Source organism: Halictus rubicundus, chromosome 15 (genome assembly GCF_050948215.1).
Source record: "Halictus rubicundus isolate RS-2024b chromosome 15, iyHalRubi1_principal, whole genome shotgun sequence".
NCBI classification, from domain to species: domain Eukaryota; kingdom Metazoa; phylum Arthropoda; class Insecta; order Hymenoptera; family Halictidae; genus Halictus; species Halictus rubicundus.
Window position 1 is genome coordinate 10,520,001 of NC_135163.1, and position 460,893 is coordinate 10,980,893.

At 49.2% G+C, this 460,893-nt stretch overlaps 8 protein-coding genes across 17 annotated transcripts in view; 4 read left to right on the top strand and 4 right to left on the bottom strand.

Moving 5' to 3' along the window:
- The window catches only part of Err (estrogen-related receptor), a 22,749-nt gene extending 21,489 nt beyond the window's left edge, over nt 1-1,260 (top strand). For all 8 annotated transcript variants that reach the window (XR_013083447.1, XM_076800803.1, XM_076800802.1 and 5 more), the window contains one exon: nt 1-1,260. This exon is cut by the window's left edge. The gene's annotated coding sequence lies outside the window, so the exon portion shown is untranslated.
- Nucleotides 1,261-2,825: 1,565 nt separating this feature from the next.
- LOC143361361 (uncharacterized) lies at nt 2,826-5,890 on the bottom strand. The gene is made up of 5 exons (XM_076800699.1): nt 5,824-5,890; nt 5,246-5,570; nt 4,422-4,833; nt 3,226-4,301; nt 2,826-3,092 (listed from the first exon to the last, which is right to left on the bottom strand). Exons 1-5 carry the CDS (start codon nt 5,888-5,890, stop codon nt 3,026-3,028), a joined length of 1,947 nt encoding a protein of 648 aa, XP_076656814.1. The 3' UTR covers nt 2,826-3,025.
- A 22,055-nt stretch (nt 5,891-27,945) lies between these two features.
- On the bottom strand, nt 27,946-30,482 carry LOC143361362 (uncharacterized). The gene is made up of 3 exons (XM_076800700.1): nt 30,279-30,482; nt 28,211-28,426; nt 27,946-28,128 (listed from the first exon to the last, which is right to left on the bottom strand). Exons 1-3 carry the CDS (start codon nt 30,480-30,482, stop codon nt 27,946-27,948), a joined length of 603 nt encoding a protein of 200 aa, XP_076656815.1.
- Nucleotides 30,483-38,417: 7,935 nt separating this feature from the next.
- LOC143361569 (hemicentin-1) lies at nt 38,418-413,208 on the bottom strand. Of its 2 annotated transcripts, none has more exons than XM_076801071.1 (14): nt 412,855-413,208; nt 262,420-262,549; nt 136,184-136,395; nt 110,770-110,880; nt 100,628-100,718; nt 100,332-100,444; nt 95,542-95,705; nt 86,366-86,510; nt 82,076-82,206; nt 68,331-68,490; nt 63,762-64,061; nt 56,936-57,256; nt 41,069-41,299; nt 38,418-39,223 (listed from the first exon to the last, which is right to left on the bottom strand). In XM_076801071.1, exons 1-14 carry the CDS (start codon nt 412,943-412,945, stop codon nt 38,889-38,891), a joined length of 2,535 nt encoding a protein of 844 aa, XP_076657186.1. In that variant the 5' UTR covers nt 412,946-413,208; the 3' UTR covers nt 38,418-38,888. The 2 variants fall into 2 exon arrangements, with proteins under 2 accessions (XP_076657186.1, XP_076657187.1); XM_076801072.1 differs by lacking the exon at nt 412,855-413,208 and adding an exon at nt 314,035-314,422.
- On the top strand, nt 304,672-323,315 carry LOC143361570 (glucose dehydrogenase [FAD, quinone]). Of its 2 annotated transcripts, XM_076801074.1 has the most exons (10): nt 304,672-304,881; nt 307,385-307,593; nt 316,871-316,999; nt 317,188-317,384; nt 317,882-318,241; nt 318,772-318,919; nt 319,506-319,823; nt 320,747-321,117; nt 321,986-322,080; nt 322,196-323,315. In XM_076801074.1, exons 2-10 carry the CDS (start codon nt 307,386-307,388, stop codon nt 322,275-322,277), a joined length of 1,908 nt encoding a protein of 635 aa, XP_076657189.1. In that variant the 5' UTR covers nt 304,672-304,881; nt 307,385; the 3' UTR covers nt 322,278-323,315. The 2 variants fall into 2 exon arrangements, with proteins under 2 accessions (XP_076657189.1, XP_076657188.1); XM_076801073.1 differs by having other exon boundaries at nt 321,986-323,315.
- On the top strand, nt 324,234-327,896 carry LOC143361572 (glucose dehydrogenase [FAD, quinone]). The gene is made up of 9 exons (XM_076801075.1): nt 324,234-324,295; nt 324,550-324,772; nt 324,884-325,012; nt 325,347-325,543; nt 325,633-325,727; nt 325,831-326,095; nt 326,341-326,809; nt 327,099-327,469; nt 327,678-327,896. Exons 1-9 carry the CDS (start codon nt 324,293-324,295, stop codon nt 327,759-327,761), a joined length of 1,836 nt encoding a protein of 611 aa, XP_076657190.1. The 5' UTR covers nt 324,234-324,292; the 3' UTR covers nt 327,762-327,896.
- Nucleotides 330,870-334,632, top strand: LOC143361573 (glucose dehydrogenase [FAD, quinone]-like). The gene is made up of 9 exons (XM_076801076.1): nt 330,870-330,968; nt 331,222-331,444; nt 331,556-331,684; nt 332,019-332,215; nt 332,306-332,400; nt 332,596-332,860; nt 333,106-333,562; nt 333,835-334,205; nt 334,414-334,632. Exons 1-9 carry the CDS (start codon nt 330,966-330,968, stop codon nt 334,495-334,497), a joined length of 1,824 nt encoding a protein of 607 aa, XP_076657191.1. The 5' UTR covers nt 330,870-330,965; the 3' UTR covers nt 334,498-334,632.
- Nucleotides 413,209-420,994: 7,786 nt separating the features above from the next.
- Nucleotides 420,995-424,803, bottom strand: Npc2b (Niemann-Pick type C-2b). The gene is made up of 3 exons (XM_076800489.1): nt 424,661-424,803; nt 422,040-422,347; nt 420,995-421,341 (listed from the first exon to the last, which is right to left on the bottom strand). The coding sequence occupies exons 1-3, from the start codon at nt 424,737-424,739 to the stop codon at nt 421,258-421,260; spliced, it is 471 nt and encodes a 156-aa protein (XP_076656604.1). The 5' UTR covers nt 424,740-424,803; the 3' UTR covers nt 420,995-421,257.
- Between the last annotated feature and the right edge of the window lie 36,090 nt (nt 424,804-460,893).

Consider the following 460,893-nt stretch of genomic DNA (forward strand, 5'->3'; position numbering starts at 1 on the left):
AAGCTTTGTTTAACTTTCTTCGTTTTACAGAAAATAATTTTTCTTGGTCAAATCAATCGACTTTGCATTTTTATTAACCCCTTGGTCGAACATCATGGCAATCATTTTTAACTAATTCTATAGCGCCGGGTCATCGACGACCGCCGTGGCCACCAACGTGTTAAACGCGGCAGTTATTTTCTTCTTTCAAGATGAAATAAAAAAGACATTATTTTCTTTTACCTTCTGGGAAGTTATCAAGGAAAAAGAAGAATCATACCAGCGAACAAAATCATACGGCAAGGGGTTAAGGAAATTTACACTTTGGAAATGGTGGCGTAGAAATAGGTGCAATAACATCTACGTGAATTAGAGAATATATTGAAGAAATTGCTGAGCAGATTGCGGATTTTATGCATTCATGATAGAACTAGGTTGGCGAAATATGAAATAGTAGAAAGGTGAAATAACAATTGAGATTGTCGATACACTATTTTCAGTCTATCAAAACTGTTCAATAAAGAACAAACTTTCTATTTGGTTCTTATTTCTTATAATTGACGCAGACAATTTTTATTTTGCATAAAGATCCGTAGTAGGATTGATACTAGGTTTACGGGACCCGTCAAAATAACGGATTCTGATATTTTTCATTTACGATTACCGAGATTGTAAAGACGAGTCCGTAAGGAGATAAACAACCATGGATCTTTCTGGAGATCTTTTCGCGACTCGATCGGATCGACAGAGACGCAGACGGTCGCGGCACGATGTTACCTATGTTCCACGAATGAGACGCCGTGAACGTTGTATGTACGGTTCACAGTGTGTGTTTCCCGTGTGTGACGCGCGATCATTGCGAACAGGGAAGGGCCAGAAAGAGAAATATTTTTACGGATCCTAAGGTGATTAGGTTGTATTGTTCACGACTTTAACGAGCATTTCCTTTGTGTACGTTTTATCGATTCGCCGTCAGAGGTAGAATCATAGTCTCAGGGTTTCAGACAAACAAATAAACAAACAAACAAACAACCAACAAATGATACAAATTTAGACACATATAAATAGATAAGGCGCGCGAGTATATTTGTGGAGCAAAAGATTATAATAGTAATGATAATAATAACGATTACGATGCTGATGCTGATGATGACGATGAGAACGATGAGTGATGACGATAACGGTGATGAGGATAAGGATGACGAGGACGTTGGTGGTAACAATAATGATAAAGAATATTAATATTAATATTAATGATGATCATGATGATAATAAATATAACGATAACATGGAATGTTCGAAGCTGACTTATTACCATCAATTTGATACGTTCATATCCGTATCAGTTCTCCCAAAAAGGTTTGATCTTGCGTGTAATCTTGAAAAATCTGGAAAAAATGGATATTTTCTATCTATTAGCCATTAACTGGTCTAATTTCGAACCTGGCCACTGTGAGTCGGTGAGAAAATGTGAGGGGCCTCCGCGAGGCGTTAGTTTTGCAAATAATTGGGAAAAATCGGTTGGTTAACAGAGGATGGGATCGATTATCCGGCAGGTTTGCTCGCCAGCAGCGATCCGACGCGGATCCATCGCCGGAAGAACCAGAATAATCCGTCGTGGTTCGTTAGGTACTGTGTAACGAGCGCGCGCACACACCCCACTATCTTCTCTCGTCTTTTTCCCCCGGATTTTTTTGCAAACGACTAATTCGCCGTAGGACGAACGGAAAAGTCTGCATTAATTCGAGCCTCGGGCGAACAAAAGACCGAGAGGACACGGTAGAGTAGCGTTGAAACGATTAAAGCGATAGCGCGGAGGCTCGGTTGTTACGGGAAACAGTGGAGAGAGAGAGAGAGAGAGAGAGAGAGGGGGGACAGAGAGAGAGAGAGAGAGAGAGAGAGAGAGAGAGAGAGAGAGAGAGAGAGAGGGAGAGAGAGAGAGAGAGAGACCGTCGAATGACTGCGAATCGAAACGATTCCGTGTCTGCTGCTGTTACTATTACCGTGTCCTCTCTTTCTGCGGACGTGGTAGGGGTCCTTGTAAATGGACGACGACCACCCTTTGTCCCCGGGCAATATGTCCCGTAACAATAAAAATCTCTCGCGGAACTCGAAGGATTTCGCGGACCACCTGTACACTCGCGTTCATGGCGCTTGGCCAGCGCTCTTGCTTGGACGTCACGGCGCGCAGAAGACGGTGCGATTGTGTGTGGCCAACATCCACGATCTTATGGAAAAGTATCCCAACGTTAACACACCATTTGCATTCGCTACCGTTCGAATTTATTTCATCGGAGCTCAGATGGAATGACCGCTCGATCTAATTTGTACGAGACGAAATCAATTTGTTCTACAAAATTGTCAAATGTTATAAAAATAGTATGCAACCGACCCCGGAAGGTATCCTTTTCAGTCAACTGCGAATTGACATTGCAAACAGATCGTAAAATTCGGCAAAATGAAATGGCGATTACCATCGGAATAGCATAAAAGCGCGGATAACAGAGGAAACCGAACTGTCACATTCTGCTCCCTTGCTAAACACGTGCGCTGTTTTTGGACAGCATTGTAATGCCAGATAAAAAATTGATTGTTCCCGTAACGTTAAACGTCGAAAATAATGATTAGCTCCTGGGCAATTGTTCGGGCAAAAGACGGATTAAAAAATTAGCAAAAAGGTAAACGAAAATTTCAAAAACTGGAAATTATACAAGCGTGTTCAATCACTGTATGCAAACTGTTTTATTTTCATTTTAATAGACAGAGAGAGATACTCGCATTACTTGTACACTGGACCTAACTGTATCGGGTTACCGAACACGATACTAGCGGTGGAAACCGGGGTTTGGCACCCCTTTAATGGACTTTCCGAATCATCTTTCCACGATCTAGCCACACAGCACTCTCCAACGCAAAAGCTGAGGGTTTCACGGTGCGTTCCATCAAAGATCACCGAGAAACCTTGCAAGAATGATTCCCAGCCTGCGTGGTAGTCGACGCCTTTCAATAGGTAATTTAGCATGTACCTGGTCAGTATCTTTTTTATTTACGAAACTGATTTGCCGTGGTCGTGTCCGTTTTCGCTGCACTCGATGCGAATTCCTCGTTGGTCGCTGTAACGTTTAAACAGTTATACAAAGATCCGCAGTCTATTTATCATCCCCAACGGATCGGAGACGAAAGATAACTAACAATGAAACTGAATCCCGACGAATTACCCAAAGCGAAAGACAGTAGATTCGTTACCTGTGGCGGCTCTCTCCTTTCTCAGCATTGTAAAACCATCTAAAGGTTTTCTGCAAGTCCGTGTTCAAACTGCCGCGTTTCTTGGACCTCACGGGACCGGTTCGGGACCGGTTATCTCCCGGTGGATCGGGCCGATTGCTCGCAGATCCGGTAGTCGAGGCAACAATTCGTGGGATCACAATGTGATTCGAAAATTCGCTGTCTACCTTCGGCTTCCTCGAAACCGAAGGCCGCGTTATCTCGTCCCGATAGTGGACGGGGTTCTGGCTGCTCCGGTGAGTCGAGGGGCTGCCATCTTTTAGGCGAACCGGCTGCCGACCGAGGGAATCTTCGTCGCCGGGGATCTCGTTTCCCCGAATTCTATCAGTACGGACTCGACTTTGCTCGATCGTGGTTTTTACGTCGGTCATCCCCGGGTCATTTGTATTCGCAGAGCCGCTATACTCCGGCGTACTCTCTTGATCTTCGGAATTCATGGGAGTATAAACTAGAGGGGAATCTCCTCTGCCCCTCGCCTGCGCAATTTCGGTTCTGGTCGGAACGACGGTACCCGACTCCTTTATCCCCGCTGCGGCCACACTGACGTTCATAGTTCCATAACCTCGGATCCGGCTCGTTGAAAAATCGCTACCGAACGGCGTAACCGGTGTATCGGACTCTGATACCGGCGATGTAATTGGCTGAGCGTCTTCCTCGACGACGGCTCCGGCCACGCTCGATTTACCCGCGACAAAACCACCGACCGCAGCCGCAGCCGCAGCCGCAGCCGCAACCGTAGCCACCTCCGCTCCTCGGAAATGATCGGAGCTTCCGTCTTTCGCGTAACCGACCCTCTCCTTCGTTCCCTGATGCTTGTTAACCGGATCACTCTCCTCCGATGCCACGACTTTCGAATTTTCCCAGCTTTCATCCCCCTCGATAATAGCCCTACTCGTCGATGATCGCGATGGAGACATTGCGATCGTCGAGATCACTGTTGCATCAACGGCCGAGGCTGTTGCGTTAAACGTATTTATTTCTTGGTGCTCTTGCGTCGTGTAGTCTAGATCGATTTTGTTTTCAACCAGATCATCCTCCTTTCCCGGTACCGAATTGTTATTGCTTTTTAAATTTGCCAAGCTTTTGCCTGTTTCGATAGCGACCCCAGTCGTCGATGAATATCAGGTCATTGTTGTATCGAAGGGTAAGGATGTAACGTTCAATGCATTCGTTTCTTGTTGTTGCGTCGTGAGCCGATCCGTCTGCTGAGAGTCTTCGTCGATTTTGTTGTTAGCTAGCTCGTCGTACTTCTCGAATGCCGAGTTATTGAAATTTTCGAAATTTTCGAAATTTTCATCGAATGTTGAGGGTGTAACGATGATCGAAGATGACTCGATAGGATTGGTAGAGTAATCGAAGCGTTTGTCGTACGATACCGTTGTATCGGAAGTTGTTATTCCGACTTCTGGCATGCGAGAAGCTTCTTCGAGGCCGAGCAGGGTGGTTGAAGTCGAACTTTCGGAGATTTGATTCGTTTCTGTTGAATCGATGGCTGGGGCATCGAGTTTCTCAGCTCCCTCTTGATCCACTTCAAAATTAACGGCGCTCTCGCCGGTAGAAGCACCCCAACTGTCGAGATAAAGCAACGAGCCAAGTCTGAGGTAAACGTTCAGCATACAGAATCGAGAATAACTAATTAATCGAAGATGAACCGCTCTCGGTGTCGAGAAATCAATTGCTCGGGAGGGAGGAACTACAAGTACACTGTATCATCGCTCTGATTTCTGAACGCACTGCTAATTATTGACAGTGCAACAGTTGCGAGAATTTCATTCCTGAACTAATGAATTCGATCTAATAATTGAATTGAAACATTAGAAAGCAATGTTACCGGAGCCGTAAGAGGATGATTTAATATTACAAGATTCGATGTGCATCGTTTTTACAGGAGGTTAGACGCCGAGGGTTAAATGCGAAGGAAAATTTTAACGGTAATTTAACCGTCGATTCGAACACGTCTTGTATATTTTCTGATACGAACCTGCCGGTAGTTGAAAAGACGGGTTGCTCCGTGATATCGAAGGGTTCCACGGTTTGAATGTAAGCGACCTTTAGAATTCTGAAAAGACGACCCAGTTTCTCTCTTAAAATCGAGCCCTCGGGTTGCGCCCTTTCCAGGAGCAACAGTCTCTGCCAGTCGGACCTCAAAGCACCAAAGGGCAGCTCGGTCACCGGGGATGTGAACTTGCCAATCATAGTATCGATCGCCGGCAGGTTCGCCGGATGGACGTTTGACAAATAGTCTTCGAGCTCGGCGATATCGAACCGAGTGCAATCGATCGCCAACACTGTCCAGGAACTTGCCCCTGCGAACAGAAAATTCACTGCGGTTCGTCTCTCTCCTAATTAACTGCTACGGTTTATCTGCTCCTAATCTACGCTGGACCGACCGCTATCGTATCGGGTTTTCTTTTCAACGTGGTGAGAATAACTTATGGGTCGACCCGATATCTCTGCAGCAAATACTACGTTTATCCCACTATTGACACATTTCTGTTTTCTTTCTTTTCAAGTTCTTGGTTACATATTCGCTAATTCGAAGGTGCAGAGGACACTCACTATAAAAAGCGGACACGATCAAAGCCAGGGAGCAGAAATGCACACGCGGAAGAACCTCTCGCACCATGATCGCTGCGCTAACTGATCGCGAGGCCGACTTGCATATTCTATTTCGTCGGAATTAGCATGTTTTGCGAATGCTCGCGGATTCCTACGACACGTGACGAATTCCGGCAGGCAGTGGCACTTGCGACTACACCTGGGACAATGACGAAGGTCGTCCATGTTAACGGTAAATTTACCACGGTCAAATGACCGGTTTTCAATCACATGTTACGATAAAAATCGTACAAAGTTTAAGCAAATTCATGTTACATTAGGAACGGTAGAAAGGGTGATGTACATTACCCGATGTTACATTGAAACGAACAATGATTCCGTCGGTTGTCGGCGCGTCAACGGAAAACAAATGAACTTTGGAAAAGGGAAACGAGCCGATAGCGGTTATCGGGGAAACACAGTTCCGAAGCAGAAGCAGAAGCGGAACAGCGAGTTGACTCACCCGGAATCAATCGCTGACTATGCAACGCAACCGGAGGGGAGCCCGGCCGAGCAGAAGAGACGAGGGAAGAAGCGAGAGCAATCGGGAAGGAGGTTGCGAAGGAAAGGAAGCAACCGCGCAGGTGAATGAAACGAGAGTAATGCAACCAATTAGTAAGAATTAGCATCGAGCCGCTGCCGGGCAGAGGGTTGAAGAGACGATGTCGGTAACGGGTGAAAGTGGGGGTCGTGGATGGTAGAGAAGGGTAGAAGAGGAGTAGAGGGTTGAGTTGCACTCCCTCGTCCCTTCGACTGTGCTGGTAAAATAATTACCAGGCGTCTCTTCGCCCACTTCCTCCGACTTCTCCCCTCTCTCTCTCTCTCTCTCTCTCTCTCTCTCTCTCTCTCTCTCTCTCTCTCTCTCTCTCTCTCTCTCTGTCTCACTGTCTCTCTGTCCTCCCTCCTCCGCGGAAGCTGCCGTCTAACTCTTTCCCAGTTAAATGATTTCTCCGTGAAGCTTTCCACCGGGTAGCAGAGTGGTAGCCAGCCACTGCAAGCTCTCGCCGTCTCCTCTTCCCCGTCGCGGCTGCCACACCGCTACCCAAGAAGCATCTCGAGAGAAGCTAAAGTAATCCTGACGAACGATCAGAACCGTTGGAGCGTCCCGCTGTTCCCGCTGTTCCCGTATTCCCGTATTCCCGTATTCCCGTATTCCCGACACGAGGAGCACAGAACGCGCGCGCGCTCCCGCGTTCCGCCCCGTGAACCGGCTAATTTGTTCCCTCTCGCGAAACAATGCGCGGCTAATCCGGACGCCGAGTAATCGCCGAGAAATGATAAGCGATGGGAGCGAATTTGTTTTCCCGGGGACCCGCCGCCCGCGCAGTTTCCACTCGCGATTGATCGACCTTATTTGTCGATTCTGCCCCTCTCTTACTCCTCCGTGGAACGATGAACCCTTTCCTCTTATCAATCGAATTTCAGAACCCGGACGAGAGATAAGATAGCCGCGCGTTGTCGGTTGCAGACTGATTTCGCAAGATACGTGGTTACTTGGGACCGCGAGTTTCTTGCGAACGGCCGCGATGAAACGGCAACCGGGGAGAGACAGTGTACAACACGCTCCCGCCGTCTAAGACGGAGAGAGGGTCATTTGTTCCTTCAGGATGTACCGCTAATCCGTTCCGCAGCCGGCGAAATTGTTGACTCTAATAAATGCGAGACGCTTTGTTGTCCGGACACACGGGAACACCGCTCGATAACAACCGTCGTACGGATTGTTGCCGATGTAATCGGTCGACTTTGGAAGATCGTGCGCGCACCCGGCCACCAACAATCGATTTTTCTTCGCTCGGTTTTAGTTCCTGTACTCCCCGGAATATCCTTACAAAATGGTTTACGTAAATTCCGAGGGCATTAAGGGAGTTACAGCGAGGACAAGCATACGCTGTCCGGCAATGTAAACCGATAAAACAACCGTGTAATTTCTTCCCGGATGTAATCTCTTTTACGACTGGACTGTAGATGTTTATGCATTTACCGCACGTCCGGCTATGTAATATGCAGTAAAATGAAGATCTTAATAAAGTTTAGCAGTTTGTATACATTTTTACGAACAGAAAATAAAAGACAATTAGTGCGGGGAATAAAATAAAATCGTGCTCGCTCCGGATTTTTGTAAGTCCGCGTTCGTGATCGCAAATATACAAGATAAATTATACATGGAAAAACGTTTTTGCTCGTCGCTAAAAATATATTATCGTTGTTCCAGATTTACCATCGACCCGGTCGGCGACCGCCAGACATTTAGTGTCTGTACCTTGAAGTCACACCGTTGGCTCACACTCTAAGAATGTCGCACGTGAATTTACTTGTTTTCACTTGTTTTCACGTGACGCGATAGCAGTGTGTCTGTGGTTTAATGAACGGACCGCAAGTGGCCAGGAAGGAATCAGATACAACGATGGATGAAGTTATCCCAATTAGCGGCGGCGCACGGCTCTGCGTGCACGCGTCATTTGCCACCGTTTTATATTTGCAATATGCGCGATAAAGGTGTAACGCCTCGACTCGAGGGTCGTATCTCGCGGCAAGATTAATCGACGAGGCAGTTCCGCGGTCGCGGCCAGGTAAATAAAGGGCTCGTAATTACTAGCTTAATCCTTATCATGGAACGATAGCGGTTGGTCGTAGTAAGACGACGACGACGAAGAACGAGAGAGAGAGAGAGAGACAGAGAGAGAGAGAGAGAGAGAGAGAGAGAGAGAGAGAGAGAGAGAGAGAGAGAGAGAGAGAGAGACAGAGAAAGGGAGATGGAAGGAGAGCGTAAGAGCCCATGAAAAACGCGATGGAGCGTTGCGGATCCCGAAGCCGAAGAAGCTGAAGCCTGTGCCGAAGAGAGCGCGAGAGTTTGAAAGTTAAATTTACGAAAGGGGACGTTTCACGGTTGCGCCCTTTAAGGCAATATCCAGGGCAAAGTACGCGCTAGTAGGCCATTACAAAGTTATAATAGTGCCGGCAACCCTCTTACGATGTTCGGAGCCCCGGCTCGGCTCGGCCCGGCCCGGCCCGACTCGGCCCGGCCCGGACCAGCTCGGGCAGCGTTTTGACTTTAAAATGAAATAGTCGCCGCGACCCGCGCCAGTAAACGTATACAACGGAAGTTCCTGCACTGGAGCCACGCCGAGGCTTCCACCGGGGGCCATTACACCGAGTGGAACGTTTTTCCGAAAGCTACGGTCTCCGAGTAATTCCTAATGGGCCGTGTAACGCCGCGAATTCGCCGGAACGAGCCACACCGTCCATCGCGTCGCCGACGCCGCCATTCTAATTGGAGATCTTGCCTAACCAAAGAGAGACTCGCCAAGATTCTTCTCCTCCTCCTCCTTCTCCTCCTCCTCCTCCTCCTCCTCCTCCTTCTCCTCCTTCTGCTCCTTCTAGCCGATTCACAGCACCCGAAGCCCAACTTGTTGCCCGCCCGCATTCCCTTCGAGTCCTAAAGTCTGCGAGAGACTTCTCGTCGCGTCGCGTCGGCGAAAAGAAAAGCTCCCGGTCCTTGCGCTTCTCAACAAAATGGTCGAGCCCACGCTGTAAAGGATGAAGGGGAGAATAGAATGACCGCGGTTGGCGGGCAAACGTCAGTATTATTATCATTATAAAAATAGAAATTTTCTACGTTGACTGTAAGGAGCACAAGCTAAATGACAATGTATTTCTTTTTTAGATAATGTTGACAAGTCAAAAATAGTGCAACAGCGTTCTTAGACTTCCGGTAAGTGTTCAAATTTGACCAGTGTATTATACTTGGAACAACAGCTCTGTAGCGTGACGTTCGCTTCGAGTCCCGAGGGACGTATTTTCGTGATCCGAAGAACAGTTGCAAACTCGCAGTCGCTCGAAGCCGAAACCGAATCGTCTACTTGTTTCGCGAGAACGATCGCGTCCGTCTCGGTTAGAGTAGTATGGTAGCATGGTAGCTCGGATAGAGGGTTCCTCGAGGAAACACTGTGCTGCGAAGACGCACGAGAATCCGTCGGAGTGGTGTAATCATCTTTGTTCGGTGTCGTCCGCGGGAATCCATTCTCGTCACGTCGAGACAAACGGGCGCAGTTGACTCTCCGCCTGAACCCTCGGCCCTCCGAGCAGCCCCCTCGCCTGTCTTCGCACGGATAAGAAATGAAATTAAAATTCTCGGGGAGACTGAAACGTCACGTTCCGCGTCTAGGGTCTCTCTCTTTCTCTCTGTTGCTTCTCGCTTGAGAATCCGAGGCGATAGCACGGATAGACTACAGTGCAGTGTCCGGGAGAATAGAGACGCGCCCACACATTGAAGCTGCCCAAACGCGGCGAAAAGCCCTTTCGAACAAAGTATACCGATAACCGGTATGAAGTCGACACAGCGCTATATGAGAAAATGGATTTTACGGCTAAATGTTATATACAGAGTGTCTAAAAAAATGTTGTATCACTGTTTTCTTTTTTGTATTTAAGTGCGGCATGGATCGAGCGCTGCTGGATCTCCCGAAGATCCTTCCATTCGATTCGAGAAAGTATCCGGCGACTCGGCGAAACTCGGCGAAACTAGCCGCGGCAAAAGAAAAACCGGGTCGAGGAAGGAAGCGGGATATTTTTACGACGAAGAGTAGCAGTTCTCCTATTCCTCCCTCTCGGAAAAAGACGCTCCCTGACGTCTATTATTCCTACTCCCGCATTGTCGCAGAACCTGTGCTAGAAGCGAGCAAGCAGCTCCGAGGTCCGTCGTGAATAGTCATCCGCGGAAAAGGATTCTTCTTTTTCTCCACGCCGGAGAAAGGCGACTGGGCCGACGTGAAAGGAGAGAAAGCCTCGTCGCCGGTTAATTGAAATCGCCGTCGAACTTCGCGACTCCTCGACCCCGAAAGGCATCGATGGCGCCGCTCTGCGATCTTCCTCTTCAGCCTCTAACTTCTTCATTCTCTCCTGGTTTCATTCGCGCTGCCGAAAATCATCGAGACCCAAGCCACCGTTTGTGGAAACGAACTAGATTCTAAACGTTTAGAGCATGGACGATCCAAACCCGTTCGAAGCAACACGCATAGATGAACAGTGTGGACCAGCCACGCGTAGAGGGAAGGAGGCGTGGCTACGCGCGTTGGAGCCCCGAGATCGGGTCTTTATCAAGCGGTAACCGTAGACCGGCTGTTACTCGGCGGTTTCATTTGTTTGTTTCGTTGCCCGGACGCTTCCCACTGAATCGAATCGAGGTTGAAAAGCCTTCAAAGGGAAATATTCGCAGGATCGTTGATCCCGGTTCTCCAGGCGAGAGCACCGTGTTTCTATTAACCGAAATAAAACGAAGAAACCGTGACAGACAGACGGATAGACAGACAGACAGATAGACAGACAGACAACGGAACGCAATATCGTGGGACCACCGCGGTCGAACGCCGTCGACACGGAGCCTTCGCGAATCCCTTTCGAAGCGTAGTTCCGGCGTTAAGCTGCCTCGGGAAATGAATAAAAATTACATCCGCGGCGACTCGCTAAATTCCTCGACGTGGCTACAAAAGCAATCTTTTTTACTCGGCCGCAACGGCTGCCCGACGAAGGATTAACCGAATCTGCTAAACAAGAAGATCCTCCTCCTCTTGCTCCGCGTTTCCCTCTCGTTCCGGCTGTTCGTTCCTCGAACGAAACGAAAGGCGAAACGAAAAGACTACCTCGACGCTCGACCTCTCGGTTTCTCGGTTTCTCGGTTTCTCCGCGGTTCAACGAGAAAATTTCAATTAATTACGGCGACAGGACGCGCGCATCGTACAATGGTGGAATGCCGGCGTCGAGACGTAAACCGGCACGACGAGAATGAAATCTTCCTTTAACGCAATCTTTCCGCGACGATCGTTAAGCATCGAGGGGAACGCCGCTAAATTGTTGCTGCGTAGAGGACGAGCGGGACGCAATATCCTCGGGCTGGCATTCTTGCGCCCGGCCGCGCTCCGGGGAAAAAGAGAAACGACCCCGCGGAAAAGAGCAGTCGGAATAATAACGATTCGCGGTTACCCTATTTCCGTCGCTGAAAGGAACTACACAGAAAAGCGAGCGGAATAATACTTCTCCTCGCAGTCTTAAACTGTTGTGTCAACTATTGAGCCTGGTACTCGCTGTTCCTCCGTATTGCGCTCGACCTGTTATCTAGTTCTAGAATACAACAATTTTGTTAGTCAAGGATATTCTAAATAATAATTAAAATGGTAGGATTAACGATCGCGTTGCCAGGATCTTCGTCCTGCGGAACGGACGCGAGAAAGGGGTGGGGTGTACGAGGGAAAACAAGGGACTCGCGAAAAACGAATGGCATTCTGTTCCCCGCCGTTCGTCACCGGCGCGACGCGGCGGTTCTTGCAGTTTTTTACGCGGCTCGTCCTTTGGCGACGGTTTCACCCGGTTTCTTTCGCCGTTCCGAAACTTGCCTCCGCTCGTTAATACCTCCCGCGACCATAAATTCGTCGGTCGTGCTATTTTCTATCTTATGAGGGATGGCGTTTGTCGAACGGACGAAAATTCCCCCGGGTTTTGCCCGGACCCGTTAATTTCCACGACGCACGCGACTCGCGAGCCGCAAATCAGCTTTTTCCTCGATCCGACGTTTTATCAAAGTGCGCGCGTGCAGGGTTGCGTCGTCGGGTACGCGAGAATCAGGCCAGCCCAAAACTTTTAATGGCTTTCCTATAACTAACCCGACTTTATGTATTTACTTAATGCAGTTAATTTATTTTATCCGTGGCTTTCTGATACGGAAAACGAAAACTTGTCTTTCTTTGTACACGGTGTCCAATCTAGACCGAGGGGTTGAAACCCCATCTAAAGTTTCGCTCTTACGAATAGCCTTGTTATTCTTCGCGCAGGAAGTTGAAGGCGATTTTCTTTCTATTTTCGTGGACCGGTAGGTTTTTGTCGTGATCGCGTCGGAGCGAAAAGGTTAATTGTATTTGTGTTGGTACTCGGCGTGTTAGGATGGTGAGTTTGGCCATGGGGATGCACGGGGGTGGCGAGGGTGGATCGTCACCGGGCCAAACGCCTAGTCGACCCTTCCATCTTCGGCGTTAGTAAGTTTGAACCGTTCGAAACGGTTCGTCCCTCGTTTGCATGTCGATGCCTGGCTGCCAGCCCGCCAAGAGCCGAGAGTCGTCGAGTCCTAGATCCACAGGGCGGGGGGTGAAAGTTTAGTCCGCGCCCGCTCTCACGATGTAAACTCCGCGTACAGCACAGGTACACGTTCCTCTCACCCTTTCTCCCCTTTCTCCCCTTTCTCCCCTTTCGGCTCTCCAGGTTGAGCTCTCCCTCTCGTCAGGATATATACCGTAGGTGAGACGAGACGCGGTCTCGTCGGGATAACGCCTTGCAATTTCACGCGATTACCGTAAGGCTCTTCCAATTTGCCGAGGAACTTGGTCTTGGGCGCTATCGTCGCTTCCCGGTACTCTCCCAGATCGATAGCCTGTGTCGTTTCGACGACAGTTGCTTCGGAAACAACGTGACTCAAACTTCAGCCCTTCGGCTCGGCGAGGGTACGCGTTCGGGTACTCGGTGTAGCTAGAATGTTCGGAGACTGCCAGGACTCGTTGGCTGGCTACTCGAGCGGCTCGATCCACGTGGCTATTGTTTTTCTTCTTAGTCCACAGGTATTCGTGAACCTCTCAACCCTCGTTGTATGCTCCTCGGGTTGTATACTCGCCAATTCCCTGATCCTAAATACAGTAGAACCCGGGGACTGAAAATGTTGAACCGTTGGAGACTGTTGAGAACTATCGAAGACTGTTCAAGACAGAAAGAAAGCAACTTGAGATTGAATTTAGGTGACAACCCGTATCCCTATCGACGTTATCAAAATGTTCCTATCATCTTCACCGTTTCCCAGTATTTCGCGGCAACGATATCCCAGGGGTTAATTCCTGCCCACGCAGCAACCGAGGAAATTCTTCTAGCGTAATTTTCCGAAAGCGGTGTGTAGGGGGTTGAAAAGAGAAGGTCGCCGGAGCGGAGGAAATCGGTGGTGAACGGATGACGCGGCGCCGGACCCCGGCCAGAAATGATTTAAGGGTTGTTATCGGGAAACGGGGCTGCGGCTCGGACCGTCCGCGTCAGCGGGAACGTTCGTATCAAATTCGTAGGGTCCCGGCCTCGTGTCCCTGGCCAGCCTGAACTTCGGGCTCGCCTGGAGCGTGGCTCTGCGTGCTCCCGACATCGACCTCGACCGACGAGCTTGTCCGACGGGGTTGTATCTCGAGAGCAACCGGGATCGAGAATTTACCGGAGCGAACCGTAGCCGGTCCCGATCCGGTCCGATCCAGTCTGGACGCGAGGATGCTCCTGCGCGCGTGTCAGTATCCTCGATGTATCGTCTATCGGAGCAGGTTCACGCGCGACCGCCTCGAGGGGCAATGGCGAGTGATGAATCGTTGATTAAGATGACCCGTCTTCCGTGAACGCGTGTCCTCGCAGCCACAGTCGACCGACCGACCTATCGATCGCGCTCTAGCCTCTCTCCTGCACGCTGCTCCGTCTCGCTGCTTTTCCTAATCGATTCCCTTCGGTTCCGGTCCGTGCCGCTACCGGCTTTTCGTTATTATCAAAAAATTGTCGGTATCGTGGCTGTCGCGAAACATCGTGCGTATCGGATACGGAAGTTCGAAGAGCCATCGTTCTAGGGTCTTAGAACCGCGGAGCCTACTTTCCCGATAGTCGTATAGGAGTTCGAAGGGCTGCTCCGCTCGAGAAGGGTCTCAGGAATGCGAACTTTCTAAGAACTTGGGAACGATCCTTCGAACTAAAGTAGTTCTACGGTGTACCGAAGGTGTCTCTTAATGCGGACGCGACAGTTCGCTGATACACCTCGAGACGCGAATAATTCAAATATTTCACTTAATTTCGAAACGAAACGATACTCCACGCTCCGTCGAATTCCGCGCCGCGCCGCGCCGGATTGATATATAATAACAATAAATAAAATAAATAGATCATAAAATATGATCGTTCCAGAAACGAGACGAGCAGATTCCTGCGCGTGAAAAAAAGATTGACTTCGTTCTCGCCGGATCGTTGAAATAACACGGTGTGCAGGCACGGATCGATGCAGGTTGTCACGGTTCCTTTCATGGAATGAAGGCCGCGGGACAACGAAAATGTCTTTTGAAATATCGCCGGAATGCCAACAGAAATAGAAGAGGAGGACGAGAGGAGACGAGAGGAGACGAGAGAGAGAGAGAGAGAGAGAGAGAGAGAGAGAGAGAGAGAGAGAGAGAGAGAGAGAGAGGAAGAAGATAGGAGAAGGGAAGGCGGGGTCGTAAGCATACGATCCTCGAGAGTGGTCGAGCTGACAGAGTAACCGGGTTGGCAACAGCCTAGCAGGATCAACTGCTCTTCCGGTAAGGGATGCGTTGGCCCGTGAACTCGCCGATAACGCAGAATTATAGTCTCGGCTCTAGCCCAGGCTCGTGGGCCCCACCATTCGGCGGCAACCGTGCGACTCCCTGGAAAACGCCTATCACTGCACGTAGCGAGGCGTGAGCAAGGGGCGAGGAGCATCGTGTGTCGACTCCGCACGCGTGTGTACCATTCAACCCAGATATACCTTCTACGGTCTCCAGCCGCCATTACGCTCGCCTTTGTCCGACGCGACGCGACGCGACGGTGCAACCGTTCTCTGTGCACCGGACTGTGCACCAGCCCCCCGCCCCGCCACGCCGGATCGTCTTCGTTTTTCACCGACCGACAAAATTGCCCGCGAACTCCGAGCCTCGATGCACTCGAACGGTCAATGTTACTCACGATAATGCAACGATAACGGCGGTCAACCGGCCGAGAAGAGGGGACAGGCCACGGCATACGGCAAGAACCGGATAACGACCCGCCGATAAGCGGATTCTCTCCGTACGATAAAGAAACCTAAGCTTGTCGTCGTCTCGGCCTCGTAAACTGCACCCACTCCGTCTGTCGTCTGACGTTCGCATACCCGGTGACGATGTTCTTTCCGTACAAAATCGGTGACACGATGCACCAAATTAAATTGTATTTTAGCCGCTTTTCTACGCCAAAACGATTCTTCTAACCTTTCACTGCCAACATACTTAACGGATCCCCATTTGGGGATATAATCGAAATATCCGTGTATATATATTATATTTCGAATATAATATCGGAAATGCCCGAAAGTTTTCGTTCGTGCCGGCTTAACAGTTCCGTAATACCTGTGACGAGGTAGATTCGTTCGCGAGAACCTTTGGTCCGAATCGTCTAATTGGCAGCGTGCGGTCGTAATCGCGGACCGCCTTAATTTACGGGAGCGAAATTAACGGCGCTCCCTTCCCACCCTTCCTGCGACTATCGACTCATCTATACAGAGTAATTTTGGAGAAAATTTAATGGCGGATCCGAGTAATGGACGGCCGAGTTCACGGACCAAGGGACGAGGCTGGGGATACCGTTATGCGCGCTCTGCCGTCCACCCCCGCGTCCAGTTTTATCGTGCAACTTACAGATAACATCTCTCGGCGCTAACGCACCGCGTCCGTGACGTTTTTGGAGGAAATTAAATGGACGTCCGACTCTCGGCCGCGCCGAATTACATCGGCCATAATTATTTTGGTTCAGGAACCCGGTCGTTTGCCGTTTCACAAGAAACCTTTTTGGGGAGAAAGCGTGTCTATCGCGCGAACGATATCCGATACAATCAAACGATGTTGACTCTCCGACGGTGTAAAACCGCAATTATTTTTGCAGTAATAATTAGGAGGCGCGTCGCGTACCACGACAATGTCTCGGAGCGAGGCGTCTCGACGCTGGGATCAATTACCCGTGACGGATGAAACAGACGGAATTCGAAGGAGATTTGCAGAAGGGGGAACGCGCGACGACGCTCTCGGCGATGAAATAAGTCCCGCAGTTCCGCGGCGCGGCTCGACGCGGCGCACGATACGAAACCAAAACTAATTTCCGCGAGGAAGTCGGCACGCGGAGACAAAGAGCCGCGAGAGGTAAATGAGAAGACGCGGGACGGAGGACGAAGGACGAAGGACGGAGAAAAGTAGGTGGATCGAGGCAGCGCGACAAATTACTATAATCAACCTTCGCGATGGAGTAACAATTACTTACGCGTAGCGTCGCTTCGAGTCCCGAAGAGTCGAACGCGGAATCACCGAGTTCCGAGAACCGTGGACTAGAACGTGGAACCTCTACCCTCACCATCGGTAGAAGAGGAATAAAGATCCAGATCTGGGGCAGAGTGTCGCTTATCAGAATCGATTCGAGGTGCCATCAACGGCTGAACTGGGAAGACGGTCCGCCGAGATTGGTCCTGGTTAAGTAGTACAGGACTCGTTCCGCGAACGAGCACAAGGAAACAAAACGTAATCGCTCGCTAAGACGGGTCGATCTCGACCGATTCGATTAATTCACTCCGTCGAGCGAATTCACCGACACGGCCGCTGCAAGATCCTGCTCCGATGAACCGGGGCGCAGTGGTCGCGCCACGGGCGAAGCGAGATAAAAGGACCACGCGGCTGGAGCAAGGGTAGCAGCGATTCCCGAGCCCGATAATTACGACGTGGTCGCGCCGCTGTCGAGGCGCCGCAACCCCTTCGATAAATAACGAATAATGCGCGCCGCAACGGTGTCGCCTAACCACCCTTGCTGCCGATAAATGCCGAGCTCCGGGGATCAGGACTAACTTGCGAGGGCTCTCGGTATCCGCGACACTGCAACCACCGGGAACAATAAGTCTGTCTTTGAACTACGGGGATATCGATGCCAGGCGTTCGTTCGGCCTTTCCGCGAGACTCGTAAAAGCCAGGTGTACTTTTGGCGTACCGAACCGAGATCGATCTATGGGACACCGTACCGGTCCCGCTAAAATAGAGGGCAATCACGCCACGCCCCCTCGAGATACTCTTACACGAAGAAAATGAAGTAGCCGTCTCCGTCCTTCGATACCGTTTGCCCCGGAGCATTGTGCCTGGCCAGCAGAGCGTCACCGTGTCTGCGGAGAGAGCTGCTAATTGGCAAAATGAAAGAAAAGTCGGGTGGCAAACAGAGGCGACGGTGCTCGATTTCCCGCGGATTAATCGTCGCGCGGTTCCCAGTTCTTTCCGAATGGTACGACGACGACTGAGCGTACGAAAATTTTCAATTACGCGCATTTTGCTCGCCGGTGTCGGCGTCCACGCGGTGACACGTCGCCGGCCCCGCGAGGCGCGATGGGGGCGGCGTCGGGGCAAGTTAACGGCTGGAGGAAGGCAGGAGGGGCGGAAGGGAGGGAGGGAGCAGAGGCACCGTCGAAAGGGGACGTAGCTGGACGATGGAGGAGGAGGAAAGTGGGGGACAGGGGGCAGAGCGGTTTTCGAGAGGGTATGGGTTCGGCGTAGAGACAATAGTAGGCGGACAAAAGCGTGATATACGGCGACCCCCGGAGCAGTGGTATTAAAATCATATTTTTAAGCCCTCCATCCTACGGCTGCCTGCCGGACCGGGCCGGGCCGGGCCGGGTTGGGTCGGGTCGGGTCGGGTCGGGTCGGGGCAACGACGCGGTTCTCTTCGTTCTGTCCCTTCTCTCTCTCTCTTGTCCCGAGCCGGACCACAAAATGGCGGTGGATGGGTGGTGTCTCTCGCGCGCGCGATGCCTCTGGATTTAATTGGATTCGTCGGCTGCAATTAATGTAGCCCCATCGGTCGCGGAAAGGTGTTCGTTCCAAAAGGGCTGTCGATTTCTTTCTGCCGTGCCGCCGCGACTAGGACCGTTTTACCACTGCCCACCCCCTTCTTTTTTTTTTCCACCGATGGATCCAAACGAACCGAATCATCGACGCGGCGACGCGAGATTTTCCGCCGGTTGAAAAACAGGCCGCGGAAATTGCTCGATTCGATTCCGGCGAAACAATTTAATCCGTATTTATTCCGTCGAGAGCGCGCCCAATCGAATTCGTTTTGAACGACGATCGATCCCCGCTCCTCGTTATCGTTATCGTTCTCGCTCTCCCGTTGATTCGCGGGAAATTTTCTGAAAAGAGCACCCGCCGCGGCACCGATCGAAATTTGTAAGAGCGGGGGGGGGGGGGGGGCGCTGTGCGGGCTCGTGTCAAAGGTTCGAGTAGCGCCAGCGTCCATTTTCATTTGGAATTCCGTGTACACGTCGCGTCGCGTCTGGTTTATTCAACCCTCCTCCGGGCCTGATTTAAAGTCCTTCGAAAGAGATGATACGCGCGAGGCAAGGCGAGGCACGGAGGCCTTGAATGTGGCTCCGTCGCATTTGCACGCAGGCACGCGTGAAATGAACACCTTTCTAACCCGCGACCTACCGCAGACGCGTATATTTCATCCCTGCCATCATTATTTCAGTGAAGGAGCGACGGAGAGGGCCGCCGGAGAGAAAGCAATATGGATCACTCGTTCTTTCCCTTTGAACCGCCAAGGAGAGGCTGTCCCGGCTTAGTTTTCTCGCGGATGGAGGCTCCGCGGTTCTCGACTTTCCGGCGCTTCCGTCGCCTGCTCAGGGAACACGCCGATTATCAATTACTTTCGATTCTACCACGACGTTTTTGGTCACAGGCAACTCTATTCTACTGTTACACATTCGAAGGCAAGTCTACTCTACTCTTTAATCTACTTTACACGTTGACGAACACTTCTAATCTGTCTGCTACTTTGTCTGCCCATAGATTGACCAATTCTACTTTCGTCCGAGGTACTCGCTATGGTTCGCGTTGGCGCGAACGCGTATACACCTTGAGCCAGGGACTGGCGGCGGATGCACTTTGTCGGAACTTTTTAAATCTCGTCCCGTGTCGGCGTCCGCGGGCTAACTCGTGGAACGACCGAGTTTCGCGATACCGAGATGAATTTGCTGGTCCCCTGAACGTCGTTATACGTACTCTCCGCTCTCGCCGCACACCGTCGCACCCCGTCGCACCCCGCCACCACTCCTCCACGTTTTCACGCCTAAGTGTTTCGTTCTGTTTGTCCGTTTTGTTGTCGCCGGTCACTCTCTTTCTCTCTCGCTCTGGCGCGTCGCGAAACGACCGCCAGTTACGTCGAACGCCGGGAAACTTTGCGATCCCGCGTCCTCCTTTCTATTCTTTCCGCGTTTCGCCGCAATATTTCTGTCTTCCCTTGGCCCCGGCTCCGTTACTACCATTTTCCACCGTCGCGATTCCCGCCGAACTCGCAATTTTCCTTCGCAGAAACAACAAAATTTTGCGCTCCGCCACGCTGCACCGTTCCGTTCTAATTGAACTCTTTTTCGAAGTTCTCGCCACCGAATTCGAGAAAAATTACATGACCGCAGCATTACGACATTAAACATTTTATCAGAATCAAAAATACGATGTAATTACGGTTCATTACTATTGTTCGCTCGCAACATTTCAGTCCGGTCTACCTTCTGCTTCGGCTCGTGTTCGACCGTGGAACACGGCTGTAATTGCGTACAAATTTTTTCAAGTAAACTTTGTCACAACTCTGGCAAAAACACTCCGAATGTCGTATTATAATTGCGACATAATTCTCTCGTTCCTATGTATGTGGAATATAATTATTGCCCTACATTCGAACGTAAAAGTTTCGACATTGTTACCGGTTGGAGTAGAACACTGACAGCTGTCTGTTGGACCGATGCGTTTATCAACAGAGTTTCACCGACTCGTCGCACCTGAAAAATTTATGTTAATCCTGTATTTTTCGGTGTCATTCGTTGCTTACAAATTCCATTCCATTCGAACGACTGTAGAGTAATTTTGCACTCTTCGTTCCTACAAAATTAGTTGAGCCGAACTCAGTCATTCGAGGTCGTCGGAATGATCGCGCCCGATTTCTTCGTGTTTATCTCGGCAGAGTTTCGAAACAAGCGCGCGGTTAGTTTTGGAAAAGCTCGGTCACCCGATCGAACTATTTACTCTGGCCGGTCCGGCTGGTTATTAAACGATACGCTATCGGCGCGGCGTATGAAACGCATCGACGTTGCGCGTAGCGTCGGTATCGCCGCGAAAAAATCGTTATTAAAACCATCGGGTCAGGACGGTTCGCGTAAACTCAATTATGAACTCGACACGGCCAATTTCATTCCGTTTCCCAGGCGGATCGGGAAAAATATTTGAAACGCCGCCGCGCTGCGCCGATGCGTGCGCCACGCCGCGCCGCGCCGTCCGGTCCCATCCTCGTATCTCTTGGCCGGTGTAATTTTAAACCATTCGCGATTGCGATCGGCGGCCGATACACCGACACGATATGGTTCAACAATTGGCCGAGCCCCCGCGTAAATTGCATCGTCGCTGCGCCTCTACCGCTACCGTTGCCACACTGCAGCTGCCGGAAGTGGCCGCGAAACCATTCGCAAAAAGCCGATATATATATAAAGGGACAGATAATAAGAGGATCCGTTTACGACGCGTCGTAAAGCAGGACGAACGTTACCAGCTGCGGACCTCGTAAATATCAGTCGGCGGTGAGTGTCCCGGCTCATGAATTTATGGACTGGTCCGCGATATCCTCGATAAGAATCGGCAAGTGACCAGTCACCGCCTCGTATTCCACGTGCGCGAACCTCCGTTATGTTACACACTGTACTCGCCGTCGTAACGGGAACAGCGAAACCAAGACGAAATTCGAACAGCTTTTATTGCGCCTTCGACTGCGTCGATTCGTCGAAACTGAACGGTCGAGCGATACGTGTCGCTTTACCAGCTCCGTTTGTTACACGGCAACGAATCGGGCCGAGCTAATTCGTCCGTTAACTGTCGAGAGCTAGTTGAAAAATTCCCTCGGAATTCAGCATTTCGTTACGAAGCTGCTCGCTTCTCTTTTCCAATTGGAAATTACGAACGGAAATGAAGTTGCAATCGGTGTAACTATAAAATAAATTAGAAGGCAAGGCGACGAGTAAAATTGTCTTGGTGGTAATGGGCAAGTGGTTGTAGTCCCGGGTCGTAACAGGCGAATCTCGACTAAAGCGGGCCGGGTAATCCAGGGACTGTACAAACAGCCACGGGCGACAAAATCGCCCTTAATTATATGCTAACGACCGATCTCGGAGAGTCGGGGAGAGAGGGTTTTGACTTTGGCCGGCCAAAGACTCGCACAGTCAGTCAAGACCGGCCAAGTTTCCGTCTCGGCTCGGCTCAGCTCGGCGCGACGTTACCACGCCAACAGCTTCAATTACCGAGAGTCCTTTTAATTAATTTCTATTATTAACCGCGCGACTACCGTACCAGCAGAGAAAAATAAAAGAACGCCAACGGGTAAACCAAGAGGGAAACCCTTCGCGGAAACGGAGCCAACTCCAAGGCGGCCTGAACTCTGAAAGAAATTGGGGGCGTCTCGCGTTCCGTGCTCTCCGATTCAGCAACATTGCCAGGATTCGAGAGCAAACCCGCGGATTTATCATTATGCATTTATGCAGATCGAAATTAATATTCGAGTCTCCGGCGCTAGCTATCCTTCTTCTCTCTCCGTGGACCCTTCGATCGGAGACTGTCTATCGAGATTTTGAAGAAGGGTAGACGAAAGTACTGGTCCTTCCAAAAACACGTGAGAAGCATCGATATTTGGGGATCGAGAGACTCCGGGCCAATCGGGGTGACGTTTCCGGTGGCAAAGTGGCTGCTCGACTCACGTGCCGTATTAAATATAAATTATTCTTGGTCGGCGCGGCGTTTTCACTCGTTTCGCGCCGCAACAGGAGAGAGCTGGAAACTCGGAAAGAAGGTCAGCGGTACTTAACGCGGCTTCATTTGGAGGGTGGTGGTCGCGGGCTCCGCGACAACGTGATTAAACTTTGGTCGAAAGGGGTGGAAAAGGGTGGAAAAGGGTGGCCGAGCAGCCGCGCGTGCAATGTCCGGCTCTTTCGAAACTACGTCCCGCGGGGGCTAGCTTTCAAGGATACCAGGATCGGACCGGGCTGGACAGGTTCTTTCGCTCGGTCCTCTTTAAAGCGTATTCATACGTGCCCCCGTATGAATAGGAACGAGCGCTGGCCTGCTCTGCCACAGAATTTCGGCCGGATCCGAGCGAGACGCGGATAGAGGTAGATATAGGGACCGAGACCGATATACAGGGTCCCCCAAAAGTCCCGGAACGGTCAATTATCTCAGAAACGATGCAATTTATATGAAATATTCCGTCAATTAAGTCCCCCTGTTTAGAAGTAAAAGTACAGATAGAATAAAGTCGCGCAGTCCCGTAAGCGGTTAACGAAAGCCGGTGGCGGTTCGAAGTTTTCGCGGTAATCCGAATTTATGGGCGTCCGTCGTTGCAAATCATGCAACCCGGCCACCCTCCTCCGACGCGCCGCGCCGCGATGGGTCAACTTATTGGTCGAGCATCGAGTCGTTCGATCCCCCGGATTACGATCTGTCGAAAACGCGTCCTCTTTTGGAAGCCGATCCCTGCTCGAATCTCACTTGATCCTCGTCCGGCCAGGTGGAGGCATGTTGGCAGCTGACACGTTTGTTTATTTATAGACGCGCCCTACGGTACTGGCACCCGGCGTTGCACCGCGCGATACATATTCCCTGCGTTCCCTGCGGTAATCTCTTACGTTTATTCGATCGCGTTACTCTCGCGCGTGACGGGTCCGCGGGACAACAAAAACGGGAGAACCTCGAAATGACGCGTTTTCTCAGAGTGTAATCTCAGACTGCGGATTTTATGCGTTTACACGGGCAGAGAAAAATACATTTTCGCGTGTTTCGGCGACGTTTCGGCGAGTTCGACAGGAGGAGAGAACCATCGGTGTGTTTTCGTTCGCGGACAGTCGGTCGTTCCACGAATTTATCGATTCGCTCGGTTCCTTTCCTCGGGCATTCTTGGCTGGCGAAGAGAGGTATACGGATTGTTGGAAGGTCGCCAGAGGCCAAACGCTACTCCAGGTGGAAGGCCGAAGAGAGAGGCAAAAGATTACCTGGGAAAAAGAGGGTAACGCGATAAAGGGGGCGAGAAGGCTTGCCTGTGCAGGAGAGCACAGTGTACACGGTTTGCTGAGAGTGGCAGTAGAGCAACAGAGAGAGAGAGAGAGAGAGAGAGAGGAGAGAGAGAGAGAGAGTGAGAGAGAGAGAGAGAGAGAGAGAGAGAGAGAGAGAGAAGAGAGAGAGAGAGAGAGAGAGAGAGAGAGAGAGAGAGAGAGAGAGAGGAGAGAGAGAGAAGAGAGAGAGAGAGAGAGAGAGAGAGAGAGAGAGAGAGAGAGAGAGAGAGAGAGAGAGAGAGACGAGAGAGAGAGAGAGAGAGAGAGAGAGAGAGAGAGAGAGAGAGAGAGAGAGAGAGAGAGAGAGAGAGAGAGAGAGAGAGAGAGGAGGACCACGAAATATTTGTCAATCGCGAGCCGGGAAGACCGGCCGGGAAAGTCGATTTAACGCCCGTTAAGGAAGCAATTCCTTTAAGAAGGACGAGCCTGGAGGCAAGGGTGGTTAGGGTGGCGGGTCCTAGCCTCCCCGGGATCCTCGACCTTCCTGGACTTACGACCTTTCACCGGAGAATCGCTTCCGTCCGCCATTATCGGCGGACGAATGGAACATCAATAACAATTTCGTAAGACTAATATCGCGAAAATTAGTTTCCCGGGGTCCCTTTTCCCTCGTCTTTCGTTCCTTATACTCTCTCCCCTCTTACTTGTACCTATAACCTTCGTTACAAGGTCCACGATCTACTCGGAGCCTCCGCCGCAGCTCATGCTTTTCTTAATGTCCATCCATCGGAGGAGCGATCGCGAATCTCTCGTTTTATCGTCGATTCTTTCTCCTCCTTTTCTGTTGTTCGGCCGCGAAACGATAATGCGGCTTTTAATCCGCGTCGCCCGGATTTATTCGGATATATTAAAGGCGATCGCATTGTTTAGACGTACCCTTGCGCAACGTTAAGCGAACGTTTTACGAGAAGAGCTTCGACCTAACGTTTCAGCGATTTTTGCTTAAACCCTGCCCTAATTTCGGCGTGTACTGCATCGTATTTCATTTGGACCAGAGCGGGATCCTTGACATCCATCTCCGTCGTATTCAATTCCGGGGTTGCGAACTATTCACGGGAGAATTCGCGATTCGTCCGGCAATCAGCGCCCACCTTCATCCCGGCGGACGATGATCGCCTCTCGTTTCGGAGTATGCGGCCCGAAAAGGGAAAAAGAAGATCCTGTTGGAAAGGTCCGCGTTTTCTCCCTGCAACGTCTACGGCGCTTCTCTTAATTATAAATTAATTATTCGTCGAGTTATGGTCCGATTCTCGGTTCCTTTCCCGTCGTAATTACTTCGAGATCGTCTGAACACGCTCGATCCCGCTCTCCTCTCCAACCCAGCTCTCCCCCCACCCTTCTTCATCTTCCACCCGGCTACTCGTTTCTCGTTCCTTGATTTTTCTCCACTTCGCTACCCGGCATTCGGCGAACCTTCCAACGAATCTCGGACTTTTCCTCGGCCCGGAGAGCCAACGTCTTTTCCCCGTCTGACGTCATCGAGCAACGGTCTCTTTACACTCCCAGTTGCGAGCAAGTAGACTGCGGTTATTTATGCAAAATTTGTGAAAAGATTGAGAATAGCGATTCCTAGTCGAAAGAAAATTGCGAAGAAACAGAATCGTGTGACACCAGATGAGCGGATAAAGCAGAGGTTGACGCGCGTTTATGGGCAAGCACGGAGAAGACATTTCGCGGGGGGATGTTTCTCATTTTCGCTTATAGAGCATGCAAGGGTGCCGACGAAACACGCGGGGACGGATTAAAATTCCGTTGGTGTTAGGTTCATTTTTTGTCGGGGCGACGCGCGGCCGGCGCGGCGGCTGTAGGGCGCACAGGGGATTTCCCGGTGGCGCGGGGAGGCTTGCATCTTAAGCGATTTTTATGGCGTGTCTTGCCGTGTAACCTAGTCGAGCCGCAAATTTATTTTCCGTGGCGCGGGAGATACGTTACGCTCGACAGTTTGTATTTTTTCACGTCCCGCGATTAAAGCACGGAGCCGCGCCCCCGTAAATTGGATCGGTGGAGAGGGCCCATAAATTCGATTTCCACGGATTTAATGGAAGACGAAGTTGATGTACGACCCGGCCCGAGACCCCTACGGCTGCTTTGCATACCTCCGTTGGCACAACCTACGAACATCAAAGGTCAGTCGCAAGATCTTCGAGCCCGGACGAACTATGGCTCGCGCGATAATGGAAGAAACAAGTCGAGAAGCGACGACATTGTTCGATCGACGACAAAGGGACGCGCGCCTTCCCCGGCGAAAATTCCGTTTCAAAGGAAATAATGAAAGCACGGGGGCTGTGTTTGCCAAACCGTGTTACGCTCGAGCCTCCCATATCCACCCCGCGCTAATAGCAACACAAAAGTCGTCGGATAAGAGAATTTTCTTTGACACGCTGTTTTAATATTTCAGCGTCTCGCGTCTTCTCGATTATTATTATTATTAGTAGCCTTAAAGAAAACGGTACGTTGAGGGGTAAATAACGCGTTTAAATGTCTAGCCGTTCGAATGCTAGTCCACAGGATGGGCGAATGGGAGAGGGAAGAAGAAGGATTCGGAAGGCGGCGTCGCAGATACGCGGCGTCGCAGATACGCGGCGACGCGAACAAAGAACCCTACGGTAGCGTTACGTATGGCGGATACTCCGTCAAGTTTCGTTCGCGGAATCCTCGTTCGGTTTCTGCCCGTTTCGCGAGCCGCTGATAAGAAGGAAGATATAAACGGGGCGAGATTACCGCAGAAACGGCGGAGGGAGGAGAAGAGGAGGCGGAGAGGCTCGGTTACTCGATGAAACTGAGTTTCCGACGAGAGCTCCGCGCCACTTTTCCTGCTGCTACGTGTTGCCACGAGCTACGGCAACCTCACGATTCCTTATTCATCAACGCCCATCGGACAAACCCGTGAAATTTGCATCCGACACGCTCCTACGTTTCTCCGCCGTTTACGCGCGGCCCCCGACCGACCTCGCATTATCTCCGCCCCTGAACGTCCACGGATTCTTTTTTGCCTTCGCTGATATTATGTTTTTTTTTCTGAAAATCGTCGGGGTCGTGTTCACCCCGAAATAATCTATCTCTATTTGTATAACAGATTTAATTGCTAAACGAAAGGATACGAGTGGTCCGAAGTGTCTTGAAAAGGTTTTAAACGCAACCAAGTTTCTTGTACGCCGACATCCATTTTAATGAGTATACTTTCAGATTGTGCGGAACTCGAAGCAAAGTATCCAAGAAGCAAGAAGGAGTTTTGTTTACAGTAGCGGACTAAAGTATTGAATTCCTCGACGACAGCGAGGTCGAAAGGGTTGAAAGTTTGCGTAGGGCGCGGCGGGTTGTGGGGTTTTCGCAGGGTTTTACGGGGGAGTGGCGACCCTACGAGCTAAATAAAACCTCCTGGATCTTAGAGGGTTTGACAGATTTGATTCCCCCCTCGGGCCTATCCCGAGGCTAGATTTGATCGAGTTTGTTCGTTCCCCTGTTCCCTGGCCCCTCTCCCCCCTCTTTCTCTCTCTCTCTCACACTCTCTTTCTCCGCCGATTGTTGTCACAGCTATCCCTGTAGGCGAGACGCGTTCTCGAGCGTGTCGCCGTAAGTAACATTTAAACATTTATCCGGACGTATCGTTGAGCGGAAACTAGGGGCGTCTCTCTTGATCGAAGAGGGATCCGATGGAACCCTCGAGCGAGCCCTCGCCCCGTTCCACGAGCTGCTTTTTTTCCCATCGACGTTTTCCTCCCGCGAAATATCCAGAGACCCTGCTGCGAGCTTTTATAAATTTTCGATTATGCTAAACGATATCTTAACGGTCTCCCGAGATCATTCCGGATCATTCCGCTGACTGAATTCCCCGTCCCTCCCCGGATTTCCGGCAGCTCCTACACTTTCGGTTAGTCACGAAATTGCGGATTTCGGTATCTTTCTTATTATGGAAATAACTTTCGGTACTCCATTTCAATCGTCTTTTTTATCTCATTTCACTCTTTCGTACTTTTGTACTTTTGCCCGAAATTCGTCAGGATGAATTTTCTGGTGGATATCGGACATTTGACTGGTGTACCGGGACATTCACAAAATCACGGAGACGGATCGAGCGGATTCTCCCGTAAAAGGGGGTAGCAAACGACACGCGATACGTTTCCGAAGCCCCTCATTTCCAGGTGGGCCGTTATCTCTGGCTAGCTGTTGCCATCGTCGTCCTCCTTTTCTTCGGCGTCCTTCTCCTTGTCCGATAGAACCCTTTGAAGTTGTTCTCGCAGTTTGGACGACGCGCCCGAGACACACCCCATCGTCGTGAACAATGCTCGATTGTACTTCTGCACCAGGTTCTGCTTGAACAGCCCCAATCGAGTCGAGGCGTGCTGCAACCAAAAAGAGAGTCGAATCGAATCAATTTTTTTTTTTTTGAGAATCGTTAGGAATATCGCGACTTCCGGTTGTTACTTCGGGACAGATTTCCTCGTCGTCCGTGGACGGTGATACGGTGGCCAGGATCCGCTGATATAAATCCTCCACGTCGTCGCTGGATCCCCATAATCCTTCAGCGTGGGTCCAGTAAACTAAACCGGCTGCGACTCCGCTCTTCAACAGGAACAATAGTGTGCCGCATAGTTTTTGTCCGAATGTCTTTGGCGGCGGTCTCGGGGGACAATCGCAGAGCTGTCGAATCAATCGATCGGCTAATTGTGCGATCGGTAATGTCCACGAAAACCATTGTTTAAATATTCGCAGCCTACGCGCGAATGAAAATTCTCTGCGAAATGGTTTCATTAGTGGAATTTTCCTTGACGTTGCAATTTCCATTGAGAGCCTAGTGAACGAGAACCGCGCGTCCCATTTTCGACGGTAGCGAATGTTTCGACAGTACGTTTCAAAAAAAAAAAAAAAAAAAAACACTTGAAAGCCGTGCAAAAAAAAACTCTAAGCAAGCCCACATACAATATGTGCCCACAGCACTCAAACGGTTAACAATGTTACGACCGTTTGTCGGGACGATTGATTCGCTGGCCTCAGCAGCTTATCCGGGTCCTGCGTTTATTACGTGAACTGCAACGCGCCGTTGTTACCACTTTGTCACGGTGACAGCGTTCGTTAGCGTATAACCATTCGAAATTCCGAATTCACGTCCGTTCCGCCAGCGAGAGAATACACTGGGCCGCTCAAAAATTGTTTCATCGCTTGCTCGATCAACATTCAATTTGAATCCGTCCGCGGACAAAACTCGCGCGGATTCTTCGGCGTGCTTGAGTGGAATAAACGATCGTTCAATTGCGAAAAACTCGTTCTCCGAAAAATGTTTAACATCGAAACGTTTCTACGTAAACTCTTTAAGCTTTTAGCACATTTAAATAGTGCCTCGAAGAACGTGCGAGGAAAACTTCGGAGTGCCAAATCCTTTTTGGGGATTAAACATTTTTAGGCGACATATTTCTCGAAGTTTCTCCCTGTACCTTTTAGGATTATTTACGATGCGAGAAGGGCCTAACAAAAATTGATTTCTGTTCTAGTCAGCTGAAAACAACGCCAGAGAAGAGTAACACAGCGAGAAGCCTCCGGAGTCCGGGTTTCCTTTCGGCGATAAGGGGTTGGAACTAGCTAAACGCCTCGCCCTTGGCTCGTGAGGTCACGTACCTACGTGTCTCTAACAAGTACGCGAACTCGAAACTGTCCTCCTCCATTAGAGACCCATCGGCGCCGCCGTACCTGTGTACGCCGGACTGTCGGGCTAATTTCAGGTAAACGTAGCTACGTATCGGCTAACCAATTCCGTACAGGTGCTGGAGCACCGTCATCCCCCTTGGCACGGCACGTCAATATCGCGCAAAGACAGCTCGTCGGTCTCACGTTGATGTCAGTGCACGGTGCACGGTGCACGGTGCACGGTGCACGGTGAGGGTGCTGGCAACACACGGGAACACCACGCCGAAGGTCCCTTGTTAACGAGTCGACGCAACCCGGACGGAATCTCATTAATAGTAAATACCCAGTTTCGGTCGAGTAGAACCTCTATCCCGCCAACAATCCACGAGCCACTTCCGGGCTGAGCAGTCGCCAAGATAATCCCAAGGAACGCGCTTTTCAACTAGACGAAGATGTTATAGAAACCTGTGAACAGGTAAAAGTATATCCGAGAACCTGACGAACAAGGCTGCTATTTAACAATTAATTACAAATGTTACAGAAAGTTAGAGACAGTTACCGAACAGCTATCGTTGGCCAAGAGGGACTAAAGAAACACGCCTCTATAGATATCTGTACCTACCTACCGAAGCTTAGCTTGTAGAAGCTCGTTGCAACGTTAATCCTAAAGACTCCACCTTGGGATTAGGTTCGTTTTGAAGACGGAACTTCGGGGAACATGTATTTTCAAAAAATGTGTAACGATGCGGGGATAACGACCACGGCTGGTTTCACCGGGTAGAAACCCAGCGCTACCTCTGGCTGGTGTCTCTCGAAGATTTTATTTTTTTAAACTGAAAGATCCCTTATTTAAGGGAAAGTGCTACGTTACCTTGGGAGGACAGGTCCTCTCCATATCCCTCCTGCTGCAGACTTTAACGGACACGGGCCTCGGGGTCCAATAAGACGAGGATCCCTTTCGTGGACAGGGTTGGGTCTCGGCGTCGACCAGCTTCTGGATCTTCTTCGGTCGCACGCAAGTCTCCGGATTCGACAGGTTGATTGTCTGAGCGATGCACTTGGTTCCCCGCTTCATTTTGGACAGGTTCGCATAGAGTGCAGCTCGAAGGGGTCTTCGACGAGGGTCAGGGTAGGGCTACATATACTCTGTCACAGTAATATTCGGACATTTAATTTTGTCGAGGTGCTAGTTAGTTTGTTAGCCGACGGGAACAGAATTTTTTGAGAATATTGGTTAGAATCCTGGAGAAAATTTTAAAGGTTTGAGCAAGCGTAATACCATCGACAGAGAAGAAAGAAAAATGCTGAGACTTTGTAACAAAGCCGATATAATAAATACGCGTCTTTCACGCTTAATTAAACAATTCGCGTGTGCAACGCTGCGGATGGACGGACGCGAGTTGGATGCGTCGCATAGTAAATCGCAGTAAATTCCAGCTTTAGTCGCGGTGGCGACGTCGCGGCGGCAGGTCAAAAGACTTTCAATAAGGTCGGGCAGCATGGGGAATCAAACATCGGGTCCGAGCAATTTTTCCGGGGGTTCGAGGTTTTGAATTTTTCAGGGTGGGGAAGCTCGCCGGTCCGAGGAAGGGCAATTTCCTTTGGCAGTCGCCGGCCGTGTTGCCACCGCTCAGCCACCGCTCTGCCGCTGGCGTTCCTTACAAACTTACGGAATTTCGAAAGATTACGTGCATTCACTTTGCATCGTATAACCTCCCTGGGAATAATTTATCGCGGCCGGAAAGCAGCGAGGGACGCCAGCGTCGCCTCTCTCTCTTCTCTTTCTCTCTCTCTCTCTCTCTCTCTCTCTCTCTCTCTCTCTCTCTCTATCCCTCTCCCTCGATTCTTGTGCACACAACACCCGAGGATTTTGTTCTGACGGTAAACCGACCGTGAGAGACCGCCACTTCAAATTTTCATCGTTTGCCCTTCAGCGCATGTCGCCGCAATTTTATCCGGTGCCGAGTGATGTCAAGGTTAGCTGTTGGCTTCTTCGGTGACACGCGACGATCTTCTCGGGACAACTTCAGGATCGACCATTCGATCCAGTACCTGTTGTGTCAAGCTTTGCTCGTGTATCGTGTGCTATTTTATTTGTCAGAAAACTTTCTGAGACGGTATTCGAAATGGTATTTTATTTGAAGGATTTTCAAGATATATTTGATTTGTAATACCTTGTTCATTTTCTCTCATGTTTGCGACGAGAAAATATGGCATACGAAATGCTAAATGCTAAAAAATGTAAATGTTTGCCGGCGACGCGAACGGGTTGAATCAGAAATATTTTGCAGGGATAAGCCTCTAGCCAGGAGAATGCTCTGACGTTGTTGGCATAGTATAGGCGATTAATTGAAGAGCAACGCGGAGCAGCTCGCCTCTAGGCGCAGGTGTCCTCTGCAAATCGGTTCGTCGTTTCTCGGGTCCGTTCGAATCCAAAATGATTGCGCCGTTCGCGAATGAAAAGTACGCGGCAATTAGACTCCTCGATAGGATCCGCCGCGCAATTTCCCCTCGGTCCCACCGTACAGGTTCTCTCTCGCTCTCTCGCTCTTTCGCGTGTTCAACGGGTGAATTAATGGACGAGAGAGGGCACGCTTATCAAACGGATTTTATCAATCGGAAATGCCGGTCGCTATTGGAAACGATATTCCTAGCGGCTTTGTCTCAGTGCTTTTTTTTCACGCCGCCCTTCTTTCTCTTTTCCTCTCGCTCTCTCTCTCTCGCTCTCTCTCTCTCTCTCTCTCTCTCTCTCTCTCTCTCTCTCTCTCCCTCTCTCTCTTTCTCTCTCCAGCAGGGCGGGATCCTCGGTGCGTTAAAGTTGATTTATTAACGTTTGATTTATTTCCCTATCGTTTCGAAATGCTTTTACTACGGCGAGCAAGATAGCCGCGTGGCCCGTTCGATATACAGCGAGGCGATCGATTTTTCAACCCTTCGTTCCCGTCGACCATCCTCTTTTGCCATTCGGTAACACCGATCACCGATGTGCGTCCCTGTTCCCCGTAGATCGTCGGCTCTCTCATTTACCAGCGTAATCGCGGCCATATTTTTTTTTTTTGAAAGAGGATCTAAGGGCCCCGCTCGTGTCTATTAATAAGCATATCGAGCCAGTGGGATCCGACGATAAAAAGTGATGTATACCGGCTCGATTGCTCGAGCAACGCGTGCCAGCGACCGATACGAACGGCTCGCGGACAAGAACAAATCTCCTACGAAATATTCCCTACCATCCGCATTTTTCCTCGAGGTTGTTAATTAAGCTCTTCGCGCGCTACCTTCGTGCCGCTCTAAATCTCCCGCCGTTCTTGCTACTGGCTCGGGTAAAGATACTAATTTTTCTCGTAAATGCGTAAAATCTCGGACGGGGAAATGATTGGAGGATGATTCGATGCCCCATGACTAGGTGAGATTGAAGACGCAGCGGTTTCTTGGACAGTTAAACAGTTTATTCAGATCGAAACTTTACGTAGTATATACATATGAGTTAGTAGACGATATGGAGTTCTGATATGAAATCACCTATACAGTGAACTTAAAATATAGTTGTCGATTTACACGGACCTCGCGCGTGCCACATGCTGATTATGTACATTCGTTTTGTCTCCAAAAGGTTGATATGCGTGCGCATACTTACACATACACACCGCTCGCTCGCTTGCAGTTCCTACGTTAACGATATCGGAATCGCTTCGACAGAAAAACGGGTAAAGATATTAAAAAACGGAGGTGGAAACGGATCGTCTCAGGCTCTCGGCGACACACGGTGAACCATTTCCTCGATCCAGATCGCTAAAAATCCATCTCGAAATCATTGGGTTACTCCTCGGCATCGAATCATCGAAACTCTATTCGGTGTGATATGCAGGGTGATATGTCCAGCGAACGAACCTGATTCGCGTTAAACGAAAAATCAATATTTATAGTGCCCTCTTTCTGTTTAAGGCATTCGATTTAAAGAGATCTAAACTAGCTAAATCGGTGGCTGGATCGGGTGAATGTGTCACCGTGCGATGTTTCCTTTTCCAGGAATCGATGAAACGAAACGTTTTTGAGCGTTTTTTCTGCGCAAGAACGTTCGGCTTGCGCGCGTCAATTTGAAAAACGGTTAGATCGGATCGGGTCGGATCGCGACACCCGGACGTACAAGGTTTAGGCTGAGTTCGTCGTGGACGTGAAAAACGTTGGGCAATCGTGCAGATCGCGGTACACGTTCACGGTTCTAATCAGCTCGAACTTGCGACAATCAGCGCTGGTTTATACCTCGAGCTGATTAAAATCGTAGAAACGGATCTTGATCCACAGAAGAATCGGAAATAGCGATCGCGCGTCGATCAGGTCGTTTCTTGCCGAGCGGGAGCGCACAGTGGGTCAACATGCGATTCTGGCTTAACAAAATTATTTTTACTTCCGCTTTTTATAGTGCTAATTCGTTTATTTTTACGTGGAAGCGAACAAGAATAAACCGCCAATAGTTTGGACACTGTTCCCCGGAATATTTCCACGACAAATGAATTGATTTTTAACCGTTTTCTTCTCTGTTCGGAACAGTTTCAACGATTAAATTTATACAAGATACCTGTTGATAAAGCCTATCGATTCATCCATCCGTAAATTTCGAACAAATTAAACGATAACACTCCGGAAATAAATTCTATCGAGCATCGTCGAGTGTTTGCTCAGCTAGAATCGCATTTTGAACCAACCTGGAGCGTCGCGATCGCTCGTCGACCGCGATGTTCGTTAGAAAAAGTGTTTCATCCGTTAATCGATTTATTCTTTCGTTCGTAATTCGGATTCGTAAAGCGTCCCTAAGTTTTACGATGCGGCGAGAGTCGAATTCTAATCGGCGAAGATCGTCGAGCGTTTCTTGGAAGGAACGACCTGACAAAACGTCGTCGCCGTTCTGAACACATTTGGGGGATCGATCGATCGATCGTGTCTCGATCGTCTCGATCCCGAAGTAACGCGTGCCCACAGCCCACAGCTCGTTTCTCGGATCTCGCGACGTCCGGAACACGCGCGCAGAAATTCATCAACGAGATACATACTTCTGTACAACGATACGACATTAACTAACGAGCAACGACTTTTTCTTGTAGCTTACCATTGTGTCTGTCTGTCTGTCTGTCTGTCTGTCTGTTTGTCTGTGTGTGAGTGTATTCTTCATTTTTATTCATGTTATTTTGTTTCTTCGTTATCTTATTTCTTTTTTTTCTTCTTATTCTCGCTCCCCACTTCTCCTCTGAATATACCGAAAAAAGAAACGCTCGTCGACGTTAACGATATGTTCACGTCTTACAGCCTCGCACTCTTCGATCTGATATCCCTTCGCACTACCTCGTCCCTTTCACCCCCTTTCCACCGAAACGTACCGAGCACTAATTACTAGTATGTGCTGTCTTTTGAAAACTACAAGAATTTACTTGGGGCATCCGCAATTTTTATATCTAATGGAATGGAGAAATCGATTCAATTTTTTCTTTTGGTAATTTCAGCAATAGCGAAAGAATTAATTGACCGGTACGTGTCGGGTGAAAGGCGATTTTTCGGAAAATTTGTTGCTCGACTTAATCAGTGGATCGGAGTGCAGATTTTAACGGGCGAATCCGGCCCTCGTCACGTTTCGCACGTTAAAAGTCGGAGAACGGGAGAGGGGGTGTCTCGGACGAAGTTCGTGTCACTTCATTCTCCTAGGAATATACTTTGTCACTTTTCGTCTTGGTTTTTTTTTCGCTCCCAGTTTCGCCGTCAAGCTTCATGACTTCGCCGAGAAGCGTCACGTGGAAGCCCGGTTTTTCTGACCTTATAAATTGAATTTTTCAGCCCCCGAATACAAAGGTTTCTCTCTGCCGAGCCGAGCCGAGCCGAGCCGAGCCGAGCCGAGCCGAGCCGAGCCGAGCCGAGCCGAGCCGAGCCAAGCCAAGCCGAGCTCGACTCTTGTTTCTACCCCTGCTAGCCTCGTTCGTTCCACGGGAATCGAATCAAATTAGGAGGGCAGTCGCGGTGACAGTGATTCATTCCTTCCTATCCTACAACGACTGATTCGGATTCGGATGGCTGCCGCTATGAACACGTACGTACATTTATTTACAGGTAGTCGAGCTGTCTCCGCGCCACGGATCGGTGAAATACTGTTCCGAACGGCAAATAGTCGGTTTTAGTCGAAATCGTGCGTGGAATCTTCGAAACAAAACACTTTCAATCATCCACCTGGCCGACAGACAACCTCGCGCCATCGAAATAATCATTGAGCTATAAATCTTTCTGCAAACTATCATTCTCGAGAGCAGGCAGTTTCTCGTTTGAAAACTGAAATAAAAATTGCCCCTCCTAATATCTTGGCAGTTTCATATTTCGCTAAACTCGCTTCTACTAAAAATGCATAAAATCCGCAGTTTTAATTTCACACAGAAAACACTGAACAGCCTGTCCAATTTGAAATCGGGCGCGCGAACTTGTAAAATGCTTTATCCAACCCAAAAGGGGATTTAAAACAGCGTTTGAAGTATTTTTACAATTCGAAGATATATGACCGAGCGAACCACATATTTTTTGAAGATGATTCGGCGGTACGTATATAAAAACAAACACTTTATTCGGCGCGTCAGATTATTCAAATAAAAATCATTTATCTCGCGCGCATCGGGCTACTAAAGCAACACTGTGTAATTCAGTGCAACGGGCTATTAAACTAGAAATATGTAATATTCGTGCATCGAATCGTCAACATAAAAACGCTCGCGGATATTTTGCTGCCTATTTGAAATACTATTTCACCCGGACTGTATATCATCTACTATCTCAAATTTTCCTTTTTTTCCCTGGAAATTTTACCCATCTCTCGTTCAGCACCGACGCGTCAGCGGACGTGTTAATGGAAAATGTTTTTAAACCAGTATTTTATTTAACAGCTCCGATGGGCGCGAACCGTCTGTCGAAGGCCTGGAATAATGTTTTATTTGAAAGAACACCCGAAAGAACATCATTTCATTTCGAAATATTTTTGTTTAACTTCGCTGATCCGTTCCAGGAAAAACGGTAATCTAAACGTTGAACATTTTCAAATGAAACATTTCATCGCGTTTAATAAATTACATGGCAAAATTTTCCAAAATATTATGCTCCCTTGAATTACAACCGCCGTGTTCCCTTGCCCGATTTATTTTCGACGCGAAGAAATATTCGACAGAAAATAAAAATGCTTTGTTTTATGCATCGGCGAATGGAAATTGTTTTATTTTATCGATCAGATTGATAGAACAAATACATTTTCCTTCGCCCAAAACTTGTCGAATGATCAAAAAATTGCTAAAAAAATTCTTTCGAAGAAAATCGAATGTTCGAGCACTTTTCCGAGGCACACTGCCACCGAATCGAACGCCGCCAGCGAACGAAACAGCCGCAGTCGCCGAGTTCTTATGGCTGCTGCAAAGTACAAAGTCTCTTGTCTGGTCGCGAATATTTTTTCCGGCTACGGGGCTGATCGATCAGCCTGGAGGTTGCCGTTCTTCACGCCCCCGCGAACAACACGGCAAAGTACCATCGCATTGTCTTTCGGTGCCCCCCTCCCCCCCTCCTCTCCTGCCCACCAGTCTTTCTCGGTTATTTTCGTTAGGTTGCACTCGCGTTCGTTCCATCGCGTATTTCCCATGCCGTTCCTCCATCGATCTTCATTCCAGCAACCGGAAGAGGAACGACAGGGCTCGGAGAAGGGAAGGGGCGCGTCGTTCGAGCATCTTTTCTCTTTCTTCGGGGTGAGACGCGGGTTTATTTACGTCCGTTCCAATTCGCCGAGAATTTCCCCCGTTATCCCGCCCCGTACCGTCTCGTTTCGAACCCGGGGAGCACGCTAATATTCTCCGGCGATGCCTCGATAAGGATTCGGGCCTGGTCCGGGTCGCAGCGTCGCTCGATAGTCGCGTTTCCCCGATATATTACCGTCGCCGTTCGTTTCCGGATTTTTCCGCGGAGTATTTCGCACGGACGCGACTCTCCTGCGAAACTTGAATCACGTACCTCGGCTGAGAAATGCTGGCTGAGTTCACTGTGCCACCTGAATTTACCCGTAACCTACTTGTTGCATCGAAAAATACTCTCGAACAAAAGTCGTTAGACATTATCCGGTACACACGATATAATAATTAGCTTTCTTGATATTTTACTTTGTTCAAAAATCACATATTCCAATATCCGACATAATGACAGAAACATTCAACGTCACCTTCATATCTGGATAAAATATCAAGACCTCAAAAAACTTTTTGTTATGCAATGAGCAGGTTACGAGCACATTCTTGTATCCCGTATACGCGCGGAAGGACACTGTCAAGGATCGTCGGATCGGCGGTCGGTCCAGAGAGATACCGGCTCGAAGAGAAATCGAGAGAGAGAGAGAGAGAGAGAGAGAGAGAGAGAGAGAGAGAGAGAGAGATAGCAAAGTTTCTCGAAGAAGAGGGAACGCGAGTTCGCGGGCGTGCTCGTCGGAGAGAACTCGAGAACTGGCAAGTTTCCACCTAATTCTTCCGCGAGCGGATTCTACGTCCGCCCGCTCTCCTCTTCGCGCCTCCTCCGAGCAGAAAGAAACAACATTCTGTCCGACACTCCGAGGGAAACGCTCTTGAAACAGTTTCGTCGGCCGGGAAGCTCCCGTTTCCAACACGGCGTTCGTTACGACGCGGGATTGTCTGTAAAATCGTCGTCGTCTCGCAATTGACTTGTTCGCAGTCCGATTTACGCAAGGATCATTGGAAAGGCGACGTCTCGGCTCCGATTGCACGATTCAGCGCCGAGGAGGCAACCTCCAAGGTCTAGACCAGGCTGGAACACGGTTTGCCCCGCGAGGCGCTGCTCTGGCTCCGTTCGGAGCGGGAGCAGCAAAGCCACGCCCACTAGACCACGCCCAACACACAATAGACCAAACGGGTACATTCCGTGAGGCCACTCTGGTCACGCTGGTAAGGAATGCGAGCGCGGATACGACTCCTCACGGAGCTCTCGGCTTTTACTGGCTGTTACTCTCGATCAAGGCCGGTGAAGCCACGCCTACTCGAGTTATCCTACGCTCGAAGTACAACATGCTCGACTTCCCTTTCCTCCTCTGACGCTGTTTGCGCCGAGACGTCACTCTAGATCAAACATGGACAAAGATCGCCCCGTGGGGCAGGCCCTTGGCTCGAACGGGACCCAACTCGGCGAAGCCACGCCTACTCGAGGCATCGTACGCTGTAAGCACAACGCAGCCATCTTCCTCCTCTGACGTTATTTCTGGACAAAGATTGGCCCGCGGGGCAGGCTCCGGGGTCTCGCGAGGCACAACCCAGCGAAGCCGCGTCTACTCGTGTAGCGCGTCCTATACGAAGTGAACGAGATAGTCTTGTGCCGCCGGCGACGACGACGCCGAACTCGCGAGTGTCTCTCGTTCGACGAAACTTGCCCCGGGGGCAAATCGGAACGCTCCCGGGGCGAAGAGCGGTTGCCTGGTCTAGACGCAGCTCTCCGGCAGCCTGTTCGCCATCAGTCGCCGCTTGATCGCCTCGCCGTCCAGACATTCCCCGGCGACGACGACACCTTGACCGGCGCTCATCGCGACACCTTGACCGCCGCTCAGCATCATCCCCTGGCCCACCATCATTCCCGTCATGGGCATGCTCTGCAGGCTGGGTATCGTGCTTCTCGACGGTAACCTCAGCTCCGTCGGCCTCCCGGCGAACTTGTGGCAGAGCTCGTCTATGCTCGGCGTGGGCCCCGGCGTCACCCAGTGTCCCGGAGGGTAGCCACCCGGGTAGCTCGGAGGACTCACTTCCACCAGATTGCCCTCTGCAACAGTCAACCGACCCATAGTTATTTCCGGGAATTCGTTGGTCACAAATACTACAGTTTCCGCGATGAGAATCTTTATCGGACACTTGTAGTGCTTGTTGTGCACGCTCGCGTGCAATCGTTACGCGCGATTGCCGTAAGCAACAACCGGTGCGATGTAAACGATCAACCGTGTACCAGGAACTCCGTAGAGAACGGGGTGCGAGCGCGAGCGCGCGCTCCCGCGTTATTACAGAGAAACGTAACGGGGGAGGGGAACGCGTAATTAATCTAATCGCGGGATTCTATTTGTAGACGCGGGGCGCGTGTAGATTCTATTCAATTACCGCGGCTTACAAGGTCTGCGGCGCGCTCGTTGCACCGGTGTACGGTGCAGGGTGCCGAGACGCCCGCCGCCATATTTCATCGGCAACAAAGGGGATCGAAGCAACGGGCCGCACGGGCTTGGAACGCCCGGCTAGATACGCTGCGAAAGCGTTTTCTGTCGTTGCGGGTACGGACTCGACGCGCGATCGCGTCCGCTCCCGAGCGGAACCGATGCCATCGTCCCCGAGAAAACAGACTACGGAAACGGTACGGTCGCGGCGTCTCTCGCGCGATACTACCCCGCGAACCCTCGACTTCCGGGGAATATTCCTAACTATCTTCCGGCAGCCGTGGCGGCTCCTGCCTCTATTTTTGCGGCGAGTCTCCTCTTCTCCCCCCATTGTGTCCCTCTCTCGAACGCGAAGTGCGCTCGAGCGGATGAACGCCGGCTTTGCGATCGATTACGGTGCGCGTGCTTCTGAATAAAAAAAGAAAGAGAGAGAGAGAGAGAGAGAGAGAGAGCGACAGAACTTCTCTCTCTTCTTCCACGTCCGCCATCCTGCGAAGTACTCGCTCGGAATATTGCTGTCGCGAACCTACCGTGCCCCCAAACTCGCTCAAGTTCCTCGATCCGCGTCCGCAACCCCCTATCGCTTCTTTATTAATAACTTTCTCCGCTAAATACCCGACTACGAACGTTGCCCGACTCTACAGAACGGCTTGCTTGTCTACCGTCTAAAGTAGAATGCAATATTCATCGATATTCAGAGTTTTTGTTCAACTCGCGCTTTTGGTGCCAGTCAATTTCACCCTCGAAGCGAAGTTAAACATTCAGAGAGAAATTAAGATTAAAATTGAAATTAAAAGTCTGTTGGCTAACGCGTTAACCTAGCCGTGATCCGACGGATGAACGGTACCCGTTGGGCGAAGTACATTACACTGCTCAGCGGAAGTCCTGGCAAACCAGAGGGAAAATACGTTTTCAAAAAATATAAAAGAAAATTCGCTTCGCGCACGGGAGGAGTTGGTACACACACAATTTTACCGTGCTCGAATTGAAAGTTGCCCACACACGCGCATCGTTCCTACGGTAACAATCGAATGTTAGAAATCGGGCAACGTATACGACGTTTAACATTCTATTGTGCGCAAAGCCATCTCTCACCTACTTTCCGCGGCACGCGCGCGGACCGACTAAATAGAAGCTCCGGCGACGCGAAACTGCGAGTAGACGACGCGGGAGGGTAGAAAATCCGCGCGAAAGAGCAAGTAGAACTAGGCCGACTAATTGTCGCCGGCGAGAGACGCCTCCCGCACGCCTGCAAACCAGTTTTTTCGTGGCCAAAATTCTATCGTTGGAGCTTCACATTTTGACTAAAATTTTGGTACACCGGTAACCTGACAAAGCTTCGAAATCCAAGATATTAGGCAAGATATTAGGCCTCCTGGAGGCATAGCTGCCGGATCAAGACTCGTTCCCCTGCTCCAAGCTCCCCTTCTACCGCGAGAATGTGGATCATGGTCCGGGAAACTTACCGAATTTATTTGGAATAACGTCTGGATCGGTTTCTACGGTTTGCTGCGCGCTCTGCAGAGGGTACTGTTGCGGCGGCAGTTCGCTGAGTTCCGCTGGTTTTTCGTGTCGCGGTTTCGACACTCTGTCCCGTCGCACGCGCACCGCTACCACCAGAATGATGAGCACCAGGGTGACCAGAGCACCGACCACCACTCCGATCAGCGGGGACAGCACGATCCCGGCGTCTTGCCCTTGAACAGACATAAATTCCAGGACGATTAGCGCCGCGGACTAACAAGGCTGGCGAGAGCTCGGCAGGCTGGGCGACGCGACGCGACGCTTAAACGACCGGCGTAATTAACAAATTCCGCTCGGTCGCGCAGTTTCAGTCAGCGCCCGTTGAAATTTACGAGGGCCTGGGGATTGACAAATGAACAACGGCAATTTATTTAAAATTATCACCGACGGTAATTAAACGATGCACGGGACCTGTAATAATCGGCCGGCCCGATCGGCTCTCACCGAATAAATCGTAATACGTCCGTGCATTATTAAACAGGTAATCGCGGGACCGTCGTCCAAATGGCGCGATAATAATCATTATGAACCGGCCCGGCAAGCTTTCCGAGAGACGGTTGTTCGCGTGCCACGGGTATAAAATCAGCCGCAAGCACGAGCCGCGCGCCAAATCCCTGTCGAGCAATTAAGCGGCCGGATTTTCTTGCGGTTCCTCTTCTTGTCCGCTACTTTGAGGTTTCTTGTTGCTCGTCAGCCAAGAAATCGATGGTGAAACACGATGATTAAAAGTACACAAGCTCCAGCGACTTCCTCCCCCCCCCCCGAGAATTTTCATCGTTGTCGTTCACCGACGAGAACGTACTTGCTCGAACGCTAACGAGACCGGTACAATCTTAATCGTTGATCGTTGCACTTTGCCGAACAAGTGTCTAAAATACTAGGAGGCAGGGCGTTAAATTTTTCAACAAATTAGTTGTGCAAACTGTTGCGGTCGCTGAGGGGTTCAAGCTGGCACAGCTCGTGTACAGCGGTTGCTCGCGATCCGATTCCCTCGCGGCGCGGCACGATGCGCGGAGTTGTCGAAACGCTTGTCCTTTGATCCGGCAAAGGCTCGTTAACCGTGTAACGGCGCGGCGCATATAAACGATGCGTGGAAAATGCCGGAAAACACTCGGCGCCCGGTATAATCGGGTTTCGGGAATATTCTCGAGTTCCCCCTTCAGCCTCCACCTAATTTGAAGCAAAGCGAGAAAGCGCCGACGAATGTACGCGCATACGTCTCTATTCTTGTTTCGCGCTTCGACTCGAGTGTCCTCTTTCTCCCTTCGCATTGACTCTCTCTCTCTCTCTAGGCAGCCCTCCGCGTGTATTAAATACCGCGTGTACACAGCCCTTTTTCTCGGTTTAGCGCATTCAGACCGAACAAGGCCGGAATTCGTCGCAAAGCAGGCGCGCGAGCGTGCACCGAAGTAACGTAAATTAGAACGAAGGATTAACCAGAGACAGCGACCGCTTTGCGAGACCCTCCTCGGTTATTTACTAATAAAGTCCTACTGTTCGTAAAAGACACATGGTTTCCGAACGCGCACACGTTTCCGTTTCTCCGTATTGTGCGCGCAAGCTACACACCGCGGAGTCGGAAGAAGCTTGCGGCGGCGCACGCGCCCAAGATAATCAGCGGAAATTGTAGAAAAACGGGGTAGTTTCGCCCCTGGTCAAGTCCTCTGTGACGCGGTCGCGTACTCGCGGAGTCGAGAATGAAAAAGGCTCGCCGAGGAGAGCTAACGAGCGCGGCCCGGCTCCGCTCCGCTCCGCTCCGCTGTCCCACTTAAATTGCCGTGCGAGTGGCGCACAGCTGGCCAGCTCGCACCGCAAGAAAACAGTTTTGTTAATTATCCGACGAAAGCAGCAGGCCCGATCCCACGCTCAGCCGCTATCGACTAAAACTGCCGGAGAGAGTCGGGGAGCCAACCTCCGAGTCCGAACCAGCCAAGAATTAACCCGAATCTTGAATAAATCGCGACCAAGTATCGTGTGCCGGCCGTGTTGTTGCACGTCGGAATTCAAACTTCGAAATAACTTCTTCGGCCTTCTAGCACCCTGCACGCTTCAATCTCTTCGACAGCCAGATATTTCCGCGGAGCAGTTTTTTCTTTCGGAATTTCCGGTAAACACTGTGTCGATCCGCCGCGACGCGATGGTTTCGGGCAGCGGTTATCGTTGGCTTCGAGGACAGTGATCTAGAAATGCACATAGCGGTGTAGAATGTTTTGCCGCTTTGGACAGTTTTGGCTGCTTTGACTGCTTTGGCTGCCAAACAGCCAAAGGACGTTGATAGGAGGAAGCGCGTGTGGATTGCGCATCGAGCGTTCGCGCAAATCGCCCTTGACACCGCGTGTCAAGGCGAGGGCCATATAGAGTATGGTGCTCAGTTTCAATAAGGATCCAGGCAAAGCCGGCTTTCAGCTTGGATCCGCTCGGCGTGTTGTAAGGCACACGCCGAGCGTAATGGCGCGCGTGCCGCCGAACGTTCCTCGGATTACGGCCAGGCACGAAACGGGAACGGGACGGAACAAGGGGACGGGACGATATAGATGCGGAGCTGTGCGCAAACGGGGGACGAAGGTGGGAAGGGGGCAGGAGAAGCCAGGAAGCAAGGGCACCGGTGCCTAGGGTGGCTGATTAAACCCCGGGTTTTATGGGCATTACGCGTCCCAGCGAAATACCTTGCCGCGTCTAAGTACACTCACACAGCCGCCTGACCGCAATCTATTTACATACATACATAAACACACCTGTATTATGCAGGACGCGTACACGGGACGATAGCTGTATATACTGTATGCTCTATGTACGCGAACACGCGCCGAGTACGTCCGATTCTCGCTCCAGTTCCCAGCCGGCCTTGACGGGCAATCTCGCCTGGCCGCAGGAGCTAGTGAAAACTTGAAAATCTGACGCGCCCCCGCGGAAAGTCCTCGAAATCCGCTCCTCGACAATGGTCCAACAACCTCCGTGGAGACTAACCAGTTTCGAAGGTAACGCCCGCTCTCCAACCACGCTCGCAATTAGTATCGATTTATTTCACCGAAGTGTCCTATTCAACCCTATTATCGTTCTGTCATTTACCTTATAGTTGCAGAGATTCAGTGGAAAAACTAGAAAATAATTTCTGTTCGTCTTGCGTTTATTCGACTTTCCCGCTTTACAGGAGAATCCCCCTTAATTTCTGAGACAAACGAGCTTGTCGAGCGAGGAGGGCTCGTCGACTGTCCTCGAAATCCGAAAACGCGACGGCTCTCGTCGGCAAAACGGGAGAAAAGGGGGTCGAGGGAAACACGAGGAACATTTCTTGGACGAATCCCTTGTTTTATCGGGCGGGTGTTGCTTGCTATCGCGGCAGACACCCTCGCGAGGATCCACGCCGCGGATCGTACGAGAAGATCTAGGTGGTCTGGGGAAGCGTCGCCGGAATATATGAGCCGCGCCGAGCGGCCCGTGAGTGACAGGAAAGTCCTCGAGATGGGCGTAAAAGTTCCTCGTAAAAGCACCGCGTCGCGTCGCGTCGCAACGCGCAGCGTGAGCGAGTCAAGACGGTTTTAGTCGGGAAGCTAGATGGATAGATAGATTTATTGGAGCGGGTACCCGTGTCCCTAGGGTGTGTAGGGAGAGGAAGGGTAGGCGAGAGACGATGATAATAATTCCGGGAAAGACAGCAGAGGTGCGCGGTGCGCGGTGCGCGCAACGGTGTGCGCGACGTGCCGGCAATAAGAGCGCGATAAATTTGCACGGGCGATATTACCGATACAAATAATCTCGATGATGCTAGCGGCGCAGGAACACGCTCCGGCAGACACCGCGCCGTTAGCTGGCACGTTGTAACGATAATTCTCCGATTAATTACCGCGATTTAGCTGCGCGGGACCCGTCACCGTCGCTCGCGACCGTATATTCTTCGAACGCGGCGACGGTTTCTCGTTAAAGTTGCACCGGGAGCCTCTTCCCGCTGGAACAACGGGGAAATATATTCGACGCGGCGCGTTTCACGACGCCCAGACGGTATCCCCCTAAATCAGCTAGATAGTTGCTCAACCCCTTCCACCCTTTCGCAACCACGCCGACGCTCCTCAATTTGTCGCCGATTTTTCGACCCACCTCGAAACTGGGGACCGCACCTCTGACCGGTTAATCCGAATTACTCGAGCGAGTCCAGATTTATTGTTATTTTGTACGAAACGATCACAGTTCAAATATAAATAAAAACAAGTTTAGAGTCATGCGAATTATTTGCCGATGCGTCTAGATATTATTTGTACACGGAGATTGTTTTTAGATCGCTCAGCGAACAACTCGGGCAAAACTTTTCAGTCGTGTGTACGGTTATAAACTATCTTTGCCATCCTTTTAAAAATTGCACGTTCCGTTGGAACATATTTTCCATTTCGGTCTTTATTTTCATTTCTGCTCGGTACGGAGGGGAAATATCTTGAGGAAACAAATATTCTGGAATTGTTCGCAGCGTTTTCGTGCTCGAAGCGTGTGTGTGTCTTGCAAGGATTTAACTTGTACCAACAGAATTTCATAAAAATTCATCTCGGAGACAAGAGTTAAATTACATATCTTGTTAAGAAGTTCTTCGGTTTAATTTTTGCCAAGCTAAAATATTAACGTGCTCGAAACCAAATATGTATTCATATCCCTTCATCATAACCGACTTAATGAAACTTTCATTTTATACGCATTTAATTAACCCTTTGCACTCGACTGTCCCCAGCAAGAGGACATCCTATATCTGGCTGGCAATTTGAATGTCCCGTTCGAGAGAACACGACAACGTCTCTGGTAATTATGGTGGTTACATCGGCTAAAATTTTTCTTTCGTAAAATTTGCATAATTACAATTTTTTTACGAAACCCGAAGGTTGGACCCAATTTACGATTCATAGTCCAGCAGCAGTAACTAAACAGTCCAATCCCACATTTACAGGGCATCGTTCAGCGTTCACGTGTAACATGATTTGACCCGTTCCAGGAAAACAATTGTACACGAACGCAGCGTTAACACGTAAGGAGGGGTGGTCGGATCATTTCGGCGAGCACTCGAGGCCGTTACGTTTAAGGGTGAAGGTAGGAGGGTATAGGGGGTTGGAGGTAAGGCATACCGTTCACGGGAGCGTTGAAACAAATGGGTTTTGCCGAGCGGTGAACGTAACCCGCCGGACGAGAACGGTCCCACGGTATTATGTCGGAGTCGACGGAAAGATTGCTGGTTCAAAGGCGGCGTGGCGGTCGCCGGGGTTCCCTCGGTCCTGTAATCACGACCAACCGTTTTCGCTTAATTCCGGACAGTATTTAGAGACGGGCTTAGAGCACTCGAGAATGGGTCGTTATGATACTTCCGGTTAGGCAACGGCTCGGCTCGGCTCGGCTCGGCTCGGCTCGACTCGGTTCGTCGCACCGGTTAGAGGGCTTGGTTTTGGCCACTACCGCCGCTGGCCAAACCGTTTGAGGAATTTCCACGTTCCGCACCGCACCGCACCTCGCACCGGTTCAATTGCCGGATAACTAGTCTCCGCGCGACGGTATAATCTACACCCGGAATATATTACGCGTCACAGAGAATATTTCTTAAGGTATTAGCGGTGTGACTCTCTCTCTCTCTCTCTCTCTCTCTCTCTCTCTCTCTCTCTCTCTCTCTCTCTCTCTCTCTCTCTCTCTCTCGCTCTCGCTTTCGCTTGCTTGCGTTCCGCGATAATAATCGTTTCACATCCGACAGGATCTCCGCTACCTCCTGTCGCTTTAATAGAATTTAAAGCAGCCTCTCGCGACCGTCTTCCGCCGCGGAACGATTCCCCGAGAAAAGATTCATCGCACGGGCCGATCTTCCCGGCTGAACAACGCGATAAGCGATTGTTCTTGCTCCGAGACTCCGCTCTTACGGGATATCCGGCGATCAAAACGGATGAATCTCGGAGCCTTCGCCGATGCGCTTGCTAATCAGTGTCCCGTTATCTTTAACGCTTCGAATACAGGTAACCTACATAGCGTTCCTTCACTTTTGGATCCTGCTCCAATTTTCTTCTAACGCGTTAAGCGCGAAGCCAATTTTATTCCGCATTTCGCTTCACTTTTTATTTAGACTCGGCTACCAAAATACACCCGTACACCAGCAAAAGATTCGCACGATTCGTTTATTTTAGCGACAGTCGTCCTACTTGCAATATTCTGTTGAACGCGATGTGTCCTCTCGTAAAATAAGATATTTTGACGGAAAAGTTATAAATTCTCCGAATCCATTTAAGACTCGAATTATTTATCTTCGGGTCTCAATACTCGGAAGGTCTTACACTCTAAATTTATATTTAATTCATACCGATAGTCGCAGAAATATGCTTGGCGTACTTACAGCACATAGTAATTTACTTATTCGCGTCGCTTGCGTGCAGCATATATGCATGAATTTTTTGAAAATTGTATGTCCGCGCAGAGTGTTCGACTATGTCCGGTTAATATTTCAACGGGTTGATTCTACAAGGTAAAATAAGAGGCCGTAGAATCACCCCCGGCATAGATATCTCGTAGAATCACCGGTTGAAATATTTACAGCATCGACTACCCTGTATAATGCATAACGCTTCCACTTTTTAGTTCACATGCTAGCTAACCCCATGTACAATTTACAGAATTTCTGGCGAGGGGACGCTAAAGCTCCAACGGAACAGGACCCCCTCCCCTCCTAAAGGACAACAGACTTTGCGCGACTACCTTTTCAAGTTTCTGCGACGAACAGAAGAAATGCTCGTCAACGCCTACACATGGTAACAGCTGCAATCACCTGTACACTAAAACGCTCGACCTGTACGTGAAACGTCTCATGCTATGTTTTAGTTTTACTTTGTTCTATTTTCTATGTGTACAGATGTAACATTGTAATCTATTTGGTGAAAAATAAAGAGTATTAGTTACAACAGTTAATGTGTTCTTCTTTCTCTACCCTGAATTTCATGCCACCTCCTTTGCTATCACGTTCTCCTAGTAAAAATCCGAAAATACCGAAAGGAAAACTTTGGAAAATTTTCGACCGTCTGACTTGACGTTGAATTGTACTACTGAATTTCGTGCCACCTCCTTCGATATTATGTTCTCCTAATACAAAAGTACCAAATTGTCGAAAAATTTCGGAAATTTCGGCCGTCTGACTTTTCGTTGATTTGTACCACTGCATTTTCGAAAATTTTCGAGCGTCTGGCCTGACGTTGACTTGTACTACTGAAATTCGGATACCTCCTTCGATATCATGTTCTCCTAATACAAAAGTCAAATTTTCGAAATTTTTCGGAATTTCGGCCGTCTGACTTGACGTTGACTTGTACTACTGAATTTCGGATGCCTCCTTCGATATCATGTTCTCCTAATACGAAAGTCAAATTTTCCAAAATTTTTCGGGATTTCCCGGATTTCGGCCGTCTGACTTGACGTTGACTTGTACTACTGAATTTCGGATACCTCCTTCGATATCATGTTCTCCTAATACAAAAGTCAAATTTTCCAAAATTTTTCGGAATTTCCCGGATTTCGGCCGTCTGACTTGACGTTGACTTGTACTACTGAATTTCGGATACCTCCTTCGATATCATGTTCTCCTAATACAAAAGTCAAATTTTCCAAAATTTTCGAAAATTTTCGGAATTTCGGCCGTCTGACTTGACGTTGACTTGTACTACTGAAATTCGGATACCTCCTTCGATATCATGTTCTCCTAATACAAAAGTCAAATTTTCCAAAATTTTCGAAAATTTTCGGAATTTCGGCCGTCTGACTTGACGTTGACTTGTACTACTGAAATTCGGATACCTCCTTCGATATCATGTTCTCCTAATACAAAAGTCAAATTTTCCAAAATTTTCGAAATTTCCTGGATTTCGGCCGTCTGACTTGACGTTGACTTGTACTACTGAATTTCGGATACCTCCTTCGATATCATGTTCTCCTAATACAAAAGTCAAATTTTCCAAAATTTTCGAAATTTCCCGGATTTCGGCCGCCTGACTTGACGTTGACTTGTACTACTGATTTTCGATACCTCCTTCGATATCATGTTCTCCTAATACCAAATTCGATTTTTCGAAAAATTTCGAAAATTTTTCGCGATTTTCGGATTTCTACTAGGAGAACATGATATCGAAGGAGGTATCCGAATTTCAGTAGTACAAGTCAACGTCTAGTCAGACGGTCGAAATTTTCCAAAACTTTCCGTAATTTTTCGTAAAATCGAACCTTGTATTAGGAGAACATCATATCGAAGGAGGTTTCCGAATTTAAGTAGTACAAGTCAACGTCGAGTCGGGTGTTCGGGAAAACTTGAGGGATCAATAAATAAATACGCAGATACGTCTTTTCATTACATTGTCTTTATTCGTTCATTGATCGTTCTTACATAAAATGATTGTAACGCGAAACAAGAACGCCGATAACGAAAGAATCTTTCTGGATAGGTCTAGAGTACAAATGTGTCCCAAAGTCCAATAGCAAAACAAGCTGTTCAGGGTCCAAGCCGCACCAGAATGAAAAATGTATCATTGAGCATAAAGTTTGTAGGAGACGATAGTCTCGTTGGGACAGCGACAGACAGCAATATCTGAGAAACGGCTCAGGGTATAGACTACAGACTACAGAGAGGGAGGGGGAGGGAGAGAGAGAGAGAGAGAGAGAGAGAGAGAGAGAGAGAGAGAGAGAGAGAGAGAGAGAGAGATGGAGAGGGAAAACCCTTTTAATATCTCGGGTCCAGGGTCGAGGAAGTAATTCTCGGGCGGCGAGTCCCGCCTAATCCGCGGCGAGATCGATCGATCACCGGGGTACAGAACTGGAAAAGAGAGACCTCTCGCGTGAGCGTTTCATTAATTGAAAACGGCTGCCGGAACGTAAGTCGTCTTAGCCCGTGGGATGGACAGGGGGTAACATCGATTCGGGGTTAGCCTTACGTTCGAATTAATCCAGGTGAGCCGAAGTTAGATCTGGCTTCGGCTAAGCCGGGCTTTTTGGTGACTTAGCCGACCACGTGACACCGAATCTCCGTCTTAGCCGGGGGACCGGATATACGTAGCCAGCAACCAGGCAGTCAACTCGGTATATAGCAGGTATGGCAGCCTAACCGAGCCGAGACCAGCCGAGGCGAGCCGACTTTCCCGTTTCGCCTAACGTTCGGCCAAGGTCCTCCCGGTAAATTCCAGCATTTGCCGGATGACCGGGAGGATTACGGAACGTTTGCCAAAGGCTCGGTCGGATCGAGAGATCCTTCGACGACTCTCGTCGCGGACAAATCCTCCACCGTCGCCTCGGGGGGACCAACACGCGAAAAACTTTCCAATTTTTACCGTACGCCGCGACGCGACCGCATCGACCGTTTAGCAACTTCGCAAAGCCTGCGCCTCGCCTCGGACCACGACTACCCTCGCGGATCGCGTTTTTTCCTCGCGTTAAAACCGATTAGCGATCTAAACTTCGATGAACTCTAGTTCGTGATCCCCGGCTGACTCGGCCCGAGAGAGGGATCCTGCCAAGGATCGACGGCGCGGCGCAAGGACCGGTTTATCTTTAGTACCCGGGCGCCAGACGTTTCTTCGCGTGGAACTCGATTAAACTTCCATTGCAACTTTTACGAGACATTGTCCGGGCTTAGGAGGGTCCACGACCGAGAGTCTAGCGATCTTCATTCCCCTCATCCCAGCGGGATGGCCCTTCCGCGACCCGTTACAAATCGGTAATTGATTAGGCCTGCAATCATTCCGCTGCGATTCCACGAGTCACCCGGTTATTGCCGGTGGGTTTAAGTGCGGAATAAAGCTTGTCCGCGTCAATTACAAGACATACAATTAATCTCAGTCGGAATTGAATGTCAGATTATGTGTATAAACATGAGTATCGTTGCGAGTATCCACCAAATTGTATAAATACAGCTCAGTTATTAACAACCAGTCGTAAAGAATAATGATGTCTCTACGATATTACAGAACGTTTTCCAGAATCGTTGTGGAGATCGTTTGCCGGAAACGTCGATCGGCTGCGCGATGCTCGGGCGCATCCGCTCGGAATCGTCCGATAACGTCGCGCGTCAGCGTCCGCGATGTTTCATTGCGCCGTACATATAACGGAAACGCGCGTCGCGCCGCGTCGCCTCGCGTCGGGTTTGATCGGGCTTTAATTGAAGTAACGTACGACGCCGGTTGGAAGCCGGTATCCGCTTTGGAATCGCGGGTGAGGAGGACAGCTGTGTATCGGCGCTGGCGCTTGCGCCCGCGATGAATTACACCGACAACGCGCGACGCGAGGCGGCCGTCCGCCGGGGTTCGATTACGCTAACGACACGCGTAAACACGCGAAACGGCACGCGCCGGATCGCTGCAAACGAACTGTCGTCGCTTCTCTGTTAACCGCGCGACACGGCGCGCACTTGTGCGACACGAACGTGTCACGATCCGCGACCCGTTCCCGTTCCCGTTCCCGTTCCCGTTCCGGTCCCACGGGCCGGAATCGCGGAATTCGATTTTGCCGGCGCGTTTATCGGCCAAACGAAACCTCCATCGGCAATTTCGGCGGGCGCGCGGTTCGACGACCCGTGATTCGTATAATTTTATACGTGTTTTCCATCCGTTCTCCCGCGCCCGGCCGACGCGTTCCGCGGTCGACCATCGCCCCGTGATCGATCGGAAATCTCTTGAGAATCGGAGGTTTACTGCGTCGCGCGTACCAACCCTTTTCAAGTCCGTCCGCACTTCTTTGCGGAAGCGTCCAAACGATGATCTATCTTGGATCGGGCGTCTTTAGGTAGTGTTTGCAACCGCTGAACTTCACTTTGAGGCACCAATTTTCCCGAATATGTAAGTTTCAATGGCCGGAGTTTGCTGGTTCAAAAGTGTAAATCGTTTACTTACAAGTAAACTGGTACAAGCCGTACCAATTGAGAATCGTATGGTATTTGGTTCAATTCTGGGCGCCGGTTCGCCGAATTCGAAAAAGAGAAATCTGGATCGGAATCGATTCGGCGGCGTGCGCGACACGCTTCCCGGAAATCCCTGACGAGCCTGAGGCATCGCGTCCGAGGTTGAGGCACGTCAGCTGCATCGACTTCTCAGAGTCGAATCAGATTAGAGGGGATAGCGGGATTTCCCGGGAGCGAGGAGAGCGCGCGTTGTTCTTTGAGACAAGAGACGAGACCGACTAGCGTGCTGTCCACGAAATCTTTTGCGGTTAGATTCGATTTCAGGGGCAACGATTCATCGTTATCGGGAGGTAGCGGGAAGCACGCCTCGGAGCAGAGGATGAAGCGTTCTCTCCGGGCTGATTCGATGGCTCGAGGAATCGGGGAATCGGGGAATCGGGGAATCGGGGAGCGGGTGTCGCGGTTTCAGGGGCCGAGGAGGAGGAAGGCATAATTCGGATATCCGGGCACGGTAGTCGTCGCTCGCGCGAATTCCCCCGGGGCCCGGAGAATAATTTTGGCAAAACCGATTGCCCGCGGGTATTCGAATTAAAGCGAAATCCTCGGAGAAGAGAGGACAGAGGAGAGAGAAAGAGAGAGAGAGAGAGAGAGAGAGAGAGAGAGAGAGAGAGAGAGAGAGAGAGCGAGGGAGAGAGAAGAGTAGCAGTGGTCCGGGCCGCCTCTGCGTTAGATAAAGGGTTCCATCGACACTAGCAGAATTTCGGGGCGGATCGCACGATAATTGAGATTAGGGTACCTGGCCTTAAGCCTTTCCGTAGCTGCGACGATCGGCCAATCCCCTCGATAAGCGTTTATTATGGACGAGATTCTCAAGATCCGCGAGTATATCGCCCGTTGCCTTCTCCTCTTCGTCTCTTCTCTGCCCTCTTCTATGCGCCCGTTCCTTCTTCCCTCCCCCCCCCCCCCCTCCGCCCGAGCCCGGAGCCCCTCTGCGGGCCAATCCTCTTCGGGTCACGGAGATTGCGCCGGTAATTGCTCCTCGATTTCACCTACGTACACACGGCTTTCTATTGTTGCACATGAGAGCACGATCTCTCTCGTGTGTACACACGAGCATGGTTACGCGAGCGCGTGGAGCCGACAGATAGATAGAGAGACACAGAGAGAGAGAGAGAGAGAGAGAGAGAGAGAGAGGGACAGGGACATAGAGACGCTTCGCGCCGGCAATCACCGACCAACTCTCGAGACTGTTCCAGCTGATTGCAATTAAGAGGATACCAAACCGTCATCGACGTCGATACTTGACCGTTTCGCATTAGCATCCGGAGAGCATCGTCTAGCTCGTAAAACGGATCAACCTTCCCGGCGAAACGCAGACCACTCGAGCACGCGAGAAACGACCAGCCAGACTTTTCCGAGCATGATCGATCTGCGCTGCGGATCTCCTTTTCCGAACGAACGCCGCACAACGAGCTGGAAACCCGTGTTCCGTGGCCAAAATTTCAGCCGATTCGGAACACGGGACTCTCGGAAGTTCATAACTTCGAAATCCGTCCATCCGAAGATGGCAAAAACGATCGGTGGGTTGCTACAATTTTTTTTTTTCGACATAAGACGACGAACTGTGCGATAACGATCGACAGGGCAATCGGGGCCGGTTGTTTTGCGGGCAGGAAATTTCATCGAACGGTCCGCGTGCCCTCGGGACAAGGGCGTACGTGTTTTTTGTTGCTGAAGGCCGCTAGTTAACCCCTTTCTCGGGGCTGGTGCGTCGGAGAAATTTTTTTCCGTTCGCTACGCAGCGGAACGAGCATCGAATTAAGGAAAGCAATTACAGATAATGGTCCCTACGGCACCCGCCGACGGAACCGCGCCGTTGTCGGGGGTGCAGAAGGGTGGGAAAAGAGGTGAAAGGGGCACGGTCGCGAGAGAAAGAAAGAAAGAAAGGAAGAAAGAGGGACGGGAATCGGGAGAGACGGAGGTAACGGGAGGGAAGAACCCGTCCACGAAAGATACGAATGTACAGGGTGGTCATTAAGCGGCTGCGCCTTCTCCGGCATCCCTTTCCGCTCTCTCACCCTCTTTCTCTCTTTCTCTCTTTCTCTCTTTCTCTCTTTCTCTCCGTGTTCGACCCACGGTCTTTCTCTCCGTCGCTCTCGGCCGCTCGTCTTTTTGGACATTAAGCCGTTTCGCGTGCGGTAATTTTCCCCGGGTCATTTTTGCCGCTCTTCTTGCTCCGTCGTTAACTTCACTTAGCTCTGTTTACCCCCCGCCGTCATTTTTCTCTGCCCCCGACCACGTCGCCGTCCCCGATGCTCTTCCGCCGTCCTGCTGCCTCCCCCACGGTCGCCAAAGTCTGCCACGCAGCACGTTCCCCCTCCTTCTCTCTTTCGCTCTCCAGCAAAACGAGAGAGAGTCCTCCTCCCCTTGTCAACTTATTTCGTCGGAGGCCGAACTATATCCCGCTTTCACCCCTTTAGCATAATTAGCGTCCTGGTCTGTCTCTCTACTTGAATGTTGACTGCCGTAACGATTACACCGTAACGTCTACGTTGGTTCCAGTTCGAATCGCAGCAAGGACGTAAACGTAGCCTAAGCAGAAGAGTAATAACGCGTGAAACGGTTTGGCAGACACGTCGGTTGATAAACCTCGGTGTCTCGCGGTCGTGGACCAGAGAAAAGTGTGCGACAGAGAGCGGCAAAAGAGAGAAAGAGAGAAAGAGCGAGACACGGGCGTAAAAATGTAAACGATTTGTCGTGGTGAGCGGGTAGTGTGTCACTGGGTGACGTCGTGTGTACACGCGCGATCGTAAATATCAGCGTGGCGTGGAGTTTACAACCAGGTAAAACGGAGAGCACCAAATCAATTGTCAGTAAAGTGATTTACGGTCGCGGCGGCGTCTATCAATTTGCGAGGCGGGGGATGCGAGCGAGCGAGTCGAGCGAGCAGAGCGAGCGTGGAACGACGCGGGCGTAGCACATCGGCCTCGCCTAAGCGAGCCTAGGCGAGCCGGAGAGCCCTTGCCCTCGCCCTCGCCCTAGCCTTGCCAAAGCGCGAGCTACCAGCCGCCACGACTCCTCGTACATCAACTTCTCGACGTTCAAGAACAAACGACCATTACTTACCCCCACCTTCTACACCTGTCTCTCTTCCCCTCCTCACCCCTCTCATCCCTCCTCGTTTCTCCTTCCATTTATCCGGCACTCGCAAAGGAAGGACCCCGACTGTCCCACCTTGATTTTAACGAGCTTTTCGATTAGCTCGTCCCACAAGTCCTGCGAATTTTTAACGCTTCAAATGACCATTTGAACGCTCACGTTTATTGCTAAACGTGCGTATGTCAAAATTATACAGGGTGAATGTCTGGGCAAGAGCTCGTTAAAATCGAAGTCGGACAGTTGGGTTTCTTCCCTTGTCAGACCACGTTTGATTATCTTTCGATTCGCCTTTCGGAAGAGAGAGAGAGAGAGAGAGAGAGTTAGGGAGGGAGGGGGTGGCTAGAGGGTGGGGCCTGAGAGAGTCACGGCTACTTACCATTAAAACTCCCCTCGTTGGAAGTCGATCGGTGAAACGACCGGTTCCCTAATGAACGGGCCGAAAGTCGATTAGCGCGTAATTAGGACATTAGCTGGGAACTCGCGGCATTTAAATACGCCGGCTTCTCTCGATCCCCCGCGCACACCACCTTGAAACCTTCGCGTTCTTCCGCGTCGCCTTTTCTATCTCGGCGGGCGAGATAGGAACAATCGAACTTGCGTTTCTTCAAAAAATTAAATACACGCTGTCTTTTAAACACGATTCAACATTCGAATGAGTGTACGAGTGTTGATCGCATCTCTAGTTAAAAGCCACGTTAGGTCCCGTAGTCCACGATTCTCGAAGAAAACGGTTTCGGCATCGGTTAGCAGCGGCGCAGGCCGGTCGCGGCCGCTGCCGCTGCCGTGCGACCTAAGTAGCGTGACGTACACACACAGAGAGACTGAGAGAGAGAGAGAGAGAGAGAGACTGAGAGAGAGAGAGAGAGAGAGAAAGAGAGAGAGAGAGAGAGAGAGACTGGTAATGGGCGTGGTGCATTCGTCTCGGTGTGTTGTCTCGGGGGTGGCGATCCGTCTTGCTTACCAGCCCCGTCGCTGACACCACCCACTCGGGAGGAACGGGAGGGACGGCAGGAGAACAGCCGGCATCCGTTTCGTAGCCGGTTAGGAACCCGCAGCCGGAAACCCGGCAACGACCTTGCCCGCTAGATCCCCCGAACCGTTGTTAATCTCTGGGCAATCGGTGCGCCGGTCACTGTATCGATCAACGGTCAGCCTAACGCGGCCCGTTTCGCCTTGAACGCGTTCCTCGTTCGATTAAACTCACGCGTGACACGTGATTTTTCATTCTGTCGCTTAGCCTACCCCTTTTCCTCTCGACTCCGAGCTATTTTTTTGTTTTTCGGATCCGTAGAGAACCGCCCTCTCCCACGGGGAGCAGCAACATGGTCTTCCGTCTCGGTGTCTCAAGGACGCGACAAACTATGCAAACGAGAGGGCGCATAGCCTCTGCTGCACAAGCAAACGCGTCGAATCCCGATCGCGTCGTGTGTATAGTCTCGTGCGATCGGTCACGCGTTAATCGTCGGGCTGACGTCTCGATTTCCCGTTAAAATTAATTGACGGGGTCAAGTGCCACGCGAGTTTTCAGCGATCCGCGCCACTCGCTATTGTTGCCAGTGCCCGCGACGAGTTATCGATGGCGATCGTTAATTGGCCGGCTATGCGAATGTGTGCGAACGTAAAGAATGACGATACAACGTAGGAGAGTATCGGTCTCGGACGCGTTAAGAAAATATTGAAGACCTTTTTGGTGGACTCGGTGAATTCTGATCGACGAAGATTGCGCGAACGGTGCTGGAAAAGGCGAGAAACGAGGAAATGGAGGACTTACCGGTTCGTTTCTCGGCGTCCCGGTAAGCGACCTCGCTGAGGATGACCGAGTTGCTTCGTCCCTTGGCGTTGATCGCGTAAACCGCGACGTGCACGCCTGCTTCAACCGACGCCTCCAATCCCGTCAAGGAGAAGCTCGGCTCTTCGGTGTTGGACACGTTGTACAGGGGCTGGATGCTCGACAAAAAGTCAACGTCGCCGTGGTACACCTCCAACACGAATTTCTGGGGCAGACCTCCGTCGAAGCCCGGCACGCACTTTACCTCCACGCTGGTGTGCGTCTGATTCGCCAGCGTGCAGTTCACCACCGGGTACGGTTTTCCTGAAACCAACGATCGACATTGTTCAATCGCTATGGACGACGATCTTAGAATTTTTTTTTCTTAACCATCTTAGAATCATCGCGCCGACGCCGAGCACAGCAGCGGACTTTGCTCGCAAAAAGCTAATAAACGAGTCGGCGTTAATAAAAAAAATATCAACAACGTAAACCGGACAGAATTTTGCAGGTTATTGGAAATTTAGGCTCCGTAAAGTGACCGTCTAAGTATCACGCATGGAAATTTCACGAAATTAAAGGGACGTGATAAATAAAAGTGAAAAAAAGTGACTCGTTGCTAGAACGTTATTCTTGGAACAGGCAACAGGCGATGTTTGCTTTGGGAGTACTTCGAATTGCTCCCAGGGGCAGAACTGTTCAAGAACGACTGACGCTTGAAAGAGAACAAACTTTCAAAGACAATCCATCTTGTTCTCTTTGTGTAGTGTTGCCCGAATAGGTGTGGTTGCTGTGCTCTCGATTGCAACGAAGCTGGGACGATGCCCCACAGGACAATGTATATTCACACGTGTTCAAAAGAAACTTTTCTTCTTATGTTAGACGACTAAGACGTTGAAAGGGAAAATTAGTTTGTTTTCGAATCACCTGACGAACATACCGACCGCAAAGTCTTAAAATCGGACAATGTTTAATCAAGTGTCGCGAAACGACGCCCAAGCGTCGCAGCTAGAATTATGGCGGGCACAGGGGAAATAATATTCGCCAGTGATTCGATTCGATGCTCGTTCGCCAACCAGTGGCCTTGCCACGCTACAACGATAATCGTTTGCGCGTTGAGTTTCCTCTTTTGCTCGTGTTACACTCAGAGAGAGAGAGAGAGAGAGAGAGAGAGAGAGAGAGAGAGAGAGAGAGAGAGAGAGAGAGAGAGAGAGAGAGAGAGAGACAGTGAGAGAGAGACAGAGAGAGAGAGGATGAGCCGGGAGCGGTGGGATTCGCACAAAGTAACCGTGGAATATTGCAGAGCGACCGACGGCGGTCGGGCTACGGCCGTTCACAATCGTAACGTTCTAAAGAGCCAGCCAAGACTGAAATCCTTTACGAAGCAATTTCACGCGCCGAGTCGTTTTAATATTCGGGAACTTCCGGAACGTCAACTTTTTCCACCGCCCACACCGGAATCCGCGAAACCACCCTCGCGCACACACCCCCGCCTCTCCCAGACACCGATGATTCCTCGACTCAAGCTCGACTCGACTCTACAGGGGACTCGGAACTCTAATAAGCAAGGTGTTTCGTCCGCAGGAAAACTCCAATCCTCCTGTCCCGTCAACTTGTCCCCGCGTACGGTACTTTAATCGCTCCCTTTTCATCTTCTCTGCGTGTTGTCTCATTATTCCTTTGACACTTTGGACGTCCACTAAAAATTCATTTTTATTCCTGCACGTAGCATTAACCCCGCTGTCGTGTTTCTGCCCGAACGTATTTTAGTTTCAGCCTATACAAGCTATTACAGTAAGTGTACGCATTCGATCATTAGTCAATCCCTCGATCATGGAGCAAGGTGTTGAGCAGTTTTCAAAAATGCCAGTCCGAAGGCCGATCCTAAAGAGCGCCTGTACCGTTTCTCACCGCTGGTCATGTACCGCAAATTTCCGCAATTGTTGGCACCATCCGAAAAGCGGATAAGTAGAATTGCAGCGGTTTCCACAGTCTGCACCACGCCACCGGCAATAAGACCGTGTCATAAAGCGGTTGCAAGCCGGAGGGTCGGAGGGTCGGAGGGTCGGGATCCCCATCGAGTCCATTTAGAGACCGACGACGCCTAACCGGCTCTCTAGCATCGCGTTGCATGACGTCGCATCGCATCGCGAATTCGCGAGGCGTCCGTGTGTGCTCAACTCGGAAGCTGGCCCCAGTCGTTCTTGATATCCGGCGCGATTTTTGTTATCGCGCTGCCTCGTTTGTCGCTCTTTGTCCGGTAATATTTCCCGGGTACTTTGTAACCCTCGAAGGCTACACGCTCTACAGGTTGGGGCCGCGATACATAGAGAGAGAGAGAAAGAGAGAGAGAGAGAGAGAGAGAGAGAGAGAGAGAAAGAGAGAGAGGGGGAGAGAGTTGGCCACCCCGAACGCGAGAGAGCTCCGTTCTCTGGAAATCAAGCTCCGGCTAGGTCCCGGGTGAAAAATGTTTGCGCGTCTACGAGTGGCAAGGATTTAGTGTACCGGGATAGTAATGGTCACAGAGATGTGTCCCGCTGTTTTTCTCTCCCTCTCGTTCTTCTCTTCTTCCCGTTCCCTTGGTCCTCCTCGTTCCCTTCGTCCGTTCTCCGTCGCGTTCCATTCCGTCCCGTCGGCTCCCCAAGTGCGCTGATGCAGTTTGCGTCCTATACGAAATTCTTTTTCCCTTCCGGCAGTCAAAGCGCGCCGTTGCAGTCGTGATTCGACGCGCGATGCACCGCGATGCAGCCCCCGATGCAGCGCGGAGAAAGGACCGTCGCGCGTATTTTTCTTCTCGCCCCACTCCATCTCATCGTTCCTTTTTTGTTCCTTCTTTTTCTTCGTCAGTCGCTCTCTCTCTCTCTCTCTCTCTCTCTCTCTCTTGTTCGAAATAAAAATTCCTTTCCCTTAAACAGGCAGCGGAGCCATCTCGCGATTCCGAGAAAATAAATATTGTTCGCCGTTTCCGTCGGCGCGGAAAGCGAATCTCTCGGTCGCTTTTATTTCGCGTTGCACCCTCTGTCTCTCCCTCCCCTCCCTCACTCTTTGTTTCTTCTCTCGCCAATCTATTTACGCATCGTGCGTCTTGATACCTCGCCACGCTCCGCTGGCGAGTCCTTGATCCGCGCTAATCGCAACCCTCCTCTCGCCTCCTCCGCCATCGCGTTTCAACCTTTTCATCGTTTTAGGAGACCCTTTTTTCTTCCTTTATCGGCTCCGAGCGTTTGCAATCAATTCTTCCGACGGAATTGTAAGTCAATTTGTGGAGAATGGTCTTACGCGGTGTTTCTCTTTTTATTAGGTGTGCAAACAAATTCGGTGCCTTTTTTGTCACGACATTTACCTCGCATTCGTAGAGGAAGTATACACGATTATGTTTCGAATTATAAGCTTACATGTTTTTGCTGGCATATCAGAAGGATTTCCACGCGAGGGAGCGAAGGTTTAAAAAGATGTATCGAATTTCGCAAGTGTAGCATTCTCCCTTCCAACCTTCCCTCTCGCCGCATCGCATCGGTTCAATTTATTTTCATCCGGCCCGGTAATGTATGCGCGAGTGCGCCGATTGAAAATCGTGTTCTCCATAAACCGATCTCCTTCTTTTCAGCTTGTTCGGCCGAATAGTGGGCAAAATGGAATCACGGAGTGGTTGTTTTGTGAACTTTTTTTTGTGTTCATTGTTCAAAGGCATTTCGAGCGGCCCAGCGGTGCGTTATTTAATTAACATCGGGGTTGTAACAACCTTTCCGCATCGGCTATTCCTTTATTTCATTTCGATATATCGGTACTAGGCATAGTAGAAAATCTCCTGGGAAAAATCGGCTTTCTGGAAAGAGAGGGAGAGAGAGAGAGAGAGAGAGAGCGAGAGATAGAGAGAAAGAGAGAGGTTATAACAATGCTCGAGCCACCGGTAAATAACTGGCTCGAGTTTCTGCGGGCTTTCTTCGATACAAGCCACTGCCGAACACGATTTCCCGGCGAATCAACGTCCAATACCGACGCCGACAGATTTGCAAATAATTTTGTTCCGTCGAGAGTCGTTTTTCCGGGTCAGCGCCGGCGATATAGAATTCTGCTTGCGACCACGGGATCGAGAGGATCGGGAAGATTCAGAAGAATCATCCGGGAATCGTTGCTACTCGATTTTACGTGAACCACGAACTCGCGAAACTTTGCGTCTTATCGCGATCATAAAACATTAATAAACGGGGACGTCCCACTAATTTTATCTATGTTAACCCATTGGTTTACATTTGCGCGCATGCGAATGCTTTCCAGTCACGGCATTAATCGTAGCGTGTCTATTAAACGTTAACCTCGAGCATATTCTTTATGGTCGTTTGTGTATGTTTATCTTAATTCATCTCTCGACTTATTAATAATTGATGGAGCGTTATCGCTAGATTGCGGATCTATTATGCAAACATCAATGTTTGCCGCCCAATTTTGACAGTTTCCCGACGAAAAATGTAGACATTCGTGCACGCTGTAAACCGTATAAAATCCTCGGTGTATAATTATCGTCGAGCGTCGAACAATTTTTCTCCCGTTTTTGCGCAACCGTCGCGTCGATCCCGTTCCTTGGGAACAAAAGGTTCGGGCGGTTGTTGTCGGCCGACAAAATTCATTTTGCCGTGCAAATATTCCGGCGGACGAACTCCGTGGGAGTTAACACGTGACTCGTTTGGTCGGCATCGGACGCGTATTCGTCAACGTCAATACGGTTTCGGCAGGTCGTCGCGTCAACGTCATTGTCGATCACGGTGCGCGGGCCGGGGGCAGAACAACGAGTTCGGGGGAGAGCAGTCGGTTTGAAAAAAAAAAGGACGCGTAGGCGTGTGCAGGAGCGGACCGCGTCGCGTAAAATCCGCTCGGGGATTAATGTCGGTTTACCGCGCGATGATTGGTTGCCGGGGCATTGTACGCGGCCGCGATAATTCCCGCATATCTGTCAGGATTTTGACCGTACGCGCGCGCGCGTTTCGACGCGTAAAAAAAGCCTAGGTCCTTCGGATAATTGGCCGGTGCTTGAGGAACAATGCCGGGGGCTGAAGCGAGGCGCGTTTTTCCGCGTTTTCTATTTGCCGGCCGCCGCCCGCCGCGCGCCACCCTCGCGATCCCACAAAGGAACGGAAAAATAGAAGCGGGACGCGAGCGAGAGAACGCGGTTCGCGGTAAACGCGAAATTTCGCGAAACAGTGTGCCGCAGTAGCGGAACAGTGTCGGATATCGCGGTTAATCTGTTTCGAGTTTTGGTAATTAACGAGATATTAATTAACTCGCTTTGCCGCGATACCATTCCGCGTCCGAACGCGGAAAATAAACACGCTCGTCTGATGTTTGCCAGCGCAGTTACCGCGACGTGACGCGACTTTTCCCTAATTTATCGGCGATATGTTGCTGTATGTATGCTGCACGCTGCGTCTACCACAGTACAACACGCTGTGCGTTACGCTCGTTTACAGAGCGACTCGTTATCGTTCGATGCCAGCTGGAAAATGAGAGATCTAGATTGTTTCAACGTTTCGCAAAGGAGAACCATCATTCGGTCTCGAGGGAAAGAAAACGCTATCACGAAAATATGTAATACACAGATTTTTGATCGGCATCGAGTCGTTTCGTCCCGGTGTGCGGCACGGTGGCGGCGCCGTAGTTTAACAATCGCGCGAGACAGGTTTGATTAAAGATCGCTTTCCAACTAATTGGAAGGATCTTTAGAGTCGGGACAATCTCGGTCTCGAAAGGGTAAATAATTGAGGCGTTAATAGTCTCGGTGGCTGGTTCGGTCTCGAGGGTGCCAGGAATTCGACGGTTCCTGAATAATTTACGCACGGAGGACTTTCGTGTCGAAGTAGAGCTGCCGCCGACATCTATTCACCCCCTTCTTCCTCGCCATCGATCCGCTAACCTTCGGCATCTCGAAACCGAGGAACGAGTACAGTACCTTCTTCCCACCGAATATTAGCTCCGACGGAAAGCACTGTCCATTCTTTAAAGTCGACTGTTTCCTGTCGGACCAAATTGTCCTGACAAACGGGCCCCGTGTCTTACAATTTGCCGTGAATGAAATACCGAGTTCTATCGCTTCGTTCGGTCGAATTACACAACAGAATTACAAATCGCATGAAATTTGCTTTTAGCATCGAGAATAAATCTGGACAAGTATTTCCTGCTGTTTGTTCGCCACTGCGTCTATTTACTATGAATTTTCTTACGAGTGCGAGCGGGATGGCAAGAGAATCGCGATCGAAGAGGTTGAACAGGGTACGGCGCGGCGGTAGTATCGGGAGTGAACAATCGGGGTTGACAGCGGTTTCTCGGGCGTGTTCGGGCGGTAAAGATGATTTCCGTGGAGGTTGGCTGGCACGCGTACCGAAGCAGCCGTATTTTCCAAGCGGTTGGTCCTTGCCGTCAGGTTCTCCTCGTCGCTTTGCCGCGTTCTGTTTACACGAGGCTGACGACGGTACGGGACGGCACGGGACAGGACGGGACAGGACGGGACAGGACGGGACAGGACGGAAACGCGACGCAACGGCGGCGGCTGGGTCATAGTTTCGTAGCGTAAACAGGCTCGTTTCTGGCCCCAGAAAGGATTTTAACTCGATTTGGGTGACCGCCGGGCGACTCGAGGCGAGAGAAGCAGAGAGAAGAGCGGGGGCTCGTTCAAGCACCGGCACGAAGCGTAGCGAAGCGACTTCCTCTCTCTCTCTCTCTCTCTCTCTCTCTCTCTCTCTCTCTCTCTCTCTCTCTCTCTCTCTCTCTCGGGGACGGTGAAACGGGGTGACGGGGTGACGGTGTAACGTTTACCCTCGATCCGGTAAATACTCACTGGCGGATACCAGCTGGAAGAGACACGGTCTCGCCTGTGTACCGACAAAATTGTCCGCCCAGCAGGACAGAGTGCCGTAATCCAGTTCGCTACCCGGCGTGTACGTAAGCACGCTCACGCCGCTCGACTTCTCCATCGTGAACCGGTCGGGCGCGACCTCCAACGTCTCCCCGCTGTTGTTGAATTTCCATCGGAAATTGTGCGCCGGTGGATCGGCCTCCACCCTGCAGGCGATGTCCAGGGACTCGCCGTGAGAAGCCCCCACCACGATGATACGGTCCTCCTTGCACACCGGCGCGACTGTAATCCACAGAATAAACCATCGTTAGTACCTTGCACTGTACACTTACCGCTCCTCGAAAAACAACTGGCCACTCTGTTCCCTCCCCAAACCAGCTCCCAAGGTTGTGTATCCACAGATTCTGCACACGAAATTCACAATTTTGCAAATGATATTCACCTTTCTGCAAACCAAATTCACCCTTTTACAGACCGAGTTCTCGTTCTGTTGCAAATCAAATTCGCCCGTTTGAAATTCAAAGTTTTATTCAGCGAAACAATGAACAGGTGTCAAATATTTGTTTAACAGCAACGCTGTATGCGTACAACCTATATAATGGTTCTTCCATCGCTGTTCCGAGTTGGTCTGGAAAAAGGGTGAATTTGGAGTAGAAAACCTGTGTGGGGGAGGTTCTGCGAAGAATCGCGAGGAACTCGTGCGGTCGGGAAGACGATAGACGAGCTCGTGCCTCGAGAGCAAAGACCCTTTGACCGAGGACGTAGCAGGACACGGGAGGACGCGTCGTTTGCCGAGGCAATCTTCGGGACTAACTTTGTCGGAGGGGGCGTTGACAGTTCGGAAGGCATGTTGTCGTTAATGGGTTTTGGTCGGTCGGTTGATCAACGTTCCGATCGTTTTTATTCGTTCGAGGAGGTTCGAAGCTCGCAGCTCGCAGCTCGCAGCAGCGGCGGCAACGTTACGATGGAAATTGCGGCAAATGAAAGCTACAGAGAGTTCGGCAGCGGCGCGGCGCGAAGCGAGGCAAAGCTAGGCACAGAGAGGCGAAGCTAGGCGGAGCGGAGAGGAGCGTGGTCAGCTTATTGCCCCGGTTTTTTTCTCCTCTCTCGACAGCGATAAACGTTCGCTTGTTTGCTATTCCTTTTATTTAGTTACCGCGCGCGCAATTCGGTAAATAGCAGTTGAAGTCAGGTTTCGAGTACAAAAGCGTCATCGAGTGCCGGGGCACGGTTCTTTCTCCGTTCGATAGCTTTTGTTCCATTCGATTCGCCGCCGAGTCGATGTGAAAAGCGTCCGATCCGCTCGCTCTAGCTCGCTTCGACTCGCTTCGCGCACGCGTGCGTGCACGCGCTCGAACAGAACGAATTAATTCGCGCGCGCTCCGGCCGTCAAGTCCGGCGCAAATAAATACAAGGGAACTCGCAAACAGCCCCGCCGACAAAAAGTTCCGCTGGAAACTGACGCGACGACGATCGACAAAGGACCCAGAGCGTGCTCGATCCCTCTTACCAGGCATTTTTTCGCACACCTTTGTGCAGAGAATTTTTCCGTTCATTCTAGTGCTATCTCCCATGATCTGGGAGGGAACGATCGAATACATTTCTTAAATCAAACGTACACTGCAACGAAAGTAAGCTTTAAACCGAAAGAAATTTCAGTCACTGGTAGCTGCGAAGAAAATCGTACGGCAAGGGGTTGAATAAATACTATTATAATTCTAATGGTGTTGGTGCTTCGCGACTGCTCGAGAGAGCAAACATGCTCGGACTCGGAAGAACCGAGGAAACCTCCGTGGAACGGAGGAAAAAAGCACGCGAGTTCGATGGTGCTTCGACGACAATGAGCTCGAGAGAACTCGAGTCGCCTATCCTACTGTGCTTCTCTCTCAACGACGTTCGAGGAGAGCGTGGGTACGTTTATTCGCCCGATCCTCGTCTCGAAAAATGTCGAAGCACGTCTCGCAATTTTGTCAAGAGAGGGAAGAAAGGAGAAACCAGAGTGAGAGAGTGAGAGAGAGAGAGAGAGAGAGAGAGAGAGAGAGAGAGAGAGAGAGAGAGAGAGAGAGAGGGGTGCACCTTCTCCCGGAATGAAATCGTTTCGCGACCGACGCGGAAGGATTGCCGGCGCCGTGCCGCGTTTTCCGCGCGATATATATTTCCCCTCGTTCATCAGCCGTTCCTGCCACTGCTATCTATCTCCCTTTTGCATCCGTCTACCTTTTCACTTTGCGGTAGAAGAGAGATAAATAGACGGGCGGTATCTTATCGGCCCAGCTCTGCTCTGCTCTGTTCTGCTCTACCCTAGCTCGGTATCGCGGAGAGGACGAAAGCATTCCCGTGCCGAGATCCGAGGAAGCGACATCGACGACTGTATTTCGGCTCGATAATCGGCCGGATAATTTCGCGGAGTAGAATGAGCTCGCGAGTGCCACGGACAATCTCGTCCGAGCGAAATGAAAGGCGGATGCCTTGGACAATCGACCCTTGATACGATAGGTATACAGCGTCAGTATAATAGAGCTGTAGCAATATTAAACTCGACCGATCAAAATGTCCACGGTGTGTCTCGAGAGCGGTCACTGCGGCACCAACAACCTCATAAATCTCTACGAGCATCGCCACCAGTCGGCCATCGTTCTCAACTTGTATCCGATGACCCGAAACCTTTAAACGATTCTCGAGTGTTAACGCGAGATCCGTAAAAACTCTCGACAACGACCAGCAGGAGGAGAGGGCGCAGTGAATCGTCGATGGACGTACATATACGCGGCGTCGAAAACTAGCCTCCCGATATTTAACTGCGGCCAGTGACGGCCTCGTAAAGGTCGAGGAAACGAGCCGGGGATAAGCAGCAATCTCTCCCGGGAGTTTCTCGGATCGAAGCAAGAGAGAGAGAGAGAGAGAGAGAGAGAGATAGATAGATAGATAGAGAGAGAGGGAGATGGAGAGAGAGAGAGAGAGAGAGAGAGAGAGAGGGAGAGAGACCCGTGTCCGGATTTAGTTTCCCGGTTATTACATCGTCGCGCCACGTCTGGAAATGACATTTGCTTTAGGCCATTCACGTCCGCACGGGGAAACGAGGTTTTCCCTTCTCGCGGTTGGGGATTTAAATCGATTCCGATCGAAGCTTTAACGAGAAAGTGCCGGGCCGAGAATTGCCAGATTTTTCGAGCGATTCTGTCGAGGAGCGACGAGAGGAGAGAAGAGAGTGATGAGCGTGTGTCGTGTGCGTTATCCTCCATTGAGAGAACGCGCGCGCGCGCGCGCGCGTGGGCGTCCAGTATAAACAGACTCGAAAATCGGCCGGGCGTATCGTACACGCACGCTATTTTCATTTTCTCTTTTTTTTTGGGATGAAACGCGCGTTACAAAGCGGAATTTACACTGTCGATGGCAATTATCAAACGCCCGGTAAAAAAAATCCGCGCGGAATAGCAGAGGGTGCGAGCGAGTGTGACCGGCTTTATCAATCTCGCGCGGTACGCGTCGCGCCGCTTAGCGACGCTCTCTGTCACGGATGATAATTAAATTTCATACGCGTCATTTAAAAGCGCGGGTACGAGCGCCGCGGTCGCCGATTCTGATCGTTAATTTCGAATTACAGAGGCCGGCGCGGCGCCATCCCCAGCGCCGGGCTAACGACGAACGCAACCCCACTGTCGCGCGCGTAATTACGCTTCAAAATCGGTCGCGGACCGCAATCGAAATAAGACTTCTTTACCTGGCAACCCCTGTTTGCTGAAATGTCCGATTTGTAATGGTAATGTCACGCGTAATAACCATTTCGTAAATAAATCTTCTTTTTAACGTATTTCTGTTAGAACAACGTCTAACACAAATATATCAACGCCGAGCCAATCCAGTCTACAAGAAAATCTGACGAGGTCCGTCCTCGAGGTTGAAAAGTGGGACACGTGGGATACGAATCATTGGCAAAACACAAGAAGCACGCTCCGGAGGAAAAGTTGTGGGTGGACAAGATTGCAGGGAACGGGTGATCGAGCAGGGTGCAGGATGACCATGGAAGGACAGTGATTCTCCGACGATCGTCTTTTAAATTGGGGATATTCAATTTGTATGGGGTGGTCTCGGGATAGAGGGGGCTGGGAATCTGACGGTTCCCGAGGCCGCAGTGCGGTCGGCAGTATGCTCGACGTAACCCGGGGAATTGGATATCAAAAATGTAGCTGGAACTAAGTACGCCTGAAATATTCAGGTGAAACGAGATCCTCGGGTGCAGCCGATTCGGAATAAATGCGCGAGCCGGTTGCGTTATACAGGCTGGAAGCGCTCGTTCTTCGGCTAGCTGGCTCTAAGGTAGCTGGCTGTGGAGGCAGCTGGAAGCTAGGTTCTCGTCGCGTTCGGCTGAATAAGGGGGCCGCTCGCTAACGAGTGCCATGGAAAATCCTCGATTAATTCTGCCCGATTAAAATAAAGCACGGTCCCCGGGCAGCTCGTTCGGAGTTCTCCGGAGGTCTCGGAGGTCGGAGGGGGGGGGGGGGGGGCGTGCACTCTTGTGACGTGACGTGACGTGACGTGACGTGTACTCACACTTGACGCGAAAATGAAGGGGTTCGCTCCGCGTCTCGTTCAGGTCGTTCGTCGCCGCGCAGACATACTTGCCGGCGCTGCTCCTCGTCACGCTCTGCAGCACCAGGCTCTGGTTCGACCAGATTATCCTCGCCGTCGCGTTGTGCGCCAGGACTTGATTCTGAAACCACCAATCCGACATATTACAACCATATTACGCCGCACACCACCACGCTGTCTGTACGCGCCGAGCTAAAAACTACCCTCCCTCCTCTACCAGCAATTAGATGCAGAAATTCGCAATTTGTGGTAACAGCGATTAAAGGGAAAAATAATCGCTTCTGCTTGAAATTGTGATTCCTCCTAAAACTTCTAGTTCTTAAATTAATTTCTACCGAATATTGTTTCTCCTGTGTACCACCAGGCCTGAAGTACTATAATCGCATCGATTGTTTAGGGGCCCAGCACCGAGCTGGGTAAATTGCACGAGTTTGTTGAAATATGTATAAACGAACCATAAAAACTTGAAAAAGATTAACCGGCGTTTTTATCGTGACAGCCCGGCTTCGATCAATTTACTCTCTGTTGTTTCGTGTTTAGACCGACTTTGCACGGCCAGATCTCGATCGCGATTTCGTTTCTCGTTACCGTGCAAGATGAATCGGCAATAAACGAGCGGCGAGCGGTCTCGCGACGTCTTTCTGACTGATTTCTCTGCTGGTCGCGTTATCACTGGGGTCATTCCACGCTAAATCGATCACTGAAATTAAGGGGTAGCTTAAATCATGCCTCTCTGCGCTGTGGGGCGCGCGCTCGTGAATTTTTATCTCGAAAACCATTCACCGAGTCGGGAGTTGATTCTTTTTTTTTTATCGTCGACGCGAAGGTTTAACCCATCGTGGAAACATTTTTTTTCGACGGAAAAGTTAATTCTGGAACAATGAAAACGAGCCGACCAATTCTTTTACTTGCCCTCCCTCCCACACAATTTCAATATAAAATTGCCTGTTGTTCGATGGTGTAACAATAAGAACACTTTTTAGGGTAGTCGCAGATAAAAAATAAGAAAAATAATTTTTACTTCCACGGTCTCGTCATCCAGGGAACTCGGAGTCCCAAAACAAATAAATAAAATCAAACGAAAATCCTCGGAGCAGTTTCTTTCCCACGCGTCTTCGGAAAGCTCTTTTTTTGCCGGGGTGATGGAGGTACGTGGCCCTCGTAGAAGCGTCAGAATTTACGAGGCCTCGTCGGGAACGCGTTAAGACGACGCCCGAACGAAACAAGGGACCGTTTCGGGGTTAATGGATCGAAAGGCTCGGGGAGAGCTTTCCCTCTCGAGGCGAAACCGGAGGGTCCGACCGTCCCAGGATCCGCGAGGATTAAAATATTTCGCGGTGGCGCACACCGTCTCGCCCAATAAAAAAAAAAAAAAAAACAACAATTCGTTCGTACATTTTTTTTATTTACCCATCAATTCAGACTTGTATCGCGTTTGAAAAAGTATTAAGGTACTTCACTTGAAAATCAATTAGTTTAAAAGTTATGATTTTTTCCCCGAGTTTCCATTTACTCGAAACACTGCGTGGCTGGGAGGAAGAGAGGGAGAGAGAGGAAAGTAAAAAAAAATAAATTGGATTTTATCGGTAGCGGGCCGTCTGCGACACATCGCGATGGCTCCCCGCCGCCGGAAGCCACGAGTAAACGAAAGAATTAGAGGCGAGCAAAAGTGCGAGAGTGCGAGAGAGCGAGAGAGCGAGACGAGGGCGCGTGGGTGGGCGGAGAGAGAGCCCGAGCAAGCCACCGTGCAACCTACTCGACCGGAATACTGGCTGCACTCGTGCTCGTTAAACCTCCCTCGTACCTTCGAATTCTTTTCTTTGGCGGCGAGCCTGAGCTCTCGCGCCCTCGACGCATTAGTACGTGTACAGACAGAGAGGGGGGCCCGAGAGGAGGGGATCCGAGGGAGAAAGCGATTCGTTCGAAATACAGCCGCTCGAGGAGAACGATCCCGAAACGTTCCTCGTTCGGGGTAATAGTTGTTAGCGCTCGCAGCCGCTGTACCGCGATGGTGAGCTTTATGACACGCTCGCGGCCCGTTCCGAGGCTGCCTCTGCTTTTGCTTAAAACGATCGAGCCCCGACCACGAGACTTCAACGCGGCAGTACAGTTGTACAACTTGTTCTCGGTTGTCCGAGCAGAGTCGCCAGATTAAGGCTTGTCGTCCCCTTCTACGAAAAGAAAAAACGAGTCCGCGAGAAAATTCACCGTCGGCGAGGTTTTGTTTCGGTTCGATGACGCAATTAGCCGCGGCTAGGCTCGAGATCGCCGATAGGATTCGCGACAGGAGGGACGGATTAAACAGGGGCTCGGTTGCGATTCTCGTTTAACCCGGTTAAACCTGATTAACGGAAGGAAAGTGCTCTGCGTAGCTGATCCTCGACGCGAACGATCAAAGGATCAGCTCGCTTTCGGGGAGACTGTGCTCCGAAATCGAATTAATAACGCTAAACCGGAGTCTGCGACGCGATCCTTAAGGCGATTCGCATTAGCGCGCGCGCGCACGCTCGCTTTTACAGGCTCGTCCCACGCTGGGAACGTTCGCCATTTTGGTTCCGTGGATATCGACAACAGCTTTCTCTCGATCAATATAATATTTCTCTGTGAATTGGACAAGCTAGAATTTTTTAGGATGTTCAATTTGGCACGGATAGAGGCAGAGATTGCTCTCTGGGGCACTGTTCCGGCTCCGTCGGGAGAAGCAAAGCCACGCCTACCGTAAGTAGTGAACATATAAAACATTCATTGTGGTGTTTCAGAGCTGAATTTCTTGGGGGAATTTCAACTTAGCAGCAGTTCGAACATTATTTTTTCCTGATGGGGTTAAGCTTCTCTTCTGGATCGAGCCGAACTAGATCGCTATCGGCGACACCCGATTACAAGGAATTCCTCCCTGCTGCGGGGGCGTGTCCGACAACAAAACCCCGGAATATCTGGCTCGTCCAATCTCCACCCCCTCCCTCCCTGACGGAGTCGGCCAACTGCCGGTGGACGGCTATCCGAAAGATTCATCGAATTTCTTCTCGCATTTCGATCCCGGAAAGGTTCGTGGCTCGGTTCTTCGGCCAGCACGCCGAAATTCTACGGGAATTCGGGAGCGGGCAGCCTCTTCTTTCGGTGTTCGACGCTGCTAGTCGTCTCGGCGCAGACGGAGAAAAAATGCGAGCCGAGGGGTCACTGAAGAAAAGAGGCTAGAGGAGCTAGAAGAGCTAGAGAGCCGGCCGTTCATTCCGGTCAGACGGCGCACTGATTCCTTGAAAAATTGCCAACAACTCGTGGCCATCCTTCCTTCCTTCCTTCCTTCCTTCCTCCCTTCCTTCCTTCCTTCCTTCCTCCCTCCCTCCCTCCCTTCCTTCCTTCCTTCCTTCCTTCCTTCCTTCCTTCCTGCCTTCGTTCCTGCCTTCGTTCGCGTTCACTTTACTCTCTCTCTCTCTCTCTCTCTCTCTCTCTCTGAAACCATCTTATCTCGCCTCCTTCGCTTTCTGCGATGGTCATCTACTATACGTCACCATGATCACGCAATTAAAGGCCAATTTCCTTCACTTCACCGCAATTGCCGATATTTTTATACGTTTTTCAAACGACGATGTGGAAAACGGGAAACCGTAGGCGAAGAAGGTACCGGAGGTTTGATATCCGTGATAAAACGGTGATCGGCTTGTTCCGGTGGCAGGCGCATATCGAATGCCGGGAACGGTAACAATCCTGCGTAACGAGGCCACAATGGCGACAACGTTGCTATTCATTCGCCGCACGAATCCTAGCCGGAACACCACCACGGGGTAACCGAGCCACCCTCCGCGCGCGCGTTCCCGTTCCCGTTCCCGTTCCCGTTCCAGTCGATTCGACGTAGTCCCGGGGAATAAGATCGCGGACGGGGATAAATAGCTCGGCGAGAGGAGAGAAGACGGCGTTCGTTCCGACCGACCGACCGAGAACTATTATTCTTGAAAAAGCATTTTACCGTACCGGATATACACCGCTATAGCTGGCACGAAGGGATGATTAAGAAAAATGGTTCGTTACATACTCCGATAAAGTTAGGGGATCGATCGGCGCCAAGAACGTCGACCCAGACTGAACTTTAGTCCCGCCTTTCGAGCGCCGGCCAATTAAAGTCTCGGCTAAAACTCGACCGCCGAACCGATTTATTTATTTAACGCTGGATTCATACTGTATTTTCCGATACTCGACTGTCGACCACTCGCTCTTGTTTACCCTCACCGTCTCGAATCGTTGGATTCGGTATAAGAAACAGCTGATCCCGATTCTTTACTCTCGCGATCAAGCTCGAGGAGTGGAAGATCGCAGGAGGTTGAGAGGCGATCGCGCGGAGGATTCCGTTTCGCGAGAGCATAACTCTTGCTGTTTTCGTGGACGGTCCGTACACGCCGGTGATCCGTTCGGAATCTCTCATATCTTCCAGCCGCGCTTAGCTCAGCCTCGAGGCGAGCTCGGTTCTCGGTAAGTAGAAGCTACGAGGCTCTAGGAGCTCGAAATTCTCAGCTCTGGTCTTTATTGGTCTTGCGAGCAACGAGCAACGAGCAACGAGCAACGAGCACCGGTCCGTACGACGGAACTGGTCGACCGAGCTCAAGTCTGAAATATCGTTTGCCGGGTGTATAAACGGTCTCGTTCGGCTCTAAACCGTTCGCGAAACGATCGGCGATTAGGCGATACAAGGTTTCGGAGAGTAACGATAGCGGCTCGGCGACGGGAACGATCGGGACAGCCAGCACAGGACACGTCAATTAACAAAGTCGTCGATAACGGAGGGAGAGAGTTCGAAGCTGGTCTCGGGGACCAGCCTGGCAGAGCCCCGGCTACCGATGCTAAAAGTTTCCGTTTGAAGCCTGACATGGTTTGCCAGAAGGGGATGGGGGTGGGAGGTCCGCGGTAAAGGGCCAAGGGGAAAGGGGGGAGAGCCAGCAGTACCGGTTTTATGCAACGGGTCTAGCCGCAGGAAGAGGCAGTTGGAACGGAGCCCAAAAGCCCGGGAGCTTCATTTTGAGAATATTCGGAATCCGGAATAAGGGTGGAATTACTCGTAGCACGTGGTACGTACAACCGTGCCGGTACAATGGGCCACGGCATTGTCTCGCACGTCGCCGTTACATAAAGTAGGTGTTAACCGTCCTTTCGTACACCGCCACCCCTCCTCCCCTCCTCCACCGCCGCTCCCTTGATATTCCGTGCACGCACCCTTCCAAGGTTATCTCCCTCGGAACCAAGTCCGAGGAGAAATGGATTAATCCCCGACCCTGTGTCCCGCAGATTGGCCGATAGAGCCGGTGTTGGGTGTCGTCGACACTGTCCTTCCCCTCTACTCTCCTCTATCTCGCTCTCTTTCTCTCGCTGTATGTACAGCGCGAAGCGCCTAACTCGATCACCTCGTACAACTTCGAAATTATACGATACGTTGTACGAAAAAATCCTATCAATGCTGATAAAGTGTTGAAACGTTGAGAGAATTTTCTCACGCTTTTCTCAACGGTTAAACCATCGTTGAAGCGTCAAGTATCTTCCTATCGTTAAACAGAAACGAAAATATCGTTGGGTTGAAAAATAACTCGAAGAAAGCAGCAGGATTAACCATCAACTTGGAGGGTTGTTCTGGTGGAATGAGCACCGAAAGAGTGGACGTTTTATGAGTCGAGTTGAAGAGGCTCCTTTCGCGAGGGAGTCATAGAGTCGTAAAGTCTTAAACTCCTTAAGTTTTACACTCATAAGCTTTTTAAATCTTAAAGTTCTACAGCCTTAAAGTTCAAGAGAGTTCGGAAGTATTCGAATTATAGAGGCTCGGAGCTTTACAGTTCTAGAATCCTAGATTCCTAAAGACCCACCAAAGTCCTAAAAGATCCTACAGTCCCAAAACACAAGGGGTTCCGAGGTCGCAAACTCCCGGAAACCCAGAATCCCAATTGGCGCTGCAATCGTTCGAACAAACACCTGTCACTTATAAACAAGCGTTATCCTTTTCGCGAAACTGTTCTAAACCCCGATGTCGCTGTTTACCTCGCCGCCACCAGGGATACGACACAATTAATCGCAAGAGCACGACACAGCGGCGATATGAACGAGACACGCGCGACAAACAGCGGAAGATCGGGATAAAGACAAGCGTGGCCGAGGGTGTTCCCCCGCGTCGCGGGGGCGGCCGGGCGATAAAAGACAAACGGAAACGCTCGAGTTGGCTACAGGAAACGGTATCGTTCTATCGTTTCTACTCTGGCGGAACGACGAGCTGGAAAACAGGGGTGGGAACTCGGAAGGCTCGGGCGGCTAGAGACAGACGCGGGGCCGAGAGGATAGAGCGGAAAGAGAGGAAAGGAGAGAGAGAGAGAGAGAGAGAGAGAGAATGGTAGCAGCCGGCGGGCGGAATGGAAACATTAAAGTTTCGCAGTTGCCTTCTCAAAGCGGACCCGATGCAACCGGTTACCAATACGTCGAATTTCCGAACGCACCGAGTTTTCCGGATTCCAGAGCTTCGGTGACTCGCGGGAACCACCGCGCGGCGCGGCGCGGCGCCACGCCGAACCGACCGGAAAAGTCCCCTGCTACTTCCCGCCGAGGACGGAGCTTTCCAAATAATAATTTAACGAATGTCTGGAAGAAAGGCGTAAGCTACAAACTTTCTGAAACTTTATTCTTACCGAAGGGGAATCCGGAAATCAGAATAAGACGAGGATGTAGGCAGGAAGAATCGGAGCTGTGGCTCTTGCAGGAAGATGCGCGAAACGTTCGTGCACTCTGGCGATAAGAAGCTTTCACTTATTTCGTTCTCAGCGTAGAGGAGTCCAGAACTCGGAATAAGGATGCGGACAGAAATAGTAGGAGTCGAGACTGTTGCGGAAGGACGCGCGAAAGGTTTACGGAGCTCGGTGACGGGAAGCTTGCACTTATTAATTTTTCCGGACGGCCTCGACCCCTTCGGAGAGCGTTTAACGAGGCTCCTCGAGCGGCTAAATCGAAGACAAAGCCCTGGGTCTTAGTCGAGGCTTAACCTATGCTAAGCGGGCTGAACCCGGTCTCGCTCGCTTCGCCTTACGCGCAGACTCGTTCGAAGCCGACTCGCATAGATTACAATGCGAGCTTAATCGAGTTAGCGCCTTCTCGATGCCCGCGAACGGGTCCGTTCATCGATCCGAGCCCCGAATCGTCTCGTTTAATCGGATTCGAGCCGGGTATCCGTCCGACGAATCTCGACGAGTCTTCGATCGCCGCCAACGGAACCACGGCTCATCCAACGGAATCGGTGCGGGTTACAACGATCGCAAACGATCCACCCTTTCGCCTCTCCCCGCCCGATCGTCAAACCTCTGTCGATCGCGTGCAACGCGGTTAAGCCGTTTCTTTCCGAGTTTGCGAATTTATTGCTCCTCGGATGGCCGAGCTAATCCTTGTACGCTCCTCGGAAATAGTTACGAGAAAGATCCTGGGATAATCATCTCCACCCAATTCCGTTTCATACTCGAACACTTTGGCCGGGGATCCAACCGCAGAAGTTCCGTCAGATCAAAGCGACGTAGTCGATGAAATGAAAATTGAAAAGATAAGATCTACCATGTTAGCAAGTACTTTTTCAATCTTCTTGCATCTTTCGGATCGTAATCTGTACTTTTCCAAGTCTGGACGACGAGAAAGTCTGTTAAACGATAAAAAGAAATAATGATTTGTCGGACGATGTGTTTTGAAAATTGTCTGTTCAAAGTATATCTCGAATCTTCTAACGTCTAAAGCCAAGTCAAACGAAACGGACCGTTTCCAACATTTTCCTTTGTTCGAACGTAACGAGGAGCAGCTCGGAAAGCCACGCGGGTTCGAGGGAGGCAAGTAAGCGCGCGGCGGTTCGGTAGTCTAGTTGGCGAGAGAAGCTCGTGCGACAGAAGGTCGTAGAAGGGGAAGAAATCTTGATCCGGTCTGTCGTTTCGTGCCACCTTCCCCGAGTATTCAAATGGCCTCGTTCCGAATCGATTTCGAATTATCTTCGGCGAACGGATTTCGCCCCCGGGGGGATGGGATAAAAGGGAGAGTCTGTCGGTGTAATGGAGAAAATGGTCGAGAGACGAAGAAAAACTTGCGTAACGAGAGAGGGAGCCAAGAAGAGAACCAAAGGGGAAAAGACAGAGAGAGAGGGAGGGAGGAGAAAAGGAAGGAGGAAGACCGCGGGAACTTTTACCGAGCAGCAGAATGCCTGGGCGGAAGACAAAGAACGGGTTCGGGGGACGTCTCTCGTCCGATTAAACGGACGCGGCTGCATTTGGCAAGGTCTTCGACCGACTACCGGCGAGCCGTGTCCCGGTTTTATCTACTTGTTGGCTGTAACTCCGCCCGTGAACGATCCCATCCGCGAACCCACGCCGATCCCTTCGCTAATTGAAACACGCTGCTGCTCTCGTCGAATCACCCGCCACGCGAAAACTGAAACGGCTCGACGGTTTTACCCTGTCCTCGAGATTGCCTCCACTCGTTTCGCCGATACTTACCACCGTTGCCACGCAGGACTATCTGCTATCGGGTCTCGTCGGCCCGTTTCCCTCGGTTTTTTTCGGGGCGTCGCGTCGTCATCTTTTTGTCTGTTCCTTGCTGTCGCGTTAATTTGTCCAAGAGAGCCGGGGATTCTTGAACCAAACGCATTCGTTTTGTCTCCTCGTTAGCCGAGACAAAAGGGATACGGCACAAAAGATAACGAAACTAGCGCTCTTTTCATCCGGTCTGATTAAACAACTAAGCGCCGCCGCCGGTGCCGTCCTTAACCGTGGATTCGGCTCTGATAAGCCGTCGGTCTCGTTCTGCTGGCTCTTCCCCGGCTCCTCGTACCTCCGTGTAGCGTTGTCGATCCTCACAAAGGAGTATCAGAGTCAAAAGATCTCGGGTAATAAAGAGTACCGCCTCCGTTATTGTCCGACGATCCGCGACGAGCATCACCGCCGAATCTCGAATCTCGAATCTCGAATCTCGCGCGAGCTCAGACGTTCGACGACGTCCTCGCGCGTTTTTACGGTTTTTGGCCAATAGCCTCGGTGCAAGCCGCGCCGACGAGAGGATCTTCCTGGTCCTATCGCACGACTCCGGAACGGATAAATTTGTAATAAAGACGGGCCACACCGTGATATCTGCGATCGTAAAAGTTATCGGGCACGGCGCGAGACCCGCCCTCCGGTGACGTGCTCGAAATAATAAAGAATCTATCCCGGTTTTATTCGCGCCCGGGCACAAATCCGCCGAACGATGTCTCGTTTAATACCCGGCGACGAGTCTGTTTGCTCTTTGGACACCGTTTTCGAAGCCCGAGAAGGAGAAGGAGACGCCCTTACGGCGTGACAGAATTTGTTTCGAGAAGACTTTTCAATTTCCTATTTTTGCGAAATGTTATCGGGCCGCGGTGCGTTAATCCTGGGGCGGTTCGGCGCCGCACCGATAGAAAGCGAATAGTCTTTTTCGCAGAGAGTTGTTTCCGCCGTTAAAGTCACGAGACTCCGAGATCGGGGACTTTGTCGTTCGATCGGGTCTCGGAGCGCCTTCGAGCGGAAGAGACAAGCTTCGGGGGAGGTAAAAGCGAGGGTGGCGGTCCAAATGATTCGAAAGAATTCCGTTGACCGTGGACCGGCTACACGATTTCACCGAAAATTCCCTTATCTCTGCCGGGGAGAAGAGCCCCGCTAGATCGAATTCTGGCGAAACGTTACGTTTCCCGGCGTACTCTTCTCTCTCGTTTCCTCTCGTTTCCTCCCGGCTCCGCCGTCGCGCCGGTCTCTCGTCTGGTCTCGAAGGCGACGAGTTTAAGCGGAATTCCGGCACGGCAGCTCGAGATCGCAGCCCCCGACTGAAATTGATTGATGTACCGCCTGCCGAATCCGACGTAGCCACCCCTTCTCCTTTCCTCCCCGTTACACCTCTCTCTCCCTCTCCCTCCCTCCCTCTCTCTCTCTCTCTCTCTCTCTCTCTCTCGCTTCGTAACCACTCCGCGTTTTCGATTCCTTCGAACTCTGCATTAAGTCCGGAGACTTGTCGAGGTCTTTCTCTCTCTCCGGCTGGCTTCGAGCGGAAATGCACTCGGCCGATTCATTGCGCGGAACCCCATTACCCTCGCCAGGTCCCGGCGACCGATCCGTGTACAGAAGCAATAACGTCGATTTGAAAATCATATAACGGTGCAACCGTGCGGAACTCGAACTTTCGTCCATTTCCTCTCCTTCTCTCTGTCTCTTTCTCACCTTCTCTTTGCGACCCACAGTGGCGAATTTGTCCGAAAACCTGGACGAAATTGTGGGATCAGGACCCCCAGACCAAAAGTATGTAGGAGATCGGAAAGAAAGGGAGGGTTCCGTGGGTGAGCGCGTTAGTCGATCGGCTACCACCAGTGAGGCCGTGGGTTCGATTCCCGCGGCGGCGGTGCCCTCATTTTTCCCGAGATCCTACAAAATGAATATTTCTGAGGCACGTTCTTAACGTAAATGTACACAGTCCAGTTCATAGCTATAACTAGTCGTATAAAGCAATGGATTTAAAGAAGAGGTTCCTCTCTCTAAAATTCTCCACTGTATGCCAAATGGAGCCACACGACTTCGACCGCGGTCGTCGAGATTTCTCGATCTCGCGACAGGGCCGACACTGCGTCGAGGCACGCTACTTGAACGAGATTGGGAATTTTCGAAGAGGGCCCCGTGAAAAGCGAGCGGCCGTCCATTCGCCGGCAACCACTACGTCAAGGTTGCTGGCAGCAGAAAATTCACTCCGCGAGAACGAAAGCGAGAGAGAGAGAGAGAGAGAGAGAGGAGAGAGAGAGAGAGAGAGAGAGAAAGCATTTGATCTTTCGGCCTCGTATCTGGCTAGGTGGACGCGAAAGACATTAATAGGGTTCTTCCGGTTGTCTAGTCGGTCGATCCACTTTCAGGCGAAGAGAGACGAACTGGTTCGGGCTCGGCCGATTGGCTCGTCGATGGTCCGCGCACCTACAGAATCTCTCTATCTCTCCATTGTCCCCGTGAATGGCGAAGCCAGTCTAATCACTGTACCCCATTACACAGACTGTCTCTCTCTCTCTCTCTCTCTCTCTCTCTCTCTCTCTCTCTCTCTCTCTCTCTCTCTGTCCGCGATTCTTTTTTTTTCTTTCTCTTTCTCTTTCTCTTTCTCTCTCGACTAAAACCTCACACCGTTTGTGGACCGCGCGTCCCTCTTTCCGAGCCGTTGCTGCAGGCCCCGTTCCAACCCGTTTCGCTCGTTCGCCAGTCTTTCTTCGTCTTTACGATCGCCATTCGAAAGGTTACTGCCGCCGGCAATAGCTCGAAGCGTTTTTTTAAGACCGATAGTTCGAAATCCTGGCTCGATTGCTACCTCGGGGATTGATTGCCGGATAGAACGTGCCAACGGGCTCTTGTAATTCCCAGGCAAGCCCTTCTAATCGACAGAGAACGACCCCGGATACGTAGCGGAGCTTCATCCGCGACAGCCATTCGTATCGCGGATTCCGCGGACAAGAAAAAACCGTCGGACAGGATCCAGGTACCTTCAGATTCTGAGACTCTTTGGGATTTTCTGGAATCTTCGCTTTTGAACACCAAACCCCTCTAGTTTCGTTGATTAGTCCACTTGGGAGCTGACAAGTCTGCACCATGCAGCGAAAATGTTTTCGAAAATGCTTGGGTAATTCAGTTCCTAATGTGAATTAGACGGAGAATTTTCCAATGGATTTCCCTCGGTCGACAACCGGACGAGACAACTGTCGACTCGAGGCAAAGGAGAATTACGGGGAATTGCATTACTTATCGAACAATTCCCGGTGTCTCGCGGACCGGCGCGGCGTTTAACGAGAGACGAAATCCACGGACTCTTCGTTCGCTCCGATAAACGTAATTCCGCGCGTACCGAGCGCACAAAGACAACGGGGTATCCAGAGAGTACTTTGATCGTTTGTACGGGCTATGCGAATCCGCGAGTCTGTACACTTCCATTTGTCCTGTGCGCGCGATATCCTGTAGACTCGAGAGGTCCCTGGCAGTCGGGACCTGTTCGAGTTTGTCCTGGCACGCTGTTACACGTCGATTTGCCGCGACGTCGTAAAGCCGAGTCTCGGAACGGCGTCGAACGAGATCTCGTCGATCGCCTTTGGGGATTCTCGAGTGTGGACACGATCGAGGACGAGCGCGATATTCTCTTTACGGTCGTCCCGCGCTCCTTCATCCTTTCCGTGACAAACTGCCGCGCGACCATTCTTCAAACGGCCACCGCTTTCGCAGGAATAACCCGTTAATTTACTTCGACCAGTGATTCGAGATCCGGGATCTGGACCTCCGCGATTCTCAGCAGTTCTCTATCTTAACCCGCACGATCCTGTACACTCCTGAAAGTCTTCGGTGAGATATACAGTTTCTAAACACTAATTCTTTTTACTCCCTGGAATTGTTAATATTGCTTCTCGTTTGTTAATCGCTTGTGCAAGCTGGTTCCAACGATTCTTATGAAAACAGGCATATTGTTCCCGGTAGCTGTGCCCAAGTTTCTTTATAACTGAGAAATGGAAGGTGTAGCACGCCCGTGCTAGCATACCCGTGTCTTTTGGACCCCGAGAGCGTAGTAGAATTTGCCAGAGTACCCTGGTTTGTCAGAGATTACACGAACTACAGAAACTCTTTTCCTTTTATTCCATAAATGGCGTCGAGGTCTCGGGACCCGTGTACTTCGAGACTGTAGGACATTTACCTCGAGAACCCTTGATCTCTCGGAGCCCGGCAAAAATTTTCTGTATACCGATTTTTGATCCCTAATCTGGTTCTCTCTCGCTCGCCCCGTTCTTTACGTTTCGGCGGAGGATCTTTCGGCGGATACGCGTCGTAGCTCACGAGAAATGCCGAGCAGAGCTGCGCGGAGCAGTGCAGAGCGAGAGTTAACGGTGGCCTGGCGGCAGCTGTTACATCGTAAGAGATTCCCGTCGAAATTGCATCTTAAAAATATGATCCGACTTCATTCCGCGGCAGCAGCCGTTCCATGCCCTTCCTCGTCCCTACGAAATGCTCTCGGTCGGCTTTTTGGTCAGCTCCACGCCCTTTACGATTTACCGGATGCAGATCCGACGGGAATCTCGATGCTGCAATGCGCAATACCAGCCGAACCACCATTTCAACCCAAGACGATGATCGATCTTTTCAAAAATAGAACCAATTAACCTTTTAACCCCGAGTGACTTTTCAATCGCTCGGGCAAACCTTCAATTTGCCGGATCTATCTCATCGGTGGACCGTACTAATTACCCTACCGAACATTAAAAATCGTAACGCTCACGATCGGAGCATTCCAGTTATTTCGAGATCGATGAAAGCAAAAAGGATCCGCCCTCGGATGAGGATGGCGATGCGCGGATTACGCGGCGGCTGGCGTTGTAAATAATAGAGTTTCACCGTGGCGCAGGGTTTTTGTCCCACGCGTTGGATTCTTCTCCGCGAATCCTCGTGTGTTATGCGGACGTCGCGAGAATTTGTATAGCGTCCCGACGCGACGCGACGCGACGCGACGCTCCGGTTTAATAAGGTCGCGCGATAGGACAAGCGGAATGAAACGGTCTTCCGCTTCGAGAACCGTGGGCGAAACTTTGTTAAGAAACACCGACGATACACGGCTGTCTACGGAATTCTACAAGCCCCCCTTCTCCCCTTGAGCCACCACCATCCTCTTGTGTTCTTAGAGATTTGGACAGGTTTTGCACTTACGTCGTGTATCCACGTGAGCTTCGACCAGGGCGGGTTTGCCCTTATGCGACACTCGAAGTAAACGTCGTCGCCCTCCTTGATGTCCTCCGGGCTCAGCGTGGATCCCAGGTTCAGCGACACGATCGGCGGATCTGCAGGCAAAACAGAGTTAATTAGGAACCGGCAGGCACGCACCTTTCAGCCCTTCGTTAATAAACGCGACACCGTAGTCTCGCTCCAGTCGCGTACCGAGCTTGTTGCTTTCGAAACTTTCCTAACACCGACGAAAATTTTTCTATCAACTCTTTGCGCTCCAAGCTGTTTTAACTTCAGCAACCAGACGCACTTCCACCAACCCAGAATACTTCCACGAGTTTTTTCTTCGGTCCGACGGAAATGAAAAACTCGGCGCGTTTACTGATATTTTAAACTCAAATTTTCGAGAGTTTTTTTGGATACACACGAATTCGCTAATGTTAACCTGTTTTTGAGTTCTGGTAATTCTTGGCGGCGCCGCGAAGGGCAAACAGTTAGCGTCCTTTTATTCGAAGATTTACCTCTCAAAAATACGAATGAACAAAGTCGCGGTGAATTGAGAGAGTTTCGATAAAAAAGCAAAGTAACAAGAGACAGATTACGGTGCCGCATGTGTCCCTGGAAACCGTGGAACATTTGTTTGAAAAATTTTGTCGTACAACAAATAGCCGGCTACGAGCTATTTGCACAGTTGGGGCTATTTCACAGGTTTGCGTTTCTTTCTTGTCGCTAGACGTTCGCTCGCGGAAGACGAAGAAAATCGTTGACCGTCGAAACAGCGCACGAGTTCTCTTCGATGGGCACTTCGTTTCCGGTCTGTCCGTGTCCGGTCCAGTCCACTTCAATTTGCTAAGTGACCGGTCGGTCCGAGGAACCGTGCGCCCGCGATTGAAACTAAGACGACAGTCGATTCCGCTTTCCCTTTATCTTCCAAGTTGCCCCGTTTCGGTATAATTTGGTCGCGAGGAAACTCGGAAAGTTTCGGAGTCGCGGGGAAGCGGTTCCGATCGAAAAATGTTCAAGACTCCCGGAACAGCTAACTGCGCTTTAACAAATTTAAGGCTCGCCGACTCGGAACCGCCGGACTTCGTTTCGCCGCTGGTCGAAAATGCGGCTCTTGCCGACACACGTTATAGAGGGAAGAGTTTCTTCTCGTGTTCGTCTTTTGTCGAACTAGAGTCGCGTGTTCAAAATCAGAGTAGAACGCGTCGTGGAGGTTCTGGATTATTTTCCGCTCGAACAGTAGACATCGTTGAGCTAACTCGGCGCCGTGGGTATGCGAAATCGCACACAGCTTCCCTCTCGCTCGGTGTCGGTCTTGAACCCGTCGTTGCCAAATATGAACGGGGCCGAATAAATTTCCCGGCCAGCCGATAAACCGGGCTGGCCATCAGCCTGGGCACGGCCGGCTTCCGTGCAGCAGGTGTGTCCGGTGTAATAAATAAAAATAATCTCGTAAAAAACGTATATATTCATGGTCCCGTGATCCCGCACAGCAGCGGCGCATGGCGCGCGCGCGCGGAGCACAGCGTTCCGCTTTTACGCGCGACGATGAATTCGGCTGCGACGCCAACGATGCGTGCGGATGCCTCTTTGAGCATTCCGGGTTCGAGCGGCTTTGCGACTGGTCGCTTGGTCACGCGAGAACACGGGGACACACCGAATGGTCGAGAATCGAGCTAAAGTTCCCTTCGCAGTCGGCTCGATCGCACATCGAAAGTCACGCGCGAAGACCAACAGCTAGTATTTCGAACTGACTCGAGTCGGTTAGAGCTGCTTCGAATTGCTTTAAGCCGACTCGGGTGGCTCCAGATGGGTTTAACGCAGCTGCAGCAGCTTCAAACTGGCTTAAGCCGACTCGGATAGCTTCAGACGGGTTTTCAGCAGCTTCGAACTGGCTTAAGCCGAATTCCAGCTGCTTCGCACCACCTTGAGCAGGTTCGAACAGCTTCGAATTGGTTCAATTCGATTCAATCGATTGACGAATACACAGTAATTGTACATAGAAGGTGGAATAAAATTTTCTCTTCCTGAAAGAAGGCAATTAAAATTTTAATTCTGAAGAGTAACATTAGAAAAAATGCGCAAAGATCCTCGATCAAGGTCCAACGACGCCGGATCATTTGGGAACGAGGAATATACGAACAATATTCGAGGCGTTGCTCTGGAAACTTGAAGAAAGGGCGAAAACGACGCCGGCTGAAGAAACAAACTGGCAATCCGAGCCGTTCCTCTAACAAGTACGAAACAGCACGGTAATCGCGGACGAAGAAGAACTTTTAACTAGAATTCATTAGAGCCTCGTCAGGCCGTGTAGCAGTATAACAGACATCCAGCATCGAATGTTCGTTCATACCGCGGGGCACGGGTGCAGAATAGCAGCTTCATTTTCGTCGCTATACGTTCGCAATTTCGCAAGGGGAGCAACATAATTTCTCTCCATTAGCTTTCGAGAGCGCGCTCTCGCGTCTTCATTCTTTTCCGGTCGCAAAACGAAAGAGCGACCGGGTAGCTAAAGGGAGAGAGAGAGAGAGAGAGAGAATACGAGGAGAACCGGATGCCGTGGAATTATCTTAATCCGAAATGCTTCACGGACGCTCAGTTTTTCCTTGGTCGGTTGCTTGCTCCGCGCGGGACCCCGATCTCGAAATTCTGAGAACCGCGCAGGCTAGGTAGGTCCTCGAAGAACTGCCGGCAGTTTTCCATGCTCCTTGTATCTCTCATTTACCGTCTTCATTAGTTTAATCATACCGGCGCCCCCTCTTATCCTGTTTTCTCTCTTCGAGGAGAGTTTATTCTTCGGGCGTTCTCGCAGCATTTAATCGCGCGCCACGATAAATTTCCTCCCTTTCCGGGTGTCTTCTCTTTCTTTCTCTCTCTCTCTCTCTCTCTCTCTCTCTCTCTCTCTCTCTTTCTCTCTCTTTCTCTCTCACTCGACGTCTCCTCGAGAGATAGTATTAATTAGCTCGATCGCGTCTCCGTCGCGCCACCCTCGTCCCCCGTGATCCTTCCGTTGTTTTTTAACCCTCAAGCCCTCCTCGCTGCATCGTTCGCCCGTCCATTGTTTTTCGTAGCTCGTGTACCTCGGCGAGCGGTATTCCTCCTCCGGGATTGCAATAAATTCCGCCCCCGCGTGCACACTCTTCACCCTTCACCGTTCACCTTCCTCTATCCTCTCTTCGTCCCGACTTTTCATTTTCCTGCTCGTAGCTCGCGGATCGAGGCTTCGCAATGGACGGGAAACGAAGCGCCCTCTCTCTCTCTCTCTCTCTCTCTCTCTCTCTCTCTCTCTCTCTCTCTCTCTCTCTCTCTCTTGTTCAGAGGATAATGCGTAATTTCGACGATATTGCGCGACGGTCAACGTAATTGGACACACAAAGGGACGTCGTTCTACTCTTGTAACTATCCGGCTATCGTTCCGCCCTGACGTACCTTGATAATCGAATTTTTTCCGGCGAATTTTCGAAAGAATTCAACCCCCACTCTGTGACACTCGTCTACAACTTTACGAATTTTGCGACTGCCAACGCTTCCGTTATAATGGAAGCGTTGTAACTGAACGTTTCAACAAATCGGTAGGTGATCGGAAAGAAGATCGCGAGGCTCGCGAATCCATCGAAGGCGTCGGCTGCGGCGCGGCTCGTCCGCTTTACGAGCAGTCCTTTCCCGTATGTCGCGTATATATCTGTTTTTTCCACGGCCGCTTTACGATCAACCAGATTACGGAACAGGTTCCGCATAGGCGCGCAACGATCGGTCCCGCTGAATTTCGGCAGTAATTCGCCGGAAATCCGGCCGGAGGCCGTTTTATTGTCGCTGTAAAAAAGGAGACCAGATCGGCGAGCCTGTATCTCTGTGTCTACCTGCTTGTGTCGATGGGTGGGCTCGTATTCAACGTAAAAAGGCTCGTAAATCGGCCGATTTCACGACGGGGGCTCGACGGAAGATGAGTCTAGGATGAGAGAGAGAGAGAGAGAGAGAGAGAGAGAAAAAAGAGGCGACGCAAAATCAGCACTACACTCCGCGGCCTCCATTCATTTTACGAGGCTCGACCTTGGTGCGTATGCATGCATCAAGGAACCCGATCGTGGACCGAAAGAGAAATAAGTTTCGAGCCGGAATCATCGAATATGCATTTAACGTCACGTGCCGATCGTAAATGGCCGACCGAGGGACGCGGAACGAAACGAAGCAGAGCGGAGCCGAATGAAGCGGAATCTTGCCGCGGAAGGACCGACGCCGAAGAGATAGAATATATGTTTATCGGATACTTACAGACGATGTCGATCTTCCAGGATTTCTCGACGAACAGTCCCGTCACGTTCGGGTTCTCGGCCCTGCAGGTGATCGTCTTCCCGTGGTCGTCCACGCCAGGCTCGAACGCCACTATGCTCATCGTTCGGTTCTCCGAGCGCTCCTCCTGCGTGACAGATCAAATGCTTTCCGTTAGGCTACTTCTCCGAGGAACCGGCGAACGCAAGTGCAAGTGCAGAATTATTCTTACGAATACATTCCATGTTCCATCTAAACTTTATTTTAAACGACAAAATCGAATTTTGCTTTTAGCGTGACAACTACGATTGTCGTTAAACGAGAAAGTTGTCAGCTCTTCGAGGGGCTAGAAACGCGGCGGCAGTTTCCGCGCGAAACATTTAATTTTTACCGTTCGTGAAAATACGAACGGGCCCCGCATTTGAAGAGAGAATGAAAATAATTGAGAGAGGAGAGGAGAGGAGAGGAGACGGATTGTCGCGAGGATATTTAGCCACCGCCAGCGTTGATCCCACGAGCGGCGAGCTCGAATGTTTTCGCTCCAAGTGAAACGAATGCGGCGTATAGTTCCAGTCGGCAGTCGGCAAGCGGCTGTACATTTTTCCACAACAATTGAATATTTCAGCGGCCTCTTAAAATCTTGCGGCAATAATGCCCCCGCGTGCCCGCGTGCCCGCGGCGAACAAAATGGAGAGAGGCGGTTGGCGGAACGATACGGTTTTCGATCGTACTCGAGCGGAAACGGTAAGTCCGCCGTATGGTTACGGAAATTACAATGGCGCGGCGGCGGACGTCCTTGTTCCCGGCCACGGGGAGAATCGATGGCGTTCTTACCAAAGATTTATTCGACCGCGAGGAAAGTCGGACCTTTCGAATCGAGGAACAAGCCCGTAATTCAACCAGCCTCGACGAATCATACGTCGAAAGAGAACCCGTCGCCCTCGTGTATTTCGTTGGAACCTGGAACTCGATTCCCGAAAAACCAAACCGAAACTACGAAACTTGATATTTCCAATAATGCAACTACGAAAACCGGTCCGAGATCGAAGACACACTCGATAGCGGAGTTGCCGGGCTTCGTTTCCAAACGCGGCTATTCCGAAACCATAAGTTTCTCCGTTCTTCTAATCGCTCTATAAATCTCTATACGAATAGAATTTTGGTAATTTTGAAATCTAGTAGCTAATCCTAATTCGTTTACGATTTATTCTTCCTTTTAGAATCGCCTAATTTTGCCGATCGATAGATTGTACCAGTTCCGAACCTGCAGGAGTCTGTTACGACACTGTACACAGGGTTGTTGTACCGTGTCCATATTTGCTAGCGATTCGGGGACCCTAACCCACGCAATTAGCCAATCGTCAGGCATAAACGCCTCCGCAGGACTCTGTAGCGATTGCGTGTCGACTAATCCGCGGCGCTTGTTGCGTATCGGTCGTTCATTCACGGAAAACAAAGCGAGCGCGTGGTTACGGGCGCATGGGTGGTGGCAACAACGGGGGAGGGAGAATCAGGGATCGGTTAATTGGCAATTAGCATGCGGTCGATGAAGATATCTGGAGTCGACAGGTGTGGCTGCTTAATTCAATCGGCGCGGAGCGGCTCAGCCCGGCCCGACCCGACCCAATCGTATCTTTCAAGCTGCTGCTGCCGCCCGCCTGCCTCTTGCCGAGCTCCCACTGTCCTCCCCTTAGTTTCGAAGCTCGCGAAATCGGATGCTAGTCGAATCGGTCGAATCGGTCGACCCGAATTCCTTTTCTGACGAGTAAAAGAGGCTCTTGTACCCACTTTTAATTTTTTTTTTAAACTTCCAACTTCTGTTACATTGGATTACTCTCGCAGTACACGAAGAGTTATGTCCCTCTAATTGTTTGTGTCTTTGAAACCATCAGCTAACCGCGGCTAATATTTTCCAGGTGCTATTAGGGAGCCGTGTGCCAGCACCGTGCAAAAGCTTGTTAAAATCGGACAGTTCGGGTCCTTCCCCTGTCAGCTGGGACTCTCGATCGTCTTCTTCGTCCGACCGGAACGCTTTCGCTGTGTTTCTGCGCCGTGAACTTTTCCCGAGGGAGAGATTCGCCGCCGAGAGGTATAGTTATCGGTTCCTCGAAGCGTTTCGACCTTTACAGTTCTCCTCTTTTCCTCTCCCGACAGTTTTCTCTTTCTTTCATCGAGGAAGAGAGAGACGTCTTTCTTCTTCGGAGTTCGAACTCCTCCCTTCGAGATCGCGTCTATTTTTCTCCACGGAAAATCAAGCCGGCCACGATTTCACTGTGTCCTTGAGAACACTCTCTCTCTCTTTCTCTCCTATCACTCTCTCTTTAACCGTGTAAATCGTATCGTGTCGCGAAACTCCTCGTTAGCGGCCGACGAGGCTCGTTAGCGGAGCCGATCGTTTTTCAATCGCGAGAACCACGAAATCGCTGACGAGCGTATCGGGCCAACTGTCCGTTGATGGAGAACAGGGAGACGTCGAAAACAATCCTCCAACGCGAGCCGAGGGCCACGGGATTGCTCTCGGTCGACGTCGGCCAATTTCGTGTACCAACGAAAAATCCCGTCGATCCCTTCTCGCGGAAGCGATCCCAGGAGAAACGGGGAGATGAAGCGGTAAAGTACTGCGTTTACAGTCTGCACGAAATCCGTCGTTTCTCTGGTTCTAGTTTGCGCGGGTATTTCGATCATCGGTAGACCGCACATTTTTTTATGCAAAATCAAAACTGTCTGCGCCAATTGTACAAGAGCAGGCATATTATGGCCTTGAACCCGTAAATAACGCTGTAATAGTTTTTCCGGTTTCTCGGGCCAAATGCCCGGCTGTGCGCCGGCTTCACCTGCATCGGTCCGGCTTGTATCGGTTGACACGCTTTGAAACGAAATTCCGAGTCGAAGTAACTGCTCTTTTTCTGTCGGGTAGGTTGAGCAAGAGGATGAGGACGCGGACGGCGGCGCGTCGGTGGAAGATAAATAGAAAAACGGGACCGAGGCGCTATAGAGAGAGAGAGAGAGAGAGAGAGAGAGAGAGAGAGAGAGAGAGAGAGAGAGAGAGAGAGAGATAGAGGGAGAGAGAGAGAGAGAGTCTCGCCGTTCGGAGCGGAGCAGAGCAGAGCAGAGCAGAGCAGAGCGGAGATCAGAGCGGCGTCAGAAGCTGCCGGTAAAATTCACGCTCGGTGGAATCCGGCGCGGCTCTTTAGAAAGGATTCCAGAGCGTTAGCAGGACTCGAGGTCCTTTCGAGTCCGGGCTAGCAGGAATGAGTTTCCAGCAGATGTTGCCGACGTTGCTTACGGTCCGCCTCTCGACCTTAATATAACCAAAATTAACCATACCCCCGTGCCGTCGAACTCGTTCCGCCATATTCTTCTTTTCCCTTTTTATCTCCTCCTCCCTCGGCCGCCCTTCTCCACCTCTTCTCTCCTCTCCTCTCCTCTCGTCTCCTCTTCACCGCACCACCCTCTGGGTTTCCTGGCTCTCTCGTTTCTCGCCATCTTGCGGCCCACGGAATTGGACCGAGCGACGACGTCGGCGTTCAAACGCAAACAGGGAGAGAGAAAAAGAGAGAACCGTGTAGGATACAACGGCGCGGGGAATTATTATTTTCAAAAATTACATCGGACGCTTCGGCAAACTCTGAGAGCCAGAGAGAGTACTGCGAAGATCGTTTACGCTCTCTACAACCGGAGAAGCCCGGCTAGTCGAGGGGAAAGCTACTCGCGAATATTCGCCTTCAGGAAACAGAGCAAAAGTACGGGTGGATCGATAAAAATTAGCTTTTGACTGCTTCGCCAACTGCGGGAGACACTCGGAAAAAATGTTCAGTATACCACGTATTCTACCCTTGTTGTTAGCTTTTACACCCTCGTTACATTCTACGAATTTTATTAATCATTTGTGTGCTTAAATTTCCGTTTGGCCCGCGTTCGTTGCTAAGCGTAAACACACACGTTTAAAACATCGTCGTTCTTTGGCATACAATTTTCGAACATATATAAATTCTCACGCCATTCCCAATCGTCTGCTCTCGCGATTTTTACGAAGCAGAAATAACGCGAATGGATGACAGGTAACTAGTTACAATAAGACGAAGCAGCAAACTCGAGTAAACCACAAGATCATCCCGCTGTCTCGCGAGATGGGAACAGAAAGTTCGAGCTCAAGGTGTCTTACGGTGATTCGCTAGTTTTGATGAAAATCACAATTTACACCTAGTACACGAGTCCCCGAGATACGACGTCGTCATGCGAGGGAGGCAACAAAGATGATAAATCCGACGCTGCTCCTCCCGAGCTACCCTAAAGATGGCTGCTACTGGTAACCTGTAGACAGCTACTCTGCATTTTTCCTGCGCGAGATAACCCGTGCGTCGTTCGCCGTTAATATCTGGGAAAAAATCGCTCGACCAACTTGCTGATTCTCTTTTTATTTGACATTTTCGGGACGACGTTGATGGCTCGAGTCTTCCGATAAGGAACATCGTAAATTAAAGTATGAACGTCGATCGGCTTCAATTCGGTCACCCTCGACATTTTTATTTGATCAATTTTTTGAGATGTTAGAAGGATTAATTTACCAGGTAATGCATAAATAATGTTTTAATAAAATTGCTATCAGAGTAAAAGTTCGAGCAACAGGACAACAAGAACGATCTTTCTCGGACCCGACGCGACGCAACGAGACGCGAATAGAGACGTACATTTGCATCGAGTTTGTTTCGCCGTGCGGTAGAGATCGAGACGGGGTAGGAGAAGATCGTTTCCGGGACGTCGAAACTGATAACCGTTCCCGCTGATCCAGTATCGGCGAGAGCACAAATTGCGCCGCGGAAATGGAACGTCGATGAGGAGAAAGACTCTCTGACGCGGAGAGCCGCGTGCTTGGACGGGTTCACGGAGCCATAACTACTACCAGCTTCCATCCAACTCCGCGCGATACGTTACGAAGTTAGAGAAGCCCTTTCAGCCTGTTCCCGAACAGGGAACAGGGAACATGGAACAGGGAACGAGCGCGAGCGGTCTTGCGAAATGCGCGAAAATCGGTGTCTAACCTGACACGGGAATATTCGATGCGCCGACGCCGATAATGTATGTGTCAGAAAGCTGCCCGTTTACGCTTATTTGTTGAAATGCTGGGATAAGCTCTGCACGCTAAAAGAGCCCACGCCCAGGGCTCTGGCTAGACGCTGTCGAAACGCTCTCTATCCGGCTTTACCCATTCGCGGAATAATCTTCTAGTCGCAGGGCTACCTACTGGTTCGCAATGCTATCCGCGCTATTTGTATTACGCTAACTTCTCACATTTTTCACTTATTCCCATTCTCGCTTCTCCGTTTAGTCTACATATTCTCTGTTCTACTTTTCATTTATCTATATTTACTCTATCCTTCACTCAATTTTTCTGTTGTTTTACAACTAGACACATCTTCCTAATTGAAGAAATTATGAACGACAAAAAAGTCCCAATCGCTAACTGCGATCTCCACGGTGTTCCACCGCTACGAAACCACAAAAGGTTCCTTCACCCGTGAATAATGCTAACAACAATCTGTCACGTGGAATTCCTTAGGCGGTTCGAGGCAGCTGGACCGTTCTCTCCCGATAACGTATCGATAGACAACTATCGAGCATGCGAGCGTTTCCTCGATGATCGAGATATCGCAGGAATTCATTAAAATTCTCGGTGTTTCCCGAATATTCGATGCCGCGTTCGGTCCCATCGCGGAATCTTCACACGAGCCGAGCAGAGCAGAGCAGAGCAGAGCCGAGTCGAGTCGTGCGTGGGCCACGTCAAAGAATTTTAATTTGGTCGCGCAAAAGTTCGTTCGGCGGGTTCCAGCTGGTTGGTCCCGTTGTCACGGAGACGGCTGTTTTGCTCGAATTAGAATTCCGCCGCGTTTCCATCGGTGGCTGTCGTTTACTCCGTTAATCAGTCCGTGTAACGGAGTCTCGGTCTCTCCGCGGGAAACACGGGCGTTGTGAAGAGAGCAGAGCAGAGAGAGAGAGAGAGAGAGAGAGAGAGAGAGAGAGAGAGAGAGAGAGAGAGAGAGAGAGAGAGAGGAGAAAAGGGGAGAGAACGAGCGAGAGAATATTGCGAGTGGTGGCGCACGGGATATGACGGGATACGACGAGCCGGAGCCGGAGCCGGAGCCGGAGTCGGAGCCGACGAGAGGCGAGAGAGGAGAGGAGAGGCGAGAGGCGTCGTTAAGCGTTGCGGCCACGGCTTGTTAATGAACTACGCGAAATTAATTAGGGCCGCGCGTCAGCGTGCCGGAGACAACGGCAGCCTCGACTCTCTCCGCTTCGGTCTGCTTCGCTCTGCTCTGCTCCGCTCTGCTCGAATCTGCTCGGTTCAGCGTGCACGTGCGCCGCAACGTTACATCTGTGATTCCGGATTATCGATAATGCGTGGCGCCCCCGGGCTCCGACCTCGCGCCTAACCATTCGCCTAACCATCGCGCCGTGATTTAGGTCCGCGCTCTCTCGTATCTGGCCGCTCGCTCGGCCGAACGGGAGATTACCTCGGACAGAGCGGCAAGATTACGAGCGATTCCCCGGGCCTGCTACAAGTCTTCCCGGGTGCTAACAATCCGCTTCCAACGCCGATGCTCGTCCGATGTCCGTCTCTCTCCCTACGATGACTTTAACCCCTTGGTTTTGGCGCGCGTGACTATCCTACCGGATTCACTCGGTACGTAACACGATGAGTTCCAAGGTCATACCAGGTCGAAACTAAGAGAAAGATGTAATGTTGATTTTTACGATCCCAGCTGGACAGAATTTTCGCTGTAGGGTAGCCGGGGATCAACGATTCCGACTATGGGGGTGGACGGAGGGTGCGCGCCGTGGCGGTGACAGAGATCGAGGGACACAAAGGGGGCGGTAAGCCGTTAAAGGGGTCGGCGATAAGGGTACGTCATGGCTCGTTTTCGCGGTGACGATGAAGGTGGCGACGTGCCTTCTTAAAATTCGCGGCGCGAAGGCGGGACGGTGGCGCGGCTTCTAAGCGGCAGATAATAAAATACAGCCGAGGGTTCGCGACGGTAAGAGGAACGGACGATCGTTGGTTGCCGGGAATCCTTGGAAAGAAAGGGTATTCGTGGCAAGAGAGCTGAGACCTTTACCACGGAGCTAAGGGAGAAAGAGACAGAGAGAGGGAGGAGAGAGAGAGAGAGAGAGAGGGAGGAGGGAAGAGGCGAGGACGAGGTTGAGCGTAGCCGAGGACAGATATTAACGTAAGCAGATCCTACGAGCGGCGGAACACGTAGACCACTTCTATCGCATTACCATCCTGATTATCCTATATAGTCATCCGGGGGCTGTCTTTAGGCGTTTGCCCGCGAGCTCCGCATTACGTGGCCCCGGCCAGAAAGCGTTTCGTTAGCGGCCCCCGAGAAAACTGCGATGGAGCCGCGTATAATCGCGCGATATATTATCTTTATTCCCTGTCCGCCGCCGCATCGGCGCGCTTAAGACCGTATAAATATTTCGAAATGAAATTCCGCAACGAGCTTTACGCGACCACCTTCTCTCCTTCTCTCTCTCTCTCTCTTTCTCCTCAGCATTTTCTCTCCCTTTGCTTTCGACCTGCTAGTCGCCGTCGTCGCGAGAACGTTCGAGCGCCGGAAATTAGAGCGGCCAGAAAAAAAGTAGAATATAATTTCACCGGTCGGATGACAGTTTTCCGCCCTTCGCACTGCCAGGCAAATATGCGTCTGGCACTCCTCAGCCAACGGAATAGGTGCAACAGAAATGTGCAAACGCGATTCCCTCCGCCGCAAACGTTCGCTTCGTTCAGCGAAAACCCCTTTACCGCTCTTCGAATCGAAGCTCCGCGGTCTACGGATATTTTGAACCGGTTGGGAGAACGCAAAATTTCAAGATGCGAACATACCGGGTGAATCGCATAGGATTTTACGACGATGATTCAGGAATTTCGGAAAATATGACCTTTAGAAAAAAGTCTCTCTCATGACTCCGAGCGAATGTGTTAAAAAAGAGTCTTGAACCACCCTATAGAAGAAAAAATAATTTTGTTCGGTTAGAGTCGTGGGTTAAGAGAACTGCGGGTTCCCGCGTCACCGGTTGCACGTTGCACGTTGCACACGTTGCGCCGCGGGTTCTCGAGCGCGCAAATGCACCGGGACGTAATTTACGAGACGGACGGACAGACAGTCTGATTTAAATTTAAAGGAAGTGAAATTGGAATACCTTAGTGTCAGGACGCGTTGCCGTATTTCATCCTAGCCCGCGTCCAGCCCACGAGTCACGCGGAGAGGACGAGTAGGGGTGGAAAAGGTTCGAGGGGGTCTAAAAGGGGGAGGGAAGGGGTCCCAGAGCAGAGGGTGCGAGAGGGTGCGAGAGGCTGCGAGGGGCACTGGTTAATTAACGAGCACCGGCCGAACGCGCCGGCTATAATAAGCAGCTTAGCTGTTAATTAAATGTCGCGCTGCCTTTTGTTCCTCCGCCGGGACACGACAAATTTCGTTAAGGTGATGCGCTAATAATTAGAAAGCGATAGGCGACCGGATTATCGGGCTCCAGTCGGCCGAGCATAATAGTCGACTGCTTGCTCTCGCCACCGACGGGGAATATTTTCGGCCACCGACGCGACGCGACGCAACGATGTCGCTAAGTTATATGGTATATACCCAGCCCGGTCGCGTCCCGTCGCGTCCCGTCGATATCCCGCTAATTGAACCCCGTGTCGTAAAGTTGTCGCGGATAATCGAATTGCCGCGACACCAAATTCGACGTCGGACGAAGAAAATTCGCCAGCGAAAGCCCATTGTGCTGTCTCGCTTTTACCGGGGGATCCTCGGGAACTTCGAAACCCTGCCATTATACTCTCTAATCCGCTTTCATAATAATTACACGGTGGATCTTTATGCATTCGTCGTACGTGCATGTCTCTAAATATTTTTATTTTGTCCCGAGGACGAAGGAAATTTTTCCATTGTTTCTATAAAATTCTGCATGGAAATGGGGATTTTCCTTCCAACATCCGCAAGTCTAATAATAAGTTTTTTTCATTTTTTTTTCGAACATTCGGTTCTACAGTCACGGAAAATACAATAGAACCTCGATTTTCGAAACCGTGTTTTACGTTTCATAAGCAGAACAATTGAATAAAAGACGATTCGATCTGAAGGAATTTGAATGAAAAGCGACTAGTCATAATCACTCACCGTGGTGTGCTTCAGCTGTCTTCTTCCTTTGTACCACGTGATGACAGCGGGAGGCCTCGATCCAGTGGTTTCGCACTCGACGTCGTACCGTTTTCCGGCCAATAAGGACTCGTTTCCGACTCTCGTTTTGCCATGCCTCCTTATGACGACGGTCAATGGTTTCACTGGTGGAAAAATCGAATCACTGGTTAATTCATCGTCATCGTCGATGACGGGAACCGTTCGCAAACGGCTCGTTTAGAGACACACAAGCCCGCGCACACACGCGCACATACCGGGCGCACGGACGATCTGTTTGGGCGGTATAATACGGTCCCACACCCCCTGCCCTTTTTCTCGAATCACCGAGTCCAGCAATCACGCGGTCCAACGACGCTAATCGGCCGCGATAATTAAAGCGAACCGATAATTAAGGCGGACAAACTTGTCGGGTACAGTGAGCGGGAAGAGAGGAGGGGCAGAGGTACGACGCGAGTTCGATGCAAATTGTGTGCGGTCGATTCAACCTGCTGTAAAACTGGCGACTAATCGATCAATCGCTAGTCATTTGTCATTTTTGGGCTTCACAGCGGGCTGGGAAATCCGGTTTTTCTGGCCAAAATTATTATAGCGTTATTTCGAGGTTTAGGGTTACGGTATGCTAGATCGTTGAATTCGTCTCGACACCAGCCAGAATATTACGAAGTCGAAAATATACAAGGTGTCCTCCACACCGTGGACAACCGATTCGGAAGTAATGCTGTGCGCAAAAGTGAGTCGGAAAAAATTGATAAAATTTTCTTGTGTGACGCTCCGTTTTCGAGAAAAACGAGTTTGCGACAAAAATGAGTAGGTGCAATTTCAAAAGGTGAAAAGTCTACAAAACTTTAAGAATATTGTAAGAAAATTATTAGTGGAAGATATAAATTTATATTTACCTCGCAATTAATGTACAAACTTGAATTTCCGAATTTTTTCCGTATCACTGTCACCATCGCTTATAATCCGATTTCTTAATCGTGACATCGTGGTCTACTCCCGTGAACAGTTGAATGAGCACTGGCTGACGGAACATAGAAGCAGGCTAAGCGACCCGGACGGAGCAAAACAAAATACATTGCGTCTCGTGAGATGACACGTCTGTCCCCGTATACAAACAGTATCGGCGTCGCGACATAAGACGAGCCCCTCTTTTTTCCCCCCACGCCTTTTGTCGTCGAACGCGGGAAAGAAGAAGCAGGTAGCAGCTGGGGAAATTATTCAACGATTTCTTTGTGGGGGCCGCGAGAGCGCGATAACGATCATCGTTCGCCAGTAAACATTGATTTTCCCGGGCGCGTGTAAACGCGCGGAACGACGCCGTTTCCACCAGTTTCCACCAGTTTCCAATGGCTAGGCGACGATCGCTTTGACGGACGATAAATCCGCGTCCCGAATTGGCCAATACCGAGCCAAATACGACCCGCTCGCGCGTGAAATATCAAAACTATGAGACGCGGTGCCGCCGGGCAAGGAAAACGGAAAATCCGCTTTTCGGTGTCGTTAAAAAATTTTTTTAATTTCCTCGTCAACTTAGAATTTACAGGTTGTCCCAAAAATGTACTTCCTCGAAAGGGATGATTCCCGAGGTCATTCCCAAGTCTCCCCGTTCGAGTCGAATCGGCTCGAATCGACAATGAGTTTCGATATTTTTCTGGTCCGTTCTTTCAACGTGGACGATTCCTTCCGGTCGTCCCGTTTTCATTCGTTCGCTTATTCGTATCGCTCGGCCTCGTTACGTTAGGGCCGGCTGAAAATCGCTTTTCGATTTTACGTTAACGAGCCTGGCCGCTTCCGCGTGGCACGCTCGTCAGAGGGAGACTCGAATAATGTGTTTTGATTTGAAACTCGAATCCTCGACACATGGTGATACTAATTCGCGCAATACAAAACAAAAAAAAATCGATGTTGCTCGAGTCACCTCGGTTAAGCGAAACGCATCGTCGGATTGTGTCGGATGACGTCGCGACGCGTGTTACAAGTTTTTGAACGAGCGACCAGGGATTCGCGAGACCCGCAAATATTTGATTTGCCGAATTTTCAGAATCGACGGCCTTCTCGATTATCCGCAATCTCTCGGCGATCTCTCTTGCGCCGGCAGCGGTTCGCTTCGTCACCGCTCAGAGGGTTTTTTAATTTCTCTTCTGTTTTTTGTTCCGCCAGCCATGAGATGAATACACGCTGGATGCATGGTCACTTGGCGCAGGTCGCGAAAATCAAAGAGCGAGCATCGATCAATCCTCTCTCCCTCGCCTCTTTTCGGCTGGTCCGTCGCTTTTTCAGCTTCTCTCTTTCCGGTTTCCCACCAGCTCTCTCTCTCTCTCTCTCTCTCTCTCTCTCTCTCTCTTGTCTCCACTCTTCTATGCACAGGGTGTACCAACTTCGTCGCGATACAAATGTCCGCAGCCGTAATGAAAATTTACGAAATTCCCGGAGAGCCTTTCAGAAAGTCGAACTTTGCCGATCTTACTGGGCTCGCAAGGGAAAATCCCCGACCCAGAAAATTGCGAAACTTTAGGGATACGTAGGGCTTGTGTAGCTATACATTTCCGAATTTTTGTTTGCTGCCCAAGTTCCCTCCGTGGTCGGGGCTAAAATCGAAGTTTCGAAATTCGGCTAGTTTTTTACTTTATTTTCTAACGTTCGAATTGTGGTAGGTAGAATGCAAGAGTTAGACTTTTAAACTGTATCTATGCTGCAATTTTCATATGCATTTCTCTCTTATTACTAAACTTTGCTGTATTAGTTTCAGCTTGATGTTAAAGGGGAAAAAAATTGTTTATTTGGCTCCTGTGTCTAGCAATCGATGAAAATATTTACCTACCATCAGAAAGGAAACAGATTGCGTTAAATTTTGGTAACAGTCAACGAGGAAAACGGTGTTACTGACTAAACAGTGAAAAAGATCACTGACTGGTCGGACACCCCGTGCATTTATTTTCGTGAACACCCCCATTCGCTTGGGCGCCGGTCGCGCACCCTCTTTGGCTGTCCGTTTCGCTATCTCTGCGCGCGATGCGCGGATATATATATTTTTTTGTTCGTTCGTTCACCGCTATGATGGGTGTTCTCGTTCGCCAATAACGGATCTTCAATTTCGCTGTTCGCTTCGTCGAAATTTTCGTGACTCTCGGAAGCAACGATAATTCAGCGGCGATCAATCACGGGCCGGTCGAGAGGTCGAACAGCTCTCTCGACCGATCGACGATCGGCCGACCCTTTTCCCGGCGCGCAAAACGGGTGAGTCTTGTTTTCTTTTTGCCGAACGGCAATTTCGTCGGATCCCGCGGACGGGGTAAAGAGAAAGCGGAAAATCAACGGGACACCGGTAAATATTTTCGAGAACCGAGAACCGAGAAGAATCGGTCGCGAGTTCCTGCCGATTTGACCCCGAAAACACATCTCTATTCGCGCGAGCCGATAAATCGATTGCTTTTCGAATTGCATTGTTGCCAAGTGTTTGGATACTTGGAGAAATCGATTCAACAGCTTTTCGGTATCGTAACGAGCCAATAAATCGATCGTTTTGCTTCCGGGACTGCATCGTTGTTCGCAAACGTTTGGTTACTTGGACAAATCGAATCGAGCGCTGTTTAATATCGGCATGAGCCGGTAATTCGATCGTTTTGCTTCTGACAGTACATTAGTGCTCACGAATGTTTGGATACCTGGTGAAACCGAGTCGAGAGCTTGTTCGGTATCGTTGTTATTAGACTGTTGTATACAGGGTGGGGTATTTACAACAGGTCAACCGAACAACTCGGCTGCTTTTCAAGATAAAATATTTCTCCGTTTCTCGGATTTCTCCGTTTTCTCTAGAGGATTATAGCCATTCTTTTTTCAACCCCAGTCGGATATATTATTTTGATCCGTCGCGGATCAGCCGGTGCTATCAGCGTAGAAACGTTGGAACACCGCGTTGCAACGCGTTAGGCCAATCGTTTCTCATCCGGGAGTTTCGCTCGCATGATCGTCACGGTTGAAGTCGCCAGCGCGCGACAGATAATTGATCTATGAATTTTTCAGTTTACTCTCGGAATTAGTGTTTCGCCGTGCCGGGTTATGGGAGGGTCGTGAGTTAACGAAGAATTCTAATTTTGAGAAAGCCCGAGGTTGGCCCGGATTCGGCTTCCAGAAGACTCGAATGAAGATAGATAGATAGAGAGAGAGAGAGAGAGAGAGAGAGAGAGAGAGAGAGAGAGAGAGAGAGAGAGAGAGAGAGAGAGAGAGAGAAAGAGAAGAGAGAAAAAGATAGAGAGGGAGAGAGAGAGAGAGAGAGAGGATGGGATGGATGAGCCGGGTGGGGCTTCAGGCAGGATTTAATATATTTCTCGTCTTATCTTGCCTTATCTTCCCTTAAAGGCGATTCACAGCGGCGAGGGAGCAAAGGATGTTGGCCCACTTTCGCTGTCTCGTAGATCTTATCGCTAATGCGGGACAAGATAGGCTCCGGGTGAGGCTTCTGATTTGTTAGCCGCGCGATAAGAATTTGTATCTACTTCTCGTCTTTATTTCATTCCTCTTTTATCGGCGCCTATGCCCGACGTCGCTCACGGGCCCGAAGGGAGTCCGTTGCGACCGTTTTCGTTTTCGTTTTCGTTTTCGTTTACCTCTAGAACCGTTTATCTCTAGAACCTCTAGGACGGTTCTGCTTCTAATTAATAATGTACAATTCACAGAGATACGAATTTTTTCTATCTTCTTGCAATTCCGACTCACTGTGCCAAGATCAATGGTACGGATGATAATTGTTGAGGATAATTGCTACTCACGGTTCAGCTCCAGCGTGATCGAGGTCATCTTCGGCTCTATCAGGTCCGTGTTCTTCGCCTGGCAGGTAAAGTTCGAGCCCAGGTCCGAGCGACTGATCAACGGCAGGGTTAACCTGACCAGGGTTAAATAACAGGAAGCTTAATAATTTCAACGAGTGGCAACTACGGAAAATTGTAATTATTCATAATTATTATAATCGGTACTAACGAGAAAAGCAAGGACTACTCGGGAAAACGGTGTTTCGCTTTCTGTTTCGAAAAGCTCCACATTTTCTAGAAGACCAGCAAAGCCGTACCTGTTCTCTATGACGTCACCAGCGTTTTTCTCATACTCCTCGTCTTTAACTTGGCCATTGACAAGCCACCGTACCATGGGCTCCGGTTTTCCTGCAAAAGTCAATTAATAAACTGTAATGGACTTGACGATGAACGCGGGGGGGGGGGATAAACAAGTTTGCTCGAAAATTACTTTATCAGGGCAACTATTGGCGCAAAGTTACAGCGTCGCGTTTCTTAGAAAACGTCTTTGTAAAAGCTGCTGCCCCGTCTATTGGTTCTCGCGGAACCACCACTCCCGCGTATTGCCTTTATTTTAATTGCTCCTTCAGGATGTCGCCTGGACGGTCTTCAGTGGGGATAAGAACCGAGAGAGGACCCTTTAGGAATTTAGTATGGAGAGCCTCTTAAATGTAAAAGGCGGTAGAATACTTATACTTAAAGTAAACCGAACTAAACCGAACTTATTCCGCGGGGATTATAAAACCATTAATAACACCGGGATGAAGGCTTCGCTGCAAATTTTGTTCTTCGAGGCGCAATGTAGTTACGGACGACCGCAATCAAGGATTCTGAGTTACGCTATTTTTAAAGATCGGTATTCCTTGGGTTTATATGGAGTTGCGAAGGCTTGAATACGACTACTCAAATTTTACTTGTTGAAGACTCGAAATAGTTAAAGCCACATGTGAAAATTGAGAGGATAGGGAACATAGGGACGTCGTGGAGGATATCGGTAAAGGATGGTGAGGCGAGTTTCGGATGGCCGGGAACTTTTAAATTAGCCGATACCCGAGAGTTTTCGATGCGGTGCTCCAGACAAAAACTGCGGGACGACTTCGCAGCCGGTCGTGACCGGCTCGGCTCGGCTCGGCTCGGCTCGGCTCGGTTCGGCACGATAACTGCACGCCGTTATAGTTTTCTCCGGTTTCTCCGGGAGATCGATAAATATCAATTATAGAGAGACAGGCGAGCACCGGGGCTGCGGATCAAAGCGGCTGAAATATTAAAAGCGAAACCGGATCGGCTGCAATTTCGACGACTCGGCCCGGATTCGAAAGTTCGGGCTTTACGGGCCGGCGAAAAATACTTTTAACCGGTCTCAGCCGTGAACGGAGCGCCGAATCTCTTCCGGGGTTATTCGGGGTTTCGATATGATAGACCCGTGACGCGAATACCTTTTAACACTAAACCTACCACGGTCAAATTGACATATTTCACAATTATTGAAATTATGAAAGCGCTTTCGTAGGAAATTACTTTCTCGGTTGCCCAATTTGTTGGGAAATCTCCAAAATTTGTCGTTCAAATCTAAACATTTGTAATAGCTACGAAATAAGAATGTGTTGCGGTGTTTGAAAACGCAACATATAAGATTTGTACCGGAATAAATCTAATTGTCAGAATCCTCGGGCTTCCTGTAAGCATTCCTTGTCGCTATCAAATAAAGATTGATACTATTCAGCGAATGTCTCGCGGCGTTCGAGGATGCACGGCATAAAATTGGTTGTGGAATCCCGTCCTTGATCAAAGCAGAGCTTCCTCCGCAGAATCCGAGCGTTGTTCTAGCCGTAAAAGATTGATTTGATTTGGCGAGCATCTCGCGGAAAGTATAGAGGCGCGAGTTTACACGCGTTATCGCGGCGGGAATTGACGGTGTGTGGCGAAACAACATTTCATATGCGGCAGCCTAATAAATAAGGGTTGGAAGGTGGAGCAGCCATCTCTTTAACCGGGGTGGCCTCTTGCGAGAGAGCAACGTTCAGCGGGAATAAATGGTTCGACGAGGAAAGGGAGCAAGAGAAAGAGAGAGAGAGAGAGAGAGAGAGAGAGAGAGAGAGAGAGAGAGAGAGAGATAGATAGATAGAGAGAGTGAGATGAAGGCCGCGGGTTTGGGTATATCGTATCGAGTTCCATTCGAAGGAACGTTCCGTGGATAGACTCCGTATTATATCACGGATTTACATATCTTCCTCGAATAATACCTCGGCTCCGTGGCTAGATGCATATTTTTATTGGAAAAAGCTGCCGGTTATGGTGATAAAACGGCTCGAATGATATACGGGCATTATAAGAGTCAGGTATGCGCCGGTAATGGGTCAGAAATCATAAAGCGAGAAAAAGCGCGGCACCGAGGGCATAGAGAGAGAGGGGAGAGAGAGAGAGAGAGAGAGAGAGAGAGAGAGAGAGAGAGAGAGGCGCGGCGTGGAGCGGAGAGGAACCCGCGCGTCTATCGAGCTCTCGGAACGGTGAAATTCCCGGTGAGGGAAAAGGCACCGAGAACAGCAGCCAGCCAGGCCGGGGAACGGTTTACGTCCCTCCTTTCATTGTTATTCACGATGGTGTACGGTGCTGGGAATCGCAATTTAATCAGGACGACGCAACATCGCCGCGACACTTAAAATTGCAAGCCTTGATCTCCGACGGAAGCGCGCCTAGATTAGCTCCGGCCGTCATTGTTATTCACGATGCTCTCGCGATCTAGATTGCGTTTTAACCGTCTCGTTGTTTCCGATTCTCATCCCACCCCTCTGTCTCTCGTTTCCTTTTTCCTGCCACTTCGCTTTACCCACCGTCCACCTCGCTTCTCTCTCGCCTCTCTTCCCTCTTGTTTCTCTCGCACCATCATCGATCAGAAGGCTTCAGGTCGCGCAATTAGCTCGCGCCGCGATACCTTTACTGTCTGTCAACCCCCCCCCCGCCTCATAATCACACGGAATTTTAATATAATGGATAGATGTTTCGCCCCTGTGTCTAGACAGCGGATCTTTATGCAAAATAAACATTTCCTACAGAAACTGCACGAAACAGGAGCTGAGTAGGAAATTGTTTCTTTGCTTGATCGCTGTAATCGATTCGAAATAATATTAATGGAACACACTTTAAATCGGAACAACTGTTTTATAAATCGACGTAACTTCTTATCGTAACTTGGTGCAGGAAACTTTTCACGGGAGATGGAGGGTGTAGGACGTACGAGGGTAGTTAATTCGTGAGCGAAGCCGTGAGGTCGTTTGCACGAGTGCTTAGGGACGAGAGCGAAGTCGCGTGGCTGCGGAAAGGGAGAAGGGTTAGTCTCTCCTCGGATTTAACTCCCCCCCCCTCTCTCTCGCTCTCGTTTCTGTTCGGTCTGGGTTAGGTCTGGGAATGGCTTCGGTACGCCCCTGGCGTTGACTTTAACTGTCGGACTATATTCGAACTCCCCTCTCGCTTAAAACGACGACAACACCGACGCTATCTACGCGGCAGGAGGCACTAAAGTGCGGATTTTAATCCGCGGATACCGGACGATATCTTGCAGGATTAAGCGAGGTCCGCAGCTACTCGGCCACATCTAACAAGTTTACCGTCGTCGGTTCGAACTCTGCTTAAGGCAAATACCCTTCGCCGGGGCTCGAGACCCTTGCCAGATTTCCTCCTTCGAGAGTTCTACGACGACCGACCTACAACGCCCTTACGAAACCTCTTCCTCTACGTCTGCTTCCTTCGCTTCCTCCTACCATTGCTTCTTCCTCCATCCTCCTCCTCTGCCTCCTCATCCTTCGGCGTCGTCCCTATTCAGGACCTCTTGATTCGGGATCAATCGATCAACCGAACTTGCACTTCCTAGTCGGTACAACGAATAATGATTGCGCGTCGCTAACTATACCTCCGACCGCAGGCGTCTCCGTTTATTCGGAAGCTTGCAAGACTTGGGAGCAGACTGGTGCTTATGACAATTCGCTATTCCACACCCTCGTTTCTTAACCCTTCGGAGGTCAATATACAATACCGACTGATTTATCAAATTTGCAGTCTTCGAGGTTGATTATTCGCCTTTTAGTCGCAATGATTTTTACCACAGTGTCGATGCGAGACAAGAGGACAGATTAAGTTGAGGAATCGAGGAACGGAAGATGGTTGGGAATAAAAATCAGCAGGATTTTATCTCCTCTACTAAGAACTTTATTGCGGTCGTAAAAATAGAGGGAATAATGGAGATGCTGCTGATAAGTCGTGTATCGCACTTTCGAGATTGCTAGCCACAAAATTGAATTAGCACTGGATAGTCTCCGTGAAAAATATTTCGAATCAGAGTAAGTTCAGTCTCGGAAGAATTCAAGCATTTAAGAATAGTATCGGTTTCGTCTTCTCTCATAAAAAATCCGCAGTCTACACATTAACAAGGAACTTTTTAAATGTATAATATATTTTGAATTTATATTGAAAAAGCATTGATCAAGATATACCAGAAATGCATTCGCAGTCTACTCACGAATTATACCGTGTACTTTACCACAGATGTTCGTTCGAAACCCATATCCGTACATCTGCTAGTCAAAATTAATGAGAACCAAGTACTCGTTTGAATTACCAACGACAAGTTTAATTTATGCGGCGGATGAGACACGAGACATGTACATGATTTTAATCCTGAGGATTAATAATGATCTCGTTGGGAACATACGCGGTTATGAAAGTTAATTTTTGTTTTTGGAACGTGACAAATTCTAGGGAATTTGAAGCGTTCGACAGGAAGCGCCGCGCCTGCTCGATAACCGCGACATTCGGGGGCTGGAGTGTCCAGGCGAGAGCGAGCAGATTTATTTGCGAACAGCGACAGAGGAAATTCGCAATATTTCTAATGGACAAAACGCGTGCATCCCGGAATAGGTCGACGCCGATGCCGAGGGCCTGCGCGTCATCTCCGCGCAGTCTGTTTCACAGACGTCTCTCTCTTTCTCTCTCGAATAATTTTTAATATCTCTTATGGTGCCGCGAGTTCCGGTTTCGCGGAGGGGATTGAGAAATAAATATTCCCCTCTCGCTTGGTTCGTTCGGCAGGCCAATACGCCGCGAGAGCAGATTGCGATCCCGCGACATTATGCGTACCCCCCGGGGAAATAGGCAAAGTGCATCGCGCTTGATGACGCGAAAGAGGACGATGAAAATAAAAAGAACGTGGGAGAGGACCGTTTTACCTCCTCCCTGCTCTCGCAGGATAATTATTCGAGTAAACTGGCTCGCTCGTTTCGACGGTCATAATAATACGGAAATAATCAAATATTCGAGCCATGTATAGAAGCTGGAAGATGATCGTGCTTACGCTTTCGGTACTTTATCTCTGACGGGGATAAAAATGGCTAATAAACTCGAAAAAATTTATGAACGAGGACCGGAGATGAAGTTCAGCATCTCCGCCAGTGAAATCGAGGGAAACTTTCGTTTTCCGAGGGTGAAGTGTAAAAAAGGAGTGGAGAGGAACGACTGGTCGTAGGAAACAATCAAATATCCCGCGATTTCGAGCGCACGAGCGCGTTCAAATGATCGAGAGTGGGGGAGAGAGAGAGAGAGAGAGAGAGAGAGAGAGAGAGAGAGAGAGAGAGAAAGAGAGAGAGGGAGAGAGAGAGAGAGAGAGAGAGAGAGAGAGAGAGAGAGAGAGAGAGAGAGAGAGAGAGAGAGAGAGAGAAAGAAAAAAGGAAGGGTCCGAGCGCACTTTTATTATTTCCGAGCGTTGAATTCGGTCCGATTCCGAGTCCGGAGCGAGAACACTTTCCTCCTCTTCCTTCTTCTCGACGGGATCCCGTATGCGGAAGGCGAAAAGGGGAAAAGGGAAAAGGAAATTTCAGCGGATCCTGGTCCGGTGCACCTTTGGCGAGAGCCGTGCGGAGATAGGCGAGCGAACATCTCACCTTTACGCGCGTATACATCCTCGGAGGAGGACCCTCGATTCTTTCCGGGCACGAAGTCAAGTAATTGGCAATAAATTTCGTGGCCGGGCTGAGTCGTAAAATTTTCTCGCCGCTATTGCCATAAATTATAGATAACACGGATCCCCGCGGAGGGGCGGAGTTAGGCTTAGTTGTAAATCGCGAATAATAGAGCGATCGAGAGAATGATACGGATGTCCGACAGGGCGGATCGCGTTCCAGAAAACCGGTTTGATCGATTGCGCCCGCCTTCCTTCTGTTTATTAACCTTTCGATGCCTCCGGAATAATTAGAAAACTTCATTTGTTAATCTTCTATCATTTATTAATCGCGATGCGACCAATGGAACGAAGTGGCAAGATTTTAGCGATATCACCGAAGCTGTCTCGCGGAATAATAATAACGAGACGTCGGGATGCGGCGTCGGGACGTCAAAGTCGTCCGAAGTCGTCCGAAGTCGTCCGAAGTCGTCCGAAGTCGTCCGAAGTCACCGGTTTCCCGTTTCCCGAAGGAAGAAGTGTCGGAGACGCGGATACGTGGAATTGGGTAAACGGCCGCGACTCTGCGAACTTTTTAACGACGCCGTGTGCGGGGGCTTGAGTGGTGCGAGGGGGTAGTTTCAGTCGGGCAAACACGAGGACCGGGGATCAACTCGTCGGGCATGAAACTTTTCCTTTTGGTTCGGGATCGCTGGTGAACGCTATGCGACGCTAGGCAACGAGATCGAACGGCGACCGGCTCTTTAGCTCGCCGCGAAATCGTCGCCCGGAAGAGAGACTTCGATCCAAAAATAGAGGCCGCGAGAGAAAAAGAGAAAGAGAGAGAGGGAGATAGCTTCGGAGGAGGGTGAGGGAGGAGCAACGCGGAGTCAGTGGTGTCGCCAGTTATTAGATCAGGCAACTTTTTATCGACGAGCGGGGGCTAAGTGAAAAGTTCCACGTTCGGGCGGACGCGCGGCGACGCGACGCGACGCGAAAGGAAGTCCTTCCTCGAGAGCAGGAAGGGCGGAAGGGCGGAACAGCGGAAGACTCGTTGGAAAGAGGAGAGAGCCGAGAGACGAAGGGACGAAGGGACGAGGGACAGGAGGAAGCACGGGGCACGGAGGATCAAGCGTTCTCCCGAGCGAAGCGGCAGAGGAAGCGCCGAACTACCAGGGTTCCGGTGTTTACTTTGGCAACTGGATCTAAATTTCTGTTTATAACTGCGGCAACTTCTTCGTCCGCCTTAAAAGATTATTTCCTCCCCTCTGCACTCCTCTGGCCTCCTCTGGTTTCCTCCGGCCCTGCGGCCGCCCCTTTTCAACCCTCCTCAGAGTTACTCGCAGACGTCCCCCTGTCCTGCGAATCGATTCCGACGCGGCCACTGTTAACCAGCAGGCTTGCAAATTCCGACGACAGTTTTATCAAATCGTCTGTGTTCCTTTGTACTTACAATTTTACACAACAGATGTATCGGTGACGCATAGATCCTACATAATTTTTGCAACGACGAATTGCTATTGGCGGAGGTTTCTGGTTGAGAAACGTAAATCGAAGGAACGGAATTATAGAGCGGAGGTTCGTCAACAATAAGAACGAGTCCTCGTTGCGCATCGAATCATTAGCGGAGGGTAGCGGAAACCGAGTAGGAACCAACGGCTGTACAACAAGTACACGTACAGAATAAACGAGGACACGAGAGGAGCTCGATCTCGGGTTGTTTGCGCGGCAACAATGTGTCCGTGGTCTTCGTTTCCCTCTTTAAAGATGATTTACAATTAAATGAAAATTCTAGGCTCTCTCTCTCTCTCTCTCTCTCCCTCTCTCTTTCTCCCTCTCGTTCTAGTCCGGGAGAGATCGTTTGCAGCGGTTCCGCGGGCGTATTGTTAAGGATAAGCCGATCTTCTCGATATTCAATTTATACGCCGCAGTGCGTATGATCGATGCGCAGCGTCGATGCAATTCCCATCGAATCTGCATACGGCAATATTCCACAGCTTCGAATTTCGATGTATTCATCGAGCACCGGCATCGACTAGGAGCATTGAATCGTAGTACACACCGGTATTTGTACCATAGTTATCCGGGGCTCGGCCCATAGTTTGGGTCGACGGCGGTTTTCACGTTTTCAACCGGATCTCGAGACTCGTTTTTCATTGTGCAGAATCGTTTTCAACCCCCGAGCGAACCATCCGACACGATTATTCGAAGGCACTGCCGAGAGAATTCGTTCTGAAACTGTTGGACTTTCGCGATATTCGTAATGACGCGGAATTAGGCGCGTTCAAAGGTGATACGAAGGTCAACCCTGTTGTTGTAAATAGAATGATATTTATTTGCCGTCACCTGGAGATCCTAGCAGACCAGACAATGTTCGTAAATTTGCTTCTCTGGATCCGGTCTGACGATTTTTGCAGCGCGAAGTGGTAAGCAGAGATTTTGCAAATCGGCGAAATAACGGGAAATTTTCCTCGGGGACAGGGCCAACGCCCTGCGACTTTCGGTACTTTCGTATATTCGAGGATTTATCGGGCACCCTGTGCGAGTTCCGACCGCGTCCCGGGATCCCCGAGAGCTCGCGGCACTTCGTCGAAGATTTGCAATTCAATCGAAGGCCGAACCTCGGAAACGCTCGTCGCCAATGTGAAATTACACCGGGCGTATACTTCACCGATTAAATGTTAATTCACGACCGGCGACTTTTGCCGCTCCTCCCCACCCTCTACTTTTTTCTCACCCCGTTTTCCCCGCAGCCATTTTATCGGGCTTTCCCGGCCCTCGGCAAGATCGTTCGTGCTCGCTCTACGCGCGCGTCTCGCTCGGTGTGTTTATCCGTGTGTTCGCGTATCTGTACGCCGCGAGTGTCCGTGTATCGACGGGCGGAGGTTATTTACGCGAGAAAAATGATTTCGAGCCGCGCGATACCAGATCCGCTTATTCAAACGAGAAACGACGAATTCCATTCTCTGCCCTTTGAGCCTCGTAAAAAATTCGCGGACCCCGCGTTTTATTGCGAGGCCGCTGCTCGCAATATTTATATGGACGCTTTGTTTGCTCCGTCAGGAATTCGATATCGACCACGGCGTTTTGCGCTTCTCGCGATTCCACCGCGCTGCGAAACGAATCCCCACCCCCCCCCTCTTTCTCTTCCTTTCGTTCCCTTTCTTTTTCTCGCTTGCTCGCGCGATAAGAAACGTTGTCGCGCGACGCAACGGTCGCTGCAATCTACAGGCCGCACCAGGATACGTGGACGCAACGGTAAACAACGGTGAACGAGACAATGTTAAGAGAGTCTTGTACATGTACACAAAAATCAAGTTAAAATCAAGAGAAAAATCTATGTAAAAATACAGGAGCGAGGAGCGTGATCCACGTGTTGTGGTGCAACCTGTACGGTATCGGCATGGCCGTAAGAAGAAGTAGGGTGCGCGGGTTAGGGTAGCCGGGTGGTCGGACAGTCTAATCTTCATAAAGTGGAAGAGAATCGCGGGGAAACGGGTACGATGACCGTTGGTATGAAACTGGAAAACGAAAACCGGGGATTCTTTCTAACGATCTCTCGCTCGGTTTCCGGCGGGCGAGATTTATTGCGGGCGTCGGGTCGTGCGAACAGCGCAATAAAAACGGTGGACCGAGGCTGGAGGAGAATTCGGATCGGGGTCGGGGTCGGGGTCGGGGTCGGGGTCGGGGCCGGCATTAAAAGCGAGCGTCCCTGCTTCGACGTTCATTTAAATTCGCCGGGCCCGCTTCAAGCCTGGAAAACTAAAGCGTACAGGCACAGGCAGCGTTAATTATACGGGAGGCGCGCTAATACGCTGCTCTCTCTCTCTCTCTCTCTCTCTCTCTCTCTCTCTCTCTCTCTCATTCTCTCTTTGCGCATCGAACGATAAATATTTCCCGGCATCCTCGACGACGCTCCGTCAACACCGATTAACCGTAATTAGGTGACAATCGCTGGTTCCGACGGACCCCCGAAGAACCCTTGGAAGAACCCTGAGATTTGAACCCTGATGCCTTGCAAACTGCACAATTTCTACCGTATTTCCGTTATTTCCTTTTCCTTTATAGCCACTCATTCTTTAATTGAAATACAGTTTGCCAAGACACCTCCGATAAGATACATCTGATAATTTGACCGTTGGCGCGGACTAGTTGATTTCCTCGGGTTTGAAAAATGACTAACAGCCGCGAACGCACAGTTTAACGATGGAACAGGTGTTCAAGGGTCGGTTAGATTCTGACGATAGACGGTTGATTTCGTTGATCGAATAGTTTTTGCGAGAGCGCCGCTAATAGTTTCCCCGTCGATGCGGTTGATTTTCTCGCGTTTGAAAAATGAAGTGCTACAAACGTATAGCGATCGAGTAACGGTGTGCAAGGGTCGGTTAGGTTAGGTTGCTCGTTAGCCGTCCAGTGGCTCGAGTAATAGCAATAGCAATCGCCGCAAGGGGCAAGGATAATCGTTCGCCGAGGAACAGGAGAAGAGGAACTCACCCCCGGTGACGCGGCAGGTCAGGGACGGTGTGTCGCCTTCCTCGTAAGGTCCAGCCGTCCCGTTCACTATCCTCCCCCATTGATCTAGAATGGTCGGCTGTTCCGGCGGTACTGCAACAGAGAAGAAAATCCTTGTCAGAACTGGCAAAGCCGTAGCATCGGTGCTATACAACGGTCTAACTCGATCAAACATCGCCCGAACTATCTCAGCTTCCGTGGCGGCCTGCTACACGGGTCCGATCCGATCGGATCGAGTTCGGTAAGCACTCGATCGAATCCGAGTCGCTTTCAATATTCGAGTTTTGCGTCTGCGGTGTCGGACGGGAAGAAACGAAAACTGTGCACATGCAGAGTGTCTCGTTTCGGTAAGATCACCTTTCATTCCATACAATCGTCCGAATAGAAACGAAGCTGATCAAACTTACACGTCTCTTCAATTTTTAACATTGTTAAGTAAAAAGAAATTTAGCAATGTAAACATTTTTAGCGTTGCCCGATAGTTGCCATTCGAATGCAAAGGATAAAAATGGAACCTTCTGTTTGTTCTTTGATATTTCACCCGCTGGCTCCACGATATTAAACGGAGGATATATGTAGGTTCGAAAGGGAAGAAAGGGAAGAGAGGGAAGAAAGGGAAGAAAGGGAAGAGAGGGAAGGAAGGGAAGGAAGGAAGGAAGCAAGCAAGCAAGGAAGGAAGACAGCGGGCAAGATAAATAATCTTGCGCAAAAATGTGGCGATACCGTTCCCGGAAGCCGAGAGCGGAATAATAAACGAATTTTTTCGTGACATGTAATTTCGTTTACGAATGCCATCTCGACGCGCGATCTGGTCCGCCTGCGGGGACCGAGCCAGAATCTCGATAACCGCTACCAATCTGCTCGACTCACGGGTTTAGGTCACTGGGTCGGCCGCCTACAATTATTTAGCCAGACTTTAGCCGCATCGATTCTTCCCCCGTCGATTTCTCAACGACTGCCCGTCCGACCAAGGGAATGCCCCTCTTAACGCTTTCGTTACCACGAACATATCTAAATTGCACGAAGATTCAGTTAAAAGTCACATCGAGATATTCGGAGTTTGCGCGAAAGAGCAGGAAACGCGGCCGGGCCGATCATTTCAATTTCATTGAAAGGGTTCAACAGCGAGAAAGACGGTGTTCTCGGTGGTGCGTTTCATCGTTGCATACGCCGTCGATAAATCGACGTCGCGGCGACGGTCGTCATTGTCCGTGGCGGTGTAAGACGACGTACCCGAGCCGCTCGAAGATAAATCGATTCCCGAACAATTACCAGCCCGTAATACAGAAACGCTACGGCAACAGAAGTCACGCTGCTCTGCCACCGGGCTCCACCACCGTCTCTCCTCTCCTCTTTCTCCTGCTATCCGTTTTTTCGCTCCTGTCGTCTATCCGCCCGTGACTTTTCATCCCTTTTTTACTGTCTGCGGCAATCTTGGATTATCCTCCGGCACGACGGTTTCTCCGAAGGAATGAGCCCCGCCTTGCGGCACCGCGTCGTGCCGTGCCGTGCCGTGCCGTGCCGTGCCGTGCCGTGTCGCGCCGTCGTGAAAAGGACTCTCGGAGACGCACTCGAATTTAGTCTCGCAGACGCTCCTCGCCACGAGGAAACCGTCGGATGGCTAATTATACTGGGTGTCCTCGCCTAACTCGTGCACTTTCAGCATCCAGCTTATGCTTAGCTACAGAAATGCCAGAGCAAAATTGGCTGCTCCAAACAATTTGCGAAATACTGAATAACAATCAAAGTTACATCGCTGTTACAAAGATGTTTGGCAACGTAGGAATTCTTCTAAATTATGCTACATACAACGATCGATAGCGGTGCTTTAGTGCCGAAAAAATTGGTTAAACGTTAACCGTACACAGCCAAGCAACGACTGCGAACAATAAAACTTGGTTCGTGCGAAATTTTTCGAAAATTCAGCAGTCTGAACAATACGTTGAAAAGCAACTGCGTGTTCCCGTGCAGAGCCAATTAGCCGTAACTTTGCAGCGGCGGGCAATCAGCATTCGACACCGTAGAACGCTCGAGCGTCCGCGCGGATGATTATTTAAATTCGCGCATTTCCATTTCTATAATCGTAATTGTAAGAACAGTAATAACAATGAAACTTTATTGCTCCCTCTGCCGGTTACCATTCCCTCGGAGCTGTATACGTTTGCGTTCGCGTTTTCATCTCTTTACCACGCATCGGTTGGATCCTATTTTAATATTATATATTAATTCTTAATTAGTTGTTCTTTCTAGCCCGCTTTCTAGCCCGCATTTTCCGGAAAAAAATGGAAGAAGACAGAGCACAGAGGCAGCAGAGGCGAATTTCCGCGGAAAATGTTTTTTCATTCGCTTCTTATTGTCGGCACGGTACGCACAGAGTCACAATGGTAAGGTTCGCGAAATGTACGGAACGCAGCGCGCAAAGTTCCGCGATACATCTTTATTCTATATTCCAAGCGCGCCAAATATTTATAGTACACTCGCTGCACGCTGTCCAAGCAGCCGCATATAGGCATAAAACGTGGTCTTGGAGACCCTTTCGACACGAGTGCGGAGCAACGGAGAGCAGGTGGAACGAGGCCTCGGCTTCTCTAGCACCCTGTTACCCTTTTTTAATGTCGAACCGTCCATTAATCCAACGAAAACTTATCACCGTCCTTATTAACCGCGAACGAGCTCCGACCATTTTCTCATTTTCCACTCTTTCTTTTTTCTCTTTTTAATCGTTCTGGTTCACGCAATAACCACACCCTCGCATCACGCAGATTACGAATTTTTCTACCTTTTTACAATCCTGAAAGAGCTGGAACTATTCGGTGAACATTTTTGCTGCGTATTTTTAAAACGTCAACGAATGGATAGAGAATTGTATAGGTGGCGGGCGAGCGTTTAGCTTCGATAGGAAATTTGGCGACGCGCGACGCGGCGGCAGTCTTTCGCCAGGGTCGCGATTCTTTTGGCCGCGGGCGGGATCGATAAGTCAAACCGGCGGACGTTTTAATTATGGCGAGGCCGGATATTGCAAGGCACACGGAAACGAAGGTAACGCGCTACAGATTCCCGTTAATTTCGGACCGGTGCTGCGGTGCGAGGTGCCGGTTCTCCACGGTTGTTCCTCCGCGGACGAAATCGAATCGGGCGAGCTCCTTCGGTGTTTTTATCGGCCGCAGAGATTTGAATTATGATCGGTGGACGGTCGCGCCCCGGCGCGGTATCGGTGGCCGATTAATCTTCGATTATCGCGCCGGATTTGGTCATTAAGGGACGGGCGCAGGCAGCCCGAAAGAATCGTAAAATATGATCGGCTTTTTCTCGGGGAACTGCCGACGGGAACGCGCTTTGATGGCGCGGCGGCGCGGTCTCCTCTTCCTCGCTTCCGTTCGCCCGGGAAAAATGGTAACTCCGACACGGAAATAATTAATGTTCCACGAAGATAGGAGAAGCTCCGTGAAAATTTGATTCCACCTTTCCCTCCGTGCCGTACCGTCCCGCTTCCCTGCTCGTCCCTCCGCTTCCCTCCGCTTCCCTCCGCTTCCCTCCGAGGATAGAAGAGAAAGAGATACGCATATAGTTGGAAAAGAGGCGAGGCGCCAACAATTTTTTTCCAGGCCTCCGCGGAGGGGCCGCGGAGATCGATCGATCACGGTTTAATTACTGTGGCGCGCCTTCGTTTAAAAGTTAGGCCAACTCCGCGGAACGACCGGCGCGCCGCGCACCGAGCCTAAGTGGTCTAATTCTCGGCCACAAAATGGCTGTCCTCCGGCTCCCCGGTAGCTCATTAATCGAGCCCGTACCAGAACCTCGGATCTCCGCGCGGCTCTTTATCTGCTCGCGATCGTGGGAAAACGAGTTCGCGTTACCCACCGACGCCGACGCCGACGCCGACGCCAACATAGACGTCGACACCGACGATGGATTCTGTTTGCGATCGATGAGCTCTCAACTTACCTTCGCGTTGCATTTTTTCTCCGCTTTAACCAGGGATCCGAAAAAACGCTTCAAATTGGATCTCGTTCGAGAAAATCTCTAATATTCGAGATCCTCGATCAGTTTCATTTGCACGTCCCCTCCAATCTGACAGTATTCGATCCTTCGAAACCTTCTGAAAGTTTCTCGTCAAGGCCACCAATTGAAATGGAATCTTCTGGCGTCTTCAGCCCCAATATCCAAGGTACTCGATCAATTTCACTTGTAAATATATCTCGTGCAATTCGAAGGCACTCGATCCTGCGAAATCTTTCTATTTCGCAGATGCCCTGTGACCCCGTGTCGTCGTCCCGACGCGAGGCAAAGCAAGTCAAAGCGATTCGAGGCGAGGCGTCGCGACGCACGTTTCTCCTTCGCAGGAGCGTTATCCGACGCCATACGTCGTCCGGATAACGCGCAAGGGTGCGAGGGTCGGCAAGAATAATGCGGCCGTTTTCCAGAAGTCGTCGACGAGAGGGGTGGCCGGGAGGAGGACGCGGAGGAGGGCGAAATGGATTCTCGCGCGTTTCCATGGGATGGGATATGGTGTTACGTGGCGAGAAGGGGATCCGTGCCGGAGGGGGAGGGTACCACGGGCCAGGGGAAAACGGCTCGGGATACGAAACGACGGGCGAAAAAGTGGCCGCGATTCGTATAAAGTGATTTTAAGTGAGAGTCAGCTCGCCCCGTTTCTCTCCCCGGCAGAAAGTTCGCCCCGGTTGAGATATGGCTGCAAATATTAAAATCTGTTGGCCGGTCGTCAAGCTTTCCAACCTGGGCCGTGTGCCCGGCGAATCAGTGGTTGCCATTTCTCTTCGCGGCGGACTGCTTAACGATTTTGGAACCCCGGTCTTTTTACGCCCGCCTTTTTCCCTCCTCCTCTCCAATGGGACGGAGATTTCCATGGTTCGTTTCGACTATGATGCGAGACCTCTCCTCTCTCCCCCTCGTGGAACCGGCCATTTTCCGTGAGAGAAACGGCCCCCCTTCGCAGACCGATTTTCTCTCCTCTCCGGGCCTTAATCCGCGCGATTCTTGAACTCTAACAGAATTTATGCGGAAAAGATGAACATACGTAATTGAATTTCCTCCGAGAACTTTGGTCGTTATTATACGGTTTTAAAAGAGACATGGGCTGGCGAGACGTATCATGGTTTCAATAGTAGAATATCTTTGCTATCGACTAGGTCTGCTTTACTATTTTCCAGGTTTAGCACTGTTCGGTGCTAGAAATAGTCGAATAAATTTATTTGTTTGTAGCTGCGTTGTTATCTGACCGAAGGGAGGCTCGTAATTTCGCGATACAAGCCGGCGAGATTTGAAAGTTATAATTTCGAATTTCACGGAGGATTTCGCCGGTGGAATGGAGGCTCGAGCAACAGAGAGAAGTTGTAGGTTTCGGAGCCAGGGTAACGAACTGAAAGCCACTGTAGAAGAAAGTTGGCGGACACGCGCGACGATGTCGGCCACCGTTTGGGGTGTGAGTGGGCGACGCGAAGGACCCGGAGGAAGAATGGCCAAGCAGTTTTCCCAGTGAGAAACTTGTTAGGTCGGACGTATTAGCAGAATCGAAGATATATTGCGCGAGCCGTGGAAGTGGTGCAATCGCAAACTGCTGCGAGACGGCCCACGATCGTAATACTCGTTTCGAGCGACTCGACTCGACTCGACTCGGCGCAGCGCGAAGCGGGGCTCTAATATTCCCAGGAAATTATGACGGCATATTTGTTACAGCCGAGTCGCGATTTTCGTTGTTGCCGCGTGACGAAATCTCCTCGCAATTAACTTCTACTCGGTAAATCCCGAAAACTAGACCGTCCGCTGGAGAGCTCGCTCGCTTCCTCCCTCTCTTTCTCTTTTCCGAATCTTTTAATCAAGATTAAAGCAATTACGAATTCCGCGGCGCAGGAGAAACGCTCGAACTTAAATTTCAATGCTCCCGGGAATTTCAATCGGAACGTCCTTGGTCTCTTGGACGAGGACGAGAACGCATTCGAAGTTCGCGGAAAGTGCACTTTGAACTTCTTATCCGAAGGTATTCGTGCTTGGGAACGTTTACGGACATCCGGAGACTTTCAGTCGGGAATCCTGTCGACGTTCAACATTGTCAATCCTCTTCTTCCTGGAGGACTCTCTATTTCGGTGGAAAAACCTCGTAAATAACCGGAAGCGGTTCTACTTTTGTCTCGGGCGCATCGTTTAGAGAGGAAACATGCTGCAGAAGCGTACCGATATTATGAAATCATGGTGGAAAATCGGTCGAGCTTCTGCAACGAGGAGATTCAATTACCCGGAAATTGCTGTACCAGAAAATGTTTGAAACATTTACTTACTTGGCATCAAATTCGAAAGACTCGTGTTCCTTCGTTTACCTTGTGTTCCTTGCAATCAGTTTAGAACATTTCCAATAATTAATTTCATAAAGAATATTTAATAATTGCATACGGGTTTTGCGGGGCAGAGAATAGTTTTAGGTTTCGCGCAAGGACAGCAAAAACGAGGACACCAGCGTGAAAAGTCCCGACAGAAGTTCCGCATCCGGTCCAGTAATCTGTGATCGATACTGTGGCTCGTGTAACCGATTAAAAGTGTTCTGTTTTGCTATTCATCGACGATGTCCGAGCGAGCGTGAGAGGAAGAGTGAGTGAGAGAGAGAGAGAGAGAGAGAGAGAGAGAGAGAGAGAGAGAGAGGCATAGCTTAGGATTTATGGAATACACTTCCGCGCATAATGATTGCCGTTCGCCGCGCGGTGAACAATTCTTTATTTGCATTTTTATTGTTCGGCCCGCGTGTTTGGGAACAGGACCGACGAGCGAACAAATGCGCCGCTAAATAAACGCTCTAATAAATTCAGCCGGGGATGACCGGCCGCGTATCCGGACCGCATCGACGCGTCGCGACGCCCACGCAAACATTTTCCTAGCCCCAGTCCAAGCCGGGAGGATCGCAATTTTTCCTATGTTCTTTTACAAGATTTCCGACAAAATTCAAGACTAGGTCGCGAGATTTCAAATTTGGTCAATTGGTTTATGACTTGTAAACCGTACATTCGACCGTGACAGGTTTAGCATTAATCGCGACAAAAGACTGGCGGTGCTGACTGCTCACTGCGAAGAAGGCAACGCCAGTACACAGAGCGATCCTCTTTTAATTAGAAGAGTCGGTCGAATAGGTAGAGCGAATGATCTCGCCGTGGTAGTGGAACCGCAAGAAGACAAAGGTTAAGGTCCGGCTTAGGATCGAAAATCCTCGCGCGCTTGAAAACGTCGCCGGTTGCATCGCCGGCATACGAAGTGGCGTTCGGTAAACATACCGCTTGGCTTTTCAACTCGCCGGGGCTTGAAGCTAGCGAGGCTTATTCAAATCGTCCGGGCAAGGGTGAGCGTCGGCTAGAAACCAACCAGTCCGGACCAAACCAGAGCGGAGCGGTGCCGCATCGAGCAGAGAAGAGGAGACTCTTTCTTTTTTCCTGGATCGTGCCTCCAATCTTCTCGACTTCTAGCTTCTTTGAGAAAGCGAAAAAGAGAGATGGTCTCCGGTGGGAGCCGCGAGCCGGCACGGAGGCGATTACTATTACCCGGTCCCGAAATAACACTCGTGACTATTTCACCCGGGATCGCAGGTTCAGAGACACGCGGGGCGTTCCTCTTTGGCGCGTTAACGTGGAAAGAGAGGAACGATGAGAGCCCGATAGTAAGAGATAGAATGTGTGTGTGTGTGTGCGTGCGAGTAAGAGGGAGAGAGAGAGAGAGAGAGAGAGAGAGAGAGAGAGAGAGACGATTAGCACCGGGAGAAGTCGTTCGAAGCGATCGTTTCTATTCAGTGGGTTCTCCATCGCGGTGCAACGGGCGCTTTCGGAGCGATGCGATGGCGTGCAAGCTCGCGCCCGCTCCGCTCCGGCGCGCCGGCACGCAGCGATATAACGTTAAACTCGGCTCGAAGCGTTATAATATATTAGCTCGCTCGATTCCTCGCTCGTCGGCATTACCATACGTAGCGGCGGATTCGCGTGATGGAAGTCTTCGCGCGTCAATTGCCAAGGCCCTATTGAGAGAAATACCACGCCGCTCGACTCGACTCGACTCGACTCGTCTAGTCTCGGGTTTGTGTGCGAGGCGTGTGCGCGTTCACGCTGGAAAGCGACTATTAAGTCAGACAACTGGGAAGCGTGTTAAATTTCAAGGGAATGGTTCCCCAATAGTAATAGCCGAGTGGTGTCAGACGAGCAGAAACATTATCGTAAGTGGTGAGAGAGACTCGGCACGGTCGGACAGCCCAGCTTTAAGACCCGACCGAGTAGAAATTGGAGTAGACTATCCCTCTCTCTGCCGCGTCACTCTCACCTCTTCAATTTCTCTCTCTCTCTCTCTCTCTCTCTCTCTCTCTCTCTCTCTTGGTTCTACCCTCTTCATCGACACGCAGACCCCCAGCCATCTCTCTCTCTCTATCTCTTCCTCTCTGTCCCACTTTATCTCGATCGGTCTCTGTTTCTCCGGCAAGCAAGACCTTCGCTCCATTGATCTCCGGCTTTGATCAGCACCGTAAACGGTTCGCCTTTCCCCTGGCCGTTTTTTTAAATATTTAAGAATCCGGCCGGATTAAATGGGCGTCTCGCATCCGCCACGCTCCAATTAACACTCCCACGCGATGTCTTTTTTGCTACGGAAACCGGTAGAACCGATCAGCGCCCTCGTTAGAGATAGAGATTCTATAACATTTCGATAGCATTCGGTTCGAGTGCTCGTTGTCGATGAGATTTTAAAATAAAGCTCCTATCGACGCCAGTCAGCCTAGAATCAAATTCAGCGACGATTCGAACGTCTCCGAAATTATCCGAGTTGCACATTCTGCGCGTCGTCGACGACCACGACTACGAGACTACAAGGATGAGGAGTTAGAGGACGAAGAGGACGACCTCTTTGTTCGTTCCGGCGCGCCGTCCGCCTTCTTTCCGCTCGATCGTCTCCTTTTTCTGTCGCTCCGCTCCTTTCTCCGGAGACCCTCTGCCCCGTGCACAGGCGGCTGCTTGTTAAATTTTTACGGCCAGCAGTTTTTGCGAGGACGACTCGCGAGCAGAAGCCCCGCGTCATCCTTTAGCCTCGTCGTCTGAAATTTATGACGGTCGACGGTCGGCCACCGTAGCTCCGTGTCGTCGTCGATACGTATAATCGTCGCGATTGCGCCCCCAAAAGCGACGCGCGACATGTGAAAACCCTGCCAAAATTCATGTCTCTCCGTTAATAGACATATCTCCGTTACGATAGTTGAAGAAAGCTGGAAGCTTTCCCGATCGTCTAACATGGTACAGCATAGCGAACGCGTCGACGCGACCGTTACGCGTTCTTTCGCCAGGTTAATAATTATTTCGCGGCAACGACGGGGCGAATTGTCGCCCGGTTGATTTCTGGCTGACGGTCGTCGACGTTGAAATTCCCCGAAAACCGGTCGACAGGTAAATTTCAAATTTCCGGGATTTTTAACTGGTTTTCCGTGGCGTTTGACGAACGAACGAACGAGAGAGCGAATAAGCGAACGGAACGAACGAACTGGCTTGCCGCCGCTCTGGAGTAGAATTAAGTCCTAATGGATTACGTCCGCTGGAAGGCCTCGTGCCTCGAGCCTCGTGCCTCGTGCCTCGGATTAAAATCCATCACCCGTAGATACCATTAAACCTTTCGTAGAATATCCTCCTTGACGGATCACCGGATGTACGGTCGCGCAAGCGCGTGCTCCTCGTGTCACACGCCGACAAGACGAAGCACGGCGCCGCCGCGAGGTCCTTGGATTTCAATAAAAATGTCAAATTTTATTTTCAAATTCGTCCCCGAGAGCGTCGTCCGCCCATCGTTCATGTTCCTTGTCAGTCTCGCGTCGTCCTTCTAGATCTCTTCCATCCTTTCTCGCTGCGGAGAGAGAGAGAGAGAGAGAGAGAGAGACCCGATCGCGACCGCGACGTTGGTTTTCCATGGAAAATTTTCAGGTCATACTAATTTCTGATCCACTTTATCGAAAAGTCGACCACTGTCCCTCGCTTCAACGGGACGGCGCGCGGCGCGGCGCGGTGGGCGCGGACCGATCAAAACGACTTGTAATTCGCTTGGATATTCCAGCCCGAAAAATGTCCCGTCACAAAACAATTGAATACAATCGTGTTGTCGGCGTTCTCGGGGAATTATTTCGAGACTCGTCGCGCGATTTAATAGCGTGCGAAGCGTGGCCAGGGACGAGGGAGAGAGAGACAGGGAGAGAAAGAGAGAAAGGGGTTGCAGCGCTCGTTCCCGGCGAAGCAAATATCGCGGTGACGCGTTACAATGCGCGTTCGATTTGTTTTGATACGAATTACGGGCCCGCGGATGCGAGGGATTACCCGTTAAATAGATTCGGCCGATCGACCTGACGATCGTTATAATAATTCAAAGCGTTCGTTACCGGTTACCGGGCGATATTCTCGCGCACCGACGTCCGGTCATCTAGCAGAGTTATGGCCCGCTCGATTTAACGTCATAATTCTTACATTGTTATGGAAATTTCCTTTAACTCGGCTAATTACCGAATCGCCGTCCCACGCGTTTCCCAGTCCCGCCACCGGAAACAGCAAACACGGTACTCGAGAAAACTCAACCCAAAAACACAGTTTCCGACCCCACAATTTTAGGAACAAGCTCGTCTTCTTTCAAACTCTTGGCAGCCATCTGCACAAAATAGAAGTCGCATAACTTTTCAGAGACGCGATAATCAAGTTTGACACCAGCAACCGGCGTTTGTTAGACGTCGTTTCAGAGCTGTCTCGAATCCGCCACCGAAGGTAGCGCCTGCAAACAGAGGCGTTTAATCGCGAGACGTTGCCGCAATCCTCGGTCGCGGAACTGGCATACATACATATATGTATCGTTTTCGCACGGTCGAACGAGACCGAGAGCCAGGTAGCAAGCAGGCAGGTGTTGTCGGCGGCTTGGTCGAGTATTTTAAAACAGCGCCGCCCCCGTGCACCGGTGGCTCGTTTGAATTTTAGAACGATAGTGGAAACTCGTGTAGCCCGCGCGAGTCGTGAATTTAACTTTCCGGAAGGGAAGGTGGGAGGGCGAAATAGGCGGTGGCGCGAATTAATTCACGACCTTCTGACAAACCGAGTTCACCAGTCGAGGCTGTGTGCCACAGTGTGTGCCTCTCTTCTATTACCAAGCCCGTACCCTGCGAGGACTGGACACGCGTTACCGACAAACCCCCTCTATCTGTTCGAGCCCATGGGAACCGGGTTTACGGTTTACGATGCAAACGACGCCAAAGTCCTCTCGTATCTCAAAGATTTCCTTCTGAACACGTTTACGCGAATATTTTATCCGTTTGTCGGTGCTCGACAAATTGCATTATGGTTCTCCAATTTGCCATTTAACCTTTCCCTTTACCGCCTCTTGTCTCTGTGGTCTTTGAAAATGCGTTTAGGAGAAACGCATCTCGCATCTTTTCGCAAACTTTCTGTTTTAACGAGTTGTCCAAAACGGTTTCATGAAACGCCAAAGGTCATATGTCTAGTTGAAAGGTATCGAACAGCGAACACAACTTCTATATTTTCGTGTGTCATCAAATTTCATTTAGAAGATCGTGATCGAACGTTTCAGAGTGGCAGCGAGGACGGAGCAATGGCAGGACGCTCGATTTTCGACGATACCGGCCGATCATGGATTGAGAAGTGGCCATAAATCTTCGTGAATACTTTACGCGGCGCGGATCGGAGCGGATAGGAGCGGAGATCGACGGGACGAGTGGGAAATTTGATCGTGGTCAGGGGAAAGGGTCCTCTCTCTATTTCTCTCTTTCTCTCTCTCTCTCTCTCTCTCTCTCTCTCTCTCTCTCTCCCTCTCTCCCGACGGAGTCGGCGGAATTGAATTTACGGAAACTCGGCCCGCTTGATTAAGCTGCTTCGCGACCGGCTCGTCGATATCCCTACGATTTTCGAGGGGCTACCGAACCACCGGACCCGTGTCGTTAACCTCGTGATACTAACGCGTCTCGCATGTGAAGCCGAATCCATTTATATCGAATTCTCCGCACAAAAAAAAAACGAGTCAGAGAGTAGGAGAGAGAAAAAGAAAAAAAAAAGGAGACTGTGACCAAACGCCCCGGGGCAGCGTCACGAATTCCGAAAGCCAACCGACCGATCGTATTCACGTTACATCCTTTGATTTTATATCGCGACGATTCGAGATGCGGTTCGCGTGACTCGCATACATCATAATAATTTTTGCTGCTCGCTAGCTGTTGACAACGTGTAGACAAATGTGCGGTAGAGCGTTTGCATTTCAAGAGATTGCACACCTGAGTAATATTTTCGCACGATGCTCTGTTGCAACAATTCCGGAAATTTTTACTCTCTACAAGAAATTGAATATCGAAATTGTGATTTTCAAGCTATGTTAACATTTATGGGTAGACTGCTTCACAAAAAAGATCGTGTTTTAAAGACGATAGGGTCGGCGCACGCAGATTTTCACGTGCGAATTAGCGCGCAACGACGTCGCTGTAATCTGCGAGATCGATCGGTCCGGGGTTCGTATATTTATAGGGTTTAATTTTTCCAAATAACGTTTCATCGGTCCCGCATCGATTCAAGTTAAATACCAACCGAGCTGCCCGGCGTTTTATATATATAGATAGATACTATATATTTTTTATACATACATACATGTATATGTATATATTTTTTTCATCCAGCGTTTGGTACAGCTCTCCTGAATATTTCAACGGTTAAACAACGTCGATTCGCCGAAATTTCGTTTGAAAATGTTTATGCCGCGCGTCGCGCAAAGGCTTCCGCTATTTCCAATTTACAACGAGCGATCGCGGGGACAGAGGAACCAGATTTGCTCGGCGAGCAACCGGAAATGTAACTCGGCGAACCGTGCGATTTCGAATGCGTTGACGAGACGGTGCGGCGCGGCGTGGCGCGGTGCGGCGCCCAGACTCTATCGAACTCGAGTTTTCTCGATTTTATAATCGGAAATGCTGCAAAAATGCTGGCCAATTCTTCAAGTACACTCTGCACTATTTCTGGAAACTGTGTTCGATCGTTGAATCATCGATAGAACGTGAAACGTTTAAAACGTTGAATGGTTTAGAAATGAATAAATCAAATAAAAAATTGTAAAGATATTAAAAGAATTTAAGGATTAGAGTTTTAAAAAGGTGAAAAAATCGGGACGATGGGTGGCATAAATTCCGATTGGATAGGCAGCTCGGACCTACGAGATAATTGTCGGAGAGGGGAGTCGATCGTGGTTCTCGAAGCGATCGGAGCTATTTAAACGCGACCCGTATCGAGAGCCGTGGACCGTTCGCAAGGAGGGAGAGAGAGAGTGCTCTCTCGCGTTCTCGACAGAAACGCGGTCGACTTTGAATAGGTGACTTTCAACGCGGAAGCGTTGCGGGAGTGCATCCGGAGCCCCCGTGGGACCATGATCGAAGAGGTTAGGGAGGAGAGCAGAGGAGAGCGACGGGGTGCCGCCGCCTAGGTAGGGAGTTGTAATGGCAATTACCAGTGGTAATCAATGGACCTCGCTCAGACCGCGCCGATAATTTCAGGGCTGGCTGGAAAATAGGCGGCCCTGTGTAGCGTAGCCGGCCGCTTATACGCGCGCGCCTATATATCTCGCTCGCTGCCACCCTTGCTACCCTTGCTACCCTTGCTACACCCTTGCTACCGCTACCAGTGACGGCCATTCAATTCTCTCTGTCGCGGGCTTTCCAGCAATTTACTCCTGCGAATCTATCCCACAGCCCTCCTCGCCCCTGCGAAATATCGCGAGGCTCCAAGTGTCGGATATGTTACGCCCGGCAAACGCCCACAAAAATATGGAGAAATCGCTCACCGATTACTCCGATCAACCTCTGCTGGTTTATCACCGTTTCGAGCCACCTTCTTCCCACAAACTATTTTTAACGATTTATTCGAGTAAATTGGTAATTTTATTCGAAACAATTTTTTCCAGAAAATTAAAAAGAACGGAAGCAATTGGCACGTCCAGACAGTTTCTTTGCTACTTTACACAGTGCACTGGTTGTTTCAAGCGACGAGACGGTCGTAACGTAATTTCATATCGGGCAGTTTTTCCGCGTCGACTCCATAGAAGCGAACGATCGTTTCCATATCCGCTTAGAGCAATTTTTTGAGTGGCGTACTGGCCGTTCCGACGAGCGACTGCATTGTAGCTGGTATCGTTCGACGAATACGGCTCGATATATATTTTTTATTTCACCGGAGAACGTTTGCGGCGGTGCGAGGGCTCGGTGTAACGACGAACGACGTCTCCGTCGGTTTTCCGTTTGGAATCGGCACGAAAATTGGCGCGTCGCAACGCGCGCGCGGCCGTTTCGCGATTTTACGCGATCACGCTCTTGCTTGAAACGACGCGCGACACGTTTCGGGTCGGCTCGAAAAAAATATATCGGAGGGCGCCAAGCTTTTTTTCCCCGAGAGCGAACGATGAATCGACTAAACAGAGCGATAGCGCAGGTGGGAGGCAGGAAGTGGGATATAAACGTAGGTGTGACCCGGCGCGGCGCGGCGTTACCTCGCTGATAAACCATCGAGCACGCTCTCCGGACGTATGCAGCGAACATCCAAAATAACGAAAAAGCAAGAGGAATATCCAGGTTGGCTTATCCGAGTCTCCGGCCCGAGAACGAATATTCCCGGCAAAAATATCGTCCGGCTTAATCCGCGAACGATCATGGCCGTACACGAGAGTCGATACCGGCCGCGCCCACATCGCGATTCCAACGAATTTAGGCGAAGTACCCGTACCTCGTTCTTTATCCGAAAGCAAGGATGGTCTCCTTGCACCTACCGCACCCATTGCAACTATTCAACTTTTCGCGATGGGAATTTACATACATATCAATTGGTATTTGATGCGCTTCTGTCATCTTTTTGAAGTGAAAATCATCAAAACCACGAGAGTTGATTTCAGGGTTTATTAATCGGTACGAATGTAGTTATGGTTCGAATAAAAAGAATTCGGAGAAACGTTTTTCGGAAAACGAGACCTTATTTTTCAGAGGATCCGTAGGTTGTTCTGTTCGCAGTGGAGCGCGATGCTTGAAATTGGGTAATTATTTAGATCACGAAAATCGTATTTCCGGGCGAGGCTCTCCGTCGAGCAGATCGTAAAGTGCTTTGTAATTTTCCGCAGGTTTCGCGCGCACGCACGCACGCCACGGTACGGCCACTCCGCCCCTTTAATCTTTTCAGCGGAGATTGCGATGTGTACATTTCCTAGGATTTAAGATGTCCGTCCTTTCATTGCTGTTCGCAGCAGCTCTTTTAATGGATGATCCGCGTAATATACGGCCGCGAGGTCTTCTACCTTGCATCCACCGTTCTCCTTCCCGCTGATATGCCTCTCCATAATTCCTCTAAAACCTACTGGAACTATACCTCCTCTATAGCGAACGTCGATTTACGAATTCCGCTAACAATTAAACAAGAGGCTAGCCTAACCCATCTAAAAAGGAAAATGTGACGTTATTGCGTTCGCTTTGAAAAATTTTAGAAAACTATTATGCCATTTACTGCCACAGGGTCTACCGCGTCTTGCAAGAATTAAACTTCGTCATCGTCGGCTTTACGTATAGTACGAAGCTTTCTCTCGGAAATTGACAGGGGCACCGTAGGCAACACGTCTATCGCGGTTTCCAAGTTTCTTAGAAATCGAAGACCAAGGAGACAGCCCTTGTCGAGGCATCGGCTCCTCGGACAGGATTTCAGCCTCGTGCCGCCAGGGTTCTTGCAATTTCGCCGCAGAGTTGGGTCCAAGATGAGGGAAAAGGGATGCAAGGGGTGCGCTGGGTTCCGAAAATCATGGGTGCGCGACCGCCGGCGCGGATTTATGTGGGTCATAAATTCATGCGACTCCGCGGACCGTTTTTCCGATCTCGGACCCCGTTTTCGCTAGGTTTCCGCCGTCCGCCGTCCGCCGTCCGCCCCTTTTTAACCCTGCGAACGGGCTAGAGGTGCCGAGGGGAGGATGCGACGGCCAGGTTTCCCGGTCTGCTAGCCGAAGCTTTCACGCCTTTTACTCTCGTCACATTCCGCGCGAGTTCGCCCATCTTCTCTCCGCATTCTCATTTCGCCGGCTATTCTGGGGTGCGGTCTGGCCCACACCCCCTTTTCTGTCTCCGACGAAAATTTCCAATCCATTGTCATCGCGCCTAGCCGCGCGCGACTTTCGTCTCTCTGCCCGGTGTCCCGTGCGTCCTCGTTTCCATTCTTCTCCCGGTGTTCCCGGGTCCCGGGTGCTGGACCAGTAGAATGGCGTTTTTGCCCGAAAGAATGCGAACGCGCGTACATATAATCGGCCGGTTTAACTCGATTTCCGGAGGCGCGGCGCAGTCGCCTAGGAGCATTAAGCAATTCCGCGGGCCCCCGAGTCGGATTATCGAGAGCGAGCTGAAAAGCGAGCTGAGAAGAGCCTGACTGGCGTGTTGCACACGGAACTGGAGAGAAGTACTCGCGATTCAATTTATACGACTCGTGAAAAGACAGTGCTTGCTGCCACGGGCCGCGCGCGCATGGGGTTAATTATCCTCGCCACAGAGAGGCTCGATTATGCACAGCTATCCGGTGGCCAATAGAGCGCGGCCAACTTTTTCTCTCCTCTCTCTCTCTCTCTCTCTCTCTCTCTCTCTCTCTCTCTCTCAATTTCTCTCGCTCGAGCTCGTTGCCCTCTTTTTTCCCCAGCGACTTCTCTCTTACTATTTTTCCCCATTAGTCGACGCGTAGAACATAACCCTACAGCAGCGCCGGCTGGGAAAAGGGTTGCCGACCTCGAGACAAACCACCCCCGGTTCCGGTACGTGTGCGCGGGGGAGCGTGTGCGTCGGGTAAAAGCCCGGAAAAAATTGCAGCTCAACGCTTTTCAAGAGAAATTGCTGCTCGTTGGGAGAAAGACGAGTTGTTTAACGAAACGTCGGGTCGCGTCGCGCCGCGGACCGCGCGGCGATCGATCCGCGTACACGGAAATCGAAAATCTGACCAACCATATAATGTATGTATATAGGACTGATCTTCGTACCGCAGTGTTTTCACCGGTCGCGTTGTATTTATGCGGTAAATCCGAATATCATCGTTCTCCTCGATGCTAATCACTTCCTTTGGCGCGCGGAGATTTCCGATTAGAATTTTTCGCCGTCCCAGACGGAGCCTGATTAATCCCGCGGCCGGAAGACGTATCGATTCGGGGAAAAAACGTCGAGACGATTTTCCGCCCCCGCGAACGGGAACAGAGATTTTCCAGAGGAAACGCTAATGCAACCGGAAGACGGTGCGCGGTGAAATATAGTCGGAAGGGATGAAACGAGGGAGACAGGCCTGTGCGCGCGAGAACCGGAGAGGGAGGAGAGGGTTCGAAGGGAAAGACAGAGAGAGAGAGAGAGAGAGAGAGAGAGAGAGAGAGAGAGAGGGCGAAGCTGGCAGAGAGAAAGAGGAAGACAGGGCGAAGGTGCAAGGCCGAGGAGGAGGACGCAGGATGAAACGGAAGATGGACTGGAGAGAGACAGAATTCGGAGAGAGAGAAAGAGAGAGGGCAGACAGAGAGACAGAGACGGAGAGACAGAAAGACAGGGAGACGGAGAGAAGCAAAAGGGAGACGGAGGTTAATTAAGGGAAAACTTAACGACGGGGTTTGTCCAGCCCAGTCCATTTCTATGCGCGGTTCCCTCCTCCGTCTTCCGTCGACCGACTTTTACTCGAGTTAACGCCGAAAGTTCCGCGTGGATTTTTGAAATTCTAATTCGACCCGTCTAATCTACTCGGGCCCATCCCCGTCTCCGCCCATCTGTGTAACTCTCTCTCTCTCTCTCTCTCTCTCTCTCTCTCTCTCTCTCTCTCTCTCTCTCTCTCTCTCTCTCCCTCTCTCCGCTCTGCTCTCGATGTCGGTTCAGCCGCGACAAGGCCTCCTTTCGCCTCAGCTTCGACGAGAGTACAAGAGGGATTCTCGCAGCCACAGCAGATCCGCAGCTAGATCCTGGCAACTTGACGAAGCTCCTCCTCCTCCTCGGAAAAACCTCTGTTCCTTCCTTTTTCCTGCTTTCGTACAGGCTCCTTCAATGTTCGGGGCTAGATAAACCAAACTAATGAGACAAGATCATATGTATCGTTGAGTGTTGTCATCCAACAAGAAGAACATTTTCTGCTCTATACGGATATCCAACAGAGTCTACACAACACGAAGCGTCTATGAGGATGGTTGCGCAAGAAGTTTTGTTTCGACAACGAATGAACAGAACGGTGAGATATCTAGCTACGAGGTCCTGTTTGGTTGGGACAGTCAGTGTCCTGGAAAAACAGCTCAGAAAGCCGAAGTCTAGGGTTGGGTCAGTCAGGGAGCTTATTAATCATTCCAGTGAATGGCGCGCGAATGGGTTTACGGGACATCGGCGCCGTTTGTAGACGAGGAGGGAGGGAGAGAGAGAGAGAGAGAGAGAGAGAGAGCTTACTTCGCCTACGATCTTGGTTAGGGCTCGCTGAACTATGCGTGCGCCGACAACGCGGCGTGATAAACTGGCGGCCGCTAACTACGCGAATTATTCCAAGTAGACGACAACGTCGCCGCCTCTGCCTCTGCCTCTACCCCTGCCTTCTCTTGCCAGTTACCGAACAACTTTGCCTGCAGGTCTCGACCCGAGTCCGTGGCCCCGTGAAACGAGCAGAACATTCCTCCTCCGAAAAACCGATTGTTGCGAACGGGAACGACGAAGGCGGACTAATTGTCCATCAGCTTATCCATAGCTCTTCAACTATGCGGCTAAACGGCCGAAACAAATTCGGTGCTGTCTCCATTTTAATTCCCTTCTTTTTAATCGAGCTTTTCTTGGTCCGCGTCGCTTAATGCGAAAACGCTCCCGGAAACGCTAAAGATTCCCCCGATAGGGCCGAGCGTGTATAATTAGGTTGGTCGAAAGAAATCCCTGTTAATTCGAAGGAGACCCTCTCGCGTCGCTCTCGCCGTGCGCTCGCATAATTTAGATACCGGCCGCGCAAAACCGAACACCGCTGCTCCGGGGCGTGGACCTTACCCGAACCGAATTAAATAAATGGGATCCCGGGCTCTAATCGCTTTTCGATCTTAATTTGTATAGACTCCCTTTTGTTTTCTTAAAGCTTAAAGCTTAAAGCTCCGACGATTCCCACCGAGAGAGAATGGGAGAGTACAACTGCTTCCCATGCGCGGATACCGTTGCTGATTCTATCGGGCTCTACCGAACCAGACCCGTTCACGAACTTGTTAACGCACTGTCTGCCTGCAGTAGTTTGCTAGAGAACTCGAAAAAGTAAAAACAAAAACCAATTATTACATCATAGGTACCGGTTGATGTCCAACAAGCTTTGTTTGATACATTTTTTGATGCAACAAGTAGCTTGTGAATAAATTTCGGTGGTTAAGTGACTCGCCCAGTGCATCAAGGGCACCGTGACACCGAACAATATAAGAAAGGGACAAGTACAAAGTGCATCGACCGCATGAAAGAATCGGGAGCAGGGCGCGAAACCGCGAAATACGTTTGCATATGGAACGAAGCCAACTTCGAGTTACTTCTGGGACGCGCAGCTGTTGTCGACGGTCGTTGAAATTAGTAATCATGGAGTCCAGAGTGTTTCAGGGTCGATCCTACAGCGACACGAGAGAAGATGCGTGGGTGTTCATTTTGTATTTTTGTCGGGCCACGTGGAATGTTTTCGACGGTTTCCTCGGAGGGCCTTGTAGAAGGAATAAAGAAATCACACGATCGATCCCGGGGACGGTCGATGTCGGCCATTAATCTTCGGGACATTCATTTAACCGCGCCGGAGCTGCCCCTCGTTCAATTCCCCACTAATTACATTCGTATTCGAGAGCGGAACTGGTTGTGGCAGCCCGGTTACAGCGGGGAGGCGGCTGCGAGCATGGCCAAACAGGTGGCAATACTCGTCGGGAGTCTCACGGGTCTTCTCGCGGGGAACTAACGTGATTACCGTTCGTTTTTGGCTAGCCACGTATACACACTTGAACCAACCGATGCGCGTCCAACGTCGAACACCCTTCTCCGTCTTCTTCCTTCGAAGACTACCACCGAGTTCACACTCTATCCGCAAACCCCTTTCCATCTGTGCGACGAGTCGCCTCGACTGGGAAATTGACACATCTTCCTGTTGCAGATTTATTTATGTTCCGACGTGTATCGGCCTGTTGTAGGTTCTGCTTCGATCTCTGCTCTGTCTCGTTATTACTATCGACACTGTACGATCGAAAAATACTGTGGGACCGATTCGATACTAGTCGTCCCACAAGTACCATCTTGTTTTCTTAACGAAATTATGATAGTTGAAACATTGACACTTTTCGAGAAACGGAAATTCAGTGTTCAAACACTTTTTGGATCCACCGTGTGTATATACCTTGATGTTTTTCAATTTTTTGCAGCCAGGATTTCCAACCAAAAAATCGGAAAAAATTCTGCAATATATATATATACATCCGGACAGCTGAAACGTGTCACATTTTTTCCAGAAGTTTTATACGACTTTGGACAAAGCTATAGCAGTCCAAACAATATCCGATTTCGTTCCGGGAAATCGATAGAAACGTTCGAAGGAATGAAACGAGACGGATATCGATGATTCGATGACTCGTTTCCGAGTCGAGCATAATGACGCCTGGCGTAGGAAGATTCGCGTCTCGTCGCGTCGGTTTCGCTGGCGTTCAGTCGCGGCGAGTATGTGCTGCGTCGCCGTAGCGTAATGTTTCGCAAATATTGACGTAGAAATCGGCTCTTCCACGTTCCGCCCCCGTTCTGGCCTCGTTTCAGCCCCTCCCCTACGCGGCGATCTGGCTGCAGACACCTAAATTGGCTCGATACATCCGACGAACGTGGAGCGAGTACATAACTCGATAAGTACACAAAATTTTCCGCGCCGTACTACCGCCCACGAATATTTCACCGAGAATACCGTCTGCGCGACATCCAGCCCGCGTATCGTAGCCCCTGCAAGCCCCTGCAAGCCCCTGCGACCGCTTGAAATCGCCTGCAACCGTCTGCAAGCGTCTGCCAACCGCCTGCAAGCCCCTGGCAACCTCCACTCGAGACGAGACTCTTCCGTCCTCCAATCGCCTCTTCCGGATTTGCCGATAATCGATCGGGAATTTCGCCGATGACGATTCTACCTGCGATCGCTAACCCCTATCCGCGAATTATCGACGAACGATGAAACATCCTTTCGCAAGCCCAACGACCAATCATCGAAACCTGCACAATCAATTCGCTATCGCGATTCATTATTATTATCGTAATATCGTTCGCGTGAATCGTAAGATTTTCTGTTCTAAACAATGCAAGTTCCGCGTGAATTATTTCCCCGCGTAACGAACAATTCGGGAAATAATTGCGTGGGTGGAAACACATCTACATAACATATACAAACGGCTCACAATTTAAATTTGTTTCAGCTGTGCGCCAGCGCTTGTAATTGTAATTGGATATATCAAACGTAATCGATACGCAACATAATACCGGCGCTTGTAATTGCAATTGAATACATACGAACCATAAATCGATATTTAAAATTGTTTGAAAACGTACTCTGCAATAGATTAATACACAAGGTATCAATTTGAAGCATAAATGTACCGAACGTGTTTCAGTCTCGCATTTGGGTCACGATGATTTCCCATAAAAGGTTTATCAATTTCACGCAACTGTCGATGAAAAATACTGCGAATTTACTAAAGAGCACTCGAAAGCTGGATTAATCCAATGTTAACGGAACATTGCCTCTTTCACGTTCCGAGAGAAAATATCCTGAAAATAGCTGAAAATAGCTGAAAATAGCTGTTCAAGATAAAGCTGTTTAGATAATAACCCGACAGATCAGAGTTGCGGGTGTTTGCAACGAGTCCCTAAATTCTGACAATTAGGGAGCCTTCGAAATGCAACCGATCTTATTAATATCACAATAGCATGGCATTTCGAAGGAGCAGGGTTTCGCAGGACCTGGATAGTGGAGCTGTGCCGTGGCTCTTGGAGAGACTCCGCGAGTCGGCTATAGAGGCAGAAGCAGAACTAATTGCGCTGTATTTAATTAAGCCGCGGATTATTTCCTTAACGAGGGTAGATCTCTATTCTTCCTTCCGACCACTTCAACGGCAGCCTTCGCTCCCATCTTTTACAGTTTTCCATCTCCGAGAGGGACGAGAATCTGGATCTGGATCTGGATCTGAATCTCCGTGCGACAAGCTCCCGTTTTGTTATCGCTTTCCCTTCCCTTCGCTTCCCTTTCCCCGGGCTTCTGTTACCGGCATCGTTATCGCCGCGCAAAAACCACTCGACGATGCGTTACACTCCCCTTTCCGGTACATCGGACAATCCCGTTTCTTCTGAAACTTCGGAAACTGTTGTTCGACGCACACTTTTGCCTCGCTCGTATAATTCCAACTTTTTCGGAAGAGGCTTCGTGCCACAGCTGACACGTCGCGCTTCCTCTTCCGCGGAGAGCGAGCGAGAGTCCTCCTTTCGTTGCGTCGAAAATAAGCCCGTAGGGCAAAGGGAAATGGAAACTGGATCCAGTCCGGCCAACAAAGTTCCCGGAGTCGTTCGGCCGGGGCAAGAACTAAGAAGCGAAGTAGAGAGAAATGGAGAGAAAGATAGAATGCAGGGTATCGGCGGCGAGTATCATCGGCGATAGCAGGGGAGGTCTAGCGATATGAAAGAAAGGGAAATGACCGATAAAAAGGTAGGTCGGCGTGGCAGGGGCGCGGCGGAAGGTCGCCGGTTACGAGAGAAAATCCAGTGAACGGACGCAATCTAGGAACTCTTGGGAACCAATCTCCTCTGATGAAAATACCTCGCTCAAAGCGGACGGTTCCCGGCCCGGTCGGGGCCAATTTCTTCCGTGACTCTTTTTTGGAGAGTATCGCGTGCAAGCGGGGAGCTCTCTCTCTCTCTCTCTCCCTCTCCTCTCTTTTGGCTTCGAAGATTTTCTGCGGAGGTCGAAGACTCCTCTCGCAGCAATAGCGCAAGAGGCGTGCTCGCGGCGCTCGCGCTCCTGGGCCGTGTAATCGTTTTTGCCGTCGCTAGTGGAAACTCTAAACACGGATATCGCCCCGTTCCTTTTCACCGTTTATTACCCGGAGCGTATCGGCGCGCGAGCGCGCGCGGAAAAACCGTCGCGGAATTTTCGCAAAGGACGCGCACGCGAACGCGAGCTATCTTCTACGCGGGAAATCCGCAGGAAAGCCGAACAGATAAAGATCGAGCAATTCCAGGTTAGCCCCGGAGCTCTTCCTGGGACCTGCACTGCGACATTTATGCCGTTCTCACCCTCGGCTTATGCCTTTTCCTGCTTCTTTCGATTCGCCCTGCCTGTTTCCGTCGTTATCCCTTCTTCCTCCTTCATCCAGAAATTCTCTCGATCTCTCTCGTCGCCGCGCCGCGCCGTTCCCGCTCCTGGGGGAGCGGAAGAAGCTGCGGGATTGCCGCGAAAGATGGATTCCGGTATCGGAGGATCGGGGCCAGGATTTTTCTGGTTATATTCCTGCCGCGAGCTATACGGGATATCCCGAGATTCGAACGTACTTCGTCGGGGCGACTGCTTTGAACAGCGTCCATGAAAGTTACAACCCTTGCTCTGCCGGCTCGTGGTAGCGAGGCTTTACGATCGATTGTTCCCCCGATCGGGCAACCTGCAACGTCGCTTCATCTCGCACCCGCAAACTTATCCCGGAAAACTGTTCACGCTATCCAGGAATAAGTGAAAGAACCTACGAGACAGTCCTACTCTTGGCGTAATAACACGGATATATTAATTACACGTGTACACATGTGTTTTAGGTGCACGTGAAATGGGGATAGCGGGGTGAGCTGTACCGCGGCTCCAATGTTTGCAGGTCAAAACAATCAGAAAGAGAGAGTGTCCGTAATCAGATAAAAAAAGCACTTGCAATTTTCCTTAATGGACACGTTTCTTAGTATTCTAACACTGTAGCTTATAACGTAGAGTTAGACTCGCGATGAAGATCTACTAGCACTCTTCGTGATGAGGTTCCACCGATAACGATCAAAGTCTACTGAACGCGGTGACTCGCGTAATTGATCAATTATCGCTTAAAACAGAATTACTTTTTTCAGACTGGACCTAATAACATATTCGGCAAGGTTGTCAGCATTACAGTCAACATATTCTGTGAACGAATTACAAGTTTCTTGATTGCTATAGCCATTTTTGATCTACGAGGTTTAATCGCGAGCGAACGAAAGAGAAACGTCGTGGCGGAAGCAGCCTCGAGTTTCGTTGTCTCTCGAGGGGGTTTTTTAAAGTTCCGTGGAGTCTTTAACTCGCAAGCACGTTCCCGGGATTAAACGAAAAAGCGTAAACAGCGGAGTCGATGGAAAGAGAGCATCCACGCGGGCTTTGGGCGTCGCGACGCTACTCGTCTCGTTCTCGTCTCGTCACAACGGACGATCGAGGGGTGGCTGCCGCGCCGCGCGTCTTCGATTGGCTCATGCATTTTTCAACAGTCGCCATTTGTTTGATCAGACTTAGAGCTCGCTGAGAACTGCACTTTTCGCTCGACCTCGCAAGACGACGGGACGCGTCGAGACGCGTCAAGTTGCGACGCCGATGCACGGGAGGCGAGAGTGTGTTTGCGCGCGCGTCCCATGAAAACGCGAGAATGCCTGTTCCGGAGAGATTCTCCGCTGCTCTCTCCCCTCCTCTCTCTCTCTCTCTCTCTCTCTCTCTCTCTCTTCAGCTTTCTTCGTCCTCTCCCGCGCCGCATCCTCTCACAGTGCCGCAAACTATCCGTCCTAACGTTTGCTCTCATCCTCGAAAACGAAGAAACACACTTTCGTGGGACACGCGCGCGCGAACTTCCGGCCCGCTCATCGATTTTTTTTTCCTCGAGCCGGCACCCTCGCGCCACGGCCTCCGAAGAGGCTAATACGCCGTTCGAGGGTCCTTTTCAGCGAGCCGCTAAATTTGTTTGACACCAGAAATTACGCCGCGCCTTTTCAAAGGCTGATAAAAGCGTCGCTTTGATCTTGATTAAACTCTTCCACCGCGTGCGCGTCGCTTGTTCTCGCCCTAGAAGGGGCCAAGGAACAAGCGCGGAACGCCGCGCCGCACAGTCGGACGCCAAACGATCGAAAATCGATTTTTGTGATATTGCAAATTCAATGTATTATCAATGTATTATGACGAACTTCATTTTTTAATGTTTGCTAGTCCTTTCGATAGACCCCTTCGGTAGTTGCCAACTCCTAACCCCATCGTTTATCCGCGATTTTGTCCAATAATCTATTTCATTAGGAACAAATTCGCTGAACTGGAATTGCATTTCCGTTGCTCGGTCATCGGCAACCTTTCAATCCTACTCACCACTAAAATCATGAATCGCTACTCACCGATCACGGTGAGGTTGTACCGAAAGCTCCGAGTCTGTCCCTTCCGGAAGTCGACCCTGCACCTGTACGTAGCTGCATCGTGCCGCTTGATGTCCTCGATCACCAGCACCGCAGGACTGGGGGACGCAGTCCGGAAGTACGCCCTCGGGCCAAATACTCCCGAGTCCGAGGAATGCTCCGCCTTCGTGACCGACTTCTCCCTGGCGTCGATTCTGCAAATCAAACAAAAACATCTCTGAACAGATAATCAATCGTGCCAGGAACGATTATCAACCGGGCGATCGTCGTTCACTCGTCCAACGAAATCGATCCCAGAGCTGACAGGTCGCCCCTGTCTCTGCCCCTGCCCCTGCCCCTGCCCCTGCCCGTGCCCCCTGTCCGTGACCCCGGGAAAACAATAACAGCATACATACATCGTGAGCTTGTTTTGTATCCGGTTAACGCAATATAAATGTAATTTGCCATTTACCCAGAGATTCGCGGGCGGAGCAGTCGAGAGCCCGGTAATATTTGGCAAATAGGATGCGATTTTGCGTTTGTAAACGCAATAAACGTTATTACGCGGACGCGTCCGGTTCCAATCGGACCGCGCGGCGCACCGCGCCGATCGATACTGGCCCGGCCAATTGCAACTAATCTCACTTTTATCCGGCTGAGCTAATAAAAATATAAAGAGAGGAGAGAGAGAGAGAGAGAGAGAGAGAGAGAGAGTGTGAGAGAGAGAGAGAGAGAGAGAGAGTGAGAGAGAGAGAGAGAGAGAGAGAGAAGGAGCCGTGAGCGGAAACTTTATCATTTAATCGGTCCCTTCGGGAGATCCCTCTTCTTTCCCTGTCTCTTTCTCTGGCTCGTTGTCTACGAAGAGGCACGTTCGATGAGAGTGCCCAGAGACTCTGAGAGAGGAGAGACGAGAGAGGAACGAGGGGGCGAGTCTTGGGGGAGAACGGAAAGAGATACTCAATACCATTGTTCGCATTCCCGGCTACTTCCGCGGAAACTTCTTGCTCCCCAGCTTTGTCTTTGTCGATCTCCCATTTCACCCTCTCTATCCCCCTCCTCTTTCTCTTCTTTCTCTCTCTCTCTCTCTCTCTCTCTCTCTCTCTCTCTCTCTCTCTCTCTGGCCGAGTTTTTTCTCGGAGAGGGGCGCTCGACTTGCACAGGGAATCCCAAGAATTTGGGGAACGGGCTGCCGGCATTCGATATGTATGTGGGAGACGATCGCAATTTCCGGCCAATGAAATTCGAGTGGAGCGCGGTGGTTTTATTGTAAGGGACACCAGTGTTCCGAAGGGAAAAGGGAAAAGGGAAGAGGGAAGAGGGAAAAGGGTGGAGGAGGTTTGGAGGGTCGGCGCTCGAAAAACTCTCTGTTTCATCGCGATTCATCGAGTCCGCGAACCACACACCGAGCGGCCCGAGCTCTGTGGCTTTGTCCGTGCTCGCGACACCAGAGAATATAATTATTTCGAATCGATGGAATAATTATTGCGGGGGAGTGGAGTGCAACGAGCGAATGGGACGAGATAACGCAATTGAATCGCGGCCCTGTTATCCGATATTTCGCGCGCCGCTACGTCCCGCTTCCGATTCGAAGAAAAACTACCGCGCCAATGCGGATCCTGAGCCCGTTTCGAGAACCGTTCCATGGTTTCTGCCCCCATGACCGACTCGCATAAACCTTTGCAACCGGAGCTATTTTCCATCGTTCTCACATTTTTCTTCCGACCTACAATATTTCTATTTTATACGACTTTTTTCATATCCATATTTAAGTGTCTAGCAATTTATTAAATAAAAAATACGAGTATAATCGAAAATATTTGGAGTAAAGTCTACGTTTTTTTTTTTGTTAATATTTTCCGAGTTTTGACCGTTGCTCGTCACACTGTTGCACAGCAGAAGTTGGCGACTGCTTTGGACGAGTATTAGGTGACAAGTTTGCGAGCGCGAAAGCGTGTACGACGGTCGATGTATTCGTTGACATGGTAAACGTCCTGGCGCGCGTCATTTTTTAGCGAGAGACCGTTCGATGAAATTTTCCCCGGCGAAGTGGTCGGCGTGGCGCGGGGCGGCGCGGCTCGGCGCGGCTCGGCGCGGCTTACGACGCGAGGGTTGACAGCGGCGCGTACAAGGCGGAAGCGGATCGCGAAATAAATGATGGAGGATGGAAGACGATGGGGATAGACCGGCTAAAACGACGGAGATTGATGAACGAGAGGCGTCGCCTCGCGTCGCCTATCGCTGCGGGATTAAAATGCAGCTAAAATTCCCTCTTGTCCTTTCTCTTCCCTTACAGCAGCAAGTTGGCAAAAAATCAAACATTCCCTCGTTAACAAATCAACGAATTCGCAATCCCTATTACGGTTTACGCAAACGAATTGCCCGATATATCAGTTTTTCTTGGCTATCGTCGGTTTGATAGCTTCCATCGCAACGCAAACGTACCCACGATTAGACATCTCTAGTTCCAGGGCGAAATCATGCAATTACGCCGGGTTAGTTGCCGGTGCAGCGGCGACGGCCTCGTCTTGGAAATTCAATGAAACTTTCGAATACCTGCGTGAAGCGACGTTAATAAACCGTCGTGCGCCGCGCCGCGCCGCGCCGCGACGTAGCAGGGAAAACTCTGCCCGTTTCTGTGATATTCATTAACGGATACCGTCGCTAAAAACGTCTGGATCGGAGCCCGTGTTATAGCCGGTGATAAAAAAGGAACGTGGACACGGAAAAAAAGAGGGAAAAAGGGAGAATGTCAAGTGAAATACTGTTATGGAACGAAGGTTTAATGCGCCATAATTATGTAGCATTAGCTGGTACCATATAATGCGGCCAGCGCCGTAATTACGTGCTCTCGCGATTCTTCGTATTTACGACGCGGCCGTCTTGACGGTCCATAAAGTCAGCCAAAGTCCCGTGGATCCGGCTCTGTCTTTCTTCTTCCGTATGTCTCTGTCCTTGCCTTTAGTCACCGTGCTTTCGACCGAGTCATAGCGACTGGGCATCGCTCACTCGGATCAAATAGACTGCGCCATTTACATATTTATAACAAAAATGTGTATCGATATTTGTCAAACAAGAAGCATAGAAGATTCTATCTGTACGCTTGACGACGAGTTTAACCGGATAATGTGTACGAATTGAGGCTGATATCGCTTACCGCCTATTATGAATTTAAAAATTGAATGCGGGTGTGTAATGGCATCGCGCGAACGCTGTGAAATCCGATATGTGGGTCACATTTGGATCGGCAGTTAATTCGAGAGCGTGGAAATATTTCAACGAGTTCGGTACGGCGGTTTCCAATAAACATTATTGTATCGCGTCTTCGGCTAACGTGGAATAAATCCATCCACTTTGGCCGCGTCCGTACAGAATCGATGTTCGTTCGAACAACACCGGTCCCCCGGGGTAGTCGTCCGACAATTCTACAGACATTTATTTCTTCTGTTCTACATCGGGGCCGATCGTTGAAATCGGTTCATCCTCTTTTGAAACCGCCCCGCGTCGAACGCGCGCCGCAAGCCGTACACATACCGGTTTCAAAACGATTCGATTCGATTCGATCCGTTATAAAACCCGAGAGAGTTCCGTCGAATAGTTGTCGACAATTAATGAACCTCGTTCGGATTGGATTCCGCAATTTAAACATCGACGTTCTGTAATTTCAAGTTTCGCTTGCTACGAAGCCTGGGCCGCTCTACGCTCTACACCGTTCCCGCTTACTCGCTCGCACTCGCGCGGAAACTTTCGCCCCCTGCGAGAGAACTTTTAAATCTCTCGCGATTCGTTCGACCGAACAAAGCCGGATCGACGTTTCCCGATTGTTCCTTCGAGGAGCCTCGGGATCGACGGACACGCGGAAATCGAACTCCTTTCATTTTCAATTATTTCTCTGCTCTGTACCAACGCCCCCCCCCCAAAAAAAGCTCCACTTCTTGCGAAAAAACCGGTAACCCAGATAAATTAACAACCCTTTCGTTTAACTACCGAAATAAAAATTCATAAACAACAGAACAAACTCGACGTTAACTTTCGCACCAATCTTTTGAAACAAAGATTTTCCGGCGCGTAGAAATCGGAAGATATTGGGGGTGAAGACCTTAAGGGGGATGGAAACGCGTCTGCCGGTTTATCGGAAGGCGGCGTAGCTTTCTGGTTGCCTCGTTTTCGATAAATATTTGAAGAGTGCTCTCGAGTATCGAAAAGGTATCGGCGCTTCGACCTCCGCGAGATAATGGAGCAAAGAGCGAGCGGAGATCCGTCGTGTCGCGTGGATAGATTACCGGTATCTGTGCGAGGTATCGCGACAACGAGCGAGTCAAGTGCCAACAAGTGAGACGAAATACTGTAATAACAGAGAGAAGGATCGGGCCTGGTTTCGTGCATCGCGCTTACCTTATCGACGCGCTCGTCAAAGGACAGCCCGCGTATTTCCCGAGTGTTGTCGGGCTTTCCCTCCGAGAGAACGGATTCGAGTCGAGTCGAGTCGAGCCGAGCCGAGCCGAGCCGAGCCGACACTACTCGCGAGAGCACGGTTTTTCCTGTAATGGAACGCTCGTGTCGCTCGCGTGCCTTTCCGGACCGAGATATTGCGGAATTTCTGCGAGATCCGAGAGCCAAACCGACAAACGGAAGCCACGAGATGGCTGATGAGCAACCGGAGAATGGCAAAGCCACGTGGTGCGCCACTCGCGAACTATCGCACCATTGTTGTTTCCCTGTCGCGAAATGCCACCGTGTCGGATCGGTGCTCGCGTCTTCTGCAACGAATTGCGCGTACTCGCACGGGGAATTAAATCCGAGCGGTCTTGTTCTATACCATTCTATATCACAGTACTATACCATTGCATACCTGCATGTATACCGAAGGTGTGTGTCAAATTTCAGAAAAAATTATTACATAGTTCCGGGGAAAAAAATTCTTTCATAGATTCATTTACACGATGAAACTTGCAAGACGAACTCGCATAAATACAATTAACCACCCTCCGATTTGGATCGCTCTCGCAGGTTTATAGAGTTGCCAAAATTGCGGGTCATTATGGTTTTTATCGTTGGAGGTTCAAGTTCAAGGGGCGAGGTCACCCTCTGAAAATTGGCACCCCCGAAGCTATCTCGGAAGCTATTAAAGACGAAAATATGGTTTGTACAGTAAAGCTGTGCGGTCCTTCGTGTATAATAACACGGCGAAGATAATTTCGTAGAAAATTAAAAAGTGCACAAAATAGAGGGGTAGCCGCCACTGCCACTGCCACCCTTATCTTGCGGCCAACCCCTTTGATGATAGTGCTTGGCGTGCGGTTGGTGCCCTTTAACGGACACGCACTTAGCCATCTTTGTTTATTCATTGATTGTTAATCTTCGCAAACTACCTGCTCGTCGAAGAAAACAAATCGAAAAGGCAAACACCGCCACAGAAATTTCAATGCAATCAAAGTTAATTCATTTTATTAGGAACCGGAACGAAATAAAATTGCAGCTATTTAATTTTGTCGAGCGTTATAGCATATGAAAATTTAGGCAATGAATGCATCATATCTGCGATTCGCTTAATATATTGTGCTTTCAAAATTAATAGCTATGAAATTGTTCGTGTTGATACAACTATACAGGCTCGAATGATTCCATTCGCGAGAGATTCCATTCTCTATTAAATGCCGAAGCTTGTTCCACACGACATTAATGAACGATTTCTTTTTTTTTTTTTATATATATAGAAGGTATGTTTACTCTGTTCCGCAGGAAGTGTTGTTTGTCCAATTTTATTTTGTCTGAAATTCTACCATTTCTGTCAGAAACTGCATAAAATCCGCAGTCTAGCGATTACATTTTTACACACTAGCAAACCTACAAAAACGGGAGGTACTATTTTTGGAATAATCCGGTATTGTCGACATAGTCTTTTCTTTCCTCTGACTGTCGTCGTAGACAAAGTCGTCGTCCGGCAAAGAAACGCGGACAAGTTTTAGCAATAAAAAAATTTGGAACAGAGGGAGCGAGCGAAAAGGAAAATTAAACGGCAACCAAAAAGAGAACGCTCTGCGCTTTGAGAGAAGAGAGAGAGAGAGAGAGAGAGAGAGAGAGAGAGAGAGAGAGCGGGGGGGGGGGGCGGCGATGCGAATCTACGCGCAGAGCACTCGGCCAGCAGTAGTACGTCACGATAGCGTCAGCCGCAACTATGCGTCCCGTTCCGATATGTCTGACTGCATGTCGTTATTTCTACTGAAATCCGTCGCGCTATCCGTGGACCGGACCACTCGCGCACAGTATGCGTTCGTGCGTTTGCGCGCGTCTGCACGCGGACCATGCTCCGGAAATATTCACCGAAACCAACTTCCATTTCGACGGGACTCATTGTCGCCGACAGCACGAACGCGAAAACAAATAGCAATCGTCGGGGATACGAGTAAACGTATACAAACAAATGTTCCTGTCGAGCCTGCCTCCACGGAATGCTCTTTCCGACCCGGCCTTGACGGTCGCGAAACCCTCGCCGCCCGAAAAATCTTGCATTAGCACAATTAGCCGTACCTTAAATTCCTCGACAAAAATATTATAACCGGACCGCGAGAGTGTCTATGCAATAGGAATATGTTCTGCGTTGCCTTTTCTACTCTACAAACTCTATCTAAGAACCACAGTCTATTTATGAACCATGGTCAAATTGATTTCCTTATTTAATATACAAGTACGAGCAACAGTAACGAACCTTTAAAAATCGAAACAACCAGTCAGCTATACCTACGATCGTCTAGAAACAATTAAGCACACGCGCACACAACCGAGATAAAACGCTGAGAGCGAGCGTTATTAGCATAAAACAAGCATAAGCGTTCTACCAACAGGCTAATCGTCGAACCCCGAAGATTCTCGATCGTGAAGGTAAAGTGGAGGCGTTCTTAAACAAAATTTCCCGAAAGTGACGCTATTTTTACGGGTTCGCTGTTGTCTGGCCGCTTAACAAGGTTCTCGTGCCGGGTCGGAACGAGAGACAAGTTCGAAAGTATAACCACCACGACGGTAAAATAAGACACGATGCGATGCGAGGAAACGGACCCGTTTACGCTCGCCCGAGATCTATCGGCGGGGTTTCTCCTCCGGGGAGGTGGATGCTCGCGATCCAGAACCGTAATCTTGAAACGGCTCTCGGACGCAGCTGCGAGAGCGTCTTTTACGATCGCTTTTTAATCCCGACCGGCAGTCGAGAGCGGGAAGTTTCGAGCGCCATGAAAAGCAGCAGGTAGCCGTCCGGGGCCGGTCGGCTAAAATTAATTCGAGGACGGCGAAGGAGAACGTTCGTTTCGTTTGTCTCGAGGAACCCGGAGTTTTACCTCCTGCCGCCAACCAAAGGTTACGCGCGCACACCTCGAAGAGGCGCGAATTCCGCTCCGTTCGTTCGCGCGACAGCCTGCCACGTCGCTCTCCGCGTCGCATTAACGTCGAACTTGCCACGGGTCCCCTCAACTTTAACCTGATTCGGCGCCCTCATCCCCGGTTTTCCCTTTCCCTTGACGCATCGGCGAGCTTAAATCTCTCCGCTCTCTCTCCGATTTTTGCGCTCGTAATCGCAACGACAACACGCCCGCCACCCGCTGCGAACGCATCGCAGCATTATTACAACCGCCGACGTTCCCTCTTCAGCGACGGGAACACCCCTTCTTCCGCTCGCCTGTCGACTCTCGTCTGTCCTTCCACGCGTTCTTCGACGCCCCGCTGTCTGCCGGGTCAATTTGACGCGATTTTCAGCGATTCCGAACGCGGATGCGCGTTTTTATCTCTTTAGCTCTTTACAGTCGATCGCCGTTATGTTCGAGCGCTTTTAAAAGCACGATCGCTTCTTTTAACATTGGACCGTACGGCTTGGATTTTTTTCAGAAGTTGGAACAATTGGTTTGCTACACGACCTGCAAAACAGATTTTGAAAAGATTGCAATTGGTCGGAAGTACAGAATAAATACTAAAATGGGGGCATTGCGTGTCGACTTGACATACGTAATTCTCTACATACACGAACCTACGGGCGTAGCTTGAATGACTTCTGCTTATCAATGCTCCTCGTACCGTCGCATTTTCAGCTTCGCGGAGTGCAGAGTCAAGGTGTGCGTGTTTCTCGAAGCAGGGGTTGCCTCGGAATTACCGAACGCTGTCTTCCGCTTCGTCCTCGGTAAGGAGGAAATATTCCGTCGGCTTTTACGCGGACAGGACGTTGTTCGCAGCCGACTCCTCGCGGTCGGAATAGAAAAATGTTGCTCGTAAAAGGGAGAAAGGGAGAAAGGGAGAAAGGGAGAAAGGGAGAAAGGGAGAAAGAGGGTGGAAACGAGAGGAAGAGCAAAGCACACGATGGTCGAGTATGGTATAGCGGGTCCGGCCACGGCCGAGTGCATGCATAAATGTCTGAACCTCGAAGACGTCTGTCGCCGGGGGTGAAGGACGCGCAGAGAGCTCGGCGCGCGGTGCGGTCGCACGAAAACGGGTCGGGAAATTAGCGTGGCCATAAATAAACAAACATACAATATTCTCGAAGGAAACGCGCCGGGGCCCCCACCGGAGTAAACGGTGGATGGTCTCCATTTATTTCGCCGCTATTTATCCTTTGCACGGAGGACGTGCATCATTTTTACGAGGGGGAAAACGCGAACCCGCCTCGCCGCTAAAGTCGAGTAAAAAGAAACAGCGCGGCGTGGCCCGAGCTGAAGCTCGCGGATAGAAGGCAGCGTCGTAAATGGGGCAAAATACTTAAAAAGGAAAAACGAGCGAGACCCGGAGCACAAGCGAGAGCCGTTTGCTCGCCAAAGAAAAGAAGAACGTCGTCGTCCACGCGTTCCCCGCAATTACGCAGCGTGTTCCGTTGCGCAACCAAACGAATCCTGCACTGCACAACCGCCTCTGCCGCGCCGCACCGGAAGCATTGTAATTGACAGGAAGTCCCCAACCCCGGGAAAATACTCGAGACCACGATTCGACAAGGTGTACTCGACGTCGTCGCAGAGGCACGGAACTCGAACCAAGTCGCCCCGAAGCACGGCGTCGAGTTCGGTATGCGAATCCGAGTCAATTTCGATACCAGCCTAGAATACCTGTTCACTGTTCCGAGGAACACGCGACCCGCTTAACGCGGATCTCGTTCCTTCGTTTCTCGTTACCAAATTGCTGATTTTCCGCTGAAGTTCGGTGAGCTCCCTTCGTAATGAATCTACTCACCAGACTGAGGATTTTATTTATAGCGATCCAAAAGGACACGATTGGAAGAAAAATGCTTGAACGTTCGGAGCTGTACGATCTACCGGATCCACCTCTCGCGAAACGGCTGAATTTTTGATTGAAACAGTTTCGTTCGATTCGACTACTTCCGGCTCACGGCGAAAACGAGAATCGTCGAGAGGCCGATCGGACGCAATAAGGAGCCGCGTATCTTTCTTCCTCAGGCTGGTCGGACTGCTCGATCCTTGCGTCGAGTAATACGGAATCGATGTCTGTTTTATGAAACGTTTTATCTCGCCGCGCAGCCCGCCTTCCAATATTTCGCCTCGTTCTCGCTGCAGCACCTTCGCGACCCTCTCGATCCTTTCCCGATCCGCTCGGACCCTCTCGACCTCTCTCGTTTCACTCTTTCCTGCTCTCCACTACTCTCCTCGACCCCTCTTAGCCCCGTGTTCTTTCTTCGGGCGCGGCACGCCAGCCCCTCGGCCGCCACTCGCTCCTCGTAAAAATGCTACACGGCCTCCGGGCACAGGGTAAATAGCGACGGGATAAATATATGCGGCTACTCTGTCCGACGCCATTTTACGAGCCGCCCTTTTCCTCGAGGTTTCTCCTCGTTAGTTAAGTTCCACGCGACGACGATGACGACGACGACGAAGACGAAGACGAAGACGAAGACGAAGACGACGAGTTTCCACTGGACAACCCGAGCCCCGGACGATAACGAACCGGCACAGTCGGCCGCATCGACTTTGGCGACGTTTTCTCAGAAAGACTTCCTCCCAGAGAAGCCATCGCAAAGTCCCATTGATTCTCTGTTGTACTGGCTGGAGCATTTCAGCCGGGTCACACGAATATTTCGAACGCTGTCAAGCACATTGGATAAAACTTGCTGAAACGAGGGGCCTATAATCGGTGTTGTTAAATCGTCAATAACCTTCACTAAATCTTCATTGCTGACCGGCGAAGAGTCCTCGCATTAGTGTGTGACTAAATTTGATCGCAGAACGACGCGACGGGAACGTCTGCGAGCGTTTAATAGAGAAGGATGCGCACCGATGAAGAAAGAGAGGGAACAGCACTTCCAGGTTCTGCTCGAAATGGAAGGAAGATGGCTCCGACGATTGTGGAAGCCGACAGCTGACTGTAAGACGGGAACGATCGAGTCCTCGTTGTATTTCTAAATAATCGCGACGAGCAGCCCTGTTACTCTTCCCATCCCTGTTTTTCATCCGCTGTCTATCAGCGCCGTCCAAGCCATCGGGAAAATCCTTCGTCGGACGGAGGGTTACGATGCGATGGGGGAATAGGGACGGCCGATGGAAAACGTTACCGTGGCTTCAGCAGAATCCCCCGAGAGGGAAAAAGTGCAGCCAACAAGTAGGACTGGATTTGTCGCGAAAACGTTCGCGTTTAGATATTTATAATGCGTGCACGTACCTCCGAGCGTTGGAGACGGTTCTCCGCGGATGCGACGCGAGAAATCCCGACCGCCGCGAAGATTTATCGACCTGGCGACGCCACGTAAAATAATCATTCCCAGCCCAGGAAAAAAACCTCTCTGCTCTATTAACGCTGCGGCCGCAGTCAAAGAAACCCGGCTTTAATCTCGCATCAAAATTACAACGGTGCTCTTGTCGCGGATCTGTCGCGAGTTTTATGCTAACGGCCATAATAATGTGCATCTCGTTATTACTGTTATTTGGTTTCCTGTTAAAGTAAAGGAGAGCACTGCAGTTTATTGTTGGTAAGTTAACGTGTATTGTCCGTGATAATTAGATTGCGGGTGGTATGCATTTAGGCAGAAATTAGTCGTCGGCAGAAAATTCACTCTATATCATTTATTTTTTTTTGCAAAATTTTTGCTCACCCACTAAAGGTAGAAAAAAAATTATTTTTAGAACCGTCGACTAAAATTATTTTTAGAAACTTGACACGTGTATTTTTCGGTGAATTCGCACGGTACTCGAACGAATCCAAGGGCAAATAATAGCGGTACGTCGACTATATTTCGTGAATTTTTTTCAAAAATTTCACATGCTTGCTAAAAGAAGAAAAAACTATTTTTTGAACTCCAAAATCGAGACACGAGAGGGTGAAAATGTTTAAAACCGCATAACTTCGCGTTTTTCTCTGTGGCTATGTAAAATATTCAAATGAACCCACAAGCAAATAGCGATGTGAAAAACGAGGAGCAACAAAGAGGAAGGTGGAAAGAAAAATTTCAGATAAAAATGCAACGTGTAAAAGATTAAGCTCTCGTACGATTCCAATAGCGAAGATCGGGAGATCAAAGACGCGGTGTAAACGCAGAAATCCACAGTCCAATTATTATTATTGCGAATCTTTCGTGTAGTTTTATTATTTTTCCTTTGGAGTACCGGTAATCGGATTCCCCGGTGCGTCCGCGTCCGATTAGGCTCGCCGACGCTTAATAGCCGCGCGAGTGCCGGTTTAACGAGGGCAAACAATGCCGCGGTGCGTTGTTTTCCGAAGACTTTAAATTTCTGTGCGTTCCCCTGCGGCCCTCCGGCGGGTTCTCGACCCTTCTCCCGAACCCGAACCCTAACCCTTTCAACGATTCGAATCCTCGGTGGAGGTTAAACGCTCGGAATTGCTCGAGTTGGAAACGAGGCGTTGTTATACAACTACGACGCGTCACTATATTAAAGCCTATTTACATGCGGGCCGCCGCTGTGCTCCCCCCTTTTCGAAACAGAAGAGGGGTTTGCCGCGCGCGGACCAATTCGCTCGAATTGTGTTCCGCCTCGGGAGAATTTTACCGTTGCGTAACCGAAGTCGCGAATTGAAATCTATGCGAGTTTCCCCGTTCCGGTTCCCATCCTGTAGAATACGAACTTATCGGCTTGCTGGGAAATCACGCGTTTCATCCACGCTTGTCACCGATCGATAGACTGCGGATTTTGAGACTTACTTTTTACGCAATCCTGGCCGATTGTCATTTTCCTACCCTCAAGATGGACTTCGACACGAGACAATATATTTATACAGATTGTCCATCCTAACTCTGTCACCCTCAACAACTTTGTTATTTATACAGATACAACAAATTGTAATTGAACGCAACGGGCGAAATAAAAGAATTTGGAAAACCTGTTGGTCTAAACAGCAAGGTTAACGTCGGGAGCAAACCGTTCTTTATTGAATACCCGAATCGATCGGAACCAGAGGCGCAAAATAAAAGAAGAAACTGGGAAATCTGCAGGGATTAAGGTACGGGCGGGGTGGGGTGGGGTGGGGTGGGGGGGGGGGGGTTGTTAAAAGGTTAATCGTAACGCAGGTTCACGCGCTCGTAACAAGAACGCCGCGCTGGGGCGAGTCGGAGCCGGAATATCGGCCGATAAGCCGACTGGTTGGATTGGCCGGGTATGGTAGGGTATGCTCGGGTATGGCAGGCAGGGTACGGCGGGTGAATCGAAGAGCGAATGTTGTAGAGGGAGGCAGAGGCAGAGGTAGAGGCAGCAGAGCAAGGGAGGGTACACGGGGTGGAATAGCTGCCGGCAATTATAACGTTGTACGAGGCCCGAGCAGTAAATAATGGGTTTTGGGCTTGTCCGGTATTCAGCCAGAGCGTCAATCACCCTCAATCAGTTAGCGGGCCTGGCTGCGACCTAAATCAGAGGGCGCGAGTGCGAGAGAGCGAGAGAGCGAAAGAGAGAGAGAGAGAGAGAGAGAGAGAGAGAGAGAGAGAGAGAGAGAAAGGGAGAGAGAGGGAAGCTGGCGAACGAGAACACGGCCGAGAGATCGAGATAAACGCGGAAGGACAGAGGGATGGCCGAAGTGGTTGATATCGGGAGCCGAGCCACGATAAAGCCGATCCTCTACGACAATGAGGGAAAAGCGGCGGCAAGACAGCCTACAAGGGTGATTGAAAGGAATCTGGCGCAGACATACCTCGCGCCCTTTCGCGATCCTCTTCGCGAATCGCGAAAAACTGGACGAGGTTCATATTCCAATGGAGTGTATGGTTGACTGTTTTCCGTAAAATTTCATTACGACGAGCCGCCTAGACGTAGTTGTCCAGTGCCCGATAAATTGCGCGCATTGAAAATTCGACAACGGAAGTCCGCGGTGCGCTTGGACGTCGGTTAATTGCGAGTTCGAAGCTGACCAATTAATTAGCGCGGGGAGAGAGCAGCCGCGCGCGATCGTGAAACACGGCCCGTGTTCCATCCTCGGCGTCCCTCTTCCGTCTAATCTCCAGCCCGAAATTGTATGAACTACGAGCGGATCGCATCTGGCGAATGGAACCGTACGAATTGGAGGCTCTATCGCGCTTGTCGAGCAATCGCTCGCCGCTCTGCACCGCCTCGCACCGCCTCGCACTGCCTCGCACCGCCTCGCACCGCTCCGCACCGGTCCGCGCTGCCACTCGCCGCTCTCGCCGAACCGTTATCACTACTGGCAGCGCCTCGTATTCAATGCGAGAGCCAGACATCACAGGCCCCTCGCCGCGCCGCGCCGCGCCGCGCCGGTTCGACAATTGAGAAAGTTGTGTCGCGTCGTCCGACGAGGCAAAGGGCGGCCTCGATTCTATCCTCGTTGACACTCCTCCTCCCTCCCACACCCCCTCCCTCTCTCTCTCTCTCTTACCCCTTGCCGAACCTAACAATGCTCGTTGTTATCGGTGACGCAGTTTCTCCCCGAAAATGGCCGACGTATATATTCGAAGCCGAGAGCGAGGAGACGAGAAGCGAGTCACTTCCGCGACCCCGTTTGTTATCAACTTCGAGACGTTCGGGTTAGAATTAGTCGCGGCTCGGCAAGCAACTTGCTCCTGGATCAACGGGCCGCCAGCATTTTCCCTGTCCTGCGGATCAACTGATCCTCAATCCCTTTCGCTGGAGATTGCTTCCGTGGGATCCACAAAAATAATTTATTCCGGAGTCCAGAGACCGTTTATATTAAAAGACTTAGAGAACAATGACAAAAACATGTTGATGCAATTTAAAGTACCGAAGATATTAAACGAATTAGAGAATAATGAGAAAAACAAGTTGATGCAATCTAAAGTAGTGACGAGATTAAAAGAGTTAGAGAATGATCAGAAAAACAAGTTGATGCAATTTAAAGTAGTAAAGAGATTAAAAGAATTTCGGAATGTGGACAGAGTATTTTCCTCGGAGAACTAGACCGTGTATTAAAATCTGAAATACTAGGAAAATTATAATTATGTATGTAGTTGTCGGACGGTATATGTGTTTTTAAAAAATTCGTCTCTGAAAAGGTTAATACGTTCGCTACCAACATAAAATATGTACGACTACCCCTATTTTGGATTACATGAAAATAAAATTGAATTAATTTTGTGCATATCGTTACTTAAAATTATAACGTGCAGCAGGATATTCAGAGAATTTGCAAATTCTCTGCGACCATATTTTATAAATATGGAAGCAAAACAAACCTCGGTAGCAAACCTGCTAATCAACTATGTTTCATTCATGATCTCGTACTTGAAGCAAATACAATCAGTGCATAGCAAACACAGCACTAGTATCTTCAGTGTGCTGATTGATACAACGAAACATCCTACAAGACTCTCAATTTTAAATAAAGATCCTTGCATTAATGGCTTTAAAACCGGAAGACCCGTCGAATTGTTCAATAGAATGGTTGGTTTTTAATGCAGCGTCGGTATCGATACACGCATCGCATCTTCGGCAAAAAGGGTGAACACGTTCACGGGATGTACGAAAGGGTAGAGGACTAAAATGCTTTGGCGACCGTGTGGATCCGGTGGAACAGATAGAAAATTTAAAAGGAAGATCAGGGCTCGGGACAGAAAGTGTACACGTTACATTTCCGGGTAGCGGTATCGATTCGACGATTTTCGCCAGTGAGACGTGTATAAGCACGCTATCGAATATCCGGAGTGCGGAGCGGCGTCGTTCTGATTGGCGAAAAGCTTCCTTTTCACGGGGCTGGGGATTCAGAGAGAAAAAAAGGAGAAGAGAGAGAGAGAGAGAGAGAGAGAGAGAGAGAGGAGAGAGCCCGTGGGAAAACCGTGGCGGGTAATACCTGAAACGGATTTAAACGTGTCTGCGATTACCATCGGCTGGCCCAGAAATGGTCGCCGCCGCCCGCCGCTGCCGCCTAAAGAATACTTTTGCCGGAGGGGCGAATCAAAGGGCGAAACGAATTTACCTCGACGGCCCGATGTATCCGGGCAATTGGATTCGGATTTATGCGCGCGGATTGATCGAGCTGCGAAACGAACGGTGTCGGGTATACGGGGAAGGAGCACAGCGGATACGCGCGCGTAAAAGTCGATGAAAATCGATGGAGCGGGGTTTCAGCCGAGACTCCGGGATTAAAGAGTGCTTTTTAAAAGCTCCACCCAACCCGGCACCATCGTCCCGTTTCATCCCCGTCCCCGTACCGCCTCGTCCCATCAAACGTTTTTACATTCTGCTGCTTTACGTTGAATAATTCGACCTTAACGTATTCTCGTCGAACGACACGCGCGCGCAACGCCCCGGTAAGTGTGCACGACGTAGTCGGAAATTGACCATTCCGAGCGGCCAATGAAATTATTATGACGACTCGGAACGCCGTCCACCGACCGGTCCGAACACACGCCGGACAACCAACGAGAACAGTCCGATTTTTCACTGGTCGCGATTAATCGGTCGCTTTATCGATTAAACGCGCGACCGGGCGACGCGACGCACTGTGCCCCCGGATCGTCAAAACACCTGATCAGAACCCGAAGACGCCTCTCATTATCCGAGTATCCAGACAAACAACAGACATGCCTCCAACGAAAAATTCGTTTTCCAGGTTTTGGCCACGTTCTGGCGATTTGGGACCGCTGTGCTACGCTAAGACGCGACGATCCCGCAAACGCTTCCACCGGTAGGACGTCGAAAGAGAAATCTCGGGGAAACAACCTTTGGCGATCCACCAGCAAAACAGCCCGCGAACACAATCGGAAACGGTATAAACGGCATCGATCCGAGAAAGAGAAACCCGCAGAGCGGCCCGACCCGCTCGCGGCGAGCATAAAGCCTCCGCTATACCTGAATTTTCCCGTTTTCTCGGCATTTAACGTTTCATATTTGTCTCGTTTTAATATAACGCATTTATTCGTTTTTGGGTACGGGCACGCCGCAATAAATTTCTGCACCGTAGCTGTTCGGTTCGCTGCGATAACAAAGAAATTATTGGAAACTTTGTGGCATACACTAAGCTGGCTACTTTCTCATGAAAATTGCCCAAGTTTCATTGGAAACTGAATACAATAAAAAATATAGCTGTCCGTTTCGCGAGACTATAACCTCCCGCAACACGTCCTACACGTTAGTTGCGACATTTTCGACCATTCTTCTCGGCGCTAAAAATATTTTCCACTGCTCGAGATGTGGCTCGCGGTGTTTATTGGTACACGATAAAACTTGTCGTTGCCACGTAGGGGGCGGGGGGAATTCTAAGGAATTTCTAGCTTGCGAGTTCGAAAGAGCTCGATTCAATTTTTCCGTTTTTCGACGTCGGCTTTTCTCGCGATGTTCCGAAAAATAAGGTTGAATCGTGTTTTGATCTGCGTTCTTTGGAAATAATTGCGCTCGTTACGGTTGGAACGTGTCCCATTACCGTGCGCGCGCTCGGCACAGGTACATACATATATAGCTAGGTAAGTCGACGCGCATAGATTCGCGGCAGATTCCAGCTTATTTACATGCAAATGTAAAAATGCGACTGGCTGGTGCTGGCTCATTCTTGCACGGAGTCTGGCTGGCACCCTGGAGGAATGGCGGTTGTTCTACCATTCGGAGGAAAAAAGGGGAAAAAAGAAGCGGGACGGGCAAAAGGATTCGACGGAGTTTTCGCTGCCGGATGGAAACGAAACAGGTGCGCCGAGAACACACGGTAACGAGAATCGATAATGGGGCTCGAACGAAATCGTGCCTTCCACGGGATTCGAGTCCCCTCTCTCCTCCCCTCTCCCCACTGCCGGGTTTGACTCCTATCAGTCAACCGACTGCTCGGATGCGATTCCAATCGAAAAGAGATAAATTGGACAACGATGCCTCGAACGAGATTCTTTTGATACCGTGATTCGTTCTTTGAACGCGAAGGATGCTCCGAAACCATCGCTACGTCACACACTGTCTACCACGATATACGATTGTGCCACCGATCTGACTCTGACTCGGATCGCATCTCGTTAGAGATTGGCTGAATCGATACTATTTCCACGCCGTGCCGGAAGCCGATCGAGAATTAATCGGCGAGCTATCCGGCTTTTCCGGTTCGAATCGACGCCTCGCCTGTTCATGGTTATTCCACTCTCATAGCTTTAACAATGCTATTGCGTTTTCGTCAGACAGAACTGGTTTTGCAAAAAGATCCGCAAAAATTTTGTATAAATATCTGCAGTCTACTACCAGTCTACTAGTATGCATGCTGTCTTTTACGTTAGAAATTCTCGTGTTTCATAAACCCATAAAGATGCACAGTCTGGCGATCTTCTAACGCGGAACGCCTCATAATGTCATCTATGCTACTACTCCATAAACATTCCACGGAACCGCTTCGGAAAGTTCAGGTTGCAATTTCAGACCCGCCAAAATGCATATGCAAAGCGTCGCGTGTGCGAATTTCAGGGGCGCCGTTAAATAAATTCTGAAAGATCGTGCAGAGGATGGACACCGCGCGACAGGAACCACGTCGAAGTAATTCATCGGGACATGGAAGAAGAACCGTGTCTCGTCTCGTCTCGTCTCGCGAGTATACGAGATCCGCAATGCTAATGAACATAAGGCAGTTTTTAGTAAATAAATTAAACTGGCGTACCCGGACCCGGCAGAGACATAAAAGCGTGGACGGTGTGTCCCCTCGGTAGAAAGAGTCACACACACACACACACACACACACACACACACACACACACACACACACACTCTCTCTCTCTCTCTCTTTCTCGTTCTTCTTTCTCCGTGGTGTCCGGTCTTTTTTTCTATCTCTCTCGTCCCTGTCCTTTTTGTTCGTTGTTTTTCAAAGCGACCATAGGAAACGGCGAAAGGGATGTTCAACGTATTCCGTGAGAAATTACGAAAAATAATCCCCGAAAATTATCATGAGAATAGCGCCGCGGCTGTACGCGGAGGTCTAGCCGAACAACAATGCCGTCTGGTCCTATCTGCATAACAATGTTTAGCCGCGAAAACAAAGCTCCGTGACGGCACCGAGCCACCGACGCGACGGTAAAAAAAACCCCCGTGATATATTAACTGGAACCCTCGTTTTTCGACAGGTCCGTCGAATTTCGACGTCCAACAGAAATTTGTTTCCAAGTTCGTTGCAGATTTTTTACGCTCGTAACGACAATCGTCAGATAAAACTGAACATCTGGCTGCTTCCTTCCAAGAATCGTACGAAGCGGTTTGAATTTGTATTTTGTTTTGAGTTGAATCGCGCATGGAAAGCCGCGACGCGCAGCGCATCGATCTCGTCAGGAACGCAGCGCGGTCAAACGTCTCTGTTATCACGTCTCGGCCGGTGACAGGGAGGGGAAGGCCCCTTTAATCGAGCTCCGAGCAAACTCGAGAACTTTCCGCGTATTGTCGTTGCACCTGCAGCTCTTTCGTTCTCGTTGGCCCCGTAACTTTCCGCGAGAACGAGCGAGCGAGCGCCGCTGCTCGCGCGTCACGCACGCTCTCGTACATGGAGAGAAAGATAGAGAGAGAGAGAGAGGGGGGGGGGGGGAGACACAGAGAAATGGAGGGAAGAATGGAGAGAAACGAGGTGAAAGACGGAGAGAATGTAGTTGGAGGAAGAGAGGAGAGAGAGAGAGAGAGAGAGAGAGAGAGAGAGAGAGAGAGAGAGAGAGCGCGCGTTCCGCTGGTACACGACGCCTTCCGAGAATACGTCGCGCGTAATGCGATAATACCGGACGTAAACGGTCGATGGCACACGTCGAGGAAGCGTATCCTCGAATTTAGCGTCTGTGTTATCGCGCGCCGTGCTCCTCTCCTCCCGAATTACGGCCACGGTCCCTTTAATCGGGCACGAAGCGGGCTACATCGGTGTGCATCGCTGTGCATGCAGCGCGGAGCCTGCATGCTGCATCTTCGCCGCGCGAGCAACCTCTTAGATTGCTCGTGGCGAGCTGCAAGGCCGATCGTGCTCGTTAATCGTTATCCTCGCCGACACTGCACACGACGCGCGTAATTTCCACCAGCTACGAACGCGTTAAGGGCTTCTGCTATACTTACAGGTCTAGCACTTCTCTAAATGATTCCGTTCCAATGCCAACTTTCATGCAAAATCTTATTCTAACACGCTTACTAGGAACACTATTCGAGTAAATTAATATAAATTCGAGTAAATTAATCTTTGTTCGCGAAGTCTAGCATCATTTCGGAGACAAGTCAGACTTGAAGGAATAAAAAAGTATCGACCTATTTTCATGCTTCTCGAAGAAAATTCCTTTTCCGCGAACGTTGCAGTTCCGTCTGAAAATCGCGTCCTTTCCGGCAGAAATATTATTTCGTAGATTCCTCAGCGGAAGAGAAACATTTGCCAGGAGAGTTTTAGTTCGATGGTATACATACGATCGCGATCTCGATCTGGATCGGTTTCGTGGAACCCGACGTAGTTCCGCGGCTCGATGATAGTGCTTGTCCTTGAGGGGCGGACCGGCTCGATGAATTCGGGTCGATAACGAAATTCAATATTTCCACGGTGATGGCCGAGTACGGGGTGGCGATGGTAATGCGCCGCAATTCGGCCGCTTGGGGCCCGTGTTAATATTTAGGGTTACTGCCCGTGAACACGCCAGCGGAGTGCATCACGCACTTCCATGCAATTCTGCCACGAACACCCCCTCTTTCTCCGTTCACCCCCGTGATCCCTCGATGGTCCCGTCGCGTCGTAACTTTTTCGGGCTTTCAGCCATTCCTGAAATTATTGACCATCCAGACGCGAGACGTTGGCTAACTTTTAAATGGAAAATTCGCTCGATCCGTCGCCGGCTGGTTTTACAATCTGCGAGCGGATTCTCGACCTGTTTTATCGAACCCCGTTTCGAATGCCGGATCTACGTTATGCGCATCCTGTTCAAACGATTCATTTTTAAGGGACTCCCCTTTCTTGTAATCGATGCAAACAACATTATTTTGCATGAAAATGAACTAAGAAAGATGAAACCGTAGACGGGCAAAAAAGATAGAAAACATTTTAGCAAGTCCGAGGCAAAGAGTCGAAGAAGAACGACGAAGACGGCCGTCACCTAACATGATTCGCACCGACAGCAATCCGGTTGACGCAATTATACCGTCCATAAAGATTCTGGAAAGAGAAGGAAACGACGCTCGGCGACGGCGTCTCGAAGGTGAAAGGGAGAGGGTAGGGGGATTGCAATCAAGCCCAAGAGAATAAGGGGAAACCTTACCGGATGGTCCGCACAATCGGAAGTCCCCATAGTTCGTGTGCACGGGGACGTGTCTAAGGCGCTCCCCGACCATTTGTTGTCCGCGCGCTATATCGCGGGGAACTTATCATCCTCTTGGACAATATCTATCCTTCTGCCCTTTATCGACTGTGCCGATCGATTTTCGACTGATTGCGACACCATCTATGCCATACGTGACGCCTCGTCGATGGAGTCCCACCCTGGGCTCTCACGTACACGCGCGCGTGTCTTCGACCGCAGGCGTTCGTCCTCTTGCTTAAAGAGGATCCGAAAAAGGAACTTTTGTTTGAAACTTTTTGTTATAGAACAAAGAACAAGTAGGTTATAAGTAAAAGGTCAAGCGATTCGCGCTGTATTTGAGCTTCAAGGATCCACGCCCAACGAATCAGATGCACGAAGACCGACAATAACGACGATCAGCGAAGGGTCGACTGCTCGTACAACGAAGCGGAACAAAGGGGGGACATCGAATCTATGAGAATGGGGGTCCGGGAAGAAATAATCTTGACGAGGTTCCGGAAAAAATATCGGGGATCGTGGGGGATTCGGTGAAATGGTCGCGAAGACGAGGATGATATCTTGGTCGGCGAAATAAAATCTAGCCTCACGTACGCGCCGGCCGTTTTAATACGGGTCCCGGGGCATTGGATGTCGGGGAAGGGGGAGAGGAGGGGAGGGTCCTCCTCTCTTGTTCGTGGAAGCTGGACGACGTCCAGGCTTCTCGGAGAGCGAGAGAGGATGCAGGACGCCGACCAGGGGCGGACGTGCCTCGCCGTAATTCAACCGGATAAGAGAGAAGATGGTGTCCCGGGCCGGGGGCTGGCAAAGTCCACAAGGAGCCCCTCGGCCCCGGTACACAGAGGACGCGAATGAGAAAGCCGTGTAAAAAGGATCCCGGGGATTAAGATGACAGCGGGCGGCCCTGCCGCGCGCGATCCAGAAACCAGCAGCGGGGGCCACGACCACGAACGTGATTCCTACTGGCGAGTCGATAGGTATACTTCTTCGAGGAACTGCCCCGCCACTTAACTCCTTCGAGAATCGATCCTTCTCAAGGTAAACTGTATGCCGGACGTGACGTACTTCGATTCCAGCCCATTTTCCTCAGGAGCCGTCCCCCAACTCATCGAGCCGACCATGGATTCCATCGAATCGAATCGAATCGAATCGAACGACGCGACGCGACGCGCCCACAGGGGCGGGAGGCCGATGGAATTCAAAGTTTCATTTCGAACAGATATCCGGCAAATAAAAAGATAATATCCCGCGGTGCTCTCCCTCTCGCGATCTAACGAGCCGATGGATTCCGCGAGGATCGAGGCGAGATCCGTTCAATCCGATCCAGAGGACAGCCGACCCCATCGTTGGTTCTTGAAATTTTTTACAGACCACGTCTTCCGTGTTCGTTATCCAGCCCCGACGAATTAATTAAAATGTCCGCGGGTTCGGAGAAAATGATCGAGCGATCCTAGACTTGTTACTTTGCTCCGGTGAAGTTTGATTTTCTCGTACGTTTCAGGCGCTTTAATCGAGGAACTGACGCAACCTCCTTTTTAGGTGTCCCTACATTAAACGGTGTTTGAGCTCGTTCGCGCGCTCGTGTTTTAATTTTGAACCGAATTTCAAGCTTTCGATAAAAAGAATCTTCTAATAGGATATTGAAACTTCAAACCCTGTTTGAAAATGTTTCAACGCTTCGAATGGTATCGAAAAAATTGCAACAATTAAAAATCAAAACAATTATCAAATTTAATGTATTATGCGATAGAAAGTATGAAAGGAATTACCTGTCGACCACGAATTGGTCACTGTAGCGAGTAGTCCAGCGAGGAAGACTCATCCGGAAGTACTTCGGAATTTTGGAAAATTCGAAGCGTCCAGTCGATCGAGCGAAGTTTTCCAACCGCGGAAAACTTCTTTCGTTCTGGCCACGGGAAAGCCTTCCACGCGATTTCCATACTTTCTGAGGCTTCCCCGTGGACGATGAAAAAGCCGAAGAAGAGATTGGTGCGAAAGGTGCGCGCGCAAGTTTCTTTAAGATTCGTCGAGGACGAGGCGTTGATTAAGCGTCGCTCGCTCGTTTTCCTCTCTCCCTTTGTGTCGCCTTTTTCACGGAGCCAGGCTCGTTAGGGTGCTACTCGCGACTCGATAACCCCTCTCAAAGGACTCCTGGGTTTCCGTCGATAACAAAATCGTTGCAGGGCTTCCTGCGATCCTGGATATGCCGTCACACGCCGTTTTCGATTTTTATACTTCGAAAACTCCACCGTGTCTCACCGTGTCGTCAACACCTTCTATACGTCGAGAAAAGAAAAAATTTGAAAGAAACCACATGTCGCAAACAAATAGTTATCGAGACATAATCCTAACTACTAAATTTCAAGTTGCAAAATATGAAAGAAAACCTTGTGTCCAATGTTACACATACGAATACTAAACCTAAATTATAAAATACTAATGTAAAGTACACTTAGAAATTTTTCAGAATCATCTGTTCCTCCGTCGGATCCACAGCACGCTATTGTTGACTCACGCGAATACAAGTTATTCCAAAATAAATAAACTTCGTTTCTGAAAACCGGAAAGGCAGACGAAAAGAAGCGAGAACGCGTTGCGAGAGAAGTGAGAGCGTTCGCAACTATAGTTCGGAAAAGTCCCGCCAGAGGTCGCACCGGTCCTTCGTAATCGAACGATACAGATTCGGAGTGACCGTGGCAATTTTGGCACGTCACAGTTTATTAACGATCACGGATCATTTTAGAAAACTTGGAAGCTTCGCAGCCAATCAGTTAATAGCAGTACAATGAAGAAATTTCAACGGACCTCTTCTGCCACTTTGGACAAGTTGCTCGAATTCTGTAGGAGCGTTAAATCGCTCGCCGTCCGAGCTTGAGCAGTCAAAGTTGATAGTTCGCGGGAAAGATATGCAGAGGATTGTTTAATTCGCATACAGAGCCGGTTCGGCATCGTCTAGACATCGGAGCGAGCGTTTGAATTCGTTGGTAAGTGGTTATTCTCTGGCATTCTTCTTGCAGGTTCTCGGCGCTAGATGCATCTTATCTCGCCAGGCCTGAAACTGTCTTCAAACTCGTGCGCCGGTCTGGAGAGATAGCGGGGAATTGTTTGGTCCCTCGAGTGAACTAGGATGTGTACAACGGTGGTTAGAAGTTGCCGAAACGCGGGATACTTCCGAAACATGGCGTGGGTGGGAACACCGCGATTTCGGCATCGACGTTGCGAGAACCGAGTCGAGAGACAAAGAGAAAGAGAGAGAGAGAGAGAGAGAGAGAGAGAGAGAGAGAGAGAGAGAGAGAGAGAGAGAGAGACGGCGGCGCGGCAGAGGAGCAGAAGCTTGAATTGTAAGTCGAAACCTGCGACGACGTAGTACTTCGGAACTTCTCTGTTCCTTGTAGTAGACCCAACTATCCAAATTCCACCGACAAAGAAATAATAAACGCTTACGACACCGTGGCACGTACAGAGACGAGCGCATCCGCCCTAGATTACCCTTCCTGCTCGACCCTTGAACCTTCTGCCTAATTAGCAATCCTGGAATTCGGACTAGTTTCCTTTGCGACTCGTCGTGCACAAAATTACAGTCCAAGTTATCAATTTTACACGCTTCGAAACAAGCGTGCTCTTCAACGCTGTAAAATTGAAGGAAATTAGTTAGCGGAATTGGAGTATTGCAGTTTGCCCCTGTGACTACTCTAATCCTTTGAGATTGCGATGAGCAGACTGCTGCGGATCTCGCGACTCTGCTGACTGTTCCTCTAATCCATTCAGATTCTGCAGATGCTAACAAATAGACTGCGGATGATTTTTCGAAATAGAATTCCTCTCTCCAGCAATTGTGTTTCGTTCTATTGGAAAACTATCGGCGATATCGCGAAGCTGACCGGTGCAAAATAGCAGAGAAAGGTGGTATGCAGCGGACGCGTCGCGTCGCGTCGCATCGCGTCGGTGCATGGTAATTTGCAGGGTGTTTCGGAAACGAGTCCCCGACGAGCGATTATTCGGAATCATCGATCGTCTCGGGGGCTTCATCCGTTCGTCGCGGAACAAGGGGTAGACTGGCAACAAAGAGCGGGAATTATTATTATTCCTGGGATCCCTCGATCCAGTCTTACGTGCTCAATTTGTAAGTTCGTAAGGAGTAATGAGTAGTCGCGAAGGGGGCACGGTTGAATCGGAGCCCGAGAATACCTTGGAACTCGGCGGAAGTTCGAAGGCACCGGTGTGCTCTCCTCTCCTCTCTCTCTCTCTCTCTCTCTCTCCATCTCTCTTCCACCCTTTCTACGACTATTTCCTTAATGCGAAACTCTACTTCCCGTCATTGTTCGATATCTTTGCCGCGCAGGTGAAGAAACAACTCCGGGCTCGTCGTCGCTCGTAACCAGAAATCGTCGGAAGGAGCTTTACGGTTCGACGTTGGAAGTTCGCGGCGCTGCGAGGCAGCCGAAGGGGAACAGAAAGAGAAACTATCTTCTCTCTCTCTCTCTCTCTCTCTCTCTCTCTCTCTCTCTCTCTCTCTCTCTTCCTCTCTATCTCTCTATCGCTCTATCTCTCTCTTCCCCCAATCCTCTCTCTCCATCTCTTCGTCGCGTTATCATATTTACGCGCCCGTTAAATCTCGAATAGCCCCAGACACAAAGAGAGACAGAGATAAAGGAACGACCCGCGCTGCACCGGCCGGCACGATGAAAAACCAGGGACAATTATGAACGTAATTTTTCGATTTCCAGCCGGCTAACAGATGCTCGCAACTGTTCCTGCAAAAATTATAATGGGCGAGCACTGGCAAATGAAAAAGGCGGCTTAACCGTGGTGAGCGAAATAATTTCAATGTAACTTTCTGTAAAGTCAAGACCAACAGCATCGGTATAGGGATTAAACTAGCTTTTAAGTAGACGATACAAATGATTATATTTTCCATCGCTGCATATTCAACGCGCCGAGCAAATTAAATGTTTGAAAAGCTGGCTGGGATTTTATTCGTGAATAGGTTTTTCTGTATCGAACAGTAGAGATAGAGACACTTGTAGTAAACATCATTAATTTAGGAAAATGCGGCCCGATTGCATTCCCAGCCAAATTGAAGATTAAAGACGCAGAGTCCGTCGAAAAAAGGCCAGCGAAATATTCGAGGATTACGCAAACACCGTGTGGACCGAGTCTACTGGAATCTCCGCGAATGATTAATCATCGCGCCCAAACCGTTTTATTCGCGCTTTTCCAGGGTAGAGAAGAACCCGGGGCGTTACTTACGGTTGGTGCTGATATTTGCATACGTGCCACACGTAATTACCGAGTGCAAACATTGGGTTCGCAAAAAAGTTTCGTGTACACTTGTACGGGTGCGTTCGTTGATGGATAGAGTGGAGAGGCGATAATTCACAAAGTTTTTTTTTACGAGGCATCCCGAGTCACTTTTCGCAACGCATCGCAGTGGCCCATGACGCCTATGGTGCACCGTGTGCCCTAGGGAGCGGAATAGCGCGAAATCTGGCGCGATCGCGGTTCTCTTCTTTTTCGCTTGAAATCATTATCGGCCCGTTACCATTAATAATCACGACTCCCGTAACAACGTCCCGCGAGACACCGATCCGGCCGCGAGTTTCGCTGTGCGCGCTTTTTTGCTCCCTCCCGTGTGCCAAAACCACCCTCTAACCCTCTCTCCAACCCCCTCGCTCTCTCAAACTCTCTCTCCCTCTCTCGTTTTGCCCCCTCTCCGGACACGTCTCGTTGCCGCGGTGATGCAACCTCGTTTAATTGCGAAACATTTCCGGCACAATACGAGGCGATGAATCAACGGTTCGCGGACTCTATTCCTGTTTAATTACAAAATATTCGCGGTATCCGGCGACCGCTTCGTCTCTGCCGTTCTTTGACGTAGCCGTAATCACGTGGACTCATTATTTTTCTTGTCCGCGCGAGCCCGTCGCCTGTTTTTGCGGTTTGAACGGAGGAGGTTCGGGTGCTGGTCGCGCGTCGCGCGTCGCTCGTCGCTCGTCGCGCGTCGCCGATATTGGATGGTGCGCGAGAACCGGTAATCCGCGTGGCTTGCATATACCACATATATCCGCCGATTTCGATCCGAAAATTGAATCCGGAAACGCTCTCCGAGCCGATATCATTAACCGTCGAGCGACCGGAAGAAAATACGCGGCGGACCGAAAACTCCGATTCCCTCTCGGCTGGATGGCTCGCGGTCGAGATACGGGCCCGTAGCTTCGTCAGCGCCGCGAATTTGTTTAATTCCGAGGCATCGATCGATCCAGCCCCGACTCGAGTACGACCTAAATTAACGCGTGAACAGGCCGAGTCGAAAACTCGCGACCCGCCCGCTACTTGCCCCGGACAAACCGGATTCCCTTTATACGTGCCCGTCCTCGAAAGTTGCAACTTTTCAGAAAATGGCTGATCTGCTTTTCCAGGGAATGTTCCGTTTGCTTCTCGCATTAATGTGAATCGAAAATCGATACAAAATGTTAACGATCTATCGTTTTTTAATGAGTCTAAATCAACTACATTATCGGTTATAGTTCGGCAAAGTTTCGACCAGCTATCCATTAATTTTTCATTAGGATAGATTTTCGTTTAAATTCGCGGTTCATAGCCAGCGTGAGAGCTTGTTAATGTTTTAGAAGTACTTCCGATGGAAATTAAATTTTTTACAGGTACGTTAATTTTTAGTCAGCTATCGCCAATACGCTTTTTCTGGAGCAGGCTTCGTGCAAAAACCACCGGATCACTCGGCGACCGATTACGTAATTTTCATTCGTATTTCCGAAAAATCAAATTGATGATTGTAATTGTTAATGCGTAAGGTATCAACTGTTGCGACACGCAAAGAAGTGCTCCAGAACTATGAGCTGCAACGAATACAAAGAGGCGGGAAAATGAGCGCTGGAGGGTGCGAAAGCTCTGGTCAGTCGAGACAATCGTCGCCGCTCGTTACGGGAAATTCGCGGTGTTCTTTGAACGCCCCCTGATAAACCGGCGGGATGATTTCGGTACTCGGTTTTCCGGTGAATTCGCGGCGGGGCTGTTTTACGAGGTTCCGTCGAGCGGCTTCTCAACGGCCGCCTAATTCGTTTCCGCGGCGCGTTCTCGCGACCATTGTGCCGGGGTCTTTGCGAGGAGAAGGCGAGGTGGTTCCCCGGGAAAAAAGTTTCTAAGAAACGCGCGGCGTTTCACGAGTTCGCGCGCGGCCCTTTATTTCCTCGCGCTCTTAGCTTCGAGCACGAGTAATCCAGCCCCGGCCAGAGCCCTGTTCCCGCGTCTTCGCGTCTTCGCGTCTTATTTTCCTTATTTTCATCCCCTCGTTTCTCCTTCCTCGCGCGTCTCTGTTCGCAGTCTCGTCCGATTCCTCCCTCGCCCTTCTCCTCCAATTTGCCCCGAGTTTTCTTGGCGCACGCACGCGCGACGCCCAATCGAGTTTACACGCGCTCACGCGATTCTCTCTTTGCTGAGTCCTCCTTTGTCTTCCTCTACGTCCGTTCTTCTCTAATCCTAAGCAAAACTAGATTACGTTACTGGCGGCAAATTGTAGGTTTACGATTGAAATTGAAGTTAGCTGTTGAAACACAGACTTGAACAAATTAGGAAATAATAACCGACCTACAGTCTACGACCTCCAAACTTCTTGCACCCGTTCTGTTTGTAATTAATAACGTACGATTAACAGAGACACGTATTTCGTTCAGTCTTTTGTGATTATGGCCGATTGTGCATCGCGCGGACTCGATATTTTGTTCGGCGTCGGTTACATTTTTCGTTTCTTCTGCAGCCGCTCTCGCGTTTTCTTGCATACTCGGTGAACCGGGTCGAATGCATACTTGTGCGCCGCGACGCGACGCGACGCAGACCCGGCAACGTGATACCTTTTTAAATATACACCTGTGTGCGGTGCACGAGCGTGTGTTTTGCGCGCGCATCTGTGAGAGTGCACGCGGCTTTCACAGGCCGCACGGGAAAATACCCTCGGCGGTGAAAGAGAGAGGTAGAGACAGAGAGTGAGAGAGGCTGCAGTCTCGCGTTGTGTTGTTCCCCGGGCGTATTTAACTTAAATGTCGCGGCCTCGATGAATAAGAGTGAAACCGGGCTCGCGCGACTCCGTTTCTCGAACCACTAATTCAAACGATCGTAAACCGGGACGGGGTTTTTCATTCGACGACCGACCGCGTTCGTGTTTCGCCTATGAAAGGGAAACGGCTACGAAGGGAACCGAGACGCGATAAGCTTCGTCCGCTTCGTGGCTTCGAGACTTCAAGGTTCTGAAGTTTCCGCGGATTTATCTGTCGCCAATCGGAAATCTTTTTTCTGTTTCTGTTTCTGTTTCTGTTCGCGCGATGCTAAAAAATTTTTAATTTGCACAAAGATCCGCTGTCCGATGACAACAGTTACCAATACTCTGGCAAACCTTGCCTCTCATTTCTGTCCAACAGTTTCAATCACAGTTACAGTCTCGGATCACAGTCGCCCAGTAAGAACCGAGATCGAATCGCCGCGAGTAATCGATTCCGGTGGCACTCGTTCCGGAGCGTGTGGCAATTATTCGAACTCGAGCGAGTGGAAGCGTGTCGAGGCGAGTCGAGTGGTGCGTCGCGTTTCGTCGAGGACACACACACACACTCTCTCTCTCTCTCTCTCTCTCTCTCTCTCTCTCTCTCTTCCTCTGGCTGAACGGCGACGACGAAGAAGAAAGGAACGCGATTGGCCATCGGCGTGTTCTCGGGGCTCGAGGGGGGTCGAGGTGGTGCTCCGAAACGAGGTCGCAGCGGATGATCCGACCTCCGGACCCAGGGGTAACCTTATTATGCGTTTCTCCGTGACTCCGCCGCTTTGCACGGATCCTGCAAAGTGGCGAGGGTCGCGTCAACCGAATAACCAGACCATAAACCACCAGAGGCCAGGGCGGAAGGATGGGTCGAGCACACCGGGTTCGGGTTCGGGTTCGGGTTCGGGCTCGGGCTCGGGCTCGGGCTCGGGCTGGCTGGTTCGAGCCCGTTTACGTCACCCGTAAACCCGACGGTCCTGCGGATTTCGACGAGCAAATACACTCGCTGCTATGGTGCCTCGTAAACCCAGCCAAGACGCGAGCTGACGCACCGTTTTCCACCGACGTACCTTGAAAAACTAAGATGCGCCTAGTCCTCTCTCTCTCTATCTCTCTCTCTCTCTCTCTCTCTCTCTCTCTCTCTCCCTATCTCTTTATCTCTTTTTCTTTTCTTTCTGTTCGTTCCCCCTCAACTTGCGTTTTTCAATAACGTCCGTGTTCCCATTTGTCTTCTCCCTTAGTTCCGTACTTTCCAGACACGTCAGCTAGTTCGACGTTATGATTGCAGACGGAGAAATAGAGCGATAGAAAGGGAGAGAGAAATAAATGGCTCCGAAGTCTGTTTTCCTCGTTAAGTTTAATACGTCTAACCGAACGCCGCGCCGCGTCGTATCGCGTCACGTCGCGTCAGTTTCGCAAAGGTTGCAACGCCACACGATAGCGTTCCGCGCTTCGTTCATCGAACGGCGGAAACTATAGGCCGAGATTGCCAACGATACACGGATACGTAAGCTAACAGGCGGGGCTGGGACGAACCTACCACCAGCTATTTTCCCCGTGACAGCGATTTACGAATGACAGCCGCAATCGACGCAAATCGGGCCTGCTCGTTGTCTGAATTATTTCAGAGGATGAAATCGAGCTAGCACCGTTTCTAGACATCGAGATCCGTTATATACGAGGTGTTCCTTTTAAGTCGGTCAAACATCGAGTATCTTTGAACCCATCTATTACGTGAAAAAATGTATCGAGTCAAGTTTGAATGGATTCAAGAGCCACATAATTTACTGAAACGTATTCGTGTTGGTATATATAACATTGAATACAAGGTTTTCTTTCAGATTTTGCAACTTTGAATTTGTTGAAGTTGGTATAAAATTGAGAGAAAGAGAGACAGAGAGAGAGAGAGAGAGAGAGAGAGAGAGAGAGAGAGAGAGAGAGAGAGATGTGTGTCTGGTTGTTCGGCGGTCTCGCGCCATAATACCTGGTTAGCGCGAACAAAGTGGCACAGCTTGTGTCAAAAGACCGGTCGGCGTGGGCGTATCGCGGGGCTTTTAAACGGGCGTGCACTTTGCCTTATCTATTCTTTTTTTTCTTTTTGTTCGTCTGGCAGCGACGTGTCCGGGCGAGCGGGAAAACTCGAATCGAAACCGAGACCGAGGGTGTGCTCCCTCTCTCACTCTGTTTCTCACTCGAAAGAGAAACAGCACTCCATAGAGGAAGAGAGAGATAGATATATAGATAGATAGAGAGAGAGAGAGAGAGAGAGAGAGAGAGAGAGAGAGAGAACGAGAGCGAACAACTGCGAACTGTCGCGAGAGGAAAATTACGAGGGGCACGAACGCGCCGCCCGTTAAATTAATAGTAATTAGTTAACCGGACGTTTCGGAGCAGCGAGCCCCGGTGAAAAATTGTAACGGCCGGTGATAATAACCGACGGCAGTTCGGGACGATTTATAAATAACGCGACAGCGTCGAAGAGAATTACGCTCGCGTTCCAACCGTATCAGATATCCGTGGTCGCACGCGACACCGGACGCGTGTTTGCTCTAAATCGAGCGTTTCAACCCCTTTCTCTCTCCCTCCCTCCGTCCCTCCCTCCCTCTCTCGCCCTCTCTCTCTCTCTCTCTCTCTCTCTCTCTCTGGTACTGTCTCTCTCGCACTCGGGTTTCACCCTCTCTTATTTCTCGTAACCGCTTAGCCGAGCCGCACTTAACTCTGTCGCACACGCGAAACGTGCGCCGTGTGGGGGTGGGGAGTACGGAGTCTGATGGAGGGAGGCTGCACGAGCACACACCGGTGTGTCCGGAAGTAACTCGTGCCACGCTACTATTACTGTAAATACGCCGAGTGTGTGTTTCGTCCAGTCCCTCTAAGCGAGCGGAACTTTACGTGACGCACCCGCGATGAAAACTGCAGACCCGTTTTATGGAATCGGCCCATCGGAGAGCTCCTGCTGCTCTGCTTCTGCTTTTCCTACTCTCTCTCTCTCTCTCTCTCTCTCTCTCTCTCTCTCTCTCTCTCTCTCTCTCTCTCTCTCCTCTCCCTCTCCCTCTCCCTCTCTCTAGACACGCCACGCCCCCAGCAGGCCGCGTTTTAACGAATTAGAAATTAATGAACGGACCGGCTGAAAATCGTCCGTGATGGGATTACGGTAACGCCGCAGGGGTACGAGCTACGAGTTCAACTTCGCGCTTGTTCCTACCGTCCGAGAGATTATTATTATTATTATAAACGGTTGGAATAATCCCTTCAGCGTGCGCGGCCAGCCCGGTAACAGGGAAGGTGCATTTGTTCTGAGTGACGAAAATATTATTGAGCGAACGCGATGCTGCAGTCTGCGTGTTTATTCGGTTGATCGCGATTAGGTAATTTTTTAAAAATGCCTTATTCACGTCACGTGGTAAACTAATTGTTGTAACTTCTCAAAAAACAAATCCAATTACAGGTCTAATGTGAAAAAGTTATCGCCTTTTCAAAAGTCTCCCAATATTACTGTAACGGACTGTACGTAATGTGCTGTAACTTGTTTTATTGCATCCGCACCCATCAAAGTTCTTCGTCCTTTACAAAACCGTACCAAGCCACTTACATCTGAAAACCATTAGCTCGAGAGATGCTTTAATTCGAACACCGCCGTAATTGCATTAAAATAACTCCGTAGTTAATGGTTTTCAGTCCCGGCAAGTGGGTCGGAAGTTTTTTGTAGGGAATCGCGAACCGCATCAACTAATGCGTTCGAAAATATACGATTTAAGTGGGACACTCCTGTGTACCAGACATTAAATATCGTCGAGAACAGCTGGGAACATTGGTTTTCGCTTTTATACCGAGTAATAGAGGTTTCGAAATGGCGTGTCGGTTAAATGAACTTTTAATGCCTGCGCGCTTATTTTCGAAATGAATCTTGCCGCGGCCCGATAGAGGGAGAGGGAGAAGGAGGGAGAGAGAGATAGAGAACGAGAGGCGGACGTTAATTAAAAGACCGGCGATCGGCAGACGCGTATCTGTTTCCGATTTCCACTCCCGCAAGCAAATGCTTGCCCGGACTTCCGTAAAATCGTACGTTTCTATTACGAGAAGGATCCTACACAGCAGGTACGAGAGACTCGTACGCGCAGCGCCGCGGTGCATTTAATAAATTAACGTCGTAATTCAGCCCTCCCGGCTACCGGTCTCCAGATATTACGACCCTTATTTGATTCGAAGTTCGTCGCGGCTTCCAGCCAGGAAACGGGAATTTCCTTTCATCGATCCTCTCCGCGGGAAATCGCTCCTCCTGCTTTCCAAAATCACCCTCGGAAAATCCCTAGACTGACACTGTCGCTTCAAATTACCCGTGAGCAGGCTGCTTTATGGAAAAATCTTTGGAACAAAATTTTGAATATTAATTTTTAAATTAATACAAGGCCTCACCCCTCTAAGCAGATAAAGCTTCAAACAGAAGGGAATTTTGAACGCCGCGGATATTGTAATTTTTCGGTGTCGGTTGCCACAGTTTTTGGCGTCTTTTTGCGGAGAAAGTTGCATCGTTTTGGAAGCGACATTATTTTGGAAAAGCTGGAAGACCCCCGTACGGGGCCGGTAATAACAACCGAAAGGACACGGCGAGCTCCGAAATGCATACTCTTTCTCGTTTGGAATCCCGCGGCGTCGTTTCCCGGGACGAAAATCACGATACATCGAGTCGCCGGCAACAAACCTGGGAAATTTCCCGGCCGGCTACGCGATATGAATTTCCAAGCGGACTTCGAGAGACAGAGAGTGTGTGTGTGTGTGTGTGAGAGAGAGAGAGAGAGAGAGAGAGAGGGGGGGAGAGAGAGACAGGGAGAGAGTTGACTGCTTCGAAACGGACGCAAATTATTCCCGCAACGCTGCGGATCGATGTACTGGACGTCGCTTCCGGTGAGAGTGTAACTGTCTCTGTTTCGAACCTCGAAAACTGTCCACGATTGCCTCTGGAAACGCGCGATCGTGCAAAAGAACGTTTTCTCTTGCAAAACGCGGGCTCCGCAACAGAAATATCTCGACCCGTTATCGCGAAATGACATTTGGGAGACGTGCGATTTTTTGAAGCTTTTAACTCGTTCCTGAAGTCAACCTGGGGCGGATTGTGCAATGCTCTTTCAAAAAGTTCACTTTGCGTCCGAATAATCGGATCTCCAAGCTTTCTCGAAGTATCAGCATAAAAATATATTTAGGAAAAAATATTCCAGCTTAATTGCACACCAAATTCCACATTACCGGATTCCCATTGTTGTATAAAACATGTTTGTCAATTTGTCAACGTGAACGATTACAGTGTATGAGACCAATTTTCGTTTTTAATATAGAACTCTTTTGGGAGACGAGCAGTACTTTTATTACTAGAGTTTTCGTTTGAAACGCCAACAGTGTTTTCATTAAAAACGATTTAAATATGAATGAGCTTGAAATCAATGCTAAATAAATTATACAATTAATCGATAGACTCTAAAGTTCTCTTGCACCGACGTATTTTTGGTTTATAACTGCATCCTTCTCGTTTCACCTGCAAACGAAACTGACCTGTCTGCTGTCGTTTATTACGTAAATAAATCGTGACATTATTAACGTTACTTTACTTTTCCTTTGGGACATGGTTTGTTATCTGTCTTTTCTATGTGCTCAGATAACAAACCCTATTATCCAAAGCATAATATTTATACGGTTTATATTTATATTTTGCTCTTAAATATTTGGTCGCTTGTCGACCCACAGGAATGAACGAATGATCGAGTCGTACTGCTATTTTCCTTACAAATATTAAACGTCACTCCACGTCGTATCATTCCGTTCATTTGTACGAAATATAACTGTGTAAAAGAACATTCAGTAGATTAAAAAATGGCAACAAAGCTGGACGCAGATTTGGTGTCCATGTCCAGAGGAAAAAATGTTCACGGAGAGCAGAAGCTTCTGCTTAATTAATTCCTGTTTTTATCGATTTTCTGCTTCGTCCAGTCTCTTCGTCGTACTGTGTCTCGATATTTGAAACTCGGTTTTTATATCATTTTCTTGAAAAAAATGGCAATATCATATGATCAATAGCCCAGTTCCATCTTCAAACGGTTCGAATTAAATACTTTGAAAGAATCAGACACAATTAAATATATTTGTTATTAGTTCACTTTAACCATTTTGGTGCCTCGTCTCCCCTGTCTTACGAAACGTTGAGAATTAGGGTAACTTTGCTGAAATGTTGCAGGTTCCTGGGGTCATTCACGAAGCAAAGTAGTTGCTCCTGGAGGGATGTGGGCGGCCTGAGAAGCTGGTCCTCGCAGGGTGGCCGGCGATGTCGTAAAGATAATTGAAAGACGAAATTAGAGGGCAGGAGCGGAATAAAGTGATACGATTAAAGCGACGTATACGAAGTAATCCTGCCGGGCACGTGGAATCTGGTCATGACGTAAGCGGATTAAGGTATTAAGAGGTTAAAGTTGAGAAGCTACAACGACTGATACGGCTCTTTCCGTCTTGTCAAATACCGCTTAAGTTAATCGCGGGATCGGCCGGCTGATTACCAGCGATCTGCTCGCTCTCTCTCTCTTTCTCTCCCACTCTCTCTCTCTCTCTTTCTCTCTCTCTCTCTCTCTCTCTCTCTCTCTCTCTCTCTCTCACCGACAAAAGAGAGCTTGTATTCCCGACGAATGCCAGAAACGAACAACTGTCTCTCTCTCTCTCTCTCTCTCTCTCTCTCTCTCTCTCTCTAGTCGCTCGTTAGCAAGATTTCGAGACCCGATACCGAGCCCGGGGAATCCGGGAGAGAGCTCGAACAACGACAGAACTTCGAGCCGACGACGCCTGACGTTGACGTACGCAGCGTAAACGAGAAATTGATTGATTGGGAAACTTTCTTACGCCCGGAGTAGAGCGAGAGCGAGAGCGAGAGCGAGCGAGAGAGAGAGAGAGAGAGAGAGAGAGAGAGAGAGAGAGAGAGCAACTAATATCGACGCGAGTCGCCGCGAAATCTCATTACCAGCGGAACTACGGTTTGGCAAACATACCGAGCGCATAGCGAATGCGTCTCGCGAATCCTCTCGCTCTTTTCCCGAGAACCAGACGTTTCTCGATTAGCATTCATATCGATCTTATCTTTCTTTCTCGTATTACTTGCGTTATTCTGCCTCCTGCGGCTCCTTCCCTTATTGATGGAGGACCCTTTTTCCAACTCTGCCATTGTTTTCCTAAACTCCTCCCGTATTCGTCCTGTTTCCCCCGTGTTTATTTCATCTTTCTCTTAGACAGTGTTCTTTTTGACTGTCTTTCTTTTAGATCGTGTTTCTCTCGAAGCTCTTGGAAATTGTTTGGACTGTTGTATGGATCATTTTTGCAACTCTGCCTTTGTGTCCCTAATCTCTTCTTTTTCTTCCTGTTTTTGTCGCTGTTCATTTTATCTTTCTCTTAGACAGTGTTCTTTTTGACTCTGTTTTTTTGTTATCTTTAAGACAGTCTCTTTCTTTTAGATCGCATTTTTTTCTTGAGATTCTTGAAAATTGCATAGACATTCTTTGCAATGGAATAACGTCTCTGTAATACTTTGTGTTGAATACGTAATAGTTGATTCTAGAAAATCTTCGCGTACTCGTTCAGTCTTTAATATTTAGGTGCATTTAATTGATTTTCTGTCAATATTTTTGGAAAATTATGGAATAAGTTTCTTTATCGAAGTACAGATTATAATAAAAATTGCGCAGAATCTCGGCAGGTAATTTAGTGTTAAACACTTTTTAAAGGCACCTTATCAACGCTCGATTTTCTCGTTGCACCAAATTACACCGCCTCCAATCTAAATTAATCACCAGTAGTTGAGTAGCTAGATGATGCTTTTAAGTGCCCGGTGAAACTGGCTTGAAAAAGCACCCACGACCAAGGGTTAACGAGAGCCCTAAAATTTTACGAAAAGTACACGATGTTAAGCTAACGTGCACTTATCGTTTCCTCTCGAGCTCGTCCGAAAATTTGACATTTTAATCGTAAGAAAATCGCATGTAATACTGAGAGATTTTAAGAGAGACAGAAAGACTAACGTGTCTAGAAGAAGTGTGACCAGAAATATGTATTTCCACAAATGGGAAGACGGTGTTGAAAATGTGTTAAAAAATGGTCTAGAGATCTTAAACTCGTGGAAATGACATTTTAGATGAAGGCGCACTCGTCCCCTCATAATGAATACTATAGATAAGGCCGATTGTTCGCGCTCATTTGATCGAGGCCCTTCAGGAAGCTTCCGCTGACATTTACGAGGGCGACGGTGTTAGTATCCGCGCGAACATCCAGTGTAAAAGCGGGGTGGGGTAGGGCGAGGGGTGAATTTAGGGGTAGGATGGCCCATATACGGAGAGCTGCGAACGTGTTAAAATCAATCGTGGCTCCCGGATGGCTTGCGACCGGTTTGAACGGGGTCGGTGTTTATTCGTCGCGGAACACCGTTTCACATATTCATGGCTGCGGAGTAATAAGGTCAGGCGAGGTCTGTGCGGACGAGGCGTCGAACGATCGCTCGCACATCGCCGCCTCGCCTCGCCTCGCCTCGCCTCGCCTCGCCTCGCCTCTCCTCGCCTCGCTTTGCCTCGCCAGGCCTCGTTCTAGAGCCGAGGCTCGTTTCTCCTCGGTTCTGTGCGTCTCGCGTGAACGTCTCGATTAAACGGGGCAGGCGACGCGGTTCTATTCGCGACGCTCGATTTACGAGCGGCCGATAACGAACGGCCGTTTCGTGGCTTAAACTACTTCGTTAGCGGCTCGTTCGGCCGGTTTTAAGAGTGCCCGCGGAAACTTTAACGCGCCCGCTGTACAGTGGGCCGTTTCTAGAAAATAACCGGAATTAATTCAAAAATTTTCGTGTCGTCGGTTTTTTCTGTAAGTTGACGCTTGATTCGGATAGACTGAAAAGGACACAGACGCGATAAAAATTCTGGATCTTCGAGCTATTAAATAAACTCACTGTGGCATTTTTGTAGCATTTTTCCAGGTTTTTGCAGTTTCTGGCCCACTGTGCGACGGAGACTTCTGGAAACTAGAGAGTAGGAAAAAAGGAGGAGGCAGAGAAGCCGGGTCTCTACGCTCGAGTTCGATCGGATACTCGCTCTCCTGTTCGCGGCCGTCGCCGTTTAAAATATCCACGCGAGCTTTACAGCGGGCTTCGCCGGGCGTTAAGCTGAAACTCCATTAGTACGAAACGGCCGTAAAACGCTGCGCCACGCTAGCACATATTGCGCGGCATGGTGCGGCGCGGCTGCGCTCGCTTTGCGCGCCGCGGAAAGCTTTGCCGTGGCTTTCGCGTTTCGCTCGAGTTCCCGGCAAACAACGCTCGAAAAGAAAGACCACGAGTGGAAAAAGCACATGGGCGCAAAAAAACAAAGTAGCCCGCGCAACTCAGCCGCTGCGTGCCATTCGAGAAACCGTTTTCCGATGTATCATTCCATGCTACTACCTTTATTCGTTGCCTGCCGAGAAGCTTCTCTTCTGTCTCTTGGTTCACAATGTTCTGTTGTCTCTTCATTCAGGATTATGTTCTGTTGTGCTTCTTCATTTATAATCGTCTGTTGCGTACTCTTTCTTTAGACTGTTCCATCGTGTCCCTTCAAATTGTATTCAAGCGATACCTACTGCCAGTGCCGAACAGGCAGTTGAGAAGATTGATCGTTGCGCTTGTCGGCGCTCGAGGGTACACAGAAGAGTAGAATCGTAAAAGCGGCTTATTGGTCGCGATTTCCTGCTCAATAATTCAATTACGAGGCTCTCGTAGGCGATCGTTTCGCGCGGATCCGGATACGGATCTGCTCGTTAGCATTCTCAAGAATCGCGGGCCGCGCGGAACGATAACGCGAAATCTGTTGTAGCCGCGAGAAGGGAGGACGAAACGGCCCTTATCCGAATTTCATTGTCTAATAACAATAAAGGACGGGATCCAGCGACAAGAGTAATAAAGGAGGCGGTTGCGTCGCGGAGAAACGACGCTCGGTGTACGTGTAACGAACGCGTAATGGCTCGTACGGTGGCTCGGGCTGGCCCGTGTATAGAAACGTCGTCGCGACGATACAGAAACATCCTCGTACTCCCTGTTAAATCCCTCCGTCCCCGTCCCTGTCCCGGTCCCCCGCTTCGTTGAAACCCTTCTTCCGAAAGACCCCTGCAAACCGACGGCGCACTTGCCAACGAAACGCCGCGCCGCGCCGCGCCCCACCGTGGTTATCTGTTCCCGCGCATCGTACCCGAGCCGGGCACTTTTCGGGAAAACGCCGACCAGAAACTTGCTCGACGTTATTCCGACCACGACCACGGCCACGACCACGACCACGACCACGACCACGACCACGACCACGACCACGACCACAACCGCGACGATAGAACGAAGCGACGCCGTGGAAAATGGAAAGGACACGCGCTTCCTGCGAGCGAGGACTTTCGACAACTTCGCGCCGAGCTTCGGGCCACCTGCCGCTGCATTTTCCGGTCCTCGATGCATCCGTCCCACCCCCTGCACCATTTTGTTATTATTATTGATCGTAGGTTGTTGCATATGAAATGTCCGATTTTAGAACGCGATTGTTCTGGAACGTTCCGAAGAAATGAAAATGAAGATGAACTCATTCTCAATCTCCGAATAAAATGTCAAGTACAATTTAATAAGAAATTCGCAACATTTTCTTGTTCCGTTTAATTTCTATAAATCATCTGCTCGCGTCAGCAGCAAGAACAATTGTCCAGCCCACCGAGGACGAGCCACCCTAACGTAACGAGCACGAGGAGAAAGAAAAGAGCCACGATCGTTCCGCGTTTCTTAATCATCGGGGGCTGAAGCGTTCCGTTTTTAATACATTTATCGAGGGGGTGGAGCGTTTCAGAGCGGACGCGCGTGAATTCGCAAGCAGCTCTGTATCGCGGACGATCCCGCAAAACGGTCAATCGGAATATCGAATGACGAGAGCGTATCCCGTCGGACGGTGCAGAGCTCTCTCGCTCGGCTGCTCGGATGCGTTATAGATCGTCGAGAGGTTATTGCGCGTTGTTAGGGGTTGAAAGGGTGTGCGGTGTGTGGGTGCGGGGGCGTGCGCGCGCGCTGCGCCGTTCAATTCGTACGGTAGTTAAGGGCACTGACGTAACTACCGCAGCTAATGAGGCATAAACAACCAGGGTGCTGGCTGGTGCCTCGACCTCGCGTCCTAACCACCGAAAATCCCGCTCTCTCTCTCTCTCTCCCTCTCTATCTCTGTCTCTGTCTCTATCAGCCGTCCTCGCCCTCTCGTGCATCGCCTAACCAACTATCTCCGTTCATTTTAGTGGCCGTCTATAGTTTAGTCACTGTTCTCGTAAACTAATAATATCGGCGCCGCAGGACGGTCCTTTCGCGCGGCCAGCCCCGAATTTATCCTCCCCGGCCACGTACGCTATCCGACTTTGCCAGGCCGAAGGGGATCCTCGTTCCGGCTAATTCCGCTCGAAACTTTCCTCCTTGCCGCCAGTTCCCGGCACCCCTAACGTCCGATTCTTCCGCTCCTTAAGAGATCTGCTCTAGACACCGCGAAAATTGCTCGTTTTCAAACGTGTTCCCACCCTCGGAACTACCCGCGATGGGTAATTCCAGTTCTCGACGCTCTCCTAACGAAAATGTTGCGTCGACTCTTCGCCTTTGCCCATGCCGATGATTGCGGATTTATACGCGAAATCAAATTTTGTTACCGGCAACTGGGAACAGACCTTTTGTGCCGGAAATTCATCAGCGAGAGCAGGAAGCGAAACGTTCGGAGCCCACGGAAATCGGTAAATGTCACGCGAACGTAATTTATTTATAAGCCGAGGAGGCAAGGGACGACAGCTGACCGACTGGCATGCCGGCCCGATGTGGGAAACGCAGTGAAAAATCATTCGATCGATCTTATCGAGGCTGGCGTGTCGCGGCTCGCGTCGGATACGAACACTCTGCAAAAAGCTGCTTGGGAAACGAGAAAACCAGAGAGACCGATGTATCTGTTCTCTCAACCAATTATTTGTATTACATTTACTTATTTACTTATTATTGTATACTTTTAGAGAATCGTGCGAGAGCAGACAGCAAGTAGAAACGGTCGGTCGCGATCAGACCTTTGATCAGGCTGCGCGATCCCAGCTTCGTTCTCCTCGCAAACACGCTATGAAATATCTTCTACCGAACTCTTGACTCGTTTCTTTATAAAATTGCAGAGTCACCTTGTACGCTTAGAGCAATTATCCCGCGTAGAAATAAAAGCGTCGCGGGAGAGCATGATTGCTCCGCGTACTCGCGGCTCCGTGTCACGATTCCTGTTTTCTTTGGAATAACCAAGTATACGGGGACTTACGGACGGCAGTGTGTATACCAGGCTAGATTAATATCAGCTGCATTTTTCAGAGCCTGTAGGGACCTCGCTCCGGGAGGATTTAATTCATTATTCAGGGGACACACAGGCGCAGCCCGAGGAAAAAGAGCGTGTGCACACGCCTGTCCAGAGGTAGGATACTCCCAAAGGACAATGGGAAACTTGAAAGGGAACGGTTTCGCGGATCACGGGGATCGGTTATCGAGACGCGGAATGTCAAGCGATTAGCAGATTCGCGAGTAGCTAACGTGGGTTAGGGTGAAAGGGCTGTATTTTTTCAGAGCGGTTTTTCAAACCGCGGAAGAAGTAGATCGGCGACTGGAGGAGCGATGGGAAAGAGAGAAAGCGTCGCGATATGGTTTCCGCGAGTAGGAACGGTTCGTTACAACCGGGGCTGGTGTCTCGCCGGTGGTCGAAAGCCCAGCTGAAAGAGAGGAGGAGAGAATTCGTGAGAGAGAGAGAGAGAGAGAGAGAGAGAGAGAGAGAGAGAAAGAGAGGGGGTCACTCTCTCACATACAAAGACAAAGTGCGGCCGACGCGTGTAGCAAGCGTGTGAGAGCGAGAGGCAAAACCGGCTACGTAAACGACGACGGAGCACAGACGACAGCCAAAACCCGCGAGCGTTTTAATCTACCGGCCGGCAAAGCTATTACCCGCTACCGGTGGAAGTCATTTCGAGATGGTACACGTTCGTCCGACTTCCTGCCAGCCGCGGTTCCGCCGCGAGAAACAATGGAAATTAGGACTTTAACCGTCATCCTGTCCCGTCCGAAATCCATATGTTATCGCTTTACGCGGGGTAATCGTCGTCTGTCGTGTTCCCCCCTTTGCGGAAACAACCGGATAAACGAGCGACGTTTTCTCTCTGCGAGCCTTTTTGTTTTCCCTCTTTTCGTACCCGCTACCTTGCGCGCGCACGCGATTGAACGAGATCAACCGGATCGGCGAGATAGACGAGATGAACGCGACGCTCGCGAGATTCCCCTATGAAATGTTATGGCGGTATAAACCTGGCTGTCGCTGTCCGATGAATACCGGTCAGCTATCGGAACTCGGGGATATACGAGCCGCTTCTTGGGTTTGTCATTATCGAAATGCACGTCGCATACTGCATAAAACGCGAGGTCCCATATACGCCCCCGCCCCCATGAAAGTGCAACCAAATTTAGATCGGTGTCTACGTTGGATCCTCTGTACAAGTGCGGTTACAAAAGATATAACAGAGCTCTTTTGTCAGCAATCTCTGGATCTGCCTTATTGTCACCAGTTCTCTTGCAGTAGGGATTCGAATGGATCTAGCTGTGACTGGCATGAAATCGTCAAAAGCGTTCGTCGTCCAGCGGTGAAACTAGCTTAAACTTTCTCGGTTATAATTTAGATTGCGACCGTTTCCATCGAGATTCGCCCCGTACCATGATGAATAAAAAAAACGAAAGGCAACGGCGATGAGAGTAGTAGGAACGAGGAGAAATAGTTTCGGTCCGAACGATGAGTTTCCAGGGCAGCGCAGCGGCGAGAAAAAGTTCCGTTGGACTCGGTTTGGTCAAACCGACGCCGAGCGTTCGCGGCGCATGAGGGTCGAAATAGAAGAGATCGAACGTTAGTTGGTATAATCGGATTAAATCCGTGGCAAACGTAGGCGTGACGGTCATGGCGACGCGCGGCCTACAAACATCGGAATATCGATAGATTTTAAAAGCGATACGAGAGCGAGCCAGAGCGAAGAGGGGTGGTTCAGAGCGGCGAAGGTATCGCGTCCGGCCATCCATTATTTATGCACGTTTCGCGAGCACTAATCAGAGATCGAATGAAATTCAACGCATTAATGTAGTCGCGGACGCGCCGGGAGTACGCTGTGTTTAACATCAGAATCCATTACACGAATTACACGGAATCCAGATGGCACACGGCGCGCGCGCGCGCGCGCTCGCGCGATGACCAGACGGAAAAATGTGTCGGGAAGCGCGGGCACCGTGATGCGCTCTCGCGTACCGCCAAAGCTTTACGGTTTAATTACGGTGCGTCACGAGCCTCGTTAAACCGATTGCCGATACATTCGATATTTAAATAAACTCCACACCTACGAAACCGGTGAATCATTCAGCGTCGGCCACCGCGCTGCCGTCATTCCTCCGCGGTCGTTTCTAGATCTACCGAACAGTATAAAAAGCATAACTGCGAACTAAAAATGTTCCAAGTCCACCGTAAGAGACGAGAGTTTGCTGAAAATGTATTTTTTCTGCTGGTAGGCAGTTTCCATAAGTCGAGAATAATATAATTATTCGCTTCGTCGAATTTCAATATGTCGATAATAATGTTACAACATTCTTCGATTCCCCTAATGTCTTCACTAATGTCTTCCTCTTTTTAATTCGTCCATTTTTGCCACGAATGCATTAAAGCAGCATTACGATCATAACGATAATGGCAGGAAATGTACGAATTTGTAAAACGGAAGAGAACATTATCGGTGAGAGTCGATGGTATATTGTTGCCACTCGCGCATGCACACGTTACCTACTAAGAACATGCATATTTTATCTACTCTCATATTCAAAAGCCGGTCATTTAATCTACGATGCATTCTAAATGTGCTCTTCTACATAACTAATCACTCTGATTTATACTCTCGACATATACCGAATGGCAAACGAGGTGTTCAGGTAACCTGTGCGTAGTAATTGAATGGTAATAGTTTGTGTCCGATTTGAAAATAGAACGCAAAAGGTTACATTTTAAAATAACTCGTGTTAATCGATGATCCTAAACTGCCGATCCAGAGTCCCCGGATTAAGACTTGCCTCCCCACTCCAGCTTTCCCTTCTACGAATTCTGTTCCCCCACGCTTCCGTCGCGTGACGCGTTTCGTTTCTGACGTGTGTACGTGTGTCTCAGTGTCACGTGACTAATCCGATACTGGCAGAGAGGTGGTCACTTTTTCCCCTCGATTCGGGTCACGCGGACACTCCGTGCCCACGAAATAAGACGATCCCGCGATTCGGATAACGTCCAACGAGCAGAGCTCGGACTTGGCGTGCAACCGTCGCATCGGAGAGACGAACCGCACTCGTCCACAGGCTGCCGCGTTCAATATTTTCTCGAGTGGAAGCGGGTCGAGAAGTTTACGCCTATCGTAGGTATACAACTTGTACTTCTTGACTCGGTGAATAATTTCCCGTCACCGTTACGAGCCGCCACGGATACCGCCCACCGCCACCGTCGCGTCGCGTCGCGCCCCATCCCGTCCCGTCGTTGCTGTTGCTGTCTGTCCGCCCTCCAACTTTCGGATTCGTCGAGACAGTCGAGTCATAATGGCGAAATGGACGGTGACAGAACTTTGCTGTCGAGCCTCTTCGTCTTCGTCTTCGTCGGTGCGCCCGAACTCTGGGGAAACCTCGAGTCCGAAGAAATTGACTCGTCGATCCTCTTGGATCCGTGCGAAACTCTGTTACCTTTCTGCGCAGAAATCGTCTAGGAACGATGCTGAACACGATCCAGCATTTCGATCATTTGTCTGTCAAGACTACTCTTGCTGGCACGTATTCGAAAGAATAAAGGAGCGCGCTTTTCTCTATTCACCCGAAGGATAAAAGAGCACGTCTATTTCTTCTCGCTTCACCGAATGATCTTTTAGAAAAAGTGGATGCACTATCATCGCCCAACTTTCTCGCGAATCCAAGAGGAATCTGGCGTCGCACCGTCCAATGCTTGTGCGCCTGGTTAATGAGCATCTCGACGACGCAAGTCGCCCCTTCGTCTTCGGTGTTTTAAGGCGAGGCGAGCCGAGGTTTCGTGCGTCGCTTACCCGGAACGGCTCCGAGAAGAAGTTTCGACGTGGTTCGTTCGTTCACGCGAACTTGTTGCGTGTGCAGTGCGATTAGACGGTCGCGGTCGCACGAAACCGAAAGAAACAAAGGGTGAAACGAGCAGGACAGACTAGTAACCGAAGCGAATCAGGACGGGCGTGTGTTTCAGAAGGATGAAAAGCATCGCACGAGAGCCCGGAGCACCGATAACCATGACACCACTCTGCTCTCTCTCTCTCTCTCTCTCTCTCTCTCTCTCTCTCTCTTCGTGAATGGGTATCGCGTCCGAGGCGCATCGGGGTTACTTCGAATTAAATAAAACCCGTAATGGTGCTCGCCGCTTATGAATAATTCAGTTATCGAGCGGGGACACACCGTTAGCCGTAACTTCCACCTTCCGCTTGGCAAAAACCGTCGTCGAAAATACGCCTCGAAAGCGTCGAAAGATCCGAAAGAACCGCCCTTTAAGAAGTCCGCCTGTTAACGCCGTTCGGAACAATAAAAATCATCTTTTTGCCCACTGCCAAACGTTTCGGAGCCTCCGAAAGCCGTTCCCCAAGTTGGGAACTGTTGTCAAAAACGTTTATGGCAAAAACGAGTTGGCGCAATTTAAAACGGTAAAGAAATTGAAACAGTCTAAGGATGTCAGATCAGGGGAATCGACGCGAATGAAGGGGAAAAGGTTACCCTCTCCCGACACATGCACGACCGAGACGAAACGTATACGTATACGATGAAAGAACAAGTGCCGTGTTATAGTAAGTTCGAAGCTGAACGTTGTACAGACGCTTAAAAGCCATTAATACAGTTACTCTTCGAGTTAAACGTTTGTCGAACAAGTTAAAATGGATTGAAAAGAATAAAGTTTGGCGGCGAATCGTTATCCCAATCGGAGTAGCAGCGGTTTTACGAGCACTTTGGCTGAGAAGCTATTACGGCGTGACGAGGAACGTGACTCTGATGATTCGCATACGTATAGACGTGTATAGATTCTCACCGTTGTTCCTGTTGTTGGGAATTCATTCGCAAAGCATGCGCGTCTTGAGGAAAGGACTTTGCATAGCCTGTTAACCGTAGCTGCAATTTTTTGGATTTTATATTCGATTTCGAAACATTTTGGGAAACTGGTGGGGCAAGCGTTAAAAGAAAAATGTTACAGGATCAGTTTCTGTGAAAGTAACCCATGGTTTGAACCGAAAGGAAATTTGTCAAATTCTCGGAGCGGAGTAACCGTTTAAGATCACGGGACCGGATGCAAACAGCAGGGCTTGATCGGTCGAAGAACGCATCGTTTAAAGCGGGTTAACCGCAGTCCCCGCAAAAATCCGTGTAATTGCCGCGTAGACTTTACAAAGGATTCCGATGGCGATGGCGCTGGGTCGATTCCGAGGGTGTTTGATCAGAGCGGAGACCGATATGGTCGAGAGAGCGAGGTTCGTTCGTAAAACCGACGCGACGCTGCGTTTCGATAAAATTTCACGAGTCCTCGCACCGTTCTTCTGCCTCTAGCTCTCTATCTCTATCTCTATCTCTTTCACCTGGCGCTCCGGCATTCACGTTCGAGTGAAAGCGGCCGTTTCGAGGGGGACTCGTTAACGGGCAGTAGTAAAAGTAAGTGCAAGTCAGACAATCGGAAGGAAGTATCCGCAGCGGCCTCTAAAGCCGGTTATTTATTGGGGTCCGGTCAGGATGAGCGCGCCGGTTGCGTGGAACGGAATCGGGTTGGTTGGACGGTCGGTGATTCGCCTGGCAACCAGGTGTCTTTTCACCCGGGAGACGTTTATGCGCTCGGATTACGGCCATGCGGAATTCGAGCGAAAGAGAGCCGCGACACGCGCGCGCGCGAGCGCCAGCTCTTTTAGATCTTCCAGCCCTTCGACGACCGGCTCCCGTGGACTGCGCGATGGGCATAAAATCGCAAACGCCTCCTCCTATCCGCTGCTTCTCATTTTCTCTCCCTCCGATCTTAGGGGCGCGTCCCAAACGCCGCGCGTGTAACCAAAAAATAAAAAAGGACCTACGTCACCTATACTTGGCTACAGATTGTTACACGATGGTGATTCGATACGCGAGAGTAGACGCAAAGTGCATAATTCTTCGCCGACAAATCAGAATATGAAGAGGAGCAAGAAAAGATGCGCCTAGAAGAACCAAGATAACATTGTCCGTTTTGCGCGGGAATGGCGTTGGGGATCAACGCCGAGATTCGCGCGTTATCACGAGCAGCGACGTTAAGGGAGAGTTTATGGTCGGACGTCTTTCGTTTGCGGGCCACCGCGGCCCGCCACGGCCCACGGCCCGTCGCGGCTTGCGTCAACATTTTTTACTGGCGCGCGAACACCGGCTCGTAAAAGCTCCTTACAAAGTTCGATCGGCGCCGCGCCACGTCGACAAAGGGCATCGTTAAGGGACGATATGTCCCTGGGACCGGCGACTTCGGCCCTTCGATTTTCCCGGGTCGTTATCGGCGCGATTTTAGCGGCCGTTAATCTTTCACCGTGCACGCCGCTGAATCGATTCGAGCTTTTGCTGCAACCATTCTCGGCCGATTGGGCTTTCCGCGTTCGTCTGTCGACAGCTTAAAATGTACCGACTAAATGGTCTTTTTTTTCTGTTGAATGTTCGAGGTCGAACGTTATCGTGTTTTGTTGTAAGTAGACTCGATTAACCCGTTGCGCTCGAATCTATTCCGAAGCCAAAATTTGAAGGGTTTACCTAACTGAAAATATTTTCCTTGTGCATGACCTTTTTATTTTGTCCTTTCATTTTATTCTCGATTCGATTCGGTTGTAAGCTGGCCATCGCTAATAACTTTGTTATTTATACCGATACAAAAACATGTCATCTCATGGTCAGACTTTCGTAGATGTTGGACGGGGTGGGTAGTCTAAGGTTGTGTTCGATTGCCGGAGCCAATGAACTCTATCATGGAATTGCGGTGTCACGGTGCATCCATCTCTCTCGGACAACTGGCTGGCTGGTACCACGGAAATCAATATTTAGCGTTCGTCGAAGCGAAAGCCATAAAACTTGGCCGGGCGCGATTAAGGAAATGGGCGGCAGGCAGAGCCAGCCCCGATACTCTATCAAGGATATGATCTCTCTCGGGTCTGCGGGAGAGCCAAGGAGATGGAGATTAACGCGTTAGCCGATCAACGCCAGGGGAGGATCGAACACGGCCGAAAAAAACTTGCACGCCGGGGATAACCGTTCGTTATTATCCTGGTGAAGCCGAGACAGCCGCCCTCCGAGAAACAGCTGCCAAGCTGACGCCGCTCAAGCTCTCGCGAAATTATCCGATGGACGATAAGTGGATAATCGCGTCGATTCAGCCCCGATCGAAACGCGCTTTATATTTCATACGAGAATCGATCGAGGCTTTCCGAACCGCGGAAGCTGGATTCAGCAGAGACGCGCTATGTTTTCGATCAGCGAGCCAGAGTATCGAAAGTTACTATTTTACATTACTTTATAACAATAGCAAGTATTTATTCATCCGTTGAACCACTTCGATATCGTGGGAATTTATGGGATCGACATTCGCCAAACGATCCTCTTCCCCGGCAGAATTTTTCCAAAGTTCAAGGTCTAGAGCTTGCAAAGCAAGAGGAGACTCAGCGCAGTTGGACAAATCGGAAAAGCCGTGTTTCAATGGCGACTTTCGCGTATTTGTAAACGAACCGTCGGCCAGTCGGAGGGGTAAAGGAGTGACTCGGTTCGTTAAAACTTAACACCGGCCACTTTCGAGGACGCTCGAATTCCCAATTGGCCTCGTTCCGAGCGCGGCGCAAGATAGCGGCGAACAATTAGCGACGCGCGAACGAAAATACGTGGGAGAGGAGGACCGGGGGGGGGGAGGGGAGGAACACTCCGTCACGGTTCGCTCGTCATACCGCGGTAATTGGAAATATTCGGTATTTTTTCGGGCGAGGCGGTTTCCCCACCGGTCCACAAATGTGTGACGCTTTTCAACGGACGGTGGAAAAAAATCGCCGAAAAAAAATGAAAAAAGAAAAACAAAGCTACGGGATCCCTTAACGAGCGGAACGATCTCTCCGGCGATGCGCAGCGTCGCGTTTGACAGAGGGGGCGTGCATTTCGCGCGCAGAAAACCGGCTGGCTTCCAGAAACAAGCGCGCGGGTTTTCACGTGCACGCGGACGCGCTCGAACTCGTCCGCGCGTTCCCCGAAAACGGATTACCCCGCTACGAAACTATTTACCGATTTAAACGTCCTATAAATCTCCCGGCTCTAGTTTAACGGAGATTTTACACGAGGGGACGAGCCGAGCGAGGGCGAGAGAGAGAGAAAGGGCGCAAGCCAAATTTATCGCTTTATTTAAAGGACTCGGTTTTGCGCCTCGCAAACGCTATTTACCGTCTTCACGCACGCCAACCCATGCGCCTCCGCGAGCGAAAGAGGACGAGTCTTATCGCCGCGGCTCTAATAGGGAAAGGGACACGGACTCGACGCGGAGAACCCTATCCCCGATCAAATATTTACGACACCGATAGCGGACACCGCTGTCCGCGTTGCCAGTTGCTCGGCCTAGGCTAATAATTGCCTAGACGACAGCACGGAAGGATGGGGAACCTAAGCAAAACCAAACGCTGTCGTCTCCTTTTCGTCGATCAATACCCACGTTTTTTGCTTTCCAATATTTTACGGCGCACTATGAAATATGTAATCCTATCATTGCGATCTCACCATTTCCATCGTCCGAATTCCTTCGTCTACCCGAGACCACTAAATCACTTTGGTGGCAGCGACTCTTGTTCAGAGAGAGAGAGAGAGAGAGAGAGAGGGGGGGGGGGGGAGGGAGAGTCACAGAAAGAACACAGCCAAGTCTCGGATCATAGTCATTGATTTACTGGTTCGAGCGAAGACACGGTCAACGACGAGCTTGACGACGCGCGTCCACTTTGCCACCGCGGCAACAATTTAGTGGCAGCTCGCACGCCAGCCCTGCCCCACCAGAGCTCTCTCTCTCTCTCCCTCTCTCTCTCTCTCTCTCTCTGCTATGAGTTATCATCCTTCGAGAATGCTTGTGCATCTTCCGAAACATTAATCTTACGGGAATCCGTGCGCTTTGCGGCCCATGGGGCGCCCTGCATGACGGACACCCGGATGAAGCTGTTTTTGGAGGGGAAAGCAAACATAGAACCGGGTGGGCGGGTTCGATACTATACCCTGCGCTTCTTTCTTCCTATTAGCTTTGGATTCGCGTAAACTCGCGTCCATTGTCGAGAAATCACTAAACGTTCGGGCGTGTTACGCATCACATCGTACGTGACGAAAATATTCTAGATCGGTTGAATTGCTCGAATTTCCCAGTGAAAATAGAACAATTACGACGCGCGGCGCGACCGATCACGAGTTAACTCGCTCCTGCTGTCAAACACAGACACCACAGAACTCGGTCTAGTCTTCGACCAATCTAGCGCAGAAACCAGTATCTTGTGGAAGACCGGTAACTCGGAGAAGTCGAAGGTAGCGAAGGACAGAGAAAAGAGGATCGAGGTAGAAATCGTCATCGACGCATACTGCTCTCCATAAAAAAATGTCATAAAGTCAAAAATGATTTTTCTATTCGTAAATGTGTTGGCAACGAATTCTCAACGAAAGCACTTCGATTCGGTCCTCCATTTCCTTGGGGAAAAATATGTAAATACGGCCATTATTTTTCGGATAGCGGATTCCAAGGGTTAAGTGGAAGTGGTGGTGTCCCGTTGTTTATCCGCAAGGCCTCGCAAAACGTTGTCGCGGTTCACGAGCGCGAAAGAAACCGTAGAAATTCGTTGGTCGTGTTCCTCGGCCGAGAAGGTGTTCCAACCCCCTGCTTCGAAAACAACGACCGTCCGAGAATAAAGGTAACGCGAGTTTTATTCCCGCTCTTAGTCACCTCTCCTACCGGTAGCATAATAAAACCTCTTTTACAACCCCTCTTTTTCTGTAGCCAGCCATCTAGCCGTTACTCCCGCGGAACGTTTCGAAGCGAAGCGAAACGCGGAAACTATCCGCTGTCGCTTTCGCGGTATGTCTCTCTCACGGGTAGTGCCCGCGTGACTCGTTCGCAGACATAATAAAACTCTCTCGTCCATCCTCGATCCCTGTTCCGCCGTTTCTTCTCCATTACCAGGTCTTCCCTCCGGCTGGACACGTTCCTTCAAGGGTTTCCCGTCGTTTCTCTGCCCTAACAAACGCAGTCGGGTTGCTGGAGACCGACGCAGCTGTCGCAAACGTAATCGAACTTCTTCTGAAATCATTATTTACCAATGGAAATTGTCGAACTTTTCTTAGATACGAATCAGTCGTTACAAAATAGTGCAAGATAGCGTTCTTCCGGTAATATTGACAAAATTCTTCACCGTATCACTTTTTGACTAAATATTTTAAATCTTGACAAGCCATTTTCTGCACACCACTTCCCGAATAAATATTCTAGGCCCTTGTAGACCCGATGCTTTTCTGCATAGCACTCTTGAAAACGTCGCGTCACGCCGAAACGCATCCCGGGAAGAAAGCGAGTAGTCACGCGGTGTAATCCGCGGTCCCACGAGCGCGCTTGTCACGTGACCAGCCAGTTAACGAGTTCCGCGCGAGCGTGGCCCACCTCGCCGTCGCCGTCGCCGTCGCCGTCGCCGTCCCGTCCCACGTTCACCGAATGCACCGAATGCACCGAATGTACCGAATGCTGCACGCTGCTGCACCGAATGCACCGACACAGGCTAATGGAGCCGCGTCGTCGCGCGTCGGCGAGCTAGCGTGGTCCGTGTTGCGCGATCCCGTCGACCTCGAGATTAAGGCCGAGCCCTCGAGCAATTTGTTTCGCTAATGGAAACCCGGTGGCCCAAGCCGTCGACGACGAAAACTTTGATGTCTGCATGGTCCTCGGAAACGGCCACCAGGTTCCAGGAACCACAATTGTCGCTCTAACAGCTACTAGAATTTTTGCCATTCGACTCTAGGCGAATCGTTCAGGCGGTTAGGAAAGAAACAGGAAGAAACGAGACAATAGTTTAAAAGTTTGTAATATTGTAATGTTCCACCGAACGTTAGATCCATGTTTAGGCGAAGCTCGCGTTAGCATCGAGTTCATTAACGCGAATCAACCGTCAAATTGTCTAGAGGATCAGCTTGCTCTGGCCGATAACGAATCGCAGGCAGTACGTCCATGCTAATTCAATTGGCCGACAGCGAGGAAACCGTGTCCCGTGGCTCGGATTTCGCGATGAAAAAAAGTAGTCCGGCCCTGCGTTCTTCCCGTTCCGGCTCTCCGTGTCGGTCCTTTTCCGAGGGAACCCGACGAGAAGGAGGAGAAGCCAGGATCCGTCTGTCCCGCTCGAATTCATTTCACGCGTTATAATCTTTAATTAAGGCGAGTTTTCTACGGCGGCGCATAATACGGGATCGTTAGACGACGCCGGATTCACCGAGAGCTGTTCGTTCTCGCTTTTCCTGCGCTTCCTCCAATTTAGACGCCGCCCTCGTTCCCGGTTTTTCCGTCTCGCCGGTGCCGGATTCTCCTTTCCGCGCCCCTCCACGGACGGCAAGACGATGTAGCGGCTTCGTTGCGAACATCCCTGCGATTTCGCCCTTCGAAACTTTCGTCGTGTTCACCTGATTCTCTCGAAACGTGTCCTGCGACAGTCTGGACATACTGAATTTTGCACAAACACCGCACAAAATTCTCGAATTTTCTAGAGTTAAATTGCTTCGCAGACCAACAGCGATGGCGCGAGGCTCGAAGAATTTGTTCTCTTCGAATTTTTCCCGGCGGGATTGGAGTTTCTGGTGACTTTGGATCGTCGAGTCGACGACCCGCGCGACCCGGCCAGCTCGCGGTTGTAAAATTCCGTTAACGACGGAGCCGTTGTAGAATGTTTTTCCCGATAAGACCGAGGAAAGGCGCGTGCGCGTGTGGCGTTGCGCGAGTCATAAGCATAAAACACGGTTAGCCGGCGCGGCGGCAGCAACAAAAACGGGCCTGGCTCTTTCGAATGTATGCACAGGGTCGAAATTAAAGCGGAAGAAAATGTGTCCCTGGGAACGGGAATAAATTCTCCGCTCGGCCCCGTCTCGCTACCTTCTGACGGAGCGACGTTAACGTTTGTTCCCTTCTGTTGGTTATTTTGCTGGCGGAGCCGCGCGTCGTAAAGCGACGGGGGCAAACTTTTTCAACGAAATCTCCGCAACACGTGTGCCGTTTATTCCGAACGGGACATCCGAGCTGCTCTTGCTCTCTTGTTCTCGTTCTCCGTGGGCCAGACCTTTATAATAATGTTACGCCCGTCCGACAAAACCGAGGCAGATCCGGCTCGTTACCGTTACGATCACTGCCTTTGCGTCGCATCGCATCGCATCGCGTTCCTACGATTATTGGTTGCCGCTGCGACCCTCCTTCGCTGTCTATGCGATCTTCTTCTTTCGAGCTCGTTCACCGAATCGCGGGAATCGCCGGAGACTCCGATCCCCATGGCCATTATTCGAATTCGGTTCCGTGTAGTTAGGCGAACCGTTGCGTTGCCGGGATGCTCGAACGGAATCACCGATACGCTTTGCTTCCTTTCTTGGGAAGCTGTTCTTTCTCGTATACGCCGGTAACGATCGGGGAAGACGAGATATTTACTCTTTATACACTGGAATCGCTTATAACACGATTTCCATGTAACATGCTCGCAGAAACTACGGTTTTGTTCTAATATCATGTTCTTTCCAGGGCAGTTTATTTTTTCCTGTCGCTGGTACAAATCAACGAATTGTTTCTTTCGAGAAAACAATGTATTTAATTTTTCAAAGCCTTTCGTGCCCGCTAAGCCAATAAAACCTCCTCGTGCAAGACCAGGCTGTTTGTTGCTAGGAAACGTATTTAATTTTTCAAAGCGTTTCGCATTGACGGATCCAATAAAACCGTTTTTATAGAAGATCGGTTCTCGGTAGTTTTTATAGAACAAAGCACCCATCAATTATTCAAAGCATTTCGCATTCGTTGACTGGATGGAATAACGTTGGCCAGAGAGCTGTGTCTCGTATAAATACTCGTGTACCGTGTGGTTCGCTTTCCGATTCCTACATTGATAATAATAATAAATATTTTCGGGGTCGATTTGAAAGGATAGCTGCGAGTCGAGAGAGGTGGGAGAGAGAGAGAGAGAGAGAGAGAGAGAGAGAGAGAGAGAGAGAGAGAGAGAGAGAGAGAGAGAGATGGACGAGGCATGAATCGAAAATTGGAAGTTAGGAGAGTGCGACACAAGACCCGGCGCAACCGCGCTCGGAGCTGTCCGCCCGTGAATGCGAGGAAATTGGAGAGTTCTTCTCGATGTCCGGGGAATCTGTTCCCTTTGCCGCGTACCTTCTCGAATCATCGCACGTTTTCGTTCCTCTCCGAAACTAGTTCTCGCGCCGGATCGATGCCTCTCGAATTAACGGCTGCGAGAGATGGAGAGGGACGGAAAACGAGAGAGAAAGAAGGCAGAAATCTATCCCCGGTGAACTGTAATTAACCCTCCATCCGCGTACTGGGTCGTTCTAGACAATAAAATTGGATGACAATATTCGGAAAAAGAAAATTTATACTTACTGTAGAGAATTTTTATTTTCCATTTTTAAGATCCACAGTCTGTGGTAGTAATTCTGACAAGTAAGAAAAGAGGAGTGTTGCCTAAACAAATAAGAAAATAAACTTTCCTATTACACCGTCTAACATTTCAGCAGCCCACTTTTCGATAAACACGTGAAATCCTCCGTCCGATTCGAAGGCAAGGGGTTAAGGCAGCCGATAGTTGGGAATCGAACGCGGGGTTCCGCGAACAACAGGATTGTTTACAGCGAGCGATAAAGTTTATCGGAGGAAGCGTGTCGGACTATTTGCTCGTCGATGCAACGATTCGGAAATTAGCCGGATTCGTATCTCGCCGGATAAACTTGGCCCCGGTATCCGAGTAATTGTTGTCGATTCGGTCGGTCGACGGGTCCCGTACTCGTCGTCCGGCGCGGTGCAGCGCGGCGGGCTCGGGTCAATAATAAAACCCCCCGTACCGGTCGGTCGTAGCGTGCCCGAGTCCCGGCACGGCCCGCGGCCCGCGGCCCGGTATAACTTCCGTCGTTGACAGTATCGGTTGAAGAGTGCCGTTCGAACCCGGCGACTCTCGTGCACATTTAATGAGACACCTGCTGCCAGCCGATTCGATGGAACTTTTTAATCTGCTCCGGCCGTGTGTGCATACTTTTTCAAAACACGTCGGCCGGACGGTGTTGCGAGATTTTCAAGTTTAATGCGACACGACCCTCCGAGGGGGTCGACGACACGTCGATAAGGAGACGGTTTCTTTGTGAACCCGGCGTGCTATTGTAGCACTGCCACTGCCACTTCGTTTGCCGACTGCCACTTCGTTGCGACCACTGTTCTTCCGATGCGTCGACCGAACGCGTTCCAATGTTACCGGCGCGGCGACCGATTGTCGACCATTTTGCGATAGCAAACATGCTTGGACGGTCAGCTAACTTTCTTTTATCGGCCCTGAATCTGTCGATTTCGTAAATCTTCTTACCAAAACATTCATCTTGAATCGTTAGAAAATCAGTCGTCGGTATAACTTATGAAGACACAAAGTTATTAACGGTTTAGTCGTAGGAATCCCGTCAGAAACGAGTGGCCGCGCGTATCGACGAACTTTCGGCGGGGCGGGACGTGCCGGACCCGGAGAAATAGAAGGTTGAAATAGCGGCGTACGTGCTCGAAAATTCCGGGAATGATCAACGCGCGGCGCTTATCGGCGTTCCATCTGGAAAGCGGGGAAACAATCGGAACAGAGAGATAGAACTCGGCGAAATAGCCCGGTGCTTATCGCCGATACGATAGAGAACGCGCGGGGGTGGGGAGGCGGCTGCAGCGCGCGGTATGCATCGATTAAAAGTAACTGCGTTCGCCAGGCTATTCAATGTGAATTATCAACGCGGGTTAATTGATTCCTAATCACCGGGAACAGCGGCGAGTCATTTATTGAAACGCCCCGGCTCGTATCTCTTTCAGCCGACCCCTGGTTTACGAGCTCTCGCGGGGTTTCGCTCAGTGGAAAAGTTGACGCCGCGATACACGATCTCTCGGTTCGTTTGTCTCTCTTTCTATTCGCTGCAGCATCTTCTCATGGATTTCTTTTTTTACAAAATTGCCGATGCAATTTCGTTCGGTGGCACAACAACGAAGCGAACAAAGTCCAGTGGAAACAAAGTCTGCGGATCGCTTCGCGTCGCGGCAAAACGTCAAACGAGCGTTCCAGCCGCGAGGCCGGCTGCGCTCTCTCTCTCTCTCTCTCTCTCTCTCTCTCCCTCGCTCGTTAATATTCCACCTACATTTAATTCAGCAGCATAATTAATTTCGTGGTGCCGGGGACACGGCTCGAAAGTAACACTGGTTTTTCTTTGTGTCAGCCGCGCGCGCGCTCTCTCTTTCTCTCTCTCTCTCATAGCCTCGGGAAACTTTCCAGCGGAAAGCTGGCTCGAACGACAGCGAACACATTGAATCCACGTTCATTCGGGACGTTGCGGGACGTGTAATACCAAACCCACCCCCCCTGTCTCTCTTGCACGCAGGGTTGATTCTCAGGGAGCAGGAGGGCAAGGGGCGAGAGCTCGTCGACGCGCATTCAGGGACTCGCGTTCACGAGGAAAACGCTTTCCGATTGAATCGAGTTATGCAAAGGACGGCGCGAATTTTCCGCGGGAGCGGCGGTTTTAGACGTCGACGCGAGAATACCTCGGAATCACCGTAGCCACCCTTCGACGATCTCTTCCTGAATAACTTTCTAACGATTCCAACGCGCGCGAGGCACGGACAGCCGGCGCGCATCGTCTCGTCTCCTCTCGTCTCGTCTCGTCACGTTTCGTTTCGTTTCGTTTCGTTTCGTTTCGTTTCGTTTCGTTTCGTTTCGTTTCGTTTCGTTTCGTCGCGAAGCGGCCTGATTCGCGAGCGCCGCGTTTCCGCGACCTGATTAAACATCATCGCTCAAAGGAAAACACCGAGTCGAGATTTCCTTTCTCCCGGGGAACTGTAACGACCGTCGGCCGTTTTAATCACTGGCGCGCGCGTCTCTTTGCCACTACGCGCCGTTCGAATTAATTAACGGAAATGAAAAATTCTCGTCCCGCTGCTATGCCGAGCCCGGTCGAAGCTGACCCGTTTCGACGCTGCCAGCCAATCGCGGACCTCGTGTTATTGTCGATTCTACAGGAGTCGTTTCAATGTCCGCACCGTTCGTGTTCGAACCGGATGCTAAAGTTCGCAGACTATCGAATATTTTCAAAAGTCCATGGTTTATACTTATCGGATCTCCTTCGGCTTGTTCATTTCAGTGATTTATTATTGTACGAAGAGAGAAGTAAAATCCTATCGTTTAAAAAAAATCCTTTCGTTTTGCATAAAGATCCGCTATTCAAAAGAGCGACAAAACATTTTCAGACAATAACAATCAAGTTGCCGTTAAGCATGAAATATCACCAGCAAAATATTAATTCAGAGTTCGTTGATCGCGATGAAAATAGCACACTGCAATCTTCGCTCTCGATCTTTCGCCTATCGGTTTTTCATAGCTTACAGTGTTGTCGAGGTTCGAGACATCGGAAACCCCTCGCATCGTGAACGGGAGAGCCGTCTCTCTCTCTCTCTCTCTCTCTCTCTCTCTCTCTCTCTCTCTCTCTCTCTCACTCTCCCTTTCTCTCGGCTTCCGGCGGTGACACGTTTGTTCAGTCGTCGGCTGTACACACTGTACACGCCTGGCACCGGTTTCACGGTGAACCGTTGTCGTTCTCGTGTTCACCGTTCGCCGCAACCCGAACCGAGATAAAAAGTTTCTCCGGTTCGGCCGGTGTTGTTGTCGCCAGGATATATCCCGGCCCTCGATCGATATCACACCGGGAGCACACATGTTTTCTCGCGCGTGTTAACGACGAGATATTGCCGCTAATATAAAATCAATGGAATCCCGTCGGCGAGTAACGATCGACGGTCGCGGAGATAAAAAGAACGTTAGGAAACGGGCACTTTATGCCGGAATACCCTTTCTTTCAAACCCCTCTGCTACCCCACAAAATCTACTAAACGTGTACCGTCGATCCTAAGATAAATGCGAAACGATGCATGTCGGGTGTACGACGTGGACAGTCCCGTTGCAGGCTCCCCGGTTGAAATCACGTCCGGTATCGCGCCTTGACAAACGGTAATATACAATTGAACGATCTCGAGGAGGCTGCAATCTTCGTTCGAGTCGAGTCTCTCGCGTCGTTTTCTTTTGCGCTGGTTCTCTCTGGAAACGTCTCGCGAAACGGCGCGGTGAACACAGTGGACACAGTGGACGTTTACAGATACGTCGTACGGTGTGCGGAACGGTACGCCAATATTTTCAGTAGTATCACTCGACGTCCGAACCAGCGGGCGGAAGAGCCATCCGAAAAGAAAGAAAAACCCGTGGCCTGGACACGGAGGAGTGGACACGAGAGGAGACCAATGTCCCGTGTTTCGGGGTGAACGGTCAAAGAAGAAGTATGTGCCCGGGAAAACACGTGAAAGATGATCCACTGTACGAACGTGTACGCGCGCGCTATACCTCCTTCCTCGTACCACCCGAACACGTGGTTCCGTCGAGCACCTCTGCCGCCGTGGCATCGCGCCGCGCCGTGCTGAATTTATTTTCGTTCGCGAACACGCGTCCCGATTCTCCACTATATCCCTGCCACGATGTATTAACCTCTTTGCCTCGCTATTCTCCTCGCACGCCTAACCATTTAGACTTCTTTTTTGATCCGAAGGGAAAAGTTCAGGGAAAAGAGAGGATTTTTCACCCCTTTTGCGACACGATTTTGCTTCGTGTCTGCAACAATTGGATCACTTCGGTGTCGCTTATACCATAATTTCTTCTTTCAATTACCAAATAGCTGGTCTAGTTACCAAGAAAAGAGTTTCTGCAGCTAAAATAAAATTGAAAGGGACCGTTGAATGTTTATTGTGTCGTACTTGGGCATTAGCAGGACCGGAAGAAAACGTGTTTCAGTCTCGTTCAGCAGAGCTTGGAACTTGATTACGCGTCGGCGCGATCGTTCCCGTTGCGCTCGACGCGCTTGTAATGGGAACGGGAATCGACGATGCTCCGCGTCGTCGAGTCGCCTATACGCGTATACATGTATCGCTTCAGAACTGGCGCTGGATTTCCGATGATCAAACGGCCACCGCCGCGAATGATATCGATTTTCGTAGCACCGTTCGAGCTCGTTCGGTTCCCCCGCGTCGACGCAACTACTCGGTCCTCCTCACGGCCTATACCCTGTTATCAAAGTTTGCGCCGTTCCAGCGCCGCAATTAATTCTTGAGTCGACGCGCTCCAATTAAATCGCGTTTAGCCGAACCGCGCCCGCAACCAGACACCGACGTAACTGCGTTCCCGGAAGAATAAACGCCCTCGTGGTTTTTATTACTCTTTTTGTCAAGAAAGCACCGTTTCTACCAATTTTCAGCCCTACACCTCGTCTGTAAGGGTGGCTACGCGTAGCAAAGGAAAATCCAGTTTTTGCCCCATTTTCCCCATTTAATCGCATCTAAAAATTCTTTAAAAAATCTGATACATTTATCATAACGAACCACATATTCGAGAATTTTTTTCCGATTTTTTAGGTGGTAGGTGTGCCGGTCTTAGCTGATCCGAGCTTTCTTTGGGGTAAACAGAGTCCGAATGGCTGGCTGATGCCACGTAATTATCGTTACGTGGGCGGAGAAAGCTTATCTGGTTAGTCGACGCCCGTCTTCCATTTCTTCTCCTTTCTCCTTTCTCCTTTCTACTTTCTTCTTTCCCCGGCGAAGGTAAAAGTCCTCCGTGGAGATTTCTTCGAATGAACGACGACCGTCTCGTCGCGCCAGCAGCCTCCGTAATCGTTCTCTCGTAGTCGTCGCACCAAGCTACGCCTGAAAGTACTCGGAAATCGGTATGCCCGCCGCGAAACAGTCCTTCGAAAATTTAGTGGGACGTTTTACGAGCAACCCGGTAATTTGTCTGCCTCGCCACGCAATTGTTGAGGGAGTATCGTCGACCGGTAAACGACCGCTGCCTTCCCTCCGACCGCGTTTAATTCGCTTTCGTTGTACGATTACCGCCGCGCCGCGCCGCTCCGCTCCGTGGCGCGACTCTGCCGCTCTCTCGGTCGCAGTAGCGAGAGTCAACGCTTGCCGTCCTGATCTCGGTCTTCCGAGTATCTTGGACCGTCGTAAACATTATGGTTGCTGCTGTTATTATTATAACATTGCTTTTATTGCGCTAAATGCAATGGGAACGCGGGATCTTTGCCGGAAAATGAAAACGCTCGGAATTCGTCGCTGGAAACAGACGATAAAGGGTAATATAATTTCTGTTTACCACAATTTACTCCCGTTTACCCGGACGAGAAAAAATGTGATGTCCATTGTATATTTACGATTATTCTAGCGACTAAATATCGATATGAAATAGAATACACAGAGTATATTTAGAATAATTTATATTTAGCGTAATTTATATCTAATTTGTAAAAATGTATGCATCCTGAACGAGCGCAGTTTTACTAAATTTTACTCCACCGGCTCGTTTTTGCCGAGGTGTTCAATTCGCGTTCCCAGAGAAGGGGTGGTTCGAGGTCGCGGATATTATCCTCGTAGAAACTTGGCGAGCGCGTCGTCCATTATACGATTCCAAGGGTGACTCCGTCTACCGTGGGTCCCGTTTAATTACAAATTAACAGGTTTAATCAGGAAACTTGCCGGGGCCGAGTAGCCCCGTATTTTCGCGGCAGCCGCCGACGGGGGCCTCGATCCCCGCAATATTATCACTATCTGCGCGGCGCAAACACGACCTATAGTCGACCGCATCGTTCATCGCCACCTTATTGGCTAAACTTGCCAACTAATTTTATTAAAACGCCTCCTCCCACCCCCTCGAATTTCATTCACAGGGCTCCAGTTCACCCCATCGAAGGCTCCCCGACACCGGAAAGACTACCGGATGGAGTGGAGGGGGCGTTGCGTTTGCACCCTAAACGCTTTATGTCTCATCTACCATCGGCAATTCGCGTGCTCGGTGTCATCGAAATATTAACGGATCGATCGCGGTTCCAGATACCTGAATCGGTAGGTCAGTCTTCCTGAAAATAATCACACGATACGTTTAATCGCTTCGAGTGGAAGCATTTATCTAATATCGTTAACTGCGACCAGTCGCTAGACCAACAGAGGTAGGTCTAGCGCAACCTCACACATTTTCTAATTGAATTCAGTTACATCCGCCATAGTATTTTCGCTGAAATACCACACGCAGCATGCGGTCGAGTAGGAGCGTTTCTGTTTGGTAAACGCGGCGGCGTCTAACGGTGGAAAAAGCGTTAGCAAAGAAACGGAGCGGCAGGTGTGGGAAGTTCGCGTGCCAAAACGCGGCAGCGGCTCGATGTTTATTTACTTTCGCGGGGAGTTCACGGTGCGGTGTGCACGTAGCACGGAATATCGTAGTAAATTACGGTATTTGGGACGTTTACTGCTCCGTTGTTTCGCCGATAAAGATCCGTTCGCCGTGAAATATCCCGCTGTATCTTTTCCGGTCCGTGCGAGGGGGTGAGCAGGGGGTGCCCCTTGCAAATCATTCCGCGAGACGAACCGTGGCCACCTCTTGTCGTAGTGGATTTTTCCGTCGACGTCTTTCCGACAGCGAATTTCATCGTCGACGATGATCGTTGCTCGTTCAACCGGCAATAACAGGCCCCGCGCGGCGTGCCAACAGAAACAGCCATTAGCGAGGCACCCGGCCGATTCGACACTGCCGCGAACTTTTATTGAAACCGTAATTTATGGAGAAAACACATCTGCGTAATAAAGAGGGTCATTAATTTTTCTGCAACGGCAGCCGTTCGCGAAACGCTCGGAGTAATATTTTCACGCGTTTTACTCCCGCGCTACCGCCGTTTCTCTCCTCTCCTCTCCTCTCCTCTCCCCTCCTCTCCTCTCCACACCTCCACTAAAGCGTTCATTGCTCACAGCCACTTAATGTTCCGTTCCAGGGGCGAAACGTTTAAATCGCGACGGACTTCGGCGTTCTTTTAACAGCCGACGGTCTCCTTTGTCGCTGCCATGCCGGCACGATTCACACCCCCGCGTTTCCGCGAAATCGCCTGTTTCGCACAGTGGCCCGGAATCGTAAAAAGCTCGGCAAAATTCATGTACAACCGTTAATTGTACATTATTCGCCTGGACGTGACTGTCACGCGTTACTATATCCTGCTACTTTCATATTATTTCCGTATCCATCCTCGGTTATTCCGTATTTCGATTTCGCTTCGGATCTAGAATTCGATTCTTCGGCGTGAGCGCGATTCCGACAATCGTATGCGAGAGTAAATTCATCGGGAAAGTGCGCGTCGTCCCCGATCAACAGGAGCAGATTCCCTGAAGGACACCCGCCCGGGTCACGTTCACTCCCGTCAACTACCACCGAGAGAGGTGCCGGTACCGGAGCACCCGAAGTATCGCGAAGCGCCCCATGAGACCAGCAGCCTACTCAACGCCGGGCCTGAACGACACACCTCCGGCGAGAGCCCAGGCAATGCTGCCGAATCTGCCGAACAGCGAACGACAAAGGGGTCTAGTCCGGTCAGTGTCAGCCAAAGGGATCTAGTCGGGCGAGAGTCAGCCGAAGCGGTCGTTCCAAACATTTCTTTACGCTCGTCTAGTATAATTTTGTTTGAATTTTTCTTCTTTTTTTTTTCTTTGTTACATTCGGTCTTAAATTGAATGTTTAACCAACATCCTACTTCAAGGATATTTCGATTTTTAACCCCGTTTTATTTTAATTCTCTCTCTTAAAATTAATGGAACAGTAGAACGAATTCGAATAAAAAATTGAACACCTTGGAGCAAAAATCGGGAAAGTCCATTTTTTAGTAAAACATTGCTCATCGAAGTTCTACATATTTTATAAAATCTGGACTAGATCGGGTTTTGCACGAAGCTCGACAAAAATGTATGGAATAATAGAATGCGTTCGAATACAAAATTGAAAATCTTGGTGAATAAATCGGATAAATCCAATGAGCACTGTTTCACTAAAAAATGATGTTTCTACACAGTTTTTGTACGAAACTCTTAAATTTTTCTCGGCGAGCAGCAAATCGAACATGGACGCTCTGCGCAGTCTATAGAATACTATACTAGCCTAGCAGGAAGTTATTCTACGAGTAAAAATAAGACGGAAGGAAGAAGAGAATTTTTTCGCTCGGAGCTTCGCGCACGAGAGAATCGAGTTTGAAAATTCGTCAAACGCGCATGCTATTGAATAGAAATCGACGAACGCGACCGGTGAATTTTGAAACACAATTTTCTCGTAAATGAAACTTCGAATGAAAAAATTTCATTCCCAATTTCATAAGTAGTTTTTATCGGAAAAATTTTATTCCTCGCATTTTGAGAAATTTGTTAGAAAACGTTAAATCGTTTTCGGGAGAGTGTCGTCTGTGAGAAGTACTAGAAATTTTTGTGGAGGAATATATTTTTACGGTTTTCGACGGAACAGGTATCGATAAATCTGCAAAGATTAGAATCGTCGTGTGCACCTATTTTCCTCGCAACAATCTTTCTACCGAGATTCACGTACACCGTGGAGATTATAAAAATGAAATGCGTAAAGCTTTTTATGCAAAACGCAGACTTTTATGAATTATTTTACAAAGGATGGGACTACATATATAGGAATAAAGACAAACTATCGTAAACTTTTATCAGATCCTTACAGAGAATCCAAATTTTTCGAAGCAATCGGACGAAACGAGATTTAAATAGAATTATGTTTCTTCTTTCGAAACTTTTAACAAGTTCTAAATATAATGACGATACTTTGAAAGTCTTTTGAAGTTTTTATTACTTCGTGTCTGGAGCACTTATTTTTTCATAAACGCTTAGAATCCGCTGTGTACCGATAACAACCGAGTAAAAATGTCGGTCCGACGGAAAAATGATCGTTTCTATTGCTCCGCTTTTATTGCTCCGTGAACCTAGTGTTGGCAAATGCAATTTTATGTTGTGTTCCACCAAGGAGCTTACCAACGACAAAATAGTTTTAATCATTGTAGGGGTAAAACGTGTAAAATAGATGGTCGAGGAACGATTGTTAGATGATAGCCCATCGTTTTCGGTATCCCGGTTCGACGGGAATATCTCCGCTCGTTTGAGGGATCGGTTTTTCCCGGTGGCAGGTTCGAGGAGGAGAAAAACGCTCGACGCGTTCCTGTTTCGTTTCGTCGTTTCGTCGTTTCGCCGTTTCGTCGTGACGGCAGCCGTTCTCGTTTTCGGTCCTGCCCTTTCGGGATTCTCGCTTTGCACACGTAGCACGTATCCGGAGCCGACCCGACCCGACCCGACCCGACCCGTACCGGGATCTCATCCCTGCATCCCCGTGCATAACCCCCTCCATCCACCGATCGCCCCCGTTTTATACATTTTTCGCGTGTCCATGCCAGCGACCGGCTCTCCCCGTCCCGTTTTAAATCTGGCTCGATGATCTATTGTCCACCCACTGTTCGTTTGCCAGCGTCCTCGAAAACGGTTCAAAGTCTTAGGCTGCTTAAAGAAAGACAAATATTTTCAAGTGACTCCTATATAGTAGAGCAGAGTAAATGAAAGTTCAAATAGCGATAAGGATTAAAAGAGTTTAGAAACGCACCATTTTCACCTTGTTGGAATGGTGAAAAAAGGAACGACAATTTGGCTGCTGTTTGTTGAAATGGTCGCAGGCAATTTGTATTTTGCATAAAAATCCGCAGTCTAGTTATCAATCTCTATGCTACCGTTGTACTAGGGTTCGTCATAATCAAAGTAGGACAATCCCCGTTAAGCTAGAGCAGGAGAAAGGGAGGAGGAGGGAGATCTGAGAGAAATCGGAGTACGTGAGGTCCCTCGATCGCACGCAATTTCTCCGGGAGCGTGTTTCCACTGGTTCGAGAAACGTCTGCAGGCAAATGCGAGCACACCTCCTCCCATTGGTCTTTTAACTCGTCGCGTCGATAATTCAAAGGTGAACGGAGGGACTCGGGCTCGCGAGGAAGCTCTCTCTCTCTCTCTCTCTCTCTCTCTCTCTCTCTCTCTCTCTCTCTCTCTCTCTCTGTCTCTCTCGCGCGATCAACAATCTCTCGCTCGTCCCTTTTCAATCTCGAATCCGGGAATTCCAATACGTGCCGGACGGACCGGTAAACGTCCGTGTGTCCCGTTTGCTGGGACGTTCGATTGCTCGTCTGCTCGCGCAAACACGGCCATTCAAGACTGTTTTCTGATTACACAGCGCCGACATTTTCTTGTTATGCTCCCTGACAGTTTCTCATTACAGATTACGCCTTCGAGCCGCGCCACGCCGCGTCCGAAGCCGCAGTCGGCGTCGCTTTCTCGAAAACGGCGTTCTTCGTCTCTCTCTCTCTCTCTCTCTCTCTCTCTCTCTCTCTCTCTCTCTCTCTCTCTCTCTCTATTTTTTCCTACTTTTTCTTTCTTTCTTCTCCGAGAGCTATTGTGCTCGCGCAAGCCGCGTCCGGGCAACTGTGCTCAAAGGAACGCGGTGTTTTCTCGGTTGTCGCGCGAGACGAGAAACCTTCGATGCTCGTGGACTTAGAAGCTACCAGGCGGGTATTGGAGGGTGCGGTGTCAATTGTTGCAGAGGCGAGTAAATGTTGGTGCTTTCGTTATGTATGAACAAAAATAGTCCTCCAATTAATTATTGTAAAGTGCTGCAATTCAGAACTGAAAGAAATCTCGCTGAACTTTATCCTATTGGCTACGATTTATACTCTAAATGGAACTCGTTTGAATAACGAATGAACATTCCTATCACCTTAACAAGTTTATTAATAGAACGAATTGGTACAAATGGTTTCGGGAAAGCATTCTCCGACGCAATTTCTGTTCCAAGCACACTCGGAGGATCCTCTTAAATCATCTGGTAAACGCAGTAAGGTAGATTTAGCATTCGCGTTCGGATTAACCGTCTACAGTAGCTGTAAAGCTCGGAAAGTCTACGGGAAGGTGATTCCGCGTCGGATAACCGGGCCGATGACGCTCGAAGACATCCGTCGACTCGTCGCAAGGCTGAATTTCCCGGGGAACGTATCCGGCATATCGGCCGAATTAATCCGACGTATTAAATTTCTGTTTAATTAGTTCCGCGCGTCTAGCGCGGGGGCGGTAACTTAGTCTCGATGCTCGGAGACGCGCCAGGTTTCGACTCTAAAATATACAGGGTGTCCAAATTCCTTTCGGTCAGGATTTACCACATTAGAGTAAGCAGATACCTGCAATATTTTCGTTTAATTTTATAACAACTGTCCAGTGTAACGTCCAAGAGCCTATGTTTCCACGACGAATTTATTTCTCACGTTTTCCTATGGACTATCGTGGCAAAGTTTGCGCGCAACTGGGACACCCTGTAGAATTGGGCTCGCACAGCCTAACCTCGCGGATACGAGTCCCATGGTCGTCGCCGGGCTCGCTTAGACTCCCGGAGACATTTTAACGAGGCTTTTCATCTAGCTGTCAGTGGCAAAGCCGGCCTTTTCCGAAAACCGACCACCTACGTTTCCCGTCGAGGCTCACGGCTTTGTAATTACGATCCGCCATTTTCACCGACCGGAGAAGCACGAGGCAAGGAGGGAGGGTAGAGGTGTAGAGGTAGTAGGTGCGCGAAGGGATAGAGAGGAGAGCCGCTCGTCACTGAAAGACAGAACGCTGGCCAACGAAAGTCCGTAGAACGCTAATTATTATCGGTTCGGCGATTCATTTCAATGGAGTTCATTAGTAGCCGGCGAACGCCGATGTCCGGTCCGCGGTTCAACACCGTCAGAAAAGGGAGAAAAAAAAAATCGGAAAAACCAAGCTTCCGACAAAAAGCTCCCTCGTTCATCGTACCTGTGTATTTACCTCGGGATTGCGTCTGCGAAGCTCGCTACTTTCGAACACCATCGTCCGACTACGAAAGGAAACTTGTACAGAAACGACACTACGGTAAACCTTTCCTATAACACGGAGTAGAAATTGCGATTTAATCGGCATGAAATATAAGTTAATACGATCTAGTTTAACAGATATTTTGAGTAACGGTATTCGGTGGCGCCTCAGAGTCGCCACTCGAGCGCAAAGGGTTAATCGGTGTACTTAAGGAAAATCGTGCAGCAATAAAGCAAAGAAAAATGTAAAAGTAAAGAGAGAAAACGTTGAGAGCATCGAAAGTTAATTGGCGAGCTCCGCGAGCTAATGGACACCGTCCATTGTGCAAAGTCCTCGGACCAGGGCGCACAGTTCTGCGGAATCGTGCTCGATCGGGCCGAGCGGGCAGCACGTGTCGTTTCCTCGGAGCATTTGTCACCGAAATGGGATCGCAGGATCACGGGATATGGATCGACCCCGAAAAACAACATCGTATCGGTCGGCCTCCAGCCGAGACAAGTTTGATGAAATTCGTCTCTGCAGGTTTCCTTCCCCTTTCGGCGCCCTCGTCGCGCGATAAGCCGATGCATTTCACGGAGAGGGACTGCAGACTCCCGCGGTGAAAGTTGTACGAGCCAGTAGCGGCGTCGGCTTCGATGGAGTCCGGCCACCGGAAACGGGGTTGCTTCGAACGAGGAGGATCGTGGGTGCCGATTAACGCACAGAGGGCTGATTGGTTACGGTGCACCGGAAGCAAAGCATAACCGTGCAAAATTAGATTTTTCATTTGTTCCGTATCGACCCGCCGCCTGGCATCCCTATATTAAGCACCGATCCAATATCGGGGTAATATTGTGTTCCCGATAATTTAATATTGCCATTTTATTAACGGCGAGTCAATATCTGCGTTTGTTTTTCCAATATTGGATAGTTCGCGTCACCTTTGCCATCTTCTCGCTCTCTCCTTGTTCCGCCTATGTTCTCTCTCCCTCCGTCTCTCCCTCTCTCTTTCCGTCTCTTCGTTTCTCCTTGTTCGCGTCCGACGCACGATGCGTAGACGATCACGGTGAGAAGTAAAAACATAAAATTTCATGCGACCATCCGAGCGTACTGTACGTCGAGGCATTAAATATGTATCGATGACGGGAACGATGCTCGCGACAAAAGTAAGAGCGTTCCAGTTGTTGATCGGTTTCGGCCGGGGGTATCGATCGGCGGCGCCCTTGTTTTCCCCGTTAATTCCGAGTCTCTCGTTCCACGAATAATTGAATAACGCCGCTCGGGCACAGTTACGTAATGATTTTCAAAGCTCGCCAGTGTAAACGCGGCCCCGAACAGCTACAATCTATCGAACGCGTAATTTGTTTCGCGAACGGTCTTTGTGAATCGATTCCCCTCCGGACCCGTGCCTCGCCTCTCCTCCTCGCAACGTTCGAGGCTCGAGCGTTGCGGTTGTTGCCGCGCTGTCCGTCGATGGCTTAACGCCAACCATCTAATCATAGCTGGCGCCTATGATCGAAAAATCGCCGCGAGCGCGTTCCTTGTTCCCAGCTGGATCCAATGCGAAATGCTTGCGCGATATTTTGCGTTTTCTGCCTCGCGGCGCGGCGCGGCGCTTCCAGTAGTATGAGCCGACATTAGTCGGACACTGCTCTGATATTTCTTCCTGGTGTTGTCATGGACGGTACTGTTTTCGTGTTTCTGGTGCCGTGACAACCTGTTAAACATACGCGTACAACAGAGAAAATTTGATAGAATGTAACCGGAAGAAACGTCAGCGTTGCGAAGGTAGTCCGGTTCTGGGTCAAATTGACTGGAACAGGCCGTTTCTTCCAATAGGAAATTATAAAGACAGCCGGAACGAAGAATCTGACGTGTTCCACGCGATGCTCGATGCGTTTAAAGGCCCCTGGGGAGCCGTGTCCCGCTTTCCTCGGCCGTATACTGGATGCGCTGTCCGGCTGGTATCGCGAGTGTGCATTGGCGCCGTATCGGAGGGGCATAAATGCGCGCGCGCGCGCGCGATATCGTTTACGTTGATCGCGAACGATCGTCGACGATCCAAGATCCAAGATGGGCAACGTCTCGGAAACTGGTCGGCTATTCCCGTGGATCTTCGGCGAGCGGTATTTTTACTGTCGGTCGTTACGCGCGACAATACGAAGAATTAAAAATTGTGCCTTTTTCACGGAGAGACAGAGGAGGAGAGCCCTCGAGAAGCCTGTGTCCGCGTAATTAACGTTGAATTTAAAGAGACACTTAGGCGCAAAGATTTTTTCTACGCCAGTGCATACTGTGCCGGGGCCGGCCAGAGAATCTCTGTCCCCGCTTTTCATTCCCCATTCTCCGGTGCCAGGCCACACCGGTACATCGCGGCACGCCACGCCACGCCACGCCACGCCACGCTACGGAACGCCACGCCACCCTTTCGCGAAGAACTCCTTAAATTTTACAAAACACCGACGCTCGTAGGCAAACGAACAGACAGACGGATCTACGCTACGGTGCTTTCTCTTCTCTTCATTTCTTCTCGCTGATCTTATCCTCTTTTGCTGCGTTAGAGCGAGCATGCTACCTCTCTCGTCCTTTGCCCGTCCCCTCCTCGTCTAGATTTAAAGTCGAGGCATTGTCGCTGCTTCTCCACAGCGTAACGACCTTTCTACCCGCCTCCACGACTCTCTCTCTCTCTCTCTCTCTCTCTCTCTCTCTCTCTCTCTCTCTCTCTCTCTCTCTCTCTTTCTCTTTCTCTTCGTCCACGTTCTAGGCCTCTCCCTTGGTCGGCCGTGTTCGGCTTCTGTGTCTTCGCCTCGTTCATCCCTCTTGACTCTCGCCTTCTTTCACCCTGCTCCCCTTCTTCCTCCTACCACGCTCTGAAGATCGGCTCGAGTGGCTCGACGTTTTGCGTGTCCCGGCAATTATACCTTGCACTCGTTAATCTCCCTCCCCCTCTCTCTCTCTCTCTCTCTCTCTTTTTCATTCGCACACACTCGCTCGATTTCTCTCGCTCTGTGTCCACGTGGCCCCCCACCACGAAGGCAGCTGTTGGCGCTCCGCCCTTCGTTCGAGCTACACGACGGACGTAAATGCACGCGCCCGTTCCGTCAACCTCGTTGTCTCGCGTGAGAGAGCACTCCGAGTACTTTCGCCTCCTAGCCTCCACTCGGTCTCCCCCTTTGTCCCGTCGCCGGTTGATGCGTTCAACACACTCGACGATTCGAATATTTTAGATCCTCGCCGCTGCTACACAAGTCCCTCCCATGCCGCCCTAGCATTATCCTCTCCGCTCCTCTCGGCGACACGCCCCGACACGATTCACCGACTCGATCGGTGTTTTTCCCGCGGAAAAACAGGAAACAAACTTTCTCCCAAGCTATTGCAAACTTACAGACTTCTAGTAAAACGAGAATAAACAAACGCGATTCACTTGGTTACGTTCAAGGTTTATTTGGAATGTACGCGAGCGAACACGCGAGCCACCGTGTGCGAATGAATTACAGTGACCCGTCGTTCGACTAGACAGTGCTATCTTGAATTCAGGAGAGGCATTGAGTCATGCCTGGCTCAGATTCTGCAGAAGTAGAATAGGAGAATCTCGGTCGGGACAAGCTTGGTCCCGATAATAAATTTGGCGGGTATTTTTGCGAGACACGACCAGGAGAGAGATCGCCTTCTCTCTCTCTCTCTCTCTCTCTCTCTTTTTTTTCTTTAAGCAGTTACGATCCAGAGAGAAAGCGTAAAATTTAGCTGGGATCGAAATTTAAGACTGAAATGCCACGTTCGTATAATTTGAGGTCTCGGTGTGCAGCATTCTAGTCGCGCGTGCCCTTAGTGTCCGGCAAGCCTGAACGTGAACATTATTGCCGGGCTTAAAGCTCGCGTGCCTTGTAATCTTGAGCAGCGGGAACTATATAATGTGGCAATTGCCAGCTCGTTTCGACCCGACCTGCCCGGCGTCTGATTCTTCTTTTCTTTTTCTTTAGATCGTCCCGGCTCGCGACGCTTTGATCGCGAAACGCCCCCGCAAATTGGCATCTCGCGGTCCGCCTTCAAGATAAGTTACCGATGAGTTACTCGGAAAGTTTTCTGCCATACAGCCCCGTATCTACGGGATGAAAGCAGGCGTGAAATTTAGGTGTAAAAGACCAAATAGATGGCGAATTCGCAAAAGGATCGCGCACGCGAGGAACGCGTTGCGAGGGTGGCATAGAGGGTGCCTCTCACGATGCAGATAGGAGCGAGAGAGAAAGAAAGAGAGACATAGGAGGATGGCGGCTATGCACGCTCGCATAAGTAGATGCACGCGCCTACGTTCGGCCGTGTTCGACTGGCACACAGATTATCGAGCGGGACGGTGTGCGCGTGTGCCACGTTCCGCCTGGCGAGAATAGCGAGCGCGGTCCTCGAGCGGTAAATCAGGGATTTCGGGTGGTACGTGCGCGTTCTGGAACGTGGCCGATCGGTACCGGCGGTTTCGAACCAATCCCGGTTGCAATTTTCGGCCGAGCCGAGTACGCGTGTTCGTTTGCTAGGCGCATCCCATACCTTGCCACCGGAACGGCAACCAGAACGGGAACCAGAACGGGAACCGGGGGTCGTTGGCTGAACTAGTGCCGCCAAAGTTACGCAACTCGCGGACGTTTTTACGACATTGGCGGAAACCTTGTGGCGAGCATGACCGCATAGCCGAGAATCGAACGTTTCACGGAATCGTATCACTGTCTCGAAAATTGCACCGGCGGAATCAATCCCCTCGAGATCCCAATCCCCGCAAAATTTGTCTTACATCGATTTTCCCTGCCGTACCGAAAATATATGCCGACGAAATTAACCCCCCTGAGGTCTTGCGGTCTCCGGAAAATTTGTCTTGCACCGATTTTCCCGGCCGCGCCGAAAATATACGCCGATGAAATTAACCCTCCCGAGGCCAAGCGCAGGATTTTATTTATGTCGATTCTGCGCTGCCGTGTTACGAATATGACGAAATTAACTCTCCCGAGGTCTCGTGGACTCTGCAAAATTTTTCCTTGGAACCATTTTTGCACCGTATCGGAAAATAATTCCGAGGGTAACTGAAAATATTAAATGAAACTAATTTCTTGTACGATTTTTTATTGTCGCTTTATATTCAGGAAAAGTACACTTTGCAAGTAAAAACGTCTGCCTCCTAGGGAAAAGTATAGTCTCTTAGTAAAAAAACAACCGAGTACGCTGAAAGTAGAAACTTCAGCCTTTAAAACGAGCCAAGGTAAATTGTTATCATATCATTTTTCACAAAGTTTTTCATTATTTTTTCATTATTTTAAACATTGACCATTTCCGATTCAAGACGTTTCCCCTGAACAACCCCCGCTGTCAGTAAAGCAAGCTTTCCAATAATAACAGAAATCTTTCAATGTGCTTAACCATTGAAAGTCTACATTTTCGACAAAGATTGAACACTAAAATAGCAGAAAAGCAAAAATTCTTGAAGACAGTATCAGAATGCGCGATCGAGCTCGAGTATCGCAGACTCAACTGTGTATAAAAAGCGAGGTCAGGCCCGTTTACACCGAGCGCGACGGTACTAATAATAATTTGATGGAATTACGGGCGCGTTTCACGGAAATAATCGATAAATAAGTTTGCGGGAAGTTTTCGCGAAGGGGTCTACGAAGGATAAGACGCTGTCGAGTAACTCGTTAGAAAGGCGGGCCAGAGATAAATCACCTGTTTTATATGCGGACCTAGCTTCCGCGCGCCGTGAATGTACAGACGAAGTTTCGGTAATCGATAAACGCACTCGTAACTCTTTGCCTGCACCATCCACCTCCTCCTCCTCCCCCCTCCCGCCTCGCTTGCCCTAACGTAATGTGGAAAATTTATTAAAACGCGGGCGAATTTTACGAGCGTGTAAAACACCGAACTCTTTTCGCGTCCCGTCCATCATCGTTTTACGCGGATACAATACCGATTTATGGAATGGCTAAATCTTTTACAGATTTTCCCTCGACAGTTCTACGGCTTCCTCTTTTCGGGCCGTACGCCATCGCTCGCTGTTGTTTATCGCGATCGATGTCGACGTCGATCGAGTTATCGTTAAAAAGCATCCGTGGAAAGTGTATCCGGTTAGAGTCGATCCGACTCAAAAATAAATACGGCTGTCGAATAAATATACTCGACGCCCATAAACGGAAACTCTTTCCGAATTTGATTCTCGTAAGGAATAAGTTTTGGATCGGTGTGCGTCGTTGAAAATGTTCCACGAGGGGATTTAGGGGACTAAACTGGCGACTAAACTAGCAGATTTTTATGGAAAATGCGAGAAACAGCAGCCAAGTAAAAAGTTGATCGGTAATTAGGTCTAACGGGGGGATTCTTCGTTGGAACGATTCGCTGCGGATCGTCACGATAAAACGTTTAAATCCGATTAAAGTTGATTCGACTGATTCGCCTGAAAAATAAATACAAGCTAATCGGGGAAGCGGTAGTCGTTCGTTCTCGGTCAGGGACATGGACACGGGCATGCACGTGGACGTATGCATGCGTGTATATGGTGAAACGGTCGCAGAGCAGTCGAATCCACGAAATAATCAGACGCGGCTCCGGGTTCGAGCATACAAGGACTCGTCGATTAAATATTGAATTAATACGAGCCACGAAGCGTCACGGGACTGTTTAGACACGGTCGACCCAGTTCCGTGCTAAACTTCTCGTAAAATCCGTTTATCGATTTCGCACGTTCGCGGGAAAATTCGATTTTCTCGAAACCGTCGCTCGGCGCGCGGGCGGCCCGGAACGAAACCACGGTAGTTGGATATCAAGGCTGTCGCCACTTGCTTTATTTTTCCCGGAGAGCTTTCTACTTCGGGACTACCGCGCACTCTTTCTCTCTCTCTCTCTCTCTCTCTCTCTCTCTCTCTCTCTCTCTCTCTTTCTCTCTCAAATCATTTTCCATTCTATTTTCAAATATAAACGCTCGTATCCACTTCCCTTTGACGGGGCCGCGGAAGTCTTCCGCGAATCTGAGACGGCAAACCCCCGATACTCCCGGGCACAAACACAAACAACTGCCAACTCTTTGAGATCGCTGGCACTCGGCCCGTTGCCAATGGAAATTGCTTTAACGGCGTTCCCTGCTCTTGACGACTCAAAAAATTGATTCTTTCTTCTCGGTTTTGTTCCGCGCGCTCGCGGAAACGTTCCGCAGGGATATCCTCCGAAGACACCGAGGTTTAGCAAAACGGGACCTAACCTTTATGGGATGCATCTTTCTGATTTACGGAGCTTTTTCTGACATTTTCGACAATTTCTCGCCAGTTCTGCCAGCCATCTTGGATCTGCTTTCCCGCAGCCCGTACGTGCATCTACATATCAAATGTCTTCGGGAACAAAGTTTTTAAGCCGAGGAAATCCGCGGAACAAAAGTCTGTTAATCTGTGTCTTTACAGACAAGCTCCCCGGGAATGGAGACGGAGTCTGAAGGCTCGAAAAACAGAGACGAAGAAGTCGGATCCTTGCAGGATGGCAGACGGACCGTGGCAGCAATCTCTGTTATTTCAATATTCTCGGCGACGGTAAAATCGTTTCGGAGTCGATATTGAATTGCAGTGTCGCCGGTAGACCTCGCCGATATATTCGATGCACAAGGCCGGCGTCCACGCAGTCGCGACCCCCGTGAAAGAGAGAGAGAGAGAGAGAGAGAGAGAGAGAGAGAGAGAGAGAGAGAGAGAGAAAGAAAGAAAGAGAGAAAGAGGATGAAGGGTAGGCAGATAGTTACTCGGATGCTCCGGCACCATTAGGCATTCAGGCTCGTTCGTGCAGACGGCTTCCGAGCTCTCTTTATCTAAGAATATTTGTTCAGGCGAACTCGTTGAAATTGAAACGGCCAGATTCGCGGTTGCTCTCGATTCCCTCTGAGGATCTTTCCTTCAAAAGTAACCAGCCACCCCGGACCTCTGTACCCGGTCCGGGCCGGTCCAGGCCGACCTTCTTATTTATTTCCCTGCATCCAATTAAAGGTTTCAGCTCGAAGATAGCTGACGGAGCTGGAGTCGGAGCCGAAACCGAAGCCGGAGCCAGAGCCGAGGCCGCAAATTAACATGGATCGCGTTAATTGTCCTCGCGCACGCTCCGTCAGACAAAACGAGTTTCCATCGCTTTTCCCTGAGTAATTACGATGAAATCGTCTCGCCGCGGACCTCTTCTCACGCGGTTCCCCTCTCTCCTCTCTCTCTCTCTCTCTCTCTCTCTCTCTCTCTCTCTCTCTCTCTCTCTCACTTTCTCTCTCTCTCACTTTCTCTCTCTCTCTCTCTCTCTCTCTCTCTCTCTCTCTCTCTTCTCCGGCAGTTCCCGTCTCTGTCGCTCCGCTCGTCGCGTCGCCCAGAGATCGTCGCAGAGACTGGCTCTGCTCGGCTCGGCTCGGTTTCCCTTCCCCCGGCTGGCCTAGATTCGGTTTCGTTCGTTTATTCGACGTATCCACTTCTGTTTAACTTCATCGTCCCCCGGGCCACGGCAAGTCAAGCCACGAAACCTTATTACGAATTTCACGCATCTCTGCTAAAGGGTCGAGACTCGACTATGGTCTGGCTCTACCGCGAACCTCGATCAGCTGGAAAGCGTCGCACAGCGTGCCAGAATTGCAAAAAGCTGGGCAAAATTCATGTATCTGTTAATTGCACATTATTAATTACGGAACTGTGGATTCTATGCATTTAGGGTGACCTGTCCAATGAATGAGCACTTAAGCTGCCTGTCTGACGAAAATTGATTATTGAAGATGTACAAGGAGTTCCACGAGTGTGCAAAAGTATTGATGACTATGTGGCGAATTTCAGTGTGATTTGACGTGGAAATGGCGCTTGCAGGAGAGCGAGAGGGAGCGGCGCGCATCGGGGAAAAAGCCGTGCAATCAAATTAACGCGGTTAGCCCTTTCGATCGGGACACTTATTGCCACGGCTGCGATCGTTTATTGAAAAATCCGGCTGGTTTTAATTTTATTGGATCCCTATTTGCCTCGCTTTCAACGGCCGGCAATTGAATTACCGAAACATCGTCGACTTCCGACCGAGCCTCGTTCGACGGAGACTCATAATGTAATTGCGCTCGTTGGAGGCGCGCGGCGATCACAGAATTTTATTTTAAATCTTTCTCTCTCTCTCTCTCTCTCTCTCTCTCTCTCTGTCTCCCTATCTCTTTTTGCTCGCGTTGCACGGAGAAACCGAAATTAAATTCGTGTCGCGCGATCGTGAAACTGAAAGAACGGTTAACCGTGGGAGGTGTACAAATGTTTCTCTCATAACGCGATTCTGTAGGCTCCCGAAAAAACAACGATGCATACTTTTTTCCCGCTCTATCGTGCAGTTGCATTTTGCCCTCGGATCTACCACCTCTCACGGAAAATATTCGATCAAAATCGCGGTCGTTAAAAGAATTGTATCGACGTATATTAATAATAAAAAACTGTATTGGACATATGCTGGGTCAACTTGATGCAAGAACTAATATTGTTTCAGAGATATACGGATGAAATCATGGAGGTGTACTCGTTATTTTACCGAATACGAAACGTATGGTATGGGGTGGACATCGTTGTGGGACAATTTTGGAACAAATTTAGTTTGAACGATGTAAAATTTGCTAAAATTTTCCGAGTTTCGAGCTGACTGTGCAGTGGCAGGGAAAGGAGGTTGGTCGACGTCGGTTCCGATAAATATTTCCCGTCGGTAGGGTCTGTTCGCTCGATGGCCAAGCATTTCGTAATAAAGACGTCCGTCGGTTCGAACACGAGGTTCCTCGGGCCCATTGTGGCTAACGTCTTTTGCGGTGGTTGCCGAGTTCTTTTGAAAGCGGAGGAATCCGTGCCGGATACCTTTCGCGAACGAGGCGTATTAATTTCGTCGCCGGTCCAACAGTCGCAGTTGGGTCGGAGTCGGAGTCGCTGAGAGAGGCGAAGAAAAGGGAACGAGATCACCGGGCGAGATTATTATACGCGAGAGAAAGGAATTATTCTTCCCGCGGTCCTTTCATCGGTCCGCTCGTGATTTGTATCCTTTGGCAACGAGGGCGTGGCTCGTCGAAAGAAAAAAAAAAGAAAAAGAAAAAAAAAAAGAAATGGAAAAAACGAGAACCCCGTCCGTTCCCGTGGTATGGTGTTCGCTTCGCGGCAATCCCGAAAACGAGAGCTTCGTTCAATGCGTCGGAACGGAAAGGCAAAGAGATAGACCTTATCGGGTGCCTGCCGACAGCTTCGCTTCCGCCTCCGGCGACCAGTTACTTTGCTCGCAGATCCTGTCGAGGCCTAGTTACCTAATAATGCTGCTCCCTAATGACGCCGGCCGACGAATGTGCACTCTTTTCATTTTTCATTTGCATTTTTTAAATTGTTCCGAAAGTTCGTTTCATGTTTTATTAACGCGCCCCACGAAAATGCATAGTACTCTTTCAAGGAAGCAAATGGTGCAGGTAACGAAGTTTCAAAGAATAATGAAACATTAGCAAACTGATGATAGCGTTGTTCGTGTACGCTGCTGTTGTCCAACAATATCGAGTGTGCACGTTGCGAAAGAAACTTTCAGGCCACCCCGATACAAATTGGCGAACCGATCCAGCAGTTGGCCAACAGTTTTCTGCAACGTGAACGCAATCGAGGGTGTTCCAGAATCGAAAGCACAGAGGAAAGCGCTTAGGTTGGGAAAGACGAGCGTTTTCCTCGGCTTTTTCTAATCGCATCGGTGCAACGGTCGATCCGATCGCGCGTAATCCACGATTAAACCGCGTTTCAGGCGCCATTAAGCCGGAACCAAAGGACACTGGGACTCGAAATCTGGGATCCGGGATCCGGGAAGCGGGATCCGGCATCGGGATATCGGTACGAGATAGACGCGCGATCGATTCTCCGTTTAAGCCGGGCCTTGACTCTTCGGCCATTCAACCGGTTTCGCATCGTCCTCGCTGCGTGAGCGCGAGCTTTACCACTGTCAGCCCGTCGCGTTCCTCTCTGCACACGGTTTGTAACCTAACGTGTAGCCCCCAGGTTCCAACCTAGGTCCCGATACACGGGATATCGGAGCCCGCCGCGCGTCCGAAACAACAGATCCCGGATTAGATGGAAACCGATCTACGCTGGATCGACTATTTTTGCCGGGAACGGTGTTAGTCCCGGAATCTCTTCGACGCGCAACGCGACTGCCTGTTTGTCTCTGCCAACCTGAATTGCCACGATGACCGATCGTTCGCCCGGATTCTTCTTCAGTCTTTAACCGAATTTCCATCTTTCCATTTTCGATGATCGTCCCCCAGTCTGCTGGACTTTTTTGCGAAACAATTTTCCAAGTCAATTGGGAGAAACAGGAACGAAATAAAAATGAATTTCTTCTTCGAGACATCACATTTTCAAAATTACCGGTAAAACATACTCTGAACGAAATTCTGTGTTTCAGAAACGGTTTCGTTGCAACCACAGCTGAAGAGGATAATTAGACGGCTCCCGTATCTTATACGATTAGAGAAAGATCCGGCTGGGAGAATAAAGCGAAATTGCGTGACCGGATCTCGAGAAAACTCGCGATCGAATTAGATTTACACGTAATGCCTGCTGTCTGCATTCGAGTGTCGTTAACAGCGATTTAACGAGAAAGAGGTCGGCGAGAGAGGAGGGTGAGGCAGAAATAGAACAAAACATCCCGTCGCTTCGGAGGATCCAGGGGTTGGTGTCGGCACTGTGTGTAGAAGCGGAGAGGAGAGGCGAGGAGCGAGGGTTCGATCGATCGACAATCTCGTTCGCGCGTCCCAATATGCTCGTCGATTATAGGATCGCGCGTATTCGGAACGAGGGAGCGAGAACGAAAATTAGACCCGGGGTGGGGAAAAAAAGCCGGCGGAACGATTGGCTCGAGCGAGTATATCGCGGTATATGGATGAATTTCTACGAGGACTGTTAAAGAGACATAACGGGTTGAGGCGAGGATCGAGGTAGGAGGAGCAAACCGTTAATATCGAGAGCCCGATGGTCCAAGTGAAATTATAAACGGCTACTAAGAGGGGTTAATAACGCCGGCTATAATTCTCGCGCTGGCCCGCTCTTATGGCGTAATTAAACCTTGATAATGAATCGAATCGATAACACTCGAACGAGGGGCACCGGGGGCTAGAGCACCTATCTCTCTCTCTCTCTCTATCTCTCTCTCTCTCTCTCTCTCTCTCTCTCTCTCTCTCTCTCTTCTCTCTTCCGAATTCCTCGTCGAATTCATTAGGATACGGGTGCCGGGTTCGCGTGGCCTTCATCCTCAGTTTCAGCTTCTTCTTCTCGAGGCTCTCTGCCCTCCAGAAATATTAATTCCCAGCTACGAAGGAGGACCGCCGGCGTCGCGGCTGCCATTTCGATCGTCCATTTCCCGGGACTCGAGCGGTTCCTCGGCATTTCAATTACAAATTAAACGTTCGGCTCGTTCCCGGGCGAAGATCCCGATCCATCCCGCGATTTCCTCGACAGCTTCGGGGTAGCTTGGTCTGCCGGTGCCGGGGGATGAATTTTTAAAAAGCTCCTGGGGAAACCGGGGGAGTGATTTGAAAGTTTCGGGGACGTCGAGTAGAAAAGTTTTGAAAGGGTAGAGCGTGGATGCCGAGGGGCAGGACGGGGTTCGAGGGACCCGGGGAAAAAATGAGGAAACTAGGAGTGTCTGTAGGCCGAGGACCGAATCGGAGACCGAACCCGAGACTCGGTCCGAGGCGGACGTCGCGAGAGATCGAACTCGCTGTCCGTTATGTGTAGAGACGCTCTATCGACTCGCTTTCCGCAGGAAAACAAAGGAAACGCCCGAGGAAAGTTTCCCGACGCGCCGGCTCGCCGAGGCTACGAGTATTTACGATAAATCACGCTTATGAGATTTAAATCGCGAAACGAGGACGACCGCAGCTGCTAGTACCTCCCACCACCTCCCAACGACTACGGCTAACGCCGCGCCGTTGCGAACCGGAACAATGAATCGGGAATTATCGAGGCTGCGAAACACCTGCCGAGCAAGGAGCTGTTGTTTAGAACGGTGCGTGCTGAAATTCGAACGGTCGATTGCGTTTCCGATACAAATCTGAACCGCTTTAACAAGATTAATTCTGAAAGTAGGCAAACTTTTGGAAAAATGACGATTCGAAATACGGTGGCAAGCTCTACCACTGGTCAAACCGATAGGATCGAGCAAACAATATTAGTTATACGCAAAGGAACTATTCGAATAAAAATGGATACGTTTGTTTTCTCATAATCATACCGAATAAGCCGATCAAACACCGACGCTTCATCCGATTGGCGAAGGGCCGATTCGTGGACGGACCGTTCAGGCTGAATAATTGAGCGGAGGCGGCAGTAATTCAGGCAGCATTAAATGGAGCCGAGGCGGGTGCACGCGGCATGCACGCTGTCCTGTTACTTCCTGCTCGAACTCGGTGTAACACGGGGGCGGAGGGGAGACGCGTTTCCTCGTGTCCGAAGGCAGCGTGCAACAAAATCGGTTGCCCCGTCCCCCGCGTGCCTCCCTATCCCGTAGGTAACGCCGGCCGCAGATACATAATGCATACGCGGCCGATATTATTTTTCCGCCGGTAGTATATCACGCGAGGAAATTACAAGACCGCTTCAATAAGTAATAAATAACCATCCGAACAAAGTGGCTGGTGTGGGGCCGTCCCGTAGCACGGACGCCCTGCCACCGGCGGCGTTTTCCCTCCTCTTTCTGTTCCCTCCCGCGATTCTTCCTCCCTCTCGCCACCCCCTTTCACCCCCTTCCACCCCCTTCCACCCCCGTAGCTCGTATTGTTAGCACGATGATACATTGGATTCCCCAACGTTCAGTCCCTTCGGATACACAAGCTCGCTTGCCGCAGCACACTATCGTGATAAAGCGAGAGAGAGAGAGAGAGAGAGAGAGTGAGAGAGAGAGAGAGAGAGAGAGATAGAGAGAGATAGAGAGAGAGAGAGAGAGGGAGAGAGAGAGAGAGAGAGAGAGAGCATTCACCGATACCAGTGGCCGGAACAGCTCTCAACCCTCCGGCTCTCTCGACACGCTCTTTCGCCTTCTCGAATTTCACCCCCGAGGAGCAACAACGATTTTTCTTCCGTACCGTCCTCTTCGGGTACGCGCGACGCGCGATGCGACGCTTCTTTTGCTCGTGTTTTCTGCGAGCACGGTTGTCGTGCTCCTGTCGCGCTGCGTCTGTTTTCTGTGCTGTAACCGTGTAACGCTGGTGCACGCTTAATTGTTACAGTTTTCGAGCAATTAGGTCGCTCGAGAGAGCTCGACGAGTAAACAAATATGCGTCTCGGAAGGATAAGTGTACAAGGATTGATAGTACGTTCAAATCGTACCAATAGCGTTGGCTATCAAATCTTAAGGGAGAACGTTCATTTTCTCGGGAAATTTCCCTAAAAGCAGAACAATATCTAACCTTTCTATTCCACTCAACTGGAATCGAATGTTTTGCCGACACTCGGACAATGTTGTGCCGATAAATGGCAGACAGCCTTTAAGTATCCTCCCCGTTTCGATAGAGAGGCGGCTGACTTATCCGCGACATACGCCGGGATCGATAAATGACGAGAAAGGGAAGACAAAGTGGACACGGGAAAGGGCCGATGAATATTTCAGGTTCTCGTAGAGCGGAGCGAAGCGGTCTACACGCGTTTCCGTCGAATCCAAACACAGCACCGGACGTACGGTTTACACGCTATCGTACCGAGAGGCCTCGATGTCTCATCGACAATTTGTTTTTCTCCTCGATGTATACTGTATGCCTAAACGCGATCCGCTGGTCGTGTCTCGTTCGAAGAACCAGCTGCTTCGCGCGAATTTTAGACTGTGAAATGCCAAGTACCAAGGCTTCGCATTATTCATAATTTGAATAACGTACAATATCACGAGTAGACTGCGGATCGAAAAGCTTAGACGCTTTTATTTTGGTATACGATTGTAGGCAGTCTAGTAGTGGCAATCGTAGTCTCTGTCGTTTCAGCGCACCGAAAGGTTCGGTAAATTTCTTTAGGAGAAAATGTGTTCTGTTATCGGCTAATTTTCGTCGTCGGTAGGCCAAGTCGCAGAGAAAATATCTTCCGGTGACGGGCCGGTCTCGGTTGTTTCGATGCCGTTTTCCGTCGGTGCTCTTTCCGGGGCTTTCCCAATCTAGCCGGTCTAATTTTTGCCGCGTCCGACGATAAATCTTGGCAATCAACGCGTACACCGTCGGTCGTTTTTCTCCTCGTGAATGGGTCCTCGTTAACCAAATTGGACGATCGACACACCAGTTTCCGGCGCGGCGCGGCGCGGCGCGGCACAGGCAGCGGCCGCGTGTCACGGTTGCGATCCGATTACACGGGCCGTTCGTCCGAGTTGAAATTAAAATGTCGTTCGTCGCTGCGAGGAAAAACGAGAATCTTGATTCGGCTTCGACGAACCTACCAGCGACACCGAACATTCTCGAACTGTGCACCCTTACGGATTACAGCTGCGTTCCCGAATCGGTGTCTGGCTCGAAGAATTCGCCGATACGTTCCCGAAAAATCAACTTCCTCGCATCGAAAATACGGGTCCGCTTACGAAAACGGACGTGGCGGCAAAACGGGAATAAAAATTCCAGTGGAAATGCACGGCTTTAGTCAGACATATTAAAAACGCTAATCTTTGTTCCCGCAGAATCTATTGATTTCCTGCTTTTATCATGACTTTTTTCATATCTCTGTTGTTTCATGCCTGGTTTCAGATACCATGAAATCTTGTTCTACCCTGCAGCATTGTTCAAGAAATTACGGAGCGTTCAACTTACCGACGACAGTGACGAAAACACCCGAAGACAAAACATTCCGATGCCTGATTCCGACGCGCAATTCATATTACGCATTAATATTGCATTTTAACACAATCATTTTATGTAAGGTTCTACGACGAATAAATGAAGACAATGTAATGAAAAGACGTATCTGCGTATATAATTTTTGAACCCTCCGAATTTCGAAATTTTTTCGAATTTTCGTGCCACCTCTTTCACTATCGTGTTCTTCTAATACAAAATTTGATTTTTCGAAAAATTTCAGAAAATTTTCGAAAATTTCGACCGTCTGACTTGACGGTGACTTGTACTACTGAAATTCAAATACCTCCTTCGATATCATGTTCTCCTAGTAGAAATCCGAAATTGCGAAAAATTTTCGAAAAATCGATTTTTGTATATATTAGGAGAACATAATATCGAAGGAGGTGGTAGTAAATTCAGTAGTGCAAGTCAACGGCAAGCCAGACCTTCTTCTACTACACTTTCGATTTTCGGAATTTTTCTCCACACAACTCGTGAACTGTAACACGAAACAGTGAAAAATCTCAACTGAAAACTACTTGTGAATATTAATTAGCAAGAACTGAATATTCCATGTACTTCAACGTTACTACGGGTGTGTAATACGATTCGGTGTCTGTAGTAGTCTGTGTGTTTCATCAGATTTGATCGCGTTTTCGTGGATCTGGTTCCAGCATCTATCGTTCGTCAGCGTAAAGGACGTAAGAAAACGACTTGTTTTGTGTGAGACACGATACCCCGTATGATGATTGGTCCTACCCCTATACCCCGTCTCTGGTATAACCAGCGACGTAAAATTCTTAAAAGTATCAATACAGTGTATTGGTTAAAACCTTGCTGTCTCTCTCTCTCTCTCTCTCTCTCTCTCTCTCTCATGTTCCTCTAGAAAATAGGAGCTAGGGAAAACTGATTAGAAGTGTAGCTGAATTGGAGAAGCGTCCGTTCCGTAATTTGTTTCTATTTTCCAGGGCCGGGATAGAAGATTGTGCGTGTGTGTGTCACCGGTCGTGGCAAGAACGCGAGGCAGTCGAGTGTTCGTTTCGTTTTTCATTTCTTGGTACTACACATAATATCGGTCCCGGGAGAGGCTCCTACAGGTCGATACTTGGCAAGACACGGCGTATTATTGCCATTCCTATTTACCCGGTTAAACAGGCCGGGGGACGATACCGCCTGTGCTTGTTCTGTCTGTCCCGTATGTACACTGTATACAGGATCCACGTTGCAAGGAGGAAAGGAGGGGGTTGGGGTGCACACAGGGTACACGGTGCAAAATACACCGAGACCGGGGCCGTTCACTGTATCCGGAGACATACGGAAACTTCTTTGGAGGCTAAACGTTCCCGGTAATTTCGACGCTCGATACGATACGATACGATACGATACGATACGATACGAGTCCCGAGGACGATCGCCGCGATACTCTGGAAGGAGAACTCTCTTCGCTCCGGCTCAAAATTAGATTTCGATGCCCGAGATTCTCCTTCCCTCCAGACACTCTCCACCCTCTTCCCCCCACCCCCGCTTCAACGGACGATAAACAGGTTGTCCAGGCTCTATTATTTTCCAGATAAACACCGGTGTTTGTCGAGCTCCGTCAACAGACGATGCCCCCCACCCTGCGCGTCGAGACTCTGTCTATCGTGGTCGACGATCGTGGCCGAGCCCGGAAAAATCAGTCTTTGGAAAAAATGGTATCGCGTGTTTTCAAAATAATGTCGAGACGTGGCTTTAAATGGAAAACCGTTTCTACAGTTAAATTTCTTTCCTCAAAGACCAGGAAAAAATTTGCGAAACGTTCGCCAATCACCCATTGAATTTACTCGCCTACGTGCGGAGGGAATTTCGAGCGTGTTATACGACTGCAGACTTAGGTCGACCGCAAGGGAGGCCGGGTACGCGAGCGCGCGTCACAAATGGATGGGTTCACGAGAGAGTGCGTATTCTTTTTTCCGTTTTACTTTCCTCGAAATGTTTTGCAAACCGGGTTGCCAGCGCTGCGAACGGTCGCGCAGAGAATGCCTGAGCTTGTGTCGCACACGATGGCGTCGTTGGTAGGACTGCGGCTCGCCATATTCAAAACGAGCAATAGCTCGGAGCCAGTCGGCAAGCAAGCAAGCAAGCAAGCGAGCAGCAAGCCAGCCGCTTATTTTATGGGTAACGCGTTTCGTCGTCGCACTTTTATTTTATTTTGCGATTTGCTGCCGCAACGTATTACTCTGCTCGCGCGACGCGTCACGTCGTATTGCGCGTGCATCGCGACCCGCGTTTACATCCTCTGCGGTTCGGTGCGACCTGCACTCGTAAGGCTGCGGCTCTGCGGGATGCATTTTTTGATCGTATGTGCTGCACGCTGGTCGTCTCGTTTCAATGCGCTTTCAACGTCAAATCCGCTGTCGGCTTTAGATTTTTTAATTTCCTATTCATTGGTATTTGGAAATTGTTGTTCGGAAATTTAGTTCTACCTTATTAACAGGTTTACTACTAGATTTACGGAGCATTGAAACTGGCCAGAGAGAGAGAGAGAGAGAGAGAGAGAGAGAGAGAGAGAGAGTCGAGCAGATAGTGTTCGATTGATAGCGATTGGAAATAGAGATAGAGAAAACGGTTAGGTTCCCGGTGTTTCTGCGCAGAATCGGAATGAATTCATCAGGGCGGCCGAGTAGTTGTTCGCCGGGGAACGAAGGAACAAAGGCAATTTGCGAGAGCGTGCGCGCGCTCTCGGCATAAGCCACAATTATTTAGATATTTGTGCACGGAACGATTACGACGGCATAATTTCAGTTCCGGACCGTGTTGCGATGAAATTAGATTTTTAATTACGTTCCGCCGCTCGCGAGACTGACTGACCGACTGACTTTAATAACGCGCTCACTTTCGCGCTCTGGCCGGTGCCTGGAGTCCGGAGCTCGTGCGCGTGCGCTCTCTCAATTATTCTGGAGTTGCCCGTCCGCGCGTTATTATATTTTAACTGGCTGTTGCTCGTTACATCGGCCGGTTATCTTCTTTATTTTCCCTTAGTACGCGTTACCGAGCGCCTTGCCCTGCTGCTCCGCGCTTTGCTCTTCTCCGGTGAACCTTGTTCCGACTCGGCTCCGCTCAGCTTCGCTCGGCTCTGTCTTGGCTCGCGACCCGCTCGCTCTTCATGCCTCCGGATTAACGTTCGCCCTGGGTTTCGACGGGTTTTTTCGATCCCGCTTAGACCAACGGACCGTAAAAACTTTGAATGGCCGTTGTTACACGCCCCACGGAAATCTCGGATACGAACAGAGTCAGTCTCTCCTGCGTTTCAGCTTCTCCTACGTAGCCGGAGAAGAGAATCGGCGCACCGCGCACACCGCTAAACCGTGCCCAAGTTTATCCAATTTCGTTTTATTGCTCGTTTAATTATTGCGCGTTGCTACCGCCGAGTTTTTAATCGGCGAGGCTCGCCGCGTTGCAACTGGAATTTGATGTAACGATTATTAACGATTCATCGTATTAGAGTGGGCGGGGTACAAAAGTCTGCGGTGGAACGGCATTTTCATTATTCCTCGGGAAGAAGAAGAAGGAGGAACTTAATTTGTGAAAACTATGCTCACGGAAAAGAGAATCGAAAATTTATTCGGAACAATTATTCATCTCGATAAAGTCCTGATTATTGCAATTCTTTTCCTGACTGTGATTGCTTGATTTATGAAAATTTACAGATACCGTCGGTGTAATACTAATAATAAGACCATTTCTTCGACTACCTCTCTCGATTTCAATAAACTTCTCGTTTCCTGGCAATTTATCGAAGCATGTTCGTCTCTCGCCGCTATTGGAGCAGCGCGTCTGGTGCTCTACGTTGATCAGCTACTGCGAGAAAATGGAAAGGAACGCGAGACGACGGCGGGAGCACAGCTCTTGCTCTAACGAAGATTCCCCGGTCTGATATCAGGATATTGTGCGGTATGAAATAAATCGACGACGTAACAGAGACGCAACCAACCGATTCCTCTTCCGTTCGTCGTCCTGCTCATATTGCCCGATTATTTTTATATGGACTGCAAATAGCATTGCTGGTTCTTTGAAACTCGGTTAGCTATCGAGGGAGAAAATCAATCAGATTTCTTCTTTGAAATGTAAAAAGACTCGTTAGTACAAATTAGTTTGTAAAATGTTTGCATAAAGATCTGTAGTCTGTTAGTTACGGTATAAAGTCGTCGGAAAACCATTGAATGTTCATTGAGAATATATATATATATATATATATATATATATATCAACAATTGTTTACACATTACCTAGTAAACTAATCCTTCCGACGTCTCAAAAGAAACCACAATTTTAAAAATGTTTTTTGAAAAGAGTCCACCCAACTTTGCCCCCGATCGAGGAATTGTTGTCGTTCCATAATACAGACGCAAGATAATCCAGGCTAGAATACGTCGAGGTACAACACAGCTTTCGCGAGGTTAGCGTGATTTTAGTGAGCGCAGCGGCCGATTGACGCGGCCGTGAGCGATAAGTCGGTAACGGGTTGGTGTGCCGTTTTCACCGGCACGACGGCGCTCTGCGATTCCGGCAAAGCGAATCGACTCGGAATCGATGCCGTCTCTCATACTCTCATTAAGGTAATGCATTCGTCAAAGGTCGACGGCGTGTGCGCGCCCGCGAGAATCGCGAAGCGTACGCTGCCCTGCCAGCAAGTATCCGTCAGAGCCTAGCTACCAGTAGCTGCTAGGCCGCCGGTGCTATAGCAGGTCTATCGTCGGTCAACAGCCTAGCAGCGGGATTCGAGCAGTCGAGGGAACTCGACGGGCCAGCGATATCGATTGTCCCGCCGATATTAATCTCGTTTGTCCAGATGCAGCTGCGGCGACAGACCAGCCGATTCGCCTCGCCTCGCCTCGCCGCGCCGGTCCGCTTTCACCCGCTTTGACTCGTCTGCAATCGAAAGATGAAACAGCCCCGGCGAGCACCGTGAGAAAATAATTGTTCAAGGTCGAAGGGACCAGACCCACCCGGTGGTCGTTTGTCAAATCCCGATCAACTCTGCATTCGCCTAACCCCATCCTAGAGAAGTGAGAGAGGGAGAGAGAGAGAGAGAGAGAGAGAGAGAGAGAGAGAGAGAGAGAGCACTTGAGCGTCACGAAACACCACGCTTCCACGGCCGTGAATTAAAGCGACGACGCTTGCGAATCCGCGGCTCTACAGCATTGTTCCGAGTTTCGAGTTTGCAGTTCGGCGCTGCACTTATCGAACTCCCGGATGCACTTCAATCCTGCGGTGCACGCCTCTCGCCACGGATCCTTAAAGACAATTCCTCCTCTAATTGCTCCGCGAACTTTCCGTCCGAACGGGAAAAAATACTGCCGCAGTCCCAGAGATATACAACGGGACCGCAATTCCCATTTTTCAACTTTTAAGTCTCCCGAAGATTTACTGTACCTTCTTCTTTTCATCGATCACTGTTCGAAGCTTTCGATTCGCAATGCGCAATGAGTTTACTTCTTTATTCGGACCGTTTTTCGGAGAGTCTGGCTGGCTAAACGGAAGGTACGAGGTTATACCGTGTTGAAAAAATTTTTTAAACGACAGATTTCAATATTTTTTCAGAACATTTTTAGTCCATCAGGATGCAGAAGCATCGTATCGGCTCGTGTCCGATGAAATCGCATAATCGTGTACGACAGTTCGTGTACCCCCCGAACCGCCGCGCCGATTGCCCGTTTGGCCCATATGGAACGATCGAGTTTTCGTGCGGGCAGCTCAGATTGTTTCGGCTCGGTAACGCGACGGTTGTTGCCGGTAGTTGTTCATGGTATTGGTCACGCATTAGTAATTGGCAATTTCCAGCCTTGCCAAATCGGCGCAAACTGGCGCGGCGTGTTGTCGCAAGGGAATAGGCTACGCTGGACACCGCGCTCACCGCTGCAAACACGCGAAATTCGAGACCGGTTAACGTCGATGAATTCAATTCCTCCGTGGATATTTGTCCCACGAAGAACGATCCCTTTCGCTGTGGATTTCATCCCGAGTGTACATACACAGCTGGTTCGAACCCGATCACACTCTCTCTCTCTCTCTCTCTCTCTCTCTCTCTCTCTCTCTCTCTCTCTCTCTCTCTCTCTCTCTCTCCCTCTCTCTCTCTCTCTCTCTCTCTCTCTCTCTCTCTCTCTCTCTCTCTCTCTCTCTCTCTCTCTATGAAGGACTCTCTATAATACAAATGATAATATCAATTCAAAGTTTATTCATCGCGAAGCTCGACGCGTTCTTCGCACGAATTTCGAACCGTTTCTGTTCACTTTCATAGAACTATAAATTGCCATCGAGTTCAACGAACCAAGAGGAAACACACATCAAAGTCCTGCGTTGCTAGAGTCAGTTTTTCGAACGAAAGACTTGTGGTTAAGCGACGAGGAAGCAAATAGTTCCTGTGAATAACAGGCTGCAAATCGTTATCGTCGCGCTCGAATTAAAGCATCGTTTACGGAAATTTTGGCCGTGTTTCCACCAGGGAGGGGAGGGCTCTAATCTCGTCGCGGCATCGACAAATGGATTCTCGTAATTTTCCCGTCGATTTACGGAATTCCGATTAACTCGACTCGAACGATTCACGCCGACCAGAAAGCGGTGCGGCCCATTTCCGGCCGGACGGGGCGAAACACACGAGCCGCGTAATTCCTTTGTCTCGTGCACGTCCCTTAATATCTTCTATAGTCGTCCCGAGAACGGTAATATCGCCACTTTCATCCTGGAAAGACCGTGCTGCTCCGAGACAAGTTGAACAGTGGCAATTTGGTTGGTAGGCCCTAGCAAAACGATGCATAATTTTATGTAATTTTTCTGGATCGAAAGAAACAATGCACGTTTGACAATTTCTATAGTATCTTTGCTTTATCACAACCGTCCATTCGGTAAAGACCCAACGATCTAAAAATTGCATGCGATTTATTCCAAACGATATAATGTAGACTCGCTGAATTCGAGTTTCGCGAGGCCGAGCTCGCACATGGAGAATCAAATGGTTTCCTTGGCCGGCGGGATCGAGAGCGCGGGTAACAATCTTTCCGCGGGCTCGGTGGATTTGATAAAAATGGACCCGGTCTGGCAGCCGCAAATCCTGGATCAACGTCGAGCGGCTCGCGTGCTCGCCCCTTTTTCACCTCGCAAATTGTATTTCGCGTTTGATCGCGAACAGTCCGTCCCCGGTTGGCCCGCGGCGCGATGCACTCGGTTTGCAACGGGAGACGACGCGATATGCAGTGGATGCAGAGGGAAAGAGAGAAAGATAGATATATATATATATAGAGAGAGAGAGAGAGAGAGAGTGAGAGAGAGAGAGAGAGAGAGAGAGAGAGAGAGAGAGAGAGCTGGTGAATATTTATCGTCGACGCGGCGGTAAATGGTTTTCGCCGGTGATAATGACGCCAGTTTTTTCTGGTTGAAAAGTCCGGCATCGCCGGTAGCTGTCTCATTTACGATTTTCCGCGCTTGCACGCTCCGCTCCTCTCTCGTCTCTCGTCGTTTCGTGTAGAATTTTCGAGGCTGCTCCGGGCTCGTCACTTGGGCCAGAGATAGCGCTTTCACAGACGGCAGGCGATAGAAAACCGGGGGAGGAGGCGGGCGGGAGAAACGTTCTCGTCCGAGAAAATTATCATGGATAGGCGCGCAACGCCCCACCAGCTCTGCGTACCGACGGAATACGCAGCTAGTCCAGGCTACAATGGCTCGGCGTGTTGCATTCATCCGGCAGGCTCTCGGTTGTTCCTCCTCTCATTTTGCTAATTGCAAAAAACCGGCTAGCGTTCTGCCTTCAACGTTCGCCGATACTCTCGAAATCGGACTCGTCCTGGAAATCCCGATTTCGGGAACTCAGCCCCCGCCCCCGCCCCCGCCCCCGGCCCCGGGCCGACGCGCGAACGCCATATCCATTCCGCGAGTCATTCTTTTGTGCGCCCGAGCTTGCTGCCAGGTTCGAACATCAGCCGGATATCTGAAAAAACGCCTCGACCATGGGATTCGAGCACGGCATCGCGCGCCACCCTCGGAGCGAAAACGCGCGATCAGTGGGATTTAGCGGTGCTGTCGACACTCGGCGCTTTGTCTTTGGTCAAGTTTGCACAAGGTGTAGTTGTCCCGAACACACTGGAACTCGCTTTCTTCTTTTTCTGAAATTCTACATTTATTTCTCAACGTGTGATTCTCGGTCCTTGGAATGTCAACGTTTCTGCTCTCAATTCTTTCCTAGACGGTTCAAAATTCTTTAAATAGGTTAGTTGAATTTTTCGAACCTCTGAAACGGGGGCTCGCTCGATCGCATTCCACGTATTGCTTCTCTATTCACTTTCGAACGCCTCGCGGCTGTATTTACTTGTATATTTATATCGCGCGTTTCGCGATTCTATTCATTTCTGCACATACCATTTCTAGTTTATAATATATTCATTTTGATCAGCATTTCAATTCCCATTCCTTTCGCGTTCTTCGCATCTACCATTCCATCCAATCTAACAAAACGCAGAATAAAACATGTCGAAATATATGTGCGATCATACATTCGTATTACGAGAATGTATTAGTTTATGTATGAAGTCGTTTGCGGCTGCGCTCCCGCCTATATTTTGCATGCGGTTCTTCTATAGATACCCGCTTGATTTTTATGACAAGGAACATATTAAAGAAACCATCCTTCTATTCGAAGAGGCAAATATTATGATAAACGAAATCATTTCATTTTTCTCGAGGTAATGTTTCTAGAGATTTCATCGCACGTAGAATTCACGAACTCGTGAACCGACACGTCGAAGCAACACGGATAGAACCCTCACCGAAATCAAACGCAAACGTAAACGCAAACGCAAACGCAGCTGTAGTACCGATTACAGAGGGAAAGATGGGAAACAAAGAAAGATAGAGAAGAGGGTAGTTTCGGTGACGCGAGACGGGTCGAACGGGTCGAACGGGTCGAACGGGTCGAACGATTCGACCGGGGGCCGTTATCATCGAAATTCTCGCGAACGTCTGACAAAGTAGTTGCTTCGAATAACCGGCTAATGGTCGCGAAGCCTGAGTAGACGGCGATATAGACTCGCACCGGGAGCATTTCGCAATGGTATCGCGGCCAACAAAGGGGAAACCCTTTTTCACTAATGAACCACGAAACGCGGCAACGTCATAGAAATACTTTGAAAGGGGAGCCGCACAGCTCGCTCTTTTGTTGCCTCTCCCTCCTCCCCCGTCCCCCGTCCCCCGTCCCCCGTCCCCCGCCCTCTCCTCTGTCCATTCCGCCCACGCCCACGCCCACCATCTTCATCTTCTGCTCCTTTTTTCCGCCGAAACCACCCCGTCGGCCTCGCCACCCCCTTTCGCTGCCATCACCTTTCCCTAGGCTCTGGCTCTCACCCCGTTCCTACGGGATATCGTGACCACGTTTCAACCCCGAAGTTCCGTTCAATTCTCTAGTCTACTCTAGTCGATTCGAGTCGAGTCGAGCCGAGCCTCGGTTCGATCAACCGATAGACGACGACGGCGACGACGGCGACGACGGCGAACCCCATTCGATAGAACATCGAAGACCTCGAAGGAATCCGCTCGATCGCTCCCAGGCTCTGTTAGGACTAGACCGTTAGGCTTCTTAAATCCTCTGTTCGCAGGTCTCAGCTCCCTTGCCACCGATTCTCATCTTGACCCTCTCGTTACCAACCGGCACCCATCGAAACCTTGCATTCGTTAACCATTTACTTAGCTTCAGTTTCCCATTCACCTCTTGCACTTTTCCGAAACTTTCTGTAGATACATATGTTTAACAGGTTGACGATAACGTAGCAGTATTGAAAATTTGTTCAATTACCCAACTTATTTCTGCCATGAAGCGCGTAAAACCCGCTAACTAAAAATCGTATATCGAGCAATCAATTGTTACGAGGAAATTTCAAGTAAATTATAATTGTTCCTCTCCTCTTGGTCTTTCAATGCTCAGTCCGGTACATACGAGTTAATTATAAACAGGTTGTTAGTACAGTACATAACGGTGAACTAGCCAGCGAGTCACGGACTAGCGAAAACTGTCAAATAATCTCTGCCAGGCACCGCGTTAATAAATATCCAACGACGGAACGCACTCGGCAAAGCGAGAGTCCCTTGCACAAGAGCGGTCACAGTGATCAAAGGGTTAACAAGGTCCTTTGAATATCGCAACGCGCTCGCTCGCGGATCTCCGTGGATTTCTCTCAGCCTCCCCCGCTCTGTCTGTACCGTTCGCGGTTAGGGACACTGTCCGCGAAAAGGGACAGTCCCCTATCTGATCGAACGTAACCGGGAATTCGATCGAAATCGCCTGGTAAGATCTTCGGCGTCTATTAGTCGAACAGCCGACCCGGATTCTCGGTTGAAGTACAAGGTTACCAGGTTCGCGGGGGTGGTTGAACACGGTGTAAGGGGGACGACGGAACGATTGACCTGGCACTCGGTGAAATTTATCGTAAAAAAGAGCCCCCGGAGTCCTCTCTCTCTCTCTCTCTCTCTCTCTCTCTCTCTCTCTCTCTCTCTCTCTCTCTCTCTCTCTCTCTCCGCAACGGCTTTCAGGCCCTTCCAGACTTCTTCGCTCGGAAAGGATTCGTCGACCCTAATTCCTGAGCGTCGAACGAAAAAGGATGAAAGTCGACGACCCGTTTTACGCTTTCGGTGAACCGAATCGATATCTCGGTGGCTCGGATCCAGACGCGCGCGATCGGTTCAACGGTTCCACTCTCTCTGTCTCTCTCTCTCTCTCTCTCTCTCTCTCTCTCTCTCTCTCTCTCTCTTCCTCTTCCTCTCCTTTGCTATCCTTCGCGACACCCTTCTCGTCTTTTCAGCCGCTCTCGCCGAATTACCGTGTCGCGCGAGTTCGAAACCTCGAGCCCTCGTACCCTCCTTGCCCGGGAGAACCGGCTCGTTAAAGCCGTATTAATACGCCGGGATTAATCAGCGTGAAAGGGAAAGAACGGGGACGGACGGTTTTATATAACACGCTCGTCACCGTCGTCTCGCGACTCTCCAACCCACGAAAACCTCCTCTGCTACCCTCTCTCGTCCCCTCTTACCCGCTCTCGCTCGCTCACCCTCCCTCTCAATTTACTTAAGGAAATATTCGAAGAGATTGCGATACTTTACGGAATGTTTTTCAAAATTTTTCCTCAAAAATTGAAACATACGAAAGCAGTAAAAAAGTCTGACGTTTGGGATTCGATTAGGTTAAAAGTCGATAGCAAAGGTCTCCAAAGTGATGGAAAACTAGTTCCTTAACGGGGGGTGGTATCACCCTCTCCATATCGCTTTCTCTCGTTTCTCTTCTTTTCCCTCGTTAACGATGGAAATTATTCGCAGGAATTTATTCCGGGGCAAGACGCGCCGGGGAAAAATCGGATGCGGATAGGCCGCCGCGGCCGGTTCAACGGTCCTGAATGGACGATGAGATCGACGAAATTCTATGATTTCGCGGCGCACGTCCGCGAAGCTACATCATGAATATGTAAAGCGATTGCGGTCCGTCACGTCACTGCGCCACGCTCGCCCCCGCACAAGCCCCGTTTCTCCCCGAGACCGAACTGTCCTGAATTATCCGTTCCGAACGTTCTAAATTATATCGTCCTCGATAAACAAATTACTCGTTAGCGCCGATAATAACAATCGGCCCCGGGGTGGGCGCGGCCCGATCCGGGGGAACTTTCGTTTAATTAACACGACGGGATCTTCCGCTTTTCTCCGCGGATAATAACGCCGCGGCGAGCACCCGAGAGCCGAGAGCCGAGAGCCGAGAGCGGAGAGCCGATACCCCACCGCGATATACAATTTAAATCCGTCCAACGATCGAGCCCTGACGCCTCTCTCGTTACCTTCGTTTTTTCCCGGTGACTCGAAAGGTTCGAGGGCGAGCTCTCGAACGGGTATCTCTTTTATCGGCGTTTAACCCTTTCCCTTGGTTGTCGAGCGCTAACAAGGCTACCGCGGTAATTTGTTTCGATGAATTTCGAAGAGATTTTTTTCACGATTCCACTGTAACGAGAACCGGAACTGAATAGTTTGTACGTTTTCAGGGAAATGAGATTCGGAATCACTGAATCTCTGACGTCTTTGCGGGAATTTAAAATCAAGTATCCAAGACGTATACATACATGTATAGGCATACTTCAATTGTGGATTTTTTAATATATAGTATTTTTAATACTAGATCCCTTTCGGGATTGAACATCGATTACGGCCCGCTGCCATAAGTAGGAGGCTAGACGCGTGTCTGACCTGCACCAGCGTAGTCTACTTAAAGCACTGTCTGGCACAAAATGTCTCGGTGTGGATGGGATCGGCCGATGGCGATGACTCCCCGATGCAGCGAATAATAACAGTTATGGATCGCGGTGCTCGTTTCGTCGCGGGATCTCGTTGGATGTCCGCGCGACGGGACGCGGCGGTACACGACGGGACGCGGCGTTCAGATCACGATCGTTGGACAAGCTCGTCCGTCACGCTGTCCGCTTTTTTCACTGGCTCCGGGCTAGTATTCTCTTTTATTTTTTTCCTCGGCTCGTTTTTTGTCGCGGGCCTGAAACCTCTCCGAAAGAGAGAGAGAGAGAGAGAGAGAGGAGTGAGAGACGAGAGAGAGAGAGAGAGAGAGAGAGAGAGAGAGAGAGAGAGAGAGAGAGAGAGAGAGAGAGAGAGAGAGAGAGAGGGTACAGCGCACGGGGACGACAAGTGTGACGGAACAGCGTCTATATAACACTTTTATATTGGAATCCATACGAGCCTCATAAATCTATCGAGCGAGCCGCGCGTTTCAACGGTCCGACGTACGAGCGAATAGAGGTAAATCTGCCGTCGTGAGGGAGTTTCGAGCCGCGATCGTTGTAGCGTGAAAATCGTCGAGAAATCACCGGTGACTCTCTCCCTCTCTCTCTCTCTCTCTCTCTCTCTCGTCTCTCACTCCTCTCTACCTCTTTTTTCCGCTTTCCGCTTGCCACCGTACCACGCCTAGTTCCTCGTTCCCTGTTCCCCGGTTTACATTCTGTCGCGCACGGATCTCGCATACGTGTTTTGATATTGTTGAAAAGTATCGGCGGTGTTTCGCGTCGCGACGCTCCGGCTCCGGCGTCCTCGAGGAGCAGGCGAGTCGTGAAACGCGCTCGCTGCACAAATCCGAAACGCGACTCCGGGCTCCCGTAATTTATAGCGCACGTTAGACACATTCAATGGACAAGACGAGAGCTGCTTTCAATGAAAACCCACCCCACACACCCACACCCGCACTCCCATCTACCCACCATCTATCCATCCATTCATCCATCTAGCCGCCTGCCAGCCTGCCGGCGCTGGACGAGTCTCTCTCTCTCTCTCTCTCTCTCTCTCTCTCTCTCTCCCTCTTCTCCTCTCCAAACGCATCAACCTGATTTGCGTTCCGCTGAAAAGACTGCGGAACAATCGATGCGAGCGATCGATACCTGTAAGATGAGCGTCTTGGGTCCCTCCGGTAAGGCAGCACACGCTGCTATTCCATTTTGATGCGGCGAGACTCGATCCTCCATGTTTGAAGGCAGTTCGACACTCCGCGGTACTTTAAACATCGTCGGACCACCATGAATCTTGGCTCATAGTCGGTGTCGACACCATTCGTTGCCATTTGCCCTGGGAAATTGGAAACTTCAAGCTGGAGATGCTTTGACTACGGTTTACGATTGTTGTTACTGAGATTTGTAGCGATTAGCATTGATGCCTCTAACTGGACACCTTGAGCTGTGCAAACGTGGCCAAACACGACCAAATACCGAGGTTGATAGTTGTTGTTAATGCGATTCACGGTGATTAGACATTGGGGTCTGTAACTAGGCACCTTCAGCTCTTCAAACACTATCAAACCGTTCCGAGCCCGGTAATTGAGGTTTAATTCGCGCGACGCGAGGGTTCTGCGCGAACCACCTTTCTCTTTAAACTCGCCTCGAATTTTTGTTGCGTCCGCGCGATCAGCGTAGGCCGTTCGCGCGATATTTCACACCCGTCGGATTTTCCAAACCTGCAAGAAAACCGGCATCAGGTGACCGAGAAAAGACAGAAAGAGACAAAAGTTGCTCTGTCACAGAGCCCGCGGAGAGTCGCGAAAAAAACGCAGGTGCGAGAGCTGAAATTACGATTTTTCCGCGGCCGGTCCCACGCCTCCTCTCTCCTCCCGCGCCGCGCTATAAATTTATGTGGCAACTTTCGCCAGAAACCAAATGCACGCAGATCCGGATATTATATATAGCCGGGGCGAAGTCGGCGAGGCGGTAGTTTATCCCTCGGCAGACACCGGCTAGACATTATGGCCGAGGGAATGTACCGAGGGCTCGTCCTTTCGGGGATCGACTCTGCTGCTATACCGAAATCCTTCGAGTCGTTTCGCGAAAATGATTTACGAGCGACCTCCCGCGATCGAACCGACAGAACTTGCGAGAAATCGAGAGAACGCGGAATGATTCGTTATGATTCAAACGGAGAACGTTCGTTCGAACCTAATTTTATTATAGGTGGAGGCCTCGAAGCAGTTGAAAAAGAGTCGAGGCAGGGGCCGATCCAGCAGTGGAGATTCGCGCCACTTGAAAGATAAACCGCGGGCGCGTTTAAACTTTCCTCGGATCGCGGTTCATTGTTGCCGGTAGTCGGAGCTGTCTGCGGGCTCGGGAAGAAACACGAGAAACACGGCTCTAATGGACAAGCGTAAATTCTCCGCGGTTGTCGTCGTCGCGTCGCCGTCGCGTCGCCGTCGTCGGATGGAATGCTAAAGTGGTCGGGTCGCTAATTTCCGCGCGTGGTTTGCAAAAACCGGCTAATTAATTTTGCGTTCGCCCCGGCTCGACGAGAGAGCGCGCGACACAGCACCCGGAGAAAGAGAGCGAGGGGGCTAGAGAGACGATACGCGTCTCGGGTCGGGCTGCACGCGGGCCGATTCCCCTGAATTTCGTCGGCACGTATAGTCGCCGCGCGTGACAATAAGCGGGAACAAGGATTCGAGCTTGTCCCGGAGTCAGACTCGCGACGTTTATGCAAATGCGAGCATGTGCTCTCGAGGAAAGTTCCTAATTCAATTCGGTTTCGCGTACAAGCCGGTTACTTAACACGCCCCCGCGAAATCCATCCGCGACGCGATCCTCCTGCTGCTTTTTCCTCGTTCTCGTTCTCGTTCTCGTTTTTATGCGAAATCGGTCCCAAACCAATTCGCAAACTTCCAAATAGCGTCCGTTAACTAGTTTACGATTTTCTGTACGCCCGAAAAATGCTTCGAGCTTTATTTCAGAAACTTCTTTTGCAGCGAACGCGATCGGACGACGATCACGGTCGCGTCGCGAGGTCTCGGGGAATAGGAAAAAGGATTTTTTGAAAGTGGCTCGTGTCCCCGGGAAGAGATGTAACTGCCAGACAGGAGTCTTTAACATTTCTAGGGCCGGGCGTCCGTGATTTTCATTTTCCTGGGCGCTCGCTTTGATCTTTGCCGCGAGTTCTAGGTCCCGGAGATTCGTTCTCTCTACGACGGAATGAAAAAACGCTGCGCGCGATACCGTCTTTTCGCGCGAATGGCGGCCTCGTCGAAATCTCGTGACTCGGGACCATAGACTTCTCGCGTTGGCATCGTTCTCCTTCTCCTCCTCGTTCCCTCTCTCGTTCTCTGTTCTCGCAAAGTATACCAGCCGGAACAAGGGTAACAACGAAAGAGTAATGCGGCCGAGCGGAGACGAGAAAGGAGACGAGCTACCCTTGTTACACGAAATAACTTCTGCGAAGCAGCTTGACCTCGTTTAAATAATATATTTCTATCTGGAAATTCCAAGGGGGGGTCGCGAATTCCTGAATCACCGGGCGCAGATGTTGGCCATCGCCGTCGTTTTAACGCTGCATCGTTACCCTACTTTTGTTTCGTCTTCGTTACCGACGCCTTCCTCGTTAAGTGAGCGGCGCAACGCGTTGCCCCGCAAACTCCCACAACCCAAGCCACACGCTGCACCACTCTCTCCGGTTTCTCGCTTTAACGGCTCGCCGATCGCGCGCCGAAACGCCGGAAATCTCGGCTGTCGTCGGACTGCGCTATAAGATCGAAGGTGACGACCTTGTCGCGCCTTTCCACTGGAGCGCGATTACACGCACTCGTGGAACACCGATCTCCGACACTCGCAAAGTGTTCTGCGGTGGCATTGCGAACCTGAGGAGGACGACAAAGTCGGAGAAAGAAAGAGGGTAAGGGAGAAGAAAGGTGAGAGGGTGATTTCGGTGTTGGTTGGGCTCGAAGAAGGCTTTCTAGGATGACGGGTCCGGGACCAAAGGAAATTAAAGAAAAAGGAAATAAGGAAATTCAGGTGGGGCAGGAGTGGAAACGGAAAGCAGAGAGAGAGGGGGGGGGGAGACAGAGAGAGTTAGAGGGTGACTGAGAGAGAGCAGAAGGGCACGAGGGGATGGAAGTCGCTCTCGAGGTTGGCCGTTCCAGGGCGACGCGACGATTTCCGGATGATTATTCTCTTCGTGGCTCGGTTTTTCGCGAAGGGTACCTATTACGAGGCGGCTGTGTGAAACGGTTGAAAAGAGGCCTGCCTCGACGGGGTTAAGATCAAAGGAAGTGGCTCGAAGCGGCGCTCAAGGGTCGGAGGCTGCTACTGGCCGTAGAAAGAACGAACGAACGAACGAACGAACGGTCGAGACCCGAGACCAGAGACCAGAGACCGTTCCGTTCCGTTCCGTTCGCTAGGTTGTTCATTCGTTCCTTCGTTCCTTCGTTCGTTGCCTCCGAATAAGGGGTCGGAGAGATTCAGCGGCGGACCAGCAGACCTAGCAGAGCTGGCATAACCATCTAGGGCCGCAAGGGTCACCGTGGAAAAGGACCGCCGTATTCTACACGCAACGTTTGCCTAAACAACCCGCGAAGGGCCGGCCAATCCGATTAGCTTCTGCCCACTGACTCGATCTAACGAAGTGACACGCATCGAGACGTCTCCAAGGACCTGGCCCCTGCCATCCTCCTTTCTGCCTCTTCTCCGTGGACATTCCACTACGAGGATGACCTCCCAAGCCCAATCTCGGAGACTGTGGTCGTCTACCTTGGGATAGGAATGGCTATTAGCCCTGAGAGAGTAGACGCTTCTGACCACTGTACGGCTAAGTGTTCACCTTTTAAATCATCCTTCTAAAGCAGTTTCTCTGCTGATGACGACTCAAGCTTTCTCGTTAAAAAATATTTCAATATATACCGAAAGAGGACCAGCGACCACCTTGAATATTCCCGTTACTTTTCGATAATTAGGTCTATCATGCAAAATAAAAATTGTGTAAGAGCATTGGCTTATGGTTGCCGGAAAATGTTGTTTCGGATTCCATCCTTCAGAATGGGATTTTGAGGATAGAATGAGACGAATTTCAAACGAAATTGCTCTCATTCAATACCCGTGAAAAATGTGACAAATTGACACGAATGGACGAGGATTAGAGTCGAACCGTATAAAATGGAACCGGAAATGGGTCAAGTATTATTCGAGAATCTTTTGTGCAACTATTTCCGGCAACGTGGGAGCTATTCCGAGTCGTCGAATTTCGGAAATAGGAGGCCGAGAATCTCGCGATGAATCGAGAGAGAGAGAGAGAGAGAGAGAGAGAGAGAGAGAGAGAGAGAGAGAGAGAGAGAGAGAGAGAGAGAGAGAGAGAGTAGTCTCGCAAGCGCATCGAAGCGAAAGCTCGCGGCAGTGCACGTGTCAGAACTCGGCGTTAAAGCCGACTTTACTTAGAGCAGGGCTCGTACGGCTGCGATGCATATTTATGAATCACCGTCGTCGACGTCGTTCGTCGTCGTTCGTCGTCGTCGTCGTCGTCGTCGTCGTCGTGTCGAAAGAACCGCCTTCGTTCCAGACGATAGCATCGATTATACGTCGTCCGATATTTTCTGGCAAAGAAATACCCCTACATCCTGTCTGCCGGTTCGCGGGAATCGCTTCGCGAATCATAGTCTCGACCTCCGATAATTCCATTAACGACGAGTCTATTGACTCTTCAGAGACACACGCCTACAATTTATTTCTCCGGAGAGACATTATTGTTTCAGCTGTTTAATGCAAAAAGATCGTTTGACGTATACCGCTGGTATACGTTCATTGTTAAAATCGAAGAAATAATGTCTGCTCGAGCAAAGTTCAGACAGCGGACCGGCCGTAAAATCGTTGAAATCTTCGGGACATAGCGTTCGCGAGTAAAGGAGGACTGGGTTCGCGAGCGTAACGCGCGGACCGAGCAATTCGAACTAGCTCTTAGCGAGTACTCTTGCGAGGTTAGCGTCTCTTAGGACGTTTGCGTACACCGCGGTTATCGTCGCGGCGCGCAATGACCACAAAGTTCTAACGATAACGACTGCGTCGAAGCTTCCGCCTGACCACGGGGCCCCCTCTACTTTCCGCGAAAGGGTTTCGAAGGGGTTGATGGGGTTAAAGGGAGGCTGCGAACGGACACCGGACGCGATATTACGCGAGGAGGCTCGTTCGGATACGGCTGTCGTAACAATAATTATTTACGACGCTTCTAGGAGCTGCCTTGTCTCCCATATATGAACCGTACCGGCAATGTTACCACCGAATTCAAACAATTTTAGTACCGCGAAAATATACTGTGGGTCATCCAGCTGTTTGTACCAGGTATACTCTTGGACAACACTTCCTGTAGAGAAACGGCTTTCTAGCGCCTCGTTGTGCATAGGTATAAACTTTATGCTGAATTCAGGTACGTACATACGCGAGGACTTATTCTCTATTCCTGGTGCATTTACAATTTTGAAAGTTTCTACGCTTCAACTGAAAAATATTCCAAGACGTCCACAAATCTCCATACTCGGCGAATCCGCGTTGGTAGCGCCGATAATTACCGAACGAGCGAGTTCCATCGGGCCAAAGGTAACCGGTCGCGAGGTCGGATGACGGACAGGTGTAAAATTGGACTGCGGTAAATCTTAGGCTGCTGTCGGGCGTAGCTGGCTCGCTGAAACATGGATTAATTACGCAGCTTGACAGTGCTGCGGTCGGCCGGTCGGCCGGTCGGCTGCGACCGCCGACACCGGTTGACACCGGGGCTCGCTCTCGCTAACGGAGATCCTCCCGATTGCGAATCTCTTCCTCGTCCTTTCCGTGGACGAATCGCGCGGAAACGGCGCCATCAACGTCCGCGACAATTCCCAACGGCCCGTGACTGCGGTGGATATCGCCAGATAGAATTTCGGACGAGCTCGGTGCTCGCGGACGCTCATTAATAGACTGCGGACCTTTACTCGAAATCAAAATTTCCTGTATCGTTCGTTTGCGACCTAGCTAAACGTAGCGTTTCCAGCCGAATGGAAATTCTCTCGCTAATCACTTTATTTATTTACACCTAATTCGAAGGAGAAAGAAAAATTATTGATCGCGAATTATTACGCTTTAAGTCTGATCTCGCTATGTAGTATTTACTGGTTGACTATGACAGTTGAATCGTTTCGAAAAGAAAAAATAGATTGGCAGTATTTTTCTGAAAATTCCAAGATTCAACCCAAGTACGTACCTACTACCTCAACACGATTGTCCCCGCATAGATATTTTCGCCACTGAACCGCAAAAGATGGCCAATCTAAAACGACAAAAAGCGATCTAGTCGCGGCACGAGTGGACAAAAACATTGCGAGTACTCGCCAGGAACAGATTATGCTCTCTCCGTTCGCCGCGGAGCGGCGTTCCCAGTCGATTAGAATCGCGCGACCGATCGAACGAAGAAGTATAGTCCTCTCGCGCGCGCGAGGCGTGCACGCGTACTATTCGTCATCCGACTGGTAAATTACAATGCGCCGTGTGCAGTTCATTGTACCGCTGGATGCGTCTATATACCCGCTTTATTACGTAATTTCAGTCGGCAAATTATTACAATTCGTCCCGGCGGTTTGCACTGTTAACGATGTTTGTATTATACCTACCGTACACACGTGCAGCCGCGCGGTGTGCTGCAGGTACACGTGCAACTGAGACACGTACACGCGCTCGCGCACGCACGCACGCACACGTAGACATTGTCGCCGGTAGAGCGGCGTTGCACGCGTGAACGAGTGACAAATAGTGCAATCGATAGAGGCCCGCCTTTGGTATTCAAATCAAACACTTTGCGCGTATCTACATTTATAAACGTCTATTATCGTTCGCTGGATAATGAATCGCCAATTGATTGCCATGCAATCAATGGGACGCATCCAATAAGTGCAACGGGTCATTTAGCGCGGGTCCGTTTCTATCGGGGAATGACCTGCTACGGCGGGGATCATCGAGCCAAGAAAACGCGATGATTTCCGCATGATCGAACGAAAAATGAGTAGTAAGCATATTGTATGTAGACCAGTGCACACAGCACAAGAATTTAAGGAGGTATTTTTATTTTCCAGACCGTTCTCGCATTAATGCTTTAAAACTTCGTATTTTTCGTAATCGATGCAGGCAACTTTTATTTCGCGTTAAGAGCCGCAGTGTGTTGCGATAGATAGTCTTCAACGAACGTGTTGACGGGTGGCGATAGGTCCACGGTAAAGCGATTCAATCGAGAAAAAGGGGAATCCAGTTGCGTCGGGAAAAGGATTGGGTTCCTCTTGGACCGCAGCACTGCGCGTCCCATGGTGTTCGGTAACGGGAGAGTCCCATTGCGTGGGATTCGTAGGGTGGGCCGTAAACTTCCCGTAGCTGGAAAATAAAGACCGTGGATATCCCGCGTGGGAATCGTTCGTTATTAGCCGGCCGGCAATAATTTTCCCTTATTGCCGCGTAAACGATGCACTCGGTGGCTGCGCGGCGTGCGGCCGCCGCAGAGGGAGAGTTTAAGGGCTGCTTCGCCACTAGACACTGACACGGACACGGGACCGGAAGAAGAGTGTCGGAGAGTTAGCGCGCGCGCGCGCGAGAGAGAGAGAGAGAGAGAGACTGTTTCGAGCCGGGTAATATACAGACACCATTTTTTAAGTTAAGTATCGCCAAGCAACGCGATTTAAATGGAGATGGACGAGAGACCATTGCCGGATGTGGACTGCCGCCTCGCCGCAGGCTCTTTTCGTTCCCCGTTGTTCCTCCACTCGTTCTTCTTCCTCTCTGGTTAGCTTTCCTCCCACTCCCGAACACCTTTTTTCTCTTCGTTAGAATCTCTCGGCCCTGTCCTGTCCTGTCCTCTCCCCCCGTCGATCTCTCGATTTCTCTGTATCTTTCGCTGGGTTTCCCTATCTTTCGTAATGCTTCCTCTACATTTCGTAGCTTTCCATGTTTCGCAACTTGATAACAATTCATTAACAGAGACATGAATTGTTACTTTCACGGAACTACTCTACCCTGAATCTCTTCCACTCCTGTGTACTGGGCTCGATGCAACGACCCCTCTCCGACCGAGTCAGACACGGCGAGCGTTTACCCCGGAGCGAACCGGAAATAAAATCTCTTCGATCGGTGTGCATGAACTTTCCACGAGAACCGAGTCGCCGACAAAGCCTTTCCAACCGAACCGTTCAAAGCGTCCGGGATTCACCGAAATCTGCATCGACGGCTTATCTCGATAACTGGCTAACCATTACTCGGCTGTCTTTCGCCCTGAAGAGAGCGTATAGCCGCTCTCCATGGTGTTCTCGTTGCTTTTGTTGCGTTTGTCCTCCGTGGCTGCCGTATCGATCGTACTATCGTAGGGTGACGGGGAAAATCTTAGGTAGATTTTCGAATTCTCGAGAATTCATTTCCAGACGGAATAAAATCGATCGGATTGGCCAATCATATAAATGCCAGTTGATAGTCCAGAATCAGATAACGGCGTAACAGGCTCTCGAAGATAGCATTGCGGCAGCGTATTTTCGCTGGCAGTCGGTTTTAATCAACCTTTTAATTCTTTAGAGGAACATCGTGGCCGTTGGTTCCAGGACCGTTCCAGGCCCGTTCCAGGCCTGGCACATTTATGCCGAAAGCGTTTATCGCGGGCACGCCGGCGCCGTATATCATTCCGACGCGCTCGAAGCGTTGTCCCCCGACTGCTACAGATATGTTCGTCGGACTCGTTTAATTTCGTTCACATAGCGCCGTTCATTTAGCCGGTCTGCTTCCTTCGGCCTGACTCGGCTGGCGGCTGCACTTCCTGCTTCTTTTCTCTTTTCTTTTTTTGGGTCGGGAGAGGGGGGGGGGGAGGAGGAGGCAGCACCACCCCGCATCCCTGCGCCAATGGAAAATGTAACCGGGACCCGGGAATGGCACCGCTCTTCGCACCTGCATCTCGCCAATGCGGAGATCCATAACTCCTCGGTCGAGGGCAATTCGGTCGATTCCCTGAATACGTAATTGCCTCTTCCTCTTCTGGCTTCGTCGCACGTTTAACCCCCTCCCTGCCCCTCGACGCCCCTCTGCTGCTACACCCCTGTCCCCTGATGTATCGCCGATATTGCGTCGCCGAGATCCCGAAACCCCCAGAGAGGAGAGAGGAAACAGATAGCGATTGGGAGAAATATATCGACAAATTTCGACAGACAGATTTCTCGAAAAGCCGACTCGGATCTATAGAAGGTCAGCCGTGGATCGACGATTTTACCGTGGACCGATCGGTACGTTTATCAAGGGTGCGACATTTGATGAAATTTTCAAAATATGTACATTTGACGCAGATTTGCAAAACGTATTTTTTAAAGTTTCAACATAGACCCGTATGAAAAAGTTGAAAAAAAGCGGCGAAATATTAGTGCGAGTCACTGTAGATAATTGCGTCGCGTCGCGTCGCGTCGCGTCGGTGAGAATGAGAATCGGTATGCAGTGGAACCGCAGCCTAATTCGTCGAGGTTTTTCTTGACGAGAGAACGACTCGGCAACGTATCCTCGAAAGACGCGTCTCTCCTCGAAAAGCTTCCTTCCTAGCCATCCTCGTGGAGGATCCGCGGAGAGCCCGCAGTCGCACAGACGTAACTCGACGTTCAGACTTTTATCCTCAAAGGAATCGCGAGGGTAACGCTGAGCTATGCATCCCGCCGCGTCGCCCGTATACTTTCCCATCTTCCTCGACCATTTGCTCCTCGAAACCGACCTACTCCCCTCCGCCCCCCGCCCCCCGCAACTGTGGCCCCTATCTATGGCGTCGAGGAAAGAATGCGTCGGATCACACGGGGAGGAACGCGTTCTCTCCCGGTGCACGCTCGAGGCGTGAATAAACTATTTTCCAGCTTTCTTTCGTAAATCGAAAGACTTTCTCCTACGATTTGCGAAAGAGCCGAGTTTCGATCCTCACAGGTGTGCTCGTTAATCGAATTGCACGAAACGTTGATCATCTTTAGGAATTTCTTGAAGACACCGTAGATGTAGAGCTAGGAGACATTTCGCAAAGTATTTCCAGCACGATTTAGCGTTGTCGGTGAATTTTTATCGCGCTCTGTGCGCGCATCGTGTCTGTTTACGCTTTATGTAGATTATAGGATTAAATTGGTCAGTTGAAAACATTTTTCTACTGTCGGAAAGTGTACTATGTAATTTTAAAAAGATCAGAGAACAAGAGTTGCTGCATCAAAGCGAATGGAAAACATGGAGGATGAAAGAGCGATGTTTTTAATCAATTTAGACAATTCGAACAGACGCAGATGGTTCAAGCTAGCGAGTTAAATCGCATTGTAAAATAGACTGCGGATTTTTATGCATTCATAGCATCTAAAAATTTTCGAAAAATGCTAGAACATAACATTCGACAGAATTTAGTACGACGGGTATGATTAATTTAAGAAAATTCAACGAGTTATCTTGCAGATTATCTAACCTCAGAAAACTTCATCGAGAATCCAGCAAGCTCGACGACACCTGAAAGATCCAAGTGCGGCGTGTCCGATCGATTTGAAAAAACAGAAAATCCGTCATCTCGAAGATGACTCGAGTCAAATAGATGAAATCGTTGAGAGAAAGCAGGTGAGGTGGCGAGCCAGGTCAGAATTGACTCGGTCGCATTACCAAGAAATGAGAAGAGGGAGTCGGAAAAAATCTGAAGAAACCGCCCTTCGGACGAATAGAGGCTGCAGCCGAAACCCCTTGCAGGTTCGCCGGTTTCCGGTTAGCGCGTGAATGCGAGAGGAAGTATAACCGCGGAGGCTAGCGTTCTCCCCGAGCCCGTAAAGCTCGCTGCCTTCGAAAACTGGAAAGGTTACTGGCTCGCCCCAGCTCGGGGATCGACTGTTATCGGTAGCCGGGTAACTGGCCGGAGCTCGTTCATCCGTCTCCCTCCAGGTAAGCAAAGAAATATCGTCGTCGACGTTCGGTGCATTGTTTGCCGAAAGGGCCGACGTTATCGCGTACCACGGAAATAAAAGGAAGTAGTCGCGAGCGCGCGGGAGTTTGCCGAGCCCGACGAGGAAGTTTACGCGCCCGCGCCCGCGCCGGTTCCGGAAAACAGCCTGCAGCGATTCCGGACCTGGCCACGTACAAGAGGCTACGTTTTTATTCGACGGACTCGATCAAAGGGCCCTCGCCCAGCGAAAACACCGCTGCGTACAAAGAAAAAACAGCTTTGCAAGAAACTGCGTCAGGCAACGCGAAACGGGGCGGATCGTTCGCCAAGTTCCCAGCGATTTCCGTCAACTCTTTGTTAGATTCGATGGTATTAAACTCTCCGGTTCAAACATGCTTATTTGATTCTTCTTATTTTTAAATCGATCCGACACATCCGACACAATTTGATCAATAGAATGCACGAGGGATTAGAAAAAATATTAGCCGATTCATCGCGATTCACCCGAAGAGAATCTGTGAGGACGTGATATTTCTCCGCGAGAAACACTGGACAAAATTGAATCGTTCGAAGTAATTACCAGCGATTCGATGCACCGGTCGCCATCGTTCGCAAGGAAAGTTTTTCGATGCTCGAGTAAAACGACGGCCAATGGAAAAACCGAAGAACGAGCGCGCGATAATCGACGTCCGACCAGGAGTCTCTCTCTCTCTCTCTCTCTCTCTCTCTCTCTCTCTCTCTCTCTCTCTCTCTCTCTCTCTCTATTTCTCTCTGGTTCTCGTTGGTGTTCTCTTTCTCTCAGCCGTGGTTATCCTGTGGCTCATGTTCGCCGTAGAAAACAGAAAGGAAAGGCAGCTCGCGATAAGGGTAAATGTACTTAACCGCGGCGCTCTCTATCGTTCGTGATGGTCGACGGTATGCCGAAGTTTGTGGTGGCGAAGATGCCACCGTACGGGTCTCGATCACCACCTATAAAGCACCAAGATCGAAGATAGCGCACCGCGGCGGACAAAATCGACCGGAAACCTTAAAGGCCGGTAAACCGGTAAACGTTCGAAACACTGCTCCGTTGACCCGCTGACTAAAATGACTCCTTCGCGCCGTTCGAAAGGAACTGTTGCTCTGTCTATTGTACTCGAGATCTGGCCGCAGCCATTCTTACTTGAGCGAGTCAATTACGTGGTACGGGTGAGCTGAGTAAATTTCGTGCATCGAAAAAGTCTGAGAATATCGTACCACGATTTTTGGAGCGGTGGACAGAGGAAACTAGCCGACAGAAGATGAGAATTCTGCTGTCGTCGAGCTGGCAAGTTTATCCTCCGAGCGGATAGTCGGTGCGAGTAGAATCGAGGCGGTTCCCGGCCGCAAACCGCGTCGAAACGGCGGGACAATTTACAGTTGATACATTCGGGCCAGTATCGCGCTTACCGGTAAAATACGATGCGGTTCTCCCGTAGAATTATAATTGCGAAAGTTCGGCGCATAAACTATCAGTCGGAATTTCGCGGGGAGGGGGCGTAAGTGGGCCGGAATAAGTTCCAAGTATAGCCGTGAGTTGTTGCCAGAGAGAGATAGAGAGAGAGAGAGAGAGAGAGAGAGAGAGAGAGAGTGAGTGAGAGAGAGAGAGAGAGAGAGAGAGAGAGAGAGAGAGAGAGAGAGAAGAGACGAGATGTTCCGTTTCGCGGGAACACGTACCCGCCTTGTACCCGCCGTGTACCCGGCTGCCGGCTAATAACAGACAATTCCCCGATGAAATCTCGAACCCTTGCGCACTCGTAACTCGATGTTTACGAAGCGCCGCGTCTCTCTCTCTCTCTCTCTTTCTCTCTCTCTCTCTCTCTCTCTCTCTCTCTCTCTCTCGGTGTTTATATCAGCGGAGCAGATTCAAACTCGAACGTAAACCCCGCGCTAGGCACTAACGTCAATAATATATTTGAACGAAAATATTTGCACGGCCAACAGGTTGTTTCCTCGAACGATCCGGGGCACGCAACAAGAATAAAAGCCAGCTACTAGCACACATCGGCGACCATCGGGAGATAACGACGCAAGTTCCACGACCTCCGGAGCCACCGAGGTCAGAAGTTCTCGTTATGGGAACGTATCGGGCCCGGCCACTAATCACGAACGATTTCGCCACGGAATCCCGGCGTTTGCGCCCCTGCAACTCGATATTTACGGACCTGGAAAGCTCCCAAGCTCGGCCGAGCAGACACGGTTCGCGACAACTGCTACGACACGCGCACCGGAGGCCGAGAATTTTAACACGTCTCTACTTTTTAAATCAAAATTCTAATGAAATGTGAAACCGTAATGTAAATGTAAAACTCCTTCTCTGAGGCCGTCAGCGGGTCCAAGGATTCAAAGTACAAATTTTACTAAATTTCGGTGGGCCCGAAATCCTCCGGAGAATATTTTTCGAGTGCGTCTCTCTAAGAAACCCGAAAAATCGCGGGTGAACACCCGGTGCGACCCCTTAAAACTTTCCGAGCTCTTAACCAGGGAGCTCGGAGCGAATTCGTGCGGTCGAGCAACCAGGCCAAATTGAAAATAAAAGAAAAAAAAAAAGGAAAAAGGCTTGACGACAGGCTCGAGGAGTAAGAAGTTGCGCGCGTGCGCGAGCGTGTCCACCGGCTTCATTTTACTTTCCAAGCACGAAAATAAATGCAACAATGGACGATAATTGCGGAACGCGGTTAAAACGCGCGAGAACCGTCCCCTGGAAGAAAAAGCTGGGAACCTTGTGCTCGCGCGAGCGCGCCTTTTCCTTTTTCTCCGGGAAAAACCAACGCCGTCAACCGGATTTACGCGAGAGCAATAACAAGATTTCTCGAAAAGTTGGCTCTCGTTTGGCCGTTTAATTGCGTTACACGCGGATCCGCTGCGACGCCGAAAGATTTCGCGAACCGACGCTGTTGGTGTCCAGCTGCGCCGACCTCCAACCACTGCACGCAGTGTGGTCCTCTCCGGCACTGTGAAGAAACTATCCATGCCGTAACTGTTCAAATTTTATCCCACCGGGAGGAACCTCCATGGAACCAGGAATTTTGATTTTCGAATTTAAAAGGCTGAACTCGCACGAGTCCTTGTGCGAGAATGTTTGCCGAACGCCTCAAAAAAATTGTTCAATTCAAAGAGTTTCAGAGACTGCAGGGTGTTCACCTTCATTTTTTTCAATAGAATCATATATCTTTTTATACGCTTGCGCTAGTGCATCCTGGCTATTTCTACAAAGAGCCGTTAACCTCTGTAGATCGAAAAAAGGTTTATCTTAGGAGATATTTTAGCATTGTTCTTTGTCCTATTGTTAGCACTTTCAAACAATGTTAGTACCATGGTCGGAGCTTTCGCTCGAACCATTTCTATTTTGGCTAGCAGAGAAAAATATATTCGCCAGCTGGAAACTAGCGTCTTGCATAGTGGTCGGGCGTTACGGGCGAAAGTGAAGGAAAATATTGAAACAGCCTTGAACAGAAGCCGTAGCACGGTGTCGTGTCTCGGGCATTATTTTTCTGTGATTTCATTGCGTCGGCATGGTTTTTTCCGGGGCGTCAATCATGGCAGGTTGGCTGCAATAACATCGAGCTAGCGGCGCGTGCAGGTGCAGTAACAATAACAGCTGCGTAACATTGGATCCGATATCAAATTCCTGTCTCCGCGGCCAGACGAAATCGATAAATCGAGAATGGAAAACGAAGGAGAGATATTGGAATTAACGTTTACAGGGACGCGGGATGATCGGCCCGCTAACCACTGTCGTTGATCAGCTAATAATTCGCCGTAAACTCGTTTGCAGTATTCGGTCGCGATCGACGCCACAAACGATCGAGATATCGCGGCTCGATTGCGATGCAACTATCCCTAACTTTGTGACTGGATTTCCCTGGATTATTACGATAGGTAATTCTATAGATTCGGAAGCATAGGATAGGCGAGTAAGCATCGGCTAGTAACCGTAGGAAGTAACTGTGCTTCCCGTCGTCCATTTTTTCCAGAATTTCGAGCCATCAGCCGTTAAGCTCAGAAAAATGAATTTCTTCCGTCCGAAGCTATCAAGAGTCTTGAAGGAAACGGTGCCGGTACGAATTGGCGTACGCACCGGGCACATTTCTCGAAAGAAATTCGCGGGACGGGCCACGCGCCCTCGACCGATTATGGTCGTCGGAGGAGGGGATCGCGACGGTCCGCGTGTCATAGCGATTCCGCGGGCGTCAGTCGTTGGAGGACGTGGCGCGAGGGTGGTTCCCGGCGGAATAGTAAAACCGTATTCCAATCAAAAGTTATGTCGCGCGGGTATGAACGGCTCTAAAGACAGCCATGAATCCAGTAATACATTGGTCGAGCGACGTTCGCAATAACCTTGGAAACTACTGGTTCCAGCGACCGGAAATATTGGCTCGACGTCGGTATAAAGGACGCCGGATTGCATCGCGTTACGGGCTCCTCGAAATTAAGCAGCACGTCCAAATCCATCCCCCTTCATCCCCTGGATGGTCCTACATCCCCACGGGATTCCTAAAGGAAGCTAATGCCACCAAGAGGTTTAATGCATGATTCGATAAATCAATTCCTACGAAGGCATCTTTGTCGGATCAATAATTATTTAATTATTGTTCATTTTGCAGACAAATCCGCAATCTGATAAGACACGACGAAAAAATAAGCGAATTCTTGTAATAGGTTCTTTTATGCAAGTATTGTTCCGAGGAGTGCACGAGTGTTGAACTGCACGATGAACTTTCCGGTTAGAAGCGGGGCAATTCGTTAAACATGCGGACGTACAGAATATATCGTATTCATCGGACGACCCCGGCTCGCATAATGTTTTCCGTCGCGCCCCCAGGGGACGGGATTGATATTTAATACGCGCTTAGAATGAAACACGGCCCGGTGCGGATTTCGGGGAAAGAGAGAGGAGGTCGATCGGTTGCGACCGGTCGGTCGGTCGCAAATTTATGCCGATCTTTAAAATTCCGATCCGGTGCTGTCCCGGGCAGACGTGACCCGTTCGCGATCGCTCTACAAATTTCACTCGGTCCCGAATTCTCGCTTCGCGGAAAATCGAGCCGTCCCCTCCCACACCGACGCGTCGATGACGAGAGAACAACGCCTGGATGTTCATCAACGGACGTCTCGTCGACCCGGCCAACCATAACTCGTCTCATTTCGGCGCGCCGTGGCTGAAAATCCGAACGAAAAAGTTGACACGGTCGCGGCTCGCGAGGAAAATCCATACGGTGACTGGTCGTTGTACCTGCTGGATGCGTTCGGAGCTTTCAGAATCGTCATTTCGAATTCTTGCCAAGAGTTTCTGGCACGCGACGAATTCTTAGGATGTTCTACGTTTCTTAACGCGATCTGTCCACAGAGAACCATATTTGGTCCTCATAGTTGATCCTAAGTTGGTTAGAAAAGAATTCGTGTATCCTCTTTCTTTATTCGGTAAAACATTACCCGAACTGTTATCCGATCAAAACAATTCAATCGTATACGTCTTGTTGGTATCAAAAATTGCAGGGGGCCACATTACCAGCTCTTCCTCTATCCTGACGGTGGTATCACCTGAGACGCGTGCAACCGTAATCAAGAAGGTTGGAAGCCGCGTTGAGAGACGCGTGGCTGTCTGAGCCGATTCGACTCGGGCCGAGTGCAAAAGTGAGAGCAAGAGCGAAAGAGAGAGAGAGAGAGAGAGAAAGAGAGGAGAGGGTTGCTCGAATCCGATACGGCAGGGTGCTTATTGGTGGGTGGTGGCGTGCAAGTCGAACGAGGCTACACGGACCGGCATGCAACCTGCCCTAACCCGTTGCCGACACTATCATCCCACGGAATAGATTATAGAATAATACCGAGATTCGAATCGCATAATGCCCGCGAAAGCTCTCTCGAAATCGATCCCCACCCCCTCGCGTCACGCGTGCCCCCGTCGCGCTGCACGAAACCTTAACCCCCCTTTGAGAAACCCCTCCGTTTAGCTCCCTACTCTCTGCTCTCTGCTCTCTCTCTCTCTCTCTCTCTCTCTCTCTCTCTCAGGGCTCTGGATTAGCTCTCTGTTCTGGATATCTCTAGGAACGATCGCGAGAGCCTTGCCACCCGATTTTCTTCCGCGTTCTCCAGATCGTTCGCCGAGATTGCAAAGTTTCGCAATGTATAGCGGCGGCCACTGCGACCGCGCTACCGATATTATGCCAGCTACTGCGAAACCACTATTACAGGCTGGCTCGCGATCGGAATGCTTCGACGCCCCGTTTGCTCGGTGAAACGCTCTCGCGATAAATTCGGATCCCTCCAGGTTGGAAATGGATGCGATGTTTCGATGATTTAGACACTTGTGGGACAGCGGACGGACGATCCTAGCTTGTGTGCTCTTCAGTTTGTATGTATATACTCTGTCTATCAGGTGTGTACAGGCTGAACAAACTAACTTGATCAACTCGAATATGACACACTTGATGTTAATAACACGAAGAAATGTAAAATTTAAACGAGTCAGAGCAGCGCGAGGAGTTCGGTAGAGATCCCCGAGCAGACAAACTGGCTCGTCCAACATCGATTCTCGTTGTTGCGAATAATCGCGCAGGTGATTTTTCAGCGATTACTCTTCCGATACCGGGGCGTTCTCTAAATATCGTGAAAAGTACGGGCGCGGACGAAGCGAATAGTAGCGGAAACGGAAGTGGATCACGTTCGGGGAGTAGCCTTGAACAGATGAATTACCCACACGAGGGGTCGGGCATCGAAAATCCATAAGCTTCGAAAAACAGGCGAAACGAGTTTCCCGGGAGTTTCTTCTTTGCCAATTAGACGAAACGAGTGGCTGGGAGCGTGGCGGGACTCTCGAATTCGCCGATAAAACCGAGTGGCGAGAGAAAAATAAACGCGTTTCGCCGAGGCATACGGCGGTATGCTATTGCCGTACGGTGTGCGTGGATATCGGTGTCGGTGTGCGGGTCGAATCGCGAATGCTTTTCGCATTGTCGCGAGAGGAACGGCCGGCGGAACAGTCGGTTTACACAGTGTCAACGATCTTTCGCGTTGTTTCGCGGTTCGCAGGGAACAAGGAGGGCAGTAAAACGTTTTACGAGCGACCCATACAAACTGCGCGCGGGCACGTTAAAACAATCCACGCCGCGTTACAATTACAACAACCGACGGAACCGTTGTTCCGCGAAATCCACACGGATACGAGCATTGTCGCGCCCCGATCCGCTCCGTTCAGCTAGCTCCGCTCTGCTCGTTCGCGGATCACGCGATTCGCGGTCCAGAACACCCCTCGTGTTATCCGGCTATCTCGCTGTCTCGCCTCGACTGGAATTTTCGTTACGGCCCTACGCGGATGGACTTTGCCGGCAACTTTTTCCATTAATCGGCGAACGGACCCGCTCAAGATCCAATTGCGGCCGCCGGAATTCCGTCGAATTAAAGACCGGTCTGTCCAACGCGGTCGCGTGATCGTAAACTGCGGTCGCTGGCGATCTACGCGACGCGACGTTATCGCGTATTAACGGCCCCGGAAACGCCTCGTTCGGCTACAAAAATCGAGAAACTTTACCACGATGAAACGATTTACCAACGATTTTCGTTGTCGCGGCATGGAAAAGCGAATGGACGATTGAATCTCCGGTTCAAGGGTATTTTCGACCCGCTTATCCGACCGAATCCTTTTGCGGAGATGATGGTCGGTGGTTCGAGGAGGATCGAAGGTAAGAAGAAAGTTGGAAAAGGGAAAAGTTTGTCCTGGTAGGACGAGGAGGAGCGACGCGTTCCGCTACTGGGCGCACGCGATCTCCTCGTGACGCGATCGTTAAACGGCAAAGATAGAAAGAAGAGTGGTCGACAAACAGAGTGGGCGCAGCGCGCGGAGAAATCGTTTCGCCGAGAGAGAGAGAGAGCGAGGGGGGGGAGGGGGTAGTAGGTCGTCTGCAGTTCCACGAACCAGTTAGGAAAGGTCGAACGGTCGACGGAGGGCTTCCGGTGAAACCAGACCGTTGATCTTGGGGATTCGTCCTGGGATTACGTGCCGGGTCGAAACTGGCCAGGGATCTTTGCCCTCGGTCTTGGCCCCGGATTCCTAGGTCGGAAACCATTGCCTCGCCGAGAGAACTCCATTCCAAAGTCCCGATCGAGAGACAGAGAAAGAGAAAGAGAAAGAGAGAGAGAGAGAGAGAGAGAGAGAGAGAGAGAGAGAGAATCCTAGGACGTCGGGGTGTGTGGCCGAACCGCGCGAAACTATTCTCGCAGATCGGACATAAATTTCGTTCGTCCTCTGTTCACCCGTTTTCATTTTCCACCGGTACGGTGGCTTCCGCGGAAGGCTCGCAGACGCGATTCCCCACCTCTCCCCTCCCCCGTGTCCCCGAGATTTATTCGCTCGCGATCCAAGCTAATGGAGAGCCACGAACCACCACTCGGAAATCTGCCGGTTCTACCATCCTCGCTGCTCTCTTGGATCGAGAGACGAGTCTCGCGATTCGGCGAAAATCTCCAGGGCAAAACCTTCAAATTTCACGACGAGCCGCCGGATCGCAGCCTGCGCGGGGTTATAGGGCACCATGGTGGTCAAAGGTCGCAGAATGTCATGTCGTACGAAATCGTGGCCGTTCAATCGCGGGTCCCATGGTGTCCCTCATACTCTTCGGATCGAAAGAGTTTTGTGAACGGTTCTGGAATGGAACCGACAGCTCCCGCTACGGCAAACACAGTTAACGTCGCTAGCGATCAACATCGTTCGCCGGAGGTTTGCGCTGCGTTCGCACAATAATTTGTACTCGGCCAGAATCGGGGTTAGCGCGTTTACAGAGATTTAACCATTATTATACCTATGTACCCAGATCTAATCAGATTTATAGTTAACAGGCATAAATCTGATTAATTGTAATTACTGTAATTATCGGTGCTCCGTGGTTCGTGCGGGTATAAATCACTCGCGTGCGTTACAGCCGCGGCGCGGATACCGGCATGCGGCACGGGAAAAATAAATGGACGCCGAGCGTCGCGCCGCGGCGCCGGAAACTGCGCGGCGTTGCGCTCGATTTCACCAAGATCAACAAGGGAAAAAGCGACCCTTTGTTTGCCACCGGCACGGTGGAACGGAAATTTCGTTAACTTTTCATTTTAATTCGAAGCGAAATCGAGCGAGCGCCGCGGCTCTATTTTAAAAATCCAACAACGCTCGGCACGGCTGAATCGCTCGCGAAAGGTGCATCCAGGCGATTGAAAAAATGAAAAAAACCGGGACAGAGGAAAAGATAGAAAAACCGAAACGACAGAAGACGGTCACTCGCGAATCCGTGTCCCCATTAAGAACCACATAAATCGGTACCGCGTCTCCTCTCCCCGTGTTCATCCCCTGCAGTCTATTTCTCTCCTATCTCTGCTCCCTGTGTATAGCATGGCGGTCGATTCCATGAATCATTTCGCAAAAATGCCGGAATCGATTGTTCGCGATTCTTCCATATTTCACCCGGCGAACACAGCCGAGCATTGAAATTAACTATTTAACCCAATGTAGAGCCGTGCAACTTTGATGTCACGCGTTCATTTCCATTTTATCGGTAGAGTTTAGAGTTATTGTTTCGCCGTCTCTTTGTGACCAAAGGTATTTTCTTTATGACCCGTTTGCCGTTTCCACGACTCGCATTTCTACATTTTCGTGATCCATTTCATTCGAATTCGATTGTTTTCGAAACCTCCCGAAACCTCTGTGTATTTTGTAACTCTTTGCCGTTCTCTTCGAAGTGTTCCCGCTCTTTTACTTGAAAACTTGACAATTTCTATTTGTCAGAAAGATCCGTAATCTATTTATAACCGTTTCGCCGCTCCGAGCCGAGCCGAGCCGAGCCGAGCCGCGCCGCGCCGCGCCGCGATAAACCGCTGACGCTAAACGCGACATCGACGAAAACGTACTCCCTCCTATCCCATCCGGGATAGTTGCACGCATCTAGAACCATAACCCCCATAAACCATTCAACCCGTCCTTTCGGACCCCCGTCGAATCGGCGCGTCGCGACAGCATTAACCCGCGATCGTTATCGAACACGCCGATACGATCGGTCCTCGCAGTGCAGCTCCCGATACGGATAGATAAACTGTGGATATTTCGATAATACGTTTTTTATTATGCTAGCAATGTTTCTGGTCGGTATTGGTTTTAGCGCTGAACAGAATTGCGCACCGGCCGTGACTATATGTACATATATAGTTTCGGTTGTCGCGTTTATGTCGTTCGTCCGACATCACTGTGAATGGCAGGTGAAGACGTATTTAAGTTGACGTTTGTTCAGCTGACAATGAGTCGCGATCAATGGACGAGAATAACTGAGAGAAGTCGTCTGTCAAAAATAGAAACATCTCTGAACGTTTGACGCTCGGTACATTTGATGGGTGCATATATCTGAACCAGCAACTCGCTGCGATATTACTAATTATTTCTCCCAATTTCACTTGTCTCTCGTTACACCTTCGTGTCCGCAATGGCAAATTGAACGGTCGATAACGAAAAGGCTCGTACGAAATCGCAGGATCGATGAATGAAACGTGTTGGATCGAAAAAAAGCCGGCTCCCGATCGCGGTTTAAACGACCGGACGGATCGAGGGGCTTGAAACGAACGACTTTCGAGGTGGTAGACGCGTTTTATAGGGATATGCGTTAATTTACATTTTCCTAGCGGCATTTACGAGAGAAACGCGCGACGGCCGCCGCGCCGTCGTGGAATATGGCCGCAAGAATCGACAGCGCATCCCATAAACGCGACACCGGTTATTACCCACGGCGAATAGCGTACACGCGTCCCGTGTAATCGAACGATACCATAAATTTCGAGTTGCAGCTTATCCGCCATACTTTCTTCGAACGACGTATTCGCGGCACAATGAAATTTCCTGACGCGAATGCGTTTCCTATCATCGCGAGATATTACATTACCTTTCTGCGCTCTCTTTCTCTTTCTCTTTCTCTTTCTCTTTCTCTTTCTCTTTCTCGACGCGATCTCTGGGGGATTTTTTCTCTGGACCTCTGCGGCGAAACGTTCATTACATCGCGATACGTATTTCATGGTTGTTTTACCCGGCGCGCAGAAATTGAAACGGTTTCCATGGAGGCGTTTGGAAAAACAGCTCGGTCCTCGGAAGTCGGGAAGAACATAATACGGCGATCGAACGGGCCGGGTCGGACCATTAGGTATAGCGCCGCGTCGGAACAATTTCGAAGATGTTCCCTGCTCTCTGGTTCGTATCACGGAACACCGTTTACTATTTCGAAACAAGATCCACAGCGTAATGTACATACGTATACCCCGGGCATGCTGATTAGTCTCTCGGAGCTGCCATTAACGTTTCATCCAGCCTAGTTCGGCTGCGAGTTACACAGCTCCTAATCAACCATTTCCCGATTCTCTTCCGTTTGATCCTGTTTTCGATGCTACATTTTCTTCTCAGTCTCTCTCTCTCTCTCTCTCTCTCTCTCTCTCTCTCTCTCTCTCTCTCTCTCTCTCTCTCGCTCTCCAACCACGGACTAATCGATCTCTCTCCCTCTCACTCTCTCGACCCGGGTTTAACTGCTTCACAGGGGAACTATGCGTTTAGTCGGACGTAAATTATGGGCTGGATGCATGGACCCCGAGGTCGGGTTTCGCAAGGTGACCCCTCGAGATCCTAATCCGCGTCTTGACCCGGTAACACCTTCTCGGCCCCATTCGCCCCGAGCGTTTAACCATACACTCGATCCCGCTGAAGTATAGGCTCCCGAAGAACCCACCGATCCTCCAGGTCCGCCTTAACCCTCAACCCTTAACCCTCTGTCGACCAAGGTGCACTTGTTCTCGAACATTGACGCGAAAAATCAAATGTCTTCGAGATAACTCCACCCTCTCGCAAGGACAGATTAAGTTGGATTTATTACTAGATGATTGCAGAAATTCGCGCCAAATATGACAATAGAACACTACGAGGTTTTTATTTTGTACAACCAGAGTTTGCAACTAAAAAATCGGTGAAAATTCTAGAATATGTGTTATCCTCTCGTGCAGAATCGGCAGAATCGGCCAAAGAGCTCATGAGAATATATTTTGCTACACCCATAATTTAGAAGTTATTTGAGGTGATCGAGTTAGGCGCCTCAGCCTGTACAACCGTGCTCAATCCCTGGTTTCGGTTGGTGCACGCAAGTCGGTCTTCCAAAGTGGTGGGCAATCGCGAAACTATTTCGAGGACCGTTCCCGCAGGTTCGCATTTATTCGGACAAAGGTTCTCGGCGTCGTTGCAAGGAGAGGGCACGCGTAAATGTTTGGTAACAGGACGCGATGGAGTAGCGGCATCGGGATCGGGATCGGGATCGGGATCGGGACCCGGGAGCGGTGCGTGTGTCGTTTACCAGGTTGCCGAGAGAGCCCTGGGCCCCTCTCTGACAGTGTACCCTGTTCCATGCACCGCCGTGTGTTTGGCGGCGAGCATAGTTCGCATACCGACCCTTCCTCGCGTTACCGGTATGTTATAATTAGGGCTCGCTGCGAAGAGCCGCCGAGCCAGCGACCCGGCGGCACCGTTGCACGCAACATTGATATGTCCACGAGCTCCCGAATACTTCCCTAATTAGATGGCCTCGCAAACAACGGGCCAAGTGCCCGTGTGACCCCCTGTGCAATTCCCCCCACCCCCACCCCCACCTCTTTTTGTTTCTCTACCACGAAACAGGAATCTCTCGAGATGACACGAGGTGGTTCGGTAAAGTTTCGTCGTGACGAGCCTGTGTCGGCTTGATGCTATCAATCGGGATATCTATTTTGGATCAGTTTAGTGAGAAATTTGATGAAGCTGTATCCGTGGCATGAAGCGGTTCCGAAGGGAACTGATTAGATCGTGCCTATATCCAATCCATTCGTTCTACTTTACCCGTCCGTTATGCACCAAATTGGGGTATTTTTCAATTTTTCCTCCGAATAGTTAGTATTTGCACGTTTAAGACGATCTTTGCCAAAAGTGAAATGAAATTAGAAAAATCAATCATTGTTACGATCAATTGTAAAAATAGGCCCATACGAGGAACAAAAAGTAGTCTATTGACATTTTTAAATCGTTTTAATATCCCCACTACTGTAGATTTCACCAATCCACTTTCATTTTATGAAAATCAGAATGAATAACATTTCGCCTGTTAAGAAATTCTTTGTTGCAAAGCCGGACGATGTTTAATGTAATTAATTGTAATAACGATTATATTATAATTGGATATAATTGGTCGATTGTCGATTACAATCAACGATTAACTTTTCAATTTAACCGATGTATGTTTGCCCCGTCAATAAAGTAAGTATTTAATCGTTGATTAGATGGATAAGTGAATTATTTAATCGGCAATTCGATTAATCATTAATTATTGGAATTTCTGTTTATCGTAAATAAATATTTGAGGACGCAACTATCAAACATTACAATATATAATATTTTCATGATTTTACCTAGTACAATGTAAATATTCATCGAGATATGTATAATTTACTAAAAGCACACAGCGCATCGAATGTCGGTAAATGAAGGCAGACCAGTTGCAATCAATAGACTCCGGACCGGATTTTAGTCCTTTATGACAAAAATGAGTAGGTGAAATTTCAAACCGTATTAAAACTAGAGAAATTGAAAAATGTCAACATATTATTTCCAGCTCGCTAAGATTATTAAAGGGAGAAATCAATGTTTAATTGGCTTCTGTTTCCTGGAACCAACGCAAAACATTTTTATTTTCCACAAGGATCGTTATTCGATCGATCAAGTTAGAAATATGGATCGACCGTTCTACAAATCTGCTTCGTCGTAAACATGAAACGGAAACGTTATTGATTTTCACTGATGCAAACATCCTCTCGTATTTTTAATCGAGAGCATTCGACCAAATGTCTCTGCAAAATCTCGTTCTGAAATATCATCGTCGCATAAAAATGGAAACCAATTCGAAAATATCTACCGTCGAACAAGATAAAAGTTAATTTCCGTTCTCGTGCATACGCGTTTTCTACTATTTCGCAAGCAAGATATCTCGGGACTATCCATCATATTCTAGCGCGAAGCCAATAAACAAAAGTAAAAACGAAGTACGCGGCTGACGCGTGAACACAACGAGAGACAGAGTCCGATCGAACGACAGCGGGAAAGTAAAACGCGGGAAATTGTTCCGCTTGGAACGGACCGGTTAATATTCCGCAGGAAATTGCTTGTCCAGCTACTGCTCGACCGATCGAGGTAGCTCTTTGATGTCCGAGCGAAGTCGGGCCGGGGTCGAGCCGGGGTCGGGCCGAGTCACAAGAAGTCGCGCACGGCGATGCAATTTGCATTTTCAGATCCGATTATTACGCGGGGCGATTTAAATTTTCATAAATAGGCAATTAACGCGGAGAAATGGATGCGACACCCAGCGGCGCCGCGCCGTAGCGGTCCGACTCTCGGATCGAATCGTCGAGGACATTAATTACGAAATGACTGACAAACGCTGCTCGAACGTCCTCTCTGGTCGCTTTCCGCACCGAGTCTCGACCTCCGGACGTCGTTTCCGTTTTTGTCGACCGTGGTCGTCGAGCCCGGCCGTTTCGCTCCCGTTTCTCAACGGACAGGCCGTCGACGTCGACGCGATGCAACAAAGGTGCAAACAACGATAATCTCGTGGAAAGCGTCGAGGGGCGAATAAAGACCGGATTAAACCACCCCTCCAGCTCGAGCCGGAGCGAGAAAAGGCTGCCGCTTCTTCGGCCGTAATCGTTACTTTCGATGGTCTGCGAACCGGTATAACGCGAGAAAACACCTTGCCGCTCACCTTCTACTCTCGGATGGCTGGATGTCTTTATCGAGGTGGCATAGCGCGACGATGTCTTTCAACGGAAAAGAAGCAGACCGATCGGCACGCCGCGCACCATCGGACCTTTCAATTTCGTTAACCCGTACACGACACAACGTCAGCTGTATTTATCTTTTTAATTCAGTTGTTTAGGTCACGACTGTGGATCTTATTCTCCGTTGCAGACTTTGTAGTCTGCTGGACAACTTTATTCGGGGGTTGAGCAAAAGTTAACGGCTTCTAGAGATTTTTGGTTCGAAATTAATCGCAGGAGTCGAGAAGATATCAATTAATCATGCGTCTCGTGGAAACGCCGCAGGACGATCGGATATCTTCCGACGTTGCAGTTACGTCGATGCGGTTGCTCGGGAATCGGTGGAAGCGCCTCGATGCGAGATGAGGCGAGGCGAGGCGAGGCGAGGCGAGGCGAGGCGACGCGACGCGAAGCGACGGTTATCAATTATTCGCCGATAAAGCTGCCATTCAGAATCTCCGGGAGCCGGAGCCCGGAGCCCAGAGCCCTGAGCCCCGAGCCCAGAGCCCATAGCACCCGCGAGCCTCCCGCTCATCACGGTGTCCCTACGACCGCCAATTGAAATTTATTGACACGCTATAATTACGTGCCACGAACTCGATTATGCGTCGCTGCGATCCTCATTAGGCGTGTACGTCCCGAACCGCTTTGCCGAGGAGCGTGACGGACGCGACACGATCAAGTCGTCTCTTTGACTTCGCCCCGACAACGAACGCGTCATTAGAACAGATCTGTGCTGGCTGGACAGGTGCGGACTCGAGTGTGCAGCTACAGGTACTCTGAATCCTAGTAGTCTGAAATCGCGAACGTGTCGTTTCAATCGTCGGAATGTCCTTTTTACCGTAATAGAGTTTTTAAGGTTTTACCAGTTCCCATTCATATTTGTTTTATTCAATTTTTTCCTGCAATAAAGTTATATGGTAGAAAATAAAAATTCTTTATGCAAAATAAAAATGTTACGAAAGAAAATAGATATTATTAAATTCTTTTAATTTTTTTACTACAATGTTAAACTTCTCTTACTCATTTTTCTGGTAAACACAGTTAATCTAATAATAGTTTTAAAAGTAATAAATTGCATTACTCAGAAATCCTCGTTGATTCGAACAAATCGTCAAAAATATTTACCAAATCCAAATGAAATAAATATGATATCGATTCCATTTAAAATACGCGCATTTCGTGTTTGATTTTACATTCAAACGTACGCTTTGAACGCATAAAAAACCACGATTCAATACTACCTACTACTCAAATTTGTTAAATGGATTTCCCGTCCGTTTTTCCCCTCGAACCAATAATGATATTACTTCTGCACAAAAACCAGGGAACCGGAAGAGCAACGAAGGCCATCGTCAGAGAAACCGACGACAAATCTACAAAAATAATGATTTCCTGCAGCGTTAATTGCTTTCCGTTAACGCGCCGCAACCTTCAAAATTCCACGGAGATTCGACGTACACTTTGCATAATTGAAAAGCAAATGGAGGAAGTAGAGAGACATGGAAGAATAGGAAATGAAAAAACCATGGAAACGTGTTAATCGGAAAATGCTCATTCCCCAGGCAACTATCGTAAGCAGCCGCTTGAAAAATGATTCGACTGCCGCGGATTGCTGCACCGAAATCTGCAGCTGACTGCACCTCGAAGAAGCGAACGGCTCCGGCGTCTAAACCGTGCGAGTTTAATTGCGAAACTTCGACGAACTATCACGCATTACGGAAAATATCGAAAAACCAAGGCTAATATCGCCCGGCCGCGGCCCGGCCGTCTCGAAGTTCCACAGACTATTTTTGTTTAAGACCGCCGTAACAGTGAAACTGCTGTTCCGAAAAGCTATTTGAACTGTTGGCAATGAAGTCGATCGACCAATTTGACAAAATCTTCAAAAAAAAAGAAAAAGAAATTCTATCGTAACGAATCTACTGAAATTATTCCCAATTGATAGAAACGAAGGCATATTGTGCAAAACAAAAAATTCTCCAATTATAAGAAAGAGAAATTGAACGAAATAATATTCTCATTCAACGATTAACAACGATTTTTATTCTAAACACATCGAATTCGCAGTTTATTTATCAGGATTTCTAACTCGTAAAATATTTGTCACGTTGAAGGATGATTCAAACAGAAATTGTACAAACATATCATACACGCAGTGACTGATTTTATGATCATTTTTGTACCGTTCGGAACCGTCGGAATGGGATAACAAAACGAAAAAAACGAAGAAGAAGAAAATAAAAAAATTGACTTTCCGGCGGAACGTCGCTAAATCCTCCGGCTGGAGGCCACAGTGCGGTCTACGCGCTCTCTATACCGATGAAATAAAATGCGAACGATTGCGCCCGCGGCGCGTGGCATCGCGAGAACGTTTCCCATTTCCATTCCCGTCACGGACGACGTATCGGTAAATAAGCCTGCCACGTAACCAACGATTAATCCGTATTGCGAATCCCTTCGATATACGAATCCCTTTCGACGAGATCCGCACGCGGAGGACAAACACCGCGTTCCCCGACGGAGCGCAAATAAACGTTGAAAACGCTTATCCTCCCCCCGACTCGGTTCGGTTCGGTTCGGTTCGGTTCGGTTCGGTTCGGTTCGGTTCGGTTCTGTTCTGTTCTGTTCTGTTCTGTTCGTGGGGATTCCAGAGAGCACCGTTGCTACCTCATAGAACTGGAACGGCCGCGTACTTTTAACCCCGTTCGCGTTGGTAACCTTCCGGCAGCCGCGTCTCGAATGTCAACGCGACTGCTACGCGTTGTGTTCCAAATACCTCGTTTCTGTCTGTCTGAGAACGCTCTGACGAAACGCTGAGAACGCTCTGAGAAACACTCTGACAGGGGAAGGAAAAGGAATGGGAGCGTGTTTCGTCCTAGGCCCGCCAACGGACTCGTCGATGAAAATTTAAAGTAAATGCCAGAAAAGCGGGAAAACACGAGGAAAACAGAAAATCTTGCCAAGGGGAGCACGTTGGCCCACCGGAAGTCAGCACGACACCGTTCCCGACAATTTCGTGCCCCGATCTCGAGCCCACGGTGCAGTTCGATGCTCGAGAGGGTCGCTCTCAAGACAGTCTGTTTTAATTGCGCGCCGGGTCGAGCGAAATTATCGCGCGGAAGCCGCGGCGAGTCCAATTTAAATCGAATCTCCTCGGGCGCGACCCGCGCCTCGTTCTCGGCTCGGCCTTGCGTCTGGAAAAATCATAACGAGTAATCGGCCGAGATAATTGTCAATTAAAGGGACTCTTGTTCCCGGTCGCGTCCTTTTCCATCTCGAAAGAGAAACTCTTCTGTGTCCCGGTGTATTGTTCCGCGCCGGGCACGGTCATTGTTTCTTCGATCGAGAAATCGCTTGGCCGTCTCTCTTTCTCTCTCTCTCTCTCTCTCTCTCTCTCTCTCTCTCTCTCTCTCTCTCTCTCTCTCTCTCTCTCTCTCTGTCTCTCTGGAGAATAGCTCGCAGGTTTGCGAACGCGTTTAAATCGAGACGGCTGATTTTCAGGTTCGTTAGAGGGAATTATAGGTGCGCGATGGGGCGAGATAATTATCAATTAAAAGTTTTCCGCGCGTCTCCGCGACCGACTCGATTAATAATCGTTCCTGATCAGGAGTCGGGCAGCGCCATCGTCGTCGAGGACCTAGTCGAAGGAAATCCGGCCCGGGAAATTCTCGGAAATTCAGGGAAATTCGTGGGGTGGGGGAAAAAAAAGGGGCGAACCAGAGCTCGTCGTGCTCGGAGAATCCGTTTATGAGAGGGCTTGCTGGCCGTGCGGCTGTTATTGCGGCCAACTCGGAAACAGGGGAACATCCCGCGCGTCTGCGAAACGGAATGCAGAAAGGAATTTCGAGTTCGAGTGGCGAGCGCCCGGCAGAGCACCAACGAACAGTGACGTACGTTTAATATCGCGGAACGGACGCTGTATCCGGAGTCGTGTTGCTCGGCCGAAGGGCCACCGCCATATCACGCGAAAAAGAGAAGAAGACGCGCCAAGGTGCAACTGCATATTAACCGCCACCAACGAATTCCGCGGACGCCGAGCAGTTCTCCCGAATCGAATTCAGCCGGGCCCCTTAAAGGGGTCTTCCGATCTAAAACCTTGAAAAACTCAATTTTCGCTTCTCGTATTTTCTTAAAACGTGTGTTCTTTCTTTCCAATATTTATTCTTTTCCATGGATGCTTTAAACATTTGACATTCATTCGAGCATTAAATATCTGTAAGAGGTTAAAATGCAAAATTGTGGAAGAGTAGAATAATTTAGTGTATAAATGAATTATTATTATTTGCACTGTCCTGCATTCGACCTATTTATGTTTGTGACCGATTCTTGTCACAAACGCGCAAAATCCGCAGTCTAATCGTGATCTTTTGAACCACGGCTTCAATCGTGGTTAAGTTTGGGAAGGTTTCGAATCCACGATGCAAAACGCATTCATAAATTAACGGGCGAGTATAGCGGCTTGGTAAAAACCAGAAAAGGCTCGGACAGCCTTTTTATAAAATAGAAGAACAACCGATTACTCACGTGTAAAGGGGTACGCCAGCCTCGTCCTTGAACCAGAAAACCATGTGCAGGGTGTCCGCTCCGGGTGGAGTGATGTCGCATGGCAATTCCGCTGGTTTTCCTTCCACGACGCTGATATTCACCAGTGGAACTGCAATAGAAATTCCAGTGTTAGACAAAAAAGCTCCGGTGTCTCCTCGAGAATCGAATACATTTTGCATGGGCGGGTTCTATTCGGGAATGCGGAGAATCTCGACGAAAAAACACGCTTGTTTGCTGACGAACTATAGTTTTCCCGGTGGGCGGAAGATGCGAACGATATGGAGATTCTGGAGAAGTTCGAGTATACCGGATGGGCCAATTTCTATGGGAAATACACCCTCCAAGTCGTTGGAGCATCTACCGGGTATAGCAACGAGGCTGTAATCGTTTCGAGAAATTTCCCACATAAAAACACAAAAGTACAATGGATTTCCTTTGGGTAGAAAATTGTTTGTATCTTTATTTTCGATTATCAAATATTGCCGTTCTTTACGACACGAATGCTTTATCCCCAGAGTCTCGTTAAAAATGGCAAGCAATCCAATTACCCTAATGAACGACGTCGCAACGCGTCAAACCGACAGAAATTTCGCAACCGCGTCGCATCTCTTCGAAATCGGCCCGGTGCAATAACAATAACACGATTCGGTCGACGTCGCTGACAACTGCGCGAGATTTCGGAGGAAATACGTATGGGAACGGGGATCGACTCCGGGAGTGGATAGAGCTCATACACTTTTGTTGATTAAACCGAAACGATTTCGTAGATTTCCTGATCGGGCGAGCGGCGCTTTCGATGCAAAACCGAGAGTCCGCTCCTCCTCGCCCCGCGGGGCCGGGGCCCGGGCGCGGGCGCGGGCGCGGGCGCCGCCCGGTTTATGCTCGTTGGCAACGATCGGCCGCCGTTAAGCCAGACGTTACCCATCGAGCATGAAAATATCATAAAGACGGATCCGCGAGCGCAAAGTCGTCGTTCCGCCGACGATTCCCAGCTATAAAAGTCAGACGAAGTCGTTTGCGCGCGTTCAACCGCGAGGATCGCCCACCGAAACGTTATACCCTTCGATATCCGAGAGAGAGAGAGAGAGAGAGAGAGAGAGAGAGAGAGAGAGAAAGAGAGACAGATAGAGATAGGGATAGAGAGAGAGAGAGATAAGCAGACTCGAGCTTCGACTGCTCATTCGCATCGAACCGGAATCGCGAAAACATCGACGAAATTCATATCGACGTCAATTATACCGTATCCGGTGCGAACAGACGACTTTAGAGCTCCTAGAATCTAATTCGGACATTATTGACACGATTGGATGAAAAACTACCCTCGATGTTTGCTCCAACAAAATCAAAGAACGACCCCCTGGGATTGCAAAAACATCAACGATATCGACGGCAATTATACGCTATCTGGTGCAAACAGAGACTTAAACAACTTTGAAAATTTCAGTATTATTCGCTCATCAAAATGAGAAACTATCCTTACGAAGGGTGTTTTGTACGAAAAAATAGAGGCACGGTTTACAGAAACGGCCCAAAGAGCGTGGCGAACGATTAAAACGTGATCGCCAAGCGATCGATCCGCGTCATCGCGGAAGATTTATGAAAATACTTGGTCACGCTGTCGTGTCGCGGTGATCAACGACGACACGACACACTGGCAGAAGTTCCGGATGAGTTCGGTCCTCTGCCGAAAGTTGGACGGGAAAGTTCGCAAGATAGAAAGAGGGAGGGAGAGGGAGAGAGAGAGAGAGAGAGAGAGAGAGAGAGAGAGAGAGAGAGAGAGAGAGAGAGAGAGAGAGTCGTCCATGAGTTTCGCTTTTTTTTCCCGGTGACTTCGGTAACTTCTGTTCAATCTTCCCCGTGGCACGTGTGTCGCCCGACTCTAATGGAAAAGAAGACCCTCCGACGTGTTCCACGCACTCGACTCTCCTCGATTCCGGAGGAGAACAACGCGCAGAATTCGTTCGCAGTCGACGGAACTTTCGAAACTCTGCTCGGTTTAAGAGAAGACCAACTTTTCCCCTGTTCAATTAACCCTTGATTCCCGAGCCCCGAGATCTGCGTAAACACCGGAACCGACTCTCCCTTGCGCGAATTTATTTGGACGAACAATAACCGGAGATGGGTAGACATTTCCTGGTATCGAGCAGAAATTCTGTATTGGCTTCGGTAGGTTCCAATTTTTCAAAGATACAAATTATAGAGGCCCCCATTTTTGCAGCCTCTCATTCTCCACATTTCAACTAATATCTCCAAGTATATCAGAGCTGGAAAAATCGTGCAAACTGTACAGGATACAATTAAACGCATCAGTTTGGTTAGAAGCCTTGGAAACTGGTTGACCAAGGTTTGAACGTCGTTGGGGGATGTTTCGGATGCATAGAGAGGGCATTCGAAAATTCTACGCAAATCCCGGGTTTGTCTAGTCGTCTTGGAAGCATCGGCTGGTAGGGTTCAATCGCCGATTCCGGTCGATAACGAATACATTAAATGCGTTTGAAATGCTACACGAGCCCTGGACCCACCGTTAGCACGCCCGCTGGACGATTCGAAACGGCGTGGTTCGGCGTGGTTCGGCGTGGCGTGGCATGGCGTGGCATGGCGTGGCACGGTGACCACCAGCACCTCGGGTCTTTGAGGGTTAATTGCGGACGTGTTGCGGAATTCCATTAATCGAAACGGCTTTCGGGGCTTCTCTGGTATTTAAACTACACGCGGACACGCGCGCCTTATTCGCCACTGATCGATGCTCGCCGACTGTTCGCTTTCGTGTCCACCGGCGTGGAAACGCTGCCGTCTAAATAACTAAACTCCTCTACTGCTCTATGCGACCCGCTAGACTGGAAACCCGTTTTTCCGCGCCTTCTTTTCTTCTTTAACAATCTCAACCCTCGGTCTGTTCTAGGCTTTCAGAAAATCTTAAAAAAATCCGAGATACGTATAGAACTTTTTATTTTCATATAATAAAATATATAATCGGAACCAGAGCAATCCTGATTTTTCGATCAGCCGAACACAAATAACAAGCCAGATCCAGTACAGAGAAGTAGTTACCCGACTCGCATAAAACGGCGCGGTTCGGGGCAGGATCGCGAAAGCAGAGAGGGTTTGGTTTCGTCCTCTGGAGGGAATCGAAATATTCGGATGCGGACCCAATCGAACCGGACGGCCGCGCCGCGCCACCGGGTTGTACGATTCGGTTGCAGAGCGATATGTAAAGCGCAGTCGGGTCCAGGATTAAGAGATCCGCTTATGAAATTCGGGTTCCTGCGGGCTGCCGTAAACCGGCCGCAGCCCGACTCGTGGTTGCAGGGACGATCGGCAGCCCCGGGCAGGTAAGTGGAAAGCTCGAGGGTTTGATATCGCCCCGGGAAGGGCAATTCCTTTGAGAATTTCCGGTAGGCTATCTCGAAGAAACGAGTTTCCATTCGATTCGGTCCGCCGCTTTCGTTTTCTCCACGGTGGACGACCGAAACAAGAATCGAACCTGCAACCCTCTCTTTACCCCTTTTCTCCCCTCACCCACCCCCCACCCCACTCCCCGTATGCCCTCTCGAGCGCGGAGAGCAGAGGACTTTTTCGTCGGCGATCTATCCGCAGGAAACAGGACTGGGTCCCGCATCGTCGAATCTGATTTGTCGTCGAATTTTCTTTCTCCGTTGCTCCGCCTCGTTCCCCGACCAGGTCCGTTGTTTATCGAGCGTGGCGAGGCGCGCAAGGAACGCGGAAAATTTTCGTTCGCCAACCACACGAATCCCCCGACTACCAGTGACTCCGAGATTCTAACTCCCTCCCTCCCTCCCTCCCTCCCTCCTCTCTCTCCTTCTCACACTCTCTCTCTCTCTCTCTCTCTCTCTCTCTCTCTTTCACTCTCTGTCCTTGTCTCTAGGGGAGAATCCCAGCAGCAGTTCGGGCACCGACGAGAAGACAAGCGTCGGGATTAGCATACGTTTCGTATCTATTTTCAAGGGTGAACCCACCGCCGCGCAGACGGTTATAAATATCGTTTAAGGCGGCCTCTTTATCATATAAACGCCGCCACCGTGCTAACAGCCACCGCTCATTTGAATTCCTGGTTTTTCCGTGTCGCGACCGACTATAGCAACAAGCAGCTATTTACACCGACGTCCCTCGACGTGCACAGTGGCAAGTTTTCGGTCTTATAAGCATGAAAATCATTTTGTTCGAACGATCCGAGAGCCAAGTTTCGAATGTTCATTTTAAGGGGGTACAGTCTATACTTTTACATCCCAAAATTTGATATTTTCGAAAAGCCTTTCACAAAAGCGAATTAAAAAACGAAATCGATAGGTGATATCAGTTTTTGTTCCAAACAGTGTCCCATTTCAAACAATTTCGCAAAGTTCAACAAATGTTTTTCGCAATTCATTTCCAAATAGCTTTTTAGAGGAAGACCTCCCTTTGCAAGGACCCCTGAAAAGTGGATGTACGATTTCTCGTCGCCGTTTTACCATACGTTCGCCGAAAAGATTATAAAATAATATTCGTCTGAATCGATGTTTGTTTCTATCGAAGTCAAATGATTTTGAAGAGCGTCAAAATTCAGTATATCTACTGTAGGAGAGAACTGTCTTTTTTCGTCGTATGGACCGTTATAGGTCGTTTAGGCGGCGTTGTGCATCCGTGTATAGCAGATTCTTACCTTCTGGAGAGGAAGGGTGAAGAACCACAGGTCTCTCCCGGATTCGTTATAATTTCATGCCGGTATTTTGCGAGCCGCGATTTAATGCTCGCTTTTGCCCGCGAGCTCGATCCCACCGTCGCGTAGCGCCGCGGCGCGGCGCCGCCTGGCGGTTTTTCATAACCGTCTCGCTTCTTCTTCCCTTGGAACCCGCGTAATGTGATTAGTCCCGAGCCACCGCCACCCCCGCAACCCTCTGCCGTTGCGTTGTCGCCGGCACCGCAGCCGCCACTTCCGTTTCCTCGAAATTAACTAGAAAACAGCTCGGTTTAGCCAAACGACCGCGAAATTAATGGAGGCTCGGTCTCGCGTCGTCCGTAAGAACCCCGTGGACAATGGCATCGAGTTAACAACGAAGCAGCCGGTGCTGCGACAACGGTACACAACGTTCAAACGTCGGTTTCTATCGTTTCCGAGCCCTATAACCCTCGATGTTCGACAACGATCCTGGAATAACGAGCCTACTTTAATCCGGAATTGCAAACGTAACTCGTCGAAATTTTTTAAGTGCTCTAATGTATCCAATTTTTGACTACCTACCCCTCTTTGTTATAAACGCGTAAAATCCGCACTCTATGTTATACAGAAATATCGTTAAAACACGAAGCTTCGAAAATTCAATTTTGGCCAGAAAATAGGGGTGTTGGCGCATCGTGGTGTCGGGAGAACACCGTGGTCTTGTTATCGACGAGAATTCCTGGAGAATTGCTGTTGCAAAGCGAATCTCTTCAGGAAATAAAAGAGACGCGTTCCCACCAGGGATTCGCGGTTCTCCCTTAGAGGTATCCTCGAACTTGGCCAAGTCTTGCCTCGGGAGTCGGTTTTCGCGTTCCGGTAAGACCGTCGCAAGAAACTGTAGAACCGATTAACGCGACTTCTAATTTGCTGCGTCCACTGGCGATGCCCCTCGAGTTAACGCTGCTCTCGCCGAGGTAGAGAAACGGGCGCCGCGTCGGCCGACAATGAGCATAGACAATGGCGCTGCTGATACGCTGCTTAGCACGAGGTAAACGGAAGCGGACGGGGACACGAGGACGAGCAAGAGCAATAGTAAGAGAACAAGAGGAGCAAGAGGAACCGAAACGGGAGTTCTACAGGGTGAGGAAGAGAGGGTGTCCAACTCGGGAGCCGGAGAGCCGACCCTGGAAACTTGGCAGAAACGTCGGAGGGGCACTGAGCGCACTTAACTCTCCGTAAATAACGAATTCAAACGTCTTCTCTCTCTCTCTCTCTCTCTTCGCTATCTTATGCCCTTTTCAGGCCCTCTATTCGCACGTTCTGTCGCAAATCCATCCGAGCTCGCGAATTGCCGCCATAATGTCTGACTAACAACCGATCTTCCTCTGCTCGAGTTAGTTTGCCGACAATCCGGCGCGAGAGCCTGGCTTTGACGATCGCGACGTTTGCTCTGCTACAATGAACCCCATTATCCCCTCGGTGTCGCGACGCCCACTGCTTCTGAGAGACACGCACACACACACACACACACACACACAGAGAGAGAGAGAGAGAGAGAGAGAGAAGGTCTCTTGTCTCGTCGACTCGGCCTGTGAAAACATCGGAGGATGAATGGTCCTCGGGCGAGCTCGGGTCGCGCTGAAAGCATCGATCTTGCACGGCACGATGCATCCCGACCGTTAATGCCCGCGACCAATGTTTCTTGTAAACTTCGGCCGACGCTCTTTCTTCGCGACACCACGCGACCCCGATACACACACCGCGAACGCTTAGCGAAAACTTGCTCGACGAATACCAACCCCGCAACAACCCTCCAACAATGTTTTCCAACGGTAACTTTAATATTAGGTGTGGAAACCGGCTCGGGTCAAATGGACACAAGTTCTCTGCTCTCTTTCCGAGTTTCCGAAGCTATAGTGATTCTAAAATGCTGCCTCATACCGAAATTCCTTCGCATAGTCCTGGCGAGAGTCGCTCCTCACACAATTTTTAAACATCTTTTATTCACATGTTCTCTTGTTTCAGGAGTGAGAACACGAATTCGTTGTACTATGATCGATGATCCTTTTCTTATAAAAATTCTCCATACAGCCTACGTTTCTTGTAATTAAAGCAGACAATTTTTATTTTTTTGCAAAAATCCACAGTCTAGTAATAACGTTATTCCCAGCAATTGTACAGTAATCTAGAGTTGGAGGACGAATATAATTCATCTGATATTTCTCTAATTAACCTTCCGTTTGTCTGTGAGTTCAATTAAATATTCTAATCGAATGCGTTTCGATAGCTTTACAGTCGCACGGACCTAATTCCTAAAAATCCTAATTCCTAAAAATAGTTCCAGCACAACTGTGACACGAAATGTGACTATGTCGTGGTAAAATACCGACGTGACGTTTTTCACAAGAATAATTCGTTCTCGTTGGGTTATAAACCGGTAGAGCTCGCGTATAAACTCAGCTGTGCGAAAGTGCGAAATTCGCACGACTAAAACAGCAGTGTTATGGACGATTACAGCTATAGCTGGGCTCTATCGCACCCGACGTGCCTAATCAAAGATTAATCCTCGCGAGAAGGATGGGTGGTTTAGATGATTTCGTGGCACTCGTGGCTAGATCTATTCCTCGTGAATCAATTCCTTCTTTCTATACAGTTTTGAATTGACTACCTTCGGATCAACGTTCATCTGCTTGTAGAACATTCTTTTTTTTTTTGCCGGCCTCCTCCCACCGCAGGATACGTTACTATGACATTGCTACCAGCGCAGCGAGGTGACAACAGGGCGTGGTCTTCTCGTAAGACCTAATATTTACGAGTTTTGACGATACGAATTGGCTACTCGAAACAATAGCATTCGGACGTTTATAAATTCTGGGCGAAAATGGACCCCCGGCTCTTGTCATTTGGGGGTTAAAGAAAATTTTGATTCTACCTTAGAACTTGGTTGTCGATCTCGCGCAAGCGATCCCGGGTCGAAAGGGATTATTTTTAGCTTTAGCAAGAGAAAGAGGATTGCAAGGGTGTGCGGAATTGTGCACCCCTTGCGGACCGGTCGCAACCCCGTGTTCTCTCCCCATGGAATCTCGCGGGCATAGGCGGTGTTTCGCGCTATCGAGGCCGGCAGTCGTCGCTCACTCGAGGAGAGAAATAGAGAGCCGAGGAGAGACCAGGTCCTCGGACACAACAATGCCGTTCCCGAGGGATAAGGCGCTATTAATAATTTCGAGGCAACGTCGTTACGCTCGGCGCGCGAGGGTGAACCTCGAGAGGAGCCGAGAGGAGCCGAGAGAAGCGGAGAGGAAACGGAAGTGGGGTAAGTCGAGCGATTCGCTCGACTCTCCGGGGACCGAGCTCTCTCAATTAGCCTGCTCGCTTGCGACTGCGATTACTACCGCGATTACGCGGCTGAAACCGCTGCGAGAGGAGAGTTTGTCGAACCGTTTCGAACAATTCCGCGGAACCGCTCGCTACCAACTCTTAACCAATCCTGTAATTTCTGGCCTTCATCTTTGGAAACTAGTGAAAAGACAAAGTAACCACAAATTAGACGAATTTTGCTCATGGTACTATGAGATATGAGAGGGTCGAGCTTGCGCGAGCGAATCGATGGTTTAAGTTTAAGAGGTTCCGGTCGAAAATTTCCGGAAAGGGGTTAACGTTTCATCCGGTGTCTCCGGGTGGCACGTATCTATTATTTTTACGCGGCGTACGAGACAGAGCCGGGCAATTAATCCGGCCTTTCGACCAATTTTACGAGGATCCGGTCGAGGCGGGCCGGGCACGCTCGTGAACGTTCCAATTAATTTGACGCGGTTCCGCTCCGAGCAGGAAGAAGAAGAAGAGCACGGCGATACTAAGCGGAGAGAAGACGTCTCTCCTCTCTTCTGCGTCTCCTCCGCGTGATCTCGATCCATTCGCCAGGATCTTCGCAATCGGGACAAGTTTAATTCCTGCGGTACCAAGTCTGCGGGGCTCGTGGCGGTTCATCGTTCGAAAAGGAACTGCTTCTAGTCTCGTCTCGTCTCGTCTCGTCTCGTCTCGTCTCGTCTCGTCCCGTTAAATCCACACAATACGCGCAGGCTAGCTTTCTTCGCTTCTGCTCCCCTTTGTTTTCCTCCACCACCGCCCATCCACCGTACGAGGAGTGCGAATACAACGGGAAACACGCGATTCTGATTTGAATCGATTCAGATTACCGAGATGGCCAAGTCTGCTTGGAACACGATATTTAATTCTGAAAGGATCTGCACCGACGCGACGTTGAGTTTGTGAATAATTGAGGCTTTTCAAAAATTTTTCAAAAAATTGTGTAATATAAATATACCGAATGTAATAGAATGAATTCATGTCACAACCGAACATTTTCTACGATGCGTTGATAAGATTTTTTAAGCGGATCCGCGAAATCAGGAGGCGCCGTGTAAAATTCCGCGTTGTTCCAGGAAAAAGGCGACGTCGGCTCGCGAAAGACGTGGCGTCGCGCCGGCCAAGTACCGAGGACTTACGCTTTATTGCGTATTTACATATTTTCACCGAATCCCCTCGACGTTTCATAAAATTCAACGTCTTTACAAGGGTCGGCGCGATGGCGTTCCCAGGACGCTTCGTCGACACTTTATGCCTTTGAATTTCCGCGACAAAGATTCCTTCTCCCTTCTTTGCCTGGCGGTACGTCTTGAGCTCTCGAGTTCTCGAGTCTTGTGCTTGTTCGCGAGTCGCGGGGAATCGCCCTCCTCCCCTCCCCTACCCACTACCCCTTATTTTTCGAGGCGGATCGTTTCAGCCAGAGGGACGAACGAGACTCCTCCTCCTCCTCCTCCTCCTCGAACGAAGAGACTCACGGGATTTCGGCGGATTTCAATTTCTTCGACGTCTACCCCCCTCCTAGTCTGTACAGTTTCGCTGGTAATTCCGATTAACAGGTTATATGAGTAAATGTTTTGTTAACGAAATTTTCCGAGTTTAAATATCGCCAATTTCTCAACAATGGGAAAGTTCGAATACTTTTTGGATCCACTACTGTATTGTTACGCACAAGATATTATCAAAAAGGTAACAGTAATCCAATTGTACTCAGTTTGCAGTTTGTTCCGTGTTGAACGAAGCGATTGCTGGTCGCGAGTAGCGCATAAATAAATGACGCAAAGTGCCCGGAAGTTTTCAGAGAGGGTTGTTTTCGATGTGAACGCAGACTTGCAGAACGGCACAGCTAGTTCACGTTGTCACGAAGTCCTACGGTAGACTGAGGACTCGGTAATCGCGGTGTAAACAACTGGCAACCCCCTCCCGGGTCTCCAGTTTTGCTATCGAGTCATTGTTTAGCCAGGGGATAAAGCCAGAGGTAAATTCCAAACCAAATTCCGGGGGCGCTGCTTCCGAGAATTCTTAGCTTGTTTGTACACCGTGAAAGCCCGCTTGCGAGGATCGTGCGAAACGCGTCATTATGGAGCTTGCACCTTTCAACTCGGGGCGTACACATTTATTATCCTATTTAGGGCTTTCAGCTATTAATGCCTCGACACGGAACTTCCGCGCGAAATCGCTCTCTCTCTCTCTCTCTCTCTCTCTCTCTCTCTCTCTCTCTCTCTCACACACACACACACACACACACACACACACACACTCTCACACTCTCCTCCTTCTCTCTAGCGAAAGCGATCGTCTTTTCTTTCCCAAGCCTGTTGTCGCCGCGATAACCTTATTTCACCCGACACGCATATTTCTTCGCATACTTTGCGGGCAAAAAGGTTCGCACGGTTTTCTAGGGAAATTGTTACGCGACAGCTGCTTGCTTTTTTCTGACAGGTTTTTTTGTTCTAACCCTGCCACTGACTTAACGAGCGCTGAAAGCGAGTTCTGATTTATTAAAATAAATAGGATTTATCAGGGTGTTGTATATGGTACAACAGTATTTTTAAATTCTTCTAATGTTTCTACACGTTTTTATGAAAACCGAGTGTAAGTCGAAGAGATGTAAGTAGATGGAGCCTTTCAATTTATTTTCTATTGCACAACTGCAAAGTGAACGCAAGAGTCATCACGTCAAGACAAACACAATGGTAGAACGCATTATATCTCGCTAGAGCAGGTGTCCACGAAGCAGCCGCGGGCGGAGCAGAGGTGAGTCCGAGATGTTGGTGTGGATTTCTGGGTGTTCCACCGCGCCGCGCCGGGTGGTCGCGTAGCGTCGCGTAGGACGTACAGCCTGTCTCGCGACGCGTCGCGACTCCTTGCGTCGACTTGCGTCGGAGTCGCGTCCGTGGATGTCCGACGTCGGTGTTACAGGCTGTGCATTTGCCGTTGCATTGTGCAAAGCCGGCACCCGGCCGCGAGACACTGAGTTACGAGCCACGGAAGGGAGGTCGCGACCACTTCCGGTTGTAATGCAGTTTGCGCAACAATGGGAACCACAATAGGCCAAGGGAGGCCCACGTAACGCCGCGCCGCCTCTCCCTTCGGAGACGTTGCCCTTTGACCGAGGATCAAAGCGTTCGCTCCCTCTCGAACGTCCGACCCAACATTATCCTGCTCAACCCTGCTCTGCCCTGCTCTGCCCTGCACGACCCTTTAAACGACGGATCCGATCTTCCCGGATTACGCGCCTAATGAAATTTCTTGTTATCCCGTGTTTGTCCTTCGACGTTCCACTGTAACGACCTGGCCAATGGAATCGCTAAATCTCACTCCGCCATCCGGGTGCAATGCTTCACGAACCAACCAGGGTCGGTCAAACATAAACTGGACCTGAATTTTCAATTTCGGCGGAATTTTTTCGGAATACCGACCACTTCTGTTCCTATAGTTGGTGTAAAAACTATTCGTACACTCTTTAAAGAGGAATAATTTTTTTAAATTTGACCGAACGGATTAGGTCTAACATACAGTTTTTGTAGCCATTAATGAGCCTACTAACGCTAAAATGTCGCCTCTGGATGCCGCATTCAATTGGACTGTGAAAACTGACAGATTTACCGGAGTTGCAGTACCAGGACCGACAGGCCGTCCAGGCAGGTTCGTCTGTCAGGCGATAATCGTCCGTGAAAATGCGGCATTATTTGACTGGCACCGGTTGGGAAACTCGATTCACCGGCACTCACCGCGAATTCGGAATCCGGGTTTCTTGCGCGAATTACTTTGCCGGGAGTTTACAAACGTTATTTAAAGTTTCGCGAAGAACATTCGCAGCCGGGTCTCTGGTCTATTCGTTGGCTCCTAGTGCTCTGCTCGTCGTTCGCGTTCGTCTTCCCCCCTCCGGAACGAATTGTTCCTCGTCTTTCTGGGCCGAGTCTACCGGGCTTGCTCGTATCCAGCCTTCGGAGAGAGAGGGAGAGAGAGAGAGAGAGAGAGCTCGCGCGCCATTTCTTAATTCAGGATTAATTCAATTTCACGCTGTCGGCCGACGTCCACGTTTATTTCGCCATTGATTCTGCTTGGAACTTACGCGATCGTCGCAAACAAAATACGGGCGCAGCCTCCGGGACTGTTCCCGGGGAGTTTCGCCCTCTGGAATCGACTTTTTTTTAGCTCAAACCGACTCGACAATCCTCTATCTTCTTCTTCTTCTTCCTCTGCGTGTTTCCGTAAACAATTTCTCCGCGGAGAGAAGAGTGGAGCGTTTCGATGGAGTTCTCAAATTTTCATCTCACCCGAGGTGAACGTATTCGAGTCGATCTTGTTGAAACTCGCGCGAGAGATCGTTCTCGACAAAATATTGGACGTGTATAGTTTTTTATCGACAATCGTTCACGTTGACGGTACGATGACAACTCTCGAAGTTCGCGGTGGATATAGTTCTATTTTTTCCGATGGTGTGTCGGAAACATTCTTTTTGTTTGTCCGATATGTCCGAAATTTTAAGGAAAATATTTATGCCAATTTTGAAGGACGCGCAATGCCAATTTCTTCGAACCCTCCCGACAGATGTCGCCATAAAGGTTTCCGCGCGAGCATTGCGCGCTAATAACCGAGAGGGGTTTAATGAGCTGTTCGGTGACGGATACGTGTCCGGCTTCGATCCGAGCGTCACTTATTCCGGCGATCGGTCTAATGGTTTTACAACGTCCTGGATTGTAAACGGTTCGTTAAATCGGCGCTGGGCTGTTGTCGGTGGGAAACAAGCAGACATTTCGCAGATAGGATTCGCAGGAGAGTACGGGTCGCCATTGTCGGCGGCTTGCGGCAGGAGGTTTGATCGCGGCCGGTGGTAGTGGTGGTGGTGGTGGTGGTGTGGTAGTGGTGGTCCATTGATGGCAGATTCGGTCCCCTATCTAGCTCGCCTCAGCTTCGGTATTTGCTTGTTAAGTGACAGTATTGACGCGTGCAACAAGCAAATATCAATATGTCGTCGGCCGGCGTACGTATGTACGTCCACTAATCGAGGATCGGTTAATTGCTTTCGTTCGGACGCGACCTATCCCTTCCCTCCTCCTCTCCTCCAACCTGGTGACTCTGCTCGCTCGCTTGCGCTGCGCTTTGCGCTCGACGCTTTACGCTTTGCGCTGCGCTCTGCGCTCTGCGCAATTACCGGTGTCCCTCGATCGAGCTAGATGCGAAACTTTTATCCGGTTGCCCGGTTTATCGATTAAACCGCGATTTAACGGGGTAACAAGTTAATTAACGTCTAGCTGGTTCGCGCAAAGTACTTAACCACCCTCGACTACGGCGACAAGACGGATCAGCGTTTTTCATTAGCAGTCGTTAATTAACAGTGTCGCATTATTTCTAGATGGGCGAACAGCCGAAACTTTTCGAGGCACCCGCTAGTAATTTATGAACGACGCTACTGCGTCCCGTTATTTCGCGTAACTCCTGCCAGAATTTCGTGCGCTCTGGTCTCTATTTCTCACGAATAACTTCGATATTACTACTTGTCGTGAAGCGAAACTGCTGCAAAAATATTTTCTTGAAAAGTTTTGCTTTCAAATATTTCAATTGTTTTTACCGTAATTATGGTTCATCGTCAAATTGTTTCTTTCGACCCTGTTCTCCCCTCCCCACCTTATAAAATACTTTCCGGAAAACGGTGGGAAGGAGAATGCGAAGAAGTTTCTCCGCCAACCGACGCATCAGTCTCCCGTAACAGGTCCGAAAAGGAAAAAAAGTAGAAGTGTCCGAGCACGTTCTAGTTTGAGGAACGCGTATCGGTGGCGAACACGTTGGCCGTCGACGAATTTTCTGTGTGGCAGCTCGATGCCGACTGACAGACCGTTAAACGCCGGTATTAGTTTATGGAAATAACAAGCGCGAGCTGAGTCGATACGTAGGGAAATCGCACGGGTACAAACGGCGTACAACGTCACGCCGTGTCAGGAATATCAGAGCGCGGATAAAGCGTTCGCCAAAGAGAGAGAGAGAGAGAGAGAGAGAGAGAGAGAGAGAGAGAGAGAGAGAGAGAGAGCGAGAGAGAGAGAGAGCGAGATTGTACGCCGCGGTGCGACGGTTCTGTGGCATAACCGAGGCTAGTATAGCTCTCGGTGGTAAACGCTAGACTGTCTGGTTATTCGCGTTATGCCTACGCAGAATGAATCGTGACGTTATCACCGGCGATGGAATTAATTATCGGAAAGCGCGAACGGTCAATTATTCACGGTTTTAATTAGCACACCGCCGGACGGACCGCGTCTGTCGGGGGCCGATCGAACGTTGTCGTTTCCAAGAGCGCTACAATGTCATCCGCGCGGAACATCCCTCGCAGCCGACCGACTTCGAACATGCCCCCCCCCCTCTCTCTCTCTCTCTCTCTCTCACGCACACACACACTCTCCCTCTCCATCCGCCTTTATCCGTCTCTATCCGTCTCTATCCGTCTCTATCCGCCTCTATCCGCCGCTATCAGCCGCGAATGCGACGCGACGCGACGGGACGCGTCAAATGGAGTTTCGACGTTCCCCGGCCGCTTATTTTCCGTTTTGCCCTCGATCGTTTCGTTAGCGCGGAATAAAACGAGCCGCGATGTCGCGCGCGCTCTCGCCATCGCTTCGTTGCAACTTCCGTCGAAACTGAGCGATAACGGCAGATGCGCAAATTGATCCCGCCTGGGCTCCGTGCACACGCCTATACACAATATCTATATGCGCTTGTATACATATATCTATGTATACAGGGTGAGTCACTTAATTGTACCACCAGAATTTACTCATAACCTACTCGATGGACAGCAAAAAGTTTCAAACAAAAGTTCCTCCACATCAAATGAGACTGGTAATGTGATCATTCATTTAGTGTAATTAGTACATTCACTAATTAGTACATTAGTTACTCGGCGTTCAATACTCTTCGAAACTACACTGATTCAAATCTCGATCAAAAAGTGAAACTTAAACAGACTAATTATTACATTGTATGTACCGGTTAATGTGTGAAAACTTTTGTTTGAAACATTTTGTGATGCAACAAGTAGGTTATGAGAAAATTCAGGTGGTACAGTTAAGTGACCCACCCAGTATATGCGTGCGCAAGTGCGTGTACGGGCTTGTGCACGCGCGCCTAACACGTCCATCGAAAAAGTGGCTGACATCGCACCGACGCGATATTTTCGCTGAAGCGTTTAACGAAAGCGAGATCAATGGATCGCCACGGCAGATTCGAGATCGACGTTTTTCGCCGCAAAAAACCCGCACAGAATAGAGAGAGAGAGAGAGAGAGAGAGAGAGAGAGAGAGAGAGAGAGAGAGAGAGAGAGAGAGAGAGAGAGAGAGAGAGAGAGAGAGAGAGAGAGAGAGAGAGAAATGGAGGTTGGACGCGTGTTTGGACCGATAGCGTCGCGCACGGAAACGGTCTTTTGTCCGGGATTCGAGTGAAATCGATCGCGAAATAGGTTTTTCACGCTAGTTACGGGGTCACTTTGTTTTCAGCCGGTCAGCCGCGCTTCGCTTTCTATGGCCGAGTAAAATGGTTCTTCGCGATGCGCTTCGTTGCGCGTTTTCTTCCAAAGTATACTTGCCTGTCGGGTCGGAAGTGATCGACACCTTCGCCCGGACTGCCCTTGAAGGATATCAAGGTCGGCGTTCCGTCATTTTTCTACAGGATAATCCAAGAAATAATAGCCATACTTCCATTATATCCGTGGTCGAAAGTGCAACCAAAACTTCTGAAAAAATCAATTTTCCAACCAAAAATTCTGATAAAACCACAGTCGTGCGGTGCCCACGTCACTGTCTGGGCTAGGCCTGTAATCGTTCGGTGACATCTATATTTCTCTGTGCATCTGCATCGGGCCGGCTTCCTCGTTCTGGGTCTCGGTTCTGTCTGGTTTCCGTATCGCTGGCGTCGCGACGGGACGCGGCAGATGCGTCCGCGTCCACGGGCCACGATGAACAGGTGAACAGTTGAACAGTGAACAGTGAACAGTGAACCGACTAGCAGAGCCCAGCGAGCCATGGCTGCACGTGCGCGCATTTCATCGAGATCGCGGTGCACCGTCGCGCGAAAAACTCGGTTGATGCAGTTTATGCAGCGATGCGGCCATTAAGGCGGTCCGGTTGAGCGTGGCTCTGCCGTGAACAAACACGTTCAAGTTTTTCGCGGATACTATCGCACAAAATACGATCTCTCTCTCTCTCTCTCTCTCTCTCTCTCTCTCTCTCTCTGTGAAACGAATGACAGCCATCTCCGAGCTCGCTTGCGACCGAACGAGCAAACAGGACGCTCGGCCGACGGCCGACGTAACGATAATTAGACAGGATACACCGGTTGTGTCATTTCAAATTGACGTATCCGTTTTACAATAACTTGTGCAAGAGACGCGGGCCGCTGCTCTCCCACGTATAGCGCACAATACGTTTCAATTACGTATATCGCGCCACCGAGAACGGTTATTTTCATATACACGTATCCGCGAACTGATTTCGAAGCTACACCGTCGAGCTCGTTATCCCCCGTATCGTCATCTGCTGTCCTTGCAGTCCCGTGAATCTGCTAATTTGTCGAATTTCAGAATATTCACTGTCCATCCATACCTTCAAACCACCTGATTTCTTAATTAATTGTCTTTCAAATATCCCAGATTGTTCGACCGTCGTGTGGAGCCTGACTGGCTCACCAGTTTTTAGAACGAATAATGTTTTCTGGCTCTTGACATGTTTTCTGATGTCGTATTTTTTAACACGGTTCTTAAACAACCTTCGAAAATCGTAACTTGTCAGAAAGTCAAATTCTCGTGACCTTTGTACCGATTTCTAACACAAATATTGTCTTGTGGTTCTTGAATTTTTATCAATCCATTAAGCAAACCAAAGTTTCTTTAGAATGCACAAGGTGCAAGAACAATACTACATTATGGAACAAGTTGTTTTGATTTTTTTGTGGCTTTTATGAACCGTGATACGGCAGTGAACGTGTTACACTTAACTGGCGAACATCCTATATTGCTTTGTAATAACGGCACGATTGGATTTATTCGAAATTGATACGACTTTTATTACATGTGCTTGAATTGTGAAAAATTTCTCCTACACACACTTTTGTCGGTAGACTATGGATTTTATGTGTTTATGCCCGATGTCCTTCAACTTGAATATGGTCAGTACATATTAACAATTAGACCTAGGACATACGAAAGTCAATAAATTTTTGCGCAGAATTTGATACTCTATCGAGCCACGATACAAAAGATTAGGGCTTTCCATTTAAAGAAATCAAGGTGAGCCCGAATCTACGAAATGCCTTCGCGCGCATAAGCATTGTTTACATCACAGTATTTCCCCCTCTATACCATGCAACATTTTTGTGCATTATTTTTTCATATTATCACAACTAACGGAAATATTCAAGTTGTGGAATTTGGACCACCCCGCATTAGTTTCTTCATTAGATGGCTATTTGCCATCGATGCAGAAAATTTTGCACATAAATCCGCGGTCTGTCAGTTGCGCTTACCGGCAGGTATTTCTAGCGTGAATTTTTGGAGCCAATCAGAGCTCGCCGTGTGTCGTAAGCCGCCGAGCGATAGGTGCCAAGTGGATCGAGCATTGTAAACGCGGTACGCGTGAAAATTGCGGGCTGTTAACGCGCGATTAGGGTCTGTCGCGTCTCATTGGCGATCGGGTGGAACGTCTCGATGCGTAATCATGAGAGCCGAGAGAGATAGGGGAGAGAGAGAGAGAGAGAGAGAGAGAGAGAGAGAGAGAAAGGAAGAGTGAGTGAGGGGGAGAGGAAAGACGAAAGACGGGTTCGCCAGGCGTCGATGCGCCTAGATGGTGCGGAACAGTTGGTTTACGAGCTGGCACACTTGTCCTACGGTGGACTAGCTCGCACGATAATTTGTGTTATCGCTCGTAATGCCGAGCCACCCTTCGCACGAACAATATTTCGTGTCCCCTGAGTCCTGGCTACGAGTTACGAGCTTCTCTCTCTCTCTCTCTCTCTCTCTCTCTCTCTCTCTCTCTCTATCTCTCTCTCAGCTTCGATCCCCTCTTGTCTTCAAATTTTTCGAGGCTCCGATTCCTGGTGCTTGCTCTATTTCCGCAGCACCTGCTAACCTATCTCACACCTCTATCTTCTCTCTTTCCTTCTCCATCGCTTTACATTCCCTTTCACTGAAATACATTCACGACCGCAGAACCACAGGATGATCGAAAAATTGCGCACAATTAGTCGACTTGGAACAACCGAAAAAATCCTAGCAACGTCAAGTGATTTCGATATTGCAATCGAAACTGCAGAGATTAGACTGCGGAACTTTATACAAAATAAAAATTGTCGTGTCGTCGCGTCAATGCGTCGGTGTGACGCAATCGTCGACGGTGTAGCCGCCGCGCACACATTTACACACCTGACGCAACGGTTTGCGGCGGCGCTGAGGTAACGAGAAAGATACCGGAACAAACGAGCCGGAAATAAAGGCTGGACGTTACAGCTCGTCACTGAGGCGGATTATGACGGAACGAAAAAGAAGCCTCGCCAACTGCCTCTGGAAACCTGGAAAGCGTGAAAGATCGCTTTCCTGCGCGAAAGTACTTTCCATTTAATCGCAAAGTGCTCTACCCCCACTCTTTCTCTCTACGAGAAAACCTGCCAGTGGGAGGAGGAGAGCCCCCTCCCCCCGCCCCTCCGGCAAGTGTAGAATCGTGCCGAGAGGAGCCGAGGGAAGCCGAGACGAGATGCCGACGGGGCTCTATCCTACTAATTCAATCAGAAGATGTAATTAACTATTTTGTTCCAGGAGCCGACTTTTCGCCGCGATCTCGCCGCTTCGACTGCCGTCGATCTTTCAAGCGTTTGCTCTCTGCCTTCGAAATGGTCACGTATCTTTCTAATACACTCGTCTTGCGATACGCCGATTCGGTCTTCAGAGTGTTTTCACTCTATTTACCGTGTGGTTCAAGTACGTTGCTTTAGGTTTTATTCAACTGTACGCCAGTAATATCAGCGGAACAGTTACAGGCAATTTCTTCCGAATTTTCATTCGAATCTTTACCTTCGCTTAACCATCTCTTGTCACCATCTCTTCCTCTCTGGTGTACTGCTTCGGCACGCTGCTAAATCGCGAATTATGGGAACGGTGAGCCTCGCACAGAGGGACAGGGGGGTGGCCCGTTTAAACGGAGATCGATCGAGGCCAGGCGACCGATTATTTGCCCCGCGATTGTTAATTGAGTCGTCGGGGAAGCTTCCGACGCGCATAATTTCATTCGGGACGCGATGTTATCGGAATCGTTGGTCGGCGTAGCTGGAAGAGCCAACCGAAAGTCTGAGCCAGCTCTCGTCGGAGCCGTTGCAATTCTTGGCCGACCTGAATCGTTGGGAATATTAGACGAATCATTGTAATTAAAAGTAAATATACCGGTAACGGAGAGCTCGCCGCTAGACAAAGACCGTCCGATAGAGAGGAGCCGTATCTCCTGGTGAAAGAGCCAAAGAGAAAGACAACCAAAGAATAGCAAAGAATAGCAACGAAAGAGACAGAGAAAGAGAGAAAATGAGGAGGTGGGGACGAGCCGAGAGAGGATCGGCTGAATACCCCCGGACAATAATTGCGAAACCCAAGAGCCGAGAGCTATAATAATAATAATACTAATAATGTTTCAAGGCGAGCCGAGTAGCCACCGGATCATCTCGGCCGATTTTACCGCGGGGCCGCCGATGTAATTCCGTTGAAATTTTTAACGTAATTACGACGGGACTGGATCGTTCGATACCCGTTGGCCTAACTGCAATTCGGTTAAAACGCGCGCGCTCGCTCCCTAGAAAACTGTGACACTGTTCTCTCTCTCTCTTTCTCTCTCTCTCTCTCTCTCTCTCTCTCTCTCTCTCTCTCTCTCTCTCTCTCTCTCTCTCTCTCGCCTTACGTAATCGGCCGGAATCGTCGGCCGTTTCGCGCGTTAACGTTACGAGAGGACGAATAGCTTCACACACTTACACCACCATCTTCCTCGCTTCTTGCACGCTAACCTTCTTATACGAGAGCTAATCTCAAAAATGGACTCGCCATTCTCGTTCAAAGATTAACTAAGATCCGCTCGAATCTACTCCCTACGATTACCTACGATTTATATATAATTACGCGCGATCCTTGAGACACAACACTGTTTATAGTACTACAAGTTTGTCATAGAGTCTCCTCCATATTCCAAATTATTAAGTTACTCGAGATTTTTCCTTTTTCTATTTTTCATTGACGCTAGAACCACCGAGCCCTGAACGAGACTGATGCTTGTACTGTAGTCAAGTTCACTAAACAACTTCTTAAGAAATTATTTCCATAATTTCACAAATTGTGAAATAACATTTCTAAATTGAACACTTGATTTCATCCTCGTGTCTCATACGAATAAACATTATCTTCGTTAAAGGAATTCTGTTCAATTCGCTTCCGTGTACAAATTAAACTCTCGAATAGGTAAAAGGACGTTGCGCACCGCTCCGGATCCATAAAAGCTAAATGAAAGTCGACCTGTTTGGGAATCCATGAAATCTTAACCCCCCGCCTAGGAATATCGAGCTAGTCTCGCCATCAACATTTCAAGCGGAGTCTACTTGGTACGAATGCCACTCGTTCCTTGAAATTTTTATCCTAGTCGATGTAGACGTACAGTTAATATTAATATCCTTGTTCTTTCCGAGAAATATTCACGGTGGATCTGTTCTAATTGTTCTGCTTGGGAATGAAATCGCAAACCAACAGACTGAATCTATAAACTAGGTGTTGCAGCATGTGTGATAGTTTTCGTGAATCACTGTAAAGCCCTGGGAAAATTGAAGATAAAAATTAGACAGATTAAATCATAAATCAATTGCTCTTACGCGGTTTACAATGAAAAGCCACAGTTTGATTAAATTACTTTTTAATTGAACGATGTCCACAATTCTCTGTTTAAATATTGGGATGATAGACAGGCAAGCGGACCGTGTCTTAAATAATTCGCAGACAATTTTCTTTCGCAAAAGGATCCACAGGATCCCCGACGAAGAAATCGCGACAGGGTCCAATCGTTGGTTTCCGCGTCCGCAAACTAGCCCGACATAATTTCTCCACGAACGAGTGGAAGAACCGCGCGCTCCCGAGTTCGCTCTTTGGATTTATTTTAGCAAACCGCGTTGACTGCGTCTCGTCTCGCGCTGGGCTCCGTCTCCAACTTTCTTCCCGAGGAAATTATTAGATATTTACAGTAGATGGGAAGAGATACGCATAGACGGATGAATATTCCGGGAGTCCTCGACCCGCAAGATTAACAGAGCCGGCGAACTAACTTACCGCCGCGCCGCTTTATTTTCACGGGAAATAGACGGGGAACGTTTCCGAACCAAATAGTTTCCGCGTCTGAAAATTTCTGGTTTCGTTGGGAGCAAGATGAAACTCACCCCCTCCAAATTTTAGTTCCGCCAAAAAGAAAAGAGTAATTTTCACATTTGCTAGACCAAGTTTGAAATGTGCACGACGAGCCAGACTCGTTATTAAACAGCAAATAGCCATGACACTCGTCATTCGTTGTCGAGAGGTTAAACAGAGAGAAGTCAGGGCATCGATTCCGCGGAACTCAATTTCAAGTTGAAAAATGCAGTTTTGTCGATCTAGATTTTACCTTTCGGAGCATCGGTGGTCGGAGAAATTTGCCAGAAAAGAAAAAGTTTCCCCGCGGCGCGGCGCGGCGCGGCGCGCTGCGAAACTTCCCCTGAAACGACGACGCTCGAAGCCTATAGCTGCGCGACAGTTTGCTTATTTAAGCTCGGCTTAAGCAAAGCTCTCGAACTTGCCGAAATGAGTGAAGAAGGGGAAGGGGTTAGCGGCTGAGGAACGGTGCAATTTACCAATCGTAAGATCCAACTTTCCAACTTAGCCCTCCGACCGTGTAACTACCGCAATTTTCGATCCGTGTGTGTATATACGCGTGCCGGCGTGTATCCATCGTGTCAGCTGACCCTTCTCCGAATTCTGGATGCAGCCCCCGCCGCGTTACTTCGTAAATTGCATCGGCCTCCCCTATCGATTCCAGTCGTCGTCGCCACCACCATGGAGAACCACCCTCCTGTTACTCGTACGCGCGAATCTCTGTGTGCGATCAACCGCGATCTACCGTGCGGGATTCTCGCGAAATTAATCATTCGGAAACCCGGCAGAAGGCTGAAAAAATTCTGCGCGAAAAATCCGATCGAATTGGAACGGTATGGCTCGGTTACAATTTTCGTTAAACTTCACCATCATTTTCTCGATCGATGGACATTTCGAAAGAGAGAGAGAGAGAGAGAGAGAGAGAGAGCCCGGATTCGATAACGAGAAAATTGATTTTCCCGATGTTGATGTCACTAAATATCTGGATCGTGGGTCGGCGTGCAGGTCGTGATAGAATTTGGTTTGGTTCGGTGAATATTTTGTGTCGAAACAACCGGTGACATAATACGAGCACCGGTTGCTGCTTTACCAGGATCCAGCTATGCTACTCTCTTCACCCTAGGAGAGGAGAGGATGCGCGGAGAGAACGACTTGATGCCGTCAGCTCAGCCCGACGGTATACAAGGAAGTACACTTAGAGATAGAAGACCAGGTTGAAGTATCGTACAAATCTTACCGCAGGGGTCGGCACACGGCAGCTTCCGATTTCTCGCGGGGAACGCATCCGCCTCGATGCGATGGCCGAACGATGTCGCCCGAGAGCTCTTGCGCGTGCCCTCGGGCGCCGCGCCGGGTCCCGGAATTGTTCGAACCCTGTTCATCCTCGTATTCCACGCGAAATTGACGATGCACCTCTAATCGATACCAACAATCAAGTTCTCTACAACGCGGAAAATCAAAACTCAAATAGACGCGACACCTTCTATATTCCATAAAGATCCACAATCTACAGAAATAGGATGTCATTAGGCACACACAATCCGCAGCAAATCGATTAATTTATCTCGCGGTGTGCCGTGCAGGGAACGATCGCATCGATTCGCACGAATTCGCGGAATTTCGTTGGAGCAACGATACTTGAACTCTCGCCGTTCGGTAAGCCCCTTTTGCCGGGGATTACGAACTCATTAAACACCGTGTGTACACCCGTTGAACGTTGAACGTTGAACGTTGAACGGTGAACGCGGTCCCGCGAAATATCGCGCGTTCGAAACACCTTGAATTATTCAACGCGCGCATTTGTCACCGAGGCGGTAAGCAGTACATGCGGGTGTATTGTTAGCGGAATTACGGAGCCCGTCATATTCGCTTTCTCGACGAATTTTTCCCGCGGAAGATAGAATCGCGTCCGAATGCAAATCGACCCAGAACCGTGACCAATCCTTGTTACACTGTTCAGCGAAGGTGGACAAGCTCGAGGACTCCCACTGTCGAAATATTATCTTTGTCGAGCTTATCGGCCCCGGTAGCAGTGATTTCGATGCCCGGACCCGCACCACTCGCAGAACCTTCTGCAGATACCCCGATGATATTTGCACGTTGCGATCGTTCTATAGCGCGCTAATACCTGCCCGATGCTGTCCGAACAACAGCTGTTTCTACAATACTTCCATTTGCGGCGATTTTATACTTGATTTCATGTGGCAGTTCGCAAGCGAGATACTGTATCGTTGGGCTTTTCTTTGAAAAAATCTTACGAAATATTTGCCGCGAAATATTTACCGCGAAAAAAAAAAATAAAAAATACCGAAAAAAGGTAACATCAATTTTAACGGTTCAGGATTCAAGCAGAAGTTACAAAGATAATTGAATAACGAAACGCAGATTTTTGTAAAAACAAATGACAAATGCGTTCCCTTGTCAACGAACGAAATGTATAATATTAATCTCCGATGGGAGAACAGTTCGATCAATAAACATTAAATGCGATAACACCGGTACAATAACGCAACCACACTGAAATTTCGTCGAAACACCAAAATTTCATGTTTCCGAAATCTAATCAGAGATTTTTTTTTCATGGATCCGTGAAAAAATTTGTTTGTCCACCGATTGAATGGTGGAACCCGATGAATTATGCTTCGAAATGGGACAATGAGCGATTTCATCCGAACATGCACTCGGCACCGATAGAAATAGGAAATAGTCCGGGGTATTTGCCGAGTACTATGCCGGACGATAATTGCGTGCCGGCACGGTTCGGTTGAACTGTACGCGCGAATCTGCGCGAAACAAACGGGACAGTGCTTTGCGCGTTTGCGTAGCCGTCGATTACTATCGCTCCGAGTAAACAGAGAAAGAGTCCGGCGAATCGCGAGGATTGATAACGAATACGCGGTTCGCGAGATTGTTGTGGTGTTTTATCCTTCCGGGAAGGTCTAGAGAGCACTGGAATAATAATAGCAGCGTATAAAAATGATTTATTAAATATCGTCGCGAATGAACACGTTTCCATGCGCCGATGGCGCGAGGCATTGCACACAAATCTGTCGGTAATTGTTCCTCTTTTCCTGTTATTGGCGTGGCATCATTTATTTCCGAGCGCTGGGGAGCTGGATGGGCAAATAAATAAACAAAAGCTTTCTCGGTTTCCACGATTACGTTGTGATCCCTGCTTCAACGATGTTTCCTTTCGTGTAAATATATACAAAAAGCGTGGCCTGCTCTGAATTGCAAAAGGCCTCGACACTTTTAATGCCATGTCTTTCAGAATTATTTGTCCAGATATAAGGCGAAGTCCTAGGCGAAGTTTGTCCGGCATAGTAGGTCCAGCTCCTTATTATTATTCGCGTGTGTGTCCAGGATGTTGAACGGTCCCCGCGCGTAACCGCTCGAATTATTAATCGATCCCCGGAGCGAGCGGAACCGATAGACTGTGTCAATTTATTTTAATTAATATCCGGTCTAATGGAAAATGCAGGTTGACGCACGGCCCGGGAGCTAAGGAACAAAACGATATTCCCTCGAGGGAAAGAGTAAGAGAGAAAGAGAGAGAGAGAGAGAGAGAGGGGGGGGGGCAGGTATCCAGTGTAAAATCGACGATTAGTTTTCCTGGTTCAATCTCGACAGCTGCAGCTGGCATCCTTGGCAGAAACGCGCTGCTGCCACGCCGGAGAATATCAACCGTGAACGATGCCTTGGACAACTCGAGGAGAGGAGTGCTAATAGGCTACGCAATTATACTCTGCGACCGATTACTTCGGGACACTGGATTCCTTCCTGGAAAACGATTCTTCTGGCATACCTTGTTCCACCGATGCGAGCCTAACGCACATTTGTCAACGGACTTCCGATTTCATGCGATTATGACAAATTATTCCTAATTTCCCAGTCTCCAGAAATTCTTGACGTTTAACCAACGATGATTTCGTTAAAACAAATGATACAATGAATGAAACAGTGAAAAAGAAATCGTTCGCGATAGTTACAGGCATTTTGCGAAGCTTTTCGCTTTTGATTCCTGTGGACAGTGTGCACGCGTTCCGGAAACGAGTAAAAGCATGTTCCTTCTCTCTCTCTCTCTCTCTCTCTCTCTCTCTCTCTCTCTCTCTCTCTCTCTCTCTCTCTCTCTCCCCCTCTCCCTACCACTCCCTCCCCCCCTCTCTCTCTCTCTCTGTCTCTTCGAGTGCAACGAGGCTCCGGCAGTTTATAGTAAAAAAGTAATTAACCCTTATCGGGAGGCTTGGGTGGAATCGGGTCGCGCTTGTCGAGTCGAGTCGAGTCGGGGCGAGTCGTCGATACGCAGATTAAGCCGAAAGAGGGTCGGCCCGTCCGCATTCCATTAAACCAGTCCGGGGTTCAAAGGAAGAGTCGAGTTTGAGTTTCCGTGGCGCGGTGCGGAGCGTTTCGAAGCGGTGCGGGAGAACCAGTTAAAAGGCACGGACGATGTCGCTGCATTTGGCTCCTTTACCGGCGTGTTTCCTGGTTCGTGTTTTCTGCCTGGCCCTCGCTCTCCCCCTTGGGAGTCCCGCTCCATAGTTCCGACAAACAATTTTCCCTCCGACTACTCTACCCCCGGTTTCCTCCCTCATTGTTGGTTCTCTTTCTAACGCGAACTGTTCTCTCTATTCCTCTTTCTCTCTGTTTCTCTCTCTCTCTCTCTCTCTCTCTCTCTCTCTCTTGCTCGCGCACGAGCTACGTAGCTCCATTCAAAGTCCACGGGCAAAACGGTTACTGGAATCGTACTTGTTGAGCCGCTTAATGGGTCTGAGAGCATCGCGAAAGTTGCTCCTGCAATTTTTCACTCGGCTAAGTCTCCGAAACTCCATTCGATTCCAGATTGCTCGACTTGTTCGAAGTTTGTCGCGCGCGCGCGCTTTTTGATGCCCGCTCCGACGACCCTCCCACCCTCTCTTCGCAACCAAACCAACCCCTCGTTCGCCTAATTCTTGCTCCTTTACAACTGCGTCCCTATGTCTCTGGTCCGATCGCCCTGCGGAGCACGGCTGCCAAATGCCCTGTTCGGTCATAGCGGTGCCTTATGTTGACACGCGAGCACTCCGATGTCTGGATGCTTGTTCCCCTAACGATGCTAATGTGGAAATTCATCGCTTTATGGTTTTACTGCGAAGGGATATCTGGGAATAACGAAATTCGGAGCGCGTGATACATGAAACCATCGGAGAGCTCTTTTATTCGATGTGACGGCACATCTCCCTAAATACGAATAACTCGGGAGAACGAGGAAGAAACGGGAGGAGCGGCAAACACCGGCGAGCAAGCGAGCGCTCGATTATCTCGCGAAATTGCCCTTCTCCGTATTTGCATCCGTCGCTTTGAGCGGGTTGATTTTATCATTGATATTTTATGTAAATAATCGCGAGAGAGAGAGCTGGTAGAGGGTGTGTGCAGTCGCGGGGACGAGGCTGGTGGTGCTGGATACGGCTGTGTTCTTGTAGGAAATTTCGAGGCGCCGATAAAGCTCGTATAAACGGAGGTCGGCGGTTTATGAGGGCGCGTTTTAAACAAAAAATAAATTTCATTAAAACTCGCTACAATTATCAGTCGTCGAAACTTTCAAACGCGATCGGGTTCGACCGGAACTTTTGGTTCATTCTAATCGGGAATTTCCGCAATGATTTGCAGTCCAGCAACATATCCTCTCGCCTATGGAAAATCACGATTTCATCGCAGCCAGCACATTTTTACGAAAGAAGAACTGATCCCGAGGGCAGAAGATATATATATATCGTACCGTGGTTCTTATAATTTGATGGTCCACAGCAGTTGAAGCTTGTCGACTGTCAAGTTTGACAGCGACTGTGCCTATTCGCATCCCTGCTAACAAGAGGCCGTCGTTTATTAGAAAATTTCTCGGTAATACTGGGCCTAGAGCGCGCGGCCAAGAGAGAAAAAAGAAGTTCGATAACGAGCCAATTAGAGCGTGAAACAGAGAGAGGGCTGGGAAGAGAGGCAGAGCAAGAGAGAGAGAGAGAGAGAGAGAGAGAGAGAGAGAGAGGGAGGGAGGGAGTTGACGTCGTCGCCACGAGGCTCGGAAACGTAGGAGAGAGCAGCGAGAGAAAATCGGGAGAAAAAGCACGGATAAAGCCGATGGGAGCCGGGCGGGTTCCTTATTCACGGCGACGGGACTGCGAAAAAAGAGTGTTCCCATTAAATGTACGCGAAAGGGAGGAAAAATGGCGCGTCTATGGCGAGAAGCGCATGTACCTATACATATACGAACGAGAACGTGGCAGCTTCGTGCTGTGCGGTGTGCGCCGTGTGCCGTGTGCCGTTTGAAACGGGCCACTCGTCGAACGAGAGAAACTCGACGAGGTTGGAGCTCGCCGAGGAGGAACGAGAAGGGCCGAGGCTTTCTTCCAGAAGAAACGAAATAATGCGAGAGCTTTCTGGCACGTCCTCGCAAAGTAGACCTCTCAAAACTTTCCTCCGAAGAAAGCCCAACGAGAGAAAGAGGAGTGACCGACTGAAAGCGGGAAGAGCCAAACCGAATTAGGCTACTAGAGCCGAATCCGACCGGGTCAACGAACAAAATTGCTAACCACCGAGATTCCTTCCATTACCGTTCGAATGCTGCTGCGCATCGTCCTCTCGTTTGCCTCTTCGATCAAGCCTTTAGAATTTACATCGTTTCAAGGCTGGAGAAACGAGTTCGTTTCGACCAAGTTTGCGTGATAATTTTTCTGTTGTATTCATTGTATCACAATCAGGATCGACTACCGAAGTTTTCACATATTATTTATAACGCAATGTTAGAAACCGTTCGCCACAGCTTGCCCTAGGGTTTCATTCGCTCTTTGATCCATTCACTGCTTTTTCTTCGAATACTTTCGGTCCCTTTGCCCACATCCTTTTCCTTTTATAGATCTTGTGCGCGCCCTTTCGTTTCAATGCTCTTCTTTCAATAAAAACGCATCACCAAACGAATCTTCTGTAATATTATCACTCACCATAATTCCGTCCAGTATAAAAACAAAATAAGACTGTAAAGACAGAGTCGATAGAAGGTTTTTAAACGAACCTCTCTCGAAACCGATTAAAATCGGTCAAAACGAAAGAAAAACCTGGTGTATCGTTTATTTTTAAATGATACATCTTCTGTTTTATTCGAATTTGCTCCTACTAAAAAGTCGATGGAATATGCCGTTTCAAACTGCATTTTTATCGAAACAATACAGATTGCAGATTGTGAATGCTCAGGGAAAAATTAATCCCTCCGTTACGAAATCGATGGAACATTATTCTAAACTGTATTTTTATTGGAACAGTACACGCGGATTGTAAATGGAAAATGGTCAGGGCGAAATCAACCTCGCTATTACAAGATTGATGAAACACCATTTGAAATTTCGTTTTCATCGAAACAATATAATAGATGGACAATGGACACAGTGAAATTAACTGTATTTTTAGGAAATCGATCGAATATTATTTTAAACTGCATTTTTATCAAAATTGCACAGCACAGAAATAGCACTATGACTTCTTCACTTGTCCTCCAAAATAATCTTTGCCAGGTATAGAATTTCATTTTTATCGCGAAACATTGAAATTAGAAAAATTTGTTTAAGGTGTTTAGAATATAAAAGGGTTAAAAGAGCATCATCCACTATGGCCAATTCAAACTTCCTACTTCAGTTTTATTCTTTTGTTTGGGTTTTGTGGGAATTTTTGGGATCGATATTTGGAGCACCCTATATTTTGGGGAACTCAACGCGTTGAACTGTCCTAAGCTGATTGTTCTTAAAACAATTCAACCCGAACGATAACCCATTCGGTCGCGAGGAAACAGTTTTCCACGCGCATGGTAGCCAATAAAACGACTATGTATAAACAAGCGAAACAATAGATGAGCCAGTTGTTTTGTTCGAGCGGACAGAGAACCGTGTTCAAGAATTGATTCCGGTGCTTAACGATATACGGGCACACCGAACAACTTACAAATTAGCGGAGGTTTTACCGCGCGCGGCCGAGACGAATGGGAAAAAGTCGATTCGTTGGACAGAGCGATGAATAGGCGAAACCAGAACAGGCGAGAGGGGAAAGCGAGAAGGTGAATGATCGAGAGGTGAATTAATTGCCTAGGCTGGTGCTCCTTCCTATTCAGGGAACTTTGAACTCTGAAACCCTACCGCGCCGCGCGCCGGGGCCGTAATTTCTTTTCACGGACGCGGACCCGGGAAACTCGTTAATGAATTCCTTGTACGGATGTTTGCTGTCGTGGAAGCTTCCTGCCGATAAATGTACGGTCGATTTTTACGCCGTGGTCGGCCACCAAGCCTATTCCTTCTCGATCATATCTTTCCCGCCGTTGCTCGTCGTATCGGAAACGTGTCTACACGCAGAGAACCACGCACAACATTATGCTTCTCTCCTAATTTCAAGTAGGGTAAGTCGACTGTGAGAAACCACAGTCAAATGAAAATATATTTTCTTTTTCAATCATCTCAAGAAGAAGAGTAATAAAAAAAATCCTCCCGGAAACCAGTAGCCACCGTTAATCTAACAAATTACTTACAAGCACCTCGGGAGCTAATTGACATCGGAATATTCGAGCACAACGCACACGTTGAATTCGCATAAATCTGCTGGTAATAGCCACTGTTAATAGGGCGGGTTCAGGGTCGCTGAGGGTACGTGTGTAGAACACGGATCGCGGACGTATACGGGTGAATCGAAACGGCGCGGCGGCGACGGCGGGTCCGAGTTGTTAATTTCGGGACGATAACTTTCCGGTGAATGTCACAGATTCCCGGACAAAACATCTATCTGTGTGTGCTTCTCTCTCTCTCTCTCTCTCTCTCTCTCTCTCTCTCTCTCTCTCACTCTCTTTCTCTCTTTGCTGGTGGGCAGTGCTCACGCATTAACCCGACGGTAATAAAGCCCTGGGATCGTCGGTGGCATCGCGAGCGACAGCTTTTGAATCCGCCGCGGCGCGGCGTGGGTTCTCTAATAGGTGAGAGACCTTCTCTCGTTTTCGGCGGGTACGGCGGGACGACCGACCCGACCGAGACCCGAGACCCGAGACCCGACACCCACGCTCTACGCCTCCCCACGCGCAAAAACATCGGCTCTGATACCCCCCGACCACCGACGAACATGTTGAAAGCATTAGGAAGTTTCTTGTGCGGCGAGCAGCCGCCCCGCCAGAAATTAGAGGCAATCATTCTCGGCTTAACCGATCCCGCGATTCTAAACGTTTTTACACTGGTTACCGCCCTCCTTAACCAATCCCGGACCGGGTCGGTCCTTCTAATAAACGCGTACACAAGGAAGTTACCTGCTAGGTGAAATCGATCAGTTGAGTGGGCAAAATTGAACTTTTCGAGTTTTCATGTTCGAACGAAATCGGGAATAGTGATCGGAACAGTGTCCGATTTCGGATGAAACGACCCCATCCCATTACGATGCAAACCACCGGAGATGAATAGCGACGCGAGTACAAGATGCACCGCCAATGGCATCGTTAATGCTATTATCGACAGACACAGCGAACCGGTTCCGCGCGAGGGACGTTTCAGACGTTTCGATGTTTCTCTGTCGAGTCCATCGTTCGAATGGTACTCGATCGAAGCTGCACGTGTACACTACTGTCCATAAGTATTTCGACTGTGCAGTTGGATCCAACCTGAGGGTTCTGTGCGCTGGGTTAGCTCCAGTTTCCTGCGGAAGCGACGCTCGATCGAGTTAGGCATCGTCGGCAGATTATCCACTCTCTGTGGGCGTGGTTTTATTGCTCTCTGTTATCACTGTCATCGATCTGTGTCGATCCAACTGTCGCCGCAAAGAGGCAGCAAAATATTTAGCTTTCTTCGTACAGGAATATATTCTGTTCGAACTTTGCAATTCTGTTTGAAGAAATTCTGAAAAATGCCGTTCGAAGAAGGCCTCCGAACGCGAACGCCAGTTTAAGGGCACGGAAGGTTTAAATTGGTATGAATGCTGACGTCTGAATGCCCTCTGGACAGGTATAGCATAGTTTTGATGAAATACGTCGCCCGGACGGAGCACGAATTTATTTGCGGGTCGAAACGAAGTTTCAAACTTATTAATTCCTCTCAGCGGGAAATTCTGGATTATCCGGCTGGGGGAGATGAATACTTTCGGAATAAATTTCGTGTCTAAATTAAAAACTTGAAAAGAAACAGCATTACCTGTACGCGCGTCGTCTTTATGAAAATCTGCGCTTATCTTTTTTCCCCTTCTCGTTTCGAGTTGAAGCCACGCTCGCCTAGCTCGCCCCACTCTCACCCTGCCCACGGCTCACTCGAAACAAGAAAACTTGCGCAAAATAAATGCTGTGCCGCAGAAATCCTTCCCTGTACGTCGCTTTCTGCATCGAACGCGAACCGGAGGTTGATCGATGGATCCCCGGAAACCTCGATCGTTAAACGTATTTTAGCAAACTGTCATCTCTCTCTCTCTCTCTCTCTCTCTCTCTCTCTCTAGCACCATCTTGCATCTACTAGAAAAGAAATTTAAGAAGAAGTTTAATTTTTCACGAACAATAAGCCCATCCATTCGGAAATTTACACATCTACGGAGAAGCCGACTCTATCGGCCATAAAATTCTTATCTCGGAAATTGAATCTTTCTAGGAATAAACGATCTTCTATGCCGGAGACTAAGCTTTATCATCGGGAGCGGTAGAATTTGCTATAGATCATGATTTTCCAACCTTCCAAGTCCGCTACCACGATTTCTATCGTTGCTTACCTTCGCTATTAAAATGTTTTATTAAATGCAACGCATCTTCATTGCGAAATATTAAAACAATTCGTGAAGTCTTTGAATATTATACTGTGTACATTTAAATAGCAATTCTACGGCAATATGTACTGGAATGCAAAAAATTATGCGTGCGAAGCGTTATCGGATCAGGCGATTAATATTTGTGCAATAATCCACCTTCGTGTTTGTCATCGGTTAATCTGTTCCGGTGGGGATTCGGACACGTGGTCCCGGACTGAAACGGAAGCCTGTAAGGCAAATCGAAATACTATAAATGTTGTCGGAGTTGTCGGCGCAAGTGCTCGTCGTTGTCGGGCGGTAATTCGTGCGACGGAGCTTGTTGAAATAGTCCGAAGCCTGACGCAATAAGGCCGCGCAGCCGATAACACGAAGCATCGCAATTTCATTTGCAAGCTCGCGACGCCAGACTCGAGACTCGCGACCGGGCCATGTCCCAAAAGGGAATAAGACTATTATTGGTCCTGTCCCCGGCTAATAAGTTGTGCCACGTCGCGTCGTCGCCTTGCCTCGCCCTCTTGCCTCACCCTCTTGCCTCACCCTCTTGCCCTGCCTCGCCCCGTGTCATGCCCGGCGCAGCAAGCTTCCTTGCGTAGGCCCCCGCCTCGCGGCAAATTAAATATTCGTTTGCCTCTTCACCGCCATCCGCACGGTTAACGCCGAGGACTCTCGAGACTCCTGCGCGCTGCACAAACGCCGAATTAGGCGACTATGTATCCATCCTGCTATCCGACCATGCTGCCGAATCTTGCGCTCTTCCCTGTTTCCCTTCTTTCTTTAACCCTCGTGCACTATTCGGGAATTTATCAAAGATTAATAGGTAAAAATGGGTAAAAAATCGGTATTGGATTACATATGTATGATATGTAATGTATCCTCTTGTGAAGTCTAACAAAAAATGTTATCACAGAAAAGTTCGAAATTCTCCAAATATCTGTGCATTATAATTTGAAATACCAACGCGTATCAAATTATTTCCATTTCCTTTAGCTAATACACAAAATCGTGGTGGCTACACATGTGCGACGCTGTTAGCGAACGTGTTAAGCAACCATAAGCGCATAAAACGCTACGTCTGTGTCAACGCTGTGTGTCTACTCGATTAACAGTTCTTCACCTCGCAAACAGTTTTCTCGATCCCCATCTGCTAAGTGGTCCGCGGGAACAAGTTTTCTTGCCTGAGAAGCGACGAATCTAAACGAGTTAGGCGATTATTTCGCAAAGGACGATACCCGGAGTAGCTTTAAAGTTTTTCGCAGGAAGAAAATGCAGGTAGAAGCCTCGACCCATTAATACGTTCATTAATCATGGCTCGCGTGGAGGATGCAATAAACGCCGCGCCGCGCGCCGCACCACTTTTTCGTTTTCTGCCTCGCCTCGGTGGGGTACAGAGGCACGAATACTTGCCGACACATGTATGCGCGCGTAGATCTTTTCGACAATGGCTTCGATGACTCGCGGCTCGCGGCTCGCGGCTCGATCACTCGCCACCGTTTACGCAAGGTATTTTCCGTTTTGTCAACCGGGTACGCTCGCCCTATTGTTCCCCGGTACCGCGGATCGTCCGCTCAACAAACATAAGAGCCTCTTCAAGGGAATCGATGCAGTATCATTTCGCCGGTGTGTGCCGTTTTCCATCCGAACGATAACGATCGACGGGCCTTTCGAACGATGACGCATCGACGCATCCTGTGCCGATCAAACTATTGTACAGAGTCATGTAACAATCCACAACCGTACTACGTATCGACCATGAATCTCTGGCCGAGACGCCTAGATCCGTCTCGGAAACACGGTGGCCAGCTTTTTAGTACGCGGTCCCTGTGATTTTCCCAGGTTCGACTCCCTCGAAATCTTTTTTGCGAACCTAGATTACCCATTTCGAAATTATTTGTTTCATCGTGACAATTGACGTTCACTTTACTTAAACTCCAACATTCTAACGAACTTTTCTTGTCATCTAATTATACTTTACAATCAGCAAAGGAAAATTACCTGGTGAATAGAACCAGTGAATGTTCAAGTTTACTGGAAAAGTTTCTCGTACGAGTACATATAATCAAACGAATGATTCTCCAGTCTTATTTAACGTTTATTTCAGAAAGAACCGAAGCACAGCACAGTTCCTAAGGTTTCCAACAATATTGCATGTTTTAATCGTCTTCTAAACGGATGAGTTGCGCCTCTCTTAATTGATTAATTTGCGGTGATTTATTGCTTCATGACAGTGGTCACTGCCAAAACACTTTTATGAAAACGATTTATCATGTATGACGCGTATCTTGCATAAACTCGGTTACTTTTCAATAATTAAATTGCTAATCATTCTTGCGCGCATGCCTTGTAAGATCCAGTGACATTCGTCGAAAAAGATTCATCCATTTTTCTAATAAAAATTCTCAAAGTTACCTGGCACAGCTAGTAGTCTTGGAGCGAGCGTGCAGCTCGAGTGTCTTTGACAATTAATTCTCTTCGACAAGAGAGGCAATAATGTTTCCATTAAAACGAGTTAATCCAAGTGGGTGCACGATATCAAAGTTCCAAAGGCAATTTCTTGTAAATTTGTATAAATCCTGAGAAGTTACATTTTGAGTGAAATTATTATGTCGCGTACAGAGACGAATAATTTTCTAGGTGTTCTGAAATATGATTTGTCTCGTGTGTCTATGTATAACGATTAGGACATGTTCGCTTTCGATGCTCGATACTTAGCTGTTAAGAGTATTTGGCAATTCGAGCTCGTGATTCAGAGGCGATGCGAATTTCCATCGGCATAATTTCGCGACGATCTTGTGTGCACTGGCTCCGGAGATCAAACGGCATTTACGATCCCCTTCCGCGAATGATTTCTATTCGTTACGCGCGCCGAGCAGCAAGCATCGTGCTCGAGCATAACGTTATCGACAGAAGCATTGTTCCCCGAGTTAGACAAGATTGGAAATTACAAGCGGCGTGTGGGGATGGAATGAAAATTGATTGTTTAATATTGCCGAGCGGCGCGCGGCTCGCGGCGGTTCGAGAGAATATTATCCTGCGAAACGAACGGACGCAGCATTATCGCTTCGTTCTCCGGTGTGTCGTTGTTTAAGCAACGCCGACCGATTAACTCGTCTGTGCCGGCGCATCAAATATGCAAATGCGTCCGTAAGATTGAACGATACCGAACCGTTGCTTTATCTCGAAATCCTTATCGCTCAGCACTCGCTCTCGGCCGAGAGTCTAGTTTATCCGCGTTGCGGCAAAATCACCGGAAATGCGCCGCGCCGCGCCGCGCAGCGCATCGTTTCATCGAATGGCTCCGCAAATGGCGAAATGTCTCGAAAACAACGCCGTTCAAACATCAGTTGTTTTCACCTGAATTTTTCACACTTTTTCGAAACGACGCCCACAGGATTCTAACCAATATTCCTGGAAAGAATGTTGCATACGATGAAAAGACGGCGCAACAGATAAGTCGTTGTTCATTCATTTCTACGTGGTCGGTAAACATTTGTTTATGCATGGCTTAAAAGTGCGGTTCAATGCGCGGGCTAGAAACTGTTGCACCGTGAAAATAATGACGGAAGAAAAAAGGGCGATATTCGGTCAGATTAATGTGCAAAGTTTAATCATTTCACCGCGAGAAAATGAGAAGCAAACAGAAGAACGTTCTTTCCCTAATTTTAATGGATTAAAAGCGACATTTTAACATTCTTAATATCGGTTTAATATTCTCGCGATTTAAATGAAATTTTACCCACCTACTCAATTTTGTCATCATAAAATCCGCAGTCTGTTAAATTATTTCGTATATTTTACAGTCGCGACGCCAATGACTCGCTAGATTTTTCTGGAAAATACAACTTCGCGATCAAAGTCAGTTTGATATGTTTCTATTTGTCGGACTGGATTTTGTTTGACGATAACATCCAATATTGTATTAGGCGGAAAAAAACTTCTCCGCGGGATCCGTTTTTATCGAAAACAGTCGGAACAGATATAGACGTTTAAATATTTCCGAACAAAGTTTAAAATCGTTTCGACAGGAATACTTTCAGCTTGTGAACTGTGTATTTTTTCCACCGGTCTTTCAAATCACTTTGTCTTTCGAGAACACTTATTTTTTTCGGGTAACAGCGACAAAACAACGGACACATTTTCACTATTTTTCAATCTCTGTTTCCATTTCTGACAAATTTCATATCGCAACTATAGGAGAAATGAAAATCCATTTTTACGCAGAATTTTACGAATATACATGAGGCAGGTCTTTCCATGTAAAGAAATCAAGGTAACTTTCGCATCTCCGAAACGCCTTCGCGCGCATAAAAAATGTTTACATCAGAATATTGTATTTACCCCTGCATACCATGCAACTCTTGTACATAGGTGTACAATATAATTTTGTCAGGTTATTATAAATAGTTGCGTGGACCAGCCTGTAGATTTAGCGGAGAAATAACAATCTTGCCATTTTATTATACGACACGTACGCCAGTTAATTTGTAGCGTACACAGGTGGGCGTTTAGCGTTCAACCGGAAGCGATAGAATGGCAGCAACGCAACGATGCAAATAGGTTCGGAAGTACAATAGACTAGCTCAGAAATACCGGGAAGCTCGAAATGTGATTTCGCCGGACTGCGTCGAGCCGGGCTTCGCGGAGAATGATTTGATTTGGATGACTGGCAGTTCCGTCGTCGTTTTCGCTGAAAAATAAAATGTGGTCAACTGCAGCGAACGCAGCGAATGCAGCTGCGACGACAAGTCCGGCAATCCCGTTTGCTCGCGGCGACTGGTAGACGATAATTAACGATCGGCCTGTCCGCGGGATTTACTTAACGTTCCATCGGACAACGAAACGATATTAGAGTCGGGTCGCAACGGGTTGGCGAGTTGCGTAATCCGTGGACAAACGGAATCGCTCGAAGCGTCTTTATCTTTATCGCGAGTGCGGGTGGTGGTATGTGTCTATTGTATATATGTATGACGAATTATCCGGGAACACGGTGCAACAGCGCGGCGCGGCGCGGCGCGGCGCACCGGTTCACAGTTTTTACATGATGTCATCGGCATTTTCCACGCGAACTTGTAAAGCGAGGCAAATTTTTCTACACATGAATTGACAACTGCGGATTTTCATGCAAAATAACAATTTTCCACATCAATTATAGGAAATCAAAGTTTGATAAGAATTTACCTTATTCTTGAATCATCTTAACAAACTGAAAATATTCGTATTACCATACAAATTTTAAGTAAAAACAGATGCCCGTGATCCGTGCCTGATTGGTCCGTGTTTTTCGGTAATAACTCCTTAACAAAACCACGGAGAACATTTTCGCCAAGTAAAAAGTTACTTGGAATCACCTCAGGAATCACCCCTTTCAAAGAAGTACAACATTTTTGGGACAGTATATGTTTGACTCGATAATATTCCATCTGCGGTGTCGAGACGAATTCAACGACCTATTATACCTTAAACCTTAAACCTTGAAATAACGCTAAAATCATTTTCTGAACCCGAAGAAAAAAGAAACGGTTTTCCAGCCCACTGTGGAATGCGAGATGCAACGAAGAACGCATCGCGCGTGACCACCGATATTCGGTGAGGAAACGTAACCGACGTTGCACGGCTATTTGCAGTGCGGGACACTGTGACAGTCGTGTCGCCTTAATGCTCGTAACGTGCACCACTAAACTGGACGAGTATCCTGCGAAATACGCAAGAGACGAACGTGCTCGCGAACGAGCTGCGCGACCACTTGCGTGCACCCGATGCACCGAGTTCGAACGTTACGGCGAACGATACGCGACCTGGGAACGATAAAGGAGAGCCGATCGATCAGCGTTCGCCGGTGTTAACAGCGTCGCAACTTGATCAGAATAATTCGGTGGATCAGCACGAAAATTGCTCAGAGAAATTCAGACTTTCTCAATGTCACAACCTTTTGAACCTTTCAATTTTGATTTTCTTCGATACACGAGTTTCATTCGAATGTAAATAAAGTCTAGTGTGATCTTGAATCTCCACATCTTTATTTCTTCAATACCGTATCGTGATTCCACATTTGTCGAGCAAATCGCGAAGAAGACAAATGTTTTCATAAAAACACTTGATATAAACAAACAGAACGCATGAAATGAAACAATACTGTTTGATGCTGGATGTACAAGTTGAAACAATTGGTGGATCCTCTGATTACAGGTTCTTATCGTCATTTTTACGAAAGATTAGTTATCTAGAGTTAAATACAATCTGACTGTACCATACATTGTTGTTCCTGAAACGAGATCCGTGTGTCCACAAAAGCCACGAAGCCTACAACATCACTAAAACTGCCTCCTGGTGTCTCCACTACGCCGACACCATTCTCTCGTCGCGACATTTACACCCTGTACAATGCGAAACGATGAAGTTGTCGAAATCATGAACGAAGCATGAAGATGCGCAATGTACGCACCTGTGCGCAAGTGCAGCGAGCGATGTGGACAGAAATGATTTTCTTTTGAATTTGTTTATACTTGGTAATAGAGAAAACGGATTCCATGATTGTTCTATTTCTGTCCATCAGACGTCAGCGCACTATGTGTACAGATTGCCCGGAGAGCTCTCGAATACTGGTTTTACTTTGATTTTCCGAGTTTCTCCGTCGAGCGCCATTGAAAACCTGCCCTCCACTGGCGCGAGCGTCATGGCTGCTGGAATCGGTTCCGTCGGCGTTATAATTGCCAACAAATAACTGATTTAAATTCCGCGAAGCGCGAGCAGGAAATTGAGCGTCGTGGCCGAGCGAACAATGGCTAATGGCCCTTGGACCCGCTATTGCTTGGTGGCCTCGGCTACGGGAATCAATAATTAAACTTTAATTTTCATGGCATTACCCGCACTTTTGATATCCGAAGCCTGGTGCGTTGTCCTCCAACCGGAGGCGAAGGAGCTTTGGCGCAGGCGCGCGCGCGCTCGCACCGGTTGCATAAACTATGAAGAATACCACCGCGGTGTGCGTTGGGAAGTCGTCAAACGAGGGAACGCGATACTGTTGTCTACCAAGAGAGAGAGAGAGAGAGAGAGAGAGAGAGAGAGAGAGAAGAGAAAGAGAGGAGAGAGGAGAGGAGGATGGGAGAGAAGAGTTTCCTAACGGTCGCAGTTATCGTAAAACGAATATAACGCCGTTAAGCAAAGACAATACACTTTTCTCGGCCGGTTCGCGGTTCAGCGAACTAAAGGACTATAATTTTCGTGTCCTCGGATATATTAACCGTGCTTCGTTTATCTTTCCGACGGGTCCGCCGCGCCGCGCTGCGCCGGCTCGCGATAATGGATGGAAGAGGAGAAGCTCTACAGTATTACGGAAATCCATTCTCGCTTTTTAAAAGGCGCCGTAGAGTGTAGAGGGATCGGCCGAAAGGAAAGATCACACGGCGAAATCCTCGGCAATGACAAACCCTGCTGGCTATATGGCCCAAGTTAACCATGTGTACCAAATTTTCTTCATTTTAAGATACTTCTGAAAATGGACTTTTCTCCGATTTTCCGGAACAAATACCGGGCGTCGCGTCGCGTCGCGTCGCGTCGCGTCTTTCAGAACACGAAGAGATTTTTAAAGGATTCCTCGACGTTCGATTCCGCGAATTCGTCGACTCGACGATAATCGGCAGGTAATTTCAGCGATGGCCATTTTCGTGGACCATTCCGAGCGGGAGTAGGGGAGAGGCAGAATCGGGCGAGGAATTACCGATCACCTATATTACATATATCTCGTGTCACGTATCCGTGGTCAATGAATCCGATTCAGTCGAGCTAAGTGAAACGCTGTTATCGGGCCGCACGCTCACGGGCACGGGCACGGGCACGGGCACGGGGGAACCGTGGTTCCGTATTATTATATTCCGTCCGTGTTCGATACGAAATAACCGACGATTCACGGTTTATTAACGCGCCGAGAATACGGACGAGCGTCGTTTTCTCGCGGACAATGTTCCTGTCGTTAGCAATTCCGTCACGGAGATCGAATCGAATCGAATCAAATCGTTTCACCGCGTTAGTATTACGTGTACGCTGATATTATGGCGAACACGAGAAGAGCCCCGGCCCACAAATATTAACCCCCGAATCAACTATCAACGTTCGCGCAAACCAAATCCCATCTGAATTCATCCTCTCGAATAATTTCAAAGGTCACAGGAAGGTTACAACTTTTTCTACATTGCATCATACACTTTTCTCAAATATAGTAATTCAAGAATTGAAGTTGACGCAACTGCGGATCAGTGCACAACATGCAGATTTTCAAAATACGGGTAGCCGTACACAGAGTCAGACGTTGCCAAATACAAACACACTTTTGAGGGGGGCAGTAAACACAGAAGTTTACTTTTACGCTTTATCGGAAATTAAGGTTGCAGGTGGTTGCAAAGGGGTGGCCGTCTGCTTCGGTGTATAATTCGAATTATATTATATTTTCTATTTCGAACGATCCATATTTGTTTATGCACACAAAATTGCAATTATTTCTACGGTATGTTCCGAAACCGTAGACATTTTAATAGAACAATTACTTTCCGATGTCTTTATGAATGAAAATGTAGTCGAGTGTGGCCAGAAATTTTAATTATCTCCAGACAGCAAATATCAATGTTATCTCGAGATTAAACAGTCGTTGACTGTTATATTGCCGTTACACGTGTCGCTTAAAATAGCGCAAGCTGAAGTTTCAACATAGTTATGTAAACAATCTAAACCTGATCTATGCTATAGAATCGTCCTTTAATTTTCACCACGCGATCGTGAGTCTGCACCCTTGCTATAGATATCGTATCTATACCGTTCTAATTGCCCGTTTAACATACATATGTATCTCGCATGCTAAGTATCGCATATGGTGCTTCCGCTAATAACAGTGCAATTTTCAGAATTCCAAGGCCGCTATAATTTTTCATTCTCACGGCTACACATATGTGCTTGAATTACTTTGACAATATATTTCAAGGTCATCGAAATCGGTAAGAAGGACGCTGTGCTAAATAATTGCCAACCGAATTACAACTTATTACAGAAATGACTGGAAATGACTATTACTAAAATAATAGAACAGATTTCTTCGAATAAATCGAGGGAAGTCAATATTATAAAATCTTTTGATAAAGAAAAGTTGAGCATTTAATCTTCTAGATTCTACAGCGTTCTCGTAATTATCTGATAGGTAAGTTAACGCACAGTTCGATACCGTTTAATTCATGATGCTCAAATCAATTCATCCGCATTTCCAAAGAACAATTACTATCGAACGCTGATCGAAGAGAATCGATAGATTCGGGAAACTCTGCTGGTTTCGGAGAGCTCTTGCTGGGGAATGTCCGATGAGACTCGTTCCCAGTTTCCCAGCAATCGATGATTCTCTCGCGATCGCGGGACCGATTCGATTTAATTGAGTTGTTTCATGGCTATTAAGCTGTCAGAGATGCGCGAAAGACAAAGAAAAGGATCGATCACTCGCATTGTCTATCCTGGAGAAGCAGAAGGGGAGGGGGGATGACAGTATCGAGGGTCATCGCGGAAACTACGCGGCGTCAACGATGATCTTCACCTTGGTACCGGCAAGATGATAATCATCGTAGACTTGAAATCGAAGAAAATCTTATGGTGCAAAACTCAAATGTCGATATTTTCAGTAAAATTCTATTTGTTCAAAACCTACGTGTTTTTGTCTTAGAATTAGGTGTATAAAATCCGCAGTCTACTCTATTAAAACTGCAATCAAAGAGTTCACGGAAGAACTGGAATTGCGAAAATTGCTCCAAGAAAGTGCATCCGAAGAAAGAAGGACTTGATTTGTCCGAGTATGTGGTTCATTTGCCATTTCGGCTCGGTTAGAAGGGAGCTTTTCGCCGATCAGGCGTCGAGGATGATCGAAGGATTCGTCGCGATAGACCCGACCGATTCCCCGCGGTTTCCTCGGGGAGGCGGCTGCCAGACAGAGAGACTATGGCACTATGGCACGACTATGACGCGGAAAAGGGCAACACGGTGGGAGACGAATTATAAAAAGACGTTCGACGGTGAGAGGCTTTACAGTTAGAAGTCGTGCGCTCGTTGGCTGCGAGGCTGTACCTCGCCAAGCGATCACCTGCCCTATCACGCGCCTCGTATTGTGTTTATCTCCGGGTGTGTACATCCGCACGAGGGAGTCAGATATATAATAGCGTTTGATCGATCGTCAAGCGCCACGCGTCTCTAGTCAATCGATTGTCCGGTGATATTTTCAGGTAAGGTCAACGGCCGGCCCCCTCGCCGACATTATGCAATCCGACAAGTGCGCCGATCATGATCGCGAAAATCTCGTACGTGACGCGGTTCGCGCCGATTTTCTTGGACTGCGGGAAAACGCGGAGTGTCTTATGGGGGCGGCGGTGGTGGCAGAGAGAGATGGGGAGAGAGAGAGAGAGAGAGAGAGAGAGAGAGAGAGAGAGAGGAGAGACCCTTTGAATATTGAGCGTTAGTTTAACATTACATTTCTAAAAGGTAAACAGTACTTAAACTCTTGCATGTGAACTTTCTTTATATTCCAACTCCTAGACATAATATAAAAATAATGCTAACTTGTATATAATTCAGCACACAAGTGCACGTTCTTCGAATGAAAACAGATTAAAAATCTCTTTGAATAGAGCCCCGTGGTCGAACGTGGCGTACGTGTCTGCAGGTCGTCGAAGGTTCTAAAAGGTCGGACATCAATGCTCGATCGCAGCCTGTTTGTCCGTCGCGTCGACGATCAGAATTCAAAACAAAGCGGTTCCGGTGCCGAAATTCGCAACATTTTTTTCTCGCGAGGTTCGTGAAAATCGCGGTGGGTGGAATCCTTGCGGTCTGTCTGCGCGCGGAGAAGCGGAGAAGCGGAGAGGCGGAGAGCGTTACCGTAGAACCGGGGCAAACAATGAAATATTACTAAATCGTGATTAACGTCGCGCTTCGGCCGGCTTCGCGGCACGAGTCGGGATGATAAAGCGATCGTTGGATTTGCAAACTGGCTGTAGCATGCTGTAGCCGGCGCGTCGTTGTCGTTGGCTTTGTCGCTGTCGTTGTCGCCGGGAAACGAAAACGCGAGTTAATAATTAACGTTCTCGCGCTTGCACACAGTTTTTCCACGGGCTTGTTCCGTCAAATGTGCCGGTGACTATGGGAGTGGTGTAAGTCATACATATTTTCGGTCGAGACATTTACACTGTCGCATTTGTGAATATATTAACAAATTTGTTTCCATTACGGAGCAAAATGGTCTCGTAAAATACATATAAACTGTGGATCTATCTGTCTGCACGAATTGCGAGAGATAGAAGCGATACACACATTTATTTCTTTTCTTAATAATTGTGGTCAGGTGTAAATAATACAATACATCATTTTCAATACATCAATACTATCTTCTGCTTCGGTAAATAAATTTCAAGACTATAGAATGTAGAATTTTTTGTGACTTACACCGCTTTCATAATTACCGACAGAAATATTACTTTGTGTGCTCGCGAGTGCGCACGCGCGCTCGCACGTTGCCCGGTGAACGCGGCCACGTTAATTAGAGGTAAATTAATTAACACGGCCGGTTAGTTAGATACGCATTAATTCGCTCGGCTTCCTAATTAATGCGAATATTTATTTCGGCATGATTTTAATGGAAGGGGTTTAGGTGAAACCGAACTGGACCGAACCGAAGCGTACAGCACGTTGCGAGCCGAGGAAATCGACGCATCGCGAACAGAACCGAGGGGCTTTTTATTTTCCGCGAGAAAGTCCGAGTGCGAGTGTGTTTGCACGCGATCCGACTGATTTCTGTTACGGTTACGGCCCTGACTTGTTGGATCGGCCAGCAACGGATATGGACATTATCGGATAGCAAAAACCGGAGACCGAACGAAACGCGAATCCGCGAGTACGCACGCGAACGATTGCTAACAAGGACCACGCCGATTTTAATGGTAGAAACGCCGAGCCTCGAATGTGCTGTAAAATAAAAATTGTTTGCATCGATTGCACGCGATAGAACCCGCAATAAAAAACATTTTTATGTGACTTCAGGTCAGTGTATGAGAAACATTACTAATGTACCTTGTACATCGTTAAGGACCTGTATACTGTCATTGTGTAAAAGCTTGTTAAAATCGAAGCGGAACCGTTGCGATCCTTCTCTTGTACATAGATGCCGACGGGGAATTGATCGAACGATGTGTCCATTCGCGAGTCATTAGCGAATCTTTGCCTGGTATTATTGCTCCGTTATCGTCCCCACGGCCACCGGCGTTCGCTTTTCCCCTAAGGCCACCACCCTGTGGTCCAATACCAATCTACATTCTATACGTATGTACACATCTACCTGGTCAATTTCTGAATTGTTTGAAATTTTGCCGACTCATTTCCACCGCAAAAGCGTAAAGTTAAGTATAATTATCAGAACCTCGATTTTGCAATAACCGTCATACGGAGGAATGTATGCGCATACAGAATAATGCTAAATAGCTTGAAACACAGTTGTACCATGTACCTGACAATCAGCCATTTATCCTTATCAGGCAGCAACCGATAGGCGATGGTTTATCTCGGAAGTTTTTTGCTCAGATAGATCGGGCAAATTGTAACCCGTAGCGAATCGGTGTAGCCGTCGGTAGTCGCGTGACGAGTTGTCCGGATTCGAATCGGTCGAATTAAGCCTCGCGACGTTCGATCGTCGACTCGGTGAACGACACCGACGAATAATTGCTGTTTTATCGGTCGCAGGATGTCGTACCAGGTGACTGCGCAACCGATGTGCCCGCACCCGTACCTCGGGCCTAGTCTCGCCTATATTTGTCCGGGCCCGCAATTTCTGACCTTCATGGCGCTCTTGGACACCTTCATCCGGGACAAAGACGAAATCTCGCAAATTTGTGAACGTGTCAGACCCGTCAACCCTCCCGATCCTGTTTACGACTTCATAGTCGTCGGAGGTGAGTACTACGCACACTTTCGTTTCCATCATTTTATTTCTTTAATTGTACCAATCGATTTCTGATCAACCGATTCATTGTCATTTCATTTTAACCCTGCATTGCTCACGCGAGCAATATATATTTAACACTAAACCTATCGGTCGAATGACTAGTTTTTCTTATTCTACAATTACTGGAAATGTGAAAATGCTTCCGCGGGAAATAATTATACATGTTTCGTTCAACCATGCATTATAGTAAAACGTTTTAATTGTCGGCAGGTTCGGTGTTAAAATTCTTGAAACGTGTGACACACATTCTAGACTTGATTTTTAATACATCAATAATCGGGTTAATAAGAATTGTCTTCAATTTACTGATCCCCATGGGAATACGTCGCTTATACGTACAAGCGAGTTACCTGTTCTGTAACTGGGTTTTATCAATTTATTCTCATTGTGTTTAAGCGAATTAAATTTTCCTGACCTATTAGAGAATTTACAAAACAGGTTTGCAACTCCTAGAAAAGAGGGCGGGTGGTGGTGGTGGTGGTGCAATATATAAAACTCATTTCCGCGAGCAGAAGCGAGAAAAAAGGAGCGCGCGTTAATGCTCCAGCGGAAACCAGGTTGCAGCAAAGTCTCATTTGAATCGGTGATTGACACTCGAGCGCGCGTACTTTCACATGGAAAACCGCACGAAGCAGGTTCGGAACGTTCCTAAATGATTCGCGGCGAAACTTATTTGGTGGTATCAATCGCAACGCGGCTGTAATTTTGCACGAGTTTCGTGGCGGGCCGGGAATAGCAATACGGTATATCTACTAAGTGCCGCGACAGCTTTTAACCGGTGTCTTACGATGTCAGCGAACGTCCGTATTCTGTTCGGCGAATAATTAACGACGTTTCCTTATCGATTAAACACGGTATGGTTATAATAATACACCGGCGCGATGTCGGGCAGAAGATTATCGGTCGCGGGACATGCGAATAATTAAGAGCAGTAACCAACCAGCGCACGTTAATTTAAACGTCGTCGGGCAACACAGAGAGAGAGAGAGAGAGAGAGAGAGAGAGAGAGAGAAAGAGAGAGAGAGAGAGAGAAAGAGAGAGAGAGAGAGAGAGAGAGAGAGAAAGAGAGAGAAGACTAAATGTTTCACGGGACACATCGATCGTTTCGTGGCTTCGCGTTACTCATCATCTCGCGAAAATCTGTCGACCGCAAGAGAGAGAGAGAGAGAGAGAGAGAGAGAGAGAGAGAATGTTTTGCCTTGCATTCCGATCGACGAATCGCTCGAGCGTTTCGCGTCGCACGTTGGTTTCCAATGCGGTTTCGGCTGAGCAAAAATAAAAAATTAACCACTCGTACACGTGTTTATTTTTCGCCTATGATATTTCCCCGGGCCGATCTATTTCTGAAGTATTTATCACTTTATCGCCGATTCGCGAGCAAACCGGTCAAAACCCCCGTGAAAATTTAGAAACGACCTTAACTGATCAATAGACTACCGATTTAATGCATTTATGGGAAAAATGAATAGGTGCAATTAAAACAGGAAGAATCGGGTTCGATCGAAAAAGTGATGAAAATAGTAAATCGCTATCGGCAATTACACGGCGCGGCGTGGCGGCGACAGAATTCCAGGAAACTTAACGAAGCGACGATTGTCAAGAGAGAAGCCGAGATTCGTTTTAACGAATGTAGTGGCCGCGACGTGCGGCTGAGTGCGTTAAAGTAATCAAACATTCAAATTAATCGGTTTCACGATGCTAATCTCTCTCGTGGTAGGCTTCGCAGGAATTTAAGGACGAATCAGAATAAACTAATTCGCCGAGGGGTGTCGACGGTAACGAGGATAAAAGACGATCGGAAAGGCGAATATGGTTCGTTAACCTTTCTTATCATTAACGAAGACGTCTCCACTTCCCGTGACCTGCTTCGAAAATAACGTTACAAATAAAATATAACAATGACAATATGAATAAAAAATATACGGCTGCTTTTGGGAGACTCTGTAGAATCTTTCCGTGAGAGATATGTTTACGTAGCTTGTATAGTTGAAGCGGAAGAAATGGTGAAAGTTGAAAATTTATAGTTTTGCGTTTCGACTAACTCGGTTTTGCCATAAATGCATGAAATTTTTATTCAACATTATCAATTGAAAAACACTTTTCGTTTTCGAATGCAGAAAAATATAGTGAGATTTTGCCACATACAGCACAATTTTCGAAATAGATTTTGAAATATCCGTGAAAAATGGTTTAAGGCGTCTGGGCTGTGTCAGTATTCCTACACATTGTTCACCTTCGAAATGTTGCCGGAAGGAAAAATGTTTTCTTAAACAGCTTTTTATCAACGACAGACGCATATCGCGAATTTTCTTGCTTTTTCTGCGTTTCCTTTTCTTGACGCGCCGATTACGTTCGCAGAAATCACTATAATTTATTGCGGGCACGGCGACGTTTAAACCAACTACAAGAGTCTAAAAATTAGCAAATTTTTACCAAATTCTTATTTCAATCTGCAAACAAATGAAATGCAAACAAATTTTTCGATATTTGTCCGACAGGAACACCCGGTATATGGTGGCCGGGGAACGTTAACGTTTTCCACGATCATAAACACGGTTCTCATATTCGAGCGCATTTGTTTCTGGGAACTCTGTATCGTTACTTCGTCCGTAATTTATAGTTTCGCGGGCGCAAAGGGAATTTCATCCAGTTCATTGAAACGCGCTCCTGATTGATTAGAGAATGGTAATTGGAGCAACACCCTCCGACAGCCTCCACTCTCCCCGTGTATTAGTTGCGTTAAACGCGATCGATTTGACTTAATTGGAAAGAGGGACGGGAAAGAAAGAGGGCGGAACCGTAATTGGCGAAGTTTCGATTCGGGCAGCGCGACGAGTTAACTCGTCTTGCTTCTCGATGAATGAGCTGGTAAGGAAGCCCGAGACAGGCCTGCAGGAAAAAAGGAGCCTAGTAATTGGATGTTTTACGAGGCGGCTGCTGGCGAAATCACCGCGTAAAATCTTGATCTGGACCGTTTAGCCGGGGCAATAACGCTAATATTAATCCTGCCCCGGTTTCTCTTTCGGCGATTATTATCGGTGCAACCGTGAAGGCTGTTTTTACGCTCGCGCGACAACGCGAATGTCTGCCAGTTCTGCTTCGCGGACTACAAAGACGGCGATCAGGCTTGAAATTTCCAAACAGAGAAAACCTGAATCGTTCATTTGTCTCGACGCACTCTTCTTCGCAATTTTTGCTCCAACATTTATGCTTATCAAACTGTTCGCAAAGTCTCATCTCGAACAGCTTCTTAATGTATTTTCATTTAGACACCAAAATGATTTAGAAAACAACTGCGCCAACAAATGCAAGAAAGATAAAGAAACTGCACTTGCAGACTGCAATTACAATAATTGTATAGCAAGGAAACGTCGCGGCGGACGAAATTGATGGATAGATTTCGAAAGTGGTGCACGTACACATCTCGACCAGTTAGACCACCTCGAGCAGTTTTACTCTCAGTGTCAATCGCGCTGGTTAATTAGATTACTAGAGTTAGAAAGTTCACGACGATGGGGAACGGAACTTAATAAATTAAGAATTTAATGCCTCGACCGATTTTTTCGGAATCGTAATGATCCTAGTGCGGTACACATACTCGCGCGCGCGCGCGCGCGAGAGAGAGAGAGAGAGAGAGAGAGAGAGAGAGTGAGAGAGAGGGTGGGGGGAGCTAGACGTACGCTTATTGCCAAGGATAACTTGTAGAAATGAAAAACCGATGTGAGATACGGGACCAACGATCGTTGAAAGCTCGTGCGTGTGGCGACACGCCTTCTGAATCTAGCGCACTCTGTAAATACATTGAATGCGAGATTTATTTAGGAGAATTTGCAAATTTTTGTTTATAGAAATTAGCTCATTTCGAAGAGTGTATGCGGGTGTACCGAATGAAGTACAAAAAAAGAAGAATTAGAAGCGAACTGAAACGATCAAATTCTAGAAAACAATCTGAACAAACGACTTCACGGAAATCGACAAAATTCTGAAAGTGGCAAAAGATTTGCAGCGAACGATAGGTCCGAAAGAAATTCGGGATTCGCTGCGAGCGCGCATAAGACGCGTGCAGATAAATGGCCCGAGGCAAAACCGGGGGCAGAGGAAGCGTAGGCGTCGTCGCGACGCCCGACGACGCCCGACGACGGGAAGCGTTCCTAACGAGGCAACGATGACGACTCAACCAACGGAATCAGTTCCACCGAAAACTTTCGCGATCGCAATTGAATTATCCGGCCGGATAGAGGTCTTGAAACCCGATTAATCTTCTTTAGGCGACGCCCCAAGCAGATGGCGCGGCGCTCGCTAATAACTGACGTCCATCCGATTAATTGGATAATGAAATGTCAAATGGAATTGCTCGAACCGTGACGGTGTTGTAAGAAATGCAAACTTTGCGCCCTTTCTATATACTCCTGGAAACTCTGCGGTCTGTGTCTAATGGGGACGTTCGGTAAATTGACGTGACAGAATGCTCGAGCGTGACGACGGGGACGCTCGTCCCGTCGAATAGTAATTGAAATTTTGGCTATTCTGGGATTCAGTTGAACGGCATAATTACGCGCTAGCCACTCCGTAATTATTACTAAAAATTCAATGCTCCTAAGTCACTCCTCCAAATCGGAGGAGACCCCTTTTCCTATTTTTTCAATTTGTATTCACACAAATTTTATGAAACAAAAATTCTAGATCTTGCTCGAGTCTTTGAAAATGCTGGCAATCTTTTCAAGTCCTCTAGGTCGCATTTTAGATTGCGAAGAGCTGACCGAAGAAAATAATGCAGATCATTTTGATCGCATTTCGAGAAATTTGTGGAAGATCTCTCGGCCACGGAATTTCGAAGCAGATTTCGCGAGAGTTTCCTGGCGCGACGCTGCGGTGCGGTGCGGTGCGGTGGAAAAAAAGAATCGGCGAGAAAGGAAGGCGCTGCTGTCTAAGGCCAATGGAAAGTCTGGACGACAGTGTACGGCGAACAATCGTTTCAGACACAGCGATTCGATCTCTTCTTTTTGCCGATGGGTATCGCTGGGAAGGGTACCACTGTGCGAGGCCGACGCACAAAGCAACCATGCTTCGCCTAGGCTAGGGTCAGACCGCTACCGGTAGCGAAAAGTGTCCTCCACGTTACATAAATTGCCAGACAGCTAACAAATCCGATAAGTAGTAGGTAATAGCGTTCGACTAACAGCGTAACTACCTATGCATTTTTCCAGGTATCTGACACTGTTTTCGCGTTTTGAACCTGACCTAGTCGAGCCTTTTGCGTCAACTTTTCCTCGACTCTAATTGGGAAAAGTTCTAATTGTAGAAAACAGTATAATCTTATCTTTATACCGTACACTCCTGCATATATCTTTTTCTGAAAATTTGTTATGCATTCTCAAAAGCTGAAAGAAGCGTAGAAGCAAAATTAGCAATCTAGGCAATTTTTGGGAATTTCTTGAAAGCAAAGTTCCGAGTATTACAGTTCGAAATTTGGTACGTCTATTAACCAATATTTCGTGTTAATAAGGATCATTTTATTCAAAGTTATAGCGATAGGTGTAGTGGTAGCACAGGATCGAAGAATTTCCAAAACAAAAAAACCAGTGCATTTTGTGGAATTTTCGGGCGGCAAAACTCTAAATGAAAAATGAAAAAAGCAGAATAAGTCGAAGCTGCTCTAAATTCCTCGAAATTCGCCGAGCGTGCCGAATGGAGGAGCCCGGTAAAAACGACGACAGGATCGAAGGATCGGGGGATCCAGGATCGAGGATCGACAAGCCTCGTTACCGAAGCAGCAGACGGGTATCGTTTGGTGTCGGTATCGCAGTCCCCCCGGTAAAGACGATAAAATATGAAATTCGCTGAGTCGCGTACCGCCGAATAGTTTACGGTCCGGCGAGCCCTGTATTTGCATAATCTCGCCGAATATTCAACGTATCGCGCGATGAAAACGTTATTTGCCCGGTGACACTTTGCTCGATTATACCGGGGCTGATTTTTCTCGTTTTTCTTCTCGCCGCGGGCTAATCGATGCGCCGCTGACCGCCCGCGGACTCGCAAAACTCCCCTCTTTTCCGCACCCTGTTTCCCGCAGTTCCGAGCGAATTGTTTTCAACGGGCTCAATCAAAATTTCATTGTTCGCGATCTTCCTCGCGGCGATCCTCCTCCGTCGCAACTTTTAATGTTCTCCGTGCCGCCGCGCCTCGCCTCGCCTCGCCGGGAACCATTTTGCTCCTTGGAAACAAACTCGCAGACTTGGAACGGATCGCGAGATTCGTCGTGATCGGCAATTAGAAAACGTAATCAACTCTTTTAAATTAAATGCTTACGTCTTCGTGAACGCATTTAAAAATTGCATTCGGTAGAATCGCAGCCTAAGACCGATCCTGGAAGCATAAAATAACATACATGGCTGCGTTAGCGTGGCGTCCAAGCTCGATTTCATTGTAGCCGCGCCGACGGAACGGAAACGAACTGCGCCGGACGCGCCGCGTTTCGTATCGAAATGCGTTTCTCGTGGCAAAATGACGAGTCGATCTGGAAAAGAGGGTAGGGTGCGCGGGACTCTGTGTGACGGGGACACAAAGCTAACGGAAAATCGTGGAAAATCGAGGAAAACGGACAGGAGAGAGAGAGAGAGAGAGAGAGAGAGAGAGAGAGGAGAGCGTGGGTGCGTATCGATCGAGAGCGATCCAGACTCCTTTCGTCGGCCGCGTGTAAAATCGCTCGACCGCTGGCCGCGGCAATGCGATTATGCAACCGCGACGGCCGCGTTTTTGCCACGGCAAACCGTTTTCTCCCGATCTAACGTTACTGTCGTGCCGATACGCTCGCCGTTTTCACGAAAAATGACACAAAACGCGCGCGCGCGCGCGCGCACCGCCGCATGAGCGCGCCGACAACGGGAAACTCATTTTCTTCTTTTTTGTTTTCCTGCGAACTAGATCGTACACGGACCACAATCAAAGTCATTTCGAACCTGAATAAATCCATTTCCGTAATTTATATAGTAGAATCAATTCTGTCAGCTTAACCTATCGATTTTTTAAATGTTATTACATTATTAAACTAGTTAAGATTATGGTACGTACTATACACTGTGCACAGCGAAGCTTCTACCTCACCGTATGATGTGAACCACGAGGTTTTTCTTCAGTGCACATTTCTCAAAAGGTACATTAAATACACTGAATTACACAACACTGAACTAACAAGTTCGTTACAATTTGAAACGATTACCGATACGATTTGCCCTGCGCCTAGAGCGTCCTCAGTTGGGAAAATGTGTAGCGAGCGCTTACAAGCTCCTCTAGTGTCAGCGGAGCGAACTAACGCTCATGGCGGCAAACAGCCTACACAAATCAAGCTTTCAAAATACCTTTAGGCGCCAGCATTATGTACAAAACTAATTTTCAAACTGGTTGTAGGATGTGCTAACCGTGTTATAGAAACCAAAACAAACTCCTCTTAATAATTTTAATACATATCGAACAGACATTTTTTCCTGTTCATCATTTTGTTCTTATAGTTTCGAATAAATTATGATTTCTCCATTGTACTGGTTCTACCGCCATACTCTTCAGTGATGAACCCTATCGTAGATGTATTTTCTGACTGTTCAAACCGTCAACATTTGGTGGATGTTATTAATCATTCTTGCAACGATCACCTCCTCATATTGAAAGCAGTGTATACTGTTACACGAGTATTCTCCCAAGTAACCTGTTGATCGTTACACGCAATAAAACATTCGATATTCGAAAGGGTGAATATGATCCGGAAAATTGTGAATTTTGGGTGCGAAATCTGTATATAGAAGAAAGAGATCCGCAAAGGTGTTGGCCATGGCGCCAGGTAAAAGCGGTCTCACGGTCTTCGGGTAGAAGCATGGCGCTGTAGAAACATGTTCTCCATCGGATTGACGATGCTCGCGCGGAAACGCTGCATCGAGCACACCGAGCGCGCCGAGGAAAGCGGAAAAACAACGATCAGGATCGTGCTTTTCTCCTCGAGAGGGAAACGCAACGATACACACGACGCAAAACATTTCGCGGGAAATCCGCTTGTGTTTGAACGGAACGTCGTGTCCCGGCATTCTTTACACGAGCACTCCCGGAGCGGTTCATCATAGAATTTCAAATTAGGTGGTTCCCCGAACGCGTTCGCACGTAACCGACACAATCGCAGACACGTCTTATCGACTCGCGGCCGATAAGACTCGCGGTGAAACTGCAAACAATTAGAAACGCATCGTTGTCGCACCTGCAGCGAACGCGACTCGCGCGTATTAAGTATCTATTTTCTGGTTAACGATTCTTCCGACCGAAATATTCCGATTCTACGCGATCCGAATCCGTGCGCTGAAGGGTCAAGGCAAACCTGTGCAAAAATGTCGGCGGATATTTCAAGCGGTAGCCTAACGACAGATACGCAAATCTCGAGTATCCTGAGCACGCAAGAATGAAATTAGCGATACGTAATCCCACGTTTCGCAGACGTCCGTGTCTCGTTGCGTAAATACCGTAAGATGTGTATCGCGGTAGACTTTCCAAAAGACTTTCTGAAATCGGGAACGCTGATCGGCCGGTCGGTTGTGCTTTATAAAATCTTGCTTTCACACGCTGGCAAATAAATTAATTAATACGATTAATACGATATGTACGGAGAGAGATAGATAGATAGAGAGAGAGAGAGAGAGAGAGAGAGAGAGAGAGAGAGAGAGAGAGCTTGTAGCCGCGGGACACGCGTTCCGTTTCAGCATCAGCCACCGGAACGTTTAACCGGATCGCCTTGTACGCGTGAAAACGTCGAATCATTGTATCGTAAGGAAACGATTCGCCGGGGATCGCGTGTGCACGATGGTGTGCAGTCTGTCGTAACAGAGAATCAAATGCAACCGCCTGTAAACCCAGAAGTAGGCTCGAAGGCAGATACATAATTATAATAGCTTCCCGCTCCGAACGTCTCGCCGCTTCTTGCCGACCGTGGAATCGCGGAAGCGGGAAACGGGAAACGGGAAACGGCAAACGGGAACCAACGTGTTCGATTTCTTCGACGGTACTACCTGTACTTTCTGGATCGAGAACATCTGAATTTTCTAGACACGTATGGGTGACCTGATCTTTAACACTGGCTCTACGCACCACCGCTACAACCTGCTCTATTAAATGAATCCCTTGCGCCACTATATTCGAATTTCTTTGTCGTTACCCGATGCTACTATAATTTTTCATATTTTTCGCAGGCGGAACGGCCGGTTCGGTGGTGGCATCGAGACTCAGCGATCATCCAGAATGGAAAGTCCTTGTGCTGGAAGCTGGCCCGGATGCACCGCCGGGTACAGTGGTTCCCAGTATGGTGGCAATGTTTCTCGGTACGTTTCCACGTTGCGTCGATTTAATCTTTTCGGTGGCAAATCGATGGACAGTCCGAATTTCTTGTTAACCCTTTACGGTCCTAGCACACCAGTTACCAATCCTCGTTCTCCAGCTAGAATATCTTCAAATCGGTGTGCACTCAAACGAAAAATTGTGCCTTTACACCTCTACACCTTGTACACAGGAAGCGAAATAGACTGGAAATATCGAACAAGTGGCGAGCGGAACGCGTGCCTATCGTCGGGAGGTTCCTGCAGCTGGCCAAGGGGTAGGAACCTTGGAGGAACCTCGGCTCACAACGGCATGATGTACACTCGTGGACACGCCAAAGATTACAACAACTGGGCAGCAATGGGCAACGAGGGATGGGGCTGGGAACAGGTATGTAGAAAATCGACTCGTACCTGCTACGTAACACCCATCGGAAAACTCACGCACTCCCACGATTCGAGTCACGGATTACGCCATTACGAATCGCGTGCTGTTCGCGAGAAACCGTTTGCCAATCTGACAGTCTGATTCACGGTAATAAACTGCTGGAATTGCGAGCGCGACACCGATTCCTTTTTACCTCTTGCTTCGCGTTGTCTCTAGAGTTTAGGATGTCTTTAGGCTGCGCCTGCCACTCTACGTACGTACAAATCCTTCAGAATCCTTAGCTTTGGTCGAACGCTCTCCAGACAGGCCGCGCGATTATTATACTACAGTTCCGAGAAGAACATTTATCTGGTTTGGTTTGAATTTCTTCGATCGGATGTGTAGCCAGTCTACCATATCTATCTATAAGACGGCAGTAGGAAAACAAAGATTCTCGAGTACAGTGCTCCATAAAACGGTGCAGTATCTTTTACGAGACACGGTAACCTGCTATGCCGCAGGTCCTGCCATACTTCATGTGCTCGGAGAACAACACGGAGATCCGTCGAGTGGGCACTAAATACCACAAGACCGACGGCCCTCTGAGCGTCGGCAGATTCCCTTGGAGGCCGGACATCTCGTACGATATCCTGGATGCGGTAACCGAGATAGGATATACGTTGTCCGAGGATCTGAACGGAGAACAGTTCACCGGGTTCACGGTCGCGCAAATGATGCAGAGGTACGGCGTCAGACAGAGCGCCTCCACAGCGTTCTTGCAACCACTCCGTTACAGAAGAAATCTCCAAGTTGCCTTAAACGCCACCGCTACCAAAATCATCATCGAGAACTCTAGGGCCGTCGGCGTCGAATACATTCAAGTTAGTATATAATGCTTAACCCCTTGCACTATAATATATAATAAACATATTAAATATGTATGTTATTAATTTCCTACAAGCTAAAATAAAATTCTTTTTTCTGTTTCCTTTTTCCTTTTTGTTGTTGTTGTTGTTGTTGTTGTTGTTGCCGATACGTAACTATTGAAGAATATAAATCGTAGTGCAAGCAGTAGATCAGAAAAAAGATAGAACGAAAGAAAAAAAGAAACAATTGTAAAATCGCGAGATTCTCGAGCGCAGGTGTCGTCGTTACCTCGAACGTTGCAAAGTTATGTATCAGCTATGCTCGCCGAGTACCGTCATCGGCGCGGATGACAAATTGTTCCGATTATACCGGCGCGGCTCCATAAATCTATCACATTTGGTTTTTGTTTTTTGTTTTCTTTTCTTTCTCGTTGGTGTTCTCGAACGCAACGATTTCCTGTTTTCGAAACGTTGAGATAGAAGCCCCGAACGAGGTTCAAGGTTTCCGAGAAGGTGTAATCGTAATCGATGCGATCCTGTTTCAGAGCGGTCAACGTCGGGTCGCTAGAGCTAATCGAGAGGTAATCGTCTCTGGCGGCGCTGTCAATTCGCCGCAGCTGTTGTTGCTCTCCGGGATCGGGCCAAAGGAACACTTGCGAGCCGTGAACGTCAGCGTCGTCAAAGATCTTCCGGGTAAGCGGCGTTTCAGACAACCAGAGCCGATGCGGTGGTTTCGACTGTTTGCTGGATCCGCCCCGACGAAATTGCTCCTGGCACCAGATTTGCCCGGAAACCCCTCTATCCGATGCATTATATCACATTAAACTGGACAGAATTATTTATAAAATTTCTGCTTGAATCTTTCATTGAGAAAACTGGCCGGTCGAATGCATTGGTAAATTGCGAATCCTTTTCGAATTCCTTTTGCAAGATGCTGTTTGCTAACTGGTAGTACGCACACCATTTTTGCTCAAGTGCATACCTGGAAGTGTCTGTCTATCTATTTTTGAGGACAGTGATATTAGTCCATGATGAGAAACAAGTCAATTGTACCGTGGACGTCGAGTTGATCAGAATCCCCTTTGGACCAGCTAGATAATTCAACCATCTATCTTTCTAAACAACCTGACCTGTTGGGTCAACGCAAAAGTTTGTCCCCGATTCTCTGTTGTATTTTAATACGAGATCGGGCATCAGCTTTTCTACAGACCCAACACAGTTGTCTAATACAACTACAACGCGTATTAGGAACTCTTCACGAGCCTTGCGTGTTCCACAGGTGTCGGCGAGAATTTACATAACCACGTGTCATTCACGGTGTCGTTCGACATCAACGAGCCCAACGAGTTCGACCTGAGCTGGGCAGCAGCGGTAGAATACGTGGGCTTCCAAAATGGACCCATGGCCTCGACAGGTCTGGCTCAACTGACTGGAATCATTTCTTCCTCGCACACCACGCCTGATGACCCAGATCTCCAATTCTTCTTCGGTGGCTACCAAGCTGCTTGCAGTATCACCGGAGAACTTGGTGCATTGATGAGCAATGGTCCTCGCAGCATCAGTATCTCGCCGACGAACCTTCACCCACGAAGCAAAGGTAGCTATCGCGACAGTAACTGTATACATACAGTGTACATCAACGTGTCCAATAGGTATACGAAGGTATACCGACGGTATCAGAGAATGAAATGTTTCAGACGAATGTTTTGTACCAAGTCACCAAGGATGGTAACACGCATCGTGTTGATAATTATTTGACTTTGCGGCGACCTTTTCACCGACAGTGAGAATTTTTAAACGCAAGTCTACATTTTTTCTTATAATAATATATTCCTACAACTGACAACGACCCGTTTTCGAAATGTTGTTTCCACTTATATTTCGCGTAAATCATTTGTAACCTCCTCCAGTGAAACGACACGTGTAGCTAACATTACGAGTTTTCTATACCAAGTAGTCATTAACGAGCTGCAGTTGTTAAAAACTATCGAGGAAACGAAGAGTTTAATAATAACTAATTTTTCGACTAACAAAGCTCTAAGATTGTTTCGACATTTTCGACCTATGGAACATATTACGAAAGAAAATATATTTCACTCGAGTTTGTTCGAATGCAGGTAGGAAATGGTATTTCGCATAAATATTCGATGTAAACTTTCCAAGATTTCGAATAATTAAAGGAAGCCAATACGATAAAAATCTGAGAAATTTCATCCGAGCAGTTTGAAATTCAATTTCTTGAATTTTGTAGCCCTAAGCCAGACTGTGCAGGGTGGTGTACGGAATGGTATTGGCTTGCACGGAAAATACAAATGAAACTAGCGCTCCGCAAAACACTCGTCTGAAACACATCCCAGCAAGTTTATCGCTCGGGGACATAATCGCGGGGCGGGGGGACATTCAAATCGAATAGAATCGAATCGAAGCGAATCGAATCTATGTAGGTACATGTATCGAAATGGACGATCGTCCACGGTTTACCGGAATCAATATTACAAGCGAACCGTCTTTCCGCGTTAGGAACACTTCGGTTGGCCAGCAACGATCCCCTCGCTAAGCCCATAATCCATGGAAACTATTTGAGCGATCCGCTGGACGAGGCTATTCTCGTCGAGGGAATTCAGATCGCCCTGTCGTTCGCCAACACCACTGCCATGAGGAAACACAATATGACGCTTTCGAGCACGGCTCTGGCAGCGTGCTCGCAGTACGAGTTCCTCAGCAACGAATACTGGGGCTGCGCCGTGCGACAGGACACAGGTCCCGAGAATCATCAGGCAGGATCCTGTAAAATGGGCCCAGCCAACGATCGATTGGCTGTCGTTGATCCTAAACTCAGGGTGCACGGTATCAGGGGTCTGAGAGTCGCTGATACGTCCATCATGCCGCAGGTATAGAGCTCTTTAATTGCGCTACGATTTCGGTCTTATTTTTGTTTCAAATTCCAGTAGAATTTCAGTCCTATTTTTCTCCTAAATTGTAGTACAATATAACATCAGTCTTATTTTTCTCCTAAAATAACATCCGCATAATATCAGTCTCATTTCTGTGCTCATTTCCGTAGTATAACTTTAGTCTTGTTTTTCTTTTAAATTGCAGTATAATGTCAGTCTTATTTTCGCCAGAAATTGTAGTGTGCATAAAATGTTCCGCAAGGTTTACTTTAACGAAAGTTTATTAAAGATTTTGTAACTTAAGCTTAATTAAATTCTGCACGATTTAAAGTATCACGGCGCGCTGCATTAAGAGCTTCTTCGTTACACTTTATCGTAATTTTCGTCCGAGTTTTTCTTCGCTCGTGCGATTCAACTAGTGATGATTTTGTTTGTTGATTATCGGCTAATTGGGTCGGTGTATTTATACATATAGAACAACGTTATGTTTGAATTTTCTTGTGGTTTAACCGTTTTTAAAGACATACGGTTGGGAGGATACTCGCCTGTTTATTGGGTTAGATTAATTTGTAGCGATCAGAGGGTTGTAGTCTGATTTCGACTGGCTCGTAAATTGGATGTAATTTACAATTTATAGTTAATTAATGTTCTCCGTAACACGGCAGGTATTCGTGTTTTTCATGACATAAGTAGGGCATAGGGCATTCAATTGCTAATCCGATTTAGCGTCTAATCTATATGGAATTTATTCTGCAAGTAATACTGCAAATATTTGTTCTGGAAAGTATATCGAATGGCTGAAACTAAGAATTATTTTCGACGAGTGTGACGAGAGAGGCTAATCGAATCCATTCTATTGGTAAAGGTAACATCCGGCAACACGGCTGCACCGGCAATAATGATCGGCGAAAGAGCAGCCGCGTTCATCAAAGCGGACTGGGGCGTTGGCGGAACGCAATGGTACGGGCAGCCTATCCACACCCAAACCCGTATGGGCTCGTATAGTCCTCCATGGAAAAACTCAGCCCCCCGGAAACGCTATAATTAGTCACTAGCAATTTGCCATGTTCCGCAGTTCCCGTTCTACGATCGACAACTCGCTGGATCTATTGCTTTGGGGGATCAAATACGTCGACTGGGACCAGGGTGTCTGGTAATCAACGATCCCCGATCAATCTAGTCCAAGATATTCCGGCGAGTTTCGCAAACGATTTGGCCGCGAGTTTACCGGTGCCAAGATGGCGGCGTAAAGTCACCAAAGAGGCGAGGTCATCCGAGAAAAGGACAATGCTCTCGCCGGCCTTTCTCTTCGCCGCCGTGATCAACATGATCTACAGAAGATCGAGGGCCGAGATCGACTGCCGTGGAACGGAAACTCACCGAACCAACTGTTGGACATTAGTGTATCTCCCGTTGCCTTATTTCTTTTGTCGCGCGTCACCAAAACTGCGTCTTATCACAGCGTCATGTCCCAGCGTACTACTCTTGATCTTTGATCGAGTCCGAGCCTTTCTAGCTGCGTAGCGAAACGATTCATGTGCCGCTTCGAGTAACGTTTCGTTTTAGGATCGAGACCTCGGACGGAATTAGAAATAAGTCTGTGAACGCGTTGTATCTTAAATCATGCTGTGTAAAATAATGTTCGACGATTCGTCGGTTATGTAAACGAATATTGTTGATATTGTACTCGCGAGGGATGCTCGGTAATCCGAGCACCTCAGCTTTTACGTAGCTACACAGATTATTGAAATCAGTCGAGAGTTTTGTTGTATTTGGTTGCCGATGATTGCTGATTATCGACAGTGTTTTTCATGCAATACAACTTGTTTACCATTCGCTGCAGTCGACACTGAGCACGAGGAACGAAAAATATTGAATTGCTTTCATCATTTTTCGTGTACCGCATTCCTGAAGAATCACGCTCCATTTGGAAACATTGGCTCAGACTTGCTAATAATAATCGTCCTCGTGAAAGACCACCACTGTATTTTTCAATTTATTCTCGTTCCTGGCTTATCGGCTGTCAATGCTTAATAAAACGAGTAACATTTAGGCGCTTGGTTTGTTGAACAAAATTGTAGAAATCACCGAATGGAAGAAACAAATTTCATTTATTTCGAAAATAGCGACTGCCCTAAATCTGTACCCTTGTTAATAAAACTAACAGAAATCACCAAGTGGAAGGAACAAACAAATTTTATTTATTTCGAGACTAGCAACTGCTATAAAATCCTGCCCTTAGTCTGTTCGTGAAAATAACAGGAATCAACGTGTGGGAGAAACAAACATTTTATTTCGAATATAGCGATTGCCGTAACTGGCAACTGGAAAACACAGAAAAGTTAAAAGATGGAACGAATATTCTCATCGTACATAGTTATTCAAAACTATCCAAAAGCTGTAGGTTGCGATAATAAACGCCGGAATATGTGAAATTATAGCAATTACTAATCGTGTAGAATGCTTTCACAAGGTTGATGCTATAATCAAATCCAGCCTTTATCTCGAACAAATTCAAATTTCTCGATGAAAGGAGGAACACAGTTCCGCGTGCACTTTTCCTATGCTTTAAACACTTTTTCTTTCATACTACCTAATTATGGTAGTTCCGATAACTACTTCCACTAAGCTAATTAAAGTTTGATTTTAAAGTTTCTTAAAAAAAAAAAAAAGAGTGTTAACTATACAATACTTCCGAGGTCTCGAGCTCGAGCATGATTTGCGAAGATGATTCAATAGGAAAATGCGAGCTGTCGAATAGTTTTGCGAGCTTAGTGCAGCCGAGTGCAGGGAAAAACCCGAGGAAAAAGACGGACTCTCCGCGGATGGCCGAGCGTGGCACGCGATTGTAAATCAAAATGTTTTAAATAAATAGTTTTTATGGCAGAGCATATCGGTCACGAAGCCATCCTTCACTCCCGCCATGACGCGACAAGGTTTCTCCCCTGCAGCGAGTCGGTTACCGTTCGCACGTACCATCGAACGGGTAATTTGTCAATACCGTGAAACGGTAGATAACGGCCGACACTTTGTACGCACTGACAATTACACGAGCTTATCGTCTTCGCACTTGTCCCCGCGCATCAATGTCAACGGTATAAAAAGGAAACCGCGAGGATAGGTTGTCAGTCGGTCAAGACGCGGTTCCGGTGCTTTCGGATCATCCAGCAGCATGGTAGGTCGTTACGTTCCACTCGCAAAAATATTCCTGACGATGCGATGTTCTGAACATCGCTATACCTTCAGCGGTATTTTTAAGGGGTGGTCCTATTCAAAGAAAGTATACCGCTCTGAAAAGTTAACACATCGCAGAGGTTGAAACTTATGTTTTCGTTGCAGTGTTTCAGCACGAATACATGAGATAGAAAATTCTGTTTATCGCAGTCTATTGCCGTCAATGTACGACATGGAAAATCATGCTTGTTACAGTCTTTGTTTAACACTTTCGGCGGAGCACTTCCGGCGCCACCGTGCCCTGCGCCCTTCACTGGTGGGCCCCAACTGACCGATGTCTGCGCTGCAGGCAACGCTAACGTGTTTCTGACGGTGTTGAACACGCTGCTGATCGCGAGTCCTGAGATCGGAGACCCGTGTGGTCGCATCGAACCAGTTCGAAGACCGAAGCTCTCCTACGACTTCATTGTCGTTGGCGGTAAACCCTCTACACGATTTTCTATCGAATCAGTTGCACGTCTTGTTAGTTAGTCTACATCAAATGTTTTGCTGTCGAATTTGTTGCGAATCTGTTTCTATTATTGTACAGCTGGGGCGGCAGGACCAGTGGTAGCTTCAAGATTGAGCGAAGTAAATGACTGGTCGGTGTTGTTGGTGGAAGCAGGGCCGGATGAACCGGCGGGAGCAGAAATACCCAGCAATCTTCTACTTTATCTCGGTAAAGAGCTGATCTGTCGTCGAGAGGCTGCTTCAGCCGAATATACACCTCTCCCACTTTGGTTGATTCGTTTACAGTATACAGGAAATTCGTCACGGTTAAGAAAATGTTAAATGTGACGCTTCGCGCGACAATTTCATACACTTTCCAACGATTCCGGCCGAATAGTAATAACTCTGTACATCGGCTGATTCTAAATAGACTTTCCTGCCATAAAGTCCCCCGCGAAATATTCTGGGGTTCCTATTGTCGTGGTCTTCCACGCCTGTTAGCGAAGTCAAGCTATTTCTTAGAGAAGGACATATCAAGTTGACACTGTCGCTTCTTTAAACAGGTGGTGAACTGGATTGGAAGTACCAGACAACGAACGAGTCGTTCGCCTGTCTGAGTACTGGCGGCAGCTGCTATTGGCCACGTGGTAGGAATCTTGGCGGGAACACGTTGCACCACGGTATGGCCTACCATAGGGGCCACGCGAAGGATTTCGATAGATGGGCGGCGGCCGGCAACGAGGGATGGTCCTGGAATGACGTACAGCATCCTCGATTCTATCTAGCTTACGATTATTCTACAGGATCCTCTAGAAAAATGAGTCGTTCTAACACGAACCTCTTTAACAGGTTCTACCGTTCTTCAAGAAATCCGAGGACAACAAAGAGATCGGCAGGGTCAGCGAAAAGTACCATGGCGTTGGAGGACTCATGACGGTCGAGAGGTTCGTCATCACCCTGTTTCTGATTATTGATTATTTGATCGTGCTACAAACGCACGAAAGTCAAGTTGCTAAATAATCAGCGAATGATTCCTATTTTCGACAGATTCCCCTGGCACCCATCGTTCGCAGAATCGGTCATGCAAGCGGCCAATGAGACCGGGTACGGAATCACCGAGGACATGGTCGGCGATCAGATCACCGGTTTCACGGTCGCTCAAACGATCAGCAAGAACGGCGTGCGACAAAGCAGCACCACCTCGTTCATCAGACCATTCAGACATCGCGAGAACCTCCACGTCGCTGTCAACGCTTTGGTCACCAAGATCCGCTTCCTCGGCAAGAAGGCCATCGGTGTCGAGATTGAAATGGCAAGTCACTATACCCGCGAACCCTTCGCAATTACACCGTTAGACCACCGCTGGTCTAATTTTGACTAGTCTCCCCTACAGCGAGGGGATCTTGATTCATTATTTTGATAGACCGATTCACAGAAATATGAATAAGCAACCCATTCCTTTCGTTCATTGGAATATTGTTTTGGGTGAAAATAGAGAAGAAACGCGAATCAAAAATGAACGAGGACACGCGATAATGATATAACTTTCTCGTGCAGAACGGAAGAAAGCACATCGTCCGAGCGAAACGCGAGGTGATCGTGTCGGGAGGAACGATCAACTCTGCGCAGCTGTTGCTGCTGTCAGGTGTCGGTCCCAAGAAGCACCTGAAGGAAGTCAAGATCCCCGTGGTCCTGGATCTGCCTGGCGTGGGCGAAAACCTGCATAATCATCAATCGTTCGCTGTAGATTTCACCCTGGGCGAGAAGAAGTTCGACGAACTGAACCTGAACTCTGCTGAACAGTACGTGTTCAACCAAACCGGACCCATGTCGGGCACAGGCATGGCCCAGGTCACGGGAATCGTCGCGTCGAACTTGACCACTCCCGATGACCCAGACATCCAGATCTTCTTTTCTGGGTTCCAGGCTGTGTGCCAGAGCAAGCTGAAGACAATTGATTTAGTTTCCGATAGCGATAGGATGCCTATCAGGTTCTCGTCCGTGAACTTGCAGCCGACCAGCAGTGGTGAGTTCAACGCCAATCCGAATCTCATAGGAAAATTTCTTTCAAAGTTTCAAACCTCGAAACACCCCTCGAGAATTCATCCTAAATCAGTAAATTTCTATCGAATCATTTTTATTAGGATTATTCCTTTACCTATTATATACAATTGAAACCAAACCTGAGGCCAGGTAGGAAAGTCCAGTTTTACAGGTGCTTCTAGACTTCGGAAATAAGAGATACCCTGAAATTACACGTTATTGCTACACATTATTAATTGCCACGCAACTCTAGACTTGTTTGGTGTTCACAGGTCGTATCACGCTTCGTGACAAGAACCCACATAGCCATCCCATCATCTGGAGTAACGACTTGGGCACCGAGCACGACCGGAAAGTGGTCGTCGCGGGTATCCGTGTGATCTTGAATCTTGCCAACTCAACAACGATGCGTAATCTCGACCTACAAAGAATCGACGAATTCGTGGAACAATGCTCTCAGCACGAGAAGGACAGCGACGACTACTGGATGTGCGCCATTACCTACAACACCAGACCCGAGAACCACCAGAGTGGCTCCTGCAAAATGGGTCCGACCAGCGATCCCATGGCAGTGGTCAGCCCGAGGTTGAAGGTCCATGGAATCGATGGTCTTAGGGTGGCTGATGCCTCCATCATGCCCCGAGTAAGTCCAACAACAAAACAGCATTTTATCTTATTTTAATTTCATGCTAAATATAATAGAAGAGACTGACACCTACATTTAAAGTTGTGCCGACTGCTTTAAATTCCTTCAACGTTCGACTGATTTCTCCTAAAGTAGGATTATAAGTAATTCCGTATTACCTTTAACGATGACATTTTTTTCTTTTTTTTTCTGTTTGTTTAAACAGGTGGTGTCTGGTAACCCTGTGGCGGCGATAAACATGATCGGTGAACGGGCTGCCGCGTTCATCAAAGAAGATTGGAACGTTTAAGGAACAGAAATGTTCTGTCTAACTGGAATCGAAATACTGTGCCAAATGAGAATAGATAGCTTGAATATGTTTTAACCTCCGGAAACTGATGTGTTGATATTTTCGAATAAATTATTTCTGTGCAGCATAAAGAAATGGTGAAGTTTCTACCCTGCCGAAGAAATCCTTCGAGAATTCCTTGATCTCGCAATCGAAAGTGTCAACCTTCTTACCGATTCCGAACCCTGGCATCCTTCTCCTCTCTCTCTCTCTCTCTCTCTCTCTCTCTCTCTCTCTCTCTCTCTCTCTCTCTCTCTGCCACGGGCAAGAAGGGAAGGTAGCGTTATTTGCCATACAGAAGAGTTCGCGTTACCCACCCGAAGAACCTGTAGAAGACTAGAAATGGGGAAAGGTAACGCGAATGGGGGCGCGAGCTTTATGGATTTCAACTTGAGATTTGTTTCGCGCGGTCGACAAAGGATGCCGCGACCGTTGACGGTCGTTAGCCAGTGCTCGAAACTATAACCTTTGAGTGGCTGAAAACCCTGGGATTACTTCGTCAACGGAAACTAATTGGTACAATTCGAAGGGAAGGTTCACGGAACGAGAAGTTCTTCTTGTCGCGGTCGGCTCGAGTGTCGTGCGATGTACATGTTCGGTCTCACGCAGATCGAACGTGAGATTTTCGATGTAAACACGGTCGGCTGCAATAGCCGAAGCTGGCCCGGATGCACCGCCGGGTACAGTGGTTCCCAGTATGGTGGCAATGTTTCTCGGTACGTTTCCACGTTGCGTCGATTTAATCTTTTCGGTGGCAAATCGATGGACAGTCCGAATTTCTTGTTAACCCTTTACGGTCCTAGGACACCAGTTACCAATCCTCGTTCTCCAGCTAGAATATCTTCAAATCGGTGTGCACTCAAACGAAAAATTGTGCCTTTACACCTCTACACCTTGTACACAGGAAGCGAAATAGACTGGAAATATCGAACAAGTGGCGAGCGGAACGCGTGCCTATCGTCGGGAGGTTCCTGCAGCTGGCCAAGGGGTAGGAACCTTGGAGGAACCTCGGCTCACAACGGCATGATGTACACTCGTGGACACGCCAAAGATTACAACAACCGTATACATACAGTGTACATCAAGGTGTCTAATAGGTATACGAAGGTATACCGAAGGTATCAGAGAATGAAATGTTTCAGGCGAATGTTTTGTACCAAGTCACCAAGGATGGTAACACGCATCGTGTTGATAATTATTTGACTTTGCGGCGACCTTTTCACCGACAGTGAGAATTTTTAAACGCAAGTCTACATTCTTTGTTATAATAATATATTCCTACAACTGACAACGACCCGTGTTCGAAATATTATTTCCACATAATATTTTGCGTACATCATTTTTAACCTCCTCCAGTGAAACGACAGTGTAAATAGGCATTAACGAGCTGCGGTTGTTAAAAACTATTGAGGAAACCAAGAGTTTAATAATAACCAATTCTTCGGCATTTTCGACCTATGTAACATATTGTAGGAATATGTTGAACTCCTACGTCTCGGGTGTGACGTATCGGGTGAAATGATTGACACCGATTTCACTAAAATACTTTATTTTAGTTCGACTTCTCAAGCTACAATTCGATATTCGCTGTCTCGGCAACTAACTCGCTCGCGACTCTCGCTCTACTGACGCTGCTCCGTCACGAAGAACAAAAACGTTCCGTCGAAAAGCAAAACGCTATCGCCAATCGAACAGAACGCTATCGCCAATCGGACAGAACGCCATCGCCAATCGAGCGACATCGACGCGACTCAGCGTCTCGCGTAGAGAAGCGAAGCAGCTCACGCACACGTGCATCTCGCATTACACACAGTCGCACTCACAACCATACATCCTTCCTCTCGAGAATCTATTCCAAATGTAAGGATATAGGGGTCTGGTCTAAATGAATCTCCCCAGCGTGTTCGAACCAGGAACTTGGTTTATTTCAGGTGGTATTTCACAGAATTATCTTTTTCTATGTTACAACGCGACGCGAGACCTATTCGACTCTCTGGTCAAAACGTTTCTGTTCTCTCTTACGTTCTTCTTAGTCTACGAGGCTTTTTGCCTATCCCTGAATCGTCCTGATTGGCCGGGGCTGAATTAGCCTCTTTAGCCAATCAGGTACCTTTTTCGGGGACTCTTCTCGACCTTGGCGCGGTCTCTCTAAACGCGGGGGCGACCCCGTAATTCCGGTAATGCAGCGGGATTTCTGACGGGCCCGCGGTGCATGGCGCGGCCGGCTATCGCCTACCTGCCTAGCTTCCGGGTCCCTTTGGAAAACTCGAGGTTTATGATACCCGTACGAGCTGTTGAGGCCGATGGTAAAAATCTAATGGCCAATACGTGCCATAACAAAAACTGCTAAGACGCCTAACGGCTTTCTCAAAAACAGCTGTGGGGCAACGGGTTCCATAAACTCGCTTGACCATTTGCACGCCAAATGTTGCTAAATGTACGTGCCGATGGCCGCTACACAAACAATCATCTTGACTCAGTCACACTCGCATCCCTACAATATTACGAAAAAAAATATATTATACTCGCATAAATATTCGCTGTAAACTCTCCAAGATGTCGAATAATTAAAGGAAGCCAATGCGATAAAAATCTGAGAAATTTCATCGGAGCAGTTTCAAATAAATTTCTTGAATTTTGTAGCCCTAAGCCAGACTGTGAAGGGTGGTGTACGGAATGGTATTGGCTTGCACGGAAAATACAAATGAAACTAGCGCTCCGCAAAACACTCGTCTGAACCACATCCCAGTAAGTTTACCGCTCAGGAAAATAATGTGGCGCGGGGAAAAACCCGAGGAAAAGGGCGGACTCTCCGAGGATGGCCGAGCGTGGCACGCGATTGTAAATCAAAATGTTTTAAATAAATAGTTTTTATGGCAGAGCATATCGGTCACCAAGCCATCCTTCACTCCCGCCATGACGCGACAAGGTTTCTCCCCTGCAGCGAGTCGGTTACCGTTCGCACGTACCATCGAACGCGTAATTTGTCAATACCGTGAAACGGTAGATAACGGCCGACACTTTGTACGCACTGACAATTACACGAGCTTATCGTCTTCGCACTTGTCCCCGCGCATCAATGTCAACGGTATAAAAAGGAAACCGCGAGGATAGGTTGTCAGTCGGTCAAGACGCGGTTCCGGTGCTTTCGGATCATCCAGCAGCATGGTAGGTCGTTACGTTCCACTCGCAAAAATATTCCTGACGATGCGATGTTCTGAACATCGCTATACCTTCAGCGGTATTTTTAAGGGGTGGTCCTATTCAAAGAAAGTATACCGCTCTGAAAAGTTAACACATCGCAGAGGTTGAAACTTATGTTTTCGTTGCAGTCGTTCAGCGCGAATACATGAGATATAAAATTCTGTTTATCGCAGTCTATTGCGTCAATGTACGACATGGAAAATCATGTTTGTTAAAGTCTTTGTTGAACACTTTCGGCGGAGCACTTCCGGCGCCGCTGTGCCATGCGCCCTTCACTGGTGGGCCCCAACTGACCGATGTCTGCCCTGCAGGCAACGCTAGCGTGTTTCTGACGGTGTTGAACACGCTGCTGATCGCGAGTCCTGAGATCGGAGACCCGTGTGGTCGCATCGAACCAGTTCGAAAACCGAAGCTCTCCTACGACTTCATTGTCGTTGGCGGTAAACCCTCTACACGATTTTCTATCGAATCAGTTACACGTCTTGTTAGTTAGTCTACATCAAATGTTTTGCTGTCGAATCTGTTGCGAATCTGTCTCCATTATTGTACAGCTGGGGCAGCTGGACCAGTGGTAGCTTCAAGGTTGAGCGAAGTAAATGACTGGTCGGTGTTGTTGGTGGAAGCGGGTCCGGATGAACCGGCGGGAGCAGAAGTACCCAGCAATGTTGGACTTTATCTCGGTAAAGAGCTGATCTGTCGTCGAGAGGCTGCTTCAGCCGAATATACACCTCTCCCACTTTGGTTGATTCGTTTACAGCATACAGGAAATTCGTCACGGTTAAGGAAATGTTAAATGTGACGCTTCGCGCGACAATTTCATACACTTTCCACCGATTCTGGCCGAATAGTAATAACTCTGTACATCGGCTTATTCTAAATAGACTTTCCTGCCATAAAGTTCCCAATGAAATATTCTGCGGTTCCTATTGTCGTGGTCTTGCACGCCTGTTTGCGAAGTCAAGCTATTTCTTAGAGAACGAGATATCACGTTGACACTGTCGCTTCTTTAAACAGGTGGTGAACTGGATTGGAAGTACAAGACAACGAACGAGTCGTTCGCCTGTCTGAGTACTGGCGGCAGCTGCTATTGGCCACGTGGTAAGAATCTTGGCGGCACCACGGTGCACCACGGTATGGCCTACCATAGAGGCCACGCGAAGGATTTCGATAGATGGGCGGCGGCCGGCAACGAGGGATGGTCCTGGAATGACGTACAGCATCCTCGATTCTATCTAGCTTACGATTAATCTACAGGATGCTCTAGAAAAAATGAGTCGTTCTAACACGAACCTCTTTAACAGGTTCTACCGTTCTTCAAGAAATCCGAAGACAACACAGAGATCGGCCGGGTCAGCGAAAAGTACCATGGCGTTGGAGGACTCATGACGGTCGAGAGGTTCGTCATCACCATTGTCATCCTTTGTTTCATCGTTACTCTACCCTCGGTCCAAAACTAGTGCCCCCTTTTTCTGAGCGCGACCGTTGCGTCGCACAGTGCCGACAATGATCGATTATTGATTATTTGATCGTGCTACAAACGCACGAAAGTCAAGTTGCTAAATAATCAGCGAATGATTCCTATTTTCGACAGATTACCCTGGCACCCATCGTTCGCAGAATCGGTCATGCAAGCGGCCAATGAGACCGGGTACGGAATCACCGAGGACATGGTCGGCGATCAGATCACCGGTTTCACGGTCGCTCAAACGATCAGCAAGAACGGCGTGCGACAAAGCAGCACCACCTCGTTCATCAGACCATTCAGACATCGCGAGAACCTCCACGTCGCTGTCAACGCTTTGGTCACCAAGATCCGCTTCCTCGGCAAGAAGGCCATCGGTGTCGAGATTGAAATGGCAAGTCACTATACCCGCGAACCCTTCGCAATTACACCGTTAGACCACCGCTGGTCTAATTTTGACTAGTCTCCCCTACAGCGAGGGGATCTTGATTCATTATTTTCATAGACTGTTAGACCGAAATATGAATAAGCAACCCATTCCTTTCGTTCATTGGAATATTGCTTCGGGTGGAAATAGAGAAGAAACGCGAATCAAAAATCAACGAGGACACGCGATAATGATATAACGTTCTCGTGCAGAACGGAAGGAAGCACATCGTCCGAGCGAAACGCGAAGTGATCGTGTCGGGAGGAACGATCAACTCTGCGCAGCTGTTGCTGCTGTCAGGTGTCGGTCCGAAGAAGCACCTGGAGGAAGTCAAGATCCCCGTGGTCCTGGATCTGCCTGGCGTTGGCGAGAACCTGCATAATCATCAATCGTTCGGTGTACGCTTCACCCTGGGCGAGAAGAAGTTCGACGAACTGAACCTGAACTCTGCTGAACAGTACGTGTTCAACCAAACCGGACCCATGTCGGGCACAGGCATGGCCCAGGTCACGGGAATCGTCGCGTCGAACTTGACCACTCCCGATGATCCAGACATCCAGATCTTTATCAGTGGATTAAGCGCTGGGTGCCACGGCAACCTGAAGAAAGCTGATCGCGATAGGACGCCTGTCATTTTCGCGTCCGTGAATTTGCAGCCGACCAGCAGGGGTGAGTTCAACGCTAATCTAAATCGCATAGGGAAATATGTGTCAAAGTTTCAATCCTCGAAACACCCCTCGAAATGATCGTAAATCACTGAGTTTCCTATATATTATTTCTTCACCTATTATATACAATTGAAACCAAACCTGAGGCCAGGTAGGAAAGTCCAGTTTTACAGGTGCTTCTAGACTTCGGAAATAAAAGATATCCTGAAATTACACGTAATTGCTACACATTACTAATTGCCACGCAACTCTAGACTTGTTTGGTGTTCACAGGTCGTATCACGCTTCGTGACAAGAACCCACATAGCCATCCCATCATCTGGAGTAACGACTTGGGCACCGAGCACGACCGGAAAGTGGTCGTCGCGGGTATCCGTGTGATCTTGAATCTTGCCAACTCAACAACGATGCGTAATCTCGACCTACAAAGAATCGACGAATTCGTGGAACAATGCTCTCAGCACGAGAAGGACAGCGACGACTACTGGATGTGCGCCATTACCTACAACACCAGACACGAGAACCACCAGAGTGGCTCCTGCAAAATGGGTCCGCCCAGCGATCCCATGGCAGTGGTCAGCCCGAGGTTGAAGGTCCATGGAATCGATGGTCTTAGGGTGGCTGATGCCTCCATCATGCCCCGAGTAAGTCCAACAACAAAACAGCATTTTATCTTATTTTAATTTCATGCTAAATATAATAGAAGAGACTGACACCTACATTTAAAGTTGTGCCGACTGCTTTAAATTCCTTCAACGTTCGACTGATTTCTCCTAAAGTAGGATTATAAGTAATTCCGTATTACCTTTAACGATGACATTTTTTTCTTTTTTTTTCTGTTTGTTTAAACAGGTGGTGTCTGGTAACCCTGTGGCGGCGATAAACATGATCGGTGAACGGGCTGCCGCGTTCATCAAAGAAGATTGGAACGTTTAAGGAACAGAAATGTTCTGTCTAACTGGAATCGAAATACTGTGCCAAATGAGAATAGATAGCTTGAATATGTTTTAACCTCCGGAAACTGATGTGTTGATATTTTCGAATAAATTATTTCTGTGCAGCATAAAGAAATGGTGAAGTTTCTACCCTGCCGAAGAAATCCTTCGAGAATTCCTTGATCTCGCAATCGAAAGTGTCAACCTTCTTACCGATTCCGAACCCTGGCATCCTTCTCCTCTCTCTCTCTCTCTCTCTCTCTCTCTCTCTCTCTCTCTCTCTCTCTCTCTCTCTCTCTCTCTCTCTGCCACGGGCAAGAAGGGAAGGTAGCGTTATTTGCCATACAGAAGAGTTCGCGTTACCCACCCGAAGAACCTGTAGAAGACTAGAAATGGGGAAAGGTAACGCGAATGGGGGCGCGAGCTTTATGGATTTCAACTTGAGATTTGTTTCGCGCGGTCGACAAAGGATGCCGCGACCGTTGACGGTCGTTAGCCAGTGCTCGAAACTATAACCTTTGAGTGGCTGAAAACCCTGGGATTACTTCGTCAACGGAAACTAATTAGTACAATTCGGAGGGAAGGAGCACGGAACGAGAAGTTCTTCTTGTCGCGGTCGGCTCGAGTGTCGTGCGATATACATATAGCGTGTACACTTTCGCTCGATAATAGCCAACGCCGAAAAAGGTTGCGTCGGATAAACAGAGAGGAAACGGGTGAGTGGAATGAGAGTGAGGAGGGGGGGGGGGGGAGGGAGAGAAAAGAAACGGGCTGCGCCGAGAGAGATATGGGACTGCGAAGTCGACTGCGAATACGTTAATCCGTGGAAAGTTTATGCATTCAGGGCAACGAGCAAAGTAGTCCTTGATTTCTGCTTGCCTTACGGTGAACCGCCTGCTTTTACATTCACTCTGAAAATGGCAGCTGGGCTCGGTCTAACGCTCCCGGAATATCGCCGTACACTCTGCCCGCCTATTTGCCGAGGCAATTCCAATGTCATCGCAGTTGTTCGACGGCTGCTTCGTATCGTTCCATCGATATTTCTTGCAAAACTGTTCGAGAGATCGCTATCGATTTCCCTCGCCGCGATATGCTAGCTCTCTTCGATCCACGCGACGCATTTCAACACCATCGCCTTTTCTTCGTACGAGCATCCCAACTCTTTGTCCAGATCTCACAATCAATTTTTGTTCCGATTTTGTAGAATTCCACTAGCAAATCATCAAAGTATCCGTTATTTGTTTTGCGTGTTCCGAAACGCTCGTTTATTTAAAAGCCACTCGGTTAAAAGGTAAATAATAATAGCAGCAACATAGAGTAGTACTAATTGTTCTGAAATGACCAAATTCTGCGTCAGAAAGTCTTCCTGCGGACTTGCACGAATGTGTTCTTCCAAAGAAATTGATGTTATTCTATCGAACTGTTGTTATTCCTCGTAAAGATCAAAGTGATACAAGAGTCTGGTCGTTGTATCTTTCCACCGAGCTGGAAACAGTAGTTTCTCTGTTCACGGTGGACATACCTGAACGCAGAAAAACTCGCGGTTCAGTTATTGGGTACACTGTTTTCGATACCGCGCTCATGATCCAGACACAGTGTGATCCCTCGATCCGTAACGGATCAGCCATTCGAATGGAACGCGTTTGGCACTCGTTTTCGGCACGCAGCGCATTTTATCAGAGGCTTAATCGAATCGAGAATCGAGAGTGGCTTAAGCGGAGACCACTTGACGCAGATTTCGTCCAATTTGTCGGAAATTCAGCGGGAGCATTTAATTAGCAGCACGCGCTGCATCCCGGTAAGCGACACTTAATCCCCGGACGATCTATTAACTCGAAATTATGGAATTATTAAAGCGGATCTCCTCGCGAGGACTCGCGACGATTCCGCGGCGGCGTTCGTCCCCGCGCCCCTCCTCTCCACGACGACGCAGCAACACTATTGTTCATTAATTATCGTCGGATCAGTGCACCGCAAAATTCCGAACGTTCGAATCGTTCGGCGTGACTGCAGCCACGGTATTTGTCCGGAAGATTTAATTGAATCGCGAAGCGGACCGCCCATCGACCGGTTCCCGGCCGCTTCGTTCATTCGATCTTCATTGCACCTGCATTTCTGGTAAAAGTTGAACTCTCCGTGCACCGGAGGATGCACTGGGTGGTTGCCTGATCTGCAATTCCGGAGAAGGAAGACAAACGTGGAACGGTCAAGCACTTAATCTCTATTATATACATTACTTAATTTCTTCAGATCCAAGTTTTCCTTCGTATAGCATCATTTTGCGTAGAAAAATTCGCACTTTGCAACTTCACCGATGAACGACCGCAGAAAACCGCACTACAGGACGACACAGCTTATTGAATCGTGTAAATTTTGCGTCCTCAATTTTTTTCCATCTTCATTAAGAACCGAGTTGCAGTTAGAGTGTGCGCGCCCAGGCCGCGTTTGAAGCACAGAATGGACAATTAATTTTTATAGATACACGAAGAATTGTGTGACGAGTCGACATACGTATGACCGACGCGGCAGTTTACGCGTTAAAGTCGGTTCGCATTGAGAATCGCGAGGTATGTAGCAGTCGAGGAACAAATTGGCGGGCTCGGGACGGCTCGGGACGGCGCGGGCCGACGGGACAGTGTAGACTCTAACGTAAACAAATTATAAATAAAACATCGAAGATCTTGGGGTAGACGAGTAACAGCTCGACCACGGTGTACGGCATTCGCGTTGTCTTGTCGCGTCTCGTCGCTTGTCTCCGTCGTCCCCTTGGTCGTCGACGACTCGTTGTCGTCGTGCCAGCAGCGTAACGACTGCTTTGAATTTCATGAGGGCGCGAATGAATTCATGGTGGGATGGCGGGCCGGTTTACCCCGGAGACTCGACGACTTCAAACGCCTCCCATGACCCTCTCTCTCTCTCTCTCTCTCTCTCTCTCTCTCTCTCTTGACGGCGCCGCGCGACCCCAAATTTACAAAAGTTTCCGTCTAATTCGGAAAATAACAACGATTTCTCCGCTTCTGAGCTCTTTGAGAAACCGGGCGGCGTTTAGGTGATTTCTGCAGCCTCCCCCGACGACTATCGTGCTCGACTATCAGCCGTTCCCCTTTAGTCGGACAAAAGTACACCGAGAGTGGATCAATTTGAACGGTCCGCGCCACTTTGTAACCCTTTGCGGTCCAACGTGTTTCCTCGCTTTTACTTCAAAACACGTTACACAATTATACCGTTAATTTTGATTTCCGTAGCCCTCCTTTTATTTCCGTTCCCAATGTTGTAGGAATCGATAAAACAAGGACTTTCGCTAAAAAATTGTTTGAATCCGAAACCGTCGAATTGACTTATGCGAGTGGCTCTAATAATTGAATTGCATTTAGGACGGTCGAGAAATATTCTAACGGTTCTTTCATGGTCCCGTCATCGTGGGGCAGCAAGCACTCAGAGCCCATAGACTTACGGCACGACCTTGTCAGACTTTGTAAACGGTGCAAATGAAACAAAGTTAACTTGCTCTTCTCGAAATACAACGTTGCGAGATTTGCGTATAAAGTGGATCCAATTGTTCTTCGTTAGAAGTTAGCGAGCGTTACCTTGGTGTAGCAAGAAGAAGTCTGTGACCTTGGAATAGATTTTACATCTGCTAAGAACTTTTCGAATTGTAGAACAAAGAGTACGATCAGCTGGTGAGGGGGTGAAAAGTGCCGAAATATTTCAGACCATCGACTACAATTGCTCTGCAAAGAAAATACAAAAATTCGCAGTTCCATTTTAAGGGAAACAATCAGGATGATTCCTCGCTATTACATATAAAAATATAAATAATGCCAGTTTTGAGCTTCTACGGAGAACTTTCGTTGCGTAGAACGTTCCCGCGTTTTTAATTTGCTTGCAGCATTTTCAATCAAAATATTGGAAAAGCTTTCGAAAATGTGTATCTGCCAGGCGATTGAGTTTCAGAATGTTTACCCAGAGCCGAAAATGGTTGAAATTCCTATCAAGCTACAGGAACGAGAACTTGGCAAACAAACGTTTTCCTTGATGGCCAATCGAACGGGTACATCGTTGATTAAATTCGCTTCAAGGGTATATTCCAGCCGTAGTTTTTTCATCGATTGTCCTAGCGGTAATTAATGCAGGAAACGAGTGAACAAGAATGTCGATGAAAAATAAAACAATAATTAAAAGTTCGAACTTGAAATTCCGGGGAAAATCGACCGAGTGGACTGGCTCGTGTTCCAGAGCTCGGCCGGGGAAAGAGGGGAAAGGTCGACCGAAAAAGAAGTTCTCGACGGGCCGGTCGACCGGAACCATCGATTACGCAAAGTAGTCCAATGAAAGAGGGCATTTAATTGCCGGACGGGTTGCCGGCAGTCGAACTAATCTGTCCATCGACCCGCTAAAAAACAGCTGCTGGCATTTGGCATTTGCCATCGATTAGGACAACTCGTCGCATCGATCTATCAGAAAAGGTTCGTCCAATTGCCCGCCCTGCTGCTCGATCAAGCAAATTAACATGTTACCGTCAACGTGTTTTACGCGTAAACATATTATATTAAGAAAGAAAATACATTTCTCTTGCACTTTTTATACAGTTTGTTGAAATTGAAAATTTTCATTTTCCATTAAGATCTATTCATGACCAATTCTAAAGAACTTTCGCCATATTACTCATCCATGCCGTCAGGCTAGCCAAATCACTATGATTTTTTGCTTGTCTAACAAAAGCAATTTCGACTCGCTTCGAAAGATCGACAGAAAAGATCCTTTGGAAAGATCCACAGGATACGATCGAAGAGGAAGCTTATGTGGGGCTGGAAACGAGTTATTCGGGGATCGAAGCGTTTTCGCGACGAATCCGCTTCATCCGCGCGATGTCACGCGCTTCGCTAATCCGAGGAACACTCGCATGTAACGCTCGCAGCTCCCGATGCGTGCACCTGCTTTGTTTATCGGGGCTTTTCGCCGGATTCGCGAATGATCAGCTTGCTAAACGCTGGGGTTCGAGGTTTCCGCACGAACGCGAACGCAAGCTTCGAAGAAGCCGCCGCGCCGCCGAGAGACGCGAGCTGTGAGAAACAACAGAACTTTTCCTTCGAAACTGCAAACATTTGTCCGGTAACCTTATTCCAAAGAACTTTCTCCTTCGATTAGCAATGTGGATACTTACATCATTTATTCGGGGAATGTCTTCGGGCTTGCTACTGTTTCCTCTGTTCACTGTACACACTTCGGATTGCGCGACGATATCTCTTTATGGTTTGTGGCAGTTTTTCTAAATTTCAATTGCATGATTTTTGAGTTGTTGGAATTGGATCTGGATCTGAAATTGGCACAGAATGGCCGCACGGGCACTGGCGTTAGCCATTGGTTTAATTGTTAATGAAACTAATACCAGAGGTCACTTTGCGTCTTTGTGGGATGTATAGTACATAAAAAATTCACTGATACGTGTTTTTTTTTTTGTTACCTTTATTTTTGAACTTTTTTCCTGCTAATTCATCGATTGGGAACACTGTGCGTCATACCGCATCCGACCGTTGAAAAATCCTCGCCGCGCGCCGCCCCGCCAGTAATGCCGGTTATTAAGAATAATGATTGTCGAGCGGAAGTCTAGAGACTGGCACGTGAATACATATTCATGAGAATAAGTGAATCGACCAATATCTTGCCGAGCCGCTTCGCCTCTGCCTCTGCCTCTGCCTCTGCCTCTGCCTCTGCCTCTGCCTCTGCCTCTGCCTCTGCCTCTGCCTCTGCCTCTGCCTCTGCCTCTGCCTCTGCCTCTGCCTCTGCCTCGCCTGGCCTCTGCCTCGCCTCACCCCTGCCTCGCCTCGCCTCGCCTCGCGGTCGCTTCTCTCCATTTATGCGGGAAACGTACACAGACGGCAATTTCTCGAGCATGCTACACAGCGCCGCCCGTTTTACTTGGACGCTCGCGCTCGCTCGCTCGCTCGCGCGGTCAATACGAAGCGGACTCTGCGTCGAGATGCTTCTCGCCGAACGGAATTCGAGCGCTTTGTCCACGAGAGCAGCGAGTCCGGGATTTTCGGCTGCGACAGTCGCCCTAACTCGGGCCAATCTGTCGGAAACACTGCACAACTTCGATCTGGTACCGGAACGATACCTCATCAACGTGTTTTTGAGTTTAATAGGACAGTTCGTGGTTGACGAAAAAGCATCTGGACGGAATTGTTAGCTAATGATTCGCAAACGTCCCCCATGTAAGCGTGACTTCGATTTCACAAGGAGCTGGAGCGTGCGTCGCAGAGCAATCCTCAGCCGCTCTACACCTGTGGAACAGCATTTCCTGGAAAAAGCTGTCGGAGCATTTGAAAAATAGGCTTGTACTCGTATGACAGGAAGGGTTGCGATCGCGAGCAGCGTCTCCAGGGTGGCCAGATTCGTGGGCAAACCCCTCCCATACACCATCCCCCTTACTCTGTAGGTTTTACTACCGAGGTTTCCGCGGCCATCAGCGTCGCGGCGCTATATTTACGGCCTTGCTTATACCCTACGGCTTACACGCGTTTGCATTATTGACGCGGTAGGTAAGAACCCGTTCCCTCGAGCCCGACCATCGCCGGTAATGGTTACTCCCCCCCTCTCTCTCTCTCTCTCTCTCTCTCTCTCTCTCTCTCTCTCCCTCTCTCTTGCTTCTTCCGTTTCTTTCTCGGTCGCTCCCTGTCTTCCCGAACAATTTCGTGATGGTAACGCCGTATTTGCACGCGCGTTTACTCGCGACCGCCTCGGCGTAAGAAAATCAAGAAGAACGTACGCACGTTCCGCCGGTAACCAGGTTAATTACCTATCGCGTTTCCCGGCCACTCTTCCCCAGGAATACTAAAAGCGACCAGGCCGCCGCATTCGATCCCGCCCTTTTCACCGACCGACGCAGGCAACGGCGGCTTTTGTATTCCTCGTATCGCGAGTTTTAATAAAATTCCGCCGCGTTATCTCGTGCCTTTAATTTCGGTAACCGATCCGGGCCCGCTCTTCTCTCTCTCTCTCTCTCTCTCTCTCTTCTCTCTCTCTCTCTCTCTCTCTCTCTCTCTTTCTCTCTCTCTCTCTCTCTCTCTCTCTCTCTTTCTCTCTCTGCACCGGCTCTGATAATAAAGTTCTCCAACTCGTCCCGGTAAAATTGCTACCCGCCCTCGTATACTCGACGAATACCATCCCCAGACATCCTCTGCCTTCAAAGTACTTTTTACGCGCCTTTCGATGCAATTTTCGAAACAATTTTCCTGATTTCACACAATCGAAAATTCGTCAATATTGAATTAGAGGAGAGGCTGGAGATATGAGACGTGAAAATGATGAGAAATATCTTATCAGAAATATGAAAAGTCACTATTTATGTGTGCGATTGTTGCAAAGTAACAACATTTCGATTTCTATTTCTAAAATTATTATGCTTTCATAGCTAGTTACCGAAGCAATACCAACACGAAAATTCATCCTAACATTGACATAGCGAACGCTGTTTCGTTTGCTCATCAGGGTCCAAGATGCACCGCCTCAAGATGCACCGAGTCCCGAGATGCACGGATTAAGAAAGAAGACAGGCTCCGCAGCATCGGATTCGCTAATTGACGGTGGGATATGGTAATCGTTGACGTAGTTGCTGTAGAGGAGAGCGGACGTTTGCAGTCGAGATTACAAACGGTATTTAAATTTCGGCGTCGAAGCTCTCGTTCGAATTGCAAAGCGCGTTTACGCGTTACGGCTTTGTGCAGCCGCAATTACTCGGGACTACCTAACTGCGAAGACGACCACTGCTACGGACTTGGTCTGGCCTTCGAATCCTCGTCGTTTGCAGAGATAAACAAGGTGGGCGCTGTATTGTGCCTTGCGGAATCCTTGGTCGACTGAATTCTACGATTTTTTCCAAGTCAGTTGCTGTTGTTCTGAAAAAATTGATCGGAAAGGTTCTACACACCAGAAATGCAAATCATGGATTTTTAGACGATTGGTGAAAGCGTCAGTGGTTTTCCACCTTGAAATCTCCGAAACACTTTCACCTACGAAAATATGTAATGATATAAAGAGTGATGTGCTAATATGAACAGGACCACCCTGTCTAAAACGCTGACGACGAAACGTTCAAAAAGTGTTGTTAGGTATATCGGCACGAATCACCGCAGCGAGAAGGAATGAAACATCGGCGGTCCAAGTCGAAGAGGGTATTGTTCGGGGGACGGAAAAATAAATCGATCCTACCGCAATTGGATCTCTCTCTCTCTCTCCCGACTCGTCCGGAATGCGAACTACGCGACGCGGCGTGGAGTCGGCAATCGCGCGTGGATCCCTTCCGGTCGATTAAGTCGCGCGATGATCGTGATTGGATCTCGCAGGAAGTCTGGAAGAATCAATTATCCTTACGAGATTCTAGAGACTCGAAGAGGCTCCGCTCCTAAGTCGGATCGGCGCACACAATGTGTGGTCCACAATACATGGTCGGTTGTTCCGCTGCTTTAGAGTTTAATTTGTACACCGGAACGGCTCGAACGGAATTAACGGATCGCGTTCCTTGCAAAATTAGACACTTCGTGCTGTTTATTCGCCCGTTAATTTCACAATTTACACACTTCTTGGAAATATATGGACGTATGTCGAAGAAATTTTTAAAACAATGTAAAAATTGTTGTCTTCATCAGATTCACTCTGACTAAAAAGTATCACGCTAGAACGTTTGCAAAACTGTGTAAAAATTTAAGATACTCCTAGGTGTACAGTTTAAACTTCAAATCTTCCAGAAAAGTTCGAGGACTTCACGTTCTTAATAGTCGTGCAAGTAATAAAAATTAGTTTACGAAAATGTTGTCGAAGTCACGAGAGACGATAGCGTCGCAGGGTTGATTCGCTGCAGCTAAATCCTGATTCGGGACGACAGTGCATGATCGATCGATGCGCAGATCGTCGATTAAGACCTCGTTGCTAGTAGGGTAGAGTCTTTGTCGTGGTCGTTTCGCGATGGTTTATTGTTTTCGCGCTGCGCGGCGCGGCGCGGCGTGGGCGGTGAGGTAGCCGAACTTTTTTCCCCCTTTTCCACCGTCTTCATTCAGCGGTCTGGAGTTTTTTATGCCGCGGGATTTACGCCTGCAGCTTTATTTATTCACGCTTTAATTACCGTCCTGGGGCTCACTGCCGAGGCGCTATGGGGGTGGGAGAGAGGGCGCGCGAGGGGGTGAAAGTGGGAGCGCGCGGGCACGTGGATGCACTCCGAAACGAGAAACTTCAGGGTGGCACCGAGATTAATGGGCTTGGTTAACGTTCTTCGTCCTACCACCCCGTTCCCCTATCTCACCCCCACCGCCCCGCAGAACTCGCGAGAAGGGGTGCGTCGCGCGTGAGAAATTTGCGTTGTGTACGCGCCCGTGTATACACATATTTGAAAAGGCAAAAAGAACGAGCCGCCACAGGAAAAGGACAGTGAGAGAGATAGATAGAGGAGAGAGAGAGAGAGAGAGAGAGAGAGAGAGAGAGAGAGAGAGAGAGAGAGAAAGAGAAGGGGGAGGAGAGAATACGATGAAAGTAAGAGGGACGAGTAATGTCGTTATTCATCGGGAGCCCGGGTGTTTCCTACGTTGTCTCGAGATGACGTTGGCCAGGGCTTTTCAGGCTCTTCTTTGTTCCAGAAACAAACGGCCGACCCGTGAAATACTTGACTCCATTTCATCCCTCTTTACGACCCCGATTTCATCCTTCGTATAAGTCGGTTTGAGAAATTCCGACCAAAAATTTTATCGTTCTACGAAATTGCTTTCTTCAAGCCGGTCCTCGAGAGCCAGCCTCTCTCTCTCTCTCTCTCTCCTCTCTCTCTCTCTCTCTCTCTCTCTCTCTCTCTCTCTCTCTCTCTCTCTCTCTCTCCCCCCCCCCCCCCTCTCTCTCTCTCTCTCTCTCTCTCTCTCTCTCTGTCTCCGTCTTGTTTTCTCTTCTTATCTAGCTGAGATTTCCAGGAACGAATTCGATGCTTGTTCCGACGATCTCGATGTTTCCGAATCGTTGCATCGTTATTTATTTAGCTATTGTGTTGGGTGAGCTTGTTAGATTTTTTAAATTTGGGAGCTTGAATTGACAGTATGAAGATTAATTGTGCGTTGGTTGTTACGTTTCTTGTAATGGGATTGAATAACAGATCGATTTTTAATTTGGAAATCGCTTGTAACCACTGACTGTTTACCCGGGGCAATGCTCATTCGTCTGCGTGTTGATTTGACACATTTTTCAATAATTTTGATGAAATATTCAGTGGAGTTTTTTGCGGGATTTTCACATTTTTTAAATGTAGCTTATTTAGCGGGGAAACAACGAGCAGCTAGATCTGATTCGTCATTGTTTGCGATGACTAGTTGCACTTGTCGGGTAGCAAAAAGTGTCATGGTCCATTAGAATTGGTCTAACGTTGCACCTCGAAATAATTTGAAGGAAGATCATGGGAGCCCGAGGGCAAAGATTCGGCAGTCGGATGGCCCGATCTAGGAAATCTGCGACGACAGTGAAGATCGTGACGGAGCGTCACTGTCGTCGGACAATCTCGTATTTAGAAGGGAGCTGGATCCAGCTGGAACTAGCAATGACTCGACTCGCTATCTCTTGTCGGCAGCATCGAGGCCTCGAAGTAAGAGGCCTCTCAGGTAAGCGGGTGGCTACACCGGTGGCAACGGTGGATTTAACAAGCGATGTTATCTGCTCGGATGAATGCTATCCCCTTCGCAGCTCCCTGACCCCCTCCGTCCACCTGCTGGCCTCAGACCAGTCGAGACGACACCGAGAGAAGAGAGAAGAGAGAGACTTGGCCCGATCCTATCTTCCTCCGGGGCTGCTTGCGTGGTCGACGGAAACTTGCGTCGCGTCGCGTCGCGTCACGTCGGGACACCGTCAAGGCCTCCTCGGGATTTTCTCTTTAGAAGAAGGGACGGAGCAACGAGAAACGCTGCTGAACGAACGATTCCATTCCACACTCTCTGGAGAACGGCCTGGAACTAGCATAGCAAGCTTCGGAAAGACTCTAGCTTCTGCGATTTTGAAAACTATTCCAGTTCGGCACGAATTGTCGACGTTACATCTTTCATTGTGTTTCAACTAATGTGTTTGATCGACGGGTACACAGTGGATTTCATTTGGCGTTCAAATATTTTCTAGTCTTAATAATTATTATTATACGAATTTTACACTCCAGTGTCCTGCAATTAAAGCAAATAATTTGTATTTTGCATAAAGATTCGCAGTAGAATCGCGATAAATAAGCTTCTTTTTATCAAAACGAACTCAACGACCTCCATAGTCGAGTGATTGCTCTAGCATATAAGCGAGCAAAGAGCAGCGTACCTCGTTGGCTGCTGGTTGCCGAACAATGTCGCGCAAAGTGTTCGGAAACAATGCGTAATTGCATACGATCATGGAGTCTCGGAAAATATTTATTCGAAAAGGTTCCAAGTGACATCAGACGGGGGCCGTTCGCTTCGGGGGATTCGCGAAAGAGCCGCGGTTCGAAAGTTTCTTCGGCAACGCGCGGCGGAGTTTCAGCCAGCTCCGGTCGGACGTCCCCGGATGACTCGCATTAAAAGGATTTAGCGTCGGGAGTTTCGTAATAACGACGCAAACTATGATGTATCGCGGCTAATTTCGGAGAATCGTGCGCGCAGACTATCGACGCGACGCGACGCGACGCGCGTTCAGCAACGACAATAGCGCACGGTTCAATTTACCCAGCGTTGTTGCAAAAACCCCCTCAAACGAATTACGAGAATTGTCCCAGCAACCACCTAATCGCAATATCTCACTATTGATTTTTTATGAAAGTGGTACGTCTAAAACTTTTTTTTCAAATACACCAATACCTAACATACCATTAACACATATGTGATCTAGCAGACCTGTTTCAGTTGCTGCACCCTCTGGGGAGTCAGGGGGATGAAGAATCGCAAAAATACCGGCTGGACCTCTATCCGATGAGAGTATCTCGGTAGCATGTATGTTGATCGACTCTGTTCGTGTCACGTGTTCAGCCGCCCACGCTCTCGGAGCGGCGCGGTGCGGCGTTTTCCGATATTTGCTCCGCGGTTATAAGGCATTCGCGTGTATGAAACCGCAAATAAGAAAACGGCGAACACACGGAACACCACCACCACGGCGAGGCACAGCCAATTACCCGACTGCTGGCTGCCCGGTCTGCTCGTTTTTGTATAAACTTTCGCTAAACAAACTTTCCCACTTAACGCCGTCACGTGAATCGAACGGATCACGGCAGAGCACAGAGTGCAGAGGCCTCCGTGGTGTAATATTCCCCGAAAATGGAAAAATACACAGTAGCGCAAGAGTAACACTTTGGGGACGACGTTGCGTTATCAGTCGACTTGATCGCCAATTGCGAGAAATCGGAGCCAAGCTGAAATTTCCTTCTTTATTTCATCGTTTTATCACGTTGAAAACTATAAAATGGCAGACCTTTCTTTAGTCATCGGGATCTTCTAATTCTATTAGTCTTTCTTTCTGCCGTTTCAAATATTTCCTACTCATTTTTCACATAATAGCATCAAATCCACGGTCTAATTATTGCAAATTAAAATACGTATTTCGTGACTTGCAGTTGAATCGTTGATCGTAGTGGATTTTTAGGCATAGACCTATCTGGATGGCAGACGTCGCGGATCCATCAGGCTCGACTAATGGACCTAGGGACTAATTACTGGGGCCGTATTAATCCGCTATCGCGTTACTTTCGAACGGGATTATCGCGGAACATCTCTTTGGAGGAACGATGGAGACTAATTATGATGGAATGACTCGCAACTCCGCGGGACGCGTGCGTCTGTTCCCGACATCTTTCGAACGGGGTGGAATGTACGGTATTCGAACGGGGATCGAAGGGGCCATACTCCGATGAAATTATGCGAATACTTAATCAAGTGCGGTCGGTTTGCTCGGGAGGTGTCGAATAGCGATATCCGAGTGTCTTCCGAGTGTCAAACTAATTTCTTTACGATCTTGAAATGCTTTGAATACGCATCGATGGGAAAATAAAATAATTTCTAATGCTTTAGAACCAGTGTAAAATATAAAGTGTCCAAGTTGCCGGAATAATTTCCAACAATATTTCCAACAAACTTTTTCCACTTATTTTTACGTCGTTTCACCATTTAAGCGTCGGCATAGTTTTGCCGTGGCCCGGCGCAACACCGTTGGCCTGAAAAGATATAATACACGTTCTAGAAACGGGCGGTATCATGTTCCGAAAGATTACAGAAAAAGGAAAAAAAGGTTGACTTGCACCCCGGCAGATTACTGCAATAACACTGCGTTCTTATCAACCTGCATCCGTTCTCACGACTATTTTTCATTCCCCCCCCCCCCCTGCTTTTTGCTTCCCCCTGGGGGTGGGGGTGGGTTAGGGGGTGCTGTTGAGGGGACGATGAAGAGTTTCCTTTGACGAACTCGAGGGTCGAACTACCGGGGGCCAGAGGAAAATCGAATTCCATCGGAGTGCACCGAGTGCGAAAAGTAGCTCGGCAAAGTACCCGCCTACTTACACAAAGCTTCTTTCAACGAGAAAATTTGCATCGGGGGCCTTGGTCGAAACTGCCGCCCGTCGCGACTAATTACTCGTTACAGGAATCATTAAGTGCAATTACGCGTGTCGCGCTGTATCGGCCCGGCCCGGCGCGGCAGTACCGTACTCCTCCTGCTTCTCCACGGCAGCAAATGCTAGGAGATCTCGCCTCGTTAAACCCTTGCCCTATGATTCCTTTCACGGTTGCCATAAGCAAAACTTGTTCGTCATTCACCGAATACGAGGTGCAAAATCGCTACAGATTTGATATTTGCTTCCACGATATTACATTTTAGATACAACAATATGATTTTAATGAATCGAGCCGTAACATTTTTGCACGAACATCCTCGGACCAGCTACGACTCTATCAATTTTTCCAACGTTGCTGTGAAACTTGAAAGACGGAAGCGAGCACGCTAGAACGAAGGCGACGCGACGCGACGCGACGCGACGCGTTTCAAGAAAACTTGCCGGCGCAGAAAAGAAAAGAAGCGGAAACGGAGGATCGCGTGACCAAAGGCTTGTCGCTCGACGTTTCCTTGCTACCTGGTTCGCGGACGATCGCCCGGGGACTGCGAGAAGATTTCCAGAATCAGAGATATGGTTATTAACCAGTCAGCTCGCCGAGATAGCCGATCCGTATGTAATGAAGCTTTTTCTTTTTGTCGGCGAGCGTTGTTCGTCGCGTGCGCGTGCGGCCACCGCAACGGCGAAACAATCGGCCGCAATTAATCATGAGATAAGTGTTGTGTCGAAAAACAGGATATCGCGTAACGAGCTTTAGTATAATCTTGCATACGTAAGCAGCAGATTGCTGGTCGAAGCTGGTTCAGTCAGCGGTTCTGCTCTTTCGCGGTTCTATGACCTTTTCAGATTTAATTGCCGCCGTTTGCATTTACCGAGTCATTCGAAGCAATTAGCCACCGTTTTCTTTTGGCTTGCAATGCTTCTCCGACTCTTGTGTTAGAATATATCCCACTCGAATATATCATTGCTTCCTGTGTTATTTCTGAAATCGTCGTTCTTCAAATTGTCGTTCTCTGCATCCTTGACAAATATTTCCTAGATAAAAATCAACGAAATATTCGAAAATTAGAAGAAGAGGTTGCAAATGCCTTAAAATGCTAACATTTCGTTGCTTTCGTTGACAGAATACGACTACAACGATGCTTACTTCGATCAAGAAGTTCATTTAGACATATCGTACGCAGCAACCTAATAATATTCGGGATTGTGTCCTTCCACATTTCTTGAACAGTTCAACTTGTGTTCTTTTACGTTCCCAACACATTCATTTTGCGGTATCCCTTCGATTCGGATCTATCAAAATTCGCCGCCATTGGAAGGTATAGCAAGTGGAACAGTGTACCGAAATGGTTAAGTACTCTTGTTTCGGAGAAAGACGATACGCTCCCGTTCAGGTTTGACAATCAGAGTGCAGGAACGAGAGCGGAGATGATCCGTTGCGTTGCGTTGCGTTGCGTTGCGTTGCGTTGCCGAGACCTGCGAGCCAGCCCATTATCATTATTATTGTTATCGAGTGAAACGCGATATTCTGAGATCTGTATCGGGATGGTTACGACCGGTAATGACTTGCAGGTTGATTCGCCGGTGCGCCAATCGATTTTCGATAATCCTTCAAAGGGAGCAGGCCGATCAGCCGAGGTGCTTTTCATCGGCAACGTTGCTGCTTGCTACTCGAGAATGCGAACGATCGAAACAGCTTCAGCTTGGCGACGCGACGTCCAAACTTTCGCCGAAATTTCGGCCTAGAAACCATCGTCGATGAACCACCTAACCACCGCGTTCGACAGAATTCGTAGCTCTGCTAATTATAGTCTATCGATTACTGAACTGAACTGTTTCCAGAGGTTTCCAAGCTGATTTTGGTGTAAATGCATCTTTTCAGGATGACAGAAACCCTTTTACCCGAAGAAACTAATACTTTCTGATTTCTACATAGATGATTCTGAACGTGATTTTAAGCAAATAGTGTCCTGTAGATAGACTGCGGATTTTTACGCGAAATAAAAATTATCCAAGTCGACTCGACCCATCCATTTTTGTTACAAGTGTTTTTGTTATTAGTAATAAGAATATGTAGGCATGCCCGCCTAATTCGAACTTATTTCGCGGCACGACAATTCTCCGATTAATTCCCGGGCTGTTTTATGGGCAAGCGGCCTAGCTGGCACAGGTTTTAATTATTTCTCGGGGGGCGGTGAGCCGATGATAACTATCGGCCGATAGGCGCGCATTCTCCTGGAAAACTGGCGCAGATATTGCGGCGTGGGCTCCCGCGTACGACTGGTGAATATCAATTAACAAATTCCTGGGATCCCGGTAACTACAATCTCGTTTCGGACCGTGTACAGCGAGCGAAATTCACGAAAAACGAAAGACAACGGGGGAGGAGGGTGGGAGAGAGGAATCGTTTCTCCGCTCTCGGTCCCTCCCGATCAAATTGCAATCGTCGAGGCGAGCGTGATTGTCGAATGGGATACGCAATAGCGCGTCTTAACAATCTCAATACAGTCTCTGTTTCTCTCGTCCCCTTTCACTAGCGCTTCACTGTTCACTTCACTTTTTTTCTTCGCGTTGACTTTCGCCGCACAAGCGCGCGTGCGATCTAATTGAAATGAAGCGTCTTTCACTCGATGGGAATACCTGCCCGGTACTCGCCGGTTAAACGTACCTTAAACCGAAACCTTAAACGGACGTTATCCTAAATAACAGATTTTTTATTTCACACTCATTGAAAAGATATATCTATTTACGTTTGGCGTTTAAATCTCTTCGAGGTCGAGGTTATCGAACTAACTGAATGAATTATTCGATTTACACGTGCTTAGCTACATAGATATTTCGTTGAACGAATCGTACAAGTTCGGACAGAATTTGTTTGAAAACGGAAGGCACCTGTTTATTTCGATCCTCGGTACAAAGCGTTGCAAAACGGTGACTGTTGGCGCACGATGGATCAAGCACCACCGAGAACGACTTTCGACAAGTTGGATCGAGCAATTGGTATAATACTTGACACGAGGGTGGCCCGTACAGGTGGAAAGCAGTATTGTTGGTCGCATGCATAATCCGATTTGATTCTCGTGGTGCGCGCAAAGGGGTCGCAAACGAACGAACGAACGAACGAATGGAGGAACGGATGGGAGAGGAAGGAAGGAAGGAAGGAAGGAAGGAAGGAACGGAAAAAGCGAGAGAAAAAAATTGGCACGTTAATGACGAAGAGAATGGCTCGTTTGGGGCGAGAAAAAGGGTACGAGGCGGAGGTTACGCCGAGCGGAAGGAAAGTAAAGTTACCGAGGGGCGTACGCCTTTCGTTATATATGGAACGCCGAGAAAAGTGGGTCGTTTGCAGCGCCGCTTATCGTTCGGAGTTAGTGGCTTGGAAACGGCGCAGCTTTTTTCGCCGATACCTCCTCTCTCCTCTCTCTCTCTCTCTCTCTCTCTCTCTCTCTCTCTCTCTCTCTCTCTCTCTCTCTCACCCCTCTCTCTCACCCCTCTCTCTCTCACCCCTCTCTCTCTCACCCCTCTCTCTCTCACCCCTCTCTCTCTCTCTCTCTCTCTCTCTCTCTCTCTCTCTCTCTCTCTAGACCGATCACCGTTTCGTTACATCAATGATGTTGAACGACGTTTGTCAGTCTTTCTCAACGCAGAGTGGGCCAGAATCTCAAGAAGCTGTGTCGAAATTCTTGTCTATGTTAATTATACATCATTAGACATTATGTATTTGCTTGTAGAGCTGGTTTTAACCCGTTTCGCGACAGGAAAATTTTTTAATGAATTCCACCTGTTTTACAGAGGCGTCCCACTGTGCGACGGATTCGTCAGGGTTCTGCCGAGGGGTCCCCGAGAAAACAGGACGGTTCGTTCTCGGTGCTTTATAAAATGGATTAACGCTAGCCGGTTTTCACGAGCGGAACACGGAGGTCATCGCTATTACGAAAGTTTGCTTGGAAAATAACGAGCAGCCCCGGAACAATGGCAGCGGGAATATATGCGCTCATTACATAAACCTGCGGCAGGAGTTTACGGCTGGCAATTAGCGGGCTCCGCGCGTATCCGAGGGATCGGTTATCGGGCATTCTTCGCGGTCGCCGCGATTTCCCTTCGATCGCAGACATACATATTCGCAGGCTCGAACACGCGCACAAGCCTCTTCAGACTTTTCGCCGTTTTTTCTTTTTTTGTGTGTGTGTGTTTTTCTCACTACTACCCTCCACCACCAAAACGGCGCTCTTAATTAAGCCTAACTGTTGCGTCCGAGAAGCTGCAGCCACGGATACGCACACTTTTTAATGCGCGTCAGTCGTAAAAGTCTTCATTGGCCCGGAGTTGAAATATTTTTCAAATATCCCGGCTTCCCGCGGTTTGCGAATGTTAATTACCGGGAAAGCTGGCATTCGTGAGGACATACGGTGGTTTTTGCCCGACATTCGAATGAAACTATCTATTAAGCTATTCATTCTTCGACGTTGTATATCTACCAATTGAAAACGTGTTCCCATTTAATCTTTATAACAACAACGAATCGCAGTAATATTTGCATATTTTTATAAAGTCGATCACTTTTCGACAAAACTTACTTGGTATCGATACAAATCTTTTTTATAGGTGCAGGCGTCAAGGAGATTTTGTAATCACAGTAACGATAAAATAAATCACAGCGCAAGGGTTCGATAGCAACCTAATATTTTAAGAAAACTTTCAGTGGTTGACGCAGGGAAGAACTGCGGGTTCGGCTAGAGCAAACACGCGGGACACGATTTCTGTCTATATTAATTCGGCGTCGGGGTCCGTGTCCATGTCCCTCTCTCTGCAAACTATCGGTTATTTGTCCCGGTGATCCGGTTTTTCGCGAGCTCTTTTTGCAGGTGACATTTTCGTTTAATTCGCGGCCGACCGAGGAGAGAACCGTCAAAGGGAGAACGCCAAAGGTCGGCCCCGGTTGTTTTTAGCCGGAAATATGGATCGGCCGAAGAATAGCTCTCTCGGCGGATCGATCGTTTTGATACACGCCCCTCTCCTCCCTCTCCTCCCTCTCTCTCTCTCTCTCTCTCTCTCTCTCTCTCTCTCTCTCTCTCTCTCTAGCTCTCTAGCTCTCTAGCTATCTCGCTCTCGCGATTAAATGAAATTCGTTCGTCGAGGTCTAACGCCGAGAGGGGAGCATGAATTATGAATGCCTAGCGGATCCGTACCGAGGATTCAATGAACGAAGGATTTTCGAGAGCCACGCGATACCTTCGGGCTTCTTTTCACTAATTTCCTCTCGATCCAGGCCGCCGCTCTCCATCGTTTCGATCATGCTTAATAATTGAACCCGCGTAACCGGGACGTGGTGGTGCTTCTGCTCTCCAGGACGTCAGTCATGAAATCATTACCGCGCTCCTTTTCATTAAAGCGGCCGGCGTGGCGCCCGAATTTTTTCTTTTTTTCGTTTTTTTTTTTTTTTTAATCGAGACCTGTCGATACACAAACGTACACGCCCTCGTGGATGCGTTTGGTAAACTTCGGGGATAGCAAAACAATTTTTCTGTGCGAAAATAGCAATTTTTTCCGGAGCTGCGATTATTTCGGCGGATCGATTTTTCAAATATTTACTTTAATTTCGTTGGTCGTTTTTATTTTGTTCTGGACCGAAGTGTTTGTAAAGTGTCTGCAGGTTAAGAATATGTTTTAGTGTTCAGAAAAATTTTGATGTAAACGTAGCAGGTAATTCATTTTATCCATTACGAATATACTCGTCGGACACTGCTTGAAAAAATAACGTTTCAGTGTTCACAACAATTTCAACATCAGGTTTATACTAATCATGGATTGCTTGAATCAAAAACGTACTACCGAAGCGCACTGTTTTTATTAATAATTCGCTTGTGGATTTTCTGTATTTATAATAACAATGATACAGCATTGGTGAAGCATATCGTTATATCAGTAACAGCATTAAACGGTTTGGGAATGTAACAATATTATTTTCTATTTATTTAAATAATAAGGGGCGAAGTAAATTTTCATTAACTCTGTTTGCAACGAATGCTGAACACGTTTGTTCCGCGTTAAGTTCGCTGATTTGTTATTTTTTCTGCGATATTGCACGGTTAACATTGAACGGTTAAGTACCAGCCATTAGTACTAAACGGCGAAATAAAATTTCATTGATCTAATTGTCCTCGTGTGCGTACGTTTATTGCGGAATTAATCATTGCAATTTGAAACAGAACAGCGAAGAAGATTTTGAAAAAGCTGCGAGGCAATATAATACTTGACTCTTTTAAAGCAACAGATAATTCTGTTTTTAAAACGAGTCTAATCGATACATCAAATACGAACGTGTCGCGCCTATATTTATTAACCTTTGTGGAATATAAAAACAATTTTTATATCCAAAAATAGCGATTTAATCGAAAGCTAGGATTGTTCAGCAATAACGCCGTACCAGAAAAAATATACGGTGGTTCAGAAAAGAGTTTCTACACAGGTATAAAATGAAATTTTATCGATTTTCGACCGCGCTCGTATGGGTAACCAAAACATACAAATAAGTTTGTCGCTGTAATATTTACCAATTTTTCCATAAATATTTCTTTCAGCCGGTGTAAAAGAACGCGGCCACATACATATGTACAAATCGATACGCACGCATAGACATTAATAAAATTTCGCAATATCGTTGCCACCGAAAATAAAATCCCAAGTCATCGTGTAATATTACGACGACTGTGAACTCAACTTTGATTATTCGTAGAATTAAACTGTGGATTTTCGTGCGAAAGAAAACTTGCCTACGTTAATTAGAAAATATTGGAGACACATAGACATTTATTGCCTTTTTCTAGTCATTTTAATCAGTCGAAAATAATACAAGTACCGAATTGATTGAAAATTGAAAATAATATTGGCTCGTTCGTCCGTTTATTGGCATAAGTTCGTTCGGTTATGTTCAAGTCTTCGTTTCATGTATCAACAAAGTCCAGAATTACAATCAATCGATTACAAGATCGGCAATTATAAGTGGCTTTCATTTAATTACAGTTGCATGTACTTGTTATGATTCGCAATTGTACCGTTCAAATGTACACATCTATACTTGCAATGGATCGTGTTTCTGTTAGAACAAGCTATAACTGTTATCGATATACTATATTTCATTATTTTTGCATGATAAGTCCACGGAGAATCGAATTCCGAGTAAAAATGCATTGACGTTGACGTGTCCTCTCCCAATATTATTTTGTCTATCTTTATGAAGTTAGCAGAGGCAGGCTGTTTTCGAGGACAGCGAGGATAGAAATTGTTGCAAGGAGGAAGTTCGAGGGGGCTGACTGGAAAAGTCAGGCTGTGGAGGTTTTCACGAATTTTGCCGGTCGCTTAATTTCACCGAGGTTTTCCGGACGCGGACCCTTCGAGGCTTCGAGTAGTTTAGGGATCTCTCTTTCACCGGGATATCCCTGAAGGGTCTCTCGCCCGGATAGACTAGCGCAGCAGCGCTTTATTTATTTTGCCAACATTTTATCTGTTTGCCGGCAGGAGGGGGTTGGAACGGCAATGGCGAGAGATTCGCCCGATCTTGAATTGGGGCGAAACCATGGCCCTTCGTTCGACGAATTGGCCCTAGGTTCTCGGCAACACGATTCCACCCTAAACCATTCCCTCCACTTATCCCTCTTCCGACCAATCGAACGTTAACCGTATTCTTTCGAAATTCTTTATTTTTCTTACGTTCCGGCCAGCGTAGCGTATCCCTCAAACCAAATCTGGCGGGCATAGTCGGGCAAAGCCGCGCTGACGTCCAATTCTTTGGAAAACAGAAACGAACATCCCGATGAAACATTACTGACGATCGATTTCCACTTCAACCACTCTGCCTTTTTATTCAGTCTTTCTCTACTGACTAGGTCTATGCAAACGTCTTCTTCTTCTTCTTCTTCTTCTTCTTCTTCTTCTTCTTCTCCGGACCCCCGAATAAAATTGATTTTAGATTGCAATATTTTCCCATCGTTTTATACTTTTGGCAGATTGATACCAACTTTCTGAAAAAACATCATTTATTATTACTAGACTGCGGATTTAAAACGGTTGAAAGATTAAAATAATTAAAATAATTTGGATTGAAGATTGCGCCGGTGCGGTGGCAAGGTGATTGGGGATATACATATGTCGATGATTAGAGGATGAAGGCCCGTGCTTGTTTTATCGGCGCGAAATGCCCGCTTCCTGCGACTCCTGTCCGCGCGGAATCAACGAGCTGGCCCGGCGGTAGGAAACGAAACGATCGAAACGAGCGGAATTGCCAGAGAGAGAGAGAGAGAGAGAGAGAGAGAGAGAGAGAGAGAAGGATCACAGATGCACATGTGCATCTACGCGAGACCGGAACCGGATACGGCGGAAACAGGATGGAAAGGGTTGGTAACCGGGGATCACGCAGGGACGACGCGACGGGACGCGACGGTTGGTCACTGCGACGGAACCACCACCGTGCATAAATCCCCCCGCTTGACGAGCGCCGTTGTTTTTGCGATTTACGAAACGCGACAATATTTGCGCATTTGTTCCGCGCGATCGGTGTCACCGGCCGTTTCGACGCGGTGCATACAGTGCCGGACAAAATGATACGACATGCCGCCGCGTCGCCCCGCCGACTGTCGTCTCTATATTTCTACGGCTCACTCTTCCTAAATCACCCGTGATCCCAACAAGAAAATGCATATTTTATACGCCGTCTGTATACGGCCGGTGTTTCATCTAATGCTGATCAAGGTGTTGATCTAACTCGACCAACGTAAATATCTCGGCGGTTATTCATAGTGGAAGAAAATGAGCACTGATTAATAGACTGTAGATTTTACGCATTTATGAGAAAAATCGAATTTTAAGCAATGGGCGTGCTAAACGGTGACGTGATCGGTGCTAAACGGAACCGTTCCGGTGTTTGACTGGTGATATCGACCTTTCATCGAGAGCATCGAAAGGTTGAAACGCACAAAGATCCAGGAGGTATCGATGCATCGAGCCAGAGGGACGATCGAGTGTTTCCAGTTTCGCTCGGCGTTTTTAAAGCGTCCGCGTACGCTCGACTCGTATTATACCTTTAATCACCTGTGCGATAAACGTTGAATCTGGATCTGGGAGACCTATCCGGCCGATTGAAAAAAAAAAAGGGACAGAGAAAAGAGATAGAGAAGGCAGTTGAAAAAAGAATACAGAAAAAATCCTCGTTTTCATAGATCGCGCGCTCGCGCTCGCGCTTCGGACTGGCGCGCGGTTCGGGCCCGTTCCCGCGTAAATACCAATTTCCTTTTTCCCGTCGGCGAGGGAACCCGATAACAAGCTGCCTGTCGATACGCGGACACGTATCCTACGTCGGTCGCTATTAGTTTGAAGCATCGACGGGCATCGACGTTCCAGCCAGGAAAAAGCGATTGCCCTTCTCGTTTTAATCCGGCCGGCAGCGGTTCCGTTCTTTTCGCGACGAGAGCCGAGAGGGAGGAGAGGGAGACCATCGATGCCAAAACAGCCGTCGATGGCTCGGACACCGACTACCGGCCGCCGACTGCGAAAGCGCGAGTATCGACTGCTGTCAGACTCGAGTACCAGCGAAAACCTCTGCCTTCTATTCCGCCTTCCGCTTCGGCTTCGGCTTCGGCTTCGGCTTCGGCTCCTGCTAGGGTCAGCCGTTACCCGTCACGCGGTTAACCCTCTCGACTCCTATTTACTTTCTTCTCCCTCTCTTTTCTTCCCCTTTTTCCTCCTTTTCTTACTTTGCTTCACACTTTTCATCCACCAGGACGGATATCGACGGCGATTTATGCCGTCGCTCGAGCTGCTTTAAACCATCATGGAATAAATTGATGATTTTTATTGTCACGGAATTTTCAAGCTCGTCTCGAAAGGACGAAGATATGTCCTCGTCATATGTTTCTCAAACGCTGATCACTAGATCAGAATCACCGATCGATAAACGGTCCCGAGCATTGTCAATTATCCACAACTCTACCTATGTCTTTCCGTAAGTGTTCCACGGCTGGTTATCGAGCGGAAAGTCATTGTCTTTTTCAGGTTCGATAGGCGAGGTACGCGGTTATCGAGCGCTGCCTTCTTTCTAACTAACAGTGGGATGAAATTTTCAGCGGACAGCTTCGTCTTTCGGAACACGTTCGAGCCCAAGACGGATTAAGTACCTTCCAAGCATTAGCTCGAGTAACGAATAGTTTCCCCTTCGCATTTCCTTCTCACAATGCTATTACACTGCTGATATGACGAGCATCGGGGAAATTTGCCTATCAAATTATCAATAAGGCAAGTCAATTTCTATTTAGATCCTGTAGTCTGCAATCGATGCTTAAAAATTTGATTTTGCAGAGAGAATTCAAGAATGCCGACAAACCAGTTTCCACTCTCTCGCCCCTCTCTCGCCACTCTAGCACCACTCTCAGCCCTCTATCTGTTCAAATTATATTAACGAAGAGACCTGGCGTACTTGGCTCCTGCATTCTGCAATTAATGCCGCTCGCGTCTACGAATAAAATAGGTAAAACTCGCGCGAATCGCTTTAAATTCGCGAGACAATCGTGTTGAACGCAACGAAACTAAACCGACTTTTGCGAAATCTGTGGCAGGTCTCTTTTGTTGGTCATCTCGGTAACAAACATATTGAACTTGATCCCAGCCCGTTCCCTGCTAGGAACGATCGATACGGTCTCGCGGTCGAGTTAACTCGCCGAGCGTAGGCGAGCGGCGAGCCAGAGAGAGAGAGAGAGAGAGAGAGAGAGCGTTGAATAACGAGCGAGATCGCGGGAAGAATGGCCCGAACCGATGGAATCGTTTAAAGTTAATTAATGATACCGGAGCATCGAGGTTGCATCGAGCAATAAAGCGTCTTGCACGAACGAGCAGCACAATGGAGGCATAATGGAAGACGATCGACAAAAGGCGAGCCGAGCAGAGCCGTGCCCGGTTTATGATCGTTCCATAGACCGGGTCCGTCCGCGCGTGTGTCGATTTACATTAAGGCTCCTTACAAAGTACTTACAACGAGCACCGAAACCCCACCTCTCCCCACGTCTCTGCAATCTGTTGTTGTTGTTGCGAAAACTGTGCCACCGAATTTCTCTTTGCTCCGAATTACCGAAAAACTGTGCGATTTGCACAATCGTGCAGATTACGATGCTTGAGGGTCTCTTAGGCAATCGATCGATTCCTTCGTATTATTTCTACATTGAAGTCTAGATAATTCAGTCTTGTAAACTTTCGTTTTTGAACCCCTAATTTCGTAGTCGCATGCAATCGAGATTCATCAGAAATAATCACGCGTTTACGTCTTTGCGAGTTTGATCATTTTTTCGTGTTCGAAGATTCGAAGCCGAAATTCCGCTTAACGCGCGGACAATCGCGCGAGGGTGCGAATGCAGCGGCGGCGGCATAATACGCGCAAAACGGCCGGCCCGCACAAAACGGAGATTAATATCGCCGTAATTCGCTGGCCAAATATTTATTTCGTGTTTAATTAATCGTTAGCTTTTAATGGCTCAGCCATATTTCCCGGCTTGTTTGGCCGTCTGGCCGGCTGTGTGGCTCGTGGCCCGTGGCCCCTGGCCCGTGGACCGCGGCTATTCTATTATAAATTATAGCGGAATACTATTAGGTGCCTCTGGCGTTGGTCGGTTTTATCGGTGACCACGGTGAATTATCGATGCTAACCTTACCGGCGAAATCGAGGCTCGCGAATCCGCGTTCGTCTGATAAAAATCCTCGGACCACACTACCTGCAGCCTCGATACTATCCGATCCTCCTGTATCCTAAACTCCGGGACACTCTACTCTATTCGCCGGATGCACCGGACACTGTACCGACTCGATTCTCGTTCAATCATACAGAAATGTTTCAGCTGTTTGTTACTGCCTTTGCCAGTATTCTATCACCAACGCTTCGTTCGATGACCAATTTTCTAATACGAGACTTTCTCGAAGACGATATACAGGTTGTCCAGAGAAACGGGTCAGAAGAGAGGGAGAGGGAGAGGGAGAGGGAGAGAGACAGAGGGAGAGCGAAAGAGAAGGAGAAGGAGAAAGAGAGGAAATCGCGGGACGGCCAAGACGAATCGCCCGATTCGAAGAAATCTCGAGGCCCGGTTGCTTCGCGAAACGAGGTCGAGACAGTATCGTGGCCGAGCTATATTCCCCTGTGGAGCACGCGGACGGCTGCCGGTCCGTAGTCACGCTAGCACTACTAATTGCATGTCCGACCAAAGTATATCACCACCGCTGCCACCCCTTATTCCCGGGTAGCACACCGAATCCGCTCGTTTTGTCTCGCCCGTTCCTCGCAACTCCTCGCCTCGTCTTGTCTTGTCTCGAGCGCTTCTCTCTCTTGCACGAGAGTTTCTCTCTCTCTCTCTCTCTCTCTCTCCCTCCCTCTCTCTTTCTCTCATCTCTTCTATACAGCTCGCCGATCATGTATCTCTCGTCCTGGAACTGCACCGTGCGTTTCGTCGCTCGCGAAACTTCTGCCAAACGGCTGTTTCGATTCATCCTAGTTTCGCGCGACGTTCGAGACCCTCTTTTTGCCTCTCGGCGTTCGACAGATGGTCTGTCGACTCCGGTTTGTTATCTGGTTCGGTAAATAGAGGTTCTTTGTTCGTTTTTTGGTTTTAGAACATTTTTAGGAACGAAGGCGAAGGCGAAGTTGATGATGGAATATTCGGGATTGTTTTGGGTTGCGAGAGAGCTTGAGATTTTGATGTAGAGTTTCAAAAGCACAGTTGAACTATATCATTTCTCGTGAACCATTCAACTCTTGTACACTGCTCGGGTTTATTTTGACTGAAAGCAATTGAATGTCAACTATTCAAAATTGTTCAATCTTAAACCGTTAATTCTGAAACCTTGAGTCTTCCCGTCTTAAACCTTGAATTTCAAGCCTTGAACCTTCTAATCTTCAGCGTTGAATTTTCAACTCTTAAATAATTCAGTCGTGAACCTATTAATTTTGAAACTATACATTTTCAATCTTGAAGCTCGAAATCTTGAATCTTTTAATCTCGAGCCATTCAACCACGAACTTATGAAAATATGGGTGCAGAAAGCACCCATTTCTGCTCTGCAGAAAACGCAGATTCTTCCGCGATCCGCAAAATAATTCTGTAACGCGGACTATAGTTGGCGTGCGCGCGAATTTACTCTACGCGCGCGAATATTTATGTAATGCCTCGCGTCCCCGAGCGGACTGCGGACGTATAATCGGATAACCTGTCAAGTGGTAGTTTACGCGAAATATTTACGAGCCGGCGAACACACGCGTGGCGCGTCATCGACCAAAAAACCCATTGCGACTAACGAGCCGCGTTCAAATTTCAAATAACTCTGCCATCGATCTGTCGATGCCCGATTCACCAAGGGTAAATCGTGCGAACATTTGTCAGGATTCAGCGAGCTCGCGGGAACAACTATGCGACAGACCCTGGCCGGTTCGCTCTTGTTTATCTCCCTCGAAGAAGCAGCTTGTTCCTTTTTCGAAACCTGGGAAGGAAACGGCGCTCTTTCGCGGAGCCAAACAGCCGTTCAAACGCCGCTTCTTGATCTTGTATTAAAAATAGAACAAATCGAGGAAAAATAGCAATTTCGCTCCACAACATGAAATTTTGATTAGCGATCACCGCGTTGCAAGAAGAAGTCGAGCGAACAACGGCCGCGTTTATGCAAGTCCCGTCTACCACGAGCTCCTTTCGTATTATTTGGGCGCCGCGCCGCGCCGCGCCGGTTCCCCTTGAAATCTCATTAGCGTTCCCGGTTTTTATTTCCGGCTCGTTTTCTGGTTTCAACTGTAACCGCTGATCGCTCCGTGTCGGTTCGCCCTCGTGATCGCGATTTCGTTCCGACGACGCGAGAACACCAAGCGAGAGACAAAGCCCCCGCGATGTTGTCGTTTCAGTTACCGCCGAAACCGTCGTCTCATTCACATCCGTAAAAGCCGCGCTGTGCTGCACGCTTCGTTCTTGCCGATCGTTTCATTCGTATCATCGTCGGTCCCGATGAATGACGGGTCACGGTTCAATCCACGGATATGCTGCTACAATTTCGCCGTGAATTTTCCTCGTCAACTTCGTCGATGGGCGTAGTGGCTATTATTGCGAAAATGAACGCGCTAAAATCCAAATCGGAAGATTATTTTTAACTCTGCTAGGATTACGGAAGATCGGACTGTAAACGGGTTGGGCGTTCGTTCGGTTAATACTTGGAGGACCTAACAGAAAAAACATTGCATGGATAGCAACAAACTGGATTATACGAGGAACGGCAAATTAAAGTGTCCCGATTAATCGACGAATGAAAAGTATAATTATTAATTATAATCGTAACGAAAAGGAAAGCAGGATTTGTGATTTCTTATTAGTAAGAGAATAGCCTAAAAAGGTTCGCGTCTCTGCAGGTGTTGTCGGTTCGATAAATAAAAAGTAAAAAGGGAGAATGTCTCTGCTGTTACGCAACGCTTGCCCGTTTCCCGATAGTTCGCCGCGGATCACGGGTGTCCCGATGATTTTCTTCCGTAGCAGTTGGTAATTAACAAAGCGGAACGAAGAGAGGGGCATTAATCGGCAATTTGTCGGATCGACGCTCGCGAGTCGAGTTAAACAGACGGATCGTCGTTCGTTATATTACCGAGGGGAGCGGGAGGGAGAAGTGTGCCATGATAACGAGCAGGCGAAGATGAATACATTAATCGATTGTTCGCGCTCGGCTGCCGGAATAATCGCGATGTATGTAGGCTGAATGAGAAGCGGCAGAGGGTAGAGAAGGGAGAAAAGGTCGAAACGCGGCTGGAAAGAGATAAACGACCGCCCAGAGAGGAATAGCTGGGGCTTGCTAGGCTGGCTGGCTAGGCAAGAAGAGGTTAGGAGCCCCTGTATCCAGTCTCTGTATCGCGAAGCACAGCTCTCTGTCCCTCACGGAGTATATGGATTTGCCGGTGGAAAATTTCAAAGCGGAGGAAGACATCGTTGGTTGCGGTCGTACAGTTATTCCAACATTTCGGAAGCTCGTTGCATAGTTGCCCCGCGTCGGGAACATCGCGGATAAACAGAGGAAGAAAGCAAGTGAGAGAGAGAGAGAGAGAGAGAGAGAGAGAGAGAGAGAGAACGAATCCGGTGAAATAGGAGAACGAGGATGTCTTTAACGAATTAGTTGTACGAACGATATCATAAATTCGGGGATAACGAAGAGACAGCCAGCCAGCCAGAATATAGGGCAAGCCCGTCGGATTAATCGCGAAGAGAAGGGGCGGCCAAAGGGGAGGAAAGCTGTCGCGCGAGGCCTCCGCGACGTTAGGAGGGCAAAGGGGAACGCGAAGCGCCCGGGAAGATAACGCGTGTCAGCCATCCGGAGGTAAATCGTGACTTCCGCGAAATTCGACGCGAGCCTATTCCGCCCAGGCCCTGTGCTACGGGAACACGAAAGTGCTCGTGGCTTCGGACCCTGCTAGGAAGAACCCGCCAACGATACGGTGCGCAGTCGCCTTTACCCGCAGTTACCCTATCTCCTCCGAACCTCGAGGATTCAATCCCTCATCGGAAACTCGACTTTCTCCCGTCGATACCCTACCCTGCTATTTTCCCCTCCATTATCCAACACTCGTCTTGTCGAATAGTTATCGTTGTAGCTTCATCTGTCTTCCATTGTTAACCACCTTTGCTTCTTCAGCATCAGCCAGCTGTTCGACTCGTTGGATCACATTAATAGACTACTGGTTTGATTCGTTTACGAGAAAATTGTCTGGATGAAATTTAACATGGTGGGAACAATCGCAAGATTTTTCATATTACTTTTACCATTACCAAGAAAACAGCGCAGATTTCTCGACAGCTTGGGTTTGCCGCGTTACATATCGATAATAAAGTCGATATTCATTGACCCGTGGCACGCGATCGCGGGGAAACGCGGGTTCTGTGCGTGAGCGTGCTCTCGAGATCCTCGAACGCTCGTTGGAATCTTGTAGTGGCCGCGTCGGATCGTCGAAAGAACGGTCTTGGCAGGCTCGATAAAGTATGTACTCGCGTTGATCGGGGTCCATTTTGTACCCCCGGTCTCGGCCTCGGCCTCGGCCTCGACCCCGGGCAGGTGATTTGTGCTTGTGTACCTACCTGGCGTTATGCGATGTGTCCATGTATGTGTGTTCACTGTTCGTGCACCGTTTCACCGGTGTTCTCGCAGAACGATGCACGGTGAACACGTGAGTTAGCTGCGAGTGGGTGCTCGAGAGCGCAACGCTTTATTAATGGTTCGCAAAGGGCCGAGTTACACGAATTTCTCTCCCAAAGTCCGTTATTTCGAGCGGGCTACGCTAAAGCCGCCGCCGCGCCGCGGAGAGCGGAGACGCGGTCGAGCATTAAATAAAAACAGAGAGAGAGAGAGAGAGAGAGAGGGGGGGGGAGGAGAGTGTTAAACTACATCCCGCGGCAGCTACACGTAAATTAGACGGCACAATTATCACGACGATGCGAATTATTCTGACACCGATTACATGGATTCGAGAGCTATGCCATCCGGCTAGACGCTTTCGACACTTAGGGGAACGTTCCCTGTATTGGTCCGCTTAAAGAACTACCTCAAGAAATTGGGAACCTGTTTTTTTGTTTGACTCCTGCTGCCCGCAATTATACATATTCCAAATCATGTTTCTTTTGCATAAAGATTCGCACTCTATTAATCATTTAAATAACAAAACAATGTCTGCACGTTGTTTCATTTTTCTCTACAGTTTAGAACGTACGATTTATTTCCCCGAGGAAAAATATTTTTAATATTTTATAAAATCCTCGCCCACAAAGGACTAAAATGCAACTATAAGTTACAACCTCGCTGCAAACACAAAGAGAAAGAAACAAATTGTTAGCAGCTTTTATCCCAGCTCTGATCGAAGCTCTCCTATCTTTTATCCTAACTCCAACATGCGCGTATCTGTGCAAAGAAAATGTCCACCATCGTGAATAAATGTTCCCAGCTTTTCATTTTCACAGAGCGAACTGCGAAAATGGAACATTACCAATGATTACACCGTGTTAACGAAGATTCGATTGCATCCAGCAGTTGGGAAATTATACAATTCTAGTCCCGAATGGAATCTACATTGAAGCTAGCTCGTAATTGTCTTTTTCTACAATTTTTAGAATTCGAAAATAAGTCTTTGATATGTCCGAGTTAAACCACAGGCTGTTGTCAGAACGTATGGGCATCTGATTGGCAAAAGCGCCACAGTGACCGAGGTCTCGTGTCGATTGCATTGATTACATTTGTATCGTGACACAACGATGCCTGTCGCGTGTCGCGATTAAACTTCATTGCAGGGATACGGGAAGATTGCGATCTCGACACGCCGCGTCGCGCCGCGCCGCGGGAAAGAAAGGACATTGGTTGCTGCCGGCTTTTGACGCTTACGCTCCTCGTTTTCAAGCCTCATTTAAATACTGAACAGTTTCTACGGCATTCGGTAACACGGTAGGCGTCAGACTTTATGGGTTTCCGATCGGGCACTTTTCTGCCTGAATGTAAATCGAGTTATAATTGTCCGAGAAACTAGAGCACATACGATACAATAATACGATAATGGTACGATAAAAAGATGCACAAAATATTTTAAATATTTTAAAGACAAAGGTCTTTCGACTGGGCGAATTATTAGAAAGAAACAGATTGTCTGTTTGCTTCAACAGGATGTTTGCTGACAGTTTTCCTAACAAGTTTGTTTCGTTCTTCGCTGGAACGATAAATGAAACATCGAAACTTCCCGGAGGCATGCTGTAGAATGAAACCTTCATTTTTTGGCGGAATTTTGCGAAGAAAAAGATTGGAAGAATTTTCGAAAAATGAGAAAAGAAAATCAAACTTTTTATCGAGCATTCGCCTTAAGAAGACTAGACAGTCGAATGAAAAATGGGGTTATTCTCGGGAACGAAATAAGTCACACACAGACATCCCCATGTGGTTTCGAGTTTTTCAGCTTGGTACTGTTCGGATATTTTTTGTTCAAAGTTCGTTCCACGCTGCAGAGGAATAGAACCGCGTGAAAAATTGGAAAATTCCAGAGAAATTTCTGAAAAGAAAGATCGATACGAGATTATTAAAATAGATACAAGAAGAAGTAATTAAACGGAACAAGAAGAAGCTGTTAAATGGAGCACGAACAAGATATTGAATGGGGCAAGAAGGAGATTAAAACGAAAAAAATGCAGTTTTTAGCGAGCCGGTCTCAATAAACAGACTAAGGGCTAGCGTAACGCATCCGAACGAAACTGTCTGCAAACGGAGATGATTAACTACCCCTGCTGTTCTCGAACGTGGATTTCCGGGCAACGGGGCGACGGGGCGATGGGGCGATGGGGCGATGGGGCGACGGGGCGACGGGGCGGCGGTAAGCCGAAGCGTAATTTGCTCGGCGACGATTCGACTTCGAAATCTGAGCGGATCGACCCGACAGCAACGTCCTTTCATCGGTTCACCAAACTCTGCTTCAACACCTGCGAGATCGCGGCTCAAAAAACCATAACCGCATTACAAGTTCGGCGTCGAGAGGACTCGGCGTCTCGCAGAACCGTTCGATGCGGTTAACCCACTGTTGTACGATCCAGTTTCGATTTTTCCGGTCAACACATACCATTTCGCTTCGTTTGATACACTCTACACCCAACGATGTTCAAACAGAATAATTTCGATCGCTTTAATCTCTTCTTGTTTTCGTGGTTGTGACAATTAAAAGTTTTTTTTACCATAAAAACGTTTCAGTACGTGTCCGATACATCAATCAATTAGAGATACATCATCTGGCTTATATTTCACGCAGTGAAACGAAAGAAATGACCGGTTAAGAATCACACGATCTCAAGAGGCGCCGTCATTTTCTCGCTCGGGGTTAATCACCCGTTTCATTCGCGCTGATTCACGGTCCGACACGGAATTCTAGGCGTCCATGGTTGATATCTATGCAACGGGCTAAGTGAACGAGAGCAGCAACGACGAGAAGAGGGAAGAGGGAAGAGAGATGAGAGATGAGAGATGAGAGATGAGAGAAGAGAAGAGGAGAGGAGAGGAGAGGAGAGGAGACGGGAGGAGAGGAGAGGAACAACAAGAGTGGCGAGGGTGTGAAAGAAGGAGCGAGAGCCAGTGGATTTATTGCGAGGTTACCGAGCCGTGAATGCAGCCGGACGAACGGAGAAAACCGCAGGAAACTCTGTCATTGACCGTCGGTAATTTCTCTTTCTCTCTCTTCTTCCCTCCCAGGACCACTCCATTCCTCTCTCTCTCTCCCCCCCCCCCTCTCTATCTCTCTCTCTCTATCTCTCTCTCTCTCTCTCTTTCTCATACCCGTTTTCACGATAATTCTCTGTTTTCTCGCTCGTCCCGTGTCCGGCGTTTGCCGATTTCTATTTCGCTCGCTCAGACGCGAAATATTCGCTCCTCCTCCTCCTCCGTGGAATTGCGTTCGTTCCGAAACATTATCAACTCGTAGGACAAAGCCGTACGATGGCTCAGCTTTCAGCCGAAGCGAATTTCATTCGGCCGTGTCCCACCTCCCCTCCTTTCCGTTCCCCCTCTCTCGCGCGTTTCAGAATAACCGCGGCGCGTTCGAAGTGGTTTATCCGGCTGATATCTACATCGCGCATGAAATATTCCCTGTGAACGAGTGTGTCTTTGAAGCGGCTAGCTGAAAGAAAATTGAAATCTCGATCGGGTGGGGGGGGGGGGACTCTCGTTCCATTATACTTATCGGAGCTCCATCGACGCCCGTCCCCCTAAAATGGCGTACCGATGGCTTCCATGGTGTTCCCGGGAATGTCGAACCTCGTTACCTTCGCGCTCGAGCAGCCATACTAACGGGAGAATGTTGCTCGATAAATGATAAAATTGTACACTGCTTTAAATACGACTTTAGTTTTGTAAATCTAATTATTGGACTGCGGATCTTTATGCAAAATAATTATTGTCTGCGTTCACTTCAAGAAAATCTCATTTAAATTGATGTTCCCAACAAGTTGAAAATGGTACACCAAGATTCTTCAATTCTTTGAATCTTTCTATTGACTAAATATCAAGACTGAGCCGTAATACCGATAATTTCCAGGTGGTCTGACAATTTCAGAAGTGCAGGTGTCCGTTGGAAAATTCAGTAGAATCGCCTTATAACCAGGCTGTTAAGCCAGGGGCCGGTAATAGTCGAGTTCCGAACGCGAAATAAGGGACCGTGGCCCGAGTCAAAATTTGATATTCCTCTAATTAACGTCCGGAGAGAACTCGGGCCGGGGTTAGGAGACGGAAAGGGGATTCGCTCGGCTAGCCAGTATCACCGGAGCCAGTGGAAATAAGCGGAATATGTAGCAGGACTCCGTGGCACGTACTCGGGCTCTTCTCGGGCTCGAGCTCGGGCTCGGGCTCGGGCTCGGGCTCGGGCTTGGAGCTGAGGCGAGGTTAAACAGGATTCTAGCCGGTGCTCGGCCGCGCCGAATCCCGCCACTCCATCGTTCCATAATTGAGCTTTATCACCTCTATTTCGAGTAGTTGCCCCTATCTAATTTTCTGCCCCTTCGTTCGGCAGACTGTGTTCCGGCCTCCGTAGTTTGTTCAGCTTTCAGCCAAAAGATAGAAAAAAACAGATCGTCGAGAACCTCGCGCGACGCACAGCGGTCGATTTTTCGGTAAAAATAAGACGGAAGAAAAATATCAACGGTATCACTTGGAAATTTCATTTATTCGCGAATAGTAGAATTTCATACGTCTTGATCACAAGACGTACAAGTGCAGAAATATCCGCAATTCGGTAAGAATATTTCGATTGTATTTTTGGTTCGGATAGAATTCCCAAGAGCGAAAGCAACTTTTGACATGCAGGTCACGCGGCCCCATCGTTCCTTCAGCTGGACGTAACAGTATCCGGATCGCATGCTATCGAAAAAAGCTCGGATCTCGCCCCAGTTACCGTCTCTCGCCGTGAAAATTGATTCCACGATGACAAAAGCGTCTGCCTTGTCGAGAAAAAGTACAAGCTCCCTGGCTCTTCTCTCGAACTGCCTCAGCTCCGTCAAAGTCACCGACAGACGCGTCTCTTACCAACCGAGTCCTTCTGCTCCCTTGGGTTCCGGAGTGTCGTCGATTCCTCGGCATAGAATATATAATACTCGGGATCGTACGTCGCGTCGCGTCGCGTCGCGTCGCGTTCACGCGTAGTATGTCGGTCAATGGGGATTTCTCACCTTCGTGTCAAAAATCGAACGTTTCGAGTTTCAGTATAGAGCAATCGTTGCGTTTGTGCAGGGGTTCCACAATTCCGGATTACAGGATTCCAAAGAATCGAACTGGGTTCCAAAGTTCAAGGCTTCGAAGGTTCAAAGGGTATTAATGGTATTAAAGGGTTCAATGGTGCAAGGACTCAATGTACCATGTCTTCAGGTTCAAGTCTGGCAATCCGAATCTCTGTAATATTTAAAGGTTGAAAGCCTCGCATATTCCAGAATTCCGAGCACTAACAGATTTAAAATTCAAAAAGCTTTGCCAAGTGGGATTTCGCGTTAGCCACAGACAACAGGTTACCGAATTCAGCCTGTCGAAAGTTGGTCGCACGTGTTTTCCCATGATTCTCGCGATTTAACTTGCTAATATTCGCGTTGTATATTCATCCTGACCACGGGATAGTCGGTTAGTTCACCTGAGCCGGAACGTGGATCGGCAACAAGAGAAGCTCCGGTACGCGCTGTAATCAAGCGACACTCGATCTCTCGCAGGTGTATCGCGTCGATCGGCCGGATCGATGGGTGGTTCCGATGTAATTCCGAGATCGAACGGCCTCCAGAGAAATTCGATACCCGGGCACGACTCGGAAACGAAGAAAATCGAGGCGGGCGCGAGTTGCATGATCAATGGACCGGGTACATTCTTCGCAAAAGAAAGCTCTCTCTTTCTCTTTTCTTCGTGCAGCGTCGTGCTACGCCGAGGGATTAGGTTCGCATGTTTTTATTTCCGAAATAAGCACCGTTGCCTCTCGTTCGCTGGTAGTTGGTCCAATAGGTCCGAGATATAACGAGGCATGCGACGCGATAAAAGCGCTCTTTGCTTTCAATTTCCAAGCAGTTTTATTTCGGTCACGCCTCTTACGTATCGAGCGGGAGCTGGCCACGGGGCTCCGCTCTCCGAACACGATGCTTTTCAATCCAGTTTCGCTGAGAACGCGACCAGCCGAATGGAGTTGGATTAGTCACCGAAACGAAAAGTGCCGGAGAGACAGACAGAGAGCGAGAGAGCTGCATTATTTCCCTTCCATGCGACACTGCTTTTTTATCCGGTAATCAAAAGCTGAAAAATTGTTTCCGTTCACCGGAACGTTTCTCACTGTGCAAATAGAAGGAAAGCAATATCAATTCCCTTCGATACACGAGATTCGATCTTCTTACATGTTCCAAATTCACGGATACTACAAACGCATAACGATCGACAGTCTCTTACCATCTGACTCCAACATCCATCTTCCCATCGTGTCGATTCGACCGCAGCGTCGATTCGACTTCGAGGGTCGAAGCCAAGGGACACGAGTGACGAATGAGGGTTAATAAACAGAAGCAAACGGTAGTGGACAGTCGTTTACGGCCGGCGGAGTATATTACAAGTTGATTTAGAGGGAAATCTGTCAGCGTAACGATACAACGGACGACGGAGGTAGCCGAGGGTGGGAAAAACGCGACACCGTCGACGTCGACGAGAACGACGCGACGCGACGACCAAGAAGAGAACGAGAGAAACTCGTTCGGTCCAAAGGGAGAGAGAAACTGAAGCTGCGAGTTGGTCCACTTTCCTCGGTCTCTGCCCCGGGTCCCTCGTTCGTGGTCGTAGTTTCTTCGACTCGCGGGACTGTGTGTAAACGTCGTGTGTCTCGATCGGTCCGTGAACCCGGTTGAATTCTCCGGGCGAGGGGGTTTGCTTTCCATCCCCCGGCCCACCCTCTCCACCCTAGGAGTTCCATTCCATCGAAACGGGATCGTCCGATTCTTTCCTTCGGCAAAACGATCGTACCGCGACGCGGGCTGAGTCGGCGAAATATATTTCACGGCGATCCGGTAAGACGTGCCTGCGACATCGTTGTTTTTTTTCACCCGGTCCCCCCTTTCTCCCCTTTCTCCCCTCTCACACCGTTTCTCTCCCTCTTCTCCCTACTTTCTTTCGTTTCTCTCCCTACCCCTCTCTCCATCGACCGGATTCTCTCTCTCTCTCTCTCTCTCTCTCTCTCTCTCTCTCTCTCTCTCCTCCTTTTTCTCTTTCTCTTGTACCCTCTCCCCCCCCCCCCGCGGGGCAATTTTATCGCGCACCGCTCAATGTTATTGCGGTGTTAACAGGGTGCTTAAGGAAAATTAACCTTTATTGCCCGGACTTTTAATCCGCTAGTGCTCCAGTTGGCCGGGCTTTAAACGGCTTAAGCGGTAATCGACAAAAGGATTGTTTAGGATAATGACCCGGCCGACGAGTGTTTGGATCGCCTCCGCACGGAATGGTCGGTATCAAGTAAAGTGCTGTTAGGTTAATCTCTTATTATATATATGTATGTATATATATATATTTCTCTCTCGACTTCATCTACTCCCTCCACCCTGCCCCACCCTTGTCCCACCTCTCTTCGATGATCCAATTACGGAGAATCTTCTATAACTCGGTCGCCAGCCGATGGCGAGAACATTACCCAGGGTACCGGCTACCTGGTATAGTCTGCTAGCTACCGGTTACCGGTTCGTCTGCGCCGTAAAGCACAATCCGACCGAGCGGGTAAGTCGATTGCTATCTCCAGCCGATCTTTTTCGAATCTAATCCGCCGTGTACAATCAGCGGACGCGAGGACACCCAGGAAAAGGGGATGCCTAGAGTTTCGAGGACGGTTAACTCCTTCACTTGGAACAGCGAACGCGCCCAGAATACATCTAGTTGACGTATTCTAGTTTTTTACACGAACAATGTCTAAGAAAAAATCTGCATCACAAGCCTGACTCGATATAACAAAGAAGGGGTTGACGGGAAAAATTTTCCCATCAAACTGTAAAGAAATCGCGATCGAGGGGGTTAATCGCGTGTCCGGGGGTGGAGACCAGTCGAGGCAAGAGCCGTCTCTGGAAATACACGAGCAGTGTATTGGTACGAGTAAGAAGACGCGTGTGGGTACTCTCGAACGCGAGCGGAAGCGTCGCATCGCGGGCGTCGGCGTCGGGCGCCGGGGACGCAACTTTGGTCCTATCTGTCAGTGGCAGGCGAGGCAAGCCCCGAGGACATAAGGAACCAAAAGGGTGGCACTGACTAGGAGGGGGAGTGGGCAGAGGGAACCACAGCGAAGAAGGACGGAGACGGGGAAAATTGCCGCTTAAACATGACGCGGGCACCCCGAGAGTCAAACTGCGAGTCTCCCAGCGCGAGGAGGAGCGGAGGTTGGTTCGTCTCATCGAAAGTCCCATGCACACCCTCGGCCCCCTCGCTGAACTCGTTCGATAATATTGGATGTGGCACCCCCGTACTCGTCCGCCCACATAACCACCGACTCTCTTCTAGACCCCGAGTCGACCAATATGCGGTAGAAGTTATGTGGTGTCGCCTTATCCCTACCACCGAGCCCCATTCGACTACCCGCCTGTACCGGGAAGATGCTGAGTTCTCGAGTTTCTTAACTTTCCTTACTTACTTCCTTCCTATCTACCGTTGCTCTCTCCTCCACCTCCTCCTCGCGTCCTTCCTTCCTTCCTTCCTTCCTTCCTTCCTTCCTTCCTTCCTTCCTTCCTTCCTTCCTTCCTTCCTTCCTTCCTTCCTTGGTTCGTCGTCCTTTCTTCCGGTCGTCGTCGGTGTGCTTTTGCCTATAACGTCGGTCTCGTCGAGAACTTAATATCTCTAGGCGTGTCCCGGGCAATGTCGGACGGAATTTTATCAGTGAATCTGCGCCCGTTCGATTGCTTCATCGATCACTCTTCCGTAAATTGCCAATAACTCTTTTGCGCCGCCTAGTATATGTAGTTATGTTTCGCGGTCGTGCCTTGACTACTTTCAGAACTAATTTATCGACGGGACCTGGCGAACAAGGTATTCCTCGACGCCTCCTACTCATCCTCTTCATCCTCGTCCTTCTCATCCTACGTAGCACCGCTATATTTCCCGATTATCCTCGGACGGGAATGTCTTCTTTGATAAGGAGAATCCGAAACGTCTCAAAGGTGTCGATCAATGTTGAGCACGTTCTGAACTTCTTGAATTACCGGCCTCTCTCTCTCTCTCTCTCTCTCTCTCTCTCTCTCTTTCTCTGGCTATCAGCTGTTTTTAGCTTTAATCCCTGTTGTTACATTATTAACACTTTATCAACTTTCCATAGAGATCCGCAGTCTACTAATGACAATACATAGATCATACTCATAAATTGGTTTAGTCTATCCACTGTTTTATCTCCACTTGCATTTCGTTCAGAAAAACATGACGTCAAGGGGAAACCATTGATGGAACGTATGAATTAGTCACGCGGGAATATTTCCCGAACCACCGCGCCGATAGAGTATTTAAGGAAGCCGTGGAAAAACCAAAAATACCGGGAACCTCGTTGTTCAATATTGAAACGGAAGTGAGGGATCTATCCTCCATCGGATCGAACATTCGGTGGAAGCTGTTCGAACGTATACATACATATATTCGGGAACCGTTTCCCGTTATCGATGCTCTCGGTAGCCGTTGGTTTTCGTGGGGCAATTTTACCGCGTTAAAATTACATATGGAAACGAGATTACTTATAGAGGCTGGGCCGATATGGCGCGGGCGCACAGGTTTACATAGACGGCGTTATTGCCGGGGTAATTATCCACGCTGTCCTCTTTTTCCGCTTTACGGCTAGCCCCCATAAAGGGAGCTGACTACGTGCTTTTACCACCTTAGGGGGCGTGTCGCTGGGGACGTTGCTCGTTCGGGCAATAAAAAAGCGCAGCGCCGTGTGATCGAGGCACACACGACCCTACATCAGCTCCGGAGAGAGAGAGAGAGAGAGAGAGAGAGAGAGAGAGAGAGAAAGAGAAAGAAAAAGGAGAGAAGGAACAGCTTTAATGCCAGTGAACCGGCCCCGGGTTTTGTCCGCGTACACACACACTCACACACACACACACATAGCAACCGCACATAACGCTCGCCGACCGATGACCTATGCGTTTTCTTTACCCTTTCGAGTCATTCTCCATGCTTTCGCAAAGCTTACGCAAAGCTTTCGCAACGATTCAGCTGCGTATGCTTTTCGAGCGATCGCTCGCCCGCGAGATTTCGCACCATCAAGATCACACCCCCGCAATTTCTGAACCGTTTCTTGCGCTACCACGATGTCCGACACCGTAAACATACGGTTGAATTCATTGCAGGTGCAAGTTTCAGTCGAGCAAATAGATGGTAATTACAATTTTGTTTCGCTCCTTCCAAAGGAGGCTACAAAGAGCGGATTTCATGCATTCGTAGCAATTTTTATTAACAGCATTAATACATTATTTTCAGTACAGCAAAATTATTAGTGAAAAATATAAATTTATATCTAGTTCCTGTGTCTTGCAATTGACAGAAAACTAACAGACGATAATCGACTAGTTGCAATAGGGAAACTTGATCGAGTCGGATTCTGCAGGGTGGTCTTCGAGTGTCGATTTCGCGCGCCGATTTTCTCTCGGTGTGCTCTTCGTATCCCTGACGATTCTCGAGCGAGTTTCGAGCAGCAATCTCTGTGTGGTACACCTAAATACCAGAGACCCGTAGGACGAGAGCGGATTCTCGTTGATTGGAATCCCGCAAGGAGATATGAGAAGCTGATTAGTTCCATGGCTGAATAAAGGACAATGGTTTAGCCGCGCTATGGGAGAGAAAGAGAGAGAGAGAGAGAGAGAGAGAGCGTCTGTCGCACAACGAGCACATATAATAGGTTGCTCGCCGCTAAAATTCGCTGTCGCGTCCCAACCGGCTGCTCCATTGCATCCGATGCATCGTCGACGCACCGTCGACGGATCGCGACGCGTCCATACCCGCTAAACATAACATACCGTTCGTTCTCCCGTCCGTGTTCAATCACCAACGAATCGAAACGGCCTCTTTTCCGCTCGCAAAATGGAGCCATTGTTTCGTCGCACAAACGTCAGCGTCAAAGGCTAATTATTCAGGAGTCATCGCGGGACAGATCATCACCGATCGGGCGATGAATAATGTCTGTCTGTCTGTCTGTCTGTCGACGCTGGGACCCCCGCAGGGGAAAATCATTTTTCCGTACCCGACAACGCACCGTGACAAGTTCCAGTGGCAAATATTTTTTCTTTATTTTAGCACTGGGTTTACGAGAGTTGTCAAAATGACGCGTTCCAATATTTTTAATGTACGATTATTGAGACTGTACGAATTAAATTTCATCAAAGTTTACGATATGGGTCTCTGCTATTTTTAAGAGATGAAGAAGAAGAATATAATTAATCGATCAATAGTGTAAGATAACATTCTAGCAGCAACTGCACGGCGTTTCGTTTTTGTTTTCGATATTCGCGCGTTTGTTTCGGCGCGGCGGACAAGCGTCTCAGGAAATGGAAAACAGTGACTTACGGTTACAGGAGCCACCCACCGTTTTCTCGTAAATTCTATGTTTCCACTGGTTCCCCGTGGCCCGTTCCGCGTCGATATCCGATCCGGCCGAACCCGAGGAATCCAGGCTATTTTTGATACGTCTTTTCTGGAGAAATAATTGCGCAAATCTGCAACGACATCTCTGTATTATGCAGAAGCAGTCGCTTAACATTTTCATGTGAAATATGCCTGGTACTTGATACCTAGAATTAGGGGGAGAGTGTGACGCCTAAGAGAGAGTGTGACCCCCCTCCCCGAAATCTGTATAAAATCATCGATTAAAAACCGTTCGACATCGTTTCCCGTCCCTTGTCTTTTGAAAAATATCGCGAAAGACGTGAAACTCTCGCTGCGACGCTCGTCGGTCGAGCTCGAGTTCGGGAAATTGGATTTTTCCGATGGTCAGGCCAGTTCGAATTCAATTGAACCGAGCAGTTTCCGTTCGTAGAAGAGCACGCGATTACGCAACGCTATTAATGAGCATGTCCGAGCGATGTTACGAGCGCGGGCTATACGGGCAACGAATGTATATCATTTTCGAGCGAATTTACTCGGCGGCCACATGTGATGTTGCAATAAATTAAGGAGAGTTATTGATAGCCCGGTACCATGCCACGCGATCGTCGCTCGGGCTCTCGTTGCGGGTTCGTACACAGCTAAGAGTAAGAGTATGGTTGACGGGTGACTTTCGAACGATATTCCTTCGACTTTTCGGCGGATCGCGTGAGCTCGTCGACGTCCGCGAAAATATCGCCGATTATTGGCATTCAGGAAAGGCTAGGCGTCGAATTCGGCGCGAGCGATTCGACAGAATTAGTCGAGCGCGGCCTCGGCCCACGGGTAAAGCGAATGTTCCTGGCACTAACGAAGCGCAAAGACTAATTATCGAATACCAAACGCAAATTACCGTAAATGCCGCGTTAATATGCGTATATATTCGCCAGTGGTATGACTGTGCGCGCGCCTGTACATGCACAGAAACGTATAAACACAAGCGAAAACCGGGGGTCCGCTGTCGATGTTTAATCATCGAATCACCGTAACAAGTTCAAATTCGACTGTAATACGAGTTTATCAGCGAACCGCATCGTCGCCGATAGTTCCTCTACCCTCTCACGAAGCCGCGTAAATTCGTTCGATGCGGGCGTGGTATTGCAATGCAAACAACCGCCAGCCCCCGGGATAACCGGGAATACTTTGGTTTGCTCCGTTTCAATATTAAAATTGTACGGGCAATCCTCTTACCCTTAAATAGACGGGTCGCTCGAGCTCTGAATGAAAACGCGGCCGGGCCGCGCACGCCTCGCACGCCTCCACCGCTCGATGTTAATGGGATACACCGGAGACCCCTCTCGACCAATCGATAACAATGGATACGAATAATAAATCAGACATCGAGCATGCTCACCAGCGATTCATCCCGTCCAAACGGTAAACCCTTCAACGGTTTCGAAATGATCGGGGCTTCCCGCCACCGCACCGTGCATCGAAATGCCCGTTTCCTGGACAAAATTCTCTTAGAAAATATGACTGGTATAAAATAAGTGTTTCGGAAAATATGTATATATATCAACATATATATATTTTTTTTTTTTCATTGTATGGAAGCATATATGAGATGCAGGACAAGGTAAAAGGCAAGAGTGTTATTTTCATGATTTGTGGCAGTGAAAGGGTTGGTTCGAGGGTTGAGAATAAGTGGGCGCGATTCTGAACTCGAGGATGCTCGGTATCTAACATCTAGATTCCGGCGCCTAGCCTCCAATACCGATCGTGTCGTCGGGAGCATCGGTGGGCTGACATGTCAACACGGTCTGCCGTTAATGCAGGTTTCGATCGGGCCCGAGTACACCGGCCTCGATAAGGACGGTTTACATCGAGAGGTTGGTTAAGGAAGAGTTACGAGTACGTGATCCTGAGTATCGAGTGCCGAGGGAGGGTTCGGGTTCGGGTTCGGGTCGATGCCGGGTTCCGCTTCGAAATTGGGAACACGTTCGCGTTTAGCCCGTGGTTCGTAGGCTTTTCTCACAGTGTACAGTGGGCTTGGAACCCCGCTTTGCGCGAGCAAAATTCAATTTTTCAAGTTTCACATTACGGAGCAATTGAAACCTTCGAAATCCAAAAGATTAGCCTACCGAATAAATTAGGTGTTGTCAAGGTACCTTGACAACATATTTCAAGCTCATCAAAATCGTTGAGGAGCACCGAAATTTTATCCTAACTCGTAACCCGACTTTTCAATTTCCTTTCATGAAATAGCAGCCAGTCCGTAATTTGTTTATCCGCGCTGCATCATTTCGTTACGTTCCGTGCCAGCTGTACATGTATATTCCATCCGTAATATTTCACATCCGAAAAATTTGGAAAGCTTCGACTTTGTCCAGAGAGTTACGACCGTGGCATGATATTCATCAAAATTTCCCCTTCGATTTCCTACTTGTTTTCTTGTATTATTATTATTATTTCGCCGCAAAATAATAGCGCCGTGGTAGAATTTACGGGCAGATTCGTGCGAGTGTTCCTCACCGTAACGAAAAATGTTTTCGCAAAGGCGCGCGTGTATTACACAGCCGGGAAAAATGATATTATTTCATGGTAAAGATGGTAAAGATGGAAAATGTAACATTAAGCATACAATAAGCGTACAAAGAGAGGGAGAGAGAGAGAGAGAGAGAGAGAGAGAGAGAGAGAGAGAGAGATAAAAGAGCAAGAGATGGTAAAGTATGTGTATGGAGAACACGGTATGAATAATCTGAAGATAAACACGATAAATAAAGGATTACGAGTAATGAAAATAAATCACCTGCACAAACAACGGTGAAGGCATTATTACTCTATACGCAAATCAAAAGCTACGGTGAAGAATACTGTTTGTTCGTAACATGTCGGATATCATACGGTATCATGTGTGTTTCGCGGGGCAAAAAGTCGGATCGGCACTTTGTTATTCGAAATGATAAAGAATAGCGAAAGGTTGGACGAACGGTGTTTATTTATTAAAATTTGTTCCTGTCCCCGTCAACAATTCGTAATTACGCTCTGTGGTTATCAAAATAAATGATACAAAGATTAGTTTATCTATTTATTTCACTCCTAGAACAATTTCATTTAGTTTGCCCGTGTGTCCGAGCGATACTTGGAGTTTTGGAAGCTGCTCGTTGCTGATCCGAGCAGAGGCAAACGGAGCAAGCAGCCTAGCCGTCCAAGCAGTCGTTGAACATGTTGCCTAGTATCGGCTAACAGGCCGCGAGAGTACGGATCATGCTACCACTCGCGTTTATCGTCGTATAAAATTACAATGCGAATCGATGCCTGGCCCCTGTGGTTCTCCGGTTTCCCAATGGGAAACGTTTTTGACTAGCCCTGTCCCCCTACGCTTGTCAGCAAACCGAACAACAAGAGCATTCTTCGATGGAACTTCTCCGGGTTCCATTAACCGCGACAACCATCTCGATTTACTACGATTACCGCGGGAACACGTTCCACCGAACACCGGATCGAATTAGCCCTGGTGTACAGTCCTCAGACAATCGACACGCGGCCGCGCGGGGAGATCTTTGCCAACGTTTCCGCACGTTCGCGATCGGAATGTGCATCAAAGCTTAACTGGAACGCCGATTAATCGATTTTCATGAAAATCGCCTGGGGTATTTTCTGTCGAAAAATATTTAGCATTTAGTCCAAGCGTTTTCGGAATCGCGGTACGTCCACTCGGCCCGACAGAATCAATATTCGTTCCCGAGCCGAAGGTAACTTAAAAATATGAAATATCGCCTATCAGCAGTTTTCTATAGACCGGGGAGGGGGGGGGCCGACTTTGACTCCCGTTTCCCCAAACGTGTTGCACGACTGCATCGTCGATGCGGTCTAAATTCGAACCGTCGCGTCGTCGGGCGTCGCGGCGCGCCGCGTCCCGTCGCTCTGCGCCGGTTCTCATATTCTGTGATCGGAATACCTGATCCTCCAGAGTATCCAACGGCGAAGAAAGGATACAACGGAATGCCACGAGCACGATTCCACGAGACCACGATAGCTAGACAACCGAGGGATAAAAGTTTCGATATTTTCTCGATAACCGGCAAAGTCTATGAAATAGCTGCGGCCGACTGACAAGAGCCTGAAGAGGGAATAAGCAGGTACTCGCGCGAGAATGTGCCGACCAAGTCGTGCCGAACCGGAGGTGGATAGAGCCTGGCACACTCCTTTGCACTCGAAATAGTCCTGAGAATGCGTAGAAAGGTGTATACGAGCACCAATTGGCCCTCGACATTTTTCTCAAGTGGGAATTCTTCGTTTTACCTTGCGAAAAGCAACATTCTTTTTTTTCCAAAAAATTTTCTAATTTAAAGTGTGCACCATCAATTGTGAAGCAGACTACATGTTACCCGAATAAATCCTGTTATTACTATAAAAATACATCGATCTCGTTTAGGACTCGGTATTTCTAGTGTCGAACAAACGAAGGTGCTAGGTGAACTTCAGGTGGAAGAAGGGCTCGAGAATGCTGTCTCGAGTCCCAGAGGGTACAGTATTCTTGCACCTATGTAGCTGTGAAGGGCATCGCGCTGGTAAATCCTTTCCACGCGTGGATCTGTCTCGTCTGGCGGTCGCTCTGACGCTTGCTAGTCTATGGATAGGTAATATCGAGTGGGCGCAAAAAGCGTTCGGCAAACTTTCAATCAATCGTCCCGTATTCGAGTAGTAACGGCCCTTGTATGGGCGGACAGGCGGCCCGGTCGAGCTTGCTACACGGTAGCGGCGGGCGCGCAGCAGTCGTGCATTTATTTGGTCAGACAGGAAACAGCGTCGCTTTACCGCAGCGGGGGAACCAGCGAAACCGAGAGAGAGAGAGAGAGAGAGAGAGAGAGAGAGAGAGAGAACTGGCAACTAAACAAGAAAGAGAGCCAACAACTGAACAAGAGAGAAAGAGAATGAGCCAGCTAGTGAACAAGAGAGAGAGAGAGAGAGAGAGAGAGAGAGAGAGAGCGCTAGAGAGAGAGACTGACAAACAGGGGGGAGGGGGGAAGCTTGCGCGCACGAACGCGGATTTCATGGATAACGCCTAGGTACAGGCCCAGAGAGAAGCGCCGGTGGATGGGACAAGAGGGTCGGGGGAGTGGGGAGGGTGGGAGGAAGCAAGGACCAAAGGACGAGGACATGCATATTAATAGGGAAACAAGTACCGAAATGTCTGACCACGGTGAACGAGCCGTCGTCGTTGTATCGAACGTTCCATCCTCCTCGTCCACTTTACCCACAGCCAGGGTGGGGGTGCGTCCCCCTTCGTTCCTGTGTAACCTCGTCGATCGCAATTTCTCTCTCCCACTCTTTACGAGCGGTTCCACCGCGTTTCCCGTTTCAATTCCAACATACGGCACCGTGTCGGGAGGGGAGGGAGCGACAACTCGCCGCTGATCCTGACGAACGTCACGCCAGCCAAACGCTACCGACCCGGGAATCGATTAAAGCGCAGATCAAATACGTCTACCGTATGCGTTCTCCGTCTGCGCCGGAACGATTCCCGGGTATAATCAGCCAGTTAATTAGCGCCCCGTTAATAATGTCGAAGGAGACGTCGATTGGATACCGCTGGCCCTCGACGCTCCACGTGGCCCCGCGCGGCTCTCGAGCCTCTTGCGCGGCTCCCCGGGGCCAATTGTGCCAATTTTGATCGCGTGCCCTGAAGCGTTCAGGGTGTTTTGTTTCTGGCAAGAGTCTCGGTTGTTATTCACAACTTTTTCTTCTTTTCTCAACTTATTTTCCAACGCAAGCGGTCAGTAACGTGTTGCACGCATAAAAATCCACCCGAACTTTCCGAATTTTCCGAACAAATTCGCAACGGTTCTAGGCGTGGCGCGTCGTTGCACAGGCTGCACAGATGCACCGGGAGTGCGGCCATGTATCCGCGAAGTCATCCAAGTCGCGAGGAATCCGCTTTCGCCGTGAAATTAGCCGATACGTTAGCAGGAAGCGGTAACGCGAGCGACTTTAATGAAAGCAGGCGTTGCCTCCCCTCCGCCATTACTCGGTTGCCTGGCTCATAAGGTCGATGGTAATAATAATAACGATAATAATAGTAATAATAGTGAAAATAATAATAATTATGATTAGCGGTATTTATTTTTATTATTAGCCAAGGCTAATAAGGGGAGCGAGTTCGCCGGGTGTTCATTAATTAGAAAGGTACCGCGAGATGCATACAAGCGCACACTACGCTAACCGTGGATGGAAAAGAGCAAGAAAAGTGGTGGCGAGCTCTTACGCCGTTTCTTTTCACCCCCCACGTTCGAACGGTTTTATTAAAGTACGAGGGTCGGTAGGAATTTAAAAGTAAACCGTCGTCGGGAACCGGCCCCGTTCCGAGGCCTGTTCGTGCGCGTTCGCGCGCGCGTGCGCGATCGCAAATAATAACAAAATCCCTCTCCCTCCCTCCCGCACGCCGGTTTCGATTCTTCCTCTCTTCCGTCTGGAAATCCGCTCTTTGTTATGCATACCGAAGGTAGCAAGATTTGAATTTTGTTTTCAGAACGTCTCCGCCGCGACGTTTGTGGTATTTCTTCGGGTCTTCGGATCTAGCAAGCACTCGACGCATTCTTCTTTGCTGTGCAAAGTCTGTCGATATGCGGAGGGTTCGTTACCACACCGAGTCCCGCGTATTTGTGACAGAAGTCAGTGGGAAAAACACGAAATAATGGAAAGGATTTTCTTGTTTTCATAGAAAGAATTTCAAAGTATTCAGTTTAGAAGTTTAAGAGTGTTTATGCGAAATAAAAATTGCCTGCCTTCGGTTGCAAGAAACTCGAACCGAGTACAAATCCCTTCTTTTCGCAACGATTTCAATAACCTAGAAACAATACATTTATTTAATAATTCTATTCGTTCAAAGTGCACCTACTCGTTTTTGCCAGAAATGCATAAAATTCAATGTTTTCATTACAGAACCTGTCTTTTCAAAATATTGCATTTGTTACCCATAACAACGGGCATGCCATGTCAGAAATAAAATACCTTCGCGTTGTTACCCATTGTTCCTTCGTAAAATTTACCATAATGGGGAACGTCAATTATATTTATAAATTTTCAGTTCAACATGTATATTCCTCCGTGTGCTCATTATCACTGGCCACGTTATATTGCGGATGAACATTTTCTGAAGTGTACAGTAACTGTTAGATTTCTGATGTGTTTAAAGACTGAATTTAGAAGGGTAGTTCTACACAGAAAGTCTACGGGGTGGTCCAAACGTGATTGGACCATTTATAATTCGAATAGATTTACAAAAGAATAAATGTGACTTTTTCAGACATAAAACAGTTGTTCTTAAGGTCGACTTAAATGGCGCACAGTGTCTGCGACTGGCTGCGCGTTTCCCGTCGTCGGGTCGGGTCGGTAAGAAAAACAAACCCGGGGCCGAAGAAACTTTCGCGAACGTTAACTAGCGTCGCAGCCCCTGCTCTTCTTGTTCCAAAGAGGACGAGGAGGACGCGGGGACGTGACACGTAACCAGGAAATAAGGCGCCAGCCTCTTTCAGACGCGCGCAACTTGCCCGCGCGGTCTGGAATTTCGTGAAAGCCCGTGGAGAACCGTATATAGAAAAGGGTATGGGGTGTGGGGAACATGGAGATGAGGGGTTGCACGGGGTTCGTTTGGCCGGTCGTTCGACTAGCAGCCGGGTGTCGGCGGGTGTCCGCGAGAGAGCGAGAAAGAACTCGCGGAGATAGAGGGAGTAGCTGCCGCATAAATTAGTGGTGAAAAGTTAATTGGAGCGGACACTGGCTTGCGTTCGCACTGGTACAAGTTACACCCCTACCGACCACCCTCGGACCACCCACGCACACCCGTGTTAGCCGCGCTCTCGCGAAAACCCGACGCACACACCCACTACTATTCGCAATATACGAAACGCGGAGGACAACGGACGATAATAAATTGGTGTATTTAATAACCGGCGCTCTACAAAGACAGACCAATAGAAACAGTCTCCGAATTCTTTCTTTCAATACGAGTATCTCCAAAGCATCGTTCCCGAAGAAAGGAGCGGTCCGAGAGCAAAAATCGATTATGGCATCGTTCGATGTAGCTCGAGCCCCGGCAATAAAGTCGCATCGGGTCTCGCAGCGGCCGATGACACGATCGAATCGCTCCCCTGACCGCAGCCTGTGGTTCGACGTGTTCCGATTTGACAATAATTACGAATTCGAAATTACAAATTTGCGCGAATCAGCGTGTTTGACCGGACCGATAATCCAGGACACTGCGGCCGATTTTCGGAGGGTATCGGCTTTCGATGTCGCGTTGCGCCTCTCGCGGATGTCATCCGGGACAGGCGCGTGCTCGTCCTCCGTTTCGTGCCGCGGTTACGTGTCGCGTCGCGTCGCGTCGCGTCGGGCCGCGCCGCGCCGCACAGGTTCCGATGGTCGAAACTCATCCATTTTTACCTCGAGCAGGGTGCTGCCGCGCCGGTGTGCTCTCGTTGCACGGTAATTCGTTCAGAAAATTAATGGGGTGTCGAGCACGCTCGAACAATTTCGCCGGCGAGGCCTCTCAGCGTCCGTCAAAGGTGCGCGACGTTGATCGATCTCCGAGAAGCCAGCGACGACGACGACGACGACGACAACGACAACGACAACGACAACCGACCACCCCCAGTCGCTCGATCGGTTCCTTTCGGGCTTGCGGGATTCCTGGTATTCCGGAGTGCCGCAATAACGACAAATTTCGCGGAGGATTCACCCGGTGGCCAGCTGCTCGTTAATTTAGAACGCTCCGAACCGCTACCGACTACTGCGCACGCTATAAAACGCTTCGTTCCTTCCTTTGAGCCGAGATTCGAGCGATACCTGAAAACTATACCTCGATTAAATGGTTGCGGTGCTGCTGGCTACGACTCTGTTGATCATTCTTACACTGCGGATTTAATGCATTCAAGGTGGGACCAGGAACCGATCACTTTTGACAATGGCTTTATCGTTTTACTCGCGGCTGACAGATTGGCACGACCCAACATGTGGGCCCGATGTTCACCGGCCGGGGACAGTCGGATGGTCCCGCGTTGCCACCTTTGTAAGTCCACGTTTTATGACAGTACGGTTAACTGTTGGGGGCGCGAGGACAATTCTACTGGGCAATTAAGAAAGGTTTCGTGAAGGCGACTTTCTCAAAAACAGCCCTAGAGGCAGGCCCGTGTCATAAAACGTGTTGACCATCTGCACGCCAAATGTTGAGTCGTGCCAATCTGTCAGCCGCGAGTAAAACGATAAAGCTATTGTCAAAAGGGATCGGTCCCTGGTCCCACCTTGAAATAGCGGTGTCGCGGATTTTCAAGGGGATCTCCCGTTAACTCGCGGCTGAACAGATATGGATTCGGTGCAGGTTTTCGCGATTCCGGCCCACAGTGCGCTATCGATACACCGAGCAGAGTGTTGCGGGCTTTTGGGTCGCGGGTGTGTACCATCGACGAGGATCGATCGGTTCGATTGTTGCGCTAACCTCGCTGTGTCCATCCCCCTCTACACCCTCCAGCCCTCCCCCCATCGGAAACCCTTTTTCCAACCTGGCCACCCACCCCCCTGGGGACTCCGTTACCTCCCTCCGTTGTTCCCCATACTTTTCTCCCGAACAATGCGATTTTTACGGGTTCCGGAGAACTTTACGTTATGTTACGTTACGTTACGGCCGCCGAAGCGGTCCAGTAAAACGCCGCGCGGTTAATTAAAACCGTGTAACAAGCGGTCGACGCGTCGAATTTATCGCGCTAGCCTACCCGTTTAGCGGATATCCAGACCTCCACCAGCCATTACCAAAATATGTAGTGCGCTGCCGATCACCACGGTGCTATCAAACAACATTTCGTGCACCGAAATTTCGCGTTTTTCTTACATTATTGCATAGTCTGCGGAGAGATCACATGCTATCGCAAAGAGTCTATCTATACTGTTGCAGCCTAACAACTGAAAGAATCGAAACAAATTACTAATCTCTCGTCATAATAATTTGCTCGATGGAAAAGCGAAAAAGTGTATCGCCGGCGAATAAAAACCCGGAAGCGCTAATGGTGTGCGCAACGCTAAATCACGATTACACACGCGTCGAGCAAAGAACAAAGCGAAGGATAGCCGAGCTATCCCAATCTGCCGGGGACTATTGTGCCAATAAGAGAGCTCTCCTCGTTAGCTCGATCGGGGACCCGATCGGATGGGATCGGATCGGATCGTATAGAATTCTATTCAGCAGGCCGGCATTTAGCATTTATCAAGCGAAGCCGCATAAACACGATTCTTTGTCGGTGATGATTAAACTTTCCACGGCCGGCCGGAACAATGGACATTTAACGTGGGGGAAATCGTGCGGTTCGGTAAAAAACACAAAAAATATTTTCACAGTGCTACGGCTGCGGCGCGGAGCAGCGGTGCAACAGTGGATAACTTTGCGCGGGAAATAATTAGTTGGCCAATAACTTTGATTGCGCGCCGATGCATTTACATTTTAGGCGCGGCCGCGTGCGACTCTGTTATTATTTTCGCGTAATTTGTTACGGTGCGGTGTCGGATTTTTCGTATTCGATTGATACAGAGCCCCGTGTGAAAATCGTGCCTTCTCGGAACGGCCCAATGTCTGAACAAACGACACGGCTGGACCCGTTATCACCCGTTATCGGTTCATTTAATTAGCTACCAGGCTGATGTACAAAAGTTGTGCATTCGATTCAAACGAGCATGGTTTTTAGAGAGTGAATGCGCCAGAGATACGGGGCCGTAACGTCGCACGATAGTGTACGATACGCAACGTCGAACGACACTGTTTATCCGCGCATGACTGTTTATGAAACGCAGAATACAACAAGAAAAGAAAATGTTCTTTTCATTCGAACTAAAGTAAAAAGGACGCTCGATAAGCGGCCAAGTATTTCTGCATAAGAAACTATCTGCCGTTCCCGCGAGATCGCAATGAAAAGCCGGTTTATTAGAAATGATATTCGAGCAGTCGACTGATTATTTTCACTGGCAATCAAAGACAAAGACTTGCACGGTAGAGCGGGTGGCTATTGTAGAACGTAACGAACTGAAGTTTGTCGTCGAGGAGGTGTTTATTCGCGAACGCGTATTAAAACGAAGACGACGATAAACTGCGAAACGGTCGTTGAAAGTGCAGTTTGACGGACCGAAACCGGTTGGTTATCTACGTAGCTTGTAATGTTTCGGGCCACGGGACGACGCGGGACGGCACACGGGACGTCATTCGTTGCCGGCCGTTGTTCCGCGGCCGTTGTAAAGAAGCAAGAAATGGATCGAGGCCGGGGGAAGAAAAGCCAAGCCGGGCGAAGAAAAGAACCGGGATAAAGATCGTTAACGGGGAGCACGGCGTTGCGGAGGTCCTGCAGGAAGAGAAGGAGGAGGAGGAGGAGGAGGAGGAGGACGACGACGACGACGACGACGAGGCGCCGAAGAATAGAGGCGGGAAAGGGAGATAAGCGTTTACGAGACGGATGCCCGCTCGGACAACAATTTCAAACAATCGTTCGAGCCCTATCTACTTCGTTCCGACGCCGAGCCCTTTTCTCTCCGCGGGCCATTCTCTCGGTGTAAGAAAACGCAGGTCTTTGAAACGTTTCAACGATGGCTTGACTTTTCGTCGCCGCGCCTGGCACCTGCGAAGGGAAAGCGACGTAGAAGCTCGAACGTATCATAAATTAGCCCTCCGCCGATATAATAGCATGCGGATGCGGTTAATATTGTACGATGGTGTGTGATGGTACCAGAAGAGCTTGCAATTGTATTCGGAACTGTATGAAAGCATAGGATACGATAGTACGTAATTGTTCGTAAAATTGTTCGATAATGGATCAAAACGTGACTGTATCGTACACCATCGTGCAAGCTATATTACACTGCTAGTATGTAGAAACATGTAGTACCCAGGAATAGTGTAGTATAGCTTATACAATAATGTATGATACTAGCATATAAGATACTATGGTTTGATACACGATCAAATAGTTTCGTAAACAATTGTGTACCATTGTACACTGTCCTACGGTCTGCTACAGTACCAGATACTATCACCAATTTCAATGTGTTATCATACGCCATCATAGAGTATTATCGGTTTCCACCGGCCATCGGAAACTCGGTACGCAACCATGTATCTCGCTGGAATGAAAAGAATAGTCGTGTAACACGATGGGGAATGTAACGAGGCGAGCGTTCTCAACATTCGAGACGGCGCGGTGCGGCGCGGCGTGTTCCATTCGTTTCTCTTTGTTAGTTGTGCACGAGCGAACGACGACGTTACCGGGTGTACTTTGTTCGATTTCTCGGACCGTAATAGACTTTAAATACGTCTACGTTCTTTCCCCGACGATCATTTGATTTCGCCCGACCGTATTTCCTTTCGTTACTCCCTTCCGGCGAGCACGTCTCCGATACGAGCCAGCGCCGCCCCCGTAAGACGTCCGTTTACGAGCCCGTTACGTACTTCCGTTAACCGAATTATCCTTTCCCTAGCTCACTCTTCCCCTATCTCTATCTCTATATATCGTTCTCTCTCTCTCTCTCTCTCTCTCTCTCTCTCTCTCTCTCTCTCTCTCTCTCTCTCTCTCTCTCTCTATCTATCTATCTATCTATCTATCTATCTATCTATCTATCTATCTATCTATCTATCTATCTATCTATCTATCTATCTATCTATCTATCTATCTATCTATCTATCTATCTATCTATCTATCTATCTATCTATCTATCTATATCTATCTCTACAGATCGACGCACCCCTCCGCGAAGAGAATACCTACACGGGGGATATAGAGTTCTCCCGATAATTTGACTTTAATCGATATTTATCGCGTCGGATCGGGCCCGCTTCCACTCGTTTCAAAGTGCACTTTCGTTGTCAAGCACCTGCCGATAGCCAGGGAAAAAAGACCGGAAGCTCGTTCGCCGGCAGTTCGAACAGGATACCGGTAGGCAGGGAGAGACGGTAACTTGAAAGGAAATGTCCGATATACTGCGCCGATCCGACTGTTGCGTACCCGCGATCTTCGTTATAAGATAACCGAACGCGATTCTGATCGTCCGATAACTGCCTGGCTCGCTATTTATCGCTGCAGACAGATTGGCGGGCTGCAGATTGTGGTACGGTTTAATCACTACCCGAAACCGTCAATTGTTCTCGCCGTTCTGCTATTTCTATTGCTCACGGTATCTCACCATTTCCAATTTCATCGGAACTGAAAATTATCAATGGCCATGACCGTGGTTGCGTATTTTCCTGCAATTTCCTGCAATTTCGGAAAAACTTCCACATCTTCGACACAGTTTCGAAAGAAGGACAATTTAATCAATTATCGCCCTATTGGGACCAATCGCTTGGCAGAATTATTTAAGCTCTACCTCTACAGACTTGTAATCCTTTACGGACTTTTTTTGAAATATTAAAATCTTTACGGTAATTGTAAATTTCATGACTTGTTTTATGAAAACCAAGGTGAGAAACAAGTTCAGTTTACGAACTAGAAAATTCCTTACGTCAGGCATACAGCTGAGATTTGATTAATGTTTTCTTGTATTTGAAAATTGTGCACATACTTTAAAGATCCGCAGTCTAATTATTCAGAGAAGAGATCAATATCTGAGCATCTTCTGTGTCTCGCATCTTCATTCCGCATAAAAATCCACAATCCAGTGATATTACTTGTTTGGTTACTTGATTGCGGTGAAAAACAAGAGGCAGAGCAAAATGCTCACGGGAAATATTCACCATACCATACGTTGTCAGGCATGCATTCGGGTATTCGCAGCATCGTTACAAGGCATTACACGGGTTGGACGATTGCGAACGAATGAACGAACGAACGAACGAACTAACGGACGGACGGACGTGTTTCATCGGTGCAAGATCAAGGCTAATGAAATATTTGGTTGGTTTAGAACGGTTTGCTGCCGCGCATATTTGCCCCGGTAAACACGTGCCGTACACGTGTGCGGGGCGCGCATAACTTCGCCTTAACACTAATAATCGGATATTCGTACACGCCCGTAAATCCCGGCATCCCAATCAATTTGAAATATTCGCAGTGCCCGCCGCGCAGCGCCGCGCCGCCTGGCCGTGGATTTAATTGGTCTCTTCGGTCGGATTCGCACCGATTCGACCAAACTCTCTTTTCTTTCTGCATGAAAGAAAACGGCAACGGCTCCGCTGGTCTAAAGAAGTGCAATTAATTGTTCCCCCGGTCGCGAGGCGCGGTTGGAAACGGAAAAGATAAAGGTTTCCTTGTCGCGAATTCGGTCGGCGACGGTTCCCGAACCTTCGGACGCTGACGAAATATTAATTGATATCAAACGGCACTAAGAATATTTGGTTTGAATCGATTTCGCAGCGCGAATCAACTGGATTGGATCTCTGCGCGGATCGGTGGATGAACCATGCGCCAGGATAAACTCCCGACAGGACACGGGCTCTGGTTCTGGCTCGCGGTGGTGGCCAGTTGTTTTTCCACGAGCTCGAATTCCGTTCGAGCGTATCGCTCTTGCCCATGGAAATTCACGATTTCCCGGTGCCCATGCGACAAAACCGAACTGGAACCAAATTGGAACCAAACTGGAACCAAACTGGAACCAAACTGGAACCAAACTGGAACCAAACTGGAACCAAACTGGAACCAAACTGGAACCAAACTGGAAACAAACTGGAAACAAACTGGAACCAAACTGGAACCGAGAACCGGTGAAAGAGAGAAAACGAGTATTTCGTGGGGAGAGGGTGGATGGGGTGGGATGGGATGGAGCGAGAGAAGGAGTCCGTTCGTGCACCGGATACGTTAAATATGTATTTCGGTGGTAGAGGGGTGTGCAAGACACGAGACGAGAAGGGACGAGCCGCACGGTCGCGGCACAGAGCCTGATTTCGAATTCAGTGGAGCGATCGTTGAAAAAGGACGAAATCTCCTGGCAGACAAACAGAAGATTGCCTAGACGGTAACCAGCCGGCGTGCACGAACAAGACGCAAACCGGAAAACGAGAGAACGAGCCACCGGTATAGCCGTTGCTTCTAATGTCCCGCCGAAATCGACCAATCCGGGCGTCAGTTATCCCAACCCTTTCCGGGGTCTTCGACACGCATTCACTGCAAATGCATAGAGGTTCCTACTCCAGAAAAATATTCTCCAGATTATTTTTCAGATCAACTTTGATCGAACACAAGCGAAGACTCTGCTGTTAACCGACTAACAGGAACTGGAGCGAAATGCAACAACGCAAAGGGTCGAATAAGGCACGACGGCGTGAGTGGGGGTAGACCAGGGGAAAAAAACAAAGAAAAACGAAAACAATTTGTACCGCGGGAAACGAACAAGTAATTGGAACGATCGTGTTTGATCCCTTTTACAATTTCGCGTTGATTCAATTTCCGTTTTACGGGAATATCGGCGGGCATTCTATTAGGTCGACGCGATGCGACGCGTATGAAATATCGTGCCCGCGAATTTTACGATACGTTAACAATATTCGACCGTCGATCGATACAAGCGAATCGCTATAGCCCCGAAGATTATACGTTTCGAGGAGATTACACGCCTCGATTACGTTCCATGGAAAAACAATTAATTTACCGCCGACTGTTCGTCGATGTCTCACGTACGGTCCCTAGGGAACTGTTATGGCAGCGACTTTGGGTCTTGGAACGATTACGAGTGTGTTATATCGAATAAAATTGAAGCTATGCAACTTCATTAATAATTAACGAATGTGACAAAAATTATTCCACATTGTGGCCCAAATGTTCAAGTAACTATTTCATTCTTTTCATTTGGTGATACTTTTGAAAATTGGTTATAATATGTAATACCTTTTTCCGCTTTTTCGGATCAAACCCTTCGTGGACACTGGTACATTTAGCGATAAAAATCCATTATTGTATCATACCAACATCATTCATAGCAATTTATACAATGACCTGAAATTGTATTAATACTTTTGCATTTATGTATCTAGCCTGGATATCGAAATGAAATTTGGTGCAATATTGGTACACGGCCTATAATCAAGTCAATATAGATACACAAATGATCCCATCGCGAATTAGTTGAATGAAGCAAAGAACGGAATTGTAAATGATGATTGAAGGCAAAGAGAGAGAGAGAGAGAGAGAGAGAGAGAGAGAGAGAGAGAGAGAGAGAAGGGGAACAGGTATTATTCCCCGCAAAATCTAGAAGCTCGGTTCATCGAGAGATCACGCGAGTGCGAGCGGTTCGACGAGCGTATATGTATACCGTTAGGATCAACGTCGCTTATTACTTTCACGAACGACACCGCGTCTCACAATCGCAGATCCGAGCTCCCCGGATAAGCGGAGCGGATTCCGGAAACGGGTGAATGCGGCCGCCAGAAGAAAAGCATCAATTTCCGCCCGCGGAAAAATCGGAGATCTTTCCGCCGAATCTCCCCGTGACGAAATGGAAATTGGACGACTACATCGACGAGTTTCGCTTACCCTTTCGTATCCTGGATCCTCGATCCTCTGGATCCTGGGATCAGAGGGAGGGGGGAGGATATGCCGCGAAACCGTCCCATACGAATACCCGTGAGCTTCTGGCAACGCGTGCTGTAACGTCGACAAGCCCGAAAAGACAGATCGATTTCAATAATGCATTCCTTCTCGCTCCAGGAAACCATCATCCGAGCATTTCCACCGTGTTAAGGCCATCCCGTTGGCAGCTTTGGTTAAACGAATATTTCTCGGAATTTTTTGCTTTTCCAAATTTCAAACTCCCTTGGGGTGAAAAGTGCTTTGACCCTCCTAAACGAGGTAGATATCTATGTCTGATCTGATTGATTACTCCAAACTTTGGATAATCTAGTTGATTATTTTCACTAGGTTCAAGATAAAATTCCACATGAGCATACCTCCAGGTAAGAGTCTGCGAATAATTACCATGTTGGCATCGTGATGCATGACATAGTCCTTTTAGAAGCACTTTCCATCACGAATTCTCCCATAGTTTCGACCAACCAGGTGCCAACAATATCCACGTGACCTCGCACCTCACGCGAACCAATGAACGGAACAATGAATAGAACGAGAGAGTGAAACAGAGAGCCAGAGAGAGAGAGAGAGAGAGAGAGAGAGAGAGAGAAAGAGAGAGAGGGGGAGGGGAGAAAGCGTGAGGAGTGGGAAGAAATATGAGATTCGGGGAGAATAAATTTTCCGTCAGAATAAATACCAATGGACACGCCGTAAACGTATAAATATTAGCAAACACCGAACTATATGAAGCGCGATACAGCAGCTGCACACCAAATAAAACGATCCGAATAACTTAAACTGGAGCGGCCGGTATCGAAACTTTCGGCAGCCGGATTAAAATTTGTCGACGTTTATCGACCTCGATGCTCCGACTCTGCCAACTAGATCCCCGCAATATTGACCTTTAGTTCTCCACGTGACAATACCGAGAGAAAAAAACCGATATGATTATGTGGAACACATTCGACGATTCTTGCGGGCCGTTTGCACGTTATTCCCGTCCACGATCGAGCATTACCATTCGAACGAGCGCGTCCAATTATAAGTTGACGACCGTGATAAATTAGCGATCGCCGACGTACCGTTACGCCGCTATCTCTCGCCGAAAGAAAGAACGAAAGAACGAAAGATAGAAGAGGCTCACCAGTGCGTCAGAGGAGGAGGCAGAGGATCTTTTGGTCTGGCCGTGGGCGATCATCGCGAAATTCCCGATTCACAAACAATCGGTCGAAAATTATACGGCGCCGTCCGATGTCGAATGAAATTACAGGAAATTCTCGGGCGGCAGCCGTCGCCGAGAGACAGATACGGTCGCGGCATCGCGGTATCCGTTTTAATGCGATTTAATATGTGGCCCGCTCCGCGGAGCACAGTTAATTGCGATTTGTTCGTCGAACGTGAGATACTCGTCCAACTAATTTCAACTTTTCCGCATTAAACGCGCGCGGGGTGTGTTGCTCCCGGTGCGCCGCTTTCTCTATTCCTCTCCTCCCCTCTTCTTGTTAATTTCTACCTTTTACCGTTTTCCCGGTTATTCGCGCAAACCGTCCACCATTGTTCCAAGAGGCCGCATTGTTTCTTCACCGATTTGTCGCCGATAACTCGCCGCGCGATCTGTGCAGACAGGAAAGGCTCTTCGCTCTTCCTCTTTGTATCTCTCCTTCTCTCTCTCTCTCTCTCTCTCTCTCTCTCTCTCTCTCTCTCTCTCTCTCCCTCTCATTCTCTCTCTCTCTCTCTCTCTCTCTCTCTCTCCCTCTCTGTCTCTCTGTCTCACTCTCGTATCGAGACACCGCTCGGAAAAGTTTTATCCAGGACAGCAGCCGATAATTCGAGCGGATCCGATAGCCGTTCATATTCTACGAAACGGACAGAGGCGGATCGAATTTCAATTCGCAGCCAGGGAGTTCGCGAAATGGACGTTAATCCCCTGCCGACACGGCGGGAGGCAACGCGACGCATCCTGAAACGAAAGCCGAAGCAAAAATCAAGTAATCGAATCCTCTGGTTGGAAATCAATCGAATTCTTCGGCCACGAAATGCACTCGCGAATCCTCGACGCGACGGAAGCGCAGAAAGCTGACCGCGACTATGATGATTTATGGTAGCCTATGATACCGCATGATAATCTATGATGGTGTACGACAGATGATTTGACAAGAAATTTTACTGATACAGACGCTGCGAATAGACATTTTTAGACCTTTGAAATGTTTGAATTATCAGCAACCATTTCGTGCCTTCCGAACAGGCTAATATTCGCTTCTGCGATGCTCTTAGAAATAAGACAATCCGGAGCAAAGGATTAATAATTATCTATGAAAACGGGATTTTGGGCGCAAAGGTCTTGCACAGTCTAATAATAATAATGAGACGCCGGTATATGGGTTATAAGCAGATTTAGAGGAACCGGAATTAAACTGAGCCCCATCTCCTCAGATTTCAGCGGAGTAAAGCTAAAATAAGACAGTATGAAATTTCATAATAATTCCAAGTCTCGCGGAAACTTTTATGAGCTTCAAATTCGTAAAGGTCGGGCGGGGCTAATAATAAAAATGGCTCGTCTTATATGAAAGTGGAATAAGATTAAATGCGCTGCGTTTTATCCAAATGCAGTGTCGCTGTGGAGGTTGGGAAAAATGGCGAAAGTTCGAGTGCAAGTCGAGTAATTCGTCCGTAAGGCAAACCTAATTTTTAGCGAAATCGGACTTTGAATAGAACGCAGAATTTGAATAGAATTCTTCCCCGTGGAATAGCTCGAGAGGGCGGTGTTTTCAAGGAGCGATTTCACCCTCCACTCCCCTCCCCCCCCCCGGAAAAAACCACACCCCTGGACGAACAAAAAATAGGTTTGCGTTACGAACGAATTACTCTACTTTCACGCAACTTTCACAACTTTCCGAGTTTCCGTGCCACCTCCGTTAACGGAGCGTTCTCAGAGTTAAATGTAAAAGTCGCTGACTCCCGCACTGTCGTTACACTCATTACCTTACACATCGGCTCGCGGATACCGACAAATACGAATCAAAGTTGAGTTACTATTGCTATCATTCAAATATAGACTTGATACCGATTATTCTTTTATGTTTTCTGCATCAGCCATAGACCGCCGCGCCGGTCGTTATGCACTTATTACTCGTAAAACTTTTCAAAGACTCTAAGAGTTGACTAAGAGTTATTACAACATTTTATACAGTCTGGATGCACCGTATTCCTCGACCCAGGAAACGAAGCTCCGTTTAATTCCCGCGTACCTGCCTATGCTAATTCATTTCCGTAAACATCTGTCTATTAACAACTTGTAAAACTTGCTCCGAAACTTCGTAACTCGCGTTGCCTTTGTTGTTCACATTGTTTTGGAATTTCCGCAAAATTGGTTCCAGATACGCGTCGATGGATCGTCGAAACCGTGATGAAAATATTTCTTAAAGTAATAATTTCATTCTATAATTTTACTTCGAATTCCGAGAAAGCAAATTTTGTAATCTTCGACACGTCACTGGCTCGATATGAAGAAAAAAAAAAAACAAAAGGAAAAAAGAAAAAAGAAATTCGTTACGTTACGTAACGTACGAAATTATAATCCGCTTGTCCGCTTGATTGTTCTTCGATAACACAATCGCATCCGCGGTAATCGCGACGCGGTTCGAATTACACGTTCCGGTCGGCGTAAAACAGAGTTAATGTGGGACCATAATTTTTATATTAAGAATCGAGTGTGGGGCGTCGCGAAGACGTCTGAACCGTCACACGTAAAATCTTTATAAGCAAATAAACCGGCTGGGATCGCGGCATTTAAAGTTTACGATAACGGAAATATGTGAATCCGATCGAGTATTCGAGAGAGGCGTCGCGCCGCGTCGCTTGTGGCTAATAAAACCACCGTGGCGGTTTAAAACGCGCTTATGAACCGGCGAACGGACTATCCGGCGATGGGTCGGTCGCGATACGGGCGTAAGTGGCCTCTCCGAGTGCCTTGAAAAATAATGCTTTGACCAAGCTGCGAAAGCTCGTCGTATATCGAGTTACCGGGCTTATTCTGTCCAGTTTTACGTCGTCCCGGCGCGGCGCGGCGCGCGCGCCCGGTGCTCGTACCTTAGCCCGAAATTTCTTTCCCGCTTTATCCGAGTTTAATTTATCGCCGCCAGCGACGTCGTTGCCGTCGTGCAAACACATGCAAACATATATACGCGGATATATCGGTATGAATTTTAATCGGACGCCACTGTCGCATTTACCAGACACCGTTATTATTTCCACGAGCTGTCGTCCATTAGTCGATAAAAATCCTTCGATTTTAGAGGCCTTCGGGGAACCTTTCGTATTCTTTCCTCCTGCATTCGGAACTGTTACGTTTGACTTTGATATATCGTCCGCGGGCAAGTTGACCGACGGCTCTCACCATTGGTCGACGCTCGCCTCTTTCTGATACCCAATTTCCTGTGGAAAATCGCGATTTACTTTGTCGCCCCGGCCGTTCTTCCGATTCGATTGACTTTTCATCAACCGACGTACCGTGAGACCTGAGACGCATCTTTTCTCTCTGTCTCTCTCTCTCTCTCTCTCTCTCTCTCTCTCTCTCTCTCTCTCTCTCTCTCTCGCGAGTAAATCGTTTCTTATCCGACGCCTGCCACGACAGTTCGCCCTAATTACTCGGAATTCGTTTAGGGCCTGAATTAGAACTCACTCGACGACGCGTGTATGCAAAACAAGAGGGTGACTCTGTGTGATGTGCTACGGCCGAGTTTGAATCCTGGTGTCTCGTCAGGTTAAGCATGTACAGAGGAAAAGGCGAGACTGTGCGAAAGCGTAGTCAGTTGTATATATTGATATATATTTTGCTCGTACGGTTTAATTAAAAGTAAGTAAGACCAGAAACTAGGGAATATGAGTCTTTGAAACTGGCATTTTATCCAAACAATGAACCAACCTTTTATTTAAAACGTCTATTAATCCTGCACTGATGAAAACCATCCATCCTTCATCTTGTTTTCAGTCATCCTCAAAGGAACATAAAAACAAGTAGAAAACAGCTATTTCCAGATTCAGAACCGGCGAAAAACGACACAATCCATCATTTCGCAGGCTAAAGCCCGCCCCCGCAATAAACGTCTTTCCACACGGGCGAAACCGCGTCGCAACAGATCGTCTCTCGCGAAACCGTTGCGAATTCGCGGGTATTTAATCCGCACGTTCGAGCTGGAACGTGGGGCGGTAATAGACCGGTCGGAGATTTATGCGACGCGTTGCAGCGTGCATTCCTCGGGCCTGCGGGAAACTTGGCTGAAACTTTTTTAAATCTTCTGAAAGCAAAGTTCACTGGAACTATATTAAATATCAATTACCAGCCGTGCAACGCGAGCAAAGGGAGAACACGAGTCGACTAAAAGATATTGACAATCGTTCTCTCTCTCTCTCTCTCTCTCTCTCTCTCTCTCTCTCTCTCTCTCTCTCTCTCTCTCTCTCTCTCTCTCTCTCTCTCTCTCTCTCTCTCTCTCTTTCTCTATCTCTCTCTCTCTCTCTCTCTCTCTCTGTCTGTCTCGCCGTTCTCGGAAGAACTTTGGAGCACAGCTCTCGGGCACACGATGTTCCGCTACTTAATTTCTTGCGAGAACAATGGAACGGCCGCAATTTACACAGGATACATTCTTTTCCCGCGCCATCAATTATTGTAACAGGGACGAAGCTCGCTTTCTGGTCAAAGCAACAACAAAAAAAGAGGAGGATCGCGTTTGGTCGTCGAGTTTCGCGCGTCAGTGTACATCAGCGAGTTTTCATGACGAGGTACGCGACGTTTTGTTTTTCGGGGAGTTTCTTGAAGGAACAATGAGCGATGAGAGAGAGAGAGAGAGAGAGAGAGAGAGAGAGAGGTTCCCGTCAAAGGACAAAGCTCAATTAGCAGCCCCGACGAGGCGTGGTTGGTTTTATTGTCGAATATCAAAAAGAGTCCCAGGAAATGGACCATCCAGCGGTTTACTTCTCGGGAACTGTTGCTTTTAGAAGGCCCTTGTAATTTCGTTCCTTCAGCTCGTATTCCTTCGTTGCTTCTCTCGCACTCTGCGTCTCCAGCCTTCTTTCTATATCATACCTTTCAGCGCCGCAATCAGTCGCCAGTCCTCGGGCTACGATTTTCTTTTTCTTTGTCTATACTTCTCTCTTTCTGTCTTTTTGACCGAGTCTCTCTCTCTCTCTCTCTCTCTCTCTCTCCCTCTCCCGTCCCTCCCTCTCCTTCTCGATTAAATATGTTCGTCCATCTGGCGTGGGCGGCGAGTCGAAAGCAATTTCCGATCGCGATCGACATCGCGTATCGATCGATGCCCGCCAGAGGAATCCAGGAAATCCCCAGGGTTTCGGGGAAATATGGCTCGCGGATAGAGACCGTTCGCAGCTCGGACCACCGCACCGCGCTCGCCGAGCCCCGATCGCTGTAACTGACAGCCATAATTAATGCACCACTTTATTCTCATGAATTTATAATTTTCTGTTATGGTAAATAGTAGCCCGCGCAAATACTTGCACACACGACGCAATAATTTCATTGCTAATTTATTATCGCTCGATATTGCCGGTACACTAACGTTTCGAGGATGTTGCGCAAATATTGCGCGGATCCGCCTACGCGTTACGCCGAATCGTAATTTTCATCGCTTCTCGACGTTACACAAACGAGGATCTTTGTACGTACGAGATACTTTGCTGATGATTGTTTGTCGTGCTGTGTGGTACTGTAGCAGCATCATCGGTCAGCTAGGTTATTAAAGATTGCTATTTCAAATCGTCAAGTATTATAGCAATGCACAATGCTACCTGTGCATTTAGCTACCTTGTCAAAAACTAGTATTAGTAAGAGAATCATGGTACAATGTTGTTTGTCACATGATACCATCTTTTTTTACAAAATGATCAGAGTTGAAATAATCAAATGAAAAATTGTCCGAGAATCGAAGATTCAGAATTCAAATAGTTTATTGGATGCACTGTAAATTCACTCTCGCAAGGTTTGACAGAAATCGGTCTATAGAAGTTGGCGGATATTTTCCGCGAGGAACCTGGTCTTTGATCGTGAAGGGGTTAACGATATTAAGGGCGTCGTTGGTTGTAGGGAATCGATCGAGAGTCGAAAGAGACGAATACGTCGCGCGTCGTCGTCAGTGTGACGGGCTGTCCTTACTGGCCGAGTCGGGCCGAGTCGGGCCGAGCCGGGTGGCCTTTATACCGTTTTCCCCGGGGCAGGCCATGAATCTCCGCCGGCGGCATTGTTACCAGATCGGGAAAAACGAGCCACTAAACTGGTCCGGAATGGCCTCTGGAAGAGTTTCTTAGACCGAGGCCGAGACTCCGCTTCGATATCCGAAGAATGCGGAAACTTTGCGGGGGTAACGAACAAAAACTGAGAGAGAGAGGGAGAGTGAGCCCGGTCGGTTGGGGCCGGCCCCTCGTGTCTCTCTCTCTCTCTCTCTCTCTCTCTCTCTCTCTCTCTCTCTCTCGAAACGTATCGAGAAGATACCGGAACAAGACAGCAAAGAATCAATGACCGACGAAACCCCCCTCGCCGGTCTCAGAGTTTTTGTGCGACGACTTCAAATAATTGGAGTACCTCCGAGACAGGTAACAACGTCGTTTCGACGACGAGAGTAAATACAAAGACCACTCGACGCGATCGAAACGGAAGGGGGATTAGAAGGACGAGAGGGACGCGCGGTAAAGTGTTGGAAAACAGAAGGGCATCTCGAACAGCGCGAAGAAACCCCCAACGAGGGAACGTAAGAGAGGGAGAGATGGAGAGAGAAAGAGAGAGAATCGTCCGGTCGCGTGGATCTCGATACGGAGTGTTCGCCGATGAATAAACTTCCTGCGAAATAATCAAGATCTCGGTGCCTGTACCCCGGAAATTAATCCGTCGTTCGGCAACCGTGACAACCACCCTCTTCTCAGGGTATGGTGACACTGAATTAATTGAGGCTTGTCCAAGATGTAGCGGCAATCCATATCGATCGTGTCTGTCATCAAATCCGTATCAATTTCTTAAGCTACGAAGCTGAGAAATTTATTCTGGTCATCAGAATACGTGTCCAGTCTAATTGTCTTCTCGAAATAATCGACTCGATCATCGTATCTTATCATACTTGATTACACAGCGTAACAGACGCCATCGCAAACGACCGACCGTCAGATCGACTATATCTGAGCAAATGGAACCGTATCGGAACGTCGCGTCGCCGCGTCGCTTCGAAAAAGCAGTGCCCCTCGAGGGAGCCGTTCGAAACTTTTAATCGTGGTGCAGGACTCGTTAATCGCCGGGCATAACTTGGATTTCGTCGAGTGTACCGACGCCCGGCCACGAATTTCCTCGGGTACCTCATCGAACCAAGAACTACTTGGCGTTCGTCGAGGCTCGTCCCGTCAACTTTTCCCGTGCCGTCCAACTCGCACACGGGGCACACGTAATATAACGTATTGATTCCTCAAGGGGTGGGGGAAACGAGGGAAAGGTAAATGGGGCTCTGATATCGATATCGCGACCAAGATCGTAAAATGGAGGTTGGGTCATATTTATACACGGCCGGCCGAATTTTCTAATTGGGGACCGAGAGGCTCGGCCAAGTCCCGGCGAAGGCCGAAACTTTTCCCATCGTGCTACTTTCCGCGGAAGTCGATGCAGATTGTATCGATGTGGGGACGACGACGGTTTGCGGGAGAAAAAGAGACGAAGAGAGAGAGAGAGGGGGGGGAGAGGCTCGTTTTTAAGGGAGATTCGTGCTCGCTCGAACTTTATTCCGCTGCGGTTCGCGCAACCTCCATCCCGGCGGAATCGCGTCCCGCTTATTTTCCGCGAGTCTCGCATTCACCGCTTCCTTTTTGCCCGGCAACCAAGGGATCGGACAAGAGGAAAAATAGAGCAGGAAAGAAACAGAAAGAAAAAGAGAGAAGCAAGCGAGTGGCGGGAGCACCGGCGGAAGGGAACGGAAGCAGGATCGTCTCTCGCTCGCAGGGAAACGACCGAATCTATATTGCTCCTTCTCTGGAACTCTCCGGGAGAACGATTTTTCTATTCCTTTCGCCTGCAAGTTTTCCCTATTTTTTGCCCGGCCGTTTCCTTCCCTGATCCGCGTTACGAAACCTCCAAGAGCTGCGAATCTGCGAGCGAGTTTCACGCCGAGCACGTCGGAAATATTTCGAACGCGCCGCGCCGCGCCGCGTTGCCGCCCCATGCTTTCCCTCGTATCTAGTCATTATGCGAATCTTGCAGAGTAATATTCTACCAGAATCTCTCAACATTCGAACGCTACTATCTCGAAGATGGTTAGACGTAAGAAAAATATAGTACACAGAAATTAGTGTAACGACAGCGAACGAAAAAATCAGAATTTCGAGACATCGGCTCTCTCAGGCAACCGTTCCCATTGTTCGATGGAAATAATCCCGGTGACAGTACCCGATCGGACCGGGCTCTCTGCAGCTCGCGACATATTCGTAAACCGGCGAATACGAACGGAGGGAAACGGAGGCGGGCTATGAATACGTCGTTTCATAGGTGCGAATTATTCATGATGCGTAAGGCACACACCGTTTTCGATGGATCGATGTTGACGGTGCCGTGGCGAAAGCCAACGTAATATGAATCTGGTAATATTGGAGCGGTGGTTGCCATCCGATCGGAACATGGCACCGGCATTTTCGTACTTTGCCGCTGCGCGACGCAGCGCCGCGCCGCGCCGTGCCGCGCCGACCGCATCGCGCTAGATTGATGTTATAGAGAGACTGTAATATCGGCAATCGTGCCGCGGCTTAATATTATACGGAGACTGGTAACGAACGAACGACATTCGACGGGCGAATGTCGGAAACGCGACATCGAAAACCTTCCACCGGCAAGGGAAACCAATTCGTGTCAACTGCAAGGCTGCGCGACTCAAACATGCTGTCTGCGATTAGCAGTCACGATTTTACCGTATCACCGACGTTTCGTTACTTTCTTTTCTTTCTGGTATTCGGAGGATTTTTTAATACGTGATTTTAACGTTGCTTTAACAGTTGATCTCAGTTGGATTTTATGGAATTTATCGACTTAATTTTGCACGTAAATTAATGTCAGAGAAATATTTCCTTTATCGGTAAAAATATCTTATGCTAACAATTAAACGAACACTTTCTACATTTGATCGGTGCTCAAGTTTTTCCAGTTCGGATATTCCTTAATAATTCTCTAATAATTCTTTAATCATTCCTTAATGATTCCTACATAAGTTTAATGCCATTCAACTAAAGAAATTAACGGAACTTTTAAATATAGAGATAGACGACGAGCGGGTCATACATGTCGGAATAATTTTAAATGAAAGATTCAGAAGTAGATTGCCGATAGAAAATAGAAAGACTTGGAATTAAGGAAAGAAGAGAGAAGTCAGATAGAGATAGGCAATCTATTAATAATGTACTCATCGGAAACTTATTGATGGAATTATCAATAACTGTGCTACATTTGGTAGAAGTATATATTAAGATTAGGTTACCTCACCGATAGTGACATATTATTCCGCGATTGAAATTTTCGGCTTTATCGAATAATTCATTAAGAAATCCTACATGTCGGTAATAGATTTTCAGAGTCTATCGACCATTTTTGATGTAATAAATGGTCTAAAATTGATTACTCGAAATGGGAATACCATCTTGAGAAGCTTCATTAAAGAAAGGAGGACTAATTTAGCTGCGAAATGGGGTCGGCCAGGGTTCAAGCAGCCAGGAAGCGAGACGATGATCGCGAGTCACAGTTGTGACTTGTAGGGTGGAGAGAGTGGTGAAGGAGGAGGAGTTAGAGAGGGTACGGTGTATCCGTGGATTTTCGCATGACAATGCTTGGAATATAACGCATTGTGTAAACAGGCAGCGAGGCAATCTGCGAGGCGCACCGTGCGTGAATCCTGGACATTCGGCGACGACGAGTCGGCGTCGGGACGCGACGCGAAGCGACGCGTCGCGGCGTCGTCCACATCGTAATCGTCATCCTCCGGATTCAAGTTGGTTGACGCCGCCTAACCATTGACAATAGGACTACGGCCAGTACGACACCATTATCCGCCTCTCGCGTCTATGACAACCCCATGAATTATGCAGCGTAGCGTAGACGGATACGCGGGACGACCCTCCTCTGTACGCTCACGCGCCGCGAATGTTGTTCCATTACCGAACCTACCGCTGCTTTCAGCCGCACGATTTACCCCCTAACCTCGAGAGTCCGTCCCCTCGATTTATGCTTGTTTACCGATAGGGACACCGTACGACATCCTACATCCTACATCCGATTCTTAACCGTTTCCGCTCGTTCCCCGACTCCCTTGACTTTGTCCTAACAGGAAATACTTCGAGGAACGTGGTTATTCGATGTTGGACTCTCGTCGGTAAGCTTCGTTTTCCGAACACCGGTGGTGTTTGATTTCATACTCAAGCGAACCACGATGGTTCAACAGAATCACAAATCAAAATTAGACTACTTTCTCCTGCAACTCCTTGAATAAATGCGTTCAACTGAAAAGCTCTCCGAGCACAGACTACTAATATTCGTTGGTAGACTACTAGTATTCAGACCCGCAGTAAAATTGCCAGGTTCAACAAAATATCAATTTTCACCCTCGCAAGAGGCGTAAATCTCGAAAGAGATGCCATGCCGATGCCGGTGCGATTCGATCGCGCGGGAATTTATTCGCGTTTATTAAAACGTCGAGCACCGGATTCGTCAGGGACGATAGGGGTGCTGGGTTCAGGTGATCGTCTTAATGGCGGGGTTCCCATGAGTTACGAGCAGGCAGGTGAGCCGGAGGGTATCGGGGCCGGTCACGAATCATCGCGTTTCTTTCCGCGACCGATCTTTGCTCGAGAGGCCTCTGTAATCGGAACGCGACGGTCGTGCGGTTTGTCTCGGATGCTTATCGGAGGGGAAGGGGGGAGGGAGGTTCCAGGTGGCCGGAATGAGCAGGGGGGGTTGCTAATTTTTGAGTTACTCGAGCCAGGCATGGCAAAGAGGGCGGGAGAGAGAGAGAGAGAGAGAGAGAGAGAGAGAGAGAGAGAGAGAGACCGTCCTCATCGTTCTCACGTGTCCCCTTGCCGCGTCGTTTTTCTCCGGGTCCCGGTTCGCTTTTTGCCCACCCTTTAATCGGCACGCGTTATCGCGCGTGTTTCCCGACGATTAACACGTGTTTTTTTCTCTCGAGCTCAGGGCCCGACTTGGACTAGCAAGAGAGCGAGAGAGAGAGAGAGAGAGAGAGAGAGAGCTCGTGCAATCTTCGCCTCGATATCGATCCCAGTACGGGCTGACTTGGCCGACGACCCTCGCTACTCCCGACGCGGAACGCACGGCCCGAGATATCTGATTACATCGCGGAATAGTCACGAACCGAAGCTACGAGTCCGAAGACGTAGCACGAATTCCAACGACTTCATATCTCCGCGCTGTGAATAGCAGTAAGGCGAGGCGAGGCGAGGCGAGGCAAGGCTTGATTCGGTGCAGCGAGGCTTCGAGGCGCGTGCACGCTCCTCTTATCTGGCTTAATAAGTTGATTGCGACGTCTTGCGAGAAGACCAACGATCGTCGAAACGGGCTCTGGCGACGATCTTGATCCTCGCTGGTGGTAATCGAGGCGATTTACGCGCGGAACGATTAAGGGGGACGTAAATGTTTTCGGTAGATTAGGCGAGGCCAACCGCCTCGTCCCGGCCCACAGACCAATTCGCAATTACGGAAAGGCTTCTCTTTCTCTCTTTCTCTCTCTCTCTCTCTCTCTCTCTCTCTCTCTCTCTCTGTCGCGCGCGCGTGCTCTCTCGTCTCTCGTTAGAACGGGCCGATGACCTACGGATAATAATGAAAAATGATACTGAGAGTCGCGTAATAGGCAGTCATTGCTCCCGGCGATAACAGGACGGATACAGTGTAACGTTTGAGTCGATATATCCCCGCAGGATTCTTGCGTGCCTGTTCAACAGCGCTGGTTCCAACGGTCATCCATTTGCCAAATAGATGACTCCTTAGGGACTGATGCTTTTGCCGATCCATGTTACCCCCCTGGATGCGACGGCAACCGACCTGCTAACGATTCCGACGTTTCGTTAGCTAATTTCCTGAGTTCTGGCTTTTATTGCCGGGAACGCTACCGATTAACGGCGACGTTAAGCAACGACAGGTGTCTCCGACGTTCGGTCTCTGCCAGGAAACCAACCTGAGGCTAACGATACTATAGTACATTTAATAGGTGCATGACGGTCTTCGATAGGCAATTCGATAAAAATGCTAATGAGCTATAACGAGCAATTCGATAAAAATGCTGGTAACAAAGGTCTTGATAAAAACGATCGACAAGACGCAAACAGCTTCTGCGAGATGTACGTACAATCGTAACCCGAGATCAACGGCACCGTTTAGCTTAAATTGTTTCGAATCTCGTAGACAGCGGAGCAAAAGAGAATGGAATTCGTCTGTCGCGCGAGAAGAGGCGAGAAGACGACGATGACGACGATGACAACGACAACGCTTTGAAAGAAAGCCGTCTGCCGATAATTCGAGTAGAATCGTGGGGCGGGTATCGACTCGTCGTCGGTATCGTTCTCGCGGGGAAACAGACACTTATTTACCGGTCCGGATTTCGCGATGCAGTGGGGTTGGGGAGGGGATTATTTCATAAAAGCGAATATAGACTTTATTCAAGCGCGCCGACTTGTATCGGATGTCGCGCGCAACCGAGGGACAAAAAGAGAGTACCCCGGTAGTACAGAGGAAGGCGAAGGAGTAGGAGGATGAGGATATGGATGAGGATGAAAAGAAGCGTGCTCTTAGCCGAGAGTAAATTCGTATCCCGGCAGATCTGCCGGCGCGAGATCGGGGGCCACTAACTTATATTTTCTCTCTCTCTCTCTCCCTCTCTCTATCTATCTGTCTATCTATATATCGTTCTTTCTATCTATCTCTCTTTCTCTGTCTCTCTGTTCCTGCCGCTGCTCGTCCTCCTATTTCCACGCCGAACCGAGGCGGAGAGAATCGGTGATAGGAAATAACCTGAAATCGCTCGGCGAGACAACGCCGGAAGCGAAATCGGTTCTGTCGACAAGATTCAATCCCGCCCCCGCGTCAACTCCCGCTGCGAGATCCTTACTACCCCGAGATTGCATGTGTCGACAATACGATCCTCGAACTGTCCGAGGCTGCACGGGGTTTCAAGGACGACGACGTGATTCTCGAGCACCTCCAATTAATCGTCCAAGGGGACACACGATCGATCGGTCGATCGATCGCGCGTCGAGCCACGCCGCGGATCTCTCCGAGGGCGATCGAGAGGCTCGCACCACCAACCGGCCCTTCCAGAGGAGCGTGTCCGCGAGATTCCCGACCCGCTGACAGTTATATGACGTCTCGTTTGTAACTGTCGACGCGACAGGGTCGAGCTTAAGCCCCCGAGATGCGTCCTGCGAAAATCAACCGGCCAAACGGACGACGGATCTAGATACCAAACGAAATATTGGATCCGACGCGTCCCTAGAGCGCAACGGCCATACTCGGTGCAGGAAAAACTGAACGAATCAAAAGTTTCTACGAGAAATGAACGCGTACACGCCCAGATTGTTTCGAGGTAGCTTCAGCAATGCGTGGAATGAAGCTTGAGCATTGCAACTCTTTGACGAGATCTCGAACGATAACAAACACTCTGTTGATCTTTACGCAAAATAAAAATGGTTTCCTTTAATTGCAAGACATCGGCATTTCTTTATTTCTTTTGCGATTTTATTACGTTGTAAGAAGTGTGTTGAACAAGTTCTTTTAATCCTCTACGGATTTTATGCATTTATGAAAAAACTGCTTTTATACTATTTTCAATCGATTACGATCATGAAAATAAGAAGAAAGCGTCTATTTGACACTTGTTTGTTTAATCGAGGTAGAACGGAAGCTCGCAGCAATACGAAAGGAAATTTGCATCGCTTACAGGACGGTCTAGTGCAATAGAAAAGTTACTTCATTTCGAGGGGTGTATTTTCGACTGAATGTAGTCGCGTTTGGGTTAGGGTTTGATTCGAGGCAGCGAAAAAGAGGATCGCGCGCGGTCGTCTTTCGCCTCGGAACAGCGCGTCTTATTTATCGACGCAGAACAATCTGTCCCGGAACAGAAAGAGAAACAGCGGAACGAGAGAAAAGGAGAGCGAGAGCGGTAGAGAGACAGACGAAACAAGGGGGTATTATTGGCAGGAGGAGCGCAGCTCAGGGAGAAGGAAAAAGCGTGGGTCCGACGAGCCGACGAGCCGACGAGCCGACGAGCCGACGAGCCGACGAGCGAGTGGCTCGAGTAAATTAAGAAATGGAATAACCGGGGAAGAAGTCGCTCCGCGCTAGGAAACAGGTTGCGCAAGAGCGTCAGCCGAGGAAGAACTTGGCGAAAAGAAGAGCGAACAGTGAAGAGAGGAAGAGACCGGTGAACAGAGGAGAGAGCAGTAGCAGTGCCGGTGAAAAAACCAGAGAGCGAAACGAACAAGTCCGTGCACAGAAAGGAAACTGCGGCGGATCGGATCGGTTCGTTAAACCTTCCCGGAGAAAGAAAAGTCGACGAGCTCTCGATACGCTGGCGTGCCGGGGTCCTCTTCACCCCTCAAGGTTCAAGGTGGGATGTGTGCCTCCTCCCCCTCTTCTTCTTCTTCGTTCCCAGGTGCGCGCCCCTTGCGAAGAAGGAAGACTCGCGCGGACGCGTCTCGACGTGCTTTCGCGCGCGACAATTTCCGCGGGCCCTCGTTCTCCCAACGAACAAAGAAAAACGAGACCGCATACCGGACACCGCACCTCACCAAGGAGCACGTTGCTTTCGAATGCGGTTCTAGATGAGTAAAACTAAACACGTGAAATATTTCAACCCACTACGGACAATTCATTTCTGGATTATTAAATACAGTCTACAGATCGCTCGTTATCAAACAGTTGTTCCAGGGTTGATAATCAACGGATCAACGATGGCCTTGTGATCAAGGCCATCACACTCGGTGACGGGTACCGTTTTCTAAATAATTATCGAGCTTAAAAATACTTTTTCGGCTGAACTTGCCAATGTGATCCTGTTTCTCCGGTCGAGTGTTATCCAAAGGAGAGGAATAGAGAGAAAGAGGGGAAGGAAAGAGAGGGAAAGAGAGAGAGAGAGAGAGAGAGAGAGAGAGAGAAAGGACTCGACCAAAGGTGGCGGCAAGGGGCCCGCGAAACCAACGAAAACCGAGACGCGGGGTGCGGTGAAAGCCACGAAACTTGCGGCGCGGCTGACTCTAATTTGCGGTAACGCGATTTCGTTGGAGGGAACGCGATTAATTCTCACTCCGGTAAACAGCGTATCTCTGACGCGTAGCGGAGAGCAAAGCGAAGCGGAGAGGCGCGTGTGCGTGTGCGTGCCCGTGCGAGGCCCTACGTTGCCAATGGGAAACGAACCGCCCCCGCTAATGAAAGGACTTCATTATTCCTGCGGATAACTTTATCGATGACACTTCTCGCATCGGTATTTATCCGAGCGGGAACGACGGTGCAGAGAGAACAAGAGAGGTGAGGAGAGGAGAGGAGGGAGGATAGCCGACGAACACGCGCAATAATAAACGATGCCGTCGATAATTGTTGCGTTACAGGAATATATTTACCGTGCATCGCGCGAGGAACGCCACTCTCCCTCTTTCTCACTCTCTTTCAGCATCTCCCTCGTTCCCTCGCTCCCTCGAACTCCCGTCGCCACGTATATCCTCCACGCGATCATATTTTCGACCATTATTACCGCGTCGAGTTATTGCCGCGGTATCAATAATTAATAACGAGCTCGATCCGTCGGTACCGGGCGTCCTGGCGCGGCGAGAGGCGAGAGGCGAGAGGCGAGAAACGCGACACCGCTGCGCGATGCACCGATGCACCGATGCACCGATGCACCGATGCACCGGCCCCGCTGGGAGTGCATCGCGCCGCATTCTGCTCCCGGAAGAAGCTCGGCCCTCCGCAAAATTAAGAACCTCTCCTTATCAACCGTTCTCTAACAAATACGTCAATCGTAATTCTGACGATGATCGCTAGTTGTCGATTTCTAATCGATGCAACAAGTATTTCTCTTCCCCTAATTTTTCTAAAATAATGAACAATTATATTTTCAATTCATATTTTTTTATTTCGCAATCAGGGGTCTTTTAATTGTTCTACAATTTGAAAAGAAAATGATATGAAAACTGTACCCAACCATATTCTAGTGCACAAAGTTTAATATTATCAAGACTGCAATAAATGCCTAAACTGCACAGTCTATTGATAGCTAACCAAACGAATGCCGGCAGCAGCCAGCACGAGGCACAGCAGTTGCATCGGATCGCGTTAAATTGGATCGACGCTTCAGTTTCCGAGGAAAATGGAGATTCCGGCGGTCGCGAGAGGGAAAGGCTCGCGGCGTCCAAGATAGTCGGCGGATCGGCCGCAATCAAACTCACGTCACCTGTCCTTTGACCCTCGCGCATTGTCTTCGACGCCAAAGTTCTCCGACTTGCAGCGGGTCCGTTGAACAGCGCCGGGAATTCGATTAAGCGCCGTGTCCCGTGGCTCGGAGGCGTTTGCCTCGGTCCGCCCGTTCCCGTTCCCGTTCCCGTTCCCGTTCCCGAAATCGCGCAATCGCATTCCGTCGTTACCACATCGCTTTATAATCCGGTTCCGATTGACCAAAAATCAAAACGACCAATCTGGAAAGACCTGTTCAATTTCCGGCCATAAAATACTCGAAATCGTTTGCTTCTGGTTTGACGTCGGAATAACTCGCTAAAAACTTGGAAATTCGCCTAATTCGGGCCGGGCCGGCCCTCTTCCAGGATGCTGTTTAGCCTCTGCTTGATCTCCGACTCGTCCAAAGTCGACGAAAGGCTGCGAGAAGAATATGGGGGACGAGGAAAAGTTGCTTCCCGCTCGGTCTCGCGCCGAGTTTCCAAAGTTGGTGGATTCGAGCGCGAGTTTGGGGGGGGCACGGAGCCCGTTTATCGAAAAGTTGCGACGCGTCCTACAATCGCATAGGTGCACGAGAGCATCATCGCCAGGCCCGGGACATTACCGATGAAACGCTTCTCAGAGAGAGCCTCGTGTGCTCCTTCAACTTGCTCTCGTGCACGACGACGAACAATCATCGCGTCTCCATCGATGTTCCCTGGCGGCGCAATCTGCTCTAAAAACCCCCAATTCTACAATTAAATTTTTACAAAACTTTATACAATAAAATTCGCGACAAACCGACAGGAGAGGGTAAAGCCAAGCAATCTCTAGCAGTTGCTAATCATTTCCATGATTAATTGGCCGTGATTAAATGCCATCTGGATCGTAAGTCGTCCATCGGGGGATCGCGAGGAACGTTGCCAGTGTCTCCGAGGTTTGCAGGGACCGTCGCGTCGTAACGCGAACGATGCGTCGCACGGTGAAATCAATGTCTAACCGAGGTGGTGGAAAATTCAAATCCTACGTATCCGTCAAATTTGATTACACCTAGCTCTGCACTCGACGTCGCCGGGATGTGTACGAACCGTCTTGGGAGTACAGCCGATACAAGCGAGAGAGAACGAGACCGCGTCTCCTGCATGTATTCGGTACATTATATATAATGCCAAGGGAATACGCGTCGTCCCTTCTTCGTATGGACCGAGTCGACAGTCAGACGTCGGTGTCAGTGAGCGCGTAAATCGGTTGCATCACTGCAGAACGATGCGTTACGTTGCCATACGCTGCTATACGCTGGCAAATTTTGTTGGTGGAGAAATAACGTTGGCTAAATTATCGAAAGAAACTTATAAATTATTTGCAATTTTTTTAGTACCTTCTCGATACGTCAAGATTGCAACCGGCAAGCGTAGATAACATTTAAAACGATGGGGCTCCACATTATTAACGACTAGAGTGCGGATATTTGTACAAATTTTATGGAGCTGTTTGTTTAAAATTTGTTACGTGGTTTTGCAGCGTCTCGATTTGAACAAGATTTCATTTCATCGGACAATAATTTCCGCAGAGTGGAAGCAATACAACAATGTATTCGATTTTATATCTCTTCATTCTTCGATTTTCAAAGATTTGTACAATCTAGAAATACAGAAAAATCCCCAGTCCATTAACGACGCGGTGTTCTTTGTTTTTTAATAAATAAATTCGATGGAATAACCTGGACAGAACATGTAATATCAAGTTTTTTCCACACACGAGGTTTCGTTACCGAGAAAACCGAGATTGAAAATTATTGGTAAAGCAACCGTGTCTGTTTATGGCTGACCCTATCTACTTTTTGCGAGCACTCAGGCTCGTGTGTACGGAAATATTCGAAGCCTTGCACGAAAAACTGTTCTATTGGTATTTTGTTATTAATTAAAAATTGCTACTCGAAGCGAAGATAATATCGTTGGTATAACCTATATTATTCGATCGTTATTTACACTGTCGTAATATATTTTATGAGCAAACTTTATGCGATTGGTTATTTACAATTCGATTGCTTTATTCATAGAATCTAGATTAAAACAGAGTTGAATTTTCTTGGCCAAAAAATTCGGTAGAGCGAAAGGAAACCAACGTTGCACTTCATTTCATAATATCCCTGATCTTTCAATTTTTAAACATTTCTACACATTATAAATGAATAAGTGTCCTCAGTTTTGTCAATCCATTATTGTACCGATGCATGCTTTTTCTTCCTTCTAATAAATCAATTCTAAAAGATGCATAGAAAATTGTTGGTTATTTCACAGGAAGATTATATGTTGTTGTTTTTTCTTTTTTCTTTTTCTTTTTTTTAAATATTTAATATTTTTTTGATTTTAATATTTTATTGGTACACTAACCGTGTCTGTGTATGGCAGACCTTATCCACTTCGGACTCTGGCGCACACGCGCGGTGGGATCCGATTTTCTCGAGGACGAAGCTCCCGTATGATAAAACAGCGTTCCGTATTTTCGGATTATTTTTTACCCGTAGAATTTCTCGGTTCCCGGCTACACCATGAATACACCGGGCCGGCTTTGCGTTCGAACGCACGGGACTCCGATTCGTCGATTTATTACGTACGTACATCCTGCCGAAAAACTACAGCGGTCGCCTGGGGCGAATCTGCGTCCTAGATACCGACGAGTCTGGTAAATAAAACCGTCGGGGAAATAGTAGCGCGAAAATACCGGCGGGGTACACCGCGATTTTTCCCAGATTTTTCGCATACGGACGTTCGACGACGAGAGAAATTACTCTGCTCGTTTACGAGAAAATTCTGTCTGGCCCCGAAATCTAGACCCTCCGGACGGGACAATTTTCCCTTCAGGCACCCTACAGCTAAAAGTCTAAAGTGTCTCTAATTGTCAACGTCGTTCCTACTGTCGGCTCAATTATCTCCAGGGAAATTGTTATCCGGAAAAACCTGCAACTCGGTTGAAAAGAACTAGTTTCCTCGACCACTCATTTCCTTCCAACGAATCTACACTCTTTGCCAGCACACTTCCGGTCCCACCGCGATGTTGACAAACTTTCTGATCCGCGCGCAACAACTTCAGCATCCGAGAAAAAGGTCGCGCGCGCGCGCGCTGCCGTATATTTCGCCGGTGGTACACGAGTTTGAACTAGAATCTAGCAAAGAGGATCAACAGAAGAAGACTCACCAGACTTTTCGTCGACGGCGGTGGCGATCCCGGCGACGTACGAAACAGCCTTCGTTAGTACAACGAACACCACCACTGGTACACTCCACATGTTCACTGGTTATTCCTGGTCAGTTTCGGCGACCACGATCCACGAGCCTAAGGCGAACCTAGGACAATCCTCGCAGCGAAACTAAGAGAATCCTTGCAGAGAGCCTAAGGCGAGGCTATAGAAAGCCTGAGGCGAGGCTGAGGTTCGTCAGGGGTCCGAATCCTCTCGAGATCCCAGCTCGTTAGAGTCCTCGGCTCTCGGGTCGGCTCGCGTCGAGTGAGTTTAGCGCGGTGCACGGATGGTTCGCGATCTTTCGCGCTGTAGGCTCGCTCTCTCTCTGGTCGTCGGCGGCCTATCTCGGCATGGCTGGCGCGCCGTGCTCGTTTTCGGAACGGCAGGAACGTCCATGGGCTCGTGTCCCTCTGGGCGACGCGCAGGAACCCGAGAGCCTAGCGCTCAGCACCACGACCAGCAATCGCAAACGCGTCGACGTTCGCTCCGGGCTGATCCTTCGGTCCCCTATGATATCCTGTCCTGTGGTGCTGGTCTCGCTCTGTGCCGAAAGTCACCTTGCGCTTTTGGGACCTGCCGCGAGTCGCACCTAACCTAGCTCTCAGTTTGCGCTGGGCCTCGTTCGGCTAGGTCTCGTCTCGACTCGTTCGCTAAAGTCGCACACCAACCCAGCCTGCCCACGTTCAGCCAGTAGCGTTTTCCCCGGTTAAGCGGTATAATTACCAGCAGGACACTCGATGCGACGCCACGGCACGACACGATAGGATATATCCCCGTTGCGCGCCCGGTCCGCTTGCTTCTTTTTTCCGCCTGCCTTTCATCCACTCTACGCCCGTTATTAAAGCGTCGGACACGCGTAGTAGCCTCCGGCCCGCTAGAAAACCTGGCGCACTTTCGATCTAACCGCGCGCCGCTGCTGCAGCCAATAACCTGCAACGACGAACATGATACCCGCAATCACCGGTGACCATGGTATGTCCACCGAGGCCGCAGAATTTACCGCGCCAACGGCCACCGTCTCGTTCAGAAAATAACCCCCGCGCGATACAGCGGGACACCGTTGCTCGATCGTTTCACGTTCGTCGGTTCTGGAACTGGGAGCAGCCTCTTCGAATCGGAATCGGCGATTGATACTCTTCTTTTGGCTTCTACTGCTTTCGAGATATCGACTGAGAGATTAGCGGATGGAAGCTCCCATGTCGATAGGTTGGTCTGCCGTCGGGTTAGACCTTTTTCCTATCCCTTGTCCTTATTACGTTCAGTTCGAACAGTCAATCTTCATTTCAATGTCGCGAATATTGCTCAGCGAGTTGAGAGGTTAACGGTGGTAGAAACACGAAGAGCAGATCGACGGGACTTTCTCCACGATTGTTCCTTAATGTTGACTAGCGATCGGCCAGAATTCAATTAGAAATAGCTATTAAAATGTAGAGGATACTTTTCCTTGGATCTGTTCTTCAAGATTTTCTCGGATACAGCGGCAGTGAATAGTAACGATCGGATCAGAAATAATTGTAGAAACGTCAAACCGATTTCTGTAACCCTCTCCGCGATCTTACTCAATGTAAATTTCTACAGTATACATCAAGTCTCAGAAGAGATTTCTGAAACCTTCGCGATTTTCTTTGTACACGTTGATCCTAGTATTGTTTAGGCAATGATCCAATACGAAGCGATCGCAAAAACCTCCTTATCTGGCTGCTCAACCAAAGTTGACACAACCGTCTCGAAGAAACCAGAGTCTCTTAAGATCGATGAACAAACTTCTTATCCCAAGATACACGATCAAAGATCTCTCTCTCTCTCTCTCTCTCTCTCTCTCTCTCGATAGGTCCAACCGAGTACCAACCTCTCTGCACCTCGACTGTGATCGATGTAGGCAAGCCAACGCGAATATTGTATCGAGTATTTCGCGTAAATTTGGTTTAGGTTCAACGAGAGTCTTTTATCGTCGATTTATCGTCGAGTGCTTGCTGTCTTCTTCGTCTGAACCTTTCTGGGATTTTACAGTTGAACGTTTAATCAGCATGTCACATATTCCCGTTGTATTTCGCGAAATCGATCTATCCAGTGCGGTGTTTTCTCTATAGAGATAGTCAAGTGGTCAATTGTGTTCAAAATCGATTTATCCTCTAGTACTTGTCTTCTTCGCCACCGTTCACCGTTCACCGTTCACCGTTCACCGTTCAACGTTTAAAGAAATCAGCCATATATTTTCATCGGCTGCGACAGATCTGTCCAGTTTGCAACCCCCTCTGTTCAAACGATCCAACGAGCAGCAAAAGAACAGATCGACGACGCTGCATCCATAACATACTGCTACGCGCATACGCTCGCAACACTCTTCTCTGCCGAGGGGCTCGTTGCAACAGCAACAAGGACAGAGAGCAAAAGGTTCGTGCGATTAATCAGCGTAGGTAGAGCTCTCGGCCTATCGGCTCGCTTGAAAAACGAGTCTCGCTGCGGAGATCTTCGATCACGCCGGGTCACCGCAGATTTCCGGCTCGTCTGGATCGGGTCCAAGGGAGGAAACGTGTGCAATCACGCTATGCTCTCCACCCTCTGTCCTCTATACTATCGTTTCTCGAACACTGGTGAAATCGATTCGCGGTAAAATCGAGACAACACCGTCACCGGATCATCGCACACCGGAGGAGTAGGTGGGAGTAGGTGGGGAATCCGAAATCTCACGCGGTACACTAACCACGAGGAAGCGCGGTTAACGGTGCGACAATTTTGCCGCGCTTTCCCTACCGGACCCGCGCGTTCGAACTTGCAGGCTCTCGATGGAAACGATCGCGAGTCGCACCCGGAAAAACCTTCACGACCGAGGTTCCCGACGCAGGAGAGGATCGTCACGTGCACGCGACAAAAGCTGCAACGCGCACCGTCTTTCTTTCGGCGGGATTTTAAAAGAGGCACCACGGAGACCCAACGGAAAGCGAGGCACGCGTTCCTTCGGCAGTAGTTCCTGTTCTCGCGCCGGTTGAACGGATCTTCGCGAATTGGCAACACGAGGCCCAGCTACGCGGAGATGCGCGTGACGGCGCACGTCGACGCGACGCGACGCGACGCAACGCAACGCAACGCAACGCAACGCAACGCAACGCAACGCAAGCACACGTGGTCCTCGACCGACGGCGGACGGCACACTGACGGAGAAGACGAGCCAACGGCGCGGCGACGGACGCGCAGCCTGCAAAGCCTCCCGAGGAGGCGGTGGTATCGGAGGAAAAGCACCGGGTGGGGAACGTAGAGGGGACCAGTGGGTGCTACAGGGGGTTAGAGGGGGTTAGATCGTGCCAGAGGGATGAGAGGGGGTGCTAGCCGGCCCACGAACGGAGCGAACGACGTGCACTCTGTGCACCTCTCCACTCTTGCACCTCTGTGCAACCGCCCCCTGACCAGAGGATACACCGGCCAAAGTCCGGAGATGTTTGCCCTCTACGGGAAACGCGTTCGAATAACACTCGTCGCCGACGAGATAAACAACGCCGCAACCGATGCCTTAATCGAACACGCACATGCGTTCGCGGGAACCACCCACGAGGCTCGCCTAACCACCCCTCTCGTTGGCGAGGCTCTCGACGATACCGAATCGCTGGTGGAGAGCGCACAGCAAATCTGATTAGGTCCGTCGGGAGCGAACCGTTCAACGCGTACAACAACCGATTTTCAAAGTGCGGTCGCATTGCTACCGCCTGCTGTCACGTTACACGCACGCAAAATAACAATGCGTATACATACGAGTTGAGGCATCCAAGACATCCACCCGAATAACGCTTCTTTTCATCTGACATAGTAGTCGTTTCCAATTGCAGTTGCCCTTGACCTTGTATCATCTTCGCAATGGCTCGTTGTATTATGGGTCCTGAAACGGTCTGTCAAAATGTAAATAAAAAAACTATATCATTCCGTTTAAACAAAAAAACATTACCGTTCGCAAGCTCTCGGAAAATATGACATAAAAGAAAGCAAACGAATAGGACTGGACAAATAACTGAGAAGATTCCTTTTGTATCGTTTGTAGCAAGCAGAGTATTATCCTCTTTTGCCATTGTTGGTAAACAATTTACACTCGAACGTATCTGTTGTCGAGCTTTTCGAATACAACCCAATTCTATTCCACTGATACGACAGTAGAAACTACCGTACCGTGTGCTGCAGTAGAACAAGTAAAGCATTTAGGAAACGGAAAGAAACGTGACAAAGTTTAATCCTCGCCCAACTAATATTGGCAATGAGTCGCTTGTGGTCCATTAAAAATTTATTATTTATTAACACGTTGATTTTCACATCACTCATACTTGGGTGACCGAGTTATTTAGGTTTGTTACTAATAAATGTTTTATTTCAACCTCAATTGAGCCTCCGAAGACGTTCTGTTGACATACTATTTTTCATTTAACACATAAACGTTCACAATCTAACGGTAGCAAAATAAACCCTGGTAGATTGAGACTGGACGAAGTAGTATAAAGTAGGATAAATAAAACGGTACTAAACTAGCTAAGAAACGTAGGAAAGAGTTATAAAAGTTGCAAAAACGAATGTATAAATCCAAAGTGTTCATAACAGAACAATTTATACGATGTTGATCCATATAATAGAAACATATTATCCCATTTTTCTTCACCAGGGAAATTATCATTCCATACACTGTATAAACGTACAGGGTGCGTTAAAAAGTAATGGTCATCCGTCCTAGGGGTGAATCTACGCCTCTGGAACAGCTGCTGCATTCGAAACCATATAAAGATTAATTACAACAAGTACCTGCAAAATATGTTTTAAAAAATTGATAAATGAAACCGCAAAATGATCCTAAACATCAGAAATTGTACAACAATAAGACTGATTCCGTCATCGTCCAAGAGTTAAATGAATTATGAAAGCTTGAAATTTGATTTCGATGCCCAAACATTCGCGTGGCTCCGTCGAGATTCGATTCTTCCGGATAAATCGAAGCCACGACGAAAATAACACGCAGGGGATAGTGCACGGTACACGGTACATGCGCACGCGTATCTCCGGTAGCGTTCCAGCTAGTTTGTACTGTTCGTTTGTACAGCTCTGTCGCCGGTTTCCTTTCCTGGCGGAATATTTTCTCGATTCGCGTTACAGTGCGCCTCTGCGCACCTCTCTGCAAATATTCCGGAAGACATTTCGCGGGGGATACGATTGAATTCGGTGTACCGCCTAGAAAATTCAAAATCTCGATCCCGGTCTGCGAACAAGAGCCGTGGACCTCGACAATAATAATCCCCGTGTAATATTGAATAACGAACTTTCCTTTCGACAGAAATGATAAACTACAAAAGCGGGTTCTACTCACTCGAACAATAAAATAAATAAAAAAAAAAAAATAAGTTCTATCGACTGTAATCAGAAAATAAATCATAGCACGAGGGGTTGATGTGGCAAATTTTTCCCCAAGAACTTTAGGGTAGGGAGGAAAATGGAAAATCGAGTAGCAGAAAAAAGAAAGAGAACGAATAATGGAGAAAGAAGGACGAAGGACGAAGGACGAAGGACGAAGAACGTTGGTCCAAATCGAACATAGCTCTCGACAGTGTCGCGTTTAAGTGGTCCACGGACAAGTGCTTGCTTTCTGTCGGGCGTCCAAGCCGGTTTCTAGTGTTCGGGTAAAGGGATGGGAATTCGAAGGGCTAAATTGCAGGGCAACGCAGAGGAGATCGAAATAGAGCGGCGGGGAGGGGAGGGGAGGGGAGGGCGAAACAGCCGTACACCGGGGAGCCAGATGCTCCCGCTGATTCCGGAGTGTCACGGATCATGGTCATCCGAAAAGCTCCGGAACTTTTCAAAGCTATCTCTTCTATCCAGGTGGGGTGGTTTCGATCGATGCTTGAATCACGCGTGTCCTCGATTACGCGAAAAGTCTAATTACAAAGCTCCGAAGGCATTCTCGTTACTCGTTATCGGCAACGCGTTTGTTCGATAAAGGTGGCCACGACAAATTAATATCCGAATTCCAACTCTCTGGGCTCCTAGTACGAGGACTGTCCTCGATCTCTCGTTCGATACATCCGTTTCATTCAGGACAGTTCGTGTATCGTCGGAATTAAATCTGCAGCTTGACGTTGCAATACCTTCGGCTACCAAATGCGATAAACGACCGCGATCGGCTGGTTACCTTATCGATCCGGATCTTTCCTGATATCCCACAGAGACCGTTCTGTCGGTTTCAAACTAACCCGACCTTTACTGTTATCCGTTCGCTAGTATTTGCTTGGCTTGGACGGCCTTTGTCATCTGTTTCATTTTCAACGCATTTTCGTTGCTCCGGTTATTTTTGATACTCTTCCAAGTAGATTATTATAATCGCGTTTGATTTACCTCGATTTGATTTACCTAAAAATCATTGATTGATTTTGAGTTTGATTCTATACTATCTTCTATACTATCGCTATAGGCTATCCTGGCTGATAATATTTATTACGTTATTATACATACATGTGTTACGTACACGCGACAAACATAAAATCAATTGTTTCTTATGTTCCGCGTTAATAGACGATGGTGGACCCTTATGTATTTATTTTTGTGGAAACAAATATTGTGTGGGCCGAAGAATTTTTTTTATACGAGTGTAAGCTTATTATTTAGTTTGTTCGATGCCGAATTATGCAAATATGTACAGCGCAAACTACTCTGTCGGAAAGTGGCCAAACAAACGCGAACTAGCTGGAACAAAACGGCAAAAGTTACTGGGACAGCGAAGGGTTGAACGTTCCGATTCGTTGCGATCGGAGCACGCGATTAAAGCGCAGTTTCCTTCACGCGACGCCGCGCCGCGCCGTTTACCCGATCTTCGTAAAAAGCTAGCACGAACGCGGCAATTTCCGAAAATGACCGGCCACTTTCCGAGGACTTGTAACCGCCGCGCTCCGCGCCGGTTTCCTATCGTGAAAGAACGCTCTTTACCGCGAAGAAAACGGAACACGAAAATATTGAATAGGAACATCAGAACTCCAGAAAGAAAAAATGCAATTCTCTGGATAAAAAACACTATCCATCAAAAATCCGACTTTAAGTCGTCATTGCCACTAAAATATATCAAATTGTATAAATATCTTCTATTTCGAGAATGAAAACCCCCATAATATGGATGTAGAATGATTTGATAGCATGGTCCGATATCCGAAGAATTCTTTCTGTCCTCTAAGTTGAGGGTAGACGGGGGATTAGATATTTGAAACAGTATTAAAATATTTTGTTTTATTCAATTATTTAAGCTGTACAATAGCTGACTGCAATTTTAAGCATTTTTTAAACTTACAATTTTGTTGAGAATTCTAATTTTTTATCATTATTTCCTTTTCTTTTCTTTTCCTTTCTTTATTTTCTTTTTTTTTTTTGTCTTTAAATTTACTTTTCACTCTTTGTACCGTCACAGGCGCTCGCGTGTTCAACATGTTTCGTCGATCGACCACGCGCGACAGTAGCTACCAATCACGACTGTTTTCCTACTTTATCGACAGATCTTGATCCATCTTTGTTGTGGATCTCGCGCGTTCATTCGTAATTCGTATATATATATATATATATATATATACTTTTTCTTTCGAAATCTTCTAGCAAAGTATCTTTCATCATTTGATAAGAAACATTCAAAAGAATTCTCGTTTTATGTAATCTTCTAAGCTGTTACGTCACTCAAAATATGAGTTATTTGATCACTATTTCTGGCACTGTCTACTCTATTCTCACAGTCAGTGACGAAGGTTATCGACCTTGTCCGTTGTGTATCAACACAACACCAAAACCAGCAAGAAGCTTTCATTAATTCAGTAAAAACATAAAGGTCGAAAGTGAAGGTTCCCGAATGTATCGCACATAGGCGAGTGTACAAGCTGGTGAAAAGGTATCGACTCGTCGGTCGTTTGAATCATTTAAAATTCGAACTGTACGTCGAAGAAGTATCTATCTGTATCTATCGTTCGAAATGAAATAAAAATGCTGGAAAATCGATTGAAATTGAGCAGGAAAATTGGGAAAATTGGGAAAATTGGGAAAATTTCTAAAGGACATTGACAATGCTGGGATGGAATAGGTCGAATAAACGAAGCTGCCGTGTGGGTGATTGAAAAGTTTAATTAACAATTAACATAACGGGACACTATGCTGCATATACTGATTAAGCTCAACGGTGAAGCAGGCTACCGGGAAGCAGCTCTGTTCGCGATAGTCGTGTCTCGCGAAGGCTCTCTTCCACGGCACCGAGGACATGTTTTGTACAAAGGGGTCGCGCAGCAGAGACGCAGCTTCGTGATTTCCCGGATCCACGTGGATTCGTAACCTTCTCCAGGAACAACGACCAGCATTCTCCTCTTTCTCTCTCAGTTCGTGATCTTCGAGGGGACCTCGAAGCATGCGATCGTGCTGTTCCCGTCCTTCAACGCGTAATGTATCCTCAAGGAGATCTGCGGACAAAAATTTCATTTTCACCGTGTATCAATCGCGACGTCGCGTCGGCAGATCGGTGGATTTTCTCTGAACATAATTATGTATACGCGTGGAAAGAAAGAGAATCGAGCATGTGCACGCGTTGCGAAAGAATCGTGCACGATAGTGTGCGGCGACAGCGAATTTCTGCTGACCCAGGAATTGCGACACTTGTTCGGTCTAGTACTTTCGATAAACTTTCGGTTATCGAGCTGATAAACCGGCATGCTTCCGTCTGAAATACACGTGTACCGGACAGGACTGCGAATGTGAATTGGCCAGAGACCGGCCGGAGGCCAGTTGCTAAACTATTCTTCGAACCCATCGAATCGTCAAGTCGAAGACAACGAGTCTGTTTTCTAAAGAGAGATAAACACTAGAATGAAATTTCAAGGAGCTGAACTAATAAAGAAACATTAAGAAAACTGTGTACATCAACTCGAACCAGTCGTCCGAATGTAGTGCAGTCTTTGCGTGGATCTTTACGCGGGTTTCCACTTCGCCAGACATCCGAGTCAACCGAATGGTAAAATTTCACAGTGAAAGAGACAATATCGAGAGATTCCGGAGACGTTCCGGTGGTGCCGACAAAAGGGGTTAACGAGGAGAGCCCAGCGTGACGTGGATTTTTTCTCTGACGACGACCGACTACGAGTGACTTAAAGAGAGTTCTCACCGTAGGATAGATGGGCAGGATGGCGAACTCGCGTTTGTAGACGTACTGGGTGCCGGCCTTGAGCGCGCACGAGTCGGGGTGTGTACCATCTTCGTTGAAAATGTTTTCGCACGCGCTGGTACCGTCAACGCCGACGAACGGCAATGGCACAGAGAGTACCAACGCGAACACCGAGTTCTTTACATTAGCGACGTCGTGGTCGACCACAAACTTTTGCTCCACCGATGGCCTGGTCCCGCGTTTCAGCTTGCACGGCGGCTTGTCGCACCCGGATATCTTAATCAGATTCGTATCTGTTATCGGCTCTCCTGCAAAAACAGAGATCACTCTTATTTCTTCGATCTTGAAACCATCATATTCTACGATTATCAATTACTCGTCAAATGAACTAAACACCTGAAAACTGAAGGAGATTTTCTTTATTAGAATTTTACGGTAGACTTTTAATTGTTTCTAAATGATCGATAAGCTCACCAAGAGAATACTCGAGATTACGAATTAACATTAAAGTTACATTAAAATCAAATACTTGAAATAAAAACAAGTTAAAATAATAAATTTGTAAAAGTACACAAGTTTTTCTCAATTGTCAATAACTGAGAATGCCTCTGATCTGTGAACAAGCGACGCACCAGGTTAAGTCGGAGAGAGAGAGAGAGAGAGAGAGAGAGAGAGAGAGAGCGAGAGAGAGAGAGAGGGAGGACAATGACCGACCTATTGGCGGACTTTCGCTATTGATGACTCTAAACCAAAGTCGAAACTGCAACGTTTTTACTCTCGAATCGCTGTCTACATTGTTTTAAATACATGCTCTCTCTCTCTCTCTCTCTCTCTCTCTCTCTCTCTCTCTCTCTCTCTCTCTCGAATCTGTCCCCACTTGTTGCAGAACACCTTGTATGTACGTAACACGTTGCGTAATTGGGATCACTTTCAATGGATCACCTTGAGATCAACCCCAATTTATCTTTGATAAATCGTTCAGTTAACCCTTGTACGGGAATTATGTTTGTTCTCCTCTGTTATCGATAACAGAACTACCGTGTGTGCATTGAAAGTGGTTTGTACTGTGTTGTCAAACTGCCAGGTCTGCATTTCAAAAGCATGCTGACATTTGAAATAACTTTGAAATGAAATAGCCAACACTACACAGTTCATTCGCAATTATTTAATTAAGAGCTCCACCGAACCCACACCAACCAGAAACACCCACAGCTTCCATTACAAACAATTTTATAAAATTCCTGCAACAGCTGCCTTTTTTTTCTACTTGAAAACATTCAACGAATCGACGCCCGAGGCTTGCAGGATCAAAACAAATCAAAGTCTCTAGCCAGCTATTTCCACAAACGTTTAAAGGCGAAACTAATTATTATTATATATTAATGGGAACCGCGAAGAAGATCGTGCACGGAGATACATACAAGTGAAATCGTTTCCTGCGGATGTCTCGTCACTTGTAGTTTTAGCGAACCTGTATCTACGACTAGCATGATCGTAGCATGATCGTAGCATGATCAAGAGAACGTTTTTTCTACAGCACGGCGCGGCGCGGCGCGGCGTGGCGGGTCGAAGGTTGTTCCGCCTCCTCGATTCTACAGGCTCGATTCAACAGTCGTCGAAAGCGAAACAGGTCTCCGTTTCAACGAAACTCGTGTGCCATTTCATTAACCCGTAATTAATAAAGATTCGCGTAATCACGCGGTGAACACATCTATGACTCGGGCCGAGCATTACTTTGATACTAAAACCATAATCGGAACGACCGCGTTTCACTGTATCGCAAATTTCAACCTGCGATCAACCTGGTCGCATAAATGAGAATTATTCTGAATCAGATGTTTTACACACAGCTTTGATTTTCTGTGGATCTGCGAGTTAAACCAACACTCTCGAATATTCATGTTAATCGTGAATCCTTTTCTTCTCTTTCTTTTTCTAAATATATTTAGAGCACATTATTTAAAGAACAATATCCAAAGAACCGCCGTTTGCCTAAACAAATACAGCCTCATCGTTTGTATAAAATACAAACGAGTCACGTTTGAAAGAAAAACCAGGCAAAGTCTAAACAAATATACAGTGCTGTCATGCTTATACGATACAGTACAAATGAGTCATGTTCGAATAAAAACTGTACAACAAGAAATTGTAATTGAACACAGTCTCGTTATTTTCATAGATACGAAACAGTAACCTGTCTGCTGCTCCGTAATCGACATTCAGAAAACACGGAAGAAGAGAATTTTGCAGAAAATTTGCGATTTTCAACGAGCCTCTCTCTCTCTCTCTCTCTCTCTCTCTCTCTCTCTCTCTCTCTCTATCGATTTTCAAGATTCATCAGAAAAATCAAATGGCAGAAAATTCACGAATCTCAATAAACTCCTCGGCATTGGATAAATCGTCGATCGATTTTCAAGGACCTCCGCTAACATAAAATAGACGGTAAATTCGCAATCGCCGATGATCCTATCGATCCCGAAGAACACGTTTACCGCGAGATCACAATATATAAAAAGAAATTCGGATTTTTACGAATCCGTGTGTAGATGTGAGAATTTCGAGTGATCACAGGTTGTTTCGACGAGGATGTTTGGCAATGCGAATAAGGATGTTTTACGCACCACTCCCGCACTCGAAGACTTGCGTGGCGCAGGCGACCGCGGCCAGAACCGCGAAAACGAGAATCGTTTCCCTCAGCATGGCGATATCTATCGGTGAAAGTCTGTCGATCTGACTCTGACGGTGCTGTCCTCGGAGAAGATTCTGTGCGCGATCAGCTCTTCTGGCTGTGCGTCCTCGCTCGCTCCAATCAGCTCCAAGCAGCTCCAAGCCGGACTTTCGACTGCGAGCCACCGCGGGTTGCAACGTTATGGCTGGTCATTCGTCAAAGTTCGCTTTAAATGGAGCCCCTGCCAAGGCGAGAGTGGCAACAAGGTGGGGACGAGGGGCATACTGTCTCTGCCACGGTGGAAAGGGAATATCTGTAAATTGATAAAACATACACTCCGACTATCGCTTGCTCGACTATTTTTCTAAAGCATTTCTAAAGCTCTGTTAATTCATAGAATCTACACGGCCGCGAATGCTTGAAACGCTTGAAATGTTCCAGAAAGCAAGTTTAACTAGGCGTGCTTGCATATGTTGCGATCCTCTCACAATCAGCAAAAGATGTAGAAGATGCTCGGTTTTTCGAAAGATACGTGGACGGTTTTCGTTCTTTGTTGCTGATTTTATTCATCCACGGAGAAAGATGTTTTTTTTTTTTGAACTGCTATACATACAGCTGGTCTATAATACAGGTTAAGTATTGATTTTTCAATCGATTTTATTCGAAATACTGGCTCGAGATGGACACGACGCGAAACCAGTCCTGTCCTCGGATAAAGGTTCTGCGATACGTTCATTTTACTCGATATATTGCAGTGTTGCTAGCAGTGCTGAACGATTATGAGTTTCAACCTCTAAAAGCGAATCACAGGTGTAATTCTACAAGAATTGTGCACTGCAATACGCGCACGCACACACGTTACCGTAATCGGAAATTTATTGCATTGATTGGCGAGTGCGTTCGAAATTCCATCTAATCTGTTCGCCACCCCCTGGCAACAGATATACACACGATTTCTTCGGCGCGCATCCGTGACATGCATACCGTCTGAATTGTTGTGGCCAGTGCAAGCGTACCGATATCAATTTTCAGGAAAGTGCGATCGCACTACATATACGAGTGCACTCGAACCGCAGAATCATCGCGTGCGAAAAGATAGGGTTCTATCGGTCATTCCTAATGGATCGATCGCACGCACCAGGAAGAGAGAACAGGCCCGGCTGGTTTTATTCGGAGCTGGCGTGATCGTCTCTCGATTCCAATTACGATTGTTTTAATTTCGATGTTTGTCTGCTCATCCAGCGATGGCCGCCGTCGCGCCGCGCCGCGCCGCGCAGCTCGCGTGTCCAAACGGAAATGAAACCAAAACCGCGAGAAACAAAGACCAGGAAATTAACAACGCTATCATCTCGAGCCTTCCCGCGAATGTACTTTCTCTTTTTTCTCTTGCCACTGTGACCCCTGAATACGGTGCACTGTCAAACACCTATTCTCAACCAGCCAGCGATCGGCTTTTATCTTATCCCGGTCGCACCGAATATTAGTCAGAGTACATTTCAGTGCAAATGCGTGTAAATTTATGCGCGGCATTATCACTGGTATTTCTTTCACAGTTTGCACTCCGTGTACCCACAGTCGCAAAACTATTTGTGTCCTGTGCGTTCACCTGTAAACGTGCTTAACGTGTTCCACGAACGAAAACTTACTTTTTCATTTCTGTAATTAGCAAAATTGCGGAGGGAAGGATGATTACCCGAAAATAATAGTCGCTCGTGCTTACGAGATAAGAAGGCACAGCAAAAAAGTAGTTTGTTAAATTTTCGATATTACTAAAAGATTAATGAAACCCGGGAAAACTGTGTGTACGTAGAGATCGTTTTTCGATGACAGAGCAATTATTTGGAAAATCCGTTTAGCCAGCGCGCGGGTAAACCAAACCGAAAACTAGTCATTCCAAAAGTAATTATGCTCGCGCCATCGTCTCCACAGGAACGGTAAATACATGCACGACCTTCGTTCCGCTACTAGACCCGTGCTAACGGAGTTACGAAATTTCTCTGAAATCACATAACCGTGACTACGGATGTAAACACAGAGCAAAGGTACGAGCAACGCGTGATCCCACGACAGGCTGACTTACACCAACGTTATTGTTTAGGCTACCGGAACGCTCCAAAGGTGATGTTCTTATCAGTCCGGAGCAAGCGATAGTATCAGAGCAAACGATATATCAAATATCCGGCCAGTGGTTTGCTTCGCTTCGACGAACTTGAAAAAATTCCACGAAATCAAAGTAAACTAGTCAAATAAATAGTTGACGAGGGAACGAAAATGGCAAAAAGACATTGAACGTTGCTCGTGAAAAGAGTGTCCGAACAAGTTGCAGAGCAGAAAATTCCTAAAAATTCGATAGAGATTCGTTTCGTTTTTGGAATCGACAGCATCCTCGAATCAAAGGAAATGATAAATTCGCATAAAGATTCGCAGGTCTGTCGTTGATACGATATCAAAGATGGAACGCGATTCGCCCATGAACGTCCCGAAGCGACAGGTTTCGCGCGCGATAACAGGGCAAATCGCACGTGGTCGAGGAACTCGAAACGCGTCGCATGAAATAAGAAGTCGTCTAGAATACAAACGCGGGATTCAGTCAGTGACAGTAACCTTGTGCCGGAGCGGAAGAATTCCTTGCGAGAGTTGCGAGTCAATGACGACGCTCGGTGTCTTTCTCGCTCTTCTTCTCCAATCATCGAATCGTCTGTCCGAGGTTCGAGATCCAAAGGGTGAATCAAATTGCGGTTTAATACCAGGAAATATTCTGTTGATGTCCTGCCACCTGTCTCTGTGTAGAATACATGAGAAATTATATTTACTTGCGCTAAGAAAGTTACACGGGCAATTAACGCGACGCGGATTCTAGGCGCTCGGCGAACTCGCGCCATTTTCCAAATTCAGATCGTTTTCCAGCAGACTGATACATTAATCTTCAAATCATGGGTGATTTGCATTCGAATAGCGAGTTCTCGTCAGTACATATGGCGCAGTTCCGTGGAATGATACGCCTGATGGTTCAAAAAACCTACGACTCTGCAAATTCCTGAAAAAATTGCTGCCTAAAGAGCGTTCAGTTTGTTAACAAGTCCAACGCCGCAGTTTTGCCCAAACGCCGAACGATGAGCAGAAATTTAATTGCAGGCCGCCGTTTATTCGACCGGCGAACGACAAGTTAATCGAATGATTGCGCCGGTCCTGGACCAAATTAAAAGCGCGTCGCAAGCCTCTCGGACGAAGCCAATTTAAGCAGCGCAATGTCGGGAGAGCTGGGCGCGACAAAATTCAGACGGCTCGACTGCGACTGCGACTGCGACTGCAACTGCAACTGCAACTGCAACTGCAACTGCAACTGCATCCGCGAGAGTCCACCTTCTGTGTGTACCTACATAAGAATCAGGGTCTGACGAACCGTTCTTGGGAACGCGCCGGCATCGGCACAGGAAAAGAAAAAACGCTGCTGATCATGAATATAATTATCCATCCAGCTCACGAAACGGGACGACGCGACGCTTTGCTAGTCTCACCGCGTACCATATCTCGCGGCGAGAAGTAATTCCGCAGTCGATTTCCTTGAGGCTACGCTTCCTTACGCGATTTCTTCTTCTTCTTCTTCTTCTTCTTCTTCTTTCTCTAATAGCTCTTCTTCTCCTTACTCTTATCCGCTCTCAACGTAATTACACACGCGACATGTTGTCCCGGTACATCGAACGCGACGAGCAAATGAAAAAAATGTCAGACACTCCTCTCGAACGCGTGACTGCCTCGCGGCTATTATTCGCTCGCTGGGAATTATTATTGTGCATAATAGTCGACCCGATCGTAACTCCATACTGTCGTCGATTATTCTTCGAAATGCCCAGATTCCTGTGATTCGCGTATTTATCGCCGAGACGATATGTTGCCGGAGTTTTTTTCTTTTCTTTTTTGTCTTTTTGTCTCCTTATTTTATCGCCTTGGAACGATTCGAGGAAAAACGAAACGAATTCTTCCAGTAAGCCTCGTCGATTCGAAATAACTACTACGCGTCTGTTAAACGTTTTTGTACGCATAAATCTCCACTGGTATCGACCCGACGGGAGAATGTCAAACATTGGTGAATAATAGATAGAACGTCTCTATGAAAAAACAGGATTTCCTGCGATGACCCGGCAGGGATTCAGGTTTCCTGAATCTCGGTTCAGAATCGAACGCTTCGTCGTTGCTCTCGCGCAAAGAATGCACAACCGGATCCTGCAAGGTCTCTCTTTCTCCGTACAACATTGCCGAAGGCAATTATCTCATCCCGACTAATTAGAACACTGTCTACGAGTATAACTCGATTCGAACGGCGTAGCAACTCCGTCTTAATTTTCCGAAAAACTTCGATCTCTCCTCGAAGACGTGACTTCTTCCGGTGTGAGAAAACGGCAGCGAATGGAAAGCGAGTCTCGAGCCGGTAAACTCGATTAGCCGACGCATTTTTCGCGTAGATGGATCGAATTATGGAAGGAACGAGAGGCGTGTTTGAACGCGGCAACGTGCTATTCTCCCGTTATGCTTGCCGACAGGATATCGGTTTCGTCCGTTACCGTTCAATGGCCAGGCCATAATCCTTTTTCACGAAGAATCTCTAAATCATTTATCCGAGTTTGAGAAAAACTGGAATTCATATTTTCTCACCAATATTTTGGTATATTGTTGCTATATTTCCACTCTAACCCGGGTTACGATTGGTTTTCGCGGAGATATTCTAGTCGATCGTCGCGAAAAACTGTTCTTCTTGAAATATAGACGATTTTGAGTTGTAAAACATGAACAATTAGAAGAACGGTGAAATACAGAATAAGCTAGAATGTTATCGTGTAAAATTATTGAAAAATAGTTCAAATATGATGAAAATATGATGCAGATTAGTATTCAGGGGTCTGCCGCTGGGTGGCGCCACGTGCATCTTCCGCCAAAATCTACGAACAGCGCCATTACCTCGTTGTGGCAAAACGCCCAAGCTTGTACCCGATTAGTGTTCAGGAGTCTGCCGCTGGGCGGCGCCACGTACATCTTCCGCCAAAATCTGGAAACAGCGCCATTAACTCGTAGTGGCGAAACGCCCAAGCTTGTAGCCGATTAGTGTTCGGGAGTCTGCCGCTGGGTGGCGCCACGTGCATCTTCCGCCAAAATCAGCAAACAGCGCCATTACTTCGTAGTGGCGAAACGTCAAACCTTGTAGCCGATTAGTATTCAGGAGTCTGCCGTTGGGTGGCGCCACGTGCATCTTCCGCCGAAATCTGCAAACAGCGCCATTACTTCGTAGTGGCGAAACGTCCAACCTTGTAGCCGATTAGTGTTCAGGAGTCTGCCGCTTGGTGCCGCCACGTGCATCTTCCGCCAAAATCTACAAACAGTGTCATTACCTCGTAGTAATTCCCATTCCTGCCGCTTATTGCACTACTCCTTCTGGGAATATCGGCCAGAATCATTTGTTCTGTTCTTTAGGGGTTGGATAATAACAGAGAGGAAACGAGAGTGCTCACGAGCGGGATTTTAGTGTCCCCGGTATAGTGCTGCTTCGTAGTCTAATTTGTAGCTTCGACCAGAACCTGTATCATCTTTTTCTCCTGGACCAGAACCTGCATCATCTTACCTGCATCATTAGCAGCGGATTCCAAACAATGCCAGAGTGAATACTACTTCTATGTTAAAAGAGGCTCTTCTATGTACGCTCTGATCCAGCCTAAAAGATGATGCAGGTTCTAATACAGGCCAAACGATGATGGAGGTTCTGGTCCAGGTTAAAAAGTTGATACTGGTTCTGTCAGGTGTATAGTCTATGGCCGTGCATTGCCATCTGGGTGAGCCATTAGGTATTACATTGTTGGGTACCGTTTCACATCTCGGACACTTTAGTTCGTGCCCTAAAATCACATGTTGTTCCTTTGATGCGGTAGCGATGGAATTTTATTATATTATTATAAATAATGCTAAGGGAGAGTAGCTGATGTAAAATATTCGGCTCTAGTGGCCGCAGGGCGCGTAATCTAGTTGTATGCGTATAGGTTCACGGTCGATGTTATCGAGTTGATTGTTAGTTAATCGATATGTGATTTCCCATGTGCTTTGCATAGTCGTTACTTAGACATAGAAGAGCACGAGTGTGTGTGCTCATGTAGTAGCTACGAATGAGCGATGAATTACAGACAGTGTCTTAGGTCAACAAAATGTTTAAATGTACTATTGTAGGAATTATGGAATAAATAAATATGGCGGTTGTGTGAAGAGTGTATGCGTATGTGGGGGTAGAAATGAATGAGCGGTTATTACATTTTTTCGGGATTATAGCAGTGGTTGATTACATTATAATATAAACATAAAATATACAGGTTTACGGAAATACCGCACGCATTTTTTTTTAGTATACGTATTGATTCTCAATCGGTGTTTTCGAAATATTAGTAGGATTGTAAGTTAATCGATATGCGATTTCCCATGTGCTTTGCATAGTCGTTATTTGTAGAAAGGTACGAATGAATGGAGAGTGTAGCAGTGTGTGTGTGTGCTCCTGTAAGTAGCTGATGAATTACAGTGTCTTAGGTCAATAAGGTGATTAAATGTACTATTGTAGGAATTTTGTAGTAAATAAATATGGCGGTTGTGTGGAGAGTGTATGTGTATGTGGGGATAGAAATGAATGAGCGGTGATTACATTTTTTTTCCACATTAAAACCGACACTGTTCTGTTGTATCCTGTCTAAACTTATTTGTATACAACTACTCTACTCTTATTCTAAAATTTTACGAATTTTATACGTTCCATATTATAAACTATTTATATATGTCGTTTCATGAACATTGTGACGCGTCCTCGTGTTCGTGCGCTTCATTTTGTCGAGTTCGAGTTGTCGAGTTACTCTGACAGGTTCACTCTGCGGAGACACTCTTGATTCCTCGAGAGCTAAACAAAATCTGCTGCCCCATCTCGGGCCATCGAGGGCTTTGCCTCCCATTTTCCCCACTACGCAGAGTGACTCCATCCACGTGTACGCATTACAAAGAAGCCGATTTTGTTTGTCGCGGCCGCTCAAACATTTCGGCCGCGCGTAATGGAAACCGATCCCAACTGTCGCGGCCGATCAAACGTCTCGGCCGCGCTACAATGTAAATACACGCGCGAGCACTCGGCAACCGACTCCGGCAACTTCTAACGGCAAATGCTTAACCTAATAAACGCTTAAATCTACGACATATATTTATTCATAATTAATTTAAATGGGCATGAACCGAGTCTTGCTAGATGAGGGATGAGTTAGGGGAGTCAGTCGTAGTCGTTGTCTGAAAGTAGTAGTCGTTATCCGAAAGTTGTAAGAAGTTGAGGGTTGAAGTTGTATAGTTGTCGTCGTGTAGTTTAGATTAACGGTTAGTACTTAAGCGCGCAACTATTGTACACGTAAGTCTATTTCTTTTCTGTTCCATAAATAAATAATTAATTATACGTGATACCACATATTTCAACTTAGTATTTCTAGCTCTTCTTACTGATTACTATTTATATTTACTGTATACGAAGGCCTCGAATAGTTGGTCGTTGCCTTCTTCTCAATATTCGAATTGATATTGAGCACCTTTAAAGATGGGGAAGGAAAACACTTCTCGTGGTTCGCGTTTTGACAAATATATTTATTCGCGTTATAGATGTGGGAGTTCGCCTGTCCCTTTTTCGTTTTGACTTTTTGGTTTCTGTCTGACTGTCTCGTCGTGTGCGTCCGTCGTCACCTTGGTTTTTTGGTGATTGGTGGAGGATGGGTTAGGTGGGGGAACTGTTGCCCTTTTGCAATTGGACGTGGGTGTGTTTAACGGATCTTAGGTTGAGGAGTGGGAAAAGTCTTCGGTCGTCAGTGGTATGATTTATTGGGACAGGTCTGGGTTCGGTCGTTTTAGGGAATCGGAATTGTCGGATTGCAGTAGTCATAAAAAAATATAAACGGTCAGTTTCGCAGCCGCTCCGCATGCGCCTTTTACATTTTGAATATCCCTTCCAGGTATATCGCCTGGAGGGAACGGAAGACCGGTGGGGTTCGTAGGATTTCTTGTTGCTCTCGCAACATTTACTTTATATCTACCCTAGTCTTATTTTATAACTTTAAGAATTTTTCCAAGTGCAAAATTATAAATTATTAGTACTTAATTAAATATTCGAACTTATATTTTCCACTCTTAATTTGTCCCTGTCTATTTGTGTTTCCCCTGAAGAAATTCTTATAAGTTCGCTGTTCAGCCGCGAGTTAACGGGAGATCCCCTTGAAAATCCGCGGCACCGCTATTTCAAGGTGGGACCAGGGACCGATCCCTTTGACAGTAGCTTTATCGTTTTACTCGCGGCTGAAAAATCGGCACGACCCAACATTTGACGTGCAGATGGTCAACACGTTTTATGACACGGGCCTCTAGGGCTGTTTTTGAGACAGTCGCCTTCACGAAACCTTTCTTAATTGCCCAGTAGAATTTTCTTCGCGCCCTCAACAGTTAACCGTACTGTCATAAAACGTGGACTTACAAAGGTGGCATCGCGGGACCATCCGACTGTCCCCGGCCGGTGAACATCGGGCCCACAGTTGTAATTTCGCCCGCCGAAATCTAGCGACGTTGCAACCCCGAAATTGAATACCCCCATTCCACACCAACGCACCCCGAATTCATTGCCGAATTGCCCCGGATTACCCCCTCCAGTTTAGACATCTAATCTGCTTTTCTCAATTAATTTTTTATTTTTTTTTTAGCTTCTAGGAGAGATAAAAGCCGAGTCGGCGAAGCCGACGAGGCGCAAAGTCGCCGCGATGCAGCGACTTCGCGCCGAGGAGGGGCCTAATCTTCCGAAACAAGTCTTAAATTCATCTGTGCGTCCTTCTCCTTCTTTTCGACCCCTTCCTTTTTTCTCCTAAAATCCTTCGTTTCCGAGAAAAAGCATCCTCCTGCTATTTCTAAGCACTTTTTGGAAATTTTTTCTTACTCCCTCCGACCTCCTACGCCTTAACGTATTGGTTTAGCATCGTCAATGCGTAGCCGCAAAAAAAAATTTTTTTTTTTTTCTCCCCGCTCAAAATTGGTAGCTATTGATAAACTATTGATATGAATATTAATGAACTATTGATGTGTGTATTGATATCACTCCCTACTATACCACTTTATTTTATTTTGTTTAGAAAATTATTAAGAAACACTGAGATTGTTCATTCCTCAATATTTCTACTCCACTCCACTCGCGGTTTATGCAATATCAAAACTCTAACTAACTTTCTTCTCTAATGACTTCCTACAGAGAAGTTTCCTTACACACAATAGTCCTAACCCTAACCCTAAAAACTTAACCGTAACCAACAAAAACCTAACCGTACCTCCAATAAACCTAACCCTAACCATTCACACTAGCCCTAAAACCTATCCCTAATCCTAAAAGTTAACCCTAATTATCGAAAACCTAACCCTAACCCTAAAAAGTTAATCCTAACCACCGACACCCTAACCCTAACCTTTCCAAAACTAACCCTAACCCAAACCCGGCAAAACTAACCATAACCCTCCGAAAACTAACCCCACCCCCCTCCCAAAACCTAACCCTAACCTTCCGAAAACTAACCCCAACTTTCCCAAACTAACCCTAACCTTCCAAAAACTAACCCTAACCTTCCAAAACTAACCCTAACTCTACAAAAGTAACCCTAACCTTTCAAAAACTAACCCAAACTCTACAAAACTAACCCTAACCTTCAAAAAACCAACCCTAACCCTCCAAAACCTAACCCTAACCTTTCAAAACCTAACCCTAACCTTCCGAAAACTATCCCCAACTTTCCCAAACTAACCCTAACCTTCCAAAAACTAACCCTAACTCTACAAAAGTAACCCTAACCTTTCAAAAACTAACCCAAACTCTACAAAACTAACCCTAACCTTCAAAAAACCACCCCCAACCCTCCAAAACCTAACCCTAACCTTTCAAAACCTAACCCTAACCTTCCGAAAACTAACCCCAACTTTCCCAAACTAACCCTAACCTTCCAAAAACTAACCCTAACCTTCCAAAAGTAACCCTAACCTCTCAAAAACTAACCCTAACCCTCCGAAAAGTAACCCTAACCCACCAAAACCTAACCCTAACCCTCCGAAAACTAACCCCCCCAAAACTAACCCTAACCTTCAAAAAACCAACCCTAACCCTCCAAAACCTAACCCTAACCTTTCAAAACCTAACCCTAACCTTCCGAAAACTATCCCCAACTTTCCCAAACTAACCCTAACCTTCCAAAAACTAACCCTAACCTTCCAAAAGTAACCCTAACCTCTCAAAAACTAACCCTAACCCTCCGAAAAGTAACCCTAACCCACCAAAACCTAACCCTAACCCTCCGAAAACTAACCCCCCCAAAACTAACCCTAACCCCCAGGAAGGGTTAGGGTTAGGGTTAGGGTTAGGGTTAGGGTTAGGGTTAGGGTTAGGGTTAGGGTTAGGGTTAGGGTTAGGGTTAGGGTTAGGGTTAGGGTTAGGGTTAGGGTTAGGGTTAGGGTTAGGGTTAGGGTTAGGGTTAGGGTTAGGGTTAGGGTTAGGGTTAGGGTTAGGGTTAGGGTTAGGGTTAGGGTTAGGGTTAGGGTTAGGGTTAGGGTTAGGGTTAGGGTTAGGGTTAGGGTTAGGGTTAGGGTTAGGGTTAGGGTTAGGGTTGGGGACCTAGGGGATATGGGCTTGGCAGTGGTGACTCGGATCCACTGCTAGGTATGCCACAGTGGTGGCGGTCATATTCCTAAAATCCTCCACGCTCCACCTCCTCGCGGTGGTCCCTGGGCACTCACGACTGTGGGTGGCTAACGGAGCGGGGGGTACGCGGCAGGAAGTAGCCTCGACGATGTGCGAGGCAATGCCGGCGGGATCTTCGGATCCTGGTAGGGGCACCCTTGCCGGTAAGGTTCGCACGGAGGGGCGAAAACTGCCGAGTTGGGACGGGATTTTCGGTGACGGACCAGGGCAAGGCTGGGTGTTTCACAAAATTGACATGGACGGCACAAAGGAAAAGAGTTTAGTTTACGGTGCAGGGGAGGGATACCCCAGTACCGGCGCGACTGTTGGTGGGCGAGCAGGCCACAGCGCGTCGTTATCCAACGACTGCGAGCCGAAGGTGGTGGACCACTGGGCCCCTTCGGAGGTAAATACTACCAGCGAAGCTGTGGTGACGGAAACGTCATCACAGATTTCGGGAGATTCGGACGCGGGCGTGTCGCGCGCGGGAGCCGAGATGCGGGGGGCGGACGGAGCTCCGACGGGGAAGCGGCCCCGGCTGGAGCCGTCCGTGGCAGGGGGGGGGCTGCAGACGCGCAGCGGGAGGGTCGTCGGGGGGACCCCTGAGGAGGGCTCCTCGGGGGCGGGTGCTGAGCAGGTGCTCAGCGACCGCGCCGAGAGGGGCCAGCTCCACAAAATCGCGGAGCTAATGGAGTCCGCGGGGAGGCTGCCGACGGCGCAGCTGGCGGAGGAGGTGGAGGACGCGATGAGACGTGTGGAGGGCGTCTCCACCGTCTCCAGGGGCCTCAAGGGCAATTTTGCCAAGGAGCTCAGAGATTGCTCCGCGCTGGCCAGGGCCTATTGCACTACGCTGGTGCAGCGGGCATACACTGGCACGGCGTGGGGCAATAGCCAGGAGGTCGCCCGTCTCCGCCAACAGACCGAGGCCCTCGCCAAGGAGGTACAGGACCTCCGGGCGAGGCTCCGCGTCGCGGAGGCGGAGAAGCGGGCGGTCGCGGGAAAGACGGCCCCTGGGGCGGTACCCTCCGCCTCCTCAGGCGGGACCGCGGGGACGGGACCGGCGGCGGAAGCGGCGACGCGGGCGGCGGAGGGGGCGGGGGTACTGGACCCTCAAGCCCTTCTCCTCCGCGTCGACGCGATGGTGGCGGCCAGGAATGCCGAGCTGGAAACGAGAATGGAGAATCGTTTCCGGGCAATCCTGGCCGGGATGGTTCCGGCTCTCCAGGGCAGGGGGGGAGGGACGCGCGATGCCCCGCCGGTGGCTTCTCCGCCGGCGGTGGTCGAAACCAAGAGGACTGGGCCGGTGGTGGTGTCCAGCGCCGGGGTGGTGCCACCCGTGGACATCCCGCCGCCGGTCGACCCAGCTTCCTGGTCGGTGGCGAAGTCGAGGTCCGCGAGGAAGGCGGAGAGGAGGCGGGCAGCGGCGGAGGAGAGGGCGGCCATAGCCCTCGCCGCCGAGTCGGCGGCCGCTGCTTCGGCGAAACGGAGGACGGCGACCGGGGGTTCGGCGGTCGGCACGCGAAGGGGGGCCGGCGCGATCACGGCGAAGCCGTCAAGTGGGAGGGTTGTTGCCCTGGGGCGCGCCCCCAAGTCCGGGGCCGTGGCGATCACGATCCCCGAGAGCTGTAAGCTCACCTACGCGGGAGTGATCGCCAGGGCCAGAGAGGCAATAGACCTCAAGGCGCTGGGGATTGAGTCGGGGGTGCTCCCCAGGAGGACCAAGACGGGGGGGATCCTCCTGGAGGTAAAGGGCCCGGAGGGCCAAGAGAAGGCACGGGCCCTCTCCACGAGGGTCTCTGAGGCCTTACAAGGGACTGGGGTTAAAGTCGTCCAGGCCGTCAAGCGAGGCGAGTTGCGCGTCGCTGGCCTGGACGACTCGGTTAGCGCAAGGGAGGTCGCGGCGGCACTTGCGGCTGCGGGGGGGTGCTCGGAGGCCGAGTTCCGGGTCGGAGAGATCCGGAGGTCCGCCTCTGAGCGGGTGCTGGGCTCCTGTTGGGCCCAGGGCCCCCTCGCGGCCGTCAGGAAGGTGGTGGCGGGGGGCCGGCTGCTGGTCGGCTGGTCCTCGGCGCGGGTGGAGGCACTGAGGGAGCGACCCCTTCAGTGCTTCCGCTGCTTGGAGACGGGGCACACGCGGTCGACCTGTAAAAGCACGGTCGACAGGAGCGCGAGGTGCTATCGGTGCGGTGCGACCGAGCACCGCGCCTCGGCCTGTGGGGCTGCCCCCAGATGCCCGCTCTGCGCGGATCTGGGGAGGCCCTCGAACCACAGGTTCGGGGCCAAAGCGTGTGCCCCGGCTCCGAGGAGGGGTCGCGCGGCGGTGAAGGGAAGAGGGGAAAAGTCGGCGGCTGCACCCGCGCAGCAGCAGCCGACTACACCGGGGGCCCAGTCCCACCAGGGGGGGGAGCCTGCAGAGCAAATGTCAGGGTAGGCTGTTTTCAGGCCTATTCCGGTTCTGCAGGCGAACCTCAACCACTCGCGTGCGGCCCAGGACTTGTTTGTCCAGGCCGTGCGCGAGCGGGGGACTGGGTTGGCAGTGGCGGCGGAGCCGTACTCCGTTCCCGATCACCCCTTCTGGGTGGGGGACGAGGCCGGCTCCGTCGCCATAGTGGCGGAGGGCCGCCGCGGGTCCCCGTCGATCTCCCTTCTGGAGAGAGGCGAGGGATTCGTGGCGGTGCGGTGGGGGGACATCGCGGTCGTCGGAGTTTATATCTCGCCGAACCGTGGCCTCGATCATTTTCGGGGGTTCCTGGGCGGGCTGAGTAGCTGCATCGCGCGGTGCAGCGCCCGTCCGGTTCTCGTCCTGGGAGACTTCAATGCCCACGCGGTATCGTGGGGGAGTCCCAGGACGACCACTAGGGGAAGCGAGGTGTTAGACTGGGCGTCCGGCCTGGATCTCCGGTTGATTAACCGGGGATCCACGCCGACGTGCGTGCGGCCGCAGGGTGTCTCTATTGTCGATCTGACATGGGGGACGCCGTCGGCCGTGCGCCGAGTGTCGGGATGGAGGGTGGCGGAAGAACTAGAGCTGGCCTCTGACCACACGCCCATAGTCATGGACGTGTGGCCCGCCGCCCTCTACGCGCGGGATTCCCGGCACGGCCAGGTGGACCGACGGCCGCGATGGGCGTGGAACAGGGCGGACGAGGACCTGTTCCGGGCCGCTGTCGCCGCGGTAACGTGGGGGGGGCCCCAGCCGGCTGGGGGGGCACCGGCGCGCGGGGCGGAGCGGCTCCGGGAGGTGATGACGGCGGTGTGCGACACCGCGGTGCCCCGGAGCCGGTCCGACCATAGAAGGGCGGCGTACTGGTGGTCCGCGGGCATTGCAGAGCTTCGGCGTGCCTGCAATGCCGCGCGGCGCCAGTATGGCCGAGCGCGCAGGAGGCGCGACGACGAGGAGGCGAGGCTCCACGGGGAGTACCGAGCCGCGCTCGGGACTCTCCGGAGGGCCATCGCGAAGGCCAAGGCGGACGCGTGGTCGGAGCTCGTCGGCACGGTGGACGCGGATCCGTGGGGGCGCCCGTATAAGCTTGTAATGAGCAAGCTGCGCGCGTGGGCCCCCCCACTGACGGAATCGATGGACCCTCCCTTACTCGAGGAGGTGGTGACGTCTCTCTTCCCGCGTGAGGGGGGACAGCGACACCGCCTCCATCCGGGCCAGGAGCCTCTCTCCTGGTCCGCGGAGTGGGAGGTGTCAGCCGGCGAGCTCGGGGAGGCGGTGACCAGGGCCCGTCGGGTGGGCCGCAAGGCCCCGGGTCCTGACGGGGTGTCGGGCCGCGCGTTGGTCTTGGCATTGGAGGGGGGGCTCGCTCCCGAACTCAGGCGGCTGTTCAACAGTTGTCTGAGGGAGGGAGTGTTCCCCCCACTATGGAAGTCGGGCAGGCTGGTCCTCCTTCCAAAGGCGGGCAAGTCCCGGGACTCGCCCTCCGGGTACCGGCCAATTTGCTTGCTGGACGAGGCGGGGAAGTTGTTCGAGCGCGTTCTCGTTGGACGCCTCGTCCGGCACCTGTCGGGGGGAGGAGTCCCCGATCTGAGCGAGGCGCAGTTCGGCTTCCGGGGGGGTCTCTCCACCGTCGACGCAATTCGGCGGGTGAGGGCTCTCTCGGGGGCCTGTACGGAGGGGGGCGGTGTTGCGTTGGCGATCTCCTTGGATATCGCCAACGCGTTCAACACCGTCCCCTGGGATAGAATTTCGGAGGCCCTGGTCTTCCACCAGGTGCCTCCGTACCTTAGGAGGGTGATCGGGGACTATCTCTCCGACAGGAGCATAGAATATCCTGGCCGGTACGGGATGATTCGCAGGAGCGTCGTGCGGGGGGTTCCACAGGGCTCGGTGTTGGGCCCGTTGCTGTGGAACCTCGCGTACGACAGCGTCCTGCGGGAGGGGATGCCTCCCGGTGTCAGCCTAACGTGTTACGCCGACGACACGTTGGTGCTTGCCACCGGGAGGTATACGAAGGAGGCCGTCTGCCTGGCGGAGCGCGGCGCGTGGCGCGCGGTACGCGCGATCCGGTCTCTGGGCCTAGAGGTGTCCGTCGCTAAGACCAGGGCCATGTGGTTTTACCACCGGGCCCGGCTGGCGGCGCCTCCCCAGTGCTGGATCGCCGTGGGGGGGGGAGCGGTCGAGGTCGGGTTCCAGATGCGGTACCTGGGACTCGAGCTCGACGGCCTGTGGCGTTTCTGCCGCCACATCGAGTCGCTAGTGCCCCGGGCGGAGAGGGCGACCGCTGCGCTCGGTCGTCTTCTCCCGAACCTCGGGGGACCCTGTGGACGGGTGCGTCGCCTGTTCGCGGTGGTGGTGCGGGTTTTAGTCCTGTACGGAGCCCCTGTGTGGGCGTACGATGTCTTGGCCGGGGGGCGTAGCGGTGTGCGAGCACTGCTGCGCCGAATCGAGCGCAGGCTGGCCATTGGCATCGTGCGGGGGTATCGCACCATCTCTTACGCGACGGCGATGGTGATGTCGGGGCTTATCCCCCTCGAGCTGGAGGCCCGCGTGTTGTCGGACGTACACGGGTACGCCAGGGACCTCCAGCGGAGGGGGATGGCTCCGGATCAGGTGGCGCTCGATGTGGCGGAGTACAGGGGCCGCGCTCGGCGGGCCGCCGCCCGGGAATGGCGCGAAAGCCTTCACGGGACGGAGGAAGGAGGGAGGCGGGCCGTTCGGGCCATCCTCCCCGTGTTCGACCGGTGGAACAGGGGATGGATGGGGCATAGGGTCTCCTACCGAGTGACGCAGGTGATGACCGGGCACGGTTGCTTCGGTGTGTACCTGTGTCGCATCGGGCGGGAGGCCGAGGAGGCGTGTCACCACTGCGGCGAGTCGCGGGACACGGCGCAGCACACTCTGGAGGAGTGTCCAGCGTGGGCGGGTGAGCGCCGTGCTCTGCGGCGCGCAGTGGGCCATGACCTCTCGCTTCCGGCTGTCGTCTCGGCGGCAGCGGGCGGCGAGGGGGCGTGGAGAGGGTTCGCCTCCTTCTGCGAGCAGGTAATGCTGCAGAAGGAGGCTGCGGAACGGGGTCGTGAGCGAAATCACGATCCCGGCCGAAGGGGTGGGAGAAGGAGACGCAGGGCACGCCCCGGGGGCGTGCCTCCGTTGCGGCGTCCTTAACGCGGGCGGGGGCGCCCTTGGTGATCTCGAGGCGGGGGACCGACGGTCTCCTTATACTCGGTTGCCAATGGCGTCCCCGGAGGCCGTCGGACGTCTCGGGCGGGGGCCCGGACGTCCATCGGGCGGCCTAAATGGGGGGGAAGGCTTCACGTCGTCCGTTGCGTGGCGCCTTCGGATAGAGTAGGATAGGGTGGAGGCCGCGTCCCCCACCCAGGGAGGAATGCTAAGGCGGGGGCACACCGGATAGACATGCGCGCGCGGACCACGGGTGCCCCCAGGAGCCTAGGGACGGACGGGGAGGAGTTAGTGGGTATACTCGGCATTGCACCCACCAGCCGAGGAGTCCCACATAACCCGGCCCACTCCCCCCCGGGAGGGGTCGGGTATCCGTAATAGTGATTACCTCCTCGGAAAAAAAAAAAAAAAAAAAAAAAAAAAATAGGGTTAGGGTTAGGGTTAGGGTTAGGGTTAGGGTTAGGGTTAGGGTTAGGGTTAGGGTTAGGGTTAGGGTTAGGGTTAGGGTTAGGGTTAGGGTTAGGGTTAGGGTTAGGGTTAGGGTTAGGGTTAGGGTTAGGGTTAGGGTTAGGGTTAGGGTTAGGGTTAGGGTTAGGGTTAGGGTTAGGGTTAGGGTTAGGGTTAGGGTTAGGGTTAGGGTTAGGGTTAGGGTTAGGGTTAGGGTTAGGGTTAGGGTTAGGGTTAGGGTTAGGGTTAGGGTTAGGGTTAGGGTTAGGGTTAGGGTTAGGGTTAGGGTTAGGGTTAGGGTTAGGGTTAGGGTTAGGGTTAGGGTTAGGGTTAGGGTTAGGGTTAGGGTTAGGGTTAGGGTTAGGGTTAGGGTTAGGGTTAGGGTTAGGGTTAGGGTTAGGGTTAGGGTTAGGGTTAGGGTTAGGGTTAGGGTTAGGGTTAGGGTTAGGGTTAGGGTTAGGGTTAGGGTTAGGGTTAGGGTTAGGGTTAGGGTTAGGGTTAGGGTTAGGGTTAGGGTTAGGGTTAGGGTTAGGGTTAGGGTTAGGGTTAGGGTTAGGGTTAGGGTTAGGGTTAGGGTTAGGGTTAGGGTTAGGGTTAGGGTTAGGGTTAGGGTTAGGGTTAGGGTTAGGGTTAGGGTTAGGGTTAGGGTTAGGGTTAGGGTTAGGGTTAGGGTTAGGGTTAGGGTTAGGGTTAGGGTTAGGGTTAGGGTTAGGGTTAGGGTTAGGGTTAGGGTTAGGGTTAGGGTTAGGGTTAGGGTTAGGGTTAGGGTTAGGGTTAGGGTTAGGGTTAGGGTTAGGGTTAGGGTTAGGGTTAGGGTTAGGGTTAGGGTTAGGGTTAGGGTTAGGGTTAGGGTTAGGGTTAGGGTTAGGGTTAGGGTTAGGGTTAGGGTTAGGGTTAGGGTTAGGGTTAGGGTTAGGGTTAGGGTTAGGGTTAGGGTTAGGGTTAGGGTTAGGGTTAGGGTTAGGGTTAGGGTTAGGGTTAGGGTTAGGGTTAGGGTTAGGGTTAGGGTTAGGGTTAGGGTTAGGGTTAGGGTTAGGGTTAGGGTTAGGGTTAGGGTTAGGGTTAGGGTTAGGGTTAGGGTTAGGGTTAGGGTTAGGGTTAGGGTTAGGGTTAGGGTTAGGGTTAGGGTTAGGGTTAGGGTTAGGGTTAGGGTTAGGGTTAGGGTTAGGGTTAGGGTTAGGGTTAGGGTTAGGGTTAGGGTTAGGGTTAGGGTTAGGGTTAGGGTTAGGGTTAGGGTTAGGGTTAGGGTTAGGGTTAGGGTTAGGGTTAGGGTTAGGGTTAGGGTTAGGGTTAGGGTTAGGGTTAGGGTTAGGGTTAGGGTTAGGGTTAGGGTTAGGGTTAGGGTTAGGGTTAGGGTTAGGGTTAGGGTTAGGGTTAGGGTTAGGGTTAGGGTTAGGGTTAGGGTTAGGGTTAGGGTTAGGGTTAGGGTTAGGGTTAGGGTTAGGGTTAGGGTTAGGGTTAGGGTTAGGGTTAGGGTTAGGGTTAGGGTTAGGGTTAGGGTTAGGGTTAGGGTTAGGGTTAGGGTTAGGGTTAGGGTTAGGGTTAGGGTTAGGGTTAGGGTTAGGGTTAGGGTTAGGGTTAGGGTTAGGGTTAGGGTTAGGGTTAGGGTTAGGGTTAGGGTTAGGGTTAGGGTTAGGGTTAGGGTTAGGGTTAGGGTTAGGGTTAGGGTTAGGGTTAGGGTTAGGGTTAGGGTTAGGGTTAGGGTTAGGGTTAGGGTTAGGGTTAGGGTTAGGGTTAGGGTTAGGGTTAGGGTTAGGGTTAGGGTTAGGGTTAGGGTTAGGGTTAGGGTTAGGGTTAGGGTTAGGGTTAGGGTTAGGGTTAGGGTTAGGGTTAGGGTTAGGGTTAGGGTTAGGGTTAGGGTTAGGGTTAGGGTTAGGGTTAGGGTTAGGGTTAGGGTTAGGGTTAGGGTTAGGGTTAGGGTTAGGGTTAGGGTTAGGGTTAGGGTTAGGGTTAGGGTTAGGGTTAGGGTTAGGGTTAGGGTTAGGGTTAGGGTTAGGGTTAGGGTTAGGGTTAGGGTTAGGGTTAGGGTTAGGGTTAGGGTTAGGGTTAGGGTTAGGGTTAGGGTTAGGGTTAGGGTTAGGGTTAGGGTTAGGGTTAGGGTTAGGGTTAGGGTTAGGGTTAGGGTTAGGGTTAGGGTTAGGGTTAGGGTTAGGGTTAGGGTTAGGGTTAGGGTTAGGGTTAGGGTTAGGGTTAGGGTTAGGGTTAGGGTTAGGGTTAGGGTTAGGGTTAGGGTTAGGGTTAGGGTTAGGGTTAGGGTTAGGGTTAGGGTTAGGGTTAGGGTTAGGGTTAGGGTTAGGGTTAGGGTTAGGGTTAGGGTTAGGGTTAGGGTTAGGGTTAGGGTTAGGGTTAGGGTTAGGGTTAGGGTTAGGGTTAGGGTTAGGGTTAGGGTTAGGGTTAGGGTTAGGGTTAGGGTTAGGGTTAGGGTTAGGGTTAGGGTTAGGGTTAGGGTTAGGGTTAGGGTTAGGGTTAGGGTTAGGGTTAGGGTTAGGGTTAGGGTTAGGGTTAGGGTTAGGGTTAGGGTTAGGGTTAGGGTTAGGGTTAGGGTTAGGGTTAGGGTTAGGGTTAGGGTTAGGGTTAGGGTTAGGGTTAGGGTTAGGGTTAGGGTTAGGGTTAGGGTTAGGGTTAGGGTTAGGGTTAGGGTTAGGGTTAGGGTTAGGGTTAGGGTTAGGGTTAGGGTTAGGGTTAGGGTTAGGGTTAGGGTTAGGGTTAGGGTTAGGGTTAGGGTTAGGGTTAGGGTTAGGGTTAGGGTTAGGGTTAGGGTTAGGGTTAGGGTTAGGGTTAGGGTTAGGGTTAGGGTTAGGGTTAGGGTTAGGGTTAGGGTTAGGGTTAGGGTTAGGGTTAGGGTTAGGGTTAGGGTTAGGGTTAGGGTTAGGGTTAGGGTTAGGGTTAGGGTTAGGGTTAGGGTTAGGGTTAGGGTTAGGGTTAGGGTTAGGGTTAGGGTTAGGGTTAGGGTTAGGGTTAGGGTTAGGGTTAGGGTTAGGGTTAGGGTTAGGGTTAGGGTTAGGGTTAGGGTTAGGGTTAGGGTTAGGGTTAGGGTTAGGGTTAGGGTTAGGGTTAGGGTTAGGGTTAGGGTTAGGGTTAGGGTTAGGGTTAGGGTTAGGGTTAGGGTTAGGGTTAGGGTTAGGGTTAGGGTTAGGGTTAGGGTTAGGGTTAGGGTTAGGGTTAGGGTTAGGGTTAGGGTTTTAGGGTTAGGGTTAGGGTTAGGGTTAGGGTTAGGGTTAGGGTTAGGGTTAGGGTTAGGGTTAGGGTTAGGGTTAGGGTTAGGGTTAGGGTTAGGTTAGGGTTAGGGTTAGGGTTAGGGTTAGGGTTAGGGTTAGGGTTAGGGTTAGGGTTAGGTTAGGGTTAGGGTTAGGGTTAGGGTTAGGGTTAGGGTTAGGGTTAGGGTTAGGTTAGGGTTAGGGTTAGGGTTAGGGTTAGGGTTAGGGTTAGGGTTAGGGTTAGGGTTAGGGTTAGGGTTAGGGTTAGGGTTAGGGTTAGGGTTAGGGTTAGGGTTAGGGTTAGGGTTAGGGTTAGGGTTAGGGTTAGGGTTAGGGTTAGGGTTAGGGTTAGGGTTAGGGTTAGGGTTAGGGTTAGGGTTAGGGTTAGGGTTAGGGTTAGGGTTAGGGTTAGGGTTAGGGTTAGGTTAGGGTTAGGGTTAGGGTTAGGGTTAGGGTTAGGGTTAGGGTTAGGGTTAGGGTTAGGGTTAGGGTTAGGGTTAGGGTTAGGGTTAGGGTTAGGGTTAGGGTTAGGGTTAGGGTTAGGGTTAGGGTTAGGGTTAGGGTTAGGGTTAGGGTTAGGGTTAGGGTTAGGGTTAGGGTTAGGGTTAGGGTTAGGGTTAGGGTTAGGGTTAGGGTTAGGGTTAGGGTTAGGGTTAGGGTTAGGGTTAGGGTTAGGGTTAGGGTTAGGGTTAGGGTTAGGGTTAGGGTTAGGTTAGGGTTAGGGTTAGGGTTAGGGTTAGGGTTAGGGTTAGGGTTAGGGTTAGGGTTAGGGTTAGGGTTAGGGTTAGGGTTAGGGTTAGGGTTAGGGTTAGGGTTAGGGTTAGGGTTAGGGTTAGGGTTAGGGTTAGGGTTAGGGTTAGGGTTAGGGTTAGGGTTAGGGTTAGGGTTAGGGTTAGGTTAGGGTTAGGGTTAGGTTAGGGTTAGGGTTAGGGTTAGGGTTAGGGTTAGGGTTAGGGTTAGGGTTAGGGTTAGGGTTAGGGTTAGGGTTAGGGTTAGGGTTAGGGTTAGGGTTAGGGTTAGGGTTAGGGTTAGGGTTAGGGTTAGGGTTAGGGTTAGGGTTAGGGTTAGGGTTAGGGTTAGGGTTAGGGTTAGGGTTAGGGTTAGGGTTAGGGTTAGGGTTAGGGTTAGGGTTAGGGTTAGGGTTAGGGTTAGGGTTAGGGTTAGGTTAGGGTTAGGGTTAGGGTTAGGGTTAGGGTTAGGGTTAGGGTTAGGGTTAGGGTTAGGGTTAGGGTTAGGGTTAGGGTTAGGGTTAGGGTTAGGGTTAGGGTTAGGGTTAGGGTTAGGGTTAGGTTAGGGTTAGGGTTAGGGTTAGGGTTAGGGTTAGGGTTAGGGTTAGGGTTAGGGTTAGGGTTAGGGTTAGGGTTAGGGTTAGGGGTTAGGGTTAGGGTTAGGGTTAGGGTTAGGGTTAGGGTTAGGGTTAGGGTTAGGGTTAGGGTTAGGGTTAGGGTTAGGGTTAGGGTTAGGGTTAGGGTTAGGGTTAGGGTTAGGGTTAGGGTTAGGGTTAGGGTTAGGGTTAGGGTTAGGGTTAGGGTTAGGGTTAGGGTTAGGGTTAGGGTTAGGGTTAGGGTTAGGGTTAGGGTTAGGGTTAGGGTTAGGGTTAGGGTTAGGGTTAGGGTTAGGGTTAGGGTTAGGGTTAGGGTTAGGGTTAGGGTTAGGGTTAGGGTTAGGGTTAGGGTTAGGGTTAGGGTTAGGGTTAGGGTTAGGGTTAGGGTTAGGGTTAGGGTTAGGGTTAGGGTTAGGGTTAGGGTTAGGGTTAGGGTTAGGGTTAGGGTTAGGGTTAGGGTTAGGGTTAGGGTTAGGGTTAGGGTTAGGGTTAGGGTTAGGGTTAGGGTTAGGGTTAGGGTTAGGGTTAGGGTTAGGGTTAGGGTTAGGGTTAGGTTAGGGTTAGGGTTAGGGTTAGGGTTAGGGTTAGGGTTAGGGTTAGGGTTAGGGTTAGGGTTAGGGTTAGGGTTAGGGTTAGGGTTAGGGTTAGGGTTAGGGTTAGGGTTAGGGTTAGGGTTAGGGTTAGGGTTAGGGTTAGGGTTAGGGTTAGGGTTAGGGTTAGGGTTAGGGTTAGGGTTAGGGTTAGGGTTAGGGTTAGGGTTAGGGTTAGGGTTAGGGTTAGGGTTAGGGTTAGGGTTAGGGTTAGGGTAGGGTTAGGGTTAGGGTTAGGGTTAGGGTTAGGGTTAGGGTTAGGGTTAGGGTTAGGGTTAGGGTTAGGGTTAGGGTTAGGGTTAGGGTTAGGGTTAGGGTTAGGGTTAGGGTTAGGGTTAGGGTTAGGGTTAGGGTTAGGGTTAGGGTTAGGGTTAGGGTTAGGGTTAGGGTTAGGGTTAGGGTTAGGGTTAGGGTTAGGGTTAGGGTTAGGGTTAGGGTTAGGGTTAGGGTTAGGGTTAGGGTTAGGGTTAGGGTTAGGGTTAGGTTAGGGTTAGGGTTAGGGTTAGGGTTAGGGTTAGGGTTAGGGTTAGGGTTAGGGTTAGGGTTAGGGTTAGGGTTAGGGTTAGGGTTAGGGTTAGGGTTAGGGTTAGGGTTAGGGTTAGGGTTAGGGTTAGGGTTAGGGTTAGGGTTAGGGTTAGGGTTAGGGTTAGGGTTAGGGTTAGGGTTAGGGTTAGGGTTAGGGTTAGGGTTAGGGTTAGGGTTAGGGTTAGGGTTAGGGTTAGGGTTAGGGTTAGGGTTAGGGTTAGGGTTAGGGTTAGGGTTAGGGTTAGGGTTAGGGTTAGGGTTAGGGTTAGGGTTAGGGTTAGGGTTAGGGTTAGGGTTAGGGTTAGGGTTAGGGTTAGGGTTAGGGTTAGGGTTAGGGTTAGGGTTAGGGTTAGGGTTAGGGTTAGGGTTAGGGTTAGGGTTAGGGTTAGGGTTAGGGTTAGGGTTAGGGTTAGGGTTAGGGTTAGGGTTAGGGTTAGGGTTAGGGTTAGGGTTAGGGTTAGGGTTAGGGTTAGGGTTAGGGTTAGGGTTAGGGTTAGGGTTAGGGTTAGGGTTAGGGTTAGGGTTAGGGTTAGGGTTAGGGTTAGGGTTAGGGTTAGGGTTAGGGTTAGGGTTAGGGTTAGGGTTAGGGTTAGGGTTAGGGTTAGGGTTAGGGTTAGGGTTAGGGTTAGGGTTAGGGTTAGGGTTAGGGTTAGGGTTAGGGTTAGGGTTAGGGTTAGGGTTAGGGTTAGGGTTAGGGTTAGGGTTAGGGTTAGGGTTAGGGTTAGGGTTAGGGTTAGGGTTAGGGTTAGGGTTAGGGTTAGGGTTAGGGTTAGGGTTAGGGTTAGGGTTAGGGTTAGGGTTAGGGTTAGGGTTAGGGTTAGGGTTAGGGTTAGGGTTAGGGTTAGGGTTAGGGTTAGGGTTAGGGTTAGGGTTAGGGTTAGGGTTAGGGTTAGGGTTAGGGTTAGGGTTAGGGTTAGGGTTAGGGTTAGGGTTAGGGTTAGGGTTAGGGTTAGGGTTAGGGTTAGGGTTAGGGTTAGGGTTAGGGTTAGGGTTAGGGTTAGGGTTAGGGTTAGGGTTAGGGTTAGGGTTAGGGTTAGGGTTAGGGTTAGGGTTAGGGTTAGGGTTAGGGTTAGGGTTAGGGTTAGGGTTAGGGTTAGGGTTAGGGTTAGGGTTAGGGTTAGGGTTAGGGTTAGGGTTAGGGTTAGGGTTAGGGTTAGGGTTAGGGTTAGGGTTAGGGTTAGGGTTAGGGTTAGGGTTAGGGTTAGGGTTAGGGTTAGGGTTAGGGTTAGGGTTAGGGTTAGGGTTAGGGTTAGGGTTAGGGTTAGGGTTAGGGTTAGGGTTAGGGTTAGGGTTAGGGTTAGGGTTAGGGTTAGGGTTAGGGTTAGGGTTAGGGTTAGGGTTAGGGTTAGGGTTAGGGTTAGGGTTAGGGTTAGGGTTAGGGTTAGGGTTAGGGTTAGGGTTAGGGTTAGGGTTAGGGTTAGGGTTAGGGTTAGGGTTAGGGTTAGGGTTAGGGTTAGGGTTAGGGTTAGGGTTAGGGTTAGGGTTAGGGTTAGGGTTAGGGTTAGGGTTAGGGTTAGGGTTAGGGTTAGGGTTAGGGTTAGGGTTAGGGTTAGGGTTAGGGTTAGGGTTAGGGTTAGGGTTAGGGTTAGGGTTAGGGTTAGGGTTAGGGTTAGGGTTAGGGTTAGGGTTAGGGTTAGGGTTAGGGTTAGGGTTAGGGTTAGGGTTAGGGTTAGGGTTAGGGTTAGGGTTAGGGTTAGGGTTAGGGTTAGGGTTAGGGTTAGGGTTAGGGTTAGGGTTAGGGTTAGGGTTAGGGTTAGGGTTAGGGTTAGGGTTAGGGTTAGGGTTAGGGTTAGGGTTAGGGTTAGGGTTAGGGTTAGGGTTAGGGTTAGGGTTAGGGTTAGGGTTAGGGTTAGGGTTAGGGTTAGGGTTAGGGTTAGGGTTAGGGTTAGGGTTAGGGTTAGGGTTAGGGTTAGGGTTAGGGTTAGGGTTAGGGTTAGGGTTAGGGTTAGGGTTAGGGTTAGGGTTAGGGTTAGGGTTAGGGTTAGGGTTAGGGTTAGGGTTAGGGTTAGGGTTAGGGTTAGGGTTAGGGTTAGGGTTAGGGTTAGGGTTAGGGTTAGGGTTAGGGTTAGGGTTAGGGTTAGGGTTAGGGTTAGGGTTAGGGTTAGGGTTAGGGTTAGGGTTAGGGTTAGGGTTAGGGTTAGGGTTAGGGTTAGGGTTAGGGTTAGGGTTAGGGTTAGGGTTAGGGTTAGGGTTAGGGTTAGGGTTAGGGTTAGGGTTAGGGTTAGGGTTAGGGTTAGGGTTAGGGTTAGGGTTAGGGTTAGGGTTAGGGTTAGGGTTAGGGTTAGGGTTAGGGTTAGGGTTAGGGTTAGGGTTAGGGTTAGGGTTAGGGTTAGGGTTAGGGTTAGGGTTAGGGTTAGGGTTAGGGTTAGGGTTAGGGTTAGGGTTAGGGTTAGGGTTAGGGTTAGGGTTAGGGTTAGGGTTAGGGTTAGGGTTAGGGTTAGGGTTAGGGTTAGGGTTAGGGTTAGGGTTAGGGTTAGGGTTAGGGTTAGGGTTAGGGTTAGGGTTAGGGTTAGGGTTAGGGTTAGGGTTAGGGTTAGGGTTAGGGTTAGGGTTAGGGTTAGGGTTAGGGTTAGGGTTAGGGTTAGGGTTAGGGTTAGGGTTAGGGTTAGGGTTAGGGTTAGGGTTAGGGTTAGGGTTAGGGTTAGGGTTAGGGTTAGGGTTAGGGTTAGGGTTAGGGTTAGGGTTAGGGTTAGGGTTAGGGTTAGGGTTAGGGTTAGGGTTAGGGTTAGGGTTAGGGTTAGGGTTAGGGTTAGGGTTAGGGTTAGGGTTAGGGTTAGGGTTAGGGTTAGGGTTAGGGTTAGGGTTAGGGTTAGGGTTAGGGTTAGGGTTAGGGTTAGGGTTAGGGTTAGGGTTAGGGTTAGGGTTAGGGTTAGGGTTAGGGTTAGGGTTAGGGTTAGGGTTAGGGTTAGGGTTAGGGTTAGGGTTAGGGTTAGGGTTAGGGTTAGGGTTAGGGTTAGGGTTAGGGTTAGGGTTAGGGTTAGGGTTAGGGTTAGGGTTAGGGTTAGGGTTAGGGTTAGGGTTAGGGTTAGGGTTAGGGTTAGGGTTAGGGTTAGGGTTAGGGTTAGGGTTAGGGTTAGGGTTAGGGTTAGGGTTAGGGTTAGGGTTAGGGTTAGGGTTAGGGTTAGGGTTAGGGTTAGGGTTAGGGTTAGGGTTAGGGTTAGGGTTAGGGTTAGGGTTAGGGTTAGGGTTAGGGTTAGGGTTAGGGTTAGGGTTAGGGTTAGGGTTAGGGTTAGGGTTAGGGTTAGGGTTAGGGTTAGGGTTAGGGTTAGGGTTAGGGTTAGGGTTAGGGTTAGGGTTAGGGTTAGGGTTAGGGTTAGGGTTAGGGTTAGGGTTAGGGTTAGGGTTAGGGTTAGGGTTAGGGTTAGGGTTAGGGTTAGGGTTAGGGTTAGGGTTAGGGTTAGGGTTAGGGTTAGGGTTAGGGTTAGGGTTAGGGTTAGGGTTAGGGTTAGGGTTAGGGTTAGGGTTAGGGTTAGGGTTAGGGTTAGGGTTAGGGTTAGGGTTAGGGTTAGGGTTAGGGTTAGGGTTAGGGTTAGGGTTAGGGTTAGGGTTAGGGTTAGGGTTAGGGTTAGGGTTAGGGTTAGGGTTAGGGTTAGGGTTAGGGTTAGGGTTAGGGTTAGGGTTAGGGTTAGGGTTAGGGTTAGGGTTAGGGTTAGGGTTAGGGTTAGGGTTAGGGTTAGGGTTAGGGTTAGGGTTAGGGTTAGGGTTAGGGTTAGGGTTAGGGTTAGGGTTAGGGTTAGGGTTAGGGTTAGGGTTAGGGTTAGGGTTAGGGTTAGGGTTAGGGTTAGGGTTAGGGTTAGGGTTAGGGTTAGGGTTAGGGTTAGGGTTAGGGTTAGGGTTAGGGTTAGGGTTAGGGTTAGGGTTAGGGTTAGGGTTAGGGTTAGGGTTAGGGTTAGGGTTAGGGTTAGGGTTAGGGTTAGGGTTAGGGTTAGGGTTAGGGTTAGGGTTAGGGTTAGGGTTAGGGTTAGGGTTAGGGTTAGGGTTAGGGTTAGGGTTAGGGTTAGGGTTAGGGTTAGGGTTAGGGTTAGGGTTAGGGTTAGGGTTAGGGTTAGGGTTAGGGTTAGGGTTAGGGTTAGGGTTAGGGTTAGGGTTAGGGTTAGGGTTAGGGTTAGGGTTAGGGTTAGGGTTAGGGTTAGGGTTAGGGTTAGGGTTAGGGTTAGGGTTAGGGTTAGGGTTAGGGTTAGGGTTAGGGTTAGGGTTAGGGTTAGGGTTAGGGTTAGGGTTAGGGTTAGGGTTAGGGTTAGGGTTAGGGTTAGGGTTAGGGTTAGGGTTAGGGTTAGGGTTAGGGTTAGGGTTAGGGTTAGGGTTAGGGTTAGGGTTAGGGTTAGGGTTAGGGTTAGGGTTAGGGTTAGGGTTAGGGTTAGGGTTAGGGTTAGGGTTAGGGTTAGGGTTAGGGTTAGGGTTAGGGTTAGGGTTAGGGTTAGGGTTAGGGTTAGGGTTAGGGTTAGGGTTAGGGTTAGGGTTAGGGTTAGGGTTAGGGTTAGGGTTAGGGTTAGGGTTAGGGTTAGGGTTAGGGTTAGGGTTAGGGTTAGGGTTAGGGTTAGGGTTAGGGTTAGGGTTAGGGTTAGGGTTAGGGTTAGGGTTAGGGTTAGGGTTAGGGTTAGGGTTAGGGTTAGGGTTAGGGTTAGGGTTAGGGTTAGGGTTAGGGTTAGGGTTAGGGTTAGGGTTAGGGTTAGGGTTAGGGTTAGGGTTAGGGTTAGGGTTAGGGTTAGGGTTAGGGTTAGGGTTAGGGTTAGGGTTAGGGTTAGGGTTAGGGTTAGGGTTAGGGTTAGGGTTAGGGTTAGGGTTAGGGTTAGGGTTAGGGTTAGGGTTAGGGTTAGGGTTAGGGTTAGGGTTAGGGTTAGGGTTAGGGTTAGGGTTAGGGTTAGGGTTAGGGTTAGGGTTAGGGTTAGGGTTAGGGTTAGGGTTAGGGTTAGGGTTAGGGTTAGGGTTAGGGTTAGGGTTAGGGTTAGGGTTAGGGTTAGGGTTAGGGTTAGGGTTAGGGTTAGGGTTAGGGTTAGGGTTAGGGTTAGGGTTAGGGTTAGGGTTAGGGTTAGGGTTAGGGTTAGGGTTAGGGTTAGGGTTAGGGTTAGGGTTAGGGTTAGGGTTAGGGTTAGGGTTAGGGTTAGGGTTAGGGTTAGGGTTAGGGTTAGGGTTAGGGTTAGGGTTAGGGTTAGGGTTAGGGTTAGGGTTAGGGTTAGGGTTAGGGTTAGGGTTAGGGTTAGGGTTAGGGTTAGGGTTAGGGTTAGGGTTAGGGTTAGGGTTAGGGTTAGGGTTAGGGTTAGGGTTAGGGTTAGGGTTAGGGTTAGGGTTAGGGTTAGGGTTAGGGTTAGGGTTAGGGTTAGGGTTAGGGTTAGGGTTAGGGTTAGGGTTAGGGTTAGGGTTAGGGTTAGGGTTAGGGTTAGGGTTAGGGTTAGGGTTAGGGTTAGGGTTAGGGTTAGGGTTAGGGTTAGGGTTAGGGTTAGGGTTAGGGTTAGGGTTAGGGTTAGGGTTAGGGTTAGGGTTAGGGTTAGGGTTAGGGTTAGGGTTAGGGTTAGGGTTAGGGTTAGGGTTAGGGTTAGGGTTAGGGTTAGGGTTAGGGTTAGGGTTAGGGTTAGGGTTAGGGTTAGGGTTAGGGTTAGGGTTAGGGTTAGGGTTAGGGTTAGGGTTAGGGTTAGGGTTAGGGTTAGGGTTAGGGTTAGGGTTAGGGTTAGGGTTAGGGTTAGGGTTAGGGTTAGGGTTAGGGTTAGGGTTAGGGTTAGGGTTAGGGTTAGGGTTAGGGTTAGGGTTAGGGTTAGGGTTAGGGTTAGGGTTAGGGTTAGGGTTAGGGTTAGGGTTAGGGTTAGGGTTAGGGTTAGGGTTAGGGTTAGGGTTAGGGTTAGGGTTAGGGTTAGGGTTAGGGTTAGGGTTAGGGTTAGGGTTAGGGTTAGGGTTAGGGTTAGGGTTAGGGTTAGGGTTAGGGTTAGGGTTAGGGTTAGGGTTAGGGTTAGGGTTAGGGTTAGGGTTAGGGTTAGGGTTAGGGTTAGGGTTAGGGTTAGGGTTAGGGTTAGGGTTAGGGTTAGGGTTAGGGTTAGGGTTAGGGTTAGGGTTAGGGTTAGGGTTAGGGTTAGGGTTAGGGTTAGGGTTAGGGTTAGGGTTAGGGTTAGGGTTAGGGTTAGGGTTAGGGTTAGGGTTAGGGTTAGGGTTAGGGTTAGGGTTAGGGTTAGGGTTAGGGTTAGGGTTAGGGTTAGGGTTAGGGTTAGGGTTAGGGTTAGGGTTAGGGTTAGGGTTAGGGTTAGGGTTAGGGTTAGGGTTAGGGTTAGGGTTAGGGTTAGGGTTAGGGTTAGGGTTAGGGTTAGGGTTAGGGTTAGGGTTAGGGTTAGGGTTAGGGTTAGGGTTAGGGTTAGGGTTAGGGTTAGGGTTAGGGTTAGGGTTAGGGTTAGGGTTAGGGTTAGGGTTAGGGTTAGGGTTAGGGTTAGGGTTAGGGTTAGGGTTAGGGTTAGGGTTAGGGTTAGGGTTAGGGTTAGGGTTAGGGTTAGGGTTAGGGTTAGGGTTAGGGTTAGGGTTAGGGTTAGGGTTAGGGTTAGGGTTAGGGTTAGGGTTAGGGTTAGGGTTAGGGTTAGGGTTAGGGTTAGGGTTAGGGTTAGGGTTAGGGTTAGGGTTAGGGTTAGGGTTAGGGTTAGGGTTAGGGTTAGGGTTAGGGTTAGGGTTAGGGTTAGGGTTAGGGTTAGGGTTAGGGTTAGGGTTAGGGTTAGGGTTAGGGTTAGGGTTAGGGTTAGGGTTAGGGTTAGGGTTAGGGTTAGGGTTAGGGTTAGGGTTAGGGTTAGGGTTAGGGTTAGGGTTAGGGTTAGGGTTAGGGTTAGGGTTAGGGTTAGGGTTAGGGTTAGGGTTAGGGTTAGGGTTAGGGTTAGGGTTAGGGTTAGGGTTAGGGTTAGGGTTAGGGTTAGGGTTAGGGTTAGGGTTAGGGTTAGGGTTAGGGTTAGGGTTAGGGTTAGGGTTAGGGTTAGGGTTAGGGTTAGGGTTAGGGTTAGGGTTAGGGTTAGGGTTAGGGTTAGGGTTAGGGTTAGGGTTAGGGTTAGGGTTAGGGTTAGGGTTAGGGTTAGGGTTAGGGTTAGGGTTAGGGTTAGGGTTAGGGTTAGGGTTAGGGTTAGGGTTAGGGTTAGGGTTAGGGTTAGGGTTAGGGTTAGGGTTAGGGTTAGGGTTAGGGTTAGGGTTAGGGTTAGGGTTAGGGTTAGGGTTAGGGTTAGGGTTAGGGTTAGGGTTAGGGTTAGGGTTAGGGTTAGGGTTAGGGTTAGGGTTAGGGTTAGGGTTAGGGTTAGGGTTAGGGTTAGGGTTAGGGTTAGGGTTAGGGTTAGGGTTAGGGTTAGGGTTAGGGTTAGGGTTAGGGTTAGGGTTAGGGTTAGGGTTAGGGTTAGGGTTAGGGTTAGGGTTAGGGTTAGGGTTAGGGTTAGGGTTAGGGTTAGGGTTAGGGTTAGGGTTAGGGTTAGGGTTAGGGTTAGGGTTAGGGTTAGGGTTAGGGTTAGGGTTAGGGTTAGGGTTAGGGTTAGGGTTAGGGTTAGGGTTAGGGTTAGGGTTAGGGTTAGGGTTAGGGTTAGGGTTAGGGTTAGGGTTAGGGTTAGGGTTAGGGTTAGGGTTAGGGTTAGGGTTAGGGTTAGGGTTAGGGTTAGGGTTAGGGTTAGGGTTAGGGTTAGGGTTAGGGTTAGGGTTAGGGTTAGGGTTAGGGTTAGGGTTAGGGTTAGGGTTAGGGTTAGGGTTAGGGTTAGGGTTAGGGTTAGGGTTAGGGTTAGGGTTAGGGTTAGGGTTAGGGTTAGGGTTAGGGTTAGGGTTAGGGTTAGGGTTAGGGTTAGGGTTAGGGTTAGGGTTAGGGTTAGGGTTAGGGTTAGGGTTAGGGTTAGGGTTAGGGTTAGGGTTAGGGTTAGGGTTAGGGTTAGGGTTAGGGTTAGGGTTAGGGTTAGGGTTAGGGTTAGGGTTAGGGTTAGGGTTAGGGTTAGGGTTAGGGTTAGGGTTAGGGTTAGGGTTAGGGTTAGGGTTAGGGTTAGGGTTAGGGTTAGGGTTAGGGTTAGGGTTAGGGTTAGGGTTAGGGTTAGGGTTAGGGTTAGGGTTAGGGTTAGGGTTAGGGTTAGGGTTAGGGTTAGGGTTAGGGTTAGGGTTAGGGTTAGGGTTAGGGTTAGGGTTAGGGTTAGGGTTAGGGTTAGGGTTAGGGTTAGGGTTAGGGTTAGGGTTAGGGTTAGGGTTAGGGTTAGGGTTAGGGTTAGGGTTAGGGTTAGGGTTAGGGTTAGGGTTAGGGTTAGGGTTAGGGTTAGGGTTAGGGTTAGGGTTAGGGTTAGGGTTAGGGTTAGGGTTAGGGTTAGGGTTAGGGTTAGGGTTAGGGTTAGGGTTAGGGTTAGGGTTAGGGTTAGGGTTAGGGTTAGGGTTAGGGTTAGGGTTAGGGTTAGGGTTAGGGTTAGGGTTAGGGTTAGGGTTAGGGTTAGGGTTAGGGTTAGGGTTAGGGTTAGGGTTAGGGTTAGGGTTAGGGTTAGGGTTAGGGTTAGGGTTAGGGTTAGGGTTAGGGTTAGGGTTAGGGTTAGGGTTAGGGTTAGGGTTAGGGTTAGGGTTAGGGTTAGGGTTAGGGTTAGGGTTAGGGTTAGGGTTAGGGTTAGGGTTAGGGTTAGGGTTAGGGTTAGGGTTAGGGTTAGGGTTAGGGTTAGGGTTGGGGACCTAGGGGATATGGGCTTGGCAGTGGTGACTCGGATCCACTGCTAGGTATGCCACAGTGGTGGCGGTCATATTCCTAAAATCCTCCACGCTCCACCTCCTCGCGGTGGTCCCTGGGCACTCACGACTGTGGGTGGCTAACGGAGCGGGGGGTACGCGGCAGGAAGTAGCCTCGACGATGTGCGAGGCAATGCCGGCGGGATCTTCGGATCCTGGTAGGGGCACCCTTGCCGGTAAGGTTCGCACGGAGGGGCGAAAACTGCCGAGTTGGGACGGGATTTTCGGTGACGGACCAGGGCAAGGCTGGGTGGTTCACAAAATTGACATGGACGGCACAAAGGAAAAGAGTTTAGTTTACGGTGCAGGGGAGGGATACCCCAGTACCGGCGCGACTGTTGGTGGGCGAGCAGGCCACAGCGCGTCGTTATCCAACGACTGCGAGCCGAAGGTGGTGGACCACTGGGCCCCTTCGGAGGTAAATACTACCAGCGAAGCTGTGGTGACGGAAACGTCATCACAGATTTCGGGAGATTCGGACGCGGGCGTGTCGCGCGCGGGAGCCGAGATGCGGGGGGCGGACGGAGCTCCGACGGGGAAGCGGCCCCGGCTGGAGCCGTCCGTGGCAGGAGGGGGGCTGCAGACGCGCAGCGGGAGGGTCGTCGGGGGGACCCCTGAGGAGGGCTCCTCGGGGGCGGGTGCTGAGCAGGTGCTCAGCGACCGCGCCGAGAGGGGCCAGCTCCACAAAATCGCGGAGCTAATGGAGTCCGCGGGGAAGCTGCCGACGGCGCAGCTGGCGGAGGAGGTGGAGGACGCGATGAGACGTGTGGAGGGCGTCTCCACCGTCTCCAGGGGCCTCAAGGGCAATTTTGCCAAGGAGCTCAGAGATTGCTCCGCGCTGGCCAGGGCCTATTGCACTACGCTGGTGCAGCGGGCATACACTGGCACGGCGTGGGGCAATAGCCAGGAGGTCGCCCGTCTCCGCCAACAGACCGAGGCCCTCGCCAAGGAGGTACAGGACCTCCGGGCGAGGCTTCGCGTCGCGGAGGCGGAGAAGCGGGCGGTCGCGGGAAAGACGGCCCCTGGGGCGGTACCCTCCGCCTCCTCAGGCGGGACCGCGGGGACGGGACCGGCGGCGGAAGCGGCGACGCGGGCGGCGGAGGGGGCGGGGGTACTGGACCCTCAAGCCCTTCTCCTCCGCGTCGACGCGATGGTGGCGGCCAGGAATGCCGAGCTGGAAACGAGAATGGAGAATCGTTTCCGGGCAATCCTGGCCGGGATGGTTCCGGCTCTCCAGGGCAGGGGGGGAGGGACGCGCGATGCCCCGCCGGTGGCTTCTCCGCCGGCGGTGGTCGAAACCAAGAGGACTGGGCCGGTGGTGGTGTCCAGCGCCGGGGTGGTGCCACCCGTGGACATCCCGCCGCCGGTCGACCCAGCCTCCTGGTCGGTGGCGAAGTCGAAGTCCGCGAGGAAGGCGGAGAGGAGGCGGGCAGCGGCGGAGGAGAGGGCGGCCATAGCCCTCGCCGCCGAGTTGGCGGCCGCTGCTTCGGCGAAACGGAGGACGGCGACCGGGGGTTCGGCGGTCGGCACGCGAAAGGGGGCCGGCGCGATCACGGCGAAGCCGTCAAGTGGGAGGGTTGTTGCCCTGGGGCGCGCCCCCAAGTCCGGGGCCGTGGCGATCACGATCCCCGAGAGCTGTAAGCTCACCTACGCGGGAGTGATCGCCAGGGCCAGAGAGGCAATAGACCTCAAGGCGCTGGGGATTGAGTCGGGGGTGCTCCCCAGGAGGACCAAGACGGGGGGGATCCTCCTGGAGGTAAAGGGCCCGGAGGGCCAAGAGAAGGCACGGGCCCTCTCCACGAGGGTCTCTGAGGCCTTACAAGGGACTGGGGTTAAAGTCGTCCAGGCCGTCAAGCGAGGCGAGTTGCGCGTCGCTGGCCTGGACGACTCGGTTAGCGCAAGGGAGGTCGCGGCGGCACTTGCGGCTGCGGGGGGGTGCTCGGAGGCCGAGTTCCGGGTCGGAGAGATCCGGAGGTCCGCCTCTGAGCGGGTGCTGGGCTCCTGTTGGGCCCAGGGCCCCCTCGCGGCCGTCAGGAAGGTGGTGGCGGGGGGCCGGCTGCTGGTCGGCTGGTCCTCGGCGCGGGTGGAGGCACTGAGGGAGCGACCCCTTCAGTGCTTCCGCTGCTTGGAGACGGGGCACACGCGGTCGACCTGTAAAAGCACGGTCGACAGGAGCGCGAGGTGCTATCGGTGCGGTGCGACCGAGCACCGCGCCTCGGCCTGCGGGGCTGCCCCCAGATGCCCGCTCTGCGCGGATCTGGGGAGGCCCTCGAACCACAGGTTCGGGGCCAAAGCGTGTGCCCCGGCTCCGAGGAGGGGTCGCGCGGCGGTGAAGGGAAGAGGGGAAAAGTCGGCGGCTGCACCCGCGCAGCAGCAGCCGACTACACCGGGGGCCCAGTCCCACCAGGGGGGGGAGCCTGCAGAGCAAATGTCAGGGTAGGCTGTTTTCAGGCCTATTCCGGTTCTGCAGGCGAACCTCAACCACTCGCGTGCGGCCCAGGACTTGTTTGTCCAGGCCGTGCGCGAGCGGGGGACTGGGTTGGCAGTGGCGGCGGAGCCGTACTCCGTTCCCGATCACCCCTTCTGGGTGGGGGACGAGGCCGGCTCCGTCGCCATAGTGGCGGAGGGCCGCCGCGGGTCCCCGTCGATCTCCCTTCTGGAGAGAGGCGAGGGATTCGTGGCGGTGCGGTGGGGGGACATCGCGGTCGTCGGAGTTTATATCTCGCCGAACCGTGGCCTCGATCATTTTCGGGGGTTCCTGGGCGGGCTGAGTAGCTGCATCGCGCGGTGCAGCGCCCGTCCGGTTCTCGTCCTGGGAGACTTCAATGCCCACGCGGTATCGTGGGGGAGTCCCAGGACGACCACTAGGGGAAGCGAGGTGTTAGACTGGGCGTCCGGCCTGGATCTCCGGTTGATTAACCGGGGATCCACGCCGACGTGCGTGCGGCCGCAGGGTGTCTCTATTGTCGATCTGACATGGGGGACGCCGTCGGCCGTGCGCCGAGTGTCGGGATGGAGGGTGGCGGAAGAACTAGAGCTGGCCTCTGACCACACGCCCATAGTCATGGACGTGTGGCCCGCCGCCCTCTACGCGCGGGATTCCCGGCACGGCCAGGTGGACCGACGGCCGCGATGGGCGTGGAACAGGGCGGACGAGGACCTGTTCCGGGCCGCTGTCGCCGCGGTAACGTGGGGGGGGCCCCAGCCGGCTGGGGGGGCACCGGCGCGCGGGGCGGAGCGGCTCCGGGAGGTGATGACGGCGGTGTGCGACACCGCGGTGCCCCGGAGCCGGTCCGACCATAGAAGGGCGGCGTACTGGTGGTCCGCGGGCATTGCAGAGCTTCGGCGTGCCTGCAATGCCGCGCGGCGCCAGTATGGCCGAGCGCGCAGGAGGCGCGACGACGAGGAGGCGAGGCTCCACGGGGAGTACCGAGCCGCGCTCGGGACTCTCCGGAGGGCCATCGCGAAGGCCAAGGCGGACGCGTGGTCGGAGCTCGTCGGCACGGTGGACGCGGATCCGTGGGGGCGCCCGTATAAGCTTGTAATGAGCAAGCTGCGCGCGTGGGCCCCCCCACTGACGGAATCGATGGACCCTCCCTTACTCGAGGAGGTGGTGACGTCTCTCTTCCCGCGTGAGGGGGGACAGCGACACCGCCTCCATCCGGGCCAGGAGCCTCTCTCCTGGTCCGCGGAGTGGGAGGTGTCAGCCGGCGAGCTCGGGGAGGCGGTGACCAGGGCCCGTCGGGTGGGCCGCAAGGCCCCGGGTCCTGACGGGGTGTCGGGCCGCGCGTTGGTCTTGGCATTGGAGGGGGGGCTCGCTCCCGAACTCAGGCGGCTGTTCAACAGTTGTCTGAGGGAGGGAGTGTTCCCCCCACTATGGAAGTCGGGCAGGCTGGTCCTCCTTCCAAAGGCGGGCAAGTCCCGGGACTCGCCCTCCGGGTACCGGCCAATTTGCTTGCTGGACGAGGCGGGGAAGTTGTTCGAGCGCGTTCTCGTTGGACGCCTCGTCCGGCACCTGTCGGGGGGAGGAGTCCCCGATCTGAGCGAGGCGCAGTTCGGCTTCCGGGGGGGTCTCTCCACCGTCGACGCAATTCGGCGGGTGAGGGCTCTCTCGGGGGCCTGTACGGAGGGGGGCGGTGTTGCGTTGGCGATCTCCTTGGATATCGCCAACGCGTTCAACACCGTCCCCTGGGATAGAATTTCGGAGGCCCTGGTCTTCCACCAGGTGCCTCCGTACCTTAGGAGGGTGATCGGGGACTATCTCTCCGACAGGAGCATAGAATATCCTGGCCGGTACGGGATGATTCGCAGGAGCGTCGTGCGGGGGGTTCCACAGGGCTCGGTGTTGGGCCCGTTGCTGTGGAACCTCGCGTACGACAGCGTCCTGCGGGAGGGGATGCCTCCCGGTGTCAGCCTAACGTGTTACGCCGACGACACGTTGGTGCTTGCCACCGGGAGGTATACGAAGGAGGCCGTCTGCCTGGCGGAGCGCGGCGCGTGGCGCGCGGTACGCGCGATCCGGTCTCTGGGCCTAGAGGTGTCCGTCGCTAAGACCAGGGCCATGTGGTTTTACCACCGGGCCCGGCTGGCGGCGCCTCCCCAGTGCTGGATCGCCGTGGGGGGGGGAGCGGTCGAGGTCGGGTTCCAGATGCGGTACCTGGGACTCGAGCTCGACGGCCTGTGGCGTTTCTGCCGCCACATCGAGTCGCTAGTGCCCCGGGCGGAGAGGGCGACCGCTGCGCTCGGTCGTCTTCTCCCGAACCTCGGGGGACCCTGTGGACGGGTGCGTCGCCTGTTCGCGGTGGTGGTGCGGGTTTTAGTCCTGTACGGAGCCCCTGTGTGGGCGTACGATGTCTTGGCCGGGGGGCGTAGCGGTGTGCGAGCACTGCTGCGCCGAATCGAGCGCAGGCTGGCCATTGGCATCGTGCGGGGGTATCGCACCATCTCTTACGCGACGGCGATGGTGATGTCGGGGCTTATCCCCCTCGAGCTGGAGGCCCGCGTGTTGTCGGACGTACACGGGTACGCCAGGGACCTCCAGCGGA

What these genes read in the sequence shown, in the direction of transcription:
- LOC143361361 (XM_076800699.1), bottom strand. Translation starts at nt 5,890, where the DNA reads ATGGTGCGAGAGGTTCTTCCGCGTGTGCATTTCTGCTCCCTGGCTTTG. An exon ending in GATCGTGTCCGCTTTTTATA is followed by an intron (nt 5,571 to 5,823) that starts GTGAGTGTCCTC and finishes TTCTGTTCGCAG; the next exon opens with GGGCAAGTTCCTGGACAGTG. An exon ending in AAAGGAGAGAGCCGCCACAG is followed by an intron (nt 3,093 to 3,225) that starts GTAACGAATCTA and finishes TAAACGTTACAG; the next exon opens with CGACCAACGAGGAATTCGCA.
- Npc2b (XM_076800489.1), bottom strand. Translation starts at nt 424,739, where the DNA reads ATGCTGAGGGAAACGATTCTCGTTTTCGCGGTTCTGGCCGCGGTCGCC. An exon ending in AGTCTTCGAGTGCGGGAGTG is followed by an intron (nt 422,348 to 424,660) that starts GTGCGTAAAACA and finishes CTGTTTTTGCAG; the next exon opens with GAGAGCCGATAACAGATACG. An exon ending in TCCTGCCCATCTATCCTACG is followed by an intron (nt 421,342 to 422,039) that starts GTGAGAACTCTC and finishes TTTTGTCCGCAG; the next exon opens with ATCTCCTTGAGGATACATTA.
- LOC143361362 (XM_076800700.1), bottom strand. Translation starts at nt 30,482, where the DNA reads ATGAAGCGGGGAACCAAGTGCATCGCTCAGACAATCAACCTGTCGAAT. An exon ending in AGAGGACCTGTCCTCCCAAG is followed by an intron (nt 28,427 to 30,278) that starts GTAACGTAGCAC and finishes TTGATTCGACAG; the next exon opens with CTCTGCGATTGTCCCCCGAG. An exon ending in ACGAGGAAATCTGTCCCGAA is followed by an intron (nt 28,129 to 28,210) that starts GTAACAACCGGA and finishes TTTTGGTTGCAG; the next exon opens with CACGCCTCGACTCGATTGGG.
- LOC143361570 (XM_076801073.1), top strand. Translation starts at nt 307,386, where the DNA reads ATGTCGTACCAGGTGACTGCGCAACCGATGTGCCCGCACCCGTACCTC. An exon ending in TATGGTGGCAATGTTTCTCG is followed by an intron (nt 317,000 to 317,187) that starts GTACGTTTCCAC and finishes CCTTGTACACAG; the next exon opens with GAAGCGAAATAGACTGGAAA. An exon ending in CCTTCACCCACGAAGCAAAG is followed by an intron (nt 319,824 to 320,746) that starts GTAGCTATCGCG and finishes TTTCCGCGTTAG; the next exon opens with GAACACTTCGGTTGGCCAGC.
- LOC143361573 (XM_076801076.1), top strand. An exon ending in CGACTTCATTGTCGTTGGCG is followed by an intron (nt 331,445 to 331,555) that starts GTAAACCCTCTA and finishes ATTATTGTACAG; the next exon opens with CTGGGGCAGCTGGACCAGTG. An exon ending in GGACTCATGACGGTCGAGAG is followed by an intron (nt 332,401 to 332,595) that starts GTTCGTCATCAC and finishes TATTTTCGACAG; the next exon opens with ATTACCCTGGCACCCATCGT.
- LOC143361569 (XM_076801071.1), bottom strand. Translation starts at nt 412,945, where the DNA reads ATGTGGAGTGTACCAGTGGTGGTGTTCGTTGTACTAACGAAGGCTGTT. An exon ending in GATCACGCTGGAGCTGAACC is followed by an intron (nt 95,706 to 100,331) that starts GTGAGTAGCAAT and finishes TTTTTCCACCAG; the next exon opens with TGAAACCATTGACCGTCGTC. An exon ending in GACAGCTGAAGCACACCACG is followed by an intron (nt 86,511 to 95,541) that starts GTGAGTGATTAT and finishes TCTGTCACGCAG; the next exon opens with GAGGAGCGCTCGGAGAACCG.
- LOC143361572 (XM_076801075.1), top strand. An exon ending in GGACTCATGACGGTCGAGAG is followed by an intron (nt 325,728 to 325,830) that starts GTTCGTCATCAC and finishes TATTTTCGACAG; the next exon opens with ATTCCCCTGGCACCCATCGT. An exon ending in CTTGCAGCCGACCAGCAGTG is followed by an intron (nt 326,810 to 327,098) that starts GTGAGTTCAACG and finishes TGGTGTTCACAG; the next exon opens with GTCGTATCACGCTTCGTGAC.